At 41.9% G+C, this 509,017-nt stretch overlaps 2 protein-coding genes and 1 pseudogene across 4 annotated transcripts; 1 reads left to right on the forward strand and 2 right to left on the reverse strand.

The window, feature by feature from the left end:
* Positions 1 to 50,460: 50,460 nt before the first annotated feature.
* On the forward strand, positions 50,461 to 481,224 carry LOC311101413 (limbic system-associated membrane protein-like). 2 transcript variants are annotated; one of them, XM_084142545.1, is made up of 8 exons: positions 50,461 to 50,581; positions 341,069 to 341,147; positions 432,527 to 432,759; positions 458,292 to 458,417; positions 471,917 to 472,048; positions 472,220 to 472,340; positions 480,478 to 480,626; positions 480,984 to 481,153. In XM_084142545.1, the coding sequence occupies exons 1-8, from the start codon at positions 50,518 to 50,520 to the stop codon at positions 481,079 to 481,081; spliced, it is 1,002 nt and encodes a 333-aa protein (XP_083998671.1). In that variant the 5' UTR covers positions 50,461 to 50,517; the 3' UTR covers positions 481,082 to 481,153. The 2 variants fall into 2 exon arrangements, with proteins under 2 accessions (XP_083998671.1, XP_083998672.1); XM_084142546.1 differs by lacking the exon at positions 50,461 to 50,581 and having other exon boundaries at positions 340,686 to 341,147; positions 480,984 to 481,224.
* A 4,457-nt stretch (positions 481,225 to 485,681) lies between these two features.
* Positions 485,682 to 497,612, reverse strand: LOC311101272 (uncharacterized protein). The gene is made up of 3 exons (XM_084142403.1): positions 497,408 to 497,612; positions 491,165 to 491,783; positions 485,682 to 486,520 (listed from the first exon to the last, which is right to left on the reverse strand). The coding sequence occupies exons 1-3, from the start codon at positions 497,435 to 497,437 to the stop codon at positions 486,438 to 486,440; spliced, it is 732 nt and encodes a 243-aa protein (XP_083998529.1). The 5' UTR covers positions 497,438 to 497,612; the 3' UTR covers positions 485,682 to 486,437.
* A 1,422-nt stretch (positions 497,613 to 499,034) lies between these two features.
* LOC311101517 (myelin protein zero-like protein 3) lies at positions 499,035 to 503,002 on the reverse strand (annotated as a pseudogene). Its single transcript has 5 exons — positions 502,994 to 503,002; positions 502,639 to 502,858; positions 501,876 to 502,001; positions 500,821 to 500,889; positions 499,035 to 500,679 (listed from the first exon to the last, which is right to left on the reverse strand). The product of its transcript is annotated as a myelin protein zero-like protein 3 (transcript).
* Positions 503,003 to 509,017: the final 6,015 nt, after the last annotated feature.

Raw genomic sequence — 509,017 nt, forward strand, 5'->3', positions numbered from 1 at the left:
CCTGGTTTCCCTTGGCCCTCATGAATACACGCCACTGCACAGGTGCACCTTGTGCTGGGGACAATAAAAGGCCACTCTAAAATGTGCCGTTTTTTCACAAAACACAATGCCACAGGTTTTGTGGGACCGTGCAATTGGCATGCTGACTGTAGGAATGTCCACCAGAGCTGTTGCCAGATAATTGAGTGTTAATTTCATTTCCCTACCATAAGCCGCCTCCAACGTCGTTTTAGAGAATTTGAAAGTACGTCCAACCGACCTCAGAGCCGCGGACCACGTGTAACTGGTGCCGACGAAGATGGTGGCCTCGCAACTAGCTCTTACAAGCATTTCGCTACACCCGCAATAACATCTGCTAAACATGTGTATGTGACAAATCAAATTTGATTTGATTTGATTTGACCACACCAGCTCAGGACCTCCACATCCGGCTTCTTCACCTGCAGGATCATCTGGGACCAGCCACCCGGACAGCTGATGAGACTGTGAGATTGCACAACTGAAGAATTTCTACACAAACTGTAATCTGCGTGCTCATCGTCCTCACCAGGGTCTTGACCTGACTGCAGTTCGGCGTCGTAACTGACAGAGTGCCCCATGGTGGCGGTGGGGTTATGGTATGGGCAGGCATAAGCTACGGAGAACGAACACAATTGCATTTTATTGATGGCAATTTGAATGCACAGAGATACCGTGACGAAATCCTGAGGCCCATTGTCATGCCATTCATCTGTACACAATTCCTGGAAGCTGAAAATGTTCCAGTTCTTCCATGGCCTGCATACTCACCAGACATGTCACCCAGTTTGGGATGCTCTGGATGCTCAACAGCGTGTTCCAGTTCCCACCAATATCCAGCAACTTCGCACAGCCATTGAAGAGGAATTCCACAGGCCACAATCAACAGCCTGATCAACTCTATGCGAAGGAGATGTGTCGCGCTGCATGAGGCAAATGGTGTTCACACCAGATACTGACTGGTTTTCTGATCCACACCCTTATCTTTTTTGTTAAGGTATCTGAGACCAACAGATGCATATCTGTATTCCCAGTCATGTGAAATCCATAGATTAGGGCCTAATTAATTTATATCAGTTGATTGATTTCCTTTGAATTTGTTGCATGTTGTGTTAAGATTTTTGTTCAGTATAAATCCTATGACACTCCAGGTGATTGTGAGTGTGTGGACTCATGTCGTGGAAATTCAACCAAGTGGGAGAGACACAGTAGTTTCTTCAAACAATCAGACTTTAATATCGATTAATTATTGCAATAAAGGAGCTGGTCAACTACCACCCGTAGGTGATCGTTGAGAGCCCAACGAGCAAAGTAGGGTTTACAACCTTTATAGACCAAGAATATCCTCCTGAGTACGTGACAAAAAAACAGATGTGCTGGAATGGGTCAAAAGGTGAGGTTTGGTATGTGAGAGAGGAGTATCCTCCAGCCAGATAGCATTTGCTGTGAAGACTATTCTAATTGTATAGAAACCAGGGTTTGGACCTTAAGACAAGGTTATTTTTATCAGCCATCAGTTCACAAAGTGAGAAAGTATTTATCAAACCTTATTCGATGCATAAACAGTATTAAAACATAATCTCGTAATTTTCTACTATACTCATCACGACAGTGAGCATTAACCGTTTTAACTACATTTCGACACTCCGAAACCTGCAAGAGCAAAGTCCTCGTGCATGTGTATTCCATTGAAAACTAACAAGGTTCTTGCTATTATTTCTTATCACTCAGCTATTGTGGTGATAATAATTGTTTCGTATCTTTAAAAAATGACAGAGATGTTCTTTGATTCACTGCAGTGGTCTGACATGAACAGAACCATGGTGGTGGAAATGGCCTTAGAAGAGCAGAGAGTTATGGAAGGGATTTCTGGTGAATTACCAAATGGCAAAGACAACAGAATGGCACAACACAGTAGGCTGGTCCCGTGACTGGACAGGGGTTTTCTGATTCTGTCCATTAGCTCCAACTTCAACATGTTTATTTGTTTTTGCATGGTAGCACACTTTAATCACCAACTCCTCTGAAGAAATGTCATTACAAACAGTACGGTCAATATATTTCTATGTCTTTATTATAGAACAGTTTTACTTATGCATCCCCTTACCTCTACAGTGTTACAAATGGGAGAGATGTAGCCTCTCCATCACAAACTTGTAAGGGTTCATTAAAGTGATACTTCAGGATTTTGGCAATGAACTCATTAACTCATTAATTATGTCTCTGCGTGCAGTTTGAAGGAAGTAACTGCTAGTATGCTAGTAGATACCATAGACTTCCAGTCATTGTGCTAACGCTAGTTAGCATTGGCTCGCGACACTACCTCTAACTTCCTTCATACAGAGACATAAAAATGGTATTAATTAGTTAATCTGACTCTGGGGAAGTAGATAAGGGCTTCATTGCCAGAATCCTGAAGTATCCCTTTAACATTGATTAGGTTCACTATTGATAACTATGGTCTTACCACAAGATTCCATTATGTTAAAACACCTTTCCCTGAAACTTGAATTTGCAGTTTGAGATGTACTGACAGTGTTTATGGAAGTACGTGATATTGTATACATACTCTTGATTTGTTCTAACAAAATCCAATCTCACATCAGTGACAATGACTGTTTTGTACCTACTGTAAATATTGTAACTAGGCTAGGTTACGAATTAAAGAACAATTATTTCATGTCCAATGGATGCATATTTTACAACTAATTTGTCTTAATTTAAGAGGTCTATTAATTTATGTTACTAGACACTAAACTGGGTTGTAGACTGTCTTGCGTTTGTAAAGAAGGGATGTGTAATTTTTACAACTACGTGTCCTCTGTGGGTGCAGCTGCAAGTTTGGGCTGTGCAATTCATACAAAATGGCAAAGTATCACAGAAACCCATATACTAAAATGATTGTCTGCATCTGTTGATTGTAATAATGATTTGACCCTAGTGTTAACAGATACATACTCTACCAATTGTTTTCCAGGGCACTTAGATTTTTTTCACAGCTCCAAATTCCAGCATTAAAATAAGTTAATTAAGTATCATCAATGATAGTTGAAAATAAAGGGAATACCACCTGTAATGAAATATCTAGGTTTGTTCCAGCAGTGTTGTAAAGTGTTATTATTGAGGTAAGAATCAAAACGTTTTGGGCCATATTTCTTAGAAAATGTTTAGACCTGAAACTAACTGCTGATTTATGTTTTTATATGAATTTTACAATATTATCTATCCTGCTCTTTGCATTGAAAGTCTTATTATATAATATTAAACTTAATCTTTAACTTGAAAGACAAATTGTATTGTAGAGTACGACACTACCTCACACAGGAAGCGATGCAGGTCCTTGTCCAGGCACTTGTCATCTCTCGTCTGGACTACTGCAACTCGCTGTTGGCTGGGCTCCCCGCTTGTGCCAACAAACCCTTGCAACGTATCCAGAATGCTGCAGCCCGCCTGGTGTTCAACATTCCCAAGTTCTCCTATGTCACCCCTCTCCTCCGCACATTCCATTGCGGTGGCGGTCAGTGCCATTTAAGATGAGGGAGGACATTTTTTTTTTCATGAGCATGGCCTTATTTATATTACAGCATATTGGATGACTGTCATTCATATTCCATTCACCCAGTTCAATGTAACAGCGATAGGTATAGGCTACTACATGATACTTGAATTTTCCCTATACCCATCATGACGTTGCTACAACCTAGCCTATGAATGAAAGTTTAAGAAAAGTTTTTCAACAGAATTGGCGTAATGAATACACCACTGATCACGCGTAAACACAGTTAACTTTCAAAACAGCCACGTTGTATTCCTTCTCGCATCAATACGCTCTCCTCTTCTCATCTTTTCCCTTTGTCGGTTGTGGACGTCAATGCACAACACATCAGCTGTATGTGGCCAGGCAAAAAAACCTTTCCAAGCCAAACCATATCATAACTGCTACGCACAGCCTATATCGTTGTCACCATATTAGCTAAAGTAACATCATAGTCAACATAGCTAATATAACTAACGCGTTAGTAAACCTGCTACAATCATGCAATAACATTACAATGTACATTTTCATTTTTAGTCATTTAGCAGACGCTCTTATCCAGAGCGACTTACATAGTCAGTAAGCAGTTTAGCACTTACAACTGCGGGGTCCGGTGGGAATAAGTTAGTAAAACCAAAAGCTTACCTTAACTTGGAAGAGTTCCAGTGTTGTGTTGGATAGTTATAGCCAGCTAGCTAACATAGCATCCCTCTGTTTGAGCAGGGTGTTTGATTAGGCTAAACTAGCTAGCTGCATTTGCTAGCTAAGTAAGTGAAACTGGGGAAAAAATGACACTCTCTCTCTCTCTCTCGCTTCTCCTTCATTTTGGAATAAATTAATTTGTTCAAAACTGCTCAACTATAGTTTTTCTCTCTCTTTGTCAACTACTCACCAATTTTTTTTGCACTGCAGTGCTAGCTAACTGTATATTATGCTTTCAGTACTAGATTAATTCTCTGATCCTTTGATTGGGTGGACAACATGTCAGTTCATGCTGCAAGAGCTTTGATAGTTTGGAGGACGTCCTCCGGAAGTTGTCATAATTACTGTGTAAGTCTATGGAAGAGGGTGAGAACCATGCGCCTCCTAGGTTTTGTATTGAAGTCAATGTACCCAGAGGAGAACGGAAGATAGCTGTCCTCCGGCTACACCATGGTGCTACCCTACAGAGTGCTGTTGAGGCTACTGTAGACCTTCATTGCAAAATAGTATGTTTTAATCAATTATTTGATGACGTGATTATATTTAGTATAGTTTAATCTAAAAAGGATAACTTTTTTAATGTTTTACAATTTAAAAAAAAAATGAAAATCACTGAGGAGGATAGTCCTCCCCTTCCTCCTCTGAGGAGCCTCCACTGCTCCACTCACTTCCAGTCGATGCTCGCATCAACTGCAAGACCATAGTACTTGCTTATGAAGCAGCATGAGGAACTGCCCCTCCTACCTTCAGGCAATGTTCAAACCCTACACCCCAACCCGAGCACTCTGTTCTGCCACGTCTGGTCTCTTGGCCCTCCCACCCCTACGGGAGGGCAGCTCCCGCTCAGCCCAGTCCAAGCTCTTCTCTGTCCTGGTACCCCAATGGTGGAACCAGCTTCTCCCTGAAGCTAGGACAGACCCTCACCACGTTATACTTCAGTATTACCACAAGTACATTACACTTTGAAGTTTGGTGTTAAAATGCAATTCACAAAGGATCTCCCAACTTTCATGGATGTGCATCACTTCTGTGTACAGTCGTGGTCAAAAGTTTTGAGAATGACACAAATATTAATTTTCACAAAGTCTGCTGCCTCAGTTTTTATGATGTCAATTTGAATATATTCCAGAATGTTATGAAGAGTGATCAGACGAATTGCAATTAATTGCAAAGTCCCTATTTGCCATGAAAATGAACTTAATACCAAAAAAAACATTTCCACTGCATTTCAGCCCTGCCACAAAAGGACCAGCTGACATCATGTCAGTGATTCTCTCGTGATTCTCTCGTTAGCTGCGAGATCGGGGCACCACCAGTGCAGAGCTTGCTCAGGAATGGCAGCAGGCAGGTGTGAGTGCATCTGCATGCACAGTGAAGCTGAGACTTTTGGAGGATGGCCTGGTGTCAAGAAGGGCAGCGAGGAAGCCACTTCTCTCCAGGAAAAACATCAGGGACAGACTGATATTCTGCAAAAGGTACAGGGATTGGACTACTGAGGACTGGGGTAAAGTCATTTTCTCTGATGAATCCCCTTTCCGATTGTTTGGGGCATCCGGAAAAAAGCTTGTCCGGAGAAGACAAGGTGAGCGCTACCATCAGTCCTGTGTCATGCCAACAGTAACGCATCCTGGGACCATTCATGTGTGGGGTTGCTTCTCAGCCAAGGGAGTGGGCTCACTCACAATTTTGCCTAAGAACACAGCCATGAATAAAGAATGGTACCAACACATCCTCCGAGAGCAACTTCTCCCAACCATCCAAGACAAATTCTGACAAACTCCAAGCATTGATTATGCAAGAATGGGCTGCCATCAGTCAGGATGTGGCCCAGAAGTTAATTGACAGCATGCCAGGGCGGATTGCAGAGATCTTGAAAAAGAAGGGTCAACACTGCAAATATTGACTCTGCATAAACTTTATGTAATTGTCAATAAAAGTATTTGACGCTTATGGAATGCTTGTAATTATACTTCAGTATACCATAGTAACATCTGACAAAAATATCTAAAAACACTGAAGTAGCAAACTTTGTGAAGACCAATACTTGTGTCATTCTCAAAACTTTTGACCACGACTGTACTTAGGGTATTTGTATTTATTTATTTTATTTAGTTCACCTTTATTTAACCAGGTAAGCCAGTTGAGAACAAGTTCTCATTTACAACTGCGACCTGGCCAAGATAAAGCAAAGCAGTGCGATAAAAACAACAACACAGAGTTACATATGGGGTAAACAAAACATAAAGTCAAAAATACAACAGAAAAGATATATACAGTGTGTGCGAATGTAGTAAATTATGGAGGTAAGGCAATAAATAGGCCATAGTGCAAAATAGTTACAATTTCGTATTAACACTGGAATGATAGATGTGCAAAAGATGATGTGCAAATAGAGATACTGGGATGCAAATGAGCAAAATAAATAACAATATGGGGATGAGGTAGTTGGATGTGCTAATTACAGATAGGCTGTGTACAGGTGCAGTGATCGGTAAGCTGCTCTGACAACTGATGCTTAACGTAGTGAGGGAGATAAGAGTCTCCAGCTTCAGAGATTTTTGCAGTTCGTTCCAGTCATTGGCAGCAGAGAACTGGAAGGAATGGCGGTCAAAGGAGGTGTTGGCTTTGGGGATGACCAGTGAGATATACCTGCTGGAGCGCAGACTACGGGTGGGTGTTGCTATGGTGACCAGTGAGCTAAGATAAGACAGGGATTTGCCTAGCAGTGATTTATAGATGACCTGGAGCCAGTGGCTTTGGCGACGAATATGTAGTGAGGGCCAGTCAACAAGAGTGTACAGGTCACAATGGTGGGTAGTATATGGGGCTTTGGTGACAAAACGGATGGCACTGTGATAGACTACATCCAATTTGCTGAGTAGAGTGTTGGAGGCTATTTTGTAAATGACATCGCCGAAGTCAAGGATCGGTAGGATAGTCCGTTTTACGAGGGCATGTTTGGCAGCATGAGTGAAGGAGGCTTTGTTGCGAAATAGGAAGCCGATTCTAGATCTAACTTTTGATTGAAGATGCTTAATGTGAGTCTGGAAGGAGAGTTTACAGTCTAACCAGACACCTAGGTATTTGTAGTTGTCCACATACTCTAGGTCAGACCCGCCGAGAGTAGTGATTCTAGTCGGGTGGGCAGGTGCAAGCAGCGTTCGGTTGAAGAGCATGCATTTAGTTTTACTAGTGTTTAAGAGCAGTTGGAGGCTACGGAAGGAGTGTTGTATGGCGTTGAAGCTCGTTTGGAGGTTTGTTAACACAGTGTCCAATGAAGGGCCAGATGTATACAAAATGGTGTCGTCCGCATAGAGGTGGATCCGAGCGTCACCAGCAGCAAGAGCAACATCATTGATATACACAGAGAATAGAGTCAGCCCGAGAATTGAACCCTGTGGCACCCCCATAGAGACTGCCAGAGGTCCAGACAACAGGCCCTCCGATTTGACACATTGAACTCTATCTGAGAAGTAGTTGGTGAACCAGGCAAGGCAGTCATTTGAGAAACCAAGGCTATTTAGTCTGCCAATAAGAATGCCGTGGTTGACAGAGTCGAAAGCTTTGGCCAGGTCGATGAAGACGGCTGCGCAGTACTATCTTTTATTGATTGCGGTTATAATATCGTTTAGGACCTTGAGCGTGGCTGAGGTGCACCCATGACCAGCTCGGAAACCGGATTGCATAGCGGAGAAGGTACGGTGTGATTCTAAATGGTCGGTGATCTGTTTGTTAACTTGGCTTTCAAATACTTTCGAAGGGCAGGATGGATATAGGTCTGTAACAGTTTGGATCTAGAGTGTCACCCCCTTTGAAGAGGGGGATGGCCGCGGCAGCTTTCCAATCTATGGGGATCTCAGACGTTACGAAAGAGAGGTTGAACAGGCTAGTAATAGGGTTTGCAACAATTTCGGCGGCTAATTTTAGAAAGAAAGGGTCCAGATTGTCTAGCCCAGCTGATTTGAAGGGGTCCAGATTTTTCAGCTCTTTCAGAACATCAGCTGTCTGAATTTGTGTAAAGGAGAAGCAGGGGGGGGGGCATGGGCAAGTTACAGTGGTGATCCTAACTGACCTAAGACAGGGAATTTTTACTAGGATTAAATGTCAGGAATTGTGAAAAACAGAGTTTAAATGTATTTGGCTAAGGTGTCTGTAAACTTCCGACTTCAACTGTAGCCCTTACACAACCTGGAGGTGTGTTGGGTCATTGTCCTGTTGAAAAACAAATAATAGTCCCACTAAGCCCAAACCAGATGGGATGGTGTATCACTGTAGAATGCTGTGGTAGCCATGCAGGTCAAGTCCAATTTGGACTCCAGACCAAAGGACACATTTCCACCACTCTAATGTCCATTGCTCGTGTTTCTTGGCCCAAGCAGGTCTCTTCTTATTATTGGTGTCCTTTAGTAGTGGTTTCTTTGCAGCAATTCGACCATGAAGGCCTGATTCACACAGTCCCCTCTGAACAATTGATGTTGAGATGTGTCTGTTACTTGAAATCTGTGAAGCATTTATTTGGGCTGCAATTTCTGAGGCTGGTAACTCTAATGAACTTATCCTCTGCAGCAGAGTTAACTCTGTCTTCCATTCCTGTCGCGGTCCTCATGAAAGCCAGTTTCATCATAGAGCTTGATGTTTTTTGCGACTGCACTTGAAGAAACTTTAAAAGTTATTGAAATGTTCCGTATTGACTGACCTTCATGTCTTAAAGTAATGGTGGACTGTCATTTCTCTTTGCTTATTTGAGCTGTTCTTGCCATAATATGGACTTGGTATATTACCAAATAGGACTATCTTCTGTATATCCCCCATGCCTTGTCACAACACAACTGATTGTCTCAAACGCATTAAGAAGGAAAGAAATTCCACAAATTAACTTTTAAGAAGGCACACCTGTTAATTGAAATGCATTCCAGGTGACTACCTCATGAAGCTGGTTGAGAGAATGCCAAGAATGTGCAAAGCCATCATCAAGGCAAAGGGTGGCTATTTGAAGAATCTCAAATATATTTTGATTTGTTTAACACTTTTTTGGTCACTACATGATTCCATATGTGTTATTTCATAGTTTTGATGTCTTCACTATTATTCTACAATGTAAAAATAATAAAAATAAAGTAAAACCCTTGAATGATTAGGTGTGTCCAAACTTTTGACTAGTAATGTATATCATGTTATTTTTACTCCTTATTGTTATTGACTGTGTATTTATTCCTCATCACTATTTATATTTTTTCTTTAATTTTGTATCTTTAATGCTGCATTGTTGTAAGCATTTCATGGTTAGTCTACACCTGTTGTTTACGAAGCATGTGACAATTAATATTTGACTTGATTTGATTCTAAATGCAATACTTCAACAACCCATTGGAAGGCAGAGCATACTTACTGATCCATGCCGCATCCAAACTCCTTGGAGAGGTAAGCTATTTCCTCTTCAAAGCTGCTCTTCAAAAATGAGAAAATATAGTCACTATCCAATATGAGCCGGTTGGACAAAAAAACAACTAAATCATAAACATTGAATAATTACAAATTCATCTTGAATTCTGAATAAGTAAGTTAATGCTCTTAAACAGTGAAATTGGTAATTGTCACGATCGTTAGGCTTGGTGCGGGGAGCAGGGACGGGCCGGACCGGGCTGGCGACGCGCACCACAGGCTTGGTGCGGGGAGCAGGAATGGGCCGGACCGGGCTGACGAAGCGCACCACTGGCTTGGTGCGGGGAGCAGGAACAGGCCGGGCCGGGCTGACGACGCGCACCATAGGCTTGGTACGGGGAGCAGGAACAGGCCGGGCCGGGCTGGCGACGTGCACCATTGGCTTGGTGTGGGGAGCAGGAACAGGCCAGGCCGGGCTGACGACGCGCACCATTGGCTTGGTGTGAGGGGCAGGAACAGGCCGGGCCGGGCTGGCGACGCGCACCCTAGGCTTGGTGCGAGGGGCAGGAACAGGCCGGGCCGGGCTGGCGACGCGCACCATTGGCTTGGTGCGAGGGGCAGGAACAGGCCGGGCTGGGCTGGCGACGCGCACCATTGGCTTGGTGCGAGGGGCAGGAACAGGCCGGGCCGGGCTCACGTAAACTGGTGCAAGGGGTCAGCAGCGATGTCGGCAACCCACCCGACCCGTCTTGAAACACGGACCAAGGAGTCTAACGCACGCGCAAGTCAGAGGGTTTTCTCCGAACACACCCCGTGGCGCAATGAAAGTGAGGGACGGGCAGGACCGGGCTGGCGACGCGCACCACAGGCTTGGTGCGGGGAGCAGGAATGGGCCGGACCGGGCTGACGAAGCGCACCACTGGCTTGGTGCGGGGAGCAGGAACAGGCCGGGCCGGGCTGACGACGCACACCATTGTCTTGGTGCGAGGGGCAGGAACAGGCCGGGCCGGGCTGGCGACGCGCACCCTAGGCTTGGTGCAAGGGGCAGGAACAGGCCGGGCCGGGCTGGCGACGCGCACCATTGGCTTGGTGCGAGGGGCAGGAACAGGCCGGGCCGGGCTGGCGACGCGCACCATTGGCTTAGTGCGAGGGGCAGGAACAGGCCGGGCCGGGCTGGCGACGCGCTTCACAGGCTTGGTGCGAGGAACAGGCCGGACCGTACTGGGAACACACACCACTGGCCTTGTGTGGGGATCAGGAACGGGCCGGACCGGACTGGTAACACACCTCAGTACCTCTCGCCGTGCCTCTACACTCTCCTTCCCTCTACTGACCAATGGCCCCCGTAACCTGGTGGCCTTCTCTCCTCGTCCACAAACTCGCCCTTTATCTGCCTCCAGCAGCCCCGTCGTCCATGCCGTGTGCCCCCCCAAAAAAATGTCTTGGGGGTGCCTCTCGCCTGTCCGACGACGGCCCGGTTGGCGCCGCTTCTCCTCTCCTGCCTGGGTCTCCCCCTTCATCGCCCTCCGGTAACGGACGGCCTCCTCCTCCGTGATCTGCCCCCAACCGAGGAGGACATCCACTAACGTTACCTCCGGCGTTTGCTCCTGGACACGCTGCTTGGTCCTGTATTGGTGGGATCTTCTGTCACGATCGTTAGAAGTAACGGACCAAGGCGCAGCGTGATATGAGTACATACTTTTATTTTAATTCACCACATGAACAAAAACAACAAAACGATACGTGAAGTCCTCGGTAACATACACAAACCTACACGGAACAAGATCCCACAAAAGACAAGTGCACAACAGGCTGCCTAAGTATGGTTCCCAATCAGAGACAACAAGCAACAGCTGATTCTCGTTGCCTCTGATTGAGAACCACCCCGGCCAACATAGAAAACACATGAACTAGAAACTGAAACATAGAACACAAAAAATAGACCCTACACACCCTGGCTCAACATATAAGAGTCCCCAGAGCCAGGGCGTGACAGTAATTCAAATGGACGAATATGCTTATTCGATGTTAATGGATTTCTGGGTTTGAATGGTTGTTGCTGATTGATTTAGATTAGCTAAATACTCTGCAGTTAGTTTGAGTAATCAACAATGTTTATATATTGGTGCAACGTTAATTAGCATATTTTAATCACAATAATCCTCAAGGTGTTGCTCGCCATATACTACGTCCTTAGTGTTTTTCTACCTCCCTCCTCCAAACGAATCCTATGAGGAATGGTTTGTAGCAGAGGCACTAGCTCTGTTGTCTTAAGAGAAATTGAGGTTTGTATTCTTAGAGATATCACTCAATTAGTGAATTTGCACTTGAGACAAGCGGTGAGAGCTTTTGTGGGGGGTGGGGGGGGTATGTGGTAAAAAAAAGTATTGGGGTTTAACGACCTTCTCTCCAGGACTTGGATAGCAAGAATCAAAGAAATGTTTAACACTACATATTGTCAACCTCCACATTGGGCCATGGCTCTAAAAGGGTTGGTTATGGCTGTGTTTTTATCCTTGGGCTCCCTGTTCTCTCCTTCTTAACCCTGATAAATGTCTTTACAGCCAGGAATGACAATCTGTAGTATAAATGTTAAGCACCTGCCACTGTTGATCACTGCAGAAACCTTTTAACTTTATGAAACTGTCAGAGCACGGCCATGCTTTATGCCTGGCCATGGACATACAGCGTTTTACATGAGATGCCATAAATGTGGCCTTATTCCGCTGCTTTAAATTAGATGCTGATGGGACACTGCATATGGGGCTTTTCTACATTGGCTGGATATGACCCATTTTCTGTAGGTCTCATAGTGTATCATATCATCTTTTAAATATATAGCTCAGGATTTACAAGTGAATGACAGACAGACAGACTTTCTTGATATTTTCAAAAGGCACAAAATATGTTTTTCTTATCAATGTTGATCTATAATACCTTTCCTAATGTTGAATGAATGTTTAGATTACATTCTCAAAACTCTAAAGGCCCTGTTGATTAGCATTGCCATGTATTCCTTTCTCATGGAGAAAAGTGAAGTCTTTACGTTTGATTTGGGTTAAATATAAATGTCTTCCACCCTGAGGACATTGGAGAGCGATGTCTGAATTCAAACAAATGGCAAACTCTTAGAATAACTTTTCCTTCAATGGGCATATTTTGTATTATAATACTGTGCATTACCATGTGGGAAGTCAAAATATGCCCAACTCCTAATGCCTTGTTACAGTAATGTAATTGGTGTTGACAGTGGAACATTGCAATATTCCCAAAACACTACCCCAAAGCGACACACCCCATAGTTATCCATCACATGATCTCAAAGACAAATGGGTAACCAGGGACAAGGTGAGCCAATCAGAGGGCCTCGGGTTTCAATTTGAATGCACAGTGGTTCTCTCAGGAAAGCACTTGGACATCCATTACATGCCCAAATCCGAATTGATTTCTGCTAGCAGCAGTGGTGTGTCTACAGAACACCCAGCACATAATAGCCTCCCAGAGCTACGATTCCATTTTTATTCTCCTGGCTGGCTGGGTGTCTACTATGGACCCATTTAGGCCTTTGTTATTCATGACAAGGGAATGCTGATTGTGGAAGCCTGGTGCTTGGTGATGCAAGGGCAAAATAATTGGCCTCTAAATTAAATGGTCACAAAGAATTCACTCTCTGAATTCTGAATATTTTTGTTCATTGTAGTTTTAAAACTGCAAAATATTCTCTCTGCCTCATTGAAACCTTTGTAGAAATGCAGGACATTAACTTTTAGAGCTGCACATTTTTCTCTCCACTGCCAAGAGGGGGGCCACAATTTTTTTTTGCCCAATTGGTGGTGGGGCCCCCCAACCAAATATCGCTTAGGGCCCCCAAAAAGCTAGAAACTGCCCAGAGCCTCCTACTCTTCTTTAACTCACCATTGATCAACTCTTCATTACCTTGTGCCTGCTCTATAAATATGGATTCTAGCTGCATTTATTCAATGAATTGCAACACTATTCTGAATTGAAAAACCAGTGGAGCAGAAAGAGCGCTTTGTAATTACTCTTCTTGAACTAACTCTTGTAATTCTCCCTCTCTTAGTTTCTTCCCCCTTAGCCTGGTTGCTTCTCAGTCCAGGCGGGAGAAGAGAAGACAAACCCCTATAGTCTAAGAGCATGGTGACAGGAAACACGGCTCTGTGACTTCAATTGAAACAGTGAGCCGAAATGAACGCCTAATATCGTTCTCTGTGTATTGGGGCATTGACTGAGCCTCAGCCCTCCGGAGAGCCGTGTGAAACTGGCTAACTTTTGGAGCTGCTGCATGGGACCGTCGCTGAGACCAGAGGCGAAGTGTCCATGTATAATAACAGCAAAATACTCATTAGTCAAATGCTCTCCACAGAGTCTGAAATAATCAACTGTGGGGGCCATGTGGCTGAGCCCACGGGGTAGCGTCACTGAAAATAGACAAAGGAATGCTTTATGGAGGACATATAATGTGTTGCAACTGAAACTGGAGCTCCAACACTCATTTGGCCGTGTTTAGACTTGAAGGTTCATGAGCTTTTGTATTATGATCATGGAGTTCTGATCATGAAATTCCGAACACGTCATGCGTCTACACTTACATTTAAATGTGTCCACCATGTCCACATTGTGCCCAGATTCCCTTTTCCTGCGCTATATTCAAATGCCAGTATGCATTCTGCAATGGTGGAATGAGCAAAATATGTTAACACAACAACAACTTGATGGCAGTAGCAAACTAATGTAGCTAACTAGCGAGCTAACCTCTGTAGCTAGCAAGCAAGCAAGCTGTCACGCCCTGACTCAGGGGACTCTTATATGTTGAGTCAGGGTGTGTATATTCTTTGTAGTGTATGTTCTATGTTGTATATTCTAATATGTGTAGATCTATGTTGGCCGGTGTGGTTCCCAATCAGAGGCAGCTGTAGCTCGTTGTCTCTGATTGGGGATCATACTTAGGCAGCCTATTGGCACTAGTGGGTGCGCTACCTTGTTCCGGTTAAGGTATGTTGTGTGTGCGCTACCTTGGACTTCACGTTTCGTTTCCTTTGTTGTTTTGTCGTGTGTTTAACAGTTAAAATAAACATGTACGCATATCACGCTGCGCCTTGGTCTGACCTGTCATTCAACGAACGTGACAGAAGATCCCACCAAACGAGGACCAGGCAGCGTGCCCAGGCGGAGCGAATAGCCATGTCACAGGTGGGCAAATTGTGGTCATGGGAAGAGATATTTGCGGGGAAAGGACCATGGGCTAAGTTAGATGCCCAGGCAGGAGAGGAGCAACGGCAACACGGAGGAGGCCGGTCGAGGAGGAAGCCCGAGAAGCAGCCCCAATAAAAAATGTTGGGGGGGCACACAGGGTGGTTGGCGGAGCCTAGGGTTAGAGCAGACGTACTGTGTCGCCAGTGCAGTCCTGTACGTCCTGTGCATGCACGTGCCGTGCGAAGATGGGCATCCAGCCAGGACGGGGTGTGCCGGCTCAACGCTCCTGGTCTCCAGTACGCCTCCTCAGTCCCGCATATCCTGCGCCAGTTCCACGAACTGTATCGCCAGTGCGTGTGCACAGCCCAGTGCGTCCTGTGCCAGCACCCCGCACGTGTAGTGCGAAAGTGGGCAGCCAGCCAGGACGGGTTGTGCCAGCTCTCCGCTCTAGACCTCCAGTCCGCCTCCACAGTCCGGCCCGGCCCGGCCTGTTCCTGCTCCTCGCACCAGCCAGTGGTGCGCGTCGCCAGCCCGGCCCAGCCTGTTCCTGCTCCTCGCACCAAGCCAGTGGTGCGCATCGCCAGCCCGGCCCAGCCTGTTCCTGCTCCTCGCACCAAGCCAGTGGTGCGTGTCGCCAGTCCGGCCTGTTCCTGCTCCTCGCACCAAGCCAGTGTTGCGCGTCGCCAGTCCGGCCCGGCCTGTTCCTGCTCCTCGCACCAAGCCAGTGGTGCGCGTCGCCAGCCCGGCCTGTTCCTGCTCCTCGCACCATGCCAGTGGTGCGCGTCGCCAGTCTGGCCCGGCCCGTTCCTGTCCCTCGCACCAAGCCAGTGGTGCGTTTGTCCAGTCCTGCACGGGCCGTGCCCGTTCCACCGGTGACCAGTCCAGCTCCGGTCAGCAGCTCCAGTCCAGACCATGACGTAAGCCCCTCTCCAGGTTCGGGGTCTCCCACACCAGGGTCCAGACAGGGCCTGGCATATCGTGGGAGGAAGGAGAGGGGAAGTAGCGTGCCGAGGTCCAGACCATACCAGGGGCGCAACAGGGAGGCGGAGAGTGAGAGGTCGTCACGCCCCACCCGGCCCCTACCCTGTTATGCTTATGTTGTGCGGTCGGAGTCCGCACCTTTGGGGGGGGGGGGGGGGGGGTACTGTCACGCCCTGACTCAGGGGACTCTTATATGTTGAGTCAGGGTGTGTATATTCTTTGTTGTGTATGTTCTATGTTGTATATTCTAATATGTGTAGATCTATGTTGGCCAGTGTGGTTCCCAATCAGAGGCAGCTGTAGCTCGTTGTCTCTGAATGGGGATCATAGTTAGGCAGCCTATTGGCACTAGTGGGTTGTGGGATCTTGTTCCGGTTAAGGTATGTTGTGTGTGCGCTACCTTGGACTTCACGTTTCGTTTCCTTTGTTGTTTTGTCGTGTGTTTAACAGTTAAAATAAACATGTACGCATATCACGCTGCGCCTTGGTCTGACCCGTCATTCAACGAACGTGACACAAGCAAAGCTAAAGGGATTGCAAACGGGTTACCATAACGTAACGTAAAATATTTTTCTAAATATTAGTTAGCTGGCTAGCATTTATGTGGCCAGCAAACATGTTCCTCACATGCTAGGAACATATCTCCTCCAACGTTATAATGAAAAGGTGCCTCTCACTCCCAAAACACACGTTTTCTGGAGACTTGTGGGCGGAGTGCTGTTGACGTCGCACACTCTATGCGCTTTCGGTAGCCTGATTGCATCCAGACTGAGGAGAAATTCGCGCAATGCGTCCCCACCCTTCTGAAGTGGTCAGCCAGATCTGAACAGAATCTGACCACAATCCGACTTTTATGGGTCTAGACCGGTCTTTTCAATGCGATCTTCATATTCTGATAGCAGAAGTTGCATGTAAGTGTCAATTGTAGACACAGCTTTAGTGTTATGCTCCAACTGCTGTGTGTCTCCGAGAGGAAGATGCAAATAATCCACTTTTGTTGTGAATTACACCTTTTCAGGGTCAGCGCATATGCTGAATGTATATGTATGATTCTAGGTCGTGTTTCTCAGGCTGTAAAAGTTCCTAGTTCAAAGTTATTCTAAAGCACATTTGTTTAACCTTTGTGATACAATTTAACCATGACTTTTGTGTTTATTGATGAGGTTGCTATATTAGCAATGCATTTCACAGACGCGGTATGTAAATCAAAGTCGAGCAGTACAATGACGAAGAGGAGGATCTAGAGATCCATCAGTTAGACAGGAGACTTACAGCCAATGTCAACCCAAAGACAGCTGAATCTTACTTTTAGGGCATCGAAGTAAAGCATTTTATGTTGCCTTTTAAGTCTGACTGACAATGAATAAAGTGATTTAATATTAATTCACAAGCATTGTTTAATTGAGGTCATGCACCTCCAATCTGAATCTTTAATTGGAAAAAGGAAGTGGAAGACTGCCATCTTTAAACGATGAAATATATTTGTTGGATTTTACACAATGATTGAACGCTCCTTTGAAAGTGGGTGAAAGATTACGAAATGAAAGAAAGAGTGGGTTTCAAAAGAAAGCTAGCTCTCGCTTGAGGTGGATGATGTGTTGAGAGAGACAAAAATAATGACATCTGGAGCAACAGAATTCAGTGAGATAAAAGAGAAGCTGTCTCCGGGTTGTTTTTAAAATGGCAGGCACATGAAAGCCTTGTCTCTCGAAAAAGACTGGGTACAAAACATGCACAATGACATGGACTTACTTGACAACAAACAAAACCTTGATTTTTCAGTTATTTGATTGTACGGTAACGAGCAGGAGACGGTTGAGTGTCAGGTACATGTCTATTTCAAGGCAGTGGAAAAGTGAAGGTGATTTATATGTTTTTGATTTGGAAACTTGTGATTGATTGTAATGTCCAGTGGGGTTTCTAGGATTTTACTCAGAGTTAGGCAGCCAAACAACATTCCTATAATGCAGACATACACTGAGTGTACAAAACATTAGGAACATGACAGACTGACCAGGTGAATCCAGGTGAAAGCTATGATCCCTTATTGATGTCTCTTGTTAAATCCACTTCAAATCAGTGTAGATGAAGGGGAGGAGACCGGTTAAATAATGATTTTTAAGCCTAGAGACAATAGAGACATGGAGACAATATACACAATCAGTTAGGAAAGCAAAGGCTAGCTTTTTCAAACAGAAATATGCATGGTAGAGCACGGCGCTTGTAACGCTAAGGTAGTGGGTTCGATCCCCGGGATCACCCATACACCAAAAAAAAATTATGCACGCATGACTGTAAGTCGCTTTGGATAAAAGCGTCTGCTAAATGGCATATTATTATTTATTATTATTATTATCCTGTAGCACTAACTCCAAAACGTTTTGGGACACTGTAAAGTCCATGGAGAATAAGAGCACCTCCTCCCAGCTGCCCACTGCACTGAGGCTAGGAAACACTGTCACCACTGATAAATCTACAAGCATTTTCCTACGGCTGGCCATGCTTTCCACCAGGCTACCCCTACCCCGGCCACCAGCTCTGCAGCCTCCGCTGTAACTTGCCCATGCCCCCCCCCCCCGCTTCTCCTTCACCCAAATTCAGACAGCTGATGTTCTGAAAGAGCTGCATAATCTGGACCCCTACAAATCAGCTGGGCTAGATCAATCTGGACCCTTTCTTTCTAAAATTAGCCGCTGAAATTGTCGCAACCCCTATTACTAGCCTGTTCAACCCCTCTTTCGTATCGTCTGAGATCCCCAGAGATTGGAAAGCTGCCGCGGTCATCCCCCTCTTCAAAGGGGGTGACACTCTAGATCCAAACTGTTACAGACCTATTACCATCCTGCCCTGCCTTTCGAAAGATTTTGAAAGCCAAGTTAACAAATAGATCACCGACCATTTCGAATCCCACCGTACATTCTCCGCTATGCAATCTGGTTTTCGAGCTGGTCATGGGTGCACCTCAGCCACGCTCAAGGTCCTAAACGATATTATAACCGCGATAGATAAAAGACAGTACTGTGCAGCCATCTTCATCGACCTGGCCAAGGCTTTCGACTCTGTCAATCACCGCATTCTTATTGGCAGACTAAATAGCCTTATTTTCTGAAATGACTGTCTCGCCTGGTTCACCAACTACTTCTCAGATAGGAGGGCCTGTTGTCTGGACCTCTGGCAGTCTCTATGGGGGTGCCACAGGGTTCAATTCTCGGGCCGACTCTATTCTCTGTGTATATCAATGATGTCGCTCTTGCTGCTGGTGACTCTCAGACCCATCTCTTCGCAGACGACACCATTTTGTATACATCTGGCCCTTCATTGGACACTGTGTTAACAAACCTCCAAACGAGCTTCAATGCCATACAACACTCCTTCCGTAGCCTCCAATTGCTCTTAAACGCTAGTAAAACTAAATGCATGCTCTTCAATCGAACGCTGCTTGCACCCGCCCGACTAGAATCACTACTCTCGGCGGGTCTGACTTAGAATATGTGGACAACTACAAATACCTAGGTGTCTGGTTAGACCATAAGCTCTCCTTCCAGACTCACATTAAGCATCTCCAATCCAAAGTTAAATCTAGAATCGGCTTCCTATTTCGCAACAAAGCCTCCTTCACTCATGCTGCCAAACATGCCCTCGTAAAACGGACTATCCTACCGATCCTTGACTTCGGCAATGTCATTTACAAAATAGCCTCCAACACTCTACTCAGCACATTGGATGTAGTCTATCACAGTGCCATCCGTTTTGTCACCAAAGCCCCATATACTACCCACCATTGTGACCTGTACGCTCTCGTTGGCTGGCCCTCACTACATATTCATCGCCAAACCCACTGGCTCCAGGTCATCTATAAATCACTGCTAGGCAAATCCCAGCCTTATCTTAGCTCATTGGTCACCATAGCATCACCCACCTGTAGTATGCGCTCAAGCAGGGAATATATCTCACTGGTCATCCCCAAAGCCAACACCTCCTTTGGCCGCCATTCCTTCCAGTTCTCTGATGCCAATGACTGGAACAAACTACAAAAATATCTGAAGCTGGAGACTCTTATCTCCCTCAATAACTTTAAGCATCAGTTGTCAGAGCAGCTTACCGATCACTGCACCTGTACACAGCCCATCTGTAATTAGCCCACCCAACTACCTCATCCCCATATTGTTATTTATTTTGCTCATTTGCACCCCAGTATCTCTATTTGCACATCATCTTCTGCACATCTATCACTCCAGTGTTAATACTAAATTGTAATTATTTTGCACTATGGCCTATTTATTGCCTTACCTCCATAACTTACTACATTTGCACACACTGTATATAGATGTTCTATTTTTCTATTGTGTTATTGACTGCACGTTTTTGTTCATCCCATATGTAACTCTGTGTTGTTGTTGTTTTTATCGCACTGCTTTGCTTTATCTTGGCCAGGTCGCAGTTGTAAATGAGAACTTGTCCTCAACTGGCCTACCTGGTTAAATAAAGGTTAAATAAAAATAAAATAAAAATTGTGTATGTGTACCATTCAGAGGGTGAATGGGCAAGACAAAATATTTAAGTGCCTTTGAACGGGGTATGGTAGTAGGTGCCAGGCGTACCGGTTTGAGTGTGTCAAGAACTGCAACACTGCTGGGTTTTTCACGCGCAACACATTCCCGTGTGTGTGTATCAAGAATGGTCCCCCACCCAAAGGACATCCAGCCAACTTGACACAACTGTGGGAAGCATTGGAGTCAACTCAATAGGAAAGTGTTCCTAATGTTTTGTACACTCAGTGCACAAATGAGTGTTACATCATCCAACTGCACAAGCAGCCCAGCATAAGGCCCGTACCCACTCAAGTTGTACACTGATGTACAACTCATTTGGCACAATGGTTGTGATACAACAGAGTTCTGCAGAAAAATGATTACACAAGCATTCTGGAGACACCGAACAGTAGTTATTAACATTTCTGTGCAGACAAACTCTCCAAACTCTCCATTACAAAATTATATCACAACCATTGTGTCAAATGCATTCTACATCAGTTGAACAACATTTACATTTACATTTACATCATTTAGCAGACGCTCTTATCCAGAACAACCTGTGAGTGTGTACGGCGCCATAGTGTAGAACTCCATTCGGTACTGTTTTATTATGTATAAAGTCCTGTTTGCTTGATGCATGTGCATAAATGGGAAGTAGAGGCATAAATTGACAGCAGTTAATCCCAGTTTTGTATTGAAGGCCTACTTGTATGTCTAAAATCTATTCTAATAGCTATTCAAGATGTCTGTGGGTTTTTATGAGATTCTGCTCATCTGTGACATTTGAATACATCACAACTCACAAGTGGCATGCTCTGGCTTGATCTCAGCTAGCTACTGGAACACGAGTTCCAATGAGAGGTACTTCATTATACACAGTCTGCTCCAGAAGCTTTAAAGCCTAATAATAAATGAATAACTTAATTCAAAGGCAGCGGCTGACTTGTTGATGAGTCAGTATTGTATCATATTGCCATGAGTCAGTGTTCCATAATGAAGACTAATAACAAGCCAATGCAAAGACAAAATAGTTATTAACAAGATATTCTGGCTGTAGAAATTATAATGGTGAAACAAAAGGTGAAATATCTCACACCAGATGAGTTAAATGAATTTTAAGGTCATATCACAATCAACTTTAACCAGTTGAATGTGGACACAAATATAATACTTTTTTTTTTGTATACTTTTTTTCTGAAATATTTTATTAGAATATCCAAATAACATTTTCTGGACACTGGATACCTAGATATCTGGTTTCATTTTGTTAAGACACTCCTGGACCAGACTTGTCCAGAGCAGAGTGTGGAAAAATACTTTTTTCATCTTTCTATCTGTAAAATACTAAAGACATTTATGGAAAATGCATTTTTGACAGATTTCTTCAAAGAAAATGTTATCTTGAATAGAAAATGTACAATCTACAATTCCATTTGGGCAAGTCTGGAGAATACAGTATTTCTAAGGAAAACCACACAACATTTTGTGAATGCAGATGCTTCTGAAGCTGAGAAATATAATTTGGCGTGTGGGAAGAGTCTGACTTTTGGGAAATGGCAGTTAAAGACAAGTACACTGAATATAGACTACTAAACGCCTATTTAAGCCCAATCGCCATCTCTTCAAAGTGAGTTACTAAATATAGTTCATTTTGTAACTCTATGAAATGGGCTTTTAAATTATGCATGATTAAATGTAGTACGCTATGAAATTATGGATTTATGACCATTTGAATGTGGTTCAAATTCATGAAAATGTTATGGTGTTAGTAGACTGATAAACAAAATAAAATACAAATTTACAGTAAGTTTTTTACATTTTTATGTTTACTTTTTGAAATAACTAATATTAAGGGACACAAATCTCAATATTGTTAAGTAGATGCAAAAATGTCATTTCAGCCTGTGGTGCCTCGCCTTAAACAGAGAAGTACTTGCAGTGTAGAGCTGTAGAACATTGTGGAACTTTCAATACATGCGTTAAAGAGATCAATGAAATGCAGACCGTGGGGGAAAGAGCAAGGACACCGTCATTGGTGCACATTCAAAGGTGTACTATCTTAATTTGACCAGTTTCTCACAGCAGGAATATAATCCTGCAGCAACAGGAAATTTGAATTATTATGTGGATGATAATTTGTAAGAGTTGATACATTTTTCATTAGGGCAAATGAAGTCAAATCAAATCAAGTGGAAATTTCTAACTGTAGAAGCCTTTTAAAAAACTTGAATAAGCTACTAGTTTGCATTTCCTGCGGCCCAGGAAAATGATCTGCGACAACAGGGTGATTCTTTTGGAGTTCCATGCAATCATGGCTCTGTATAATACTGTGCGTTGCCATGAATTTGTTTTGGACTTGAGGACTGTGAAGAGACCCCTGGTGGCATGTCTTGTGGGGTATGTATGGGTCTCTGAGCTGAATGTTATTTGATTATGCAGACAATCTGGAATTTTCATTACATTAATGCTTCTCATAAAAACTAGAAGAGAAGCAGTTGAATTAAGGTAGTACACCTGTACGTTAGCTGGTAGTTTAGCTTGCATTGGTCTAATTAATTAGCATACAAATACACATCACATCCTCCAGGATGCAGCATACTGGCAAAAGTGTGTCTACCTGGAGCTTCCTGTGAAAGTCAGGAAGTGAAACAGGAAGTGGAGCACACAGGTGTTTTAGATTGAGGACAATCAGGGGCATGGCTCCTTGCAAGATGGCTGCCTCATGTGTTTGTGAAAGTTGGATTTAGAATCCAGTTAATGGGTGTGTTCGAAAAGTAAGGCTAACGAAGCCGACTAGACGGCAAGTGAAGTCGCGGGAGGTGCATCTGTGACAGCCGAAAGTCGGACACTGTGGTGGTTTTCCAACAGCAAGTCTCAGATCAACATGGCAGTGTCATCATAGCTGCTATTGTTTATAAAGTGTTTCTTTAAATTTCGAAATAAACTTTTCTATAACCCCATATCACTCACAAACTGAAACATAATGTCTATACAATTCATTGGTTAGAGAGAGGCCCAAATATCACTTTAATTTGTATCCCCTTTAGCTTTAGAATCGTGGCAAATTTGATTCCTGTTTCAGTCATGTTGTGGGTCAACCAAACACACTCTAATGATTGGTTGACAAATAGTGCCTCCCACAATGCAGGTGATGGCTGTATGGTTCAGTTGGTGAGAAGCAACTGTAGCGACTTGAAGGCAACTTCATAAAAAACTGCATGACCTTTGATCAGATGGTTTTTGTAAAGTTCATGCAGTCGACATGTAGGCCCAAGTCTGACAATTTTTATTCCCATACTGCAATACACTTTGAAAGGTGGTGACCAACTATGGTCACCGACTAGAACAAATACAGTGAGGGAAAAAAGTATTTGATCCCCTGCTGATTTTGTACGTTTGCCCACTGACAAAGACATGATCAGTCTATAATTTTAATGGTAGGTTTATTTGAACAGTGAAAGACAGAATAACAACAAAAAAATCCAGAAAAACGCATGTCAAAAATGTTATAAATTGATATGTATTTTAATGAGGGAAATAAGTATTTGACCCCCTCTCAATCAGAAAGATTTCTGGCTCCCAGGTGTCTTTTATACAGGTAACGAGCTGAGATTAGGAGCACACTTTTAAAGGGAGTGCTCCTAATCTCAGCTTGTTACCTGTATAAAAGACACCTGTCCACAGAAGCAATCAATCAATCAGATTCCAAACTCTCCACCATGGCCAAGACCAAAGAGCTCTCCAAGGATGTCAGGCCCGTCTGAAGTTTGCCAATGAACATCTGAATGATTCAGAGGAGAACTGGGTGAAAGTGTTGTGGTCAGATGAGACCAAAATCGAGCTCTTTGCCATCAACTCAACTCGCCGTGTTTGGAGGAGGAGGAATGCTGCCTATGACCCCAAGAACACCATCCCCACTGTCAAACATGGAGGTGGAAACATTATGCTTTGGGGGTGTTTTTCTGCTAAGGGGACAGGACAACTTCACTGCATCAAAGGGACGATGGACGGGGCCATGTACCGTCAAATCTTGGGTGAGAACCTCCTTCCCTCAGCCAGGGCATTGAAAATGGGTCGTGGATGGGTATTCCAGCATTACAATGACCCAAAACACATGGCCAAGGCAACAAAGGAGTGGCTCAAGAAGAAGCACATTAAGGTCCTGGAGTGGCCTAGCCAGTCTCCAGACCTTAATCCCATAGAAAATCTGTGGAGGGAGCTGAAGGTTCGAGTTGCCAAACGTCAGCCTCGGAACCTTAATGACTTGGAGAAGATCTGCAAAGAGGAGTGGGACAAAATCCCTCCTGAGAAGTGTGCAAACCTGGTGGCCAACTACAAGAAACGTCTGACCTCTGTGATTGCCAACAAGGGTTTTGCCACAAAGTATGTTTTGCAGAGGGGTCAAATACTTATTTCCCTCATTAAAATGCAAATCAATTTCTAACATTTTTGACATGCGTTTTTCTGGATTTTTTTGTTGTTATTTTGTCTCTCACTGTTCAAATAAACCTACCATTAAAATTAAAGACTGATCATGTCTTTGTCAGTGGGCAAACCTTACAAAATCAGCAGGGGATCAAATACTTTTTTCCCTCACTGTATATCCACTTGAATGTGCCCAATATCCTTTTGCTACCAATAACGTAAACTATTAGCAGGAAAATTACAGGAGTGAGGGACTTATTTCAGTTGAAAGTAGTACCTGTTACCATAACCTGAACAATGCTGAGGCTTGGGTTGATGGACTGCCGAAGTGACGTTTGAGCTTGCCATGGACCATGCCAGTGAGTGCTACCTGTAGGGATATGCATACATACAACAACCCTGACTATATACATTGACTTTTACAATTATTGCACCTACTCCCCATATGGAAAATAATCATACAAATCTAATAAGAATCTTGTATGGCAGAAGAAGAATCCAATAAGTATTCTAAAAAGTATCTGGTAAGATTTAGTATGTCTTGCCTTATATGTCAGTGGTGTATTTGTATTGATGATGTATATGCCTTATATGACATACACAATTGAATACATGATTGTGGTGAATTTCCTACAAAGATATGGTATGACATATTTGAGACAAAATATATGAATTATGAGTCATCTATGAATATTATAAGAAAAGTATATGTTCTGAGAATGTAACCTCTACAAAATAAATGCTTTCCTTATAGGTTTCACATTGTTTTTTATAAATCAACATATAAAAGAAACATGACAAAAACATGACAAATACTATAAGAATAAATGTTAATTTAAAGGCTTGCGTTTCCATGGTTAAGGCAGCACCTCCTACTGGACAGTTGATTTATCTACAGCTATGCCTTTGGTCTCTCATCCAGGGTTTTAACTAATCCCAACTCTGATATTTGTCATTGACTACTACCAATGTGCTATTTTGAGAATGATTGTTGAGAGTTTTCCATTTAATAACTAAATAGATTCACTGCTGCAATCAGTCTTCCTCAAGGCAGACTTTGCTTTTTTTTTAAATAAGTGTCAAATTGCACGCGTCAATGCCGTCAGACATTGGTATGCAAGTTCTTTGAAATGTGTACATCCCATTTATGTGAGACCTTAGAAGGCTAAGCTTACATGTCTCAACATGAATCTCTTTAAAGGGGAAGTTTTAGGATTTTATAACTTGATGTTAGATGGTTCCTCACCCTGAAAGAAGTATATGTGCCAGGACAAAACTGTAATCCATGGTTTGGCTTTCTTTAAACAGCTACTACAAACTTTAGCTAACTTTAGCCACCACTAGATAACAATCACTGGAAGTGATAGGGCATGTGTGTATGATTTTCCAAATAACATCAAACCAAATAGGGAGTCCATTTCAGTTGATTTGCCCATAAAATTGACAATTGCACACATGCCCCTATAACTCCCATTGATGTTTAGCTAACAGTGGCTAAAGTTAGCTGAAGTTTGCAGTGGCTGTTTAGAGAAAATCGAATCAGGGTTAGGATGGACATGAAAAGGGATCTCAGTAAAAACAAGCCACACAGTCAAGTGTGTCTGGACATGCCATCAGCAACCTGAAATGTTTTGATGAATTAACTATTCCTTATCTAATTCCATGTGCTCTTAACCTGTTAGGAGCAGCCAGTAATCGTTATCCCCACCTCCCAGCATCTCAAAATGAAATACTATAGACACATGGTTAGTATTGACTTAGGAGTACTCACATGTTGCAGAATCCGTAAACCTCAAAGTGCCTCTGAGAGGCCACAAACATTGTTACAAACCTGACTGGAAAATATTGGCTTTCCAATTGTGTGGTGAACCAAAGCTAATTAACTTTAGAATAATTGGCATTCTCTTTCTGGATTGACGATTTATGGAGCGCTAAGCCAATTGATTACCGAGAAAAAACAAAAGTATTCCCGTCATCAAGAGAATAACAAATGCCATCTACGGCGACAGAATACACGGTGACAAAATTAATTAAGATGTATGGACTAATACTTGACAACAGGGTCGGTCCCGGTCTGTCATTTACATAAGCTTTCATATTAATAGGCTGCTGTTAGTCAGCATACTGAGTGAAGGAAGGTCCACTCCCGTCCGATATATCAGACAGCCTGAGAATAAACAGCAGGAGAGCGGAGAACAAGTTCAGCCAGGAGATGTTGAAGGTGAACAAATGTGCTGGTGCAGGGGCTGGTAATCATGGCAGTGCAGCTGAAGAACACGACAGGCTCCAGAGTAAACCTGGTGACAAGCGCCATCCCCAATTACAGTCCCCATAGACAGCCTGCTAATTAGCGCTAGCGTGTGTGTGTGGATCCCAGAGAGGCTGATATGTGGGCTAGCCACCTCAGGGACACTGAAAAATTGTGACACCAGAATAGCGCTCCCCCACCTGACAGGGGAACAAATCTGCCACGGCCCCAGGCCCCTCTGACAGTGGTATGCGCTCCATTTTACATACATACACATAAGTATGCGGCTGCGCGTACACACACACTCACACTTTTGTACTCTCAGTATCTCCCATAATCTAACAAACTATACATCCACAAACATCCTTTCAGATCTATACCTTCTCTCATGTACACTGCCATGACCCAAACACCTGTATGCTCACACAATCTCCACTGCACTCACTGGCAAACACACAAACACACAAAAGCCCCACACATCTGTCACTGGGATTTATCATTATCGGTCAGCCTTGACACTTTTGTTTACTGAGAGGAGACCTCAAACAAACATGTCAGGACCCCAGGGATGATTTTAACAATCATCCATCTTAACCAGGAGTCTTCCAGAAGAGAGACACAGGCGATTATCACGTCAGACGGTGCCCAGGCATGACTGTTGACACTGTCAGAAGAGAGATGCTCAGCGGTGGCGGGTGGCCTTCCCTCTGTATGTGGTCCAAGCGGGAACGTTTCAGAAAGTCACATTGAGTGCTTGATGTAGGTAGTGACACAGACGGCCTACATCAATATGGGTGACTTGAGGGAGGGCCTGGTGAAGTGCTTGTCTAATATCATTAGTCACATGACTCTGGTGGCTTCTCTCCCATACAGAGGGAGACTGGCGTCTGGCCTGTCTCTTTTAGCCTCACTGTGTGCCTGTGATAAACACACAGCTAGCATCAACACAAATAATCAACCTTGTCATTGACAGGAGGACCATCCTTGTAAACTCAAACACATACACTACATGACCAAAAGTATGTGGACACCTTCTCGTCGAACATCTCATTCTAAAATCATGGGCATTAATATGGAGTTTGTTCCCCCTTTGCTGCTATAACAGCCTCCACTCTTCTGGGAAGGATTTCCACTAGATGTTGGAACATTGCTGCGGGGACTTGCTTCCATTCAGCGACAAGAGCATTAGTGAGGTCGGGCACTGATGTTGGGCGATTAGGCCTGGCTTGCAGTCGGTGTTCTAATTAATCCTAAAGCTGTTCGATGGGGTTGAGGACAGGGCTCTGTGCAGGCCAGTCAAGATCTTCCACACCGATCTCGACAAACCATTTCTGTATGGACCTCGTTTTGTGCATGGGGGCATTGTCATGCTGAAACAGGAAAGGACCTTCCCAAACTGTTGCCACAAATTTGGAAGCACAGAATCGTCTAGAATGTCATTGTATGCTGTAGCGTTAAGATTTCCCTTCACTCAAACTAAGGGGCCTAGCCCGAACCATGAAAAACAGCCCCAGACCATTATTCCACCTCTACCAAACTTTACAGTTGGCACTATGCATTGGGGCAGGTAGTCTCCTGTCATCCGCCAAACTCAGATTCGTCCACCGGACTGCCAGATGGTGAAGCGTGATTCAACACTCCAGAGAACGCGTTTCCACAGCTCCAGAGTCCAATGGCGGTGAGCTTTACACCACTCCAGCTGACGCTTGGCATTGCGCACAGTGATCTTAGGCTTGTGTGCGGCTGCTCGGCCATGGAAACCCATTTCATGAAACTCCCGAATAACAGTTTTTGTGCTGACATTGCTTCCAGAGGCAGTTTGGAACTCTTTAGTGAGTGTTGCAACCGAGGAGAGACTATTTTTATGCGTTACGCGCTTCCGCACTTGGCGGTCCCGTTCTGTGAGCTTGTGTGGCCTACCAATTTGTGGCTGAGCCGTTGTTGCTCCTAGACTATTCCACTTCACAATAACAGCACTTACAGTTGACCGGGCAGCTCTAGCAGGGCAGAAATTTGACAAACTGACTTGTTGGAAAGGTGGCATCCTATGACGGTGCAACGTTGAAAGTCACTGAGCTCGTCAGTAAGGCCATTCTACTGCCAGTGTTTGTCTATGGAGATTGCATGGCGGTGTGCTCGATTTTATACACCTGTCAGCAACGGATCCACTAATTTGAAGGGGTGTCCAAATACTTCTGGATGCACACACACACACACACACACACACACACACACACACAGTTTAGGTGTCTGCCCTCCAGATGCTCTTTACGTTCACCTCGTTACCCTGCTCGTGATGATTCAGTTTGTCTCCTCAACGAGCTGAAATGAAAAGCATAAATAGTAAAGCATCAGCCTAGCAACAGATGCCCATCGGCAACCTCTGAAAATATATTTTATTTCGAAGTGTAAGCCATGCCTTTAGTCACACAGTGCTTACTGTAGAAGGATTTACAGTATTTTACACCTCGCTAATACTGCCCCATTATCTAATTGCCTGCAGCCAAATAACGACCATAGCTAATGTCACCGCGGCAGTGTGGGGAGACAGGAGAGACAGTCTTGTGTTGGTGGAGAGGTGACAATCTCTTTTCTCTCTCGCTTCTCTTTGAGCGGCCCATGGTTTATGAGCTGTGACAAGAGGCAGACTGGGTCACTATTACGGCCATTGTCAGCTACTAAGATCTGGGGCCGAATGGCATGATGACGTCCCAGGATCTGTCATGGCAGCGGCCTAATGGCCCCTCAACAGCCATGCACAGGGTAACTTTCAATCATGGGCATATGCTGGCTGCCAGAGAAGCCGCCTGCACAAATCAACATGGGCAGGAATGTTGCTCTGGCTATTTCAGCCCACCAAATAGTCGTAAATTCAACCTGGTTGCTGTGGCATGTTGCAGAGTTAAGCTGTATTCTCCAGTCGATATACTGCTTCTCTACCTAATGGCGATGATGGAGCTGGTCCAGGCTAGCTGCGCTGACTGGCTGCATAAGTCCTTCTCATAACATGACAGGGATAAAATGTGAGGAGGACTGTGTTTGGGAGTTTATTCAGGGAGTGTCTGAATAGTGTGGGTTGAAATGTATAATGGACACAATGACTGGGCAGTCTTGATGTGTCAATCATGGTTGAATTATAAATAGCCAATGGAATATCAGACCGCAATAGTTCTGGGTAAAATTGTTATCTACGATTCAGTCAATGTATGAGGCATGAGTAATTTAAATGACAGCTCTATCGTCTTCCAGCAAAAACAAATTAAATTGATTGATGAAAACTTGGAAAGGCCAAACTTTTGTCTTTATCTCTGGCTGTGGAATTTAGTGAAAGTTTTCAGTGTTTTTCGTAATCTACCTTATTTTCCCTGTTTAAGGAGTCCCGTTTGACTTGAGGGATTTCTTTGGCAAAGGGGAAGCTGAAATAAGAAGTAAGGAGCTTGCAGACCAGCTGACTGCACGGATTACACAGATGGCTCGTTGCTCTTGTCATAAAATATCTAATTGAAAATCTTGACTGTTGGGGGGTGCGACACCCTGAGACACAATGGAGCCGTTTGAAATTGGATCGCAGACTTCTAGTGATTGCTTTGTCAGGCAGGATTTGATTCCACTTCAAGCTGCAGTGGAAAATACACTGAAAGGTACACAGAGGACTGTACTTAAATAACTCTCGAGGCGGTTGAACAACAACTTCATCACTGCATTTATAAGCTCTCTCTATTGGAGCAGGCAGCCACACTTTTATCACGATATGACCCGACAAGGGTGCCTATGGTCACACAGTGATTGTAATCATTTTGCATAAATGTAAAAACTAGTAAGGAATAATTATATTAATTACAATATTGTAGTCGAAGAACAGTTTTTGTGCTGATTAATCAGCAACAATTAACTAAAGTTGCTGATTAATCGTCATTCCGAGACCCTCTGGTATCCCACAGCCTTACAATAACAGTGCTAACAGGTATGCATTGAGACTTGAAACATTTTTGAATATTTACGGCCACCAGACAATGTCACTGTTGTTGACACAGGTTTCCCTTGTGTACAAATGAGCTCAGGCGGAGAGGGTTGAGCAGGTTGTTAACCTGAGAGCAGAGGTCGAGAAAGTCCATCTGAAGTCTGACTGAGATGAAATGGAATGGAGTAAAATTAGATGGGATGAGCAAATAAAGCACAGGAATGAGCAAGACAATAGTTTTGGCGAGATTGCCTCAATGAGATGTGACTAGAACTACAGTATTCCAAACTGTGAAACAAGGATCTTTGGAATAATTATATCGTTGCTGTTCACAGAGATTTGAATTTCAGATTACCGTTACGTGGAAGACTAGTTACTCAAAAATTCATCATATATCTACCAGTGCAGAGTGACCTAAGAAACACTGGCTGCATCTGAAATGGCACCCCTCCCTATATAGTCTGAATCAGAATCAGATCAAATTCCTGGAACAGATCAATTGGTTGATTAGTAAGATCAGTAATGAGGAGGTTAAGTTGACTTTTATCTGTCTAAGAGAAACAAAATAATTCAAAGTGACATGCAATCATATTGCATATTTAGATATCACTAAAATAAGTGATAGCCAACATGGTATCATTAATGTCAAAATAGTGATATTTAACCATTGTAGTTATGGCACCTGCGTTGACATTACTTACGGTGAGATACTACTTATGTCACAATAAAATTGCGATAGACCGTTCAAAGGGAGACAGTTCGAAGGGAGACAGTTCGAAGGGTTATATCTTGACAGTTAACATTGTGAAAGGGTTAAATCATTACAGCTATGGAGGAAAACACAGTTCTCCATGTCTGCCCATAGACTTTTAGTCTACTCACCTCTTCGCCTCTGGACGTGACCTATAGCTATAGTCAATCTGCCCTGGGTCCCACCCTATCCATGCCCCTGTAATCCATTCCCCACAGAGCAATCTGAAGTGAAACTCCATTCAGTCCAAAACAAAATCACAGCTTCTGGTTCAAACAGATTCGTCACTTCATCTCCCACATACCGATCCTCAGCTCCATTTTCTTTCATTGTATCATTAAATACAATCCACCCCATACCCATTCCGTTTCTCCCTAACGTGTTTCTCTCATGAATCTTTTTACGAGATATGAGTATGAGGAGAGAATATTCAATCTTCTCAACTCCAGTGATATAGCATACAGTATGTGGGTGTACTCTTTAATGTTGTGGTAACTCTTAGCTAATTTATTTTGCATTCAATCTTCCTTAGCTAATTTCCTTACCAGTATGTTTTATACTTTGAGATTCTTTCTCACATCTATTCATCATAACTATATGTTTCTTTTCATTTCTATTATTCATAGTGTGTGTTGGTGGATAAAATAAAAACACAACCTGAGGCCAGCCAAATCTTAGAGAGGAGAGCTAATTACGGTAGCATGTAATGTAGTGTGTGTGTGTGCAGGCGGGTGTGTGCAGGCGCGCGCGTGTGTGTGTGTGTGTGTGTGTGGAACATTATCTCTCCACCATCTCCAAACAACACTTGTTGCTTATTATAATCATACTGCCAAGCTGCCCCATTAAGCTCTCTTCAGAAAAACAGGGTGGCGACTGGATAGTTTAAGCTCAAAGCCTATGTCATAGAAGTCCACACTCGTATTCTAATCAAGACTTATGCTATGCAAATCCAATTCAAATCAGCCCAATAGTGGGCTATTTTATGTTTGTCTCCCTTTGCTTTTCTATATTTGAATGTTTAATTCATTAGCCTTTCATATTTGTCTAAGTCAAGTCCTCCAAGTAAGTAAATAAAAACTTCCTCAGTGTCCTTGTCCTTCCTAGCTATAGGAAAGGAAGATAGCCATTCGTCAGTCAGAGAGATATTTATATCTTGAAAATAGAGAAAAATCCACTTAAACTGTACGATAAAGTAAAATGTGTCATCCAACATTTGTCAGTGTTGTTCACATGTTTAGCCCAGTATATGCTATGATTCACTGTCTTTCTTTGAATTAAACTTTCCTTCCAAACTTACAAGAGGAGACTGCATTTCTGTTTGGCCGTTTTCCAAGAAAAACACAGGCACTACATAATATCGTCATCTATACATTTTTATGAATATGGAATGTTTCATCATTTAGATAGAACATGCAATCTGTAAAATAAACTTTCCAAATACAAGGCTATATTAGTGAAGCTTTATGGGTTTATATCATATTGTTTGGAAAGTGAAAAAAAATGTGTGCAAAACAAGATTATACTGTACAAAATCTTATCAAGTACAATCTTACAGATCCTGTCTGAGGTTCAATTTTGTTTTTCACTGAGGGGCAGGCACATAAATTCTGCAATGTACAGTAGCTAAAAGCTTTCGCATTCAAATGCACCAGACAGCAAACAGCATGTTTTCAGAACGGTTTGTTTAGAATCCAGACATACCCAGGTCTTTACTTTTCACTGTAAAAACAACACAGACCACATGGAGTCTTTTTTACCACCATCTTTTCATCAGAAATAGTCAACTACTATACTTGTAATACCTATTGAATCAATCATTTGAATTGTCCGTATTGTGCCAGTATAAGACGACACGTTCACATTCAGCCCAGTGGAAATGACAGATATACAGAGCGTACACAATTGATGTTGAGAAGCTTTCCCCCTGAGGAAAATAATTATACCTTACATTAACTTTCTAAAGAAGTCTACTTGATTACCGTCAACCCCTGACTGACCTGGGGGGAAATCATGTCTTTGATAGAGCTAGAATCCAACTCCCAGGGGAAGTTCTCAGTCACATTCACAACCAGTACAGGTACATCTGTCTCTATTTATCTATCTATCTATCTATCTATCTATCTATCTATCTATCTATCTATCTATCTATCAAGTCCACCACATTACAGAAAGCTTAATCTCGGCTTTAGAGAGATGATTTGGGTCAGGCCAATGACCCATGTCTTCATTCATTGGGCTGACTTCTTTACAGCCCCATTGTGCCCGGCACTTCCATTCAGTCAAACAGCGGTGTGGGACAATGCCGTCTCTTGGTTGTATGTGACCCACTCCAGTGCAGTTCATTTCCTGTTTGTGTTCACCTTGTTTCTTTCCTTCAATGGTAAGCCCTATATACACTAGATCCTTGTACCACTTGAAGACAGGATTTTGTAGAGGATATCTTTGTGATATCTTTATATTACATGGATCCTCAGGTAGGTAACATTATATTCCTATCCACATCCAACATACAATATATCTCTATATCAAGAAACAGTAATTGAAAAACATTGGCTTGCTTTCGCAGCCAGTCATGATGAGATGTTACCAGAGCAAAGAAACTGAGCAATCGTGGGAGAAGGGCCTTGGTCAGGGAGGTGACCAAGAACACGATGGTCACTCTGGTAGAGCTCCAGAGTTCCTCTGTGGAGATGGGAGAACCTTCCAGAAGGACAATCATCTCTGCAGCACTCCACCAATCAGGCCTTTATGGTGGAGTGGCCAGACGGAAGCCACTCCTCAGTAAAAGGCACATGACAACCCACTTGTAGTTTGCCAAAAAGCACCTAAAGGACTCTCAGACAATGAGAAACAAGATGCTCTGGTCTGATGAAACCAAGATTGAACTCGTTGGCCTGAATGCCAAGCGTCACGTCTGGAAGAAACCTGGCACCATCCCTATGGTGAAGCATGGTGGTGGCAGCATCATGCTGTGGGGATATTTTTCAGCAGCAGGGACTGGGAGACTAGTCAGGATCGAGGGAAAGATGAACAGAGATCCTTGATGAAAACCTGCTCCAGAGCGCTCAGGACCTCAGACTGGGGCAAAGGTTCACCTTCCAACAGGACAATTACCCAAAGCACACAGCCAAGACAACACAGGAGTGGCTTAAGGACAAGTCTCTGAATGTCCTTGAGTGGCCCAGCCAGAGCCCGGACATGAACCCAATCGAACATCTCTGGAGAGACCTGAAAATAGCTGTGCAGCGCCCCATCTATCCTGACAGTACTTGAAAGGATATGCAGAGAAGAATGGGATAAACTCCCTAAATACAGGTGTGCCAAGCTTGTAGCATCATACCCAAGAAGGCTCGGGGCTGTAATCGCTGCCAAAGGTGTTTCAACAAGGTACTGAGTAAAGGGTCTGAATACTTATGCAAATGTGATATTTCATTGTATCTAAAAACCTGTTTTTGCTTTGTCATTATGGGGTATTGTCTGTAGATTGATGAGGGAAAAAACGATTTAATCAATTTTAGAATAAGGCTGTAACGTAACAAAATGTGGAAAAAGTCGGGTGTCTGAATACTTTCCGAATGCACTGTATGTCTATCTATGATGGTTAAATACTGATTTGAGATACAGAGTAAAGTAAAGTCTTCATCTGATTGACAGTAAATAATGGAAGGTCTCTGAGACGTGGTTTTTATGTTAAGGCTTTAAACAGCTGGAATTATAAGCATTGTTATTGGCTGACACAGACACTGGTCACAAACATACAATGAATCACTGCTCACAAAAAGATACAATGACACTCAAGGATTTTCATAAAGTTTTTGTGGATCAAGATGACCAGTTCCAGGACGTCTGGTTTCTGATTGAAACCCACCATTGAACAATATACTGTGGCACAGTCAGTGTATTTGTGTTTCACTATATTGATGCTGCAATGCATTGTGTACAGACACATAGCAGAAGTAATATATTTTGATGACTCAAGTAGAGTATGAAATATGAACATAAAAAATTTTTATGATTGAAACGAGTCTCCCTCTGTGCATTTTATCTTCAAATGCCAATGCTTTATTTTGTTATGTTGTTCACTGCTACAGCCAACATACATAATTTTCTTCATTTGTTGTAATTTATTTTTGTCTGTTCAAAAAGAAATTGGATCTAAAGATGCATGTCTGCCTTCTCAGTCGCTGTCTCTCTTTTCCCTCTGCCAGGGCTGAGTGTTCCACTTCAGGCTGGGGTCCCTAGTTCCCATATAAATCCATAGCCTGTTGGGCAGTCATGCATTTTCCCTTATATGGTCTCAATCGCAAATCTGCAAATCTGCAAAAATGAAATAAGATCAGGTGTAGCATTTCAGTTCTCAGCTGCCAATTCCTGAGATGGAGTCGTACACAATCCGTCCCAGAATATATTTCAAAACCGTTTAGTATTAGGTTTGTGATGTTCCACTGATAGAGAGTGATTGTATTGAAACATTTTTCAGGTCAGTTATTTATTCAAGCTTTTATTTATTTCATCACATTCCCAGTGGGTCAGAAGTTTACATACACTCAATTAGTATTTGGTAGCATTGCCTTTAAATTGTTTAACTTGGGTCAAACGTTTCGGGTAGCCTTCCACAAGCTTCCTACAATAAGTTGGGTGAATTTTGGCCCATTCCTCCTGACAGAGCTGGTGTAACTGAGTCAGGTTTGTAGGCCTCCTTGCTCGCACACGCTTTTTCAGTACTGCCCAGAAATGTTCTATAGGATTGAGGTCAGGGCTTTGTGATGGCCAATCCAATACCTTGACTTTGTTGTCCTTAAGCAATTTTGCCACAACTTTGGAAGTATGCTTGGGGTCATTGTCCATTTGGAAGACACATTTGCGACCAAGCTTTAACTTCCTGACTGATGTCTTGAGATGTTGCTTCAATATATCCACATATATATATATATATATATATATATATATATATATATATATATATATATATATATATATATATATAATACAAGGATGTAACCCAAACAAAAGAGTGAGGTGTAAACCTCTAGACAATACATGGGACGAGACCCGTAATAACAACAGCACAATATCTAAACAATACACGGGACGAGACCCGTAATACCAAGAGCACAATACACGGTACTCAAGAGATCAACGGAGATGGGACAATAATCGACAAGGACAATGGGGGACAGAGGGCACACACAGTGGGGAGAACAAGTATTTGATACACTGCAGATTTTGCAGGTTTTCCTACTTACAAAGCATGTAGAGGTCTGTAATTTTTATCATAGGTACACTTCAACTGTGAGAGACGGAATCGAAAACAAAAATCCAGAAAATCACATTGTATGATTTTTAAGTAATTAATTTGCATTTTATTGCATGACATAAGTATTTGATACATCAGAAAAGCTGAACTTAATATTTGGTACAGAAACCTTTGTTTGCAATTACAGAGATCATACGTTTCCTGTAGTTCTTGACCAGGTTTGCACACACTGCAGCAGGGATTTTGGCCCACTCCTCCATACAGACCTTCTCGAGATCCTTCAGGTTTCGGGGCTGTCGCTGGGCAATACGGACTTTCAGCTCCCTCCAAAGATTTTCTATTGGGTTCAGGTCTGGAGACTGGCTAGGCCACTCCAGGACCTTGAGATGCTTCTTACGGAGCCACTCGATAGTTGCCCTGGCTGTGTGTTTCGGGTCGTTGTCATGCTGGAAGACCCAGCCACGACCCATCTTCAATGCTCTTACTGAGGGAAGGAGGTTGTTGGCCAAGATCTCGCGATACATGGCCCCATCCATCCTCCCCTCAATACGGTGCAGTCGTCCTGTCCCCTTTGCAGAAAAGCATCCCCAAAGAATGATGTTTCCACCTCCATGCTTCACGGTTGGGATGGTGTTCTTGGGGTTGTACTCATCCTTCTTCTTCCTCCAAACATGGCGAGTGGAGTTTAGACCAAAAAGCTCTATTTTTGTCTCATCAGACCACATGACCTTCTCCCATTCTTCCTCTGGATCATCCAGATGGTCATTGGCAAACTTCAGACGGGCCTGGACATGCGCTGGCTTGAGCAGGGGGACCTTGCGTGCGCTGCAGGATTTTAATCCATGACGGCGTAGTGTGTTACTAATGGTTTTCTTTGAGACTGTGGTCCCAGCTCTCTTCAGGTCATTGACCAGGTCCTGCCGTGTAGTTCTGGGCTGATCCCTCACCTTCCTCATGATCATTGATGCCCCACAAGGTGAGATCTTGCATGGAGCCCCAGAACGAGGGTGATTGACCGTCATCTTGGACTTCTTCCATTTTCTAATAATTGCGCCAACAGTTGTTGCCTTCTCACCAACCTGCTTGCCTATTGTCCTGTAGCCCATCCCAGCCTTGTGTAGGTCTACCATTTTATCCCTGATGTCCTTACACAGCTCTCTGGTCTTGGCCATTGTGGAGAGGTTGGAGTCTGTTTGATTGAGTGTGTGGACAGGTGTCTTTTATACAGGTAACGAGTTCAAACAGGTGCAGTTAATACAGGTAATGAGTGGAGAACAGGAGGGCTTCTTAAAGAAAAACTAACAGGCCTGTGAGAGACGGAATTCTTACTGGTTGGTAGGTGATAAAATACTTATGTCATGCAATAAAATGCAAATTAATTACTTAAAAATCATACGATGTGATTTTCTGGATTTGTGTTTTAGATTCCGTCTCTCACAGTTGAAGTGTACCTATGATAAAAATTACAGACCTCTACATGCTTTGTAAGTAGGAAAAGCTGCAAAATCGGCAGTGTATCAAATACTTGTTCTCCCCACTGTATATACACATACTAATCAGGGGGAATGGGAACCAGGTGTGCGTAATGAGACAAAACAGTCCGGGGTTGTTGGTAATGAACCAAATCAGTGACGCCTAGAAGGCCGGTGACGTAGACCACCGGAGCTGGTGAACGGAATGAGCAGCATTGACAATTAGTAATAACAGTAATCACTTTCAGTCATTGGTCCATTTCTCAGTGGCCAGGATTGTCCTTCAAAAAATGAGTTTTGAAGTGTCGCAGGGCTCCTTGGTGAAGAATCCTGAGTTTGTTTGGGTATTTGAATCCCCTGAAGATGCCTCGGTCAATGAAGTGTTTCTTCACCTCGTCGAACTATCTGCGCTTTCGGCGTATTCCATCTGACAGGTCCTGGTGTGAGGTGAGTTTGGTGTTTCCCACTGTAATGGTGTTGATTTTTGCCACCTGTAGGACTCATTCCTTGTTGGTGAATCTCAGGAAACGTATGGTGATTGGGCGCGGTGGTTGTCTGGCTGCTGGTGGGGGCCTCAGTGCTCAGTGAGCTCTCTCGAGTTCTATGGGCCTGTTGGTGGACAGGTGGAGCTACTCGGGGAGTTTGTCTTGCAGGTAGCGGATCAGTGGCATGTTTCCATCTTCTTTTTCGGCCAGGTTTAATAGAACACAGTTATTCCTTCGCTCCCTATTTTCCAGGTTCTTTTTAGCAGATGCTATTCCTCCATGGCGTCTGCCAGTGAGTTTTCCATGGATAGGATTCGCCCCTCTGCTTCATCCAGGCGCCCCGCGTTGATGGTTATCTTGTTGTTGATGTCAGGCAAGGCATTTTCCAGGGTTGTCACCTTGCCCCTATCGCACTGAGCTGAAAGTTACTTCCATCCAGTTTGATGTTGAGTTCTGTACGCTGGGATCTCAGCTCAGAAAGGATGTCTTCGACAGAGGACGAAGGTTGGCAGTTGCTGGGCCTCGGGAAGGGACGGGTCCTCTTGCTCATGGCTAATGGCGCTAGTTTTTTCTGAAGCTAGCTGTTTCTTGGAGGCTTTTTCCACAGCTATCGCTCGAGTCCGGGTAAAAATGTCACATGTTTAATTTGAAGTGGAGGTAAGATTAAGAATTGGAAATAACTTGTGCGGAGCTCTCAGTTCATGCGGCCACCTCATTCAAGGGTCACGTGATCTCCGGAAGCAATAAGATTTTTAAAAAAATCTGAACTGTCGATGCTATTCTTTGCATGTATTAGCCAACATGCAAAACACCTATGGGCTTTAGGATGGATAGCTGGACGGGACTTATTATTCTGTTCCCTATTTTAACCTGATTCAAGCAGTATGCTACTTCTGATACAATTATTATCTATCATCCTGCAGATCAAGACAGGTTAACTCTCTCGCTCTCTCTCTCTCTCTCTCTCTCTCTCTCTCTCTCTGTCTCTCTGTCTCTCTGTCTCTCTGTCTCTCTGTCTGATGAGGGGCTGAGGCCCAATCTGGAGGAAACTAAAGTGTTCCAGTCCAGTGTCCAACCCCTGAATTACCTGTCCAAATGCATCCCACTCTCACAGTCAAATGCATCTCCAAACTCTACAACCAACCCTGGGATTATGGTTTCACAGAAAAAATGTTTTCTGTTACAAAAGCTTTGTCTAATGGCGAGTTTAAACATAATTAGCTCAAAAGGGTTTCAAAAGCAGGGGAATGAGGGTTTTTTGACAAACTTTGGCTATATGCTACAGACACAATGTTAGCTACTGTGAAATGATTAGAGAAAAACATGATACACATCGCACATCGCTATGGTAAAATATATGGCTGCCTGTTTGCTAGAATGTAGGAATTCAGACTTGAAGAACCTTGGCTAGAGAGAAATGACATGTCACACATAGAATTGCTATGGTAAAATGGATGGCTGCTGGAATGTAGGAATTCAGACTCTAAGAACCTTACACATCTCACATGGCATTGCTACAGCTGCCTTTTTTCTAGTAGCAAACCCATCCACATATATTTTATGATTGATGGATTTTACACTGAGGATATACTGTTGCTTTTGACAAGAGGTTTAGTGTTAAAAGTCACATCCCTGAATCTTATGTTTATGTTCCTCTTTCAGATCTAGATGCCAATATCTTTATGGTAACCCTTCTAATGTTTGTTTAAGGCATTACTTATTTATAAAGGCTGTTATAAGGAGCCATGAGCCATTACAAAAGCTTATATAACACTTATTGTAATGTATTATACATGTAGGTGCATTTTGACCATTTGACGCATCCATATATGCTTTTATAGGGAGCATTGAGATGTTATGGAGGTCTTACAGCAGGTCTTATAATGTGATTAAAGGTACTTTTATTGAACTGTACACAGGTGGCTCAGAGAATGTGATACAGCTCCCATTCCAGCCCTCTGTGGAGTATCCCGCCACTGTGTACATCAAGATAACCTGAACATTATCGTACACTGCATGCACACCCCGTTGAGCAGTCTGCATATGCTCTCTCAATCAGATACCAAGTTGACTCATTAATTGTTAATGAAAGTATATATGCCAGGCCAGGCATAATTTACATTGAATTCACAAGACGTGTTCTTTGAATCTATATTCTGCCTCAAGGAGAAATGTGGCATTTCTTTGGTCATGTATCTTGGATCTTTTTGGCAATATACAGCATTCATAATACATGAGATATTTTTAGATCCTTGTTTGATGTGTTGTGTAAACTGTACTCTCTTATCACCTCATCATGGTAAACTGGAATTCTTATGAACAACAAAACTTGCCTTTACGTTCCTGTACGTTCCTATCAAATGTTCCTGTACCTCTCAGCACTAACATAGATTTTTTCTATTAACGTTCCAACTCCCCCATCCTCCTCCCCCTCTCCCACCATAAGAAGTGAGTTTAGCAGTAATTTGGTTAAATGACTTTCTCTCTAATAACCAGCTTTCCACATCAACCCAGACTGCCGCCGTAGCTCAGTGGAGAAGAGCAGATGATTGATTTAGATAAGTTACAATGTGCTTCTCCATACTGCGTTATTTGCACAGTAAACTCCCTCTGTGTCTTGGAACCACAGCGAATTGGTTACATTTGTGTACGTTCAGTCACAGCAGAATAATTCAACTGTCACACATTTTCCAGGCTCTAACCGAATTTACAAGCAAACTGTAAATATTGTCTGTATTTAGAGTGTACGTCCTTGAGAGTGTATTTCTGAACTTTGAATGATTTACTGTATGTCATAACTGACCTGTTTTTTTACATTGCTCTTCATCTCAAAGCAATCCCTGAGGCATTCGCGAGTTAGAGTAAGATTGACATTTTCGTCATTTAGCAGACGCTTTTATCCAGAACGACTTATAGGAGCAATTAAGGTTAAATGCCTTGCTTAATGGCACATCAACAGATTTTTCACTTAGTCGGCTCTGGGATTCAAACCAGCGACTTTTCGGTTACTGGCCCAACGCTCTTAACCGCTAGGCTACCTGCTGACCTTTAGATCAGCCCCACAAACATTCTCCCTAAAATTAATCCCCCATGGGGACTATTGTTTAAAAAAAGAAATACTCACGTACAAAGCCATGTTTTATCATGGCCTGACACATCTGCTGTAATATTTACCGGTTTTAAGACAGTATGATGGTATTATTACTAATTTCTTTGGTATTTTACCCCCTTTTTCTCCCCAATTTCGATCTTGTCTCATCGCTGCAACTCCCCAACAGGCTCGGGAGGCGAATGTCGAGTCATGCGTCCTCCGAAACATGACCCGCCAAACCACGCTTCTTAACACCCGCCCGCTTAACCCGGAAGCCAGCCGCACCAATGTGTCGGAGGAAACACCATTCAACTTACGACCGAGGTCAGCCTGCAGGCGCCGCCATAAGGAGTCGCTAGAGTGCGATGAGCCAAGTAAAGCCCCCCCGGCCAAACCCTCCCCTTACCCGGACGACGCTGGGCCAATTGTGCGCCAATTGTGGGACTCCCGATCACGGCCGGCTGTGATACAGCCCAGGATCGAACCCGGGTCTGTAGTGAGCTTTTGTGAAATGTGGAAAATGAAGCAGAGGTCCTCTAGGCCTACTGTTCCTCCCTAAGACCTCATGAGAGGAAAACTTTGCAACATTTGAGCATAGGTAATTCAAGTCAAATCAAATCAAATTGTATTTGTCACATGCGCCGAATACAACAGGTGTAGAGCTTACTGTGAAATGCTTACTTACAAACCCTTAACCAACAATGCAGTTCATGAAATAGAGTTAAGAAAATATTTCCTATGGGTACTCTATGTAACAACACACTAATGTATCACACTACTATTGGGTACTATAGAACAATATGGATGCCCTGGCACCTGGGTGCCACTAGCCTGGTCCCGGATCTGTTTGTGCTATTGTCAACTCCTTGTCATGCCAAACATGGGTACCAGTCTGATAGCACAAACAGATATGGGACCGGGCTAATGGCACCCACAGTATCTATATTGTTCAGTAGTACCCAACATTAGAGTGATAAATTGGGGTGTTGTTGTGTACAGCACCCAAACTTGGTATGGCAAGGAGTGGCAAGGAGTGGTGTGATGGCACAAACAGACAGGTACCCAGGCTAGGGTGCCATTTCATGTCAATTCTAACCTAAATCGCTTTCCTGTAGTATGATTTGATAGCAAGCTGTGTAGTTTACGTCAATCAAAGCATCCCAATTCATTATGAATATGATACATTTGTGACAACAATTTTAAATGTGAATTGGAGCTGGCCCACTAGCATCAACCAATATACTACTAGATAAAGTGGGAGTTGAGACACTATATAGAGATTGGCAGAGGACAATCTAAATTCGGACTGAATCAGTCAGTCAGTCAATCACTGTAACAATCCCACTCTACCAGGTCTCATACAGTAATGGCATGAATTAAGCTCCAGCCCAAAGGTTTTTTTTATAAAACATACACATTAGAATTGGAATGTGTATTTATCTGTAGTCACCTTAGCTTCTGAACGCTGTTTTCAATCAAAAGACTATCAGGTGTAAGTACTGTACTGTATGTGTCATGGCTAAATGTTGTTAATATTCTAATTGTGATCCATAACCTGTCAGAAAGGGTGTTCTGACATGATGGTAATTGGGGTTAACATTTAGTAATGTAGATTTTTGGATAGAATAACTGGATAGAATCATTTGTTCCCCAATTTAATTAATTCATTGGGCCTTTCATTCATTTAGAGTTCATACAAATGTAGCTGGAGGCTCAAAACATAAGTTTTGGCCAGAAATACCTTCAACATGCACACACACACAGCAGATCTACAGAGCAAACACATTCAGTAGCAAAAGTAGCAAAACTCCAACAGGCTAGAAACGGCCTGGATGTTACTTCTTTACAGTAACTGACAGTCCTCTTAATTAATTTTCAAATTGTTATTTACTTGGCCCTTTCCAAAGATTAATGATATGAGGATTACAGGCCTGTCAGAGCCACTATCCCAGTCCTCAGAAGAACAAAGTGTCTTTGAAAGAGCCTCAGACGAGTCTCTTCCTCATTGCTCTCTGAAGGGGTGTCTGTGGGAAAGATGTAGCCTGATCACAGTAGCCTTTTATGTTTAGTGCAACTAGTCCTGACAGAAAGAATGTGATTTCAATGTGCAGAAATCCAGTGGCTTGTTTTTCCATATCTTTCAAATAGCACTAAATACTCAACTCAAACATAGTTCATCATGGCTATCGATCTACTGTAGACTAACATGTAGTGCTCGACTGACTCCACATTAATGTATTATTCCTTAATGACCAACTTGATGGAATTGTCTGCATGCAGTTTCAGGCTATCCTTATTTTTCCGATGATTGAAGTAGGCCGTGAAGCAATCCCTGCTGAAGGCAAATATCATACGGAAAAACATACTGTATTTTGTCATTACTCGAAGATTAATATTTGGGGGCGGCCAACCTGAACGTTCTCAGAGAAGCATAGTCAGTGAAAAAGTATTTTGAGTGTTCCTTTGAGTAGACTCACTATGGCCATCATATTCTAATCTGTACCTTCGAAGCCAGTTCCACTGCTTTTTAAAATTCTATACATCTAATCAGGGACTGATTTAGACATGGGACACCAGGTGTGTACAATTAATTATCAGGTAGAACAGAAAACCAGCAGTACTCTGGACCTCCAGGGTAAGGTTTGAGTACCCCTGCACTATGGGCGGTCTCCCACAATTACAAGCACTTTGATAACACCCCCTCAAATAGTTGCCACTCAAATTTCATTCACGTGTTTGTCACACTGAGCCTGTATGTATTGTTGTGAATGGAAGAAATGTGAAGGGACAAAAAAGTAAATAATTGAATTGGGCTCCAGCCATGAAAAATGCAAACCACAATAGGAATAGCCATAGACACTTTGGGATTTTGTGTCCGACAATTTCAGATGGAGCTAATGCTTTTTCAATGGCTGTTCATCCAGTGCCGGGTGAATGACAACAGGGATGATTGTCCAACAAAAAAACACACAAACGGTCTGTCTTTTGACGGATGCAGCTCGTCTGTACTTGTGCATCTGTGTTCATGCAGCTAGGTGTGTCCACGGCCTTAGAGGGTTAATTGTGGGAGGGGATAGCAAATATTGTCCTGTGTTTTTGAGATTGTCCCCATCATGGCAGATTATTTTTTGTTCTCAAGTGTCCTATTTGCATTCAAATAAATGTTTGGGTATTTTGATGACAGTTTTCAAAATCAGCTTTCTTCCAAACAACAGCACACAGATTATATAAAAACAAAACAATTTTACAGGAGCTTTTTAAGGCAGGTTCTATATTAGCCCAAGATGTACTCTTAAGGAGCATACCGTTACTTTTTTATCCTTAAGAGTCTATTGACGCACCTGTGCATGAATCTAAGTAACATAATAAAAAAATCTAGACATATCTGGGTTTTTGCATGGGCTGCGTCTCAATCTATCGCATCCGCCTATGTCGGCGTTCCGCATCTGTGGTGGAAGGTGGTTAGCTACAGCGTTGTTTGTCAGACAATGAGACATCCTGAAAATCGGTCTTCTCACAAAAATGTCTGTAGCGTCCGGTAACGCTGATGTGCCAACTTCTGTCTGTAGCGTCTGAACCGTTTGGGCTACAAACTAATATGACCCCACTGTGGAAAGTGGAGACTCTAACGAACAGGATGGTGTTCTGCTTTTTGCTCTATAACCCTCACAAGTGTCACGGGACTCGTCTGAAGGTAACCCATTAAAATGAATGGAAGTATGGAGGTCATTTTGTGGAGGCCAGGTCATCTGATGCAGCACTCCATCACTCTCCTTCTTGGTAAAATAGCCCTTACACAGCCTGTTGGTGTGTTGGGTCATTGTCCTGTTAAAAAACAAATGATTGTCCCACTAAGCCCAAACCAGATGGGATGGCGTATCGCTGCAGAATGCTGTGGTAGCCATGCTGGTTATGTGTGCCTTGAATTCTAAATAAATCACAGACAGTGTCACCAGCAAAGCACCCCCACACCATAACACCTCCTCCTCCATGCTTTAATGTGGCAAATACACAGGTGGAGATCATCCGTTCACCCACACCGTGTCTCACAAGGCCACGGCGGTTGGAACCAAAAATCTCCAATTTGAACTCCAGACCAAAGGACACATTTCCACCGGTCTAATGTCCATTGCTCATGTTTCTTGGCCCAAGCAGGTCTCTTCTTCTTATTGGTGTCCTTTAGTAGTGGTTTCTTTGCAGCAATTTGACCATGAAGGCCTGATTCACACAGTCTCCTCTGAACAGTTGATGTTGCGATGTGTCTGTGACTTGAACTCTGTGAAGCATTTATTTGGACTGCCATTTCTGAGGAACTCTAATTAACTTATCCTCTGCAGCAGAGTTAACTCTGGGTCTTCCATTCCTGTGGCGGTCCTCATGAGAGCCAGTTTCATCATAGCGCTTGATGGTTTTTGCGACTGCACTTGAAGAAACTTTCAAAGTTTTAACTGACCTTCATGTCTTAAAGTAATGATGGACTGTTGCTTCTCTTTGCTTATTTGAGCTGTTCTTGCCATAATATGGACTTGGTCTTTTACCAAATAGGGCTATCTTCTGTATACCACCCCTACCTTGTCACAACACAACTGATTGGCTCAAACGCATTAAGAAGGAAAGAAATTCCACAAATTAACTTTTAACAAGGCACACCTGTTAATGCATTCCAGGTGACCACCTTATGAAGCTGGTTGAGATAATTCCAAGAGTGTGCAAAGCTGTCATCAAGGCGAAGGGTGGCTACAATGAAGAAACTCAAATATAAAATATATTTTGATTTGTTTAACACTTTTTTGGTTACTACATGATTCCATATGTATTATTTCATAGTTTAGATTTTTACATTTTAGTCATTTAGCAGACGCTCTTATCCAGAGTGACCTACAGTTAGTGAGTGCATACATTTTTATATATATATTTTTTTCATACATTTTTGATGTCTTCACTATTATTCTACAATGTAGAAAATAGTAAAAATAAAGAAAAACCCTTGAATGAGTAGGTGTGTCCAAACTTTTGACTGGTACTGTATATATCATCTATACTGTATTTCCTGAGCTTTCTTATAACTACTAGATATAGACACTTCAAAACCTTATTCCTTCTGAATTATTTTTTAACTGTATTTTTTCCCATTTATAAATAATCTCTTTCAATGCGTTTCTATGGGCTATAGTAGCACCAAACAGCTTAGATTTTTATCTGCACACAGATAACAGGCATTCGCATGAGAAACTAACACACTATTTCACACATTACTCATTTTGCCACATGGCATGTTTGGGTTGAGCAAGCAAGCTGTGGTGGCCTCATGGTTATTCACTGCAACCTGCATGTCTTCAATTAAATATCCCAATGAAATGACAAACCATGTGAGTCATAGAGAGAGCCTACACGTGAGAGGTGTTGTTGAAATAAATGATTTGTACTGACAACTGAGAAAACATTATGACAATTGACTGCAGTCCTTGGCCAGTTGCTCTTACAGTGGGGAAAAAAGGATTTAGTCAGCCACCAATTGTGCAAGTTCTCCCACTTAAAAAGATGAGAGAGGCCTGTAAAATTCATCATAGGTACACGTCAACTATGACAGACAAATTGAGAAAATTCTTTCCAGAAAATTACATTGTAGGATTTTTAATGAAATTTTTTGCAAATTATGGTGGAAAATAAGTATTTGGTCACCTACAAACAAGCAAGATTTCTGGCTCTCACAGACCTGTAACTTCTTCTTTAAGAAGCTCCTCTGTCCTCCACTCGTTACCTGTATTAATGGCACCTGTTTGAACTTGTTATCAGTATAAAAAACACCTGTCCACAACCTCAAACAGTCACACTCCATACTCCACTATGGCCAAGACTGTCAAAGGACACCAGAAACAAAGTTGTAGACCTGCACCAGGCTGGGAAGACTGCATCTGCAATAGGTAAGCAGCTTGGTTTGAAGAAATCAACTGTGGGAGCAATTATTAGAAAATGGAAGACATACAAGACCACTGATAATCTCCCTCGATCTGGGGCTCCACGCAAGATCTCACCCAGTGGGGTCAAAATGATCACAAGAACGGTGAGCAAAAATCCCAGAACCACACGGGGGGACCTAGTGAATGACCTGCAGAGAGCTGGGACCAAAGTAACAAAGCCTACCATCAGTAACACACTACGCCGCCAGGGACTCAAATCCTGCAGTGCCAGACGTGTCCCCCTGCTTAAGCCAGTACATATCCAGGCCCGTCTGAAGTTTGCTAGAGTGCATTTGGATGATCCAGAAGAGGATTGGGAGAATGTCATATGGTCAGATGAAACCAAAATAGAACTTTTTGGTAAAAACTCAACTCGTCGTGTTTGGAGGACAAAGAATGCTGAGTTGCATCCAAAGAACACCATACCCACTGTGAAGCATGGGGGTGGAAACATCATGCTTTGGGGCTGTTTTTCTGCAAAGGGACCAGGATGACTGATCCGTGTAAAGGAAAGAATGAATGGGGCCATGTATCGTGAGATTTTGAGTGAAAACCTCCTTCCATCAGCAAGGGCATTGAAGATGAAACGTGGCTGGGTCTTTCAGCATGACAATGATCCCAAACACACCGCCCGGGCAACGAAGGAGTGGCTTCGTAAGAAGCATTTCAAGGTCCTGGAGTGGCCTAGCCAGTCTCCAGATCTCAACCCCATAGAAAATCTTTGGAGAGAGTTGAAAGTCCGTGTTGCCCAGCGACAGCCCCAAAACATCACTGCTCTAGAGGAGATCTGCATGGAGGAATGGGCCAAAATACCAGCAACAGTGTGTGAAAACCTTGTGAAGACTTACAGAAAACGTTTGACCTGTGTCATTGCCAACAAAAGGTATATAACAAAGTATTGAGAAACTTTTGTTATTGACCAAATACTTATTTTCCACCATAATTTGCAAATAAATTCATTAAAAATCCTACAATGTGATTTTCTGGAGATTTTTTTTTCTAATTTTGTCTGTCATAGTTGACGTGTACCTATGATTAAAATTACAGGCCTCTCTCATCTTTTTAAGTGGGAGAACTTGCACAATTGGTGGCTGACTAAATACTTTTTTCCCCCACTGTACATGCTGCTCGTAAATACATTCTAATGGGATACCGTTTGGCTTTGCATGCAGGGATCTCATTGATTACTAAATCAGAGTAACATTAATACTATTCAGCCTTGAATGTGAATTGTGTACACACAAGGGTTCTCTAGCAGAGCATTGCATAATGAAAAGCTTGTGGTTCACATGGTGGTGTATAGCAGGTCGAGAATCAGGGTAATTCAATATTCAATAAGGTGTGTTATGCATCACATCCAGACATCCTCCTGAGCCACTTTTATTTTTATTTTCAATTATTGAAGCTGTAATGTCTTTGGCATTCAAACTTAACAATTGACAAGGATCTGAGCATAATTCAATTCAGCAACACCAGTCATGTAGCTCACCAGGGTTTACAAGAGGAGACGCAGCATTAGAAGCTGGAATACAACAGCATGTTCAGGCAGCATCTGCTTTCATTGCTATCACAATAACATCTAGTAAGATTCAGTAAGAAAAAACAATGTTTTATCACAAAAAAAGACAGGGTTGCCACACTGAATGAATTTGCAGGATTTGTCTGTTTTAGCCTTGCTGTCAGTTGTGGACATGTAAAACGGTAGATGAGAGGACAGTGTTTAGCAGGCAGTAGAGAGAGAGGAATAGAGCACATTAAATGGGAAAACATTTTCCCTGCCTCTCCCTCTCTCTCTATGCCACTCTCCCTCTCTGTCCTCTCTCTCACAGGCTATTTTCTAGTGAGTAAGGTCCCCTGGACTTTGATTAGTCTCAAGTGTCTTTACAAACAGCCCGCCCCCACCTTGCCTGCAGGCTGAATAAAGCAGTCTCTTACCAAATGTCACTATTAGTATTCCACATATTTCTGTGCTGCTATGCTCCTCTCCTGCCCTCTGTCAAGCCTCACCTCTGGTAGGGACACACCTCATGCCCTACAAAGGACCTTTGTCATTGGTTTACAGAGGGTAGCCAAAGGTCACCCCTCTCTTGAGGACTGCTGTGTGACTGTTGAGGTGTTGTAGGTAGCTAGAGAGATCTCTTTCAACTGGCATGGGTTGTGGGAATTTATTTAGGAAATAATGGTATTGTTATCACAGATTGCATAGAATCGTCATCAAGTAATCAAAATATGATGTCCAACTTGTGTTTTTCTAGGTACTTGCTTATCCACTAGGTGGAAGTGACGACCAGGAGAGGCAAGTGCTGAAGCGCACAACTATTCGTGATTGCAAAAAGGCTGCGTTTAGCGCTCGAGCACTTGAGTTGTATAGTGCTCTGCAGCGTTAGGACATAGCCTTGGAGCTATACGCCCTCTGAGCATCATTTATACCAAAAAACGATACTGCCTGCTCACGAAATTATTGCAAGAGAGGAGAGGTTTTGCAGCTGACGAGGACAACATGAATTCCTTCTGGATATACACAATTTCGATACCGGCGTTCTTTTTCTTCTTTGGATTTCAAGGTAGGGGTTGCATTGTAGTTCATTTTTTATATAATTATGTTGCTTTAGATTACCAGTCACATTACTCTTTTCAGTTTGGAGTTACAGAGGAATTCATTTTGTGTACCTACGCCTGCTGAGCCTCTGCTTTTGCAGCTTTGATCGGCTGGCCACCTCTGATGTCTTCTACGATTTATTATTTATCCCCCATATTTATGACGTTCATCCTTGCCTATTTATTGCTCTCAGATTTACACAAATAGTGGTGGGGCGAGAGTTCATAGCAAATTTCTCAAGCCACCAGTTATTCAATTATTTCTTAAGTGACTTGTCTGCGATGTCCCTGCTGAGTTTGAATCTTGTTGCTATATTTTTCTGTGCCCCCCTTTGTGGTTATAGAACTTATGACACTTCTCATGTCTGGCTTATTTTATTAGCTTTCGAAGATGATGGCTTCATCTGTCACTGTAGCCTACAGAACATTCTACTTTGTGGGGAGATCTCACTGTAGCTCAAGGATCAGACAGGTAACAAGCTTGGCTGAAGTTGCAAGGTGGTGCATTGTCAAATGACTAATTTTACATTTACATCATTTAGCAGACGCTCTTATCCAGATCGATTTACAAATTGATACAGTAACCTAAATAATGATACATAAAAGTGTGTCTATTAATTTATTCAAGCCTTATTTTACAAGGTGAGTTGACTGAGAATACATTTAGGCTATAGCAAGGACCCTGGGGAAGAGTTGCAGGCCAAAGGACATTAGCGGGGTGGAATGAACCAAGTGGGAGCTGGTTCATTCATCTCCAGATAGTGTGATGGTATTGGTTTCTCAGTCCAACTCCTTTTGTATGCTGTTGCCAAGAGGTTCAGTGTTCTTTTGGGTGTTCCTGATGATGACCCTGTACCCAAGGACCTCTGTGTGCAGACTAATTCTAATTTGGTAAATTATTGCCATTGTGACATGACTATTGAAGTAATTTGGTTAATTGTCTGATTCTGAAAGTTGTGTGTGCAGTTATGGTGGGCTGTGAAATCCAGCACAGTAGTCAATAAACAACTCAAACTCAATGAGGCTTAATTAGGAAATGGCTTTGAATGAAACCACAACCTCTGGGTCAACAACATTAGGGGCTTCCAGCTCTAACTTATGAAATGTCTCATATATTCTCTATGAAATGCAATGCATGAGTCAGCCATATCATGACAGCAGAATGTATGTTATAGGCAACCGCCAGGGGCTGTCGTATGAGGTCTTCCTAATATACACTAGCAGGGCTTTTTAATTAGGAGCAACAGTGCACCTAGAAAAATGAAAGATTCTAGCTTTAACATCTCAAATATCTTTGTGTGCGGCTCCATTTTTCAACTTAGGCGCACACATGCTCCTTGTAAAAAAGGTCAGAGTAGAGCCCTGAATAGGTTTGTTTACATGGAATCACAACAGGATAGACACAGCAGCATTTTCACTTTGATCTCCAACAGAACCCTGTATGCTTAACCAGTCTGGCCATGTCTCACGCCTTGGGGCGGTGTCACAGGTCAGTGGCTTCGACCACATCGGGCCCACTTCGCTGGCCCACGTTTCCTCTTCATCTAACTTTAAATTACCCTTCTTATTGTATTAACATAATGGTCATCTGTTTAATGAATTGGGTTAGGCAGGGTGAGATTCTGCTCTAAATGCCAACCGTTAATTTCTCTGTGGAGATGGAGCCTCTTCTGAGTGCAGTGCAGCCAACACGGTTAACTAGTAATGAAACTGCACCATAGATCACTATCGAAAGTCAAGTTTTTAGTATGGCTGCTTCATATTGCACATGTACTGTATTTGCTCTTCATAGAGCACATGTACTGTTTGGGGCTTTCATTGCACATACTATACAGTAGTGGATTGTCCCCTTACATACTGTATGTTGAAAAAGAAACTGACTTTGCAGTTGAACAAAGAGGAAGAAAATAACTGTTTGACCTTGTGCCATGCATTTCCTTTCTTTGTTTTTGGTTCATCCTTTTCTGATGGAAAGTATTAGGAACCTTGAGGTACAGAGTTGTTTAATGGTGTTGATGCTGTTAATATTTTCTGTGGAAAAATTACTTTTGTCAATTATCCTTAGTTGGCATAGCAGAAATGGAGTAGGATAGCTATGGATAGAATTGAATTGATTTCTTCTTTTTCCGGTAATACAAGTAATTGCCTTACATGTGGTGGTCAGTTCACACTACGCCTATGGGAGGAACACGATTGTGAAATATGCTTAGTTGAAGGGAAATAATGCCATCGCCTCGGAAACGAGCACGCTCCTTAAATAAAGTCAGAGTATGCTAGATTCTGTAATCTGTTTGGAATGGCTTCTGGGATTACCCCCAAAACAGCCTTGGATGGAGAACTAAGAGACATTACCCAATACCCATTAAATAAACCTTCAGAATATCAGGCGCACAGGGAATACATACACATTCAGAAATGAATTGGAAAGAGTGAGTTAAACAGTCCGAATAATTAATGCAATCAGAAGATTTGTATTGATGCTCTCTCTCGCCGGTCCTTTCACTGGAGTCCGCGTTTATCTCTCTTTGGGGACTCGTGCTTTTCCTCCTCACGAGAGACCACAGACTCCCCCTATTGAAACAGATCTGACTGAATTGACGTTTTTTGGGGGTCTTCCTATGTTCCAACCATGTCTCTGTGGTTGGTTGTAGGCAGGATGTGGCAGGGGTTCCTCTGAGGTGATCTGGGCTGGGGAATGATGTAAATACTGTGCTGTGGCCACAGGGAGAGAGGGAGGGAGGGAGGGAAGCAGAGACCGGGATGAGTTGGGTCTGGAATAAAACACAATAGAGCGGAATCGTAGCAATACACGGTTATACTTTATACTCCCCCCGCGCCACCTCGCTTTCAGCCTCTTTAATGTCCACAACGCTCCACTTCTCAGAGCCTCAGCCAAGGAAGATTGCAATTAGCTTGGCGTTCCCTGTACAAGGCTTCTGGTGCCTGTGATCCTCTGGTACTTTGGAGTGAAACACGGATCGCTAACCGTAAACGTGGTGTCTATTGGTGGGGCTTCTCTTCTCATCCCTTCAGGTCAATGTGCTCAGTGCGGTTGTTGTTGGTTTTCCAGAGCGCAGGGTTGCCTCCTTTGAGCAGCTTACGCTAAACTCTCTTCAGTACCTCCAGTGGGCACAGGAGAAGGATCTGTGCACTTTGGAAATGAAAACTGCTGTATACTGTCTTAGGCTATATGCCCCCAGACCTTTGTAATATATGACAGGGTTGACTGCATTTAGTTCTATTAATAACACATTTTATTGTTAGCATTTATCTGACATTTCCTTCACAAAGTGAAAGCACGTGCAGCGGATGCAGTGGCGACATTATTTAGCAGATTGCTTTTATATACTCCAAGAGTCCATCTTCTGGCAGTTCTCACGTCTCTTTGTTGTTGATTCAAGTGATGCATTTCTAATCAGCATCCATACAAAATCACTTTCTAAGTGTGAACTCTTTTTTAATTTGATTTCAGTATCATCATAACCAATAAGGTTTCAGGAAGACTAGCTGTATCTCTCGACTCTATGGAGCACTCCTATTCCAATCAGAATCACAATAACTATGATGCAGGTTGGAATCCACATACTTTATTCTCTTACAAGAGAAACTGACAAATGCATCACAGCTGAAGTTGGAGAATGGAGAAGCTGTACAAATGAGTAGAGGGAAGACAAATTATACCCCTATGCAAATATCAAATCAATTTATCTTCATACACAATGTTGGAATTTGGCAGATAGATATTGTACTACACATGTTTATAGAAAGTCTTCTAATAACTAAATGAAGATGAAATGAGGAGACTCTTATTAGTAGTATTATTCCTCTGCCTTACAGTCCCTGACATTACGTTCTCTCTGCTTCTGAATCTGATCTTGAAATCCAACTTCAGAGGTTTTACTTCCTTTCATAGTGATGCGTGTATAGAAGTAGTGTGCCACTGTTGTAATGAAGACCGCAATACTCCTTCTGTGCATGTCTTGAACAAGCCCATCTGATCCTGATTCCTGACCTCTATAACCGGCCTACTCAGCCACTCGTCTGCATTTTTTATCAAGTGCAGTTGTTTGCCAGCTGTTTGCTGGGTGAGGATGTCGTTGGTGTGTCTTACATGCACACAGGCACTTAGGTTTTATCAGGATAAATTACATATTTAGGGACATATGTTTCTGTTTGGTACCTGGGCTAATACGTACCTAGCCTTTGTTTTACCAGTCCTCTCTACAACAACTGGCATACGTAATAGTGTGCTTCAGTGACTCCAGAATAGGCTCGGAAACATCAAGTTCCATCTCACTACCAGAGTGTAGTCTTTACATTTACATTTTTAGTCATTTAGCAGACACTCTTATCCAGAGCGACTTACAGTTAGTGCATACATTCATTTTTTATACTGGCCCCCCGTGGGAATCGAACCCACAACCCTGGCGTTGCAAACGCCATGCTCTACTGAGCTACATCCCTGCCGGCCATTCCCTCCCCTACCCTGGACAACGCTGGGCCAATTGTGCGCCGCCCCATGGGTCTCCCGGTCGCGGCCGGCTACGACAGAGCCTGGATCTTAGACCACTGCGCCACTCGGGAGTGGCATTAAGATATTAAGATATTAAAACACTCTTTCATTGGAGGACTTAATACACAGCTTGTTTCCCAGACCACATACTCCATTTTGTCTCTTATAGTGTTTGACAAACACTTCCTTGAGTTTCAAGCCTTCTGGTTTCATCTTGGCTTGACTGGCAAATCTCCTGCATTCCCGGAAGACATTCAAACTGGAATTGATTCTAGCGATTTTATCCACATGTGGCTGGGAAATGTCAACTAATAATAATTATTAATCTCTCTAGATTATAAATGATACAAAATGTCTCAAGAAATGTTAGGGTGTGGTGAACCTCGCAGGAAAGCAATTTGTCTCATGTTCCCTTTAATATCCACTGCCATCCTTCTCCTCTGGAATCCAGACCCTTACCTGTTTCCCCAAAGCTCTGTAATTAAGATCGACTTCATAATTGTGAATGGATCCGTTTCAGACCGCGGTTTCCCTCGTAATAGACTATAAGAAACAACCACTGACAGACAGATAGTGCTGTCATGGTGAATGTTCTGTTTGCAATATTTAGACTCTGAGCTTTAGAGAGTTGTTATTAACCTGAGGCTTTTAGTTTTAGTTCTGTTTCCAGTCTTTCCACCAGCCAGACAGCATGTTGGTTTGACATGCGTGCAACAGTGTTTTTCTATTTTCTTGTTTATCGGGGTGCCGAACCTATCCTCATGAGATTTAATATGAGGAAATTACACACTGTAATTTTAATTAGTATCTTTTTTACTTTGAGTTCAGTCGTAGGAAAAAATTGTTGTAAGCGCTGTTTTCCTCGAAAACTTGATCTTGTTACCAGTCCGATAATGAATCACCAAATCCCAATGCACTAATGGAGTTACAGTAGATGACTATTGCGTATAGAAAAGTGGGACACACACTGACTGCCATTGTAAAGGTACCTGGGCTGTGGTAAGCTGCTCCACACATTGCAATGCGAGTGAGACATTAAAAATTGATCTCTCAGAAAGAGGTCATGTGACGTCTAAACGTCAGGACCTGTATATAATAATATAATAATAATATGCCATTTAGCAGACGCTTTTATCCAAAGCGACTTATGTATACATCCGATCATAGAATAAAGTCTGAGTTAAGAAGATATTTATGTCTACCTATTGCTTGTTTACCAGGAATTAGTCCTTTTTGTGATGTTTTTCTTGGGTAAGCTCTATCACTGTATTATTGTCATTGTTGTTGAGCACCCCTCCTATTTCCCTTGTTTGTTGAAGCTCAGAGGCCTACATGGACTATTAAAAATGTACAGCAACACACAGAGGAACATCATTATGTTTGCCAAATTACCTATAGGTACTACACAGCACCTGTAATGGCATTTCATTCCGATCATAACTATTTTTTTTGCTCAGGTGATGATTGATACGGTATCAATTAATGTAATGACATTATTTGTCATAGTAATTTATCCTCCCGTGATCCCTTTGTGAGGTCGGCTAATTGCCTGAAGATAAATCATTGACAATGTTAAGGAGTGAAGAGAACAGCTGGTTTAGATGTACAGTACGTTTGTGTTTGTGTGTTTGCCAATGCTACATCACAGGAATATCCAGAAGGTATGACTGTAGATATCTTCAGTCTTCCAAACAGGGTAGTTTATCAAAGTAGCACAATATGAGGTATCCTGACAACAGAGCAGTATGTCTGAGAAGGATCAAGAATCTGTGAGCTTTTTTTACTGTAAAACAACTGCATAAACACATTTTGTAGAGTACTATTGTTGGTGCGCTGAAGGACAGACATTCTTCTGGCAAGAATAATGGGGTGTTCTGCTCTCTTTCTTTCTTAATCCTTATTCTGACACGGTGATCCTTTTAAGAACTGCTCCACCAGTCTGTTGTGTCATTGCGTTCGGCAGTCTGTTCTTTAATTTCTTCATTATGACAGCCACTAATAACACATTTGAGGTTTATTATATTTCCCAGGCATGACTGCTTCGGGCCTGCTCCTGCTCATTCCTACAGGGAGCAGGGAGTGGGAGCTGGCAGCAGCAACACGGGAGGAATCCTTAATTGGTTTGTGAGGAAATTCTGGGTGAGCTTAGATGACATCGTGCCCAGCATTCCTCCTTCAGGAGCCAAAATGAGCCTGAGAAAGAAAAAGAGAGAGACTTGAAAAGGCATTTGGAACCACATGCAAAATAAAGAAGTAGCCCAGATATTTTCTTCCTCCCCCAGTTATCACAGCAATCTAAATTAGGCTTCCACCCCATGTAGGGCCAGCTGTTATGGGACACATTCGCTGGCCCTTTCATCCTGTATTTTTGCCTCTGCTTTGCAGTGACTCAATGAGCGATGTGCATCTACTAAGAGAGAACATCTTCGGCGGCTTGAATACTCCAAGCTCCCATTCTCAAAATATACAAGCATCTTACCCCAGAGTGGTTGGTGGTCAGTACTAGAGGCACAGACTTTGAAAAACAATTGAAGCCTAGCACTTAGGTTGACAGTATGAAACAAACAGTAAGATTTAAAATATGCTTGCTTCACATTATGAAAGTTGTATTTGAACATTTAAACAGACTGGTTGAAGACGTTTTATGAGTCTTGTTTCTTTCCAGACAAGTAGTGTGTGCAACAAAGCAGACGTTACATGTAACAATAGACTACATAGTCTTTGTCTGAAAGCGTTATTAGCCGTCAAGTCCTTGCCTCCTCCTTTTGTTTTCTCAATTTCAAATTATTTATTTATTTATTTATTTATTATTTTTTTTGGGGGGATGGATCAGCTTAATATTGCAGATAGATTGTATCTTCTATCAATGTAATTGTCTGCATCACTTCCAATCCCCCATGTTTATTTTTTATTTTTTATATATATATATTCCCCTTTATTACTTTTCAACCCCACCATCCTTTCCCTACTTGGAGTAAATTAGTGAACAACAACGCCCAGGCCTCTACTTCCGGTCTATAATTACTATCTACACCTTATGGACAGAGTTAATTTTACAATAATTCTATATCCATATATATATATATATATATATATATATATATATATATATATATACATATATATATACACACATATATACACATACACATACATATACACATATATATATATATATATATATATATATATATATATATATATATATATATATATACATATACATACACACATATACATACACATACACACATTTATTTATTTTTTTGCTCCTGAACTTCTTCTACTCTAAACCTCTCCGATCATTTTCATGATGTCCATCCGGTTTGCTTCTAAATGCCATATCTTTCTAACTGTGCTCTTTCCCAAAAGCTCCCAACATACAACCTATATACTTATTATGGACACAGTATGCTTACATTATTAGCTATCTTTGTCATTATTTGTTGTTATTTGTTATTAGTCCCATCCTTCAACTCTATTCAATACCTCCCATCTATCTCTTAACACCATCCATATAGGATTTCTATTTGCCATATATATTTCAACCATACTGTGATGTTTTACAAAAGTTCTGAACCTTTCTATTCTCATTGCTTCTACAGATTGTGAATTAAAAATAAACATTTTTGCTAAAAGTATTATTATATTATTGATTGATTGACTATGACTTTTCAGATCACCCAGTAATGCTATCTGCAAGGTTAGTTCCAGGTAAATATTGCAATCCTTTAGCCATTCCTGGACCTGTGTCCAAAAACAAGCTACAAATGGACAGAACCAAAACAAATGATCTAATGATTCTATCTCTTCACAGCAAAATCTGCAGAGCTGGGAAGATTGTATCCCCCATATAAATAACATTCTATTGGTAGCAAGAATTTTATATAATAATTTAAATTGAAAGATTCTAATTTTTGAATCCGGTGTCGTTTTGCGTGTCAGTTCATAAACACTATGCCATGGGATCGGTACGTCAAAGATCTCTTCCCAACTATTTTGCAATCTATATGGGACGGCTGTCAATCCTTTGGTCCTTAAGTGAAACTGATATACTTTTTTATTTATCACAGTTTTCCTTAACCAATTATGTTCTTTAATGCAAGGCCGACAGACAAGTTCCTTACTTTCTCCCCCTTCAACTTTCCTCTTCCACTTTTGCGGTAAGGCTGCAATTATTTGGTTGTAATTTTGGGTAGAGCAGACATTTCCATATGTTTTTGTTAGCTGCATGTGCGACATAACTCCACCAGTCCTACCGATGATATCATTTACGAAGATTATACCTTTTTTAAACATTCTGTCAAAAAATAAAGGTTTTTTGTCAATTAGTATATTTGAATTTAACCACAATATTTGTTGCATTATTTGTTCTGTCGTTTCTGGAGGATTAAATTGAAATTGCAACCAACTTTCTATGGCTTGTTTTAGAAATAGTGACATTTGGGAGATTATTTACTTTTCAAATAACTGAAAGTGAGAGGTTGTAATCTGAATAAAGGGAAAAAGGCCTTTCTTGAACAGTGGGTGAGACAATCTTACTAATTTGCTTGAGAACCAGTTCGGATTTAAGTATAACTTTTGTATGACTGAAGCTTTTAGTGATAGGTCTAATGCTTTAATATTTAATAATTTCTGTCCTCCGAATTCATATTCATTATATAAATATGCTCTTTTAATTTTGTCTGGCTTGCCATTCCAAATAAAATTGAATATTTTTTTCTCATATAATTTAAAAAACTGTTTACTAGGCGTAGGCAAGACCATAAGCAAATAGGTAAACTGGGATAATACTAAAGAGTTAATCAGGGTGATTTTTCCACAAATTGACAGGTATTTTCCTTTCCATGGTAGTAAGATCTTATCTATTTTTGCTAACTTTCTATTAAAATTTATTGAAGTGAGATCATTTATTTCCTTTGGGATATGTATTCCGAGTATATCCACATCACCATCAGACCATTTTATTGGTAAACTACATGGTAATGTAAAAATTGTATTTTTTAGTGATCCAATACGTAATATAGTACATTTGTCATAATTTGGTTTTAATCCAGAGAGGTTAGAAAATGTATCTAGATCCTCTATGAGGCTGTGGAGGGATTCTAGTTGTGGATCTAAAAGAAAACATGAATCATCTGCGTACAATGACACCTTTGTTTTTAAGCCCTGTATTTCTAATCCCCTGATATTATTATTGGATCTGATTTTAATAGCTAACATCTCGATGGCCACATTAAATAGATATGCCGATAGTGGACAACCTTGTTTCACTCCTCTTGATAGTTTAAAACTTTCTGAGAAATAGCCATTATTTACTATTTTACACCTAGGGTTACTATACATGATTTTGACCCATTTTATAAGAGATTCTCCAAAATTGAAATGCTCCAGGCATTTATATATAAATTCCAGTCGAACTTTATCAAATGCCTTTTCGAAGTCTGCTATGAATAGCAGGCCTGGTTTCCCATATTTTCCATAGTGTTCTATTGTTTCCAATACTTGCCTTATATTATCTCCAATGTATCTTCCATGTAAAAAACCTGTCTGATTAGAATGAATAATATCCGACAATACCTTTTTAATTCTATGCGCTATACATTTTGCTAGGATTTTTGCATCACAACACTGAAGTGTAAGGGGCCTCCAATTTTGTAAATGGACTGGATCTTTATATTTTCCACTTGTATCCTGTTTCAGTAATAATGAGATCAGACCCTCTTCTTGAGTGTCAGATAATCAATTAATAATTTCAAATTAATTTAGAAAGGAATTGAGGAACAAGGACAGAGGACGCAAGGATTTGACAGCTAGTAACGTTTCCAGACAGCCATGGTTTCTCCTATGATGTGCTTGGCTTTTACCATGAGCCCCTATGTTTGGGTAAAAGACAAGCATTGCGCATTAGCGGTCATTCATTTGAGCACCAGCCGTGACATTTTTTATTTTTTTAGGCTGTCAAAGTATTTATCTTCCATTATTAAAAAGGTCAATTCGTACCACATAACACAAAGCATTTTCTAAGCATTCACTTGGGGGTAGCTTGTCTTGTCTTTGTTCTATATACTGAATGTCCAGAGAAATAGAAAAGACGATCTATCACATTTAATCATGCTATCTTTCCCACATCTAACACTGTCCTCTGGCTGGTCTAGCTCGCTTTGGTGATCAAACATGTCTTCCTGATATTATTTTAATGAGTTTTTCGCAGACACCCCTTACATTACCAGAAATAATATATTTTTTTGTCACTGAGCCAGCATGATTTCAGTCTTGAATAATTTACTGACTTGTTTATGGGAAACTCTCAATATCAACCCTGGGTTTTGAATTGTTAATCAACATGAGATCCGGAGACTAATGCGACTCCATCATGATCTTTAATCAGGATTTTGTCATTTTTAGCAGCCAAATTAGCATCATGTTTTCTGGGAAGCATTCATTTGCCTGTAGAGATTTCAAATGGTACATTATCAGATGATGAATATGGCTGCAACCAGCGATGACAGTCACCAGTCGTTCTGCTTTAACATGAGAATGCTGTATCATATTACATTCAATCATGATGATCCATGATTCAAACATACTGCAGTATTGGATCCTGTTGTCAGAGGATTTAGTACCCCCTATTAGTGGCATCATATCCCAACATATATTTATCTACTGGTCTGTGGTTTGTGTGGTCACACAGGTCTGATTGATATACAGTGTTATATTGGGTTGGATGACTTTCATCGCTATAGACCCCTTTCCAGTACATGACACAATGACGTCAAGCACAGATGTGCGCGACTGTTGGCTGCAGTAAGAAAGCCATCTAGATTTACATGTTTTTATAACTTCTAAACAAAATAACTATTTTGGGTTCTCATACGCTTACAATGATGTTTTGATTCTTGCTTGAACAGTCGCTAAGGTTATATTTGGTTGTGATCTTTACAAAATAACTATTGTGGATGCAGCAGTTGTTAGCTAGAATGCTAACGCTCATTGATATAGGCTGTAGCAAAAGCTAGCCAAAGAGACATTTTACTGGTTGAAGTGTTTTTTTATGTATAATGCAGTTGATTTGCGATGATGACACAAATGTTATATTAAGCAGGACATTCATACAAGCCTTAAAATCCAATTCTAATAAGCAACATGTAAATAGCGGCTTTTTTTACTGCCGTTCTATAAGAACTCCCCCGAGTTCTGCCACCAACTTGCGCGCATCATCCTCGTGCGGCAATGTTTGCAAACACAGAAAGGGGCCTATTGCAGTGCTATTTGGTTTAGACCTACTCTCTCTCACACACACACATTTGTGGCTGATTGTTGATTTGGAGAGAGTGTTTAGGAACTCCTTCTCCCAGTGTGGCATCCTGGTGCATCCAGAATCTAATCAAAATCTTGGAGAGGACATCTGTGATCAACGACGAAAGGTGTTCCATAGCGTGTGTCCATCGCATTGACGAGAGCCACACTGGCTTTATGCAAACCGGAGATTACCTTCTTGGCGGGTAAAATGGCCGACCACACTCTGGGAGGGTGGATCGGAGGAAGGAAGTGAGGGGACTTTGCCAGGCATCGATCACACACACACAGCCACGTGAGACCCAAGAAACAGAAGGCATCTCAATCTGTGGGATGGCACGGTTGTTTACTTTTACTGTGCAAATGTCCTTGGCTCGCTCTGGCGCTTGGGTCCCCTGTAGTGCTGGCATTCTATTGAGTGAAAATAAAGCAGTGGAGAGCAGAATCCCTTTCACCAGGAGACACACAACATAACACTGTGGCAAAGCTGCACCGCTCTGTCCTTGAACTCCTGCAGTAACTCTGACATGTTGGCTCGGGTCGGTCTGACTAGGGAGAGGGGGGACCTATGGATGGAGCTTTGTTTACGTTTGGGTCTGTTTATAGCCAGAAGGGAAGAGGATGAGCCCCTGCAGGGACAGTATTGGTTTGCTGTTAGAGAGGAGGTCTACTGTAAAGTGATTTGCATAGGTGAGAATGGATTACACACTCGTAGTAGGGTTGTCATTGATGAAAAAACAACCCCCTTTTTTTTTACACTCACCTTACGACTATGTATAAAAAAGGGGAATTATAAACTCTTTGCAATGCCTTGTACAAGCTAGATAGAATAAAGTCATTCTGATCCCAGCTCACAATCAATGACACATACAGTGCATTCTGAAAGTATTCAGACCCCTTGACTTTTTCCACATTTTGTTACGTTACAGCCTTATTCTAAAATTGATTAAATAATTTTTTCTTCTCAACAATCTACACACAATACCCCATAATGACAAAGCAAAAACTGGTTTTTAGAAATTGTTGCAAATGTATTAACAGGAAAAAACTGAAATATCACATTTACATAACTATTCAGACCCTTTACTCAATACTTTGTTGTAGCACCTTTGGCAACGATTACAGCCTCGTCTCTTCTTGGGTATGACGCTACAAGCTTGGCACACCTGTATTTGGGGAGTTTTTCCCATTCTTCTCTGCAGATCCTCCAGCTCTGTCAGGTTGGATGGGGAGCGTCGCTGCACAGCTATTTTCAGGTTTCTCCAGAGATGTTCGATCGGGTTCAAGTCCGGGCTGGCTGGGCCACTCAAGGTCATTCAGAGACTTGTCCCGAAGCCATTCCTGCATTGTCTCGGCTGTGTGCTTATAGTCGTTGTCCTGTTGGAAGGTGAACCTTTGCCCCAGTCTGAGGTCCTGAGCGCTCTGGAGCAAGTTTTCATCAAGGATCTCTCTGTACTTTGCTCCATTCATCTTTCCCTGACTAGTCTCCCAGTCCCTGCAGCTGAAAAACATCCCCACAGCACGATGCTGCCACCACCATGCTTCACTGTAGGGATGGTGCCAAGTTTCCTCCAGAAGTGACGCTTGGCATTGAGGCCAAAGAGTTTAATCTTGGTTTCATCAGACCAGAGAATCTTGTTTCTCATGGTCTGAGAGTCCTTTAGTTGCCTTTTGGCAAACTCTCTAAGAGGGCTGTCTTGTGCCTTTTACTGAGGAGTGGGTTCCGTCTGGCCACTCTACCATAAAGGCTTGATTGGTGGAGTGCTGCAGAGATGTTTGTCCTTCTGGAAGGTTCTCCGATCTCCACAGAGGAACTCTGGAGCTCTGTCAGAGTGACTGGCCCTTCTCTCCCGATTGCTCAGTTTGTCCAGGCGGCCAGCTCTAGGAAGAGTCTTGGTGGTTCCAAACTTCTTCCATTTAGAAATGATGGAGGCCACTGTGTTCTTGGGGACCTTCAATGCTGCAGACATTTTTTTATACCTTTCCCCAGATCTGTGCTTCGACACAATCCTGTCTCGGAGCTCAACGGACAATTACTTCGACCTCATGGCTTTGTTTTTGCTCTGACATGTACTGTCAACTGTGGGACCTTATATAGACAGATGTGTGCCTTTCCAAATCATGTCCAATCAATTTATTTTACCACAGGTGGACTCCAATTAAGTTGTAGAAACATCTCAAGGATGATCAAGGGAAACAGGATGCAGCTGAGCTCAATTACGAGTCTCATAGCAAAGGGTCTGAATACTTATGTAAATTAGGTATTTCTGTGTTTTCTTTTTTTATAAATTTGCAAACATTTCTAAAAACCTGTTTTCGCTTTGTTATTATGGGGTATTGTGTGTAGAGTGTGCAGAATATATTTTTTTAAAAATCCATTTTAGAATACTTTCGAATGCACTGTAGATTAGTTTGGTAAATGTTCTTCAAAAATACCCTTCAAGAGTTATGGCCGTTGACATGTCATGGCTAATTTCCTCTTTCATTATCACTTAGTGTCTCGCACTGAAGACCTGGGTAATATCCAGTGGTAAGAACATGGTGCCTATGGCTATAACTAACCAGAACAACCACAGTGTTATAATGATTTACATGTTTTTGGCTTCTACAACAGCGACAGACTTAATAGTATTCCAATGCTTTTAGGAGAGCCTCACTGGCCTCACCTGCTTCGCATCTTTGTCCTGTTGGCTTGTATATGATTTGTATTTACAGTCCAAAGCCCATGTTGTGGGGCAAATGGCTTGTTAGCTTCCAAAATGGATGTCTTTTAATTGTTCACTTGGCCTGTTGCCACATTTCTGTCCTGGCGCGATGAAGCTGTAAAAGTTGCGGAGCACAGACTATTTGTGCTGCTAGGCAGCTCTCTAGAATATCTGGACGGGCTGATAGCAGGTTCCCTTCCCTCCCATCCATTGAGGCCGCACGCACACACACCGTTTAGCTGTTAGGCCTTCTGTCAATAGAGAGGATGGTCCGATCCATGAGAGCGAGGCAATGATGTGCTGACAGATAATAGACTGGTGTATTAGCCAGCCTCCTGCAAGACTGTGTGTCACATCATCACATATGCATGCTGTCAAAGTGCTTAATGATGCCTGCTTTTCCCCTGTCGTCGCCTCATGCCACAGTCTTAATATAATGTAAATGCACCTGAAAACAAACTGCCAAGCTCTGTTGATTTGGATCTGGGGGTTAGCTGTCACTAACGCCCCCCTGACACCATGACCACCTTCACAGCAAACTGTGTACATTTAAATAATTATGGATTTACCCTTGTGCATATAATATCAAGCAAAAGTGAAGTATTTAATATAGTATTGAAAATGATTAGAATATAGCCTACCATATAGTAAAACATTTTTTTATCACTTTCCCAAAGCTTTATCAATACACCATAGCATTAACAAAAGCTTGTTTTCAGATCTTTGCTGTTTCCCCATGAGTTCCATTAACAGTAGCTAGAAAACACTTGGACAACGAACAGGCTATGCTGCATTGATATATTGAAACTGATCATTTCTTGCAATGTTAAAAGCTCATGGGAACTGCAGAGAGAAAATCTCAGACATTTCAAGTGGCATTACATTTCATTGAAGATGTTGGCTGGGTGGCTATCTGGCGCTTTCAATGTCACATTCTTCATGTGGCTCCAAATATAGTAAGGATTATATTTCAATGAGACAATTCGGTTCACTGGTCTTTATTGATTATGATTTTAAAAGGGAAAACAAATGATTGTCTCAAGCTTTACAGGCAGTTGGTTATATCATTACTTGGCAACTTTTTTAAATTCACCACTAACATAGTCACCTTAGCTGACATTAATTATGTTTACTCACGGTAAAATGTTCTATATAAATGGTCCTCTGTAGCTCAGTTGGTAGGGCAGCATTTCCCATACTCAGTCCTCGGGACCCCAAGGGGTGCACGTTTCGGTTTTTGCCCTAGCACTACACAGATTATTAAAATAATCAAAGCTTGATGAAGAGTTGGTTATGTGAATCAGCTGTGTAGTGCAAGGACAAAAAACTAAACGTGCAACCCTTGGGGTCCCGAGGACCGAGTTTGGGAAACACTGTGGTAGTGTTTACAAGCCCAGGATAGTGGGTTCGATTCCCAGGACCACCCATATGTAAAATATATGCATGCATGACTGTAAGTCGCTTTGGATGAAAGCGTCTGCTAAATGGCATATACTATTATACAAGACACGTACGGTGACTTTTTACCTACAGTGGCTATTTGAAGAATATAAAATATAAAATATATTTTGATTTGTTTAACACTTTTTTTGGATACTACATGATTCCATATGTGTTATTTCATAGTTTTGATGTCCACTATTATTCTACAATGTAGAAAATAGTAAAAATAAAGAAAAACCCTTGAATGAGTAGGTGTGTCCAAACTTTTGACTGGTACTGTACATTATATGTTACTATAATGACATTATCAGTCTCTGTGTAATTACTGTATCAAGACCAGTGGTGTATTGAAGGGTAAACACATGTAAACTCTGTTTACGGTATTTTATTCACCTCGAACGGAGACCAGCGTTTTCCCACCTATTTTTTACCACTACATCACTGATCTCTACATGTAAAACGTCTAAAGACGGCTTTTTCTGTGCAGATGTCTGTCCACCTTGCCTCTCAAGTCCTGTGAGATTGACTGTCTATGTAGTTTTCTGTTTTGCTATGTTGATGTTCTGTTTTCATTCTCTAAATGAGATGAAAACAGTCTGAGATCAAAAGTGAGCGGCAATGGATGTCTGCAAATAAACATCAAGAAAATCAAGACACTAATTTAATGCGGATGAAAAGTTCCTTTTTAGATGAAAAACGATTTGTGTTTGCGCCTGAAAGTTTCCCAGGATTAGTGGTGGTCTTTAGAGGTAATGAATACACACAAACAGATGATAATGACAACAGATAAACAGACATTAAAGTGATGCTGTTAACTGACTCACATTTGTTATTGAATTTGGGTTTTTCAATGTGGGACTGTGGCAGACGCCACACTTTGGGGTTGATGTGAAGGGGTGATAACAAAAGCATTTAATAACACTTAAATTGCACCTTCATTAGCTTTTCAAAAGCCCTCAGATTTCCACATCTGATATGAGCACTCTAGATGAGAAAGTGACAATGTTGTTTGAATCCTTTTTTGTTGTTAAAAATACAGATTGGAGATGTTTGAAACCATTAAACCATGCTCATAGAGGAGACCAGGTAAGGTTGGTAGGCCTACAAGCATTCCTTGATTAAAAAGTGGCCTTGCTTCATCTTATAGTAAAATGCAAGTGTCTTCTACAGTACAGGTTTTTTTGTATGAGATCTGTTAAGATATCCCCCCTGGTTTATAAAAAAAAAAGTATCGGATACACACAGGCACAGAGAAGCAGACAAAACTGCCTGATATTGCTGCTGTTTGTTCATTATCACAGCCCTGTAACCTTGAGTAAGGCTGTGTAAATTCCAGTAGCAGTCAGTGCCGTTTAAGATGAGGGAGGACTATTATTTTATTTAATGAGCATGGCCTTATTTCTATTACAGCATATTGGATGACTGTCATTCATATTCCATTCACCCAGTTCAATGTAACAGCGATAGTTTTAGGCTACTACATGATACTCTTAATTTTCCCTACACCTATCATGAGGTTGCTACAACCTAGCCTATGAATGAAAGTTTACAACGTAGGTGCACACAGGTCGAGAGAAAAATGTGAGGTGACAGACAGTGACACATTCAATACCGCCTTGCACACACTTGCCTGCATCTAGCTGATATAGGGTGTAATCATTAGTCCAACAGTTGCAAACGAGAGTTTCTATTGGTATGCATATACCCGTTTTGTTCCATTTGCTTCCGTTTAAGAAAAGTTTTTCAACAGAATCAGCAGAATGAATAGACCCCTTATTACGCGTAAACACAGTTAACTTTCATAGCAGCCACATTGTATTCCTTCTCGCATCAATACCCTCTCCTCTCACCTTTTCCCTTCGCTTCTGGACTTCAATGCACACCACGTCATCTGTATGTGACCAGGCGAAAAAACCTTTCCAAGCCAAACCATATCATAACTGCTACACACAGACTACATTGTTGTCACCATATTAGCTAAAGTAACGTCATAGTCAACATAGCTAATATAACTAACGCGTTAGTGAACCCGCTACACTCATGCAGTAACGTTACAGTGTACAGTCAGTAAGCAGTTTAGCACTTACACCGGCAGGCCCCGGTGGCAATAAATTAGCAAAAGCTTACCTTGACTTGGTAGTCATAGCCAGCTAGCTAAGATAGCATCCCTCTATTTGAGCAGGGTGTTTGAGTAGGTTAAACTAGCTAGCTGCATTTGCTAGCTAAGTACAGTGCATTCGGAAAGTATTCAGACCACTTGACTTTTTCCACATTTTGTTACATTACAGCCTTATTCTAAAATTGATTAAATAGTTTTTTCCCCCTCATCAATCTACACACAATACCCCATAATGACAAAGCAAAAACTGTTTTTTTTTTTTTTTTTTACGGAAATATCACATTTACATAAGTATCCAGACCCTTTACTCAGTACTTTGTTGAAGCACCTTTGGCAGCGATTACAGCCTAGAGTATTTTTGGGAATGAAGCTACAAGCTTGGCACACCTGTATTTGGGGAGTGTTTCCCATTCTTCTCTGCAGATCCTCTCAAGCTTTGTCAGGTTGGATGGGGAGTGTCGCTGCACAGCTATTTTCAGGTCTGTCCAGAGATGTTCAACCGGGCTCAAGTCCGGGCTCTGGCTGGGCCACTCAAGCACATTCAGAGACTTGTCCCAAAGCCACTCCTGCATTGTCTCGGCTGTGTGCATAGGGTCTTTGTCCTGTTGGAAGGTGAACCTTCACCCCAGTCTGAGGTCCTGAGCGCTCTGGAGCAGGTTTTCATCAAGGATCTCTCTGTATTTTACTCGGTTCATCTTTCCCTCGATCCTGATTAGTCTCCCAGTCCCTGCCACTGAAAAACATCCCCACATCATGATGCTGCCACCACCATGCTTTACCGTAGGGATTGTGCCAGGTTTCCTCCAGACGTGACGCTTGGCATTCAGGCCAAAGAGTTCAATCTTGGTTTCATCAGACCAGAGAATCTTGTTTCTCATGGTCTGAGAGTCCTTTAGGCAAACTCCAAGTGGGCTGTCTTGTGCCTTTTTACTGAGGAGTGGATTCCATCTGGCCACACTACCATAACGGCTCGATTGTTGGAGTGCTACAGAGATGGATGTCCCATCTCCACAGAGGAACTCTGGAGTTCTTTCAGAATGACCATCGGGTTCTTGGTCACCTCCCTGACCAAGGCCCTTCTCCCCCGATTGCTCAGTTTGGCCGGGCGGCCAGCTCTAGGAAGAGTCTTGGTGGTTCCAACTTGGTGGTTCCATTTAAGAATGATGGAGGCCACTGTGTTCTTGGGGACCTTCAATGCTGCAGAAATTTTTTGGTACCCTTCGCAAGATCTGTGCCTCGACACAATCCTGTCTCGGAGCTCTACGGACAATTCCTTCGACCTAATGGTTTGGTTTATGCTATGACATGCTCTGTCAGCTGTGGGACATTATACAGACAGGTGCGTGCCTTTTCAAATCATGTCCAATCAATTGAATTTACCACAGGTGGACTCCAATCAAGTTGTAGAAACATCTCAAGGATGATCAATGGAAACAGGATGCACCTGAGCTCAATTTCGAGTCACACAGCAAAGGGTCTGAATAGTTATATTTCTGTTTTAGTTTTTTTATAAATTTGCACACATTTCTAAAAACCTGTTTTCACTTTGTCATTACGGGGTATTGTGTGTAGAGTGATGAGGGAAAAAAATATTTAATGAATTTTAGAATAAGACTGTAACGTTACAAAATGTGTAAGAAGTCAAGGGGTCTGAATACTTTCCGAATGCACTGTAAGTGAAACTGAAAGTGAAAAAAAATTAGTCTCTCTCTAGCTATCTCTCTCTTGCTTCTCCTTCATTTTGGAGGAAATGTATTTGTTCAAAGCTGTTCAACTATTGTATTTATCTCTCTTTGAGTCAACTACTCACCACATTGTATGCATTGGTAGCTAGCTGTAGCTTATGCTTTCCGTACTAGATCCATTCTCTGATCCTTTGATTGGGTGGACAACATGTCAGTTCATGCTGCAAGAGCTCTGATAGGTTGGAGGACGTCCTTCGGAAGTTTATCATAATTACTGTGTAAGTCTAGTGACTCTGCATCGTAGTGCTGGAGGCGTAACTACAGACGGGGGTTTGATCCCGTGTAGTATCCCGTGTAGCAGCCGGCCGCGACCAGGAGACCCATGATGCGGGGCACAATTGGCCCAGCGCTGTCTGGGTTAGGGGAGGGTTTGGCCCCGCATGCACGCTGACTTCAGTCGCCAGTTGTACACTGTTTCCTCCGACACATTGGTGCGGCTGGCTTCCGGGTAAAGTGTGCAGTGTGTCAAGAAGGAGTGTGGCCTGGCAGGGTCGTGTTTCGCGTGGCTGTCAACCTTCGCCTCTCCCGAGTCCGTACGGGAGTTGCAGCGATGGGACAAGACAGTAACTACCAATTGAATATCACGAAATTGGGGAGAAAAAAGGGGTAAAAAGTACAACTACAAAAAATAATAAAATAAATAAATACAAATACTGTGTAAGTCTATGGAAGGGGGTGAGAACCATGAGCCTCCTAGGCTTTGTATTGAAGTCAATATACCCAGAGGAGGACAGATGCTAGCTGTCTTCCGGCTACACCATGGTGCTACCCTACAGAGTGCTGTTGAAGCTACTGTAGACCTTCATTGCAAAATAGTGTGTTTTAATTAATTATTTGGTGATGTGATTATATTTAGTTTAGTTTTATCTAAAAAGGATAACTTTTTTAATGTTTTACCATTTTTATTTGTATTAAATTTACTGAGGAGTATGGTCCTCCCCTTCCTCCTCTGAGGAGCTTCTACTGGTAAACTCCCTTGGATATTAAAACACAGGGGGATGATATCGATATACTGTATACAGAGGCATACAAAGAAATACAGCACTGAGCAGATGTGAAGAACTTCAAATGACAAACACATCCTGCTCTGTAAATAATACACAGTGACAGAGCAGTACTGAATACCGCTGAACTGCGGTTATCGCAGAAGGACACTGTTGTCGATATTACTTGAATAATGACTGGTAATTATTACAATATCAATACTTTTGAGCTATTAATATCATATTTATCTAATCCCCTGCTTCTTGGCTGACAGGAAATCATCGGTTCTCAATAGCATTATATAAAAGCACATTGTCAAGTTGAACGAAGGGCCCCTCCTGTTAAATGTGTTTGTCTCAGGGAGAGTGGATCATTTGAATAATATGCCCACGTGAAATGAAGATGTTAGGGAATGGAAGTGTTTTGCTGTTGAAATGGTGGCAGGTGTGGGTGGGTGCGTCTACCTCAGCATACAGATCCTCATTAGCTATCCCCAGCTAGCTAGCTTAGCGCACAACCTGGAACAGCTGGTTTGCATTTCAGGTGGTGCTAAATTGCAGGGAGATCCGATAGCTCCAATCAACTGGCTGAAAGGCCCGCCACACAATGGCATACTATGTCAGGGCTCTCTATTGCTGTCAATTAATTGATAATGTGTGGAGGCCATATCAAGTGGGTGTGTTACATTTACATTTTAGTCATTTAGCAGACACTGTTATCCAGAGCGACTTACAGTTAGTGAGTGCATATTATTATTATTTATTTTTTTCATACTGGCCCTCCGTGGGAATCGAACCCACAACCCTGGCGTTGCAAGCGCCATGCTCTACCAACTGAGCTACATGGGACTGTAGACTTTGTTATATCAAGACTTATGTGAGACATAGAAAACACTCTATAGTACTAATACAGTATACAAATAAACATAGTATAGTCCACAAGAAATAGTATGATTTGCTACAGGTATATCGACTATAATAAAGTGTTTCCTCAGCTGCAAATTCTATCAGTTGTTTGTCTACGTTTCTCTTCGTAAGTGAGAGTGAGCACTCCCTTTCTTCCTTTAAGTGTGTGTCTGTGTGTGTCAATCTCTGGGATCTGCAGCCACTGTCACCATTACCATAAAAAATGCATGACAGTAAATTTGGACATGGACGAGGGCAACTGTTTTAAGCCTGTCTGGATGCTTACTTAGGAGGCCATTTCCTCAATTTCAAATGTAACGTCCTGTACACACAACAGTGTCCACAGAGAGAACCCACAATTAATTTAGACAAATCAAAATAGAGTATGTAAAACATGTCGTTTTATTAAACAGTACTACCTACAAATAGATAGGGCCAGGAGTTTAGTTTGATCCAATAATTGATAGGACTAGGCGCTTACAGAATGTAGGACCTGACTAGGAACATTTATACTTGGGGCCTAGAGTTTTTCCTGGTCTGACCACTTAGTCAGGAAACACTCCTGGCCCAAACTATTTATAATATCAAGATGTTCAATTACAAGTTTGGCGCGGTAGCGTGGTGCCCTTCTCACTCTGTGGCAGTCCTACAAATTGGAATGTGTGCCATTGTTGCCCAGGTATCTATAGTAACGCTGGCATCAACACCATTGATAATGACTCTCCTAATATTGTAGCCAACAAAGGTCTGTTTAGTCATTAGTCATGGTTAGTGCTGGATTTCCATCACTGGTATAACAGGATGCAGAGGGATAAAAGGAGCTTTGTAGGAATCTGTATGTGTGGGAGTGAGATGACCTGATGTGCCCTGTGGATTCAGGCTTGGGTGTAGCTTGCTCTGTCGGGAAGATAGCATGATATCACAAAAGATTTGTTTAATTGTCTGTGCCTCAACCTTTTAAACTTGACTAAGCTCTGTCAGCTCCTCTGTGAAATAACTTTGCACTGTGTGCTTTCCTACCACTATATTATGAAAAGATGAGGTCTTTCAAGTTAATTAGTTGTTTATTCAGAGTAATTTAGCACGGCAATATGAGGGCCTGATTATTTTACTCAGAAAATTGCCTTTTTGTGTTGGATAGATCAAAAAATATGAGCTGCATGTAATGGAAGATCATAAGAGTAGAACATTACAGTTTAGCTTAAACTACTTTTCAAAATGTTTTTTTTTGAGCACCCAGCCTCACCCTGTTCCTATATAGGAAGTGCCATCCCACTTCTGACACCAGTGTAGCGACAGTGCAATGCCCCTTGCAGGTCTTTAGCCTGGGTCTTCCAGCCCGTGGGCAAGAATTAGCCCCAGATTGTGATTGTGCAGTTACAAATTGTAGGTTTAGACCTCCCATCACATTGTTTTTATTGCAAATTGTTATACCTCACCGCTGGGTGCCTGTAGATTATCCCTCTCACATTAGGGTCAGAAAGGACCTTTAATGATACAGGAACAATGACCTACTTTTCTCTCTACTACCACCAGAAATATTGAGTGTGAATGTGGAACTCACACACTTGAATATGGGGGAGGATCACGCAAGGTGACATTATTCTCCTCGGCTTGCAGTGTGTGTGTGTGTGTGTGTGTGTCCGCGTACATGCTTTTGTTTGTGTTAGCTCTGGCCAGACTATATATCTGCTCCACTAACGCCTGTGCTGATCGTCTGAAACCGTACGGTGCTGGAAGGCAGGACGCCTTTCTGCCCCATCGATCCTCTCTCTCTCCTCTCTCTCCATCCCCTACTACACGGTGCTGGGGGAATTAATCGGCCACTATGACATTGTTTGGTTAGAGCCCCAAAGTGTGGCTGTAAGTCCTGCACCGTGACAAATGACTTCCTGAGGAACCTGTTGTTATGTTACGAATCAGCAGACAAAGCTCACAAACACTCTTTCATCCCACCGCCTGTCTGTTTGTCTGTCTGACTCTGTCTGATCACACTGTGTAGTGGTGTAGCACCTGAGTGTGTGAAGCAACAGAGCTGTATGTTCAGAGGATGTAGCCGTGGTGGCACAGTACTACTGTGACCTCACTATGACCTTTCTGCCATGCCCTAATGCCAGGCTTGTAAACTAGTATTGACATGCTGCTGTGACTCATACAGTGATAGTGAATTGAATTTGAAGAAATGAATTAGATTGTAAAGATGATGTTATCTAGATTGCTTGCCAAACCGAGCCAATCCGAGCTGATCTGTACTGGGCTGGCCTAGTGGTTACGCTTCCGCATACTTGCTGGAACCATGCTGGAAAGGATAATATCAGAAGAAAATATCCAAGCCAGCACAGTACGGTTTGGGTCGGCCCTATAGTGTGAATCAGTCATAGCTTTTCTGCTGTGGTGGTGGAACTCAACCTCGGTTTGTCCTCGAGGCTAATGGAAGAAATGTTCTTAGATTGTATTACCAGGCTAGAAAACAGCTTGTCGTCATTCCCAGTGTGCTTCAGCTAGGTTTTCATGTTGGTGGCTGTGGCAGCGTATGGTCTCTTGAGAGAAGAGTCAGTTAACCTGATAGCTGACAACTTAAGGATATTTTTTTAATAACAAAGACAGTGTGTCATGGACCACATTGAAAGGTTCTCAAATTGAAGTGACTCTATATTTTTCCATTTGTCAAAGAGGTTGTGTTTATTTACTTGCTTGGTAATGAAATGTATTGACTTGAATTGGAATTAATTCATGTCCATTTAGAATCTCATTATTTCACTTGAAAGCTCATAAAGGAAATTTACCTTTTTCCCCCCTTATCACCATTCAGTGCATAATTTAAAGACGAGTTTCAGAAGAAAGTTATTTGTTTCTGGCCATTTTGAGCCTGTAATCGAACCCACAATTGCTGATGCTCCAGATACTCAACTAGTCTCAAGAAGGCCAGTTTTATTGCTTTTTTAATCAGCACAACAGTTTTCAGCTGTGCTAACATAATTGCAAAATGGTTTTCTAATGATCAATTAGCCTTTTAAAATGATAAACTTGGATTAGCAAACACAACGTGCCATTGGAACACAGGACTGATGGTTGCTGATAATGGGCCTCTGTACGCCTATGTAGATATTCCATTAAAAATCAGACGTTTCCAGCTACAATAGCCATTTACAACATGAACAATGTCTACACTGTATTTCTGATCAATTTGATGTTATTTTAATGAACAAAAACATTGCTTTTCTTTCGAAACCAAGGACATTTCTAAGTGACCCCAAACTTTTGAACGGTAGTGTATGTTCAGCTCAGCAAGAAGCCTGAGCATCACTTGACTTCACTAATGTTTCCGATCCAGTGGTATCGGTTCTGACGTGTTTTGTTTGGCTGCGTTTCACAGGGTCATTCCTATGTCCTGGTGATTTCTGGAGTATGGCACTGATTAAAAGGGATAGGACTTTTTTACTGAGTCGTGTTTGAGGGTGCAACAAGCCACTTAGTTAAGCTACTGATGTCCTTGATAGTTTGTTGATGTGTTTTTGGGTTAAAGTGATAAAAAAAATAAAAAAAATTGTATCCCTCTGATTTCATATTGGCAGAGCAGATGCCCTTACCTAGGGCGCCTTCATTCTATGGCTTATGTTTGAATAAATTCTGAATTTACTCGGCTGGATATTTACCAAAACAATTAGGGTGAGTACCTTGCTCCTGGGCACAACAACAGGGTCCCACCTGGCCCCCGATCACCAGCCTTCTGATCACACAGCCTCATACCGCCTCTGGCACGACACACACACACACACTCACAAGCAAATCAACTGGAAAATGAAAGTTCTCCAAAACAACTAGGCAACTCCAGTAATGTTTCACATTTTCAGTTCACCTCATACTCACCTTTGAGGGTGAGTGACTCTGTGTTAAGTTGAACAAACAGCATCTTATTCAAAATAGCGATTCAGTGGGGGCCACACCACTAGTTCGTTTTTTGCCTCTGTGAACTTCAGCCAACCACACAACCCACTGTAATTGCGTTTTTATGACAATACAATTGTCTCTATCCTCGTTTTCTGGTGTTGCCAATACTCAACCTGACAAAGGATATCTTGAATCACTGTTAAATGTAACCAATGCTCAAGGCGATATACTGTTGATATGACAACAGTTGTTTCTTTGTTTCCAGAAGGATGCTAATGACTTTCACACAACTCATGCTAATAGTTTAGCAGGGAAATGGTGCTAACAGTTAACACCAGTTGAATCAGTTAACACCCCCCTGAGAAAAGCAGCATATCCATTGGAGCTGATCGTGTTTACATTTCCAGATAATTTGTTTTGGGTAATGTTTGTCACGTTAGTACTTTTCTTATATTTTTTTATTTTAGGATTGAATGCTTTGTAGTCCACTGAGAACATGAGGAAAGTTTTAATTTCCCAATTTCTAAAAATCTAAATTGTGTCTGTGAATTGGAATACTCTCAGATCAGGTTGACTAATATACAGGTAACTGACAAAATAAAGGAAACCCCAACATAAAGTGTCTTAATAGAGCGTTGGGCCAACACGAGCCGGCTTAACAGCATCAATGCGCCTTGCCATAGATTCTACAAGTGTCTGGAACTCCATGAGAATCATTTGGTGTTTTGTTGGTGTTGGAAAACGCTGTATGAGGCGCCGCTCCAGAATGTCCCATAAGTGTTCAATTGGGTTGCGATCTGGTGATGGACACACACACACCCTTTAAAACCCCTATGCTGGGGGCTTCCAAGTGGCGCAGCGGTCTAAGGCACTGCATCGAGTTACATGCATATTAATGCAGTAGGCATTTGCCACCCAAGTTTTGACATTTATCATTAATGTGTTTTGCCACAAAACATTTTGTAAGAACAATCAAACAATAAAAAACACATAAAGCAGGGCAGGGTGTCAACAAGGCTCCTTGACTACAAACAAAAACTATAACCTTGTGAAAAAGTTGCTCCTTTCATTTAGATTGCATGCCGTGCTCTAAAGACAGAAGATGTCTCCTCAGAATAGGAAATGCCTTGTGACAGGCAGCTATGGATTAACCTGTGTGTGTTCCGCAAGTGGCCTGGCTGTATGTTCTACGGCAGGGAGATGAGTCAGCGACTTAGCGACCGCTGTCCACGGTCCATGGTCCTCTGGATAAGAGCGTCTGCTAAATGACGTAAATGTAATGTCCTAAAGCTAGCTAGCCCCTACTGATTCACACCAGCCTCATAGCAGACCATGTTTCTGTGAGTGGACATGTTTTACAATACCCTTTGACAATGTCTGATCATGTCACCTTTCCTTTCATTTACACCATGTGAACACGTTAGTGTTCTATAGTCAAGTCATTTCATAGTCCTGTGTGTGGACATGTTTTACATTGCCTCTTTCACCTTTCCTCTCATTCACACTGTGTTAACATTGTCTATGTTCCACAGTCATGTCAGTCCAGGTTCATAAGGGTGGTCAGGCTTTCTACAGTGTTGTGCTACTGCCTCACTCACTCTACCAATGAACCAAGGTTATCTGGCTGGGTGTCCACACTCCTGACTGTGGTTACATGCACTGTCACATGCAGTGGTGGAAAAAGTACTCAATTGTCATACTTTAGTAAAAGTAAAGATACCTTAATAGAAAATTACTGAAGTAAAAGTGAAAGTCACCCAGTAAAATACTACTTGAGTAAAAGTCTAAAAGTATTTGGTTTTAAATATACTTAAGTATAAAAAGTTAATGGAATTGCTAAAATGTACTTAAGTGTTAAAAGTAAAAGTATAAATCATTTCAAATTCCTTATATTAAGCAAACCAGACGGGACAATTTTTTATTTTATTTTATTTATGGATAGCCAGGGGCACACTCCAAAACTCAGACATCATTTTCAAACGAAGCATTTGTATTTAGTGAATCCACCAGATCAGAGGCAGTAGGGATGACCAGGGATGTTCTCTTGATTAGTGTGTGAATTGCACCATTTTCCTGTCACAATGTAACGAGTACTTTTGGGTGTCAGGGAAAATGTATGGAGTAAAAAGTACATTATTTTCTTTAGGAATGTAGTAAAGTAAAAGTTGCCAAAAATATAAGTAGTAGGGGGAAAGTACAGATACCCAAAAAAACTACTTAAGTAGTACTTTAAAGAATTTTTACTTAAGTGCTTTACACCACTGGTCACGTGCAACCAGAGCCAAAAAACTCTAGACCACCTTTACTCCACACACAGATACGTGTAAAAAGCTTTCCTTCGCCCTCCATTTGGAAAATCTGACCATAATTCTATCCTCCTGATTCCTGCTTACAAGCAAAAACTGAAGCAGGAAGTACCAGTGACTCGCTCAATACGGAAGTGGTCAGATGACACAGATGCTACCCTACAGGACTGTTTTGCTAGCACAGACTGGAATATGTTCTAGGATTCATCCAATGGCATTGAGGAGTATACCACCTCAGTCACCAGCTTCATCAATAAATGCATCGACGACGTCGTCCCCACAGTGACCGTACGTACATATCCCAACCAGAAGCCATGGATTACTAATCCGGACGCTTATAAGAAATCCCGCAATGCCCTCAGATGAACCATCAAACAGGCAAAGCGTCAATACAGGACTAAGATTGAATGCTACTACACCGGCTCTGACGCTCGTCGGATGTGGCAGGGCTTGCAAACTATTACAGACTACAAAGGGAAACCCAGCCGCGAGCTGCCCATTGATGCGAGACTACCAGACGGGCTAAATGCATTTTATGCTCACTTTGAGGCAAGCAACACTGAAGCATGCATGAGAGCACCAGATGTTCCGGACGACTGTGTGATCACGTTCTCCGTAGCCGATGTGAGCAAGACCTTTAAACAGGTCAACATTCACAAGGCCGTGGGGCCAGACGGATTACCAGGACTTGTACTCAGAGCATACGCGGACCAACTGGCAAGTGTCTTCACTGACATTTTCAACCTCTCCCTGACCTAGTCTGTAATACTTACATGTTTCAAGCACACCACCATAGTCCCTGTGCTCAAGAAAGTGAAGGTAACCTGCCTAAATAACTACCGCCTGGTAGCACTCACGTCGGTAGCCATGAAGTGCTTTGAAAGGCTGGTCATGGCTCACATCAACACCATCATCCTGGAAACCCTAGACCTACGCCAATTTGCATACCGCCCCAACAGATCCACAGATGATGCAATCTCAATCGCACTCACCACTGCCCTTTCCCACTTAGACAAAAGTAACACATACAGTGGGGGAAAAAAGTATTTAGTCAGCCACCGATTGTGCTAGTTCTCCCACTTAAAAAGATGAGAGAGGCCTGTAATTTTCATCATAGGTACACGTCAACTATGACAGACCAATTGAGAAAAACAATTCCAGAAAATCACATTGTAGGATTTTTTATGAATTTATTTGCTAATTATGGTGGAAAGTAAGTATTTGGTCACCTACAAACAAGCAAGATTTCTGGCTCTCACAGACCTGTAACTTCTTCTTTAAGAGGCTCCACTGTCCTCCACTCGTTACCTGTATTAATGGCACCTGTTTGAACTTGTTATCACTATAAAAGACACCTGTCCACAACCTCAAACAGTCACACTCCAAACTCCACTATGGCCAAGACCAAAGAGCTGTCAAAGGACACCAGAAACAAAATTGTAGACCTGCACCAGGCTGGGAAGACTGAATCTGCAATAGGTAAGCAGCTTGGTTTGAAGAAATCAACTGTGGGAGCAATTATTAGGAAATGGAAGACATACAAGACCACTGATAATCTCCCTCGATCTGGGGCTCCACGCAAGATCTCACCCCGTGGGGTCAAAATTATCACAAGAACGGTGAGCAAAAATCCCAGAACCACACAGGGGGACCTAGTGAATGACCTGCAGAGAGCTGGGACCAAAGTAACAAAGCCTACCATCAGTAACACACTACGCCGCCAGGGACTCAAATCCTGCAGTGCCAGACGTGTCCCCATGCTTAAGCCAGTACATGTCCAGGCCCGTCTGAAGTTTGCTAGAGTGCATTTGGATGATCCAGAAGAGGATTGGGAGAATGTCATATGGTCAGATGAAACCAAAATATAACTTTTTGGTAAAAACTCAACTCGTCTTGTTTGGAGGACAAAAAATGCTGAGTTGCATCCAAATAACACCATACCTACTGGGGGTGGAAATATCATGCTTTGGGGCTGTTTTTCTGCAAAGGGACCAGGATGACTGATCTGTGTAAATGAAAGAATGAATGGGGCCATGTATCGTGAGATTTTGAGTGAAAACCTCCTTCCATCAGCAAGGGCATTGAAGATGAAACGTGGCTGGGTCTTTCAGCATGACAATGATCCCAAACACACCGCCCGGGCAACGAAGGAGTGGCTTCGTAAGAAGCATTTCAAGGTCCTGGAGTGGCCTAGCCAGTCTCCAGATCTCAACCCCATAGAAAATCTTTGGAGGGAGTTGAAAGTCCGTGTTGCCCAGCAACAGCCCCAAAACATCACTGCTCTAGAGGAGATCTGCATGGAGGAATGGGCCAAAATACCAGCAACAGTGTGTGAAAACCTTGTGAAGACTTACAGAAAACGTTTGACCTGTGTCATTGCCAACAAAGGGTATATAACAAAGTATTGAGAAACTTTTGTTATTGACCAAATACATATTTTCCACCATAATTTGCAAATAAATTCATTAAAAATCCTACAATGTGATTTTCTGGATTTTCTCCATTCCAATCTCATTTTGTCTGTCATAGTTGACGTGTACCTATGATGAAAATTACAGGCCTCCCTCATCTTTTTAAGTGGGAGAACTTGCACAATTGGTGGCTGACTAAATACTTTTTTCCCCCACTGTATGTGAGAATGCTATTCATTGACTACAGCTCAGCGTTCAACACCATAGTGCCCACAAAGCTCATCACTAAGCTAAGGACCCTGGGACTAAACACCTCCCTCTGCAACTCGATCCTAGACTTCCTGACAGGCCGCCCCCAGGTGGTAAGGGTAGCCAACAACACATCTGCCACGCTGATCCTCCACACAGGATCCCTCAGGGGTGCGTGCTTAGTCCCCTCCTGTACTCCCTGTTCACCCACGACTGCGTGGCCAAGCTCGACTCCAACACCATCAATAGGTTTGCTGACGACACAGCGTTGGTAGGCCTGATCACAGACAGCAATGAGACAGCCTTTAGGCAGGAGGTCAGAGACCTGGCAGTGTGGTGCCAGGATAACAACCTCTCCCTCAACGTGAGCAAGACAAAGGAGATGATCGTGGAATACAGGAAAAGGAGGGCCGAAGACACCCCCATTGACAGGGCTGTAGTGGAGCGGGTTGAGAGTTTCAAGTTCTTTGGTGTCCACATCACCAACAAACTATCATGATCCAAATACACCAAGAAAGTTGTGAATAGGGCACGACAATGCCTTTTCCCCTTCAGGAGACTGAAAAGATTTGGCATGAGTCCCCAGATCCTCAGAGTTCTACAGCTGCACCATCGAGAGTATCCTGACCGGTTGCATCACCGCCTGGAATGGCAACTGCTCGGCATCCGACCGTAAGGTGCTACAGAGGGTAGTACGTACAGCCCATTACATCACTGGGGCCAAGCTTCCTGCCATCCAGGACCTATATACTAGGCGTGTCAGAGGAAGGCCCAGAAAATTGTCTAAGACTCCATTCACACAAGTCATAGACTGGCAAGCGGTACCAGAGCGCCAAGTCTAGGTCCAAAATGCTCGTTAACCGCTTCTACCCCCATGCCATAAGACTGCTGAACAATTCATCAAATGGCCACCCCAACTATTTGCATTGACCCCCCCCCCCCCTTTGTTTTTACACTGCTGCTACTCGCTGTGCATAGTCACTTTATCCCTACCAACATGTACAAATTACCTTGACTAACCTGTACCCCCGCACATTGACTCGGTACCGGTACACCCTGTATATAGCCTCATTATTGTTATTTTATTGTGTTACTTTTAAACAAAACAAATATATATATATATATATATATATATATATATATATATATATATATATATATATATATATATTAACTTTAGTTTATTTAGTAAATATTTTCTTAACTCTATTATCTCAACTGCATTGTTGGTTAAGGGCTTGTAAGTAAGCATTTCACGGTAAGGTCTACTACGCCTGTTGTATTCGCCGCATGTGACAAATAAAATGTTATTTGATTTGATTTCTGAGACTTGACGAGACATGTAGCTGATCCATTGCCAAAATGATATTCCAGAGCAACAGAGGCCTAATGCACTACATTAGGTTTGTAGATATTTTATGCAGTGGCTGTGTGAGAGGTGAAATACCCTATAGGTAAATGTTATGGAGCTCTTCTGAACCTCCCCGGCCTATTCTCTACTGTAACCCCCAGTTCAGCTGTGGATGCATTTTGAATGAAGGATTTTCTAAATGGGCTGCTGGATGTGAATATTTCAGGGGTGAGTTGAGTGGCCTGGATCTCTGTGTAGTTTGAACCACAGAAAAGTACAAGGCCCAAGCCTGAGCAACAGACTGACCAGGATTACAGTAATACCTGTGTGCCTGGAGGTAAGTGCATCTACGGTCTAGTTTATCAATCAATGTGAACACCTATTTATAAAGCATTACTCTTACTGTAACTGGTTGAAATCATCTGCAGTACTTGATTCTGTCTCTCATACAACAACATTGTTAATGCCGAACAGGTGGAATAACACAATTATTTTTTCTGTTCATTTCCCATCTCGGTTTTTCGAACATAGCTGCTCCCTCAGACATGAAACTAATGAGTTGAAATCATAGCAACTTGGGAAAGGATTTATTTTCTATATATTTATGACACCATGAGCAAATTACATCAATTTTATAATCCAGACATCAAAATGAGTTCTCCCAGTCAAGGCTGACATTAAACCAGCTGATTGTACCACCGTTATACCCTCTCCTCCATCTATAAAGATAAATCTCACTCATCCATTTGTGGAGATTGAATTGTGGGCTAGGCCTTGTGAACTCTGTATGGTTGGTTGTTGTGTAATAATCAAATCAAATATGAATGCATGCTTAGGTTACTCCAATGTTATCGTCTATAAAATAAAAGCCTCAGGTTAAAAAGTGAAACCACATTTATAGGCCCTAGGTGAAAATACAAATGTGTATGTGTTGCTGTGATAAAACTGCCTGTTAGGGGTAAATGAATCACTCACTCTTTTGTAATGGCTGCCGCTTTGTTTCAACCTATTATAGTTTTGAAAAGCTGTAGTGTAACCCTCCTGGGACTTGTTGGCTGAGTTTAAGAGCAACACATTCCAGAGTGAAGTTTCCACCACACACAGTCTGAGGGGAGACATTCCCACAAGGCCTAGTACAGAGGGCTGTTTGAGAATAGCCAAGAGGCAACATGACTGTGTACTGGTGCCAGGTTCAGAAAGCACAGCTCTGTATCATCACTCCATCTCCCTTATAAGGCCACCTACCCACTACTAGGAACTCCACTGCATCTTACTAACAGACTAAAACAATGCATGATGGGAGATTGATGGTGATTGTCAGCTGCATGGGAAAGCAAAGTATGTCTTTACTTTAGACTTCAATCAGTGTTTTTATGTAATTTGCATTGTCTGCATAATTTAATGTCACCACATGTAATCAGCCCTCTCTTAAACTAATGTCCATAATTTGTCAGTTGGTATCCATGTGCACTTACTTGATTAACACACATTTGCATATTGGCAGAAATTATTGTCCATACTTCACGCCAGGCATATGCTCCAGGTGTTTCTTGAGTCAAAAGTAATTTGCTCGGTTCTTACTTTATGCTCAATGTCCATAACATCTCCAACATTGATTATGTTGATTTAAGTTTAGTCCCCCATATGCCGCGCCCATGCTTCCTCTGCCCGTAATATGTTGAAACATTTGAATCCTAAGGAATTTGACCTTCAACAGATTGCGATGCATAATGCATGGCTGAACAACACAGAAGACATTTAAACAGCTCCAGGTAGACATAAACTCAGAGACACTGAGTCGCACACTCACAAAACGAATGCATTTTTAAGCCAACGATTTAATAGGCCCCAGTAACTTTACTCACTGTCCAATGACATTTACGAGAGCGACTTTACGTGCAATATGTATTATTTTTTTTTTTTTTATGTATCTCTTGATACGTGTGCTATTTTGAGGAAAGCATCATAACCAAATTTTAAGAGCAAACAATTATGTTGTTGACCTTTGGGCCTTCAAAAAACAGCATAAGTCAAACAACAAGTTGTGCTTTAGTCCCCATCCTATGTTTTCATGAGGGTTACTCTCCCAACTTAGAGTGCGGTACTTTGCCTTAAATGGATGAATTACTAGGGTTTTGGTACCATTGTGAACTGTTAAACTAACTTAAACTAACTTTTGAGATCTTTCTTCTGTGTTTCATTCTAATTTTAAATTATTTATATACATCAATTGCATTTTGAGAACAATTTCCTCAATTTGAAATGAGGTTATTCCTGTGTCAATAATTCATTATAATCTGTATTTTTCTTTGCTCAAAGGGACGTTGATTACTTTATTAAAATAAGAGCAAATCATTTAAAGTTTTTAATAAAAGGATTTTAATCTAAAATAAGAAACTGTAAAATAATGAACATTTTAAGTATTTAACTATTGCACAGATATGAGCGTGTCAAACGTAGGCTGCTAAATTGTCTAAATTACACAGAAAATATAAATAAAATGCATTAAAGATATTGGATTGTTTTACTCCCCCTGTATGGAAGCAGATTCATAAAATAATTGAAATAAATTGACTGCATGAAATGCGTATTGAAGGGAAATGTAAATGCATGAGTTGATCATTGTCCACCGGTATTGTAAGCCTAAACCGACAGAGGAACTGTGATGCCTCCTAGGTCTAACCTTGTTATAACGCTCAATTCCATGACCAGAGGAAAATGTTTGTGTGAAAATGAGGTAGATAATATATGGATGTGTTCTCATGTTGTACACCAAGTTGGGTAGATCCCAGAAGCAACAATCAGTGTTTGTATATGAATTCATAAAGCCCTTTCAGCATGCCCATGCTGTTTTAAGATGATTGCACACACCGCAATCCACCAAGGAACAAATATACTATTTTGTTAGTAGATTCATGTTCTTCCACAAACAATTCTGCAAAATTTGACGCCTGTGTTTTCAGCCGTTAGTATCTCTGAGGCAGATGCCGCTTACTGTATTTGTTGGTCTGACGATGTAACCTGCCGATGTGAACTAATGGAGTCCATTTAAGAAGGAAGTCCTAAAATGGACACCTTATGGTAATTCCATTAAGACTTGCCAGGTCAGCATGGCACTGAAACCTATACACATTACTGTAAATGTAAGAAAAAGGTCTTTAGTGACTCATAAGGGTACTCTTTACTACTCCTCCAGACTTCATTGCTGTTTTCAAAACCCATTCACTTATCCATTTGTTTAGTAAGAGGTTTTAGATTGAATTCACTGGTGAAACCCAACCCTAAAAACCCAACAGATCAATACTAGGCATATGTTATTCTCCCAGTGTATGCAACAGCTGATGTTCTGTAAATTATGGAAACATTTAGAAATATATGCAAAACTGATCAATAGACTTGTAGTGTTTTTTCAGGAAGCCCTGACATCTGTAGCACACAGGACTAATGGCATGCGTGGCAGGTACAGCATCATGGGGGGATAAAGAGCCATTAAAGGATGTGGGTAATAATTATCATGGTAGAGGCCGGACTGACTAAAAGAGTCTAATTTGTATCAGTATTTACATGTGCTGCGGTTGGTTGCCTGCGCTTACGAGCCACCCTAAATGCGCATAATGACTCTGTCAGGAGAGATGATGAGGGGGTCTGCAGCGGTGCAGTATGGGGCCTGGTTGGCCCACACAGGCCAGGCTCCTTCTGATGGTCACTGATCCTGAAGAGATGGAGACACTGTGATCTCGTAGTGAGGACAACCATGGCTACTTCCCTTCATTGATGACACAATGCGCACGCACGTGCACACACACACAGTTTGTAGAAGTAGGCTCATTTCCATGTTAGTTCTTTTTTTCTGTCTGTGAAATATATTTCAGAGAATGTCAATGTCGTGATTTACATCAACGGCACCCGGCAGCCTCCTCAGTGATTTACTTTGATCTGTCAGGATCCCATAGTAAAGTGGGGAAGGTTGCTCGCCTGGTAATTTGGGTGACGCTCTGTAAATTGCATCTGAAGATAAAATCTCTCACTTGTTGTTGTCAAAGGCGTTTGGACCAGCGTGTGTTACAGCATTCTCATTTCTAACAATATCTTATGACTACCTGGAGCCATAGATACCCCTTTGAATCCTCGTATACCACCTAAATATAACGACAAATGTTTTCATAGCAAAGACTGTTGCCCCCGCCCATATTTTTATGGGTAGGTTTATTGTTCAGCCCTTTTCTCGTGGCCTGTGCAGCAATCAGCTAATGCAGTGAAATGAGAGGGGTTTGTGTGTTAAACCTGAACCTTATTCCTATCTCATTAGTTTGTGATGGAGGCTGATGTAATTGTGTGGAGTCCCTCTCCTCCTCTTTAACTGCTATTACGTTTGATATACAGTCAGCACCCTGGGGGGACAATAACTGCCACTGGTTAAGGCAGTGATAGATTTCATCTTTGCAGTTTCACACAGTTTTCAGATGTTGTGTTGTTCCCTCTCTCTCTCAGCTTCCTCTGTAGGGAATAGAATAGAGGATGTGAGTAAGCTTCACATTTCAGATCATCCTAATGGCCCATAATGGCTGAGTGAGAGCTGTGGCCTGACGTTTTTCACCTATCCAGGCACAGCATTGCCTTACAGCTAAACAAAGAGACAGGCTTATGCTAGGCTCATTGAATAGTGCTGGTGTGACAATAGGTATGGGTGGCCTCATAGCTACAGTGCTGACACATGCCTGGTATTATTGAAGCAAAGGAGAGTTCTGGAATATTTAGCCTACAGAGTGTCTGGTGCCCACAAGGCATTTAGAGTTATGATTTGGGGAACCGTTTGTTTTTGTAGTCAGAATAACTTGTCTGTACTGTAGTAAACTTGAAGAAGAAGAATACTTTATGGTCCATTGTCATTTTCAGATCACATTTATGCTTTTTAAATTATGTATAACTGTCAAACATCAACATAATCTCAATACTGGGATTTGCCTTGGCTTGAATTGCATAAACATTTAAAAATGAAACTGTAAAAGAGAAAAAAGTTCGTTTTTTCAGAGTTTGTTTAAGTCTGGATAGGATAGGCTATTATCTTAAAATATCCTTGTATTTTCCCCACTGTCATCCTCACTGACATTGGAGCCTGGAGGAGCTGGTCACAATGAGGAAGAAGTAAGCCTGTGGATGTTGATAATCCACTGTTCTGAGAAAGCTCAAACAGTATTAGGCCTACATTTACCTATACTATTTTCACCAGTAGTGAAAATCTGCCACTTAGCTTGGTTTTTTATGTGATCCAACATGTTGGGGAGAAGTGGACTCAAGCTGCTTCAACAGGAACACACACACTCATCCCCATCCATACTCCACACACACACATCCGCCCACTCCCTCCCTTCTCTTGTTTCTGCTATCTAGAATAATTGGGAAGCAGATAAACATGTTGTTCAGTGCTAACTAATTACTAGTGTGGCCTCAAGGCAGAGCCCCGGGCTACATTCCACTCGCATTCCTTCGCAAATTGGCATTGTAGCCTTATTGTCTGAATATTGCTTTACTTTAGCAGTTTTAGGAGAAAATACAGTCAAAATTAGGATATGTGTTAGCCTCCACCGCAGAGAATATTGTTGTTAGCCAGAGGAAATGTTCTGCTCCTTCCTTGATGGAGAATACAGTGACATTTTCAGTTTCTGGGTCTGTACTGTCTTGTTACACTACAGCTATCCATTTGTATTGTAGTTGGCGCTCTCTGTCACTCACTCACCATTCGTAAGCCCTCATGCATGTCTGCTCGCACATAGACACACATCAAGTTTTTGATAGGCTGTCTCTGAAGAAGTTTGAGACTTTCAGGATTGTATGAACTCTGACAGTTTATTGTGGCTGGCTGATCACACTCTCTTACCCCAGCAGGACTGATGTGCCCATGGGGTCCTACTTGTTTCTAGACTGAAGTTACAGTATGTAATGCTATGAACTATGTAAGTTCAATGAGAATTGGCTCGATAGTGTTTAGTACAGGGTTCACATCACAACATGCCATAACTCATTCCAGTATATGAATTCAATCCATTAATTTAAAACATTATGCCTCAAGCTATATTGATCATTTTGGCTATAGGCTTTTCAGAGCTGTTTCCTCAAAGCCAAATCTCTGTGGTAGATATGTAAATGAATAAGTGTTGTGGCTCCTCAAGGGAAAACATGCATTGCTTGAATATGAGGTGGAGATGCACAATAAGCTCCTAGACCTAGGTGACCCAAAACCCCATTGTTTAATGCTACTTACTCAGGACCACCAACAACCTCTATACGTTGAAGTCATTTCATACAAGATGTAAACAGATGTCTCAACGTCTTCATTTTGCTGTGTCATGGCTCCCATTTTTAGCCATGTTTTTTCTTACTTTTTCCATACATGCTGATTCAGCTGTATGCAAATTTCTCATTGCATTTAACAACTGATATTTCGAATGGTTTCTCAACCGCCTCCGGAGGTGGTCATCCGTAGCCAATCACAATCAGATACTCGGCCAGAAACCTCCAACCTCACTGTCTGACCTTCATCCAATCACAGGAAACGATTTGACATATGTAATTTTACTGGTGTAGACGGGGTCAGATGCTTTCCCTTTCTGTTCAGTCCTGTATTGCGGTGATACAGCCCTGTGAGCTTCTGTCCAAAATGCTTTATTAGTAGCTCCTGGCCCAGTGCTCCTCGCATTGGCAGGGGAAGTCAGTAAAGTCAGAGGAGTCAAGCAGACTCTGGAGCTAACATGATTACTGGTGACATGGTTAGTAAGGCTGAAATGTTTTCACCAGCCGCATATTGTTTTGGCCTCTTCTCCTGTAAGTGCATCTCCAGTACTTCTTCCTGGAAGGCCTCATCCAGTTTGTATAGGTTTTGAAATGATATATTTGACTTGGTGTGTTCAGGAATAAACAGAGTTCTCCTCGATTCACAAATTAGGTTTTTATGTCGTTGAAACATGTATTATCAACAGTTGCCACATTATTTTCGCATTGAATTACATATACTGTAGGTGTCTCAAATATAGGTGTTACTATAATAGAGACATTTATTATGAGTGGTGGCTTCATGGGATTCAATTTCACATACATATTAGCATGGTATTTCAATTTACATTAGAATAAGTAGCCATGTAATTACTCCAGATATTGGCCGTGGCAAATGTGACACCAGAGCAGACATTTTCCCCAAAAAGCTGGCAAACAAAGATTTTGTCAGCTTCTACGACACCTTTCAGTGCTAAACTGCAGGCTTCCTAATTTATTTTGGCAGGGAACTGTCGTCTGGTTCTTTCCACTTAGTTAATGGTATATGAATGACAGTCATCCAATATGCTGTAATAGAAATAAGGCCATGCTCATAAAAAAAAGATAATCTTCCCTCACACATAAACTGTCTGTGACCAGGCAAAAAACTTTTCCAAGCCAAACCTTCTTATCATAACCGCTAGCTAACATAGGATCCCTCTCTGTTTTAGCCAGGGTTGGCTAAACTAGCTAGCTAAGTAAGTGAAAGTGAAAAAAATACTACTAAATATAGCTAGCTCTCTCTCTCCCTCTCTTGCTTCTCCTTCATTTTTGAAGAAATGTATTTGTTCAAAACTGTTCAACTATTGTCTTTCTTTCTCTTTGTGTCAACTACTCACCACAATTTATGCACTGCCTTGCTAGCTAGCTGGAGCTTATGGTTTCAGTACTAGATTAATTATCTGATCCTTTGATTGGGTGGACAAAATGTCAGCTCATGCTGAAAGACCTCTGATAGGTTGGAGAACGTCCTCCGGAAGTTGCCATAATTACTGTGTAAGTCTATGGAAGGGGATGAGAACCATGAGCCTCCTAGGTTTTGTATTGAAGTCAATATACCCAGAGGATGATGGAAACTAGCTGTCCTCTGGCTACACCATGGTGCTACCATACAGAGTGCTGTTGAGGCTACTATAGACCTTCATTGCAAAACAGTGTGTTTAATCAATTATTTTGGTGACATTAATATATTTAGTATCGTTTTATGAAAAATCATAGCTGTTTTAATGTTTCACAATTTTTATTTGTATGAAATTCACTGAGGAGGATGGTCCTCCCATTCATCTGAGGAGTCTCCAGTGATGTACAGTGTATATTAGGGATGACCCCAGAAGTTTGAATCTTTCGGATTCGATTAGTTTTACTCTGATTATTTTTTTTTTTGCTGATTCATGTGTTCACATAATGTTTTCGCATTGGAGCACATCTCTATCAACATTCCAGCCAAGGAAGTGCAAAACTTGTCTGTTGCAGAGGGAAAAGACAAAGCCATACTGTAAGAACGAGTTTTGATCTGTCATAAATGTTGATTTTTGTATAAATATAATGCTAAGTTGTTGGCTCACCATTTTAAGAAGTTATCAAATAGAGAACAAGCTATTATCTGACTAGCTCTAGCTAATGTTAGGAATCATGGCTACTTGGCAACAAAAAATATATATTTGTTATTTTTTTGACGAATAGTTTAATATTAGTTTCAAAATAACAAATCTGATTCCAATCTTACAATGTTGATTGGGGGACAGCGTCGGTGTTACTCACTCTGACATATGCCTGTTTACTTTTGGTATTGTATCCAGCATGCATACTGATGTTTTTAAAGGTGCATAATGATGATTACTTTTCTCATTACACTTTAAGCAGTGGGACTACTTTCCCAGCATTATAACCTACCTGCAGCTGTTTGTAGCTGGTTGTTTATATTTCATATGACTAAATTTGATCCACTGTATTTAATTAGCTTCCGATGGCCTTTTGCAGAGGATAGAATGATCTGGTTATTAATAAGTTAGCTATATGTTTATTTCTAATTGATTCGATTAGCTGCTAATGAATGACTGGGCGTACAACAAATAATAATAATATTTAATTTCTCTGAATTATTCTTCATTCATTGTACCAGGGGAAACACAAGAGCCTTTTATGAATGATAACTTGAGGACAAAACTTTTCTTCTCCTTTTTTTGATGGAAACTTTTCTGTTTGCCTTCTTGGCAGCTGTTACAGCAGCTTTTGTTTTCTAGGTCACTGAGACACTACAGCAGGATGTCAATCTCTAGTGACATCTCCCATGCACTCTCAAGGTGACCATATTCCAAAAAAAATCCAAAATCTCCACATGACCAAAAACAAACTATTTAGCTGACTTTGTATTCTCTCAGTGTGAGTTTAAAGCCATTGTACAGTATTTTGAAATGACATGGACAATCAGGAATGCATACTATGAAGAAATCCTGGCAGGAAAAAAAGGGTACTGTTTATAAAGCACAGTATGCATTCATGATTGTCCATGTCATTTCAACACTGAATAAATGTTGGCAGGAAAATACATACTGTTAAAAAAGTAGTGTGGGTTTTAACTGTTTTCATTGTAAAGTTTATCAGCAGCGAATAGCAAATTATCTGCCTTTCTGTTTAATTTAGTACGGGTCACTGAGCTTTGTTATACTGATGCTGTTACATTCATGGAACGGCTGTTGAATTCGTATAGCATGCATAGCTGTAGTATTTCAGGGTCACGTAAAAAAATCCAGTTGTCCGTGTACAAATTCAAATAGCAAACATGATTTTTCAAGATCTACCAATATTTATTTTCATTTATATTTCAATATAGTTGTATTAGTATTTATGGATGGAATACAAGTTTGTTATTAAGGCACAGGGAAGGTCATGTGTTCCAGAAGGCATTTCTGCCCAAAAACACATTTTGATAAAAAAACTAAACAATTATGTTCAAATGCTGCTCCTGTGAAGTAGTGACGTACATTGTTGTGTTCCCCCCACGATAAGCTCCACAACACGTTGTGAGTAACAATGAGTCATGAGCAGCAGTGACTGTGGCCCAGTCCCTGGAAAGCAGAACCAGTCTTCTAACCATCTTGGCCCCACCACTAGCTGTGTTCTAGTGGTGAGCAAGGACATAATTGGATGCTGGGAACTTTGCATTAAGAGAGTTGGCTGATTTAAGCTGAATGTGAGACACTGAACAAGTTGGCTGTCCAAAACTGCCTTTCTTCCTCACAGTATGTCTCTGCTGGGTTGGAGACAGGCACACAAACTGACTGCTTGTCATTCCCTAGCTCTACAGCCAGTACATTTGTGTAGCAGAGGAGACTTGGGGTATTAAAACTAAATGGCTCAGAGAGAATGTGTCTGCTGTCACAGAATGTCTGTTGTCTCCTTGACGAACAGATTAACTTTTAGGTGTAGGCCCGTCTAAGTTCTTTGCTCGTGGAAAGGTTTTGCCTCCCTCAGGGAAAGGCTAATTCTGCTTGTCAACAGTGTCAGTAGAACCCAAGTCTTTGCAATCGATAAATATCTCTCCTCACATCAACCCTAAACTCTTTGACGTCAAGTCCGGGTATTTATATGCTGACCTCATGCCTCAACAACCTTCTGATTGGTCAGAGTCAATACTCCTGGCCAACATTGATTGGCAGATGTGTGAAGCAAATGTGCATGCCCACAAAACAGTTTTTTGAGGTCGAGGGAGAGTGTGAGAGAAACATCCGCACAAGCTCAGCCATCCATAAAAAGAGATGCGCGTGCAAATATGTGACGTCACAATCAGAACACAATCAGAACGATTGGAAATTATTTTACGCTGGGAAGATTTTTACATGACAGCCTACAGTATTCTCTGGACCTATAACCAATCAGGTGTCAGACCTGAGCTTTCTCAACAAGTCAAGGCTGTGAAGCCTTTGACGACCTCCTACACAGTAACCTCAACATTTACATTTGAGATTTTATACAGAAGATATACATCAGCTGTGTCATATGAGTCATGGCACCAACGTAACCAACTTTGTATCAAACCTACAGTGAGGGAAAAAATGTATTTGATCCCCTGCTGATTTTGTACGTTTGCCCACTGACAAAGACATGATCAGTCTATAATTTTAATGGTAGGTTTATTTGAACAGTGAGAGACAGAATAACAAACAAAAAAATCCAGAAAAACGCATGTCAACATTTTTATAAATTGATTTGCATTTTATTGAGGGAAATAAGTATTTGACCCCTCTGCAAAACATGACTTAGTACTTGGTGGCAAAACCCTTGTTGGCAATCACAGAGGTCAGACGTTTCTTGTAGTTGGCCACCATGTTTGCACACATCTCAGGAGGGATTTTGTTCCACTCCTCTTTGCAGATCTTCTCCAAGTCATTAAGGTTTCGAGGCTGACGTTTGGCAACTCGAACCTTCAGCTTCCTCCACAGATTTTCTATGGGATTAAGGTCTGGAGACTGGCTAGGCCACTCCAGGACCTTAATGGGATTCTTCTTGAGCCACTCCTTTGTTGCCTTGGCCGTGTGTTTTGGGTTATTGTCATGCTGGAATACCCATCCACGACCCATTTTTCAATGCCCTGGCTGAGGGAAGGAGGTTCTCACCCAAGATTTGATGGTACATGGCCCCGTCCATCGTCCCTTTGATGCGGTGAAGTTGTCCTGTCCCCTTAGCAGAAAAACACCCCCAAAGCATAATGTTTCCACCTCCATGTTTGACGGTGGGGATGTTGTTCTTGGGGTCATAGGCAGCATTCCTCCTCCTCCAAACACAGCGAGTTGAGTTGATGCCAAAGAGCTCGATTTTGTTCTCATCTGACCACAACACTTTCAATCAGTTCTCCTCTGAATCATTCAGATGTTCATTGGCAAACATCAGACGGGCCTGTATATGTGCTTTCTTGAGCAGGGGGACCTTGCGGGTGGTGCAGGATTTCAGTCCTTCACGGCGTAGTGTGTTATCAATTGTTTTCTTGGTGACTATGGTCCCAGCTGCCTTGAGATCATTGACAAGATCCTCCCGTGTAGTTCTGGGCTGATTCCTCACCGTTCTCATGATCATTGCAACTCCACGAGGTGAGATCTTGCATGGAGCCCCAGGCCGAGGGAGACTGACAGTTCTTTTGTGTTTCTTCCATTTGCGAATAATCGCACCAACTGTTGTCACCTTCTCACCAAGCTGCTTGACGATGGTCTTGTAGCCCATTCCAGCCTTGTGTAGGTCTACAATCTTGTCCCTGACATCCTTGGAGAGCTCTTTGGTCTTGGCCATGGTGGAGAGTTTGTAATCTGATTGATTGATTGCTTCTGTGGACAGGTGTCTTTTATACAGGTAACAAGCTGAGATTAGGAGCACTCCCTTTAAGAGTGTGCTCCTAATCTCAGCTCGTTACCTGTATAAAAGATACCTGGGAGCCAAAAATCTTTCTGATTGAGAGGGGGTCAAATACTTATTTCCCTCATTAAAATGAAAATCAATTTATAACATTTTTTACGTGCGTTTTTCTGGATTTTTTTGTTGTTATTCTGTCTCTCACTGTTCAAATAAACGTACCATTAAAATTATAGACTGATCATTTCTTTGTCAGTGGGCAAACGTACAAAATCAGCAGGGGATCAAATACTTTTTTCCCCCACTGTATAGGTGTTGTGTTATGCATGGCTAGTGTTTAAATTGCTATTGTTGATACTGTTTTGATGTGCAATATGAAAAACACTTTTGACTAGAGAAATCCATTCAAAAGCACCCTATTATTGAGAAGGCACAATAATTAGATAGTGTAGTGAAATCATCCAGTAGAATACATTCGTCAATCCACTAGTTCTCTATTTACTTCCTTCTGTTAATCTATAATAAATTAACATTAAATAATGTTGGAGCATAATGGCTGATGGAGCCATATAGGCTTCTTCATCTATTGCCAGGACGGGGGATAATAAAGTTGTTTCTTTCCACAAGGAAGCTGCAGAAAGACCAGGAAGTCCCTGTGGAGACTGTGATGTCATCACAGAGTGACAGGCAGGCTTCTTTTGAACAGGGATATAAGGGACCACTGGGCCTGTCCCCAAATGTCCGCAATGCCACCACCTGGGCCCAGGTCTATGTGACAGATGGAGTGACAGTTGTCTCTCAGCAGCTCACAGGTGACGGCTAGAAGCCTAATGGTCTCCTATCCTCCATCTTCCTCCACACAGCCTCATCCTGCTGGGGAACACAGTCATAGCAATTCAAGGACATGTTGTGCTGTGCAGCGCGTGTCACTGCCATGGGTAGGGATTAGGGAATGGGAATGTGTCTAAGATGCATCATTATTACTGTGGATTCCATCTGTATTCGCCCAAGGCAGTGCTTTGATTTGATATTGGCCTCAGTGGTTTGGATGAGAGCAGATTTTGTATTTGCCTTTTGACTGATATTTTTCCATTGAATTGTGAGGTAATAAGATTATTTCCCAATTTAGATAACATAATGCACCGACAGCTCTGCATTGATCAGTCTTTTGTACTGCCGTCCACAGGCAAAATATTCAATACAGTACAAATCTGAGCCCATAATGTTCACAAAGTGCATAAAACATAACAGAACCAAGTCCCAATGGAAATGAGATGGCTGATTTGCTACTCAGACTGATCTGAATGGTATCACTGAATGTTATGACTGTTAGATAGCTAATAACTGAACATGTCTGCCCCTCTGTCTTTTCCATTCCCCTCTTCAATGCGTAATGACACATTCTGATTAGGCGCCATGAATGATTAAACAAAAAATGCCTATTATTTTCACCACATAAAATGGTGCAATTAGTTATTTGTGATAAAAGGAAGATCAGCTTGTGTTAATAAAGTCCCGATTATTGTTACTCATTACCATTAGGTATATATAATTGCGAGCTCATTAATGTCCCATTAAATTACACAGCACGGCTAAATCCCCCACATGGAAAAGGAAAGGGATCTCATATGAGCAGTGCTTTAATTTGATTGTAATGGTTTTAATTGAGAGAATCATAATAACCCCCTTCTACCTCTCGCTGCATCAGGAGGCTAAATTAGAAGTTGTGCTCTTGTTGGAGGAAGTCAAATCTACGTGATTAATTGTTGCAGGCAGTGCTGATGAGCAGGGAGAGAATGGCGCCTGCCTGAGAACTACAGCTAATTTACAAGACTTGAGAAACACCACTGCTTCCATAGTCTCTCTCAATCTGCTGGCTGGGGCTGGGAGGCAGAAGACAATCATTTGTGACAAGCTGTCTTTGGCTTGCAACTGTTTTTTCAGGCGAACGTGTGTGGAACCTACACCTGTACATCTCCCTGACGCTCCTGAAGTTAGACGGTTAATTCCCCAACTTGGAGATGTCGGAGCTAGGGCTGCTTAAAGATGCTAACAGTGTTAGCACTGTTTGTCTTTCAAAAGTGTCTAGTATTGACTGCTAATGTATTAGGTGTTGTATTACAACTTTTGAAAGACATAACTCAAACATCATTGATGAGTGTTGTGTAAGGTCAACTCTAGGATGATACTAATGTGTAGCCTATATTTAGTGTGTATATTTTGGGATTGCGAAAATAATCGTAACCTGAGAAAGCTCAATCTACAGTGCATTCGAATAGTATTTTGTAACGTTACAGCCTTATTCTAAAATTGATTAAATACTTTTTCCCCCTCATCAGTCTACACACAATACCCCATAATGACAAAGCAAAAACAGGTTTTTAGAATAACCACAAATACCTTATTTACATAGGTATTCAAACCCTTTGTATTGAGACTCGAAATTGAGCTCAGGTGCATCTTGTTTCCATTTACCATCCTTGAAATGTTTCTACAACTTGATTGGAGTCCACCTGTGGTAAATTCAATTGATTGGGCATGATTTGGAAAGGCACACACCTGTCTATATAGTTGACAGTGCATGTCAGAACAAAAACCAAGCCATGAGGTCGAAGGAATTGTCCGTAGAGCTCAGAGGCAGGATTGTGTCGCTACAAGCTTGGCACACCTGTATTTGGGGAGTTTCTCCCATTCTTCTCTGCAGATCCTCTCAAGCTCTGTCAGGTTGGATGCGGAGCGTCGCTGCACAGCTATTTTCAGGTCTCTCCAGAGATGTTCGATCGGGTTCAAGTCCGAGCTCTGGCTGGGCCACTCAAGGACATTCAGAGACTTGTCCCAAAGCCACTCCTGCGTTGTCTTGGCTGTGTGCTTAGGGTCGTTGTCCTGTTGGAAGGTGAACCTTCGCCCCAGTCTGAAGTCCTGTCTGGAGCAGGTTTTCATCAATGATTTGTCTGTACTTTGATCCGTTCATCTTTCCCTCAATCCTGACTAGTCTCTGCAGCTGAAAAACATCCACAAAGCATGATGTTGCCACCACCATGCTTCAACGTGGGGATGGTGCCAGGTTTCCTCCAGATGTGACGCTTCGCATTCAGGCCAAAGAGTTCAATCTTGGTTTCATCAGACCAGAGAGTCCGTTAGGTGCCTTTTGGCAAACTCCAAGTGGCCTGTCATGTGCCTTTTACTGAGGACTTTCCGTCTGGCCACTCTACCATAAAGGCCTAATTGGTGGAGTTCTACAGAGATGGTTGTCCTTCTGGAAGGTTCTCCCATCTCCACAGAATAACTCTGGAGCTCTGTCAGACTGACCATCGGTTTCTTGGTCACCTCACTGACCAAGGCCCTTCTCCCCCGTTTGCTCAGTTTGGCCAGGCGGCCAGCTCTAGGAAGAGTCTTGGTGGTTCCAAATTTCTTCCATTTAAGAATGATGGAGGCCACTGTGTTCACCCATGACTGCGTGGCCAAGCACGCCTCCAACTCAATCATCAAGTTTGCAGACGACACAACAGTAGTAGGCTTGATTACCAACAATGACGAGACAGCCTACAGGGAGGAGGTGAGGGCTCTGGGAGTGTGGTGCCAGAAAATAACCTCTCACTCAACGTCAACAAAACAAAGGAGATGATCGTGGACTTCAGGAAACAGCAGAGGGTGCACCCCCCTATCCACATCGACGAGACCACAATGGAGAAGGTGGAAAGTTTCAAGTTCCTTGGCGTACACATCACTGACAAACTGAAATGGACCACCCACACAGACAGTGTGGTGAAGAAGGTGCAACAGAGCCTCTTCAACCTCAGGAGGCTAAAGAAATTTGGTTTGGCACCTAAAACGCTCACAAACTTTTACAGATGCACAATTGAGAGCATCCTGTCAGGCTGTATCACCGCCTAGTACTGCACCTGCACCGCCCGCAACCGCAAGGCTCTCCAGAGTGTGGTGCGGTCTGCACAACGCATTACCGGGGGCAAACTACCCGCCCTCTAGGACACCTACAGCACCCGATGTCACAGGAAGGCCAAAAAGATCGTCAAGGACATCAACCACCCATTCTTCACCCCACTATCATCCAGTAGGCGAGGTCAGTACATGTGCATCAAAGCTGGGACCGAGAGACTGAAAAACAGCTTCTATCTCAAGGCCATCAGACTGTTAAACAGCCACCACTAGCACATTAGAGGCTGCTGCCTATAGACATAGACTAGAAATCACTGGCCACTTTAAGAAATGGAACACTAGCCACTTTAATAATGTTTACATATCTTGCATTACTCATCTCATATGTATATACTGTATTCTATACTATTCTACTGTATCTTAGTCCATGCCGCTCTGACATCGCTCGTCCATATATATATATATATATATTTCTTAATTAATTCCTTACTTAGATTTGTGTGTATTGGGTATATGTTGTGAAATTGTTAAATATTACTGCACTGTCGGAGCTAGAAGCACAAGCATTTCGCTACACCCGCAGTAACATCTGCTAAACACGTGTACATTTGATTTGGAAACAATTTGCACCTGAGCTCAATTTTGTATCTCACAGCGAAGGGTCTGAATACTTATGTAAATAAGGTATTTCTGTTTTAGTTTTTTTATACATTTGCAAAACTTTCTAAAAACCTGTTTTAGCTTTGTCATTATGGGGTATTGTGTGTAGATTGATGAAGAAAAAAAGTTATTTAATCCATTTTAGAATAAGGCTGTAACGTAACAAAATGTGGAAAAGGTCAAGGGGTCTGAATACTTTCCGAATGCACTGTAATACAGTAGCCCACTATTCCAATATAATTTTTGCTCACTCAAGGTGTGTTTGTTGTTGTAAATTCAAATTTAATTTTAAAGCATAATAAATCATTAATTTGTTTCTGACATTTTGCTAAAAAACTCAGTTGCTACTATAAGGCAGTCTCTTTTATATCCAAGCAAGTAGTAATTCAATTAAACCTGTTTCTATCTACTAGAGCTGGGCAATATGGACAAAAATCTTCCCAGCTCTACCATGTACCCATTCTGAAGTGCATTTCAGTCCATAGTTTCTGTCTCTGACTTATCTGTTGAGGTCAAGCTTCCTTCAACCCACACGTCTGGTTCTGACAAACACAGTGTCTCTCTCCCCTCACACACACACACCAAACCACCCACACACACAGTGGACAGCCTCTGCCCCTTGTGCCTTGACACTGAATGTTTCTTCCCTTCCCAGGACTTGACCTCCTGACAACATGTCCTGTCTCATAGCTGTCGGATTTGTCATTCCCTGTCAGTCAGTTGAGTAGGCAAAGGGTGATTCATAAAAAACAGATAGCCACTCGAGCCCAAATGGCAGTTGTTGGTTCACTCATGGAAAATAATTGTTGCCAAATTGATCTGGATGAAAGCAGGAATTACACAAGGCGTTTGCTTACATCTGTGCACTCAGGGCCTTCTAAAATAATAGGATCCTTTCGAATACATATGAATTGGAGCCAAAGTACTCAGCCTGGCTTATAAGATTCAAATTGGTCACGCCTGATGTCTTCATTCAGGTCACGCCTGATGTCATTACTTTTTCTATGTGATCAGTACATCAAAGAACAGTTGGTGATTAAGATAGAGAAACAAGTGCTTAAATCAATCACATTGAGGTTTTAAAGAGATACAGCCCTACTGTATTATAACTTAAGTGGTGGATGAGAATACACTCCATGTTTAGAAGAATGCATGTATGAAAGGATGACATTTACCTCATTAAGTTTGCTACACAGAGCAATTAGCAGCAGAGGTGAGAGTACGTAGGCCCTCTCAGGCAGGGAGTCTGTATTACTTTCTCTTTGAAAACCTGTATAAAGCCTACAGAGAGCTCAGAGATCGTCTTAATGGGCTCTGGTCAGAAAACCCACAGGATCAGTCTTGAAAACATATTGCGCATGAAATGTTTGAGATGAGATCGTTTCTAAATAATTGTCGTCTGTGTTCTGCAGTTTATGTTGATGGGGTTAACGCCCCCCTTTTAATGACTATCATATTTTACAGGAAACATTTTTGGAAAAATGAATGTTTTGTTTCTGTATCTTTTTTTTTGCGTTTCTTAGATCAAATGGGACCTCAGTAGCCAGAAGATAAGTTGAAGAGGAGTGATGTATCTTAGACACAGTATTATGAAATGCACTTTGAAAGGGACTTGTCATTCTCTAGCCATGTGCTGTACTGAGACAAAGACCTACCGACTAGAGATGTAAAACAGAACAGCAAAATGAACAGTCGTTTTTAGCTTGGCAGGTGTCTGTAGTAACGACAATATGTCAACAAACAACCCATTGACTTTTCTAATGTACCGTATTCCTCTGTTAAACCCCTTACTGAGAGAACTTGTCAGTATCCATAATCAGTCCTTGGAACCAGCCCATGACATCACTCCTCAATATATTATTTATTCTACTGTGTGTTCTATTTTATTTGTTACAATACTATGTTTAAAATGGAATCTAGGCTTTGAGGACCCACACCAAGTTGATCAGGAATAGAGCTACAGTCGAAACCCCTCCACCCTTACCATACCAAATAGTTGCATATTGAAGTGCACTTTCTTCTTCATAGTGCACCGGTCTCTATGGCAGCAGCCGTGTAGTTTGGAACCGAGCTATGGCCTCTTTTTCAGACGGAGGTCCAACTCTCCTAATTACGAGCAGAAGGAGGATGTGCTGTTCTCGGTGTTCTAACAGCTCTACTCTAGTCCTGGGTATCTAGACGGACTTCAGTATTATTAGGTGTGCAGGGTTGAATAGACCATCTGGATAAGGCATGTTGGACAATCAGTGCTGAGAGAAGGGCTGACTGGTTAGAACAGGATCTTACTGTATAGTGACATAGAAAGGTTTCCTATATTTCTCTGAAGAAATATGTCTTGTTTGATTTGACTAATTTTTTATTTGCCCCAGCAGGATGGAATAGTGTTAAAAAAAGTTTCTTCCTGAACCGTTGAACTGTTTTTTAGAGCATTTTCAATCACCTTTGAGATATTATTGTTCATGTGAAATTACAAATAATGGTGTTGTGATCAATATCTCTGCACCTTGACTGCAATACTGCTCTGTACTAAATAGCACTAAAGTAGACCATTGAGCATTATGGCTTATAGTTGTGTGGAGTGGCGTGTCATAAATGCTTGTTGGCACAGTTGCCTGAAAGAGACCAGTGCAATTAGGGTATAGCCTATAGAGTATTGTCAATGTTATCATTATTAGTGCACCATATTTCAGGAATACAGAAACACAGAGGGGTCAATGTTGTTATTCTAGTTCACTTTCCTTTACTTCAGAAGATACCTTTTGAAAGCTTTTGTTTCTCCTCATTTCCTTGCTCTTGACCGTCTGCTAAGGAGTGAAAATGTCACGATGGCAGGACCAGCAGGGGAGATGCCAGACGGCCTTTGTGTTTCTGTGTTCTCTGACAGGTCTGTACAGCAGGGGAGCCGTAACAGACAACCTCATATTTATTATAGCAACTTACAACTCTCATCTTTGTCAGATACTGCCGGCTTACTGTCTTTCAGATGTAGAAGTAAAGAATATGTGGGGGAAGGGAAAACTGTTGGACAGGGATATGTTGTGAATGGTTGACTGGACTAGTTTTCTTAGTAATGAAAAAACAATGCATTGTCCCTGAAGTAATGTGTGTTTTAATTAAGGAACTCCCATATGACAAATATGACTTGAAATAGTTTTCCTAAAGGCAGTGGTGCTATATTCATAGTTTTGGTGCCAGTATGTTCCTGCTTTGTGGGATGAACCATTCTCTCAATAACTGATGGAACTTTGTCTCATAATAAGGCTAATATTTCCTCAACAGACTGTTGACAGAAGGACTAGTTCCAGACTGTTAGACAAGGCAACGATGTTCACTCTAGAAACAGTAGGGCATCCAGATTTATAATATCTCCTAGTATAGTATGGTAGGGCCTATAGTCTGTGTGTAATGAAAGCATCCAGTATCTGACTCATCTTGCATTTGAAAATAAATTGTGTTCAATTCAATAGGAAATGGGTGGACATGTTACCCCACATCTAGTCCTTCTCTCCTCTACAAGGGCAGTCTTGCTCTAAGTCAGTGTTTCCCAACCAGGGGTACTAGGCCTATCCACAGGGGGTACTTGAAAAGACTCAGGAGTCCACAGGGTTACTGGTAAAATGCACATGAGGGGGTACTTCAGGGGTACTCCGGGCAAAGCAAAATTCAGTTGTTGGTATAGTAACCAAAAAAGGTTGCGAACCACTGCTCTAAGTAAACTTGGGAGGGCCACTGCTTCTTCCTGAAGTTAAGAGTGATATATTAGGGCTGTTATATGCCCAATTAAATGATGGAATGCTCTATTGCACCCAGTTCCATCTGAATATCAATTAGCTGAAATTCAATGAATAACGCAGAGGTTACATAAGGATTGATTTAGGCGGGTTCAATGAACTTTCATGATGGTGCATTGGGTCCATGCTGCTCTCTCTCACACCAAACATGCCGACTAATTTCTTTAATTAGTCGGACGAGAGGGATTTGCTCCAGACACCCGTCAGGGCCCTCATCCCCGTCATTCGCAGTAGAAAGAAAAGGAGATATCGCGGAAGGAGATCGGGGTGCTTGGTAAGGAGCCGGCGACGAGTGGCTAATCTGCCTTTGCCATCGATACTATTGGCCAATTTACAATCGCTTGATAATAATAATAAAGTGGACGAACTACAGGCACGAATAAAATACCAACGGGACATTAAAAACTGTAATTTCTTATGTTCCACCGAGTCGTGGCTGAATGAAGACATGAATAACATACAGCTGGCGGGTTATACACTGTATCGGCAGGATAGAACGGCAGCCTCTGGTAAGACAAGGGGTGGCGGTCTATGTATATTTGTAAACAACAGCTGGTACACAATATCTAAGGAAGTCTTGCGGTTTTGCTCGCCTGAGGTAGAGTATCTCATGATAAGCTGTAGACCACACTATCTACCAAGAGAGTTTTCATCTATATTCTTCGTAGCTGTCTATTTACCACCACAAACGATGCTGGCACTAAGATTGCACTCAATGAGCCGTATAAGGCCATAAGCAAACAGGAAAACGCTCATCTAGAGGCAGCGCTCCTAGTGGCCGGGGTCTTTAATGCAGGGAAACTTACAGTGCCCTCCACAATTATTGGCACCCCTGTTTAAGATGTGGTCGAGGACTTCCAAAAATTCTCCTTTTTTTTTAAACAACATAGAACCCAAATGCAAAAAAACAGAAAAATCCAACCTTTTATTTAAGTACATTACTTTGGTGTAAAAAAAAAAAAATCACACATTTAGAAAAAAAAAAACTTGAAATCATGTGTCCCACAATTATTGGCACCCCTGATGTTAATACTTTGTACAACCCCCTTTTGCCAACAAGACAGCACTTAATCTCCTCCTATAACATTTCACAAGATTGGAGAACACAGAGAGAGGGATCTTTGACCATTCTTCTTTGCACAATCTTTCTAGATCATCCAGTGTCCTGGGTCCTCTCTTATGCACTCTCCTCTTTAGCTCGCCCCACAGGTTTTCGATTGGGTTGAGGTCTGGGGACTGAGATGGCCATGGGAGGACCTTGAGTTTGTGACTGCTGAACCATTTTTGTGTAGATTTTGCCACATGTTTTGGATCATTATCCTGCTGAAAGACCCAATGACGACCCATCTTCAGCTTTCTGGCAGAGGCCATCAGGTTTTTATTTAAAATGTCCTGGTAGTTCAAAGCGTTCATAATGCCATGCACCCTAACAAGGTTCCCAGGGCCTTTGGAAGAGAAACAGGCCCACAGCATCACAGATCCTCCACCATACTTCACGGTGGGCATGAGGTGCTTTTCGGCATACTCATCTTTTGTTTTACGCCAGACCCACTTAGAGTGTTTGTTGCCAAAAAGCTCAGTCTTAGTCTCATCTGACCAAAGCACACGATCCCAGTTGAAGTCCCAGTGCCGCTTAGCAAACTCCAGACGTTTACGTTTGTGAGTGTTAGTGAGAAAAGGCTTTTTCCTTGCATGCCTCCCAAACAGCTTGTTGGCATGTAGAGAGCGTCTGATGGTTGTTTTGGAGACTTTGTAACCCCAAGATGCCACTCTTTGATGCAATTCTGTGACAGTGAGCTTAGGACTTTTTTTTACTTCTCTTACCATCCTCCTCACTGTGCGTTGTGGCAAGATAAACTTGGGACCTCTTCCAGCCTTGTTTGTCACTGTTCCAGTTGTTTTAAACTTCTTAATGATTCCTCTGACTGTAGATACGGGCAAGTTAAGGCGAGTGGCTATTTTCTTGTAGCCATTGCCTGACTTATGAAGGTCGACACAAATCTGCCTTACTTGAATGGTGTGTTCTCTTGTCTTTGCCATGTTGACAAATGGGTAAGAGAATTAGGCCTCTGTGTCACGTCATATTTATACCCCAGGGAAACAGGAAGTCATGAATTACTAATTAAAAGTTCCTAGATACCCTGACCAACTTTAGCAACTACAGAAAAATATATTTGTAAAAAAATCAATTAAAATTTTCAGCGGAATTGTTAGGGGTGCCAATAATTGTGGGACACATGATTTCAAGTTTGTTTTTTTCTAAATGTGTGATTTTTTTTTTACCACCAAAGTAATGTACTTAAATAAAAGGTTGGATTTTTCTCTTTTTTTGCATTTGGGTTCTATGTTGTTTAAAAAAAAAAGGATAATTTTTGGAAGTCCTCGACCACATCTTAAACAGGGGTGCCAATAATAGTGGAGGGCACTGTAAATCTGTTTAACCTCATTTCTACCAGCATGTTAAATGTGCAACCAGAGGGAAAAAAACTCTAGACCACCTTTACTCCACACACAGAGATGCGTACAAAGCTCTCCCTCGCCTTCCATTTGGCAAATCTGACCATAATTCTATCCTCCTGATTCCTGCTTACAAGCAAAAACTAAAGCAGGAAGGACCAGTGACTCGGTCAATAAGAAAGTGGTCAGATGAAGCAGATGCTAAGCTACAGGACTGTGTTGCTAGCACAGACTGGAATATGTTCCTAGATTCTTCCGATGGCATTGAGGAGTACACCACATCAGTCACTGGCTTCATCAATAAGTGCATCGATGACGTCATCCCCACAGTGACTGTACGTACATACATTTACATTTTCGTCATTTAGCAGACGCTCTTATCCAGAGCGACTTACAAATTGGTGCATTCACTGTGCTTCCGCAGAGGTAGGGGGGCCAGCAGGCCAGAGGTGGATGAACGCAATGCCCTCGTTTGGGTGTAGGGACTGATCAGAGCCTGAAGGTACGGAGGTGCCGTTCCCCTCACAGCTCCGTAGGCAAGCACCATGGTCTTGTAGCAGATGCGAGCTTCAACTGGAAGCCAGTGGAGTGTGCGGAGGAGCGGGGTGACGTGAGAGAACTTGGGAATGTTGAACACCAGACGGGCTGCAGCGTTCTGGATGAGTTGTAGGGGTTTAATGGCACAGGCAGGGAGCCCAGCCAACAGCGAGTTGCAGTAATCCAGACGGGAGATGACAAGTGCCTGGATTAGGACCTGTGCCGCTTCCTGTGTAAGGCAGGGTCGTACTCTGCGAATGTTGTAGAGCATGAACCTACAGGATCGGGTCACCGCCTTGATGTTAGCGGAGAACGACAGGGTGTTGTCCAGGGTCACGCCAAGGCTCTTTGCACTCTGGGAGGAGGACACAACTGAGTTGTCAACCGTGATGGCGAGATAATGCAACGGGCAGTCCTTCCCCGGGAGGAAGAGCAGTTCCGTCTTGCCGAGGTTCAGCTTGAGGTGGTGATCCGTCATCCACACTGATATGTCTGCCAGACATGCAGAGATGCGATTCACCACCTGGTTATCAGAAGGGGGAAAGGAGAAGATTAATTGTGTGTCGTCTGCGTACCAATGATAAGAGAGGCCATGTGAAGATATGACAGAGCCAAGTGACTTGGTGTATAGCGAGAATAGGAGAGGGCCTAGAACTGAGCCCTGGGGGACACCAGTGGTGAGAGCACGTGGTGCGGAGACAGATTCTCGCCACGCCACGTGGTAGGAGCGACCTGTCAGGTAGGACGCAATCCAAGAGTGAGCCGCGCCGGAGATGCCCAACTCGGAGAGGGTGGAGAGGAGGATCTGATGGTTCACAGTATCAAAGGCAGCAGATAGGTCTAGAAGGACGAGAGCAGAGGAGAGAGAGTTAGCTTTAGCAGTGCGGAGAGCCTCCGTGACACAGAGAAGAGCAGTCTCAGTTGAATGACCAGTCTTGAAACCTGACTGGTTTGGATCAAGAAGGTAATTCTGAGAGAGATAGCAAGAGAGTTGGCTAAAGAAAAAGGGGTTACTGGTCTGTAGTTGTTGACAGCGGAGGGATCGAGTGTAGGTTTTTTGAGAAGGTGTGCAACTCTCGCTCTCTTGAAGACGGAAGGGACATAGCCAGCGGTCAAGGATGAGTTGATGAGCCAACCAGAAGCCATGGATTACAGTCAACATCCGCACTGAGCTAAAGTGTAGAGCTGCCGCTTTCAAGGAGTGGGACTCTAATCCGGAAGCTTATAAGAAATCCCGCTATGCCCTCCGACGAACCATCAAACAGGCAAAGTGTGAATACAGGACTAAGATCGAATCGTACTACACCGGCTCTGACATTCGTTGGATGTGCAGGGCTTGCAAAGTATTACAGACTACAAAGGGAAGCACAGCCGCAAGCTGCCTAGTGGCACGAGCCTACCAGACGAGCTAAATTACTTCTATGCTCGCTTCGAGGCAAGTAACACTGAAACATGCATGAGAGCATCAGCTGTTCCGGACGACTGTGTGATCACACTCTGCGTAGCCGATGTGAGTAAGACCTTTAAACAGGTCAACATTCACAAGGCTGCAGGGCCAGACGGATTACCAAGACGTGTACTCCGAGAATGCGCTGACCAACTGGCAAGTGACATTTTCAATCTCTACCTGTCTGAGTCTGTAATACCAACATGTTTCAAGCAGACCACCATAGTCCCTGTGCCCAAGAACACTAAGGTAACCTGCCTAAATGACTACCGACCCGTAGCACTCACATCTGTAGCCATGAAGTGCTTTGAAAGGCTGGTCATGGCTCACATCAACACCATTATCCCAGAAACCCTAGACCCACTCCAATTTGCATACCGCCCCAACAGATCCACAGATGATGCAATCTCTATTGCGCTCCATACTGCCCTTTCACACCTGGACAAAAGTAACACCTATGTGAGAATGCTATTCATTGACTACAGCTCAGCGCTCAACACCATAGTGCCCTCAAATCTCATCACTAAGCTAAGGACCCTGGGACTAAACACCTCCCTCTGCAACTGGATCCTGGACTTCCTGACGGGCCTCCCCCAGGTGGTAAGGGTAGGTAACAACATCTGCCACTGTGATCCTCAACACGGGGGCCCCTCAGGGGTGCGTGCTCAGTCCCCTCCTGTACTCCCTGTTCACTCATGACTGCATGGCCAGGCACGACTCCAACACCATCATTAAGTTTGCCGATGACACAACAGTGGTAGGCCTGATCACCGACAACGACGAGACAGCCTATAGGGAGGAGGTCAGAGACCTGGCCGTGTGGTGCCAGGACAACAACCTCTCCCTCAACGTGATCAAGACAAAGGAGATGATTGTTGACTACAGGAAAAAGAAGAGGATCGAGCACGCCCCCATTCTCAATGACGGGCTGTAGTGGAGCAGGTTGAGCTTCAAGTTCCTTGGTGTCCACATTACCAACAAACTAACATGGTCGAAGCACACCTTGACATTCGTGAAGAGGGCTCGACAAAACCTATTCCCCCTAAGGAGAATGAAAAGATTTGGCATGGGTCCTCAGATCCTCAAAAGGTTCTACAGCTGCACCATCGAGAGCATCCTGACTGGTTGCATCACTGCCTGGTATGGCAACTGCTCTGCCTCCAACCGCAAGGCACTGCAGAGGGTAGTGCGTACGGCCCAGTACATCACTGGGGCCAAGCTTCCTGCCATCCAGGACCTCTATCCCAGGCGGTGTCAGAGGAAGGCCCTAAAAATTGTCAAAGGCTCCAGCCACCTTAGTCATAGACTGTTCTTTCTGCTACCTCACAAGTCGGTTAAGACATCTACTTTGTGCATGACACAAGTCATTTTTCCAACAATTATTTACCGACAGATTATTTCACTTATAATTCACTGTATCACAATTCCACTGGGTCAGAAGTTTACATACACTAAGTTGACTGTGCCTTTAAACAGCTTGGAAAATTCCAGAAAATGATGTCATGGCTTTAGAAGCTTCTAATAGGCTAATTAACATCATTTGAGTCAATTGGCGGTGTACCTGTGGATGTATTTCAAGGCCTACCTTCAAGCTCAGTGCCTCTTTGCTTGACATCATGGGAAAATCAAAAGAAATCAGTCAAGACCTCAGAAAAAAATGTGTAGACCTCCATAAGTCTGGTTCATCCTTGGGAGCAATTTCCAAACGCCTGAAGGTACCACGTTCATCTGTACAAACAATAATACGCAAACACCATGGGGCCACGAAGCCGTCATACCGCTCAGGAAGGAGACGCGTTCTGTCTCCTAGAGATTAACGTACTTTGGTGCGAAAAGTGCAAATCAATCCCAGAACAACAGCAAAGGACCTTCTGAAGATGCTGGAGGAAACAGGTACTAAACTATCTATATCCACAGTATAACGAGTCCTATATCGACATAACCTGAAAGGCCGCTCAGCAAGGAAGAAGCCACTGCTCCAAAACCGCCATAAAACAGCCCGACTACGGTTTGCAACTGCACATGGGGACAAACATTTTGGAGAAATGTCCTCTGGTCTGATAAAACAAAAATATAACTGTTTGGCCATAGTGACCATCGTTATGTTTGGAGGAAAAAGGGGGTACTTGCAAGCCGAAGAACACCATCCCAACCGTGAAGCATGGGGGTGGCAGCATCATGCTGTGGGAGTGCTTTGCTGCAGGAGGGACTGGTGCACTTCACAAAATAGATGGCATCATGAGGAAGGAAAATGATATGGATATATTGAAGCAACAACTCAAGACATCAGTCAGGAAGTTAAAGTTTGGTCGCAAATGGGTCTTCCAAATGGACAATGACCCCAAGCATATTTCCAAAGTTGTGGCAAAATGGCTTAAGGACAACAAAGTCAAGGTATTGGAGTGGCCATCACAAAGCCCTGACCTCAATCCTATAGAACATTTGTGGGCAGAATTGAAAAGGCGTGTGTGAGCAAGGAGGCCTACAAACCTGACTCAGTTACACCAGCTCTGTCAGGAGGAATGGGCCAAAATTCACCCAACTTATTGTGGGAAGCTTGTGGAAGGATGTAAACTTCCGACTTCAACTGTAGCCTCGCTATTGTTATTATTACTGCTGCTCTTTAATTATTTGTTACTTTTATTTCGTATTATTTTATATTGTATTTCTTTGTGATTTTCTTTGGTATTCTTTCTTTAAACTGCATTGTTGGTTAAGGGCTTGTAAGTAAGCATTCCAGTGTAAGGTTGTATTCAGCGAATGTGACAAATAATTTGATTTGAATATAAATGTCTATGAATGTTTATAATAACAGGTTGGGAATACTATGTAATGCTAATGGACAGTATTCAATTGCAGGGGAATAACAGTCATACTTTGAGTTAAGAGTTGTTTAATTATCGGTATAATAGTTGCTGTTCGATGAAAAGCCTCTTGGTGACAGCAGGAAGCACTTCAGAGCTTCGGTGATTGATCATTCCGGCCAATTGAATAAAAGCGGGAGTTGGTATTTGGGATTGCCGATGGTAAATGTGTGGGGAGAAGCCCCTGATTCAGCGTGGAGAGAGAAGCTGCGTCTGAAATGGCACCCTATTCCTTATATAGCTCACTACTTTTCACCAGGGGCTATAGGGGTCTGGTAAAAATGTGTGCACTATATAGGGGATAGGCTGCCATTTCTGACGCAGCCATAGAGAGTGAGGCCTGGTACAGGAGAGTGCCTTATCCATCACTGCCAGACGGTGTAGTGTCATCTCTGCACTGCCTGGAACTGACTGTGCTTCCAATCAATAGCCCTCCTCACAATGATGGATACTCCATCACAGCGCTCCCGGACGCTTCATAGATTCACATATTACCCGTCGGTCCACGACCTGCCACTCACCTGTCCGTTTTACAGACTCCTGACTCACAGCTCTCTATCTCTCCATGGAATTGAAGGAGATATTCTAGTAGAGTCTGTGTGTGTGCATGTTTGTGCGAGTGTGGTGGGGGGCTCTCCTAGATGTTTGGAGAGTGAAAATGAAAAGTATTTATGCATGGGCAGGATCTGATTTCACTGTTTCTGCTGTTCCAGTAGTTCTTCTCCCTTAGTTTTTTTTATTTTGTAACCACAGTTCCCTCATGTTGATATCCGTTTGGTGGTCTTGTCTTGTTAAATGTCCCTCCACTTTATCACCCTCTAAATCCACATATTACCACTCATTATCTGAGGTGGAAAAAATGGAAATCCGCCACAGCACACTGAGCCCAATCCTAACGCGAGATCAACGCCTGATTTATGCAAAGTTCTAATTACACATGCAGTTCTCAAGTTAGGACTTGGCCCATTGTTTGGATTCATTCAAAATGATAAATCCCACACAGTGCTTGTTGGCTTGCAGGAGCTTGCTAGATCTCTCTATTTGTTTTGTTTTTTCGAGGCCATGATGTTGTGTGTTTGTGACCTGTCATGGCCTGTTTCCTTACATCACCTATTTGTGCTCTGAGCTCTGCCTTACTGTGCTGAGTTTATAGAAATAGCACACGTAGTATTAGCTAGTTACTATATGTCTGAAACACACTTACATCAACATTATCATGACCATGTAATTACCTTTTTATCTACCTTTGAACAGGAAATGAGTTTGCATGCATACATACGCATCCATGGTGGTGAATGGAGAGGCAGGATCTGCGGAGGTGCCCGTCTCTTCCTCAGTGGTTCACTCCATCAGTCGTATTGATATCTGGGATCAATAAGACTGCTTCAAAACTTGCTTTCCCTGTCCTTCGAAGTACAGGAGAAGGACTATGTCCTTTCCTGAAATTAAAATGTGTCATTGTGTCCTAATTTATTTCTGGAACACACTTCTTGATCACATGACCAAGACCACCCATATGGCAAGGGACTTCCTAATATGGATGCTGTATACCCACCAAGCTGGCTAACAGAAGGTAGTTCTGAGTTTTGAAAGTGTGCATTGTCTCCAGAAAGGAATGCCGCACACTGGCGATCAAAGTCCTGCTTCTCACCAACAGGCCACCTTGTAGTAGGGGTCTGCTCTGCATTGTTGGGCAAGGATAATGGTGTTTGACATAGTGTCTTCCTGTGGCTGCTGTCTTCTTTGGTCAGGTAATGCACTTCATAGGAGATTCTGGTGCTGGAAATAATGTCCCGATTTGAGCTGCAATGACAAAGCCATTAAGCCTGCCTGACACAGAACACCTACACTGGGGCTTTGTCTCTGGGAATAGTGGACAAAAATTAGCATAGTGAATTAATTTAAAGTACAGCTTTAGCCCGTCTCCTCACTCCAAAGCTCCAACTTTCTATCTTTAATATGTCACCTGATTACAAAATTTGCATGGACCACAAATCATTACAGGATGATGATTCATCATGGCATCGTTTTCACCCATGATTAATTCATCGAGGTACAGTTGAAGTCGGAAGTTTAAATACACCTTAGCCAAATACATTTTAACTAGGGCTGCACGATATATCGTTTCAGCATCGACATTGCGATGTATGCATCCGCAATAGTCACATCGCAGAACTTGCGATTTAGTAAGGTAAACATATATCAGTCTACAATATATATATATATATATTTTTTAAATGTTAAAATAGCATTATATCTGTCTGATATAACGTAATTTACTCAGATTTATGGGTTATTGGATACACAGTTTATTATTGTTATTATTTTAAACACGGAGTTGGTTGCTGCACGTGGTTGCCATGCAGGCTCTGCTTGCGCGTGATGAAATGATGAGCGAGGAACAGGCAAAAAAGACCGAAATGGAGAATTTGGTTGCAAAAAGAAATGCATCGTCAATTATATGGAAATATTTCGGCTACAGACAGGATGATGTTGACCAAAAACAAGTACTTTGTCGAGAGTGCCTTGCAATTGTTGCCACAACACGAGGCAACACGACCAATTTGTTAGATCAATTAAGGCGGCACCACAAATCTCTGTATGACGAGTGCAAAGCATCTCAATGCCCTCCAAAGCAAAAATCTATTTCGGATGCCTTTGCCAGTATTACACCATACGAGAAAGGTTCCAAACGGCAGAGAGAAATCACAGATTCAATAACATTTCACGTCGCCGAAGACATGGTACCAATTAACACGGTTACCAAAGAGGGTTTTAAAAACATGATCCGGTCGCTTGACAAGCGGTATGTAATGCCATCACGCAACTATTTTTCTCAAGTTGCCATCCCAGAGTTGTACGAGAAATGCAAGGCACAAGTTGAAACAGAGCTGTCACAAGTGGAATATTATACAGCAACAACGGACTTGTGGTCGAGCCGGACAACGGAGCCCTACATACGTCTGACCGTACACTTTATTAATGAGGACTTCCACCTGAAAAGTCGCTGTTTGCAAACTGCATTTTCCCCAGAGGATCATACAAGTGAGAACATCGCAACAGGGGTGAGAGAAGCTGTAGCTGATTGGGGCCTAGATAAGAGTCATTTGTAATGTAATAAAATGTTAAATGACTTTTTGATTTGATTTTGTCATTCACATTAATTCCCTATTGTGATAATGAAACTTCCTCCGTAGAGAATGTGCTGAGATAAAGTGCTGAGTGCTGAGATAAAGCCTCCTCTAATCTCCTGGATCCCTTATAGACACCACACCTCTTCATTCACAAATGAGCCCCTTTATTTTAGGGTAAGCAACATGCATTATTAATATCATAACATGTTAGATCATTGACTTTAGCCTGAACTGATAGAAGAGTATTACATGAATACAATAGAACCATGGTGAATTAAACAGTGTATTAATTAATATAATAAATTAAACTACCCAAAATAAGTCAAAAGGTAAAACGTCATTTTCAGTTTCATTTTTTAATTTTAATTTTCCATGAAGATGCAGTTCCCTACAAAATCATCCCAATCATTCTAGAATAATTAATTATTCTCAAATAGAGCTTTTCAAGTCATCTGGTGAAGACATCCTGTATTTTTTCATATCGCAATATATATCGCAGAAAAACAAAATATCGCAATGTCAGTTATTTCCAATATCGTGCAACCCTAATTTAAACTCAGTTTTTCACAATTCCTGACATTTAATCCTAGTAAAAATTCCCTGTCTTAGGTCAGTTAGGATCCCCATTTTATTTTAAGAATGTGAAATGTCAGAATAATAGTAGAGAGTTATTTATTTCAGCTTTTATTTATTTCATCACATTCCCAGTGGGTCAGAAGTTTACATACACTCTATTAGTATTTGGTAGCATTGCCTTTAAATTGTTTAACTTGGGTCAAACGTTTTGGGTAGCCTTCCACAAGCTTCCCACAATAAGTTGGGTGAATTTTGGCCCATTCCTCCTGACAGAGCTGGTGTAACTGAGTCAGGTTTGTAGGCCTCCTTGCTCACACACGCTTTTTCAGTATTGCCCACAGATTTTCTATAGGATTGAGTTCAGGGCTTTGTGATGGCCACTCCAATACCTTGACTTTGTTGTCCTTAAGCCATTTTGCCACAACTTTGGATGTATGCTTGGGGTCATTGTCCATTTGGAAGACCCATTTGCAACCAAGCTTTAACTTCCTGACTGATGTCTTGAGATGTTGCTTCAATATATCCACATACTTTTCCTTCCTCATGATGCCATCTATTTTGTGAAGTGCACCAGTCCCTCCTGCGGCAAAGCACCCCATCAGCATGATGCTGCCACCCCCGTGCTTCACGGTTGGGATGGTGTTCTTCGGCTTGCAAGCATCCCCGTTTTTCCTCCAAACATAACAATGGTCATTATGGCCAAACAGTTCTATTTTTGTTTCATCAGACCAGAGTACGTTTCTCCAAAAAGTACGATATTCGTCCCCATGTGCAGTTGCAAACCGTAGTCTGGCTTTTTTATGGTGGTTTTGGAGCAGAGGCTTCTTCCTTGCTGAGCGGCCTTTAAGGTTATGTCGATAAAGGACTCGTTTTACTGTGGATATAGATACTTTTGTACCTGTTTCCTCCAGCATCTTCACAAGGTCCTTTGCTGTTGTTCTGGGATTGATTTTCACTCTTCACACCAAAGTACGTTCATCTCTAGGAGACAGAACACGTCCTTCCTGAGTGGTATGATGGCTGCGTGGTCCCATGGTGTTTATACTTGCGTACTATTGTTTGTACAGATGGATGTGGTACCTTCAGGCATTTGGAAATTGCTCCCAAGGATGAACCAGACTTATGGAGGTCTACAAATTGTTTTCTGAGGTCTTGGCTGATTTTTCTTTTGATTTTCCCATGATGTCAAGCAAAGAGGCACTGAGTTTGAAGGTAGGCCTTGAAATACATCCACAGGTACACCTCCAATTGACTCAAATGATGTCAACTAGCCTATCAGAAGTTTCTAAAGCCATGACATCATTTTCTAGAATTTTCCAAGCTGTTTAAAGGCACAGTCAACTTATTGTATGTAAACATCTGACCCACTGGAATTGTGATACAGTGAATTATAAGTGAAATAATCTTTCTGTAAACAATAGTTGGAAAAATTACTTGTGTCATGCACAAAGTAGATATCCAAACCGACTTGCCAAAACTATAGTTTGTTAACAAGAAATTTGTAAGAGTGGTTGAAAAACGAGTTTTAATGATTCCAACCTAAGTGTATGTAAACTTCCGACTTCAACTGTATATCTTAGGTATATATTCAAGCAGTTTTGTGCATATCCATATGCTTGAATAACCTCAAGGTAAACATAACTTAATTGCAGTGTGTATATGTGTTTGATGCGGATATGTGTATATATGCATTTGATGCACCCTCATGGTAATACAGACTTGTGAGGTACATACTGTATATCGACTATACTATACCAAAGCTTAATCCGTCATGGATACCACAATATGTGTTTGTAATGTTATTACTAGTATTACTGGTAAGAAATGACCATTAATACTAGAAATGTCTGAGATATGGCTTTTTCTTTGCAACTCTGCCTAGAAGGTCAGCATACCGGAGTCGCCTCTTCACTGTTGACGTTGAGACTGGTGTTTTGCGGGTACTATTTAATGAAGCTGCCAGTTGAGGACCAGTGAGGCGTCTGTTTCTCAAACTAGACACTCTATAATGTATTTGTCCTCTTGCTCAGTTGTGCACCGGGGCCTCCCACTCCTCTTTCTATTCTGGTTAGAGCCAGTTTGCGCTGTTCTGTGAAGGGAGTAGTACACAGCGTTTTACGAGATCTTCAGTTTCTTGGCAATTTCTCGCATGGAATAGCCTTCATTTCTCAGAACAAGAATAGACTGATGAGTTTCAGAAGAAAGTTATTTGTTTCTGGCCATTTTGATTCTGGAATCGAACCCACAATTGCTGATGCTCCAGATACTCAACTAGTCTCAAGAAGGCCAGTTTTATTGCTTCTTTAATCAGCACAACAGTTTTCAGCTGTGCTAACATAATTGCAAATGGGTTTTCTAATTATCAATTAGCCTTTTAAAATGATAAACTTGGATTAGCAAACACAACGTGCCATTGGAACACAGGACTGATGGTTGCTGATAATGGGCCTCTGTACGCCTATGTAGATATTCCATAAAAAATCTGCCGTTTCCAGCTACAATAGCCATTTACAACATTAAAAATGTCTACTCTGTATTTCTGATCAATTTGATGTTATTTTAATGGACCAAAAAATTGCTTTTCTTTCAAAAACAAGGACATTTCTAAGTGACCCCAAACTTTTGAACAGTAGTGTATATCCATAGCTTTTGTCAAAATTGCTCAGGCTCAATACATTTGGTTGGGGATCATTAATGGACAGCGATATTTAAACCTTGTCTCAAATTCTTTTAGGCAGATTTAAGTCAGGACTGAGACTAGACCACTCAGGAACAATCACCACCTCTTGGAAAGCCATGCTGGTGTGTCTTTTGCAAACAAATTTGTGTAATTGTCCCGCCAAAAAATAAAACCCTATCCCAGGTGGGATTTGCCTGGGATTTGCTCCTTAAATATTTATTTTGATCCTAACAAACTCCCCAGTCCCTGTCGGTGACAACCATACCCAAAACATGATGCTGCCACCACAATACTTGAAAATACAAAAGGATCAACAACAACATTGCATTCACTCTGTATTACTGGCCTGCATGACAAAGTGAAAAGAAATGAGCCTGTTTTAAAAGATCCACTACAAATCATCCATTCTGTTTGCAACAGGGCTGTTAAGTAATACTGCAAGACAACACCACAAATACATTAACTTTTTGGCCTAAATAAAAAACTACAGGGTTGGGTCAAATCCAATACAGCACTACACAGAGTGAAACCCTCTGTATTTTCAAGTATTGTGGTGGCAGCATCATGTTATGGGTATGCTTGTCATCAGAAGATATTAGCTGTGTGTTTTGTTTACAGGAACTCAAGGCAAATTAGCCAAAGGGTTCATGTTGATCCGATATCTCACGTTCTCTTGAGGTCTGTGACCTCATCCATAGATAGATTTTTTACTAGGACAGTTCACTGTTTGTCACACGTCCGCTTGTCTTGCTTAGCTTTTTTTTTTCCTTAGAGAGAATAGATACAGAACATGAGGTCAAATGCTTCCAGGGTATTAGCTTGTCTGTGCCTTGCTGCCATTGAAGGTAAGATCATGGACAGATTTAATTGATTTGTTGTGCCAGAGTGAACGTCTTGTAAAATGAGAGTGAACATGACACCGCTGTCTATGGAATTTCTCAAGCCAAGTTCTCCTCCCTCTCCTCTGTTGCCAAAATGAACTTCATGTCATCCCACATAAACAATAATTGAGTAAGATATGCAAATAAATTCCACCATTATAATCCAATTATATTTTTGTCACTGATGGATTATAAACAAATGTCTCTGGGTGCACTTTGAGAAATTAATTTGTGTAATCCTAAAACCCTTGTGGACGAAATTATGCTTTTTTCAAACATGATCTCATTACAAAGAGGAAGTGAAAGGAAAAGTAGACAGTCGTTAAAGAGCGCTGGGTTCATTTCTCTGTTTTGTATGGCAACTGGCAATGGGGTTTTGTTCTATGCATGGAGGGGCTTAATGTTTTATTTAACGGTACACATCCAAAGGAGTCCTCCACAAACGCTATCTCTCCCCCATCCGTCTCAACCCATTTCTACGCTGACTAATTACCACAAGGGTTTCTCATCAGAATAAAGGAGAAAAGCCTTGACAAATGAGGGACAACTTGATTGCGAGCCTGAAAGAAGTAATGAAGGTGTGCATTCATCTGTCATTTGAGATAAGCTGCAGAGAGATACAATAACAACTTTAACTCAGAACCTGGTGCTGGAGTTGTATAATTTCGTAGGCTCATACAGCGCCTTGCAAAAGTATTCGTCCCCCTTGGCGTTTTTCCTATTGTTTTGCATTACAACCTGTAATTGAAATGGATTTTTATTTGGATTTCATGTAATGGACATACACAAAATAGTCCAAATTGGTGAAGTGAAATGAAAAAAATTACTTGTTTCAAGAAATTCGAAAAAATATATAACGGAAAAGTGGTGTGTGCATATGTATTCACCCACTTTGCGATGAAGCCCCTAAATAAGGTCTGGTACAACCAATTACCTTCAGAAGTCACATAATTAGTTAGATTGCAGGTGGACTTTATTTAAGTGTCACATGATCTGTCTCATGATCTCAGTATATATACACCTGTTCTGAAAGGCCCCAGAGTCTGCAACACCACTAAGCAAGGGGCACCACCAAGCAAGTGGCACCATGAAGACCAAGAGCTCTCCAAACAGGTCAGGGACAAAGTTGTGGAGAAGTACAGATCAGCGTTGGGTTATAAAAAAAAATATCAGACACTTTGAACATCCTACGGAGCACCATTAAATCCATTATTAAAAAATTGAAAGTATATGGCACCACAACAAACCTGCCAAGAGAGGGCCGCCCACCAAAACTCACGGACCAGGCAAGGAGGGCGTTAATCAGAGAAGCAACAAAGAGACCAAAGATAACCCTGAAGGAGCTGCAAAGCTCCATAGCGGAGATTGGAGTATCTGTCCATAGGACCACTTTAAGCCGTACACTCCACAGAGCTGGGCTTTACGGAAGAGTGGCCAGAAAAAAGCCATTGCTTAAAGAAGAAAATAAGCAAACACGTTTGGTGTTCGCCAAAAGGCATGTGGAAGACTCCCCAAACATATGGAAGAAGGTACTCTGGTCAGATGAGACTAAAATTAAGCTTTTTGGCCATCAAGGAAAACATTTACATTTACATTTACGTAATTTAGCAGACGCTCTTATCCAGAGCGACTTACAAATTGGTGCATTCACCTTAACGCTATGTCTGGCGCAAACCCAACACCGCTCATCACCCCGAGAACACCATCCCCACAGTGAAGCATGGTGGTGGTGGCAGCATCATGCTGTGGTGATGTTTTTCATCGGCAGGGACTGGGAAACTGGTCAGAATTGAAGGAATGATGGATGGCGCTAAATACAAGGCGATTCTTTAGGGAACCTGTTTCAGTCTTCCAGAGATTTGAGACTGGGACGGAGGTTCTCCTTCCAGCAGGACAATGACCCTAAGCATACTGCTAAAGCAACACTTGAGTGGTTTAAGGGGAAACATTTAAATGTCTTGCAATGGCCTAGTCAAAGCCCTCAATCCAATTGAGAATCTGTGGTATGACTTAAAGATTGCTGTACACCAGTGGAACCCATCCAACTTGAAGGAGCTGGAGCAGTTTTGCCTTGAAGAATGGGCAAAAATCTGAGTGGCTATATGTGGCAAGCTTATAGAGACATACCCCAAGAGACTTGCAGCTGTAATTGCTGCAAAAGGTGGCTCTAAAAAGTATTGACTTTGGGGGGGTGAATAGTTATGCATGCTCAAGTTTTCTGTTTTTTTGTCGTTTTTCTAGTTTGCTTCACAATAAAAAATAGTTTGCATCTTCAATGTGGAAGGGGTGTTGTGTAAATCAAATGATACAAACCCCCCAAAAAATCCATTTTAATTCCAGGTTGTAAGGCAACAAAATAGGAAAAATGCAAAGGGGGGTGAATTCTTTCGCAAGCCACTGCAAATTACCAGGCAGGGGACTTTCACTTTGGAAACGAGAGATGAGAGTTATGCTAATATATCACATGGTCTGCTTTGAGTCCAGCGCGGCAGCATATTGATGATCCCAATACACTTTCCACTGGTGTGTTTTTTTTTAAATTAAAGCAGTATGAGCCCTGGATTTATTCTGACTACTGCTAATACTGCTACCTGTAATGCCATAGTGAGATAAGATCAGATAGTATAAGATGAAATAAACATGATTGGCCCTGAGGACAATATTGTCTTGTAGGCCTACATACAAGGCTGCTACAGTATATCAAAAATTATAAATAGTTTCAATTTACATTTTACTCACTACATATGTACCGCATAGACGCTGCAGTACAGTCTGTGAATCAGGAGCTTGTTGGTATATTTTTTCATATTCACATTAATATGTTTAATTGATAAAGGCACAGAATAATGTGTGTATCTGTTCAACAATCTGCTCTTTGGGAGCCATAGTTGCCTAAGGGCAGAAGCTAGTTTTCAGGAATCAAGTGGAGGGGTATGCAATATATATATATTTTTGGAATAGCCTGAAAAGTTGCCCGTAGCAAAAGCTGTCTCACACCCAATTTGAGGTCTTAACTCAACTGAAGTTGCCTAGCCAAGTTTACTGTGTCTGCAAGTACATTGGAAAGGGTCCAGCAAGTTGTTTACATCTGAACAGAGAACACTCAATGCAGGTCATAACTATTGAAGTCAGTGCAACAGGTCTACAAGTTTTTCAGGAACCAGTGTAATGATGACTTTTCCATAGGAATGAGACAGGACAGTATGTAAATATTCAGACATCTGGTAAATAGGGCACCAGGCATCAGGGTCGTGGCCTTATCTATACTAAAACGTGATTTACAAATTTTTATCAGTTTCCAATCAACTTCACAGTCATCAGCATGTCAACTGAATTGCAACATTTTCAGTGGCAGCTGTCGTATCTGCTGGTATGTTAGTGGTTTCATGTTGGTGAATGCTTTCATTGAGTCCCAGAGTCTCTGAGTTCATTGTTGGGAAATAAGTCGACATTCTCTTATGGTGTTTCTTTATCTCCTAATGTTTTCTCCTCTTTGTGTCATGTATAAGATTGACACACAGGCAATGCAAATTCCAGCTTGCAGTGGTTAATTTCACCCAAGATGCAAGTGAGGTAGCCTACTTTTGGTGTGCATTGTAATGGTTGGATACGTCACCCTTGAAGTTTTTTTGGGGGGTGTATTTTACCCCCCTTTTTCTCCCCAATTTTGATCTTGTCTCATATCTGCAACTCCCCAACAGGCTCGGGAGAGGTGAAGGTGGAGTCATGCGTCCTCCGAAACATGACCCGCCTAACCGCGCTCCTTAACACCCGCCAGCTTAACCCGGAAGCCAGCCGCACCAATGTGTCGTAGGAAACACTGTTCAACTGGCGACCGAGGTCAGCCTGCAGGCACCCGGCCCGCCACAAGGAGTCGCTAGAGCGCGATGAGCCAAGTTAAGTCCCTCCGGCCAAACCCACCCCTAACCCGGACGACGCTGGGCCAATTGTGCGCCGTCCTGTGGGACTCCCAGCCACGGCCGTTTGTGGCACAGCCCGGGAATTAACCCAGATCTGTAGTAACGCCTCCAGCACTGCGATGCAGTGCCTTAGACCACTGTGCCACTCGGGAGGCCTCTTTACCGGATATTTTATGAATAACTCAGTCTAGCTACTACTGTTACACCACTGCTGTTACTACAGTATTTACACTTTTAATAATAGTCATAATAATGATGCAGGAAACACTATAATTTATTCCCAACCCAACCTGCTGTCAAGGCTCCCTACTAAGATAATTACAAAGTGCATGTGAGGAGTTGAAATCAGCACTTCACCCCTCCACACTGGCAGTTCTGTGTACAGTATAATGGTGGGTTGATGAATTCACCTGAACCGGCTCAGCTTGCACGGCCTTACAGATGTAGGATCTTAATTTGATCACACTTTTCTTGCTGAGAATTGTCTTTTAAAAGGCTTCTAAAGTTTGTAAATTCCACTTAACATTTTCAGATTTGATTTGCTGTAACCAAAAATGTATGAAACCCTACAAAAATGTCCATTAATTATAATCCACATACTAATTCACATTTCCTGTTGCTGCAGGATTATTTTTTCCTGCTGTTGCAAACTGGCTCAAATTAAGATCCTACATCTGTAGCTGTGTGCAACCTGCACAGGGATTTTTCTCCCTCTTCAATAGTTTTCCCCACGTGAAGCGTAGATTAGAGTGGAGCTGGGCTGGAACAGGTGCTGAGGTCCAGACTACACTACTTTCCTATGGTATGATAAAGAGCCTGTATGGCAAACAGATTACAATAGTCCTAGAATGGGCCCGTGCTAATCTCCAGGAGGTAGATGAGTTATAGTTCCAGCATCAGGCCTGCATATAAAACCATGACAAAATAATGTTTGAGCAGAAGATGACCACTGGCTATAGAAAATGAACCATAAAGTGCAGTAATTATAGAAGGATAGATAGCGGCCTAATGAATGGTTGTAATAAAGACTGTCTGTTGGTAGCATACATTTCATGTAGCATAAGAACACATACTTTGGTAGACATATTTCCAGGCAATGCCAAGAAAATAAGGTTTATTCAAGCTTTCCGTAAAAATGTGTATCATTAGTCCACGGGCAATGCAGAGTAGCATGGAAAATTATTATTTTTAAATCGAAAAAAAAAAAAAAAAATGCTGTTAGTCAACCCAACATCCAGGACTGTTGTCAAATGATCAACCTCTCCTGCCTGCAATCAATGAGACTGCTTTTAATAGTATTGGTGAAGTTGCTAATAATTTATTCACCAACACTTTTAATAGGGTCCCCAAACAGGCATGCATTAATCAGCAATTATTTTGTCTTTAATTGTCCAACTGATAGTGGTGTCAACACATCTGCAAAAGCATTTCTCTGTTGGGACATCCATGACAGAATCACATTAACACACAGTAACATAATTGTTTGGCTCTATGTTTTCTTGACTGCCTCATTTCCTCAGGTTCTGGATGAGGCGGCTTCCTTTTCTGTGAGCCTTTAGGTTATTTACTCTTGTGAAATACAAGTCAACCCTTTTAGCCAGCCCTCCTGGCTATAGGAGTGTGTAATCGATAAGGCTATTACACCAGAAAATTGTACAACGTTATTAAATCTCCTGCTCTCTCTGTGTTCTCTTTTCTGGGCCACAAAGCTTTATGTATGGGCTCTGTCCCCTTGCCTTTTCTCCAAATCATAAACTACACACTTCCCAGGCTCCCGGATGAACACATCCTGGGCGAACGCTGTTTTGCTCAGCAACTCACCGGGAAGTACAAACCTGCCAGCTGCTAAACTCTGGCACGCATGGGTGACTGAGCGGGCACCATTCTAGTTGTGCAGTCATGTAAGCTATGTTGTCTTTGGTCCCATGACTCCAGTCAGTCAGGAAACTTGCAGAAGAACATCTTTACCAATGCAGGTGTTGATTCCTTTTGAAATCCTGTCAAGCTGGCGGTCGTATTTGTCGCAACAATTGCAGAACTTGCCCCAGATTACCCTATGCGTTCATTTGGTGTGTGTCCTTTATTTTTATTGCAGAAATGAATGTCTCAGAAATGTAGGGATTCACAGGGTCTTGTGCACCACTAAATGTCAAAATGAATATAGAGAATAGTGTCAAAATGAATGCCGCTAATGTGATCATTAATCTCCCAATGCTCCGAGGGCGTCAACGTAACGAAGGTAGAAATGTCAGGGCAACCCTGGTCACAAGCAGACAGGTTATATAAATCATATCATACATTTATGATTTCATCTTTCAAATCTACTCTGTACTGGTATGCATTTGGGGAGTTTTTACCATTCTTTATGATATCTGTAGACTCAGACTGAGCAGCATACCTCCCAACCTTATTGACTAGGCCTGCACTTTCAAATATACAACAATCAAATAATGTCAGAAAGATAAAGTGGGATTCTGAAGTGTTTGCTGACCTACAGTACCAGTCAAAAGTTTGGACACACCTACTCATTCAAGGGTTTTTCTTTATTTTCACTATTTTCTACACTACCGTTCAAAAGTTTGGGGTCACTTAGAAATGTCCTTGTTTTCCATGAAAACATACATGAAATGAGTTTGAATAGGAAATTTCGCAAAATACATAGGAAATATAGTCATTGACAAGGTTAGAAATAATTATTTTTAATAGAAATAATAATTGTGTCCTTCAAACTTTGCTTTCGTCAAAGAATCCTCCATTTGCAGCAATTACAGCCTTGCAGACCTTTGGCATTCTAGTTGTCAATTTGTTGAGGTAAACTGAAGAGATTTCACCCCATGCTTCCTGAAGCACCTCCCACAAGTTGGATTGGCTTGATGGGCACTTCTTACGGTCAAGCTGCTCCCTCAACAGCTCAATAGGGTTGAGATCCGGTGACTGTGCTGGCCACTCCATTATAGACAGAATAGCAGCTGACTGCTTCTTCCCTAAATAGTTATTGCATAGTTTGGAGCTGTGCTTTGGGTCATTTTCCTGTTGTAGGAGGAAATTGGCTCCAATCAAGCGCCGTCCACAGGATATGGCATGGTGTTGCAAAATGGAGTGATAGCCTTCCTTCTTCAAGATCCCTTTTACCCTGTACAAATATCCCACTTTACCACCACCAAAGCACCCCCAGACCATCACATTGCCTCCACCATGCTTGACAGATGGCATCAAGCACTCCTCCAGCATCTTTTCATTTGGTCTGCGTCTCACAAATGTTCTTCTTTGTGATCAGAACACCTCAAACTTCGATTTGTCTGTCCATAACACTTTTTTTCCAATCTTCCTCTGTCCAGTGTCTGTATTCTTTTGCCCATCTTAATCTTTTATTTTTATTGGCCAGTCTGAGATATGGCTTTTTCTTTGCAACTCTGCCTAGAAGGTCAGCATCCCGGAGTCGCCTCTTCACTGTTGACGTTGAGACTGGTGTTTTGCGGGTACTATTTAATGAAGCTGCCAGTTGAGGACCAGTGAGACGTTTGTTTTTCAAACTAGACACTCTAATGTATTTGTCCTCTTGCTCAGTTGTTGATATGATGTTTTTATAGTGTAATGATGTCATGTCATAGTATCGTGGGGAACAGGTTAGAGTTACTAGATAAGTGGTTAGGAGACAAAGTCTACATTCCATTATGTCAAAGGAGATTAGTGATGTTTAGGATAGCATGAGTGATGGGCAGGATAGTGACTTGCGGGAAAGAGTGATGAACATCAAAGACAGGGAGTGCCCATGGAGACTTGCCAGATGTATGCCAGGAAGAGGGTAATAGAGGGTATATAAGGTAGAGTGTTTCCTTTGTTCAAGTTAGTTCGTAACACCAAGGGGCAAAGCTCTGGTCATTGTTGTAACGAACCCGGTACCGATCATTAAACATTTGCATTAACTGTCTACAAAGTGTCTAAGTATATCCTTGCATCCTTGATTCTTTGATACCTGAGAAACTCATCATAACAGTTGTGCACCGGGGCCTCCCACTCCTCTTTCTATTCTGGTTAGAGCCAGTTTGCGCTGTTCTGTGAAGGGAGTAGTACACAGCGTTGTACGAGATCTTCAGTTTCTTGGCAATTTCTCGCATGGAATAGCCTTCATTTCTCAGAACAAGAATAGACTGATGAGTTTCAGAAGAAAGTTATTTGTTTCTGGCCATTTTGATTCTGGAATCGAACCCACAATTGCTGATGCTCCAGATACTCAACTAGTCTCAAGAAGGCCAGTTTTATTGCTTCTTTAATCAGCACAACAGTTTTCAGCTGTACTAACATTATTGCAAAAGGGTTTTCTAATGATCAATTAGCCTTTTAAAATGATAAACTTGGATTAGCAAACACAACGTGCCATTGGAATCCAGGACTGATGGTTGCTGAAAATGGGCCTCTGTACGACTGTAGATATTCCATTAAAAATCAGCCGTTTCCAGCTACAATAGCCATTTACAACATTAACAATGTCTACACTGTATTTCTGATCAATTTGAGGTTATTTTAATGGACTTTTTTATTTATTTTCTTTCGAAAACAAGGACATTTCTAAGTGACCCCACATTTTTGAACGGTAGTGTACATTGTAGAATAATAGTGAAGACATCACAACTATGAAATAACAATAATGGATTCATATAGTAAAAAGTGTTAAACAAATGAAAATATATTTTAGATTTTAGATTCTTCAAAGTAGCCACCCTTTGCCTTGATGACAGCTTTGCACACTTTTGGCATTTTCTCAACCAGCTTCATGAGGAATGCTTTTCCAACAGTCTTGAAGGAGTTCCCACATATGCTGAACACTTGTTGGCTGCTTTTCCTTCACTCTGCGGTCCAACTAATTTCAAACCATCTCAATTGGGTTGAGGTCAAGTGATTGTGGAGGCCAAGTCATCTGATGTAGCACTCCATTACTCTCCTTCTTGGTCAAATAGCCCTTACACAAACAAAAATATAAATGCAACATGTGAAGTGTTGGTCCCATGTTTCATGAGCTTAAATAAAAGATCCCAGAAATGTTCCATATACACAAAAAGCTTATTTCTCTCAAATGTTGTGCACAAATGTATGAACATTCCTGTTGGTGATCATTTCTCCTTTGCCCTGTGTAGCTCAGTTGGTAGAGCATGGCGCTTGCAACGCCAGGGTTGTGGGTTCGATTCCCACGGGGGGCCAGTAAAGAAAATAGAACAAAATAAAATAAAATATGTATGCACTCACTAACTGTAAGTCGCTCTGGATAAGAGCGTCTGCTAAATGACTAAAATGTAATATAAATGCCAAGATCATCCATCCACCTGACTGGTGTGGGATATCAAGAATCTGAATAAACAGCATGATCATTACAGAGATGCACCTTGTGCTGGTGACAATAAAAGGCCACTCTAAAATGTGCAGTTTTGTCATATAACACAATGCCACAGATGTCTCAAGTTTTAAGGGAGTGTGCAATTGGCATGCTGACTGCAGGAATGTTCACCAGAGCTGTTGCCAGATAATTGAATGTTAATTTCTCTACCAAAATCCGCCTCCAATGTTGTTTAAGAGAATTTGGCAGTACGTCCAACCGGCCTCACAACCTCATACCACGTGTAACCATGCCAGCCCAGGACCTCCGAATCTGGCTTCTTCACATGCGGGATCATCTGAGACCAACCACATGGACAGCTGATGAAACTGTGGGTTTGCACAACCGAAGCTTACAAGCCCTTAACCAACAATGCAGTTCAAGAAATGGAGTTAAGAAAATATTTACTAACTACACTAAAGTAAAAAGTAAAATAAAAATTAACACAATAAAATAACAATAACGAGGCTATATACAAGGTACCGAGTACCGAGTCAATGTGCGGGTGTACAGGTTAGTCGAGGTAATGTACACTAGCGGTCAAAAGTTGTATATGTGTGTATGTGTGTATGTATGTGTGTGTATGTATATGTGTGTATATATTTATTTATATATATATATATATATAAACACATGGGTGATTGGAAGTGATGCAGACAATTACATTGATGGAAGTTACAATCTATCTGCAATATTAAGCTGATCTACCCTTAAAATAAACACACAAAAAAACACTTAAAACTTCTGAATGTAGCAGAAGAGAAGGGAGAGTATGCATAGCTTGAACTGTTCTAGCATTTAAGAGATGAATACTGTATATCTGAAATACATTTCTCATGAGTTATATTTCTCATTGAATGAATTTGATCAAAGGCATATGCAATGCCATGCAGGTTGTTTCATGTCTTCCATCCCATGGGAGTATTTCTATTTCCTATGGTCAGTCCCCTTGGCCTTTTACAGACCACCACTACATAGTTTAATCGCTGGTAAATAGTGTTCATTAAGATGAAGGAAAATGAATAGCGCTTTGGGCCCGGTAAACACATTTCTCCTATTCTCCCAATGAAAAGGAATCACTAACCTGCTGCACTTTTGTAAATTGCTTCCTACATCTGCAGACCCATTTCCCTATGACAATCAATCAGACCAGTCAGCTCGACCTATTTACAGTAATGGTTAACTAGAAATGAAAAACAAGTTGCAGGGAAGTGAACATCTGAGATCTGTCTGTCAAATAACCTAGCTGCCTGCCTCGTAATTTCACAGTAATTGAATGTCATTGTTTTGAAGAGTTCTACTCTGATTTCCGGTTGTTAAATGGAAGGGACATTTCCTTTTGAAATACTCTCTCCTCAGCAGAGAATTTCCATTTAAATAGCTCTGCATCACCGTCTGTGATAAACTGTATTTTTAGTATTAGATTATGTCCATGAATAGGCTCACTGTATGGATGTATACATTGACTCAGCCACCTTGACTCTACCCGATCAATACATCAATCTCAATATATAAGGTATATTGAGATAAACAATGCAGGCTATACTGTTGGAGTAGAGACCATAATGCTAAATCGATTACATTGAATCAGTCAATTCATGAAGTAATCCCGTCTCCAAAGAGATATTCAGAGGCTAATTCCATATTATGATTGGCTGCTTTTAACCTTGTTGACATAACTAGCATCATAGAATCTGTCATTAATGAACGTTATTATGCACAAGCAGGAATCAATACATTACATCAGGGGGGTCAGGTCAACCATGCAAAGTAAACATTTCATATAGACCCATTAGAATGCAAAGAAGGGGCTTTCCCACTGCTACAGGGTCTGCTATGTTGCACTTATTCATCGTATAGCTGTCATTCATATGTAGGTGAAATACATTAGCATGGTGGCACTAGCCCTAGACTCACATTGTCATGTGAAAGCTTGTTGGGGTGTTGTTTACGTACATAGATAGTGCTACATCAGAAACTGGAATATTTTCAGTGATGATAATTGTTATGATGACTGTCTGCCTGAAGCACACAGCAACACATATGTGTTGTTTTCCTCCAAAATATTGCCTCTATTTTCCTCAACATCAGGTATTGAGCACTGCAGTAATCTGCTCTCATTTTGTAATGTCTTCAATTTATTCTACAAGAGATTGAACTGTGTCTGGGAACACTCAAGCATAATGTGACCAACCGCCTTGATTCGGTCTTATGTAGCAAAATTTGAAATTGTGTTTTTTACATTGGATAAAAGCAGAGACACAGAGCTACAAAATGGTATATCATACACTGCATTTGAGGAAAATGGGAAAGTAATTCTGCTTTGAAAGTTGATATACTTGTAACCTCACTTTTGAGAAAATTGCCTTTTAATGTTTTGGTACCTACTGGAGAGCTCTTCTTTGTCTACACCCATTCAGCATCGTTCACACCCTCTTAAGCTTTAGCCCCACCCATCTCTTTAAGGGTTGATCCGAGCGAGCTGTCCTAACAACAGCAGTCAAGCACTCAAGCTAACTGGCTAGCTTGCTAGCTACTTCCAGACACAAATGAGAGAACAGCTCACTGACCATTTTACTCGCCCTAGCAGAGCTGGTTATGCTGTTTTTATGTTATCCAGAGCATTGGTGACTGCAACTGTGCAGCTGGCAACAATTTACGCTTTTCTGCCAACGTTTACTGACACCGGGTGTTAAACATTCGTAAATTTGTCAGTTATTCTGCGCTCTGGCACACTCAGACGAGAGTGCTCTGAAATCGGAGTGGATAGCCAGAGCGAATTTACCAGCTACATCTGTCGACATTTGTCGCAGTGACATCATGAACATTCTGTTGAAATGGTTACTTGCATAGTGGAGTCTTTTTTGTTTAGAAATGTAGCTAGCTAGGTAAACAATGAACAATAATCCCAACTCATGACGTTACTACCCTGCATTAATCTGCAGGTAGCTAACCAACCAGGTTCAATGTTAGCTAGCTGAGATACGAATAATAAGATAATACACATAACGTTAGCTAGCGAGCCAGCCAGCTAACGTTAGCTAGCTAACAGTGCACTTTAACTTGAAATGAAAATGACTTTCTGTCAAAATTAGAAACGTGCAGTATCTGAAAATGTAGCTAGCTAGACTATCTTACCTGTATACATCATGGATGGACGCTTCCCCCTGTCACGGATGCCATGGTTGCCCTTAGTTTGAAGATGTAATCCAAAGACAGGTGTTTTATCCATCTCCTTAGCTATCATACTCTAATTCCACTGATTTCAAAACTCGGTCCTCCAGAAAGTGGTGAGCAACACTTATGCAACCCTACTACGTGATATATATATATTTTTTAAAGCTGCGTTAGACAGGATTACCTACACATACTGACCAGCTCAAATAGACAGAAGCGTGCTATATGGCATGTCCAGCCCACTCATTATCTCAGCCAATCATGGCTAGCAGGAAGGTTGCTGTCTTTTTCTGTGGCTTAACCAACTAGGCTCATCATTTTAATCATTTTATTCGTATTTACAGATGGCATACAAGTTTGTTATTAAGGCACATGAAATTTCACATGTTCCAGAAGGCATTTCTGCCAAATAAGTAGTACGTTTTCTCTGCTCTGCTGACGAGTATTTCTCTCTGCTCATATAGGAGTAATAAAAGCCTAGTGCTCTAATTTGGTCATTTGTAATTTGTGTTTTTACTAAAAATAAAAAATCTCAGGGGGTGCTGCAGCGCTCTCATCACCCTTACTTCCTGCGGATAGGCTTAACAACTTATTTGAGAGGTCTGTTTGCTCTCTAGGGTGTACTGAATATGACATTGTGCTACATCACTCTCTCACTTCTAAGTTGAAGTATTTTTCAATCCGGCATTAACATTTGTAGCATGGCCCCTGAGATACATAATAAACAACTCTGCTTTTGTTTGGGTACATTTATGCTATTTTCTGTTATCAAACTTTAAATTGCTGTGGAACTCCTTTGCTTTCTTGGTAGGTGGATAATAAGCCACCAAATGCAGCACTTCCAGGTTGTCATTTTTGTGGTCTCATAGAAAATCACAGATCTTAATATAATATTAAAGTGTGAAACACAAATAGAACATTTCAAATAGAAAGGTTTGTCCTGCCACTCGATTTGCATTTGATTTACCAAGGCGTAGTTATGTATTCCTGTCAGGAGAAAGGGCTCTGTAGTCATGTTGTGAAAAGAATGCAGTTGGGATATAGTCACTCCACTCAATTTGTTCCCGGCGACCTCATTTACATTTGGCTCCCCATCCTTTGAGTAGAGAGCGAGTTTTAATGCATTTCACTGACAGGCTTAAAAAACAACAGGAGCTTGAGCATCAAGAGGAAGACAGCACCGCAAAACAAATATATTAATCAGCTCAAACTTTGAGGAGGAGCTGGCGTTTTGGCAGCGGATCAGTCTCTGTGTTGTTGCTCTTCTACATTCGTTTGGGTTTCGGAGGTGTTTCAGACATACCAGGTCACTGTCGCCTGTGTGTGTTCCTATTAGCAGTCATTACGTCAACCCTCTTTCTAACAATGGATAGATGAAAATGGAAGGGAGGGAGAAGAAATGTCCAGGATACCTGCCAGCCAAAGTCATTTGAAATCCAAATGAAGGTCCAAAACAAAGATGCTTTCTGGAAACGATTGATTTCTGCCTAAGATTGACAAAGAATCAATGCTGGGTTTGAATAATGGAATGGCTTGAAATGGATAGGGGACGCTCCAGCTCTCTTACAAATGTAGATGATGTCCCTCACAAATAGAGGCTCGCTCTCATTGAACTCCATAGCCCTCAAAGGACTCCAAATACATTTTGGAGGAGAGCTTGGTCAATAGCTTGGGTTTAGAGCCTTGTGTATATTTGAACATACATTATTTGGGTTTCAAAGAGACAATTATCCTATGCTTCCCTTCCTGTTATATTGTGGTTGTTTGGTTTGCATTTTTCATCTCCCTCTGTCTGGTGCATCTCCCTCCACAATTCTATTAGATTTTGGATTTAATTTTGAACAGCATTTGTTCTTCAAACCTACACACTAGTGTAGTCATGTTATACACGTGTGTATGTATTATTTGCTTGTTGTTAAACACTTTTAGACTCTGTCCTCTGTAAGAGCTGCTTGAGGCCAAGGTCCCCAGAAACGTATTGTTTTTAATGGATTACATTCTGGGCTTTTAGCATTATTCTTGAGACAAAGCTGTTCAATACAGGCACATCTAATCTTAATTAGAATAACAGCGTTTGTGCCTGAATCAATTTGTCAAAAGGTTTACGGCCTCCTCTGGGGCTCTAATTTATTATAAAGCCCCTCCATGCTGCTGCTTACATGCGACTCTAAATTGGGGGCTATAAATTCATATGGGCTCACTACATTGACAAAAGCATTTTGTAAATGACTGATACCTTTGCTCTCCTACTTTATCTGTGTAAAGGTTACACCTTCAATGGTGCTACTGCTGTACTGCGTATTGGGCTGATTTTATATTGGGCTGACTGATTTCAGGTTGTAAGTTTGAGAGATTTTGAGGGGGTTTGGCAATATCGGATGAAATTTGAAGTATTTTGGCTCTCTTTTGTCAACGTGCTTGCCAAACAGCTATTGAGAACCACAGTAACATGTATTCTTTGCCTTTCACTGAAGCAATGAAGGTTAAAGTTGAATTCAGTGCCTCAATGTCACACTGTCGTAAGTCGTTGAACTTGAAATATACAGGTTTTGTAACTCACTGAATTTACATATTTACGAAGTGTGTGCATGCAAGTAAATGTATCTATTTAAATAATGGAGACACCCATTTTTTTATGACCTTTCTAATATCTACTCATTAACAGACCTACTCCAGTTGTTCAATTGCCTTTTAAGTACTAGTTGTATACCATGTTATTTTCTTGTGTATTCTACTGTAATATCAACTTTACATAGCATTCTGTTGTATTTTAACATATACAACCGAAACACAGAATTCAGGTTGATGTTCAGATTACATCCTTGTTTTAAGGTTTTAGTTCTTATTTAGTACAGTGACAACATTTACAGTTCCTAGTGTTTCACATTGTAAATTACTGCATCGCCTCCAGTGTACCAATAGTGACAAGCTGAAATATTTACTTGATTCACTGTTTCAGTGCAGCATCATTTATGTTTTTTACTTTTTTCTTGTTCTAGGTAAGTGGAAGAGCTCTTTAAACCTGTGTGTGTGCCAGAGGGGGAATGGAGGCACATTATCCTCCTGGGTGTTCAGGGACTTCAGCAAAGGCACAGTAAGACAACAACTCCTCACTGTACTCAGCACTCAGCATTACATGATGTTCCTGCTCTTTGATTTCTGCTTCTCTCTCCTGTGTACCTCACACAAAGAGGAACATTTTCTTTAAATGTTGCATTTCAAGCTGTTTTATTGGGACTTTGAGTCACATTGGAATGATTTTGGAAAATAAAATGTGTTATTCATAGTCATGTTTGATGGGGATCTAGGGTGGAGATCTAGTTTGAGATCCTATTATTGGGAGATTGATGAAATGTTACCTGTGATGATAGGCTTAACATTACCTAAAGGACATATAAAGGACTATAATTACTCATGCATATTATATCACTCTTAACTTGTAGTTAACTTGAACCAGAAACTTTTATTTTGAACCAGGAACTTTTATTTTGGACGATGTCCAAGTAGTACTCAAGGCGATTTTGTGTAGAGGGGCACCTGTCCTTATTCCAGGCTCTGTGGTGGTCATAGTATGCACTGGAGCCCAGAGCATTGCTCACTTTTGCTATGTAGACCTTCTCTAGTGGGATTGCCTGGTCCTCAGACATCAGGGGTTTGTGTTAAATAAAATGGCTCTACGCCTCGTCTTTGACACCGGTGTCCGCTTCTATGTCACCGTACAAGGATGTAGGACATGGGGCTCAGGAAGATGAGGCTGGCCTCTTTTCTTCAGGAATATCTGCTAAAAGCAGGTGACACATGGACATGCACTAGCCTCTGAGGCACAGCAGTGACAGGTTGAAGGTAGAGGATGTGACTGAAATGTCAGTTCTGAGATGAAGACATACAGTGGGGGAAAAAAGTATTTAGTCAGCCACCAATTGTGCAATTTCTCCCACTTAAAAAGATGAGAGAGGCCTGTAATTTTCATCATAGGTACACGTCAACTATGACAGACAAAATGAGGGAAAAAAATCCAGAAAATCACATTGTAGGATTTTTAATGAATTTATTTGCAAATTATGGTGGTAAATAAGTATTTGGTCAATAACAAAAGTTTCTCAATACTTTGTTATATACCCTTTGTTGGCAATGACACAGGTCAAACGTTTTCTGTAAGTCTTCACAAGGTTTTCACACACTGTTGCTGGTATTTTGGCCCATTCCTCCATGCAGATCTCCTCTAGAGCAGTGATGTTTTGGGGCTGTCGCTGGGCAACACAGACTTTCAACTCCCTCCAAAAATGTTCTATGGGGTTGAGACCTGGAGACTGGCTAGGCCACTCCAGGACCTTGAAATGCTTCTTACGAAGCCACTCCTTCATTGCCCGGGCGGTGTGTTTGGGATCATTGTCATGCTGAAAGACCCAGCCACGTTTCATCTTCAATGCCCTTGCTGATGGAAGGAGGTTTTCACTCAAAATCTCACGATACATGGCCCCATTCATTCTTTCCTTTACACGGATCAGTCGTCCTGGTCCCTTTGCAGAAAAACAGCCCCAAAGCATGATGTTTCCACCCCCATGCTTCACAGTAGGTATGGTGTTATTTGGATGCAACTCAGCATTCTTTGTCCTCCAAACACGACGAGTTGGGTTTTTACCAAAAAGTTCTATTTTGGTTTCATCTGACCATATGACATTCTCCCGATCCTCTTCTGGATCATCCAAATGCACTCTAGCAAACTTCAGACGGGCCTGGACATGTACTGGCTTAAGCAGGGGGACACGTCTTGCACTGCAGGATTTGAGTCCCTGGCGGCATAGTGTGTTACTGATGGTAGGCTTTGTTACTTTGGTCCCAGCTCTCTGCAGGTCATTCACTAGGTCCCCCCGTGTGGTTCTGGGATTTTTGCTCACCGTTCTTGTGATCATTTTGACCCCACGGGGTGAGATCTTGCGTGGAGCCCCAGATCAAGGGAGATTATCAGTGGTCTTGTATGTCTTCCATTTCCTAATAATTGCTCCCACTGTTGATTTCTTCAAACCAAGCTGCTTACCTATTGCAGATTCAGTCTTCCCAGCCTGGTGCAGGTCTACAATTTTGTTTCTGGTGTCCTTTGACAGCTCTTTGGTCTTGGCCATAGTGGAGTTTGGAGTGTGACTGTTTGAGGTTGTGGACAGGTGTCTTTTATACTGATAACTAGTTCAAACAGGTGCCATTAATACAGGTAACGAGTGGAGGACAGAGGAGCCTCTTAAATAAGAAGTTACAGGTCTGTGAGAGCCAGAAATCTTGCTTGTTTGTTATTGACCAAATACTTATTTTCCACCATAATTTGCAAATAAATTCATGAAAAATCCTACAATGTGATTTTCTGTATTTTTTTTTCTCAATTTGTCTGTCATAGTTGACGTGTACCTATGATGAATATTACAGGCCTCTCTCAGCTTTTTAAGTGGGAGAACTTGCACAATTGGTGGCTGACTAAATACTTTTTTTCCCCACTGTACCTCTAGTGACCAAGTAAGGAAACAGTTGTGAAATGGTGCCTGTATGTTTTCATTTGAACTTAGGCATCACCAATATGTAGCCAACAACAGTAAAGCTGACATAGGCTATAACAAATACAGTATGTCAGTCAAGGTGAAATACAGTGCATTCGGAAAGTATTCAGACCCCTTGACTTTTTCCACATTTTGTTAAGTTACAGCCTTATTCTAAAATGTTTTCAATTGTTTTTTCCCCTCATCAATCTACACACAATACCCCATAATGACAAATCCAAAACTGTTTTTTAGAAAATACTGAAATATGACATTTACATAAGTATTCAGACCCTTTGCTATGAGACTCGAATTTGAGCTCAGGTGCATCCTGTTTCCATTGATCATCCTTGAGGGGTTTCTACAACTTGATTGGAGTCCACCTGTGGTAAATGTAATTAATTGGACATGATTTGGAAAGGCACACACCATTCTTTATAAGGTCCCACAGTTGACAATGCATGTCAGAGCAAAAACAAATCCATGAGGTCGAAGGAATTATCCGTAGAGCTCCGACACAGTATTGTGTCGAGGCACAGATCTGGGGAAGGGTACCAAAAAATGTCTGCAGCATTGAAGGTCCTCAAGAACACAGTGGACTCCATCATTCTGAAATGTAAGTAGTTTGGAACCACCAAGACTCTTCCTAGAGCTGGCCGCACGGCCAAACTGAGCAATCGGGGGAGAAGGGCCTTGGTCAGGGAGGTGACCAAGAACCCAATGGTCACTCTGAAAGAGCTCCAGACGTACTCTATGGAGATGGGAGAACCTTCCAGAAGGACAACCATCTCTGCAGCACTCCACCAATCAGGCCTTTATGGTAGTGGCCTGACGGAAGCCACTCCTCAGTAAAAGCACATGACAGCCCGCTTGGAGTTTGCCAAAAGGCACCTAAATGACTCTCAGATCTGATGAAGATTCTCTGGTCTGATGAAACCAAAATGGAACTCTTTGGCTTGAATTCTTTAAATTTTTAGTCATTTAGCAGACGCTCTTATCCAGAGCGACTTACAGTTAGTGAGTGCATAAATGTTTCACTTGAATGCCAAGTGTCACGTCTGGAGGAGACCTGGCACCATCCCTACGGTGAAGCATGGTGGTGGCAACATCTGCTTTGGGGATATTTTTCAATGGCAGTGACTGGGAGACTAGTCAGGATCGAGGGAAAGATGAATGAAGCAAAGTACAGAGAGATCCTTGATGAAAACCTGCTCCAGAGCGCTCAGGCCCTCAGACTGGGGCGAAGGTTCACCTTCCAACAGGACAACGACCCTAAGCACACAGCCAAGACAATGCAGGAGTGGCTTCGGGACAAGTCTCTGAATGTCCTTGAGTGGCCCAGCCAGAGCCCGGACTTGAACCCGATCGAACATCTCACAATGATCTGTCCCTCAGTCGAGCAGTCAATTTCAAACACAGATACAACCACAAAGACCAGGGAGGTTTTCAAATGCATCTCAAAGAAGGGCACCTATTGGTAGATGGGTAAAAAAAAAGCACACATTGAATATCCCTTTGAGCATGGTGAAGTTATTAATTACACTTTGGATGGTGTATCAATACACCCAGTCACTGCAAAGATACAGGCGTCCTTCCCAACTCAGCGATTTCACCATGAGGCCAATGGTGACTTTAAAACATTTACAGTTTTTAATGGCTGTGATAGGAGAAAACTGAGAATGGATCAACAACATTGTGGTTACTCCACAATACTAACCGAAATGACAGAGTGAAAATAAGGAAGCCTGTACAGAATACAAATATTCCAAAACATTGCATCCTGTTTGCAATATGGCACTAAAGTAAATCTTCCAAAAAATGGCGAAGAAATGTACTTTGTATACCGAATACAAAGTGTTATGTTTGGGGCAAATCCAACACAACACATCACTGAGTATCACTCTTCATATTTTCAAGCATGGTGGTGGCTGCTTCACGTTATGTGTATGCATGTCATTGGCAAGGACTAGGGAGTTTTTGGGGGGGATGAAATTAAATGGAATTGAGCTAAGCACAGGCAAAATCCTAGAGGAAAACCTGGTCCAGTCTGCTTTCCACCAGACACTGGGAGACAAATTCACCTTTCAACAGGTCCTTTTCAGAATGTTCCTGAGTGGCATACTTAGTGTTGACTTAAATCGGCTTGGATATCTATGGCAAGACATGAAAATGGCTGTCTAGCAGTGATCAACAACCAACTTGACAGAGCTTGAATAATTTTTAAAAGAATAATGTGCTAATATTGTACAATCCAGGTGTGCAAAGCTCTTAGACACTTGCCCAGGAAGACTAACAGCTGTAATCGCTGCCAAAGGTGATTCTAACATGTATTGACTTATAGGATTGAATACTTATCTAATCAAAATATATTACTGTTTAAATTTTTCATGATTTTTACAAATGTTAGAATTTTTCTTCCACTTTGACATTATAGAGTGTTTTGTGTAGATCGTTGACAGAAAATGACAATTAAATCCATTTTAATCCCACTTTGTAACACAAAAAAATGAAGGCTCTGTATAAATGCAATAGTTAAATGTCACTTTTGTCATATTCTAATGACACCACTAATGTTGCACCACTTAAAGATTACACTAAAACTGCAATGCAATGATGTCTCTTTATGGCCTGTTGTAATGTGTTGTTGTCTGTTGAAACAATCCATGCATTTTGTTTGACCCGCTCCCATAAATCTGGACCAATTACTATACCTCATTTAAATTCTTTAGAAGTTACTTAATCCTAAAGCTTTAATAAACAAACTGGTACCATGTGACCATCTATCAAAAATAATACATTATTGATTTGTTTCATATTCATAAGGATGATGACTATGTTTATCACTTTGATCAAAGTTAACTTAAAGTGGTTTTGTCAGGTAAATTGGGGTGGGGTGGTCAAGTTATCATTTATTTTATTTTATTTATTTTATTTCACCTTTATTTAACCAGGTAAGCCAGTTGAGAACAAGTTCTCATTTACAACTGCGACCTGGCCAAGATAAAGCAAAGCAGTGCGATAAAAACAACAACACAGAGTTACATATGGGGTAAAAAAAACATAAGGTCATAAAATACAACAGAAAATATATATACAGTGTGTGCAAATGTAGCAAGTTATGGAGGTAAGGCAATAAATAGGCTATAGTGCAAAATAATTACAATTAGTATTAACACTGGAATGCTAGATGTGCAAGAGATTATGTGCAAATAGAGATACTGGGGTGCAAAAAAGCAAAATAAATAACAATATAGGGATGAGGTAGTTGGGTGGGCTAATTTCAGATGGGCTGTGTACATGTGCAGTGATCGGTAAGGTGCTCTGACAACGTTAGCGTTGTTAGATGACGCTTACCCTACACACTTGTCTACATTGATGGTCATGTGAAGGAAATGCTATAACCACTCCTCACCCACATCTAGCTAAGTGGATGGGTTACTATTGTCTAGACATGTACACATGTTCATGAAATACAATCGATGGCCGTAATCACCTCCAGACAGACCTGCTAATTTGATGGGTCTTGTAATAATCCGGCCGAAGTGGAGTCTTTTGTTTAGACATGTAGCTAGCTAGGTAGCTAGCTAGCTAAACAATGAACTGGCATAACCCCAACTCATACTACTAACAATGCAAACATTGTCATAGCTGTAGTATGAATCTGCAGGTAGCTAAAGCTAGCAAACTAGGTTCAATGTAAGCTAGCTAACATTAGGCTACAACTAGCAATACAAATTGATTTCTTATTCGAATAATATTAATACACAAGTAATGTTAGCTAGCGACTTTCTGACAAAATTAGAAACTTATATCTGGAAAATGTAACTAGGCTCTGACCAGTATACATGGATGAAAGCTTCACGGCAGACTGGAACCAAGTAACTCCATTTTGTTTGTAGCTATATCTTGTTTGGCCAGATTTGTGTCAAGTCACTCCGGTTCACACTGACCGTGGCGTCTGCAGAAAGTAGCCCATCACTTTTTCCTACTGATCTGTCGATAGCGCCCGCTAAATACAGGGCATCAATGTTGTTGGGAAAAGTAGCAAAGCTTTTGTAGTTCTCGATGGCTAACGTTATATCTTTAAAAAACGCAGTAGAAAGGACTGTCAACACATACTGAACAGCTCACGTTATAGCCAGAAGCCTATACATTATCTCAGCCAATCATGGGTAATGGGAAGGTTCCTGTCTTTTTCCATGGCTAAACCAACTAGGCTCGTAATTTAACAATTTTATTCATATTTACGGATGGAATACAAGTTTGTTATTATGGCACATGAAAGTTTGCATGTTCCAGAAGGCATTTCTGCCAAAAAACACATTTTGATAAAAAATAAATGTTTACGTTCAAATGCTGCTGCTCCTGTGAAGTAGTGACGTGCGACATATGCCTAATTTCCTGAAACGAGTCACAATTTATATGAAACCATTTTGGAGGAATACAGCAGCTTGCAGTTGTATTACGTGCATTGCATTCATCCAATGATCCAATGCACCAATTTCACATAGTTTTATGCTGATCTAAAGTAAACAATTGCTGCCATCTCATGGACTTTATTGCTAAAAAGACAGGTTTCCTGCTGCAAGTATTATACTATGCCTATTTTGTGCAAGTCAGTGGACGGAAGATGTCACCCCAGCTGTTTAATTCACAGTAACCATGTAGTTAGGATGAAGGATTGGACACTTATTCCTCTGTTTTCCTGTCTGTATTATGGCGCCATGGCTCCCTGTGGTCTTTCTTTCTTTCTTTCTTTCTTTCTTTCTTTCTTTCTTTCTTTCTTTCTTTCTTTCTTTCTTTCTTTCTTTCTTTCTTTCTTTCTTTCTTTCTTTCTTTCTTTCTTTCTTTCTTTCTTTCTTTCTTTCTTTCTTTCTTTCTTTCTTTCTTTCTTTCTTTCTTTCTTTCTTTCTTTCTTTCTTTCTTTCTTTCTTTCTTTCTTTCTTTCTTTCTTTCTTTCTTTCTTTCTTTCTTTCTTTCTTTCTTTCTTTCTTTCTTTCTTTCTTTCTTTCTTTCTTTCTCCAGCACAAGATGCACCTGTGTAATGATCATGCTGTTTAATCAGCTTCTTGATATGCCACACCTGTCAGGTGGATGGATTATCTTGGCAAGGAGAAATGCTCAGTAACAGGGATGTAAACAAATGTGTACACAACATTTGATAGAAATAAGCTTTTTGTGCATATCAAACATTTCTGTGATCTTGTATTTCAGCTCATGAAACATGGGACCAACACTTTACATGTTGCGTTTACTCTGTGTTCTGGTTTCCTATCTGACTAAGTTTGTGTGTTGCCGTCTGCTGTGTGGGAGCTAGCCATCTCAGCACAAAGAGTGACTGCAAGCCTTGCAGGTGCCCATCAATCTCGGCTGACTGCAGAGCTTGTCCTACTAAGCATCCTCCCTCCCTGTGCCTGGTATGACAGTGGGCTATGTGCTGATGGTGCTAGTCTCCCCCACTGTAGACTCCCTCGCTGGGCCTGAGACAGCTGTAGTGTACCACTTGAATCAGAGATGAACCAGCCATACCCATCTGTCACTAGCGGCCTGAGCCCTTCCCTACACCACCTGTGGGATTGAGAAGACAGGGTCCCTGGTTCTCCAGAGGGTTGCCCCACTCAGGCTCCATCTGCAGCGCTCAGCGACCTGGTTCACACAATCATATCATGTGTCTGATAGAAAAAAGTCCTGAATATTTAAGTCTGTGATTGGATACAAATCCACCTTGATACTTTTCCATTTTACAATCTCGCAAGTCTTACAAGCTCACTCTTCTATTTAATCACTATTGCACTTCACTGCTTGTTGAACCCACCACTAAAAGGGGTTGCACTAACCACATTAAAAAAATCTGCAATACACCAAGCATTACAACACACACACATTTTATGCAATCTCATTATATGCTTAGAATTTCAAAAGTGCACCTATATGTTTGTATTTCGATCATTTGATTTCCCTAAGGAGCACGAGCCGATGTGCTTGAACCTGTAGCCAGTAGTACATTATACAGTGAGGGAAAAAAGTATTTGATCCCCTGCTGATTTTGTATGTTTGCCCACTGACAAAGAAATGATCAGTCTATAATTTTAATGGTAGGTTTATTTGAACAGTGAGAGACAGAATAACAACAACAAAATCCAGAAAAACGCATGTCAAAAATGTTATAAATTGATTTGCATTTTAATGAGGGAAATAAGTATTTGACCCCCTCTCAATCAGAAAGATTTCTGGCTCCCAGGTGTCTTTTATACAGGTAACGAGCTGAGATTAGGAGCACACTCTTAAAGGGAGTGCTCCTAATCTCAGCTTGTTACCTGTATAAAAGACAACTGTCCACAGAAGCAATCAATCAATCAGATTCCAAACTCTCCACCATGGCCAAGATCAAAGAGCTCTCCAAGGATGTCAGGGACAAGATTGTAGACCTACACAAGTCTGGAATGGGCTACAAGACCATCGCCAAGCAGCTTGGTGAGAAGATGACAACAGTTGGTGCGATTATTCGCAAATGGAAGAAACACAAAATAATTGTCAATCTCCCTCGGCCTGGGGCTCCATGCAAGATCTCACCTCGTGGAGTTGCAATGATCATGACAACGGTGAGGAATCAGTTCAGAACTACACAGGAGGATCTTGTCAATGATCTCAAGGCAGCTGGGACCATAGTCACCAAGAAAACAATTGGTAACACACTACGCCGTGAAGGACTGAAATCCTGCAGCGCCCGCAATGTCCCCCTGCTCAAGAAAGCACATATACATGCCCGTCTGAAGTTTGCCAATGAACATCTGAATGATTCAGAGGAGAACTGGGTGAAAGTGTTGTGGTCAGATGAGACCAAAATGGAGCTCTTTGGCATCAACTCAACTCGCCGTGTTTGGAGGAGGAGGAATGCTGCCTATGACCCAAAGAACACCATCCCCACCGTCAAACATGGAGGTGGAAACATTATGCTTTGGGGGTGTTTTTCTGCTAAGGGGACAGGACATCTTCACCGCATCAAAGGGACGATCTTGGGTGAGAACCTCCTTCCCTCAGCCAGGGCATTGAAAATGGGTTGTGGATGGGTATTCCAGCATGACAATGACCCAAAACACACGGCCAAGGCAACAAAGGAGTGGCTCAAGAAGAAGCACATTAAGGTCCTGGAGTGGTCTAGCCAGTCTCGAGACCTTAATCCCATAGAAAATCTGTGGAGGGAGCTGAAGGTTCGAGTTGCCAAATGTCAGCCTCGAAACCTTAATGACTTGGAGAAGATCTGCAAAGAGGAGTGGGACAAAATCCCTCCTGAGATGTGTGCAAACCTGATGGCCAACTACAAGAAACGTCTGACCTCTGTGATTGCCAACAAGGGTTTTGCCACCAAGTACTAAGTCATGTTTTGCAGAGGGGTCAAATACTTATTTCCCTCATTAAAATGCAAATCAATTTATAACATTTTTGACATGCGTTTTTCTGGATTTTTGTTGTTGTTATTCTGTCTCTCACTGTTCAATTAAACCTACCATTAAAATTATAGACTGACCATGTCTTTGTCAGTGGGCAAACGTACAAAATCAGCAGGGGATCAAATACTTTTTTCCCTCACTGTATGTGACCGACCACCTTGATACGGTCTTATGTAGCAAAATTTGAAATGGTGTTTTTTACATTAGATAGAAGTAGAGACTCAGAGCTAGAAAATGGTATATTTATTTATTGCTTTTTTAAATTTAACCTTTATTTAACTAGGCAAGTCAGTTAAGAACAAATTCTTATTTACAATGACGGCCTACCCCGGGCCAAACCTGGGCGACGCTGGGCCAATTGTGCGCCGCCCTATGGGACTCACAATCATGGCTGGATTGTGATACAGCCTGGAATCAAACCAGGGTCTGTAGTGACGCCTCTAGCACTGAGATGCAGTGTCATAGACCGCTGCGCCACTCGGGGGCCCAGTGTATATCATACACTGCAGTTGAGGAACAATGGGAATGTACAGTGCCTTGAATAAGTATTCATCCCTGTTGGCGTTTTTCCTATTTTGTAGCATTACAACCTGTGATTTTAAATGGATTTTTATTTGGATTTCATGTAATGGACATACACAAAATAGTCAAAATTGGTGAAGTGAAAAGAAAAAGATTACTTGTTTTAAAAAATGCTAAAAAGATAAATAAGGGAAAAGTGGTGCGTGCATATGTATTCTCCCCCTTTGCTATGAAGCCACTAAATAAGATCTGGTGCAACCAATTACCTCCAGAAGTCACATAATTAGTTAAATAAAGTCCACCTGTGTGCAATTTAAGTGTCACATGATCAGTCACATGATCTCAGTATATATACACCTGTTCTGAAAGGCCCCAGAGTCTGCAACACCACTAAGCAAGGGGCACCACCAAGCAAGCGGCACCATGAAGACCAAGGAGCTCTCCAAACAGGTCAGGGACAAAGTTGTGGAGAAGTACAGATCAGGGTTGGGTCATAAAAAAATATCTGAAACTTTGAACATCCCACGGAGCACCATATTAAATCCATTATAAAAAAAATTGAAAGAATATGGCACCACAACAAACCTGCCAAGAGAGGGCCGCCCACCAAAACTCACGGACCAGGAAAGGAGGGCATTAATCAGAGAGGCAACAAAGAGAACAAAGATAACCCTGAAGGAGCTGCAAAGCTCCACAGCGTAGATTGGAGTATCTGTCCATAGGATTACTTTAAGCCGTACACTCCACAGAGCTGGGCTTTATGGAAGAGTGGCCAGAAAAAAGCCATTGCTTAAAGAAAAAAAGGCATGTGGGAGACTCCCCAAACATATGGAAGAAGGTACTCTGGTCAGATTTGACTAAAATTGAGCTTTTTGGCCATCAAGGAAAACACTATGTCTGACGCAAACCCAACACCTCTCATCACCCGAGAAAAACAATGTTTTTCATCGGCAGGGACTGGGAAACTGGTCAGAATTGAAGGAATGATAGATGGCGCTAAATACAGGGATATTCTTGAGGGAAACCTGTTTGTCTTCCAGAGATTTGAGACTGGGACGGAGGTTCACCTTCCAGCAGGACAATGACCCTAAGCATACTGCTAAAGCAACACTTGAGTGGTTTAAGGGGAAACATTTAAATGTATTGGAATGGCCTAGTCAAAGCCCAGACCTCAATCCAATTGAGAATCTGTGGTATGACTTAAAGATTGCTGTACACCAGCAGAACCCATCAAATTTGAAGTAGCTGGAGCAGATTTGCCTTGAAGAATGGGCAAAAATCCCATTTGCTAAATGTGCCAAGCTTATAGAGACATACCCCAAGGGACTTGCAGCTGTAATTGCTGCAAAAGGTGGCTCTACAAAGTATTGACTTTGGGGGGGTGAATAGTTATGCATGCTCAAGTTTTCAGTTTTTTTGTCTTATATCTTGTTTGTTTCACAATAAAAATATTTTGCATCTTCAAAGTGGTAGGCATGTTGTTTAAATCAAATGATACAAATCCCCCCAAAATCCATTTTAATTCCAGGTTGTAAGGCAACAAAATAGGAAAAATGCCAAGGGGGGTGAATACTATCGCAAGCCACTGTAATTCTGCTTTGAAAGTCGATACATTTGTAATCCCAGTTTTGAGAGAATGTTCTTTGAATGTTTTGGTACACCTACTGGAGAGCTCTTCTTTGTCTACACCCATTCAGCATCGTTCACACCCTCTTAAGCTTTAGCCCCACCCATCTTTTTAAGGGTTGACATGTGAGGCCATGTGCTAGACAGAGTGAGTAGTTTAGTAAACAACCAAAGATTTCAAGACTAAAAGTGGTAAAAGTAGAAACTCCAGGTAATCTAGTCCTTGGCTTATATTCTCATCTGACTTTGGTGCAGGTCATGTTGTTCTTCACATTACTGTCTCTGGTAAACACACACTATATCAAATAAAGTCGATGTTTATTTGTCACATGCACAGGATAAAGAAAGTGTAAACGGTACAGTGAAATGGTTACTTGCATAGTAGCAATATCAAAAAAGTTTCCAGATAAAAATATTGTGTAAATATTTTATAATCATTATATGACGCTTACCCAACACTTGTCTAAATTGATGGGTCATGTGAAGGAAATGCTATAACCACCCCCCAGCCACATCAGTGCATTCAGGAAGTATTCAGACCCCTTGACTTTTTCCACATTTTGTTACAGCCTTATTCTAAAATGGATTAAATTGTTTTTTTCCTTCATCAATCTAAACACAATACCCAATAATGACCAAGCAAAAACAGGGTTTTAGAATGTTTTTGCACATTTAGTAAAAATAAAAAAAAGGAAATATTACATTTACATAAGTATTCAGACTCTTTTCTCTGTACTTTGTTGAAGCATCTTTGGCAGCAATTACAGCCTCAAGTCTTCTTGGGTATGACGCTACAAGCTTGACACAACTGTATTTGGGGAGTTTCTCCCATTCTTCTCTGCAGATCCTCTCAAGCTCTGTCAAGTTGGATGGGGAGCGTCGCTGCACAGCTATTTTCAGGCCTCTCCAGAGATGTTCGATCGGGTTCAAGTCCGGGCTCTGGCTATGCCATTCAAGGACATTCAGAGACTTGCCCCGAAGCCACTCCTGCATTGTCTTGGCTGTGTGCATAGGGTCATTGTCCTGTTGGAAGGTGAACCTTCGCCCCAGTCTGAGGTCCTGAGCACCCTGGAACAGGTTTTCATCAAGGATCTCTCTGTACTTTGCTCCGTTCATCTTTCCCTCGATCCTGACTAGTCTCCCAGTCCCTGCCGCTGAAAAACATCCCCACAGCATGATGCTGCCACCACCATGCTTCACCGTAGGGATGGTGCCAGGTTTCGGCCCTAATCTATGGATTTCACATGATTGGGCAGGGGCGCAGCCATGGGTGGGCCAGGGAGGGCATAGGCCCACCCACTTGGGAGCCAGGTCCACCCACTGGGGAGCTAGACCTAGCCAATCAGAATTAGTTTTTCCCCTCAAAAGGGCTTTATTTCCTAGGCTGACGTGGTAACACTTGGTCTGCGGTTGTCAGGCTGGTTGGATGGCAAAAAAAATTTTAAACGACATTTTGAGGTGACTTATGGTAGAGAAATGAACATTCAATTCTATGGTAACAGCTCTGTTGGACATTCCTGCAGTCAGAATGCCAATTGCACACTCCCTCAACTTGAGACATCTGTGGCATTGTGTTTTGTGACAAAAGTACACATTTTAGAGTGGCATTTTATTGTCACCAGCACAAGGTGCACCTGTGTAATGATCATGCTGTTTAATCAGCTTCTTGATATGTCACACCTGTTAGGTGGATGGATTATCTTGGCAAAGGAGAAATGCTCACTAACAGGGATGTAATCAAATTTGTGCTCAAAATTTGGGAGAAATACGCTTTTTGTGCATATGGAAAATGCATCGGATCTTTTATTACAGTTCATGAAAAATGGGACCAACACTTCACATGTTGCGTTTATATTTTTGTTCAGTATAGCTAAGTGGATGGGTCACTATTGTCTAGACATGTACACATGTTCATGAAATACAATAGATGGCCGTAATCACCCCCAGACACACCTGGCTTAAATTGATGGGTCATGTAATCGTCTGGCAAGGTGGAGTCTTTTGTTTAGACATGTAGCTAGCTAGCTAAACAATGAACCAGCATTATCCCAACTCATACTACTAACAATACAAATATTGTCATAGCTGTAGTATGCATCTGCAAGTAGCTAAAGAGCTAACCAACTAGGTTCAATGTTAGCTAGCTAACATTAGGCTATACCTAGCAATGCAAATGGATTTCTGATTCGAATAATGTTGCTACACAGATCATACACGTAACATTAGCTAGCGAGCCAGCAAGCTAACGTTCGCTAGCTAGCGAACAGTACGCTTTAACTTGCAATGAAAACGACTTTCTTACAAAATTAGAAACGTATAATATCTGAAAATGTAGCTACACTCTATCCGTATACATGGATGATCGCTTCACGACTGGAACCATTTAACTCTGTTTGTTTGTAGCTATGTCTTGAATGGCCAGCGTTGTGTCAAGTCACTCCGGTTCACACTGAAAAGTAGCCCATCACTTTTTCCAACTGATCTGTCGATAGTTCAGGGCTAAATTCAGGGCGTCAATGTTGTTTAGAAAAGTAGCAAAACTTTTGTAGTTGTCGATGGCTAACATTATATCTTTCAAAAACGGTGCAGTAAAAAGGACTATCAACACATACTGAGCAGCTCACATTATTGACAGAAGCATGGTACATGGCAGACCAATCCAAACTCTTCTCCCGGCATTTCCAGCCCATCCATTATCTCAGACAATCATGGCAAGCGGGAAGGTTCCTGTCTTTTTCCGTGGCTAAACCAACTAGGCTCGTAATTTAACCATTTTATTTGTATTTACAGATGGCATACAAGTTCGTTATTAAGGCACATGAAAGTTCACATGTTCCAGAAGGCATTTCTGCAAAGAAACGCATTTTGATTAAAACAAATTCAAATGCCTCTCCTGTGAAGTAGTGACGTGCGACATACACCTGGTTTCCTGAAACAAGTCACATATTTGTCAGCCTCCTAAGCTCTTCGTAGGGATATTCATCTCTAGGGTGACCGTGAACAGTGGTTGGAGCTGGAGCCTTAGCTTGTGTCAACTGTGAGGATTACATCCAAGTCATATTTCACAAAAAGAGTGTGAAATGTTCATCTCACCAAATGCAGTTTTTCCATAAATCATCCTCGCTAGAGGTGGAGTAAGATATGGCACGATAGCGACCTGGCCGTCAGAATGATCCATGTGTGGGGTCAAAGGATGGTACACTGAACTCCAGATTAATAGCGGTGACATCAGCTTTAACTCCCCCTTCATTGTGGAACATTGGATGTCCACTTGAAAGCGTTTGTAGCAGAACAACTGCTTCTGTAGGTAGCCCTGCTCATGAATTTCTCTTTAATGTAGGGTGAGCTGGTTTATCTGGTGGAACGATTTAGCGTCATGTGCATTTTGATTTACAGTTGGAATATTTATGGCTGAGATTAGATAAAAGTAGCCCCCGAGCTACATGCCTGTGGTACTGTGGCTAGTTGTTGATAATGAACAGTGATTTCCAGTTAAGTCTAGTCTAGTAATTATAAGGATTTTCTCAACAAAGTCTTGATAATGATATGATTGCTATTCCCTTAAACTATATTGCTCATTGTATTGTGCCTCATATTTCAAATAGGGAAGTAAATGTTGAGCGAAATCACCAGGACTTTATGTTAGCCTCTTGGTAAATCAATATTTAATACATCCTCAAAGCAGCAGTTTACATCTGTTTCATCCCTGATTGTTTGATTATGCTCTCTCTCTGCCATCTTGGTATAGGCTAGCAGTCAGTAGTGGAGGAGTGAGAGAGAGACTCTCAGAAATAGGCTACATCATTAGCCTACGAGAGTAAGGCCCATCGTTTTCACTTTACTAGTGGTGAGGAGCACCAGTGGGCAGCTGTATTACAAATCCACTTCTGCTCTTTTTAGAGAGATTTGGCGCTTTCATTAATTACTTTCATTGGTTGCCCAGCATCAAGCACTGTAGAGTGGAGTGAGCTTGCATTGAATCTGTTGCAATGGATCAGGTGCTTTACATTTGCTGAAATTGGACATGGTCCATAAAGTTTGTGTATTTTTCTGACCTTCTTCTGCAGACCTAATGGGCCTCAAAAGATTACATACAGTTCCGTGGTCAATTGCGTAGAGTTCTGCATTTTTTTTAACGTACAGTTACTTTCCATGTTCCATGCTGTCAATCAAAAATATGATTACACTTTTATGTTCCTAATAAGTAAAGATATGGTATGCTACATCTGATGCATGGAAATTATAGGTTTAACCGTGTTTGGAAACTACAGTTTGTTTACAATTGTATTGTTTACAAACAATGTAGTTAAACAAGGTTATGGGTTTTCATTGGATACAACAGTTATATTCTTCAATATTCAATTGGTATATTCATTAAAAAAAAAATATATATATATATATATATATCATTAATTTTAAAAGTCAAAAAGTTGATGTGCCAACCCAAGATTGTCCCTTTAAATATTTAGATAAAAAACTAAATCTATTGCTTCCCAAGTGGCGCAGCCGGGAGTCCCATAGGGCGGCGCACAATTGGCCCAGCGTCGTCCGGGTTAGGGGAAGGTTTGGCCGGGGGGGCTTTACTTGGCTCATCGCGCTCTAGCGACTCCTTGTGGCGAGCCGTGCGCCTGTAAGCTGACTTCGGTCGTCAGTTGAACAGTGTTTCCTCCGACACATTGGTGCGGCTGGTTTCCGGATTAAGTGGGCGGGTGTTAAGAAGCGCGGTTTAGCGGGTCATGTTTCGGTGGACGCATGACTCGACCTTCGCCTCTCCCGAGCCCGTTGGGGAGTTACAGCGATGAGACAAGATCGTAATTGGATCGCAATTGGATATTACGAAATTGGGGAGAAAAAGGTAGTAATTATTATTATTTATTTGTTATAAATAAATAAATAAAATAAATATCTATTAGCTTTAGATTATCCACCATTGTCAACAGGGTAACGATAGATATGTAGTGTATCACGTCCGGAGATAAACAATGTCAACAGTATTTTGTTGTTGTGTATGTAGCTGTGTTTCTGTAGAACATTGCTTTTGTGACAAATGACTTGTCTTTGGGCTTGGATGGATCATTATTTACAAAGTAACTGGCCGCTTTCCGCCTGGCAAATATCCTTAAGGAGCGTCCTATAGATCACTTTTAACCACTCCCTCCCCTGTAGCCAATAATCCTTCACTGCATGGAGCCCTCTCTCGTTAATAAGTACCTTCAAGGTGGAAGGGGCTTTGTGTACAGGACTGCATCAGTGCAAGAATCTAGCAGTAGGACAGGGGTACATTCATATGGGCTTGGTTTGGAACATGAAAGAAGGTTACAGTATGATAGGTGCATGCCAATGTAAAGGTCATTCAACATGCTGCTTTGCAAGGTCTTAAAGGGCATTCGATTTAACGAAGAAAAAAAAATCCTTAGCTTGTAATCAGTCAACAACACTGCATCAACATCTCAGAACTCATTATGGGGGTCAATGAGGTTGGTCCGTTTCTCATATGGACACGAGAATACTTCAATATGTTTGGGTTTTGGCTCCTTTGCTGCCGAGTGTGCATTTGGCTACAGGCTCCCATAGCGGGCGGTCAGAGGGTGTGTCCCAGCCTCGCGCGCTACATCCATATTGAACAGTAGATTTGTCAAAATGTTACTTTAGTATTTATTTTTTATTTTTTTAAGCTGCTTTTAAGTCGTTCACATGAAACTTGCCCGGTACACAAGTCAGTGTTTTAACATTTGCGAATGATTAAAGCAATATAGGCGGATATTCAACAATGGTATCCACTGGTGTTTTGATATTGACCCTCAAAATCATATTTATTTACAGACTGTAGTATTCCAATGAAATATTAATGAAATGCGTGCGTTCTGTGGCCTTAGCAGCCCACATCCACTAAAACACTCTATTATTGATAAGAATATTGCAGAATCCCAAGCTATGTCATACCATGTCACATCCAGATACAGGACTTATTGCTTCAGTCAGTGCTTTAAGGTAACCCTAATGGCCATGGAGAATTAATGTCCCCATATTCAAAGGAGATCTAAAAGAAACCAATGCATTTCAACCATTAACACCCGATCCAGCTATTAATCCTACTGTGCACGTTAAAATGTCTCGAATTTATGCAGAAAAGCTGTACCAGATCCAGACGATTGCAGGGGGTAAGGTAGATAAGGTGCGTTAAAAGGCATCAACTGCAGCTCTGTTGTCTGTAAAGAGAGTAATCATTTACCAGGGCTATTCAGTATAGTCACATCTCAGTGACCAGCCAAGAGGGAGAGCCATGAGCTACAAGGGACCTCTGCTGTATGCCTGTATCTGAAAGATGTTCACCCAGAATACAAATGTTGAACAATTCAAAATGGAGGCAAAGTTAGATTATTTCATCGGCATTTGATTACTTTCTTAGCACGCAAGTTATTAACTCTCCATTCATGACTGGTTTATTATTATTTATTTGGCTTTAAAAAATGGATTGTACAATCTAGTCCTGGCCATAAAGCGTTTTAGCCATAAATCCGTACATTGGATTACTTGAAGACATTAGCTCGGCACTTGAAGACCATGCTTGAAATAAGTCAAGAAGCAACACTGCTTTGCACGTCAATATTTATGTAATCATGAAGCCTCTCGAAGATTAAACGGGGTTCAATCTTGTGAGTGCCAATAAGTAGGCGTCAGTTTGAATTGCATCAGCTTTGCATAAGAAAGGGCAGGTCTTTGGCAGATCCGAGGTGAGTGACGGGAGCTAAAAGGAGCGAAAACCTGAAATGAAACAGCCTAGCTATTATAAATCACAGGTGTGGCTTGTGGGGTGTTAAACTGTATATATGGATATTATCCACAGTTTCTAATACTCTGAATAGCCATATTTCTGAACGGTATTAGTCGAAAGCACTAGAAGCCCATCCTTCTATAATTCTTAACTAATGGTCTGTCTTTCTTTATTTTCCAGGAAACATAAGACCTTCAGACATTAGGTAGTGGAGCACCTGTCATCCAGCCCTAGTAAATAGAGCTCTGTAGACTGAGATTGGTATAGGGTGAAGCACCTCTTCACATTTTACATCTTTATCAAGTTTCCCCTAAAACACCTCCTGATCTGATGTTCTTCTCCCTCTCCTCCACTCCAGTCCAGTCATCCCCCTCCCACTGTGTCTCTCCAGAGTGGACCATGTGTTGCACATTGCAATGTGCCACTTTTCACACGATGCAATGTGTTACACCTTGGGAGATGCAGCATGCACTACTCCAAAATCGACCATATGTCCCGGCGTGACTTGTGCCACTTGTGCCACAAAGTGAAAACAAAGATGATATCTGGTGGAGAACCCAAACTATGCCACATCTGGTTCTATACGTTAGATATGACACAAGATACCAAAGGCATGTGACACTGAAGCATAAACCCAGGCCTTTCATACTGAGCAGGAGGTAAGGTAGCCTTGGCTGTTGCCATGCAGGCATTACTATTTAGTGAGGCTGGTGAATCATTGATAGGTTGGATATATTCTCTTATCACAAATAGTAAGGTAGGTGTGCTGGGCAATGCTCATGAGCATCCACCAAGTTTCTGGGCCACTTAACCATGCATGACCCCGAATTAATCCAACTCACTTCTAAAGATGTCCCTTTCCTGAATAGGATGCCATTCTCCTCCTTGGCGCCTTTTTTTTGTTGTTGCACAGATCCAAATGACATTTTGTAATTATAAAAGCACATTATTCAAATGTATTCATAAATATTTGTGAGATGCGAGTGAGGGAGCGGTATTCTACTGCACTCCCGCCCCCCTGGTCATGGAAATTATGCAATACAAGACCTGAATAGCAACTATTTTGAAGAGAACCAGGGAGGAGCTGATAACGGGTCAGAAATGGAGAGGGGCCAGAGAACAGGGGTTGGTTGTGCTTGAAGCACTGCTGGCCTAAGTCACGTGTGGGCTGGTTCACTAGCCTGCTCCACTCATGGCTGCCTGGGTTGGAGTCCAGGCCCTCTCTCTCTCCCACTCTGTTCTGCTTGATGCCTGTGATAAAGCTTCTCGTTTGGCCGTCGTCAGATCCAGCACATCTGCCAGTCTCTGTGCCAGGCTGGCAGTGCCCAGTCAGGAGAGTCTGGGTGGAGTCACAGGGCAGATTCACCACATGGTCTTTTTTGTACTTGACAGATTTGTACTTGTAAAATGTTCCCAGTAAGAAGGTGAATTACCACTACCTCCAGTGGCTAGAAACAGTTTGCATTTGTTTCTATTGTCTTGTACACTAAGGGCCATTTTGTATTATATACAATTATGCATTTTCATCCTATACACTGATGTTTGGAGGTCTGGCTCAAACAATAAAGCTGTGTCTGATTGGAAGTATTTGTACAGTCACATGATAATAAATAGGTTTTTAGATCATAAAGCCCATTTGGTGATTAATTGACCATTATTTCTTAATACGATGATGGCAAATTGAATAATGATAATAATCTCTTTAGAGAAAATGGTTCTATTCCATCAAATCCTTATTAATGTTGCCACAGTGATTTCAGGCACAGCTGAAATCATATAACCAGTATAGAACCAGATGTGGGTGTTTGGATACGGAAGCGGCGTACTGTTTGGGCTCCCATTTCAGTCCCCAAACATCCCTTTAAAAAGTGCTATGACTATTTACCATTAATGTTCACATACAGTAGAAAGTCCTGTTGCATTTGCTGTTCTGAGATGGACCAGTTTTAAAATTAAATGCCATTTCACTTTACGAGGACATAATTTGTGTGCACTCTGAGAAACAGCAGTGATTTAAAAGATAATATTGATTGGTGTCCTTAAGACTCGTTGTCAATCAGTATTTCAGTTTTCTCCCTCTGCCTACGAGTTTGACACGTTTAACATTTAAAAAGTTTGATATTTTTCTGTGCGTGTACCATACGTATTCGTGATTAAGTTTCATAGCGTGGGCGCCTTGCGAAGCACGCTAAAAAAGTATTAAACAAAATCATGAGTGGCTGAACCTAGTGAGGGGCTTTGCTATTTTGTTCACTTTGCTATTTTGTTCCTAACTCAATAGTGACAGGGAAGCAGATGCACAACTGTGTGTTCCACCTCAGAGCTCACAGCTCTATTTCTGGTCAGCTCACAGAGCAGTGCAACACGCGCCAGCCAAGCTATTCACCTATGGGGGCAGAGTCTTTGATGCCAGGTTGGCTTCTACTGCCTAACATCCTCTCTATGCCAGCCTGTTATTCATCTTATGGGACAGATTGTTGTTGCATATGTCATGCCACCCTGGCAACTCCCTTTTAGGGCCTGTGTGGCAGTGCCAGCCTGGTTCTTTTTCATTGACAGCCCAGCTTGCCCTTGTATACCAGTTGTGTGGTTCGTCCCCTCTGACTGCATGCTATTTCACCTCTGGCAGGGAGCAGTGTTCTGTGCGGCTGATGGCTCACCTCTGGCAGGGAGCAGTGTTCTGTGCGGCTGATGGCTCACCTCTGGCACTGGCAATTGTCCTGGTGCTGGAAGTCAGTGTCTCTGCTGTGTGCCAATTAACTATCCACTCTCTTCACCATAGTCTCATATCCATCCTCCAGAACCACCTGTGACCCTGCTGCAGGCACCTACCCAACAACAGAGCCATTGGCACTCTTATGATTACTAGAATAGAACATTTCCTTGTTCTACCACTGTCATTATGCCGGATGTGTTTCAGCCTTGCTCCCAGTCACATGTAGCTCCATATCATAGCAGCTTGCAAGCTGGGGGGAGAGAGTTCACAAAAACCTTCTCATCATAAAACATAGAAATACACAAAAATGCTTAACAGATAATTATTATAATGAACTGGGTGGTTCGTGCCCTGAATGCTGATTGGCTGACAGTTGTGGTATATCAGACCCGTATACAACGGGTATGACAAAACATTTAATTTTACTGCTCTAATTACATTGGTAACCAGTTTATAGTAGCAATAAGGCGCCTCAGGGATTGTGGTATATGGCCAATATACCACGGCTAAGGGCTGTATCCAGGCACTCCGCGTTGCGTCGTGCTTAAGAACAGGCCTTAGCTGTGGTATATTGGCCATATACCACACCCCCTCGGGCCTTATTACTTAATTATAATATGGCATTAAAATAAATCTAATCATCCCTAAATCCAAGAGTGATCACATAGGCCTATTTCTATAAATAGGCAATATATAAATACCCTACTGTCCACAAAATGCTAGCGATGGTGGAAAATGTTTTGTTGGCTGTCCCTGCTCCAAAACTTGTTCTCCATCTTCCAATTTGTTTTCAGCACTTTTATTTCCATGACTGATCATAACTCGTTTTCATGGCTCTCTCGTCCCTCTGCAGCAGACATATGGTGAGCAATATGTTTGGAACATCAAATCGCAAATAAATCACAGTATCGAATCGCAGTACATATAGAATCGTTAGAATTGTGAGAATCGCAATACAAATCGTATCGGCACCTACAGTAAGTATCGTGATATTGGATCGTGAGTTCCCTGCCGATTCCTAGCCCTACAAAATACTGCACACAAATATGTGGCAGTTAATTTTTTTCCACGTACAATACATGTTTAAAACTTTGATTCCTCTCTCTTTTGCTTAGGCATAACATGTAAGCCCTGGGGCTAATATGAGCTATATTTGAACCAAACACAACACATAGGAATGTGTGTTTGGGTTTTATATTAAGAAAATGTCACCTCCCACCTCCCTGGTGTGGCCTCCCCCCCACAATAATTTCCAGCAGCACTCCCCCATTAGGGATTTGACAGCTTTAATCAGGTGATGTTCTACTTGACTCATTTCCTCTGAGAATCAATGACCACTGTTAATCAAATGGCAACCCTGGAAAGTAATGGGTTTAGTAGGACTCTGGCGTAAGGGCGAGAGTGCACTGGCTTTAGGTCCTATCCTGATGCCTCTGATAATCTAATCTCTGGAAACCACTGATTTGAACAGTGGTGTCCTGACATTTTCACTGAAATAAGCCCATCCAGTATGTATTTGGGTTTCATGTGAAAATTATAGAAAATGAAAATGATCTCAAGCAAAATATCAGATCTGACTCTTATGCCCAATAAATATGAATCATTTAGTCTAAAAGCTGATCACACTCACTGCTCTCAGAGATCCAAAATTAACAGCAAAGTAAAGCATTCATCTAGTTTATTATCCAGCTCACTGTCCTTCTAGCATTGCATCAGCTGTGACAGGGCTATAATTGACTATATGAGCAGACTAATCTGGCTAGTGTTGTGGCTCTGAGGGAAAGAGAAAGAAAGGCTAGTGGTAGTAATTAATGGAGGGGTTCCAGGCCTGTCTTGGCAGAATTAAAGCTATTTGTAACACAATGAAAAAGCTAGACAGTGCTGGAAGAGTAATAATGGAATCAATAGTAGCCATTTAGTCTTAATCCTGATTAAGATGGGGGAACTCTCTGAGACGTTACATCATCATTTGCAGGTAACTGTTGTCTAGTGATGAAAAGTGCTGAGTGTTCTGAATCAGTTGCATTGCTCTGGAGTTGCTCTGGAGTTCAGGACTAATGATTTCACAGAGACCCAGACTTCGATAATGGAAAAACGGTGGACTGGGCATCGTCCACTACCGTTAGTCATATGGCCAAGAATCATGTTGTATTTTCATTTATAAAAGAAAATGGAGTCAATATAGCTTTCAGAGGGGCAAAGGAAATCCATTCTTACAATTCAAAAATCTGCTGAAATGAGCTTTTGAGTACATTAAAACAGGAATACTGTACTTCCTGTAGCTTGTTCTCCAGAGCATTCACAGGTGAAGTCCGGAGATAAAATATGTATGTAATAGACTATGTACCTCATACATAGTTCATAGATCTTTAAAAATTAAACCTGTTATTACAGCACCAACCTATAGGGCTGACAAATGGCTTACTGCCTTTGATGAGATCTACTATGTACACAATGACATTTTCCGTGTGTGATGAGCTATTACTAATGCATGACCTATGGTAACTAACTACACCATCCTTTTCCAGGTGCCACACAGCTCTGTTTGACATCTGTATTCAGTAAGCCAGTCAATGACAGTCAGTTAGATGCCTCTCTCTAGATGACTGCTTCCTCAGTCTTTTTTGGTATCAGCAGTTTTGGAGTTTTTTTAAAGTGAGTAGTCATCAACCATTAATTTGATCGCTCTTTGAGGGAGAGTATCACATGTTGTTGTTTATCTAAGGGATTGTGTACTGTGCACAGAGCTTGGCACTCCAGTCTTAGACAAAATCATCCTTCAGGATAGTTCATTGCTTTATCCTTTGATTTGAAAATGGGACTGTTTTTTTCTCTCCATCCAACACGTACAGTACATCAGTGAACCTGTAATGATGATTTAAATAGGTTTAAATTGTTGTGCAAAAATTGAACTAGTTTTCCATCAGACTTTTCTTAAAAGACGCTTAAAGGGGTTTTCTTTATCACTCTGTGACATGTGGTTTAATGCTATTTATTGGTGTTATAGGCTTTTGTTGTGGGTGGGAGGGAGAGAGAGAGAGAGATAGCACAACTGCACAGTAGTTTAACATAGCCTGTTAATGGCATGTTTCTCCAGCACCTTGTATCTAGACTGATCGTAGGGATGTCTCTAAAATAGGTTACTAAACCACACGATGCAACTACGTATGCAGACTTATGGGGAGATCTAGCAGTGTTTACACCCCTAAGTGGATAAATGCTAGAGGAATTAGCTTGGATAATTAATTTACATTTCCCTGCAAACATATTACAGGTAATTCTGTAATTCCACAAGGTCATTCCTCAATAAGAATGATGTTAATGTATCCGCAGACTCCTCCCCCCACAGAAATGGCTGTATCTGCAGATGTTACACTAATTAGATTACTGGAAAAACCTATGATGTATATTAGTTGATATGCTCTGTGCATTCACATCGCCTACAGACCATTATGAATTGCAGTAGAGTTTCACCCAGAGAAAGAATACCTTTCCTGTACATTGTTAGGCCTTGGAAAGGTAAGAACATCTCTCTTTCTTGTCCAGTCATAATTGGCGTAAAATCTGGTTGAGTGCCACTGTCCCTAACCATTTTAATGAATGTCCCTTTTATCCTTTGTTGTACTGGACGTCCAATGACAATGGATAACACTACAGATTCATCAAGCCAACTCATGAATAACAAATCCATCAAGCTATCCAACATTACACTCATTTTGAAAGCAATTGCACGTCTTTGTTTGGGGGACGTTCCCTCTAATGAATAGCTTACACAATGCACACATCCATCATGGTGCGCCGAGAGGTTGAGTTCCTGTTGTTCCTCTTTAGGAGGAAGAAGCGTGTGTGTTTGGGGGTTAGATTTAGGGTGTGTCTGATGTGCCAGCTGTTGATGTACCTTTGATTGTATCTAAGCTCCCTCTAAGGTCTTGGCAACGCTACAGTCCCGCTGCCTGTATTGACAGCAGCCGAGCACCAGAAGATTATAGGGCCCACATCTCACAATGGGGCTCATTAGGGAGGAGGCGTTCTCCCGCTCTGATGTTTCCTGTCACCGCCGAGCCTGTGTGTCTGTCTGTCGGCAGGCAGAGAGGAAAGGAACTAGATAACACTTCCTCCTCCTCAGACTGAGAGAGGGGGAGTTAGAATGTCTCAGAGGAGACCAGGGGAAGCTCTCTCTAGTTCAGTTAGACACTTCAGCACATGCTGTTTCTTCATTTTCTTCTGCCAAAGAATGAGAGGCTGAATGTCCCTCGTTTAAGAGGAAGGTAAGTCTACAGGCTCCCAACGGTGTGGAAGTCACTGTCTTTACAAGGGGGTGACTTCATACACAAAAATGTATGCACGCATGACTGTAAGTCGCTTTGGATAAAAGCGTCTGCTAAATGGCATATTATTATTATTATTATTATTCACATTTATACTTGAGATGGATGCACTTAGTTGAACTGAAATAGTGAATGTGACAAACTCTGTGGAAATTAAACACATCCTGATGTACACTAAATAAATAACTATTCCTCTGCAAAGCTTAAACATTAAGTAGTGACACCTGCAGTCAGAAAGGAAGTAGGTGTTTACCTGCTCCCTCATGGTCTTACATTCTAACAATGAGTGAAAATCCATCCAGTACTTTTTTTTGTCTGTACATTACTGAAATCATTTTTACACAAGAAATTCAAGACACAGCTCAGTTTTATTACACAAATTCCTCTAGGATCAACCCAGTGTGCAGCAAAGACTGCAATAATCAATTTAGATTACATTGGTATTGTTACTAAGCGTAAATGTTGAATGTCTCAAAATGGATTTAACAAAAATCCCAGCACTGGCCAGGTCCTGCATGGGCAGGGTACTGCTTTCTCTGTGCTGGTATTCACATTGTTTTGTTGAACAAAAAGCCATAGAAATTGCTGCCAAAATAATTTTGGTAATCTCATTTCACAATGCTAGATAGGCATAGAATAGGCATATAATTCACAATCCATGTTAATCCACCAGCAGCACTGCTAATACCGCTTGAAGAAGTGGCTGTAGCACAGGGAACGTAATTATAGCAACCTCCTGGAGGTCCAAATAATATCTGTTATATACAATGTGACACTAAAGCAAAGCATAGAGACATTTTCCTAAGTCTCATTTCCATTTTATTGAACAGCAGGTAATGCATGACGTGTTGCCTTAAGGAAAAGGATATAAATAACTGAAGTGCTTATCATGCCAATTTAAAAAGACCACAGCACAGAGAAAATAGTTGGCTTTATTTTAATGTAATGGATTTCTTTCATTCCCTTACCATCTGGGTCCTTGTGGGACCTGTTCTTTAGAGGGATGGGTTAGTGTTGGTGACAGGTGTCGATGGAATCTCTTACCATTGAACTGGGCAGCCAGATCATGCAATTTAATGCACTTAAAGGTATCAAACCCCATCCTCCTAAATGCAACTAGATTAACAGAGCTCTACAAAGGTAAGGTAAGAGGCAGAGTGTAAACCAACGGGTCTTTAACTCCCATTTCCCCGTTACCACAGCCCACCCCCATCAAAGTTACCCGGCACAATGTTATTGACGCTTCCAAAATGGAGAGGGTGAAAAAATGTACCTTGTTTGATAATTATGTGGGACAACAAGCCAGTGGTGGGCATGTTTTGTTGCTTTCAGCATTAACGCCCCCATCCTGCTCGCCTGTGTCGTAGCAGCCACCGAACTGCTCCCGGACTCACCTATTGCTGTTCACTGGACCTTATGATCACTCAGCTACACAGCTGATGCCTGCTGGACTGTTCCTTTATACGGTACCCCATCCTGTTTATCTGTTTAGCCTCAGCCCAAACTTTCGTCGCCATTACCAGCTGTTGTCTTAGCTCTCTCGAATAACACCTGTGATTGCTTTATGCCTCTCTCCCATGTCAATATGCCTTGCCTATTGCTGTTTTGGTTAGTTCTTATTGTACTAGCCCCCAGTCCCGCTCAACCTGCCTCAGATAGCTCCTTTGTCCCACCCCCCATACACGCAGAGACCGGCTCAATCGGTGCCTCCAGTGATGCTATCTCTTTCATCGTTACCCAACGCTTAGGTTTACCTCCACTGTACTCATATCCTTCCATATCCTTGTCTGTACATAATGCCCTGAATCTATTCTACAACGCCCGGAAATCTTCCCCTTTTATTCTATGTACCCAACGCACTAGAAGACCAGTTCTTAAAGCCTTTAGCCGTATCCTTATTCTATTCCTCCTCTGTTCCTCTGGTGATGTAGAGGTTAACCCAGGCCCTGTAGCCCCCAGTATCACTCCTACTCCCCAGGCGCTATCATTTGTTGACTTCTGTAACCGTAAAAGCCTTGGTTTCTTGCATGTTAACATCAGAAGCCTCCTCCCTAAGTTTGAGTTATTCACTGCGTTAGCACACTCCGCCAACCCTGATGTTCTAGCAGTGTCTGAATCCTGGCAAAGGAAGGCCACCAAAAATTCAGAAATGTCCATCCCCAACTACAACATTTTCCGTCTAGATAGAACTGCCAAAGGGGGCGGAGTTGCAATCTACTGTAGAAATAGCCTGCAGAGCTCTATCATACTATCCAGGTCTGTGCCCAAACAGTTTGAGCTTCTACTTCAAAAAATCCACCTTTCCAGAAATAAGTCTCTCACTGTTGCCGCTTCCTACAGACCCTCCTCAGCCCCCAGCTGTGCCCTGGACACCATATGTTAATTGATTGCCCCCCATCTATCCTCTGAGTTCGTACTGCTTGGTGACCTAAACTGGAATATGCTTTAAAAAAAAATATGTAACACCCAGGCCATCCTACAATCTAAACTAGATACCCTCAATCTCACACAAATTATCAAGGACCCTACCAGGTACAACCCTAAATCCGTAAACATGGGCACCCTCATAGATATCATCCTGACTAATTTACCCTCTAAATACACCTCCACTGTATTCAACCAGGATCTCAGCGATCACTGCCTCATTGCCTGCGTCCGTAATGGGTCCGCAGTCAAACGACCACCCCTCATCACTGTCAAACACTCCCTAAAACACTTCAGCGAGCAGGCCTTTCTAATTGACCTGGCCCGGGTATCCTGGATGGATATTGACCTCATTCCGTCAGTAGAAGATGCCTGGATGTTCTTCAAAAGTGCTTTCATCTCCATCTTAAATAAGCATGCCCCATTCAAAAAAGTCAGAACTAAGAACAGATATAGCCCCTGATTCACCCCAGACTTGACTGCCCTTGACCAGCATAAAAACATCCTGTGGCGTACTGCATTAGCATCGAACAGCCCCCGCGATAAGCAACTTTTCAGGGAAGTCAGGAACCAATATACACAATCAGTTAGGAAAGCAAAGGCTAGCTTTTTCAAACAGAAATGTGCATCCTGTAGCATTAACTCCAAAAAGTTTTGGGACACTACAGCTGGCCATGCTTTCCACCTGGCTACCTCGACCACCAGCTCTGCACCCTCCGCTGCAACTTGCCCATGCCCCAATGCCCCAAGTATTCGAAAGCCAAGTTAACAAACAGATCACCGACCATTTCGAATCCCACGTACCTTCTCCGCTATGCAATCTGGTTTCCGAGCTGGTCATGGGTGCACCTCAGCCACGCTCAAGGTCCTAAACGATATTATAACCGCGATCGATAAAAGACAGTACTGTGCAGCCGTCTTCATCGACCTGGCCAAGGCTTTCGACTCTGTCAATCACCGCATTCTTATTGGCAGACTAAATAGCCTTGGTTTCTCAAATGACTGCCTCGCCTGGTTCACCAACTACTTCTCAGATAGAGTTCAATGTGTCAAATCGGAGGGCCTGTTGTCTGGACCTCTGGCAGTCTCTATGGGGGTGCCACAGGGTTCAATTCTCGGGCCAACACTATTCTCTGTGTATATCAATGATGTCGCTCTTGCTGCTGGTGACTCTCAGATCCACCTCTACGCAGACGACACCATTTTGTATACATCTGGCCCTTCATTGGACACTGTGTTAACAAACCTCCAAATGAGCTTCAATGCCATACAACACTCCTTCCGTAGCCTCCAATTGCTCTTAAACGCTAGTAAAACTAAATGCATGCTCTTCAATCGAACGTTGCTTGCACCCGCCCGCCCGACTAGAATCACTACTCTTAGCGTGTCTGACTTAGAATATGTGGACAACTACAAATACCTAGGTGGCTGGTTAGACCGTAAACTCTCCTTCCAGACTCACATTAAGCATCTCCAATCCAAAGTTAAATCTAGAATCGGCTTCTTATTTCACAACAAAGCCTCCTTCTCTCATGCTGCCAAACATGCCCTCGTAAAACTGACTATCCTACCGATCTTTGACTTCGGCGATGTCATTTACAAAACAGCCTCCAACACTCTACTCAGCAAATTGGATGTAGTCTATCACAGTGCCATCCGTTTTGTCACCAAAGCCCCATATATTACCCACCATTGTGACCTGTACGCTCTCGTTGGCTGGCCCTCACCACATATTCGTCGCCAAACCCACTGGCTCCAGGTCATCTATATATCACTGCTAGGCAAATCCCTGCCTTATCTTAGCTCAATAGTCACCATAGCAACACCCACCCGTAGTATGCGCTCCAGCAGGTATATCTCACTGGTCATCCCCAAAGCCAACACCTCCTTTGGCCGCCATTCCTTCCAGTTCTCTGCTGCAAATGACTGGAACGAACTGCAAAAATCTCTGAAGCTGGATACATTTATCTCCCTCACTAACTTTAAGCATCAGTTGTCAGAGCAGCTTACCGATCACTGCACCTGTACACAGCCCATCTGTAATTAGCCCACCCAACTACCTCATCCCCATATTGTTATTTATTTTGCTCATTTGCACCCCAGTATCTCTATTTGCACATCATCTTCTGCACATCTATCACTCCAGTGTTAATACTAAATTGTAATTATTTTGCACTATGGCCTATTTATTGCCTTACCTCCATAACTTACTACATTTGCACACACTGTATATAGATGTTCTGTTTTCCTATTGTGTTATTGACTGCACGTTTTTGTTCATCCCATATGTAACTCTGTGTTGTTGTTGTTTTTATCGCACTGCTTTGCTTTATCTTGGCCAGGTCGCAGTTGTAAATGAGAACTTGTTCTCAACTGGCTTACCTGGTTAAATAAAGGTGAAATAAAATAAATAAATAGTCCAGTGTATAAACGATGTCCCAGTGAATGAATGCTTCCATGGACTCACCGAGGTCCTCAGTGAAACTCACAGGGCTTGCCAGGGCTTTGATATGCATACAACAGCCAAGCATAAAGAGATGACAAAGTAAGATCAAAGGCTTCTCAATGGTTTCCTCATAGACTAACTGATAAAGGGGCTCATGTAGATGGATATAATATGACTTATTATTCAGGAAGCAGTTCATCCCAGCCAAAGTCACCTCTGGCTCTCCTCTTTCCTATGCTTTCATGAGGAGCACATTTAGCCTAATTAAGCACATTACAAATAAAACAGACAGATCTGTAAATGCAGTGTGTCAAGGTAGAGTTACTTAATATGCTATTAGGAAAACTTTTCACTAGGCTAATTGAGTTATGTCACTGTTGTTGTTTTTTTTGTCAAGCACGTTGGTAATTTGAATGCTGGTGGTTCCTTTTATAAAGATACACCTACAGTTCACAACTGCTACTAATTTGTATAACAAAATCATTCAGAGGTGGTTTGTCGCCGGTTAATCATTTCCTAGATGTGTACAGTGAGTCAATAACCTTGATGCTTTCAGCATCTCCTCAGTAGAAGTCAGCCAAGAAAAAGAGGAGGGAAAGAAGCCCTCGTTCTGAATGCTGATCATGATGACCATGCTCTTCATCAAATCATGTTGGAAATCACATCTCAAATCTGCAGGCGTTCTCTCTCATCTGTGAGGACGGTGTGGTGTTCGACAAGGGTGCCCTCTCTCACCGTTTCTGTTTCTGATTTAATGGAAGATAATACAAATAATCCTCCATGGCCCCTCAGCCCTGGCAGCCCTCAGATGATGACTAATCAACAGCTGCAGCACCTTCAGCCCTACCTCTGATTGCAGCCAACCATGATTCAGGGTTATTCTATTTTGCAGCAAAAGCTGTGACCGAATGATCACCTCTGTTCAGTTGGCTGGCCTGCACAAAACAGCTGTTTCCACCATTTCAATTGTTTGTCCCTGCACATATTCCCTGGGTTATTTGTGTTAATGGAAAATATCCTGTTTGTTATGACTGAACAGAACCCCATGAAAACATCAACAATAACTAGATTGTCTTCATGCAATGGTTTCACCTACACATAAAATAGTATTATCTGGCATTGGGCTCACTATAGGAGATTCCATTGTATTTACTAAGTTAGAGAACATGACTTAAGGACACGTCTGTCCCTTCAAAGTTCTCCAATATTCCTGTTTTGCTATATTTTCTTTACAATTTTCAAAAGAGCCATTGTAACTTCTGTTTGAATGATTGCATCCTTCCATTCATTTAATTTCACCTTCACAAGGTTCACATATGAAACACATATTAAACAAACCTTGTAATGTACACGTTTCTAAAGAAAAGAGAAATGATCATTTGTGTATGCAGAAAGCTCCAAAGGTGTGACGTTGGTTCAAAAGAGCGAGTCATCACCTTGGTAGGAATATAATTGATAACTACATCGGAAACGAACTGTGTAATAAATATCATTCAATTACTATTCAATAGCTACCCTACCTCGGACATAATACTGAACTCTCCTTGGGCTGGCCTCATTCCACATGCAAGAATAAAACAGTAATTTATTGTAGAGTGGTGCCAAAGTGGGGCTAGTAAATGAGGAGTATTGATCATATTGACGGACGGTTTGGATGTCTGGCTGATACTGTTTAGCAGTCTGGAAAATGTTGTTTCTGTCCCCTGCCTAACCATTTTGTAACACTCTGTGACAGACTGATCCACTGGGGACATGGGCTCATCAATGGTTCCACAGTAGAATAGAACACAGTGCTTTTGTGGTACTATTGGGCCCCATTTTTATCCAACAAGTTCATTGGGAGTCAAAACAGTAATTGGCCATGCTGGTTTCTAGTTTAAGTCATTCTACTGACGATCATAATCAGTTTAGGCATGGACTTATTCCACCCTGGTGTGGGAGATATCTGTAATTCACAGAGATATAAAACATTTGAATGATTATGACGGAATATTTAACAGCTACATGTTCCCTTGCATTGTGCTACTGACATGTTGCCAATAATCCTTTGAAAGGTATGTCTAAATACAGGCAGCAAAATCCACCTAATAAGAGTTATGGTGGCGACGATGAATCCTGCCTTATGCTGATAAGAATAAAGAAAGAGGCAATTTCTTAAAGTGAAAGCGGCAAAGTCACAGTGCATTTCCTTCCCAATATTACCATAGAAATATAGACTTCTTCAACACTTCTTTGAGGTGTATATAGGCTTCACATGCTATGTGCTATGTGACCTACAGACAAAAGAAAGTGTTGTCGTTTGAGGTGCAAAGTGCTGGACCTAAAATCCATCCAAAGCCCAATTTTCCTTACTACAAGGGTGTGCTCAGCTGTGCTGCTACAAACCTTAGGAAATTGGCAACTTTTTCATTGCATGAAATAGGCCTACATCTTTCGCTCAGAAACATTCCCGTTGTGTGTTCCTTCAACAAAGAAATCTCTGAAATGTCATTGCCCAACTGCATGGGAAGATAAAAACTGTGTTTAAAAAACTACTGGGAGAGTGAATTCGCTGAATTGAATTCACCAGCTGTTCTTTGAAGTGCATGATCCGTCCTGTTTCCAGAGTCTTTGGGAAGCTATTTGACTGCTTCTTCCAAGTGAGTCTAGAGTGGCCAGTGATTTTGATTCCAGGAAGCAAATCTGCTCTCATATTTATTTATATAAATCTTGTTAAAGATGTTAAATTAAGTCACTGGGAGCAACTGTCAGTTCTGTTTCTCCCAGCCAGAGTTGCCAACGTTGAATTATAGTGGAAGGGTAGGGCTGCACTCCAACTGTATTTTCAAGTCTGTTATTCATATTGGAATCAATTATGGCCAATTGAAGCAGTCAGAGGTCTTTATGGGTAACATGACGTTATGGAGCTGCATGGAAAAGACTATTACACAGCATATTGTATGTGTGAGTGTTGGTGGTGGATATGGGGAAGCAAAATATCTGGTTTATTTCCATATCAAACAATGTAGCTAAGCTTTGTATGTGATTAAATGACTTGATACATGTCTTGGGGGAAGTTATCTGGGCTGAATACCACACCATCTGACCCGAGGAGATTGTCCGCTATACTTCCTGAGATGAATATCTCAGAATGATGAGGGTATGTTCTCAAATCAACCATATTGAATAAGGGATAGGTCTAATCATCAGCAAAATGCAAAAGACTGATTGTATACAGTGTATTATTAATTATTTGAATAAAAGCCACGTGAATTCATATTGAGCATTGCTTGTCCTGCTTTATCCAGACGCCCTGTTTATTCTTCATGGACACATCAGTGCTTGCAACTAGTAACATAAGCTGACTAACCTCTTGCATATACTGAGATTCATTTTAGATTGCAAACCCTCCCTATACCCCAAAAGATTGCATCCTCCAACCATTTTTATGTTTTTTACCAACCTGGAAATGCATAACTGTTCAGCCAATCTCTCCCTGAATGCAGCATTGTTAAGAGTGTACAATATGCCCAAGAAATGTATCATGGATAAATGTCTCATTTCAGGAAACTAGGCGTATGTCGCATGTCACTACTTCACAGAAGCAGCATTTGAACGCCGAGTGGCGCAGTGGTCTAAGGCACTGCATCGCAGTGCTAGCTGTGCCACTAGAGATCCTGGTTCGAATCCAGGCTCTGTCGTAGCCGGCCGCGACCGGGAGACCCATGGGGTGGCGCACAATTGGCCCAGCGTCGTCCAGGGTAGGGGAGGGAATGGCCGGCAGGGATGTAGCTCAGTTGGTAGAACATGGCGTTTGCAACGCCAGGGTTGTGGGTTCGATTCCCACGGGGGGCCAGTATGAAAAAAAAAAAAAATGTATCCACTCACTAACTGTAAGTCGCTCTGGATAAGAGCGTCTGCTAAATGACTAAAATGTAAATGTATTAAAATGCATTTTATTTTTAGGCAGAGATGCCTTCTGGAACATGTGAGCTTTCATGTGCCTTAATAACAAACTTGTATTCCATCCATAAATACGAATAAAATTGTTAAATTATGAGCCTAGTTGGTTTAGCCATGGAAAAAGACAGGAACCTTCCTACTAGCCATGACTGGCTGAGATAATGTATGGGCTGGACATGCCGGGAGATTAGTTTGGATTGGTCTGCCATGTAGCACGCTTCTGTCTATAACGTGAGCTGTTCAGTATGTGTTGACAGTCCTTTCTACCGCGCTGTTTTTGAAAGGTATAACGTTAGCCATCAAGAACTACAAAAGTTTTGCTACGTTTCTCAACAACATTGATGCCCTGAATTTAGCAGGAGCTATCGACAGATCAGAAGGAAAAAGTGATGGGTTACTTTCTGCACACGCCACGGTCAGTGTGAACCGGAGTGACTTGACACAATGCTGGCCAAACAAGATTTAGCTACAAACAAAACAGAGTTAAATGGTTCCAGTCTGCTGTGAAGCGTTCATCCATGTATACGGGTAAGAGTCTAGCTACATTTCTAATTTTATCAGAACGTCGTTTTTATTGCAAGTTAAAGTATACTGTTAGTTAGCTAGCGAACGTTAGCTTGCTGGCTCGCTAGCTAACGTTACATGTATGATCTGTGTATTAATATTATTTGAATAAGAAACCATTTGCATTGCTAGTAATAGCCTAATGTTAGCTAGCTAACATTGAGCCTAGTTTATTAGCTTTAGCTAACTGCAGATTCATACTACAGCTATGACAATTTTTGTATTGGTAGTAATATGAGTTGGGGTTATGCCGATTCATTGTTTAGCTAGCTAGCTAGCTACCTAGCTAGCTACATGTCTAAACAAAAGACTCCACTTCGGCCGGATTATTACATGACTCATCAAATTAGCAGGTGTGTCTGGGGGTGATTACGGCCATCGATTTGTATTCATGAATATGTGTACATGTCTAGACAATAGTGACTTAGCTAGATGTGGGTGAGGGGTGGTTATAGCATTTCCTTCACATGACCCATCAATTTAGACAAGTGTGTTGGTTAAGCGTAATCTAATAACGATAAAATATTTATGAAATATTTTTATCTGGACACTTTCTGGCTACTATTTATCTGGCTACTATGCAAGTATGCAAGTACTATCACTGTACTGTTTCCACCTTCTATATCCTGTGCAAGTGACAAATAAACTGAGATTTGATTTGATATAGCGTGTGTTTACCACATGGCCTCACATGTGAATCCTTAAAGAGATGGGTGGGGCTAAGGCTTAAGAGGGTGTGAACAATGCTGAATGGGTGTAGTCAAAGAAGAGCTCTTCAGTAGGCATACCAAAACATTCAAGGGCCATTTTCTCAAAAGTGGGATTACAAGTTTATCAACTTTCAAAGCAGAATTACTTTCCCAATGTTCCTCAACTGCAGTGTATGATATACCATTTTCTAGCTCTGTGTCTCTACTTTTATCCAAAGTAAAAAACACAATTTCAAATTTTGCTACATCAAATCAAATTTTATTTTCCACATGCACCGAATACAGTGAAATGCTTACTTACAAGCCCTTAGCCAAGAACACAGTTTGAAGAAAAAAAATATATATAGACAGTGAGGGGAAAAAAGTATTTGATCCCCTGCTGAATTTGTACGTTTGCCCACTGACAAAGACATGATCAGTCTATAATTTTAATGGTAGGTTTATTTGAACAATGAGAGACAGAATAACAACAACAAAATCCAGAAAAACGCATGTCAAAAATGTTATAAATTGATTTGCATTTTAATGAGGGAAATAAGTATTTGACCCCTCTGCAAAACATGACTTAGTACTTGGTGGCAAAACCTTGTTGCCAATCACAGAGGTCAGACGTTTCTTGTAGTTGGCCACCAGGTTTTCACACATCTCAGGAGGGATTTTGTCCCACTCGTCTTTGCAGATCTTCTCCAAGTCATTAACGTTTCGAGGCTGATGTTTGGCAACTCGAAGCATCAGCTCCCTCCACAGATTTTCTATGGGATTAAGGTCTGGAGACTGGCTAGGCCACTCCAGGACCTTAATGTGCTTTTTCTTGAGCCACTCCTTTGTTGCCTTGGCCGTGTGTTTTGGGTCATTGTCATGCTGGAATACCCATCCACGACCCATTTCCAATGCCCTGGCTGAGGGAAGGAGGTTCTCACCCAAGATTTAACGGTACATGGCCCCGTTCATCGTCCATTTGATGCGGTGAAGTTGTCCTGTTCCCTTAGCAGAAAAATACCCCAAAGCATAATATTTCCACCTCCATGTTTGACGGTGGGGATGGTGTTCTTGGGGTCATAGGCAGCATTCCTCCTCCTCCAAACACGGCAAGTTGAGTTGATGCCAAAGAGCTCTATTTTGGTCTCATCTGACCACAACACTATCACCCAGTTCTCCTCTGAATCATTCAGATGTTCATTGGCAAACTTCAGACGGGCCTGTATATGTGCTTTCTTGAGCAGGGGGACCTTGCGGGCGCTGCAGGATTTCAGTCCTTCACGGCATAGTGTGTTACCAATTGTTTTCTTGGTGACTATGGTCCCAGCTGCCTTGAGATCATTGACAAGATCCACCCGTGTAGTTCTGGGCTGATTCCTCACCGTTCTCATGATCATTGCAACTCCACAAGGTGAGATCTTGCATGGAGCCCCAGGCCGAGGGAGATTGACAGTTATTTTGTGTTTCTTCCATTTGCGAATAATCGCACCAACTGTTGTCACCTTCTCACCAAGCTGCTTGGCGATGGTCTTGTAGCCCATTCCAGCCTTGTGTAGGTCTACAATCTTGTCCCTGACATCCTTGGAGAGCTCTTTGGTCTTGGGCATGGTGGAGAGTTTGGAATCTGATTGATTGATTGCTTTTGTGGACAGGTGTATTTTATACAGGTAACAAGCTGAGATTAGGAGCACTCCCTTTAAGAGTGTGCTCCTAATCTCAGCTTGTTACATGTATAAAAGACACCTGGGAGCCAGAAATCTTTCTGATTGAGAGTGGGTCAAATACTTATTTCTCATTAAAATGCAAATAAATTCATAACATTTTTGACATGCGTTTTTCTGGATTTTTGTTGTTGTTATTCTGTCTCTCACTGTTCAAATAAACCTACCATTAAAATTATAGACTGATAATTTCTTTGTCAGTGGGCAAACGTACAAAATCAGCAGGGGATCAAATACTTTTTCCCTCACTGTATATAATTAAAGAGCAGCAGTAAAATAAAATAACAGTAGGGAGGCTATATACAGGCGGTACCGGTACAGAGTCAATGTGCGGGGGCACTGGTGAGTCGAGGTAATTGAGGTAATATTTACATGTGGGTAGAGTTAAAGTGACTATGCATGAATAATAAACAGAGTAGCAGCAGCGAAAAAAAGTTGCAAATAGTCTGGGTAGCCATGATTAGCTGTTCAGGAGTCTTATGGCTTGGGGGTAGAAGCTGTTAAGAAGCCTTTTGGACCTAGACATGGCGCTCCGGTACCACTTGCCATGCAGTAGCAGAGAGAACGGTATATGACTAGGGTGGCTGGAGTCTTTGACAATTTCTAGGGCCTTCCTCTGACACCACCTGGTATAGAGGTCCTGGATGGCAAGAAGCTTGGCCCCATTGATGTACTGGGCTGTACCCACTACCCTCTGTAGTGCCTTGCGGTCGGAGGCCGAGCAGTTGCCATACCAGGCGATGATGCAACTAGTCAGGATGCTCTCGATGGTCTAGCTGTAGAACTTTTTGAGGATCTGAGGACCCATGCCAAATCTTTTCAGTCTCCTGAGAGGGAATAGGCTTTCTCGTGCCCTCTTCACGACTGTCTTGGTGTGTTTGGACCATGATAGTTTGTTGGTGGACACCAAGGAACTTGAAGCTCTCAACCTGTTCCTCTACAGCCCCCGTCGATGAGAATGGGGGCGTGCTCAGTCCTCTTTTTTTTTTCCTGTAGTCCGCAATCATCTCCTTTGTCTTGATCACATTGAGGGAGAGGTTGTTATCCTGGCGCCACACGGCCAGGTCTCTGACTTCCTCCCTATAGGCTGTCTCATCATTGTCGGTGATCAGGCCTACCACTGTTGTGTCATCCACAAACTTAATGATGGTGTTGGAGTCGTGCCTGGCCATGCAGTCATGGGTGATCAGGGAGTACAGGAGGGGACTGAGCATGCACACCTGAGGGGCCCCCGTGTTGAGGATCAGCGTGGCAGATGGAGGCGGCCCGTCAGGAAGTCCAGGATCCAGTTGCAGAGGGAGGTGTTTAGTCCCAGGGTCCTTAGCTTAGTGATGAGCTTTGAGGGTACTATGGTGTTGAACGCTGAGCTGTAGTCAATGAATAGCATTCTTACATAGGTGTTCCTCTTGTCCAGGTGGGAAAGTGCAGTGTGGAGTGCAATAGAGATTGCATAATCTGTGGATCTGTTGGGGCGGTATGCAAATTGGATTGGGTCTAGGGTTTCTGGGATAATGGTGTTGATGTGAGCCATTACCATTCTTTCAAAGCACTTCATGGCTACAGACGTGAGTGCTACAGGTCTGTAGTCATTTAGGCAGGTTGTCTTAGTGTTCTTGGGCACAGGGACTATGGTGGTCTGCTTGAAACATGTTGGTATTACAGACTCAGTCAGGGACATGTTGAAAATGTCAGTGAAGACGCTTGTCAGTTAGTCAGCGCATGCTCGGAGTACACGTCCTGGTAATCCGTCTGGCCCTGCGGGCTTGTGAATGTTGATCTGCTTAAAAGTCTTACTCACATCGGTTACGGAGAGTGTGATCACATAGTCTTCCGGAACAGCTGATGCTCTCATGCATGCTTCAGTGTTGCTTGCCTTGAAGCAAGCATAGAAGTGATTTAGCTCATCTGGTAGGCTCGTGTCACTGGGCAGCTCGCGGCTGTGCTTCCCTTTGTAGTCTGTAATACTTTGCAAGCCCTGCCACATCCAACGAGTGTCGGAGCCGGTGTAATACGATTCAATCTTAGTCCTGTAATGACTCTTTGCCTGTTTGATGGTTCGTCGGAGGGCATAGTGGGATTTCTTATAAGCGTCCGGGTTAGAGTCCTGCTCCTTGAAAGCGGCAGCTCTACCCTTTAGCTCAGTGCTGTTGTTACCTGTAGTCCATGGCTTCTGGTTGGGGTATGTACGTACGGTCACTGTGGGAATGACGTTATCGATGCACTTATTGATGAAGCCAGTGACTGATGTGGTACTCCTTAATGCCATCGGAAGAATCCCGGAACATATTCCAGTACATAAGCGGTCGGTCACAAATATCATAACCTGCAAACCTGACATGGAGTGAAATGCACTAGGATGCTTCATTGGATGCTGAGCTTTGAAATTCATTCACTACCTCCCACTGTCTTCTACAGAACGCTAGATCCTTTAGGAATCCATGTCTCCTATTCAACTGTGAACAAAGTGCACTAAGTGGAAAACTGTACTGGTTCTTTAAGGACAGCAAGAGGAAAGTATGTATAGCACTACTACACTCAGGTCACCTGAAACATCAAATTTTGGCAAAGTTTTCCAATGTTTTTTTTTTATTTATTATTTATTTATTTATTCAACTAATATAATTTATTAGTCACAAAATAATTGACACTCAAACAATTACAGTGTATATGAAGTACATGATACATTAGAGAATAAAACACAGTAAATGACTATCACCAATAGGCTAAAACTTAACGTGGTAACACGTGTCTTCAGTTCAGAACAATCTCTAAGAGAAAAAACTGTGTGTCTGATACACAGGAGCTTGGTAGCAAGTTCTCAAAGTTTGAACAAATTCACTTCCCTTTTAACCAAATTCAAGTTGGACTGCACCCTCAACCTGAATTAGCATTTCTTAGCAATTTGCTATTAAAAACAAAAGACGGGAAAACACACCCAGATTCTAATCTAATCAACGCAATTGTAATGTTATGACCAGACAACAGGGATGTGCCAGTTTTCCAATGTGTTGCAATGCTTCGGATAATATTTGTGACAAGAATATCCCTATGAACTATAGTGTTTTACCGGTAGTTATGTAACTTCCATTACCTATAGAGTCCAGGTTGCTTTTAGTTACTCTTCTGGACAGTTGTTCTGAAGCTACCTACAGTGCACAATATAGGACTGGGGTACCATATATCACACACATGCACTCATTCACACAGACGTGCACACAGAAATCTGAATCGAAAGAATAATTTATCATGCATTTTGTGTCAGAAAACTCAAATTATCCACAACTATGACCTTCTCTTTACTGAAAGGGAGCCAACATTTAAGTACACCAGATGTGTTCTCAGTGGGAACGTCCTCCTCTTCAATCCATAGAAAGTGCTTCTCACCTATTGCCTAAATGTGAGGATATAGAGCTGTCTGAAAGTATTACATGAGAGAGGGGGATTAGGACCAATTGTGATGGATTAGGCAGCGTATTAAGTGATATGTCACTAATATGGAATATCAGGGGAAGGTGTCTCTTTCAAAGCAAGTGCCGTGTGGCTCAGTTGTTAGAGCATGGTGCTTCCAACGCCAGGGTTGTGGGTTCGATTCCCACGGGTGACCAGTACGGAAAAAAGTAAAAAATGTATCCACTCACTACTGTAAGTTGCTCTGGATAAGAGCGTCTGCAACAAAAAAAATGAAAGAAAAAAGTGCCAGTTGGATTGATTAAGTATTTTATTGCAGCGACTGTTTTAATGGCACTGTTTTCCCTGAAGACCTCAGAAAGTCTGTCACATTAACCCTGCTATGAGCAGTAAGACACAAAAGGGTAGTGATCAATCACATGATGGCGATGCAGGCGTTAACCTCATAGCAGCTGAAAACAAATATTGCCCTGTTAGCCGTCATGTGTAGATTTAAAAGATGCTGATCGGACTAAAATGTCTCCTTCAGTGTCACTGATCATAGAGATGCAGGGGATATAGAAAACCCCTGTTCTTAGAATATTGTGTAACTTGCTTGACACCGGTAAAGGCCTAAACACAGATTATCATTGAATCACACAGAAATATGTCATCTGGGCTAACTCAGTCAAAACAGACAATATTGAAGCATCAACATTGTTTGTTATCCCTGTTGACATATGAGGTGCAACCAACTAGGCAGATGCATTAGCAATGAGCTGATTTCCCCCCAAAAAATTAAAAATCTGAATTACTTGAAATTACTAGAATAACAATGGCTACTGTAGTAGTTCGCTGATGTAATTTTGTTTTTCCAAATAATATATATGAATCAGATTTTGTCTTTAAAATACATTCTTTGTCCTGGAAAATTGCATTCAATTGAATAAGAGGAAGTGAGAGGAAAGAACAGAAAGTGTGGCACCAAAGACAACGGCTAAGAAGCTCCTTCACTGGATAAAGCTTTTTACATATCTTTACAGTTGTTATGAAAAGGCATTGACCATTGAACCTCTTTGCATGTTTTTGAAAGGTATCCAGTCCACATGTACTGCACACAGCACCTTTCTCATTACATGGTATGTATCCATACTGAATCCACACTCTACTCCACCATCGTTTCTCTCACTTCTCTTAGACTCATATCACATTCATGGAATGCTTCTTAGGGAGGAGTCCAGTGGTGTAAAGTACTTAAGTAAAAATACTTTAAAGTACTACTTAAGTCGTTTTTTTTTGGTATTTGTACTTTACTTTACTATTTATATTTTGGACTACTTTTACTTTTACTTGACTACATTCCTAAAGAAAATGATGTACTTTTTACTCCATACATTTTCCCTGACACCCAAAAGTACTTGTTACGTTTTGAATGCTTAGCAGGACAGGACAATTGTCCAATTCACACACATCCCAGGCCAGCTCTACTGGCTCTAATCTGGCGGACTCACTAAACCCAAATTATTTGTTTGTAAATTATGTCTGAGTGTTGGAGTGTGCCCCTGGCTATCCGTTAATTTAAAAAAAAATTAAAAAATATGGTGCCGTCTGGTTTGCTTAATATAAGGAATTTGAAATGATTTATACTTTTACTTTTACAATTGATACGTAAGTATATTTTAGCAATGACATTTACTTTTGATACATAAGTATATTTAAAACCAAATACTTTTAGACTTTTAATCAAGTAGTATTTTACTGGCTGACTTCCACTTTTACTTGAGTCAATTTATATTAAGGTATCTTTACTTTTACTCAAGTATGACAATTGGGTACTTTTTCCACCACTGGAGGAGTCCCATTGCATGAAATGTTTAGATCATTATGTAACTAATTATGTGTAAAAGTCTGGTGCAACCAACTCTGTGTAGTAATATAAACTGATTAGATACGTTGCACATTTCAAACACTGCGTTTGAACAAGACCTTTTGTAGCTTAATAGAGTGTTTCCAATAAAATGCTAATGTCCTTTGCCACGCCTTCCCATCAATTACCAAGAGAGTCGGTTTAACATAGGCCGATCTCATCCAATTTTCCCATATATAAAGCCCTAACAGAGAATCAATTATTCCCTAATGTTGGGAACAGCATGGTGACAAATGGGCTCCAAATTGGACTGTAAGTGTATTGAGAGCAGGTTGAGAGCGCAGGTTGAGAGCTTCAAGTTCCTTGGTGTCCACATCACCAACAAACTAACATTATCCAAGCACACCAAGTGTCACGATCGGCGATAGATGAAGCGGACCAAGGCGCAGCGTGATAAGCGTACATACTTTATTGTGTACACACACGAACCAAAACAATAAACAAACGATACGTGAAGTCCTAGGTTAAATAACACAAACCTTAACGGAACAAGATCCCACAACGTAACATGCCAACAGGCTGCCTAAGTATGGTCCCCAATCAGAGACAACGAGCTACAGCTGTCTCTGATTGGGAACCACCCTGGCCAACATAGAAATACACGATCTAGAACGACAAACCTAGAAAACTAAACAAGGAAAAATCCACACCCTGGCTCAACATTTAAGAGTCCCCAGAGCCAGGGCGTGACAGTACCCCCCCCCCCCCCCCCCAAAGGCGCGGACTGTGACCGCGCCAACCAAACACAAGAGGGTAGGGGCCGGGTGGGCATTCCGCCTCGGCGGCGGATCCGGCTCCGGGCGTGACCACCACACTCTCTCTACCCCCCCGTTGCGCCCCTGGTCTGGTCTGGCCCCTCTGGCCGGAGCTGGACTGAACACCGGTGGAGCGGATTGCTCTGGCTCCGGCGTGGAGCAGCTGACCGGTGCCGGACCAGGCACCGGTGGAACAGGCACGGACCGTGCCGGACTGACAACGCGCACCACTGGCTTGGTGCGGGGAGCAGGAACGGGCCGGACCGGGCTGACGACGCGCACCACTGGCTTGGTGCGTGGAGCAGGAACGGGCCGGACCGGGCTGACGACGCGCACCACTGGCTTGGTGCGGGGAGCAGGAACGGGCCGGAACGGGCTGACGACGCGCACCATTGGCTTGGTGCGGGGAGCAGGAACGGGCCGGACCGGGCTGACGACGCACACCATTGGCTTGGTGCGGGGAGCAGGAACGGGCCAGACCGGGCTGACGACGCGCACCATTGGCTTGGTGCGGGGAGCAGGGACGGGCCTGACCGTACTGGGAACACACACCACTGGCCTTGTGCGGGAATCAGGAACGGGCCGGACCGGACTGGTGACACACACCACTTTCTTGGTGCGAGGAGCGGGACTGGGTTTCCTCATAAACCTCTGCTCCCTCTGCTGCCTAACCAGTTCCTCTCGCCGTGCCTCCACACTCTCCTTCTCCCTCGTGACCAGTGGCCCCCGTAACCTGGCGGCCTCCTCTGCTAACCTGCTGAACCGCTCTATCGCGGCCTCCTGCTGCCTCGTCGTCCACGGCGTGAGCCCCCCCCTAAAAATGTTTTGGGCTTGTCTATCCCCCGTGAACATGGCCTCCATGGCTCTCGCCAGACTCTCACTCTTCTCCTCCCAAGTCCATCCTCTCTCCTCTTCACGCTGCTTGATCCAGTCGTGGTGGGATCTTCTGTCACGATCGTTACAGGAAGACTCGGACTGTCACGCCCTGGCTCTGGGGACTCTTAAATGTTGAGCCAGGGTGTGGATTTTTCCTTGTTTAGTTTTCTAGGTTTGTCGTTCTAGATCGTGTATTTCTATGTTGGCCAGGGTGGTTCCCAATCAGAGACAGCTGTAGCTCGTTGTCTCTGATTGGGGTCCATACTTAGGCAGCCTGTTGGCATGTTACGTTGTGGGATCTTGTTCCGTTAAGGTTTGTGTTATTTAACCTAGGACTTCACGTATCGTTTGTTTATTGTTTTGGTTTGTGTGTGTACACAATAAAGTATGTCCGCTTGTCGTATGCGTACTGGTTCGGAACCTTGGCATCTATTGTTGGTTTTACGCACCCCGCGTATTTTGTTCGCCTCCAGTGTTTCGAGGCCGTTTATTTTGTGTATTATAGAGTTCTTCAGTAAAGTCGTCTTGTCTTATCCTCTGTGTCCTGCGATTGACTTCACCACCGCATCCACATCAGCATACCCTGACACCAAGACAGTCATGAAGAGGTCACAACAAAACCTATTCCCCCTAAGGAGACTGAAAAGATTTGGCATGGGTCCTCAGATCCTCAAAAGGTTCTACAGCTGCACCATCGAGAGCATCCTGACTGGTTGCATCACTGCCTGGTATGGCAACTGCTCGGCCTCCGACCACAAGGCACTACAGAGGGTAGTGCATATGGTCCAGTACATCACTGGGGCCAAGCTTCTTGCCATCCAGGAACTCTATACCAGGCGGTGTCAGAGGAAGGCCCTAAAAATTGTGAAAGACTCCAGCCACCCTAGTCATATACTGTTCTCTCTGTATAGGTCCAATAGGCTTCTAAACAGCTTCTACCCCCAAGCCATAAGACTCCTGAACATCTAATCAAATGGCTACCCAGACCCTTTTACGCTGCTGATACTCTCTGTTTATTATCTATGCATAGTCACTTTAATAACTCTACCTACATGTACATATTACCTCAATCACCTTGACGAACCGGAGCCCCCGCACATTGACTCGGTCGCATACCACCTGTATATAGCCTCGCTATTGTTATTTGTACTGTTGCTCTTTAATTATTTGTTACTTTTATTTCATATTATTTTATATTGTATTGTTTGTCTTTTTTTTTTGTTGGTATTCTTTCTTAAAACTGCATTGTTGGTTAAGGGCTTGTAAGTAAGCATTTCAGTGTAAGGTCTACACCTGTTGTATTCAGCGCATGTGACAAATAAAATTTGATCTGATTTAATAAGCGGCACACATCAAGAACACCTGCAACACCAGGTCTTCGTGGCATACTAATGAATCTGCCGCTTCCACACAGAGAACCGGTTCCCCAGATCTCCAAGTCCAACCGTACCGATGCCAATGGGGGGGAAAAATGTCCTAATCTGCCATCATGTGGTGAAAAGGATTGATCAGTGGAATGAAAAATCTTTTTGTGGACGAATCGGTCTGCATTAAATCAGCTCGGCCTCTTCATCACTCATGCACTAATATAAATATTAATGAGGGTGGTTTTGAATGAGGCAGCATGGCTCTCTCAGGATACACAGGAAACTGGAAAATACTATTTCAATTGTGGAGGGAATCTTTTTAAAAGATGAACGTCCCTTACAATTAAGGATGGTTGCCTTCTTCATTGAGACACAAAAATGGAGGTGAGCCACCACATGCTTGTTCCCAATCAGGGCGGCAGGTAGCTTAGTGGTTAAGAGCGTTGTGCCAGTAACCGAAAGGTCGCTGGTTCTAATCCCCGAGCCGACTAGGTGAAAAATCTGTCTGTGCCCTTGAGCAAGGCACTTAAACCTAATTGCTCCTGTAAGTCGCTCTGGATAAGAGCGTCTGCTAAATGACTAAAATGTAAATGTGTGAGTAGGATCTTAGTGTGATCAGGATAAACTTGTTTGCGAGGCCCAGTCTTAGTAGCAGCAGCCTTTCCAATGCGCCTTTCCAATCTCCCCACAGCCTCCCAGAGCCTTTGACTTACACTAACAATACATAGAGCAACCACAGTCCAATTACTTATTCATCTAGCTTTGTGTGTGTGTGTTGACTCTAGTTTTGTGTGTGTGCGTGTGTGTGTGTGTGTGTGTGTGTGTGTGTGTGTGTGTGTTGACTCTGAGTGTCCTACTAAAGTTTAATATACTAGAGTGCACCACAGTGTATTTCACCCACGTGAGTGCATATGGGTCACTCTGTCATTCTTCAGCTCTGGGAGCCTATCTGACAGAAGAGATAGGGAACAATGGAAATACATTTACAACCATATGCTTGTTACATTTTTGTTTTGTTGAAACTTTCTCTGACAACAAAAATAAACTCATTTTTAAAACTAGGGAAATGTGAATAGAACCAAGATGGAACGTTCCCTGGTTATGTGCAAACACATTTCAATCTGGTCCAGCTGCAGAAATTCAATTAATTTACCAACACAGATTAATCTGGATTTGAAATATCCAATCATTTTACAACAGAGTATAACCTCAACAGAGTATAACCTAATTCGGAAAGTATTCAGACGCCTTGAATTTTTCCACATTTTGTTACGTTACAGCCTTATTCTAAAATGGATTAAATTGTTTTTTTCCCCTCATCAATCTACACACAATACCCCATAATGACAACGCAAAAACAGTTTTTTTTTTTTTTAGCAAAATTATAAAGAAATATATAAAACGGATATAACATTTACATAAGTATTCAGACCCTTACTCATTATTTTGTTGAAGCACCTTTGGCAGCGATTACAGACTCTACTCTTCTTGGGTATGATGATACAAGCTTGGCACGCCTGTATTTGGGGAGTTTCTCTCATTCTTCTCTGCAGATCCTCTCAAGCTCTGTCAGGTAAAATGGGGAGCGTCGCTGCGCAGCTATTTCCAGGTCTCTCCTGAGATATTCTATCGGGTTCAAGTCCGGTCTCTGGCTGGGCCACTCAAGGACATTGAGAGACTTGTCCCGAAGCCACTCCTGCGTTGTCTTGGCTGTGTGCTTAGGGTCGTTGTCCTGTTGGAAGGTGAACCTTCACCCCAGTCTGAGCGCTCTGGAGCAGGTTTTCATCAAGGATCTCTCTGTACTTTGCTCCGTTCATCTTTCCCTCGACCCTGACTAGTCTCCCAGTCTTTGCCGCTGAAAAACATCCCCACAGCATGATGCTGCCACCACCATGCTTCACTGTAGGGATGGTATTGGCCAGGTGATCAGCAGTGCTTGGTTTCCTCCAGACGTGACGCTTGGCATTCAGGCCAAAGAGTTCAATCTTGGTTTCATCAGACCAGAGAATCTTGTTTCTCCTGGTCTGAGAGTCCTTTAGGTACCTTTTGGCAAACTCCAAGCGGGCTGTCATGTGCCTTTTACTGAGGAGTGGCTTCCGTCTGGCCACTCTACCATAAAGGCCCGATTGGTGGAGTGCTGCAGATATGGTTGTCCTTCTAGAAGATTCTCCCATCTCCACAGAGGAACTCTAGAGCTCTGTCAGAGTGACCATCGGGTTCTTGGTCACCTCCCTGACCAAGGCCCTTCTCCCCCGATTGCTCAGTTTGCCCGGGTGGCCAGCTCTAGGAAGAGTCTTGGTGGTTCCAAACTTCTTCCATTTAAGAATGATGGAGGCCACTGTGTTCTTGGGGACCTTCAATGCTGCAAACATTTATTGGTACCCTTCCCCAGATCTGTCCCTCGAAACGATCCTGTCTCGGAGCTCTACGTACAATTCCTTTGACCTCATGGCTTGGTTTTTGCTCTGACATGCACTGTCAACTGTGGGACCTTATATAGACAGGTGTGTCCCTTCCAAATCATGTCCAATCAATTGAATTTACCACAGGTAGACTCCAATCAAGTTGTAGAAACATCTCAAGGATGATCAATGGAAACAGGATGCACCTGAGCTCAATTTCGAGTCTCATAGCAAAGGGTCTGAATTCTTATGTAAATAAGGTATTTCTATTTTTAATTTTTTATAAATTTGCTAAAATGTCTAAAAACCTGTTTTCACTTTGTCATTATGGGGTATTGTGTGTAGATTGATGAAGATTTTTTATTTATTTAAACCATTTTAGAATAAGGCTGTAACGTAACAAAATGTGGAAAAAGTGAAGGGGTCTGAATACTTTCTGAATGCACTGTAAGTCTTGTATAAACCACAAGCACTCCTAGATTTCAGCCCTTGCCACTCTTAATGTCAACGTCTATTGGATGCAAATAGAATGTGCTTTGATTCTGTCAATGCAATCATCAACCCTGCTCTCACACTTCCTCCAGAGCAGTCACATCTTATGTCTAGATAAAAATATGTTATAAATATGTTATAATTATTAGATGATGCTTACCTTGACACACTTGTCTAAATTGATGGGTCATGTGAAAGAAATACAATAACCACCCCTCAGCCACATCTAGCTTAGTGGATGGCTCACTATTGTCTAGAAATGTACACATGTTCATGAAATACAATTGATGGCTGGCTAACTTGATGGGGTCATATAATCATCTGGCGAAGTGGAGTCTTTTGTTTAGACATGTACTTAGCTAGCTAGCTAAACAGAGAACCATTATCCCAACCCATAGCTACAGTGCAAACTGATTGTCATAGCTATCCACCATGCATGAAATGCTGTAGTATGAATATGCAGGTAGCTAAAGCTAACTAACTAGGTTCAATGTTAGCTAGCTAGCTAAAATTTGGCTGTATCTACCGATGCAAATGGGTTTCTGAGATACGAATAATGAAACAATACTCAAAGGAGCATTTTGTAGAAGTACTTAGACTTTTGGATTGGTCTCATGTACTAAACTGTGATGATGTTGATCAAGCTTGGCATCTTTTTAAAGATATATTTCTGTCTGCACCCGACTCTCTGGCTCCGATTAAACAAATTCGAATCAAACAGCGGTCAGGGAAATGGATCTCTTCCGAGATCTTAGACCTCATAAGGAAAAGGGATCACTACCTGGCCAACTTCAAAAGGACAAATCTACAACAAGAGTATGATGGTTATATTAACTGTAGAAACCAGGCAAGATACAAAATGGATAAGGCCAAATCCCAACATTACATAGACGCTGTTAATGACAACTTATATTAGCCTCGTAAACTGTGGAAAATGTTAAGACATTGGCTCAAAAACTGCCCATAAGGTAAAATCCTGTAGCATTGGCCTGGATATTGATGATGTTTTATGCTATGATCATGCAAAGGTTGTAAATTACTTTAACCCATTTTTTTACCACTATAGCCTCATCTCTGGCTATGAAGTTACCGACCTGCTTTGGACACTATGGCCAGTCTTTCATTAACAACGTTTACCATGGCAAAGGTATCACAAATGATTTGTTTGAGCTGTGCATGGTAACAGAGGACAAAGTTTCCAATCTACTATGCTTAATTAGCACAAACAAAGCAACTGGGCTGGATAACCTTCCTGCAAGATTCATTAAGGGTAATGCCTGTGTCACTGCTAAAATGATAATGCATATTGTAAACCTTTCTATTAGTAGTGGTAAATTCCCCAATGATCTCACAACAGCCAGAGTGGTTCCGCTCCACAAGAAGAGCAGTAAAACAGATGTAGGAAAGTACAGGCCTGTGTCGATCCTCAGCATCTTATCAAAGTTGTTGAGAGATTCGTTTTTAATCAACTTGAGGGATACCTTCTCGAGCACAAACTTTTTTATTAACTCCAATCTGGCTTTAGAACAGCTCATTCCACTGATACTTGCCGTATCCACCTTTTTGACCACATCAAGCAGGCAAGTGAGAAGGGGAACTATACAGGTATTGTCATGTTAGACTTGCAGAAAGCTGTTGACACTGTGGACCATGATATTTTCCTGATGAAACTGAAAGGCATGGGTCTAAATTATGTAGCAGTGAATTGGTTTAGCTCTTATCTGACCAACAGAACTCAAGTACAGTGGCTTGCGAAAGTATTCACCCCCTTGGCATTTTTCCTATTTTGTTGCCTTACAACCTGGAATTAAAATAGATTTTTGGGGGTTTGTATCATTTGATTTACACAACATGCCTACCACTTTGAAGATGCAAAATATGTTTTATTGTGAAACAAACAAGAAATAAGACAAAAAAACAGAACTTAAGCGTGCATAACTATTCACCCCCCCCAAAGTCAATACTTTGTAGAGCCACCTTTTGCAGCAATTACAGCTGCAAGTCTCTTGGGGTATGTCTCTATAAGCTTGGCACATCTAGCCACTGGGATTTTTGCCCATTCTTCAAGGCAAAACTGCTCCAGCTCCTTCAAGTTGGATGTGGTCCGCTGGTATACAGCAATCTTAAAGTCATACCACAGATTCTCAATTGGATTGAGGTCTGGCCTTTGACTAGGCCATTCCAAGACATTTAAATGTTTCCCCTTAAACCACTTGAGTGTTGCTTTAGCAGCTATACTTAGGGTCATTGTCCTGCTGGAAGGTGAACCTCCGTCCCAGTCTCAAATCTCTGGAAGACTGAAACAGGTTTCCCTCAAGAATTTCCCTGTATTTAGCGCCATCCATCATTCCTTCAATTCTGACCAGTTTCCCAGTCCCTGCCGATGAAAAACATCCCCACAGCATGATGCTGCCACCACCATGCTTCACTGTGGGGATGGTGTTCTCGGGGTGATGAGAGGTGTTGGGTTTGCGCCAGACATAACATTTTCCTTGATGGCCAAAAAGCTCAATTTTAGTCTAATCTGACCAGAGTACCTTCTTCCATATGTTTGGGGAGTCTCCCACATGCCTTTAGTCGAACACCAAACGTGTTTGCTTATTTTTTTCTTTAAGCAATGGCTTTTTTCTGGCCATTCTTCCATAAAGCCTAGCTCTGTGGAGTGTATGGCTTAAAGTGGTCCTATGGACAGATACTCCAATCTCCGCTGTGGAGCTTTGCAGCTCCTTCAGGGTTATCTTTGGTCTCTTTGTTGCTTCTTTAATTAATGTCCTCCTTGCCTGGTCCGTGAGTTTTGGTGGGCGGCCCTCTCTTGGCAGGTTTGTTGTGGTGCCATATTCTTTCAATTTTTTTATAATGGATTTAATGGTGCTCCGTGGGATGTTCAAAGTTTCTGATATTTTTTTATAACCCTTACTTCTCCACAACTTTTTCCCGGACCTGTTTGGAGAGCTGGACTTTATTTAACTAATTATGTGACTTCTGAAGGTAATTGGTTGCACCAGATCTTATTTAGGGGCTTCATAGCAAAGGGGATGAATACATATGCACACACCACTTTTCCGTGATTTATTTTTTAGAATTTTTTGAAACAAGTTATTTTTTTCATTTCACTTCACCAATTTGGACTATTTTGTGTATGTCGATTACATGAAATAAAAATAAAAATCAATTTACATTACAGGTTGTAATGCAACAAAATAGGAAAAATGCAAAGGGGGATGAATACTTTTGCAAGGCACTGTATGTAATGTTGGTAATGTTCTGTCAGAGGCCAAATAAATATCCTGTGGAGTACCGCAGGGATCAATTTTAGGGCCTCTCTTATTTCTTATATACATCAATGATATGCCAGATACAATAAAGTGCAAACTCCTGCTTTATGCTGATGACTCAGCCAAACTGGTATCAGGGAAAGATACAGCTTACATAGAGGAGACCCTGAGTAAAGAATTGCATTCTGGCCTCCCGAGTGGCACAGCGGTCTAAGGCACTGCATCACAGTGTTGCGGCGTCACTACAGCCTGGGGTGCCTGCAGGCTGATTTTCAGTCGTCAGTTGAACAGCGTTGCAAATCAAATCAAATTGTATTTGCCACATGCGCCGAATACAACAAGTGTAGACATTACAGTGAAATGCTTACTTACAAGCCCTTAACCAACAATGCAGTTTTTAAGAAAGAAAGAAAAAGTGTTAAATAAAAAATAGCAAATAATTAAAGAGCAGCAGTCAAATAAATTAACAGTAGCGAGGCTATATACAGGGGGTACCGGTACAGAGTCAATGTGCGGGGGCACCGGTTAGTCGAGGTAATTGAGGTAATATGTACATGTGGGTAGAGTTAAAGTGACTATGCATAAATAATAAACAGAGTAGAAGCAGCGTAAAAGAGGGGGTTGGGGTGGGATGGGGGGGGGCAATGCAAATATTCCGGGTAGCCATGATTAGCTGTTAAGGAGTCTTATGGCTTGGGGGTAGAAGCTGTTAAGAAGCCTTTTGGACCTAAACTTGGCACTCCGGTACCGCTTGCCGTGCAGTAGCAGAGAGATTACAGTCTATGACTAGGGTGGCTGGAGTCTTTGATCATTTTTAGGGCCTTCCTCTGACACCGCCTGGTATAGAGGTCCTGGATGGCAGGAAGCTTGGCCCCAGTGATGTACTGGACCATACGCACTACCCTCTGTAGTGCCTTGCGGTCGGAGGCCGAGCAGTTGCCATACCAGGCAGTGATGCAACAAGTCAGGATGCTCTCGATGGTGCAGCTGTAGAACCTTTTGAGAATCTGAGGATCCATGCGAAATCTTTTCAGTCTCCTGACTGTCTTGGTGTGTTTGGACCATGATAGTTTGTTAGTGATGTGGACACCAAGGAACTTGAAGCTCTCAACCTGTTCCACTACAGCCCCGTCGATGAGAATAGGGGTGTGCTCAGTCCTCTTTTTTTTCCTGTAGTCCACATCTCCTTTGTCTTGATCACGTTGAGCGAGAGGTTGTTATCCTGGCACCACACGACCAGGTCTCTGACCTCATCCGTATAGGCTGTCTCATCGTTGTCGGTGATCAGGCCTACCGCTGTTGTGTCGTCGGCAAACTTAATGATGGTGTTGGAGTCATGCCTGACCATGCAGTCATGGGTGAACAAGGAGTACAGGAGGGGAATAAGCACGCACCCCTGAGGGGCCACCGTGTTGAGGATCAGCGTGGCAGATGGAGGCGGCCCGTCAGGAAATCCAGGATCCAGTTTTAGAGGGAGGTGTTTAGTCCCAGGGTCCTAAGCTTAGTGATGAGCTTTGGGGGCACTATGGTGTTGAACGCTGAGCTGTAGTCAATGAATAGCATTCTCACGTAGGTGTTCCTCTTGTCCAGGTGGGAAAGGGGAGTCTGGAGTGCAATAGAGATTGCATCATCTGTGGATCTGTTGGGGCAGTATGCAAATTGGATTGGCTTTAGGGTTTCTGGGATAATGGTGTTGATGTGAGCCATGACCAGCCTTTCAAAGCACTTCATGGCTACAGACGTGAGTGGTACGGGTCGGTAGTTGTTTACGCAGGTTATCTTAGTGTTCTTGGGCACAGGGACTATGGTGGTCTGCTTGAAACATGTTGGTATTACAGACTCAGTCAGGGACATGTTGAAAATGTCAGTGAAGACACTTTCCAGTTGGTCAGCGCATGCTCGGAGTACACGTCCTGGTAATCCGTCTGGCCCTGCGGGCTTGTGAATATTGACCTGCTTAAAAGTCTTACTCACATCGGCTACGGAGAGCGTGATCACATAGTCATCTGGATCAGCTGATGCTCTCATGCATGCTTCAGTGTTTGCCTCGAAGCGAGCATAGAAGTGATTTAGCTCGTCTGGTAGGCTTGTGTCACTGGGCAGCCCATGGCTGTGCTTCCCTTTGTAGTCTGTATTAGTTTTCAAGCCCTGCCACATCTGACGAGCGTCAGAGCTGGTGTAGTACGATTCAATCTTAGTCCTGTATTGACTCTTTGCCTGTTTGATGGTTCGTCGGAGGGCATAGCGGATTTTCTTATAAGCGTCCGGGTTAGAGTCCCGCTCCTTGAAAGCGGCAGCTCTACCCTTTAGCTCAGTGCGGATGTTGCCTGTAATCCATGGCTTCTGGTTGGGGTATGTATGTACGGTCACTGTGGGGACGACGTCATCGATGCACTTGTTGATGAAGCCAGTGACTGATGTGGTGTATTCCTCAATGCTATCGGAAGAATCCCAGAATATATTCCAGTCTGTGCTAGCAAAACAGTCCTGTAGCTTAGCATCTGCGTCATCTGACCACTTCCTTATTTACCGAGTCACTGGTGCTTCCTGCTTTAGTTTTTGCTTATAAGCAGCAATCAGGAGGATAGAGTTATGGTCAGATTTGCCAAATGGAGGGCGAGGGAGAGCTTTGTACGCGTCTCTGTGTGTGGAGTAAAGGTGGTCTAGAGTTTTCTTTCCCTCTGGTTGCACATTTAACATGCTGGTAGAAATGAGGTAGAACAGATTTAAGTTTCCCTGCATTAAAGTCCCCGGCCACTAGGAGTGCTGCCTCTGGATGAGCGTTTTCCTGTTTACTTATGGCCTTATACAGCTCATTGAGTGCAATCTTATTGCCAGCATCGGTTTGTGGTGGTACATAGACAGCTACGAAAAATATAGATGAAAACTCTCTTGGTAAAAAGTGTGGTCTACAGCTTAGCATGAGATACTCTACCTCAGGCGAGCAAAGCCTTGAGACTTCCTTAGTATTAGATTTTATGCACCAGCTGTTGTTTACAATAATACACAGACCGCCACCCCTTGTCTTACCGGAGTCAGCCGTTCTATCCTGCCGAGGTAGTGTATATCCCGCCAGCTGTATGTTATCCATGTCGTAGTTCAGCCACGACTCGGTGAAACATAAGATATTACAGTTTTGAATGTACCGTTGGTAGGATAACCTTAATCTTAGGTCGTCCAATTCATTTTGAAATGATTGAACACTGGCTAATAGGATTCATGGAAGAGACAGTTTACTCGCCCGCCGTCGGATCCTTACAAGGCACCCCGACCTACGTCCACGATATCTCCGTCTCTTTCTCATGCAAATGACGGGGATTTGGGCCTTGTTGGGTGTCTGTAGGATATCCTTCGCGTCCGACTCGTTGAAGAAAACAATCGCTGTCCTGATATCCAGAAGCTCTTTTTGGTCATAAGAGATGGTGGCAGAAACATTATGTACAGAATAAATTACAAATAACGTGAAAAAACACACATAATAGTAAAACGGCAGCCATTTCCTCCGACACATTGGTGCAGCTGGCTTCCGGGATAAGCGAGCGGGTGTTAAGAAGCGCGGTTTGGCGGGTCATGTTTCAAAGGATGCATGACTCGACCTTCGCCTCTCCCGAGCCCGTAGTGGAGTTGCAGCGATGAGACAAGATCGTAATCATGAAATTGAGGAGAAAAAGGGGGGTAAAAATTACAACAAAAAAAGATTTGCATTCTGTTAGAGATTGGTTGACAGACAACATATTGTCGCTGTATTTGGGAAAACCTGAATCGATTTTGTTTACATCAAAATGTAGATTGCTTAGGGCTGACAAGATGATAAAGGGAAACTGTGCAGGCAAAGAAATTGAATTTAAGACAAGTGTCACTTATCTCGGCATGTCCCTAGATCAATCCCTTTCTGGAGACCTAATTCCTGCTAAAATCCTTTCTAAAATGGCAAACAAACTAAAATGTGTGTATTGTAACGATAGATATTTTAACATCAAAGTTAGCAAACTGCTTGTCTCAACCTTGAATCAGTGTCATTTTGATTATGCCTGCTCTGCTTGGTATAGTGGGCTATCAAAAAAGCTGAAAAAGAGAATGCAGGTCATGCAAAATAATGTTATCAGGTATATGCACCCAAATGGTGGAACAAGCTCCCCCGCGACGCCAGGACAGCGGAGTCACTGACCACCTTCCGGAGACACTTGAAACCCTACCTCTTTAAGGAATACTTGGAATAGTATAACAGTAATCCTTCTACCCCCCCCCCTAAAAAAAAAAAAAAAAAGGGTGGTTGTCCCACTGGCTATCCTAAGTTGAATGCACCAATTTGTAAGTCGCTCTGGATAAGAGCGTCTGCTAAATGACTTAAATGTAAATGTAAAATATGCTGAATGTCACCCCAGGACCCACATAGGGGTACAGGAGTTCCGGGAGGTGGGCTTGTTGCCTTTGGAATCCAGAGTGGACCAACTTAAACTCAATCATATGTTTGACATCTTAAATTATCGTGCCACAGGTTATATGAAAAACCACATTGATATGGTCTATAACCAGCACAGTTACAATACCAGAGCTAGTGTTATGTCTTGTAAAATCCCAAGAGTAAACAGTACTGCGAGGAGCACGTTTTTCTATACAGGCATTTGTCTATGGAATAGCCTCCGCTTGTTGTAATTTTGTAATATCGCAAACTGAGGTGGTTGTTTCACCATTACGGATTTCAGCTTTAAGGTCTGATATTAAGCCTGAAAAAAAATTAGACGGCTTTTTAACTTTTAACCCTCAGTTTCATGGGAAAAGACTGTCTATAATTTCACCAATTTGACAATGTAAGCAAATAATATTTTCTTTAGTAACCTTAAATTCTGCCTGTATAGACTTTAGTATTTGTATAGCCTGACGCCTGATAATTACTGAAGCATTTTACTCCATAACAGCAACCAACTACATGTCAATATACTATAAACATGTTAGGTCAAAAGTAAAAAAAATAAAAATGCTTCGGGCTATGTCAATAAACTGGTTAGCGGTTACATGCTCTGATTTTGTGGAGAGTTTAGAGGGTCAATGGATGTCCTATGTCATCACTCAATCATGAACTCACTGAAGAGTCAGACTATCATCACTGAACAAGACCTATGGTCGTCAGACCACACTATAAACAGACCCCTGTTGATGTGTTGACTTAACTTTGTTGTGAAATTAACTTTGCTCTCGTTGTCACATAATCACTAGTCTGAAAATACCTATTTGAGCTGCCCAGAGAAAATAGGAAGTAGATCAGGAAAACATTTACATTTTACATTTTTAGTCATTTAGCAGACGCTCTTATCCAGAGCGACTTACAGGAGCAATTAGGGTTAAGTGCCTTGCTCAAGGGCACATCGACAGATTTTTCACCTAGTCGGCTCTGGGATTAGAACCAGCGACCTTTCGGTTACTGGCACAACGCTCTTACCCACTAAGCTACCTGCCGCCCAGGTTCAATGACTGTTTGATTAAGATAGTTTCCCCTGGTGTGAGATCTAAGAATGTCAAGGGTTTGCTTTGCAGTGCTGCTGAGGAGAACCAGAGCAACCGTAGTGTCACAGTTAAAAAGGTTCACAGGAGAACTCATTATTATGGGGTAAGAGGAGATGAGCAGTGCTGGGATTATCAACCATAGACCCCTATGGACAGATGGAGGGAGCAGTGGACAATTGAGGAAAGGTATGGTGAAGACCATATACTGTAGAGACTTGAGGGCTTATACCAAGTAACCAAAGGAGAAGACCTCTAACTATTGTTGTCATGGTGTTCAGCTTGGCCTCGGTACAATCTCAGCAGTGGTCATTAACTATAAACAACAACAAACAGATGATATCCGTTTGGCATGACAACGATAGTCATAGGTTTTGGCAAAAGCACATGCCTACAGATCTGGGACCAGGCTAACAGATGTGGCTTCAACTAAATGTGGCAAACTAAAACATTTTTGTTTATCATTTTGTTTATCATTATGAGCCAGAGTCTATGAGCCAGTCTAATTACACTCAATTCACATTTAATTTGTGTTTCCGACGATTTACCGTATGAGAGGAGGAAGAATTGGGTATATTGCATATTACGTTTAATTTAGGGCTGTCCCCGACAAAAATAATAATATTGGTCGACCCAGAGTCATCCTGTTCTTTCGACCAATCGATTGGTCGAAATGTTTAAACGTATTTTTCCATATATAGACAGACACCCTATGTCTTTGAAGAAAATCAACTGCATATGCACTGAGCTTGTCTGATGCTTTAAGCACACTGTTTGATTAAATAATTAAGACACACAAATGACTCAAGAAAGAGCCCTGTGTTAAAAAAAGACAGCTACTGCCTGTGTGACTGGCTCACGTTGTCTCGATCTCCTCCCTACTGCAGCGAAAAGGCACCACAGCACAGCAAGTGTTTATTGCGCTGTCCGCGCTGAAGCTGCAACATCATTTCAGCCATTTAGTTTCTTATTTGTTTCTGACTGAAAAGTTATGTTACCGAAATCCCTAATTTGTTTTCGAAAAACATTCCCTATTCCCTCAACACTTGCTCTCTTTACATGAAACATGTAAGCATCGTATGCATGTGACCAATAACCTATAGCCTATCATAACAAACTCTGGACACAGTAATGTCGACAGCAAAATGGATGTGGAGGACGTGAAAAAGAAACTAGAAAATTCGAAGCATGAATGTCTCCTATGCTGTGTGATGGCATGAACGAATGAATTATTGATTGATACAGTAGCCTATATATTGAAATATAGGCCTAAGTAAGTTACGGTATTAAGACTAAACAGGACGTGCCCTTAGGCCTACAGCTCGATGGTGGTTATACAAGGCTACTATACAAAGCCTACTAATGATAACGACATTAGTTATTATTATAATGATGATCATAATAATAATTGTAATAATAACAACAGGAAGGAGATCAAGAAAAATGAGGGTATAGGAGCGAGAGCTGCGTGCATGTTATGTGTGACAAACAGGTGCTGTTAGATTACAATATTATTTTTCTGCCTGTTTGGAACAGTGTAAACAACACTGAATAAATTATAAGTAATACCATTCTGTTCTAACAAAAAAAAATGGTAAAGACTTTATTACAGCATAGCAAAAATTACAAACAACCGAATCTGTAAAAATGCTTTATCCGACATTTTGCCGTTGCATGAGGCTTGATGCTCACGTATGCAGTAGGCTATTAAACAAACACATTTTCCGGCTGGCGCCAACATTGCCTTCACTACTAATAATAACTTTGTGCGTTCCTATCAAAGTAAGTGCCTTTTTACGCAATCATTATAGTTTCTGTATATCGTGTTGTCGTTTCTACTGTAGCACACCTTGTGTGTGTGTGTATGTATGTATGTATGTATGTATGTATGTACAGTTGAAGTCGGAAGTTTACATACACTTAGGTTGGAGTCATTAAAACTCATTTTTCAACCACTCCACAACCACTTTTTAACAAACTATAGTTTTGGCAAGCTGGTTAGGACATCTACTTTGTGCATGACACAAGTAATTTTTCCAACAATTGTTTACAGACAGATTATTTCACTTATAATTCACTGTATCAACATTCCAGTGGGTCAGAAGTTTACATACACTAAGTTGACTGTGCCTTTAAACAGGTTGGAAAATTCCAGAAAATAATGTCATGGCTTTGGAAGCTTCTGCTAGGCTAATTGAAATAATTTGAGTCAATTGGAGGTGTACCTGTGGATGTATTTCAAGGCCTACCTTCAAGCTCAGTGCCTCTTTGCTTGACATCATGGGAAAATCAAAAGAAATCAGCCAAGACCTCAGAAAAAAATTTGTAGACCTCCACAAGTCGGGTTCATCCTTGGGAGCAATTTCCAAACACCTGAAGGTACCACGTTCATCTGTACAAACAATAGTACGGAAGTATAAACACCATGGGACCACGCAGCTGTCATACCGCTCAGGAAGGAGACGCGTTCTGTCTCCTAGAGATGAACGTACTTTGGTGCGAAAAGTGCAAATCAATCCCAGAACAACAGCAAAGGACCTTGTGAAGATGCTGGAGGAAACAGGTACAAAAGTATCTGTATACACAGTAAAACGAGTCCTATATCGACATAACCTGAAAGGCCGCTCAGCAAGAAAGAAGCCACTGCTCCAAAACCGCCATAAAAAAAGCCAGACTACGTTTTGCAACTGCACATGGGGACAAAGATCGTACTTTTTGGAGAAATGTCCTCTGGTCTGATGAAACAAAAATATAACTGTTTGGCCATAATGACCATCGTTATGTTTGGAGGAAAAAGGGGTTGCTTGCAGGCCGAAGAACACCATCCCAACCGTGATGCACGGCGGTGGCAGCATCATGCTGTGGGGGTGCTTTGCTGCAGGAGGGACTGGTGCACTTCACAAAATAGATGGCATTATGAGGAAGGAACATTTTGTGGGATATATTGAAGCAACATCTCAGGAAATCAGTCAGGAATTTAAAGCTTGGTTGCAAATGGGTCTTCCAAATGGACAATGACCCCAAGCATACTTCCAAAGTTGTGGCAAAATGGCTTAAGGACAACAAAGTCAAGGTATTGGAGTGGCCATCACAAACCCTGACCTCAATCCTATAGAAGATTTGTGGGCAGAACTGAAAAAGCATGTGCGAGCAAGGAGGCCTACAAACCTGACTCAGTTACACCAGCTCTGTCAGGAGGAATGGGCCAAAATTCACCCAACTTATTGTGGGACGCTTGTGGAAGGCTACCCGAAACGTTTGACCCAAGTTAAACAATTTAAAGGCAATGCTACCAAATACTAATTGAGTGTATGTAAACTTCTGACCCACTGGGAATGTGATGAAATAAATAAAATCTGAAATAAATCATTCTCTCTACTATTATTCTGAAATTTCACATTCTTAAAGTAAAGTGGTGATCCTAACTGACCTAAGACAGGGAATATGTAGTAGGATTAAATGTCAGGAATTGTGAAAAACTGAGTTTAAATGTATTTGGTTAAGGTGTATGTAAACTTCCGACTTCAACTGTGTGTATGTACACTACCGGTCAAGAGTGTGCAAAGTTGTCATCAAGGCAAAGGGTGGCTACTTTGAATAATCTCAAATATAAAATATATTTTGATATGTTTAACACTTTTTTTGGTTACTACATGATTCTATATGTGTTATTTCATAGTTTTGATGTCTTCACTATTATTCTACAATGTAAAAAATTGTAAAAATAAAGAAAAACCCTTGAATGAGTAGGTGTGTCCAAACGTTTGACTGGGACTGCATATGGATGATTTATAAAGCCAGGCACATTTAACAGTTAGGCTATTGATTATAGACTTAATTAAATTGGGATTTTCTCTCTCCTCAATTTTCTTAGACAATTAGGCTAAGGCAAGGGCTGTTTCCTCGTCTCTGCTGCTGCTGCCTCCGCCGCATTGTTCTCAATCCCAATGTGTTGGTTAACTTTGCTATTATGCACATAGCAACATAGAGAAAGGCACAAATCCTGCAGCGCGCTGAAGATTATGTTTCAGAACCGCGGACAGCGACCGTATCCAACGCGGGAGAAAGTGCATTTGTTATAAAGTAATATTTGATTTAATAGTGTTGCACCATTATTTTTACATAATGTAACCATATACAATTTCAATATCTCATGTCTTAGAGTGATTGACTGTGCCATCCCTGTGGCCTCCGCAAAGGATTAGTCCACTGAGACGGGCACGAATCAAACAGGTGTCTAAAGAAATCTCGGTCGACCAACAGCCTATCGACCCAGCAATCGACCAGTCATTTAAATGGGGTCAGCCTTAGGTTAATTTACTAAATTCAACATTAATTACAATGTTCATATTATTGCGCATTTAGGAAATGGTGTGGAAAACAATAATTAATAGTTTGAAGGACTTTGCTATTCACATACAAACATGTGCATCTCTACTTAAATACATGATATATGGGATTCATACTTCACCCAATGGTGAAAATGTGCATTGTGTATAGTTCAGAATACCTAAAACAGAAAATATTTTGGAATGCTGAAATAATAAGTACAAATATATTTATCGAAGAGTAGGAGTGTTCTACACTTTCTGCAAATATTTTGAGTCTGAGAGTAATATTAGTACATGTGAATGAATCTCTTGTGTTTATATGGCTTAAGGGTTAACTCAAATGGATACCACACATTTTTTATCAATCCATGGGTAATCATGAGATAATCAAGCAGGTCATGCAAATCAATATGCAATATTCACACAATGAGCCTCTTATAAGCCACAATGATTAGAGCTACTAGTGCCCGAAATTCAATTTCTTCTGCTTCCAAGAGAAAATGAATCATACATTACATTACAACAGCCAGGATCGTGTAAGTACATCTCACAGTTTGACTCTCTGGCCTAAAAAGTATGTAACAGCATGGGAAGACAGAAACACGTTTTCTTCCAACAAGCAAGTAAGCGTAATTTAAATAGTGACCTGTAAGAAACAATTATTGAAAAATGTGTGGAAAAACTAGTTCTACAGGATTTCTCCAGCCATGAAACAGCTGGATCTAAATGGCTATTGAGTCCATTTAGGAGGCACAAAGTATTAGGTTTCTGTCTCTTACTATAATAATATGCCATTTAGCATATACTTTTATCCAAACCGACTTACAGTCATGTGTGCTTACATTTTTACGTATGGGTGGTCCCGGGGATCGAACCCACTACCCTGGCGTGACAAGCACCATGCTCTACCAGTTGAGCTACAGAGGAACACCTGGTGTTACTAATTATTATATTACCAGAGAGAACAGATAACTTACAAATGGCTTTATGTCAGAAGGAATTATTGGCATTAATTTTCTGCTAAAAGGAGGTCTTTGCATTGTCAGTGTAATAAATTGAGTGTAATTGTTAAGTGGATGCGGTTAGCACCAAGCGCGTTGGTTCCCTTTGCAATGTTTAAACGCAATAAACCACGGCCACACTGTCAGATCTGCTGACACAATTGTGCCCAAGAATTATGGCATCCTCAAGAAATACAGCTTTGTGAAACTGAAATAATTTCCACAGACAGCTACATTTGGGAGAGACTTATCCTACATTTGGGGGAGACTTATGCCTTGTCAGGAGAAGAGAGCCTGTCTTTTATGCAGTGGACTGCAAAATGTGGCAGCCCACCCTCCTCTCTACACAGCCTTATCTAGTGACATGGCTTTTCCTGGGCCGACAAATAGAAAGCGTTCTTTATCCAGTGGATATGTGATAGCTGAGAGGGAATGTAAACATTGTGCATTGTGCTAGCACAAAGAAACGCCTCAAGATGGCATTACCTGACCCTCCTTGCATCAAAACAGTTCCATTTCAAGGACTGAACCCTCGTCACGGTCACCCATTTTATGTTGTCCTGAGGAATTACACTTGTCATACACATATCTCTTCATTAATGTTGTTCAGGCTTTTAGCCCTCTTCATAGGCATGATTTAGTGAATGAGAAAACATTCCTATGGTTGACAACAAAATGTGTTGAATGAATGGTCATAACAGGTAAAATAAAGAAGGATCTGAAGTGGTAGTAGTCAGTAGTAGTTTCCCCAACCATCTATTATATTCAAGGTTTTGTTCCTGGCAATGCATTTCTCCCTACAAAGTGTTAGGTTGTGTATTTGTTTAAAGATAACCTGTAGTTTAGCAAAGTAAATGTATGTTATCTCAGAAAATGTACCTGGTGTTAGCAATATCAAATAGAGAGATCCGGTTGAGAAAATAAAATACATGTTCAGTTAGAAAAATTGTTTCCACGTGAGAATGTTTAATTAAGTAAATTGCATACGATTCCACAGGAGTGCAGAGAATGACATAGAAGTTGAATAAATGCTCTTGCATGGTTGTTTTGTGTACATTAATACTTATGTACTGTATCCCCCCAAATAGTGTTACCAAAGTGCTAAATATTTCTACGAAGCTATCAAGTAGCTTTTACCACAACCTATAATTTCCTTTTCCCAGACATATTTAATTCTACATTCATATCACAGTAAGGACCATGGTTAGCAGGTGTGTCTAAGACCCTCTTTAGAAAAGTCTGATACAAGCACGCCAGTCAAGAACATGGATGCATGTTGACACCCAGCTGAGCTATTACATTTGAAGGAATCTGGAGTACCATTAAATGTTTAATAATTTTAGAGTGAACATTTTCTGCCTTGTGCTTGATGATGACTTGAATCTGCTGTAGCATGGTGGTGTTATGCACACTCTAAGGAAGGAGAAAATCAGAGGGTGCACTCTCCCCTTCAACTGTAAATCGCTCTGGATAAGAGACTAAAATGTTAATGTAAATGAAGAGTTCATCATAGAGGCTGCACCTCGCCCTGCACACTAGTCATACTCTTGTCTTCACTGCTAACACTCATTAAAAAAAAAGCTAATAGGCAAATTTCACTTGTATTACGTTTGAGCTAATTTTCTATTTACCTATTGTGTTGTCGTTTCATCCACACCCTAGCTAAAAAAGTTAACTACGCCTTTAAAAAGTAAAATTAAATCTAATGCTTTTAATTACTCAGCTGCAGTGGTGGAAAAGTACTCAATTGTCATACTTGAGTAAAAGTAAAGATACCTTAATAGAAATTGACTTAAATGAAAGATCTTGTCCTCTCTTACTTGACTTCATTTCCTCCATGTTTCACCTTAATACCACACAACTACAGTACAGAACACTCTGTCACAAAAGCCATTCTTTTGAATTGGATCTTAGGTTGTTTTACAGGTGGGAAAAAAGCACAGCCTCAATTTCTGCTGTGTGCCAAGTCGATTCAGGAAGGTAGAGGTGAAATTGCGGCGTTTATCTGTTTTGTACAGCTCAAGGTTTATCTGCTGCTCTCCGATGGAAGACTACAGGAGATGAATGAGGGCTCTCGATGAGCTGTCTGGTCTAGTCAAAACACATTTCCTCAAAAAGGAAGAACATTGCAATTATCTTGTGAGAAGATGGCGAGGGGAAGAGCAAAGTCCTAACCAAGCTGAACCATACTTAGCTTCACAGGAGACCCGGCAGGATTGTATGGTATTTGTTAAAATGATGCAATTTATGTCATTCATCACATAAAGGGTTAAATGTGTTTACTTCTATCAGAGAACAGAAGAGACATCTGTGTTGCAATAACTGGAGTGGCTTTTCTACACTGAGTATACCAAACATTCGGACAGGGATCATCAACTAGATTCAGCATCAGATGGTCGGCGGCCGGAACATAATTACAAATCATTTGTAGACTGCAATTTCAACGCAAGAATCCCAACCAGATATAATTTTTGACTAAAACATGATCATTTCAAACGTGTCTCTCTATTATGCGTGGGAATACTTGGAACATATTTCCAAAATTAAAATCACTTAAGAGTTGATTTCCTGGTGTTTTTACAGTATTTTATGTCCAATATATATTATTATTATTAATTTATTTTTTTGCTCAGAAAACTTGAGGCCAAATAAAACTACCCACGGGCGAAATTCGGCTCGCGGGCTGCCAGTTGGGGAACCCTGCATTAGGAACCCCCCCCCCCCCCCCCCCTTTGCCCTCTGAACAGCCTCAATTAATTGGGAATGGACTTTACAAGGTTTTGAAAGCATTCCAGAAGGATGCTGGCCCATGTTGGCTCTAATGCTTCCCACAGTTGTGTCAAGTTGACTGGATGTCCTTTGGGTAGCGGACCAATCTTGATACACACGGGAAACTGTTAAGGGTGAAAAACCCTGCAGCGTTGCAGTTCTTGACACAAACTGGTGCGCCTGGCACCTACTACCATACCCCGTTCAAAGGCACTTACATTTTTTGTCTTGCCCATTCACCCTCTGAATGGCACAGATACACAATCCATGTCTCAGTTGTCTCAAGGCTTAAAAATCCTTCTTTAACTTGTCTTCTCCCCTTCATCTACACTGATTTGAGTGACATCAATAAGGGATCATAGCTTTCACCTGGATTCACCAGGTCAGTCTATGTCATGGAAAGATCAGATGTTCTTAATGTTTGGTACACTGAGTGTATAACAACCACGACAGAAAAAAATCCCATTAGACTTTTTCTCTAATTACAGGCTTTCTGCAATTAAATCAATCATGAGTTTCACAATCATACTTATTGGCACTCGTTAGTGGTGGGATCTTGTTCCGTGTCAGAGGCTTGTATTGTGTTTAGCTTTAGGACTTCACGTTTCGTTGGTTTGTTGTTTTGTTCGTGTGTTTATCGGTAAAATAAACATGTATGCCTTTCACGCTGCGCCTTGGTCTGCCCCGTCCTTAAACGAACGTGACACAACCATAATTTATACCAAGCTGTTTGATGGGAGATAATGCATCAAAACAAAAGTATCCTGTTGTAGTACTTTAACTTTATTTGACATACAGATGTAGGATTTTTTTGGGGGGTGGGGGCGATCCACCAGGCATCATCTAGTGATGGCAATCATTGTCAAATACATTTGGGAAGTGGATTATTTATTTTCCGTCTTTCATTGATTCCACTTTACTGATCAGGATATCTTTAAGACCTGTGGTTGTGTCTCATCTGATATACTCTTGAGTGTCAATCTCCTGTCTCTTTATGCATTCTCCACCATGCAGTTATCTTCAACAGACATCTCACCATTTACTTCAAGCAAGTTTCCTTTCTGTTTAATTCTTCTTCTTCCAGAGCTGATATCTGGTTTAGTTGACTGGTGTGAAGCCATTATGAAACAAGTCCCATTTTTATTCCTCTAGTGTTGTAAATGATAACTCATATAGTCCTACGGGGAGTTATTTGAAAATAATCAATACTAACATTGGTGGGGTTCAAAGGCATATCTGTCTCTTGGCTGATTAGCATTAGCTTGTGAAAATGAAACCACTGGGAGTGTTCGGTTGGACCTACATAGGGGGAAGTCAATGGCCCATATAATGGTGCTTGTAAAGAAGTGATAGTAATGGTGTTTTTTCCAAACTAGCTGGCATCCCTATGCATACTGTACTGTGAATGCAACAAACTCAATCATTAATACCTAACTGCAAATTACCACAGAAATCACCCTGTGAACAAGCTACCAGGCATTCGTCAATGAAAAAGATCATGACCATGAGGGGTGAACATTGTGTCCATAAAATACATGATTTCTTACTGCATATTCTTCTATTTCTCAGTAGGTAGGTGTTTCAAACTACGGCTGAAATAGACAAGAAATTGTGTAACATGGAGGAAGTAGCACCCAAATTCTTACTGCTTTGTGAAAGAGGCTACTTTAGCTCTGTATTCTGTTGATGCATCATACACATTTGTTTAGGGGATGGGATGTTGTGATCATCATTTTACTGTCAGTTGGATTCTGTTAAATTGAAGACATGGGCTAGGAGGGTGATTTGAGTTATGATTAAAGGATGATCTATTCAGAGGACACAAACTGCTCTGGTGTTGGTCAGATGAGGGCCAGGTGTGTTGAGAACATGGGTCTAGTTGGATCCCCACCAGGATGAACTCAGTCTAATCTACAGTGTTGGAGAATATTTCTCTCTACCTCCTATATGAAGGGAGCTCAGTCTGTTTCTCTTTATCACACCGGGCTGAAAATAATAATTTGAAAAATAACAGAAGAAAAAAGTGGGAAGGGACTTTGAACAGACATTTTTCTAAGACCTAAGCCTTTCGTCTCAAGTGAGGAATTGTGTTAATTAATAAATGCTAATGCGTGACCTGTAAATGTGGTTTGGTCCTGATTAAGTTAATAAAACAAGAGCTAGGCAAACAGAGGCAGAGATAGTGTGGTGGTTTGCCTGATTCAGGGTACGGGCCTCAACCAGACGGTAGATTTTAATTCAGAAAAATAATATCACCGCTTGGAGCCAAATCAATTTCCAGAGGAACTCTTCAAAAGCATTTGTTTTTGTTTTGTTTTTGAAACGGGGCGGAGGAGCATCCTGCATTGTGGGGGGAAAAATCATAGTGCATACTCTGCTGCTCTATCGCGTGTGCAATGATATGCAATGATGTCAATTTGTAAGTCGTTCTGGATAAGAGCATCTGCTAAATGACTTAAATGTAAATGTAAAATGTCTGAGGGACAAAAACAGTGTTCGTTGTTTGAAGTAACATCTTTGTTGTTGTAATATCACAAACTGAGGTGGCAGTTTCACCGCTACGGATTCCAGCTTTAACCCATGCAACATTTCCTCTCTAAACACAAAAAATAAGGCATTGATTTGAATGAGGATGCATGTTCTAATAATTATATTTTTATAACACTACCCTCTAGATGCAGTGTTTCAGACTACTGATTTATGTGGGCTGCTGGTAGATATGCCAAACATATTTACGCATGAGGAGACTGATTCATAGCAGCTTGAGCACGGTTGGAACACTGTTGTTGTTGTTTGGCCTTTGCTACTGTAGCTCAGCGACCTTCAAGCCACAGTCACAATGGTAGTGGTTGCATTCTCTAATGGAAAGCAATATTGGCTATATCTAAAAGAACATTTGAGATATGAGCAATAATACCCATGTAATTACCTAGCCATTTAACGATATCCACTAACTACAGTAGGCTGGATTATGTACAAGTAAATAAAGTACTAGTGAATAATTTTACGTTGGTATGTAAACATGGGTGGTTGACAAATACTGGCTCACAGCCAGTCCCTATTGGGCCACAGCTGAAGCCTGGGTTGTGGTTAGAAACATGGCTTTATCTGCGTCAACAGAAAATTAAAGAGTTTTTTTGGGTCACAATGCAAAATAGTTTGGGGACCACTGGTGTAAATCATTCAGATTGATCACTCAAATAGGGTGATCATTAGAATCAGGGTTATTAACCATCCATGTCACATGTACTAACCTCCTCTATTCAATTCATACTTGTACAGTAGTAGTTTCTCTTAGATGGTTAGCATCTGGCACAGATTATTGCTATGACGACATGTTTGTCTTTGCTTTTACCATGGGCTCGGGTGAATTACGGCATTGGTTGTAGGTTATTTGGGTAATGTACTTTCTAAGTATTAGTTTTCAGTGTGATAAGTTTAAGAAGTTTTGTTATTCGTTTTTGACTATTATATTCAGTCACGTCTGTGTTGATACTTGCTAGCGGATTGTGAAAACTGTTCAAGATAATTCAAAGTTGTTTGTTATTGTCACGATCGTCGAGGAGTGAAGGAGACCAAGGCGCAGCGTGTGAAACGAACATGGTACTTTATTAAGTTAAAGCACGACAAAACAACAAATCAAAGCGACGAATGTGAAGTCCAATAGTGACAAAGACTAAACAGGAACAAAAACCCACAAAACCAAGGTGAAACCACACAGTTTAAATATGGCTCCCAATCAGAGATAACGAGCCGACAGCTGTCACTCGTTACCTCCGATTGGGAGTCACATGAATACAAACAAGGAAGACACCCACCTAGACACCCCAACCAAACAGCACACAACAAAACGAACACACCCTGGTTCATAAACAACGTCCCGGAACCAGAGCGTGACAGTACCCCCCCCTAAAGGTGCGAACCCCGGGCGCACCAACATAAAGTCTAGGGGAGGGTCTGGGTGGGCGTCTGTCCACGGTGGCGGCTCTGGCCCCGGTCGTGATCCCCACCCCACCACAGTCACAAACTGCTTAAGTAGCCTCCTCCCACTGACCACCCTCCAAACTAACCCACCTGGATAAAGGGGCAGCTCCGGACGAAGAGGCAGCACCGGACTAAGGGACAGCACCGGACTAAGGGGCAGCACCGGACTAAGGGGCAGCACCGGGCTAAGGGGCAGCACCGGGCTAAGGGACAGCACCTGACTAAGGGGCAGCACCGGACTAAGGGGCAGCACCGGGCTAAGGGACAGTACCTGACTAAGGGGCAGCACCGGACTGAGGGGCAGATCCTGGCTGGCTGGCTCTGGCGGATCCTGGCTGGACGGCTCTGGCGGATCCTGGCTGGACGGCTCTGGCGGATCCTGGCTGACGGAAGGCTCTGGCTGATCCTGTCTGGCAGAAGGCTCTGGCTGATCCTGTCTGGCGGAAGGCTCTGGCTGATCCTGTCTGGCGGAAGGCTCTGGCTGATCCTGTCTGGCGGAAGGCTCTGGCTGATCCTGTCTGGCGGAAGGCTCTGGCTGATCCTGTCTGGCGGAAGGCTCTGGCTGATCCTGTCTGGCGGAAGGCTCTGGCTGATCCTGTCTGGCGGAAGGCTCTGGCTGCTCCTGTCTGGCGGAAGGCTCTGGCTGATCCTGTCTGGCGGAAGGCTCTGGCTGCTCCTGTCTGGCGGAGAGCTCTAGCGGCTCCGGTCTGGCGGACGGCTCTGAAGGCTCATGGCAGACGGGCGGCTTTGCAGGCTCAGTACAGACGGGCAGTTCCTGCGGCGCTTGGCAGACGGACAGTTCAGACGGCGTTGGGCAGACGGGCAGTTCAGGCGCCGTTGGGCAGACGGGCAGTTCAGACGGCGTTGGGCAAACGGACAGTTCAGGCCCCGTTGGGCAGACGGCAGACTCTGGCCGTCTGAGGCGCATCGTAGGCCTGGTGCGTGGTGCCGGAACAGGAGGTACCGGGCTGAGGACACGCATCTCAGGGCTAGTGCGGGAAGCAACAACAGGACGCACAGGACTCTGGGGACACACAGGAGGCTTGGTGCGTGGTGTATGCACTGGTGGTAAAGGGCTGGAGACACGCACCATCGAGCCAGTGCGTGGAGGAGACACAGGGCTCTGAAGACGCACAGGAAACCTGGTGCGTGGTGTAGGTACTGGTGGTACTGGGCTGGAGCGAGGAGGTGGCGCCGGAAATACCGGACCGTGCAGGCGTACTGGCTCCCTTGAGCACTGAGCCTGCCCAACCTTACCTGGGTTGATGCTCCCCGTCGCCCGACCAGTACGGGGAGGTGGAATAACCCGCACCGGCCTATGTGGGCGAACCGGGAACACCATGCGTAAGGCTGGTGCCATGTACGCCGGCCCGAGGAGACGCACTGGTGACCTGCTGCGTGGGACCGGCTTCATGACATCCGGCTCAACACTCAATCTGGCCCGGCCGATACGTGGAGCTGGACTGTACCGAACCGGGCTATGCCTGCGTACAGGAGACACCATGCGCTCAACTGCGTAACACGGTGTCTGCCCGTACTCTCGCTCTCCACGGTCAGTCCAGGGAGTAGGCGCAGGTCTCCTACCTGACTTCGCCACACTCCCTCTTAGCCCCCCCCCAAGAAATTCTTGGGTAGTACCCACAGGCTTCCAGTCTTGCCTCCGTGCTGCCTCCTCATATCGCCGCCTCTCGGCTTTAGCTGCCTCCAGCTCTTCACGAGGACGGCGATATTCTCCCGGTTGTGCCCAAGGCCCCTTACCATCCAGAATCTCCTCCCATGTCCATGAATCCTTTATGGCTGGGTCCTGTTGCCGCTTCACACGCTGCTTGGTCCTTTGATGGTGGGTTATTCTGTCACGATCGTCGAGGAGTGAAGGAGACCAAGGCGCAGCGTGTGAAACGAACATGGTACTTTATTAAGTTAAAGCACGACAAAACAACAAATCAAAGCGACGAATGTGAAGTCCAATAGTGACAAAGACTAAACAGGAACAAAAACCCACAAAACCAAGGTGAAACCACACAGTTTAAATATGGCTCCCAATCAGAGATAACGAGCCGACAGCTGTCACTCGTTACCTCCGATTGGGAGTCACATGAATACAAACAAGGAAGACACCCACCTAGACACCCCAACCAAACAGCACACAACAAAACGAACACACCCTGGTTCATAAACAACGTCCCGGAACCAGAGCGTGACAGTTATCCTTCAATACGCACAAAAGGCTTATTCAGACTGTTTCATTAATGACAAGTGGTCTCATCTTGGTGTACGCTCCGGCTTTATTTAATCTCACTCTAATAATATGGCTGCCTCTGGGCTCCGTTGGATTAAATATACAGTGGGGAGAACAAGTATTTGATACACTGCCGATTTTGCAGGTTTTCCTACTTACAAAGCATATAGAGGTCTGTAATTTTTATCATAGGTACACTTCAACTGTGAGAGACGGAATCTAAAACAAAAATCCAGAAAATCACATTGTATGATTTTTAAGTAATTAATTTGCATGTTATTGCATGACATACAGTGGGGAAAAAAAGTATTTAGTCAGCCAACAATTGTGCAAGTTCTCCCACTTAAAAAGATGAGAGAGGCCTGTAATTTTCATCATAGGTACACGTCAACTATGACAGACAAATTGAGAAAAAGAAATCCAGAAAATCATATTGTAGGATTTTTTATGAATTTATTTGCAAATTATGGTGGAAAATAAGTATTTGGTCAACTACAAACAAGCAAGATGTCTGGCTCTCACAGACCTGTAACTTCTTCTTTAAGAGGCTCCTCTGTCCTCCACTCGTTACCTGTATTAATGGCACCTGTTTGAACTTGTTATCAGTATAAAAGACACCTGTCCACAACCTCAAACAGTCACACTCCAAACTCCACTATGGCCAAGACCAAAGAGCTGTCAAAGGACACCAGAAACAAAATTGTAGACCTGCACCAGGCTGGGAAGACTGAATCTGCAATAGGTAAGCAGCTTGGTTTGAAGAAATCAACTGTGGGAGCAATTATTAGGAAATGGAAGACATACAAGACCACTGATAATCTCCCTCGATCTGGGGCTCCACGCAAGATATCATCCCGTGGGGTCAAAATGATCACAAGAACGGTGATCAAAAATCCCAGAACCACACGGGGGGACCTAGTGAATGACCTGCAGAGAGCTGGGACCAAAGTAACAAAGCCTACCATCAGTAACACACTACGCCGCCAGGGACTCAAATCCTGCAGTGCCAGACGTGTCCCCCTGCTTAAGCCAGTACATGTCCAGGCCCGTCTGAAGTTTGCTAGAGTGCATTTGGATGATCCAGGAGAGGATTGGGAGAATGTCATATGGTCAGATGAAACCAAAATAGTAAAAACTCAACTCGTCGTGTTTGGAGGACAAAGAATGCTGAGTTGCATCCAAAGAACACCATACCTACTGTGAAGCATGGGGGTGGAAACATCATGCTTTGGGGCTGTTTTTCTGCAAAGGGACCAGGACGACTGATCCTTGTAAAGGAAAGAATGAATGGGGCCATGTATCGTGAGATTTTGAGTGAAAACCTCCTTCCATCAGCAAGGGCATTGAAGATGAAACGTTGCTGGGTCTTTCAGCATGACAATGATCCCAAACACACCGCCCGGGCAACGAAAGAGTGGCTTCGTAAGAAGCATTTCAAGGTCCTGGAGTGGCCTAGCCAGTCTCCAGATCTCAACCCCATAGAAAATCTTTGGAGGGAGTTGAAAGTCCGTGTTGCCCAGCGACAGCCCCAAAACATCACTGCTCTAGAGGAGATCTGCATGGAGGAATGGGCCAAAATACCAGCAACAGTGTGTGAAAACCTTGTGAAGACTTACAGAAAACGTTTGACCTGTGTCATTGCCAACAAAGGGTATATAACAAAGTATTGAGAAACTTTTGTTATTGACCAAATACTTATTTTCACCATAATTTGCAAATAAATTCATTAAAAATTCTACAATGTGATTTTCTGGATTTTTTTTTCTAATTTTGTCTGTCATAGTTGATGTGTACCTATGATGAAAATTACAGGCCTCTCTCATCTTTTTAAGTGGGAGAACTTGCACAATTGGTGGCTGACTAAATACATTTTTTCCCCACTGTAAGTATTTGATACATCAGAAAAGCAGAACGTAATATTTGGTACAGAAACCTTTGTTTGCAATTACAGAGATCATACGTTTCCTGTAGGTCTTGACCAGGTTTGCACACACTGCAGCAGGGATTTTGGCCCACTCCTCCATACAGACCTTCTCCAGATCCTTCAGGTTTCGGGGCTGTCACTGGGCAATACGGACTTTCAGCTCCCTCCAAAGATTTTCTATTGGGTTCAGGTCTGGAGACTGGCTAGGCCACTCCAGGACCTTGAGATGCTTCTTACGGAGCCACTCCTTAGTTGCCCTGGCTGTGTGTTTCGGGTCGTTGTCATGCTGGAAGACCCAGCCACGACCCATCTTCAATGCTCTTACTGAGGGAAGGAGGTTGTTGGCCAAGATCTCGCGATACATAGCCCCATCCATCCTCCCCTCAATACGGTGCAGTTGTCCTGTCCCCTTTGCAGAAAAGCATCCCCAAACAATGATATTTCCACCTCCATGCTTCACGGTTGGGATGGTGTTCTTTGGGTTGTACTCATCCTTCTTCTTCCTCCAAACACGGAGAGTGGAGTTTAGACCAAAAAGCTCTATTTTTGTCTCATCAGACCACATGACCTTCTCCCATTCCTCCTCTGGATCATCCAGATGGTCATTGGCAAACTTCAGACGGGCCTGGACATGCGCTGGCTTGAGCAGGGGGACCTTGCGTGCGCTGCAGGATTTTAATCCATGACGGCGTAGTGTGTTACTAATGGTTTTCTTTGAGACTGTGGTCCCAGCTCTCTTCAGGTCATTGACCAGGTCCTGCCGTGTAGTTCTGGGCTGATCCCTCACCTTCCTCATGATCATTGATGCCCCACGAGGTGAGATCTTGCATGGAGCCCCAGACCGAGGGTGATTGACCGTCATCTTGAACTTCTTCCATTTTCAAAAAACTGCGTCAACAGTTGTTGCCTTCTCACCAAGCTGCTTGCCTATTGTCCTGTAGCCCATCCCAGCCTTGTGCAGGTCTACAATTTTATCCCTGATGTCCTTACACAGCTCTCTGGTCTTGGCCATTGTGGAGAGGTTGGAGTCTGTTTGATTGAGTGTGTGGACAGGTGTCTGTTATACAGGTAACGAGTTCAAACAGGTGCAGTTAATACAGGTAATGAGTGGAGAACAGGAGGGCTTCTTAAAGAAAAACGAACAGGTCTGTGAGAGCCGGAATTCTTACTGGTTGGTAGGTGATCAAATACTTATGTCATGCAATAAAATGCAAATTAATTACTTAAAAATCATACAATGTGATTTTCTGGATTTTTGTTTTAGATTCCGTCTCTCACAGTTGAAGTCTACCTGTGATAAAAATTACAGACCTCTACATGCTTTGTAAGTAGGAAAACCTGCAAAATCGGCAGTGTATCAAATACTTGTTCTCCCCACTGTATATAGTCCAATTCCACCAGGGGATAACTCTCTGGACTTCATCAGATTAAACTTCAGACACTATACGGCACAGACCACAGCATGTAGTTACACACATATTGCCAATTCATTGTATTCAATTAATTTCACATTTTGATTATGAAACTGGGTGCATGTTGATCATTGTAAGACTGATGTTTTTTTTTCAGTCTGAGTGTTTCTAAGTTGGTGTTCTGAAGGCCTGATCTTTAATATAAATTCTTAGGGTCCTTTCCGCTCCCTCTTTCTCCTTTCACTTTCTCTGAAGGAGGAAGCCATTTCCTCTCATTAAAATCAATTCATCTGGAGAAATCAACTGAAGGTGTTTTCCTGTTGTTGAAATTGATGATTTATTCCACTATTTCCACAATTATGTTAGCAGTTATAAATCACGTATTAATCATACTCACTGTGTGTGTGCGCGTGCGTACTCCGGTGAATACTTTGACCTTCAGGCTTGTTGTTTGTAACATATATTTACTTGTAGAAAGTGATCATTGAATTAACACTGAGCTTATTCTGCCACGAGTACTTTTCATACGTCTCCCTGTTTTCTAGTTGGTGTTGTGATTGTAATAATCAAAATTGCATGACAAAGGCACATTCTGTGAAGAACACATGAGGAGACAGGATATTGCAACCCCTCATTTATATAATAGATACAGTACATTGTGTCCTTGATGCCTTATCTTATGCAGATCCACCCGGTGATGCTTTCATTGGAAATATGCCAATCACCTCTCGTTCAGTCTCTCGTCGCTCGTTTGCACAGAGTGATACATGAAGCAAATAGAACGATGAGTTAAACTGAAATGCTGTGTTTATATCCCTGGTGGAGGGTTATCAGAAAATGACATGTCTAAAGAACAAATACAAAGTGAATTGCCAAATATACCTTGAAGAACCCTTCCATGTAGACATCAAAATATTGTGACCAAAAGTTTGTAGCCAAATTACTGTTGTGAATGCTACAGGAATAGGTGCATTGTTGTTGAGGCAGAAGGCTCTGGACTACTATTTTGTCAGTTGCGTTAGTGTATAAACTCTCCCAGGCTCCAAGGGGTCCCCTGGGGAAAGCCCCTAGCTGCACAGATACTGCATCTGAGCAGTGAATTGGAGATAAACCTCTTACACTGTGGGGGTCACAAATGGTTTTGGAAACTACAGTACCAGTCAAAAGTTTGGACACACCTACTCATTCCAGGGTTTTTCTTTATTTTGACTATTTTCTACATTGTAGAATAATAGTGAAGACATCAAAACCATGAAATAACACATATGGAATCATGTAGTAATCAAAAAAGTGTTAAACAAATCTAAATATATTTTATATACAATGGGGGAAAAAAGTATTTAGTCAGCCACCAATTGTGCAAGTTCTCCCACTTAAAAATATGAGAGAGGCCTGTAATTTTCATCATAGGTACACGTCAACTATGACAGACAAAATGAGAAAAAAAATCCAGAAAATCACATTGTAGGATTTTTAATGAATTTATTTGCAAATTATGGTGGAAAATAAGTATTTGGTCAATAACAAAAGTTTCTCAATACTTTGTTATATACCCTTTGTTGGCAATGACACAGGTCAAACGTTTTCTGTAAGTCTTCACAAGGTTTTCACACACTGTTGCTGGTATTTTGGCCCATTCCTCCATGCAGATCTCCTCTAGAGCAGTGATGTTTTGGGGCTGTCGCTGGGCAACACGGACTTTCAACTCCCTCCAAAGATTTTCTATGGGGTTGAGATCTGGAGACTGGCTAGGCCACTCCAGGACCTTGAAATGCTTCTTACGAAGCCACTCCTTCGTTGCCCGGGCGGTGTGTTTGGGATCATTGTCATGCTGAAAGACCCAGCCACGTTTCATCTTCAATGCCCTTGCTGATGGAAGGAGGTTTTCACTCAAAATCTCACGATACATGTCCCCATTCATTCTTTCCTTTACACCAGGGTTCTTCAATTCCGGTCCTGGAGGGCCGAAACACCTCTGTTTTTCATCCTCTCCTTCTAATCAGGGGCTAATTCAGACATGGGACACCAGGTGAGTGCAATTAACTACCAGGTAGAAATAAAAAACAGAAGTGTTTCGGCCCTCCAGGACCGGAATTGAAGAACCCTGCTTTACACGGATCAGTCGTCCTGGTCCCTTTGCAGAAAAACAGCCCCAAAGCATGATGTTTCCACCCCCATGCTTCACAGTAGGTATGGTGTTCTTTGGATGCAACTCAGCATTCTTTGTCCTCCAAACAGACGAGTTGAGTTTTTACCAAAAAGTTATATTTTGGTTTCATCTGACCATATGACATTCTCCCAATCCTCTTCTGGATCATCCAAAGGCACTCTAGCAAACTTCAGACGGGCCTGGACATGTACTGGCTTAAGCAGGGGGACACGTCTGGCATTGCAGGATTTGAGTCCCTGGCGGCGTAGTGTGTTACTGATGGTAGGCTTTGTTACTTTGGTCCCAGCTCTCTGCAGGTCATTCACTAGGTCCCCCCGTGTGGTTGTGGGATTTTTGCTCACCGTTCTTGTGATCATTTTGACCCCATGGGGTGAGATCTTGCGTGGAGCCCCAGATCGAGGGAGATTATCAGTGGTCTTGTATGTCTTCCATTTCCTAATAATTGCTACCACTGTTGATTTCTTCAAACCAAGCTGCTTACCTATTGCATATTCAGTCTTCCCAGCCTGGTGCAGGTCTACAATTTTGTTTCTGGTGTCCTTTGACAGCTCTTTGGTCTTGGCCATAGTGGAGTTTGGAGTGTGACTGTTTGAGGTTGTGGACAGGTGTCTTTTATACTGATAACAAGTTCAAACAGGTGCCATTAATACAGGTAATGAGTGGAGGACAGAGGAGCCTCTTAAAGAAGAAGTTACAGGTCTGTGAGAGCCAGAAATCTTGCTTGTTTGTAGGTGACCAAATACATATTTTCCACCATAATTTGCAAAAAAAATCATTACAAATCCTACAAAGTGATTTTCTGGAGAAAAAAAATCTCAATTTGTCTGTCATAGTTGACGTGTACCTATGATGAAAATTACAGGCCTCTCTCATCTTTTTAAGTGGGAGAACTTGCACAATTGGTGGCTGACTAAATACTTTTTTTCCCCACTGTATATATATATATATATATATATATATCAACCAGCTTCACCTGGAATGCTTTTCCAACAGTCTTGAAGGAGTTCCCACATATGTTGAGCCCTTGTTGGCAGCTTTTCCTTCACTCTGTGGACCAACTCATCCCAAACCATCTCAGTTGGGTTGAGGTCGGGTGATTGTGGAGGCCAGGTCATCTGATGCAGCACTCCATCACTCTCCTTCTTGGTAAAAATAGCCCTTACACAGCCTGGAGGTGTGTTGGGTGATTGTCCTGTTGAAAAATAAATTATAGTCCCACTAAGCGCAAACCAGATGGGATGGCATATCGCTGCAGAATGCTGTGGTAGCCGTGCTGGTTAAGTGTGCCTTGAATTCTAAAAAATCAAACAGTGTCACCAGCAAAGCACCCCCACACCATCACACCTCCTCATCCATGCTTCACGGTGGAACCACACATGCGGAGATCATCCATTCACCTACTCTGCGTCTCACAAAGACAAAGTGGTTGGAACCAAAAATCTCCAATTTGGACTCATCAGACCAAAGGACAGATTTCCACCGGTCTAATGTCCATTGCTCGTGTTTCTTGGCCCAAACAAGTCTCTTCTTCCTATTGGTGTCCTTTAGTAGTGGTTTCTTTGCAGCAATTCGACAATGAAGGCCTGATTCACGCGGTCTCCTCTGAACAGTTGATGTTGAGATGTGTCAGTTACTGAACTCTGTGAAGCATTTATTTGGGCTGCCATTTCTGAGGCTGGTAACTCTAATGAACTTATCCTCTGCAGCAGAGGTAACTCTGGGTCTTCCTTTCCTGTGGCAGTCCTCATGAGAGCCAGTTTCATCAAAGCGCTTGATGGTTTTTGCGATTGCACTTGAAGAAACTTTCAAAATTCTTAAAATGTTCCATATTGACTGACCTTCATGTCTTAAAGTAATGGACTGTCATTTCTCTTTGCTTATTTGAGCTGTTCTTGCCATAATATGGACTTGGTCTTTTACCAAATAGGGCTATCTTCTGTATACCTCCCCTACCTTGTCACAACACAACTGATTGGCTCAAATGCATTAAGAAGGAAATACATTCCACAAATTAACTTTTAACAAGGCACACCTGTTAATTGAAATGCATTCCATGTGACTACCTCATGAAGCTGTTTGAGAGAATGTGTGCAAAGCTGTCATCAAGGCAAACGGTGGCTACTTTAAAGAATCTCAAATATAAAATATATTTTGATTTGTTTAAAACTTATTTGGTTACTACATGATTCCATATGTGTTATTTCATAGTTTTGATGTCTTCACTATTATTCTGCAATGTAGAAAATAGTCAAAATAAAGAAAAACCCTGGAATGAGTAGGTGTGTCCAAACTTTTGACTGGTACTGTATTTTTCAAGAACACGGGCTGTCAGCAATGTTTACTAATGAGTTTGAACTTACATTGATTTCTTGTGTCTTGCGAGTGACAGAAATTTGACAAGGAAAACATATTTCCTGCGGAAAACCCTCACCAGGCAAAAAAACACATGGTATGTGTACATTTGCAAATGGATTGTCATATTTTTCACCTTGTTTGGTTGTGGAAAAAAACTAAAGCCTATACAGTATATAGGCCTACACTATCGCTCAACTGAATCAAGAGGAATGAATTTTGTCTCTGTTTTGTCTTTCTTTCTTGTAAACAAACTATCTTGGAGGATGTCTGATTAGTCCCTTTCACAGTTAATGATTTGCCTTGCTCTAAGGGATATGCATTTATTACACAATCACGTCATACTTACTTTAACCACTCATTTTATTTGGGTATAGACATTTATTTTCACATTCTTTATCAATTTTCCCCACTCAATTTAAAACACACAGACTGTGTATTTGCCAGTGATAAACCACCAAATAAAAACACAATTAAATTACCTCTGTCTTGCTATCTCCTCTCCTACTGTTATCGGTGACTATTATTATAATTATCCCTTTCCAGTAACACGGAGGAGTTTCTGTTTTTAAGTGCATTTGACAGCGTCTAGTTAGGCCCAAATGTGTGGTACTGAAACATTGAAGGAGATGCACTGCACATTTCTCAAAATCTGGTGGGCCTCAACAATAACAACAATATTGAATCCTGAAAGGATGTGATGATGCTGATGGTCTATATCTTCTGGATATGCAATCCACTTGTTAGTCAGCATACCATAATCCACCAGCTTGTTGCTCGGCACTGCAGCAAAGACAGAAGCCCTTATGCTTAGTGCTGGATGAGGATTCCTTGAATTCATTAGACCTCACTCAAACTTTAAGTCACGGTTTGATGAAAGGCTGGCACAGGCCTAGCTGGCACATTTCAGAACGTGTCAATGAATATGCATATTTTAGCACTAAGAGATTTGTTTAGCTGATATTCCTATCATGGAAAAAGCACATATGATCATTTAAATAATTGTTATTAAAAACCACTCCGTCATACACAGGTGCAGTCATCCATTGCAGAAACTCAAAACAACTGTTACTGTTTTTTTCTAAATCCAAAAACAATTTTCAGTTCATTACGCATGTTTGTGCTTGCAAAATTAGTTGGTGCTCAATTAATTCAAACCTGCTTTTTATTCAGTAGCTTTTTTTAACCATGATCACATAAAAGGACATAATGATTTTGGGTACTGTAAACACCTACTCAAACACCTACTCAATTAATTTTTTATAAGTGTGCAGACAGTCATTTGTGAACAAATATTAGTGGGTTAAATTGAAATCCAGCTGCTGTCTGCTAGTTTGGAATAATTATGACATGGAACATTTCTTTAGGGGTCTGGCATACATTGGGTTAAAGTGAGCCATATTATTGTGGTCTATAGCAGATATCACAATATCTTCATACCAAAGGCATTGCATTAGTCCCACTTTTGGAATCGATGCACCATGAAATGCGGTTATGTCTCACTCCATCCCTTCAGGTTTGATGTTTCACCATAAATAGTGGAACATAAAATCCCTGTGATGTCTGCTAAGGTGTGACAGAGATGAAAACTGGAGGATAGGATGATAACACGGAACAGATAACAGCAAATGTGTTGGGCTGCTTCAAAAGGCTGGGCTAAAGCACATTGATGGCTGGTCAGAGAGACATGGGACACTTAAGCCCAGATTCACAAGTAGTTATGAGAGACTTAGCTTTAAACCTGACTATTTATACAAGTCTTCTGCCAACCAGCCCTTCGAGGGGTTTGCACAGAGAGAATGTGAACATCCTCTTGCCCAAGTGTTCACTGGAAAAGAGGTGAATAAAGAGACGTACTGGCTTTGTCTGATAAGAGTATCATTCTAGTACAGCACCCTCATGGTCATGAACAAAGACTTTACACACAGACTAAAATGCTGTCATAATCAAAATTCACTAACATTATACTGATCTTTGTTCCAACATAAGTTGAAAGTTTGCGTTTTTTCTTTATGGTTTTGTCAAAAGAAGAAAGGAATTTTGGACTTGTCTAAAAGTAAAATAGAGCATTGTTCTGGAACTCCTTTGCAAATGCTAGCACATTTTTTGATTCCAATTGTCTGTCTGTTATTTGTATTCAAAATGGCGAGCCCTTGTTCTTTGGAGTTTGAGCCAAACATAATTTATCAGAAAAGTGTCTCTTAGGTCTTGTCCCTGGGGACTGATCCACTAGTTCCCTTCCCACATGACCAATTAATTAGGCCTCTAGGAGCTGTTAATTGCACACTGATCAGCAAATTGCATCTCTGAACAGTTGACAGCAGGAGTGGGACCACTTTCACTAATGAGTTAACAAAATAGTTTTCTCCAGCATCTCTCTCAGCTTACTTAGATAAGCCAGTGTTTTTTTTTTATCATTGTTTTTATATTTTGTCTTGAATTGTATCAGACCTCAGTTAAACTTGAATGTCATAAGTGTAGGAGGTTGTCCTCACACAGGGAACCATGTAATGTTGGGGATCGTTCGACAAAAGTGATAGGTCTTACAACTGCAATTGAGAGGAGTATTATGATGTTATAGATCTGATGTAAACAACTACAGCAACAGTTGATTTACTATAGCATACAGTTGGTTTGTGTTCATGAATCAATCACTGTCAGAGATTATCATTACATTTACATTTACGTCATTTAGCAGACGCTCTTATCCAGAGCGACTTACAAATTGGTGCATTCACCCTATAGCCAGTGGGATAACCACTTTACAATACATAAGACTGATGTTTTTGACTCACTTCACAGCTGTAATAAGAATGAGGATGTAATTCAAGATCGGGTTGGAACTGAAATTATTTCCCAATCATTTCATTCTGAACAGAACCATTATTTTTTTCGTTCCGTTCCACTGTTCCGACCAGCTGAATAAAGTTATGAACCGGTTCGACCCAAAAATAAGTAACAGTTTATAGTGTTCCTTTCTGTTCCTTTTTAAACCTCTGAAATTTATTTTATTTTTTACATTTAGCTCGACATTAAATTACTTCACCAATCACTCTGGATAAAGCAGCTTGCTATGGAGAGGGGGAAAGCTATAGTTGTTTACATGCAAGTATAGGGTGCGAGATTAAACTGAAATTTTGCGGGTGGGGAGAGAGCGACAGAGGGTGGAGGAGGAGGCTTGCTTTGACACTCTGGGCATCTTGTTGTTATGACATGCATTATCTGAATTAGACCCACATAATTATACCTACGGAGGACCGGCTTCTATGAAGGAACCTTTAATGTATTTGAACTTCAGAGAGTTGGTTTATTGTTGGACCAAAAATAGCTAGCTAGCTATCTTGCTAGCTAGCAAGTTTGTGTGTGCAAAGCAGCACCAGAATTAAAATTAAAACATTTTTGTAGTTAATATATCCAATGAGAAACATGATAACTATAGTATCCTTAACTAGCGTTTAAAAAGTTAATGCATTCTCTAATTAAAAATCTCTCCCTAATTTTGTTGAATCACGCTTGTAACGTCAGTAGTAGGCTACGCTTCGGAAGGGGAGGGGCAGGTAGCCTACACACATACAGTGGCGAAGATTTTCAGCTGGCAGGCAGACACTGGAATAAGATTGAAGGCTTTGCATTGCTTTTTTTGTCCAACTAAATAAAAAGAAAAAACTGAACATAAAATAACGTTATTAACTGGTTCCCATGTTCCAGAACAGTATAGATCACTTTCGTACCTGATTTTGATTAGTTATTTTCCGGTTTCCGGTTCTGTTCCCTGAACCGGTTCCAACCCCTGTTCAATATGATTCATTATAGTTTTTTCATTTTTTCAACCTGATGCATATATTTGTCAGAGATGTGTCCCTCAACCTCTCTTAACCCTGTCTCATTCTCGTTGAAACACTTTCATATTTTCAAGATTTTAAGCACTCTAGCCATTAATTATGTGTAATTACCTTTGAGAGTAGGAGGTGAAAAATGTTTCATCCATGGCACTTCTGTTGAGATGCTTGACAGCAATTTAGTTGTACAATGCTGACCTCATGTCACTCCACCAAAACCCTCTGGACCGATTCATGACCCCTTAGTCAAAGGAGTCAGGAGTTTTTTTGCCAAAGAAATGTGGCCAGAGCTGCACTCTAAATGCAAATTGGACTACTAGGCTCTTTTTATGTGGCAGCACTGACCGTTTATGAGTGGGGGAAGTAATCTTCTGCTGAAACTGTAGTTTCTTTGGCTAATATCTTCATGTACCGCTTCAAACAAATGTGGCACCGAGCTGTCCGTACTTGCTCTTAAGCTCAACATAGCACCCAATGGATCTCTTTGTTAAATGAATATGATGAAAAGAATTACGTTCAGACAGATTTGTACATACATTTACATTACATTTTAGTTATGTCTGGCAGACTGAGCTCTTTCAGAAAGAGTAACTGCCTGAATACACTGTCTCTTAACTGCTTCTGGTCAATTACTCAATAAAATTGTAGATTCTGAACATAAATAGGATTCAGGTTAGGATTACTTTTTAACTCGTAGGATTCATTAGAACAATCATTTATTAAGTAATTTCATGTATTTTGATGTTGTCGGACTAGACGCTTAGCATCATTCTTCAGTTATCAGGTTTGGCAAAATGACAAATACAGTCCTTTCACCTGCATGATACATAGGTATATAAAAGAGAATGTATGGGCCTATTACATTCTGATTAACAGTGCATGTGGCCCCTCAAGGAAGGTAATGTATCTGTCTCGAAGCTGACGAAGTATGCCTCACCCTGTAAAGAAAGGCTATTTGGAATATGAACTGTGAAATGAATGCTCTGTCTGCCATTTCTATGAGCGATAATAGAAAGTGTGTTGAATTATTTCATATCTGACTAGATTCAAATCAGTTTGATGCACCAACGCTTTTTCACCTAGAGTGTCATAGGAAAAACATTAAAGTTACTAAAATATACCCTTATAGTGTCCTAAACAGCAGACTTGTCTTCTTAGCTGTATTTTAACTGTCATACACCAACCGGGATCATTTCCCTCTTCAAATAGGATGTCAACTCAGTTTTGAGATCCTTGTTGCTTTTTGCAAATATATTCAAGTAGATTTTTTTATTGCACACGAGACCAGATGGTGATTTGACAGATCATCGATGTTCTCTGAGGGAATACAGCTTTATAGACGTTCAACAGCGATATTTGAAACTAATTATGCCACAAATGGAGACCTGTTGTCAAGGACATATATATGTCACCTTTCACTACCTTTGTGGGATGTGAAATTGGGAGAAGTGAGAGAGTATGTATAAAAAGTAATTAGACAGTTTATGGACAGGGGCAGAGCTAATGCATCGCTCGTCTTGTTCTCTTGTTTAAAATAAATGGAAAACATGATGTTGAACAATTTGGTTCAAATGACCCAAATATTGTATGACTGTGTGAACTTCACCACCTAATGCCACTTCCTTTTCTTTCTCTTTGCTTTCAGGTAAGTCAGTGCTGCTAACAACCTTTAAGGAGAAGACAGTGAGGAATGGCTTTGCTGTCGTTTAGGGCGGAGGCCTCTGTAAAGCTCTCAATGGCTTCCTATCTATCAAAAGGTGAACGTTGCGAATGAGTGAGTTACCGTCGGTCCTAACACCCTTGCTGAGACACACTTCCTGATTGAACTTCCAGGCTCCTCTCTTTCCTGTGTGTGTTGCTTGTGGGTACAGTTGTACCTGTGTATATGCTATCAACAGGGTTGGAGAGCCGATGTAATCACAGCATTATTCCCCCTCCGTGGTGTCACACACGAACACAAAACACCTCAACTTGATTAGCATTATTCACTCCTCAATGGGTTTCTTCTCATTTATCTGCGTATGCCTACAGAGGTATGCTTATGCCGAAAGCAGAAGCAGGGAGGATGTGAGGGATGTAGGGCCACATCAGGTGTAGTTGCACTGTTTGTGTATATGATGAGCCAGTTGTTCATCGGTTGTATGGAGGTGTGCTGTTTTTTGATGGCATAAAACCCATTCACTGTGCTTTGAGACTTCTGTGTGTGTGTGCGAACCTGTGTGTGCGAGCTTGTGTGTGTGTGTGTGTGTGTGTGTGTGCATGTGTTGTGGCCCTAGAGTAGGATCACTGGCCCCATAGCTCACCCTGTGATCACTGAGCTGTAGTTGCTGTTGGGTTGTTCTCTCCCTGTGATGCGTTGTGGCTGTAGCAGGGAAGCGTTCCGGCTGACTAACGTAGATAAGCAGTTAGAGACGGACTGCCGCTAGTCTTATCTGTACCCTTGAGGATCGTGTTCATCTTGTGTTTTAAATGCTTCGGCTATTCTTCTTCTTTCTTTTGAACGTGTTGAAGTATCTTCCCCCTCAAACTCCTCTCCTATTAAGCAAATGCAGAATAGAGACTTCACCTTTCAGTTAATCACTCTCAATGGTACTCAGAGTGTTAACCAACAGTCAATGAGGGCCTGTAGATTTGTCTGTAATATATAATATAATATATGCCATTTAGAAGATGCTTTTTTCCAAAGCAACTTACAGTCGGGTGTATACATTTTACGTACTGGTGGTCCCGGGAATCTAATCCACTATCCTGGCGTTGCAAGCGCCATGCTCTACCAACTGAGCTACAGAGGACCATAGATGTATAAATAGAACATGGCAAACCCACCATGCATTGGTTATCATTGGTCATGCAGTGGGTTGAATATTTCAATGCTCCTCAGTAAACTTCTGTCTGATTTACTTGGATTTTCAGCACAAAACAATTCCACAAAATAAAATAGCTAATAGAATTGCTAATGCCTGGGAAGGCAGTTGTGCTACTGGTACCCCTCTGGCTAAGGCAGGTCATGAGCTGAGCAAACTGTTCTGAATATTGTTGTTTCCTCTGGGAAGTATAAAGCCTATTACAACCTCCTTGCAAGAACCATCGATTAGAAATGCAGGTTTAGATGCTGAAATCCCATCTGATACAAAATTGTCCAGTCATACCAGAATTTCAGCAAGACTACCCCAAGCTAAATCAAACCGATCAGAGTCTTAAATTTAGACTGATCTATTTGATTTAACTGGAGGTAGGTAGTGTAAGAGCTCAAGGTCCATTTGTACATTTGGAAAGATGTGTTGGGTCTGCAAGCGATGATTGAAACTAGTCATTCTGTATCCAGTGGAAATAGTTCCCCTCAATGGAAGCTCAGAGCAGCCCCTTGCTCAGCGCCACACAATTGATTAAGTTCAGCTGTGAGTGTCTCGAAGTTCCATGCATCACCAAGCATTGAAAATGACTACTTGAGCGACGGAGATCATTCCTGTGAGGGAATGATAAATATATGCTACACGACTCTACTGATGTCCTGTAGCCTCAGTGACCGAGAAAAAGCAAAACTGTTTAACTTTTGAATAGTCTATCCATGTAGAGTTTAATAACATTCTGACATTTAATCATGTTTGTAAAGGTTGATGTGAGGTGTGACCCAGGTGCGGTGCAGGATATACAGTAGGAAGTAGGCAGAGATGGTGAAACAAGGATCTTTACTGGTGGTCCCGAAGCCAGAATACAAAATAACGGACTTATCACGATAAAAGAAAGGAGGAGCAAATAAGTCTCCAAAAACCGTCTGACAGCCAAAATACGAAATACTACCTACGACTGAAACAAATAACGAAACAGGGAGAACACTTCTCAAGTACCTGTACATAGGTCTCCGATCAGACACTGAGTAGTACTGCTGGACATAGAGAAACTAACAGAGAAAACTGAGCAAGGGAACACAGGGAAGTGAGGGCATAAATACACAGGTGAACAGGTAGACACAGGTGACACCAATAGGATACTGATTAGTCCAGACTGTGAGTGAGGAGGTGCCTAAGGTTGTCGGAGGAGGACACCTAGTGGGTCGCTCTGGAACTGCAACCCCCGACGAACGGCCCGAGCTGTTCACCTCGACGGAATGTTGTTATCAGCCTTGGGTCCACAATGTCATTCCTGGGCACCCAGGACCGCTCCTCCTGCCCATAACCCTGCCAGTCCACCAGAAATTGGAGACCCCTCCCCACCCGCCAGCAGTCCAGGATCCGGTCCACAGTAAAAGCCGGCTGTCCTCTGACGAGGCGCAGCGGGGGAACAGGACGAGGAGGGGGAGCCAGGGGACAGGTGGCGACAGGCTTGAGGAGGGACACATGGAATGTGGGATGCACCCGCATGGTGGGGGGAAGTTGCAGGCGGTTGGCCACTGGGTTGACTCTCCGGACCACTCTGAATGGCCCGACGAACCGGGGGGACAGCTTCCTGGACTCCACGCGGAGGGGAAGATCCCCATGGAGAGCTACACCCTCTGTTCCGGGCGAAAAACCAGGGCCGGGCGATGCCTGCGGTTGGCCTGATGTTGAGACCTGACCGAGGCCCGCTTAAGCGCCGCCCGTACCTGCCTCCAGGTGCGGCGACAGCGACTGATGTGGGCCTGGACCGACGGGACCGCCACCTCCTCCTCTTGCTCGGGGAATAGGGGGGGTTGGTACCCGTATTGGCACCTCAGCACCCCCTCCAGATCCTGGTTGACGTGCTCCGTCTGCCTGTTCGACTGGGGATGGAAGCCGGAAGACAAGCTGACGGAGGCGCCGAGGCAGGTGGCGAACGGCTTCCAGAACCTGAAGGCGAACTGAGGGCCCTAATCCGACACCACATCTTGGGGAAGGCCATGGACCCTGAAAACGTGCTGCACCACCAATTTAGCCGTTTCCCGGGCCAACGGGAATTTGGGAAAGGGAATGAAGTGGGCAGCCTTCGAGAACCGGTCCACAACGACCAGGATGACTGTGTATCCATCAGATGACACCTAGTGGATCGCTCCGGAACTGCGACCCCCTCCTGTAACACATGTTTAGTCACTTTTTATATAAAAATGATGTATCTCGAAGAATGATGATTACATTGTGAAATAACGTACATTCTAATTCTTATGAGATCTGTTGAATGGGCTTGAATTGAATTTATCGAAAATGCAACATGTCCAGATATTTTCCAGTGGATCCGTCTCAGACCAAAATGAAAGCAGGTTTATAGCCTAGATAGCTAGATCACCCTTGATAGCAGTTAGCTCTTTGGGAAGTGGTGGCTAACTGGCAGGTCCTGCTGCTTACTGGGGCTGTGTTCTGTATTCTGACTGTGACCAGCTATAGGAGGACCTCCTGTGTTGAAGGACACACTCTTCCTATAGGTCGTTATCAATAAAATGTCACAATAGCGTTCGATTTGGCTGCTGTGGGCAAGGAAACCCCCAGCTCCGCTAAAACCATTGACAACTATGTGCCATTTTCAAGGGATTGTTAAATAAATGTTATAACCATTTGGTTTTAATACCATCACCTCTTGAAGAGCATAGTCAGAACTACACATTTCAGATTATTCCACATTTAACTCTATCATCAGACTTATACAGCAATCAGTAAACATCAATTGATCATGTATTTTCAGATACGTGAGGTTAGCCAGATCCATTTGGCATATATCTAGCTAGGTAAGCAAACAGCATATCTCATTTAGCTTGCTTCATCCGAGATAAGGCTTTTGGAAAGATCTTGACATCGTCCTGGTTAAGTTGTCAGTCGGACTACTGTCATCACAACTTTAAATGGCAAGCAAATCAAACCATATTTGGATATAGCCATCTAGTTTATCCCCTGAAAGTTAGCTTGTTAACTAGCTATATTGACGTGATCTGTTATTAGTTATAGCCTATCATGTCTGTCAGAAGCAATCGCGATTAAACACTATTTAAAAGCAATGTTGAAAAGGGGTTAATGTTAGCTAACTGTACTAGATAGGCCTACGTTGGTCTTCTTACCACTATGTTAAGCCAACTGTACAAAGTTTCTACCGGTAGCTTGCAAAGTAAACATGATCAGCTAACAGTAACGTTACATCGGCAAATGCGTGCTTCTGCTGCTTGACAGGCAAACCCCAAATAGGAGGTTAACCTAAATCACTCATGCTTGTCAGGTATAGTTCACTTTCATTTTATATTACTCAAATATCCAATTAATGGTGGCCAATATGGAGAGATATCGTGAGGTCCCATATCTTAAATTAAAATCAAATCAAATCAAATGTTATTTGCCACATGCACCAAATACAACAGCGAAGTGCTTACTTACAAGCCCTTGACCAACAATGCAGTTTTAAGAAGAAAAAAAAGTGTACAAAAATAGATAAGTAAAAAATGTGGCTATATATAGGGGTACCGGTACAGAGTCAATGTGAGGGGGCACTGGTAGTCGAGGTAATTGAAGTAATATGTACATGTGGGTAGAGTTAAAGTGACTATGCATAGATAGTGCCTTGCGGTCGGAGGCCGAGCAGTTGCCATACCAGGCAGTGATGCAACCAGTTAAGATGCTCTCAATGGTGCAGCTGTATAACTTTTTGAGGATCTGAGGACCCATGCCAAATCTTTTCAGTCTCCTGAGGGGGAATAGGCTTTGTCGTGCCCTCTTCACAACTGTCTTGGTGTGTTTGGACCATGATAGTTTGTTGGTGATGTGGACACTAAGGAACTTGAAGCTCTCAACCTGTTCCACTACAGCCCCGTAGATTAGAATGGGGGCGTGCTCAGTCCTCTTTTTTTTCCTGTAGTCCACAATCATCTCTATTGTCTTGATCACGTTGAGGGAGAGGTTGTTATCCTGGCACTACACGGCCAGGTCTCTGACCTCCTCCCTATAGGCTATATATACAGTGAGGGAAAAAAGTATTTGATCCCCTGCTGATTTTGTACGTTTGCCCACTGACAAAGAAATTATCAGTCTATAATTTTAATGGTAGTTTTATTTGAACAGTGAGAGACAGAATAACAACAAAAAAATCCAGAAAAACGCATGTCAAAAATGTTATAAATTGATTTGCATTTTAATGAGGGAAATAAGTATTTGACCCCCTCTCAATCAGAAAGATTTCTGGCTCCCAGGTGTCTTTTATACAGGTAACGAGCTGAAATTAGGAGCACACTCTTAAAGGGAGTGCTCCTAATCTCAGCTTGTTACCTGTATAAAAGACACCTGTCCACAGAAGCAATCAATCAATCAGATTCCAAACTCTCCACCATGGCCAAGACCAAAGAGCTCTCCAAGGATGTCAGGGACAAGATTGTAGACCTACACAAGGCTGGAATGGGCTACAAGACCATCGCCAAGCAGCTTGGTGAGAAGGTGACAACAGTTGATGCGATTATCCGCAAATGGAAGAAACACAAAATAACTGTCAATCTCCCTCGGCCTGGGGCTCCATGCAAGATCTCACCTCGTGGAGTTGCAATTATCATGGGAACGGTGAGGAATCAGCCCAGAACTACACGGGAGGATCTTGTCAATGATCTCAAGGCAGCTGGGACCATAGTCACCTAGAAAAAAACTGGTAACACACTACGCCGTGAAGGACTGAAATCCTGCAGCGCCCGCAAGGTCCCCCTGCTCAAGAAAGCACATATACAGGGCTGTCTGAAGTTTGCCAATGAACATCTGAATGATTCAGAGGAGAACTGGGTGAAAGTGTTGTGGTCAGATGAGACCAAAATGGAGCTCTTTGGCATCAACTCAACTCGCCGTATTTGGAGGAGGAGGAATGCTGCCTATGACCCCAAGAACACCATCCCCACCGTCAAACATGGAGGTGGAAACATTATGTTTTGGGGTGTTTTTCTGCTAAGGGGACAGGACAACTTCACCGCATCAAAGGGACGATGGACGGGGCCATGTACCATCAAATCTTGGGTGAGAACCTCCTTCCCTCAGCCAGGGCATTGAAAATGGGTCGTGGATGGGTATTCCAGCACGACAATGACCAAAAACACTCGGCCAAGGCAACAAAGGAGTGGCTCAAGAAGAAGCACATTAAGGTCCTGGAGTGGCCTAGCCAGTCTCCAGACCTTAATCCCATAGAAAATCTGTGGAGGGAGCTGAAGGTTTGAGTTGCCAAACGTCAGCCTCAAAAGCTTAATGACTTGCAGAAGATCTGCAAAGAGGAGTGGGACAAAATCCCTCCTGAGATGTGTGCGAACCTGGTGGCCAACTACAAGAAACGTCTGACCTCTGTGATTGCCATCAAGGGTTTTGCCACCAAGTACTAAGTCATGTTTTGCAGAGGGGTCAAATACTTATTTCCCTCATTGAAATGCAAATCAATTGATAAAATATTTGACATGTGTTTTTCTGGATTTTTTTGTTGTTATTCTGTCTCTCACTGTTAAAATAAACCTACCATTAAAATTATAGACTGATCATGTCTTTGGGCAAACGTACAAAATCAGCAGGGGATCAAATAATTTTTACCCTCACTATGTGTGTGTATATATATATATATATATATATATATATATATATATATGTACAGTGCATTCAGAAAGTATTCAGACCCCTTGACTTTTTCCACATTTTGCTACGCCACAGCCCCATTCCAAAATGGACCAAATTAGTTTTTTCCCTCAAATACCCCTCGCTATGAGACTCAAAATTGAGCTCAGGTGCATCCTTGTTTCCATTGATCATCCTTGAGATGTTTCTACAACTTGGCGGCCACCTGTGGTAAATTCAATTGATTGGATATGATTTGGAAAGGCACACACCTGTCCATATAAGGTCCCACAGTTGACAGTGCATGTCAGTGCATGTCAGACCAAAAACCAAGCCATGAAGTCGAATGAATTGTCTGTAGTGCTCCGAGACAATTCTGGGGAAAGGGACCAAAAAATGTCTGCAGCATTGAAGGTCCCCAAGAACACAGTGACCTCCATCATTCTTAAATTGAAGAACCACCAAGACTCTTTCTAGAGCTGTCCTCCCGGCCAAACTCAGCAATCGGGGGAGAAGGGCCTTGGTCAGGGAGGTGACCAAGAACCCAATGGTCACTCTGACAGAGCTCTAGAGTTCCTCTGTGGAGATGGGAGAACCTTCTAGAAGGACAAACGATCTCTGTAGCACTCCACCAATCAGGCCTTTATGGTAGAGTGGCCAGTCGGAAGCCAGTCCTCAGTAAAAGGCACATGACAGCCTGCTTGGAGTTTGCCAAAAGGCACCTAAAGGACTCTCAGACCATGAGAAACAAGATTCTCTGGTCTGATGAAACCAAGATTGAACTCTATGGCCTGAATGCCAAGCGTCACATCTGGAAAAAACCAGGCACTGCTCATCACTTGGCCAATACCATCCCTACGGTGAAGCATGGTGGTGGCAGAATCATGCAGTGGGGATGTTTTTCAGCGGCAGGGACTAGGAGACTAATCAGGATTGAGGGAAAGATGAACGGAGCAAAGTACAGAGAGATCCTTGATGAAAACCTGCTCCAGAGCGCTCAGGACCTCAGACTGGGGCGAAGGTTCACCTTCCAACAGGACAACGACTCTAAGCACACAGCCAAGACAACGCAGGAGTGGCTTCGGGACAAGTCTCTGAATGTATTTGAATGGCATAGCCAGAGCCCGAACTTGAACCCGATCAAACATCTCTGGAGAGACCTGAAAATAGCTGTGCAACAACGCTCCGATCCTCTTCTGCAGAGAAGAGTGGGAGAAACTCCCCAAATACAGATGTGCCATATTTTTTTTTTTGGCTAAATTATGAAAACAACAATTTAATCAATTTTAGAATAAGGCTGTAACGTATTAAAATGTGGAAAAAGTGATGGGGTCTGAATACTTTCCGAATGCACTGTACATTAATAAAGGCATATATCACATTGATTAATCATACAGATTCTGAGCACAAGTGGAAAAACGTCAATGCCCTAGCCCAAGTCCCAACTTTTCAAAACCTGTTCACTCATACGAGGGTACATTGTATTAGATAGAAGAGACAGATTGACAATCCTTTAATAAACCATGGTTTCTCTGTTCAGCTGTCAGAGAAATGGTACCTCTCATCCAGCCATCCCACCAATCACATCCTATTGAGAGAGAAGAGACACACAGGTCATCTTATAGTGAGGCAGGTCAAACACACACACACACACACACACACACAAAGCATCTCATCCATACGTCCCTATCTTGGAGCCCCACAGCAACCCAAAATAGTCTGAGCAAAATCTTTGCACTGGTCTGACATTACTTAGTAGCGTCCATTACAATAAATTATCGATCACCTCCACTTTTTGGACTTGGCTCCATTGTGTCTAGCTGAAATGTATGATTTACTGTGAGGCTATTCTGTATTACAGGTTATAGAGGGCATTGTAGGAGTGTACCAATCAAGTCACAAGAAGAATGTCACCTGTGCTTCAGCAGTCATTATATCACAAGTTATTCTCTTTTGAGTAGCAGCTCACTGTTATAGCCTCATAACCATTAACAGTGGATATTATGAAGGATACAGTGGCTTTGGAACTACCATCAAACTCAAAACAGCGGCGAGATTATGAGTTTTCTGGATCCGCAATATTCCACGTACCCTTGAGCAAAATACATCATGTTGATATCATAAACTCCATCGTGTGCATCTTCCTTTGGAGGGTTTTAATCATTCTCATGGATGAACTCCTCTAACTATGAGATTTTATATCTACTGCTTAGCAGGAGCCGTAAGACCTGTTAATAATTTAAGGGTATTGTTTGGTACTGTGAGTGAGATTAACAGGTTTGCTGGCATCAGCCATGTTTCCAGTTGGAGAAAGGCAATCATGGTGGATTTAGGGGAGTTTTTTGTCCTAACGCTAATGTTCCTCTCTGGGTGGATGGGAGCAGTATAACATGACACTGCATGTTGACTCTGGGAGAACAGAGAGCGCGTCTAGTGTAACCAGCTATATTCTGCCAGATAACAAAGCATGACAGTAACCTTTTCCTGACACACTAGACTTTTTATCTCATAAGTTTTGTTCTTTATACCTTTACCCTCTACCCTTATCTCTCTCTTTTCAACTTCTAGTGTACCTTGGATTTGGAGGTGTCAGACGACATCTGCGTTTCATGCCCCTTAGATCTCCATAGATTAAAAAAAGCTGTGAGTGTCTCTTCTTTAGAAACGCTCTTGATTGACAGATTTTTGACCCACTTTTCCCATGGGAAGCTCAGCATGGAAAGGTATATGTGGCAGACATAACAAGCATAGCCTAATTTTAAAACCTGCTTCACATATCTGAGATTAAGCCTTGACTGTCTTTGGGCAAAGAGATAATGTGTACTTTCACACTTTAACTGATCATCTGATTCAACACTGCTCTAATTTCTACCCAAACATCAAACTTTATTTGCCTTTGTTAGCAGGATTAATGGATTTTTATCTCTTGCCAATATATAGGGCCTTGGACAGCTATTCTCTCCAATGGAGAAATAATAATCATGTTTGTATCATCCCATCTCCAAGGCATTTTGATCTAGTCTTCCTGTCAATTGCAATCAAAATATAATAGTTTTTCTCATAGTAAAACAATGGGACACTCACACAGTAATAATGTTGCTGTCATTCCCTGTCTGTCATCTCAATAATTCCTCCACCCATTGAAGTCACTTACCAGAGGAGTTCAGTGTTCCTCTCACTGAATCTGTCTGGCTAATATTATTGAATATTTTATGACAAAGCCCCTGTAGAGGCGCTTCCTTACATCTGTAGACAACAATGGAAGTACTTTCGGAGGGCTGTCTAAACTGATGTAGTGGCTATTGAGGAAAAGCAGATAAGGTGCGTCCGTCATTGGAGCCAGGCTGACCCGAAGCTGCCGCTTCTCTCTCTGCTCTCTGGGCCCGGCAGTTCTGGCTTTGTGAGAGCTCTCCCTCTCTTTCTCCATCGGTGCCATGCTAAGCCAGAGTGCCATGAAATCCTCCTCAGACCTGTCTGATAAAGAAGTCCACAGAGAGCCCTAGACTGGGCCCAAGTCAGTCTACATTCACTCTAATGTCTAATTTATGTGATGCCTCTATACTGCAACCCATACAGGCTGAGTATGGAGTGCAGCAGGGATGTGTACTGTGGCTAGATAAGATAATATACCCCGACCAGATTCATGAATTATATCATATCAGTTTCAAAAGGCCTACATCATTCCTTGAACAGGGTGTAGGGTTTGATTCGCACAATCACACCCCTTAAAACACATACAAATACTGTAAGGCAGTCATTGGTACACGTGAAAGGAATTAATATTTAACCATCTCATATCAAATACTAACGAGCCTTAAGTGTCTGTACTTCCATGATATCACATTCTATCGTATACGAAAGATAAACTGAAACCCCAAGTGGCACTCAGGGACTTGAGTTGGGTTTTAGCTGTAAATGTTTCAGATAGAACATCTGAAAAGTGCAGCTGAATGTAGCTGGTTGTCATAACAACAACTCTGCCCCTGCAGCGCCTTTAGGTCGTTATCAATAAAACGTCACAGTTAGGTAAGGAGTGTTCGATTTGCCTGCTGGGGGGCAAGGAGACCCACAGCTCCTCAAAACCAGTGACAACTGCGTGCCGTTTTCAAGGGATTGTTTAATAAATGTAAACTATTTGGTTGTAATATCATTACCTCTTAATTTTGGAAGACCAGTCAGTCTGGTGAAAGTCCTCCAATCGTCCACATGGCTGGCTGCGTTTTGCTACCACCGGAAACTTCTGGAAGATTGTCCATTCTTTGATTTTTCTAAGGACCCAGAAAACTGAGGCAGTGGGAGAACCTATTCAAGTAAGTAAATATATTTGGATATTTTTTTTTTTAACTATGTATTATTAGCTAGCTAGCTTGCTACAGAACTTAGTGTGCAGGCTAACTCAAATGAGCTGCTAATGTAATGTTTGCTAGTTAGCTAGCTAACTTTACATACGTATAGTATAGCTTGCTAAGGGAATTAAATATCACCAGCTTGCTAACTTCATATTAGCTAGTTTCTTATCTTGATGTATTTATCGTTGTAACTCCAAATGCATTTGTAGCTAGCTAACAGCAATGGAACAGGGTGAAAGGATTAGCTAGCTGTCAGAGAGCAGGCTACTCTGGATAGGGCAGGTATATTTGTGGGATGACATTATGAAAAGATTATCCAGTTCCAGTCGCTAGCAAGAAAAACTGGGGACAGAGATATAGCAACATAATATTCAGTGCTGTCTAATTTTAGTATAATGCAGCCTGTTTCTTTGTGATGTTTTCTGTCCTCAGATACAGAGAGCTGTGAAACCCTATCTGCAGATGAAGAGGTCCCAATGAATGTCCCAAGAGAATAAGGGTACATCCTTGTATACCAAGCATTTCGCTACACCCGCAATAACATCTGCTAAATATGTGTATGTGACCAATAACATTTGATTTGATTATATGTATACCTATGTTAGCAAATGTTGTAAACAAAAATACAGTTTGAAATTCACACAATGTATAAACCTATTACAACTGGAGCAGGCCAACCCTGCTGGGTGTGCACGCTTTTGTTCCAATAATATGCCATTTAGCAGACACTTTTATCCAAAGCGACTTACAGTCATGTGTACATACATTTTTACGTATGGGTGGTCCCGGGGTTCGAACCCACTACCCTGGCATTACAAGCGCCATGCTCATACTAATTGAGCTACAGAGGACCACAACCCTGCTCTAAAACACCTGATTCAATGTATCAAACCTAATTAATTAATAATCTAGTGCGCTATTGCTGGGCTGGAACAGAAGTCTGATCACCCAGTAGATCAGGGATCAGTGGACCGAGATTGGCCACCTCTGGGATTGACATTTTTCTGTTCACCTGAAATTCTGCTTACTTGTTACTAAAATGTCTAGCTTTTACATGAGTTACCTTACATGTACACTTTGAAATTATATGAAGTGTTGATTCTTTAAAGTTAAGTGTTTAAACTGGTTTTAATTGTTAACTTAACTATTATTCAAGATGAACTAGTGTCGATGTTGATTAATCACAGATCACAATCCTGCAATAAAGAGGGGAAGGGAATCTGTCTCTAATTTGTCTGTGTTCTTTTTTTGTATTCTCAAATGAACATTACATTTTTATTCAGTCATAAGTTCTACAATTAGTTTTATTTGATTGTCACATTTTTTTCAGGATATCAGCCATGTGAACCCATTTTGCAGCTGATAATGGCATGCAACGCCAATTCACCCATAGACCTACAGCAATGGTTCCCAACTCCAGTCCGGACAAACATAGCTGATTAGTTGACAAGTTGAATTAGGTGTGTTTGTCCGGTGTTACAATAAAACTGTACTGTTGGGGGTATCACAACAAACCGATGCTGGCACTAAGATTGCACTCAATGAGCTGTATAAGGCCATAAGCAAACAGGAAAATGCTCATCTAGAGGCAGCGCTTCTAGTGGCCGGGGACTTTAATGCAGGGAAACTTAAATCCGTTCTACCTAATTTCTACCAGCATGTAAAATGTGCAACCAGAGGAAAAAAAAAAGTGACCATGATTCTTTCCTCCTGATTCCTGCTTATAAGCAAAAACTAAAGCAGGAAGCACCAGTGATTCGGTTAATAAGGAAGTGGTCAGATGATGCAGATGCTAAGCTACAGGACTGTTTTGCTAGTACAGACTAGAATATGTTCCGGGATTCTTCCGATGGTATTGAGGAGTACACCACATCAGTCATCAATAAGTGCATCGATGACGTCATCTCCATAGTGACCGTACGTACCCCAACCAGAAGCCATGGATTACAGGCAACATCCGCACTGAGCTAAAGGGTAGAACTGCCACTTTCAAGGAGCGGGACTCTAACCCGGACGCTTATAAGAAATCCCGCTATGCCCTCCGACAAACCATCAAATAGGCAAAGAGTCAATACAGGACTAATATTAAATCATACTACACCGGCGCCGACGCTCGTCGGATGTGGCAGGGCTTGCAAACTATTACAGACTACAAAGGGAAGCACAGCTGTGAGCTGCCCAGTGACAGGAGCCTACCAGACGCGCTAATTCACTTCTATGCTCGCTTCGAGGCAAGCAACACTGAAGCATGCATGAGAGCATCAGCTGTTCCGGATGACTATGTGATCACGCTCTCCGTAGCTGATGTGAGTAAGACTTTTAAGCAGGTCAACATTCACAAGGCCGCAGGGCCAGACGGATTACCAGGACGTGTACTCCGAGCCTGCGCTGACCAACTGGCAAGTGTCTTCACTGACATTTTCAACATGTCCCTGACTGAGTCTGTAATACCAACATGTTTCAAGCAGACCACCATAGTCCCTGTGCCCAAGAACACTAAGATAACCTGCCTAAATGATTACCGACCCGTAGCACTCACGTCTGTAGCCATGAAGTGCTTTGAAAGGCTGGTCATGGCTCACATCAAGACCATTATCCCAGAAACATTTTTCTACTTAAAACATCACCAAGAATCTGGGCACTACCTTTCAATCTAGACGAGTTCTACCTTTTTCTTAAAAAACAACCACAAAAGAGAGTTTCTCTCCTCATGTCTCTGTTCCCCCCCCCCCCCCCCCCCCCAGATATCCCATTAACTCTGGAAGATAATTACTTTTGAACTCATGCGGAACCCTAGTTTTATGAAACTGTGCAATGAAGCATGATGCAACCATTACTATGCAATGTCAAAGAAATAAAAGAAAATCATGATTACCTGTCTTACCAAAAATACACAAGGCCTCAAATTTACTAGACAAAGTAACAGAGATCATTTAGCTTGTCTGGCTTTGAGACTCCAATAAAACCTCACAGAGCACAAATGTGACCCACCGCCTCGATTCGGTCTTATGTAGCAATATTTGAAATTGTGTTTTTTACATCAGGTAAGCGAGTAGAGACTCTGAGCTACAAAATGGTGTATCATACACTGCAGTTGAGGAACAATGGGAAAGTCATTCTTTTTTGAAAGTTGATTGATTTGTAACCCCACTTTTGAGAAAATGGCCTTTGAATGTTTTGATACACCTACTGGAGAGCTCTTTGTCTACACCTATTCAGCATCATTCACACCCTCTTAAGCCTTAGTCCCACCCATCTCTTTACAATAAGGAACAACGCCAGGTAAAAATACACTTTATCTAGTCCTTCGCCTATATCCGAATCTGACTTTGAAAGTGTCCAGATAAAAATATTGTGTTCATATTTTTTTTTTATTAGAAGATGCTTACCCCGACACTTGTATAAATTGATGGGTCATGTGAAATAAATACTATAACCACCCCCCAGCCACATCTAGCTAAGTGGATGGGTCACTATTGTCTAGACATGTACACATGTTCATGAAATACAAAAGATGGCCGTAATCACCCCCAGACACAACTGGCTTACTTGATGGGTCATGTAATCATTCTCTTGAGAAGTGGAGTCTTTTGTTTACACATTTAGCTAGCTAAACAATGAACCATAATCACAATCCATAGCTACAGTACAAACGGATTGTCATAGCTAGCCACTATGCATGAAATGCTGGAGTATGAATCTGCAGGTAGCTAAAACTAACCAACTAGGTTCAATGTTAGCTAGCCAGCTAATATTAGGCTATAACTAACAATGCAAATAGCTTTCCGAGATACAAATAATATTACTACACAGATGATACACGTAACGTTAGCCAGCGAGCCTGCAAGCTAACGTTCGCTAGCGAACAGTACGCTTTAACTTGCAATGAAAACGACTTTCTGACAAAATTTGAAACGTAAAATATTTGGAAATGTAGCTAGCCTCTTACTCATATGCATGGAGGAACGCTTCACGGCAGCGTTTATTTTCCGTTTGGTTTGATAAAAATTAAAAATATACTTTCAAATGCCTCTCCTGTGAAGTAGTGACGTGCGACATACGCCTAGCTTCTTGAAACGGGTCTCAAATGCTATCTAGGGGATGCAGACCTGGCTTTGAGACTCCAATAAAACCTCACAGTGCACAAATGCTAGCTAGGGCCCTGCCAGTGTCAGAGTAATCACCTTGTTCACTTGTGTGAATATTCTGCAGGTTGTCTGGCAGACATTATTAACCTAACTTGTGTTCGATGATGAGCCCCTGTTTCTCTGCATTCTGGAAGCATCTACAGTGTCAGGGTAAAGATAGCCAGTATATTTATTCATGTAATGTAAGTACTTGTGTTAAAAAAGGGGTTTCAAACACAATATAGATTGGATTTGATGTATGCAACATGCTCAGGGTGTTAACGAGACCACATGGCAAAAGGAAATGAGTGCTGTTCATTCTGAATTCCAGTCAGATCTTTGCATGTGTCACGACTCCCTCCGAAGCTGCCACCTCTCCTTGTTCGGGCAGGCTTCGGCGTTCGTCGTCACCGGCCTTCTAGCCACTGCCGCTCCTCATTTCATCATTCCATTGGTTTTGTCTTGTTCATTACACACACCTGGTTCATATCCCGTCATCAGTACCTGTATAAGTGTTCCCTCTGCCCCCTTGTCTTTGTGTGTGATTGTTTATTGTGAGGATAGTGAAGCTCGGTGGAGCTCCTTGTATTTTGTATCACCGGGTTATTTTCCCTGTGTGCCTTGTTGGTTCCAGTGTGCCTGTTTTGCGCACTGGACTGTTTTGACGCATTACTGCGTAACTCTGTTTTCTGGAATAAATCCTGTTATTCTGTGATTTACCCTCCTGCGACTTACTCCTTCAAATCACCCATCACAGCATGTTTTTCTGTATTGATTTAAATTAGTATGGTAAATCCGATGGTGGTAAAGTGAATAACCTCCAACCTCATTCCATCCATGTGTTTAGCATCCCCATCAGAGTGCATGTTGAATGATGTGGTACAGGATTCACTATTGTCCTGTATTTCATCACACAGCATGTTTAGGTTTAACCCATCAAGAGGCCAACTATGTGTGTGAAACTCAGTAGAGTAGCTCTGTCTATGTGTTCTTGGGAAGCGAAGAGATCAATCCTCAAGGATGATTTTCTCCATTGCTTCACAATAGCAGTCTCCTCACTCCCCTCAATAGCGGTCTTCTTGCTCCCAGCTGTTCAGTGTCATATGAAGGCATTGGAGTGTAGAGCTTTGCCATGATGAGTACAATGTGCCCTGGACAACTGCTCTCACAGCATGACACGCTTTACATGACACACACGGTACAGTAAACCTGCGCTGCTGCTATGACCATGTACTGTATGAGAGTCTAGGCTAGTATTTTCACAGGGTTCACATTTGACCGTTCAGAACATGTGAGAACTGTTTAATCCAGGGTGCTTTGATTTGAACCATGCTATTACATCATTCACTTGGATCTCTGCCAGGGGAAGTGTGGTTGGCTTTGGTTTTGGTCCCTCTGTGATCTTTCCCATCCACTTCCTTGGCTGTCTGACCACAGTATTGATGTAAACCACATCTCTACTGTGCATAACTATATCAAGCACAGTGCGCTAGATTAAAATCTGACAAAGCAATGTTTATGTAGTGTCATTGTGTAAAGCATCCTGGTTGTCTAGCCAGGTCTCTTAAAGAAAAAGCCCACACCTCAAAATACCATGTGGTTAAATAAAAATGAAGAAGGAAACATTTAAATGATAAAAACACAATTATTTTTTTACTTAAAAAGGTTGATCTTTTGTACTGTTTGGTGAGCCCAGACTGTTTCAAGTAATTCCATGTCATTTTGGAGTGTGTATTTTATAAGGATGTCAAACGCCATACAAAAATAAATGACATTGTGATGAGCATTACAATGACAATGATTTATAGCCCTGAAGCATATTGAATATTTGAAAATGTACTAGTTGATTTGAAGTGCTTGTTTATGAGACCTAGGTTTTAGCATGTGATGTTTTCCAAACCCACTGAAAGTTGGAGGCTGTGTGTTCCATTATCTGACGAGTAAAACATGAACCGGTTTGTTTTCCTCTCTGATTGACTTGGGTAGTGTCTGTTTTGTTGGAGAGGTTTTTGATGAGTGTTTATCCCCTGATTTGAAGCAGAAATGGCTCTGAAGTGCTTGTGCATATCCTTCAAACCTCAATTGGTATTCTCAACCACGCTAAACCCAAACTGGAATAGTCTATTTGAAGGACATACACTCAAGTAGAAAGCCAGCACTCAGTGGAACCATTCACCTGAGTGTTGTTCAAGAATCAGATCTGTACGCACTCCTGCTTATTTAGACTTTTACACTTTTTCACGTCGCTATTTCACAGTCCAGACTGTTTGCCATGATCTGCATATGCACAACCCTTCAGGTTTAGTAAATAGATCTCTAACCTCTAACACAAATTATTCTGTAGAGTTGACGTGGCACCCATAGTCGCAAGTAACAAGGGGAGAAAAGCCAATCATTTTGAGGGTCACCTCCACTCTTCATAGACACCGAGCCTATTGAAGCATTTGCAGATTGTGTAATTCTCCTTGATGTGAACCAGCTCTGAGGGTTCCGGTGTGACTGGAGAATGTCATGGTAAATGGACTAGCCTCCATTTAGCGCATTCCCAGAGGACAATGATACATCACCATGTTTGATTTGACCCATCCAATGGGGAGAGGGGACAGTCTGAGGTAATATAAGGGATTTGACCAGAACCAAAATGTAATATTGCATGTTTATAGCCACTCATTTTTATTTTCCCTCATCAATCTACACACAAAGCAACAAAAAAAAAAAGGAAATATCACATTTACATAATTATTCAGACCCTTTACTCAGTACTTTGTTGCCTCTGGTCTTCTTGGGTATGACACTACAAGCTTGGCACACCTGTATTTGGGGAGTTTCTCCCATTCTTCTCTGCAGATTCTCTCAACCTCTGTCAGGTTGGATGGGGTTGGATGGGGAATGTTGCTGCACAGCTATTTTCAGGTCTCTCCAGAGATGTTCGATCGGGTTCAAGTCCGTGAGACGGCTGGGCCACTCAAGGATATTCAGACACTTATCCCAAAGCCACTTCTACATTGTCAGCTGTGTGCTTAGGGTTGTTGTCCTGTTGGAAGGTGAACCTTTGCCCCAGTCTGAGGTCCTGAGCACTCTGGAGCAGGTTTTCATCAAGGATCTCTCTGTACCTTGCTCCGTTCATCTTTCCCTCATTCCTGTCTAGTCTCCCAGTTCCTGCCGCTGAAAAACATCCCCACAGCATGATGCTGCCACCACCATCCTTCACCGTAGGGATGGTGCCAGGTTTCCTCCAGACGTGACGCTTGGCATTCAGGCCAAAGAGTTTAATCTTGGTTTCATCAGACCAGAGAATCTTGTTTCTCATGGTCTGAGAGTCTTTAGGTGCCTTTTGGCAAACTCCAAGCGGGCTGTCATGTGCCTTTTATTGAGGAGTGGCTTCCGTCTGGCAACTCTACCATAAAGGCCTGATTGTTGGAGTTCTGCTGAGATGGTTGTCCTTCTGGAAAGTTCTCCCATCTCCACAGAGGAACTCTAGAGCTCTGTCAGAGTGAACATCCGGTTCTTGGTCACCTCCCTGACCAAGGCCCTTATCCCCCGATTGCTCAGTTTGGCCGGGCGGCCAGCTCTAGAAAGAGTCTTGGTGGTTCCAAACTTATTCCATTTAAGAATGATTGAGGCCACTGTGTTCTTGGGGACCTTCAATGCTGCAGACGTTTTTTGGTACCCTTCCCAAGATCTGTGACTCGACACAATCCTGTCTCGGAGCTCTACGGACAATTCCTTCGACCTCATGGCTTTGTTTTTGCTCTGACATGCACTGTCAACTGTGGGACCTTATATAGACAGGTGTGTGCCTTTCCAAATCATGTCCAGTCAGTTCAATTTAGCACAGGTGGACTCCAATCAAGGATTGATCAAGGATGATCAATGGAAACAAGATGCACCTGAGCTCAATTTTGAGTCTCATAGCAAAGGGTCTGAATACTTATGTAAATACATTATTTCAGTTTTTTTGTTTTAATACATTTCTGAACATTTCTAAAAACCTGTTTTCGCTTTGTCATAATGTGGTATTGTGTGTAGATTGCTGAGAAAATTTTATTTAATCAGTTTTAGATTAAGGCTGGAGCGTAATAAAATGTGGAAAAAGTCAAGGGGTCTGAATACTTTCCGAAGGCACTGTATGTACATGCCTATTCTACAAGCAGCTAAATACTCACTTGGGTGGTTGGCTGAAAATATCCATTATTCTTACTGAGAAGTGATAAATGAAAAATTGGAGCACAGTTGCATGGAAGAAAATACCTTGGTTGAAATTGTCTGATGAGGTGACGTTTACTTAAGTTTAATATCAGATGTGTCAGCTTTTTAAAATATATTTTAATTCATTGAGAAGACAGGTAATATAAACCAATATAACCTAGGCTTGACATCTTGATATGCATGTGAAAATCGATAAACAATTAAATATATTGCCTGTCCAAGGACTCATCATTTGATATTTTAAAAGAAGTGTTGATATTTCAAGGAATTGGCAACGTTAAATGAAGATGGCAGAGATTCCTCGAATGCAATTTGCTCCAAATTTGGATATCACTGATTTCTTTCACATTATTAAATTGACAGTGTTTCCTTTTCAATTTTGAGGCATTTATCTGACAAATGATGATCAGTTTCCATCAACAGCACACTATAATGCTCCGTATGCTGGGTTCATTATAACTTTGCAAGTTAATATCCATGTCATACATCGTATTTGTACATAACCATATCATTAGAAACCACAACTACAAATATCCCCAGGTTCTAGTCAATTTCCATTTCCCCTTTCCACCTGATATTTCCACAACAGCAACCACTATGTTTACTACCCAATGTGTCTGAAATCCTTGTTATGGTCACCTTAAAAATCTACAATTGCATAAATCTGGCTAGATCAAATATTTCTACACAAGACCCCTGTCAAGATGTTGATTCCAGACATATTTAGTGATATAACAACATACAGAGTTGGTATTCACTTCAAAGTACAAGGTGCTTCTCCAATGTTTGCCATGTTTGGTGTTGAACGCTGTATGATCTGAGGCAACCACTCTTATGTTTATTTTTAAGGTGGGCACTTCTTATCTTGTACCACCACCAAGGCTTCAAAGCAAAGACCCAATACAACATTGTTGTGACGTGACTTGCATTAATGTGATGACTGTTATTTATTGAATCAACTAACTATGTTTAATTGTCACTCGATTAAATTAATCATGTAACAATTAACTAATTAGGAATTTGGGGCACCACGGAATAAGTTGTTTAACGAGTTACCATCTCCCGAATTAAACTCTTAGAAGATATATATCGAATACAGTCACTTATTAAATCATTACCTCATCAGTCTCATTCTGAACGTCTCATAATCCTTGAACCTGCAAGAACCCTAACCTTATTAATGAACCAACAATACACAAATTGGCTTAATATTAATTGACTAACTAACTAAATAATAACACAGAATACAAACACACACACACGGTATAGGTTATTGATTACTAACATAATACAATGAAAACAGGTCTCTAGTGGACTGGACTAACAATAGCATTTCTGCTTGGTTAGGGGAAGGAGGGGACAATAGAAAGAGAGTGAAAGGGAGAGACAGAGATTCAACTTATTGTTGTTACATTTGGAAACCATCGCTCATTCGGATAAGAAATGCAATGCATATTTACGCGTAGCTGTCCTTGATCGTCATCTCTCTGTTGAACCACTTTCTCAAAAGTGGTTTGAGTGTCCTACCCAACTTCGGTGAGACTCGGCTTGTCTTCGAATGGAGTGTTCGTTAGAATAGATACTTCAGCTGTACCAACGGTTGTCTGAGAGGGATTGTCCTTCCCAACTCGTGTCTTTAGTGAAAGTTCTAGACTACTTTACATGTACAGCTGCAGACTGATATGATAAGGTCTAGTGCGTGGTCTTCTTCTTGTGTAGAGATTGAGCGTTTCAGAGTTTCTCCATTTCAAACATATGGACTACCGTTTCACGTTTCCAGGTCTGTAGAGTGTCAACCATTTGTAACGTGAGCTCACGCTTCACAACGGCTGGTCTTTCTCATTCAAAGTTCTAACCATTCTAAACGTGCAGTCGCCACTCTCACGTTTTCTGGTCTTTCTGGTCTAACCATTTTAATAATAATAATAATAATAATATAATATGCCATTTAGCAGACGCTTTTATCCAAAGCGACTTACAGTCATGCGTGCATACATTTTTTGTGTATGGGTGGTCCCGGGGATCGAACCCACTACCTTGGCGTTCCAAGCGCCGTGCTCTACCAGCTGAGCTACAGAGGACCACATTTAAGCCGTGTAGCCACAGCTCCATGCTTCCTGGTCTAATGTTATTTTTTCTTTCAAGCCTTTATGCCCTCTTGGTAAAAGGGGCGTTCCTACTTGCTGACACGATCTCTGATGGCACTTGGGGCATTGCTAGTCACTGTGCATAGTTTATATGAAAAATGATTATGTCATTAGAAGACTAAAATCACATTACTATCTTCACCAAAATACTCTCATAGTTAATCATATATTTTATACAACATGTAGATGTAAACTTGATAGATATAATATGTACACTTTCCAAGTTAGTTATTTCTAGATACCATCCTTAATGACATCACAAAATAATAAACAATATGACATGATTATTCTTTAGATCCCCACTGATCATTCCAAACATTTGGAGTTCAGGAATAATGTTCCAGTGTCCAATCTTTTGACTTTAGAGTTTTTAGGCGGCAAGAGTCTCTCTGTAACAAAGATATTTATTTCTTCCCATACTAGAGACCAAAAATAGTCATTTTCTGCAAACTATTTATGACCGGCCCAACTCCCCCTTTTCCTCTCCTGTGGGAGAGAGGGGGGGGTCTGGCTATCTGTTAGCCATTTGCCAAGCTGATCTGGCACCTTTTGATCCTCACCAAGGAGAGAGTCATGACAACATTTATGAAGTAGATGAAAATAGGATGGTTTCTGTGTGTCCAAAGAAAATAGGTTCCCCTCACTTTTACAATGTTGGTTTGTTTGAATCTACCAGTCGAAGACACTGCGTGCTTTATCAAGGTAAAATCAAATCAAATTTTATTTGCCACATGCGCCGAACACAACAGGTGTAGACATTACACTGAAATGCTTACTTACAAGCCCTTCACCAACAATGCAGTTTTTTAAAGAAAAAAATTAAAAATAAAAAGTGTTAAGTAAAAAAATAAAAGCAAATAACTAAAGAGCAGCAGTAAAATAAAATAACAGTAGGGAGGCTATATACAGGGGGGTACTGGTACAGAGTCAATGTGCAGGGGCACCGGCTAGTCGAGGTAATTGAGGTAATATGTACATGTGGGTACAGTTAAAGTGACTATGCATAAATAATAAACAGAGTAGCATCAGCGTAAAAGAGGGGGATGGGGTGGGGGGTAATAACTACTAAGTGTGTGCAAATTAATATCATTTGTCCTCTTAGATTTTCCAAAAGGCGTCAAGCTGGGCACATTAGATTTCTTACAAATGTATTTTACCAAATACTTAGGCCTACTTAATTATAATTAATCTTGTCTTTTGATAATGTTCTTCATAAGAAACTGTACTAAAGTAAACCTAACAATCTTAATGATAATGTTCAGGAAAATTTAGCAATAGATGGTTCCCTAATTTCCCATTGCAGTGAGAAAACAGGCGTGGTTATCCTACAACTATACAACAGCAATTGTCTCTTCATTAAAGTGTTCCTCTTGCTCAATTTCCATTTCCTTTCAAAATGACACATTTTTATGCAAAAGTATAAACCCTGAAAATGAAATTTAGCCTGGTGTTTCACGAAAAGGATTCTGACCCCTTGTTGACCCGTGCAATGTTACTCATCTGTGAGTCACTGAACAGGTGTCAGGTCAGTTCCCCATCCAGTGCAACAGGTATACACTGATTGTAGCACTCTATAAGGGACAGTATACTTGTAAACCCTATCAACCTTTCTTGTCAGGAGGGATCCTCGATAAAGAGAATGAATAATATGAATTCTCATCCATGACAGTCTTTGTGCTACTCTTTCAAGGACACACTCTAGGCAAAATGTAATGCAACACATTTGCTGTTTCCAATGATTTTGTTGTGAACCTTTCCCCCAATAGGATTATATGCATATGGAAACAGTTGGATTGAAACTTGGTTACGGAGTGCATCTCAAGTTTCAAGATTTATTGTCACGTGCACAAGTACAGTGAAATGCGTTTCTTGCATGCTCTTTCCCAACAATGCAATAATCAATATCAGTAGTAAAAATATTATACTCTAAAATAAAGTAAAGTAGATCAGAAAAACACAAGAAATAGAAATAAGAACATGAGAAAGCAGTGTTGGGAATAGTGAACTATATATAGTTCAACTATTAATTGAACTACATTTTGCAGTAGCTTGGTGGTAGTTGAACTAAATTAAAATCTACTGTAGGTGGTGTTTTCAGTAGTTAATTACTTTTTTGGCCATATAGCGGTGTAGCTTACAACTGGAACTACACACTACTTATTTTGCAAAAAGAAAATATGGGTGAAGTAGGCAATAATTTCCTTTATTTTTCGTCATCGGACCTGCCTAATTCTCACTTAAAACATTGTTTTTGTGTTTAATAGGCTAAATTACACATTCTGTTAAAGCTAGACTCCTTAGTTGCTACATCCATTTTTGGACTTGTAAATACATGATATACCCATTGATTCTTGAAGAATGACTTATAAATGCCTCATGAGCTTAGTTCAACTGTCGTACCCAATCAGAACCCAAAATATAAGCTTGTTTTACTCCAATGTTTGTAAACAATGTAAATGTAAACAAACACTGTATAGCCTCAAAACATTTAAAACTATCATTTTGATGTCATTGATGGTCCATAGCTCTGCATATGAATTTGAGTGTTTATATTTCTCCAGGCCCATCCCTCAGCTTTTTACCAAAACAGAGTCGGGGTCAAAAGGATTCTAGCATATGACCCAAAGCATATGACCCAAAGTGATCAGTTTTTGCAATTTGTAGTCTATGACATTTCAGATTTACATATGATAATCCTTCACGAAGTAGTTTAGATGAAGTTAACTACTTTTTCAAAGTAACTTTAGTTAAGTAAACTATATTTTTCTTAAGGATAGCTTTCTTAAGGATACACATTAAAATACAAAAACACAGTCATGGTAAGCACAAATAAAACATCACAAATCTCCCAGAAAAACAGTTACATTCCTCCACAAATAAGTCCCCAATCAATACTTTAAATTGCCCGAACGGCACCAGAACATCAAGAGGAAATGTATTTTGAATTTTGTTCCAGCAAAACGGTGCATTAAAACTAAAAGCAGATTTACCTAGCTTGGTGGAGACCCTAGGAACCTCAAGAGTTAACCATTCTTGTGAACGGGTTAGGCAACTCAAGTGTCTATACTTCAACAGCAAAGTTAGATAAGACAGATATTTATGAAGTATGGCCTTGTAAACAAAAAGGGAGTAATGTAGAGATCTACGGGTCTTTAGCAAAGTCCAGCCAACCTTTTGATACAGGATACAGTGTGAGTCTGTGTGAGTGAGTGTGTTGAGTACTGTGAGTGTGCATAGAGTCAGCACAAAAAATAAAATAAAAGGGTCAATGCAGATAGTCCGTGTAGCCATTTTGTTAGTTATTTATACATCTGGTCTTGTATAACTCATAATTAGTAAGGCTTAAAAGCCCAGTGCAGCCGTAAAAAAAATAATATATCAATATCAATCAATTTCTGGATAACAAAAAGTCATTTTCCCATTAAAACAAATAAATTGTAAAAAACGTAATGTTTTTTTTTTGCAAAAAACTAGTTTTCAACCAAACATTTTGCTAGGACTGTCTGGGAGTGGTCTGAGTGACGTGGGGAAGGGACCTCCTAATGGGAGGGATATGTAACCTGAAAACTAGCGGTTATTGGCGAAGAGGTTTGGAACTCTCTTATTATCATTCTGTTAACGTATACCACCTGGTGATGTCACGAGGCAAGCGGAAACTCCCATAAAAAGCCTGCTAAATAGAAGATCCTGCATAGATTGTATTTTCAACCAGCAACTATCTGGAAAAAACAGATCCATTTTCTTCACACTTTTACAGGGAAAATCAGAATTTTGACTGCACTGGCCAATTTATAAAAACAGAACAAATGACCATTCATTTGATGGACAAATGTTTTTTTAATGAATCAGAGTACTGGCTTAGTACTGGTTACCCAGTTTGTAATTTACACTGCACTCCTAGTTCTAATTCTTTAGTAGAGCCAGTGTGTATGCACGGTGTATCCAGAGTATGACTAAGATTTCCACTCCTAAACTGAGTACTGAATGCTTTTGGCCATGACAGCTAAAATGAGATTATGGCCAGACATCAAAGTAGCATAGCTGATCTTTCCTTGCACTTTGCAGGAGAAAACGACTTTTAAGAAAGTCTGCCATCTCACCCATGGGAATCAATCTCTCAGAAAGCTTACATTTAAACACGACTTTGAAGTGTTTTGATGTTCTTCTAACAGCACTGCTTAGAATTCAAAGGGTTAAATGTTAACTTGTTGGTCAAAAAGGTATGTGGAAAACTGTTATGTTAAATTATGTATTCTTGTGTTTTTGTTGGGATTATTCATTACAAGGGAATTCTATTGAGTTCAGTATGATTAAGGTCATGAAGAATTTGTTTTTAGTGTTAATTTTAAGACTGATATCCTTTACCTATCTAAACCTCCTGGTGAGCAGTCTAATGACTACCGATTATATCAAGATTATATCAAGATCTCAGGGATTCACAGGAAATATCAAGGTCTCCTAAAACATGCTAAGTAATTGAATGACTTATTTTGCATTTTCTTTTGGTGTATGTTTGTGTCTATATGGATGGTTGGGTGGGATGTTTACTTCGACATACATAGCTGTGTAGTTAAGCAGATGTCTTGTCAGTAACTTAGTACCTTGGGTGTAGTAATGTACCCTTCTTTGGCTGTCTCTCTCCACGCCTGTCTGATCCCATTATACTGCTCCACGTCTCCACCACTGATAAACACTGGAGTGGAGCAGATGGGGCCAGATGACCGTTTATAATGGAGGAAATTAACATTAAATCACCTGATATCAGGAAATTATATTGCCTTTAGTTTTTAAACAAGCATTCATTTTTGTGTTAATTATTACACTCAGTTATGCTGATTCAGGACATTGGAAATGTTCTCGTCAATAATGGACTGAAACTACTGCCTACAGATATGTATTCAGACAATTTGCAGCAGAAAGAGACATTGTTGATGCGTATTTTACTCAGTGAAATAAATGTTTTTTGGATCATGAACTGGAGTGTGCATGTGGGCATTATTATAAACACCTGTGTTTTAATCTCCAGAATAGAAAAGCTGTTGGTCATCTAACTTTATATTAAGTGACGCTTACACCATGTATTTACATGGTTATTATATAGGCCTCTACATTTTCATTACAGTGAAGGTATTGTTACATAGTCCTTACAACTGCAGTACTCCTCACCCTATAATTATTGCAGAAGATTATAAAGTAATCTTCATTGTGACTTTGTGAGTTTATTTTCAAATATGAGCAGTATGTACAAGATGTAATCAGATATGTTGATGTTTAACCCTTTGACGCGTACCAACACACAGGCGTGATCATTCTACAGTGGTCCCTGCAGCGTACGCTCAAACCGGTGTGATTAGAACACTTGTTTAGAACATCCAGTTTCGATTGACGCAACTGCCAGCGTTTGAGTTGGCAACACTGTTTTTTCACAGAAACATTTTGCACAAACACATTCCTTACAATGTTATGTCCTGAATGTGTCCAGTTTATTTTTGGATGCAATGTTCAGACATTCACAGAAGTGGCGACAGTGTAACACAATCCAAACCGAAAGATGTAGGCTACATTAGTCCTAGCGCTAACTGAGGAAAGATTTACCTAACACAAGCGGTCATATTTAGCTAACTCTAAATATGAATTAGATCATAGAAATTACTATTTACAATCCTCACATCTTGGGTGAGCTCACCATTGATCGAAATAATTGATCTAAAGTAATCCGACGATGGGTAGTTGTGGGCGCCGCCATGTTTGTTTTTAAGGGTCAACCAAAGATAAGAAGAGGAGACAAGATGAGTTTGGTCTGTTTGCAATATGCATGTTGAAGGGGGTGTGTCGTCTACCATCATTCACTTCCCTTCATTCACTTCCGGAAGTTTACTCGAAAGATGAGTGAACCATCCCTCACCTCATTTTGTTATAACATTTTTGGTCTGACAGACGTTTACGTGACACCCAGAATGCATTGTATAATGTCAACAAACACGGCACCACACATAGCTGGCAAATAGCTTAGCATTAGCTCATCATAATCAGTACAACCTTCCAAAAAGTATTTTACACACATCGTATGTGTCCATTACAATATATGCATAATTTGTCACCAGTACACCAATACATATGGTATGCTACAATAGAAACGACAAGACGATATACAGAAAATAAAGCACTTACTTTGATTGGAACACACAGATGTCCAAAGTTAATATTTCTAAGGACATCAATGAAGGCAGTGCGAGCACCAGCCAGAAAATGTGCCAGGGGGAAAAGGTTTGTGCTAGACTGCGCAAATGTCTGCATACTTGATCTGGGGAAACACTGGGGTGGTGCTTGGGCTCTCATCGAAGAGAGAAGTTTGTCCGTTTCAGTAAAGCCTCAAACATAAATTGTCCGCAACAGTGAAATGGGCTACTTCTATGTGAATTAATGAGGAGGTGGAACACACCTCAATTCAAACTGTTGTTAGAAAATAAAACTTTTTATAAAGTAATAAAACATTGACAAATTGAAATAGCCTATAAATAATTAGCAAATAATTGTGTGTCTTGGTTTGAGGGCAGCGCGGGTTAACTGTCCTGTTGCATAACAATCACATTTTGGAACAGTGAGTGCATTCTGACATCACACGCATAAAAAAAACTCATGCTGGGGTGACCGTTAGAGATATTTGGAACTCACACGTGAAAAGGTTAATAATTCACATTTATAACATTTAGTATATGTTGACGTAAGTAACATTTACTATAACAACATGTTGCACCTAACCACCACGGACTTACAACCATGACCAAATCCTGGAAACTTGGGATTGATTTGTTTTCAGTGAACTCTCCTCTTCTCTCTATACACCAAATCACTCGGCTCAGTCATATCCTCACATTGCTATGCGAAAGACACTCAAGTGCTTTTCTCCTTCCCCCTTTCTGACACCCAGGTGGCAACATGCATCTCTGTGTGCCTGGCAGATATCTCAGCTTGGATGTCGGCCCACCACCTCAAGCTCAACCTCGACAAGACAGAGCTGCTCTTCCTCTCGGGGAAAGCCTGCCCGCCTAAAGACCTCTTCATCACGGTTGACAACTCCACGGTGTCCCCCTCCCAGAGTGTAAAGAACCTTGGCGTGACCCTGGACAACACCCTGTCGTTCTCTGCAAACATCAAAGCAGTGACTCGCTCCTGCAGGTTCATGCTCTACAACATCCATAGAGTACGACCCTACCTCACACAGGATGCGGTGCAAGGCCCTAATCGAGGCACCTGTCATCTCCCATCTGGACTACTGCAACTCGCTGTTAGCTGGGCTCCCCACTTGTGCAATCAAACTCCTGCAACTTATCCAGAACGCTGCAGCCCGCCTCGTATTCAACATTCCCAAGTTCTCCCGTGTCACCCCGCTCCTCCGCACACTCCACTGGCTTTCAGTCAAGCTTGCGTCCACTACAAGACCATGGTACTTGCCTATGGAGCAGCAAGAGGAACTGCCCCTCCCTACCTTCAGGCTATGCTCAAACCCTACACCCCAACCCGAGCACCTTGTTCTGCCACCTCTGGTGTCTTGGCCCTCCCACCCCTACGAGAGGGCAGCTCCCCCTCAGCCCAGTCCAAGCTCTTCTCTGTCCTGGCACCCCAATGGTAGAACCAGCTTCACCCTGAAACTAGGACAGCAGAGTCCCTGCCCATTTTCCCAAAACATCTGAAACCCTACCTCTTCAAAGAGTACAGTGAGGGAAAAATGTATTTGATCCCCTGCTGATTTCTACGTTTGCCCACTGACAAAGAAATGATCAGTCTATAATGTTAATGGTAGGTTTATTTGAACAGTGAGAGACAGAATAACAACAACAAAATCCAGAAAAACACACGTCAAAAATGTTATAAATTGATTTGCATTTTAATGAGGGAAATAAGTATTTGACCCCTCTACAAAACATGACTTAGTACTTGGTGGCAAAACCCTTGTTGGCAATCACAGAGGTCAGACGTTTCTTGTAGTTGGCCACCAGGTTTGCACACATCTCAGGAGGGATTTTGTCCCACTCCTCTTTGCAGATCTTCTCCAAGTCATTAAGGTTTTGAGCCTGACGTTTGGCAACTCGAACCTTCAGCTCCCTCCACATATTTTCTATGGGATTAAGATCTGGAGATTGGCTAGGCCACTCCAGGACCTTAATGTGCTTCTTCTTGAGCCACTCCTTTGTTGCCTTGGCCGTGTGTTTTGGGTCATTGTCATGCTGGAATACCCATCCACGACCCATTTTAAATGCCCTGGCTGAGGGAAGGAGGTTCTCATCCAAGATTTGACGGTACATGGCCCGGTCCATCGTCCCTTTGATGCGGTGAAGTTGTCCTGTCCCCTTAGCAGAAAAACACCCCCAAAGCATAATGTTTCCACCTCCATGTTTGACGGTGGGGATGGTGTTCTTGGGGTCATAGGCAGCATTCCTCCTCCTCCAAACACGGCGAGTTGAGTTGATGCCAAAGAGCTCGATTTTGGTCTCATCTGACTACAACACTTTCACCCAGTTCTCCTCTGAATCATTCAGATGTTCATTGGCAAACTTCAGAAGGCCCTGTAAATGTGCTTTCTTGAGCAGGGGGACCTTGCGGGCGCTGCAGGATTTCAGTCCTTCACGGCGTAGTGTGTTACCAATTGTTTTCTTGGTGACTATGGTCCCAGCTGCCTTGAGATCATTGACAAGATCCTCCTGTGTAGTTCTGAACTGATTCCTCACCATTCTCATGATCATTGCAACTCCACGAGGTGAGATCTTGCATGGAGCCCCAGGCCGAGGGAGATTGACAGTTATTTTGTGTTTCTTCCATTTGCGAATAATCGCACCAACTGTTGTCACCTTCTCACCAAGCTGCTTGGCAATGGTCTTGTAGCCCATTCCAGACTTGTGTAGGTCTACAATCTTGTCCCTGACATCCTTGGAGAGCTCTTTGGTCTTGGCCATGGTGGAGAGTTTGGAATCTGATTGATTGATTGCTTCTGTGGACAGGTGTCTTTTATACAGGTAACAAGCTGAGATTAGGAGCACTCCCTTTAAGAGTGTGCTCCTAATCCCAGCTCATTACCTGTATAAAAGACACCTGGGAGCCAGAAATCTTACTGATTGAGAGGGGGTCAAATACTTATTTCCCTCATTAAAATGCAAATCAATTTTATAACATGTTTTACATGCGTTTTTCTGGATTTTTTTGTTGTTATTCTGTCTCTCACTGTTCAAATAAACCTACCATTAAAATTATAGACTGATAATTTCTTTGTCAGTGGGCAAACGTACAAAATCAGCAGGGGATCAAATACTTTTTTCCCTCACTGTAGTATGAGCCGCCTGCTTTAGTTTGAATAATCTGGTCTCTCTTAGTACCGAGTAAAGTCCTAGAATCTTTGGGCAGATGAGGATGATGAACTCTGAGAATGGCAAGGAGAGCGGAGAGGGAAACTAAAGTAACACCAAACAGTACAGCCCAGTCAACCAAAATACTTCCAAGACCTGTGTCAGAAGGACGTCCTTCATCTTCCCGGATATAATTCTCAGAGTCATCACTTTCATCTGACCCTTCTCTCTGACCCTCCACATCACTCTCATCTGACCCTCCTGTCTGACCCTCCTCCACATCCATCCTTGCATCATAAAAATCATCATCATAATCACAATCATTACGGTTTTCCTCAAAAGGAGGAGTCTCGCTTGATTGACCTTGAAACTCAGGATTAGTTCAAACTGTCCCTTGCTCCTGTTGAATGGTCCTCAGAAGCTGTCGCTCTAGCAGCAGACCTTCTACGGAGGTTTGAGGTTTTGATGTACTGACTGTAGTCCTCACTCATTTCAGTTACGCTGTATTATTGAGAGACTTGCTAGAGACGGATTGGCATTGGTGGATGAGGAAGGCAGTTTTGGCAGATGGATAAGCTGTTAAAGAGAGAATACATGTGCCATGTTCAGTAGCCGAATGTTGTAGAACGTTGCAGATAGAAATACCACAAATAGAGCCAACATGATTCCTTATTCTGATTGTTCTAGGTAGCATATTTCTATCTGAACATTTCAAAACGTTTCGAAAGGAAAACCAGAATGTTAGCCTTTATCCTACCATGTTAACCCATTGCCTTTATATTGATGCCTTTTCATATATACTGTATACAGTATGTTCAAATGCTGTACAGACCTTTACTATTTATTGTTAGAACTTATGTATTTCCTTTTTGTTTTATGCCTTAAAATCCTAACATCCATCCAATTGTCATACATTGTAATTTCAATAGTTCATTCAATATTTTATTTTATGGCCCAAGCATCAACAAACTCGCAAGCCTCATTGCCTAATTGCCACAATCATTATTGTAATGTTGTTTTACATTATACTTATAGTCATTATTAGTTAAAATGTATTTTAACAAAATTAAATAAACCATTATCATCATCACCATTGAATCTTGGAGCGCTCTTTGCCATCTCCGCTCAAGACCAGTTGGGGTCGCGCGAGTCCTTTCTGATTCACTGGACATAGCTAGCTAAAGTTAGCTAGCTATGTTAACCGGGTACTTTCTTGCCTAGTCTTAGCTAGATTACCAATGTTGTACAAACAAAAACACTAGCTAGCTAGCTCAATTAGCTACCTAATATTACATAGGCTAGACCCTAAACTTATTGACTTACCTCTGCTCTAACAGTTGGGCAGAAGGCTCGAGCAGCTGAGGCCACCGCTGCTGGATCGTGTGTTGTTGGTACCTTTAGAGGTAAAACTAGCTCCCTACTAAGGATACTTCAACAAGCAATGATGTTGGCAATTGACGATACATGTATGCCGCTATTTTCTATGTTGAAAATTACAATCACAGATTTGTAAAACAGACAAGAAATAGTAGCCTATTTGGCTCAATCTTGAATTAAACATTGTATAGGTTCAGCAGAAATTTGGCATGCAACCTTGGGTTATGACAAAGAAACACTACGACAATGTTACACAGTTGGTGATACAACTCATAATTTACCTGGTTTAGATACGTAGTTTTATTTTCTTCTGACTTCTCAGAATGTGCTGGCAGCCCATAGCTACTGTCAAAAGTTCCATGCAGGAAAATGTTCGATGTCTCACAAATATGAGGTGTGCAAAAATAATACATGTGACATTAAGCAGACATTAAGACAGGGATGTAGCTCAGTTGGTAGAGCATGGCGTTTGCAACGCCAGGGTTGTGGGTTCGATTCCCACGGGGGTCAGTATGAAAAAGAATGTATGCACTCACTAACTGTAAGTCGCTCTGGATAAGAGCGTCTGCTAAATGACTAAAATGTAAATGTAAAGCAGACGATTTTATCCAAAGGGACAGTGTGCATGCTTTCATTTTCTGTTCGTGGCCCCGAGAATCGAACCCAAAATCATGATGTTTCGAGAGGTTGTTATTTGCCTTTTTTAATAGGCTGTAGACTAAATGTAACAGTTTTGTAGGCTATTGCAATAATTCAACATGCATGGTTGTAGGCTGCATCCCTCCTTCAGCCTAGGTAGCAGATGATCAAAAGGAAGATATAGGTCTATGTGTTCCTCCAGGCTGCGTTCTGCAGTCGCCGGGCACACTCCACTATTGATATCATTAAGCCTACTTCTTCTGAAAATAAAATGATTCTACCTCCTAGGCTACAACAACACAGTGCAATGAGGAATTTATTATTGTTAGTTCACAATTATTGTCTGGGCTGTAAACTGCAGTGATGTAGGCTAATTTGAATATCCGCTCAAATGTCCTTTTGTGTTTCATGCCGAAATAAAGCCCTGATTATACAATAATTTGGATCAGTTATGGGTTTATTCTCTACAGTTTACAAGGTCCAGAAAATTACATTAGGCCACTCAATATGATTTATTTTGTCAGGATGTATTGGCGTTTACAGATAGGCCTACCATAGAAAAATAGGCTATAGCCTATGACACTGCGATGTGCTGTCTGTCGTGGATCATGTATCCCAAGTTGTCCTATAAATAACGTGGCCACCGGCGTATGCCCAAAAATAGCTAATGCCATTATATTAAGCCAGGATTGGCTGAAGGACTGAAATTAATAGAATTAGTGTGAGTGGGGCTCCAAAAACAAATCTGTAGTAAAATCACATTCATTTATAGCATAGATTCTCTAGGTTCCTTCTCCATCTAATAGCCTAGTGGGCCGGATTTTAGCTTGCAAATGACCTAGAAAATTTGAGGTGAAATTATTACATGAATTAGTTTAGTTATTCTTCCATCACCTGCCAAATAAAATCCTCATATGGCCCTACTTCTGAAAAAGTGAATCGGGCCAGATAAGTTGAAGTGGCCTCGACCCGAGTACCATTAGCCGGAACCCAGAGTAATATGATTCTGCCGCACTCTGGAAGGGCTCGGCCCATATGAAGCCCCCCGAGTCCAAGTCGATGCCGAGTCCCCCGAGTCTCAAATGGAATAGGCCCGATCCCACCGTGTTGATTGGGCTGCTTCTACCGGGCATTCCACTGAGTTCAAAACTCGGTCGACTCCAGAAAGTAGTCCATCACAACGTTCTTCCACTGAGCTTTGTCGATAGCGCCACTTAAATTCAGGCTAGCAATGTTGCTAGCAATGTGTTTGAGAGCTGTAGAAACACGTTTCCAGTTGTGCATTGCTATTATCTTTTCAAAAACTCTGCGGTAGACTACTGATCAGGGAAGCCCCCATTATGTTATAGACAGTAGCCTGTGGCATGGCAGACCAATCAGGACTCATCTCTTGGCATGACCAGCCCTTCCATTATCTGACCCAATCAAGGCTGGTCATGGAGCCAATCAAGGCTGGTCATGCAAGGGCTGGTCATGTCGAGAGATGAGTCCTGATTGGTCTGCTATGCCACAGGCTACTGTCTATAACATACTGCGGATAACTATTTTCTGGAGGTCGACGGGCTGGCTCTCTCTTAGCAGTGTGGTGCCAGGACAACAACCTCTTCCTTCAATGTCAGTAAGACCAACGAGATGATTGTGGACTATAGGAGAAAGAGTTGAGAGCACGCCCCCATCCACATCGACAGAGATATTGTGGAGCGGGTTGAGAGCTTCAAGTTCCTTGGCGTCCACATCACTAAGGACTTAACATGGTCCACACACACCCGCACAGTCGTGAAGAGGACACGGCAGTGCCTCTTCCCCCACAGGAGGCTGAAAAGATTTGGCATGGGCCCTCATCCTCAAAAAGTTATACAACTGCTCCATCAAGAGCATCTTGACTGGCTGCATCACCGCTTGGTATGGCAAATGCACCACCCTTGACCGCAAAGTGCTACAGAGGGTGGTGCGGACAGCCCAGTACATCACTGGGGCTGAGCTCCCTGCCATCCAGGACCTCTAATATTAGGCGGTGTCAGAGGAAGGCCCGAAAAATTGTCAGACTCCAGCCACCCAAGCCATAGACTGTTCACTCTGCTACTGTCTGGCAAAAGGTACCGGAGCGTCAGCTCCGAGTCAGCTTCTACCCCAAGCCATAACACTGCTAAATAGCCAGACTGCTAAATAGTCAATTAATAGTACCTGAACTACAGTGGGGAGAACAAGTATTTGATACACTGCCGATTTTGCAGGTTTTCCTACTTACAAAGCATGTAGAGGTCTGTAATTTTTATCATAGGTACACTTCAACTGTGAGAGACGGAATCTAAAACAAAAATCCAGAAAATCACATTGTATGATTTTTAAGTAATTAATTTGCATTTTATTGCATGACATAAGTATTTGATACATCAGAAAAGCAGAACTTAATATTTGGTACAGAAACCTTTGTTTGCAATTACAGAGATCATACGTTTCCTGTAGGTCTTGACCAGGTTTGCACACACTGCAGCAGGGATTTTGGCCCACTCCTCCATACAGACCTTCTCCAGATCCTTCAGGTTTCGGGGCTGTCGCTGGGCAATACGGACTTTCAGCTCCCTCCAAATATTTTCTATTGGGTTCAGGTCTGGAGACTGGCTAGGCCACTCCAGGACCTTGAGATGCTTCTTACGGAGCCACTCCTTAGTTGCCCTGGCTGTGTGTTTCGGGTCGTTGTCATGCTGGAAGACCCAGCCACGACCCATCTGCAATGCTCTTACTGAGGGAAGGAGGTTGTTGGCCAAGATCTCGCGATACATGGCCCCATCCATCCTCCCCTGAATACGGTGCAGTCGTCCTGTCCCCTTTGCAGAAAAGCGTCCCCAAAGAATGATGTTTCCACCTCCATGCTTCACGGTTGGGATGGTGTTCTTGGGGTTGTACTCATCCTTCTTCTTCCTCCAAACACGGCGAGTGGAGTTTAGACCAAAAAGCTCTATTTTTGTCTCATCAGACCACATGACCTTCTCCCATTCCTCCTCTGGATCATCCAGATGGTCATTGGCAAACTTCAGACGGGCCTGGACATGCGCTGGCTTGAGCAGGGGGACCTTGCGTGCACTGCAGGATTTTAATCCATGACGGCGTAGTGTGTTACTAATGGTTTTCTTTGAGACTGTGGTCCCAGCTCTCTTCAGGTCATTGACCAGGTCCTGCCGTGTAGTTCTGGGCTGATCCCTCACCTTCCTCATGATCATTGATGCCCCACGAGGTGATATCTTGCATGGAGCCCCAGACCGAGGGTGATTGACCGTCATCTTGAACTTCTTCCATTTTCTAATAATTGCGCCAACAGTTGTTGCCTTCTCACCAAGTTGCTTGCCTATTGTCCTGTAGCCCATCCCATCCTTGTGCAGGTCTACAATTGTATCCCTTATGTCCTTACACAGCTCTCTGGTCTTGGCCATTGTGGAGAGGTTGGAGTCTGTTTGATTGAGTGTGTGGACAGGTGTCTTTTATACAGGTAATGAGTTCAAACAGGTGCAGTTAATACAGGTAATGAGTGGAGAACAGGAAGGCTTCTTAAATAAAAACTAACAGGTCTGTGAGAGCCGGAATTCTTACTGGTTGGTAGGTGATCAAATACTTATGTCATTTAATAAAATGCAAATTAATTACTTAAAAATTATACAATGTGATTTTCTGGATTTTTGTTTTAGATTCCGTCTCTCACAGTTGTAGTGTACCTATGATAAAAATTACAGACCTCTACATGCTTTGTAAGTAGGAAAACCTGCAAAATCGACAGTGTATCAAATACTTGTTCTCCCCACTGTATCTGCACTGACTCTATGTTGCACTGACCCTACGCACACTCACTAGACTATATATACACACTACATACACACTCCCACAGAAAACCCACACACATTCACAGTACATACACGCACACACACAACACACATACATACACATTAAACACGCACACTCACTCACTCACTCACACACACACACACACACACACACACACACACACACACACACACACACTTTTACACATCATTTGCTGCTGCTACTCTTGTTCTTTATTTTACCCTTATTATTATCTATCCTGATGCCTAGTCACTTTACCCTGCCTTCATGTACTTATCTACCTCAAAAATCTCATGCTTTTGCACATTGATCTGGTACTGGCATATAGCTCCATTCTTATGTATTTTATTTTATTCCTCTTGTATTACTATTTATTTTTTATTTTTTTATCTCTGCATCGTTGGGAAGGGCTCGTAAGCAAGTATTTCATGGTAAAGTCTACACAGGTTGTATTTTGTGCATGTTACAAATACAATTTGATTTGATTTGAAGAATCCTTTGTTTCTCCTTGAGAAATAAACTAGGCTCATAATTTAACATTTTTATTTATATTTCCAGATCACCTATGAGTTTGTTATTAAGGCATATGAAGTTCACATGTTCTAGAAGGCATTTCTGGAAAAAAAAGAAAAAAAAAGCATTTTGATGAATTCAAACATCTACTGTGAATTAGGAACGTCCATCTTATGCCTCACTTGAGAGAGCTTCCTGTTGCACTCTGAATCGATCTCGAGGTCCATCCCATTATTGATAACATTTTGACCTGGTCAAGCTGCACCCCCTTATCAGATCTTTCCGAGACTTGTACAAGACCTCTGTGCTCCCCAGAGACCCTGATCTTAGATATTTTTTGTCTCTCTCGGGCTCAGTGGCAATAAATCTTCTCTCACTCCTAAGAAACTATACTCTGCTTGTAGACAAGAAATGGTAAACAACAGAATCTGACAGAATATTTGCAATCTAAACACATTTGAACACAAAGGAAAAGGGGCTATGATTAATATTTTTTATCTTTTAGGGTTTCCATCAAACCAAGGAGGCATTTATGTAGCTATTACGCATAGTATAGTGTGATATGGGGATGTGGACTTAGATATACAGTGGACCATACTATAATCTTTCTGATAGCAGCATTATGCATTCATAAAATGTGTATTGAGTTCAAATGGCGTCTTTCCTGGGAAATGGTTAACATAGAAAACCATACAACCATCATATTTCAAACATAGTGGTTGCAGCATCATTTCGGCCCGCCATAAGTACCATGTAAATGTATTAGTATACGTGTTTCTAGTGACCCTTCTATCCAACCCTGGCCTGAAATCAACATGACTGATAAACACAACTGCCTCTTCATCTCAGTTTCAAACAGCTCATTAAAGCTGTCTGTAGACAGAGGGCAACTCTAGTGAGAGCCTCCATGGAATATAAAATAACTAAAGCAGATATTTACACAGGGATATGGAGATGTTTTCCACCCCCTCAGACACACTATCAGACATGTGTAAGTAGGTTTTAATAGAGCCTATCCTGTATAGATGGCATTTGTGTGTGTGTGAAATGAGGCTATTTCAACGCTATGATGCCAAGAGGAGAGAGAGTGGCATAGTCCTGTGACTTTGAAAAAGTATCATCCGTTTGTTTTGCTACATAGTCAGTAAAAATAGCTTTTTTTCGTTATTGCTATCGTTGTAAACATGAATACAGTTGATGGTCATTTCTCCTCCCGGTAAGTCAGATTTACTAAAATCAGTTTAATTGTGCATACTGTAATATTTAGATTTTAACACACATTCATCAAAAGAAAAGGTGGACTTGAAACAACTCTGCGTGTTTCCAAAGCATCTGTTTATTATTTTCAACATTATAGGACCAGGTTATCAGCAGATAAATATAAACTCTTCACTTATAAATCACAGCAGAACTGGCTTCTGCCCACTTTTCCCTTTAGTTCACCACAATTAAATATAGACACTTTTCGTAATTACTCACAGTATTGACCATTTTGCCACATCGATTTTGGTTCGAGAGGCGTTTGGTCAGTGTATTGTGGTATATTGACTCCTGCTGCATTGGATTGAACTGTGACTTAATTTTGCAGTAAATCACAGTGCCAGGGTTGCATTAAACAGGCTCATATGAGCAGAAAACTGTTAATGAGGTGAAAGACAGATCTAATCAGAGCTGTGGCTGCCAGTGACAGACGACTACAGTGTCCAGTCACAGGGACCAGGCAGACCAAGAGCCATCAACACCAACAATAGAGTACCACAGTATGAGTCATAATTCCCATAAAACCTAGCGGTTAAACAGGGAAATGGTTCCAATCGTTTTTTTCCACCATTGATAGAGCAGAATATATTGATAAAAGTCACCTTGTCCTAGAGTGATTTACACGGCTATCAAAACATCACACCAGGTTAAGACTACACGAAACACAGCCCTAATTTTAAGTGTTTCTAAAAAACCCTATGGGAAAAATGAATGGTGGAAAAACGATTGGAACCATTTCCCTGTTTGACCGCTAGGTTTTATGGGTATTATGACACCTCCACTGTGGGGCTCTATAGCTGGAGAATTTTAATCAGCACTTCCCCCTTTTTATGGCGGCGGTTTATTTGAGGTGACGGGTGCTATTCTGTTCACGTGGACGCCATAATGGCGGCTGTCGCTTTGGTGATTACACTCCAGAGGTCACTTAAAGGGAATTCACAGCTAGAATATAACGGGTGTAGTTCATAAACCTTATCATCTGTGGCATTATTGTGTGTGTGTGTGTGTTTGTGTGCAACAAATGAGATGCCACAGTCTTATTTCATCATTAATAACAGACAATCCTCAGTTTGTCAGTTTCATCACTGAGAATGTCTCTTGACAATTCCCAATTAATCGCTCAGTATTCATTAGACTAGTGTCTTGATACAGTCATTGCATTCTGTTGTGTATCTGTGACCATGTATTATGTGACCATGTCAGCTTGTGCATAGTGCAGTCTGGTGTCTCAGAATGTTCTAATGAAATACATTACCTTGCATTTGAGAGAGACACTTCAACAATGGGCATACAGTAATTTGAGAGACATGGTGTGATAAGTGGTTTACTGCCCCCCTTCCTTTTCACTGGTTGTCTGGTGGAAAGTTCTGGATGGAAGGAGGCGTGTGCAACTGCAACATACTATTTATTTTAGATACCAAATCGTTCCTCCCATGATGTCGGAGAGAGTGTCTTTTTTGAATACCTTTCCTCTCTCTCTCTTTCCTTCCCTCTCTTTTTTTAACAGTCTCAGGACCGTTTTTAGTGAGGGTTTTACTGTCTCTCTGTGGCAGTGATGGGTGGATTTATTTAGTGGGAGTTGTAACTTGCACGCTCTCCTCTCTCTCTACTCTTTATTTAGTGGATGCTACAGAGTGGGTTTTTATGCTGAGTTTCTCCTCCATCCTCCATGCCGCTGAGCTAGGGTTCATTACTCACACAGTGTTGCCCTGAGGACATTTCAGCAATGCTGCTCTCCTCCTTCCAGGAAGCCAGCGCTTCAGCAGGCTTTGCTCTGGAACACTGGCTGGACTGGAGCTGGAGGAGCGCCTCCCAGATATTTCAGGCCAATAATCCACTGCTGCTGTCAGACAGATGCCCAATAATGCCCAGATTACACATGGGCTAACGGTGGGGTGGTCTATTATCTGGACAGTCACAACTGGGGCCATTAATATCAGGGACTGAGGAATATTGATACTCTAGTCGTGCAGTTTTGCAATATTTAGCAATAAATTAGGCTTATTAATTTTCAATTAGTGATACTAATGTGAGACAGATGTGAAATGTGTAATACCTGCAACAATATGCAGAAGTCTCTTTCAACTAAAAGTACAGATTTCATGTTTTTTAGAGCTGTACATTTTACTGTTTTGTGCTGTATTTTTACTTCTCTGAGACTGGGTTTATTTCTTCAAGCCTTTTCATAAATTGTCTGGACCTATTACAGAATATCGTTCTGACCAACGGAGGGCTTTTGTTAAGCACTATTAACCTATTGATTTACTTATATTTGAGCATTGAAATAATATTTCTTTTTTTCGAATGACCTTCCTTGTATCCTAAGCAGAAACTGTGATTATGCCCCCTCAACCATGACTCACTCACTGTCTGATGAATGGAAAAGGAGATATTTGTGAGATGTCTCTGTGAACCGTGATATTTTCTAGTCATGTGTTTAGTGGCACTGGTGATATTGAGACTGGGACCAAATCAGCATTGGTCCTGTGGGGCCTTTCAGGCTTGGCAATTGGACAAGCCTTGCTATGCCAAATGAATCAGGCCTGGCATAGAAGCTACGCTTGGCAAGGGAAAGTTCCTATCAACCTTCATTCCAAGGAGAGGAATCAACTCAATAGTTTGTACAGAGGACTGCTTGGTTTTAGCAGTGAAAAGGAATTAGTTATCCAGAATATTTACATCAACTGTCAATTTGATAAAATTCTGTTATGTAATTGTTAATTTAGTGTTTTCTTCTTTTGGGGGGGAATCCTGTTCGTTGGCCTGCTCCATTCTGGACCAATGAATCTTGATACACAGGTAACAAAATGTTTTGATAATGACGATGATGATGATGATTATGATTATGATGATGATTGTGTGTGTGTGTGTGTGTGTGTGTGGTGGGGGGGTGATATGGTCTGACTTGGTGATATGATTGTGCAATTTATGTCAATGTGTTTGATGGATAATAACGAGTGGATGGGATGGCATTAACTGAGTGACTGCCCTTGCACCGTCGTTGCATTGGGACAGAACAGGTCAAGCTAATTGAAAGGGAAACGTTAAGGGGTGATGAAGCTACCATTACAGCCACATGGTCCTGTAATTACAGCTCGGTCATGCCATCTGTAGCCTCCTGCTTTCACCCATTCATCTTATTGTGTCAATTGCTGCGGTTACTTTTCATTTAAGGTTGGGCGGTTTCCAGAATTTCATATCGTCAAACTGTCCTATCACTCCGTGATTTACGGTATTACCGGTTTAGTACACAAGGGGGCACCAGAAAAACACCATTGTGCGCCTGTTACCAGAATGCTAACAAAATTAGCTAATTAATAGTGATAGCACATTTCCATGGAAGCTGCTAGCTAACGAAAATAAACAAATTGCAAAGACAGGCAATCCAGCTCATGAAGTTATACATATATAGCTAGGAGCTACCGAATGTCATTTTTGGTGAGTTTGGACATTTACAAGCAGTGGCTGTACAGCTAACTCATCCAAAGGGCTTTGACTTCTCAAACACAACAGAAAGCGTACACAGTATAATAACCCATCACCTTATTAATTCAGTAACTTACTTCGATAACTAGCAAGTTAAACTTAGGGGTCGCGTTAACTCAGAATTCTTCATTTTTCACACAGGACATTTTTTGAAAAATGAGTAAAATCTCTTGCTGCTTTTGTAAACGCAGATCTAAAATGCTTCTTATTGTAATTTCTGCTCAGCATCAGAATAGTTTTGGGCTTCAGTTGCACTTCTCCACTCAGAATTCAAGGGCATTCTATCAGCATACAGTGCTCTGACTGATATGTAGTTTTTTCTACTTTTCTCCTGTAAAATTCAAGATTAACTTTAAGCAAAACATTAGGAAATGTAGCTGGCTACATTATTTCTATGAGCAACATTAGAAATGATGGCCATGCATCATTTTGCAAAAAATACCTTGTTTTTTCATTTTAAGCTAATTTACTTTACGAATGTGTTGCACTAATGTATTTTCTGTGAAGGAAAACTATAGTTGCAAATAAAACACTTCACTTTCAGTATAAAACACAACCCCTGTCAATACACAGCTGGACTCACCTGCTCCCACTTTCACCCATTGTGCTATTTACAAACAAACATGTGACTGGCTCAACTGTTCTGGGGAACTATGGTAAGCTTCATAATGTAAAATAATGTGACAGGTGAAATGAAGAACATGATCTGCTTTATCTCCTAAGGTATTGTACAAGTTGACTGCAGGTATTTACTTAAACAGTAGCTACAAATATAAAAATGTATTGAAAATGTAGTTTTGACGGTATTGAAAAACCATCCCATGGCTATTTCAAAATACCCCGGTATACGGTATATACGGTATACCGCCCAAGCCTATTTGTATTGTCTTTGACCTCCTCTCTGAAGGGTAGTGAGGAGAAGAGCCTGGGACCAAACCATGCCTCCATCTTTGTTGGTGTGTGACTCTCCTGGCTGTTCCTGTATTTCAGACAGAGTACATCCGACTCTGTGCTCACATGAGCACTTTCATAATGAAATATTGATCTTTCCTAATAATTTAATATGATTGAATTATTGACATGGAGGGAGTCTGAATAGTAAAACGTTAGTCCTGGGAAAGATAGGATGGATAAAGACATCTTTACAATAAGCCAGATCTCATGGGAGTCCTAGGCATCAAGCTCACCAAAGTCAAGCCAAAGTTAATGACAGTAGTCACGACTTCAGTTTCCAATTAGCTCAAAGTGGCACGAGACAGCATCACATGCCATATTAGTCTAAATGTACTGCACTGGGAATGGATTACCTTTCATTTTGCTTATGTGACTGTATATTTGCAAACAATTTCAGTACATGCAGTGAATACCATATGGTTTGTCTTTTTGATGGATCGCCTTTGTCGTGTTCTGCTTGATATGTAACTACACAAAGTAGATACAATCGTTTGGCAAGCATCCACCATACATAGATCCATAGAGGATATAGGAATATCTTGAACAGAAAGGCTGAACTTGTGATGAGAGACCAGCCATTCATGACAGTTCAGACATGGCTATCACACTCATTGATGGTACAGTAGGCTTGGCAGCACACTCAGTATCATAGAGCCTCTTGACAGCGCAGACAATGCATAGAGGACATGGATAGTGCAATCACACTGAGAGAATAGACATGGATCGAGCAGCCATGGACAACAGACATGACACTCTTAAGAACTAACAAGAATGCAGTGGTAGAAAAACATACAGAACAGATGACACAAACATTACTTGTTCACAGGGAGTTTTCTGGATACAAACAAATCTTTAGCCCTGTATAAAGAAAAACAGAAACAGACAATATATTATTATTTTTAAGATACATTGAATTGAACATTGAGAACTTTATGGGAAGTCCAGGATGCTGTGCTGTTGATCCTCTGGGATGTAAAATCCTTTCATGTTTTAATTCCCAGGGTTGGTTATGCAACAGTCTTATCAAAGATGTCCATCAAGCAGTGGAGAGCAGCTATTGAGTCACCAAATCCCAGGTACAGGCAGGATGCCCTTATATGTGGTTTATTGCTTCACATCTGCTGTGCTGCGCCACAATGATAGGAAATGCCACGTCTCTCTGTGTATTTTTACAAAAGCTGTCAATGTTTTTTCCATATATTTCAACCTGGATGGATCATGACGTGTCAAGAGATACTACTGTCACGATCTCAGTCTTCCAATATATATTTGCCAAGCCAGATATTTGTATCAGTGGGACACTATAGCCTTGTTCACACTGCAGGCCTTAATGCTCAAATCAGTAGATTTTTTCAAATCCGTTTTGGGATACTGACTGTTCAAACAGCAAGTTACAAGTGACCAAAACTAATTTATTGTGTTCATTCAAGGGTTTTTGTTAATTTTTACTATTTTCTACATTGTAGAATAATAGTGAAGACATAAAAACTATGAAACAACACATATGGAATCATGTAGTAACCAAAAAAGTGTTAAACAAATAAAAATATATTTTATATTCTTCAATTAGCCACCCTTTGCCTTGATGACAGCTTTGCACACTCTTGGCATTCTCTCAACCAGCTTCACCTGGAATGCTTTTCGCAACAGTCTTGAAGGAGTTCCCACATATGCTTAGCACTTGTTGGCTGCTTTTCCTTCACTCTGCCGTCCGACTCGTCCCAAACCATCTCAATTGGGTTGAGGTCGGGGGATTGTGGAGGCCAGGTCATCTGATGCAGCACTCCATCGCTCTCCTTCTTGGTAGAATAGCCCTTACACAGCCTGGAAGTGTGTTGGGTCATTATCCTGTTGAAAAACAAATGATAGTCCCACTAAGCCCAAACCAGATGGGATTGCGTATCGCTGCAGAATGCTGTGGTAGCCATGCTGATTAAGTGTGCCTTGAATTCTAAATAAATCACAGACAGTGTCACCAGCAAAGCACCCCCACACCATAACACCACCTGCTCCTTGCTTTATGGTGGGAACTACATATGCGGAGATCATCCGTTCACCCACACCGCATCTCACAAAAACACGGCGGTTGGAACCAAAAATCTCAAATTTGGACACATTTCCACCAGTCTAATGGCCATTTCTCATGTTTCTTGGCCCAAGCAGGTCTCTTCTTCTTATTGGTGTCCTTTAATAGTGGTTTCTTTGCAGCAATTCGACCATGAAGGCCTGATTCACACAGTCCCATCTGAACAGTGGATGTTGAGATGAGCTTATCCTCTGCAGCAGAGGTAACTCTGGGTCTTCCTTTCCTGTGGTGGTCCTCATGAGAGCCAGTTTCATCATAGCGCTTGATGGTTGTTGCGACTGCACTTGAAGAATCTTTCAAAGTTCTTGACATTTTCCGTATTGACTGACCTTCATGTCTTAAAGTAATGATGGACTGTCGTTTCTCTTTGCTTATTTGAGCAGTTTTTGCCATAATATTGGACTTGGTCTTTTACCAAATAGGGCTATCTACTGTATACCCCCCCTACCTTGTCACAACAAAACTGATTGGCTCAAGCGAATTAAGAAGGAAAGAAATTCCACAAATTAACTTTTAAGAAGGTACACCTGTTAATTGAAATGCATTCCAGGTGACTACCTCATGAAACTGGTTGAGAAAATGGCAAGAATGTGCAAAGCTGTCATCAAGGCAAAGGGTGGCTATTTGAAGAATCTCAAATATAAAATATATTTTGATTTGTTTAACACTTTTGTGGTTACTACATGATTCCATATGTGTTAATTCATAGTTTTGATGTCTTCACTATTATTCTACAATGTAAAAAATAGTAAAAATAAAGAAAAATCCTGGAATGAGCAGGTGTGTCCAAACTTTTGACTGGTAGTGTATGTAAGAATGCTGTTCATTGACTACAGCTCAGCCTTCAACAGCATAGTACCTGAAAGAGTGCCACCTACTGGTGGTGGACACTGATAGAGGTGCCAGTTTAGATATAGGTGCAACTGTCCCACTGGTAAGAGGACGGAAATGACCAGTAAGAGACACATTTATTGCCACACTCAAGACAGACACACAGAAAACAGGAAGTGGACTAGGTGGAAGTGAAATTGATAGTGATAGTGGTATTATGGTCAAAGACACACTAAACACCAGTCAGGGAGTCCAGAAGAATGATTGTCCATGTGGAAAGGTTCAAATGTGAGTTGATGTGGAGGACAGGAGTTTACAGAGGTTGTCTCAACCTGCCTTCCTGGAAACAACTGAAGAGTTGAGAGGCAGAGTGGGGTTCTGCTGCTCCCAGGCTAGGCCACTGATTGGCTGACCAGGTTACATGACGCAGTTTAGGAGATAGTTGCCACTAGCAATGGATTCCAAGGGCCATAGGTGTGAAACCGGGAGATGGTAGCCTCTGCTGGGCTGGAGAGTTTCTCTCTAATGTTTGTACCTCTGTGTCCCAGGGCCAGAGAGAGAGTTTGAGAGACAGTTTTTAACAGTACCCTCCAAGCTCATCATTAAGCTTGGGGCCCTGGGTCTGAACCCCGCCCTGTGCAACTAGCTCCTGGACTTCCTGACGGGCCGCCCCCAGGTGGTGAAGGAAGGCAACAACACCTCTACTCCGCTGATCCTCAACACGGGGGCCCCACAGGGCTGCTTGCTCAGCCCCCTCCTGTACTCCCTGTTTACCCATGACTGCGTGGCCACGCATGTCTCCAGCTCAATCATCAAGTTTGCAGACGACACAACAGTTGTATTGTCATCAGGCCTACCACTGTTGGATTTCAACAGTAGTAGGCCTGATTACCAGCATCGACGAGAAAGTCTCCAGGGAGGAGGTGAGGGCCCTGGCGGAGTGGTGCCATGAAAATAATCTCTCCCTCAATGTCACCAAAATGAAGGAGCTGATCGTGGACTTCAGGAGACAGCAGAGGGAGCACTCCCCCATCCACATTGACGGGGCCGCAGTGGAGAAGGTGAAAAGCTTCAAGTTACTCGGCATACACATCAATGATAATCTGAAATGGTCCACCCACACAGACAGTGTGGTGAAGAGGCTGCTGCCTATGTACATAGACATGGAACACTGGTCACTTTAATAATGGAACACTGGTCACTTTAATAATGGAACACTGGTCACTTTAATAATGTTTACATACTATTTTAACCACTTCATATGTATATACTGTATTCTAGTCAAGGCCTATCATATTTAACTATTGCTGTACATATACTATTCTATCCTACATATTCTTCAGATATACTACATATTCTATCCATATACTGTCCATAATGTCTATACATCCCATCATATATGCACTGAACAAAAATATAAATGTTTCATGCAACAATTTCAAAGATTTTACTGAGTTACAATTCATATAAGGAAATCAATCCAAATTCTCTAAAACGTAACATTCAATTCTCTGACAACAGCTCTGGTGGACATTCCTGCAGTCCGCATGCCAATTGCATACTCCCTCAAAACTTGTGGCATTGTGTTGTGTGACAAAATTGCACATCTTTTATTTCAGCTCTTTAAACATAAGACCAACACTTTACATGTGGCGTTTATATTTTTGTTCAGTATATATATATATATATATATATATATATTTATACTCCGGACTCCGACATTGCTTTCTATACTTCTTAATTCCATTATTTTACTTTTTTTTAGATTTGTGTGTATTGTTGTGTATTGTTAGATATTCCTGCTCTGTCGGAGTTAGGAACACAAGCATTTCGCTACACCCGCCATAACATCTGTTAAATATGTGTATGTGACCAATAGAATTGGATTTGATTTGACATGGCTACGCTAGTTGTGTGCGCGGTGGTGTAGGTTGATTGGTGGTGGTGCTCGTGCTTCCTATCACTAACAAGTTATGTAGCAAGCTAAGGTGACAACAATGCCTGCCATTGCTATTTCCAGTTGCTTTGAATGTTCAAAATTATAGTGTAAGAACACTTTTAAAGCCTCAAAGGATAAATTGAAATAACTTTGAAAACGAGTCCTTTCTGGCAAGCCACAGCAGTCAGCTACAGTGAGGGAAAAAAGTATTTGATCCCCTGCTGTTTTTGTACATTTGCCCACTGACAAAGAAATGATCATTCTATAATTTTAATGGTAGGTTTATTTGAACAGTGAGAGACAGAATAACAACAACAAAATCCAGAAAAACGCATGTCAAAAATGTTATAAATTGATTTGCATTTTAATGAGGGAAATAAGTATTTGACCCCTCTGCAAAACATGACTTAGTACATGGTGGCAAAACCCTTGTTGGCAATAACAGAGGTCAGACGTTTCTTGTAGTTGGCCACCAGGTTTGCACACATCTCAGGAGGGATTTTGTCACACTCCTCTTTGCAGATCTTCTCCAAGTCATTAAGGTTTCGAGGCTGACGTTTGGCAACTCAAACCTTCAGCTCCCTCCACAGATTTTCTATGGGATTAAGGTCTGGAGACTGGCTAGGCCACTCCAGGACCTTAATGTGCTTCTTCTTGAGCCACTCCTTTGTTGCCTTGGCCGTGTGTTTTGGGTCATTGTCATGCTGGAATACCCATCCACGACCCATTTTCAATGCCCTGGCTGAGGGAAGGTTCTCACCCAAGATTTGATGGTACATGGCCCCATCCATCGTCCCTTTGATGCGGTGAAGTTGCCCTGTCCCCTTAGCAGAAAAACACCCCCAAAGCATAATGTTTCCACCTCCATGTTTGACGGTGGGGATGGTGTTCTTGGGGTCATAGGCAGCATTCCTCCTCCTCCAAATACGGCGAGTTGAGTTGATGCCAAAGAGCTCAATTTTGGTCTTATCTGACCACAACACTTTCACCCAGTTCTCCTCTGAATCATTCAGATGTTCATTGGCAAACTTCAGACGGCCCTGTATATGTGCTTTCTTGAGCAGGGGGACCTTGCGGGCGCTGCAGGATTTCAGTCCTTCACGGCGTAGTGTGTTACCAATTGTTTTCTTGGTGACTATGGTCCCAGCTGCCTTGAGATCATTGACAAGATCCTCCCGTGTAGTTCTGGGCTGATTCCTCACCGTTCTCATGATCATTGCAACTCCACGAGGTGAGATCTTGCATGGAGCCCCAGGCCGAGGGAGATTGACAGTTATTTTGTGTTTCTTCCATTTGCGAATAATCGCACCAACTGTTGTCACCTTCTCACCAAGCTGCTTGGCGATGGTCTTGTAGCCCATTCCAGCCTTGTGTAGGTCTACAATCTTGTCCCTGACATCCTTGGAGAGCTGTTTGGTCTTGGCCATGGTGGAGAGTTTGGAATCAAATTGATTGATTGCTTCTGTGGACAGGTGTCTTTTATACAGGTAACCAGCTGAGATTAGGAGCACTCCCTTTAAGAGTGTGCTCCTAATCTCAGCTCGTTACCTGTATAAAAGACACCTGGGAGCCAGAAATCTTTCTGATTGAGATGGGGTCAAATACTTATTTCCCTCATTAAAATGCAAATCAATTCATAACATTTTTGACATGCGTTTTTCTTGATTTTTTTGTTGTTATTCTGTCTCTCACTGTTCAAATAAACCTACTATTAAAATTATAGACTTTTAATTTCTTTGTCAGTGGGCAAACATGCAAAATCAGCAGGGGATCAATTACTTTTTTCCCTCACTGTAGCTAGCTGTTTAGCTTTCTAGCACATTCACTTATTTGTTTGTAAACAATTAACAAGCAAGTTAGCTACCAAATGTTATTCTCAAACTGCCAACAGAGTAGCTACCAAGCAACAAGATATACCAAATAACAGTCTAAAAACCACTTGAGCGCAAATAAATCAGATTTGACCAGTCAGACACGAGTTGAATTGCCAGGAATCAGATTTATATCTATTTATATCCACCTTCATAGGTGGTTTGAAATGTGGCTTGAAATATCCGATTTCATGTGCTTTTTGGCTGTTCAGACTGAAGGAAAAAGAACCGATTCAAATCGAATATGCAAATTTTTAGTTTTTTACATTTGAGTTAATTCAAACTCCCAGTGTGAACAAGGCTTTAGAGAGGCTCACTGAGAGTTTTGCCACATTCAGCAATGAGGGTTGGATTCCACGTAAATGTCAAACACACACATACTGTGAGAGGAGGACAAGTGATTGTAATGGGAGGATAGTTTATACTGCAGACACTTTACATTTACGTCATTTAGCAGACGCTCTTATCCAGAGCGACTTACAGTTAGTGAGTGCATACACATGAATACATTTAGACAGACAGAAGAGATGCAAGGCATTTATTTGGGCAGGTGGACTGGAGTCAGGGAGTTGTGTATTCCTCATTCTTGTAGATAACTCATTTTTTTGTTGCAGTTTTGTTGAAGGTTTTGTTGTAGGTAGCATCATGTTGATGGGGGATTGATCTGTTTTTGTGGTTGTTGTTGTTGTTGTTGTTCACAGCTTAATATTTTACTTTAGAGATCTATGGAGACCTATGAAAATCTGGCTACCATATATACACACTCACACTCACACACTGTTCATCCACATACCAATGGACCCAGAGTCTATGATGTCATGAATTGTAATATTTAGTAGAAATTATGTTGTGTGCAATTAAAGGGGGTGTCCATCTGGTGCTTGCAGCTGTCCAGCTTTTACTGAGTGTCCAGACTCTAGTACGGCTCAGGAATGAATTTAACTCTGCTGTTGAGGGACACACACTGAAATCTGTCACCGAAATTGTCATGCCGATTCTGAGTTACTTGTAGATTGTGATTATATCTCATCTCATATCAAGCACATAACGTCACTATTAGAGGCTGAGTGTGGAGAATGCATTAGTTCTTATGAGTATGGAGCCTATCCTACTCTGTCTAAGATATGGATGTCAGCATACTGTATAATAGAATGGAGTCATTGCATGAGAGAATTTGACAAAACAATGATGTATTGTGTGGTGATTTCTTCATATATATATACTGATAGATATGAAGAAATCAATGGTGTTCTTTGTGGATCGCCAGCCAGCATTTCTCTCCCTCTACAGTACTTAACCATAATGTGACAATGTTTGTTACGAGTTGTCTGTTTACCCAACACTCCATCCCGCTGTAGATGTCATATTCCATGCCTGCACGGTCCATGCCACATTTTGACTGCGTCCCAAATGGAATCCCATTCCTTATGTAGTGCACTGGTCAAAAGTAGTGCACAACATAGGAAAACCCCTATTTCCTGTGTAGTGCACTACTTTTGACCAGGGCACTACATAGGGAATGGGATTCCATGTGGGACGAAGCCCTAGATAAACCAGTGAGTTTACCCTAATGGAAATCATTGAGGTCCTGATTACTGAGCTGATAAAGGTGAACTTTAGCACCCTCGCTGAACATTCCACATTCCCAGTGTGTTCCAGTGGGTTAACATGGGAGGCGGACAACTTTCGTCAAGTTCAAACGTCAGCGTTGGTTAATTCACGCTGATCACAACTGCATTATGGAGGGGCCTGTATAGTTTAAATGTCATTAGTTAATGGGATGTGAGCAGGATGGATACAGGAAGTAATTGAAATGACACATACGCTGTGCTTTTTTATCCATCACCGGAGCCAATGGCCTGATCCCACTTCTCAGAGCAATATGTCCACGGTCAGCCACAGACCGTGTAATATCCCTGCTGTAACATTACATAGCAGAGACTGAGTACCACTTTGAATGTTAAAAATGTAAATTATTCTAATGATTGATAAGAGTAATTGCTATTGCCATTACAATATAGGTTTATGAAAGTGCTTATAGAATAGTGAAGGCAACCATAATGTCTGAGCATAGACAGGATAATATTTTCAAATTGTTTTGTAAATGCATGTAAATACATTAGGATGTAGTTGATTTTAATGGTATAGCATGGAGAAGCATGTACGCACACACACAGGCACTCACACATTTCAGGTACCCCCCTGTATATATAGCCTCCCTACTGTTATTTTATTTTACTTCTGCTCTTTTTTTCTCAACACTTTTTTGTTTTATTCTACTTTTTTATTAAAAATAAATGCACTGTTGGTTAAGGGCTGTAAGTAAGCATTTCACTGTAATGTCTGCACCTGTTGTATTCGGCGCATGTGGCCAATACAATTTGATTTGATTTGATTTATTTCAGACTGATTAGGGAAAAACAGTGTATCTTCCCATTTCCTGTTTGAAAAGTAAGAGAGCACTGCCATCCAGTGGAGCTGTGCAGAAATCCCATGATTCATTGTACTAGAATTTACACCGAAAATACCTCAATTATACAGTATGTGAGTTTTAGTATGACATGTGGAGATGTTTAATCTAGATAGATTTATGTATGTACGCTCAAGGGGATGTGTCTAGAGCATGTCGTGAGTCAGTTACCATAATTATAGTGAGTGATACAGCTGATACTAGACCCTGTAAAGGAGCACTGTCAAACACTGTAGTGGAAATGTTAGTGAGACAATAACTCTTTTGATTTTATTCATCATTCATTTCATACAGTGTTTGAATTTAGATCTGCAACATATGTCTTTGTGTTTAAAACTTTAGTGAGGTGAAAAGTAACACTTTGAGCATTTGCCTTACATGATTTTTGAAAAGCGTTTTATCAGTTGACACATACTCAAGATTACTGAGGTTCTTTTATCTCTTGCGGGGTTACTATGAAGTTGCTAAGTGACATGGTAAAGTATGGGTGAAGAGGGGAGAATCAAAACTGTAGAACTCCACTCAACTACGCGCCAAAACATTTAGTATGCATCAACAAACACTAAGCCTCCCCCAGCAGTCTCTGCAATAGTGCAGAGTAGCTAAACATCACAATATGATGTTGAACAAATTGCCATTATGGCTCATACAAGACTCACTCACTCTGTAATAGGACTACTTGGAAAATATAGGGCGGGATTCAATTCAAGGTGCATTATTAAGCAGTGCACTGTAACAGACTTACGCTTCAGCTGACATATGCAGTGCGATCTCTGGTGGTGGGAAATGTACCCAATTGTAATACTTGATTAAAAGTAAAAATAACTTAATAGAAAATGACTCAAGTAAAAGTGAAAGTCACCCAGTAAAATACTACTTGAATAAAAGTCTAAAAGTATATAGTCAAAAAAGTCAAATAGTATCAAAAGTAAATGTAATTGCTAAAATATACAGTGCATTCGGAAAGTATTCAGACCCCTTCACTTTTTCCACATTTTGTTACGTCACAGCCTTATTCTAAATTTGATTTTTTTTAAATAATAATTTCCTCATCGATCTACAAACAATACCCCATAATGACAAAGCCAAAACAGGTTTTTAGACATTTTTGCTCATTTATTACAAATAAAAAACAGAAATACCTTATTTACATAAGTATTCAGACCCTTTGCTCTGAGACTCGAAATTGAGCTCAGGTGCATCCTGTTTCCATTGATCATCCTTGAGATGTTTCTTCAACTTGATTGGAGTCCAACTGTGGTAAATTCAATTGATTGGACATGATTTTGAAAGGCACACACCTGTCTATATAAGGTCCCACAGTTGACAGTGCATGTCAGAGCAAAAACAAAGCCATGAGGTCGAAGGAATTGTCCGTAGAGCTCCGAGACAGGATTGTGTCGAGGCACAGATCTGGGGAAGGGTACCAAAACATGTCTGCAGCATTGAACGTCGCCAAGAACACAGTGGCCGCCATCATTCTTAACTGGAAGTTTGGAACCACCAAGACTCTTCCTAGAGCTGGTCGCCCAGCCAAACTGAGCAATCGGGGGAGAAGGGCCTTGGTCTGGGAGGTGATCGAGAAACAGAAGGATAACTATCTCTGCAGCACTCCACCAATCAGGCCTTTATGGTAGAGTGGCCAGACGGAAGCCACTCCTCAATAAAAGGCACATGACAGCCCGCTTGGAGTTTGCCAAAAGGCACCTAAAGACTCTCAGACCATGAGAAACAAGATTCTCTGGTCTGATGAAACCAAGATTGAACTCTTTGGCCTGAATGCCAAGCATCACGTCTGGAGGAAACTAGGCACCGCTCATCACCTGGCCAATACCATCCCTACGGTGAAGCATAGTGGTGGCAGCATCATGCTGTGGGGATGTTTTTCAGCGGCAGGAACTGGGAGACTAGTCAGGATCGAGGTAAAGATGAACGGAGCAAAGTACAGAGAGATCCTTGCTTCAGAGCGCTCAGGTCCTCAAAATGGGGGCGAAGGTTCACCTTCCAACAGGACAACGACCCTAAGCACACAGCCAAGGCAACGCAGGAGTGGCTTTGGGACAAGTCTCTGAATGTCCTTGAGTGGCCCAGCCAGAGCCCGGACTTGAACCCGATCAAACATTTCAGGAGAGACCTGAAAATAACTGTGCAGTGACGCTCCCCATCCAACCGGTCAGAGCTTGAGAGGATCTGCAGAGAAGAATGGGAGAAACTCCCCAAATACAGGTGTGCCAAGCTTGTAGCGTCATACCCAAGAAGACTCAAGGCTGTAATCGCTGCCAAAGGTGCTTTAACAAAGTACTGAGTAAAGGGTCTGAATACTTATGTAAATGTGACATTTTCGTTTATTTTATTTTATAAATTAGCCAAAATGTCTAAAAACCTGTTTTTGCTTTGTCATTATGGGGTATTGTGTGTAAATTTATGAGAGAAAATAACTATTTAATCAATTTTAGAATAAAGCTGTAACGTAACAAAATGTGGAAAAAGTGAAGGTGTCTGAATACTTTCCGAATGCACTGTACAAAAGTAAAAGTATAAATAATTTCACATTCTTTATATTAAGCAAGCCAGACAGCACAATATTCTTGTTTTTTTTATTTTATTTACGAATAGCCAGTGTTTACTCCAACACTCAGACATAATTTACAAATGAAACAGTTGTATTTAGTGAGTCTGCCAGATCAGAGGCAGTAGGGATGACCAGGGATGTTCTCTTGATAAGTGTTTGAATTGGACAACTTTCCTGTCCTGCTAAGCATTTGAAATGTAACAAATACTTTTGGGTGTCAGGGAAAATGTATGGAGTTAAAAGTACATTATTTTCTTTAGGAATGTAGTGGAGTAAAAGTAAAAGTAGTCAAAAATATAAATGGTAAAGTACAAGATACCCCAAAAACGACTTAAGTAGTACTTTAAAGTACTGCTCTATAACACGCCTTGGGTTGAATCCTGGCCTTCATGTTCTACAGGAACCAAAACATCACAACTCATCATGATTATTAGACAGTTAATTATCTAGCAGTTAGTTACAAATGACTAACAATGTCATGACCACAGTAGTCATTAGCAAGTAAAAATAGCTTGTGTTTATGTAGCATCCGATGGCGTTATACATAGCCTATCACATTGTAATGTGAACCTCTGTGGGATGATTTAAACTCACATATTGCTATGGCAGCAGTGACTTGATGTTGATTGCTTTGTGTCTTTTGAAAAGCGGGAATTTTGTAGAAAGAAAAAGTGTTTGTGTGTGCATGTTTTGTGCGTGTGTGTAGGCAGGCGATAGACAAACGTGGCCTCACTGTGTTGGTTTACCTTGCTGCGGCACATCTGAGTTGTGAGTTCGCATACACGCTGCTCATCGCTGCTCATTAGGCCCCCATTTATCAGTCTGGTGTGAAATCACACACAACCGAGGCAGCCAGTGTCTCGCTCATGCCGTTACCGTGGCAACCACAGCCTCATCCAGTAACAGGAAAGAAACTGCCCTCTCAGGATACACAGGCGGCCTGACGTTGTCGGAAAGAAACAGGCATGCATAGGAAAGAAAGGATTGTTTTCAATTACACATCCCTTTGTGTTGGAAATAAACAGTAGGTAAGAAATAAAGAGTCACATACCTTTATGAAACAGCCTAGTTAGAATATACAGTGTGATTGTTGGAATTACTGACAGGAATGATGTGTGACCGCTTGGATAGCTAATAAGAGGTTTATTTAGCCTTTGATAAAACCATATTTGTTTTGTACGTTTCACTGTATGTGGGTTTCCTACAGTTCTATGGCTCTTGAAAAAACCAATTCAATTTTGGGGTTCATTTTGACATTCCTCACAAGCTGCTTGCCCTGTACTCTGTACCCATTTGAGTATCTCTTTTCGATTAACAGATGTCCCTTCAAGACTACATCTGCACTAACAACTCTCCATTCATTGAAGTGGACTCTCTCGTTCCCAAATTGCCCCAATGTGTGAAACTAAATGCAGGTACCACAGGAGCGCCAAGGCTCGCTCGGCAGATGGGGAGGCATAGTGTTTTTTTTATTAATTCCACTCAGACCGTGCTGGCAGCAATCAGTCATTTCAAATATGGCCATCTCTCAAGAAATAGGTTGGCAACATATATTTCGATATTTGGATGTAGATCATTGGCCAGGTGATTAAAGAATTAAACCAATATAGCATCTGCAGATTAATCTGTGCATTGACGCAACTACTGCACACACTGAGCTAATTTAATTCGATTGAATTTCACACAAACACATGTATGCACGCATGCACACAAAAACACACACACACACACACAGGTGTTAACCGAAGTAGTACCAACACCCCCCCCCCCCCCCCCCCCCAAGCTGTCCTTCTCACGTCACGAAACCACACCTGTCCTTAAAATAAACATGTGAACCCTTAGTGTGGTTTCCCTTTATCTGTAATTGATTAAATTGGGGCCTAAGGGCTGCATTTTGCTAACACAAAACACCACTGTCAAATTCACTATAGGCCTATTCTAGAGTGTGCTTCATGTTGAAACCTTTCCCAATTAATATCTGTGAGAGGGAGCCAATTGTTTTAGTAAGTGAACAGCGTGGGAAAAGGTTGCAGTAGTCAGAACTACCTCTGTAAGAACATATTTGAGTAAACCATGACTGTGTTTCTACTCCATCTGCATAAAGATGGATTCCTTGTTGGCTGCAAACACAAAACATGCTCATGGAAGCTTTTAGTGGCATAATGCACCTTCTCTTTTGCAAAAGTTAGAGCAAGCTCTTCAGTTTGTGTTGTTGGAAGTTGCAGCATTGCAGCACTGTAACTGGATAGTTCTGGAGAGATCTTTGAGAGCAGTGACCAGCACAGGTATCAAGTCTTCATATGAGCCCAGGGGGTTGCCTGGTGAATGTTCTGTGATCAAAACACACTGTTCAGAGTGTGGAAGGAGAGTGAGAGTGCCTGACACTGACGGACACTGACACCGTACATGAGGTGGGGAAAACTGCCAACTCTCTCCTTTGAATTTTATGCCTCCTTTTATGCAGCCTTGGACCTGCATTATGGAGGATAGTCTTTTGCTACCTATTTGATGTTAACACTTGACAGGTACCTACTAATTTGGACTGACTTCAGGTATTGGCCCCTACAATAGTATATATAAGGCTGTCATTCAGAATGAGCTATACTTTTAATTGGACTCAGATCAAGCATCCATCTACAGTGTATCCTTTTCCAAAGTGATTTGTATGTTGATTGAGAAGGGAAACTTTCAGCAGCTTTAGAACTTTGAATTGGATGACTCCTGGCTGCCACCAGATGTCCCTGTTACACTGGACACAGTCACCTTCTGAGCTGCTAGTCTTGTATGAAGTCATGCAATCGAATGATAACAAAACTGATATGATAACCTGCATGTACTGTAGTAGTCCAGTATACATCTGTGTAAAGCTAATTAATCACAAACAACAACTTGACCAAGTAAGGCAGAGAATGTCTGATCATATGTCTATATTGTACTTTTTAGCATGGTGTAGTCCTTCCTCTATTCTGATGTTTTAGCGTGGTGTAGTCCTTCCTCTATTCTGATGTTTTAGCATGGTGTAGTCCTTCCTCTATTCTGATGTTTTAGCATGGTGTAGTCCTTCCTCTATTCTGATGTTCTAGCATGGTGTAGTCCTTCCTCTATTCTGATGTTTTAGCATGGTGTAGTCCTTCCTCTATTCAGATGTTTTAGCATGGTGTAGTCCTTCCTCTATTCTGATGTTTTAGCATGGTGTAGTCCTTCCTCTATCCTGATGTTTTAGCATGGTGTAGTCCTTCCTCTATTCTGATGTTTTAGCATGGTGTAGTCCTTCCTCTATTCTGATGTTTTAGCATGGTGTAGTCCTTCCTCTATTCTGATGTTTTGGCATGGTGTAGTCCTTCCTCTATCCTGATGTTTTAGCATGGTGTAGTCCTTCCTCTATTCTGATGTTCTAGCATGGTGTAGTCCTTCCTCTATTCTGATGTTTTAGCATGGTGTAGTCCTTCCTCTATCCTGATGTTTTAGCATGGTGTAGTCCTTCCTCTATTCTGATGTTGTAAGGATGATTCATAAACATTGCTGTAACTTTATCTCAGAGAGATTGTACATTGCTAGAGAAATATTAAATTATCTTGAAGTGATGTCAACCTTATTTTTTCAACAATATAGAAAGCACCTGGTCAATTCACTGGTGTTATGATTGAAGAACCTTCTTTGTTTCAACAAAAAGTGAATGCATTGCTGTTGGTACGTGTTAGACCTAGATGAATGTCTGAACAACATACTGAGCTTTTCCATTGTAGTTGTTAGCATTATGCTATCATGTTGAATTCATAAGGCTAAATAATCTCTTGTGGTTATCACAAATGCATAGCACGTTGCCTGCTCTGCCAGGCGCTCCATTTCCTGACGACTGCAAACTATCACCACACAACAGCAATCCAAGCCATTCCAAAAATAGAGCTTAAGCTGTATGCTGTTCATTGGGACAAAGCAAATCTGATGAATTGCAGATAGCAGAATTAAACACTGGGTTTATCGCCTCCATATGCTCAGCTTCTCTGTTTAACGTGACATTTTGGGGCTACTTATTACATGACATCCTTGCAAACAACAGAATTCCAGTTGCCTCTGAAAGAATACCGCACAATGGCTGTCTCTTTGGTTTTGGTGCATCTGCTACTGTAGACAGCAGACTTCAAGGAGCGAATGTAAATTAGTTAAAGTTGGATAAGTGGCCTATCACTAGCATATTTCCAAAATTGGGTCAAATAGACCAACTACAGTATCACTCAGATGGGGTGCAATTTGAATTTGTAGAGAATTCTTCAAGCTCCCGCGTATGTCTTGTTGATTTTCTGTGAACTGCTCTGTTGAGACTTACGTCTGGAGCGGGATGACCGGAAATAAATACTGAATGTTTGTGTTCCAGTTTACATTGCCTTGTATCTATTTTGGACCAAGCTTGAGACTCCTTGCAGGGGGTAGAATACACAACATTTCTGGCCAAAATATCAGAGCTGCTATCACTTGAATTCATAATTTTGGTCATTAAAACATAGGCAAAGTAACAGAGAACATACCCACAGAGAGAACTTGGTACTGTTCAACTTGCTGCTCATCTTGTTGGCACCAAGCAAAGTTGAAAGGAAGAGGTTTGTGTTTGAAGGCTCAACACATAAAGAGAAATGTCGATCAAGTTGGTTGACTTCATCTTGATGTCAGTTGACCATATGTTAGGTTCAGAGGATGACTAAGTTGAGCTTGACAGGGATGCTCATTGGCATCAGCTATTACAGTGGGGAGAACAAGTATTTGATACACTGCCGATTTTGCAGGTTTTCCTACTTACAAAGCATGTAGAGGTCTGTAATTTTTATCATAGGTACACTTCAACTGTGAGAGACGGAATCTCAAACAAAAATCCAGAAAATCACATTGTATGATTTTTAAGTAATTAATTTGCATTGTATTGCATGACATAAGTATTTGATACATCAGAAAAGCAGAACTTAATATTTGGTACAGAAACCTTTGTTTGCAATTACAGAGATCATACGTTTCCTGTAGGTCTTGACCAGGTTTGCACACACTGCAGCAGGGATTTTGGCCCACTCCTCCATACAGACCTTCTCCAGATCCTTCAGGTTTCGGGGCTGTCGCTGGTCAATACGGACTTTCAGCTCCCTCCAAAGATTTTCTATTGGGTTCAGGTCTGGAGACTGGCTAGACCACTCCAGGACCTTGAGATGCTTCTTACGGAGCCACTCCTTAGTTGCCCTGGCTGTGTGTTTCGGGTCGTGGTCATGCTGGAAGACCCAGCCACGACCCATCTTCAATGCTCTTACTGAGGGAAGGAGGTTGTTGGCCAAGATCTCGCGATACATGGCCACATCCATCCTCCCCTCAAAATGGTGCAGTCGTCCTGTCCCCTTTGCAGAAAAGCATCCCCAAAGAATGATGTTTCCACCTCCATGCTTCACGGTTGGGATGGTGTTCTTGGGGTTGTACTCATCCTTCTTCTTTCTTCAAATACGGTGAGTGGAGTTTAGACCAAAAAGCTATATTTTTGTCTCATCAGACCACATGACCTTCTCCCATTCCTCCTCTGGATCATCCAGATGGTCATTGTCAAACTTCAGACAGGCCTGGACATGCGCTGGCTTGAGCAGGGGGACCTTACGTGCGCTGCAGGATTTTAATCCATGACGGCGTAGTGTGTTACTAATGGTTTTCTTTGAGACTGTGGTCCCAGCTCTCTTCAAGTCATTGACCAGGTCCTGCCGTGTAGTTCTGGGCTGATCCCTCACCTTCCTCATGATCATTGATGCCCCACGAGTTGAGATCTTACATGGAGCCCCAGACCGAGGGTGATTGACCGTCATCTTGAACTTCTTCCATTTTCTAATAATTGCGCCAACAGTTGTTGCCTTCTCACCAAGCTGCTTGCCTATTGTCCTGTAGCCCATCCCAGCCTTGTGCAGGTCTACAATGTTATCCCTGATGTCCTTACACAGCTCTCTGGTCTTGGCCATTGTGGAGAGGTTGGAGTCTGTTTGATTGAGTGTGTGGACAGGTGTCTTTTATACAGGTAACGAGTTCAAACAGGTGCAGTTAATACAGGTAATGAGTGGAGAACAGGAGGGCTTCTTAAAGAAAAACGAACAGGTCTGTGAGAGCCGGAATTCTTACTGGTTGGTAGGTGATCAAATACTTATGTCATGCAATAAAATGCAAATTAATTTCTTAAAAATCATACAATGTGATTTTCTGGATTTTTGTTTTAGATTCCGTCTCTCACAGTTGAAGTGTACCTATGATAAAAATTACAGACCTCTACATGCTTTGTAAGTAGGAAAACCTGCAAAATTGGCAGTGTTTCAAATACTTGTTCTCCCCACTGTATGTATGGAATGGAGAGGTGCTGAAACATCAGAGAAGATGAGAGGGTTTTTCCTTAAACCAGGGGTGTCAAACTCATTTTAGCTCAGGGGCCACATGAAGGAAAATCTATTCCCAAGTGGGCCGGACCGGTAAAATCATGGTATATATAACTTAAAAACAACAACTTCAGATTGTTTTCTTTGTTTTAATACTATCAACATAAAACATAAAGCTGGAGCCTGAGGACAGTGTGTCCAAAATAGTATAAGCACAACATCACTATTAATCATAAAACACCTGAAGTTTATTTGAAAATTCTAAAGAAAAAGAACACACAAACACACAATGCCTCAGTGATTCACATAACTGTTTCACAGATCACAGAACTATATCAGGGTGTCATTTCTCAGGCAGAAATGTAGATACAAATAATGAAATCCTATTCCCCAAACAAGTGCAAGAACCACAGAGTCAAGAATAGGTTAAATATACAAATAAAATACAATCAATTAAAAACAATAGCACATCAACATAAAAACATATAAACATAAAGCTGGAGCCTGAGGACTGTGTGTCCAAAAGCACAACATCACTATTAATCATAAAACACCTCAAGTTATTTGAAATTCTGAGGACAAACAACACACAAACACACAATGCCTCAGTGATTCACAGAAGTATATCACAGATCACAGAACTATATCAGGGTGTCTCATGCAGCACTTTAAGTGGGGTTGCATAGTTTATTTGACTCCTGATACCTGGCATCTTTTAGCTTTCACCAGCGCATCAATATCAGGCGTCACATCCTGAGTGGCAGCCAACTTCAGGATGTGATTCAAGTGCTTGTGCGTGAGCCTTGAGCGCAGCTTTGTTTTATTTATGCTCATTACAGAGAACTTGCTCACAAAGATATGTGGTTCCAAACATGCACAACAGTTTTGCAGCGAGGGCGGTCAAGTTGGGGTAACCTGGCAAGAGATTCTGATAAAATGTGTCCAAGCCAGCTGCGGCAAATTTGCCCTTCAAATCCGAGTCACACTGCAAGTCTATTATTTCAAGTTGGATGCTGACGGGCAGATCAGAGGGATTCACGGTGAATGGCGAACAAAAAACGTTGAAGTCTTTCTCCAGTTCACCAAAAATCTGAAAGCGTTGCTCACACTCCCTTAACAGTCCCGTTATTTTATCTTTGAACCGCTTCATGTCTGCCACATGTTGGGTCGCGCACACATTTTTTAGACAGGGGAAGTGAGCTGCATCACCACCGGCGAGTTGCGTCTCCCACAATGACAGCTTCAACTTGAAAGAACGTATGCTGTCATAATACTGCGTGGCAACTTTGTTGCGCCCTTGCAGCTGTTTGTTCAAGTTATTCAGGTGCTCTGTAACATCCACCATAAATGCAAGGTCCTGCATCCATTCTGCGGAATTACATTCTAACACTGGTTTGCCCTTTTCTTCCATGAACTGTTCAATTTCTTCTCGTAAATCAAAGAAACGCCTCAGCACAGCACCTCGGCTTAACCATCTTACCTCAGTGTGGTATGGCAGGCCATAGATGTGGTCTTTCTCTCTGAGAAGGCTGTCAAACTGACGGTGATTCAGGCTTCTGGATCGGATGAAATTAACAGTTTGGATGACCACCTTCATGACGTTATCCATCTTTAATGACTTGCAACACAAAGCCTCCTGGTGCAAAATACAGTGAAAAGTCCAAAAATCACGTCCTCCATTTGCAGATTGCACTTTCTCTCTGAACTTTGTCACAACGCCTGCTTTTTTCCCGATAATTGAGGGCGCACCATCTGTAGCCAGGCTGACAGCGCGGGACCAGTCCACTCCGACCCTGTCCAGCGCGCCGACGAGTGCAGTGAAAATATCAGCTGCTGTCGTTGTATCTGTCATCGGCACCAACTCCACTAACTCCTCGGTGACGGTCAATGTGTCATCAACTCCACGGATGAAAATGGCCAGTTGTGCAACATCTGTAATGTCTGTGCTTTCATCAATTGCAACCGAAAACGCAATAAATGACTTTACTTTTTGCTTCAACTGGCTGTCCAAATCCACTGAAAGATCGGAAATCCTGTCTGCAACTGTGTTTCTTGTCAGGCTGATATTTGCAAAAGCCTGGTGCTTTTCAGGGCACACAATCTCTGCTGCCTTCATCATGCATGTTTTTACAAATTCACCCTCACTAAATGGTTTTGAAGCCACTGCGATTTCATTAGCAATGAGGTAGCTAGCTTTCACTGCAGCGTCACTGATGTCTCGGCTGTGAGTTAACACAGACTGCTGTTTCTTCAGACCCACCAACAGTTCATTCACCTTCTGTCTTCTCCGCTGTCCTTGAAAGTTGTCATATTTGTCGGCATGAAGACTCACATAGTGGCGACGAAGGTTATATTCTTTCAGCACTGCAACATGCTGTGAACACACCAAACATACAGCTTTTCCATTCAATTCCGTGAATAAATAGAAGGATGACAATTTTTCTTGGAACACTCTGCACTCTGCGTCCACTTTTCTCTTTTTTGACAGAGACATATTGGGGCAATGAGGGTGCCAAAGCACATAATGTTAAAAGTAGAAGCCGTAATAAATATCGCGGGCAAAACAAAGTAGCTCATCCGGACTGGATGCACTTGCTTGACCTATTTGCTCTGCCCCGGTATAAACAGTTTGCTTGCTTAACACAATTGCTATTGCGCCATCCAGTGGACACAATTGGAACAGCAGTTTATTTTATTGAAAAATTGCAGCTCATTTTTATACTTTACAAAATCATCTCGCGGGCCGGATTAAACCCGTTTGCGGGCCTGATCCGGCCCGCGGGCCGGACGTTTGACACCCCTGCCTTGAACTATGATAACGGGTGTTACAGTCTCTGAAAGTCAAGAATGAAAGACCTGACACTCCATTGAAATCAAAATCTCACTGAGTTAACTGAAAAGTACCCAGCTGTTCGCTGTATGATATGGTAGTTGAGCTTTCCTTTGGAGTCAGTTGTTCTTTTACCATTTTAGCCCCTGTTTCAACCAAATGATAAGGTTTCTGTAGCCTCCGGCATTTGTTTGATTGTGAGAAATTAATGTCAGTGTGAAATCGTGTGTGACCTCAGCCGTCATATACAGGAAATAAGGGAGAAAAATGTATTTTCTGGCACTGGAACAGAACCATATTAATAGTATGGCTGTGGGCATTCTTAGACAAACCAAAGTTTACAACTTATTTTGTTCATTTTCACAAATGCTTGAAGTAGCAACCGTATCCTTAGTTTAAGACCTTAAGGGGTAATTCAAAAAATTATCTGTTATTTAGCCTCTTCAAATTTGTCAATCCATCTCACATAAACGCTGACAAATATGCAAAGTAGCCTAGATGAGTTCTTAGATTGACCTTAACACAAGGACCTTTAATCCATTCTTCCTTTCTTCATCCCACAACCGAAAGAGAGAGAACTGATCCTAGGTCACTGCTATACAATGGCCAAATCAGTCCATGTTTGGATTTGTGAAATATCCTTCAGCAATGTCATGACAAAGAGCTTCATCCAGTTTAAGTCTAATAATTCATGATTTTATGAGTGTCCTGAAGTGATGATGAGAAAAACTGGAGGACATCAGTAGTACAAAATGTATGCACGCATGACTGTAAGTCGCTTTGGATAAAAGCGTCTGCTAAATGGCATATTATTATTATTATTATTATTATTATTATAGTACATGCCTAGATAGCATGAGGGGAAAACAATTTCTTGACATTTGATAAAATGGAGGTGAAGGAAGGGCTAAGGAAGGACTAGACAAGGAAACAACAAGAACCCTTAAGAAACAGAGTATTGTACCATCCTTCCTGTACGAGCACACTCAACAATTGTTTTGCTGCAAATATTATTTTGGGATTCTTATTCCATTTGTCTGAAAAGAGTACAATACTGTCGTACTGTAGCGAATGAAACTCCTCATTTTGCCCTTTAGTGGTAACAATGGCAAATTACCAGAATAAGGCTTTGTTTATGTTGAACTTTTGGGTTATTCATGTATTTTTCACAGTCTAAACTAAAGAATGAGCTGAAAACTTTAACAGAAGTTACAGTGTAATTCACGGCAGTCAGTATAAGTAGGAGTTAAGGGTGTATGGTTCTCAGGGACTCTAACCTTAGACTTCTCCCTCTCCCTCCTCACACAGAGTTTTAATCCGCTGGTGGGTAAATTGACTGAGAGGATAATTTGCTTGCACTATTGGCACATACGTGAGCTGCTTGCTCACACTCTCTCTCCCCTCAGTGGCAGACCAAATGAATTATGCAATTAGTATGTAAAGAAGCCACATAAGAGGAGGTGTGTGTGCCTTTCGAATTATTAGTCAAGATTCACACAGATTCAGTCATCAGGGTATATCGATGTTATCTCTTTTCTCGGTGTTCTCTTTTTCCTTATCTGCAGGTACTGAAGGTGTAACATTGCTATATTTTCACTAAATATTACTTTGATATTTGCTAATTATAACACCACCGCAACTGAATTTTGGTGTGTGAACTATCTTTGCTAAAGTAGCAATTCCTTTTTGGGGGGTATTGCATTTAATTTGCATCACCCTTTTTAAAGGGAAGATTTACATAATAATCTGCATAATTAAAATTACTTGATAAAAATAGACCTAACTTCTTTATTTGGTGGTGGATTAAGACACTATCCACTACCAGAAACTAATGGTATTTTTTTCATAGAAAATGTGCCATGGAGTAAAGCAGTACATTGCAACAATTAACATCCGTATATCTGATAACATATCCCAGGTTTCATGTTACAGTATCTATCATAGAACCCAGAGGTAGTCTTAAAGAAGCTGCTTATTACAAGTAGACCAAACAACAGAAACCAGCCATGCCACTCTCTGTGTCTGGATCTAACACCAGGGGGCAAATTGTCTTCCTCATGGCACTGTGTCAGGTATAGACGCTGTCGATGACTGTCGACTTAACAAGCTGTTCTCTGGACAATCAGTAATAACAGTTCTGGTGTTTCAGGCAGTGCTGCTACATACTGTTTATCTTGTCCTCCCCTGGCATATCCTCACCTTTAAGACTTAAGCATGAACAAGCACAATTTGCAGAGGGGTGGACTTATGTTGAAGTAAGGCAAGGCTAGCCTCTGGGTGCCACCTCAGAGGAGTGTGTACTTGTTGTGTTGTGTGTTCAGGGTTTTTTAAATGGTAGAAGCAAAATGTAAAGGATAAATTGGGTGAGGGATAGTACCATACAACTATACTGTATATGAAGAGGAGTCGAGGAGATGTGTATAGTTGTGGCGAGAATCTAGCCGCTGGATGAAGCCGCTAGTGACCACGGCTGTGGCATTTCAAAGGTTTGGTCACACTTTGAAACCGATTTAATTTAATGTTGTGGAAGATACTTTGTGTGAAGCTGGAGAACTAGGACACCATTATGGTTCCACTTCACTGCTCTGGTCAATCCTCTAGGCCCAGGAGAGGGCAGAAACTGGGTATTTTATGGCTGTTGAGCTCAGGTTTTCCACTGGTTATTCCTTGGCTAAAGGACTGGCTCAGGTGGGATATCCTTAGAGTTGGCCATTTCAGCAGCAGTGTTTGCGATATATATGTTTCAGATATGTCAAGCTGTAATTCGCAAGGTTGACTTATTTTATTTTTTTGTTGAAAGAGGCCAAAGCTAAGGCCCTGATAGGATTGACCCCTTCAGCCGCTGGTCTGTTATGAGGTGGAGGGGCTGTAGCTGTTAGCAAACATTGGCGGCTGATTGAAACCAGAGAGCAGACTCTCACTCCCTTTCAGTCCTGGGCTCTGTGTTCACAGGTACCCAGGAGGGCCAGCACACACACAGATTGGCTACAGAAGAGAAAGACGGGGATGGGATGTTACAGGGGTATAGGAGGGTGTTTGGTGGCTGCCATGGCAACCGAGTCGTCACTGAATGGTTTGAGCATGGTTTGAGATCTCAACCCAATTGAACACTTATGGGAGATTCTGGAGTGGCGCCTGAGACAGCATTTTCCACCACAATCAACGAAACACCAAATTATGGAATTTCTCATGGAAGAAGGGTGTCGCATCCTTCCAATAGAGTTCCAGACACTTGTAGAATCTATGCCAAGGTGTATTGAAGCTGTTCTGGCTCATGGTGGCCCAACGCCCTATTAAGACACTCTATGTTGGCGTTTCCTTTATTTTGTCAGTTACCTGTAGGTACATGGCAAAGCACAAATTAATATTATTGCTTTTCTGGTGTTGCTAACAGCTGCATCTGACGTAACGTCTGTGCAAAAGATGATCCTGAGATAATTAAAACTACAGAATTATGAGTAATTATACATGTGCTGTATTAAAATAACGTCATATACAGTGGGGAAAAAAATTATTTAGTCAGCCACCAATTGTGCAAGTTATCCCACTTAAAAAGATGAGAGAGGCCTGTAATTTTCATCATAGGTACACGCCAAATATGACAGATAAATTGAGGGGAAAAAATCCAGAAAATCACATTGTAGGATTTTTAATGAATTTATTTGCAAATTATGGTGGAAACTAAGTATTTGGTCACCTACAAACAAGCACGACTTCTGGCACTCACAGACCTGTAACTTCTTCTTTAAGAGGCTCCTCTGTCCTCCACTCGTTACCTGTATTAATGGCACCTGTTTGAACTTGTTATCAGTATAAAAGACACCTGTCCACAACCTCAAACAGTCACACTCCAAACTCCACTATGGCAAAGACCAAAGAGCTGTCAAAGGACACCAGAAACAAAATTGTAGACATGCACCAGGCTGGGAAGACTGAATCTGCAATAGGTAAGCAGCTTGGTTTGAAAAAATCAACTGTGGGAGCAATTATTAGGAAATGGAAGACATACAAGACCACTGATAATCTCCCTCGATCTGGGGCTCCGCGCAAGATCTCACACCGTGGGGTCACAATGATCACAAGAACAGTGAGCAAAAATCCCAGAACCACACGGGGGGACCTAGTGAATGACCTGCAGAGAGCTGGGACCAAAGTAACAAAGCCTACCATCAGTAACACACTACGCCGCCAGGGACTCAAATCCTGCAGTGCCAGACGTATCCCCCTGTTTAAGCCAGTACATGTCCAGGCCCATCTGAAGTTTGCTAGAGTGCAATTGGATGATCCAGAAGAGGATTGGGAGAATGTCATATGGTCAGATGAAACCAAAATAGAACTTTTTGGTAAAAACTCAACTCGTCGTGTTTGGAGGACAAAGAATGCTGAGTTGCATCCAAAGAACACCATACCTACTGTGAAGCATGGGGGTGGAAACATCATGCTTTTGGGCTGTTTTTCTGCAAAGGGACCAGGACGACTGATCCGTGTAAAGGAAAGAATGAATGGGGCCATGTAACGTGAGATTTTGAGTGAAAACCTCCTTCCATCAGCAAGGGCATTGAAGATGAAACGTGGCTGGGTATTTCAGCATGACAATGATCACAAACACACCACCCGGGCAACGAAGGAGTGGCTTCGTAAGAAGCATTTCAAGGTCCTGGAGTGGCCTAGCCAGTCTCCAGATCTCAACCCCATAGAAAATCTTTGGAGGGAGTTGAAAGTCTGTGTTGCCCAGCGACAGCCCCAAAACATCACTGCTCTAGAGGAGATCTGCATGGAGGAATGGGCCAAAATACCAGCAACTGTGTATGACAACCTTGTGAAGACTTACAGAAAAGATTTGACCTATGTCATTGCCAACAAAGCGTATATACCAAAGTATTGAGAAACTTTTGTTATTGACCAAATACTTATTATCCACCATAATTTGCAAATAAATTCATTAAAAATCCTACAATGTGATTTTCTGGAATTTTTTTCCTCATTCTGTCTGTCATAGTTGACGTGTACCTATGATGAAAATTACAGGCCTCTCTCATCTTTTTAAGTGGGTGAACTTGCACAATTGGTGGCTGACTAAATACTTTTTCTCCCCACTGTAAGTGAATTAAGACAAGGATACTGTAAGTTAGATCCTAACAAATTAAAGGATTTAGCAACCGTAAGAGATTATTGAACAGATTCTCTGAATAGCAGGTCATCTGATGAGTCAACCGTCATAATAATACAAACGTTTATTTTATATAACCTGGTACACTGACTTATATAATATGGCAGCTGTGTTTAGACGTGAATTAGGGATTTGTGCAGATGTTGCCGATTCCAGGTGCTGGGGAATAAGCCCCTGTTCCATGCGAATTGAGAGCTTTGGACACATGGCCTCATTATATCAGTGAAAATGCCTTTGGGTGTCCATAGACCAAGGATAGGGCCAAGCTTTTAACAAGCTCTGACACCACTTCTCAAATTATGTCCATCATCTAATTGACTCGTCTCTATGGGTTTCTTAACCAAGGGACTTGATATGGTTAAGAACTGAGGAGTTTTCAGTCTTGAAGGAAAAATAGTGCTAAGTATGGTTTGCAGCTCTGTGTCAGAACACTCGGCTGGTGGTATGAAATTAATGTTTTATATTTTGTTTTATTGATCTATTCTAATATCTATCAAATAATAATTACCATTTTAATATCTATAGAAGATACTCACTCAGCTATAGCTAATCAAGCCAGACGTGAGGCTATACAGAAATACATGTTTACTTACTGCATGTATTTCTTGCTAGTGCATACCTGTTATTACCTGTTACCCTTTTCGTCCATTCCCCAGCTATAGAAAGAGATCAGCTCCTTCTAACTTTGAGTTACATCACAGCATTTGAGTGTACAGCCAGACCAGTGGTGGCTGGTGGGCAGACATTACAAGGAGCCCGTCCTCCTATATCTCCGCCCACCAGCCTCTCTGAGCCAGACAGCCAGACACCTCTCCCTCTTTCTGTTCCCCAGGTGAGGAGTGGATTAGCATCAGTTCCACGTCCTTCATCTCCTCACTCATTAGGTGGAATAAGCGCGAGGCACCTGGGGTCATAGGCTAGTAAATGAGGACTGGACATCCATCAATTTTTCCATTTTACTTTTTGTTATTCTAATCACTCTCTTCTGAAAAGATTTGTGGAGAGCTTGTGTCCACACACTGCTATGTGTAGTATTAAAATTCATAACCATTAGTCCATTAGCGATGTTGGATTAGCTATTCCAATCATTTGTTCAAATTAGCAACATATTTATTTTGTCATGGTAGTCAATATAAAGGTTGTCTAATTAGAGTCTATGTGGCATGGATGATTATGGTACTGTATACAGTGCTAATACCACAGACACTGCACTCATGTTTGCGAATGCAAAGTCCCTCCCCATTTATTAGCAAGATCAACATACAACGGATGTAATAATTCAATATAAACTGCCTCTTATTAACCCCATGGACTTTACATGAATTGAATAACCAATACCAGCCATTCCAAAAAGCCATTTTAATGACAAATCACCTCACAGTGTAATTGATGACTGGACAGCTATAGCCCACTCCTGCCATCTTTAATGTTATGCTGAGGCAATTTAATGTTTATCTGCAGATCTTGCTTTTATATTATTGAAGTTAATGGGCCGTAGGATAAGAACAGCTTGCAATAGTTTACCAACTCTGATATAATACAGTTTATAATTCTGCTCAGTCGCCTTCTGTTCTCCTAGCTACCTTAATACCTTATTTGTGCTGTCAAAGTTGTTTTATTTTTAGAAATATACTATCATTTTTTAGTTCTATGTTTGTTATTCAACCAATTATTTTTAAATCGGGCCTGAAAAGTAGTTAAGACCTTGGCGACTGAGCATTGAAACACAAGGTGAACACATTTTATGGAAAAGGTTTGTTTATTTACCAATGAAAATGATAAAATAACATTTTAATAATATAAAAATGCTGTCTAGAAACATACTTCTTTCTCTCAGTAGCTGACAGAGTACTGGTCACCAGAGACGTTGCACAAAAATCAACTGTCAATTCAAATATGATTGAAATTAGCAATACATACTGTAGTGTAATGTTTACTGTAACCATAAAAGTACTATAAGTAAGGTATTATTCTCTCTCTCAATCTCTCTCTCTCTCTCTCTCTCTCTCTCTCTCTCTCTGACAATTACTGATATTCCAATTATGGGTGCTTGATGACTAACAGTCAGCCAGTCTTTTCCAGAGGAAGTGTCAGTACTGTCTGTGAGTCAGAATAACGCATTTCTCCTGCTGTCATCGGCCTCCCTCTCAGTCCCTCCACTCTGGAATTGATGCTTTCCCTATTATCATTTGGGGAGTAGCAGGCCTTAAATCACCAGCCTAGCTTACCAACAGACAGATAAATTCCCAGAGCATCTCCCAAAAGACTGTCTTTAACACCTTGATAATCCCCCAAATTCTCATAAATGGGAGAGTAGTCTGCGAGTGTCCCCTGAATGACCGCCTATTATTGAATGAAATGGCATAAACGTGGCTGGAGGGGGCGATTAATGCTACCTCGTATCAGCTTCTCTCTCTGTCTGCTCTCATCTGTTTTTGGTCACTATTGTCTTTATTGAAAGATTGAAACTCAAGTGATATTCCTTATTTCAGTCTTCCAGCTAGTGACCCAACCGAATGTAGTCAAACGCAATACAGAGCTGTCAGTTTTGATCAACGTGATATGAATCCTTCTCTCTTTTTTCAAATCGCTTTTACGGAAAATCATTTATTTTCATTCTATTTTTGCCTCGTGTTTAAAATGGAAAGTGAGACTTCAGTGGGTTTTCAGAGAAGGGAGAGTCGATACAGATCCACTGTAAATTGTTTTGGTAGATGGGTCTTAAATTAGAATTAATTGTCTCTGATTGTGGGGTACAACATAAGCACAAATGCTTTGATTTGGTCCTTGTTAAAAATACTCTCTGCAGATTGAACAATAAAAAAAGCTGATTTCTCTTGGTGACATTTGTAGCCACATGGCACTCAAAGAGTATAATTGAGGAGCATGTCCTCAGCCAGGAAGGCCCACATTTTCAATGTCTTTTTGAAGGCAGACACGATGGACAACTGGAAATTAAACACCTCTGTCAATTCTAAAGGAGCAAGTTGAACTGAGAACAGAACGATCCTGCCTCAGATTTCGATCTCTATGCTAATTCTAGCAAGTGAAGATTCATGCAGGATTGTTATCCTAAGTTTGCACACGTAAGTTACAAAATGTGTATCCAATCACTAGTAACTATGGAAACTAGCTCCATATTAAAGCACAGCTCTCATTCATTTGGAGAAGAAGCCTCTGGTTTCATTGGTATGGAGATGATCTTCCTCAATCTAAGTGTTATTTATTGTTTTGTTTTTTGAGGACTCTGTTTAGTATGTCGTAATTCACAGGCTCAGCGGGGATATACTGTATATTGCATGTGCAATGCTTGTATAAACCATGTGGCAGTAAGGCAAATCAAGCCTTAATCTTCTTACATCTTTTCATCATCATGCTCAGAAGGTTGAGCAGCCCTGGCAGGTTTACCAATATGGTTGCATGGATGCTGATTGTTCCTGAAGCCTTGAGGATTTTCTTGACATACAGACAGATGGGCAGGCAGGCAGACAGACAGACAACAGTATTATATTGTATCATTATTTATTCATTGGAATATTTGAGAACAGCGCGTATTCGGAGGATACAGGTAACACATGGTGGGGCAGTAACCAGCATGCAGCCATAAGTAGTCTCAGCAACAGCATGCATCAGGTCCTATTTGGTTGTACTATTAATGTGCAATAATACAGTCAGCCTGCATGTGATCAGAGCCATGGAAACGTCACGGACGCATCCCCCCATGTGGGTTAAAATCACATAATGGCCACCCATAAAAAATAACTTACATTATCTTATTGTTTATATGTGCGTTTCACACTATTTTTATCATCAGTAAACCTATGTAGCTGGAGTAATTGCCATCTTGGCCTATATTTGATACACATTTGGCATTAGAGAAAGTCTCTTATCATAGTTTTCTACAATAGTTAGATCCATTAAATCCGCATTGATTTACATGGCTGTATCACTTAGTGAGACAGTGGGGGTTCTGTTTTGAGCTTCATTATGTCAGAGCCAAATCACGCTTATCTACTGGGGATCAATGACTCCTGAGAGAGAGAGAATGTAATACGAAGAGCTGGTTCACTGTCTAATCTCCTAAACCAACAATTATTTAGAGAATAATGAGAAAAAATGCGAACTGCATAAAAATGTTATGTTGCATTTATGACTAATGATTTTGTGAATTTTGTTTGCTAAATGCTTATAAAAATATATTTAGTCAACTCTCATAGCAGTCTACGTTGTGTGCCAACAAAAACAATCTTCATGACTTAGAATAGTCTACTGGTGTCCAATATTTCAACCCCTCACCCTGCTATTTTAGGTGATTATTACAGTCAAACATTTACAATTTATTTCTGTTTAAGAGTTAATGTGAAACCCAATGACATTAAGAAATGGGCAATTATGTTTTTTCCCCCATTTTTGGATTTGGATTAAGGTGTAGGAAATGGGAGGTCTCTCAAAGGGTAATTACTATGGAGTTGTGGATGAGTACAATTGTGTAAACTGCTTTCTCATCGCAGCATTTCTCTGCTGCATTTCCTTTGAGATCTCAGGAGGTGTGAGTCAGATCAGAGGGATAGACAGACAGACAGACAGACAGACAGGTTAGAATATGGGCTCAGCTCTGCTCCTGCTGAGTCCTGCTTTTAACATCCCAAGTTCAGCTGTGCTCATGAAGCTGTTTGTCTCTCTCCACTGGGTTCCGGCACCACCACAGCACAACCCCATGGAAAGGAAACCCTGATTGGCCTACAAATTGACAATGTATCGTGGCCTGTTTTTGAGCTGCCCCGCTCTCTCTCTTTGTGTCAGAGTGTATCACTCCTCCTTCCGTCACCTGAGATAGGGATTGCGTGAAAGACTTTCACATGCTGCAATAGAGCCTATACAACCTTGAGGAGGACAATCATGGGCTTTAGAGATGTGGAGCCTTGACCTGGATGAATCAGTATAGAGTTATACTTTTGTTACATGCTGGGTGTCTGTATTATTATTGAGAACAGTCATACTGAATTGCCTTTCAATGATACACTATGAAGTTACGTCATGTCACTGGGTTACTGTAGGTTTTGAAAAGTTCAATTTTATAGGGTTTTTACAAGGTCACAAACCTATAGTGATATACTGTTTGTCCAGACGTAGTTTGGCGTGGTTTTGTTGTTTCATCTGCTAAGTGTGTGAGCAGTAGGCCATTGTTATTACATTCACTACTACAAGCTTAATGTGGTCAGGTTTTATAGCTGTCTAAAATTGGATTACATTATTGTGTTGATCTTAATGTCAGTCTACCACTGTTACAACAAAAAGTGCACCTTCCCAATTGTATTGGCATAAAAGGTCATTTTCTTAGACGAATCAAGATAAGAGGGAAGTGTTGAATGCATCCTCTATTGATGTTGCAAAATCTATAGATGGAGATAAGGTGTTTTGGTCAGGTAAGCATGAAATAGAATACCAGGACTTATGTTGCTTCACCTGGACATATTTAGAAAGTCTGATATTTTATATAGAAAAAACATGAATAAAATCTACATATGAGAGGAATAGAAGGGAGGAATTGGGATATGCCTTAAATGAACCCAGGACTACTGTATGCATATACTATGCCCAAACGTGTGTAATGCTGGTAGTTTTAAAGCCCCCATGTAGTCTTTGTAATTGTATTTTCAAATCATCACTTTATGTCTAATCAATTACTGAGTAATCATTTATTTCCCTGAGCCTTCTTGGGCCACTGAAATGCTCACTCTGATCATGTGGGTGTTAGGAAACAAAATTGAATATGAAATTAGATATTTACATACACAGCCTGATTGGCTGATAGATTTGTCTAGAGCCCACCCCCTTACCACTTCAATAAAACAACAACGAAGGCACATGGTATTCAACCTGTCAGTTGGACCCTGAACGCAACGAACTTCCACAGGTGTGTAGGCTACTTTGTTTTGTCATCAATTAATTTAATTTGCTATATCATTGTTGGACTGCTCTGAATAGGTCACCAGAAGATGCAGAACCAGAACAGCCTGTTTGCGTGGTGGACCATCCTGGCCTATACCCTGTCTGCCTACTATTCATTGCAGAATGCCATGATTATCTACAGAGCAGACTATAGACCTCTGCGTCTGAGGCAAAACACAGTAAGCAATACTAATACTATTACTTGCTGTGTTAGGCCTCTGAGACGCAATTGCCCATGGTATAATCTTCAGTATCATCAAAGTCTATTTCATAATTTAGCGAAATAGACTTTGTGATGATACTGGAGATTATAACTTATTTAAATTTTTCTAATGAGTAAACACTCTTGAATTCTGTTGTTGAAAGTAAATAAAGAAACCAAATTGCAAAAAAGGTTATTACAACAAAAAGTGCAGTGGAGCGGGTCGAGAGCTTCAAGTTCCTCGGGGTCCAAATCACTAAGATTTACAATGGTCCACACACACACACCATTTGCTCACACACACATAACATGCACACACATTCATACTGACTCCACACACGCACACACACTCACATACAATCTTAATTTACGCTGCTGCTACTCTGTTTATCAAATAGCCTGATGCCTAGTCACCTTACCCTTATACATATCTACCTCTATCACTCCAGTATCCCTGCACATCGGGTTCTTCTTATTTCTATTTCTTGTGTGTTTTTGTTCTACTTTGTTATGTTTTAGTACTACAGTACATTGATTACTGCATTGTTGGATTTAGAGCTTGCAAGAAAGGCATTTCACTGTACTTGTGCAAGTGACATTAAAACTTGAAACTTGTTGTCATTCTTCATAAATTCTCTTTTCAGTTATTTACATAACATAATAAACAGATGCACTGCAATTCAGTTTTCTTTATTGTAAACTGCCAAAGTGCTCCATTGTGGCAAATATATTTGTGTAAATAAAATAGCAATCTCAGATAATAAAAAAAGGTTATAATGAAAGTCAAAATCATGGAAAGTAAGTATCTTTTCAAGCTATTGTTTTACAACTCAATTTCTGGAAGGTATAACTTGTTCACAGTAAAAGGTTTTTCTATTCTGATCTTTACAAATAACACATGTTTTAGTGACTGATGGTACTTTTCTAAAATTCTATTCTTATCCAGATAGTAAATTAAACACATATCTGCACCAAAACAAATGACAGAAAACATTGAGTCTTACATATGATAAGGACAGACATACACAAATAATATAATATTAATAAAACACTAACTATATTGTAAGAATATGTTTAGGGGAATGCATTGTCTCGTTCAAACCTGAAAACAAAGAGCAAGTTACATCACTATCATAACCATAACATCATACACAGTCGCTTGGCCTCGCATTCAGGTGCCACACAAGCAAACCACGTCATATTCCCCTTTCTATCTTTCCTGTAACAATGCCAACAATTTCTAGAGTAGTCCTCAAGTACATTGAAGTTTCACTCTTTCTGTTCTGTCAATTAGCCAAATGTTAGCTTGGTCTTTGATCTGTTTGTGCTATAGACAACTACTATGTATAGCCAAGCCAACTGTAATGGTAACATGGCATGACAACTGTCATACAATAGGAGTTGGCAAGACCGCATAAACGGATCTGGGACCAGGCTATAGCATTTCTACGACCTGCACCACCAGTTTGGTACGTACAGCAGCCACCTCCAGCATAAACCTAGGAGGGTTAAGGGGGAACCAGTTCAGCTGCTTCTCTCCTAGTCGATGTTCACCTGTCTGTCCTGTGTGTGTGTGTGTGTCTCAGTCTCATACTCTTCTTCCTCGTCTTCAAGTAGCTCCTCATCAAAAGAAGTCCATGACCTCATGTTCCTCCTCATTCTGCAGGCCTTCCTTAGTGATGACCCTTTAGCACATAAGAAATGGGATCATGAATGGAAGGGAATTGTGTAACTACAAGTTATCAGCCTGTTGGCAAGGTGACCAAGTTACATTTTATAATCCTAAGGTTTTTATTCTCACATTTGAGAAAACGTAACATCATGTAATATCTGATATAACTGAAATAATATGATCATATCTGCCTGTAGCCAAGTCAAACCAGCTAGAGCTCCAGCCTGAACTTTCATCATTCATATGATCTATCATAAGGGTTATCATCAGGCCCGGCGGCAGGATTAACTCGGCAAGGGTTCATCAGAAATGACTAAGGGGGCACAACTATTTTCGCTTGCTGATAACACAGGATGGATAATAATCGATAGTACAATTACACACAATGTATTTGCAGCCACACATGGCTGTCTTGCCGCAAGAATACAGGCTACTGCACTGCTTTACAAACATGGGCAATTCATAACCGGCTCGAGAAATTGCAAGATATGACAACGCTACACAGCTACATGCACAATAACCCTCAATCCAATGAAAAACAGTTGCTAATTACCGTAATAACACTTCCTCATGCCAATACAATGCATATCAAATTGCGGAAAGCAAACAATAATGTACAATGCACTACCACGACTTATCGGTACAATGCCTCGTTATCCTCTTCTAACTGGCCCATTGTTATTTCGACCACATATTCTTTCAGATTACTAATCACTACTCTTTGCCGTTTGCTTCAAGCGGGGGTGTCCGTGTGCTTGTATTTCTCCCATAACTATTCAAACTGCATCTGCCTTGCAGGAATATTTCAGTCACTCTCTGCCTTTGAACCACGCGCTACAAAATGCCCGTTCTCTCCCCTCATCACCAAGGTCGTCAGGCACTAACGGAGGCGTCGGTGCTTGTAATATACTGGCGGTACTGCTGCCAGGTTCGGTCTTGACGGCTGCAGGCCCCTCCTTGGGTTGGTTACCTCCTATGTCACCAGGCTGCAAGACGGTTGCGCAGGTGCCTTTGCTGCACGGTTCGGCGGCCTTGGCCTCGGTGATTAGCGTCGGCTCAGCGGCCTTGCCTTTGGTCTCTGTGGCAGTCTTCTCCCCCTCCCCACCGCTTTGATCAGATGCTGCCGTTGTGCCCTGGCGAAGCCACTTTCTAATATCCATCATACTATCATCTACCTACCTAACTGTTAACATTAGCTAAATTCCATCCAGATGCGTGTTTTTTTTTTCATAGTACGTAACTTTGAAAGTAAACCTAAACGGTCAAGTTTTTTTCAACCTGTAAAATGTGTATGACGTACGTATGATGCGTGCAAGGGAGTTGCATGAATGAAGCATACACAACAAATCGGTTGGGCATGACGGAGGGGGCAATTTGTGGGACAGAATAGGGATACAAAACTGAGGGGGCACAATATTCCAACGAAGGGGGCATTGCCCTCATTTGCATCTTCGTGGCGCCGGGCCTGGTTATCATTAATTCTTGCATTTCAGCCAGAAGGCTGACTATTTGTTAGGAATCATATCACAGAAAAACATACACCAAAGATATTTATAACTAACCCAAGATAGTTAATCTGTGTCGTTTACGGTGGGAGCAAATGAAGCATAGTGGGCAGAACAAGCAAGGAGGTGGGCAAAGTAAAGCATGAGCTAGCGATATCCTAATGGAGCGTTGTAGCATGTTTCCGTTAAGGAACACCGCCTCTGAAGTGCGCGTTTGAACAAACTCAATTCGATCTTGCACTCTTTCTAAAAAGAAAATGAGTCTATAAAACTTAGTAAACTGTGTTCGTAACAGATTGTAGTTTTGGGAACAGAAACATTTATTGAGATCAGATGTTTCATCGATGAGAAAATTTGCGGCCCAGTTTCACCTAGTTCCATCTTCTCCCACCACCCGCGACTGGACTTCCTCTCACTACCATATTTAGTGGTGAGAAAACGTTCTAAATGGATGCTTCAGCTTTATAACCCCTGTGACGTGTCTGGGTTACCCCTTCTGTCTGTGTATACATCTAATGAGATACAGTGGGGAAAAAAAGTATTTAGTCAGCCACCAATTGTGCAAGTTCTCCCACTTAAAAAGATGAGAGAGGCCTGTAATTTTCATCATAGGTACACGTCAACTATGACAGACAAAATGAGAGAAAAAAAATCCAGAAAATCACATTGTAGGATTTTTAATGAATTTATTTGCAAATTATGGTGGAAAATAAGTATTTGGTCAATAACAAAAGTTTCTCAATACTTTGTTATATACCCTTTGTTGGCAATGACACAGGTCAAATGTTTTCTGTAAGTCTTCACAAGGTTTTCACACACTGTTGCTGGTATTTTGGCCCATTCCTCCATGCAGATCTCCTCTAGAGCAGTGATGTTTTGGGGCTGTCGCTGGGCAACACGGACTTTCAACTCCCTCCAAATATTTTCTATGGGGTTGAGATCTGGAGACTGGCTAGGCCACTCCAGGACCTTGAAATGCTTCTTACGAAGCCACTCCTTCGTTGCCCGGGCAGTGTGTTTGGGATCATTGTCATGCTGAAAGACCCAGCCACGTTTCATCTTCAATGCCCTTGCTGATGGAAGGAGGTTTTCATTCAAAATCTCACGATACATGGCCCCATTCATTCTTTCCTTTACACGGATCAGTCGTCCTGGTCCCTTTGCAGAAAAACAGCCCCAAAGCATGATGTTTCCACCCCCATGCTTCACAGTAGGTATGGTGTTCTTTGGATGCAACTCAGCATTCTTTGTCCTCCAAACACGACGAGTTGAGTTTTTACCAAAAAGTTCTATTTTGGTTTCATCTGACCATTTGACATTCTCCCAATCCTCTTCTGGATCATCCAAATGCACTCTAGCAAACTTCAGACGGGCCTGGACATGTACTGGCTTAAGCAGGGGGACACGTCTGGCACTGCAGGATTTGAGTCCCTGGCGGCATAGTGTGTTACTGATGGTAGACTTTGTTACTTTGGTCCCAGCTCTCTGCAGGTCATTCACTAGGTCCCCCCGTGTGGTTCTGGGATTTTTGCTCACCGTTCTTGTGATCATTTTGACCCCACGGGGTGAGATCTTGCGTGGAGCCCCAGATCGAGGGAGATTATCAGTGGTCTTGTATGTCTTCCATTTCCTAATAATTGCTCCCACAGTTGATTTCTTCAAACCAAGCTGCTTACCTATTGCAGATTCAGTCTTCCCAGCCTGGTGCAGGTCTACAATTTTGTTTCTGGTGTCCTTTGACAGCTCTTTGGTCTTGGCCATAGTGGAGTTTGGAGTGTGACTGTTTGAGGTTGTGGACAGGTGTCTTTTATACTGATAACAAGTTCAAACAGGTGCCATTAATACAGGTAACGAGTGGAGGACAGAGGAGCCTCTTAAAGAAGAAGTTGCAGGTCTGTGAGAGCCAGAAATCTTGCTTGTTTGTAGGTGACCAAATACTTATTTTCCACCATAATTTGCAAATAAATTCATAAAAAATCCTACAATGTGATTTTCTGGATTTTTTTTCTCAATTTGTCTGTCATAGTTGACGTGTACCTATGATGAAAATTACAGGCCTCTCTCATCTTTTTAAGTGGGAGAACTTGCACAATTGGTGGCTGACTAAATACTTTTTTCCCCCACTGTATCTAGTTAGCTAATAAGAAGAAGAAGAAGAAGAAGAAGAAGAAGAAGAAGAAGAAGAAGAAGAATAGCAACCCATTCTCTTCTGGCTGGCAATTTGTAGCTACTAATCCAATCACAAGCCAGGTCGTTTTAACTCTAATAACTAATGACAAATACTCTTCAAATTGTCAATTTGAGCATTTTATTTTGTACAGTTATTAAAGAAAACACTAACATAAAAAAGACAAGACACAAGCTAAATCAAGTAGGCTACCTTGGGTGACTGACTGACCGCAGCTTGAACAGCAGTCAACAGGCTAGCTACCATTAGTTAGCTCACAGACTTTGGTAGCTAGCAATCTAGCTAACATTATCTAAGGAGACACTATAGTGTCTTGGAAATACGATGACATTGCTAAAGGAGGCAAGTTATTAGTAGGAAACAACTTCGCCATCATTATCATGTCGTCAAATGTACTTTAGAGAGATGGCAATTGCCATAGCTAGAAAAGTTAGTCAAAACTAGCTAGCTAGCTAAAAATCCGGTCCTGTCCCTCAATCTTCAAGCTAGATAAAGTTATACTCCATTTAAAGTCAATCTTGCAACATCACAGTGATGACAAAAGGTTTTAGAAATGTCATCGTTTTTCCAAGTCACTATAATGCACTTTTGACTAAATCTTCATCAGCAGATGGCGGCTTATAGAATGCCATTGAGTAGCTAGTAGAACGTTCATTCAGGCATCAGTCCTCAAGAGAACGTTCAAAACAATATTGTGATGAAGCATGCAACCCATGAATAGCATGTCCTTTACTTATAATAGAAAAATAACTATCTAGACAGACACTTCCTTCATGAATGGTTGCTGCTGCTGCCGATTTCAAGTTCCATGCTATGCTTGATGGAGCTGCTGGGAATTCCACGTGTACCTAGCCTTATTTGCAATGAAGTCTGAGGCAAAGTGTGCTCTGCAGGAGGTTCGACTGAACTTCTCTGACAGTTGAGTATGAAAAATATATCGAAGCCAAGTCAGACAGTGATTATTCGGATGGAATACAGTGCAAAGGCAGCCATATTGCACAATCTCTCTTGCTTTTGGGCAGGACCAGCACCAAAAGCTAGGAGGGAATATGTCAATAAATGAACGTTAATTGGTCTATTATAATCAGATCACCAGGTGACGTTATGTGGCTGGCCAAAATTACAGCCCATCGAACAGGCTGAAATTCCCGTAATTTTTTCTTACACAAAAAGGGTATTATCATAATTTTCACAATTTCAGAGTGTTATTTCGACCTGAAATATCTGGAAAAATATATATAGAGAGTTTTTAACTGCACTGCCCCTTTAAGCACTACGTAAGAAGCAGTCAGTATATGAGTAGCATGTACCTGGCTCACCCTGTAGTATGTCCCTGGCTCTCCCACTCCTGGTTAGATCAATAATGCAACAAGAAGGAAACGACTGGGCCAATACCTCACTCACTATACTTTAGGCCTATGAGCCATGCTGGCTAAGCCAAGGCTGTCTACTATTGCCTATTCACTTTGGAGGCCACGTTTAGATTTCATGTAATTGGCCCCATAGCTTGGGTAGGATTAATTTCATTACACAATGGCACTCTATTAAAAGCCCAGTAATGCAAACAGGGCAAATTCACCCTTCAAGGTTTGTCGAGGAATTGCTGAATTAAGCACTGCCCTTTAAATGTGACCACAACAATCAATTAAAGCAGCCTACAAAACAAATCAGTCTAAGCGGAAATACGGCCCAATAACAAGTGACCTTGGATACCCAAGGTAACATAAAACATAGTTTCAATACCCAAGGTTAATCAAATGTGTCAGGGTTTGGTCAAACCTTTGAGCGGGATAATTGGGAGCGTGGATTTGTGATAAAGTAGGCTTTTAATCTTTTCCAACTCTTTAATGTAATCCAGAAATCCTCATGCGTTTGCAAAGTAGTTTGAGGTGTCTTAGAAATTAAATGCAAATGTTCTCAACTTACAGTGGTGGTCAAGGTCAGTGCTAACTAAATCCCTGAATGACGGAGCAGAGGAAAATATTCATGATTTGCGTTTGAAGGCATACGTTCTGCTAATATATATTTAACAGCATATGATGGTGTCTAAATGTTTTGAAACATGTTGGCCATACAACTTACGCTTGTATGCAATTATCAAACAAATAAGTGCGTTAAAGCCGTCCTACCATTTAACCATACAATAACCATGTAACTGAACTGAAAAGAGGGTAATTATGTATCATTACAATGTACCGTAATTACAGGTAAGTAACATGAGGTTCATATACTGTATGTACATTGAGTCACAATTCACCCTTCGCTAACCACCAAAGTGTGAATTGCTCTGCATTTCAGGAATCACAATCACAAGTCCCCCTGGTGCACTGTTAAATTATTTAGCCATTTAAATAAAAATTCGGTTTTTGCCATTGCCCTCATTGGCTTTCATGCGTTTGAAACTAGAGCTTGCCCAAATTTCTGGTGCTTAGCTAAGGGTCAATTGCTCTCAAGCTACTGAACCATTATCACCTGACATGCAAAGCATGCCATTACCACCTGATATTATGGGGACACAATGAAACCGTAATGGAATCCAATGACCACCACGCCGGATAAACAGATTAGTCTTCACATGTATCACCCATCACTCACTGCCACTGTTCCTAACCCAGCATGCTACAGAGCCAATATGCCAACATTTCCTAACTTTCCATAAAGAGTGAAATATTTACAATTATGTCTTCTTGGGGGGAGGCTCATGCCCCCTCCTCGCTTGTTCTCTGGGTACGTGATTAGCTAGTAAGGGAGTGTGCCTGCAACAGTATGATAGCATCCGTCTCTCCTTGCGTTCCCTGCTTTGAACAAAGGGAAGTTTGGAGTCAGAGAGAGCTGGCTGCTCTCTGTTTGAGACTAGCACTCGGCAGGAAGGGGCTCAGACTGGCAGCTGTCTCCTTTGTCTGCTGCTATCTCCTTTGCCAAAAGATTTACACCCACTGACATCAAATGCAGAACACTATCAGCGAGGAGAGACATCAGGCATTAGGCAAAATATATTCGCTGCCATCAGAATTGGATAGGAGTGTTTTGAGTCATAAATCTGGGAATAGGACTTAGCTTGATGGGCTGCAGGGCCGGGGGAGAGTGGCACCATGGTCTGCCAACCTTTTACTTCAGAATGACATCACTTGCTCAAAGGACATAATTTTCCATTATGTGCAGAAAATAAGCTACTATATCAAACTACCTGTTTTGAGAAAATGAGGCACAAGACTAGTTTGGATGGCTTTTTTCTTTAATTATGTGCCTGAAGAACAACTTTATCCAAAGCAATTTGACTGTTTCGAATTTTGAAGTGCCAGGTTCCGCAAAGGATATTCTACGGCATTTAACACCAACAGTGTTTCTTCTCTTTTCTCCACTTTTACTCACTTTCTTCCTCCTTTTTCTTATCGCCCAAGGATAGACCTCTCTCCTCTTCTCTCTTTTCTTATCGCCCAAGGATAGACCTCTCTCCTCTTCTCTCTTTTCTTATCGCCCAAGGATAGACCTCTCTCCTCTTCTCTCTTTTCTTATCGCCCAAGGATAGACCTCTCTCCTCTTCTCTCTTTTCTTATCGCCCAAGGATAGACCTCTCTCCTCTTCTCTCTTTTCTTATCGCCCAAGGATAGACCTCTCTCCTCTTCTCTCTTTTCTTATCGCCCAAGGATAGACCTCTCTCCTCTTCTCTCTTTTCTTATCGCCCAAGGATAGACCTCTCTCCTCTTCTCTTTTCTTATCGCCCAAGGATAGACCTCTCTCCTCTTCTCTTTTCTTATCGCCCAAGGATAGACCTCTCTCCTCTTCTCTCTTTTCTTATCGCCCAGGGATAGACCTCTCTCCTCTTCTCTCTTTTCTTATCGCCCAAGGATAGACCTCTCTCCTCTTCTCTCTTTTATTAGAGCTCTCTTCCAGTGTTTTCTATACAGTCTCTCTTCTCTTTCATCTTCCCTTTACCCACTCTGCCTTTTCTCTCTCACACAACATCCTCACATCATTATTTGGGATCCAGTGCTAGAGAGCTAGAGTTTATGGGTCTTTCTGAATGATGCTTTTGGGGCTTGTGTCTGTACAATGACTGGGGGGATTGGATGCTACAGCCAGGACATTACTACTGAATTTTCTCAGAAAGGCCTGGTTAGTTCAGTTGTGTGGCTCAGTGACTGTGGTATGGGCTCAACAGTGTCATTAAAGGTTATGTTTGCTGTATGTATTGTATAACACACACAACCATTAGGGCTGAGAATTGCCAGGGACCTCACAATACAGTATTATCACGATACTTAGGTGTCAATACGATATGTATTGCGATTCTCACGATTCTATATGGGCGGCAGGTAGCTTAGAGGTTAAGAGCGTTGTGCCAGTAACCGTAAAAGTTGCTGGTTCTAATCCCCGAGCCGACTAGGTGAAAAATCTGACGATGTTCCCTTGAGCAAGGCACTTAACCCTATTTGCTCCTGTAAGTCGCTCTGGATAAGAGCGTCTGCTAAATGACTAAAATGTAAATGTATTGCGATTCGATACTGCGATTTTATTGTGAATTGATGTTCCAAACATATTGCCCACTATATTTCTGCTGCAGAGAGACGAGAGCATTAGAAAACAAGCTTTGATCATTCAGGGAAATAAAAGTACTGAAAACATGTTGGCTCACTATTTAAAAATAATATGGAGAACAAGCTATAGGATAAAAAATACTGCACACAAGCACGTGCATAGACACAGACACACACACATATACACACATTGCAGAATCCACAGGGTTGTTTCAAATTCACACTCATGCTCGTTAATTTACAAAGCTCAAGAGGAGGATGTAAAAATATCAAAAAGACAATCTACAATAACAGTGAGACCTATATCTCAAATACATTTTTAAAAGCCCTGCCATCTCTCCTCCTGGCATCCAAGAAGCCAGATGGGGTTTTAATGCTGATGGTGTGTCGTGCAGCACAATAAACAGGACGAGCAAACACAAGCTGAAAAACATCTGGGGAAGTTGGAAAGCAATACCATGGGGAGATACTGACCAACAAACACACAGACATATGGATAGGGCAAGGGCACTGCTGTCCACTAGAGCAAAATAATGATTGATGTCACTGTATGGGGAAAAACAATCTGTGCATCTCAATTCACAGGAGTGCCATGGCCAAATAGCAAATCTGAGATAATTTAATTATCAATGACATTAGAATTATCCAGCCAGCTTTAATTTGAACTACCTCCTCTCTAAGAGACTATTACTGAACTTCCATTGCCTAATATTAAATTACAGTAGGACGATACCGCTGCAATTTTGAGACTGCACTTGATATGTTATTGAACAGTTCATCTTGAAAACAGGATTGGCAGTAATGTTTCAGAGTAGCTATGTTTTCACAGGTCAAGAAAGTGTGAGCAGTGTAATCCAATCAATTTAGGAAAATTGTTCATGTTATTCAGCAACCTGTGACACTGCAGATGAATGCGTGTTGTTGTAATTTCTACAACACGTAATGCTATTCAATTCAAGCCCCAAGTGTTAGAGATGTATGTCCATTCATTAGCTAGGTTAGAGAACAACAACGCTCATTGAGCGAGGGTTTGTAGAGCAGGGGAATGAGCTTGCTCCATACATTGTACATAAAGTGTTGCTTTATCCCTCTGTTCGCTCTATCTATGGATACATTATAGTCTTAAGACCTAATGAGGATGGGTCCTTTGCAGGCATTTCCTGATGATTCAGCTATTGTCAGTTGTATCTCCGGGGGAGACAGCACTGGTTATAGAAAAATAATTGAATCATTTGTGTTGTGGTGTGGGGCTTAGCACGGGGAGCTCACTGTATTGCAATCCAAAGACTTTTGTGGACTCCAGAATGAAGCTACCGTACAACTCCGATTACAAATAGAGGCTTGGCGGATAGTGATAATGTATAATGTTCTTTACACTGCAGATATTGTGTTGCACTAATTGATGATACATTGTAAAGAAGTATGGGATGAATTAATCAAATTCATCTTAGTATTAATATATACATGGGTGAAAACATATCTGATGACGGTGTTTACAGCAATTGATCCCAACATTATTTCCATGTGGACAAATGAATCATGTTTGTCCTTTGGCCGTAAAAAAAAAAAAGTGATGTTGTGAATGTCTGGTAGGCTACTCACGCATATATTAATTGAGTATGCACACTTTTTTCTGTTCTTGTTATTTATCTAGCCAGGTTATAGCTTTTCCCACACAACATGAACTATGCTGCTCTCAGTAACCACAAATGGGGCCTGACGTGTTGTTGCCTCTAATCAATCAGCCATTCAATCAGTATATTGACTGTTCTTTGATAGAGCACCACCCAAAGTGCTGATGTGGCTGAACAGTGGACGTGCTGTAATGCTGATTTGTTTACAGAAAATGTATGGAAACTAAAAACAGACAGGTGTAGAGAGAGAAAAAAACACAGGTGCATAAGGGCAATTTGGAGTTGACAAATGCATGGCGTTAAAAATGGACAATGATGGGTTTGACATATATTACTAAAACAATGGAACTACAAAGATAGAGAGGTGAAAGGATGGGAGGAACACTCTAAATTAATCATGAAAGACTGAAAACACTGCATTCATGAATTCACAATTTGGGAAAATAAGTTTTCAAATGAATTATGTTTCATTGTCATTAATTGTGCCGACCCCAAATATGTTTAGGCTACTCCTATAAAAGCCGCCATATAATCCCTCTTCCTACAATATGTGAGCATTTGTGCACAAATGACAATACATGCTTCTTCTGACTGTGGCACTTGTCAGTTTAACAGCCCCCATGAAAGCAGCCCACTAATGATCAAGCTGTGAGTACAAACGCTCATGTCTGTTTTTGACATTCTGCAGGCAGGCTTGGCATCAGCTGGAAGGCTGTGATTATGCACTGGAACATGGGCTGGCTGTGTTATCATCAGCACTGTATTGTTCCCAGTAAAAGCACATGCATAGTCAAGGAACAGTAAGTCCAGTGAGCACGCTTTAGGGGATACTCTGCATATGCATGTTGTTTTCTTTTCTCTCCACTTTCACAGTTCCCAACACCTCCCCTCCTCAACTTCCTTCCTTTCCACTAAATGTAAAAAAGAAAGGAAAGTTGAACGAACGCAATGGTAGCATGTTGCATAATTATTTCATCTCATCGGCCTCTTCCTAGAGGTTTTTTCATATAAAAGGCTGACAGAATGTTCAAAGTGTTCAAGATCAAAGGGAGCACTGTTTTTCTTTTGACTGACTGGGGGATTGGATCAGGGTTATACTGTGTCAGACCAGATCACGTTTTTTCTCTCTGATTCATTTCTATGGAGGCTTCTGGCTACAACGCTGATAGAAAATCACTTACTGGTGGCTATTCTAATCAGCTTTGCCTGTGCTCAAAACGTAATTTTCAAATTGATGATAAATGATATATCAAAGGCTTATTAGATGAATGCGTTGAAAAGAGCCCAAGTCCTTGCGGATATACTTATATACTTTACATCATAGTTGGCCTTGTTAGACAGAGCACAATGGAGCAGTTAAGAATTCAATTAGATTTCATTTTGTTTTCATGGCACTTTTCAAAAACCCAATTTTCACAAGTTTAAAGGGATAGTTCACCCAAATTGGAAATACCTCTTATTGTATTGATACTGTGTAAGTAATCTAACAATAGTGTGTCAGCCACCAAATATGCTAGGCTTATCCACACTTAGAATTAGCTTTGTTTAGTGTAAATCAATGGAAGTGGAAGGTCCCCTCTAATGCATCCATAAATAAACTCTATTTCACTTCAAACCAGGTGAAATGGTCCCTTTAGGCAACACTGAGGGACAAAGTCCCTTGAAATGACACTCAAGGAAGTGACTCTGGCATGTGCAGTGTATAGGTTGGTTAGACGGGCAGTGTCTGCTTTTTTGTATTTGTTATTATATAGTCAGTAGAACTTAAAACTTTTGGGATGGCAAAGGCTTACAACATAACTGAATCTTATGGATGGACCCCCTTGGTCAAACGATTGTGATGCGACCCCCTTGGTCAAACGATTGTGATGCGACCCCCTTGGTCAAACGATTGTGATGCGACCCCCTTGGTCAAACGATTGTGATGCTATTGAAGAGATTGTTAATGACTGGCGTACAGTAGGCTCTAAAGCTTCACAGAATCCATCAGAGAAGCGCTTCAAGTCATAAACTCACACACTGTTCTTGCAATATCTGTACATTTGTGATAGTGATAGTCACTTCTCAACTTCCTCGACAGCCAGGAGGAAGACTCCACACAGCCAGGGATGGGAAATAATTAGCACACTATTATTAATCTAGTTCCCCATTGAAGTGTCACTGTCTGATCCATCATATCTAGACCACTGAGAGACTGACATCCCATGGATCCCTAATCAAGGCAGACTCGTTAAAGATGGAGACGGTGAGGAATGGGCTTGTGTAGCCGAGTCTGGCTCTGTCAATCAGTACAATCACAACACTACAAGTTGGAAACCTAGGGATGTCATCATAGGACACCGGTTCATTACGGATGTCAAATATAGAGATACCATGTGTCTCAGGAGTGCAAAAGATCTGTCACTCAGATTCAACCAAGCCACACTTTTGTTTCTGGGAGATCTAAACAAATCTGTCAACATTGAAGCCAGTGCTTTGCCTGTGTCATAAGGTCTTCTCAGACATTGCAAACTAGTTACCGCTCGTTGTCTTGCACTGTGACGTCACCTTCCTGAAACCTAAGGGTCAACTGTCTCTCAGAGCAACCAGCTATTAGTTAACTGTTGGCTCGGAGTATGTTGTGAGTGTCAAACTGTTTCATGCATAGGCAACATTTTCTGTGAATCATCTCTCTATAATGCATTATGAATGTGTTTATAATGCTGCATTTCACCCCACAGTGCAGTGACTGATGTACACTGAATATACAAAACATTAAGAACACCTGCTCTTTCCATGACATAGACTGACCAGGTGAAAGCTATGATCCCTTATTGATGTCACTTATTAAATGCACTTCAATTAGTGTAGATGAAGGGGAGGAGGCAGGTTAAATAATTATTTTTAAGCCTTGAGACAATTGAGACATAGATTTGTGTATGTGTGCCATTCAGAGGGCGAATGTGCAAGACAAAACATTTTAGTGCCTTTGAACGGGGTATGGTAGTAGGGGCCAGGTGTACCAGTTTGTGTCAAGAACTGCAACGCTGCTGGGTTTTTCACACTCAACAGTTTCCTGTGTGTATCAAGAATGGTCCAGCACCCAAAGGACATCCAGAGAACTTGACCCAACTGTGGGAAGCATTGGAGTCATCACGCTTTCAACACCTTGTAGAGTCCATGCCCTGACGAATTGAGGCAGGGGGTGCAACTCAATATTAGTAAGTTGTTCCTAATGTTTGGTATACTCAGTGTATATGCATTCAATAATGCATTAAACACAGGCAGGCACCTGACTCCTTACCATAAATGCATGAATACAAGTCCTTCAAAGAGAGTGCTACTCTGGTAAATAATTTATTGACAGCATGGCATACACAATTTATTTCATTACCTGATCAAATTAATATGACTAAATTACCTGTTGGACAATTGACAAATCTGCAGTTTATGGGGACATTTATTGGACACACTCACACTCTCACACACACACACACACACACACACACACTCTCAAACTAGCATGTCAGGGAAATTACAAGGTCTTCCCCTACCTGTTTGCATTTGACATTTTTAGAACACCAGGTGTTCCGTGAAATACTTTCCCCCCTCTAATACAGTCCTCCAGGGGTTCCGAAGTCGTGTCCTTAAAAACGGGAGCACTCTTCAACGCAAGGTGCAGCTCCCCGGGTCATGCTAATATAGAGCTGGCTAATCCAGCGGAGAGAGAAGTGTGGATGTGAATCTGAGCGCTGCGTGTCCCCAGGCCCTTCCAAAGCACAGTTCATCCACTTTGAAATGCAAAAAGCGTAGTCCTACTGTAGCACTGATGCAGCCTTTCAGATATTAACTTTTTTAAGGGGGGGAAAGAAACACAGAGAGTCTGGCATTTGGCGAACTGGCGATGCCCTGACCAGCTGCCAGCCAAGCCTAGATCTCATGGGCGGACATAAATAAATGAGATCCGACTCTCGAACTCAGAGGTCTGCATGTGAAACCAGAATTGAGAGTATCAAATGGGAGGGTGGCCAATTGGAAGCATGAAGAGAGTATGAAATACATGCGCATCTCAAATCAAAGAGTTATCTTTATGATCAACAATAGCCAGGAATGTTGCTCCATATTCATTTATTGATAGCCTAGTTTCAATGCATCTTAACTTTTGACACAGTTCACATAGCAGGTGCTGCTAGGCTTCATCATATCAAGGCTTCAAGTCATGTATTGGGGGTATGAATGCAGTTTCTACCATAATAAGCTGTAAATGGTTGAAGTGTCACTGGACAATGATATGAGAGATTATAACCAGCCAGGCAAAATCACAAGTAGGCCTACTCTGTCTATCACTACAATCAATTAATAGCCCACTTACACCTAGGCAGTGAGAAAAGTAAATAGAACTATATTGAATATAACCCTACATTTATCAAAATATACCCTTCCAGCTCTCTACTACCATTCTTGAGCATTTGTGGTCTAAAGATTAATGGGGAATTAAACCTTATTTTGCTAATTTAGTTTCTGTGTGTACTATGTGAAATGTAATTGTATCGTTAGCCATTGACTAATATCCACGTTATGCACAATTTCATGGACAGTACACCAATTTAAATCTACTGTTATCCCATAAATTAGTGCCATGACCTCAGACTGAGACTATTACGTTTTTATTTAGCCTACATACAAACATGCCAGGAGAGGGATTTAGTAAAAGAACATTTAAAAGTTAGACACAATGAAACAGGAGGCATATTTATGCCTTATCTGTGTTCTTACCCCACTTTCACCTTACCTGCCCTACATTTACATTTACATCATTTAGCAGACGCTCTTATCCAGAGCGACTTACTTTGGAGGTAGTTGAGGAAATCTGGCCTCGCTGGTTAAGTGCAGTACAATCTCTGCCCCCATTAAGGTAACTGGATGCATGCTAATTACTCCCCAAGTGAATTGCACCTCTATGCAACAGCTGCAGATAAAAGCTGTCATAGGAAGCCCCATGATACAATAGCATTAGCTGAATCATTTGCTGCGAATGCTCTTACTGCTTTATTTCCATTTATTAAAATAAATAAATTTTAAAAAATGGGCCACATCTGCTTCAACCAGATTGTGAGCTAAATGTTGTTTTTTACCATGATTGGATGATTTGGTTACATTGCAAATTACTCCCCTATAATGAGCCTTAAGGTATTATCATGCCACATTCAGTATTGAGTCTTTAAAAGTCAATGCAGTACAAAATGACAAAATAACAATGATTTATTTTTATGTACTGTATTGAATTGTGTAGCCAAGACACTCTGACAAACCAGTAACTATGTAAAGCTGTATTAAAAACGTATGGTATGCAGTTGTATGGAGAAATATGAAATTGTGGCCGCTTGCATGACATTAGACATCAATCTTGTTAAACTGTTATTCCACAGACACAGCAATAGAACAGTGTCTTTTATAAGACAAAGTCCAATGTAATATCTTCCAAAATTGCATGATAGAACCCTTAAGTTGTTTTACCTGCATAACAGATCCCAACACAAACAAATGTATTCTGCTTTGCAAAGTTCAAGTGAGTTGTTTTGTTACTTCACATGCCTTAACATTTCTGCATACATTGTCTCATTAAGAAGCACTGAAAATCCTTTCACCATTTTGTATGATGGAATCTTAATAAACCGGTGTAGGGCATATACTAGGAGAAAACAATTCATAATTCATACAGTCAAGAAGTACAGTATTGGGCCCTGCAACACATTATTCATGAAACAATTAGCATTCTTTGCCTGTATTTGTTGTGCAAGACAGCACTTAAGTTAATGAGATTTCTGCAAAGATTAGTGGGGAGCATGGAATATAATAGCCTGGAGCCTCTTCAGTAAAGTTTGGGCAATGTACTCATTATTTTTCAATCATCCATACTTATAGCGCTGACCCTGCTGTGACAATTAAAACATTATGATGTAGTCCCGCTGTAACCTAATTACCTGCTTTTAAATGGGATCACTTACAGTATGCTTCATGACACTGAATTTTGACTTAGCGCTATTTCAAACCAGAGCATATCATATTGATCCTCTGACCTGGAATAATACCACTAATTTACAGGAATATGCCAAGCAGACATTTAAAGCAATTGTACCCAAATTGTGAAATAAATCCATCCTGAACTCTAGATAGTAACTATTTTACGAGGGATCTCTTTTTGTCCGATTGGCGAGATTATATGATGTTGGAAGGTGTGTGTGGGAACATTCTAATTCCTTGGCTTGTTTATGCTCAGTGTTTTGTTGACAAAGCATCAAATAATCAACATCATAAGCTCAGCTTCCATGTTCGAGGTTCTGTTGAAGGAAATAAGATACTTTGTTAGGATATACAGTACCAGTCAAAAGTTTGGACACACCTACAGTTGAAGTCTGAAGTTTACATACACTTAGTCATTAAAACTCGTTTTTTCAACCACTCCACACATTTCTTGTTAACAAACTATAGCTTTGGCAAGTTGGTTAGGACATCTACTTTGTGCATGACAGAAGTCATTTTTCCAACAATTGTTTACAGACAGATTATTTCACTTATAATTCACTGTATCACAATTCCAGTGGGTCAGAAGTTTACATACACTAAGTTGACTGTGCCTTTAAACAGCTTGGAAAATTCCAGAAAATTATGTCATGGCTTTAGAAGCTTATGATAGGCTAATTGACATCATTTGAGTCAATTGGAGGTTTACCTGTGGATGTATTTCAAGGCCTACCTTCAAACTCAGTGCCTCATCATGGGAAAATCAAAAGAAATCAGCCAAGACCTCAGAAAAAAATTGTAGACCTCCACAAGTCTGGTTCATCCTTTGGAGCAATTTCCAAACGCCTGAAGGTACCACGTTCATCTGTACAAACAATAGTATGCAAGTATAAACACCATGGGACCACGCAGCCGTAATACCGCTCAGGTAGGAGACGCGTTCTGTCTCCTAGAGATGAACGTACTTTGGTGCGAAAAGTGCAAATCAATCCCAGAACAACAGCAAAGGACCTTGTGAAGATGCTGGAGGAAACAGGTACAAAAGTATCTATATCCACAGTAAAACGAGTCCTATATCGACATAACCTGAAAGGCCGCTCAGCAAGGAAGAAGCCACTGCTCCAAAACCGCCATAAAAAAGCCAGACTACAGTTTGCAACTGCACATGCGGACAAAGATCTTACTTTTTGGAGAAATGTCCTCTGGTCTGATGAAACAAAAATAGAACTGTTTGGCCATAATGACCATCGTTATATTTGGAAGAAAAAGGGGGACGCTTGCAAGCCGAAGAACACCATCCCAACCGTGAAACACGGGGGTGGCAGCATCATGCTGTGGGGGTGCTTTGCTGAAGGAGGGACTGGTGCACTTCACAAAATAGATGGCATCATGAGGAAGGGAAATTATGTGGATAGATTGAACCAACATCTCAAGACATCAGTCAGGAAGTTAAAGCTTGGTCGCAAATGGGTCTTCCAAATGGACAATGACCCCAAGCATACTTCCAAAGTTGTGGCAAAATGGCTTAAGGGCAACAAAGTCAAGGTATTGGAGTGGCCATCACAAAGCCCTGGCCTCAATCCTATAGAACATTTGTGGGCAGAACTGAAAAAGTGTGTGCGAGCAAGGAGGCCTACAAACTTGACTCAGTTACACAAGCTCTTGTCAGGAGGAATGGGCCAAAATTCACCCAACTTATTGTGGGAAGCTTGTGGAAGGCTACCCGAAACGTTTGACCCAAGTTAAACAATTTAAAGGCAATGCTACCAAATACTAATTGAGTGTACAGTGAGGGAAAAAAGTATTTGATCCCCTGCTGATTTTGTACGTTTGCCCACTGACAAAGAAATGATCAGTCTATAATTTTAATGGTAGGTTTATTTGAACAGTGAAAGACAGAATAACAACAAATAAATCCAGAAAAATGCATGTAAAAAATGTTATAAATTGATTTGCATTTTAATGAAGGAAATAAGTATTTGACCCCCTCTCAATCAGAAAGATTTCTGGCTCCCAGGTGTCTTTTATTCAGGTAATGAGCTGAGATTAGGAGCACACTCTTAAAGGGAGTGCTCCTAATCTCAGCTTGTTACCTGTATAAAAGACACCTGTCCACAGAAGCAATCAATCAATCAGATTCCAAACTCTCCACCATGGCAAGACCAAAGAGCTCTCCAAGGATGTCAGGGACAAGATTGTAGACCTACACAAGGCTGTAATGGGCTACAAGACCATAGCCAAGCTGCTTGGTGAGAAGGTGACAACAGTTGGTGTGATTATTCGCAAATGGAAGAAACACAAAATAACTGTCAATCTCCCTCGGCCTGGGGCTCCATGCAAGATCTCACCTCGTGGAGTTGCAATGATCATGAGAACAAGCTTTGCTTGATTTACAATCTGATATGTCAGTCCTTACCCGCCCTGCTGGACAGTTTATGTAAATGAGTGTCATAGACAACTGCTTGACAACACCTTGTACAAGAACCTCAGAAGTGACCCCACTTTCCATTTTCAGAACACTATCTTTACTGTCCTAGATGAGTATTTAAGTTCTAGTCAAATCACCAACAAATAACATAACTTTTTGGCTATTCAACACCCTAGAATTGCCACTTTCTATATTTTGCCGAAATTACACAAGAATGTTACAAAACTTCCAGGGCACCCTATTTTAGCGGGCATTGATGCAGTAACAGCCCCTTTATCAACCTTTGTTGACATTTTTATTAGACCACTCGCAGAACAGCTCCCCTCCTTTGAAAAGGACACCAGCAGTATGATCTCTATTATTGAATCTCTTGATCCTCTCGCTGATAATACCTTGTTAGTTACTTTTGATGTTGAGTCGTTATACACAAATATTCCACACAAATATTCTGCAATGTGACCCAAATGAACTACCTTCCAGTGCATGCATTATAACATTGGCTGAAATAGTACTCACGCACAACTACTTAATGTTTCTAAATGATTTCTTTATTCAGACGAAGGGCACTGCTATGGGATCCCCTATGGCTCCTAACTATGCTAATTCGTATGTTGGTTACATTGAGAAACAGTCCATTTTCAATCCTCTCAAAAATGTTTTCTTGCCTAACATTATTATTTGGAAACGGTACATTGATGATATTTTTGTTCTATGGAGGGATGATTCAAAACAGCTCCAGGCATTCCATGCTTTTCTTAACTCTTGTTCTGAGCACCTGAGATTTACTATACAATCTGACACACGTCAAATCAGTTTCCTTGATCTTCTGATTTTGTGTGAGGATAATGTTCTATACACTGATCATTACAGGAAACCTACTGATCGTAACAGTTTGTTGAGGGCTGATAGTTGTCACCCGCATCCCTTGAAAAACAGTTTGCCCTACAGCCAATTCTGTCGAATCAAAAGAATTTGCAAAAAACTATCAGATTTCAACAGAAATATGGCTGAGACGCAAAGAAAATTCAAGGAGAGGGTGGACAAAAATGGTCAGATGAATACTGCCATTGAGAAGAATAAGGCACATTCGAAGATCCGATGACACTATCGGTAATGTGTTTTCGGACCCTCCCTTGGTCGTTTTCTCGCGGGGCAGAAATCTCAGAGATCAATTGGTCAACTCTGATTTATCACCCCTAAATATCCCTGCACAATGTCTATTTGCGCCTCTACCGGATGGAAACTGGAATGGCTGCGCTCAATGCAATGGCACTTACAAATTTACAAATGTGGTTCCTTCAAAAAAACAACAACAGGGAAACAGATTCCAATCAAAGGTGTTATTACGTGCTCCACTAAGGCAGTTATTTATCTTATAACTTGTCCTTGTGGTAAAAATTATGTGGGTAAAACAAAGTGCAAATTAAAAGTCTCGGCGCATCGTAGCACCATTAGGTGCAAAAACTCGACATACCCAGTCGCAGCCCACTTTTTGGAAGTGAACCACTCAATTTCGTCCCTACGTTATATCGGCATCGAACATGTCACCCTCCCTAGGAGAGGGGGTGACCTCAACAACTTATTGTTAAAACGAGAGGCTGCCTGGATCTTTAATTTAAAGACCCTTGCTCCCTTCAGTCTCAACGTAGACTTTGATTTGAAGCCATTCTTGTGATTTTGTAAATGTTTGTGGGCCTATGTAGCCAAGTTGTATCTATGATTGTATGCTATCTATTCATGTTTTTTGTATGTTCTGTTTATGTGTGAATTAACCAATGATATCAGGCCACACCCGGCCATGATTACAGACACCTGCGTGTGTCCTTTGACACTATATAAACTAGTGACCCGCAGTGTTTGTCATTATACCCTGATGAAGACAGCTTGTCTGTCGAAACATTGATTATTAGGTTATTAAATTTAAATTGGTCCTGTAAGTCGCTCTGGATAAGAGTGTCTGCTAAATGACTAATTATTATAATATTATTATTAAATGATTGCATCTGAGCTCCTAGAGTGTGTAGCTCTCCTTTTCTTTTTCAAGTGTTCTACACCGATAGCCAGCACCTCGCCTAAATAGGTGTGCGTTTCTTTCGCCTCCATATTAACAAGGCCGTATACCATAGTGAAGTATGTTAGAAAAATATCAGACCTAAACACAAGATTGTGGTTGGTCAGCGTGAGGTAGAGTTTATGTTAAAGTTGTCAAACTACAGAGGGAAACTCACATTGGTCAAAATGTGGAGGAAATCAAGTGACCACATCTCAGTGTAGTTGAGTCTTCCTATAGTCTAATCACAGGCGATATAGAAAAACTCCCTCGCCTCTTAACTAACATTGGGAAGTGGAGGAATGGTCAGCAGGACATTTTGAGCAGCTGTGAAGAGTCTAGCTGGGACACAGGCCTGTGCCCTCCAACATGCCCGCTCCACTGCCTCTTGATTTGTCTCCTGAATAACCAGAGCCGAACCAGAGCCTCAGGTTACTGCCAAGGATGGATTACCATATCAGAGTCTGACAGACAGGTGAGGTGGGGAGGAGAAAACAACCACCCTGGTCCTCGTTAGGGTAATCTATGTTCTCATGCTTCACCAGGCCCCCTGTGACTCCTGCTTCCTTCCCTGGGTATCCCCACCCTGGCTGGGTGTAGTAGCCAGATGTGTCTGGGTGGTTTGTCTCCATCTGGTCCATTCCAGAGGGTAAATGTCCTGAGTTACTGTGAGAGCTGGATGGGTAGCCATGCTTGCAGCATACTGCTGGGTGATATCACATACAGTGGGGAAAAAAAGTATTTAGTCAGCCACCATTTGTGCAAGTTCTCCCACTTAAAAAGATGAGAGAGGCCTGTAATTTTCATCATAGGTACACGTCAACTATGACAGACAAAATGAGGGAAAAAAATCCAGAAAATCCCATTGTAGGATTTTTAATGAATTTATTTGCAAATTATGGTGGAAAATAAGTATTTGGTCACCCACAAACAAGCAAGATTTCTGGCTCTCACAGACCTGTAACTTCTTCTTTAAGAGGCTCCTCTGTCCTCCACTCATTACCTGTATTAATGTCACCTGTTTGAACTTGTTATCAGTATAAAAGACACCTGTCCACAACCTCAAACAGTCACACTCCAAACTTCACAATGGCCAAGACCAAAGAGCTGTCAAAGGACACCAAAAACAAAATTGTAGACCTGCACCAGGCTGGGAAGACTGAATCTGCAATAGGTAAGCAGCTTGGTTTGAAGAAATCAACTGTGGGAGCAATTATTAGGAAATGGAAGACATACAAGACCACTGATAATCTCCCTCGATCTGGGGCTCCACGCAAGATCTCACCCCGTTGGGTCAAAATGATCACAAGAACGGTGAGCAAAAATCCCAGAACCACACGGGGGGACCTAGTGAATGACCTGCAGAGAGCTGGGACCAAAGTAACAAAGCCAACCATCAGTAACACACTACGCCGCCAGGGACTCAAATCCTGCAGTGAGAGACGTGTCCCCCTGCTTAAGCCAGTACATGTCCAGGCCCGTCTGAAGTGCATTTGGATGATCCAGAAGAGGATTGGGAGAATGTCATATGGTCAGATGAAACCAAAATATAACTTTTTGGTAAAAACTCAACTCGTCATGTTTGGAGGACAAAGAATGCTGAGTTGCATTCAAAGAACACCATACCTACTGTGAAGCATGGGGTTGGAAACATCATGCTTTGGGGCTGTTTTTCTGCAAAGGGACCAGGACGACTGATCCGTGTAAAGGAAAGAATGAATGGGGCCATGTATCGTGAGATTTTGAGTGAAACCCTCCTTCCATCAGCAAGGGCATTGAAGATGAAACGTGGCTGGGTCTTTCAGCATGACAATGATCCCAAACACACCGCCCGGGCAACGAAGGAGTGGCTTCGTAAGAATAATTTCAAGGTCCTGGAGTGGCCTAGCCAGTCTCCAGATCTCAACCCCATAGAAAATCTTTGGAGGGAGTTGAAAGTCTGTGTTGCCCAGCGACAGCCCCAAAACATCACTGCTCTAGAGGAGATCTGCATGGAGGAATGGGCCAAAATACCAGCAACAGTGTGTGAAAACCTTGTGAAGACTTACAGAAAACGTGTCATTGCCAACAAAGGGTATATAACAAAGTATTGAGAAACTTTTGTTATTGGCCAAATACTTATTTTCCACCATCATGTGCCAATAAATTCATTAAAAATCCTACAATGTGATTTTCTGGATATTTTTTCCTCATTTTGTCTGTCATAGTTGACGTGTACCTATGATGAAAATTACAGGCCTCTCTCATCTTTTTAAGTGGGAGAACTTGCACAATTGGTGGCTGACTAAATACTTTTTTTCCCCACTGTAGATATTCAGAAATGGGAGTGACAGGCAATGAATGAGAACATTTGAATGATGGTAATCTACAGATGAGAGGCAAATGAGACAGTGAGAGTGGCCATACTATAATTAGGTGGAATTTTTACTTCAGATGCACATGAAACTCACATGCTTGGGTCAGTTATGGGATATTTATTTGAAGAATTCCAGTAATAATGATTTTGCAACTTTCTGATTTTCAGCCTATAACTCTACTCTTAGAACACTATAATATTGCGAAATTCAAGCTATATTCTGAATATATCTTTGAACATTTCAGTTTGATATGACTAGAAAAATACAACTTTTGCTGATATGGTTAAGACCGCTACGAAATTGCTTGTTGCATGGCATTTATGATTATTTTAGCTTGAAAACAACTTCAATGAATTTTATAACTTTTCGGAATAAATTGATGATTAATAAAATATGAGATGTACCAGCGAAACCTTAGAAGAAGAAAAAGTACTTTACAAACACTTAAACTATATAGAACCTCTTGATTCTCACCATATGCAAATGCGAGATATCTTATCAATTCAAAACTTCCCTTTTTCAACTTCAATGTACTTATAAGGTAATGTTCAAAGAGAAGAAAAAAAATGTTTAAGAGAAAAAAAATGCTTTAAACACTTTTGAGCATCCTGAAATATGTGTTGCCTTTGGGTGTTCCTCAAAGCTTTCTGCAGACAAGGAAGGACTATAATTGCTCGGTAAAGAGATTAAGAATATGTAGTGACTCAGGTGATTGACAGAATTCCCTGCTCAGAGGAATATTTCTGTGAAGCAGACATGAGTGGATATGTCGATCCCTAGGAGTATTTCCTGACCCATGTGACCTGACCAGGAAACCTCTACAATAAAAAGGGCCCAAGGGTGAATCTCAATGATATTTGAATGATTCCTTGTGTCCTCTCTCCTCGCTTCCTCGAAACGCATTGGAGGAGAAGATCCTCTCTGACCTTCTCCGATGTGTTTTCAGAAGGAGGCGAGGAGAGAGGATGTGGGGAATCAAGGCAATACAATTGAGATTCACCCCAAGAGTTTTTCCTTGATGTGGTCAAGAAAAACGCTTGGCCTTAGCTATTATTTCACATATAATTCACTGTATCACAATTCCAGTGGGTCAGAAGTTGACTGTGCTTCTAAACAGCTTGGAAAATTCCAGAAAATCATGGGAAAATGAAAAGAAATCAGCCAAGACCTCAGATTGTAGACCTCCACAAGTCTGGTTCATCCTTGGGAGCAATTTTCAAACGCCTGAAGGTACCACGTTCATCTGTACAAACAATAGTACGGAAGTATAAACACCACACAGCCGTCATACCACTCAGGAAGGAGACGCGTTCTGTCTCCTCGAGATGAACGTACTTTGGTGCGAAAAGTGCAAATCAATACCAGAACAACAGCAAAGGACCTTGTGAAGATGCTGGAGGAAGCAGGTACAAAAGTATCTATATCCACAGTAAAACGAGTCCTATATCGACATAACCTGAAAGGCCGCTCAGCAAGGAAGAAGCCACTGCTCCAAAACCGCCATAAAAAAGCCAGACTACGGTTTGCAACTGCACGTGGGGACAAATATTGTACTTTTTGGAGAAATGTCCTCTGGTCTGATGAAACAAAAATAGAACTGTTTGGCCATAATGACCATCGTTATGTTTGGAGGAAAAAGGGGGACGCTTGCAAGCCGAAGAACACCATACCAACCGTGAAACACGGGGGTGGCAGCGTCATGCTGTGGGGGTGCTTTGCTGCAGAAGGGACTGGTGCACTTCACAAAATAGATGGCATCATGAGGAAGGAAAATGATGTGGATATATTGAAGCAACACCTCAAGACATCAGTCAGGAAGTTAAAGCTTGTGCGCATATGGGTCTTCCAAATGGAAAATGACCCCAAGCATTCTTCTAAAGTTGCAAAGGACAACAAAGTCAAGGTATTGCAGGCGGCAGGTAGCTTAGTGGGTAAGAGCGTTGTGCCAGTAACCGAAAGGTCGCTGGTTCTAATCCCAGAGCCGACTAGGTGAAAAATCTGTCGATGTGCCCTTAAGCAAGGCACTTAACCCTAATTGCTCATGTAAGTCGCTCTGGATAAGAGTGTCTGCTAAATGACTAAAATGTAAATGTAAATGTATTGGAGTGGCCATCACAAAGCCCTGACCTCATTCCTATAGAAAACATGTGGGCAGAACTGAAAAGGTGTGTGCGAGCAAGGAGGCCTACAAATCTGACTCAGTTACACCAACTCTGTCAGGAGGGATGGGCCAAAATTCAGCCAACTTATTGTGGGAAGCTTGTGGAAGGCTACCTGAAACGTTTGACCCAAGTTAAACAATTTAAAGGCAATGCTACCAAATACTAATTGAGTGTATGTAAACTTCTGAACCACTGGGAATGTGATTAAAGAAATAAAAGCTGAAATAAATAATTCTCTCTACTATTATTCTGACATTTCACATTCTTAAAATAAAGTGGTGATCCTAACTGACCTAAGACAGGGAATTTTTACTAGGATTAAATGTCAGGAATTGTGAAGAAATGAGTTTAAATGTATTTGGCTAAGGTGTATGTAAACCTCCGACTTCAACTGTATAAGGGGAATTAAATAATGCGTGTTCGTGACGAGAGCTACTGAGTCAGTTTCATCACAGTCCCTATAAAGCCTGACTTTAGCTAATATCTGGACTCTTCATCTGTTTTTGTCTCATCTTTCTCTCCTCCTCTTCACACATCTCTCATGTTTTCATTTTCCTCCCTCTCTCATTTGCTCACCTCCCTCTTATGTTTCTCTCTCACTGCCCTCTGCTCTCTCTCTCTCACTCTGTTTTCTCTCTTCATCCTCACTGATTGCCGTCTCAATCCCAGGTTTCCTTCTGTTCTGTCAGTTCATTCCCCTCTTTCACCTGGACTGCACTCTTATCGTTCTCATTTTACCCCCTTCCCCTCTCTCTCTCCTCTTGTGTTGTGGTTAGTGTTGCAAAGCTACCGGTAATTTACCAAAGTTACCGGAATCTTCAGTAATTTGGGTAATTAACAGAAAATCAATGGTAATCTAACGTAACTTTGGTAATTTATACTTGAACAACTTTTTTTTTAAATGTTTATATATATATATAGTATTCATTTATTATATGTGTCCATATTGTCCATGAGTTTCTAGTATATAGACCATATGGTTCAAGAGAAAATATCCTAATTAATGAAAAATGTATCTAATCAACAATGCCATTATTTTCAATTAACTCTGCAACTCTTCCAACTATTGACTTTTTTCACAACTGCCACCAGTTTGATTGTCACACTCTGGTTCTAGGACTTTTTGTGTTTAGTCAGGGTGTGTAGATTTCCGTGTGTTGTGTACTGTGGGTAGTGTCTAGGTGTTCGCGTTCTATGTTTGGTCAGTGACTCCCAATCGGAGGTAACGAGTGTCAGCTGTCGGCTCGTTATCTCTGATTGGGAGCCATATTTAAATGTCTGTGTTCACCTTGTGGTTGTGGGTTTTTGTTCTTTATTCAGTCGGTGTAACTGAGGACGTCACGGATCGTGTTTTGTTTTGTCGTGTGTTTCAAAATTAAAATCATCATGTTCACTCCCAACGCTGCGCTTTGGTCATACTTCATTGGCGAACGTGACAAAAAAACCCACCACAACGAGACCAAGCAGCAGTTGGATAACGGGTGGTGGAGCCAGAAGAGCGAAGGTTGGGAGAGGACTATGGAGGCCTGGTCCACCGAGAGGAGAGACCCCCAGAAAATTTTTAGGGGGGGGCTCACGACGTCGGGGCAGAAGGTGTACGGCCCGGAGGAGTGCAAGAGGTTGGCAGATATGGCCGCCAGTTTAAGGGGGCCACTGGTTACGAAGGGGATGGAAAGTGTGGAGGCACGGCGAGAGGTACTGGGGGGTGTTTCCAGTCCGGTCCGGCCCGTTCCTGATCCCCGTGTAGGGCCAGGGGTGTGTGTCCCCAGTGCGGTTCTGCCTGTCCCTGCTCAACGCCCCGAGCCTACGGGGTGCGTCGTCAGCCCTGTCCAGCCAGAGCCGTCCGCCAGACAGGATCAGCCAGAGCCTTCCGCCAGACAGGATCAGCCAGAGCCTTCCGCCAGCCATGAGCAGCCAGATCCTTCCGCCAGCCATGAGCAGCCAGATCCGTCAGCCAGCCATGAGCAGCCAGATCCGTCAGCCATCCATGAGCAGCCAGATCCGTCAGCCAGCCATGAGCAGCCAGATCCGTCAGCCAGCCATGAGCCGTCCAGCCAGGATCCGCCAGAGCCGTCCAGCCAGGATCCGCCAGAGCCGTCCAGCCAGGATCCGCCAGAGCCGTCCAGCCGGGATCCGCCAGAGCCTTCCAGCCGGGATCCGCCAGAGCCTTCCAGCCAGGATCCGCCAGAGCCTTCCAGCCAGGATCCGCCAGAGCCGTCCAGCCAGGATCCGCCAGAGCCGTCCAGCCGGGATCCGCCAGAGCCGTCCAGCCGGGATCCGCCAGAGCCGTCCAGCCGGGATCCGCCAGAGCCGTCCAGCCGGGATCCGCCAGAGCCGTCCAGCCAGGATCCACGCACCAAGCCAGGGGCGCGTGTCGTCAGTCCGGTTCCGGCCAGCGGGGCTAGGCAGGACCAGGGGTACTTTGGGGGGTTGGAGAGGAAGTGGGGAGGAAGCCCGGAGCCGGAGCCGCCGCCGAGGAGGAATGCCCACCCAGCCCTCCCCTGTTTGCTTGTAGTTAGGCGCGGTCGCAGTCCGCGCCTTTGGGGGGGGGTACTGTCACACTCTGGTTCTAGGACTTTTTGTGTTTAGTCAGGGTGTGTAGATTTCCGTGTGTTGTGTACTGTGGGTAGTGTCTAGGTGTTCGCGTTCTATGTTTGGTCAGTGACTCCCAATCGGAGGTAACGAGTGTCAGCTGTCGGCTCGTTATCTCTGATTGGGAGCCATATTTAAATGTCTGTGTTCACCTTGTGGTTGTGGGTTTTTGTTCTTTATTCAGTCGGTGTAACTGAGGACGTCACGGATCGTGTTTTGTTTTGTCGTGTGTTTCAAAATTAAAATCATCATGTTCACTCCCAACGCTGCGCTTTGGTCATACTTCATTGGCGAACGTGACATTGATGCCAAAACATTGACAATAAATACATATTGACATATTAAAATAAATAGAAGTTTGTAAAGGATATTTCATGCTGAAACCCTCATATTAAACACCAATGGTATTCACTATGGTTTATATTTAGGTTACCTTTTTACAGCTTTGTCGTTATTTTACATGTGATAAAGCCACACAGATGGCCAGAGATTATTTCAGACACCTGTGATAATCTGAATTACCCAAAAGGGCCACTAGATGTCTTGTGATAAATTACATAAAATCCTTGAACGATACCAGCATTCTGGTAGTTTACTGGTAAACTTTGAATGTTTCCAGTAATATACCCTCCCTTTGCAACCCTAGTAGCCTAGCGCATACGAGCGTTGGGCCAGTATCTGAAAGGTTGCTGGTTCGAATCCGTGATCCGGCAAATTGGAAAAATCTGCTGTTTTGCCCTTGAGCAAGGCAGTTAACCCCTAACAACAACTGCTCCCCGGGCGCCGTGGACGTTGATACAGGCAGCCCCCGCACCTCTCTGATTTCAGTTAAATCATTCAGTTGCGCAACTGACTAGGTATCCCCTTCCCTACATAGGAAGGTGCCTCAGTTATTTTGGAAAATGTATTCAGTATGATAGTACACAAACCCCTTTCCTTGGCCATGGGTGGAGCTGAGAATATAATGTAGGATTCACTTGAGATAGCTCAGTACGTAGCATCATGCTATTTTTATTCAGTCTATATAATGGCAAGGAAAGCACAGGGTGGATGTGATTGTAAATAACATGCTGTGAGGTAGGCAGACTCTTGGGTAAATGGTGATGGTGGACTGATAAGTGTTCCTAGTCATGTATGACGCAGGCCCCGTGTAGCTCAGTTGGTAGAGCATGGCGCTTGCAACGCGAGGGTTGTGGGTTCGATTCCCACGGGGGCCAGTATGAAAAATGTATGCACTCACTAACTGTAAGTCGCTCTGGATAAGAGCGTCTGCTAAATGACTAAAATGTCAATGTAATGGAGAAGTGTAACCTTTTCATTTTTATGTAAATGACTTGTTTTAAGCATTCAGACAGTGTATTATTACTCTGAAATTGTCCAGTAATTTGTGGTAGATGTAAGGCTAACTTTGTAATGAATTTCTACCCCATATCAGTCGTATGCATCGGTATAGCCAGAGGACTCACAGCTCTGACAACTAGTGTCACGCATCACCCCTACATCTGATGATGCACCTCCACCAAGACAGGCAACAAGGAAGTTATTTTGGACATTTCTGACAACGGTGGGAGAACTGTGTATACAAATCAAATAATCATGAATATCCCACATATTTAGAGGTTGGTAGTAGCTCAAAAAGAAGAATTTCCATCTCCAATGGGATAACAAAATGATATTCTAGTTGTTGATGTCTCCCCTTCACCAAATAAAGGCAGATATGCTTCAGTCAAAAAGGGGCATAGAGTGACAAGACTTGTTTGTCATAAGAAAACAAAAAGCGCTGTGTCTAACCTTAACAGTTCAGTGTCATGTTATTTTTCAGTACTTTTTAGACATACAGTATTTGCATACACAATATCACTCCCCAAGAAGTATGAGAACACCTCTGGGAGTTGTAAAAAATGTCCCTAATATAAAAATAGACATAAAGATGTCATTTATATTTGATAATACGTTGATCCTTATCCCTTCAAAAATATGAAAGCCGTTATTTTCATGTCATGTTAATATATTTTCTTTAACAAAGTGTAAGAGATCTTCATAAAAGCCAAAGCAGTGTTTCACACAATAGAAAAATTGATGATTATTAAAGTGCTTGTTGTAATCTTTTGGAAACGAGAAAGCAAGACCCATCTGAGAGATGCATGACAACATGCTGGGAGGAAATAGAACCCAACCAAAACCTGTAACTTTTTAAATAGGCCTCGTTTTTGGGTATCATCAATCACTGTTGTGATTAGTCTACTTGCAGTTGAACGCTTTTGAGTGTCATTACCTCAAGACATTGAGTGGGCTCATGAAAAGTGTTTGGTTACGTTGCATGATGATCATGTTTTACCAGTCTGTCATCGTCACATGGCATTGTCTTTAGAGTAATATGATCCTTTCATCACCTAAAATAAAATGTACCATCCTCTAGGATAGAACTACCGTTTCTGATGCATGCAATCACCATAAACATAGACATGTTGCATTTTGTGTCATTGTATCATTATTCTCCCTGAAAAAGACCATACCAAAACCTAATCTATTGAACATGCCACCATAAAAAAGACATTTTAACTATATGAAGAATGCGAATAGGTCCTCCTTTGGTTTTTTCTTAACCAAAGAGCACCTTTAATCTACAAAGATCTACTAGCTAGTGTATCCTGTTGCTGTTATTTTTCAAGATATTTCATTAAATGGCCATCATAAAAGTTCAAGCTCATCTTTATTAGAAAAGGCCTATACTATGCGATGTGTGGAGTCAATATCAACTTACTTTTGCGGTAGATTTGTAGTATTACACTTCAATATTATAGCGACCCTGTGTTTATAAGCGCAGATATTGACTCCGCCAATTGAGTATGCTTTCTTGATGCAGCCAATGGCACGCAGGACTACGGTCCAGAAGGTTGAGGGTTCGCCAACCACTTCCGGACAAGCTCACTCTCCCTGCCTGTGTCATTACAATATGGTTTGGTATCACATTTGATTTGAGATGGTGCTCTTCTAATGACCTGTGTGCTGTGACTGACTGTCTTTGAGGCTTTGTTTTTGTTCATTCATTTTTTCGACTTCAAATGAGAGGTTCAGAAATTGGATAGGCACGGCTGTCTCTCTGAAATAATGGAACAAAGAACACCTAACAATCCTCCCCTGCTTTCAGCCCGTTAACTTTATAATTAGTCTTCTCTGAAAACCCTGAAACATAAAAAATGTCTCAGAGGATATTTTCATATTTGAAGACTGATTTAATTGAGGCCTGACTATGGTGCTATATGATTTAAGATGGACATCAGAAACGCAGAATTTACACAAAAAAGCAAGTCGAGATTGCTTTGATGTTTTAGACTTGACAGAATCAATAACAAGGGAATCCTCCGATAAACATTTGCTATGTTGTTTTAAACAACATTTTGACTGTGTTTTTGTGCTTTATCTGGTCCCATTTGAACACATTCCAAATTACATTACATTATGCTTTATTAAAAAGAAGGTCATGAAAATAGCTCAGCCAAATGGAAATAATGGAATGCTCTTTGGTATCTAACTGGGGCTGATATGGTTAATATTTTACAAGTGTATTCATAGACCCATAACACAGCTAATAGCCACGAATGCAAGGACTACAGAATGTTGTTTGTTTAAAGGCCGTCCCATGGCTTAACATGTATTATTCATTTCAAACAGCTACTGTAAGGATCTTTAGAGCATTGATGCACCAACACATCTACGCCAGACGACAAGGACAAAGGGAATACACACCAAACCCACTTTTACCGGCCAGAGAGCACAGAGAGAGAGGGCCAGAAGAGTCCAAGCAGAAACCTTTCCGCCTTTGCCTTCTCTCACACCCACACCTCCCATCTACTTCAGAGCTTCTCCTATCAGCAACAAGGGTGGTAGGTTTGAACCAAGTGGCACTCAGACTTGAGACAGACTCAGCTGGGTCCCGATAAAGACTGAGTACGAATGTGGCTCAATCAAGGAGCTTCTCCATTGGAAAGCAACTAACTGCACACAAAGTGCCTCAAAAACTCTTATTTTCTCAAGGAAAATGTAAACGGACTGAAAATGACATGGTTAAAAGTATTGAGATTTGTGTATAATAAGTCCTTGTATTTAGGTATGATATATTTTCTTGACAATTAACAGGTACTACCCTCATTTGTCCAAGGAAATGTATGTTGTTGTCCAAGGAAATGTATGTTGTTTGGTATCTGTGTGACCATACAGTCTTCACACGGACGTTGGAATACGTTATGAACCCTGGAACTTTTCCCTCACCTGAGCCAATCACAGCTCTCCTGACGAGAGGCCTCAACTCTTCCTGGTTCCAGGACTATAAACTGAACATGTGAACACCACTTCTAGTGTTCAGATTGGCGACCAGCCCTGGTTGCTGTCATTTATGAACTACAAAACAATCCAAGGATGCCCCACGCAGGGACCTTGCGGAACTCTACTTGGACTTCTAAAATCTTTTGTTTTGCGTGCATGGAGAGTTCTCTGAAGATTGTTGGTTCCAGACAGATACCCGTAAGAGAGTAATGATGTATATAAACCCTGGATTGCTAATGCTATGTACTGGCCATTGAAAGGCTTTGAATCCACTGGTCGGCCATATTGGCACTCTCCAGTAGGAGCAGTCCTCCATAGGAATGAATGGAATTCTACAGTATTTCAATTAAATGTTTCAAGGACAAAATTACATGTATTTAAGTATGTTTTTGTTGTAGTGGGGACAGTAACATTAGTAATCTAAAAAAAGTACACTTTAAGGAAAATATTTATATATATATATATATATATATCTTTTTTATATATATATTTTTTATGTTTAGCTCACCTAATATAATTAAAAGTATGCATTAAGGTGTCTGTAATAGAATAAACATGGCAAAAATGAATGTAGACATTAATAAATGCATTTCTACAGCTTCCAAAATATTCTTTACAATGGTGGGGGAGTCCCAAGATGGAGGCACGGTGGCTTCAGCACAGTGCCCCTACAGTCATCTGGTGTAGGCTATACAGTGGGGGAAAAAAGTATTTAGTCAGCCACCAATTGTGCAAGTTCTCCCACTTAAAAAGATGAGAGAGGCCTGTAATTTTCATCATAGGTACACGTCAACTATGACAGACAAAATGAGAAAAAAAATCCAGAAAATCACATTGTAGGATTTGTAATGAATTTATTTGCAAATAATGCTGGAAAATAAGTATTTGGTCAATAACAAACGTTTCTCAATACTTTGTTATATACCCTTTGTTGGCAATGACACAGGTCAAACGTTTTCTGTAAGTCTTCACAAGGTTTTCACACACTGTTGGTGGTATTTTGGCCCATTCCTCCATGCAGATCTCCTCTAGAGCAGTGATGTTTTTGGGCTGTCGCTGGGCAACACGGACTTTCAACTCCCTCCAAAGATTTTCTATGGGGTTGAGATCTGGAGACTGGCTAGGCCACTCCAGGACCTTGAAATGCTTCTTACGAAGCCACTCCTTCGTTGCCCGGGCGGTGTGTTTGGGATCATTGTCATGCTGAAAGACCCAGCCATGTTTCTTCTTCAATGCCCTTGCTGATGGAAGGAGGTTTTCACTCAAAATCTCACGATACATGGCCCCATTCATTCTTTCCTTTACACAGATCAGTCGTCCTGGTCCCTTTGCAGAAAAACAGCCCCAAAGCATGATGTTTCCACCCCCATGCTTCACAGTAGGTATGGTGTTCTTTGGATGCAACTCAGCATTCTTTGTCCTCCAAACACGACGAGTTGAGTTTTTACCAAAAAGTTATATTTTGGTTTCATCTGACCATATGACATTCTCCCAATCCTCTTCTGGATCATCCAAGTGCACTCTAGCAAACTTCAGACGGGCCTGGACATGTACTGGCTTAAGCAGGGGGACACGTCTGGCACTGCAGGATTTGAGTCCCTGGCGGCGTAGTGTGTTACTGATGGTAGGCTTTGTTACTTTGGTCCCAGCTCTCTGCAGGTCATTCACTAGGTCCCCCCGTGTGGTTCTGGGATTTTTGCTCACCGTTCTTGTGATCATTTTGACCCCACGGGGTGAGATCTTGCGTTGAGCCCCAGATCGAGGGAGATTATCAGTGGTCTTGTATGTCTTCCATTTCCTAATAATTGCTCCCACAGTTGATTTCTTCAAACCAAGCTGCTTACCTATTGTAGATTCAGTCTTCCCAGCCTGGTGCAGGTCTACAATTTTGTTTCTGGTGTCCTTTGACAGCTCTTTGGTCTTGGCCATTGTGGAGTTTGGAGTGTGACTGTTTGAGGTTGTGGACAGGTGTCTTTTATACTGATAACAAGTTCAAACAGGTGCCATTAATACAGGTAACGAGTGGAGGACAGAGGAGCCTCTTAAAGAAGTTGTTACAGGTCTGTGAGAGCCAGAAATCTTGCTTGTTTGTAGGTGACCAAATACTTATTTTCCACCATAATTTGAAAATAAATTCATAAAAAATCCTACAATGTGATTTTCTGGAATTTCTTTTCTCATTTTGTCTGTCATAGTTGACGTGTGCCTATGATGAAAATTACAGGCCTCTCTCATCTTTTTAAGTTGGAGAACTTGCACAATTGGTGGCTGACTAAATACTTTTTTTCCCCACTGTATATAAATCATTTTAAGAGAGATGTCCAGCTCATTCATCATCTTTTCCCTGATTTGAATGTGGGCGTGTACCTATTACTTTTATTAGGTTATTTGTTTCTGGTCGTTTTAGGACTTTCAAATAATTGTATCGCTTTTGTCCTTTGAATCACATGCTAGCTGTATGTTAGAAACTCCCCTTATCCTTTTCTTTTCCTCTTGTCCTGATTCTATACATTTTGCCATCACAATCTCCATTATTCATTCATGCTGTACATTCACCCATTTACCCTGGTTATTTCTAAATAAATCTTCTTTGTTTTATAAAATGTCTACTGTTGCCAAGAATGCATTGCTTTGTAATTTAAATAACTTAATTGCCTTCATGTGACAGGTTCTTTATTTATAATATTTTTGCCAGTGGAAACAAATCACAAGCTCCTTGCTCCCATGCCCAAAGCACATAACATTTAACATTGAGCATGATGGTGTCATACAATATTAATGGAAATCAATTTTAAAACCGGAAATAATGTAGCAAGCCAGTGACATGTGACAGAGGGATTTTGTGGAAGTATGATGCTTTCAGACAGCAGTTGTTTGAACCGACAGTGTTGCAGTGACTCCAATAAGATTGTGATAAAGTGAGAGCGGGTTTAGTCCCGGCTGTTACAGACCACCATTCTAGGAGATTGTGATCATGTAAGACAGACCACAGAGCCCCTCTTCCCTAAGACTGACAGTGATTTTAGGATAGGGGGAGTGATTCTGCAAGTTGATTTGAGACTGTGCTCTTAGACTGTTGATTGTAACCTAAATCCAAGCTGCCAAAATAGGGTGTATAAGATATGCTATGAGGTAGATAGTGAAAGGTACAGTGGATGCTCAGATTCTATAGCTTGATTTGGTGGCGATGTTTGTCTTAAAAGACTGTACTGCAACAAAGTGAGTCTAGTGTTAGCACATAGTGTCTGCAATGGCTGTTTGTGGCATTGAGTCTCTAACAAGTAATAGCAATTTGCAGTATATAAAACATAAACAACTAGCGAAACCTTTATGGTAGTATGTGTACTGTACAGTATGTCAACACCTTTGTCAACACCTCAGCGTTCAGTTGCTTTTCTTCTTGTGCTCTCACCTTCAATACAATATTTTTCTATTGCTCTATCTATGTGCTTCGCCTCTATGTGGACAGCCTGTTTGTGAAATGAATAGCAAAATAATGACCTGAGGGTTGGTGGAGATGAAATCTTTAGAGAAGATGATGTTGCTGCTACAGTACGTGATGCGATCATCACCGGAGGGATACATAGACTGTGATTGTGTGAGGCAAATCTCATAATGGACATAGTCCATGTGAGACTGACTCTGTAAGACAGATGCTCATGTGGGATAGTGGTTCTTCAAGACGGAGTTGATGTCTGACAGCCAGCCATTGTAGATGTAGAAGGTCTGAAACATTCAACGTTACATAACCGTGAGGAAAATATTCTGTGGGACATACGTAGTTGTTCCATGAGACGGCTACTACCCAGTGATTCTACAAGGCGGAGCAGTGGCAACTCTATGAGAGTGCTGAGTGGTAGTTGTAGGACCTGTGAAATAGTAATGATACCACAGTGCAAACTGAGGTGTCCGTGCCCTTGGCTGAGCTTGCATGGTGCAGCTACAGCAGATGGAGGAGCTGCTCTGACTGCGCTGTGCACCCCAGGACTCACCGCTGGTTGGTGTCAGCGCGTCCTGCTCTGGGTCATTATGCATGAGGCCTGAGTAATAACACGGTGATGGATTATAGGGCACCTCCGCTCCCTTCTGACCTTCCCTCCTTCCATCACACACTGGTCCATTTCCAACAGGCAGCAGAACAGAAGCACTCAGCTCTGGTTGAGGACAGACAGATCAATTAGCGCTGCAGGAGGGGCTGCAGGTTCTCCTTAGGTCAAGAGTCAGGTAATCCATCCAGCTACTCCAGCGGTAAACAAGCTATGCACAAACTATGGGATTAGCATACAGTACTGTAGTTACTATGGGTGACTGTTCATAGAGATCAAAATGGATCAGTCTAGAATCTAACATATAGCAAGTGGGTGGAAGATACTTCTGTCTCCTCCTAGCATTAACTGTACCATAAGCTTAGATGTCCTGATCTATCGTAGGGAACAATAGTAGATTCCACTCTTAGCTTCATGGCTGTATGATAATTTAATGCTATGATAATTCAAATTAATTCAATTTCCTCTTATTAGCTGACACAGTAAAAGGGGATGTACATTTCTTAAGACTGTGTGTGAAGTACTCATTGGCTATTAGGGAGTTCTCCTCCTTAGTCCCCTCAAATGATTCTGCTGATCTCTCCTTCGCACTGCAACAATGTTATCTTTTGTTTGATGGGTTTGATTCGAACGTGAATTTTTTTTAACGTTAAAGTGAACGTTCCATGTTTAAAGAAATGGGTGGTGATGGCAGTGGCTGTTGCAATTAGTGCTCTGTACTTTTATATGGTATACTAATTAGAACAATTTAAATAATGCAGATTTTGGCTGAGGGAGATAGGTCTTTAGGGCTTCTGTCTCCAGAGATCCCAGGAAGTTCTGTCTTTATCAAGGGACTTTTATATGAAGAAGTACTGCATAATTCATCTGGAGCTGGAAGAGTCTGCTTTCTACTGGCCAGCCATGAAGGGATGAAGGCTGTAGACTGCATGGAAGTGGAAAAATTGAGGTGTGTGTTTGCGTGAGAATGAGTTTGTGTGTGATTGTGCGTGCATGTGCTCACATCTGTGTTGTTTGATTTGCTATGTGTTCTGTGTATATGCAATGTGCAGTTGTTTGTTGTTATTTGTTGGTGGCCCACATTTTGGTGGTTTGCACGTTACAGAGTGTGGCTTTAAAGGGCTCCATATTTGTGGTCACAGAGCTGTAAAGCACATTGAGAGAGAACCGATTCTCATGTGTGGTTTAGCCATCTTTACTATTCACTCATGGATTAAATCCACCTTGGCTCTTACTAACAGCCACTCTAACCACAATGCTAGCTGCTTGACTTTGAGCGCTTAACTCAGCCAGTGTTTCATTTTCACCATGCATATGTAATAATGAATGCATTAGCCCATCAAACTAATGTTTACATCCATTAAAAGTGACTTAGTAGCTGACCACAAAAATGAATAATCTGCATTTTAATGCACCTCTGTCTGGTCACGCATGATGAACATGTCCATCTATAATTATAATCAGATCACCCCTAGGACTAGATCCTCAACCAGCCTGTAAACTGGAATGTTGACCAGGAGTTAAGCATCAGAGCATCATTCAAAATATTTGCCTGGGGCTACATAAAGATTGATACAGGATACTACCTAGCAGGATGTTAATCAGCAGATCCCTACAAGAAGGTATCCTTTTGGAGGAAATCTGCTAGGCCTAAATTCAAATGTACATCCCAAGGGATTTGTTTTCCTCCAGTGTGATCTTTTGCAGATCAACAATCAAAACAAAAACAAAATAATCAAATTTTCCTGTGAAATCTTCAAGTCTCATGCGGTGGTACGTTTTTGTTGTGGTTTCATAGATTTGCCTTCAAGTCATGCACTATTCCCATGTCCCTATGGTTGAAGAGGCCACATAGAAAAGTTAGAACTCAAAGCAACAACAACTCACTAAGCTGAACATTAAATAGAGGCAAAAAACTAAACAAATAAATAAATAAATAGGTCGAAACAGTAAAATTAACAATTGTTGTTGATTGTAACCAAATCCAAGCTGCCAAAATAGGGTGTATAAGATATGCTATGAGGTAGATAATGAAAGGTACAGTGGATGCTCAGATTTTATAGCTTGATTTGGTGGCGATGTTTGTCTTAAAAGACTGTACTGCAACAAAGTGAGTCTAGTGTTAGCACATAGTGTCTGCAATGGCTGTTTGTGGCATTGAGTCTTTAACAAGTAATAGCAATTTGCAGTATATAAAACATAAACAACTAGCGAAACCTTTATGGTAGTATGTGTACTGTACAGTATGTCAACACCTTTGTCAACACCTCAGCGTTCAGTTGCTTTTCTTCTTGTGCTTTCGCCTTCAATACAATATTTTTCTATTGCTCTATCTATGTGCTTCGCCTCTATGTGGACAGCCTGTTTGTGAAATGAATAGCAAAATAATGACCTGAGGGTTGGTGGAGATGAAATCTTTAGAGAAGATGATGTTGCTGCTACAGTACGTGATGCGATCATCTCCGGAGGGATACATAGAGCTCAGACTGAGAAAGGTCAAACTCCCATCGTCACGCCTTCAGAATGAGTCGCTGCATGATTAGCTTCTCCAACCATGGAGCGTAATGTCATGATCTCCATTTGCATGGAGATTGAACCGTACCAGATGCGTTTGATTCTCTTTGATCACAGAATACATTGTTGGAACAGTGTCTTTTGGTCTTGGAGAAGGTTGTGCACTGTGGATTTGACTCTCGGTTGCATGTGAGTTATCATTTCAGCAATCGTACAATATGCAGGGCTTCTTATAATTTTTTACATTTACATTTTAGTCATTTAGCAGACGCTCTTATCCAGAGCGACTTACAGGAGCAATTAGGGTTAAGTGCCTTGCTCAAGGGCACATCGACAGATTTTTCACCTAGTCGGCTCGGGGATTAGAACCAGCGACCTTTCGGTTACTGGCACAACGCTCTTAACCACTAAGCTAACATATTCATCTGAATGTTCATACATCAGAGAATGCAGTGTTTTCACACCTTAGTCCCTGTTCACCTCACAAACTGTACATAATGTCTGTGAGGATGTTAACCTTGTGTAGGATTCTAGCATGGATTTTCTGCACAGAATAAAATGAACTCTATTACATACAGGGCTTGGAGAAAAACATATTGTGTGAAAACAAAAATGGAAGCATATGCTTATTACTGTAGCATTCACTTCTGAGTTGTGTTTTCGCATTGTGACCATCTTTATGAAGGTAAATATCTCTGGCAACCTAGCTACAGTGGGGGAAAAAAGTATTTAGTCAGCCACCAATTGTGCAAGTTATCCCACTTAAAAAGATGAGAGAGGCCTGTAATTTTCATCATAGGTACACGTCAACTATGACAGACAAATTGAGAAAAAAAATCCAGAAAATCACATTGTAGGATTTTTAATGAATTTATTTGCAAATTATGGTGGAAAATAAGTATTTGGTCACCTACAAACAAGCAAGATTTCTGGCTCTCACAGACCTGTAACTTCTTCTTTAAGAGGCTCCTCTGTCCTCCACTCGTTACCTGTATTAATGGCACCTGTTTGAACTTGTTATCAGTATAAAAGACACCTGTCCACAACCTCAAACAGTCACACTCCAAACTCCACTATGGCCAAGACCAAAGAACTGTCAAAGGACACCAGAAACAAAATTGTAGACCTGCACCAGGCTGGGAAGACTGAATCTGCAATAGGTAAGCAGCTTGGTTTGAAGAAATCAACTGTGGGAGCAATTATTAGGAAATGGAAGACATACAAGACCACTGATAATCTCCCTCGATCTGGGGCTCCACGCAAGATCTCACCCCGTGGGGTCAAAATGATCACAAGAACGGTGAGCAAAAATCCCAGAACCACACGGGGGGACCTAGTGAATGACCTGCAGAGAGCTGGGACCAAAGTAACAAAGCCTACCAACAGTAACACACTATGCCGCCAGGGACTCAAATCCTGCAGTGCCAGACGTGTCCCCCTGCTTAAGCCAGTACATGTCCAGGCCCGTCTGAAGTTTGCTAGAGTGCATTTGGATGATCCAGAAGAGGATTGGGAGAATGTCATATGGTCAGATGAATCCAAAATATAACTTTTTGGTACAAACTCAACTCGTCGTGTTTGGAGGACAAAGAATGCTGAGTTGCATCCAAAGAACACCATATCTACTGTGAAGCATGGGGGTGGAAACATCATGCTTTGGGGCTGTTTTTCTGCAAAGGGACCAGGACGACTGATCCGTGTAAAGGAAAGAATAAATGGGGCCATGTATCGTGAGATTTTGAGTGAAAACCTCCTTCCATCAGCAAGGGCATTGAAGATGAAACGTGGCTGGGTCTTTCAGCATGACAATGATCCCAAACACACCGCCCGGGCAACGAAGGAGTGGCTTCGTAAGAAGCATTTCAAGGTCCTGGAGTGGCCTAGCCAGTCTCCAGATCTCAACCCCATAGAAAATCTTTGGAGGGAGTTGAAAGTCTGTGTTGCCCAGCGACAGCCCCAAAACATCACTGCTCTAGAGGAGATCTGCATGGAGGAATGGGCCAAAATACCAGCAACAGTGTGTGAAAACCTTGTGAAGACTTACAGAAAACGTTTGACCTGTGTCATTGCCAACAAAGGGTATATAACAAAGTATTGAGAAACTTTTGTTATTGACCAAATACTTATTTTCCACCATAAATTGCAAATAAATTCATTACAAATCCTACAATGTGATTTTCTGGGGTTTTTTTCTCATTTTGTCTGTCATAGTTGACGTGTACCTATGATGAAAATTACAGGCCTCTCTCATCTTTTTAAGTGGGAGAACTTGCACAATTGGTGGCTGACTAAATACTTTTTTTCCCCACTGTATGTCGACCAAATTGTTTTTTGGGTGTTTATTCCATGTGTGAAGCAAAATATTTGTGGAGGAACCATGATAGCTTTTGCCAAGCCAAATATTTAAGGAAAGTCTGTTAACAGTGAACATATTGGTGTGACTGATGTTTTGGATCCAAACACTGCACACTCAATATGCTTATTTTGTTTATCTGGCTTGGCATGTAATCAATCTATACTGCTGGGAATGAAAACAAACTTGCTCGCCATGTGTTCGAATATCAGTTTGGACATTATCAGCACTGAAGTCAGCATAAAGACCTCATGACTCACTGGACAACATTTGATGACAGAGGAAACTTCACCAAATAGGCAGAGATTTGTATACCTAGTCCATACTTCCTATGCATTCCTGTAGATCTGAAACAATTGGATAGGAGTAAATAATATGGCTAAAAATCCACCCAGCCTTTTACACCTGATCCTGAACCAGATCAATCTGATACGTTCAGCAATAACCTCCGGTAATTCTAAAGCAGTTGATTTGGAATTCAGTTCTAGTGAAGGCTTTAACAAGGTTTCTCCCTCATCAGAAACCCTAAAATGAGGTCAATCACCACTTTGAGCACAACATTTGCCAAGCTTGTGCACATTCTCTTTTATTGCCTTTGCTGCCAGCTTGAGTTTTGCTGACACACGGCTCATCAGGCCAAGGTGTAATTCAATGTGTTCCTCCTGTGATATATTGCTGAGTGCGGGTGGCGTATCCTTTTTCCTGCATATCATGCATTTCGCTGCCAGGAGCTCGGGTCTGACGGGAGTGTCAAGGTAAATTACGCATCCACTATTTTTTCCCCACAAAGAGAATGGAATTAATCAGAACACACTGTAGGTGGGCGTGTTCGTTAATGTTCCCTTTTCCCTTTTGACACGGGCCATAGTAAGTTAGATAATAGTGTGATCTCAGGGGTGAGAATGCCTCATTGATCACCCAAAGTTTTGTAATGGTCATAGAACCATTTGTTTTCCTAATCAGGTTACCCTACACAGTTCATGAAGAATCATGCCTTGCAGAGTTCAATAATGATGAACCCTTTTTACCTGGAATTGTTTCTCCAATATTTTTGAGTTTGTCATTTTGAAGAGGGGGATTGTTTAATGAGGGGATAACAGAAACTCTTTGGTCAGCTTGGCAGGCTGTAAATGGGCCTCAATCAGGCATATTGTAGCACCTCATTTCAGGTTCTACATTTGAATCTCATTCACTGTTCTCTCAATACAGTTCACTCACTCAGTGTTCTCTCACTACATTCTGCTTTTACGCAATAACAGTTTGTTCAAAGACAGAGGAACAATACTTTCTCCAGACATGTGGAGTGACAACATGGAGCAAATAGCAATAGTCATGACAAATCTCCACAATGCTGCATGTTATGAGTAAGCATAAATATGCTAAGTAGGAGAGTAGGATTACGGTTGTTTTTCTAATCTCTAAAATGCCTCTAAAATGCTGTCCTTCATGCATGTGGACTTATAACTATGCATACTGTACCTTTAACATCTAAATTCACCAGCTAGTACAATTAATACTGTATTACCACGTGATTTACATAATATAGCATGTAGTTCCCAACATACAACAGGGCCTTCCAGTGTTTCAATACCCCTCTGGTATCCCCTGAGCTTGGAGCAGCCCAGTGGCATGGTACTAGGTCTGTCAGTCTAATTTCTTTCAGCAGTGTATGTGGGGAAGAGTGGGGTGGTCTGTGTGAGGAAGGGCTGAGTGGGTTTATGTAGTCTAGTGTGTGGACGTGGGCAGGGTGAGTGGACAGGAGCAGTGGAGTATCACTGACCTTTTGTTCAGGCTTGGCTATAGATGAATAGTAACCATATCATATGTTGATGGTGTGGTGGGTAAAGAAGGAGGAAAGGAAGGGAGGAGGGGAGTTCTCTCTCCCTGTCTTCTCTGTGGTCTTGGTGCTCAGTCACGTCACTGTACTGCAGTAGGATAATGCTAATGTACTGTACAGACTATGAGGGAGGAAGAGAGAGGGGGTGTTGCGCTAAATGATCTTGCCCATGTTCTATCAGTGGAATGACTATGAGCATAATGTATGTATCAATCATTTTCAGAGGAGAATAAGAACAAAGCTATAACATGAAAGTCAACAGTGAGTGAATAACATAAATAATTGTCACTTTAATTACATTTACATTTACATTTTAGTCATTTAGTAGACGCTCTTGTACAGAGCGACTTACAGTTAGTTACATTTTTCATTTTTCATACTTTTTCATAAATATTAATGTTTAATTAGTTATCTTAATATGAATGTGTTATTGATCTACTTTAATGTTGTAGCCTATTCACTCTTGCAAATAAAAAAGTACAACATGTGTAGTGCACATGCTTAATTAATCTGGACCTGCATACGAATAGAAGAATTTATCCATACTTAAAATCAATGGACCTTAGTATGCATAGAGCTTGGCCATGTGCAAACTATTCTATCTCTAAAATGGCTAAAACTTCTCAGTTGCTTTTTGAAATGGAAGATGGAATTTGACATTGTGTTCTAAGAAGCATGAGGATGATCAACAGTGGAAAGCATTTTAATGCTCCCTCTAATGCACTAATATTAGCACTTCCATGACTGTCCCATATTAATTATGCTCATAATTCCCTCCAATCTCTCACAGATGCAGTTCCATTCTTGACTAATCTCACACTAAAGCCTCATTGCAGCATGCTGCTGATGATAAAACTGAGAAATCAAGTGTGTTTTAGTGCTATTCTTCACATTTTATTTTAACCACAGGTTTCTATAGGCCAAGGTTCCCCAACTGGCGGCCTGTGGGCCGAACTTGGCCCGCGGGTGATTTTATTTGGCCCCCCAAATTTCCAGATACATTTTCTATTGCATTTTTTTTTATTGTTGGACATAAATGACTATAAAAACACCAGCAAATCAGCTCAAAGTGATTTTAATTTCGGAAATCTGTTCCAAAGTATTCCCACGCATAATATAGATACTGTATATGTGATTGTATATACAAATGTATGCAAGGTTTGAAATAATTATGTTTTAATCAAATATTTTATCTGTTTGGGCTTCTTGCGGTCAATTTGCAGTCTACAAATTATTTATAATTACATTCCGGCTCCCTGACCATGCTCTCAAGAAAAAATCGGCCCACGGCTGAATCTAGTTGATGATCCCTGCTGTAGTTTACTTTGGCGGTCAACAAAGGATTACATTCGATCATTAATCTTAATAACAAATAGTGGTGTTTATTTAGGATATAAACCCAGGTTCAATGTCGGAGATGAAGACTGCATGCAGTGAATGCTGATGCTTTTGACTATTTTTCCCATTATGATCAAATGTGCAATACTGTCTGATTTCACTTTACAATTAATTAAGCTGTGAGGTGATTGAAACAGCCTATTAAATCTGTTTCCTGATTAGCAAGAAATAAATAAAAAACTGCTTGGTTGCCACATTTACATTTCTGATGAAGTTGAAGGCATGCCCTTGCAACTCTTGCCCTTGCTCCAGTGACAGCCAAAGTGATTATAATTACCATCCTTGTCAAAATCAAAGCCTAGACACAGTTTTATGATGACATATTGGGCATGACCCTATAAACAATAAACAACTTTACACATCAGCTCTTTCATCTTAAGTGACTTTATCCAAGCTAAATGTGGTGAGCAAATTAAAGATAGAGAAAATTAATGTCTGAACAGTAATCTTCCCCAAAATAAATATTCACTGTTGAATATGTTTCTGTAGCCTTTTAAGAAATATATTAGCTTACAAAATAGAACACGTAAATAATATTTTGTGACAAAATAGTTTTCTAATAGGCTATATGGCAGAGTTCAGTTCAGGTTGTCCTGCCAATCTTCTGTTGGTGTCAGCAGTAGGATGGTGACCTCCAGAGGTGAATTGAGGTGACATTAGAGGTGCAAGGATGTTGTGCACCTTGTCACCTTACCTTACCTGGCTATACTGCATACCGCTCGACAAGGTCTTCAGTGTTGAGCAATTTCACTCCATAGCTGGGCTATACTGGTAGCCCTACAGTCATCTTGAAATACCTGAGGTAGGCAATATTTGATCATAGAAATAGAATGACAGAATTATAATATAATTATCATTATATTTCCATGTATGAGGAAAAGCATTTACAATGCTTTAATGCAAACATCAACCAATTAAAATGTGAACCTGTAAGTCCATGAATAACATTTATTTCGTTCATGTCATGACCATGTTGGCATGTAGTCTTAACCGTGGACCTTGAACAACAAGCGAGGCATTTACTTAGACACATAGGCAATGACTTTCCCTCTCCTCTCAGCTGCCGACCGCAGTCTAGTAGAAAGGGACCTCAGCTGGTGCTGTTGTCGTGACAACCAATAAGGGCGCATCAGACTCTCGTGAAGGGGGCAGCAGTACGATGTATAAGCGGGGGTGGGGTAATCGGGTAGAGAGAGCGCTAGAGTGAGAGGCGCTGGTGACTGGAGAGGACTGAATTTCCTCCCCACCTCTAAAGAACTCTGCTGCCTGCCCGCCCATCACTGCCTTTACGCGGGAGCTGAAAGCACAGTGGAATACAGCGCTTGCAGAGAGGGTTTACGGAATATATGTTTTCCTCCAAGCCATTTTGTTTTCGTTGTTTCAACGCATAATTATCTTCCTCAACATCATATAAGCCCTTGGTCACACTTTGTCGTGGAGTAGGCTATTGCCAAGGGTCGGAGCGCCACTTCAATTCCCTTTTAGAAGTCCAAACACTTTCTCTCGGATCTCTGCGCGTCCAGTTCGAAATGCTGGTCGGAAGGAGACCGTGTTGGAGGCAATTGCAGGCTTCTTTTTTCAGACTCCTGTGTCTTATTCCTACAGGGTTCCCCGTCCGAAGTGTGGATATGCAGCGAGCGACAGACAACATTACTATTCGTCAGGGTGATACAGCGGTTATCAGGTAGGTCTCTGTCCAACTTTCCATTCGTTTGCAGCCTCCAAGTGATGCTGAGTTTTGTATGCAAAGCATAGAACCAGAATGGAATGAAATGATCACTGATTCAATTGACACGTTCACTAATGTGTAGGCTACTGATGCCTAATGTTATCTAATTAAAAATATTGAAATGTCACATGATGTGTTTTAAATTGAATAGGACATCAACTAAGTTAAATACTCATCAGTAGGGTATGAGAAATGTAGTGATAAAAATATGCATATTTTTTGAAGGGAGGATTTCAAGCGACTTATTTTCATTTTGATCTGATATGCGATTTGAAATAGCTCCGTAGCCTAGTCTATTATGTAGTCTATGCCACAGTCACATTATCATACCCAAACTAACCTAAACGACAGTGCCCTGGTATTAATTGGAAATCACTGAAAACGTTAAGTGCGTCATAGAATTGCCCAGAGATGATGTCCGGGAAGCGGCGGATTATAGGAGGCTACTCTTTTCAACGCCGGATTATAGGCAAGGGCTACGTGGTGTAGCCTACAATACATAACGACGCGGTTTGATTTCCGAATTGCACAACAGCCCCATATCACCCGGTTATGAAAAATAAGTCCAAAGCGCCATAAAAGCTTCACTGTGGATGAAATCCATATTTTCTTTGTGCCAATTTTTTCGGGAGTACTTTTAGCCTATTGTTAATCACCTCCCAGACAATGCAAGCTGTCAATTTAAGGCTATTATGTTATTGTTGGACACAGATGTCACGTGGTCACAGCCATGTGATTTTGGACTGGCAGGTCAGTGAGGGGCTATGACCCCCCCCCCCCCCCCCCCCAAAAAAAAAAAACACACCAAAAAAAAAAAATGATTTGGAGGGGTCTATGCAAGACACAACAACTATATTTCTCTCTTTAACTCACTCTCCCTCTCACACACACCTGCTGATTTTTTTACCACTGAAATGAAAAGTATGCCAATGTAGAGTTTATTTGTGGCATAGCCTACATGGTTAAGAATTAACCATTATGACTGAAATGTCAGAAAAATTGCTAGGAGGAAATTGTGCGTAATTGATGTTGTGTATGATATTTTCCTTTTTGTGCAATGTTAAATGAGAGCAATCAGATCTTTAAAGAGCAATGTTAGGTTTTATACCCATTGTGAGGTGCATACATTGCACCAGACAGAGACAAAGAGAGTATTGTTTTATATTCGCTGACTGCAGTAGACAGGTTTTCTATAGAGTTTGGGAATCATCGACCCAGACATGCCCCTACTGTGCTGTATTGCCCTACAGTGCCTCTGCATGCCAAACTGTTATATTTTCTCTATACATTCACTACATGACCAAAAGTATGCGGACACCTGCTCGTCGAACATCTCATTCCAAAATCATGGTCATTAATATGGAGTTGGTCCCCCCCTTTGCTGCTATAACAGCCTCCAATCTTCTGGGAAGGCTTTCCACTAGATGTTGGAATGTTGCTGTGTGGACTTGCTTCCATTCAGCCACAAGAGCATTAGTGAAGTCGGGCACTGATGTTGGGCGATTAGGCCTGGCTCGCAGTCAGCGTTCCAATTCATCCCAAAGGTGTTCGATTGGGTTGAGGTCAGGAATCTGTGCAGGCCAGTCAAGTTCTTCCACACTGATCTCAACAAACTATTTCTGTATGGACCTCGCTTTGTGCACAAGGGCATTGTCATGCTGAAACAGGAAAGGGCCTTCCCCAAACTGTTGCTACAAAGTTGGAAGCACAGAATTGTCTAGAATGTCATTGTATGCTGTAGCGTTAAGATTTCCCTTCACTGGAACTAAGGGGCCTAGCTCGAACCATGAAAAACAGCCCCAGACCATTATTCCTCCTCCACCAAACTTTACAGTTGGCGCAATGCATTGGGACAGGAAGCGTTCTCCTGGCATCCGCAAAACCCAGATACGTCCGTTGGACTGCCAGATGGTGAAGCGTGATTCATCACTCCAGAGAACGCGTTTCCACTGCTTCAGAGTCCAATGGCAGCGAGCTTTACAACACTCCAGCCGATGCTTGGCATTGTGCATGGTGATCTTAGGCTTGTGTGCGGCTGCTCGGCCATGGAAACCCATTTCATGAAGCTCCCGACGAACAATTCACGTTGCTCAGTTTGGAACTTGTTAGTGAGTGTTGAAACCGAGGACAGACGATTTTTACGTGCTATGTGCTTCAGCACTCGGTGGTCCCGTTCTGTGAGCTTGTGTGGCCTACCACCTTGCGGCTGAGCCGTTGTTGCTCCTAGATGTTTCCACTTCACAATAACAGCATTTACAGTTGACCGGGGCAGCTCTAGCAGGGCAGAAATTTGACAAACTGACTTGTTGGAAAGATGGCATCCTATGACAGTGCCACATTGAAAGTCACTGAGCTCTTCAGTAAGGCATTTCTACTGCCAGTGTTTGTCTATGGAGATTGCATGGCTGTGTGCTCAATTTTATACACCTGTCAGCAATGGCTGTGCTGAAAGCCACATCCACTAATTTGAAGGCATGTCCACATACTTTGTTAATATAGTGTATCAATGCACTTGAACTAATACACAGTACAATAGGCTTGCATTTTCTCCTACATAAGGCTGTATCGGAGCACATAATCATGTTCTAATGGCAAATCACATTCAGATATTATATTGAAGACATTAATTCAAGAATTATCCAGTGTCTCTAGACCTGAAAATTGATATCACACTACCATTTCATTAATTGTTGCACTTGTCATCTGTAAGGTGTGAGGGATTGTACAGATCAACGTCATCATCTGATGCAGCATAAGACCTATTGAAAGTTACAATAAAGTGACAAACATTTACCTTTCAGTCTAGAGAACTACAGTACCAGTCAAAAGGTTGGACACACCTACTCATTCTATGTTTTTTCTTTATTCTTACTATTTTCTACATTGTAGAATAATAGTGAAGACATCAAAACTATGAAATAACACATATGGAATCATGTAGTAACCAAAAAAGTGTTAAACAAATCAAAATATATTTTATATTTGAGATTCTTCAAAGTAGCCACCCTTTGCCTTGACATTTTCCGGATTGACTTACCTTCATGTCTTAAAGTAATGATGGACTGTCGTTTCTCTTTGCTTATTTGAACTGTTCTTGCCATAATATGGACTTGGTCTTTTACCAAAGTATACCCCCCCCTACCTTGTCACAACACAACTGATTGGCTCAAATGCATTAAAAAGGAAAGAAATTACACAAATTACACAAATTAACTTTTAACAAGGCACACCTGTTAATTGAAATGCATTCCAGGTGACTACCTCATGAAGCTGGTTGAGAGAATGCCAAGTGTGCAAAGCTGTCATCAAGGCAAAGGGTGACTATTTGAATCTCAAATATAAAATATATTTAGATTTGTTGAACACTTTTTTGGTTACTACATGATTCCATATGTGTTATTTCATAGTTTTGATGTCTTCACTATTATTCTACAATGTAGAAAATAGTAAAAAAAACAAAAAAAACATTGAATGAGTAGGTGTGTCCAACCTTTTGACTGGTACTGTATACATTTGATCCTCTCATGGTGATGCAGTTGTGGAACAATGGGAATATCTCAAAGCCTGTAGTAGCCGATAGCCTATATTGTTAACCTGTAGGTCAAAGGTGTGCTGACCACTCTGGTGTTGGCACAGCCAGGCCCAGCAGGTTTAGGACCTATAATCCACTTACTGGATTTCCTCTCACTAATCGCTTCCATCAATTCAATTACTTGATCATCAAGTCAATCAATTCAAACGTAGTTACTGTTGAATCTTACTAAGGCTCACCAATTGATATCCATTTAAAAATCCAGTCAATCAGTTTACTCAGTGCATTAATATCCTTCAATTAAGTGTGAGTTTAGCCTTCACCTGGTCTGTACAGTAATACAGTGCCTTGCAAAAGTATTCATCCCCCTTGGCGTTTTTCCTATTTTGTTGCATTACAACCTGTAATTTAAATGGAGTTTCATTTGGATTTCATGTAATGGACATACACAACATAGTCAAAATTGGTGAAGTGGAATGAAAAAATAAATTACGGAAAAGTGGTGCGTGCATATGTATTCACCCCCTTTGCTATGAAGCCCCTAAGTAAGATCTGGTGCAACCAATTACCTTCAGAAGTCACATAATTAGTTAAATAAAGTCCACCTGTGTGCAATCTAAGTGTCACATGATCTGTCACATGATCTCAGTATATATACACCTGTTCTGAAAGGCCCCAGAGTCTGCAACACCACTAAGCAAGGGGCACCACCAAGCAAGCGGCACCATGAAGACCAAGGAGCTCTCCAAACAGGTCAGGGACAAAGTTGTGGAGAAGTACAGATCAGGGTTGGGTTAGTCTCCCGAGTGGCGCAGTGGTCTAAGACACTGCATCACAGTGCTAGCTGTGCCACTAGAGATCCTGGTTCGAATCCAGGCTCTGTCGTAGCCGGCCGCGACCGGGAGACCCATGGGGCGGCGCACAATTGGCCCAGCGTCGTCCAGGGTAGGGGAGGGAATGGCCGGCAGGGATGTAGCTCAATTGGTAGAGCATGGCGTTTGCAACGCCAGGGTTGTGTGTTTGATTCCCACGGGGGCCAGTAAAAATAAATCAAAATAAAATAATGTATGCACTCACTAACTGTAAGTCGCTCTGGATAAGAGCGTCTGCTAAATGACTAAAATGTAAAATGTTATAAAAAAATATCAGAAACTTTGAACATCCCATGGAGCACCATTAAATCCATTATTAAAAAATTGAAAGAATATGGCTCCACAGCAAACCTGCCAAGAGAGGGCCGCCCACCAAAACTCACAGACCAGGCAAGGAGAGCATTAATCAGAGAGGCAACAAAGAGACCAAAGATAACCCTGAAGGAGCTGCAAAGCTCCACAGCGGAGATTGGAGTATCTGTCCATAGGACCACTTTAAGCCTTACACTCCACAGAGCTAGGCTTTACCTAAGAGTGGCCAGAAAAAAGCCATTGCTTAAAGAAAAAAATAAGCAAACACATATAGAAGAAGGTACTCTGGTCAGATGAGACTAAAAGGAAAGGAAAAGAAAACGCTATGTCTGGCACAAACCCAACACCTCTCATCACCCCGAGAACACCACAGTGAAGCATGGTGGTGGCAGCATCATGCTGTGGGGATGTCTTTCATCAGCAGGGACTGGGAAACTGGTCAGAATTGAAGGAATGATGGATGGCGCTAAATACAGGGAAATTCTTGAGGGAAACCTGTTTGTCTTTCAGAGATTTGAGACTGGTTTCGGAGGTTCACCTTCCAGCAGGACAATGACCCTAAGCATACTGCTAAAACAACACTTGAGTGGTTTAAGGGGAAATATTTAAATGTCTTGGAATGGCCTAGTCAAAGCCCATACCTCAATCCAATTGAGAATCTGTGGTATGACTTAAAGATTGCTGTACACCAGCGGAACCCATCCAACTTGAAGGAGCTGGAGCAGTTTTGCCTTGAAGAATGGGCTAGATGTGCCAAGTGGCTAGAGACATACCCCAAGAGACTTGCAGCTGTAATTGCTGCAAAAGGTGGCTCTACAAAGTATTGACTTTGGGGGGGTGAATAGTTATGCACGCTCAAGTTTTCTGTTTTTTTGTCTTATTTCTTGTATGTTTCACACACAAAAAATTAGCATCTTCAAAGTGGTAGGCATGTTGTGTAAATCAAATGATACAAACCCCCCAAAAATCCATTTTAATTCCATGTTGTAAGGCAACAAAATAGGAAAAATGCCAAGGGGGTGAATACTTTCGCAAGCCACTGTATATATTTTACTCAGTGCCTAGTTGTTTTCCTTCCATACAGTGTCACTCAGTGAGCCTAATATTAAAACATGATTCCCGATGTTACATTCGTGAACATAAGGTGGCTTCAAGTTTACTTTTTAGTAGTTAACTCAACTATCAATGACTGCACAACAAACTGCAGTTGTGCGCCCAGTAGCCCAACCGAACAACATGCATTTTTCACTCCCCAGTTTCAACAGACAAATTTGATAGAAGAATAAGGGCCACTATGAGAGAACTTTCACGGGGGGCCTCAGGGTAGTCGTTTGTTGCATGAGAAAGTGTAGCCTATTTGATTCTGTAAGCTGGTTTTGTTGTGCTGTTGGGATATCCGTGGCCTAGAGAAATAATATAGGCTTGACTCCATTACTGATGCCTGCGGCTTAGTCATGACATTACAGGCATATAGGTGGAACTGAACCCTTAAAGAAACTATTTTGTGACACTGTAGCTGTGGTGTACTAGTAACAATGTCCCTACAATGAGAAAGAAAAAGGGCTTATAACACATGCAAGTAAAGTTACCAAAATTATGTTATGTTATGTAAAGGTTATTTTAACCTCATTTGCTTGGCTAGCAGCTCAGAGTTAATCTGTTAAACCCTAAGATTGTTTAAGTCAGTCTCGTAACATGAGATGAGATTCACATAACATGAATGCATTAGTACAGCAATCTATGTTGACGCATTCTTTAGATGAAGTACTGTAGAGGTCCACTGTGGCTTAGAATCATGCTGAGTACGATTTATTGACGTCTTTGGCTGACATTTGACTTAATACCAGTTGAAATTTTTCTTCTCTGCGTGCTTCAACTAAATTAATATCCCAAACGTCTTGTTACATCCCCAAACATTTAGATCGCAGTGAAAGGTTCCTACATTCTGAACTACTGTGAGATTGATACCACCCCAACAACCCAAATTGAACCTTCTCAGTCACAGTGAATCACGGCTGGATCTCAAAGTTATTTTGTATCCCTTTGCAGCATTTCTGTGTCACAATGTTTTACTTTTTAATTGCTTTTTCACTGGTTGGCAGTCCATTGCCTGCAGGGTGCGTTCTGATGTGGGAGACGCGCAGAAAATGGACAATTGCTTATTAAAGTATTAATGACACAGACACTGTGATTGCTCTCCTCCGGGTCAATTATCATTGATTTGACAATATCCGCTCCCTCGTGGTATTTGGGTGGAGATCATTGTGGGCTTGTGTTTTGCCCTTAGGCCCGGTGTCACAGACACCCAAATATCCCTTTTCAATTCAAGTATGAAAGGCTCTGTGCGTTTGAAACCTGCTGGGTTCAGATATCAGACGTGTGAGGCAGGTTCTCATTTAGATGTACTGACATAGCAGACCCTGTGTAGCATTTTAAAGCTACAATTTGGGATCTGGGAATCCTTTCAATGGTCGTTTCAATTATTGATTTATACATAGAAAAAGGTTACATTTCCCCAGCCTCATCCCTCAGCTGTATACCAAAACGTGGCGGGCTGGCTGTTTTGTTGTTTTTCGAATCCCAAACTGTAGCTTTAACATGGCCCCCTATGCATCGGATCAGGATCAGGCTGGAAGACATTATGGTTTGATGGCGAATGTGGCCTTGAAATGATGGTGCAATGTTATCTAGGGAATTACTATCTCCTTAGAGTATACTTCAGCTCACGTTTGAAGGAAATCAGATTCTATTTGACATCTTCCTGGAACATGTGTTGTCAAAACAAGATTTTTCTTCTCTGCTGTACAGTTGTAAGTATATCAGTGCCAGGAATATGGGCTATCTACAGTATGTCAGACATTCCATCTTTTGAAGATGAAACCAGATAAATGATGCCTACTCAATACTGTTTCCATGTAATTCAGGGACATAGTTTCAAGTGTATGGAAGGATGGTACACTTTCCAGCTCATTTAATATTATTTGTTTTAATGACTACTAAAACACACCCTAACCTCTCTCCAGTATAAGTGTTGGAGTGTTGTCAATTGTCATTATAATGAACAGGCCATTTTATTTGAAGTTTATCTACTTTATTGTTTGTGGTGGGATTTACAAAGAGATTGCCTCTGAGTGTTGTAGGATTTACAACAGAGAATTGTTCAAGTGTTGCTTACAATACTAGCTGCTATTGATCCCAGCAGAAAATGAATGGCTTAACTAACTGTTGACTCACAGATACCAATCCAAATACAAACCTCACAGTTAAGAGATTATGATCATTTGCATAATTCCAGTACAGAAAATAATTTTTCATTGTTCTCTTTAAGAACTGCACATTGATCATTTACTGTAAATACCAGACTGATTATCCTGTCTGTTCTCTGTGTGGACACTTTTGTTAGACACATTTTTTAAAGTCCAAAAGTTCCACTAAATCCATTAGAGTAATGTGGTGGTGTTATTATGACCATATAAATCATCCCTTATTACCTCTAACAATTGCCAAGTCATTGACTCCAAACATGGATTTTAAATTTGGAAGAGCAGGTAAGTAAGTAAGTAGTTTGTTAGCATACTCAGAAGGAGGGCACTTACTGTAAGTGTTCATCTCCGGTACTGTAATGTTCATAGGGGCTTAAAACTCTACCAGAAATGCTTGGCAAGTGACCAACAGAGGACTTCACTGGGCGTCATAGATGGCATAGATTATAGAAACAAAACCAAATCTGTTCTGGAAATATGAATACATTTGCATAATTCAGTTATGAGACATGAATGGCTCTCGTGTCCTGATTTGAATAGGTCAAATGGTTTATGTGTTCCTGTTATTTTAAGATCTTATTGTAGAAATATTTAGCTTAAATAACAAATAGGGTCAAGTTAGACTTTTCTTAGCACTATTAGTAATGTTTTGCAACTATTACTATGCTTATACATACCGCAACCGTATCACAAGCATTGTCACATTTTAAATAGGAAAAAAACATTGGCTGGAATTCCATAAGGAGAGAAACTGTTCCCCTCCGGAGGGCCGCTATCTCTCAACAGGTCATCCGACTGAGTGCAGGTTTTTTACAGTTTAGAGCCTCCCCAGGCCTTTTAGCATCTCTCAGAGTGCTGTCCAGCGCTGCTCTGATGGGGTAGTGACCTGATTCAAAGCCGGGGAGACCAGAGACACACAGCATTAGTACAATCACCACATAATCCTCTCTGCTTCTGCCCTGGCAGAGCCAGGATTTTCAAACCAATTTCAATATTCACCCATGATGCGGTTACAGTTTGAAAAGCTGTGTGGCTGCCAGCTTCGTCATTATCTCCCTGTCCCGTTTTGTTTTGGAGAATGGGGTTGGAGGGAGGGGGGTGTTTGGGTGGACATCTCCCCAATTTGAAGTTACGTTGACGGTTGAGACATTTCTGCGTCATTGAGATTCAACAATCTGAGAGCCTTCTGTTTGTGTCGCATGCTGAACTGGAGTTGAAGCGGTCAAAGGCAGGGCACGTTGTGTAGTTGTTATTGTTTTTGACGAGGCTGGCCGATATGATGCTCTCACCTGGATGGATGTTTACTCTAAAGGCAGTTTAGAGGTTACTGGGGCAGTTTGTTGCTTTACAGTTAGGCATTTATCTGGCTTAGGCCTAGTTTGTTTTCTCTGTCCTCTTAAGTTTCTCTCAGCTTCCCAGAATTCCCTTAGCTCCCTTCAGCTTGGTGACGTGTCAAAATCACTGAAGGCCAGTTTTATTGCTTCTTTAATCAGCACAACCGTTTTCAGCTGTGCTAACATAATTGCAAAAGGGTTTTCTAATGATCAATTCGCCTTTTAAAATGATAAACTTGGATTAGCAAACACAACGTGACATTGGAACACAGGACTGATGGTTGCTGATAATAGGCCTATGTAGATATTCCATTAAAATTCAGCCGTTTCCAGATACAATAGCCATTTACAACATTAACAGTGTCTACACTGTATTTCTGATCAATTTGATGTTATTTTAATGGACAAAAAATTTGATTTTATTTCGAAAACAAGGACATTTCTAAGTGACCCCAAACCTTTGAACGGTAGTGTATGCTTTTGGCCCCCCCACCATTTACCATCATTAAGTTTGCCGATGACACAACAGTGGTAGGTCTGATCAGCGACAACGACGAGACAGCCTATAGGGAGGAGGTACGAGACAGCCTATAGGGAGGAGGTCAGATACCTGGCCGTGTGGTGCCAGGACAACAACCTCTTCCTCAATGTGATCAAGACAAAGGAGATTATTGTGTACTACAGGAAAAAGAAGAGGACCGAGCACGCCCCCATTCTCATTGACGGGGCTGTAGAGGAGCAGGTTGAGAGCTTCAAGTTCCTTGGTGTCCACATCACCAACAAACTAATACGGTCCAAGCACACAAGACAGTCGTAAAGAGGGCACGACAAAACCTATTCCCCCTAAGGAGATTGAAAAGATTTGACATGGGTCCTCAGATCCTCAAAAGGTTCTACAGCTGCACCATCGAGAGCATCCTGACTGGTTGCATCACAGCCTGGTATGGCAACTGCTTGGCCTCTGACCGCAAGGCACTACAGAGGGTAGTGTGTACAGCCATCTCTGGGGCCAAGCTTCCTGACATCTAGGATCTCTATACCAGGTTGTGTCAGAGGAAGGCCCTAAAAATTGTCAATGATTCCAGCCACCCTAGTCAGACTGTTCTCCCTACTACCGCACAGCAAGCGGTACCGGAGCGCCAAGTCTAGGTCCAAGAGGCTTCTAAACAGCTTCTACCCCCAATACATAAGACTCCTGAACATCTAATCAAATGGCTACCCAGACTATTTGCATTGCAATAGTCTGGGTAAGAACTATTCCCCCCCCCCCCCCCCCTCTTTTACGCTGCTGCTACTCTCTGTTTATTATCTATGCATAGTCACTTTAATTGACCCAGTAAATTACATTGGTTGTCTCTCAACTACACTGAACAAAAATATAAACACAACATGTAAAGTGTTTCATGAGCTGAAATAAAAGTCAGTCATGTGCAATCCATAGATTAGGGCCTAATTTATTTATTTTAATTGACCTATTTCTTCATATGACCTGTAACTCAGTAAAATCTTTAAAATGGTTGCATGTTACGTTTATATTTTTGATTAGTGTAAAGCCTATGATTTGGCATTGCGAAAACCATTTTACAAGCATCTGAATGCTGAAGGTGCCAGATGTACAATAGCGTATTAGAACAGGGATAGGCATACCTCTCATTGGTGCTAGCAGCTGTGTCTCGTGCACTCTGCATGCTCTGTTTACATCGTGACATATTTCATTATGCCGTACATCAATTTAATGCAATCTCGTTCCGTTACTGGATGGAGAGCATAGAATAGGGTTTCACAACACAAGACAAGATGGAGGAGAGGCTAGTCACTCGTCACATTTATTTTAGGAGATTACAAAATGACCTTTTCCTTCATTGTCTCAGTTGATAATAAAACATGTTTCGTTTAGTTATTTTTTACTCAACTTGTTTCTATAACTTTCTAGCAAGTCAAGCGATCTTACAGAGCAGCTAGCTAGCTAAAAGCTATGCTATGGCTATACTGTAGCTAGCGACCTCCACCTAATATTATCAAAAACAAACGTCATTACCATCACAATAAACTTAAACGGGAGGCAACAGTCAAAGTATAATTGGCTTAAAATCCAATGTGTATTATTTTCTAACATACTTGTACTATTAAAATAGTACTCACTTAATGGGTAATTGTTTGCAAGTTGCTAGCTATCCTATTAACCCATCTTCGAAAACCACATTTTCATCTTCTTCTGTGGTTTTTGTAACTTCCTGTTCTTCGATTGACTCTGGCCGGAGTTTGGAAGAAATTCAAAGTATCCGGCATCCATTTCGCAACAGAGCCTTCTTACTGTAAGGGGGTGTTGGGATTCCACTCTGTTGTGGACTGTCCACATTCAAATGAATGACATCCGACACAACATAACAGAGTGCTTATGGTGAGGCAGTCATACACAGTTACATGCATAAAAGTTTGATAGGCTACTGAACTGAAGGAGAGGACACGTCAATTCAGTCACAACAGAGAAGAGGATTTTTCAGAATAAAACAATATGAGTAAAAAACATTAGTGAACCAGCGATTTCTATCGTTTAAATTGGTTTTCTGACCGATGCATGCATGCATGCATGCTTAATTTGGATTGTTTGTTCTCCCATAGACCGATGCACTCATATCTAAAACATTTGAACCAGGGACTGATGTGTATCGATGAATCATTACATCCCTACAATTAATTTATCGTCTTAATTATGTTACCCATGTTGGTACAGGGGACTTGTCATAAAATTATTTTCTTAAGGTTCCAGTTCACATTAGATGAATTCAACCCTTTGTACAGTACATGTAATTAGTGTCACGATCGTCGTAAGGAATAGACCAAGGCGCAGCGTGATGAACGAACATGTTTATACTTTATTATCTTTAGTGATAATAGACACCAAAACAAGAAACGACTCGTGAAGTCCACGGTAACAATGACCAACACGGAACAAGAACCCACAAACACAAAGGGAAAACAGACAGTTTAAATATGGCTCCCAATCAGAGACAACCAACGACAGCTGACACTCGTTGCCTCTGATTGGGAGTCACTCTGGCCAACATAGAAATAAACACAACAGAAAGAACACACCCTGGCTCAACATATAGAGTCCCAGAGCCAGGGTGTGACAATTAGTCAGTCAGTGTCACATTAAAGTCCTCTAGTCAAGAGCTGTTTAGCTTCCCCACATGCAGCAGGCTTTCGCTCTTAGTCACTCAATTATAGAGACATTTACTTTACTAAGGATTTGGGTCAAGAAGTGGGTTGTCCCAATTTCACAATCATTCGGAGTCTATGTTTACTAACGGAGGCTATAGGCTGATCAGGATTCCACTCACTTGTGGGAGAAGACAAAAACATTTTTTTTTTAAAGGCAACTAAAATGATTGAAGAGGAGTTTCTTTCTGTAGAGAATTTGTAGTTTAAAGATCCTATACACTGAGCAGGTTTTGTTTTGTTCTTTACAGAGGATCCAATAGTATCAAAGTAAAGAATCCGATTCATATCTGATAACAACATTGGTACTATTTTTGGTTACCATTGGTTACCACAACAGGGTATCTAGTATACATCCATGTAGATTCAAATCAGATTGAAGAGTTACATAGAGGGTCTCTTAAATGACTTATTGTTTACTTCATATCTCTACTGAGTTGAAATAGTGGCTGCTCATTGTTTGAATGGCATGCAGACAGCCTCAGACAATGTTTCCTAGTTCAATTAGCCAAAGAAATGTAACTGTAGTCTTACAGTTAAAATGGGTGAATTGTTACATAGGAATTATAAACACAGGAGACAGATTAATGAGGACAAAAACGTCACTAGCCTCAAAATGCAAACTGAATCATGCTACATTAGTACAATGTAGCGGGATTCAGGTTGGATTTCGATACTACCATTACACATCAAAGTCAACATATGAAAAAGTACATTTATTCACAGATCACAAGTATAAACATCAAGGGCTAAGCTCATACACATTTATGACAAGTTAAACATCTAACCGAAAGCATGAGTCCAGCTACACTATTATCACTCTGTGCGTGTAATTGATGGACCTCATATGGCTGTTGGCACTAACCTGGTCTTAGCCCCAGGTTTATATTATGAAAATATATAACCATTGTTAGAAGTAGGACTGCTGTAAACTGACAGTCATAGAAAGTAGCCTAATTAAGACTGAAGGATTGCTGGATACAGTCAAGGTGGAGAAGTTAGTGTCGCAGAGCATGTTGCTGGTCATTCCCAAGAGAGATTTTTGAACCTATAAATAAAAATGACTGCCTGTGTCTGTCTAACCTTTGATTCACGTCAAAATTTGATACTCAATTTGCTAGTGACCTGCTTGAGAAGCTCTTTTTTGTACCCTGAAAGAAGTCTTCAGAGCAATGCTGTCTTGCCTAGATCCCCTGTGTCCTCCTTGCCATGCCTCAGCCCTCTAAAAGACGCTGCTGGTGGCAGTACCCCACACCACAGGTGACATTACGGAATGTTGACTTGCACAAGAGGTATGACTATTTTATTTATTTATATATCTTTTTTACTTTTTACCCCTTTTTTCTCCCCAATTTCGTGATATCCAATTGGTAGTTACAGTCTTGTCCCATCGCTGCAACTCCCGTACGGACTCGGGAGAGGCGAAGGTCGAGAGCCATGCGTCCTCCGAAACACGACCCTGCCAAGCCGCACTGCTTCTTGACACACTGCTCGCTTAACCGGGTCTCCCGGTCGCGGCCAGCTGCGACACACCCGGGATCAAACCTGGATCTGTAGTGACGCCTCAGGCACTGCAGTGCCTTAGACCGCTGCGCCACTCAGGAGGCAGTTATGACTAATTTAACATCACCCTGTGTTCAAAGCCACTTAAGCCTCATTGAATAAAGAACGCTGGTGTTCTCTTGGTTCACAGGCTGCTTGTATTTGATGGATTCTCGCCCCAAAGGACTTTGGGTAGCATTTGTCTCTGTCAATTCGCCCGTAAAACACAGGAGCTAAGAAATATTGCAGGTTTGATAACCATGGACCTTTAATTCATACAAGGTATCTATCAGAAAATACATTAAGTAAAGTGTTCTTGACGCTGTGAAGCTCCCTGAGATCTGATTAAAAGATGATAAGTTGGTTCCATTAATATATGGATGTTCATGTGCTCCAAGGTGCTTCGTCTTGTGCTATTGGGGGGACAAACAAACTGTGGCTGCACTGGCAAGGGATTGTGTCCCTTAGCCCAGAACAGGTGAATAAATAAAAAGCCAAAGCCCTGGAAGAAAATGGCAATAACAGTTTTTCTTTGTGTTTTCAAACACAAATGTATGTTTCACTGGAATAATGTTTGTTTTGTTGCGAGGGATAGATGGGTTTTGTCTCAGGCACATTCCTCTCAAACGAGGAATGCCATTGTCATGTGTTTTCATGGCTTTGCAGCATGCACTCTAACAGGGTTAACAGGATTAGAGAGCCCTATGGTTATCCTATCAGCTGTGACGGAATACTCCATAGAGGATTGTATGATGCACTTTATTGACTGGGCCGCAAATCATATTTTTAATTTCTCATAAATAGATAACAAAACACAACTGATCCTTCGCCGCAATTAGAAAAGTCACTTCTGGCAGTCACTATTAGTCAGGCCCTAGTAGAATTTTACCAAATCCACAAAACTTTCCAGAAATGCTTGTAAATATGAAATCTGTGCTTTGACAGTGTTGTTTTAGTACGGTTTTTCTTTGCAACATAGGGTTTTTCTTTGCAACAAATTCTATGGAAGTATTGAACCTAATCAGTGGTTTTAGGGGGATAGGCAGCGTCTCTACTCTGACTTAAGCACAGTTCAGTGTTTGTTTTCCTATTACTTCTGTCATTACTTAGATGACATGGACTGCAAATGGAAATGACTGAAGCTTGTGCCAAATATGGTGCATTATAACAAATATCTGCATTATATCATGTCAGCAGTGAGTGGATGTTGGTGTCACTAGGCCCCAGGGAGTCCACAGTCCTCTCTGTCTTTAGCTCAGTGGTCTAATTTAATCCCTTGCCTGCACTTTCTGTGTGTACTGTTCTTCAGCGCCATTTTAGGGGATTCATCACTTCAGTTCAGCTCACTTCAGTGTATTTGATTGGCCAGCTCCCATACTCCTTTACACTAGGGTATATCAAAGGCCAAGAGGACAGACCAAGTCCCCTACTTCAATCAAATAGTGAGAGGACTATATAGAACAGTTCCTTTGATAGTTCCTTTGTTAGCTTTTTTTGTTATGGCGTAAGCATTTACGGCCATATGTGCTATTTTATGTAATGGGGTTTGCGGAGATTGTGTGAGGCTGAGAAAATGTTAGCACGGTGTGACAAATCGTGTCCCAATTCGAGAAGATTGAGAAATAAAAATGATGAAAGTACAAGATGCTCTTTGCCACGCATTTCTTATGTACATAAAGTCTAGGAAGTATCCTTTCAAGTTGTTTTCCTATTTTAACACTCCCTTTTTAAAATGCAGAGAAATAATGATTTCACCTCACCATCTCATAGTCAGCCGTAAGCGCTATCAAATAAAATGTGACAATATGTTCCTATACAGTGACAGTCATATACTGCAACCATGTGTGAACAGTCTCACAGGTCAATCAAACCTATTTCAGTGATGTTGGTATCATATGCACAGACAGCCTCAACACAGTCTCACTGTCTGATCTGAACTGATGAGGATGAGGATGATGAAAATGATCAGCAGTTTAATTTCCAACAAACCATTTTGGAGGGATTAGCCTTGCAGGGACATCAGTGCGGGGAGGTGAAAGGGGGAGGATGTTGGGGAGCTGTCAAGCCAAGCTATTTCCTTTTATGGCTGCAGTCCTAGACCCAGATTATCACTAATCTCATCTTCTTTCATTTTACCTCAGTCCAGGGTCAAATGTAGCTAGCGGTTAGCCTGTGAACATCCTCACAATCGGTTGGAACTAAGAAGAGTCAGGAAAAGGAGCTGTTTTGTGGTTGTATGAAAAACAGAGGCTTAGAGGGGTTTTGTTACCAGAGTGCTTCCACCATGCATGTATTACCTCATGATTAGAAGGTCGATAGGAAATATTCTCTTGGACCTGTATAGCTTCACTGATTTCCAGCTGGTAATGATGTCTTAGTATCCGAGGATGTGATGAAGGGTAGGATTTCCTCTAAGGCCCCAGGAGACGGATGCTATTTCACAGAACGTTTTGGGTGGAATTCTCTGGTTGGTTCCACAATACAGGATATAACACATTCTAGTGGGGACTCATAACAGCCTTGGAAAATATAACATTTTGTTTAATGGGAATAACATAATAAAGCACGTTAGCTAGTCCGTATGCATCATACTATAGCCTGAGTAGGTAGCCAACTTTAATGTTTCATGTCTAGCCTTACATTTATTCATAATTCATCCTTAATAGGATCTTCATAACTAATGGATTTAGCTCCTAATTCAGAGAGAGAGCTCATCCAACTGAATTTAACTTATTTTATTTAAGTAAAGCCTATGGGTTGTTTATCTGGATCAAGCCCTACTTTTTAAATAAAAATAACTAGTCTTAGAGGTGTTTGTTTTTTACTTGCGCAAGACATTGCAAGTCTGCCAAACATAATACATTTCCTGTCGCATCTCTTATCTCTAATTTCAGTCTTCTAATCCACCATATGGAACTTGCTTTATGAGTGATAACGTTCTGTTTGTATGCTTTGGAAGGAAACGGGGGGAGAGATAAAAGGATATGCAAAACAAAACCAAATCAACAGCGGGAACAAAAGGGGGAAAACATGAGGGACATGTTGAGATGTGGCTTCTGCTTCTAAAGTAACGCTCAAGGTATGACTAAGAGGCCTGTACAAAACTATCTCACAGAATCCACGTCGAGTGTGTAGCTGTGTGTGTGTTTGTGGTGGTAGTAGTAGTAGCTGTGTGTGTGTACATGTATGTGTTATGGGGGACCATTAAACACCAGGTTCTCAGTTTTTGAGTCACTGTCTCAACAACAGTTGACTACAATTGAAAATCCCATTAGGGATGGTGAAGAACAAATTAGGAGGAAAACATTTGCTGCAAAGAAACTGAAAATAGCTTAAGCTCTGAATGAATGCAAAGTTTCCATTGCCAAATGTGAAGAGTGCCTCTTCCAGGTGCAATGCGGACATATTTACCATGAACATATGTGGAATTATTAATAAAAAGTATTATTTCATGACATTGTATTTATATACAGTGATTTTATATCATATAATAAATAAAACAATTAAATAGAAAGAAATATAGCCGATTCACCCTTCTAGACTACAAACAAAACAACACTTTGCGAAAAGTCCCAGCCTCACATAACATCTAGATCATATTGAATCCCCAAAAATTGCTGGGATGGTGTTGACGAGAGGAAATATTGATCGCCTCGCTGAAAATGTCACTCTGTGCTCCAGGACGTGCATTCTGCAGATGTGCCGTTGGTGTTCTTTTTCACACTCTCTCTCCTCTCATTCCCCACTGTCAGCTTCTCTTCTTCTCCTCTTTTCTCCAGAGAGCCCCCTGCTTCTCCCTAATTGACTGTTATTGCCAGCCTCCCAAACCAACTCTTCAAGGGCAGACCAGGGAAAGGAAGGCCCTCCTTAAGCTCTCAAATGGCTCCAATTGTACATGCATGAATGGAATCTGTACAAGAGTCCATAATTGTAATCAGTCTCACAAGCAGCCATATCTAAGGCAGGATATGTGCCTCAGCAACCCTACTGCTGAACAGCATGGGAGCTGTCCAATTAAGCCACTTCAGCCTTGCAAAACAAAATGGCAGGCTGGCAAACACACAACCAGTCATTTATGGGGAAGGACTTGTGCACCAACACACATGGAAAGCCAGTTCTTTGGGTCTGTTATTATATGCTAGTGTTACTAGTAATTTTCTAGCATTATCATACTGCAATTTCCTCCATTTCTGGGATGATAATGTTTGCAAAGAGACTTTGGGTTGTAACAGCTTGTGATGTTTTGGAACTCGCAGTCACTCCCTCCATCCATAGTTATGAAGATGTGATGTGGAAGAAAATTGATAAAATCCTGATAACAGGTGGATGGCCAACTTCTGGCAGCAATTTTAAGAGGGTTACTCAGTACTGTACATCCTATGTTAGGAAAAAGCTATTATTTTAAGAAGTAGTACAAAAACAAGCAACTATAGCCAGATTCCTTCTTAAGTTAAACAAAGCTTTTAGGTAGTATCTATTTTTATACTGTACTCTCCTTAGTTAATGCTTTTAAACAGATGCATTAAGTGCTGCTCTAAGTCACTTGGTTCTCCAAATGCACTCTCAGGAAGTAACTGCCAGGTTTCAGAAACCTATTTAAATCCGCGTTTCCACTGTGTATTCATGGCTTGCTCAGAGGCAGCTTATATGAGGAGCTGTGGCCTCTATGTCAATCTCCCTAATCTAGTTAAGCGCTATACACATAATATTGTATGCATTTATTTATCAATGTGACCACCTATGGGTTTGAAGTACGTGTCTCTTCAGATTTCCACCAGGATTTGCCTAAACCGAGGGATTTGTTCAGCAAAACCAATGTGTCCAAGATGGAATTGAACCAGGGCGTCGTGACTGGAAATCTATCTGTGGTTTTAAAAACATCTAGGTCACGTAGACGAGCGTCCAGTCATCTGGGCTATCATGCATAATGGGTATAGATAACCCGCTGATTAGGCCCAAAGTAACCGGAGATTGAAGCAAATCAATCCAAATCAGCTGGAAAATTGGCATACTCCAATGATGAAGTGACAAAAAAAACATGATGGGACTGACCTTAGATTTGATTAGCTAAATGCCTCCTGCTGCAATAATAACACCACAACCCAGAGATGAAACTGTAGAAGATGCCGGAACATAAATCTGTTTCAAACATAATGGCTTTTTTCTGGGATGATGATGCCTTCCCTGAGTTGTATCAGTGTGTGTTTGAAGTACACTATCTCTTTATTGGATAGTTTTTCCCTTACAGGCTCTAGAATGGGGGAAATGTGAAGGGTATTGTTCTTTCAAATAATCCCCATTATTCCTTGCTGGTTTCAACCTTAATAAGTTTGGCGGTGTGTTTAGTGGTGATATACAGTTGTCATTTAGCCAAAGTTTCAACAGCATTGAAGAAGAGAACAACAGGCCCCTGCTCTATGGGAACAACCGCGTCACAGCACAGGGAGGTGCATAAGTCAGTCGCACGTTATCCGACTGACTTCATACACCCACCCACGTGTGTGCATAATCGAGTGTGAAAAGGTCCACTAAATCCAGTCCACAAAGACACCAGTGGCGATGTGGAAATAGATCATAGAGAGCTTGGTGTTGCTGCTGCTGTGAAAACTCATTACAACTGGCCTAAATATTCAAATTTTCACCCCTCTCCTTCCCATTCACCAAGTACCACACACAGCACCCGATTTACATACTGTACCATCTTTTCATCTGTTAATGCCATGACAAATGAGCACTTCCTTTGCATTTTATATTGTATGTAATGAAACCAAAACGGGACAGGTGGTGTAAAAATGATCTGTGGTACAGTAGTTCCTCGGGATGTGAAATCTGTTGTTTATCTACATAATTGCCTTGACACGCTGTGGAGATATCGGCTGAAACACACACTACTAGTGAGAAAGTGCTGAAGCAGGAGATGCTTCAGATGCAGTAACTGCCTCCAAGTTCCAGGGCTATGATGAGGGAAGAGGCAGGCAAGCTGTGTCATCTCATGATGAGGAGTGAGCTAGGGAAGCTGGCATCCTGTAAAACCTCCACTAGTGACTATTATCAGGATGAGAGCTGAAACTCACTGACTCCCTCTCCTCTGCTCCGCCAGGTATCCCTTCCCCAAAGGAGAGAGAGAACATTCAGCCATCTTCACTTAAGTTCCAAACCCGACAATAACTAAGCCTAGGGTAAAGTTTGAATTATAAACGGATTAGCATCTGCGGAGACAAATTAAAAGCGAGTGCGAGGCGGGATAGCTACATAGATGTAGAACTGTGCTCAAGGTACGGTATGATTAAAAAACATTATCTTTGTCTTCCCAACATAGACTTCAGTGAGAATGATCCAGTCTGTTCTCATCAGGACGTCGTCATAATAATAATTAGTCATAGACTAATGAGGATTCTGGGGGTTTCAGCCGAGTTTAGGCTGCAGGAGAAGAGCTGTCAGCACCCACCAGCTAAGAAACGTCTAAAATATGCAGCGTTGAAAGATTACTCTGAGATCATATTTATTTGATATTCTGTTAAAGAGAAACTAAGAAGGCTACAGATAACAGAACTGCATTTAATGTGTGAAGTATGCATGTCAAGTCTTCTGTCACGATCGTTGACACATGATGAAGCGGACCAAGGCGCAGCGTGATAGGCGTACATACTTTTATTAGTGTACACACAACGAACCAAAACAATAAACGATACGTGAAGTCCTAGGTTAAATACACAAACCTTCCGGAACAAGATCCCACAATAAACTAGTGCCAAAAGGCTGCCTAAGTATGGTCCCCAATCATAGACAACGAGAATCAGCTGCCTCTGATTGGGAACCACCCTGGCCAAAATAGAAAACACGAACTAGAACACAACATAGAAAATAACACATATAAACTCCACACCCTGGCTCAACATATAAGAGTCCCCAGAGCCAGGGCGTGACATCTTCTGATTCCACTGATCAATTATATAAGGCCCTGAGAGAAAGGACTAATTAACACAGAGATATTTAGATGTGTTTTGTCCCATATTTGTTTGACAAAAATGCAGATGTCTTGGGAAAAACATTTCCAACATGTTTGTCAGTTATATCATTTCCACTTCAATTTGCATGTAATTACGATGAGTGAAAACCTCATAAGATCTCGGCACTTTCCTGAGTTGGAGAATGTATGGCCATTATGTTCATATTGAACCAGCTTGTTATAATAACACCCACCTACGGTAATTGCAGCACCATACTGCCAACATCTCTAGAACCACAGTGGGCTTGCTAGAATTTACTTGAAATCATATTGCATCCTTTGGTACCTAAACAATTGAAATGAAGGAAAAATTTCGAAAATACTAAATGTGTCCTTAGCTGAACTGAGACCAAACGGTCATAATTTTGTCAGTTTTTTCTGCTTTATAACAACTGTAATTCCCCATGGAGTGTCAGCCCAATTAGCATCCACCATCCGTTGTAAATACACAGCTTTTCTCTTTCATTCTCTGCCTGTCTTACATTGTCCCTTTGACTTTGGTTGCCCGCTGGCTCGTCTCCAACAGAAACCCAATCTTAAATGTATAGTTCAATGGCACAAAGGGGTATTTGTTTTAAAGCAATGTTTACAGGAGAGAAAAAACACTACAACGAATGGCCCCACAATGCAGTTAGCATTGAGAAAGCATGGAAGAGTTAGTTGTTGCTGTGTATTACAGAAGAAAAATAAGAATACAGAGACTCATTTTTAAAACTGTAGCCTTATCACAGTCTGAAAACTGACATTTTCTTTTATATGCAGTGCTTCATGAACATGAATGACTTATACAGTGAGGGAAAAAAGTATTTGATCCCCTGCTGATTTTGTACGTTTGCCCACTGACAAAGAAATGATCAGTCTATAATTTTAATGGTAGGTTTATTTGAACAGTGAGAGACAGAATAACAACAACAAAATCCAGAAAAACGCATGTCAAAAATGTTATAAATTGATTTGCATTTTAATGAGGGAAATAAGTATTTGACCCCTCTGCAAAACATAACTTAGTACTTGGTGGCAAAACCCTTGTTGGCAATCACAGAGGTCAGACGTTTCTTGTAGTTGGCCACAAGGTTTGCACACATCTCAGGAGGGATTTTGTCCCACTCCTCTTTGCAGATCTTCTCCAAGTCATTAAGGTTTCGAGGCTGACGTTTGGCAACTCGAACCTTCAGCTCCCTCCACAGATTTTCTATGGGATTAAGGTCTGGAGACTGGCTAGGCCACTCCAGGTTCTTAATGTGCCTCTTCTTGAGCCACTCCTTTGTTGCCTTGACCGTGTGTTTTGGGCCATTGTCATGCTGGAATACCCATCCACGAGCCATTTTCAATGCCCTGGCTGAGGGAAGGAGGTTCTCACCCAAGATTTGATGGTACATGGCCCCGTCCATCGTCCCTTTGATGCGGTGAAGTTGTCCTGTCCCCTTAGCAGGAAAAACACCCCCAAAGCATAATGTTTCCACCTCCATGTTTGACGGTGGGGATGGTGTTCTTGGGGTCATAGGCAGCATTCCTCCTCCTCCAAACACGGCGAGTTGAGTTGATGCCAAAGAGCTCCATTTTGGTCTCATCTGAACACAACACTTTCACCCAGTTCTCCTCTGAATCATTCAGATGTTCATTGGCAAACTTCAGACGGGCATGTATATGTGCTTTCTTGAGCAGGGGGACCTTGCGGGCGCTGCAGGATTTCAGTCCTTCACGGCGTAGTGTGTTACCAATTGTTTTCTTGGTGACTATGGTCCCAACTGCCTTGAGATCATTGACAAGATCCTCCCGTGTAGTTCTGGGCTGATTCCTCACCATTCTCATGATCATTGCAACTCCACGAGGTGACATCTTGCATGGAGCCCCAGGCTGAGGGAGATTGACAGTTCTTTTGTGTTTCTTCCATTTGCGAATAATCGCACAAACTGTTGTCACCTTCTCACCAAGCTGCTTGGTCTTGTAGCCCATTCCAGCCTTGTGTAGGTCTACAATCTTGTCCCTGACATCCTTGGAGTGCTCTTTGGTCTTGGCCATGGTGGAGAGTTTGGAATCTGATTGATTGATTGCTTCTGTGGACAGGTGTCTTTTATACAGGTAACAAGCTGAGATTAGGATAACTCCCTTTAAGAGTGTGCTCCTAATCTCAGCTCGTTTCCTGTATAAAAGACACCTGGGAGCCAGAAATCTTTCTGATTGAGAGGGGGTCAAATACTTATTTCCCTCATTAAAATGCAAATCAATTTATAACATTTTTGACATGCGTTTTTCTGGGGTTTTTTGTTGTTATTCTGTCTCTCACTGTTCAAATAAACCTACCATTAAAATTATAGACTGATCATTTATTTGTCAGTGGGCAAACGTACAAAATCAGTAGGGGATCAAATACTTTTTTCCCTCACTGTATAACTCTAGCGCTCACTACTATCTTTTAGTTAAGAATGAGAATTGTATGCTTGTACTGATGCATTCCGTGTCGTCAGCAGCATTTGGATGAGTGTGTGTTAAAATTATACAGGCATCCATTAGGCTTCATTTTCAGACTGAATCAAGCAGCTTTGGGGCAATTAACATGCCCAACATCAATTGACTGGACTGGGTGCTATCCATTACTTCTACTAGCCTGAAAAAGGCCCAAACTGTTCAGCATGAGTGATCAGTTTAAAACACAACAACAACAAACACAAAACAGTGGATTTGCCCAGATTCACCCATTTTGACCTCACCTACTATAGCCCCTTGCCATTGGGCTTATAGTTCTCATGCAGAGGATAAGGATACATACTGTAAATGTGTTTGGAGGTTAAGGGCTTCATTCGTCCTTTCAGGAGACGGTTCTGCCGTCTCCGAAAGAGTCTCTGTCTTTTGTAAGAACCACTTTACCCATTAATATTTTCAGTGGCAGGACATATTTTGCATTAAAAAAGGAATTCAGGGATTTCAGAAGTTAACCGTTAAATACATCTGCTGTATCTCAGTTTAGTCTCTTCATAAGTAGGCTGCTTTAGCATATGGCAGCACTGAATTCTGATCAGGGATGAGTGGAATTACTTTGATGGACAAGGTCTATTAGAGGATTCTAATAAGCACGTTCAATCCTTTGAATGGATGTATTTAGTTGAGAGATTATTAAGTATTACCTGCTCTGACTCAAAGCATTATTATGGTAGTCATGCACTAGAATGATTCTAGCATTGTAATTAAACTTCTCATTATGACGATGACGACCTCTCCTTAATATTATCTGTATTCCTAGATAAATTGATATTCTCTCCATTCTCTGATTTGTCATTCTCTCCATTCTCTGATTACCTCCTGGTCTTAGAAGAGTAGGACTTCTCAGACAATAACAATGATGGTTATCACTGTCGCAGTTATAGACTGTCTCTACATAAGCCACGTACAGTGTATTAGTTTGAATCTTATGACCTCTCCCCAGTTTTCCTGTCTTCGGTCTAGTATTGCTTTTATGTACAGAAGGGAAATGCAAAGGTATTGATTTCACTTGTATTGCCTAATAACAGGGGCTCCTATAATGTGGTGTATTTGTTTTTCACTAATGCTCAGTCAAGCTATGGCCGTGTTATGGATACTATTAACCTTATAGGTGCTGATACACTAAGCCGCCTATAGTTGGGAGACAGGTCATAATTCCAATTCCAGCCATCTCAGTGATGTTCGACAGAGAAAATACCTTGATAGTGATGCTGTGTTTGTTTACCTCTCTCTCTCTCTCTCTCTCTCTCTCTCTCTCTCTCTCTCTCTCTCTCTCTCTCTCTCTCTCTCTCTCTCTCTCTCTCTCTCTCTCTCTCTCTCTCTCTCTCTCTCTCTCTCTCTCTCTCTCTCTCTCTCTCTCTCTCTCTCTCTCTCTCTCTCTCTCTCTCTCTCTCTCTCAATCCTTCTCTGATTAATTAAAAGCCCAGTATATCCAGCTTTTTGAATTAAATAGCTAATGAACAAATTTACCATGCCAAGTGAGAGCATCTGCTGTAAAGATGTAGATGCAATTTTCATAAATTCTAAACGAACTCTAGAGAATCATATAGAGGTACACAGAAGGGAGAGGTGGGATAAACAAGGTTAATCTGTCTCTTTGCACATGCCATACTGATCTTCTGAGCCCTCTCCATACATCTCTGTAGTGCAGACAAGAAGTTATTAAATTCAATTTTTGAATGTGCACAACCCCTTTAGTTTAATGTGCATTCATGATGTTTTAAATAGTTGTCTGATCTGAAGTACAGTGCACATTTTAGGGCACCCTCCCCCTTTTATGGGGAAATGGCCGTGTTTATAATAATGATATGCCATTTAGCAGACGCTTTTATCCAAAGCGACTTACAGTCATGTGCGCATACATTTTTATGTATGGGTGGTCCCGGGGATCGTACCCACTACCCTGGCGTTACAAGCGCCATGCTCTACCAATTGAGCTACAGAGGACCACGATGCAGATATCATTACTCTTTTATATACACTGCAGATCATTTTTAATGGGGTGTTGGGGAAATAAAAGACTACTAGAATAAAGTACAGAATGCACAACCGAAAGCTCCAACACTTACCCTTCATTGATTAGTGTTTGCTACCCAAGTCCACCACATCCTTATAAACTAACTACACATATACTTGTATAATGATGATGTAAATCCAGAGTTCTTCAGAGACTGGGAAACAGGTTTCCCAATTAGCTGTGCTTAGAAATCACACTCACTACGCTCTATGCGTTACATTGTATGTCACGCAGTAGCGAGCCATGAGTCAGAGAAGGGAGAGATTTGCTGTGGCAGCTCTTCCGAGTCGAGAGGCCAATGAACATGTGTGTCGTGCACCACTTGAAGTGCAAAAGGCAAGAGAACCAGTACACCTTCATGAGAGGGGGAATGGTAATCATTATTAAGCACACCTTATACTAGATGACCCCCTCCAAGACTCATCCCTCCCCTCCCTGTGTCTGTTCTAGTAATTGGGCCACTCCTTCTCATCTTGTCCCGGAGAGAATATCCACAATCTGTGCTTACGAGCTATTTCAGCTCAATTTGCTTGAACAGGACGCCACCCTGCATTATGCACACACACTTAACACATCATTTGTAACAATTTGTTACCTGTTTATATGTAAATCACTATTCTAATTAAAGGAAAGTAGCATGCTTGTGCAAGCTGTCAATACCAGGTGGAGTCCTGAGGGGACGGACTCAAGTTATGTCTTCCTCCTGCCAATAGACACCGTAATGTTATGCTGCACAGTATATTCTGCTGGTGTTGAGCTGGTGGAAGAGTATAGAGAGACACAGCATCCAGCTAGTTGATACTTGGTATTGGAGACAGCATAGAAGGTGAAAGTAGCAGTCATTGAAGACAAACCTTTTGTCTCTTTCATTTTTCTGTCACCAGTGGATAAATAGACGCGATTACAGTTTCCTTTTACAAATCCTTAATACCATACAGTCAGATATCATGGAAGGCGGCAATTATGCATTTCTGCAGATTATCCCTGACAGACAGTAATCCTTTTGGGTCATTATGAGGACTGTAGTGAGTTTTCAGTGATCAATCTTAACCACCCTCTTTAATTTGCCACGGTCAGCGCCTCCATCCGGTCTGCCCTTGTCGCTTGACTGCACCAGCCAATTACAAAACGTAACTATGTCAGCTTATTACACGACAGGCTGTGGCCTGTATTGACACTCTCGGATTCGCTGGAGCCTCCAACCTCAGGCACAATTAATTACAGCCATGCCCTTGTTAAGTGTGTGAAAGAGTAGAAATATACCTGTTGTTGTTTTTTTCTACATTTCTCGTGTGGATTATGTTATTTTTTTTATCTGCTGTTGAACACACGAGCGGCTGGCACTCAGGGTAGAACAGAACAAGCAAACTGCTGGATTTAAGAAGACAAATCCCTTTTGATGAGAGATCTACAGATTGTTAACCCGCAGGCAAACCATTCTAGCAAAATAGGACACCCCTCTGAGAGCGAGAGAATCCTGGAAACACAATCATGAGGATATTATTGATCAAATGGTGTCTGTAATATGCACTACAGCTCAGCTGGTGGGGTCATCTGCCTAGCTGGTGCACTAGGCCAACACATTGACTGACCTTATTACAGATGTAGGATCTTAATTTGATTTACATTTTGTCATTTAGCAGACACTCTTATCCAGAGCAAAGCAGGAAATGCAAATGTATAGTGTATTTGAATTTTAAAAAGGCTTCTAATGTTAGCAATTTCCACTCTGAAATTTCAGACATGATTTTCCCTAACGAAAAATGTATCAACCTCTACAAAAATGTCCATTAATTACAGTGCATTCGGAAAGTATTTAGAGCCCTTTACTTTTTCCACATTGTTATGTTACAGCCTTATTCTAAAATGGATTAAATAAAACATTTTCCTCATCAATACCCCATAATGACAAAGCAAAAACTGGTTTTAATTTTTATTGTAAATGTATACAAAAATAAAAACAGAAATTCCTGATTTACATAAGTATTCAGACCCTTTACTATGAGACTCGAAATTGAGCTCAGGTGCATCCTGTTTCTATTGATTATCCTTGAGATGTTTCTACAACTTGATTGGAGTCCACCTGTGGTAAATTCAATTGATTGGACATGATTTGGAGAGGCACACACCTGGCTATATAAGGTCCCACAGTTGATAGTGCATGTCAGAGAAAAATCAAGCTATGAGGTCGAAGGAATTGTCCATGTTGAGCTCCGAGACAGGATTGTGTCGAGGCACAGATCTAGGGAAGGGTACCAAAAAAATTCTGCAGCATTGAAGGTCCCCAAGAACACTGGCCTCCATCATTCTTAAATGGAAGAAGTTTGGAACCACCAAGACCCTTCCTAGAGCTGGCTGCCCGGCCAAACTGAGCAGTTGGGGTAGAAGGGCCTTAGTCAGGTAGGTGACCAAGAAACCGATGGTCACTCTGAAACAGCTCCAGCGTTACTCTGTGGAGATGGGAGAACCTTCCAGAAGGACAACCATCTCTGCAGCACTCCACCAATCAGGCCTTTATGGTAGAGTGGCCAGACAGAAGCCACTCCTCTGTAAAAGGCACATGACAGCCCACTTGGAGTTTGCCAAAGGGTACCTAAAGGACTCTCAGACCATGAGAAACCAGATTCTTTGGTCTATTGAAACCAACATTGAACTCTTTGGCCTGAATGCCAAGCGTTAAGTCTGGAGGAAACCTGGCACCATCCCTACGCTGAAGCATGGTGGTGGCAGCATCATGCTGTGGGAATGTTTTTCAGTGGCAGGGACTGGGAGACTAATCAGGATCGAGGGAAAGATGAACGGAGCAAAGTACAGAGAGATCCTTGATGAAAACATGCTCCAGAGCACTCAGGAGCTCAGACTGGGGAGAAAATTCAGCTTCAAAAAGGACAACGACCCTAAGCACACAGCCAATAAAACACAGGAGTGGCTTCGGGACAAGTCTCTGAATGTCCTTGAGTGGCCCAGCCAGAGCCCGGACTTGAACCCGATCGAACATCTCTGGAGAGACCTGAAAATAGCTGTGCAGCGATGCTCCCCATCCAACCAGGAGAGCTTGAGAGGATCTGCAGAGAAGAATGGGAGAAACTCCCCAAATACAGGTGTGCCAAGCTTGTAGCGTCATACCCAAGAAGACTCGTGGCTGTAATCGCTGCCAAAGCTGCTTCAACAAAGTACTGAGTAAAGTGTCTGAATACTTATGTAAATGTGATATTTCAGTTTTTTAATGTGTGTAGATTGATGAGGGAAAATAATGATTTAATCCAGTTTAGAATATGGCTGTAACGTAACAAAATGTGGAAAAAGTCAAAGGGTCTGAATACTTTCTGAATGCCCTGTGTAATCCACATAATAATTCACATTTCCTGTTGCTGCAGGATTATTTTCCTGCTGTAGCAAACTGGCTCAAATTAAGATCCTACATCTGTAGGTTGCGCAATGGTTCAACTGTTACTCCATGCAGTTAAACAGGTGCATTTAGTTGTTTAACAGGTATCTCCGATTGACTTTTAGATGTCATGATACATTCAAGCCCAAGTGTATTGTTCATTGGGTTAATGGTATGCACTTACTGTTACTGTAACATAAGGCAGATACATGTATAGATCAGGGTAGCACATGTAAAAACGACACGTTTATTCACTTTTGTCATTCTACCACATGGTTATAGTTTAATTTAGATTAGTTTCCTCTTTGGCTCCTACACACTTGTGGTAAAACAATACCCTCATTTTGTGTGTCTCAACATGGGAGGGGAGAGGACAATCATTTTGCACACGTTGTTCTGCCTACCTTTCATAATGTTGTGTTACTATCTTTGTCACATAGTGCTATTTTATATATTTCCTTCTCTGGTCCCATTATTCCATCCTGAATGGGGACCAGTTTGTCTAGATCATTTTGCTGACCAAAAGCGGAGTGGAGTCCTCCTGTCATCCTCTTTTCTGCAAACTATTCCTTCCCTGGAAAATAAGTTGAATCGGAAGACGGCCTGTCTTTAACAGCTAGGGAAGCAGCCCTGAATAAAAGAAAGTGAACGCAGTATGGCTGGCTCTGAGAGGAAGTCTTGAGATATGGACAGATACCGCAGCTCGTCCCCCACAGTGGAATGTTTATCCAGTGACCTAGAATAAGTTCTCACAGACAAGCGGCACAATGGATACTGCCAGATGAAAATTATTGTAGCTACACAATGTGTCAAAAAATACTCTTAGATTATTCTTCCTTAAAAAGAACACCCCTGGTTTGTACGGTTTTCGAAATGCAGTGGTGGACAATGAGGAACATCATGAGAAAAGACTCCAGAAGGACAAACTTGACATAGTCTCCTGCTTTGGCTACACAACTACACATGTATCGCAAATAATGACGTCCCCAGTGCATTGATTATGCAGGATCGGGTGTTATGTAGCCTACAGTGCATTTCCAACTTTCCCACAGGTCTGAAATGGCCTGGTCTTGTCGCTGAAATAGACAGCTATCTCAATTCATGTGGATAAACAATGTTCCCTCTCTCTGTGTCCTCTGTGGCCCCTCCTGAGAGCTTAGCCTCCCTCGCCCACCTGGCCCTGTGTGACAGACCATGAGGGATGGCGCTGCACGGCCACTATGACAGAGGGAAAGAAATGGCCATATTAGGCCCATTACGGACGAGGCTAAGTGGAGCCACGCAGTCTGACTGGCCATGAACCAAGTCATTAAACCCAGTTGTCAGAACAATTAAATAAGAGGCCATATCGATGAGGGAACATTTGGATTGGCTGTCTCTGTCTGACATAAGAAATAGCCTCTGCTTTTTTACCTCGTCGTCAGCCTGAGGAGAACTGATAGCTTTCTATGTTGTACATTTCAATCAAATTATGATACTGAGAAACTGTCGATGACTTTGGACACTTACCACATTGCATATGCATCACATTTACCCACACTTTAAACTTCAGTAAGTGTTCACAACCTTCCCATGGATGCTGCAAAAAGAGAGGTTTTGAAATACTTTACCAGTTAAAGTATTGTGAGTAATAGTCTTTTTCAATAACATATATGCATCTAAACACGGATTTAGTCACATGTTTAGCTTTCACTCAAAGGGAATAACTACTACTATTTAGCTATATGGACATTGTGTCATTCTAAGTTGACCTCTTTCAAATCTGTCCATACCAAGCTGCATATGTCAATCGCAGATCCCATAAAATTACTGGTTTCCTTTTGCCTCTTTAGTGTGTTGTCAGTAGATCTCTATTCCCAGCAGTCAGATTGTAATCACCACTCAAAGCACTGGGTAAAATAAAGCAAAATATATCAATCTCACCTCTAAAAATAGCTAAATGTCTGTTGGTGTGTGTGTATAACTGGAGTACTTTAAGAGGAATACAATTATAGCCTTTTAAGATACATTTCACAGAGTTTGATCTTCTGTCGTGTAATCAGTGCCGACATGATTATAGGATGGATGGCCCAACGTTAGATTCTCAGAGAAGAGGCGGAGCACTGCGATGTAGCTGTTAGGAAGGCTTGACTGCAGATGAGGCAGTGAATTAACTTATTAATATGCAAGGAAGGAAAGGAATGTGTCTGCACAAATAGGAATAGCTCCAGCTCATTGGTAGGAACGTGAATGGCTCTAGAGGCACAAAGCCCACACTGTCATGGAATTCACTGTTGACAAATTTGTCGATTGGGTCACAGCAGTGAGATCGGAGAAAATCATTGACCACTACTATAATGGCCGTTGGGTTAACCCTTTCAGACTTGCATAGTGCTCCATAATGAATGGGGAGTGAAAGGGTAAACCAACTCCACTCCACATTTATAGACATACAGTGGGGGAAAAAAGTATTTAGTCAGCCACCAATTGTGCAAGTTCTCCCACTTAAAAAGATGAGAGGCCTGTAATTTTCATCATAGGTACACGTCAACTATGACAGACAAATTGAGGAAAAGAAATCCAGAAAATCACATTGTAGGATTTTTTATGAATTTATTTGCAAATTATGGTGGAAAATAAGTATTTGGTCACCTACAAACAAGCAAGATTTCTGTCTCTCACAGACCTGTAACTTCTTCTTTAAGAAACTCCTCTGTCCTCCACTCGGTACCTGTATTAATGGCACCTGTTTGAACTTGTTATCAGTATAAAAGACACCTGTCCACAACCTCAAACAGTCACACTCCTAACTCCACTATGGCCAAGACCAAAGAGCTGTCAAAGGACACCAGAAACAAAATTGTAGACCTGCACCAGGCTGGGAAGACTGAATCTGCAATAGGTAAGCAGCTTGGTTTGAAGAAATCAACTGTGGGAGCAATTATTAGGAAATGGAAGACATACAAGACCACTGATAATCTCCCTCGATCTGGGGCTCCACGCAAGATCTCACCCCGTGGGGTCAAAATGATCACAAGAACGGTGAGCAAAAAGCCCAGAACCACACGGGGGGACCTAGTGAATGACCTGCAGAGAGCTGGGACCAAAGTAACAAAGCCTACCATCAGTAACACACTACGCCGCCAGGGACTCAAATCCTGCAGTGCCAGACGTGTCCCCCTGCTTAAGCCAGTACATGTCCAGGCCCGTCTGAAGTTTGCTAGAGTGCATTTGGATGATCCAGAAGAGGATTGGGAGAATGTCATATGGTCAGATGAAACCAAAATTGAACTTTTTGGTAAAAACTCAACTCGTCGTGTTTGGAGGACAAAGAATGCTGAGTTGCATCCAAAGAACACCATACCTACTGTGAAGCATGGGGGTGGAAACATCATGCTTTGGGGCAGTTTTTCTGCAAAGGGACCAGGACGACTGATTAGTGTAAAGGAAAGAATGAATGGGGCCATGTATCGTGAGATTTTGAGTGAAAACCTCCTTCCATCAGCAAGGGCATTGAAGATGAAACGTGGCTGGGTCTTTCAGCATGACAATGATCCCAAACACACCGCCCGGGCAACGAAGGAGTGGCTTCGTAAGAAGCATTTCAAGGTCCTGGAGTGGCCTAACCAGTCTCCAGATCTCAACCCCGTAGAAAATCTTTGGAGGGAGTTGAAAGTCCGTGTTGCCCAGCGACAGCCCCGAAACATCACTGCTCTAGAGGAGATCTGCATGGAGGAATGGGCCAAAATACCAGCAACAGTGTGTGAAAACCTTGTGAACTTACAGAAAACGTTTGACCTGTGTCATTGCCAACAAAGGGTATATAACAAAGTATTGAGAAACTTTTGTTATTGACCAAATACGTATTTTCCACCATAATTTGCAAATCAATTCATTAAAAATCCTACAATGTGATTTTCTGGAGAAAAAAAATCTCATTTTGTCTGTCATAGTTGACGTGTACCTATGATGAAAATTACAGGCCTCTCTCATCTTTTTAAGTGGGAGAACTTGCACAATTGGTGGCTGACTAAATACTTTTTTTCCCCACTGTAGATGTGAGAGAGCTTCGTGCTCATGCTCAGCTTAGGTGTGCACAGCAAGTTTAAGTAGCCTTGAGGCACTTTCAGTATCTGACTGATTACCTGAGATTCGCTGAAGATGTTTCATAAGAGTGCATGGAGTGTAGCTCTACTATTACCTGCTCTCAGAGCAGTTCTTAAAAAATATGCTAATGATTTAATGGATGTTCCAGGGAAAGGAATTGTTGACGATCCTTCAGTTGCTTCTCTGACATTAATATGGCACCCAAGAAGATTGCACCACTCTCCATTGAGGGATTTACTCAATACGAATGTATAGTTAAATTCAAGATTATACAGAGGATATTTTATTTTACTCAACTTCATGGCTGCACTACATCACAATTCTTTATATTCAGCAAAAATAGCTTGTTTTGAAACAAATTGGAACTCGTAACATACAGTGGGGAGAACAAGTATTTGATACACTGCCGATTTTGCAGGTTTTCCTACTTACAAAGCATGTAGAGGTCTGTAATTTTAATCATAGGTACACTTCAACTGTGAGAGACGGAATCTAAAACAAAAATCCAGAAAATCACATTTGTATGATTTTTAAGTATTTAATTTGCATTTTATTGCATGACATAAGTATTTCATACATCAGAAAAGCAGAACTTAATATTTGGTACAGAAACCTTTGTTTGCAATTACAGAGATCATACGTTTCCTGTAGGTCTTGACCAGGTTTGCACACACTGCAGCAGGGATTTTGGCCCACTCCTCCATACAGACCTTCTCCAGATCCTTCAGGTTTCGGGGCTGTCGCTGGGCAATACGGACTTTCAGCTCCCTCCAAAGATTTTCTATTGGGTTCAGGTCTGGAGACTGGCTAGGCCACTCCAGGACATTGAGATGCTTCTTACGGAGCCACTCCTTAGTTGCCCTGGCTGTGTGTTTCGGGTCGTTGTCATGCTGGAAGACCCAGCCACGACCCATCTTCAATGCTCTTACTGAGGGAAGGAGGTTGTTGGCCAAGATCTCGCGATACATGGCCCCATCCATCCTCCCCTCAAAATGGTGCAGTCGTCCTGTCCCCTTTGCAGAAAAGCATCCCCAAAGAATGATGTTTCTACCTCCATTCTTCACGGTTGGGATGGTGTTCTTGGGGTTGTACTCATCCTTCTTCTTCCTCCAAACACGGCGAGTGGAGTTTAGACCAAAAAGCTCTATTTTTGTCTCATCAGACCACATGACCTTCTCCCATTCCTCCTCTGGATCATCCAGACGGTCATTGGCAAACTTCAGACGGGCCTGGACATGCGCTGGCTTGAGCAGGGGGACCTTGCGTGCGCTGCAGGATTTTAATCCATGATGGCGTAGTGTGTTACTAATGGTTTTCTTTGAGACTGTGGTCCCAGCTCTCTTCAGGTCATTGACCAGGTCCTGCCGTGTAGTTCTGGGCTGATCCCTCACCTTCCTCATGATCATTGATGCCCCACGAGGTGAGGTCTTGCATGGAGCCCCAGACCGAGGGTGATTGACCGTCATCTTCAACTTCTTCCATTTTCTAATAATTGCGCCAACAGTTGTTGCCTTCTCACCAAGCTGCTTGCCTATTGTCCTGTAGCCCATCCCAGCCTTGTGCAGGTCTACAATTTTATCCCTGATGTCCTTACACAGCTCTCTGGTCTTGGCCATTGTGGAGAGGTTGGAGTCTGTTTGATTGAGTGTGTGGACAGGTGTCTTTTATGCAGGTAACGAGTTCAAACAGGTGCAGTTAATACAGGTAATGAGTGGAGAACAGTAGGGCTTCTTAAAGAAAAACTAACAGGTCTGTGAGAGCCGGAATTCTTACTGGTTGGTAGGTGATCAAATACTTATGTCATGCAATAAAATGAAAATTAATTACTTAAATATCATACAAATGTGATTTTCTGGATTTTTGTTTTAGATTCCGTCTCTCACAGTTGAAGTGTACCTATGATAACAATTACAGACCTCTACATGCTTTGTAAGTAGGAAAACCTGCAAAATCGGCAGTGTATCAAATACTTGTTCTCCCCACTGTATCATACATTTAGCAAATTCATAGCGTATTATATGTTTTGCGAATTCCTAAGATATTGTACGAATTGTAATTCGTAATATATTGCACAAATTGCATTTCGTAACATATAATACGAATTGTAATTCGTAACATATCATATGAAATGGATGATGGACATCCTTTTTCTGTCACTGGCCTACACACAATACCCCATAATGTCAAAGTGGAATTCTGTTTGTCGAAATGTTTACACATGAATTAAAAATGAAAAGCTGAAATGTCTTGAGTCAATAAGTACTCAATCCCTTTGTTATGGCAAGCCTAAAGTTCAGGAGTAAAAATGTGCTTAACAAGTCACATAATAAGTTGCATGGACTCATTCTGTGTGCAATAAGTGTTTAACATTATTTTTGAATGACTACATAATCTCTGTACCCCACACATACAATTATATTCAAGGTCCCTTTAGTCGGGCAGTGAATTTCAAAAACAGATTCAACCAAAGGCCAGGGATGTTTTCCAATGCCTCGCAAAGAAGGGCACCTATTGTAAGATGGGTAAAAAATCATACATTGAATAACCCTTTGAGCATGGTGAAGTTATTAATTACACTTTGGATGGTGTATCAATACACCCAGTCACTTCAAGGATACAGGTGTCCTTCCTAACTCAGTTGCCGGAGAGGAAGGAAACCGCTCAGGGATTTCACCATGAGGCCAATGGTGACTTTAAAACAGTTTTAATGCCTGTGATAGGAGAAAACTGAGGATGGATCAACAACATTGTAGTTACTCCACAATACTAACATAATTGACAGAGAAAAAAGAATGAAGCCTGTACAGAATACAAATATTCCAAAACATGCATCCAGTTTGCAACAAGGCACTAAAGTAATACTGCTTAAAATGTGGCAAAGCAATTACGTTTTTGTCTTGAATACAAAGTGTTATGTTTGGGGCAAATCCAATACAACACATTACTGAGTACCATTCGCCATATTTTCAAGCATAGTCGTGGCTGCATCATCTTATGGGTATGCTTGTAATCGTTAAGGACTAGGGAGTTTTTCAGGATAAAAAATAAACAGGCAGGACAATAACCTGAAACAAAAGGCCAAATCTACACTTGAGTTGCTTACCAAAAAGACAGTGAATGTTCCTGAGTGGCTGAGTTACAGTTTTTACTTAAATCTTGAAAATCTATGGCAAGACCTGAAAATGGTTGTCTAGCATTGATCAACAACCAATTTGACAGAGCTTGAAGAATTTTGAAAATAATAATGTGCAAATGTTGCACAATCCAGGTGTGAAAAGCTCTTAGAGACTTACCCAGAAAGACTCACAGCTGTAATCGCTGCCAATGTGCTTCTACAAAGTATTAACTTAGAGGTGTGAATACTTGTGTAAATGAAATATTTCGGTATTTAATTGCAATTAATTTGCTAAAATGTCTAAAAACATGTTTTCACTTTGCCTTTATGGGGTATTGTGTGTAGATGGGTGAGAAAAAAATACATTTAATCCATTTTGAATTCAGGCTGTAACACAACAAAATGTGGGTTAAGTCAAGGGGTAGGAATACTTTCTGAAGGCACTGTATAGTAAATTGTATCAATTGGCAATGTGAAAAACAATTATCCTCAGAGATATTCCAGTCTCCCTTTTACACTTTCATATTCGACTGTTCATATTTCATTCTATGCAGCAGGTTCTAATAAGGGCTTGTTTTTCCAGCTCTTCCCTGGATTCTTCAGGTGGAAAAGATTCAAACCATTTCAAGGATAAATCACTGTTTCAGTCTTTCATCACACAAGTCATTGAAGCCAAGCGCTAGAAAAACAATGCTAAGGCCTAAGAAGACGGAAGCACTGTAGTTGCTCATCACACTCCATTGTTCAAAGTGTGTATAATTCCCTTTTCAAACAGTAGGCAATAAGAAAAAAAACAGCTTTGCTTATCTCGATTCTCACCACATAGGCAGATCAATTATACCGGGGAAACGGATCCCCTCCCCTCATTATTTTGCTATTGTTTGCGTTACAATGTTTTTTGTCTCAAATTTGTCCTTGTTTATCTTAAGTGCTAAATTGATGTGCGATAATAGCTCTTTTGAGACTGCGGAGGGAGAGTGAAATACAGCCTGATGCTAATTGTTCTCATCTTAAGCAGCTGTAGCTTAACAATCCTCAAAAGTGCTTTGAAATGAGATGCATGGCAAAGGAGAATTATGTAATTCCGTCGAGTCTCGTTTATTATTTGAGCATTTTATCAGAGGATTATCACGTGTTATTATGAATATACTCCTAACTCACTGCTGTGATTGTCAATCCATATAATCTTCAGTGGTCTCCATAAACATTTCTTGTATCAGATTACATGGACAACAGAAAATGGTGGGGTATTGATGGTTATGATAGCCATTATAAAGGATAAGGCAAACAGAGATTCCAGTATAGAACTTTAACATATCTAATAATATAATAGTAATGTGAGTTCACAATGGAAAGATACAGTAGCATGACTTTATAATGGTACATCTACAGTAGGCCTACGCAACACCTGGACAATCACAGACACCAGAAAGCAAACTGTGTGATTTCTTAAAGTTACTATAGGTCATATCTAGCCTGTTCCCCAGTCAAGGAAGCAGCTAATTGTTTGAGATGACACTAGGGTTAGAGAAGGACACACTGATATTTTTGCACTTTTAGCCTGTCGTTGAAATCGATTGTTCTGCTTTGCTAATTCCCTAAGGAGCCATTTGCGCTGCCTCTATGCTCTCGGCTCCCTGAGTTTGATCATTGTCAAACAGCCAGAAATGTACAGCGGCTAATAGCCACTGAGGTCCTAAGGTGAATATAGTATATTCACTGTGTGCTGGTGAGACAGAGTGGATAGGCCTATACATTTACATTACATTTTAGTCATTTAGCAGACGCTCTTATCCAGAGCGACTTACAGTTAGTGAATACATATATATATATATATATATATTTATACTGGCCCCCCCCTGGGAAACGAACCCACAACCCTGGCGTTGCAAACGCCATGCTCTATCAACTGAGCTACATCCCTGCCGGCCATTCCCTCCCCTACCCTGGACGACGCTGGGCCAATTGTGCGCCGCCCATGAGTCTCCCGGTCGCGGCCGGCTGCGACAGAGCCTGGATTCGAACCAGGATCTCTAGTGGCACAGTTAGCACTGCGATGCAGTGCCTTAGACCACTGCGCCACTCAGGCCTATGATTGTCAATATATATGTATTGCTTGTGCACATTGCACATGCCATCAAGCGTGTGTGCGTATTCAATAACATTACGTAAAGTGCCTCGTGGGTAATTCTAAATTAAAACATTAAAACTGTCAGCCGGGCTCAGCGGCCTTTGCTTTTTTGCTCCTGGAGGGCTTTTTGAGGCATTTGATCTCCTGATGGTTGCGCTCAGCCCTCTCTCTCACTAATGACCATGAACGGTCCTCACACACAGGGATTAAGGCGTTTAGCCTGGTCAAGACAGGCAAACACCCTCCTACTCAGCATGGAGGAGATCACCCTGAGTGGGAGAAATAAAGGGAAAGAGGGAGAGGTGGGATAGAGAGATAGGAAGGAAGATATAGAAAAGGGAGGAAGACTAGCTTCCTTGTATGTAACCCATGTCAGAGAGTCGGTCAGGCGAGGGTGTGCATTGTGCATGCGATATTCTTTTCTGTAGTCATTGATTATGTCAGTGGAGCATTTCCTGTTTGAGTGATGCAGAGGTAATGTGTGGTGTGTATCTGTGTGTCTGTGTGTCTGTGTGAGTGGCGAGCACAGCTCCTGTGGGGGGGTTTGTGTTCCTCTGTGAAATTTCAATTAGAAATAACTTTATTGCTCATAGCTCCCTTGAGACTGTAATCAGTCTCTGTCATCAATAAAGACAGCCCTGTTTGTCAAGGAGAGAGCTTTACACCCTCTGGGTTTGGTGGATGCCCAGGTGATGGGTTTTCACCATTACCGTACCAAAGATGGTGGGCTGATACATCAAAACCATAATCCTTTTATTTAATCATTTATTTTTGTCCTTGTAGGTCCAACATCGAGATAGAGAGAGAGAAATACAGAGTGTTCACTTGATTCAAACCCTGAAGTACTCACTATTTTGGATTCATTCAGTCTGCTTTTTGTAACAGTGAAAATGATTATGTGAGCATGGCATTTGACTGGATTTTACATTTCAGGTTATGGTTCAATGTAGTTCGCTACAGTTGATCTAATCTACAGCTAAAAGGTCGACACACCTCACCATTTAAATTGTTTCTGTATGAAGGAACATTTGTACCCGCAAACTCTTAACCTTTCGAGAACATGTTACTGTAGGTAACAATTATCATAACGGCCTCCATAATACATAAATTATGGGGCGTTTCCATTTAACCCAACATATATTTTGTACATATAAATCGAAAGGCATTCTCTTTATGCAATTTAATAATCCAGTTCTACTTTTTTAAAGAGGCTTATTGTAGAACAGAACGGACTGTACTGGGGCTCAGAGTTGACCTGTCTTTAAAATGGAGGACACACACACCATCCTCTTCTGATCTTGTCTAGACAGGCCACATGTTTACTTAAATCCCCTGTGCGCCGTCCTCCACTGACACTTCTCTGTTTTGTTTGTTGGTGCGTGTGTGTGTGAGTGAGAGAGAGAGTGAGTGAGCGAGAGAGAGAGGCGTTTTTTTTACAGGTTTATCCAGGCGTTGTGGATATTGGAGGGTATCAGAGGCTCAGTTCAGCCCTCTATGTCCCACGTAAAGACACACAGTGACACCTTGGTCTTCTCTGCACTGCCCTTTGACAAAAGTAGACAGTGCAGAGGCCCCGTGCATTGATCTCCTTGTCTCTCATTGACAGTACGGCATCACACAACTGCAGGCTATTTGTGGAGCTGTGTGCGCCCCAGATTGTGCGAGGAGCATAAGTAATTGACGTTATCTTTACAGGAGATTTTAAATGACTTGGGTTGAAAATCTGCTCAAGCATAGAGTTCTCTGAAATGACTAAGAATAGCATTCACTAGGATCAGTGTTAATGGATGAGCTCTCAGGCGCGGTGACAGCGATACCAATTTTCTTCCGACTTAAACAGTCGCCAAATCCAAACGATGAGCAATTGTAAACAGGGGAGGCTGGATAATGACGATCCACTCCGGTAAGAAAATAAAGAGAAAGTAAAGGCTATTAAGCATGTCAGAATGTCTTTGCTCACATTTCCTCTCCTCTTAACCCAGGTATAGGGTAGAATGTAAAACAGGCCCCAACACCTTCTCTGTGTGTGTGTGTGTGGCATCTCAGGGACTCTGGGTGCTCTATTGATTGCTGGAAGGGGGTTATGTTTTATTAAACAGAGGGGAGGATTAGTAATGTCAGAGGGGTTGGGTGATGTGCTCCTGCTGTCAGTGTAGTGCCTCTCCTCTCCTCTCCTCTCCTCTCCTCTCCTCTCCTCTCCTCTCCTCTCCTCTCCTCTCCTACCCCCTTTTACTCCACTCTCCCTCCTACACTCCCCCTCTCTTCATCTCCCCTGTCTTCTCTTTCCTCCTCCCCACCTCCATTTTTCTCTTCTACTTTTCACGGCCCCTCTTTCCCACTCCCACACTCCACTTCCTTCTCTTGTTTCTCTATGGGGTAAGCCTGTAGATAAGCCCAGGGTAGCTGATAGGACCAGTGCATGGGACCGTTGATTATAGAGTCCACAGAGGGATGGGTAGGAAGTATCAGCAGGAAGGACCCGAGCACTGAGGTTAGCGGTCTACTGCAATGCCTTAACCACTACTTCCTCTGCTGCCCAAAGAGAGAAAAATACTTTGAGACTAACATCCGGCCTGCAGGCGATTATTGGCGAACACCCCGTACTATTCCGTTCTCCCCATCAGAGCACTTCCAAACATGGTGTTTCCTGGTATTTGTCCTCCTGCGTGAGGTTTGATTTCATTGGAAAGGTTTAACAATGATGGTAAAACGCAGGGTAGCTATTTTAGGGGTCATCGTCAATGTATTAATTTCTTCATATTTTTCTCTCCAACGACGTGGAGTCGAGTTGTCAGACTGATTGATTGGAGGGAGTTGGGGTGTGTGTGGGGGGCGCAGCGGTGGGGGGGTTGACGCTTGAGTACAGCGCATCATTATTCCATGTAGCATTAAAAGTGGAACATGTGGCAGTTCAGATCCCTGATTGCTAAAAGCTTACAGTATATCACATAGCAAGTCTGATTTAGAGTGGCATCTAGAAAGTGAAATGTTGTCAATGTTCTCACCTCATCTTCCACTACACCTGTATTCACTGAGAGAGAGGAGAATGATGTCTCCAAGATGAACACTGTCAGATTGCCTGCAGATTTAAACAGCTTTCCAATTCTGAGGTAGAATTGAAACAATACGATGGTCAAATGGAAGGTTAGTGGAGTGTCTTGTGAAGACATAACCAATCGAGCAAGATCGTATAAAATCATATGGAATAGAATCACGTCCTCTCCAGCCAGTAAAAACCCACATATGATGTGTATTAATGCCTGAACTACAATTCAAAGCTTGTGCCAAGTAGATGTTCAACTCAATGAAAGACAAGGAAGATAGAAATTGACAATGCAGATACTGAAGCCAAACTATTAGAAGCTAATTTAACACACAAATAACGAGCATTATTCAAACAATCTCTCCATCTTATTGGCTAATGTAACAGTAGGCATGGATCCATTCTGGAACTGTGCTGTGCTACATAGCAGGACTGTTTTCGAAGTGTGCCAGTAGTTTGTGTAATTATTTTTGGAATTGTGTTCCGAGCTGTAACTCACAAACAAAGGATATGGCTGGGGACCGTTCAATCTGGCTGCAATATGAGGCGTTCTAAATGGAATTAACCCTGCAGGAATATCAGACTCATAATTAAATGTCAGGTGCACTTATTCCTTCTCACCACCATGCTCATTAACCTTAGGCATTCAATATGTCAGCCAAACTAACCTTTTCATACGTCCGTCTTTTGGAAATGTTTACCCACACTGAATGAGCTCAACCAACCCTGTTGTAATAATTTATGCACCAACAGACCTGTTTTTTGGTGGATGGTGTTTTAACATGTTCTGGTGAGAGTCATTTATTGTAAATGCAGAGCCCTCTCACACGGATGACCTTATGAAAACAACATGGTCTATTACCTCCCTTTGGGCCATGAACTTTAATTATGCCTGCATGCATGTTGACACCCCTGTGTTATGGTTGTATGTTGCATTGTGCAGTTCTTATGTGGTTTGAACTGACAATCCATTTTTAAGGTAACTTTTCTTGATATGAAGTGAAAAGAATATTAGTGTCATGAATGACACTTGAAATGTTACCACTGTGTAAGCATACACAGTAACTATTCTTAGAGTATTCAATTACTTATTTTTTCATTACCAACACGTTATATTCATTCTTCACTAATGTAATGAAACTACTGCTAATAAAAAGACAAACTAACAATAAAAAAGACTGCCAATAAAAAAGCCACTCTACCTGTGTTTAGATATATTCCAACTCACTATTCTTCATAAAAAAACATAATCAATCATCACCACAATACCCCCTCTCTCTTGTTAAGTGTAATTCACTAATGCTTTTAATGTAAACAGGTCATAGACCTGTCAAACCTACCTGTTGGGCTGTGCCTCTGGCATTTTCTTCTAGGTAACTAACCACAAATAGAGGTATATGATGTGGTTATTCGATTGGGTGGTGCCTGGAGTAAGCATTTTAGTCATTAATTTAGGAACTCAGGGTTGTTTATGATGGTGTTATAACTCAGAAATAGTGACTAATGGTCGTTGAGGCAGAGTGCACCCTGGATCTGCCTATCGTCTCTGACCTTGCCCAAGGATACCTACCGCTCTTGAAGCATTTAGCCTCCCAATCAATACTCTGCCATTTACCTTGAGACAGGCTCCATGTAGCACAGTAGCATGACTAGTATGTCCAATGAAACAGATTTCACCTCACAGATACCAGGAAATCAGTGACAGTGAATCACTGCCATTTATAATCGCTACTGGGCCCTGAAGATGAGATGTGAAGGAGTGAAAGGTTAAAGCTATCGACGAAAGCATTCAGGAAATGTGAGCTATACCACAGTCATCTGCCGGCTGGGGCTGTTCATCATATTGTGGTGTCGTGGCCCCAGGAAATAAGTATCTTATCGTGGTTAATGTTCCTTATCTTTGTCTCAGGGGTGCACACATTCAAACCATTTAATTCACCAGAGTCCTCCTGATGATGTCACTAGGGTAATTAATATAGCAGCTGATGAACGGAAGGTGTGTGTGTCTGTCTTTTTGTCTGTGTGTGTGTGTGTGCGTGTTTTCACCCACCTCTGTGTAAACTAATATTGTGTAGCACTCCAAACATTGCATACTGTATTCAAGGGGTACTCAAGTACTATTTGAGAAGGTCCAGTGACACATATTTCCTAAGTGGCAAAGGTCCGGATGGATATCGTCCTTTATCGGCGCTGTGGTACAGAGTAGTAACAAACCTAGTCGTCTACGACTTAGGAAACATGTTGTTATATAAAATGTACATAAATACAATGAGACAATTGTATGAGACAATAAGAATTTGAATTAATTACAACTTAATTATTTTTAATGTAAACGTGTATCATTGCATCAACATTGCTGAAGAACAAAAGTGGTTGCATAATTGTCTGTACAATAAGTGCACTGTGAACCATTGTACATGGGCCTTTAATTATAATTTTTTAAATAAAATAAAGTTCATGTTTTCTGGAGAACAAAGGAGAATTGAACAAAAATAATAATCTGAATGTACAGAAAGTCACTGTGGGCCATGCAATATTCATGTATAAGTCACTCTGGACCTTGCCCTTGCAATAATGAAAGAAATTACACTTTCTGTCACCTGCCAATGATTTGAACTTTGGCACAAATGGTGTGAGAGCAACTCTGAGACACTGGTGCAGGTGTTCATTGGTGATCGTGACGCGGTATTTGTTTTTAATAAAGTTAATTGTGGAGAAGGCTGATTCACAGCTGTATGTGGAGCCAAACATGGTCAGGATGTCTAGTGACAGATTCTTGAGAACAGGGACATCAGCTGCAGGCACCATCTTTCCCCAGGATGTGACAGGGTCACAATCACCAGCCTGCTCCTTCAAAGCCACATTTTCTTGCAGCTCAATCAACTCCATTTGCAGTAATTCAACATCTACCCATCTGAAGATCTGTTTTGCTTCTTCTGACAACTTTGTCACATTTGGGACCAAGAAGGGGTTCTGGATGAGCAGCAGCAGTTCTCGTCCAACAGTAAAGTCATCAAAGCGAGCCTTGAAGTTATCAGCTTCTGGATGATATCAGTATGGTTGGAAACATCTTTGTCTCCCAGCGTTTGAACCAGAAGATTGGGGAAGTGGAAAACTTCTCCCTGGAGATCATTCTTGAAAAGCTCAAATTTCTTCTGGAAAGCCCGGACTGCTGTTATCATATCACACACTGTGTTTTACGTTTACATTTTAGTCATTTAGCAGACGCTCTTATCCAGAGCGACTTACAGTTAGTGAGTTTTTTTTTTTTCATACTGTGTTGTCCCGTCCCTGCAGTTTCATATTCAGTTGATTACGGTGTGATGGAATGTCTGTCAAAAATGCAACTGTTTCCATCTTCTCCTCATCTTCCAAAAACTCAGAAAACTGAGTTGCCTTGTCACTCTTTTGCTCTGATAAGAAAGCTTTGATTTCCTCCTGAATGGCCCAAAAGCGTTCCAAAACCCTGCCTTTGCTGAGCCATCTGACATTGTTGTGCAGTAGTAAGTCATCAAAACCGGCATTGGCCTCTGTCAGAAAGCCTTGTAGCAGGCGGTGTTGTAGGGATGATGTTGTTCTCAAAAAGTTGATCAGTTTCATCATCGTTGAAAGTGATCAAACTGATCATGACCTCAAAATACTATTTTTCCAGACTAGCACACAGGACAGTGTCATGACTTGCTCTCATGGGCTGAGGATCAAAGATTCAGGCTAGGCAAAGGTTTGAACACCCCCTTTCCTGGGGGCCAGTTTTATGACCGGTCGTAAATTCCTTGCAGAAACTTTCTTTTCCGTGCCATGCAGTATTGGGAGAAGGAATTTACCCTGTGAGACAAAGGAAGTCTTCCCGCCAAGACTCCAACATCCAAAAGTGGATAATGAAACAATATTCCTACTTAAAAGAATGTGGGAAATGGTTGGTGGGGACTTAAAGAACAATCATGTCAAATTCGTTACTATGTTGTGATGTCATTAAAGACGGTGGAACAACATAACTGAATCTCTGGGGGTGTACACCTCCCAGTTATGGGGTTTGCATCTAATAGTTGTATAAAACGAATGATTAAGTATAATAATACTTTTGTGAAGATAACAATGTGATTTTCGCATTCTAGATGAGATGATTGTTTTCCATATTGATTTGTTCTCAGTCAGTGGCCACGCCCAGATAAGCACAAACATGATGGAACGCCCCTTTTACCCCGAGTGCATAAAAAGCCATGTGACGAAATTCACCTCAGACCAGCAGACGTGAAGCGTGAGCCAAACATTGCAAATGGTTGAATTTCTACCAGACCAGTAAGCCCCACGGCTTAAAATGGTTGACACTCTACAAGACCAAGAAGTGTGAAGCTGAAGCTACACGTTACAAAATGGTTAGACTAGAAAGACCAGAAAACGTGAGACGTTAGTCCACACCCAACCTCTACACGAGGTGAAGAAGAAGACAATGCACTAGACCTTATCATTTCAGTCTGCAGCTGGCATGTATAGTCGTCTAGAACTAGATCTAGAACTTTCACTAAAGACATGAGTTGGAAAGGACAATCCCTCTCCGACAACCACTGGTACATCTGAAGTATCCATTCTAACCACCACTACGACCATAAACTCTACCAAGGACATTGAGATCTCTGGTGGGCAAACCAGAGTCCTACATCATCAACTCAACTATCGGGGACAGCAACACGTAAATACATGTTGCATTTCTAATCCGAATGAGCGTTATTAGGGTGCATAAGTATTATGATTACTGTGAGCATAGTCTCCAAAGTAACCACGATAGTATGAATCTCTCTCTCCCTTCCATTCTAACCCCACCACTACCCAAGCATTCATGCTATTGTTAGTCCAGTCCACTAGGGACCTGTTTTCATTGTATTACATTAGTAATCAATAGCCTGTGTGTGTGTGTGTGTGTGTGCTTGTATTGTGTTATTATTTAGTTAGTTAGTAAATAAATAATTAAGACAATTTGTGTATTGCTGATTCATCAATAAGGTTGGGGTTCTTGCATGTTCAAGGATTATGCAATGTTCAGAATGAGACTGATAAGAGGTAATTATTTAATAAGTGACTGTTATCGATATATAACATATATATATCTTCTAAGAGTTTAATTCAGGAGATGGTAACCCGTTAAACAACTTCTTCCGTGGTGCCCCAAATTCCTAATGAGTTAATTGTTATATTATTAATTTAATCAAGTGACAATTAAACATAGATAGGTGATTCGATAAAAAACAGTCATACATTAAAGTCACGTCACGACAACAGATTGATGGATGATGGCAGTGATATGATGTCAGGTCAGGGTGGTCCTCTTTCAAACGTGCAGCCAGTCCCCTCCCTCTTACTATCATGGCTGGAGCTCCATCTTCAGATATATCCCCCTTATAGTCAGCATCCCTTTGATGGTCTCATGGATATCCTCTCCCTGTGTGTGTGCTTCTAGATTTGTTAAGCCCAACAACTCCTCACAAATTCCTTCTTTGTTTCATTATACAATCTGACAAACACCAGAAGCGGGGTATTATCAGTGTTATCTTTTGATTCATCCACAGCTAATGAAATGCATGTTGCATTCTGAATGACCTCATCAAGTTGTGAAGTTAAATCTTCAGCTAATATTTCAGTTCTCCTCATTGCTGTGGAATCTGACAGTGGGATCTGTTTGATCTGTTCCCTGAGCTCATGTTTTTATTTACCTTCAAGCAAGGTGTCAGCAACCTCACACATGCATTCTTTTACAATCTCAGCGTCAGTAAAAGTTTATTTGTGTTTTCCCGAAACCCAAGCTATCCTCAGTGCATTGCATGTTGTTGGACTGTCAGGGAATTGACAAGGACTTTGGTGGACCTCTCATATTGGGATTTTAGTTGGTTAATCTTGTTTGTTCTCACCCCTGTGTTCAGATGATATGTCTGATCCAAATTACTATCCTTGGTGTCAAAATGGCGCTTAACATTGGCACTTTTCACGAGGGCTACGGACTCGCTGCATATCAGCCACGTTAGTTTTGTGGTAGTTGCGGGGAGAATGAATACATACTTATCCGTCCACTCATCTTTGAATATACGGTTTTCAGCTGATTTAAAAAATATATAATTACAAGCCGTATTAACAAATATACTGGGAACTAAGCTCCTATATGTGATATTAACAGTTGAACCGCGGTCAAATCTGTCTGTTTCTTTCTGCCTGCTTGTCCCAAAGTATTTGCATATATTTGCACTGATGTGATTGGGTAAGACACGGCCTCTTGTATTTGCATATAACCACGCGATTGGATTAGATGGGGCACTAGTAGAGGTGGGCGTTGCATCGAGAGAGAAAGAGAGGCCGCTGCGCCCGGTTGATTTTTGAAGCTGTCTAAAAATAATTGATTTACTTTTATATAACAAAATGCGATGTTGTCCGGTCCGTATTGACACTTCTATTGGTCCGGATCCGGACCGCGGTCCGCCTGTTAAGTTTGGCTGCTGTAGTCCAAACCATTGGAAGGAATTACACTTATCCAGCCACATCTGACCCTGAAATGAACTCTGGGAAATCATCAAGGACTCCAATCATGCTGGCTTCAAGCTTCTGTGTTTCATGCACCTTTTGTGAAAAAGTGTCAAATACTGGGATAAACTGCTGCTCTATCCACACGGCACAGGCCACCGCTGTGGCACTCTCAATGCATTTCAAATTGTAGCCCGACAGCACTCTTGTCCTTGGTTTTTGATTGTGGAGAGGCTCTTCTTCGTATTGTTTCAATAATATGACAACACAATACAAAAAATACAGAACAATGGCCATTCGAATATGATTACACAAATAGGAGGGACCTGATCTTAGATCAGCACTCCTACTCTGAGACACTTGATATAGCCCCTGGCTCTTAGCCATCCTTTCCAAGGATTGCATTAACACTAGTCTGCACAGTGACAATATACCATGATTATCATCATGATTTCCACATTACTTACAGACATTTTTTCCCCTCTTGTGGTCAACCATATGGGTATTTGCATCAGATAACTGATGAGAATAGGACCTCTCATTCCCATGGCTGTGAAACAATGGCCAATAGATTGTGTCTCCTCACTTTTCTACCAAATCAATGCACTTTAATTTGCAGCAGGATAACAGCCAGACATACTGTATCTATTTTAATAGGAAGCCATTATTTTTGTGAATTACCATAGGACTACTGTAGCATCTCCCCCTTCAATTAATGATTAAGATACATATCTTATCAAAGAGATATGCCTAGGTTTTGAAAATTGCCAAAAAGGACATAGCCAATCATGAGATGGCCATAAACAGTAACTGGTAATGCTGCATAGTTTTAGAAACGGTCTGGAATTCACCTTTCTGGTAAAAAATAATTATCAATTGCTGAGGTGTACTCACTTTTGAGGACATGAGTACATAATACAAATATTATGAAAAATCATATGATTTTCTTCCTATTTAACAAAAGTGGGCAATAGGGCTTGAAATGACTGAAATGCTTTCTAAATATAGTAACAATAAAATAATAAATGACATACTATAAGATTTCACCTTTGTTATAACTGTAAAATATATATGATCATACTTAGTGACAGTACAATATTGGCACCCTTTCATGTAACTGACGACAGAGACTTTTCTGCCAAACGTACACTGAGCAACGCAGAGACACCATTGAAATGTGTGCAGACTCATTACAACTTTAGCTTTAAGCATAAAGTGACTTTGTCTGTCTGTGACCAAGAGAAAGTGGTCTTGTTTCAATGATACACAATTATGATGTATTTGTTTCCAATTGAGAGCTATACATCCATCTGAGAACATCACAGCGAGATGAATATTGCCTCCACTAGACTCTCCCGTTTCGTATGATCAATTGCAAGCTCAGCTACGAGGTCCACAGGCACAGGAAATTGTTCCTTTGTCTGGATAGGCCAGAAAATGTGATGTCACTCCGCACCATATAAGACATATGTGCACCACAGTTATTTTTTCCTGCCCCCTCCTCTCTCTCCCCTGCCTGGTGCGTATTCATTACGCCGATTCTGTTGCAAACATTTGTTAAACGGAAGCAAACGGAACAAAGCGGGGAGGGACATACTTACATTTGTCCAATAGAAACTCTTGTTTTAGTTGCAAAACGTTTCGTTTTGAAACTGTTTGGCTAATGATTACACCCCTGCTCTTTCTCTTTGCTAATGATGCAAGTGTGTGTTCAGTCTTCGGTTGGTTGGGTATAGAATATCCTAGCCTATTAATTGATGATAGGCCCTGCTTTACTGAAGTTGCGAGACATTGCATGCCAAGAAATGGCAAGATACAGCATTCCATTGCGAGAGACAGATTTTGATTGCAGATAGGCCTAGTGCATGGTTCTGACTCTGTCTGCCTGGTGGACGACCTGCCTATACTGTGCCCCTCCCCTCTCTCTCCGTCCCTGGCTAGCCCGCTATGAAAGATGCTAGTGTTTGTGTTCTCGGAGGTACGGCAACTAATCAGTCTCCTCTGTTCCAAAAATACTGAATCTTAGGAATCTTGACACTTAGAAATGGGAGTCGACACTAGGAGTCAACATGCAAGGAGTCGAGGAATCAATTATGTCGACTCTCCACCACTACGTCATCATCGTTAACAGTTGGAAAAATGGCAGAGAAATGCAGCAAAGTCCAGTATTTCAATATTTTGAGAAGTTAAATGAGAAGGAAATGCAAACTGCGAGTTGGAATTGAGGTAAATTAATGGTAGTACAGATGCAGTGCTTAACCATCTGAAAGGGATGCACCGTGAGACCCAAACCATTGCTGCATTGTGGAATGTTATGAATTTTTCTTATGTTTTAACATAAAACAAAAAAATTGGCCATTTAAACGTTAAGATATTTTTTCCATTTGTCACATCCCTACTCTAAACGCTTTGCATGTATCTCTGTTCAGTTATTCAAATGCATCTGGTTATGTGGAATATTCGCTCGTAAATTCTAAATGTGACACTTCACCTTGCTTAGGTTTACTGCATGTTTTGCCTTAATATATTTTTTTGCCATAAATCATCATTGCTTCTTCCAGTGGTCTACCACTGTGTTTCAGCATTTTTTGCTGTTATTATTAATGGCCAAATACTACGGTATATTTACAGTGCATTTCCTTTCTCTGCCCCCCGCCTCTGTTGCGCCCTTGCATGCTCCCTGTGTGCTCCGGTCCCAATGAATGAGTGTGTTCTGGGGAAAATGGAAATGCCATGTTGGATGAGGAGGCTGTTCTGCTCATTTAGATAAGGGAGCGTCTTAAGCGGGACATGAAAAAGGTTATTTGGCGGGACCAGTGTATCAAACTCCCCGGCTGCTTTAGGACACTCGCCCATGGATTTAGTGGTATTTCTGGGAGACTTTTGTGGGGAAACTGGGAGTAATCCTATTTGTAAACATCACAGGTATATAGCTTGAACCGCAGTCAGCCAGAACGAAAAAGTATTGGGAATGTGTGAAGAACACACAGCCCTCAGGGTCTCTGTGATATCGCCTCACCTGGACAGAGTAAAACCATATTGCTTTACATTGCCTTCATTCAAACTGCACCCGGGAAAGATCAGGAAGATTTCAACACAAAATATAAGTGACTCTCTATCCCTAAACTGAAGTCAACTGCAAACATTCCATCTACCTTCTAAAGTGCACTGTTCTAACTTTCTAATAGGGTAGATACATTTTTCCACCCATCATACTACATACATGTAACAAAACAACAATCATATCTGCTATATAAACGCCAGATGAAACAGCAAAGAGTCACTAGGATTCACTATGAAGTGGTATCATACTGAATACCATAGAATTAACTGTCATGAAACTAACAAAGATGAGATCTGTATGCATCTCCTGTAGTGACAGAGGAAGCTACGGTGGGGTCGGAAATTACACCCTTGATAAAGATTAGCAAAAATGACTGTATGAAATAAATAATTAAAATACTGAGCTATATTGCTCACAGAAAGAGAGATTCTTTAACAAGTAATACTTTTTTTATCTGAAAAGGGTAGGGGTCAAAATGATTGACACCCCTGTTTTCAATAGCTTTCAATACCTCACCTTGGGAGGATAATGGCACTGAGCCTTTTTCTAAAATGTTTTATGAGATTGGAGAACATATTGGGAGTGATCTTAGGCTATTCCTCCATATAGAATCTTTCCAGACAATGTTCCCTCTAAACTGTGTACAGGCGCGCAGCTCCCCGGGACTGCCACGCAGAATAAATATCAGCGTGCGCTCTCTCTCTCACATCTGGACTTTCTCTTTCTTTCCCTCAGTGGATCAGGTGTCCTGGCTGACTATGGGAACCCTATTTGTGCTCCCCTCTGTTTGGTTACAATGGTGCATCTCACGTTGCTTCAAAACAGCATGGGGCATAGAAAGTCCCAGGTACTGTTTTCCCCTGAATCTTCCGTAATCAAATAAAGTCGTGAAGGTTGAATATTGAATCCAATTTAGAGGTTAGACATTTATATTCCACTATATTTTGCTCAGGTTGATCCCAACTCTTGCTCCTCATCACATTCCCCCCGCCAATGCAAATTGTTTTCATGACACATGCTCTTATTATGACCAAGTCATACTCATTACTCCCATTAATGATCAAATCAGGATTATAAAGAAATACAATAAAAATAAAAATACATATCAAGGGATTTTCATTGCAATTGTGTTCCTGAAAAACAGATCTAAGAATTAAGAAACGTATCGGAGGCACTTACAGACTTAACCAAAGAAGCTTTTGACAGAGCAGCTATATTTGTATTTATTAATTTGACTTTATGAACGAAAATGTATTGTGCTGTAAATATGACTGGAGATTAGAACTGATTAAAGAGGGAAATCAGTTAACATAAGCTTCATCCAGTTCAACATTCCTCCTAATTAAAACCAGTCATCTGGAGCGCAGCCTAATTTCTCCTAAGCGCTCGTGGGTTTCTTTCAGCATTTCCTTATGCCTTAAACTTGCATATCAATATGATATGTAAACTACTTTCATGGAGGACAGATGGAATTAATTATTTTCGGAAGTCTTCTGATGAGGCTACATAAAAGTTGCTTCATGCCAATTATTTACGACGGGAGACATGGTAATGGCATGTTTATCTGCAGGAGAAAAGAGAGGGAGGAACGGAAGTCTCTGTGGGTCACATAGAAACCTGTTGTCATCTTCATAGCGTTTCCATTTTCATTTAATGTTCAATGACAAAAAAAAGTTGTTTAAAAGTTTTAAATAGCCTTCCTGATTGAATCTCTGTGTTTGAGTTAAGTTAGTAAAGAACAGGACAGAGTACAGATGTGCACAGTACAATCAGGATTATTTTATTGTTTTGCTGCTCAGGATCTAAGTGTAAAAAGCAATAACTCCTTTTATTCTGAGCATCCCCTAGAGGACACATTTATAGTGTACAAACTTGACTGATGTATTGTAGTTGTTATTCCTGGATCTTCAGACCATTAATTATAAATTGAATATTATCATATAGACCTGCTATATCTTGGGGAAGAAGAATAATTATGTATATCAAGGGATAAGACAACCACATTCCACATGAGTCACAAAGTAAGGCCTGAATTTGACATCTCCCTTTCCTGGTTGAAGTACTGAGGAAGCCTACATGAATAATGCATAAGTGAAAGTACGGTGGAGAGGTGAGAAGGGTCTGAACTTGCGTACAGATATGCTGGTGAACGGAATGCATCTCTGTTTTTCACCTTAAGATACCCTCAGTAATTTCACTACATTCAGGAACACACTAAGGTAAAACCCTTGAGGCAGACACAAGGTGCTGGATGCTCTTATTGCCAGCAGCTCCTAAGAGAAATGTACAGTGAAGGACTTAGGCTATGAGTGTGAAGTATCTATGCAGTAAAAGCGACTAAGTACTTCAGTCACCATTCAGGTGTCAAGGCTCCGTGCCGGGCATATCTGATCCCTGTTGACGGATGTGTTTCTGTTCCAAGGAGAGGTGACAATTACCTTGACAAAGGATGGTCAAGCGCAAAGTAATGATCCACATTTTTCACAGTATGTAATAGAAGGGGAAAATGTAGGCAAAAAGCCATTATGGTGGAGGAGTGGCTATATGTGGGGTGGTGGGGTAATTTAGATGCAACCAATAAATACACTAAGTCCATGAATACATTTCACATTCCTAAAATACATTTTAGAAAATAGATACTTAAATTCTGCTCCTCCGTGACTGGCAGAGTGACTATTATTTCACAGGTTGGAAATTCGAAAAGATTGTCCGGCCCTGCAGGGGACTAGCTGGCCCAGCATGTTTTTAGTAAATAGATGTCAACAATGCCTCACTATTGGTTCTCCAAGGGGCCTACAGTACAGCTACTGCCTCAGGCTCTGCTGTGCTGTTCCCACACATAGCCACAACATTAAATTGGGTCTGCAATAGGTCTAGAGCTAGGTTTTAATGGCATGTCTTTTTTTGGGGGGGGGCGACCAGTTGGTAATAGACCAAGGTTTTGGGTTCCTGACAAGGTAATACTTCATACTCATAGCTTATAAGGTTCTTGGAGGTAAATATTTTGTTCACAGAATGGCAAGGCAGCAGTTTCCTACCTATGCCCCATGTTGTTAGCTATGCTCACAGTAAGATATTACAATGTTGTGTTCATCGGACATGATCCATTTACATTTACATTTTAGTCATTTAGCAGGCGCTCTTATCCAGAGCGACTTACAGTTAGTGAATGCATACCTTTTTTTTGGTTTGTTTGTTTTATCATACTGGCCCCCCGTGGGAAACGAACCCACATCCCTGCCGGCCAAACCCTCCCCTACCTTGGACGACGCTGGACCAATTGTGCGCCGCCCATGGGTCTCCCGGTTGCGGCCGGCTGCGACAGAGCCTGGACTCGAACCAGGATCTCTAGTGGCACAGCTAGCACTGCGATGCAGTGCCTTAGACCACTGTGCCATGTATTTGAACCATGTTATCTAGCAAAGTAATTCCATTGTTACGTTTCAGCTTCCCAAAAATATTCTTCACTGTGTTTGTCATAGTAGACTGGTTGAAGTGTTTAATTGAGAGTGAGTAAATAGCTATACTTGCCATTAGCCCCTGCTGTAACTAGCAGCCTGTGAAATGGACTGTATTTCATGGTATTTCCACTATGTGACGTGAAGGAAATAACATTGGGCCTTTTTCACTGAATCATAAACATTGAAATTTCATAATTTCTCCCTGCCACTTAAATTTCTTCATGGCTCAACAATTTTGATCATGAAGAAGCCAGATCAGGTGCAGTGTTGCCACAAGCCAACGGGAAAGCTTTTTTGTCATTGGCTTGGTGTTTCAAGCGTTCCAGTGATGGGACTAAATGCAACAGAAATCTAACTCTTGGGGATAGGTGCCTCCAAAGAATAACACTAGGCTCTGCTCAGTGCTGTGAATAACTAAAAGCTCATTAAGGAAGTAGACTGGGGACAGATGGAACTCCAGTTTTTCTGCTTTGGCTTATAATGAGGTTGCACTATTGCAGATTTCTCCGGAACTTCAGGGTTTTGGGGGCGTCACTCTGCTTAGCTGACTGAAGCAAGGGTTTTTGTTCCTGCTGGTGTTAAATGATTCTGGGTTTTTAAATTCTGGGGAAAAATAAAGGCTTATCCCTACGTTGTCTGTTTACCTGCATTTAGCAATGAACAGCAAGCTAATTAAACAGGATTCGCCTTGCTTTGAGAGCGGAGAGTGTGCACTTACAAATCCATTGTTGGTAGGAAAAATACCTTATTGTCAGAGAGCAATATAAATTGCCATAGTATGCAGTGTTTCCATAGCAACAAACAAATTTCACTATTCATAGCGAAGAATAATGTTGTGAATGTGTTGTTAGTGTCAGGTCTTATCATATTTTCCTGAATGGCTTTTCATACAAGTTTCATAAATCCCCATAGAGAGCAGAATTCTAATGAATAGTCGAACAAAAATAATTCACCATAATAACAAGTAAAACAGAAATGCTGAACAGTTTTACCCCTCTTAATAAAGCCTCCTGGCTGTACTAGTTTGCATGTTTTACCAATCTGTTTCTCGTCAGTGTCCTTTGCCACACACGTAATTATACTTATGTTAATGTGAGGGGTTAATTTATGAAGACACAATATATATATTCATCACTCAGAAATAATAATAATAATAATAATAAATATTTCATCTTGATCAAAATTGGTGGCCTATTGTCTGCAAAGTTTTCGACATCAATCAGTAAAATAATGCTGGTAAAGTGACTTGGAAGGCTGAGAATGAGGATGAATCCATCTGTACTCCATTAAGACAAGAAATGAATCAATGAAATGGATCCGGTCTGCTAGTCTCTCTACAAACAGTCATCTTACCATATGTAAGAATCCCTAACTAAAGGATGAGGGTTGAAATGTTTTGAAGATATTGAACTTGATTGACAGTAAACCTTACACTTAGCTTCACGTACTCTTCTAGCAGGCATATCACAGATGTTCATATGGCCTAGCCTGGTCGCCTGCTGTGTGTGCTTTAGCAAACTTCATGTCATACATGTTTGGCATGACAACAAACCCGACAGGACTTGGCTAAAGCACAAACAGATGTGTGTGAACAGGCTACATACAGTACATTCAGGAAGTATTCAGACCCCTTTACTTTTTCCACATTTTGTTACGTTACAGCCTTATTCTAAAATTGATTAAGTATACACTACCGTTCAAAAGTTAGGGGTCACTTAGAAATGTCCTTGTTTTCAAAAGAAAAGTCCATTAAAATAACAACAAATTGATCAGAAATACAGTGTAGACATTGTTCATGTTGTAAATGGCTATTGTTGCTGGAAACGGCTGATTTTTTATGGAATATCTACATAGGCGTACATTATCAGCAACCATCAGTCCTGTGTTCCAATGGCACGTTGTGTTTGCTAATCCAAGTTTATCATTTTAAAAGGCTAATTGATCATTCGAAAACCCTTTTGCAATTATGTTAGCACAGCTGAAAACTGTTGTGCTGATTAAAGAAGCAATAAAACTGCCCAACTTGAGACTAGTTTAGTATCTGGAGCATCAGCAATTGTGGGTTCGATTACAGGCTCAAAATGGCCAGAAACAAAAACTTTCTTCTGAAACTCATCAGTCTATTCTGAGAAATTAAGGCTATTCCATGCGAGAAATTGCCAAGAAACTGAAGATCTCGTACAACGCTGTGTACTACTCCCTTAACAGAACAGCGTAAACTGTCTGTAACCAGAATAGAAAGAGGAGTGGGAGGCCCCGGTGCACAACTGAGCAAGAGGACAAATACATTACAGTGTCTAGTTTAAGAAACAGTCGCCTCACAGGTCCTCAACTGGTTCATTAAATAGTACCCGCAAAACACCAGTCTCAACGTAAACAGTGAAGAGGCGACTCCGGGATGCTGACCTTCTAGGCAGAGTTGCAAAGAAAAAGCCATATCTCAGACTGGCCAATAAAAAGAAAAGATTAAGATGGGCAAAAGAACACCGTCACTGGACAGAGGAAGATTGGAAAAAAGTGTTATGGACAGACGAATCGAAGTTTGAGGTGTTCAGATCACAAAGAAGAACATTTGTGAGACGCAGACCAAATGAAACGATGCTGGAGGAGTGCTTGATGCCATCTGTCAAGCATGGTGGAGGCAATGTGATGGTCTGGGGGTGCTTTGGGGGTGGTAAAGTGGCAGATTTGTACAGGGTAAAAGGGATCTTGAAGAAGGAAGGCTATCACTCCATTTTGCAACGCCATGCCATACCCTGTGGACGGCGCTTGATTGGAGCCAATTTCCTCCTACAACAGGACAATGACCCAAAGCACAGCTCCAAACTATGCAAGAACTATTTAGGGAAGAAGCATTCAGCTGGTATTCTGTCTATAATGGAGTGGCCATCACAGTCAGACGATCTCAACCCTATTGAGCTGTTGTGGGAGCAGCTTGACCGTATGGTACGTAAGAAGTGCCCATCAAGCCAATCCAACTTGTGGGAGGTGCTTCAGGAAGCATGGGGTGAAATCTCTTCAGATTACCTCAACAAATTGACAACTAGAATGCAAAAGGTCTGCAAGGCTGTAATTGCTGCAAATGGAGGATTCTTTGACGAAAGCAAAGTTTGAAGGACACAATTATTATTTCAATTAAATATCATTATTTCTAACCTTGTCAATGACTACATTTCCTATTCATTTTGCTATATTTCAAACTCATTTAATGTATATTTTCATGGAAAACAAGGACATTTCTAAGTGACCCCAAACTTTTGAACGGTAGTGTGTATATATGTATATATATATATATATATATTTTATCAATCTACACACAATATCCCTTAATGACAAAGCAAAATCAGGTTTTTAGAAATTTTAGCAAATGTATGAAAATAAAATGTCACATTTATATAAGTATTCAGACCCTTTACTCACTACTTTGTTAAAGCACCTTTGGCAGAGATTACAGCCTTGCGTCTTCTTGGGTATGACGCTACAAGCTTGGCACACCTGTATTTTTTCTCCCATTCTCCTCTGCAGATCCTCTCAAGCTCTGTCAGGTTGGATAGGGAGCGTCGCTGCACAGCTATTTTCAGGTCTCTCCAGAGATGTTAGATCGGGTTCAAGTCCGAGCTCTGGCTGAGCCACTAAAGGACATTCAGAGACTTGTCCCAAAGCCACTCCTGCGTTGTCTTGGCTGTGTGCTTAGGGTTGTTGTCCTGTTGGAAGGTGAACCTTCGCCCCAGTCTGAGGTCCTGAGCACTCTGGAGCCGGTTTTTATCAAGGATCTCTCTGTGCTTTGCTCCGTTCATCTTTCCCTCGATCCTGGCTAGTCTCCCAGTTCCTGCCGCTGAAAAACATCCCCATAGCATGATGCTGCCACCACCATGTTTCACCGTAGAGATGGTGCCAGGTTTCCTCCAGATGTGACGCTTGGCATTCAGGCAAAGAGTTCAATCTTGGTTTCATCAGACAAGAGAATCTTGTTTCTTATGGTCTGAGAGTCCTTTAGGTGCCTTTTGGCAAACTCCAAGCGGGCTGTCATGTGCCTTTTACTGAGGAGTGGCTTCCGTCTGCCCACTCTACCAGAAAGGCCTGATTGGTGGAGTGCGTTAGAGATGGTTGTCCTTCTGGAAGGTTCTCCCATCTCCACAGAGGAACTCTGGAGCTCTGTCAGAGTGACCATCGGGTTCTTGGTCACCTCCCTGACCAAGGCCCTTCTCCCCCGATTGCTCAGTTTGGCCGGGCGGCCAGCTCTAGGAAGAGTCTTGGTGGTTCCAAACTTCTTCCATTTAAGAATGATGGAGGCCACTGTGTTCTTGGGGACCTTCAATGCTGCAGACATGTTTTGGTACCCTTCCCCAGATCTGTGCCTCGACACAATCCTGTCTCGGACCTCTATGGACAATTCCTTCGACCTCATGGCTTGGTTTTTGCTCTGACATGCACTGTCAAATGTGGGACCTTATATAGACAGGTGTGTGTTTCTTTCCAAATCATGTCCAATCAATTGAATTTACCACAGGTGGACTCCAATCAAGTTTTAGAAACATCTCAAGGATGATAAATGGAATGCACCTGAGCTCAAATTAGAGGCAAAGGGTCTGAATACTTGTATAAGGTATGTCTGTTTTTTATTTGTATTAAATTTGCAAACATTTCTAAAAACCTTTTTTCACTTTGTCATTATGGGGTATTATGTGTAGATTGACGAGGGAAAAAATTAGAATAAGGCTGTAACGTAACAACATTTGGGAAATTTGGAAGGGGTCTGAATACTTTCCGAATGCACTGTATGTCCTGATCTCACATATGTATTTTCCTAGAGACTTTCTACTTCCTTTCCAATAGATGGCACCTTCAATACATATGAACTGCATAGAACTGATCCAGTTCCACTAAACCCAGTGACTTAACACTTCGGTCACTTCATTTGTGTGTTTTAAATGGTCAGGAGGTTGACTGTTAAGAGTGCTGCGTGTCCTCGTAAATGCAGCAGGGCAATTGGTGCCTGCTGGCATTTTCCTGTCTGTCAGGGAGCCACCAGACAACCAGCCAGCCCTGGGTAATTATCTGCAGTCTTTCTGCCCGGAGTAGCAGAGAATCACACTCTGGGAACTGCTGGTACTCTGTGGTAATGTTTCCACACAAACATGCACACACAGACATGCGCGCACACACAGGCACACACACATAGGTACACACACCACTGATACTCTCCCCACGTCCACACTTCCACTCAGGCCCTCAGTGTTGACTGTTACTGTCAGATTAATGTGCGGCGCCCGTGAACAGGGCCGGTCAGTCCGTGACTGTACAGAGTAGCAAAGAAACACAGAACCGAGAACTCCAATAGAGAGGGGCAGTTTGGATCAGGGGCGCAACTTTGGTTTTAGAAGTGGGGGGGACATAACTTTTTTTAAATATAGTTTTTTTATCCAGTCTAATAAACACTCCAAACAGCCTACCCGACCGCTCGGAGGCGTCCGCATGGTCCTAAAGCACACCGTTGCCTTGTTTTGTATCACATTCCAATGATAAAACTAGGGGGGACAAAAATGCATTTTCAGAATGTGGGGGGGACATGTGAAAGTTGCACCCCCTGGCTTGGACTATAACTCAACATGGGCTGGGATTTCTGCACAAATTGATTTCAGTTGCAACTTTGTATATAATCTACTTTACTATAGCCATGTGATGTTGAAGCATTTCAACGCAGCTAAGATCTTACAATACTGTATCTAATCGCATTGTATGCATTACATTTACCATCTCAAACCATGAAATGAGTTTGAATAGAAATGTGCTGTTTGTTAGTGAAGGGAGGAGTGGCATGATGTTGTTTCTGTAGATTGGAAGGATATGGATGGGGCATTTGCTGCTGATTAACATTCTCACTGCATTTTGCCTCCTGAGAGGTCCATTTCAATAGAATGGGTAATTTTACACCCTGATGCAGTGAGTAGGCTAGTCTGTAGTCCGCTGAAATGAGCCCATGTCATCTTTTCCTCTCACATTAAATTCATGAAAGCAAGAATGACTTAGCTAGCCGTGACTGAAAGCAGAGCATTTGCATTTGTACCATCAGAAAAAAAGTGAAAATAGCTGATGTTAGCAGGAGGGAGGTTTTAATATCAATGCTTGCCAATTTGACTGTAGAACTCAATCAATCAGTCCAGCTTTATTGTGTATATCACCTTCTGTCACAGAGCACTTTGCAAGTTGTATTAGATTGTTGGGAGAGGCAGCAAAACATTAGTGCTGGACCATGGTGCCTGAAGCTATTCAATTGGAGTTAAATACATTTTAGTAACTTGCAGTTGTAGGTGGATAAGTGCAAACCTAAAAGTAGTTCATACTCCACACAAACCTACAAACACACACACACACACACACACACAAACAATACACTTATTTCACAGCTGGATTCCGACCTGAGAACTTTGCGACAATTACAGTCCACGACTCAAATAATAATTATATCCCTGCTGAATGTCATATTTTGTGATACATTTGTCATTCAATCATATAACCGGCACAATACAATGGTACACAATTGCTGAGCCGGGTCCACCCAGGACAACCAAGCAGCTGTTTGTGCCCACACAGAAATCAATTTTCCAGCTATTAGGCTCCCACCCAGTCAGCTTCATTGTGTTGTTGATCATGTGGACCTGATGCACCTCCACTAATTAAAACTAACCCACAATGCGAGATTCTACCCTCTGCACACCCCTAAATGGCTGCTAATGACTTAGGGTGTTTTCACACTTGGTCCCTTTCAGCCAATTTTTGTGAACTCAGTGCGGTTCGCAACATTTTTTGTGCAATGTGAACACTCCAAAGGAACTTAGACCCCTGAAAAGAGCCCCTGAAGCAAACCGAACTGAGACCATCTCGAGAAGTGGTCTGAGTTCGGTTCGCTTGAATTCCGCAGTCCGGTTCCCTTTTTTAGGACAATGTGAACGCAAAGCTCCCCAGGCTCGCTTGTCATTATTCCTGCACCACACACTACACTACTGCAACACCCTTTCCCCTGCCATAACCCCTCACATTGGTTCCAGAAAAGAGAGAAGATGATAATGCGCAGGTTTGCGAGATTTTTGTGTTCAGATTATTTGTTTACAATATGTGATTTGTAGGCTAAGAGAGGCTTCATAAGCTGTTTATTGATTGTGGGGTTTGAATAGTGTGAGAAAATACACTATATATACAAAAGTATGTGGACACCCCTTCAAATTAGTGGATTTGGCTATTTCAGCCATTGCTGACAGGTGTATAATATCGAGCACACAGCCATGCAATCTCTATAGACAAACATTGGCAGTAGAATGGCCTTACTGAAGAGCTCAGTGACTTTCAACGTGGCACTGTCATAGAATGCCGCCTTTCCAGCAAGTCAGTTCGTCAAATTTCTGCCCTGGTCAACTGTAAGTGCCGTTATTGTGATGTGGAAACGTCTAGGAGCAACAACGGCTCAGCTGCGAAGTGGTAAACCATACAAGCTCACAGAACAGGACCACCGAGTGCTGAAGAGCGGTTGCAACACTCACTACTGAGTTCCAAACTGCCTCTGGAAGCAATGTCGGTACAAAAACTGTTCGTCGGGAGCTTCATGAAATGGGTTTCCATGGCAGAGCAGCCATACACAAGCCTAAGATTGCCATGCGCAATGCCAAGTGTCGGCTGGAGTGGTATAAAGCTTGCCGCCATTGGACTCTGGAGCAGTGGAAACACGTACTCTGGAGTGATGAATCACGCATCACCATCTGGCAGTCCGACGGACGAATCTGGGTTTGGCGGATGCCAGGGGAATGCTACCTGCCCCAATGCATAATGCCAACTGTAAAGTTTGGTGGAGGAGGAATAATGGTCTGGGGCTGTTTTTCATGGTTCAGGCTACAGTAGGCCCCTTAGTTCCAGTGAAGGGAAATCTTAACGTTACAGCATACAATGACATTCTAGACGATTCTGTGCTTCCAACTTTGTGGCAACAGTTTGGGGAAGGCCCTTTCCTGCTTCAGCATGACAATGCCCCCATGTAAAAGCAAGGTCCGTACAGAAATGATTTGTTGAGATCGGTGTGGAAGAACTTGACTGGCCTGCACAGAGCCCTCTACACCCGCAATAACATCTGCTAAACATGTGTATGTGACAAATACAATTTGATTTGATCAAACACCTTTGGGATGAATTGGAATGCTGACTGAGAGCCAGGCCTAATCGCCCAACATCAGTGCCCAACCTCACTAATGCTCTTGTGGCTGAATGGAAGGACGTCCCCGCAGCAATGTTCCAACATCTAGTGGAAAGCCTTCCCAGAAGAGTGGAGGCTGTTATAGCAGCAAAGGGGGGACCAACTCCATATTAATGCCCATGATTTTGGAATGGGATGTTCGACGAGCAGGTGTCCACATACTTTTGATTATGTAGTCTGTATTTGGTGAGAATCACATAGGGTACAAAATCTATTCTAGCTCTTAACGGGGAAGTAGCCTACCTTGGGTGTACAATTGTCAATTACAGCATTATTTATTCTGCATTTATTCTATTGCAATTTCTCTGTTACCAATCAAATGTACATATTAATAGTATCTTCTGATTGCAATTATTATGGCTCATATTTTAACTAAATGCAATCTATTAGCTTCCAAAATGTAAGTAGGTATATCTAGCTGTCCGATAACACATTCTGATTGAATGGCTTGTCCTACACTTTGTAAAAACCCAGAGTGAATGTTGGAAAAAATATATTGGTTCCTTTCTAAACATAGCAATGTGAATGCAAAGAGGACTCGGTCCACAAACTGGCAAAAAAGTTGAGTCCTCATTCAAAGGCAAGGGCAATGTAAATACAAAGAGGACTGAGGTCGGTTATTTTAAAGAGGACTACAGTGAGGGAAAAAAGTATTTGATCCCCTGTTGATTTTGTACGTTTGCCCACTGACAAAGAAATGATCAGTCTATAATTTTAATGGTAGGTTTATTTGAACAGTGACAGACAGAATAACAACAAAAAATCCAGAAAAACGCATGTCAAATATGTTATAAATTGATTTGCATTTTAATGAGGGAAATAAGTATTTGACCCCCTCTCAATCAGAAAGAGTTCTGGCTCCCAGGTGTCTTTTATACAGGTAACGAGCTGAGATTAGGAGCACACTCTTAAAGGGAGTGCTCCTAATCTCAGCTTGTTACCTGTATAAAAGACACCTGTCCACAGAAGCAATCAATCAATCAGATTCCAGACTCTCCACCATGGCCATAACCAAAGAGCTCTCCAAGGATGTCAGGGACAAGATTGTAGACCTACACAAGGTTGGAATGGGCTACAAGACCATCGCCAAGCAGCTTGGTGAGAAGGTGACAACAGTTGGTGCGATTATTCGCAAATGGAAGAAACACAAAATAACTGTCAATCTCCCTCGGCCTGGGGCTCCATGCAAGATCTCACCTCGTGGAGTTGCAATGATCATGAGAACGGTGAGGAATCAGCCCAGAACTACACGGGAGGATCTTGTCAATGATCTCAAGGCAGCTGGGACCATAGTCACCAAGAAAACAATTGGTAACACACTACGCCGTGAAGGACTGAAATCCTGCAGCGCCTGCAAGGTCCCCCTGCTCAAAAAAGCACATATACAGGCCCGTCTGAAGTTTGCCAATGAACATCTGAATGATTCAGAGGAGAACTGGGTGAAAGTGTTGTGGTCAGATGAGACCAAAATGGAGCTCTTTGGCATCAACTCAACTTGCCGTGTTTGGAGGAGGAGGAATGCTGCCTATGACCCCAAGAACACCATCCCCACCGTCAAACATGGAGGTGGAAACATTATGCTTTGGGGGTGTTTTTCTGCTAAGGGGACAGGACAACTTCACCGCATCAAAGGGACGATGGACGAGGGCCATGTACCGTCAAATCTTGGGTGAGAACCTCCTTCCCTCAGCCAGGGCATTGAAAATGGGTCGTGGATGGGTATTCCAGCATGACAATGACCCAAAACACACGGCCAAGGCAACAAAGGAGTGGCTCAAGAAGAAGCACATAAAGGTCCTGGAGTGGCCTAGCCAGTCTCCAGACCTTAATCCCATAGAAAATCTGTGGAGGGAGCTGAAGGTTCGAGTTGCCAAACGTCAGCCTCGAAACCTTAATGACTTGGAGAAGATCTGAAAAGAGGAGTGGAACAAAATCCCTCCTGAGATGTGTGCAAACCTGGTGGCCAACTACAAGAAACGTCTGACCTCTGTGATTGCCAACAAGGGTTTTGCCACCAAGTACTAAGTCATGTTTTGCAGAGGGTCAAATACTTCAAATACTTATTTCCCTCATTAAAATGTAAATCAATTTATAAAAATGTTGACATGCGTTTTTCTGGCTTTGGTTGTTGTTATTCTGTTTCTCACTGTTCAAATAAACCTACCATTACAATTATAGACTGATCATGTCTTTGTCAGTGGGCAAACGTACAAAATCAGCACGGGATCAAATACTTTTTTCCCTCACTGTATATGTGAAAACACCCTTAAACTCATGGAATCACTTGGCGGGCCACGGCCTGGCTTTGCATTGCTACATCGCTTTATTGGATAGAGCTGCTTCCCATTGTGTAGCAGCAGCTCCTCTTCCTTGAAAACATAATTTAGCCGCCTGCAATCTCATTAGCTTGAGTGTATCAATGGGTGTCCGTGACCGTGTCCTCAGGTGGCTGTTGTTTGGAGGCTGAGCATCTTATTAAAGGGATAATATTGAAAACCATAGTTTCATATGCTGTTTCCCCCAGTGCTTGAATTGGGACGGTGCACACTGGTACAAAGTACCGGCAACTCAAATGTTCCATTTTTTGAGTACCAGAACCTTTTTTGGCACTAAAATATGGAAGCTATGATTCCTCCATTTGGTACAGGCCACAGTGGAGAGTTGTTGTTCTTGTAGTTGGCGTGACGTCTGGAAACATTTCACTGGGGAGACCCACAACAGTGTCAACATATAGGGATTAGAGCCACAACAGTTGACTCTGTGATCTAAAGTGATCTGTCTTATCTGAAGGGGATGGGCAGCGACAGCCATAGACTTTTATCAGTCTCGCCCTCCACCGGTCTACTTTGTGAAGACAGCAAACCACATCAACTGGCCTATTGCCAAAGGCAACATATCATTTTGTAACCAAAGGCACAGTGAGGAAGAGATTGCTACCATGCTGGGTAAGATACGTTCACAACAAGCTGACAAATATCCCGTAGTGGCTTTGTTCATTTTTGTATTCCCTGTCTTGTGAATGCGGGGCCTGCTATTGGTGGGAGGGGCGGCGGGTGCCAAAGCCTGTCAGGACCCTGGCAGAGTGCTATTATAAATTCTTCACACTTCGGGAATTTAGCAACTTTATCCGACGTGTAATGGCCATTTGGTCACTTGACAGGCGTATTAGAGGGTAGAAGTTCACTCCAGCGCTTGATTTCCATATGCCCCCTATGAAAGTTCATGACAATTTCTTTGTGGCTAAAGGAATGATGTGGAAGCTGTTCAACGGCGAAAAATGAATTGTTTTGTCGTTTTGAGAGTGGGTGGCACGCGCCTGACAGAAGCCGCAATGCCAGCAGGCCCAGATAATTGAAACACTTGTCTGCGTTGGAGGAGTGCGAGGGCCCTTGCAGTTTGTCTGTGTGGCATATGTTTATACAGTTTTGATGTGCATTCTTGATCTTTGCTGGGTACTGAATACAGCGTGTGGTAATGAATGCCAGCTAACAACGAGAGCATTTCACATCTTGTCAGGCATTTTCCCTGCTGTGGTATAATGTAGCTCATTGATTGCAGGAGGTTACTTCAGATCAGACTCGGTACCCAAAGGCAGAAATGGACCATTCCATTTTTTGGAGAACACTTTATGACATTTTCCATAAACATTTATCTGTTGTCAAATAAGTCCAAATAAGTCAAGTTTGTCCTACTTTCACAGATATTTGTACTAGAGCAAGCAATGTCAAGTTGAATACTCATTTTTCATGAACACGTACTTTTACCACAGCTGCTATTACTTTAAGCTTTACCTCAGGGGTTGTCCCATGTTTTGCTGAGTGTCTAGCTAACATAATTATTAGGCAACACTGCAGGGTCTGCATTAGCTCATTTGATTGCTCTTTTACTACTTTGGTGGCACAAGTCATCACTTCAAAGCTATCTGTAACAGGAGGAAAAAGCAGTAGCCGAGCAGCTTATGAAGCAGTAATTATGTCCAATGTGCAAGTGGTATTAAACACATACAGTATAAATGACTAACATGTTCTGAGCCATTTCATCCTTTGCCCCGAGCAGCCAAACAGGAAGAGAAAATGATCTAGCTGAATAGGTAGCATGTTAACGGTAAGGTGACCTGTGGAAATTTTGCGGTAGATATCTTTCATCTACACTTACAATGAAACAAGCTTCAGTTCATTCATATGGTAGCTATATATTTTGTAGAGAGGGAGGGGCAAGACAAGATCTGTAGCTTCTCAAAACTTCTGGTTTTCCCAGTAAATTATCAAATTGAGATTAAACATGCCACGAGAGCTTCCTGCCTTGGAAATGTGCTTCACTCAGCGTTGAGTGGATTGCATGATATTGGTGATTCATTTTAAGTGTCTGCAACCCCCCATCTCTCTCTTTCTCTCTCTTTCTCTCTCACACACTATCTTTCTCTTTCTGTCTCTCCCTTTCTCTCTCTCTGTCTCCCTCTCCCTCACTGGCCTGGGAACTCCAGATGATCTTTAAGTTGCTGTATGTGCTCAAAGAGAAATAGCAAGCTAATCTGTCAAGTGATTTGCCTTGGATGGCACGCTGCGCTCTGTGGGCTACCGATATTTCCTCCAGGTCGTCTCCTGGGGACACCCTGCCTCTGCATGCACCTCTGCCAAATGCTACGTGTGTGTGTGACTCTGCTAATCTTTGCTCAAGCACTGCTTTTTATTTGTGTGCCTTGCTGAGTTATTGAAAGATGTGTAGTTTGTGTGCGTGCGCGAGCATATGCACGTGCATGCATCAGTCCGTGTGCATGCGTATTTTCTTGTTCGCTTGCATGTGTGTGTGCGTGCGGATCTGCCCATTGCTATATGGCTACCTGCCCAAACTCTATTGCTGTTATATTTCTGCTAGAGTGGGGATGACAGAGTTAAGTTATAGCGTCTGTCAGTGAGTGTTTCGATGAATAATATAAGTGTCTTAGTGCTGTGGTGGATGAGAAATGTGTTTGGCTCAGTGTTGCTGTGCTGGGGGTGAGGTGTGTGTTTCCTGTCAGTAGCTGTACTGACGGCAATGTTTGTGCCAGTGCTATTCCGGCGCTAGTCTGAAGTTCTGGAGAGGTTGCTTTCAGCACAGACTCTCTTGCCACATATTCAGACATGCGTGTGTGTGGTGAGGGGTTATGTGTGTGTTGGGGGAAGAGGTGTGAAATTGAACAGATGTTCCCCTCCACCAGCTGACATCCACTCCCATCCTCCCATCACATCATAATGCTTAGCTACTGCTGTGGTTTCATGGACCAGCAACTGCAGGCAGGAAGTTATGGGAGTCTGTTGGAGTCTTGTGGGGCTCACTCCTGGTGTTCTGGACTTCATTTATTTGTGTAATTAAACCAGCAAAGCATTGAGCGTTCCACAGAATCAAAGTTTATCTGCAGTATGAGGTAGGATTTCATTTAGATGAAAGAAAGAAACACATTTTGATCTTGAGTGCCACTTTTTATGGAGAGTGCTACTGCATTGCAGTCCTACTGCATTTTTCTTTTAATTAATGTCAGCTTGGAAAATAATCAAAGGTAAAAAAAATAACTCACCAACTCTTTTCCATCCCACCCAAAGGCTTTTCTCACCAGCATGTCACCTGTGTGCTTTTGTTTATTATTCAGGAGATCCAGGGAAAATCTGCATTCAAAGGCGAGGATTAGACACCTTTGTTTTGTCACTCACTGTCAAGCTGCTAAGTATGGTACCCCCATTTGAATCCTCATGAATAGACACCAAAGTCATATTCTTCTAGCTCTTATTGCTTCTGTAACTCATATGAAAGGGTGCCTGTGACCACCTGCCAACCTCTCAAGTGTCAATAGAGGAAGAGGAACACTCAAATCCCTAATGAGATTAGAGTGGGCAGATGCCAGCCCTAGAAAGCTGGGCTGGATTGATATGGAAGAGCTACAGAGGCAAGCGCTTTGTTGCTCGTCCTCTGTGGTTGTCGATTTGATCATGACTAGAGCCCAGTCATTTGAGAAAACAGGAAAGCCGTCCAGTGTACGTTCCGTAGCCGCATCAGTCTGCGGGAGGGGAATTGATGTGCAAACATGTTTTGAATGTGCCTGTCTCTCTCATTGTGAGGCTGAGCAGCTCTCCGCACAGGGGTGCCTTGTCTGGCCTTACAATGCCCAGTGCACTGGAGCTAATTCAACATTTAACCGACTGCTGTTTTCCCCATATCACTGGGAGGAGATTATCAAGACGTGTTCTTTCTCCATGCATTTGGCGAGTGGCAGGCTGCTATACCCAAAGCAGAGAATGCTAATGCTAATTGTGAATCATCTGCAGTTCTCCTTTGCACGAGCCCCGAGGACATGTGAGAGATAGGCCCTGAAAAAGCGTCTCCCCTTGTCATCCCTGCGTAGAGTGATAACACTTGAGCCCCATTTCTCACCAGCCCCTTTTCACTGGCACACATTAAGTTGTTTTACCTGCAGCGTCATTTCTTCATGGCAGTGGAAGAGAAATGATACACAGGCCGCGACAAAATGAAAGACATCTCTCACACCCCGTGACTGACAGCAACAAACCCATTTAAATGCATTGGAAGTATGCAGGGTGAATGTGGTCACTCGAATCCATTGGTTTCTTTCTCCACGTAGGAGTTACCACTTTGGATACACAAAGAGAGCCAGTGTTTTGAACAAACAGGATTTCATGCTTGGAGCTGGTCGCCTTCTCTGTTAATGCTTTAATCTGTTCAAAAGAACAAAAAGAAAATACAGTTTTCTTCCTGCATTGTTTACTTTCTAAGAGACAGCAAACAACAACCGCTGATGCGGTTCAAGTACAGTCTGGCTAGAAGGAGGATGGGGGAAAATATTCTGAGTTATTCAAGTTGTTGTCTGAGTGGGTGGAATTCTTCCATTTTAACAGTGGCTTCCCCTTAAGTTAAATCGAATGGGGATTTTGGATGGCCTGTGGTGAGGGAAGACATAGATAGCGCCTCTGTGTTTTCAGAGTCCAGAGGGTACATCTATAAGATAATAACAATCTTGAGGAGGGAGAGGAAGGGATTCACTTGAGAAGTACGAAAATGTATGCACTCACTACTGTAAGTCGCTCTGGATAAAAGCGTCTGCTAAATGACTAAAATGTAAATGTAAGGATGAGTCAAGAAGACAAGATGGCTTTATCAAGCCAGCAGAGAACATTCAGCTTTATTGTGAGGCAGCTGGGGCTGTTAAAGAATGTAATATACATACATTAAGTAAATTAACTTCGAGGCCAGTCTGGGCTATGAAAAATGTGTTAACAATCCTAATGATAGCAAGTGTTTGGATGGTAGCTTCTCAGTGATAATGAATATTAGATGTGCCCATCTTTGCCAGTCATGTATTCAGTCAGTCATCCAGCCTGTACTGTAGGTGATTGTACTTCTACTGTGTGATTGGCTCAGAGCATTTCACTTGATTAATCAACACTTTAGCCTAAACTCAGTGGTGATGAAAATAACCTTTAGAAGGTTCCGACGCACCCAGACTCAGAAGCACCTAGCTATCCATATAGTAGTGGCAATACAGTATATTGAGACACGCAAACCAGAATAGACCAGAATAATTTGCTATATTGGTTTGTAATTACATTTGGAGTGTAATAATTTCATTTTAGTCATAGCTCATACATGTAGTATGAGAAGTAGGGGAATGAGTGGCGCAGTGGTCTAAGGCACTGCATCTCGGTGCTTGAGGCGTCACTACAGACCCCCTGGTTCGATTCCAGGCTGTATCATAACCAGCCGTGATTGGGAGTCCCATAGGGCGGCGCACAATTTGCCCAGCGTCGTCCGGGTTTGGCCGGTGTAGGCCGTCATTGTAAATAAGAATTTGTTCTTAACTGACTTGCCTAGTTAAATAAAGGTAAAATAAAAAAATACAAATACAAATATCTGCTCTATAAACTGTGGTTGCCAGGTGTGAATGAGGGAGTCTTGTAAGAGGTTTTAGGGAAGGGGGTGGGGATGTGAAGTCCATCAAAAGCCTTACCCAGAATGCAAAGAGAAGTACACTGAAGTCTTTCTCAGACTGTAACATAAGCGGCTAAATCTAACACAATCACAGTTAGACATTTTGGTTCCACTTGTTGGAAAAACACAAAATATGCAAGTATACCATCACATGTTTATGTAAATAATTATCCCTCTGTCTGCGTCACGAGATGTGACAATACTATAGACCACACAGCTCTGGGAAGCTTCTAGGAAGTGTCCTTGGGCAAGCCCGGGGCCCTTTCATTCATTCTGGAGACCTACACCACTTAATTCCCCTCCTACGTGCTGAATGACATCGATGTAAACATGCTTGCTTCTCCTCCCACATCTTGCAAGGCAAAGCGTTGCCTGTGGAACTCAGAGATGATGAGATGAGCCTCAACATGAAAAAAGCTGATGAGTTTTGTGGTTTTTTGCCATTTGATTTGTGGCCAAGGAATATGGCCAAGGAATATGGCATGCAAATCCTTGTGAATAAAATCATGACACTGAAGAACATTCATATTATAACCTCAATTGGGAGTTTTCACAGAATCATCTAAAATGCAATGTGTATTGATAAAGCCACACCTATTTCCAGTATTTCCTTTTCTCACTAAAATATATTGTTTTGTAAACGTACACCCACTCATCGCTTGCTGAATTACCATTTTCCAAAACATTCCCCATCCAACTCCTGCATGAGGGCCATATAAAGGGCGGCAGGTAGCCATGTGGTTAGAGTGTTGGGCCAATAACCGAAAGGTCACTGGTTCGAATACCTGAGCCGACAAGGTGAAAAATCTGTCGATGTGCCCTTGAGCAAGGCACTTAATCCTAAATTGCTCTGGAGGCGCTGTAATACTATGGCTGACCCTGTAAAACAACACATTTCACTGCACCTATCTGGTGTATGTGACAATACAACATCTTTTTTGGGGGTGTATCTCTCTCAGGCTCTCCGCCTGGCAAACGCTCTCCAGGATGGCTTTATCAAACATGGCTACGCCGCTGGATGCTTCATTAGCCTGTGGCCTGAATGCTGAAGCCGTCCAGCTGCCACCACAATGCAGGCTACTAGGCTGGGTAATCCGCTCTGGACTCTCTGCCTCGCCTCAGAGGATGCAGCCACTCACTGCCTGGCGCCTCATACACAACAGTCTCCTATTAATAATGCAGCACGGGAGAAGGACTGACAGCAGCCTTTGCAGCCTCTCAAACTAGTTCAAACGCAAGCGCCGGCAACACAGGGAATAGGTGCCGGTGTCAGTCACCTCGGAGAAGGCTCACCGGGATAATTGCTAGCCTCTCCTCCTCTCTCCTGGTAGAAAACATTGCTCTTTGTAATTACTTTGGAAACAAGTAAAGTTAAAGGGGGGGGGATTAGGTGTCGCGTTGATGATAAGTCCAATTCCCAGCGTTCTCAGGGAGAAGATTAGGCTGATCAGCCCAGTGCCTGAGATCCCTGCTCCTGACTTCAATCCACCCTGCCAGGGGTCTCCATTCAAAGCCCCGGCACTGAAATGTAAACTGACATCAAAAGGAACCCTTCATCGATCCAGGCCCCTCGAAAATAATGGATTCTTATATCTCTTAGATACTGATCGGCGAGAGGCAACTTTGGGCTGTCTTGATGTTGGAAATAGGGCTATATTTATTCATAGTTTTCCTTATCATCTATAGTGAATGGGGGAACAAGGCAGAGGTACAGAGGTACTAACCAGTGGCAGTTTAAGGATGAGAATCTAGGCTCATAGACATGCTGCTTTGAGATGTAGTCAGCAGCAATGAAGAGATCCAATATTCCAGCCAGAACTGATCCCAGGACTGCTGACCGTAGCTGCCAGAGGAGGCAACAGGGGCCTGGTTCCAAATGAGAGGTGATTTGTCATATTTAGATCATTGTTATTCACCCCCCCCCGCCCACACACACACAGCCTCCAGGTTCTCAGCTGCACCTGGAATATAAATTATTATGGCACACTGGTTGTTACCTTTTTTAGATATCCGTTCAACGTGATATTTAAAATGACTGTACGTATATTTCACTGAAGTTGGGCATTTTCAATAGGAGATCCAGACAATTTTGACTAAGCGGGTTAACAGAATATCCGAATTCTTAGACCCGGTATCTCCCATTAATTTTGGTAGGGAGTCCGTTTTACTGTGTGGACAGTGTGCCAACTAATATTGAATACACTTACTATTATATTTTGGTCAAACGCTGCTTATTGCCTTCTCACTCTGAAATAGTAGAGAGAACAAAAGAGTTAGAAGTTACCAGTTCTAGGAGTTTCTAAAATAACAATATTTTCTCTCTCTGCCACAGTTTCCCCTCCTGCTGACACATAAAGCACAGTACTGTCATGGTGATTAACGGCTCTCTTTGCACTGGACTGGAAGTGCTTTAAATTGCGCTCCCAAATCCATCATAGAGCTGTTTGAGAGTTCTCTGAACCCAAAGTTCACCTTCAAACTACTGTCCCTCAGAGGATCAACATACACCCCCACAGCTGCTCCTGTAAACACTGAAACCACCAACGCACACATTGAAATCGCACATTCACATTGCACACAAACACGTGCTCACACACACACACGCACACACACGAACGAAGGAACGCACGCACACACACACCATCAGAACAGTCACAGCGCCTACACACACAGTCCCTCTCATCACCAACCCATGTCATGACTATTACACAGTCATTTCTCGATTCCACTCTCATGTCTCCCACACACACACACACACACACACACACACACACACACACACTAAATCTTTCATCGCTGATTCATTTTTTGCTTCTGAAATGCAAATTCACCTTCCCAACATACAATGTCTCTCAAATTACACAGGCTATACCAAGAACTGCCACTTACATGATTCACCAGACACCTGTGTTTCAGTAATTTTATATTGTATCTGTGCTGAGGTATATTTTTCTGTCTACCACTCAGAATCTTTGTGGTAAAACTTGTAGTCAAACCTAGCTAAAATGAAATATCACATTGTCTACGGGGAGGGAAATGATGGATTGGTGCCATTGGTTACAGTACAATTCTAATAATTCTAATCAATGAATAGAAGCATCCTGTTGCAGCGTCACATGCTTGAGATATCGGGAGTGCGAGACCTTGGGACTATAAGGTTATATCTGACATTTTTGTCAAAAATGTGTTAGTCACATATAATTGATCTTTAGATTGTTCTTAATATGTCTGTAAAGCTAGATATAGAAAAAGTACATTTTAATTTTTTTTTTTGTTTTGTTTTGTTCTATTGCCATAAACCCATTTGAACTTGTCGCTATAAGGTTATATCAGCAATCCAATCACAAGCCTGAACAAATACAGAAGGACCAATCAGAACACGTCTTTGCCATCTCCCTCTAAGTATGGTCTAGGCTAGTCTAGCCAGCAATAATGGCATACAAGCAAAAAACAACACTGTCAGAAATCTTAAGGTAAGTAATGTTGTCACATCATTGTTCAGTGATGACAGTAAAACGTCTCATGATCATAATACATTTCTTAATCTTGGTAAAATAGTGTTATTATATCATGTATGTATTCAAATAGCTACAGTTTTCTTAACTGAACATGTCTAGTTCAGAAGTGTCAGACAGAACCTTATGGCTGAACCCAGACTGACATTTCAGAGCCATAAGGTTCTATCTGCGATTGCACCCCCCTAAAAAAGCTGATTTACAAATGTCTCAAGGTTTTCACACTCTGCACTATAGGTTATGAAAGAAGAATTCACTACAAAACAGTTCTGAGATCTAGGATGTGAAAACATTGATTGCTTTGCGGAGATAGAACCTTATAGTCCCAAGGTCACGAGTTAAACGAGGCCTACTTTTAACATAATAACAGACAATATTTCAACTCTTCAACCCAACATCTATAAACACTGTAATGTCTTGCAGATGTTGTCAATTCTTCATATTCCCAAACTGCATTTTCTGCTAACATGATTATTCCCCAATCTCAAATTCAGAGAAATTCCACTCTTGCGGGAGGTCATGTGTATGCTATCTATTATTAAGATACATTGGTTTTAAAAGTTGCACTTCTGTAAATAACCTTTCAGATATGGTTTAGAATCATGTCTGATGCAATTTGTTACCATAGAAACAATCTCAACCTGCTCTGGATGTAACAACAGTTACCCAAAGCAATCCAAACACCAGTGGCCTGTCTCAATTGATTACTATGTTAGTTCCGGTCCTGGTTCACCTTGTTGTTAATGCATATGGTGTAATGGTGTCTGCCAGAAACCTCCTGGGTTGTGTCTGTAATGTATGGTCCATGGCTACACCACTTCACTCCAGAGCCAGAGCTAGCGAGACAATGGTGGGCGAATCCTCAGTGTCTTCACCCTCCAAGTGCATTTAGGTTTAAGGATTTTTCCTGAGTGAACAAGGTTCTTATAAGAGGCGACAGGAGCATGTGGCCAGCATAAAGCGATTACCAGTTTCCCCGTCACTTTAAAGTGATATGCTGCATGTTCCACAGTCAATTCCCAGATACCTGTGACAGCAAGAAATTGGCAACGCTGAGGCCCACAAAATGGGTTTTTCACTTGAAGTGAGCGAGTGCTTCAAAGCCAGCTGTCAACTGGAATAAAAATCAGCAACTTCAGAGTAATTTAACTGGTTGCTCTCTCAGTAATCATCTGGGTGACTGGTAGGTTTGTCTTGAGGCAATCTGTTGTAGTGTGTTGGGTGGCAACTTGGGGCAAATCTGTCCTGAAAAACTCACTTCCTCTTTGTCTAACTTGGAATATTTGCAGGAAGACAGATTTCCAACCAGGGAAATTTTACTGCGAGCGTCGACACCTTTGTGATTAATTATTGGCCTGATAAAATTACATTTATTCCATTGTGTGTATTATTTTGTGGCAGCCATGCATTTCACGGCATTATTAATATTCCTTGTGCTTTCCACTCTTTCATAGTGAGAGAAAGCATGAATCCGAGCACGGAAAACCACTTTTTCTTGCAGTCACACATCAGAACCGTCTTGGCGTTATCTCATGGAACAGTTCCGCACCACCCCTTCGGTTGCCCTCCTCAGACAGAAAGCAATTAATGGAATATCTGTAAGCTTGTATATACCGTGGCTGAAATGGTGGGGGTATATAATGTACAGCTGGATGGATCATTCATTACCAACAACGCTCATTATTCCTCCCAATCTATCCACCTTTCAGATATAGAGATGAGGCATTTTGAGGGATGCCAGATATGTCCTTTAAACGTAGACTGTACAACACACAGTCTACACAGCCAGGCTTTAGTTTAGTACAAATCTTAGCTTTCGGTTTCTCCACTTTTTCATACAAGCCATTTTTCTTTGTTCATGTCACATGTCAAGGCTGCGATGAGTGACTTTAATCATATATGCTCAAAGGAATGTCGTACTTTACAAATCATCACTTTAACTGACAGTGTTTAGTTTTTTACGTACCTGAGATATTGTTTCATGTTTTTCAGTTAAAGATATAGCCTGTAACAAAACTTAAATGCTTTGATAGCACTTATAACTTAATCATAAAGTAATCTCAATAACGCAGGATGAAGAGCTCTGCATAAACCATGTAACCATTAGGCTAATGTATGCATGTTAAATTAATTCATGCACGCGCACACAATTATGGAGATATTGGGAGCGCTATAACATTTAATGTATTAATAATCCTTAACTTATTAATCAAGGCTCTCTGACTTGGACCTAAAGACCACTGCATTAACACAAATAAATAACACAACACTGTTGTCGGGCAGGGCAGACTACTGTGTCTTCTTGCCATTGTCTACGTAGGTAACAAACAATCCAACCTTGTACTGCATGTTTTACTGCTGGTGTCATGACTGTGTACAGTCGTGGTCAACATTTTTGAGAATGACACAAATTCTAATTTTCACAAAGTCTGCTGCCTCAGTTTTGATGATGGCAATTTGCATATACTCCAGAATGTCATGAAGAGTGATCAGATGAATTGCAATTAATTGCAAAGTCCCTCTTTGCCATGAAAATGAACTTAATCCCCAAAAAACGTTTCCACTGCATTTCAGCCCTGCCACAAAAAGACCAGCTGCCATCATGTCAGTGATTCTCTCGTTAACACAGGTGAGAGTGTTGACGAGGACAAGGCTGGAGATCACTCTGTCATGCTGATTGAGTTAGAATAACAGACTGGATGCTTTAATAGGAGGGTGGTGCTTGAAATCATTGTTCTTCCTCTGTTAACCATGGTTACCTGCAAGGAAACAATGTCAAGAAGGGCAGCAAAAAAGCCACTTCTCTCTAGGAAAAACATCAGGGACAGACTGATATTCTGCAAAAGGTACAGGGATTGGACTGCTGAGGACTGGGGTAAAGTCATTTTCTCTGATGAATCCCCTTTCCGATTGTTTGGGGCATCCGGAAAACACCTTGTCCGGAAAAGACAAGGTGATCGCTACCATCAGTCCTGTGTCATGCCAACAGTAAAGCATCCTGAGACCATTCATGTGTGGGGTTGCTTCTCAGCCAAGGGAGTGGGCTCACTCACAATTTTGCCTAAGAACACAGCCATGAATAAAGAATGGTACCAACACATCCTCTGAGAACAACTTCTCCCAACCATCCAAGAACAGTTTGGTGACGACCAATGCCTTTTCCAGCATGATGGAGCACCTTGCCATAAGGCAAAAGTGATAACTAAGTGGCTCGGGGAACAAAACATCGACATTTTGGGTCCATGGCCAGGAAACTCCCCAGACCTTAATCCCATTGAGAACTTGTAGTCGATCCTCAAGAGGCGGGTGGACAAACAAAAACCCACAATTTCTGACAAACTCCAAGCATTGATTATGCAAGAATGGGCTGCCATCAGTCAGGATGTGGCCCAGAAGTTAATTGACAGCATGCCAGGGCGGATTGCAGAGGTCTTGAAAAAGAAGGGTCTTTGCATAAATATTGACTCTTTGCATAAACTTAATGTAATTGTCAATAAAAGCCTTTGACACTTATGGAATGTTTGTAATTATACTTCAGTATACCATAGTAACATCTGACAAAAATATCTCATAACACTGAAGCAGAAGAAGACCAATACTTTGTGAAGACCAATACTTGTGTCATTCTCAAAACTTTTGACCACGACTGTACAGTAAGGACATTTATCACGACTGAAACTTAGCGGACCTTCAAACTTGAGAACTGCTGTACACTTGTCTTGGGCTTTGACTGGCAGAGCCAGGACTGGCTGGCTGAGAGTAGAGAGAAACCTTGGCTATTGTTCCAAGTCCAGACTGGGAGGAAAATAGCCTTTTATTTGGATTACACTCGATGTGGGGTATTTCCACTTGTGGACCAAGATGATGGACAGAATGAAACACCCACTTTTGTTTTTTTACAGCTGACACAGACTGACCAAACAGCAACCCCAAGGTAATAGTTTCAGTTTATGTGACAAAACAACCAAGTATAGTGTAGAGAATCATTGTACCATCTAAACCGCTGTGAAATATATTTTGCATAAGCAAATATATTGTACTTTCAGCTGTTTGAAGCTGGTGTACAAAACCAAAAGTAAAAGAAGCAAGAACTAAACTTAAGAACGGGAAGCATAGAAATAGTGCACATAGAACATATCCACCCCTTCTTAGACTTGCTTTCAATGAGAATGACAGATCTATAACTGACACCAGGAAGCACACAATGTCATGACTTGTGTTTTGTCCTTAATTTGATTTTAAATCATATGACCACAGGTCATAAACCTGAATTACAACAAACAAATAATAACAATATATTATTCAAATATATAATGTAAATATTATTCAAATAATATAATATAATAATAATGTAAATAATGAAAATCAAATAAGCCTACAACACCATAAAAAATGTGGCAAATCTGGCTTAAAACAGCATTGACTACATCACCCAGAATGCCTAGCGCCAGAGGAGCATGCACACAGCGACTCCGCCGTTGCCACGGATGCTGCCACAGGACACAGAACCCATGCCACCACATGCCTCGTCCAAAGGACCCACACACGCACAAACGCAACACAACGCGGCGCTCCACCATGGATCACCGAACCAAACCACCGCTATCACCACCGCCACCAGAAACCAGCAGAGTGCTCCGAACAATCAGCACAACGCAAATGGCTGATAATGATAGCCTAATGCTATACAGCATCTGGGTCGCTGAGCTACCGCACCCAGCGAGCTACAAGTTACTCCTGGCCAACTAACACTGACACAGTGAGGTAAACGTTCAGTGCTCAAACATATAAGTGACTTAAACATTAATGCTAGACTCTGAGTAGTTCGCAGTTACATACCAACGGGCTGTGTGCTCCTGATGATTGTCTGCCGTGAAATGATTACCAGGTGCCATAATTTAAGTCTCTAGTGAAGCTGCGCATGCGCACATAACGTAACATATCCGAGCATCTAAGAAACTTAAAGAAATCACTCGTTCCCCATTTAATTGAACACATCAGACCCATTTGCTTCTCTTTTATCTATTTATATATCAAATTTTTTTTTCTCTTTTTTCTTTTCCTGAGTGAGCTAGAAGTCTCAACAATGTCTATGCAAATTTTGTCGGGTCACCCAAATAGTTACATATTGCAGCTTTAAGATCAATTTTTATCTTGTATAAGACTATCAATTAATCTTGGAGTGTATTCATAAAAACGTCAGGTGCAACTCACAACCTCTTCAGAGCTGCTCAGAATGTGGAGCACATAGTCATTGTAGTTGCCAACCTCTCAACTTTCCAGACAAGTAATACTGTAAATAAGCAATTTGAACAGTACCACTCATACCAAGACTTGAGTGCTGTTCTTATACAAGATGACAGGTGCCTTGTCTTGGAATTTAGAGGCCTCTATGCCAGGGCAATCTCACTTTTAGCCCTCCCTCAAGGCCACAAGCAGCAGAGAGAGCGCTATTGCAAAGGCCTCATAGGGTCCACTGAGAGACCTGTGCAAATAGAGCCACAGCATTACAGCTGGTGATATGTAGAGTGAAAACAAATCATTCAAGTAGCATACATTTACATCATTTAGCAGACGCTCTTATCCAGAGCGACTTACAAATTGGTGCATTCAACTTAGGATAGCCAGTGGGACAACCACCTTTTTATTTTATTTTTTTATGGGGGGTTGGGGAAGAAGGATTACTTTATACTATTCCAGGTATTCCTTAAAGAGGTATGGTTTCAAGTGTCTCCGGAAGGTGGTCAGTGACTCCGCTGTCCTGGCGTCGTGGGGGAGCTTGTTCCACCATTGGGGTGCCAGAGCAGCGAATAGCTTTGACTGGGCTGAGCGGGAGCTGTGCTTCCGTAGAGGTAGGGGAGCTAGCAGGCCAGAGGTGGATGAACGTAGTGCCCTCGTTTGGGTGTAGGGTCTGATCAGAGCCTGAAGGTAAGGAGGTGTCGTTCCCCTCACAGCTCCGTAGGCAAGCACCATGGTCTTGTAGTAGATGCGAGCCTCAACTGGAAGCCAGTGGAGTGTGCGGAGGAGCGGGGTGATATGAGAGAACTTGGGAAGGTTGAACACCAGACGGGCTGCAGCGTTCTGGATAAGTTGAAGGGGTTTAATGGCACAGGCAGGGAGCCCAGCCAACAGCGAGTTGCAGTAATCCAGACGGGAGATGACAAGTGCCTGGGTTAGGACCTGTGACGCTTTCTGTGTAAGGTAGGGTCGTACTCTGCAAATGTTGTAGGGCATGAACCTGCAGGATCGGGTCACCGCTTTGATGTTAGCGGAGAACGACAGGGTATTGTCCAGGGTCACGCCAAGGTTCTTTGCACTCTGGGAGGAGGACACAATGGAGTTGTCAACCGTGATGGCGAGATCATGGAGCGGGCAGTCCTTCCCCGGGAGGAAGAGCAGCTCCGTCTTGCCGAGGTTCAGCTTGAGGTGGTGATCCGACATCCACACTGATATGTCTGCCAGACATGCAGAGATGCGATTCGCCACCTGGTTATCAGAAGGGGGAAAGGAGAAAATTAATTGTGTGTCGTCTGCGTAGCAATGATAGGAGAGACCATGTGAGGATATGACAGAGCCAAGTGACTTGGTGTATAGAGAGAATAGGAGAGGGCCTAGAACTGAGCCCTGGGGGACACCAGTGGTGAGAGCACGTGGTGCGGAGACAGATTTTCGCCATGCGATCTGTCAGGTAGGACGCAATCCAAGAGTGAGCAGCGCCAGAGATGCCCAACTCGGAGAGGGTGGAGAGGAGGATCTGATGGTTCACAGTATCAAAGGCAGCGGATAGGTCTAGAAGGATAAGAGCAGAGGAGAAAGAGTTAGCTTTAGCAGTGTGGAGAGCCTCCGTGACACAGAGAAGAGCAGTCTCAGTTGAATGACCAGTCTTGAAACCTGACTGGTTTGTATCAAGAAGTTCATTCTGAGAGAGATAGCAGGAAAGTTGGCTAGAGACGGCACGCTCAAGAGTTTTGGAGAGAAAATAAAGAAGGGATACTGGTCTGTAGTTGTTGACATCGGAGGGATCGAGTGTAGGTTTTTTTGAGGAGGGGTGCAACTCTCGCTCTCTTGAAGACGGAAGGGACATGGCCAGTGGTCAAGGATGAGTTGATGAGCGAGGTGAGGTAAGGGAGAAGGTCTCCGGAAATGGTTTGGAGAAGAGAGGAGGGGATAGGGTCAAGCGGGCAGGTTGTTGGGCGGCCGGCCGTCACAAGTCGCAAGATTTCATCTGGAGAGAGAGGGGAGAAAGAAGTCAAAGCATAGGGTAGGGCAGTGTGAGCAGGACCAGCTGTGTCATTTGACTTAATAAATGGGGATCGGATGTCGTCAACCTGGTTGACGAAGTCATCCACAGAGAGGGATGAGGGAGGGGGAGGAGGAGGGGGATACAGCAGGGAGGAGAAGTTGGCTTGAAATTTAGAGTGGTAGAAAGTGGCTTTAGCAGCGGAAACAGAGGAAGAGAATGTAGAGAGGAGGGAGTGAAAAGATGACAGGTCCGCAGGGAGTCTAGTTTTCCTCCATTTACGCTCGGCTGCCCGGAGGCCTCTTCTGTGAGCTCGCAATGAGTCGTCAAGCCACGGAGCACGAGGGGAGGACCGAGCCGGCCGGGAGGATAGGGGACATAGAGAGTCAAAATATGCAGAAAGGGAGGAGAGGAGGTTTGAGGAGGCAGAATCAGGAGATCGGGGGGAGAAGGATTTAGCAGAGGGAAGAGATGATAGGATGGAAGAGGAGAGAGTAGCGGGAGAGAGAGAGCGAAGGTTGCGACGGCACATTACCATCAGAGTAGGGGCAGAGTGAGTAGTGTTGGAGGAGAGCGAGAGAGAAAAGGATTCAAAGTAGTGGTCGGAGACTTGGAGGGGAGTTGCAGTGAGATTAGTAGAAGAACAGCATCGAGTAAAGATGAGGTCAAGCGTATTGCCTGCCTTGTGAGTAGGGGGGACGGTGAGAGGGTGAGGTCAAAAGAAGAAAGGAGTGGAAAGAAGGAGGTAGAGAGAAATGAGTCAAAGGCAGACGTAGGGAGGTTAAAGTCACCCAGAACTGTGAGGGGTGAGCCATCCTCAAGAAAGAAACTTATCACGGTGTCAAGCTCATTGATGAACTCTTCAAGGGAACCTGGAGGGCGATAAATGACAAGGATGTTAAGCTTGAATGGGCTAGTGACTGTGACAGCATGGAATTCAAATGAGGACATAGACAGATGGGTCAGGGGAAAAAGAGAGAATGTCCACTTGGGAGAGATGAGGATTCCTGTGCCACCGCCGCGCTGACCAGATGCTCTCGGGGTATGCGAGAACACATGGTCAGACGAGGAAAGAGCAGTAGGAGTAGCAGTGTTTTCTGTGGTAATCCATGTTTCCGTCAGCGCCAAGAAGTCGAGGGACTGGAGGGTAGCATAGGCTGAGATGAACTCTGCCTTGTTGGCCGCAGAACGGCGGTTCCAGAGGCTGCCGGAGACCTGGAACTCCACGTGGGTCGTGCGCGCAGGGACCACCAGGTTAGAGTGGCAGCAGCCACACGGTGTGAAGTGTTTGTATGGCCTGTGCAGAGAGGAGAGAACAGGGATAGACAGACACATACAGTGGGGAGAACAAGTATTTGATACACTGCCGATTTTGCAGGTTTTCCTAATTACAAAGCATGTAGAGGTCTGTAATTTTTATCATAGGTACACTTCAACTGTGAGAGACGGTATCTAAAACAAAAATCACATTGTATGATTTTTAAGTAATTAATTTGCATTTTATTGCATGACATAAGTATCAACCACCAACCAGTAAGAATTCCGGCTCTCACAGACCTGTTAGTTTTTCTTTAAGAAGCCCTCCTGTTCTCCACTCATTACCTGTATTAACTGCACCTGTTTGAACTCGTTACCTGTATAAAAGACACCTGTCCACACACTCAATCAAACAGACTCCAACCTCTCCACAATGGCCGAGACCAGAGAGCTGTGTAAGGACATCAGGGATAACATTGTAGACCTGCACAAGGCTGGGATGGGCTACAGGACAATAGGCAAGCAGCTTGGTGAGAAGGCAACAACTGTTGGCGCAATTATTAGAAAATGGAAGAAGTTCAAGATGACGGTCAATCACCCTCGGTCTGGGGCTCCATGCAAGATCTCACCTCGTGGGGCATCAATGATCATGAGGAAGGTGAGGGATCAGCCCAGAACTACATGGCAGGACCTGGTCAATGACCTGAAGAGAGCTGGGACCACAGTCTCAAAGAAAACCATTAGTAACACACTACGCCGTCATGGATTAAAATCCTGCAGCGCACGCAAGGTCCCCCTGCTCAAGCCAGTGCATGTCCAGGCCCGTCTGAAGTTTGCCAATGACCATCTGGATGATCCAGGGGAGGAATGGGAGAAGGTCATGTGGTCTGATGAGACAAAAATATAGCTTTTTGGTCTAAACTCCACTTGCCGTGTTTGGAGGAAGAAGAAGGATGAGTACAACCCCAAGAACACCATCCCAACCGTGAAGCATGGAGGTGGAAGCATCATTCTTTGGGGATGCTTTTCTGCAAAGCGGACAGGACGACTGCACCGTATTGAGGGGAGGATGGATGGGGCCATGTATCGCGAGATCTTGACCAACAACCTCCTTCCCTCAGTAAGAGCATTGAAGATGGGTCGTGGCTGGGTCTTCCAGCATGACAACGACCCGAAACACACAGCCAGGGCAACTAAGGAGTGGCTCCGTAAGAAGCATCTCAAGGTCCTGGAGTGGCCTAGCCAGTCTCCAGACCTGAACCCAATAGAACATCTTTGGAGGGAGCTGAAAGTCCATATTGCCCAGCGACAGCCCCGAAACCTGAAGGATCTGGAGAAGGTCTGTATGGAGGAGTGGGCCAAAATCCCTGCTGCAGTGTGTGCAAACCTGGTCAAGACCTACAGGAAACATATGATCTCTGTAATTGCAAAGAAATGTTTCTGTACCAAATATTAAGTTCTGCTTTTCTGATGTATCAAATACTTAAGACATGTAATAAAATGCAAATTAATTACTTAAAAATCATACAATGTGATTTTCTGGATACAGACCTCTACATGCTTTGTAAGTAGGAAAACCTGCAAAATTCGCAGTGTATCAAATACTTGTTCTCCCCACTGTAGTTGACAGGCTACAGAAAAAGGCTACAATAATGCAAAGGAGATCGGAATGAAATGAACTAAACCTGGGAAAGCAAGAGAGCGGGACCTCCCTCACTTACCTTTCACTGAAACACTCAAATATAACTCCCAACTTCCACTTTAGAAATTATAATTGTTGTAAACTACAGCGGTTCAATGTTTTCTAGGAATCTAACTTAGTTTATTCAGCTAGCTAACTTGGTACATTATTCTTCCATGAAAACCGTCCAGGGCACCGAATCCTATGACGCCATAGCCAACTAGCATGCCAGCCTCCAATAACACGGTTTAGCATCAATACTCGGTTACAACAAACCAGTGTGTTAACACGCCAAACAGATCATTCGTGTCCGTGTCTAACGTTGTGTAAAGTTTTGGGTTAGTATGAGTGAGTACGTCGTCAACTTATTCAGCCAGTTGGTTAGCTAGAATAGTTAGCATACTAGCTAGCCATTGCTAACAAACCACCCCTCCTCCGACGGCACGAAACACACAGAGAGAGCCAAGGTAACGTTAACTAGTCACCCATGTCCCGAATTCCCTTGAACGACTCTTGTTACCAGTATGTAAAAACAAAACAAAAATAAATGTAGGTTATAACTTACCCTTAGTAGCTACTGTTAGCCAGTTAAGTGCAAAGCTAGCCACTGAATCGATTCAGCCAGTTCGCGTCTGTCCCAACGGAGAGAAAGCGTCTCCAAATATACAGCTAGGTCGTTCCAGCTATTGTTTAGTTAGCTATCCAGGTAGCAACAAGCTAGCTACATTTCGAGTACAGTAGCTACTAACTACCTAACGTTAACGCTTCAGATAATGAGGTTAGAAAAACAGCTGAATGGTAGGTAGCTAGCTGGCATAATTACAGGTACTCTTAAGCGTGAAATAACATTGGAAACAACTATCCACAGTTTGCTAGTAGTTACCAGTAGCTACCCACTAGCTAGCTAGCTAGCTTTATTGGTCCAAGTGGGTTAGCTAGTCTCGTGCTTCACCAGGCTCAGCCGAATACAATACTTACCTACAATAATTACCTACAATAACCTACAATAACTACCTAGATAAACTACCTACAGTACCTAACTACAATACCTACCTACAATCTAAATACATGGTTTAAGCTTTACTCGACACCGTATAAGAAGCCAAGATTAACTCCCATTTTCCTCCATGCCTGGTCCCAACAACCATGTCTCCTACCCTTAATCTACTTGTACCTCCTTTACTGTTACATTCTCTTCCTCAGAGTACAGTATTAACATGTCCTCAATAGTTTCCCCCTATGGATCATTGTTAGATTAATTTGTATTTTAAGAATAATGACTAAAGGATTTCACCCCAAATACAGTATAAATGTGTAAACTGTGTTAGAATTATAATGTAGTGTCAACCCACTAACAGAAGGGGGCGGGACTAAACATTCCAGGGTGAAGGAGAAAGGTGGAAACTGTTTAAGAAAGCCTCCTAAAGGTGGGCGGAGCAAAGTGCCTTTGTGTGTCAATGGGTATAATACAGGAGTGTATGGGTTTTGGCGCCAGAGCTCTCCATGAATAAAAATACAGATCATTCTTGCTGGTTGTGGACCTTGAATCATTTATGATTAAAACCAGAGCCTTACAACCTCTGGTAATGATTCAAGCTTAGGTTGAATTAGAGATAGAAATTCTCGTAACAATCATACAGAGGGCATTTTACAGCAAATTATTTTTGAATGTACAGTGAGGGAAAAAAGTATTTGATCCCCTGCTGATTTTGTACGTTTGCCCACTGACAAAGAAATGATCAGTCTATAATTGTAATGGTAGGTTTATTTGAACAGTGAGAGACAGAATAACAACAAAAAAATCCAGAAAAACGCATGTCAAAAATGTTATAAATTGATTCGCATTTTAATGAGGGAAATAAGTATTTGACCCCCTCTCAATCAGAAAGATTTCTGGCTCTCAGGTGTCTTTTATACAGGTAACGAGCTGAGATTAGGAGCACACTCTTAAAGGGAGTGCTCCTAATCTCAGTTTGTTACCTGTATAAAAGACACCTGTCCACAGAAGCAATCAATCAATCAGATTCCAAACTCTCCACCATGGCCAAGACCAAAGAGCTCTCCAAGGATGTCAGGGACAAGATTGTAGACCTACACAAGGCTGGAATGGGCTACAAGACCATTGCCAAGCAGCTTGGTGAGAAGGTGACAACAGTTGGTGCGATTATTCGCAAATTAAAGAAACACAAAAGACCTGTCAATCTCCCTGTGCCTGGGGCTCCATGCAAGATCTCACCTCGTGGAGTTGCAATGATCATGAGAACGGTGAGGAATCAGCTCAGAACTACACGGGAGGATCTTGTCAATGATCTCAAGGCAGCTGGGACCATAGTCACCAAGAAAACAATTGGTAACACACTACGCCGTAAAGGACTGAAATCCTGCATCGCCCGCAAGGTCCCCCTGCTCAAGAAAGCACATATACATGCCCGTCTGAAGTTTGCCAACTCGCCGTGTTTGGAGGAGGAGGAATGCTGCCTATGACCCCAAGAACACCATCCCCACCATCAAACATGGAGGTGGAAACATTATGCTTTGGGGGTGTTTTTCTGCTAAGGGGTCAGGACAACTTCACCGCATCAAAGGGACGATGGACGGGGCCATGTACCGTCAAATCTTGGGTGAGAACCTCCTTCTCTCAGCCAGGGCATTGAAAATGGGTCGTGGATGGGTATTCCAGCATGACAATGACCCAAATCACACGGTCAAGGCAACAAAGGAGTGGCTCAAGAAGGAGCACATTAAGGTCCTGGAGTGTCCAAGCCAGTCTCCAGACCTTAATCCCATAGATAATCTGTGAAGGGAGCTGAAGGTTCGAGTTGCCAAACGTCAGGCTCGAAACCTTAATGACTTGGAGAAGATCTGCAAAGAGGAGTGGGACAAAATCCCTCCTGAAATGTGTGCAAACCTGGTGGCCAACTACAAGAAACGTCTGACCTCTGTGATTGCCAACAAGGGTTTTGCCACCAAGTACTAAGTCATGTTTTGCAGAGGGGTCAAATACTTATTTCCCTCATTAAAATGCAAATCAACTTATAACATTTTTGACATGCATTTTTCTGGATTTTGTTGTTGTTATTCTGTCTCTCACTGTTCAAATAAACCTACCATTAAAATTATAGACTGATCATGTCTTTGAAGTGGGCAAACGTACAAAATCAGCAGGGGATCAAATACTTTTTTCCCTCACTATATATAATTTATTATTTACTGTGAGGGAAGAGGTTGCTCATCTCAGGTTTATCCTCTGTTATGGAGGCACAATGTGCAGAGAGAGCATATCAGGAGGTTTAATCGAAGCAGGATGCCCTTGCCATACATCCCCTTGACTAGGATTCTCAGAGGTTTCATCTATCTCACAGTTGTTATATTCAAGCAATCTTTTCTCACCTCCACAACTGGTTTTGCAAGACAGATAAACCAACAGTCACTGTACTGTAAGAATAAATCTCAAAATAATAATCTCTACGTTGACTGATTATTCAGACAGTGATGTATATGAACCAGGAGAGCAAGAAAATTTGAATGATGGAGGAATTTGTCCAATGTTTTGTAGCTATTTTAAAGGTTTTGTAGTGGGAAAACTGCCCAAAGACAAAGGAGAGGGTCTCAATCTTTCCAGATGCATTTATGTCACACGCACACAGCTTCTTCCTCTGGGGGCTGTTCTGAGTGAATCATGTTGAGCAGAAAGTGCTATGTGCTCTGAGAAAAAAGTATTCAAAGGAGGCACCAAAAGGTGAAAGGAGCATCCTCAGGTAACCAGCAGCTCTCAACCCTTTTCCCTTTCTTCTCTACCCATTTCTCCCTTTTCCTCATTGTACGACATGTGTGTTCTGTCGCCACTGTGGGTTTATTTACTTGTACAGTTAGTTATATTTGTTGTATTTGTAGCATCTAGGATATATTGATTTCCCACAGGTTTCACACTATGGGCTAGATTCGGATCCAGAGGGCATTGGTGTTTTTTCCCCCTAATGATATAAATTCCTTTTAAGTCTATAAATAAAAAGAGACTTTTTCTCACCCTCATCATTTTTCTTTTAAATGCTTCATTACACTCGGTGGATTTCATAAACAACCTTCAAAAACATCACGCTTTCCTTTTGAATCAAAGCAATTAATGTGACCCTCACTATAAACTCTGTCAACACAATTTTGCGAGAATAATAATGGTTTGTGTTTGGTATTGAACTCATAACCCACTTTGCTCGATTTTGTATTTTGCATAGATTCAACAGAATGTCAGTAGTTCCTTGGGACTGTAAAATTACCAGAATTTTCTTAATGGCAGAAGTGTGAAATTAATTAGTAGGTTGATTATTATGTACACTATACACAAACATGGCTAATTAATCACCTGGTTGTTTATGAACATGTGAAATCATTAGTCCTCTAAATACATTTTTATCTTGCCTCCGTTGAGGGCCGTCTGCTCTGTACTTTACCTACCAAGGGCTTTTCTATTCCTCCTAGTTTTTAAGCGAATGCACTGTTCCTTCTAAGCCATGTCCTTGGAGAATACAGCCACCTTCCCGGAAATACACTTAACCTGCTACCGAGAACGTATCTGGGGCGAGGAAATGCTGTAAGGGGAAAATATATGACCTGGCTTTGATTTGCCTGCTGCTTTTTTTCCTCTGTGTGCCACATGCAAACAGAAAGACTTGTTAAAGGAATAGCCCCCCTCACAAACCGAAGGAGAAAGGGAGTTAGCCCATGATCAGCCGACATAATTCTCCATCCTTTTAATCAAAACAGTGTTACGGGGGATTTGGTCAGGTTTATCGATCGCTTGAGAGAGAGCAGATGTGATTATGTAAGTGAACTGGTTGTTTTCTGTGTTTTTTTCATCCTGCCTACCTCCCAGCACCCCCCCTCCCCCCACACACCACCTCAGCATGGTTCAGTCCAGTCCGTTCTGCTGGGGGGAAGTATGAAGGGAGTACAGGGGGAGTAGCTGTCTGCCAGAGCCTGGCACGTCTCCCCTCTCATTAGAGTCTCCCACTCTGCCTCTGCTGCCTGTACTGGGAGCTGTGGGCTTCCCCCACGGCGTACCCTGCAGCATGGCCGCGGCCCAGCTCAGCTCAGCAGCACAGGCATCCGTCAAACCCACCAGACCCCTGTCATCCTGCCTGCCTCACCACCTGCCTGCTGCTCGCCAAAGCAGGGGTTGCTTAGAGACAGGGAGGGAGGAAGGCAGGAGCAGCTTGCCTTCTAGGCCAGCAGCTTGTTAGTTTGAACATAGTCCCGTGTAGCGCAGTTGGTAGAGCATGGCGTTTGCAACACCAGGGTTGTGGGTTCGATTCCCACAGGGGGCCAGTATGATTCTTTTTTTTGTATATATATATATATATATGTATGCACTCACTTAACTGTAAGTCGCTCTGGATAAGAGTGTCTGCTAAAATAACTAAAAATAAAATAAATTTAAAAAAGGAAAAAGATTTGGCTTGCGCCCTGCATGCGGTGGCCAGTGAGCTTTGCGGCCTGCGGAGGGTTTGTGAAGCGCGATGAGGAAAATGCTGTGCTCCCGCTGTAGTTCTGCTTACCTGACGGGGAGTCCAGGGTGTTTCTCATTGGAGGGCGGAGGGTTAGAACAGGTTCCTATTGGCTGATAAAGCTTTAATTAAGAGACATGTACAGTATCTCGAATGTCATGAAGTGATGTCATGGCTATTGGTTTGGCTGTGAAGGGTGGAGTTTGTTTTGGAATGGGTTATAAACATCTATGATTTAAGTAAGAGAAAACCTGGGCCCGTATTCATAAAATGTCTCAGAGTAGCCCCTCTGTCCATATAATCATATTCATGATTAGACAAAACTGATCCTAGATCAGCATTCTTACTCTGAGACGCTGTACAAATACGGGCCAGGTTATTAAGATGGTGACCCTCCCAGATTGCTGATAAGCCACCTGTCCTTCAATAGGAAAGGCTAGAGTAGTGACTCTACTGCATGTGAGAACCCCTCAGGGTCATCGTGAAACAGCTTCTGCTCCCCAACTAATTCACTTTCTGTTTTGAATATACTGGATATACTGTGTCGAGCGGCTGAGTTTTCAATTTGTATTTTCGGCGTATGTCTGCCAGGTTATATTATGCGTGATATCCATTCTCATTGATTCAGACGTCCCCTTACATTTATTCATTAAGCAGGCGCTCTAACACACAGTCGTAGACGTCATACTTCTACAAGGCATAATGCTCTGACAGCATGCAACAAGCCAAGTTAAACAAGAGAATACTGATGTCCTTTTTAATCAGGAAGAAAACCATCACTGTTCACCTACATATATTTGTGGTCCTCTGTAGCTCAGTTGGTAGAGCATGGTGCTAGCAACGCCAGGATGGTGGGTTTAATTCATGGGACCACCCATACGTAAAATGTATGCACGCATGACTGTAAGTCGCTTTGGATAAAAACATTTGCTAAATGGCATATATTATACATTTATCAGAAGAGAGAGCAAAGCGAGGACAACTGGAGAGATAGAAAAGAGCTTAAAGGGGTACTTCGGGATTTTGGCAAATCTACTTCTCCAGAGTCAGATGAACTTGTGGATACCATTTTTATGTCTCTGCGTGCAGTTTGAAGGAAGTTGCTAACTAGCGCTAACGCAAATGCTAGTTAGAGGTATCAGATACCCATAGACTTCCAGGCATTGCGCTAACGCTAGTTAGCATTGCCTTGCGAAACTACCTCTAACTTCCTTCATACTGGACACAGAAACATACAAATGGTATCCAAGAGTTCATCTGACTCTCTGGGGAAGTAGATAAAGGGCCTCATTGCCAAAATCCTGAAGTATCCCTTTAAATTCTCAGCTATCCCTCAGAAATGCCTCAGATTAGGAGGAGTAATTTTCATTCCAATAATTAATATTTCGCTTATCTTTGGTCACTACATATAGTGGTCTCTCCCTATATCCAATAGACCTACATAGATTTGAATATTAATTTCACGCGGTTCTGGCGCATAATTATTTTCAAATCGACCTGATTCGTAACTTGGTAAATTTCCTCTCTCTTTTGTCCTTCCAGGTGTTACGTGGATGATAAGGTGTCCAAAGTTGCCTGGCTCAACCGATCCAACATTATCTTCGCTGGGGAGGACAAGTGGTCTCTGGACCCGCGTGTGGACCTGGTGAACAAGGGCCAGCTGGAGTACAGCCTTCGCATCCAGAAAGTGGATGTGTACGACGAGGGCTCCTACACATGCTCCATCCAGACCAAACAGCAGTCCAAGACCTCGAATGTCCATCTCATTGTCCAAGGTAGGCACTAGCACAATTAATCAATCAATCAACCAATAAAGTGTATTTATAAGATGGACACCTTTTTACAGTAAAAGTTTACAGTAACCTGGCCATTGTTAGGTTCTGAACAAACAGGGTAAAAACTCAAACGGACGACTAGAAAAAGCTTTAACCAAGTTTATTCACCCACTGGGTCATACAGCTGCAAAGACAACATACAAGTCACACAAACACATCTTTATACCTTCCAACTAGGCGGAGTCATCTCCTTGCATGTCTAAGATAGACACTCCTTCTCTGTTGTTAGGCAGAAACACAGTAGGTTCCTTTTACTGGTATTGTCATGGCCCTGCCTAAGTCTAGGACTCTCATGGGTGTTAAAATGTGTGTGTGTGTGAGATAGGACTATAATCAGAGGGTTTTCGGGGTGGGCCCCTGTGGCCCCCCTCCCAGCAGTGACTTCTCTCTTCATCTGTTGACCTTATCTCGAGTTGAGTTCCACATACTTCATGGTCCTGGTTCTTCAGTAACTGGTCTGCCTTATCAAGAACTGATACTAGACTGTTACCCTTTGCCTCCCTCCTTAGGAACATTCATATTCAACAATAACATATTTGAACAGAATATGAACTTTCTGCACTTCCCCTTTTCTCACTCAGTAACTTTCCATATCACTCAGTAACTTTCCACCCACCTAGTTCCTCTTTACCCTTCCTGTCTCAAGACTGACAGCCCCCAATTGTCCTCCATCAACCAGCAGCCCACCTATAGGTCTCTGTAATCTCCTTGTCTTCCATATTATCTGGACAGCTGACAGGGAGTTCTATTTAGCTGTCAATAACTCCTTATCAACTGTCCACACAGTATGGAAGACAAGGAGATGTCTGTCTGCTCGGCAGAATGTAGATTTGAGGCCCTCGCTGTGAGGTCTTGTTTCTTGCCGTTTCACCTGAAGCAATTTCCAGTAGTTCTTTATCTTTATCTTGGTGCACTTGTGCTGCACATCAAACCTGAAGCTGAAATTCAAGTTAACCCATTAACGTTGATTAGTTTGTGCAATAATGTGTTTGTTTGAGCAATAACAGTTTGTGCAATATTGTGTCTATATTTTGTCCAACAGCTCCATTGATGGCAGCACCACCCCCCTATTGGAAATTAATCTCAGACAAATAGTGATATGATTAGGGGTGGAAGATAGCAATAGCATTTTACCACACAAAAGCTACAGGAGAACACCGTCTGTTCACATAGCGATGAACTTAAGAGCTGATCTATTAATAGCACTGAAAGGTCAATACATGAATTGATGCTTGTGGATCTGTTCCAGCAAATTGTTCCCTGTTACCAGAATCCCATTGGTTTCAATTAGACACTGCTTGATCATTGGTATTTCTCATATAGTCTTCCTGTGTTTCCATTTACCTGCACATATTTCATGACTTTGACATTTAGAGCTAAATATTGATTCTACATTGTTTTTCGCCCTTCTTTACTTTTTTTCTCCAATAGTCCTAGACTTCAACTGTTATGTGGATATGGGCTGACATTAGCCTGGTCCCAGATCTGTTTGTGCTGTCTTGCCAACTCCTATGGTCATTTTTATAACAAAGTGACAAAATGACCATATGAGTTGGCAAGACAGCCCAAACAGATCTGGGACCAGGCTAGCTTACTTCTTCCTATGTGAAGCATTTAATTCATTTCCTCTCCCCCCATGCTGAAACTATGGCGTCATATTGAAAGCATATCACATCCCACTGTAATAGTAGAATTCTTATTGGCTATAGGAGAAGGTCACACCGTCATCACATCATTCAATTATCCAACAGCCATTTACTGCTGAATCCAGAATATTTGCACATACCTTAGGGGGGAATGTCTGCTGGATGAAGTGTGTGTGGTTTCCCTTTCAACGACACAAACAAGAAACTCCAAAAGCTGAGTAAAAAAAGTAGTATGAAATGGTATGAACATTTTTCCAACCACAGAAGCCACACTGCCTCTACCCGCTAGTTAGCTATCGGAGACCATGTTCATGTAACCGAAGCTGACACAATTTCTGCTAGCAGGGACAGCAGTGTAATTGGAAAACAAATGATCAGACAAAGTAAATTTGCTGTGAATAATAAAGCCATGGCCTTGCAGCACGCTTAAAGGCATCGGCGCTCAAAGACAGGGTCATTGCACATGATACGAATCATAATATGGTGATTTTCCCAACCCATTCGCTTTTGATTTTGATGAAACCCGAGCTAGCCGTTGACGTCGAGCCATTGAAAATCTGTGTGACTAGGATACTCCGACACCATTGGTTGACTTTGGTGTTTGCTAAGTATATGAGATGGTGATAGTGTGTCGAGCAATTTGTGCATTTGTGTATGCTGGTCATGTGCCAAATGTTTGAGACCATTGAAATCTGTCAATAAAATGGATCCCATGATGGTCTCCTATTGCAGCAGGCAGCAGTAAGCTGTTTTTTGTGCAGCAAACGGCACCGCTTTGTCAGCTGGTTTTTATCAGAATTGATTTGGTCGCTTTTAAATTAATGTCAGCATTTTTCATTCTTTGTTAAGAAATCAAAATCATTTAAATTAGAGCGCTAAGCAGCAATGCTGGGTTCTTAGCAGACAAGCACACAGATCAACCATGCAGTGAATAGATACTACTATAAACTCCTACTTGTTTACCAAATAAGTCAGATCCAAGATTTTAATTACTTTGTTTGCTTTAGCATCACCGTATGTATATCCATTAGCAACCTCCATCTGGGTTTTCATTGCATAAGTTTAGCTATTTAGCTAAGGATTAGGATGAAGTCCACATACATTTTACATTTACATTTACGTCATTTAGCAGACGCTCTTATCCAGAGCGACTTACAAATTGGTGCATTCACCTTATAGCCAGTGGGATAACCACTTTATTTTTATTTTTTGGGGGGGTGGGGTGGGGTAAGGGGGGGGTTAGAAGGATTACTTTATCCTATCCCAGGTGTTCCTTAAAGAGGTGGGGTTTCAAATGTCTCCGGAAGGTGGTGAGGGACTCCGCTGTCCTGGCATCGTGAGGGAGCTTGTTCCACCATTGGGGTGCCAGAGCAGCGAACAGTTTTGACTGGGCTGAGCGGGAACTGTGCTTCAGCAGAGGTAGGGGAGCCAGCAGGCCAGAGGTGGATGAACGCAATGCCCTCGTTTGGGTGTAGGGACTGATCAGAGCCTTAAGGTACGGAAGTGCCGTTCCCCTCACAGCTCCGTAGGCAAGCACCATGGTCTTGTAGCAGATGCGAGCTTCAACTGGAAGCCAGTGTAGTGTGCGGAGGAGCGGGGTGACGTGAGAGAACTTGGGAAGGTTGAACACCAGACGGGCTGCGGCATTCTGGATGAGTTGTAGGGGTTTAATGGCACAGGCAGGGAGCCCAGCCAACAGCGAGTTGCAGTAATCCAGATGGGAGATGACAAGTGCCTGGATTAGGACCTGTGCCGCTTCCTGTGTAAGGCAGGGTCGTACTCTCCGAATGTTGTAGAGCATGAACCTACAGGATCGGGTCACCGCCTTGATGTTAGCGGAGAACGACAGGGTGTTGTCCAGGGTCACGCCAAGGCTCTTCGCACTCTGGGAGGAGGACACAACGGAGTTGTAACCGTGATGGCGAGATCATGGAACGGGCAGTCCTTCCCCGGGAGGAAGAGCAGCTCCGTCTTGCCAAGGTTCAGCTTGAGGTGGTGATCCGTCATCCATACTGATATGTCTGCCAGAGATGCGATTCGCCACCTGGTTATCAGAAGGGGGAAAGGAGAAGATTAGTTGTGTGTCGTCTGCGTAGCAATGATAGGAGAGGCCATGTGAGGATATGACAGAGCCAAGTGACTTGGTGTATAGCGAGATATATACCACATTTTGAGTCAATCAAAGTGGCAGTTAATGAAAGGAATTGATTGACATTGCTCTCGAGCTAATGCCAATTTCATGTTCATAATGATAGATAAGTGTAGTTTCATCTCAATCATCGTCATAAAGGATCTCCATAGTTATTCCTTTATCTCCGATCAATACAGAGGTGATCCACAATGGCTTTGTCCACATTTAGCCCTGTATCACAATGGTGTGGTATTTAATGCGGTGAACTGAGGCACTTACTAAGGAGAATGTGAAGGCAGTGTGTCACTCTAAAGAGCAGAGGAGAGGGGGGGAGGGTATAAGCAGTTCTACTTTGAAGTCTGTACAAGGAGGAGGAACTGACCTTTACCAATTATCATGGGACAATCGGAACCTTTCAGTGGTCCTTCAGCAAGCCATCTCCCCCGCCCACCTTTCCGTGCTGAAAAGCTCCTTATTGCCAGGGCCATTGTCAGGCATATTGTGTTACTAGTCTGTCTTTCTGGGGGCGACTTTAACACTTCAGCTGCCAAGTGGATCGGTGGCTGTTCCCGGCCGCCAAACCACCCCCCTGGAGAAGAATGGCTGTCTTCTCCTTGCCCATTATTTTAGCGACTGTATGGGAGGAAGAGAATGCGAAACACTACACAACTGCAGATATTTTCTGTCGCCTTTGAACCCCATAACGAAATGGACTCCTTGATGTTTTAATGAAAGAAACAATTTAGTATTCCGTTTTCTCTTTGGCTGACTTGGCTGAAACCATGGGAAAAAAGGCATCTCCTTTAATCTTTTTTTATGCTCGGCAGAAGAGGCGCCTCATGCATTTAAATGGGGCCATCCCGCGGGCACACGTGACTTCAGACACATCAATAGGGCTTCAGGTGTATGGCTGCCATATTTCAGAGGATAACTAGAGGCCCGTCACATCATTCCTGGAGAGCCTCTCCTTTTTCCACTTTTCAAGACTCTGTAATATACAATTGAAGTTGGAAGTTTACATACACTTAGGTTTGCGTCATTAAAACTCGTTTTTCAACCACTCCACAAATTTCTTGTTAACAAACTATAGTTTTGGTAAGTCGGTTAGGACATCTACTTTGTGCATGACAGAAGTCATTTTTCCAACAATTGTTTACAGACAGATTATTTCACTTATAATTCACTGTATCACAATTCCAGTGGGTCAGAAGTTTACATACACTAAGTTGACTGTGCCTTTAAACAGCTTGGAAAATTCCAGAAAATGATGTCATGGCTTTAGAAGCTTCTGATAGGCTAATTGTCATCATTTGAGTCAATTGGAGGTGTACCTGTGGATGTATTTCAAGGCCTACCTTCAAACCTCCACAAGTCTGGTTCATCCTTGGGAGCAATTTCCAAACGCCTCAAGGTACCACGTTCATCTGTACAAACAATAGTACGCAAGTATAAACACCATGGGACCACGCAGCCGTCATACCGCTCAGGAAGGAGACGCGTTCTGTCTCCTAGAGATGAACATACTTTGGTGCGAAAAGTGCAAATCAATCCCAGAACAACAGCAAAGGACCTTGTGAAGATGCTGGAGGAAACAGGTACAAAAGTATCTATATCCACAGTAAAGCGAGTCCTATATCGACATAACCTGAAAGGCCGCTCAGCAAGGAAGAAGCCACTGCTCCAAAACCGCCATAGAAAAGCCAGACTACGGTTTGCAACTGCACATTGGGACAAAGATCTTACTTTTTGGAGAAATGTCCTCTGGTCTGATGAAACAAAAATATAACTGTTTGGCCATAATGACCATCGTTATGTTTGGAGGAAAAAGGGGAAAGCTTGCAAGCCGAAGAACACCATCCCAACTGTGAAGCACGGGGGTGGCAGCATCATGCTGTGGGGGTGCTTTGCTGCAGGAGGGACTGGTGCACTTCACAAAATAGATGGCATCATGAGGAAGGAAAGTTATGTGGATATATTGAAGCAACATCTCAAGACATCAGTCAGGAAGTTAAAGCTTGGTCGCAAATGGGTCTTCCAAATGGACAATGACCCCAAGCATACTTCCAAAGTTGTGGCAAAATGGCTTAAGGACAACAAAGTCAAGGTATTGGAGTGGCCATCACAAAGCCCTGACCTCAATCCTATAGAAAATGTGTGGGCAGAACTGAAAAAGCGTGTGCGAGCAAGGAGGCCTACAAACCTGACTCAGTTACACCAGCTCTGTCAGGAGGAATGGGCCAAAATTCACCCAACTTATTGTGGGAAGCTTGTGGAAGGCTACCCGAAACGTTTGACCCAAGTTAAACAATTTAAAGGCAATGCTACCAAATACTAATTGAGTGTATGTAAACTTCTGACCCACTGGGAATGTGATGAAAGAAATAAAAGCTGAAATAAATCATTCTCTCTACTATTATTCTGACATTTCACATTCTTAAAATAAAGGGTTGATCCTAACTGACCTAAGACAGGGAATTTTTACTAGGATTAAATGTCAGGACTGAGTTTAAATGTATTTGGCTAAGGTATGTACATTTCCGACTTCAACTGTAGAATGCCAACATCTTTAGATGTTATGTATGGAAAATGGAGTGCTGACCTGGCCACATGTTCTCTGTCTCATCTGGCAACTGGTCTGAAAATATCCTCTTCCCAGCTATGCTTTAATAAGCTCCTGTCACCTATGTCAGGCTGTTTCAGCCCTACTACAGTCCTCAGGTCAGCAGTACGCTCGTTTTGGGCACTCTGGCACTCAACAAAGGTCGTTCACACTGTTAGGGCCTTGCTCTCACTCTTATCGCCAACTGTGAAAGAACTGGCCAATGGTCCAATCTCAGGACTGAAAAGACTTAAGCCCCAGAACTGTGAATAGCTTTTCCTGTCAATCATTCACTCCTACAACCCAATAGTAGCTTTTTGTTGAAGGGATCTGTGCTATTGTTGGATTAGTTGACTGATCCTGACCATTGATTCTGCTCATTCAGATACACATCTACCTTCAGCCCATCATATGCACTTTGAGATTTATTTTTGTATAATGAAAAGCCCTATACAAATGTAATACATTATTATTATAATTCATATTATTATTATTATCACTACAGACAAGTAACTTTATTTGAAATGAACAAAATAATGATTATTCTCTGAGGGCTTAAATGCTCAGTGCAGTCAAAAACACACACACACACACACACACACACACATATACACTGCTCAAAAAAATAAAGGGAACACTAAAATAACACATCCTAGATCTGAATGAATAAAATAATCTTATTAAATACTTTTTTCTTTACATAGTTGAATGTGCTGACAACAAAATCACACAAAAATTATCAATGGAAATCAAATTTATCAACCCATGGAGGTCTGGATTTGGAGTCACCCTCAAAATTAAAGTGGAAAACCACACAACAGGCTGATCCAACTTTGATGTAATGTCCTTAAAACAAGTCAAAATGAGGCTCAGTAGTGTGTGTGGCCTCCACGTGCCTGTATGACCTCCCTACAACGCCTGGGCATGCTCCTGACGAGGTGGCGGATGGTCTCCTGTGGAATCTCCTCCCAGACCTGGACTAAAGCATCCGCCAACTCCTGGACAGTCTGTGGTGCAACGTGGCGTTGGTGGATGGAGCGAGACATGATGTCCCAGATGTGCTCAATTGGATTCAGGTCTGGGGAACGGGCGGGCCAGTCCATAGCATCAATGCCTTCCTCTTGCAGGAACTGCTGACACACTCCAGCCACATGAGGTCTAGCATTTTCTTGCATTAGGAGGAACCCAGGGCCAACCGCACCAGCATATGGTCTCACAAGGGGTCTGAGGATCTCATCTCGGTACCTAATGGCAGTCAGGCTACCTCTGGCGAGCACATGGAGGGCTGTGCGGCCCCCCAAAGAAATGCCACCCCACACCATGACTGACCCACCGCCAAACCAGTCATGCTGGAGGATGTTGCAGGCAGCAGAACGTTCTCCACGGCGTCTCCAGACTCTGTCACGTCTGTCACATGCTCAGTGTGAACCTGCTTTCATCTGTGAAGAGCACAGGGCGCCAGTGGCGAATTTGCCAATCTTGGTGTTCTCTGGCAAATGCCAAACGTCCTGCACGGTGTTGGGCTCTAAGCACAACCCCCACCTGTGGACGTCGGGCCCTCATACCACCCTCATGGAGTCTGTTTCTGACCGTTTGAGCAGACACATGCACATTTGTGGCCTGCAGGGCTCTGGCAGTGCTCCTCCTGCTCCTCCTTGCACAAAGGCAGAGGTAGCAGTCCTGCTGCTGGGTTGTTGCCCTCCTACGGCCTCCTCCACGTCTCCTGATGTACTGGCCTGTCTCCTGGTAGCGCCTCCATGCTCTGGACACTACGCTGACAGACACAGCAAACCTTCTTGCCACAGCTCGCATTTATGTGCCATCCTGGATGAGCTGCACTACCTGAGCCACTTGTGTGGGTTGTAGACTCCGTCTCATGCTACTACTAGAGTGAAAGCACCGCCAGCATTCAAAAGTGACCAAAACATCAGCCAGGAAGCATAGGAACTGAGAAGTGGTCTGTGGTCACCACCTGCAAAACCAGTCCTTTATTGGTGGTGTCTTGCTAATTGCCTATAATTTCCACCTGTTGTCTATTCCATTTGCACAACAGCATGTGAAATGTATTGTCAATCAGTGTTGCTTCCTAAGTGGACAGTTTGATTTCACAGAAGTGTGATTGACTTGGAGTTACATTGTGTTGTTTAAGTGTTCCCTTAATTTTTTTTAGCAGTGTATGTATAGTCCCCTGTAGCTCAGTTGGTAGAGCATGGCGCTTGCAATGCCAGGGTTGTGGGTTCGTTTCCCACGGGGGGCCAGTATGAAAAATATATGCACTCACTTAACTGTAAGTTACTCTGGATAAGAGCGTCTGCTAAATGACTAAAATTTAAATATATATATATATATATATATATATACAGTGAGGGAAAAAAGTATTTGATCCCCTGCTGATTTTGTACGTTTGCCCACTGACAAAGAAATTATCAGTCTATAATTTTAATGGTAGGTTTATTTGAACAGTGAGAGACAGAATAACAACAACAAAATCCAGAAAAACGCATGTCAAAAATGTTATCAATTGATTTGCATTTTAATGAGGGAAATAAGTATTTGACCCCTCTGCAAAACATGACTTAGTACTTGGTGGCAAAACCCTTGTTGGCAATCACAGAGGTCAGACATTTCTTGTAGTTGGCCACCAGGTTTGCACACATCTCAGGAGGGATTTTGTTCCACTCCTCTTTGCAGATCTTCTCCAAGTCATTAAGGTTTCAAGGCTGACGTTTGGCAACTCGAACCTTCAGCTACCTCCACAGATTTTCTATGTGATTAAGGTCTGGAGACAGGCTAGGCCACTCCAAGACCTTAATGTGCTTCTTCTTGAGCCACTCCTTTGTTGCCTTGGCCGTGTGTTTTGGGTCATTGTCATGCTGGAATACCCATCCACGACCCATTTTCAATGCCCTGGCTGAGGGAAGGAGGTTCTCACCCAAGATTTGACAGTACATGGCCCTGTCCATCGTCCCTTTGATGCGGTGAAGTTGTCCTGTCCCCTTAGCAGAAAAACACCCCCAAAGCATAATGTTTCAACCTCCACGTTTGACGGTGGGGATGGTGTTCTTGGGGTCATAGGCAGCATTCCTCCTCCTCCAAACACGGCGAGTTGAGTTGATGCCAAAGAGCTCGTAGTGTGGTACCAATTGTTTTCTTGGTGACTATGGTCCCAGCTGCCTTGAGATCATTGACAAGATCCTCCTGTGTAGTTCTGGGCTGATTCTTCACCGTTCTCATGATCATTGCAACTCCACGAGGTGAGATCTTGCATGGAGCCCCTGGCCGAGGGAGATTGACAGGTCTTTTGTGTTTCTTCTATTTGCGAATAATCGCACCAACTGTTGTCACCTTCTCACCAAGCTGCTTGGTGATGGTCTTGTAGCCCATTCCAGCCTTGTGTAGGTCTACAATCTTGTCCCTGACATCCTTGGAGAGGTCTTTGGTCTTGGCCATGGTGGAAAGTTTGGAATCTGATTGATTGATTGCTTCTGTGGACAGGTGTCTTTTATACAGGTAACAAGCTGAGATTAGGAGCACTCACTTTAAGAGTGTGCTCCTAATCTCAGCTCGTTACCTGTATAAAAGACACCTGGGAGCCAGAAATCTTTCTGATTGAGAGGGGATCAAATACTTATTTCCCTCATTAAAATGCAAATCAATTTATAACATTTTTGACATGCGTTTTTCTGGATTTTTTTGTTGTTATTCTGTCTCTCACTGTTCAAATACACCTACCATTAAAATTATAGACTGATCATTTCTTTGTCAGTGGGCAAACGTACAAAATCAGCAGGGGATCAAATACTTTTTTCCCTCACTGTATATATCCACACTATGAGGTTGCAATAATACTGTGAAGTTGTGAAAATGATAATAATGCCCTTTTAGTTGAAGAGCTGTTTGAAAAGACTGCCTGACATTTCAGTTTCTGTTTTGGTGGGATGGAGGTTTGGCCTGCCTGGTGACATCACCAGGCGGTTAATTGGTTAATAGACCAATAAGAGCGTTCCAAACCTCTCTGCCAATAACAGCTTGTTTTCAGTTTTCTCCTCCCTACTCAGACCCCTCCCAGTCCTAGCAAAATTCTTGCTTGAGAAATTGCTCTTTGCTACGAAGCTATTTTAGTTTATTTTTGACCATTTTAATAGAAAATAATCACAGTAAGGTACTTAATTGGTATGATTTGATATTGAGATAAAAACAGCTGTATTGGATCTTTAACATCCATTGCCGCCTACGTGCCAAGCATAATTGTCACTCCGAAATAGGGTAACACCTGTCATTTGGGATGTTGTTTTGTTGATAGCACAAAATGTCGAATAGATCACTTTATTTTGAACTTCACTTTGTTTTGACATTCACTTTTGCACTCATAATCACATGCACAAAATGGGGTTAAGTGACGAATACTAATGATCAGTTATGAAAGCTTATAGTTTGAACATTTTTATTGCATTAATGCTGAAGGTCAGAAATATTACCTACATATATAGGATCTTAATTTGATCACTCTTTTGTTGCAGAGAATATTCCTGCACATCAAGAAATGCAAACTTGTACTGTATTTGAGTTTTTAAAAGGCTTCTAAAGTTTGACATTTCCACTTCAAAACAATACCTTAATTATAATTCACATAATAATTCAAATGTCCTGTTGCTGCAGGGTTATTTTCCTGCTGTAGCAAACTGGCTCAAATTAAGATCCTACATCTGTAGAATATTACCAGAAAATAGCCTTGTGACTAGCATCCAACGCATATCCAAATATAGTAGACTAGAGAGCTTAGACTCAGCATTGGCACATGGCATCTGTTATAAGTTTGTGTTTCATTGGCATGTTAGGCACATCCGCATATTCTAATAACTGTGTTAGTTGACTGCACAGACTAAAATACTTCTCTGTTCTCCAGCTGTCTGTTTGTTTGGCCATAAAGATGATATAGCATTTCCACGTTAAGTCCTCAAGACATGTGTTCACTGTATATTCCCCTATTATAACCTGTAGGCTACAGTACACTTCTTTGGCTGCTCTGAACACTGAGTCTGACACATTGACACAATATGTCGAGTGCATATCTACAAACTCCTTCTTGAGTGTACAAAACATTAGGAACATGCTCTTTCCATGACATAGACTGGCCAGGTGAATCCAGGTGAAAGCTATGATCCCTTATTGATGCCACCTGTTAAATCCACTTCAAGTGTAGATGAAGGGCAGGAGACAGGTTAAAGAAGGATTGTTAAGCCTTGAGACAATTGAGACATGGATTGTGTATGTATGCCATTCAGAGAGTGAATGGGCAGACAAAATATTGAAGTGCCTTTGAACGGGGTGTGGTAGTAGGGGGGAGGCAACTCAATATTAGAGAGAGAAAATGCATGTTAAAGGTTTTCCAGGAGTTGTTGTTCTGCCAATATTGTAGACACTCGAGATAATATGTTATTCCTTTAGGTCTTCTGAGAAATGTTACTGAGAATTCAGTAATGATTATGGGTCAACTCTCTTTCTCCCTCTCTCCCCCTCTCTCTCTGTAAATATAGACCATCACCATTGTGCTTGGTAATTCTGCCGTTCGGTGCAGTATGTTATGATATTACAGTCGTTTATGGTTTATACATAGAGGTGAGTGCTGTTGTAAACAACGCACAACTAGCTATTACTACAGGACTATACCTCAACAGATGATGTACAATTATTTAATGGAGAGGCTTTCAATGTGTTGGTTAGTTATTAAGCGTGCTGGTACATATTGTGTCTGTGCTTGTTATTTCTCCTTTGAGCTGCAAAGCTTTTCAAGTGCACCACTTGGCAGATGTTAAGTACTTAAGTAAAAATACTTGAAAGTACATTATTATCTGTATCTGTACATTATTTTACTATTTATATTTTTGCCAACTTTTACTTTTACTTCACTACATTCCTAAAGAAAATAATGTTTTTACTCCCTACATTTTCCCTGACACTCAAAGTACTTGTTACATGTTGACAGGAAAATGGTCCAATTCACACACTTATCAAGAGAACATCCCTGGTCATCCCTACTGCCTCTGATCTGGCGGACTCACTAAACACAAATGCTTTGTTTGTAAATTATGTCTGAGTGTTGGACGGTGCCCCTGGCTATCCGTCAATAAAAAAAACATTGTGCCGTCTGGTTTGCTTAATTTAAGGAATTTGAAATGGTTTATACTGTTACTTTTACTTTTGATACTTAAGTACATTTTAGCAATTCAATTTACTTTTGATACTTAAGTATATTTAAAACCAAATACTTGTAGACTTTTACTCAAGTAGTAGTTTACTGGGTGACTTTCACTTTTACTTGAGTCATTTTCTATTAAGGTATCTTTACTTTTACTCAAGTATGACAATTTAGTACTTTTTCCACCACTGCCACTTGGGAATTATGTATACCTAAGGCATTACAGAGAGGAGTAGGCTGGTCCATCCTTACTGAAGGCAGTCAACCAAAACAGGTTGGATGTGACTTAGTTAGTTCAGATAGATTTGACACTGGGAGGTTTTCAGATATAGTCAGATGTCTCCCTGGTCTCCCCACTACCACAGCTGTTCAGTACTAGTAGGCAGAGTATATGAAGCTCAAGGCAGGCTAATAGTCTGGATAGAAACATCAGTCACTCAGTCAATACCATTGGGTCTGGTTGATTCTAGTTCAAATCACTTCTTGTTACATCAAGTTGAAATGGAAATAGAAGAGAACCACAATGTTTGATAATCAAGTGCAACTTGGAGTCTGGTGGTCCAATCAATCCTGCTTTAGCAGTGTTTATGCAGTCTTTCTTTACAGATCGCTGCCCTGGCATTCTCATTTCTTATTCGGAGAATTGGAAAACAACTGTTTTGCTATTTTATTTGACCACACGGTAAAAAAATAAGTTTTTGCTGTTGCATAAATATTACAATGTACGTTTGTTGGCATGAAATAAATAAAAAATACTTACATTGTAACTTACCAGATGTAAGCACAAACCAAACACAACAAGAAAAACAGTTTGATAGGCATGTGATATTCAATTGAACCTAAAGCAAAGGAAAGGAATGCTTAATAATGCTTACATCAGGAACATTGTAACATGGGTTCCTTACTGTAAGCCAAAACCGTTTGATAGACGTAATATTCAATTGAACGAAACCTACAGCAAAGGAAGGGATGGTGAAAGATTACTTTAAAAGTGGTACCAATAGAAAGGGTGTTTAAACTGAGGTCTCCCCTCATTGCATTGATCCCAAGCCTTCTAAGTCATTACCCTTATAGTGTCAAGACCGTCAATCAGACTAAATTGAATAAAGTACCTTGATCCCATTGCTTGTTTAATCCAAATGGCTGTAAAATAAAGGGGTTCAAGGGGCTCGTCTATGGAGAGGCAAGTTAATAGGCTTCCCCTCCCATCACAGCCTGTACTTTACCTAATCCAACATTATTGCACAGAACGGAGAGCAATCAAGGAAAATTGATTACCTGCTCTGATTGCTGGTTTGAGTTCCAGAATCCGCATTCTTAGTGCTTTCAGCTTTAGAAAATGTAGCCAAAGGGGCAAGTGAGCATGGCTTCAATCACAAAATTGGGCTAGAAACAATCAGATTCGTGCTAGCCGACACCCTGCATAGCTGTTTTTATCACGGTTTTATAGGTGGAACTGTGTTAGAGCTGTGAAATCCACAAGCGAGTCCAGGCATTATAGCCTACCTATCGTGGACATTTCATTGGCTGGACAGACTTGCATTAGTAAGAAATCCCATGCAGCTGTGTTTACAAGTTCGAACACTGGAATGTGTAATGTAATCTACACCTCAATTAGGCTGATAGAATTCCTCATTATTTAGTTTCATGATTTTCAATTTGAGTGTCATTATTACTGTATAGCCTACACTTTCTCGTTCTTAACGCGAGTGGGACGGGTGTGGCTTTGTGACAATGACCACACGACTATCCGCTCACAGATTTGAGCGCTCCAACGAAGCGTTATCGCTGGTTAACGCTGAACTGATTGAATCTAGACCATGGTTTGTTATAGGAATCTACAGTGTATCTTCTGAACACAGTTTTTCTATAGTTTCCACTTGAGGGGGGTTGGATGGAGGATTTTTTGTGAGCGTGGCCATTTACGATAATTTGGCAGTTCACATTGATCAATAAGATTACATGACGATTAGCTTATATTTATAGCCTCAATTGAACTTGGATTGTACTTGGGTTTGTAAGGTGCCCTCCTGATCTTATAGGCATATTTTCCATAGGTTATTAATTAAAACAATTGATCCGAATGGCCAATGCTAACGGTAGCTGTTTGCTAGTCCTTCTCCAGAAATACACTATATGTACAAAAGTATGTGGACACCCCTTCAAATTAGTGGATTTGTTTATTTCAGCCACACCCGTTGCTGACAGGTGTATAAAATCGAGCACGCAGCCATGCAATCTCCATAGACAAACATTGGCAGTAGAATGGCCTTACTGAAGACCTCAGTGACTTTCAACGTGGCACTGTCATAGGATGCCACCTTTCCAACAAATTTCTGCCCTGCTAGAGCTGCCCCGGGCAACTATAAGTGATGTTATTGTGAAGTGGAAACGTCTAGGAGCAACAACGGCTCAGCCGCGAAGTGGTAACGTCAGAACAAGAACTGTTCGTTGTGAGCTTCATGAAATGGGTTTCCATGGCTGAGCAGCCGCACACAAGCCTAAATTCACCATGCGTAATGCCAAGAGTTGGCTGGGGTGGTGTAAAGCTCGCCGCCATTGGACTCTGGAGCAGTGGAAACAGGTTCTCTGGAGTGATGAATCACGCTTCACCATCTGGCAGTCCGACGGACAAATCTGGGTTTGGCAGATGCCAGTAGAACGCTACCTGCCCCAATGCATAGTGCCAACTGTGAAGTTTTGTGGAGGAGGAATAATTGTCTGGGGCTGTTTTTCATGGTTCGGGCTAGGCCCCTAAGTTCCAGTGAAGGGAAATATTAACGCTACAGCATACAATGACATTCTAGACGATTCTGTGCTTCCAACTTTGTGGCAACAGTTTGGGGAAGGCCCCCGTGCACAAAGCAAGGTCCGTACAGAAATGGTTTGTCGAGATCGGTGTGGAAGAACTTGACTGGCCTGCACAGAGCTCTGACCTCAACCCCATCGAACACCTTTGGGATGAATTGGAACACCATCTGCGAGCCAGGCCTAATCGCCCAACATCAGTGTCCGAGCTCACTAATGCTCTTGTGGCTGAATGGAAGCAAGTCCCCGCAGCAATGTTCCAACATCTAGTGGAAAGCCTTCCCAGAAGAGTGGAGCCTTTATAACAGCAAAGGGGGGACCAACTCCATATTAATGCCCATGGTTTTGGATTGAGATGTTCGACGAGCAGGTGTCCACATACTTTTGGTCATGTGGTGTAACTTTAAGTCATACATAGAAGGGGTGAAATAAAGCACTGCTTTACAGGAAGTTCCATGAAGAATTGGCTGGAGAACTGAGAGCACAAGAGAGCAGGAAGGAGTGTTAAACCCAAGTTCATCTAAAAAGGAAAGGTCACCGCCAAGAGTTTATCCTCCAGCCAGCTGTTGTGTCCTCCTCTCTTTGTTTTCTTATCATCACATTCTGTTTTATAAGGCACTAAATCATGATATATCTTGAATACAAATTGAATCTGGGGGTTTTGGCACGCCGTCCTGAACGATGCGGATGATCGCCAAGGATAAAAGTACACATTGCCTTGAACTGGCAGTACATTTATTCTACAGTTTACTTGAGATAAGAATTATAGCTTGAAGAATTTTTAAAGAGCAACAATTTTTCACGAGTTAAAGTCCTGCTCATTGGGCACAACAAAAACACAGCCAATGCATTTCTCTCTACTGGGGTTTTGGTTGGCTTGTTAGAAATACTGCCGCTACCTTTTCCCTTCCCAATGTTTTCTCCTTTCAACACAAACACCAATTATTTGTTTGTATGATTTATGAGTCTCTGCCCTTGTGGAAACCTCTCTGCCCTCCACTGGAACATCTCTAAAGAAAAAAAGCTACATTTGAATTAATCAGGGATTCGTCCTCAAGAAGACCTTAATCTGGCCAGCAGGAACTGCCTCCGAATGTCTCTCCACATCCACACAAAGGCTTGCTCAAAAGGGCCTCCAATGGGCATTAGTCTATTTGAAATCCTCTCTTCCCTTTGAAAGTTCAGAGAGAACTTTAGTTTAGATCATGGAGTGCTGCTGGCGATGATTATGTTGGTGGAGCAGCTATGAGCAGCAGCTCCAGCAGTCCTGCCAGAAGTGCACAATGAAAGGGGCAGATCCACTGCTCGGTGGATCTGTGCACTGCTGTATCCTGTTAAAAGTGTGCCATCTCTTTCAAATCAAATCCAAATCAAATTTTATTGGTCACATACACGTGTTTTACAGTATATACATATGAGATGTGTAATGCAAGATATGCAAACATTATTAAAGTGACTAGTGTTAGATTTATTAAAGTGGCCAGTGATTTCTAATTTATGTATATAGGCAGCAGCCTCTAATGTGCTAGTGAAGGCTATTTAACAGTCTGATGGCCTTGAGATAGAAGCTGTTTTTCAGTCTCTTGGTCCCAGCTTTGATGCACCTGTATTGACCTCGCCTTCTGGATGATAGCGGGGTGAACAGGCAGTGGCTCGGGTGGTTGTTGTCCTTGATGATCTTTTTGGTAGTTTGCCCCCGGTGATACGTTGGGCAGACCTCACCACCCTCTGGAGAGCCCTGTGGTTGCTGGCGGTACAGTTGCCGTATCAGGCGGGGATACAGTCCGACAGGATGCTCTCAATTGTGCATCTGTAAAGGCTTGTGAGGGTTTTAGGTGCCAAGCAAAATTTCTTCAGACTTCTGAGGTTAAAGAGACTTCTGACTTCTGAGGTTCTTCACCACACTGTCTGTGTGGGTGGACCATTTCAGTTTGTCAGTGATGTGTACGCCGAGGAACTTGAAGCTTTCCACCTTCTCCACTGCGGTCCCGTCGATGTGGATAGGGGGTGTTCCCTCTGCTGTTTCCTGAAGTCCACGATAATCTCCTTTGTTTTGTTGACGTTGAGTGAGAGGTTATTTGGTGGTAATCAAGCCTACTACTGTTGTGTCGTCTGCAAACTTGATGATTGAGTTGGAGGTGTGCTTGGCCACGCAGTCATGGGTGAACAGGGAGTACAGGAGGGGGCTGAGCACGCACCCTTGTGGGGCCCTTAGTGTTGAGGATCAGCGAAGTGGAGGTGTTGTTTCCTACCTTCACCACCTGGGGGCGGCCGCTGCAGAAAAAACGCACCCCGAGGTCTCTGATCAAACATGTTGGCATCGCTTTCTTGTTTGTTATTATGAGGAAACTGGCAAACTCCAGAGTTTGTTCGTATTTAGTGAAATACTGATTTGTCATAGTGGTAACTCACATTAACACCATTGAGTCATAGGTTTATGAGCATTGAAAATGTAAGCATATGTTTACAAAAAACAGACAAACTAACGATGAATCAGATCACAAGGCTCTACTTCCCTGTAAAAATATTTTTCTAATGACAGAATCTGTTAGGAGGATTTTTTTATTAACATTTTGGTTAATTGCGTCTGTTCTTTTTACTTTTCAATGCTGCCTTACTCAAGCAGACTCACAATGACAGTGTTTAAGAGAGTACTCATGTTTGTATGCGTCATGTCCTCTGGGCTTGTGAAAGAGGAGTGTAGGCTTATGCATAAACACTTTTCTTCCCTATGACCGCAGCAGTCCCAATCCTGAAGAGGCCCACTATATTGATGGTTGCCTCTCCTTTAAAGTCCTTGAATGGACAAGATTGCCTGGCTGTCATTCTCACTGTTTCCACGGTAACAGATTGCCTCTTTGGGTCAAGGTTTGGGGAGGCACCCAGCAGCCAGTTATGAGTTTGTTTGAGGTGATTTTATTACATTGCAGAGGTGTCACAACATTCAGGAGGTTGTTCTGTGTCATCTGAATGGTTTCTGGTATAACGACCTTGTTGCATACCGAGGAAAGTAATTAGCAGCTAGTGCTAAAAGCAGAACTCAATGCTGCGAGCGCTTTCCGCTGATTATGCTTTAATGATTCAAATTACGGAAACATAATTGCCTCGACAACACTTAGGCCTGTGACATCAGCGGTCCAAATGTCATGTCTGAACGTGGCAGGATGGCGTGGGTGGAGAGACAGAAGGAGCGATCCGCAGAGGTCAGTTGGTATGGTAGTATAGTCATTCAAAGAGCTCTGGTGTTACTGGTGTATCAATGCATTAGGCACTAATCTATGAATTTCACATGACTGGGAATACAGATGTGCATCTGTTAAAAGAAATACCTTAAAATAAATGGGCTTCACAATGGGCCTCAGGATCTCGTCACGGTATTTCTGTGCATTCAAATTGCCATCGATAAAATGCAATTGTGTTCGTTATCCGTAGCTTATGCCTGCCCATAACATAACCCCACTGCCACCATGGGGCACTCTGTTCACAACGTTGACATCAGCAAACCGCTCACCCACACGTGGCCTGTGGTTGTGAGGCCGGTTGTACCTACTGCCAAATTCTCTAAAACGACATTGGAGGCAGCTTTTGGTAGAGAAATTAACATTACATTTTCTGGCAACAGCTCTGGTGGACATCCTTGCAGTCAGCATGCCAATTGCATGCTCCCTCAAAACTTGAGACATTTGTGGTTGTGTGACAAAACTGCACATTTTAGAGTGGCCTTTTATTGTCCCCAGCACAAGGTGCACCTGTGTAATGATCATGCTGTTTAATCAGCTTCTTGATATGCCACACCTTTCAGGTGGATGGATTATCTTGGCAAAGGAGAAATGCTCACTAACAGGAATGTAAACAAATGTGTGCACAACATTTGAGAGAAATAAGCTTTTTGTGCATATGGAACATTTCTGGGATCTTTTATTTCAGCTCATGAAACATGGGACCAACACTTTACACTTTACATGTTGCGTTTATAGTTTTGTTCAATGTAGTTTGAGACATTACACAATGCAGGTGTGAGACATTTTGGCTGGGAATACCTGTTGTTGTCATCCTCTCTCTTTCAACAGGAAGGCTCATTTCATGCATGGTACCTTGAAATGGTTGTACATGCGTGCGTGCGTGCATGTGCCAGGCAGAGTGCGATAGTGAGAATCTTAATCGGCTACCAAGCGAATTCTGTTCCATTTTCTGTGTGTGTCTCTCTCTCTGCAACCATATTCAGCTAAAGATGAGTCATAGCTAGATTAAAAGGCTGTGGTTTGACAGTAAACACATTGATCAGGACATCTATGACACTGGAGGTGCGGCTGGGTTTCTTTATGCCTCTCTGAGGTGAACCATTCTGGGACTTTGATCATCGCTACCTCCCTGGGTGGTTTGGCTCGTCAGGAATCTAGGAAAAGCCTGAAGCTGACTGTCAGGTTATATTATCACATGGATTTATGATACAATAAGCTTCTTCTAATTATGTTGTAGTTTCTCATGCTTCCAGGGCTTTGAAGTTTTATTATCAAAGTTGAAACGAAGGTCAATGTATTTAAGCAATATATTTTGTATCCGTTTTTCACTTATTTTCTAGGATCACTAGGTCTTTTGGGTATAATAAACTGACTCAAAATAGGATTATATTGACGAGGTTGGAAAGAAAAAATATTGAAAATAATTTGAAGAAATGTGAAAATGCTCAAATAAAAAATGAAGGAAATAAATGTTAAAAGGTGATAAATAGGCTACTTCTCTAAGTCCATAGATGAAATCATTGATGTGTTTCTTGAAAGGCAAAATAAATGTTTTGGCAGAAACTAAAGCTACATTTGATCCCACCATCTAACCACGGAACGGCAAAGTAGTTCTCTAGGCTACGTGTGTAAAATCAACCTCACACAATCCCTTGTAAGTCGCTGTAGAATCCTGGGCAGCCAGCGAAATAGTTTTTCAAAGAACTGCCCTTTCAAATATTGTTCCTTGAAGGTTGACCCATGACTAAGATTACAATCCTTGCTGGGAGCTATAGCCACTATGTTGAAATGGTTTAGAGTCTTTATTAATTTGACTCATGAACCGCCGCGACTATATCTGTTTAGAACGTGACAGGGTTGTCTGTCTGGGAGCTGTTGTTTTCTCTCAAACTAATTTTTATCTGTGCGACTTGCCTGGTGTAGATTAATGCGCGGGTCCTCATTCAGCCAATCAGAGCGTTGATATTTCCAGCCCGCTTCTTTGAGAAAAAGCTATTGGATTCCCTGTCACTTCAATCCTTCCCGTATCGAAAAACACATCTTCACTTTCTGTGGTCATTTGACTCACGCAATAACTCTGTATGGCTTCATTTAATGTTGTTTGGCAATAAAATAGCTTTGTTGTCCAATGTCATTAAAGGGACAGGCTGTACTGGCCAAATAAAGGGAATCTAGAGGAGTGTATACAGCATCAGTTAAGGGACGTTGCATGGTCAGTATCTGTATAAAAACATACATTTTGGGGGGAGGAAAAATCCAGAGGTGCACTGATGTATTGATTATTCCTCTGTCATATTTGACAACATATAGAATATGTTTTCCATGTTGTCAAATATGAAACAGCATGGCAACTACAAGTTTGATTCACCTTGACATGAGAATGTTATAAAACATATTTATTATACAGTGAGGGAAAAAAGTATTTGATCCCCTGCTGATGTTGTATGTTTGCCCACTGACAAAAACATGATCAGTCTATAATTTTAATGGTAGGTTTATTTGAACAGTGAGAGACAGAATAACAACAAAAAAATCCAGAAAAACGCATGTCAAAAATGTTATGAATTGATTTGCATTTTAATGGGGGAAATAAGTATTTGACCCCTCTGCAAAACATGACTTAGTACTTGGTGGCAAAACCCTTGTTGGCAATCACAGAGGTCAAACGTTTCTTGTAGTTGGCCACCAGGTTTGCACACATCTCAGGAGGGAGTTTGTTCCACTCCTCTTTGCAGATCTTCTCCAAGTCATTAAGGTTTCGAGGCTGACGTTTGGCAACTCGAACCTTCAGCTCCCTCCACAGATTTTCTATGGGATTAAGGTCTGGAGACTGGCTAGGCCACTCCAGGTCCTTAATGTGCTTCTTCTTGAGCCACTCCTTTGTTGCCTTGGCCGTGTGTTTTGGGTCATTGTCATGCTGGAATACCCATCCACGACCCATTTTCAATGCCCTGGCTGAGGGAAGGAGGTTCTCACCCAAGATTTGATGGTACATGGCCCCGTCCATCGTCCCTTTGATGTGGTGATGTTGTCCTGTCCCCTTAGCAGAAAAACACCCCCAAAGCATAATGTTTCCACCTCCATGTTTGACGGTGGGGATGGTGTTCTTGTGGTCATAGGCAGCATTCCTCCTCCTCCAAACACGGCAAGTTGAGTTTATGCCAAAGAGCTCCATTTTGGTCTCATCTGACCACAATACTTTCACCCAGTTCTCCTCTGAATCATTCAGATGTTCATTGGCAAACTTCAGAAGGGCCTGTATATGTGCTTTCTTGAGCAGGGGGACCTTGCGGGCGCTGCAGGATTTCAGTTCTTCACGGCGTAGTGTGTTACCAATTGTTTTCTTGGTGACTATGGTCCCAGCTACATTGAGATCATTGACAAGATCCTCCCGTGTAGTTCTGGGCTGATTCCTCACCGTTCTCATGATCATTGCAACTCCACGAGGTGAGATCTTGCATGGAGCCCCAGGCAGAGGGAGATTGACAATTCTTTTGGGTTTCTTCCATTTGCGAATAATCGCACCAACTGTTGTCACCTTCTCACCAAGCTGCTTGGCGATGGTCTTGTAGCCCATTCCAGCCTTGTGTAGGTCTACAATCTTGTCCCTGACATCCTTGGAGAGCTCTTTGGTCTTGGCCATGGTGGAGAGTTTTGAATCTGATTGATTGATTGCTTCTGTGGACAGGTGTCTTTTATACAGGTAACAAACTGAGATTAGGAGCACTCCCTTTAAGAGTGTGCTCCTAATCTCAGCTCGTTACCTGTATAAAAGACACCTGGGAGCCAGAAATCTTTCTGATTGAGATGGGGTCAAATACTTATTTCCCTCATTAAAATGCAAATCAATTTATAACATTTTTGACATGAGTTTTTCTGTATTTTTTTGTTGTTATTCTGTCTCTCACTGTTCAAATAAACCTACCATTAAAATTATAGACTGATCATTTCTTTGTCAGTGGGCAAACGTACAAAATCAGCAGGGGATCAAATACTTTTTTCCCTCACTGTACCTGAGAGTGGTATTTGGACATATGCAGTATATGTGCATTTGTAAGCATTGAGCTACTTGTTCAACTTCTACATGTCACGATCGTTTACGGACGAGAAGGACCAAGGCGCAGCGTGATATGCATTCATATTTATTAACGACTAAACACACGACAAAACAACAAACGAAACGTGAAGTCCAAGGTAGCATACAAAGAACATACCTTTACGGAACAAGATCCCACCCCCACTAGTGCCAACAGGCTACCTAAGTATGGACCCCAATCAGAGACAACGAGCTACAGCTGCCTCTGATTGGGAACCACCCTGGCCAACATAGATCTAAACGATCTAGAAACTAACATAGACAAACCCAACACAGAAAATACACACCCTGACTCAACCAATACAAGTCCCTAGAGTCGGATCCGGCTCCGGAGTAGAGCCGCTGGCCGGAGCTGGACTGGACCCCGGTGGAGCGGATTGCTCTGGCTCCGGAGTGGAGCCGCTGACCGGAGCTGGACCAGGCACCGGTGGAACAGGCACGGGCCGTGCCGGACTAGACACACGCAACACTGGCTTGGTGCGGGGAGCAGGAACGGGCCGGACTGGGCTGACGATGCGCACCCCTGGCTTGGTGCGGGGTGCAGGAACAGGCCGGACTGGGCTGACGACGCGCACCACTGGCTTGGTGCGGGGAGTAGGAACGGGCCGGACTGGGCTGACGACGCACACCACTGGCTTGGTGCGGAGAGCAGGAACAGGCCGTACCGGACTGGCGACGCGCACCACTGGCTTGGTGCGGAGAGCAGGAACAGGCCGTACCGGACTGGCGACGCGCACCACTGGCCTGGTGCGGGGAGCAGGAACAGGCCGGGCCGGGCTGGCGACGCGCACCACTGGCTTGGTGCGAGGGACAGGAACAGGTCGGACCGGGCTGGCGACGCGCACCACTGGCTTGGTGCACGGGGCAGGAACAGGCCGGGCCGGGCTGGCGACGCGCACCACTGACTTGGTGCGAGGGACAGGAACAGGTCGGACCGGGCTGGCAACGCGCACCGCTGGCTTGGTGCACGGGGCAGGAACAGGCCGGGCCGGGCTGGCGACGCGCACCACTGACTTGGTGCGAGGGACAGGAACAGGCCGGACCGGGCTGGCGATGCGCACCACTGGCTTGATGCGAGGAGCAGGAACGGGCCGAACCATACTGGGAACACCCACCACTGGCTTAGTGCGGGAATCAGGAACGGGCCGGACCGGACTGGCGACACGCACCACTTGATTTGTGCGAGGAGCGGGACTGGGTTCCTTCATTAACCCCCACTATTAATCCTTCTGCTGCCTAACCAGCTCCTCTCGCCGTGCCTCTACACTTTCCTTCTGTTCCCTCTGAACCAATGACCCCCTTAATCTGGCGGCCTCCTCTGCTAAACGGCTGAACCGCTCTATCGCGGCCTCCTGCTGCCTCGTCGTCCACGGCGTGAGCCCCCCCCAAAACATTTTTTTGGGCTTGTCTCTCCACCGTCATCATGGCCCCCTTGCCAGACTCTCTCTCATCTCCTCCCAAGTCCATCCTCTCTCCTCGTCACGCTGCTTTATCGAGGATTGGTGGGATCTTCTGTCACGATCGTTTACGGACGAGAAGGACCAAGGCGCAGCGTGATATGCATTCATATTTATTAACGACTAAACACACAACAAAACAACAAACGAAACGTGAAGTCCAAGGTAGCATACAAACAACATACATTTACGGAACAAGATCCCACCCCCACTAGTGCCAACAGGCTACCTAAGTATGGACCCCAATCAGAGACAACGAGCTACAGCTGCCTCTGATTGGGAACCACCCTGGCCAACATAGATCTAAACGATCTAGAAACTAACATAGACAAACCCAACACAGAAAATACACATCCTGACTCAACCAATACAAGTCCCTAGAGTCAGGGCGTGACACTACAATAATATGGAATATGTTTCTGTATTACTCTATGTATTTTGCCCCATTCATCATTGACAAGTCATTGGTCATTAGCTTCTAGCAAAGATATGCGTGTACAACACCTCGCCTCCATCCACCCACAGTTTTGAAATTCACAATGATGTCTGTATGCCCTCTCTGTGCACTCAGATTGATTACAGTTGAATTGCTGACCAATGTGAAAATGGAGTGCACCTCGCTTTCTTAATTTGTCAGAGCAATTTTATCTGAGTAATACGTTCCCTGTTTTATTTGTTTCGGGGCAGAGTAAATCAGAATTGAGAGGTAGAAGGCCGATTAAACATTACATTCAGATGACAAACGTTCGGCTTTCTTTGAACATCAGTCAAAGTCATGCACCTAGCATTTCAGTTCATTTAATCTTTTGGTGGGTAATGGATTGGGTTGAGGTACAGAAACTTTTCCATTTGAAGTTGCTTCTCAACTTTCCTTTTCACTTGTTGAATTAACATTGCAATACTTTTGAATTCAAACCTTTGCATTCAACTATACTGAAAAAGTGACAGGTAGCCTATGCCACAGCGACAAATGTATTATAAAGACTTATGTTCATGCCGCAGTCGTTTGCATAATGTTGTTGACATTTGACATCATTTTGTAGTATTTGAATATTTCATAAACCATACACTTCATTCACTGTAATACTACATTGTGGTTCCAATTCTTGCCTTTGAAAATCCATTACACAGTTCTTAGGAAGACTCAAACCCTACCATAGAAAATGCTTGTACTTATATTAGAATCATTCATATCTGTTTTTACAACCACTATATCTGCTTCAGATTAAATATTACTCTCCATGTTTTTACTACTACATTAATAAACAATGACCAATGCCACTTTCTCTTACAGTTCCGGCAAACATTTACAAAGTTTCGGAAGACATCACTGTGAACGAAGGCAGCAATGTGACATTGAGTTGTCTAGCCAATGGGAGGCCAGATCCATCAATCACCTGGCGACTGCTCAATCCATCAGGTAAGAGCCAATAAGCACCCAGCAGCATTTCACTCTTATCAAAGGGCAGCATTTCATCATTGTTGCTTATCACTGTATATCTGTGGTCTCAGACATGCAGGGGAGGGTTGTGAGTTGGGCGAGGGTTCCTGTGTTTAAAATGAAACGTGGTATTCGTCCTTGTTGCTTCATGGTTTAGGATTATTTTATGTGTAACCCTCCAGTCAATTCTTTAGGTTTATTTCAGTTATAGAGGATGCTTATTATTTCTGAGAGAGAGAAAGAGAGAGCGAAAGAGAGAGATAGAGAGACCGAAAGGAAGAAAGAGAAAGATGGTAGACTTAATGTAATGATGTCCTGTTGCTTAATGTTGTTGTCTCCCTGTGGATGTGGTCAACACGGTTGGTTTGCCTTGTTCCCCAAAGGTAGTGATCATCTCATTGTGATGTGCATGCCTGAAGAACACATGTGCGTTACTGAGACACACCTGAAGCTTCTCACACTCCCCCTTCATTCATACACAGAACTCGATGATTTGCCAATGCAATTTCTTTCAAGTGAAAGCCCTCTAACGAATTGCAATAATGAAACCAATATGTTGTTGTGTTTGCTCTAAAACGAACCATTACAACCAATTATCCCAGGAATTTCATTTTCCAATACTCCATTTTCAAATGTTAATGTTTTGCTATCAAACTGCCACTCAAACCTTTGTGGGAGTCCCTCTTAAAAGGGCAATCCGGAATTGGTGCATCAATTTTTGGACTTTTAGTGTAGTGATGTATAGCAATTGATTCTTTAAGAATATAACTTATAAATGCCTAATGAGCTTAGTTTAACTGTTGGACCCTTTTCGAACCCAAAATATAAGCTTGTTTTACTCCATTGTTTGTAAACAATGTATTTGTAAGAAAACACTGTACAGCTTCAAAACATGGTTAAAACTATAATTTTGATCTCATCGATGGCTCTGTCTATGATTTTGATAGTGGTTACATTTTTCCAGCCCAATCCCTCAGCTGTTTACCACAACAAGTGGCGGGGTGGCGCTTTGTTGTTTTTTGAATCCCGGATTTCCACTTTAACGTGAGTCTTAGAAAGGCAAAAGGAATGTTAACATCTAACGACTTGGATAATATATTACAAAAAGCAGTGCATTTTCGTCCGACTGCATTTGTATTACACCAAAAAGGTATTTATTTGATAGGTAATAAAATACTGCCTGGAGGTGTCTGCTTTGATTAGCCTTCTACTTTGTTCAACAGGGTCGGCTGAGGTGAGATATTCAGAGATTCCTCACCAGTGGCGATTTTAGCATGTAAATCTTGATGGGGCAAATAAAAAACAAAATGTTTAGATGCAAGCCAGCAAATCCACTACACAACACAACACTAAACAATACATGAATTGCTCTATAACTGTGACAAACGGTGCCCACACACTGTTAGGGCCTACATAAAGCTGTCCCAACAGCCGAGTCCCAACATCAGTCCCAACACCTTACCACTGCTACACCTGGCTATCAGAGGATCCTTGTCTGGCAGAGAAACAGTTCATTCAGCCTCATTTACTGCCTTTAAAAAAAACAGCTGATATGGCTGACTTGTTTAAACAAATGTGGTTTCTACTGACAATTGAGATGTACAAACTATGGCATAAGGGGACGACGAGCAGATTAGAGGCAATCCGTAATTTTGATTAAGACATTAATGAGCGAGCTAGGACTGACGTAGTCAATATAACAATTTGTTCAGCACTTTTGAAATGTACAGTGACAGAATTCAGAACATGGGCCGTTCTTACAGTATTCTCCCTGTACACCAAGTCAGAACCGTAGGATAAATAAAGGGGGCATATAAGCAGACAATGAAAGCTCTTACAATATTCAATGATTACATTTCTCTAAAACAGGCTATAGGCTACATGTGCACCACCAAGTCAGAACAGTAGGCGAAATTAGGAGGGGAAACAGGACCAAATTATTAGGGTGAGGCACATGGGCTACTAACAGCTTAGTACACAACATACACTTAGTATTACTTTCTTAGCTACAGTATACTAATCTCCCTGGCATATTACATCATTTATGCAGCAGTATACAATACATTTTTTGACTCACCTTGTTGTGCTGTGCTCACTTGAACAGGAAGGTGGCGTGGCGGTCCTTCGTGGGCAGATTTTGTCATCAAACTTTGTCATCAAAGTCTGGCATTCTCTGGATTTATGGTGCTTTCAAAACAACTGGGAACTTGGAAAACCAGGTCGAATCATGATGACGTCAGTGATCTTCAGGTCGGAGCTCTAGAAAGAGGCCTGAGTTCCCGACTTGGATGACTGTTCATTTTCCCAGTCGGAGCTCGTTTTCCCAGTCGGAGCTCGTTTTCTTCCGAGTTCCCAGTTGTCTTGAACTCACTGAAATTAGATTTCCCAGTTCTGAGTTTTCAGTTGTTTTGAGCGCGACAGAAGTCATGCTGGCTTGACAGCATGGCCAAATGTTGAATGTTTATCCTTTTAAGCTTGGAAAAGAGACCCTTAAACCCAGACTTGGGACCACACACCCACTCCACTGAATAGCAGGCTAGTGATTGCTTTGCAATGCTTGCAGTTAGCCACTGATTCCTTCCAAACCACTCATTGTTGAATTTGCGATTTCCAACTTGTGTAATGTTTATGTCCAATGGCCGATGAGCACCGATATGTTTTATCTATAATTTCTCTTCATTATTTCTCTTAATTTGACAAGGATTAAAAAGGATTTGCCAGTAGATTGTTGATTTGATTCATAATGATGACTGCTAGCTTGCTAGCTACGATTTTGAAAGTATGATGTTGAAATGATCAGTCCAATCAAAGCTGCTGTAGATATAACGTGATTTGACGTCATTTTATCTGTGGCCAATGACCTTGAGCCTTCTTGGATGGGCACTTCTAATGTAACTCTATGGCAGCACCCAAGGGGCTTGAATTCTTTAGCTCTACCCTTAGATTTGGCGGTGAGGTAGTGTCCCCATGAGTGACAGAACACTGAGCCAATCACGGCGCAACTAGAGAACATTACCAGCCCCTACGCTCCGTATTTTCCACTGGCTGCCCCACCACTACAGAAAGCACTGAGCTAGGCTGAAACACCTGCATTTTGGAGCTGCCTTACTCAAGAAAGCAAAAAAGAGACCAAGTTTGTATGTGGCTTTATTAACTCAATTATTTTTTTAATTATGTTTTTTACATTGTTTGCAAACTGACACGTATAAATGCCAAAATAACATGCAAAACAGGCACTGTTCCTCACTCATTTTTAGCTCTCGTTTTGTTGCCTGATCGTTTGTTACCAAGCAGATAATTAGTTTATAATTGGAATGTTTGCTTCTAATGAAAAGCAGATGCAATGGAAAGGTAGAAAAACACACGAGGCCCCACTTTTCAAGTCAAGATTGATATTATTCTTTCAGACTTGTCAGATTGACAGAGAAGTGCCTCTTCATTATTCTAGCGGAGTATAACAGAGAGCACAATTGAAACGTAACATGACTTAAAATGATGGATTGGATGAAAGAACCGTCACTTTCTATTTCAGCTCTCCCTGCATGGTCTGGGATCGCCACTATTCGGTTTCCAGAGTTCCAGACAGAAACCATGACATTAGTCTGTTGTCTCCCTCCCAAATTCTATCCCTTCACCTATTTTCCTTCCTGAAAAGATGCAGATACAGGGAAAATGCAGGCTTAGCAATAGTATGTGCTATTTATTCAGATATTTTAGAGATTTCCACGCTTTACACACATTGGGATTATAAGTAAGACAGTGTCAGCAATTGCATTTTATGCCAATAGTTGTATTCATTGAGGACGTGGGATGTTGTTGTCCCAGATTGACTGGGAAGCAGAACATTGCTGGGCTGTCTGTTTGTGGGGATGCGATCAATAGAGCAAGGCGCACAGCGTCCGTTTGTTCTGGGCCTGTGCTCTGCCTCAGTCTTCCCCACCATTGTTTATTTCTGAAGTATCTGTAAAGGTCACAGGCATGGGGCGGAAGGCACCACACTGAGAATGCTGCAAAGAAAGTGGAACTCTTGGTCAAGCAAGGAATCTTTGAGTGCGTGCTTCCCGGACCACCAAAATAGAAGTCAGACAAGTATGAAATATACATGCCCTTTGGTGCTCCTCATTACACGCTTTGTGCTATGGGAAGCCACTCACAGACATCGGTGGTACATGGCTTTTTGAGGGGGGGAGCTATGTTTAAGTATGCAAATAAGAGATCTCATTAAATGTGTGATCACTCACATCATTAGATAATTCAAGAGCTGAGCGCAGTTAATTAATGTTAAATTATGCATTTGAAGTTCCCACCCCTGATATAATGCCTTTTGGCACTCATTTAATGCTGCAGGGGTATAGCCTGGATCAACCTCTGTTGTACTGATGAGAATAACTCACACATCTGGACAAGCAGGGATGATGGCTTGCCCCTCCAAACATCCAGACTTATTCTTGCACATGAATTATTCTTGCAAATCGGCTTACATCTTGTGGTGTACTTTGTTGAGGGAAAATGTACTTGATACGATTGTGATGTGTTGTTGTCTCACCTAGCTATCTTAAGATGAATGCACTAATTGTAAGTCGCTCTTGATAAACGTGTCTGCTAAATTACAAAAATGTAAAATGTACTGCACATTAGTAAACATCTAGTCAAACTAATTAACCAAATGCTCAGACAGGGGTGTTAAACTCAGATTAGATGGACATTTCTTCTAAAACAACATCCTGCTGTTAAATACTTAAGAGTGTTCTCCCCATACTACTCTGAAACCAGCCATGCTCCAGGATGGACTGGCCATAGGGCAATTCTGGCAAATACCAGATGGGCTGGTCCATCTTTAACCCAGTGGGCCTGTCTAAATTGTTGTTGTTTTTTAACAAAATTATAATTATTTGGATAGTCATGGGGGACTCAATGAAAAAAAATGGGCCGGTGTGGGGGCCTCGAGGGGAAAAAATGGGCCGGTGTGTTAGAGATGCCCAGGCCTATTTCTGGTCCCAGACTGTCCCTGCCATTCTCTATACTATGAGTGACTTGGACTAGGTCTCAACAATACACCACTCATCCTGTCCACCACAGCTCAGAATGCTACACACGCCAGAGTCCCCACCTCTGTCAGCCCTGAGATTGAAGTAGAGCACTTCCCAGAACTAGTCACACAATCCCAAGGTCCCTGACTTGCATGTTCATGGAGGGCTCACTACTCCTCCGTGTTCAGTGCAGGAAACAGGCAGTGCCTTGCTGACATTCTCCAGGCTGTCCCTGAGAAGGCTGTGACCTGTGAGATGTGACAGGCCCTTGTCAGGGTGGCTCAGGTTCAGCCCTGGCAGCGGTTTTGACACATGTAGAGGGCTGCTTGTGCGAGGGGATTAAGTGCTCCCCCCAGGGATCACAGAGACAGAGAGAGAGTTCCACATCTGGCACTGCAGCTGATCCCAGACCTGTCCACTGTCACTGGAGGTTTATCCCCTCCACACACACACACACACACACACACACACACACACACACACACACACACACACACACACACACACACCATTAGCACCATCCAGCCACACTGAGTAAGAAGAGGCACACTTGTTGCTGTGTGACTCTCTCCCATCATCACTCACAGCTCCCCTCCAGGCCTTTGTGACCACAACGTGGTGCATCATGGGATGTGCTAAGGATGATGTGACCTGAGTGTCCTTGGTCAACACAAAGAGCGTGTCCCAAGGGAACGCTATTTGACCAATCCATAAAGACTCAGGAAATTAGAAGCCATGCTGGAATAATGTGGAGTCTATTATTGACACTCTAGATCCAAACTGTTACAGACCTATATCCATCCTGCCCTGCCTTTCGAAAGTATTTGAAAGCCAAGTTAACAAACAGATCACCGTCCATTTCAAATCCCACCGTACTTTCTCCGCTATGCAATCTGGTTTCCGAGCTGGTCATGGGTGCACCTCAGCCGCGCTCAAGGTCCTAAACTATATAATAACTGTGATTGATAAAAGACAGTACTGTGCAGCCATCTTCATCGACCTGGCCAAGGCTTTTGACTCTGTCAATCACCGCATTCTTATTGGCAGACTAAATAGCCTTGGTTTCTCAAATGACTGCCTCGCCTGGTTCACCAACTACTTCTCAGATAGAGTTCAATGTATCAAATCGGAGGGCCTGTTGTCTGGACCTCTGGCAGTCTCTATGGGGGTGCCACAGGTTTCAATTCTCGGGCCGACTCTATTCTCTGTGTATATCAATGATGTCGCTCTTGCTGCTGGTGACTCTCAGATCCACCTCTACGCAGTGTTGTATATATCTGGCCCTTCATTGGACACTGTGTTAACAAACCTCCAAACGAGCTTCAATGCCATACAACACTCCTTCCGTGGCCTCCAACTGCTCTTAAACGCTAGTAAAACTAAATGCATGCTCTTCAATCGAACGCTGCTTGCACCTGCCCGCCCGACTAGAATCACTACTCTCGGCGGGTCAGACTTAGAATATGTGGACAACTACAAATACCTAGGTGTCTGGTTAGACCGTAAACTCTCCTTCCAGACTCACATTAAGTATCTCCAATCCAAAGTTAAATCTAGAATCGGCTTCCTATTTCGCAACAAAGCCTCCTTCACTCATGCTGCTAAACATGCCCTCTTAAAAAACGGACTATCCTACCGATCCTTGACTTCGGCGATGTCATTTACAAAATAGCTTCCAACACTCTACTCAGCAAATTGGATGTAGTCTATCACAGTGCCATCCGTTTTGTCACCAAAGCCCCATATACTACCCACCATTGTGACCTGTACGCTCTCGTTGGCTGGCCCTCACTACATATTCGTCGCCAAACCCACTGGCTCCAGGTCATCTATAAATCACTTCTAGGCAAATCCCCGCCTTATCTTTGATCATTGGTCACCATAACAACACCCACCCGTAGTATGCATTCCAGCAGATATATCTCACTGGTCATCCCCAAAGCCAACACCTCCTTTGGCCGCCATTCCTTCCAGTTCTCTGCTGCAAATGACTGGAACGAACTGCAAAAATCTCTGAAGCTGGAGACTCTTATCTCCCTCACTAACTTTAAGCATCAGTTGTCAGAACACCTTACCGATCACTGCCCCTGTACACAGCCCATCTGTAAATAGCCCACCCAACTACCTAATCCCCATATTGTTATTTACATTGTTATTTATTTTGCTCATTTGCACCCCAGTATCTCTATTTGCACATCATCTTCTGCACATGTTAATACTACAGTGTTAATACTAAATTGTAATGATTTTGCACTATGGCCTATTTATTGCCTTACATCCATAACTTACTACATTTGCACACACTGTATATAGATTTTCTATTGTGTTATTGACTGTACGTTTTGTTTATTCCATATGTAACTCTGTGTTGTTGTTGTTTTTATCGCACTGCTTTGCTTTATCTTGGCCAGGTCGCAGTTGTAAATGAGAACTTGTTTTCAACTGGCTTACCTGGTTAAATAAAGGTGAAATAAAAATAAATAAAAATGATTCAATAAAATAGATTTGTTTATCTGATGCGCTGATAAGCGTGATACGGCAAGCCTGCACTAATGGGAATGATATCTGTAAAATGGTTTTAGGCTTTATCTAAGAGTGGTCTTTCATTGAGGTTAAAATGTTTCCCTAAAGCATGTGGTTGTTGTCATTTTGGTTGGCGCTATATCTGCTGACTTGACCAAAAGAATGCTAAAGATGGGTGGTGCTTTAGCTCAGTCATTTATTCATTATCTTCCCACTAAGAGTCTTAAAGAACAGACTGGGGTAATTATGTATTGACCCCTCATCATCTAAATCAGACACTGGCCTGACAAAAAGATTGATTCCATGTGTTAGGGAAAGAGAAAGCCGAGCCTTTTCCATTTGAAAACACTTAGAAAGTAGTGTTGACAAAAGAAAAGAAATGTTCCAGAGCCATTTGTGCCATTCTCCCCAAGTTCTCCCGAAATCAACTGCTTAACATAAATTAGTATTCACAAAATAAATGTAACATTTCGCACAGTGGTAAATGATGCTCATGAATAATGCATGATCATGCAAATTAGCATTTAGTTGCCAACTGCAGTTGCGCCGCTATGTGATGCTGAGTCTCTCCTCACTGATGGTTTGTGCTTTGCTCACTATAGTGTCTCAAATCTGCCTTCTAGTTCCCTTATGAAAGGTCTGTCAAAAACACTGGCTCGCCAACAGACACACACACAATCACACACTTGAACTACCCTGTTCAAGGAAACATAATCAGAAATATAAGGGCTCTTTTGGCTAGGCGGGCATTCCGTGCTGCAGTACGAGGCTCAAACGTGAGTGGAATTTCTGTGATTCCATGCTAATGTGACCAGGATTAGAGCTGACCTACCCAATCCCATCTGATTCATTCTGAGATGAGTTGTATAATGCTGCTGGCACTCAGCTCCCTCCTAGCACAGAGGACTCTGTGTGTGTGTGTGTGTGTGTGTGTGTGTGTGTGTGTCTGGGGGAGTGGTGGGGAGGTGGTAGTGGGCTGGGAGCACAGGAGGTTGGTGGCACCTTAATCGGGGAGGATGGCTCATAGTAATGGCTGGAACGGAATACATGGATGTGTTTGATACCATTCCATTTATGCCGTTCCAGCAATTATTATGAACTGTCCTCCCCTCAGCAGCCCCCTGTGGTTGGAAGCCCTCTCCTTCTCTGTTGTGGTCAGCTGTTGAGACAAACCCAAAGTAATGCGGCTCAATGCAAATAACCTTTCACCACACATTTATGAGTGTGAGGCTCCCAAATCCTGGTGCTCGATAGCCCTAGGGACGTACGCCTTTCATTCAGAACTAGAATTTGTTGGAAAATAATTATATGCATTGTCTTTCAGTGTTGCAACACAATAAATTAAAGGATGGCACGAGCAAAATTTAGCTTTTCATCAAAGTTGAATTTTAAGTGCTATTTTCATAGGGAGGTTTTAAGTTCCGTTTTCATAATAAACACTGTTCATTATAAATGGGTGAGAGTCATGAAGTGGAAATAGTTGATTTAATTGTCATAGCTTATCATGCGTTTGCAGCTTAGCAAGATAGATAGATGTAGGGCCTATCTAAAGTACATCCGGGCTCAAAGCAAGTTTGAGAAGTGTGGTGCTGAATGCCTTGTCTTGGACCTTAAACCTTCTCCTGTATTCACAATAAGCTAAAGTGAAGAGGGATGTTTAGCAATGCTAGGCAGAGCTAGCCGCTCAACAGGATGGTCTTGGACAGTTCTCCTAGGGGTCTGTCTGCGTCAAGTGAAGATCATTGGCTTTGTTTTTAACTGAGTAAGCCCAGGACTTTAGGGGGAGAATGGTATAGAGCACCTATTTATGTCTTACACTTGTATACACAGTCAGAACAGGATACAGGCATAGACACACTCTCTCACACACACACACACACACACACACACACACACAAACACACACCTCAGTCTTCAATTTTCTACAGTTCACACACAGCCACGTACAAAAACATGCACACCCACACAAACTCTCAATGTCTGTGATTTGGAATTCCTCTCTTTCTTTCCCACTCTCTCTCTCTCTCTCTCTCTCTGTCTCTCATTCCTCTTTCTTTTTTCACGCAACTCAAACTGATTTATTGCTCTGACAATCTAAGATGATTTTGTGAAATAAGAAATGTGCACTCCATTCTCTCCCACCTCATTGGGTTTCTCACTCACTGGATTAGCATAGAGTTGTAAGGCTGTGCCATCATGTGATTTTTAATGTGCACGCTCCAAATCAATCACTTTTCCATTCCCCGTGGGGCCCATGGAAAGCAGTGACTTATACCTGCTGAATCCACACAGGGATACAGTGGGGGAAAAAAGTATTTAGTCAGCCACCAATTGTGCAAGTTCTCCCACTTAAAAAGATGAGAGAGGCCTGTAATTTTCATCATAGGTACACGTCAACTATGACAGACAAATTGAGGAAAAAAATCCAGAAAATCACATTGTAGGATTTTTTATGAATTTATTTGCAAATTATGGTGGAAAATAAGTATTTGGTCACCTACAAACAAGCAAGATTTCTGGCTCTCACAGACCTGGAACTTCTTCTTTAAGAGGCTCCTCTGTCCTCCACTTGTTACCTGTATTAATGGCACCTGTTTGAACTTGTTATCAGTATAAAATACACCTGTCCACAACCTCAAGCAGTCACACTCCAAACTCCACTATGGCCAAGACCAAAGAGCTGTCAAAGGACACCAGAAACTAAATTGTAGACCTGCACCAGGCTGGGAAGACTGAATCTGCAATAGGTAAGCAGCTTGGTTTGAAGAAATCAACTGTGGGAGCAATTATTAGGAAATGGAAGACATACAAGACCACTGATAATCTCCCTCGATCTGGGGCTCCATGCAAGATCTCACCCCAAGGGGTCAAAATTATCACAAGGTGAGCAAAAATCCCAGAACCACAAGGTGGGACCTAGTGAATGACCTGCAGAGAGCTGGGACAAAAGTAACAAAGCCTACCATCAGTAACAAACTACGCCGCCAGGGACTCAAATCCTGCAGTGCCAGACGTGTCCCCCTGCTTAAGCCAGTACATGTCCAGGCCCGTCTGAAGTTTGCTAGAGTGCATTTGGATGATCCAGAAGAGGATTGGGAGAATGTCATATGGTCAGATGAAACCAAAATAGAACTTTTTGGGAAAAACTCAACTCGTCGTGTTTGGAGGACCAAGAATGCTGAGTTGCATCCAAAGAACACCATACCTACTGTGAAGCATGGGGGTGGAAACATCATGCTTTGGGGCTGTTTTTCTGCAAAGGGACCAGGACGACTGATCCGTGTAAAGGAAAGAATGAATGGGGCCATGTATCGTGAGATTTTGAGTGAAAACCTCCTTCCATCAGCAAGAACATTGAAGATTAAACGTGGCTGGGTCTTTCAGCATGACAATGATCCCAAACACACCGCCCGGGCAACGAAGGAGTGGCTTCGTAAGAAGCATTTCAAGGTCCTGGAGTGGCCTAGCCAGTCTCCAGATCTCAACCCCATAGAAAATCTTTGGAGGGAGTTGAAAGTCCGTGTTGCCCAGCGACAGCCCCAAAACATTACTGCTCTAGAGGAGATCTGCATGGAGGAATGGGCCAAAATACCAGCAACAGTGTGTGAAAACCTTACAGAAAACGTTTATATAATATAATATAATATGCCATTTAGCAGACGCTTTTATCCAAAGCGACTTACAGTCATGCGTGCATACATTTTTTTGTGTATGGGTGGTCCCGGGGATCGAACCCACTACCTTGGCGTTACAAGCGCCGTGCTCTACCAGCTGAGCTACAGAGGACCACCTTTGACCTGTGTCATTGCCAACAAAGGGTATATAACAAAGTATTGAGAAACTTTTGTTATTGACCAAATACTTATTTTCCACCATAATTTGCAAATAAATGCATTACAAATCCTACAATGTGATTTTCTGGATTTTTTTTTCTCATTTTGTCTGTCATAGTTGACGTGTACCTATGATGAACATTACAGGCCTCTCTCATCTTTTTAAGTGGGAGAATTTGCACAATTGGTGGCTGACTAAATACTTTTTTTCCCCACTGTAGAATAGCTATAGAAACAGGTTCTTTCCTGGTGAAGGTAAGCCTATTTTTCATCATTACTTTGGTTCTGAGAGTTAATACTTAATGTGCATGTAAAGAGATAACAGTGTTTATCATGAGGCTGCTCAAGCCTCCTGGGGGACATTTTTTATTTAATAGAGTTATTAATTAAACAATAAATCTGGTCATATTCATGACACAGTTGTCTCTGGACCCTGCTGAGTTATTGACTTAATGTTTCCAGTTCACTATTAGTTGCATTATTATAATAATTTTGGTCACACTTTATTAGGATAGTCCGGATTTTCCCTCTGTAGATGGAAACCTGCTTGCTAAGGTTACGGATAGGGTTAGGTTTAGAATAAGGGTTAGGGTAAGGGTGAAGGTTAGGGTTAGGTTAAGGTTAGAGTTAGAGCTTGGGTAAGGGTTAGTAGATAGTATATATTTTACTGATAGTCTGTAGATAGTCCATCTGTAGTTGCTCTACACACTATCCAAATAAAGTGTTACCTAGATTGCTACTGTAAGGAAGCTACAGGACTGTAGATTGTAGCCAAGTCCTCTTCTCTCTCTAGCCACTCAATAAAAATATATTCAGGTGAAGTCCAAATGTCTTAACGATAAAACGATCAAGCAGCCACAATACATTTCCATGGCAACCGATTTCAATCCTACTTTCCATTCCATCCTACTTTGTCAATGCTGAGTGTGTTTGATATGGCTGCAGTGGCCATGCTAGGAGGACCCTTTGATCTGAGTGCTCTTTTCATGAGCATTGAACTACACCAGACAATAATACCAAACAGAGAAACAGAGGCGTAGCCATAGAGATCCTGTTAAATTACTAGTAAATGACTAGCATTCTAGTTCTATGGGTGTAGCACAGAAAGAGCTTGATACATTGGGCATGCAGCTGTGAATGCTGTTGCTATGCAGTTCGAGACTTGAAATTGAGGTTGTTAGGTATGTTTACTGAGACCACATTTCAGATTTAGCCACAAACAAATCTATGAGAATAACTTGAGAGTCTCTAATAGGAAAAATGTGATATGTCAAAAGTTTTATTTTTGTTTTGTTATTGAAGACAAGGTAGGTGTGTGTTCACATAGCAAATAAATTGTTTTGGAACAGCCTTCCATATCCAAGTTCCAGGGTTGTTACTTAATTTCACAGGGTAGAAGATCTCGCTCCCTGAGTGTCAGCTCAGTTAAGGCGTGCCCATTGTTTTATTTAGTCGGGTTCGGTGGCATTTGGAGGTTTAGCTGTTTGTTTTTTTGACACTGTCTCTGTCTTACACACATTTGCGGGGGGGTTGGAAAAAACATGTTAGTTATAAGGTTAAACATGTCTCAGGAGTCTTCATGCATTCACTGCAGGCTATTGTTCCTATCAATCAATATCCATTTAGAAATGCCAAGAGAAATGTTGATACAGTACACTATTGTTTCGTTTGTGAACAGCTTTAGTCAATGTTACCCCATGGTACCTTCGTCAATGCTATCCAATGGCAATGTATGTAGTAATTGTACCGGGTATCTAATCAACCCAAGACAGCACTGCAGAGTCAGCGTCTTATCCGCATGCTTGGTATTCTCCTCATCCTGATCACTCCTAGATCTGACTGGGAAATATGTCCATATTCAGAGTAGATAGGCTAAATGAGAGAAGCTCAGGAGACATACGTGACTAGTTAAGGAACTGATGTTTCAGGTCCGTCCATTTGATGCTGCATTCGAACATTTGGTCCGACATTAATTTGCTAATCAGGCTTATTGGAAGTAATGACGGCATCAGTGTTCTGCTTTTCCTGGAAGCTATTCTGTTTTCCCTCTGTCCTCCATTCACCCTCTCTCTCTCTGTGTGTCTCCCCACAGCTGATTCTCTAGATGGGGAGGAGTACCTGGATATATCAGGGATCATGAGGAACCAGGCGGGCCGCTACGAATGCAAAGCCAGCAATGACGTGGCAACACCGGACGTCAAATACGTCAATGTTGTCGTCAACTGTAAGTCACTTTTTGGGGGGTGACTCCTGTTTCTCCTGGCCTTATGTTTTTTTTATAATGCCCAGTTTACTACATTGAGATCCATGATGTGTCTTTCATGAATTGATGATTGGTTTTATGCAGAGAGGAAAAAAATATAACCAAGATGAACTGTTGTGATTGAATCCTCAGATCCTCCCGCTATCAAGAATGCCAAGAGCTCTGAAACCCAGGTGGGCCGAATGGGGGTTCTTCAGTGTGACGCGGCCGCAGTGCCCAAACCAGAGTTTGAGTGGTACAGAGATGACAAGAGGTAAGCATTTTGTGGTTGTTTGAGTCCCAGATTTCCCCTTTAATACATATCCTTTGGTCACAATGGGGGAAGAGCCTACCCTATCATCAGGCAGAGGAGTCTGGTGGGAGGAGCTATAGGAGGATGGGCACATTGTGATGGCTGGAATGGAATGAATAGAATGGGATCAAACATATGGAAACCCCGTTTGACTCCATACCATTAATTCCATTCCAGCCATTACAATGAGCCCGTCCTCCTATAGCTCCTCCCACCAGACTCCTCTGCCTGTCAAATGAAAATGTAAAATTGTCTAGGCAACCAATTTCACACCTGTGACAGAGAGGACACTTATAGAGGAGAACTGTAGGTGGACATTTGTATGTGATCATATTCCAGCTAAGCAATGACAACCATGTTCCTTTCCTCTTAGCACTAGCACACCTTAGCACTTAGCACACCTCTTAGCACACCTCTGAGATTGCTTCACTGTAACATATTCAGTGGCTATGCAAAGCAGAAAAGTGAAAGTGTTTATGGTAATATTCATGAAAATAAAATTACAGAAACTAAACAGTCTTTATAAGCTCTAAGTCAAGTTGATGTTTGTGATAAAACATTATAAATTGAGGAGCAAAAGTAGTCTATGTACTCAGTATAGAATTTATGATTGTTCAGATATTTCAATTGTTCACTACCATTATCTTATAACAATGGGTCAGTCAGCACTTTGCCCTTCTGACTCCAATCATTTCACGTCCCTTTTGATTAGCTGAGGTGATTTGGTCAAGTGTGAAAAGCTCTATATAGAAACAATTGATCCTTGATTGCGATACGGTTTTGGAAACCTTTAACACTCAACTTAATTATCATCCCAATTTTGTTTTTCACAAATGCAAAAGATACACTTACTACACTGGTTTAATTTTATGTAAAAAATAATTTTGACATTAACCCTCCAAAATGTAATTCATTCATAAACCTTTTTAATTTCCATATGTACTAGGAAGCTAAGTCTTTGTTTCTTGGCTTTCAGGAATGTCACTGAAAAAGTGCCCAGGTCTTGAAAAAGAACAAATTAAACTGATTGAAAGTATAATGAGGATATCAGCAAACAAATGGCGTGGTCAAGGCTACGACAGCGCCAGTGCAATGAGTGGAGCTTACTCAGGTGTTCAAAAGCGGATATCAGACCGAGAGCCTAATGCTTCTTAGGTAGTTCATTATGAGTTTTAGTTTAGGAAACGATCTCTCCGCAGAAGCGACAGTTAAAGGGATGGTTAAAAATAGCTTGATTGCCGTAGCAACATCAGGGAAACTGGGCAGAAGGGAGTGGTGCTTCAAATACAGCAGTTCTGCAACATCCTTAATTGAGCCTCTCATTCGCCTTAATTCCCGGCCTCAACACCTTACGGAAAGAGATTAACTACAGTGGGGGAAAAAAGTATTTAGTCAGCCACCAATTCTGCAAGTTCTCCCACTTAAAAAGATGAGAGAGGCCTGTAATTTTCATCATAGGTACACATCAACTATGACAGACAAAATGAGATTTTTTTTCTCCAGAAAATCACATTGTAGGATTTTTTATGAATTTATTTGCAAATTATGGTGGAAAATAAGTATTTGGTCAATAACAAAAGTTTCTCAATATTTTGTTATATACCATTTGTTGGCAATGACACAGGTCAAACGTTTTCTGTAAGTCTTCACAAGGTTTTCACACACTGTTGCTGGTATTTTGGCCCATTCCTCCATGCAGATCTCCTCTAGAGCAGTGATGTTTTGGGGCTGTTGCTGGGCAACACGGACTTTCAACTCCCTCCAAAGATTTTCTATGGGGTTGAGATCTGGAGACTGGCTAGGCCACTCCAGGACCTTGAAATGCTTCTTACGAAGCCACTCCTTCGTTGCCCGGGCGGTGTGTTTGGGATCATTGTCATGCTGAAAGACCCAGCCACGTTTCATCTTCTTGCTGATGGAAGGAGGTTTTCACTCAAAATCTCACGATACATGACCCCATTCATTCTTTCCTTTACACGGATCAGTCGTCCTGGTCCCTTTGCAGAAAAACAGCCCCAAAGCATGATGTTTCCACCCCCATGCTTCACAGTTGGTATGGTGTTCTTTGGATGCAACTCAGCATTCTTGGTCCACGACGAGTTGAGTTTTTACCAAAAAGTTCTATTTTGGTTTCATCTGACCATATGACATTCTCCCAATCCTCTTCTGGATCATCCAAATGCACTCTAGCAAACTTCAGATGGGCCTGGACATGTACTGGCTTAAGCAGGGGGACACGTCTGGCACTGCAGGATTTGAGTCCCTGGCGGCGTAGTGTGTTACTGATGGTAGGCTTTGTTACTTTGGTCCCAGCTCTCTGCAGGTCATTCACTAGGTCCCCCCATGTGGTTCTGGGATTTTTACTCACCTTGTGATAATTTTGACCCCACGGGGTGAGATCTTGCGTGGAGCCCCAGATCGAGGGAGATTATCAGTGGTCTTGTATGTCTTCCATTTCCTAATAATTGCTCCCACAGTTGACTTCTTCAAACCAAGCTGCTTACCTATTGCAGATTCAGTCTTCCCAGCCTGGTGCAGGTCTACAATTTTGTTTCTGGTGTCCTTTGACAGCTCTTTGGTCTTGGCCATAGTGGAGTTTGGAGTGTGACTGTTTGAGGTTGTGGACAGGTGTCTTTTATACTGATAACAAGTTCAAACAGGTGCCATTAATACAGGTAACAAGTGGAGGACAGAGGAGCCTCTTAAAGAAGAAGTTACAGGTCTGTGAGAGCCAGAAATCTTGCTTGTTTGTAGGTGACCAAATACTTATTTTCCACCATAATTTGCAAATAAATTCATAAAAAATCCTACAAGGTGATTTTCTGGATTTTTTTTCTTCTCTATTTGTCTGTGATAGTTGACGTGTACCTATGATGAAAATTACAGGCCTCTCTCATCTTTTTAAGTGGGAGAACTTGCACAATTGGTGGCTGACTAAATACTTTTTTCCCCCACTGTATATAGGAAGCTCTGGGGACAGGTTGTCTGGATACAAATTGGCAGATGCAAACAGGTTATCATATTTAGCAGACAACCGTTCTTGAGGGCTTTGAACAAAAATAAACGATTTTCGTTCATACTGGTGAACCGTCGTTTGAGTTGTGTGGTTGCAATATCAATAGTCCCTTATCTCTGGTATATCTTGGCATGCATCATTCAAGACTTAGTTTAAATTGTGTGCAGTGCAATGGACATACACTGAGTGTACAAAACATTATGAACACCTGCTCAATATTAGGAAGGTGTTCTTTATGTTTTGTACACTCAGTGTATAATGTACAATGTCTCAGGAAAAACTATCTGGGGTGGCAATACTCATGATAGAACAGTCGGGCCCGCAACCTAGACCTACAGGCCGTGGTGAAAACATTTGCACACAAAAAAGGAGGACTTCAGGAGACCAGGGGATTCTCTCAAGTTGGATTTAATTTGATTTAGGCATCATTTGTGTAGGCTATTAGCCAGACAAAACCCGCTGAATTCAACAATAGATAGTGGCTGAATTTATCCTCAAACCAACAACATTTTTCCTCATTGTTATTTTATGTGTAATTTTTTATAAATAGCACCTAAATTGCAGCTATAGATAGTACACTGCATAATGAAACAATCCCTAGTAACCTAGTGTTTTGAGGGTGGACCTAATGTATTATTTGGCATTAATAGACTGATTTTACACACAACAACTTTTCTATCCAAGCTGGGAGAGAGAGTGAGGACGGCTCAGTTCATGCAGGTTCAGGTAGCCTATATACAGCTGTATATTCAAAAAAGTCAATTGGTAGGTGATTGGTATTCTGTTGTATTAAACATTTATTTGACAATCTGCAATGTTTGAATTTCCAACTTTAATTACTGAAAATGCAATTACATAATTGCCACCAACCAGCCAGCAGTCAAAAAATGGCAGCATTGCGACAACGTGTATAGCATCGTGAAATATTAGGCTTAATCTGAGAAAATGATGACCAAATAGGCCTACCAATAAACATTTATCCATTAGCTAAAGCAAAGCTATGCCCTGGCACCATAGAAAGCCTATCATCGATTCGATAGGCATGCAGCCGCATAGACATGTTGCAATTTCAGCACCATGGACAGCGATCGGTTGTCTACTTTGTTAGTGGCTGTCTGGCTGACACATTCAATTATTATAATGGCTACATTGCAGGGGGCCCAGAGAAACTGTGTTACACCAGTGACTTACTGTTAGCTGTTTTATCACAGATTTCGACAAAGGTTTTTTGTGTAACAGCTTCGAGACAAAAAAATTTTTGTGTTCCCTCCTGGGTTTCCATAAGCTCCGGAAGTGTCGTAGTTCAGGTAAATATGCAACGCAAAACACCTCCGCGTAAGTGTATCTTTTGTATTTGTAAAATTGTTTTTCGATGATAATTAAGTTGTGTTCAAGGTTTCCAAAACTGCATCACAAGGATTATTAACCTTTAGACAGAGCATCGGGGCTCTTAACATATAGGTTTGTGAATTAACTGTAAGGCGCTAACATTACTGTACATGAATGGGAAACATTTCGATTAGAAGGGAGAGTATACCTTCTTGTCAAATTGTTTTGGCTAGTAAAGAATTATGTATATTCACTAATGAATCAGCTGGCATACAGAATCAAACCACAATCCAAAAATCTAAATAACCAAGCCTTCCAAATGTTCCAGAAGCAATACTCCACAGAGGATATTTTTTTTGAAAATCAATACAATATCCCTTAAACAAGTCTTTGTGAATGTTCTCACTTGTATGGAGTTGAAAAAACTAGTCTTTTAAACTACGAAGAGTTTCTTGGTTACAAACATTTCTGACCACAACATCACAGTCAAGATGGCTTCCTGACACACCCACTCAAACCAGGAAGTGACTATGGGTGTGGCCTGGGAGTGAACGGGCGGAGCCCACAACCTTTACACATCTCAAGGAACCATGGAACATTCTGGATTACAATCTTACTGTAGTTGTTTTGTTCCCCTGAACTCCTGGCTTGGTTATTTCTTGAGAAAAATCCACATCTCAGGCCATCTGTTTTTGTGGATCCAGCGATATGCCACAATCCAAAATGAATGGAAAGGATAAGCACCATATCATTTCCAGATTTGCTGTGCTTATCTTTTCATTTGGGGTTGACTAATATAGCTAGATCTACACAGCCAATGGCATGGGATGTGGACTTGTGTTGACATTAGACTGCCTTTGAGGTCAGAAAACATCTGCCAAACTTTCAATTCAAACTCTAATATTCCTTTAAGTTCCCTTCCTTACCTCTGCATGATGTAGCATGTTATTACTTTATCTCCTTCAAATACTTGCTTAATGTAATACAATACCATAATATCAAATCATGCTTGGCCAGTTGATTTTATGTCTTGCCTTTAACAATGAACTTAATGTACCTTATCAAGCATATTTACTTCCACATTGCAAGAGGCTTGTTCCCCAACTTGTTTCCTGTAATTTCCTTTAACCTTACCAACACTGACCTTGTCATGACTGCCCACGACTGCTGTTACATTTGAACTACTTTACCACTGAGATCTCCACACAATCTCCCAGTGGCATCTGATGTATAGGAATCCTGTAGTGCTTATTGATAGTTTAGCAATTAGCATTTCCCAAGCCTGACCCACTCCTCCTAATCCTCTACTGGGGATTCTGAGGCTCATTACAGTTGCTGCTGCTTGGTCCTTTGATCTGGAACCTCCTGCGCCTCTATTAGTCTCTCTAGTTTATGATTACATTCCTCGTCTTGGCACCTGCCCTGAACTATGCCGCATGAAAGTCTTCGGGGAAGAGGAGGGTGGTACAGTATAGCCTGGTTAACCCTGACTGGACACTGCGCTCACTCATTGTGAACTGAAACAATGGTGAGTGTAGAGATCAGTCGGGTTTAACCAGGCTAGTTACAATACGTTGGTTCTTGTTCAGGCTCCTGTGCTGTTCAGAGCCTGATATTCCAACAATGTTGAATATGGGGAAGCGTTTTTGTTTCTCCCCATCAACATGAGTTGCTGTCACAACCTCTTGAGAACATTTTTCATTTTCCCTGCCACCTACAAAACTCGACATGTCTTGTTGATTTCCTTTATCAACAGCCTGTAGACATCCTACTTCTGTCACTCACCGTTTCCTATAATAGCCTACTTTAGATGCACCCACATGCAAACTGGAGAGACGAAGAATGAGATGTGTCTGCCTGATTGTTTGACACATTCCCGTTCAAACCAGTCACCCTCTCTGTACCCTTTTCCCCCTTTCAATGCTGGAATCAAATATGTCCTTCTGTTAAAGAATGGCTGTGGCTTCTTAAAGATAATATGTAATTTAAAAGACATGTGCTGCCATCTGCCAGTGGAAGATGATGGTGCAATGAACTAGGTATTATTTGGATCCATTCACTGGATGCTTCAGACTTCACACAGTTGCTTATGACCTGACCATAGCAGGATATGTTGTATTCCCTACTGCTCAACCTGGACTTGGGGGTAGATGTAACATTGTAAATGTAAATCTGTCTTCCTCCATTTAGTATGATATGTTACGAATTCCAATTTGTTGTGGCTAACGTTAGCTAGGTGGCTAACGTTAGCTAGGTGGCTAATGTTAGCTAGGCTAGGTGTTAGGCTTAGAGTTTAAAGTTAGGGTTAAGGTTAGGAGTTAGGTTAAAGGGTTAGAGGAAGGGTTAGTTAACATGCTAAGTAGTTGCAAAGTAGCTAAAAAGTAGTAAGTAATTGCAAAGTTGCTAAAGTTGTCCGTGATGAGAATCGAACATGTAACCTTTGGGTTGCTAGACGTTTGCATTATATGCCCACCCGTCCACCCCGAACAACTATCTACCCTCCCTCCTTTCGTTTTTGCCTCAACTAACTTTCTGTCTTATGTAACCATACCAAGCTGTGCTGTTAGAACCAAACCCAATCATCTAACAGCATGCATGTGCTCTGAAATCCCATAGTGCCTTTAGTATCTAGGGAGTCACCTGGCCCAGGTTTGATATTTCAGTCTAATGCCATTTTCCATGACATGAGCCACATGTCTTCATTGGCCTTATCATCACTGGTGGTGTGAACGATCCCACTAAAGTTTTGAAGTCCCTCCATGCTCAACCCAAGGTGTCCCACTAGGAGGATCTCAGCACTTTCTCAACTTTCTGCTTCCCCGCCACCAGATTATGCTGTCTCATGATGTGCACTGGCTTTCCTTTTTATGCAAATGTTTTATACTACCGTGTGTCAGCACAAAACCAAACCCACTGCCCCCTTAAGTCAGTCTCAGCTATCCTAGCACATTAGAATGTTAAAGGTTGGATCAGTTTGAAGCCCTTCATACATTACCTTAAGTGTGTCTCTACAATCTATTATATACTGACTATACCAAACATTATGAACACCTTCCCAATATTGAGTTGCCCCTCCCCCTTTTGCCCTTAGCCTCAGTTCGTCGGGGCATGGACTCTACAAGGTGTCGAAAGCGTTCCACAGGGATGCTGGCCCATGTTGACTCCAATGCTTCCCACAGTTGCTTCTTGTTGGCTGGATGTCCTTGATACACACAGGAAACTGTTCAGTGTGATGAACCCAGCAGTGTTGCAGTTCTTGACACAAACCGGTACACCTGACCCCTACCACCACACCCCGTTCAAAGGCACTTAAATATTTTGTTTTGCCCATTCACCCTCTGAATGGCATACATACACAATCCATGTCTCAATTGTCTCAAGGCTTAAAAGTCCTTCTTTAACCTGTCTCCTCCCCTTCATCTACACTGATTGAAATGGATTTAACAAGTGACATCAATAAGGGATCAAAGCTTTCACCTGGATTCACCTGGTCAGTCTATGTCATGTTGTGTGTACTCAGTGTCAATAGACTCTATGATAAGGCAAACCGATGTTATCATAATTCATTATTTGTATGTAAATGTATGCGAGGAACTGTGTGAATATTGATTTTCGCATTAATTTGTCTTTGAATCGATCTGACTAGTACTGTACTCTATGTATTCTAAAGACAAAAGTCGCAGACAAATCAGATGTCCTGAGTCTTATGCATATTGTATTATAATGCCTAACGTGATGTACCGTCTTGTCCAGGCTATCCAACGCCCAGGGAATCAGCATCCAGATTGTAGGGACCACAACTGTCCTGATGATCTCCAACGTTACAGAGGAGGACTATGGCAACTACACATGTGTTGCAACCAACAGACTCGGGATCCAAAATGCTAGTCTCTTCCTCTATAGTAAGTGACTTTGGAATAATATACAATCCCCCAAAATCTCTTAATTAAATGTCTCTGAAATTAGACACATTAGACAATGTTACGAATTCTAGGCCCATTCTATTAGATGTGGGACTAGAAAAAGCTGTATTACATGGTCTGACCACCAGATGTCACTCACTGCACACAAATGAATTCCTGTAGAGTCATAGCAACAGTACCGATACTCAGACAGGGACTCAGACAGGCATAACAATTATACATTTACACATTATTACATCACATAGAAGTGACATATATTGAATGAAACATCAACAAAACGAATATGTTAGTCTTTAACCTCTCTTCCTCTGTCCCCCTCCCTCCCTCTCTCTCCAGGACCTGGGACGGGTCGAAACATCAACGGCTCCGCCTGCCTATCCCAGTCACTGTGGCTCCTCCTGGCCTCCATCACCTGCCTTTTCTTCAAGTGTTAATAACACCACCAACCTACCATTGTTATTACCTACCCAGTTATTACATTGAGACTGTTTGGTTAATGTAACAAAAATCCTGATGTGCTTCGATGCACCAAACTAGATAATAAGAAGATAGAATGGGCTTATTAATAAGTTTTAGTAACAAAAAAAAATGAAATGGAAAAAATGGAACAAACACTGCTTTTTCTATGAAACAGTTATTGCCATTTTAACATGCTGAAGTCTTGCTTTTCTGCTGTCATTGCTCTTGTTTCGGTTGGGAGGATTGGGTGTGGTTCATTGTATTTTGTCCCCATGAAAACATAAGTCTAAACTCCCAAATGGCAGGGATTTCAGGTCAAGTACAACAATCATGGATATCTGTGAGAAGCACTGAGACATTCAAGTTACTGTTCCTTTCCTAATGGCATTTGACTGTATTGTTAGACTAAAAGGTCATTGTAACCAGTGCATTATCAAACAATAATACGCCAATATCTGTCCAAAAACTGAAATTTTAAAAATATAAAACAAAACAATAGATTTGAAAGTATTTATAATACACATTATGTCAAAGCCAACATACTCCAGTCAACATTACAGAAAAACAGTAGAACATGCAATGTTATATTTGGTATACTTAATTTCAATAGTAAAGTGATAATAACCGGGCGCAAATAGCCTCAGCTACATTAGATACATGGCTAGTTGTCTCTATATTAACTGCCACATTTTTGGACACATCAAAGGATGAGGATGCACAATAACTGTGGACTAGCATGAGGTATGCTTTGGCGAACTACTCAGTGCAAACCCTCATAGAAACGCTTGAAATGTGTATTCATCTTTATGTCAAAAAATAAGACCTACTTTCAGGACCTACATCAAACAAAACGTAATATTGATGCGTTACTGTATATACTTTTTAAAAAGTATTTCTCTATATGATAGAAATAGTCATTATTGTTGCAGTATATGTTGCTTGTATGATTACAAACCAACTATATACTGTTCAGTTTCTCTATGGCAAACTGTATTTAGCTTCAGAAATGGCCTGCCATATTAGCTTTTATGTTGTCAACTTTCTCCAATAAATGTTGAGCTACCACAGTTATACTGCTGGAATTTGGATAGAAATGTATGACACCAATGAATGATGTGCTTTTCTTTTATGTTTTACAAGTATGTGTGTTTTCATAATGAGATATGGAAATTCATAATTTATGGATTTATTTAAATCATTTCCCTTAATGGTGTATATACTTGAATCCAATGTCCTTATATATAAAGACACATTTAATATGTCCATGTTTCTAAATAAGTCTGTAATTTGTTGATAATTAACTTGTAGTATTCCATGGCAGCAGCACTTTGCACCATGCAAGTAAAGACCACTAGAAAACAATGTTTTTAAAAGGGTTTAATAAGGTCAAGTTTGTGCATTTATTGTACCTTTCCAATTATAAGATTGTTTTAGTTTGTCTTTGAGTTGGGTACATAGATGTATTTGGTTTCTAGAATGAAAGCTCATGGAGAGTGACCATGAGCTGAATGCCAAAATGAACTGAGGCAAACAAAACAGATAGGTCTCATGATGACATTGTCTACCGCTATCTGTCAAGTCAGTGTTCACAAAACAAACCTGTAATGTAAGTAATGCTCTCTGAAATCTCATCATCATTAAAAACCTCCACTGTATTCATACTGCTTTGGAACCATGACTGTAAGGTAGTTGTCCATCTAAGCAGTCACACTTCTTTGTAAAAAACAGACTTGCTGTATGTTAGCCTTAGTGCTATACTGAGAATATATCTGTGTCATCTCTGTATTTTCAATTACCCATAAAACAATGAACGCTAGGCCTACTGTACATCCTGCCTCTGGACGATAGTTTATTAACAAAACAATCTGATTAAGAAATGAATAATCTGTCTGTTCACTCCAATAAAGGGGTAAGCATTATAATTTGATGGGAAGTGTTTTTACGTGTCAGAATGGGAAGGCATGTGGACTATAGTACAGTACTGTATCTGTCTGCCTGTCAAAGCTAACGCACTGGGGAAAGCAGTGGGCCGGTCTTGCAGTGATTGACAGTCTCCTCAGCCAGTGAGCCATCAGACGTTTAGCTGAAGTCTTTCCCAAGAGGAGGGGTCTCACCTGACTGCACTGTACCCAGCCTATGCCTATGCATACAGCCCCTGATCCCTTATGACTGATACCTGGGGAACTGAAGGGGACTGATATGTCTACCTAGATTCTTACTAATAATAAACATTGCATCCCATTCGCTGTATAAAATTGGCTTGTGTGTGTGCTCACCCTGTTGAGTTACTTTGGCTTGTTTGAAGCCATTGAAAGAGATACATGCGGCATGAATTACCAGTCATTTACGTTGGCCACTAGTTTATCCATCCCACCAAGCTATGGTTACATGTGTAACCCACCATCTTATGATTTATCTCACCTGTATATACAATGTTTTTAGAATATATTTAAGTTGAGTCTATCCCTAAGTTCACTTTGTTGATTATACCACTGTAGGACACAGAGGAATGTCACATTTGTACTTCCCTTTGTCACAATAATGAATTCCTAGACCATTATACAATCATTACACAGCAATGTCCCGTTTTCTATTTCCTTTGATTTATGGTAAAGTTATTGCAAATTATTTCTAAAAATGGTATGTAAAGGTATACAAGAAAGATTTTCGACACAAAATAAAGTTCAGTGTTCTGTATTTGAATGTGGATTGAGATGTCAATGAGTGATCTTTTTGGCGAACGCTTAAAACACAGTATCTTCTGGTACAATTGTGTTTATCACCATGTAACATGCAAATAAAATAATATACGTATTGTTAATTCTCATTGGGAGATTTGTGTCCTATACTATATATTTCTGGAGTGTTTGACAAACTATAAATCTGTTTTGGACAATTTCTAGCCAGTTAACTCTGGACATTGGAAATGACACTGACAAAGCTATCTGAACAGTGTGATCCCTGGAAGGAGAACTCTTGCCAGTAGGTAAAGTCATTTGCATTGTCTGACTGAAATGATAGCCTTTATAGAAAGAAAGGGCCATTGCTATGGACGCTGATGAACTCCTGAAATGGATGGAGTCAATTCATTTGCTATGAGCCTTGTAGCGTTTTTATCTAACCTTTAAACCAGGAGGCCCCATTGAGATAAAGAATCAAGGGAAAGACATTCTCTGGCATCAGATGACTCAGTAGGGGGGAGGGGGTAAGTACGGTGGCCCTAAGGGGCAAAGGAGCTTTAAAATGTAGTGCTAGGTTGGGGTCAATTCCAACTGAATTTGAAATTCCAATTTAATTATTGAATTAACTCATGAAGTGGAGAATTTACGTTGGATTAAATTCTAATTTGAAAAATCTTCAAATTTTGGAATTGAATTGGAATTACATTGTTTGGACTTTTTTAATATGAATTGTAAAAACATTTGATCTTTGGAATTGTATTGAATTAGAATTCAATAGTTGTATATGTAAACGTTAATGGTGTTTTTTACATTGTACATACTATTTAAAAAAAAAATTATCATTTCAACCTGTATTCCAGTATAGCTAGGCTGTCTGAACATTGATATAATCAGCCTGAAAGCCAGAGGGAACTGGAATCTTTGGAATTTTGGGGGATAATATTTTTGGGGAATTTACCTAACATTCTAATTCAGAGGAATTTAATTATCTCTGAATTCAAAGACTGACCTAGAATTTGAATGAAATTAAATTGGAATTTACAGGGCAAGATAATTTAATTATAATTGAATTTGTGGAATTGACCATAACAATGGACAGCACATGCACCAGTCCAGCCTTAGCAGTTCATGAGAAATATATCTGGTGATTATGAAACACTAGCTGATCCTCCAACACAGACCTGACCAACTGGAAGTGTTTGTGCCAAATACTGGGAGTATGGAAGAATGGGTGTATCTATAACGTATCTAGCTTTTTAAAAACTGTGAGCGAACCACCAGTATGTTTTTACTATCAAGTCATTTGGGCTCGATTCAATCCGTAGTGCTGAAGATCTGCGTTGTAGTTCGATTGACATTTAAAGGCAATGTTCCTGCATTAACGGAGACTGCATTCACTGTAACCGCGCCATATGTCGGCTCAATCGGAAATAACCTTTACATTTCAAGTGCGCTATAGCACTGAATCTCGGCAATACGGATTGAATCAAGACCCAAAAGTATAGCATTTGTTACTAATAAGCTAATAGCTGGGTATTGTTTCATGCCAGGGATTCGATTCAATATGTAGCGCTGAAGAGCTGCCATACAGCGCAATAGAAATGTAAAGCCAATGTTCCCAAGTTAGCAAACTGCATTCACGGTAAACGCTGCATTGGTCGGCTCAATCGGAAATTACCTTTAAATTTCAATCGTGCTATAGTGCTGAACTTCAGCGATACGGATTGAATCGAGCCCCAAGCCCTAAGCTGCATGTGCTACTACGCTCCACTAGATGTCTCTAGATTTCATTAATAATAATACTACTATACTCTAATTCAGGCTTAATGTGAAAGTGGCTTATCATTAGCCTTCATTAGCAAATATTTTGTTTGAAATATATTCCACAACTTAGGATGGTAATTGGCACATTGCTTTATTTTGAAAACAGACATTGAAACCATTATTTAATTTTTTTTTCACAATTTAACTCCTTAGATTCAAACTGGACATTGCACTCACTGGAACATAGGAAACGTTTTTTTGTTTTGTTTGTTTGATTTTCTTTTTAACATCAGTGCAAGAGTAATTCCAATTCATATCAAACTGTCATAACAACACCAAGGACATCAAAAAGAAGCCACGTTTTTTTTGTATTGTGACTGCGAAGGTCCTCTTAGTGGAAGAGTTCCCATGCAAGTTAGATGGTTCATGCTAATCATGTAATTTGGAAGGGGGATTTTAGTTGTGGGGCCAACAACATTTATGTCATAGTATTCATCGTTTTCCGTAAAGTTGTGAAAATCACCTCAGACTTCTTCATTTAATAAGTGAGGAAGGAGAAGGACCAATTATTCAAAGAACGTAAATCAAGCTTGATCAACTCAAGCAGAATATGAAAATGTCCTGTCCTGCTTTGTAGGGTTTTAAAACTCAGTTCAAAACGTGGATACATCCAACCATCGATTCAATCATGTAATATACAAAACATACCCAAATCATACCACTTATAGCTTGAACCAAAAAACGCATCTTGGAAACTCCCCCAACATAAGAAAATCATTGCCACACAAAAAATGACAAACAAATAAAAATGGACTGTCTTCACATTCAGAAGTAGAAGAGTCACCCTTTAAATTGACTTGTAATCATAGTAATTTGTTTCTCTATGTTAAACTTTCTCTTGTTCCTCCTTGGACTCCTCCTGGTCTGCCTCTGCTGGGGCCTCAGCTGGTTGGGATTCATCTGCAGCATCTGAAAGAAGAAATTGGGAGGAGAGAGCGAGAGCGAGAGAGAGAGAGAGAGAGAGAGAGAGAGAGAGAGAGAGAGAGAGAGAGAGAGAGAGAGAGAGAGAGAGAGAGAGAGAGAGAGAGAGAGAGAGAGAGAGAGAGAGAGGCAGAGAGAGGCAGAGAGAGAGAGAGAGAGAGAGAGAGACCGAGAGAGAGAGAGAGAGAGAGAGAGAGAGAGAGAGAGAGAGAGAGAGAGAGAGAGAGAGAGAGAGAGCGAGAGAGAGAGAGAGCATTTTGCGTGTGAAAATATTCAGTTTTTCAGTAACAAAATGTGTATTTGTAAGATCAGGCCTACATATGTAAGTAATGTAAGCGGTGAGGTGGAGACCGGTTTATTCTCAGTGGACTGTGTGACATACAGTAATAAAAAGGCTACTTAGACCCCTCTCTACAGAGACCCATTATAAAGAGCTGTCTGTATATGCCTGTGGCTGTCACATTGTTATACTTCACTTATTACTTAACATGCTTACAAAAAGGCCTATGACTTTTTTTGGGCAGAGACATACAGTGGGGGAAAAAAGTATTTAGTCAGCCACCAATTGTGCAAGTTCTCCCACTTAAAAAGATGAGAGAGGCCTGTAATTTTCATCATAGGTACACGTCAACTATGACAGACAAATTGAGGAGAAAAAATCCAGAAAGTCACATTGTACGATTTTTAATGAATTTATTTGCAAATTATGGTGGAAAATAAGTATTTGGTCACCTACAAACAAGCAAGATTTCTGGCTCTCACAGACCTGTAACTTCTTCTTTAAGAGGCTCCTCTGTCCTCCACTCGTTACCTGTATTAATGGCACCTGTTTGAACTTGTTATCAGTATAAAAGACACCTGTCCACAACCTCAAACAGTCACACTCCAAACTCCACTATGGCCAAGACCAAGGAGCTGTCAAAGGACACCAGAAACAAAATAGTAGACCTGCACCAGGCTGGGAAGACTTAATCTGCAATAGGTAAGCAGCTTGGTTTGAAGAAATCAACTGTGGGAGCGAGAAATGGAGGATGGAAGACATACAAGACCACTGATAATCTCCCTCGATCTGGGGCTCCACGCAAGATCTCACCCCGTGGGGTCAAAATGATCACAAGAACGGTGAGCAAAAATCCCAGAACCACACGGGGGGACCTAGTGAATGACCTGCAGAGAGCTGGGACCAAAGTAACAAAGCCTACCATCAGTAACACACTACGCCGCCAGGGACTCAAATACTGCAGTGCCAGACGTGTCCCCCTGCTTAAGCCAGTACATGTCCAGGCCCGTCTGAAGTTTGCTAGAGTGCATTTGGATGATCCAGAAGAGGATTGGGAGAATATCATATGGTCAGATGAAACCAAAATATAACTTTTTGGTAAAAACTCAACTCGTCGTGTTTGGAGGACAAAGAATGCTGAGTTGCATCCAAAGAACACCATACCTACTGTGAAGCATGGGGGTGGAAACATCATGCTTTGGGGCTGTTTTTCTGCAAAGGGACCAGGACGACTGATCCGTGTAAAGGAAAGAATGAATGGGGCCATGTATCGTGAGATTTTGAGTGAAAACCTCCTTCCATCAGCAAGGGCATTGAAGATGAAACGTGGCTGGGTCTTTCAGCATGACAATGATCCCAAACACACCGCCCGGGCAACGAAGGAGTGGCTTCGTAAGAAGCATTTCAAGGTCCTGGAGTGGCCTAGCCAGTCTCCAGATCTCAACCCCATAGAAAATCTTTGGAGGGAGTTGAAAGTCTGTGTTGCCCAGCGACAGCCCCAAAACATCACTGCTCTAGAGGAGATCTGCATGGAGGAATGGGCCAAAATACCAGCAACAGTGTGTGAAAACCTTGTGAAGACTTACAGAAAACGTTTGACCTGTGTCATTGCCAACAAAGGGTATATAACAAAGTATTGAGAAACTTTCCACCATAATTTGCAAATAAATTCATAAAAAATCCTACAATGTGATTTTCTGGATTTTTTCTCATTTTGTCTGTCATAGTTGACGTGTACCTATGATGAAAATTACAGGCCTCTCTCATCTTTTTAAGTGGGAGAACTTGCACAATTGTTGGCTGACTAAATACTTTTTTTCCCCACTGTATATAGCAACAGTTCATTCCTCTCAGAACCTGCTAGGTGGGATTCTCGAGTCCAAGACTAAATCTTAAGAAATCTACTTTTTGGTACAGCTGGCCTACATTTATACCTACGATTTATTTGAGCAATTGTACTATTTTATTGCAATTGTACTATAAAGTCAAATTTTAACCCTGTGAGACCTAAGCATAGATCCAAATCAGATTTGTTTTTACCCTTCAGAAATACTTGGAATAGGCCTCTGATTATGAAAATAATCTGTTTTTGGAATTTCAAGTTTGAATAAAGACATTCTGAAAACATTGCAAAAATGCAACACTGGGCTTCAATGGTAGCAAAAATGTGTGGTAAGAAAACTGAAATTATATTAAAATCACATCAAAATGGATCAAACATTTACATGTGATTTAAAATATTGTCTAATGGTATATACATTTGAAATGAAGTCATATTTTGTCTGAAATAGGCAAATTGATCGACTTGACCAATTCAAACAGAATAAAAAAAAATATATATATTTTTTTATATGTATGGATAACATATTTGGTTGTCCTTTCTGGGTTATTTTGGAGAGATAATCTATCTTACTTCTTTATCATAAAATGGCAGTATTCTTTTAATATATATATATATATATATATATATATATATATATATATATATATTGATTTTTGTTCTTTTGATGTGTAGAAGGGATCAAAGTTACTCTCGAAGTATTTGGTTATCCATATTATTTGCAGAATTTGGAAGGGAAACAATGTTTTACTTGTCTATCAGTATATGAATGTCTCAGTTTGGCAACCCTTCAAGCCTAATGTTGCATTTTTGCATCACTTACAAAACTACCTCTAGCTCGAAATATTTTTTTCTTGATATGTTTTTTTCTACATAATCACTACATCTTAGAGAAGACAGGAAAAATATTTCAAGTCATGTACTTGCATGGATGGCCTACAACATATGCTTGTGTAGGGGACCAGTGTGGTCTCAGACGAGTGGACAGTTTTCTAATGTTTCGGAGGCTACTGATGCCACAATAGTCATACCAACACACAACAAATACTACTAAGAGATGCAGTACATCTGGGTCTAAGGATATGCACTTTGTAGTGTTTGGTATAATTGCTTTGTTTAGGACCTGTACAGGACGCAATTTAGAAAACTCATTTTTGCAACAATGGGTCTCACAGGGTTGTTTCCCATCAAAGCTATTGTCCACATTTCTTGGAGGTAATGATGTCATCATGACTGCATTGACTTTAATCATCAGCATGACATCATCTTTGCTGGTCATCCTCTGGGAATCAGAGATGGAGCTAGACTTGCGTGTATGTGACTCATGATAGATGACTCACACAGCACTTAGTATTCTACGGGCAATCAATGGGCAGGTTTCAGGTAAGGGAGTGGTAACCATGCAATCACTGTGAAAATATTGACATTTCAACCCATCCTAGAAGATGAGCTAATTTATTATTTATCCCGATTTCTCTCTCTGGGGATCAATAAAGTTGATTCAGTCATTCATTAACTCATCATGAAAGTCTCCATCAATAATATTTATGCGAAAGGTCTTCCAACAACACCGTCTTGTGTTTCATTGTGTATAGACCCTGGATATACCAGACAGATAATATAAACACCTCCACTGCTTCATATTGAATACAAAAATATGTAGTTTTTGTCATTATTGTTGAGCACCCCTCCTTTTCTTTGTTTGCTGAAGCTCGAAGGCCCACCTGAACTCCACTCAAATATTGAATTCCATTTGGACTATATCCTGTACATTGGTCTTTATGACCTACATTTTTGCAGTGCTTCATATGATGGTTAGCCATTCCAGGTCATGCATGTCTTCACGGTCTGCTGGTTTCCAACTTAATTGACCAGTTTAAGTAATTTATCATTCACCAGTTTAAGTAATTTATCATTCGGTAAGTCTGAAAACCATGGCCAGGTATCCCGGGTCTACACCAGTAGCCAAGTATGTGTAACTATGACAACCTGCAGACAGTGCAGCCCCTATGACCTAGTTTCTCCCAGTCCTGTCTAAGCTTCTGTCCCAAATGGCATCTTGTACCCTATAAAGTGCACTACCTTTGACCAGGGCCCATAGGTCTCTGGTCAAAAGCAGTGCACTACGTAGGGAATAGGGTGCCATTTAGGACCTCGCCATTGATCCTCCTGTAGAGGATTCTGCACATATTCCATTAGGTAGGCTACATCATAGAGCTGTCTCATGGGAGTTCCTGGACTGGAACAAGATAACCTACTGAGCATTTGCCCTTTTCTCTCATACTTTTTAGTCTAAGCTAATAGAACCAATCAAAGATGTAAAGAGATTATGAGTAACAGCTTGACGTTATGCCATTTTGTAAATTTGGCTCACAGACAATTTTATTATTAATAATGAATGTATTATTCAAGCTATTGTGTAGCCTTTTTGGCTTGTGTTGTTTGTGTAGCCTTTTTCTAAGCTCATCTACATGGATGGGCATCTCAGAGGCTGAGTTACAATAAGGCCTACCTTTTTTGTCTTGTGTTTGGTGAGGCTCCTCCTTATCAGCCGTCTCACTGACAGTAGCAGCAGGCACGTCGGCTTGTTTGGACTCCTCCTGGGCAGCACCACCCTCCACACTCTTTTCAGCACAATCAGTGGAGGGGTTTTGAGCAGAAACCGGAGCCTCATTGCTGTCCACCTCTTTGGGCTTCTCCTTGGTGTCGCTGGGCTCTGCCTTGGCCTCCTCTTTGGGAGGCTCTGAAGGCGCCGCAGTGGGAGAGGCTGCTGCTGCCACAGGCGAGGTGGCGACAGGGGCAGGAGAGTTTGCTGGCTTTTCTGAGGTGGGGCTTTTGGCTTGGCTCGTCTCCTCCTCTTTAATCTCAGTGGGGGCTTTTTCCTCGGCACCCTGCTCAGTCGCAGGGGGGACGTCCTCCTTCTTCTCCTCCTCTCCGTCTGCCGCCTCCTTCGCCTCCTCCTCTGGGACAGCTGGACTGGCCTCCTCATCCTCCTCTCCATCTTTCATTTTTTTCCGGAGTATGTGTCCACGGAAGCTGGCCTGGATTTTGGTGGCCGCCTTGTGGGCTTTGTCCTCTGGTTTCTTCTCATCCTGCTTGATTTCCTGGTCAGCCTCTTCATTCTTCTCAACCTTGGGAAAGAGACAGGATGTCAAGAAGTGATGAGCATATTAGAGGACAACAAACCACCAAGGGCTTACTATTTACATTTTGTGTCTGCCCTAAAATGAAGCAATATTATTGTTATCTAACTAACAAGACTTTCAATTGCCTCTTCAAAGAACCAAACAGGTACCCTTCTGTTGCCTCCCATCCTTATGGCTGAATGGGAAAGGTCTCCAATGAAGTGGTATCAGAGGACCATACTCAATGGGCCTGCCAAATAATGAGTGACAGTAACTATTTTGTGAAGCCCTTTTCTATCAACATCCAACCAATAGCTTCTCTTATTGTGGCAGATGAACAGATAGCATTCCACTGTGGTGAATGGCATTGGATGTTATTCACATACAATCCCAATGGTTCTGAATAAGAACGCTTCCAAAAGGCATCTCCAATAACACATCCCACCAACATACCCACCACCCACAATAGAAACTAGGTTATAAGTAGAATGAAGGGAAATTAAGGTAGAATAAAGGTGGATAGCTCAAGGCAGAAGAAGGTACAGTCCGAGCAGGCGGTGAGAGTGGGATGTGGATCTGAGCAGGGTTGTTCAGGTTTGGGGTGTAAGAAGTTAGTGGCCATGGCTGGAGCAGAGTTTAGGAAAATATTAGGAATATGAGTGGGATAGGTTTTGGAGCCTGTACAGAGCGCCAAGCTGTTACCTTTGATATCGGGATCCATAGTTGGAGTGGTCCATCAAATAGAGGGCAGTGTTATGGTTCTTATAAATCTAATGAAAAAGAAATGAAGTGAAATAAGGAAAAATAAACAATGATGTTGAAATTGACAAAGCAAAAAATGATCAATATATTCAAAATGAATAAATAAATAAACAGATTGTATTGATTTGAATTATGCATTTATCTCACACAGACAAATTATGTTAATCTGAAAATAATAGTGAACCAATGTAAAGCAAACATAACAGGCAGTGTGGCCTAAACCAAATCAAAGAGACTGTGATTCTAAATCCATTATGTAGCTAAGAGTGTTACATGCTCTGTCTTTCACTATATTACCCAATGTGATGTTTTCATGAGGGGTTCTTGCTTCTTGTTACAAATATGTTACAATTTTGGTCTCGTTGCATAATAAACCAAAGAGTGCTGCATGTGGACCAGTTACGTTTTGATGATTAATCTAATGTTCCACTTAGTATTTGTTTTGATATGTTTTTAGATACTGTAATCGGTTACTATCATTATGTTGAACGCCACCTTCAATAACATAGTCATAATAACATCAATTATGCTATTATTACTATGTTATTCAAAATGGCGTGCATCGTTGTTTAATTACTAGATTACTGAAAGCTGCTTTGTGGATCCATCTTTGGTTGCTACCTCGTCAAGATGCAGAGCCATCCTCCCGTCGAACGATCAAATGTTACCTTGACAACCAGAGTGCTACATGTAACTCATCACTCAGTGCCCTGTCTGCTCTTTTAGGCCAGTGATTCCCAACCAGGGGTACTAGGACCCGTGGGGGTACTTGGACTATCCACAGAGGGTACTTGAGAAGACTCATGAGACCATAGGCTTACTGTTAAAATGCACATGAGTGGGTACTTCAGGTGTACTCAGGGTAGAGCAAAATTCTGTTGGTGGTACAGTAACCAAAAAAGGTTGAAAACTACTGGTTTAGGCTATGAAAGACTATATGTCACTATGATTGACATTACACCTGACCCCTTGGGGAAGCAGCCAATAGGAAACCATAAATCAGGTTACTAATCAGGGTAGCAGGGAGGGGCTGGCTCTTACATCGGTCAGGGCGTTTGTTCAGGGTCAGTGTGTCAGTGTGTGTGTGTGTGTGTGTGTGTGTGTATGTGTGTGTGTGTGTGGCACATTTAGGAGGAGAAAGATGTCTTAATCACCTGCTACCAATAAATATATAATGTTTTTAAAGCCATGACAATGTATTATTTTGGAATAATTTAGTGAACTGATGTGCTAATGGAGTAGTGAGATTTGATAGACTGTTAGAGTAGGAGGTGAATATAGTGTGTCTGGCACACCCTCACAGCCGTAATGGTATATTTAATATGCATGATCTCATAGGTGCTCACAGTTGCCAAATTTTGGTCTAAGCACTTACTCAAAAAGAATTACTTACTGGAGTTGTGAGTCACCGTAAGAATGACTTATGGCAATTGAGAAGGGCGACAGGTAGCATAGAGGTTAAGAGCGTTTCTTTTTTGTTTCTTTTTTTTAACCTTTATTTAACTAGGCAAGTCAGTTAAGAACAAATTCTTATTTACAATGACGGCCTACAGCGTTGGGCCAGTAACCGAAAGGTTGCTGGTTTGAATCCCTGAGCTGACTAGGTGAACAATCTGTCAATGTGCCCTTGAGCAAGACGCTTGACCCTAGTTGCTCTGGATAAGAGCAGCTCCTAAAAATGACAACCATTTTGAATTCCCAGAACAATCTAAGATACCCAAAATATTTTTGGGGTCCCATGTGGCTCAGTTGGTAGAGCATGGTGCTTGCAACACCAGGGTTGTGGGTTCAATTTTCACAGTGGACCAGTATGGAAAATTCATGCACTCACTACTGTAAGTCGCTCTGCTAAACTTAAATTGTAAACTGTTTTGGGAATATGAGAGATGACATCATTTTGGTATTAAGGGAAGATATTTCATTGTCCATTTGGGGATTTTAGGTGGGTTTTTTGTTTGTTCGGTCGGGTAAATGTATTGAGAATAGGAGAATAGAACTCATTACATTGACTTTACAACAATTTTACCACAATCAATGTTAACCAATTGATATTGTCCGTTCAACCCACAAAACAGTGAATTTGTAAAGTCTACCTGCCATGTTAGACGGCGGCTTCCCAGACTCATGATTCAGACCTAATATGAATGGTAGAATGTCCAAGGCAATATATTTGCATGTTAATGTCCGTCGTTAACCAATGTACAGAACATCATTTTGAGAGCCATATCAAACTGATGTAATCTGACATTAGGAAATGTCTTACAACCAGATGTCTGGGGAGAGTTATATATAGACAGTTACAATGTTATTTTCCTACAAGCCTATATCCCTTTTAAACCTTAATCATTGAAGATCTAAAAATAATTGAATAATCAATTGATGTTAAAAATAATTGGCATGTCAATTGACATCCAGACTCCTGAGACAGCTTCAGACAACTGTATTTAAACAACAGTCTGATTCCTTTATGTCACTCAGTGCATGATCTTTCCATTCATAAAATGAACATATCTCAAAACTGTCTCCCAAGAACACTAGTTGCATTTGCCCTTTTAGATAGCTGATTGCCTGTAGATGATACATCACCAATAAAAGCCAGGCTACAGTATCTGAAAGACAACTGTATATCTCGGGCCCCAGCCACTGTCCTTGGGTGGGCAACCCCGTGTGAACCACACCCCACAGTGAGTTTATGGATGGATCTTTCAACGGTAGCCAGCCACCATCCCCCACATCAGACCGCTGTCTCAGTTTGGAAACCATTAGGGACTTTGCCACAGGAGGGAAAGGAGACCGCTGCTTGCACAAATGCACACAGCCGGTATGTATCCTCTTTCTATTCTTATTCACTCAAGCAGACGCTCCCTAGCTTCTCTACATAGGTGAACGCAGCATGCTGATGCAAGGACAGAAATACCTAGGTATGCAAATGAGGTAGGCTAATATTGCTATATTGCCCTTATTAAAAAGATAGCTTGGCTCTCACAGTGTAACATACACATGACCACTGAAACCAGACAGGGAGAAGGTAAAAAATAAGTCTGCCAAGAAATATATTGCGTCTGTCGCAGTGTGTCAAGTAAATGTATATCCTTGAATGAATCCCATATTGATTTAAATATGTCTGGTTTTCTAGTGGATGGGAATGAGAAAGACTAGAGAGCAAGCAGGCAGTGTTGCAGTCTGCAGCTGAATCTCCCCCATTCCCCCTGAGCTGCTACTACCCACTCGCACAGCACCACACCCTTTCATCCAGCTGTCTCCTCTCCTATCCCTCCTCCTGCAGGAGAGAGAGGGGGGGGGGGGGTTCAGGTGGAGGAGAATAGATTCACCTATCCGCACAGCCCCATGCCTCTCAGACACACGCCTTATTCCCAGGACGGTGAATTGATTAGCAGCGTTGTACATGTTTTCGATGGCCCCAAGAATGATGTTTGCAACCAGATAATATCCAGCCATAATAGCCACCCTCATTTAATTACATTAGTCTGCTCTCTCTCGTTTGAACAAAGGCTCCACATTCACAGCTGGTCTGACAGCGAGGGCTGGTGGCTCCGTTGAAAAAGCCGGTTGCTGCTACTGAGGCTGCTACATGGGTGTGTAGCTCTCTGTGCTTTTAACAGCATGCTGAGAGCAATCTCTCTTGTTGCACCATTTACATGCTTTCTGTTCATCCTTCTAAATACCGAGACTTCATTCATTCATTCATTATCCATTCCTCAAAAGCAGAAAGCAGAGTCTAAGGGCTGGATGCTGCATGGGAGGCGGTTTTCCCTGTGGTGAGCGTAGTGTACGATTCAGATCGCAGCATTGTGTGGAGATAGGGTTTAATGCAGTATTAAAGTGAGAGAGAGAGTAAGAGGGATGCTTCACCCACTTCAGTGCAATGTGCAGTCTGGCTGAGCTAAAATGACTCATACATGCTGACATTTAAGCAGCAATCAGATGTTGATGGAATCCAGTGCTTTATGAAGCCGATAAAATCCCGATCACTCTAGATTGCTTCTGTAGATAGATAGCTCTGTGCTAATAAAAAAGCCCTTCTGATAGCTACTTACAGCAAGGTATTATCTCATACTGTACATCTCCAAGACCCACCCGTAGATTCACAACACCTTCCTTTTCTGAGAAAGGATCTCTCTGTCATGTATTCATCTGTTTTTTCACAACTATGCACCCATAAACATGTGTAGACACTTTTAACCCCAGAACCGTGCTAATCCCTTTAAGGTCCTAATTTATTCCTATTGTAGTCCCTGGAGACACCGTGGCCAGAGGACTTGAGTCTTAGTCAGTGGTTCCTTACCCCACCCTTTTTCCTCAGCAAACATGCCTCTCTATCCTCCTGTTTCTTAGAGATAACACCGAAATATACTTTTTTAGCAGCAATTAGTACATCAATTAAGAGCAGCCTTAAGGTAATAAGAAAGTATTGTGCTCAATGGAGACGGTATCCCCAGTCTTCATGTATCCCCTGATCACAGTACAAAGCAGTCAAGGCAATCACAGAAGGCATCAAACAGGTGCATCAAGTGTCTATCAATACATCTTTCAGTGTTTAAAGTAGTGGATCGATAATAGTATAAAAGACCTCAGCATCATGTTACAGGCTTATCTTACTGCTATTACAATGTGAGGTCTGGCAGCATTGTGGCTACTACACTCATTCAAACATAATTATATTAACAAGGCGTGTCCGTTTTTCATCCGAGACATCACTGAAGTCCCAGTGAGCCAAGAAGACAAGACAATGAGACAAGCATATCCTCAGATCAGTTACTGAAGTAATTAGTCCAAATGTTGACCAATTTAGACACATTTTGAAAATGACAGATGTGAATGAGAGAATCTGTAAAGAAAGCAGTTACCGGTTTTGTTCTTCTTATGCAGCACAGCATACTTGTAGTATCCTTTCTCTTTTCCCTTCGTTCCTTCCTTTTTGCCTTACACTTCTCTCTCACTCCCTCGCTCTCGCACACGCTCACTGGCTGTATCAACAGCTGAGTCGCCTAATGCTTTTACTCATCACAATTTGCACACACACTCACTGTCTGTCTGGTCGCGCCTCTCTCTGACTTGCTGGCTAACAATGACTACAAGCCCACCCTTTAAAACCCCTCCTTCCCTTCCCCTCCCTCTCTTCACGCTGACACCCCCTCCTTCTCTCTCTGTGATGAACCTATCCCTCTCTTCTCCCTCCCCCTCTCTCCTCCACAGGCAACCGGCATGCAGCCTTGCACCGGCGAGAGCTACAACCCCACCCTACACATGGCTCCTTCCCTGTATGAATGATTGAATACATCCAATCTGTCAACAGACAATTCCCATTCTTTTGCTTTTTCAATTCCCGTGTTACACTGGGGCGGTGGTCCTGTTGAATAGCGTTTCTATTAAAGAGGGTGTTGGTAAAGATCAATATATAAACCAAGCTCCAGTCTAAATTACCTACGCCAATTCCCTGTTCTGGCAGAGACACCTGCATGTTGCTGCCAATGAGGATGTGTGAAACTGAATGATAATGCTTACACACGTCAATTTATCTTCAGTGCTCTGTTCACATGGAAACACTACCAGCTCTCACAGTGCCGTGGCCATGGAGGAGAGGAGGAAGGCTGGGTGTGGCAGCAGCCAGGCTCCATTCCCTCCTCTCTGCCCAAATTTGCACAGAATCTTCTGTGATGACCAGGCACAGTGTACACTGTGGTGAGAGCCCCCACCCCCTCTTTGACCAGAGAGAGAGGGGGAGAGAGAGGAGGTGGAGAGAGGGGGGGAGCAGATTCCAGACACATGAAGACAGGATCCAGGGGTCTCTGCTCTGTCCTCACATGTGCTGCAGGGAAATCATTACAATATTCTACTGAGATGTCCATCCACCACTGTGGCCTGCATGCCAGCCAGCCAGCCACTCAAATCTATTATTGTTATTTGGACTGTATCAATCAATCAAATGTATTCATAAAGCCCTTTTTACATCAGCAGATGTCACAAAGTGCTTATACAGAAACTCAGCCTAAAATCCAAATAGCAATCAATGCAGAGGTAGAAGCATGGTGGCTAGGAAAAACTCCCTAGAAAGTCAGGAACCTAGGAAGAAACCTAGAGAGGAACCAGGCTCTGAGAGGTGGCCAGTCCTCTTCTGGCTCTGCCGGGTGGAGATCATAAGAGTACATGGTCATTAAGGCCAGATCGTTCTTCAAGATGTTCAAACTGTAATATTACGGTTACACTCAACAGCATAAACCAGTGGTCCTTCTAGATTTCTATGAATCACTGAATCCAACACAAATGTGTTGCCATGGTAGTTCAAACGGGGTAGAAATAACAATAATTTCACCGTTATTGTAAATAATTTAGGATGAAATGCCAAAATCAATTGGACTGAGAAAATGAATCTGACAAGCTATTTATTTTATAACAAAAATAAAATACTCTCATTACTAATTTATTGGACTGCTATTGGTTATTATACTGAACAAAAATATGAATGCAACATGCAACAATTTCAAATATTTTACTGAGTTACAGTTCATATAAGGAAATCAGTCAATTGAAATATATTCATTAGGCCCTAATCTATGGATTTTACATGACTAGGCAGGGGTGCAGCCATGGGTGGGCCTTGGAGGGAATAGGCCCACCCACTTGGCAGCCAGGCCCAGCCAATCAGAATGAGTTTTTTCCCACAAAAAGGCTTTATTACAGACAAAAATACTCCTCAGCACACCCCCACCGACGATCCCACAGGTGAATAAGCTGGATGTGGAGGTCCTGGGCTGGTGTGGTTACACGTGGTCTGCGGTTGTGAGGCCAGTTGGACATACAGCCAATTCTCAAAAAACGATGATGGAGGCAGCTTATGGTAGAGAAATGAACATTCAATTCTCTGGCAACAGCTGTGGTGGACATTCCTGCAGTCAGCATGCCAATTGCGCACTCCCTCAAAACATGAGACATCTGTGGCATTGTGTTGTGTGACAAAACTGCACATTTTAAAGTGGCCTTTTATGGTCCCCAGCACAAGGTGCACCTGTGTAATGATCATGCTGTTTAATCAGCTTCTTGATATGCCATACCTGTCAGGTGGCTGGATTATCTTGGCAAAGGAGAAATGCTCACTAACAGGGATGTAAACAAATTTGTGCACAACATTTTAGAAAAATACGCTTTTTGTGCGTATGGAACACTTCTGGGATCGTTTATTTCAGCTCATTAAACATGGGACCAACACTTTACATGTTGCGTTTATATTTTTGTTCAGTGTAGTTCACACCAGCAACATGGATAGGGATTTCAAACAACATGGGTGCCAGTTTTTAAGTTAGATTAGGTTTAAAGACCAACATTATTGAAAATGTACTGTAGTTCAACTTACATGGTAAATTGACTAACCATTTAACCAATGGACATATTTTACTAAGCAGAATTATAATATAATTTGCAAATACATATATTCCACAACAATCACTACACTGTACATCCAAATTCCAACATGTTAATCAAATCCAGTAAATTCATTCAACCTCAGAACGTGAGGTCATAATATATCCACTCCTGAATGTAGTTATATCAACTAGTTCAAAAGTAACACTAACTCTGAATGATATGTTTAAAATAATACTAAATGGACTCAATCAAGCAGATGTAGCCACAGGTAAAGACTGTCTATAATTCTAGACCGATAGTTCAACAAAAACTCTCATAATAACTGTACAAAAACAATTCTTCTAAATTTCAAAAGTTATAAAGCAGACAATAACTTAGTAATATATGCTTCTCCTTCATAATAAGAAAATCTATCCACAAATGTTTAGAGTATAGTGATAAACGTACGTGTGTGTCCGGCACTGGATCCACATTTATCCCAACAGCGGAATCAGCTGTGGACAAGCCATGAGAGAAGGGAGGAGTGTGTGTGAGAGACTGCCCCTTCCACAGAACCAAGTCCAGGAATCTTGGCATTTTTAACAAACAGTGTAAGTGAGAATTCTATTTAACCCCTCCCATTGGCAAGGCATGGAGGTGGACGCTGTTCTTACAGACCACCACCACCAGGGGTCTCTAGCACTGAGACTCGTGCCATGGTCTCTCCCTGAGCTGGAGACCTCTCTTTGTGGATGTAGTTATCCTCATAGTCGGAATCCTAGAAACAGGAAGTGGGGTAACAGATAAATATTTCATAGACATCTCATATTGTCAGACATAAACTACATTTAGAATATGAAATTGATCGGGCGAGACATGTGCCCCTAAGTAATTCATAAGCAAAGAAAATATGCCATACCAGCAAATATAGGTCGCAGCATGTCATGTTTTCTCCTTGCTGTGGATCTGCTTGAAGCCAGGCTCCTCTCTGTCAAAAAGATGGTAGAGTTCAAATTGGTCAAATCACAAAACAGTCAGCATAAGCAATTTGCTATATTGGCTCAAGGCCGTTTCTCAATTAATCTTTCCTCGATTTCTCGCTTCCTCTCTGCTCAGCTTCTTTTCAATCGTATTGGAGGAGAAGGTCCACTTTCCCGCCCCTCGGACCCTCTTTTCCAATTAATTTTGAGAAGGAGGCGAGGAGAGAGGACCCAAGGAATCAAGGAAAGATTCATTGAGAAAAAGCCATAGTGTCCATTCAGCAAGTCAGCGATGGGGGCTCCCTTTACCAGAAACCATATCACTTCTTTAAAGTCATATGTCCATACACTACCAGTCAAATGTTTGGACACACCTACTCATTCAAGGGTTTGTCTTTATTTTTACAATTTTCTACATTGTAGAATAATAGTGAACACATTAAAACTATGAAATACCACATATGGAATCATGTAGTAACCAAAAAAGTGTTAAACAAATACATTATTTGGATTTTTGGTTCCAACCGCCGTGTCTTTGTGAGACGCGGTGTGGGTGAACGGATGATCTCCGCATGTGTATTTCCCACCGTAAAGCATGGAGGTGGAGGTGTTATGGTGTGGTGGTGCTTTGCTGGTGACACTGTCTGTGATTTATTTAGAATTCAAGGCACACTTAACCAGCATGGCTACCACAGCATTCTGCAGCGATATGCCATCCCATCTGGTTTGGGCTTAGTGGGACTAACATTTGTTTTTCAACAGGAGAATGACCCAACACACCTCCAGGCTGTGTAAGGGCTATTTTACCAAGAAGGAGAATGATGGAGTGCTGCATCAGATGACCTGGCCTCCACAATAGAAAATAGTAAAAATAAAGAAAAACCCTTGAATGAGTAGGTGTGTCCAAACTTTTGACTGGTTCTGTATGTCTAGGAGGCCCTGAAGAACTGGTGCACTGAATGAGGAGTAAATCCACTCAATGGGGAGTGGTAACCTTGGGCCTGGCTCTTGTCCTTCGGAGGGCAGCACATGCGACCCAGCAGAGCCAGCGCAATGATTGCGGAAGGAAGCAGGATGAAGGCTAAAAGCACCGCCACGTCCAAGAAGCTAACCGCAAGCACTGTGGAGAGGCAAGGGTTCATCATAACCACATACATACTCAGTGTCAGCACAAAGTGGAGACGGTAAAGATTCCATGATCTCTTTTGGTACGAGATCCGCCTTGTACCTATGACCGCAGCACAGCCGTGCTAAAAAGGTTGTTTAGCACGACCCTCTCGTGTACAATTGCTTTAATAAACCCGTAAAATGAATCTGCATCCTGTCCTCAAAAACATCTAAAAGAGAGATTATTTTAGCTTTGTGAAAAATATGACTCAATCTGTAGTGCACACGTACCTAAATCTATAAGTATTTGAAAAGGCATCAATAAATATGTGACCGACCATTCCAGCATTGAACACGAGGTAGGTTTTACTGCCCAATGAGAAGTAAATCTCCCCAGTGCCACAATTCCCACACAGTCATGTTCTACACGTCATCATTCCTAAGGTCAATAGGGTGAACCCACAATCCACCTTTACTAACAAATCCTAAACTCCTGCCTCTCAATTAAGGGCCAAATCCTGACTTGAGACGCACACAAATGTTCTTACTGGTAAATGTGGTCAAAAGTCCCATTAACATCAATGCATGATTGACATGCACCCATCCAGAATTTGGCCCTAAATATCAATTTCTCTGAGGAATTGTCTCACCTTTGGGCGTCACGGTGAGGACAGTCTGTGAGGTGGGGAATCCGCGGACATCGGGGGGGGGGGGGGGGGGGTTCTGACGGAGCAGGTGTAGGTGTCGTTGTCGTTGAGGGAGGCGTTGAGGAGCTGGATGGAGGCCTCGCCCCGGGCTGCCCAGCCACTTCACGTGGCCGTTAAACGGTCCGTCCCGCGGAGGGAACGCCAGAGAGGAGAAGTGGAAGAACTGGGGAACAAAGAGAAGAGGAGAGATTGTGATGACTCTGGGCATAGGGTTAGGACAATGTTACTCAGACCTTGGCAACTACAGAGCCACTTTACAAGACACAGACAACAGAAATACTGCATCAGTCACACTAACCATTACCATGTTTCGAAAAGTATGGGGGTAGAAGGCTGGGACTGGTTTCGAATAGGGGTTTGAATAAAGTTGAAGCTAAAATAGGGTTTTACTCATCAGACAGTAATACCAATAGACAATAACGCCTTGATCACACCAACAGCGTCATTGCGCAAAATGCTACGCAGCATCATCTGTGCAACAAAAGTTCAACTTTCACCTTCTGCTACCATTTCTGTCAACCTGTTTATGCATACAGTTTGACGCATACATTCGATAAATCCAACGTATGCACCACACAGAACGCATTGCAACTGCCTCTGCAACGCAATGCTGCAAGGCAAACGCAGCGTTCCATTGGAAATGAATGTACTTCTGGTGTACCATAATGCAATGACGCTGTCGGTGTGATCGAAGCGTAAGAAGTGTTTAAGAGCCACGTTGAAGAAAACAAACTACACATAGGGAATGAACGCCACAGGAAAATATACACAAAGACGAACACACAGCAGGCCTGTTAACAATCAATGGTGCTTAACAGTTATATTGTTTTATAGCTCTGTATGGGCTGGGTTCTCCTGGAGGCACTTCAGTTCAGACAGCCATAGAGCTGAGAGAGCTGATACTGACAGCACATTAAATCTAATCACTGCACCCAGTCAACTCAGTCAGATACTTAGGCCTACCTCAGACAGGTTACACCTAGCCAAGTGCCTCTGAAACATTCAGAGCCAGACCCAGATTAAAGCTAGTCCTGGACTAAAACTCACTTTCAATGGAGATTCACCATTGAGAATAATTTTCAATCCAGGACTAATTTGGGTCCAGGAAACCATCTCTCAGGGTGCAAATGTTAGGGCCTGTGGTTAAAAGAATTGTGGTTACAGTAACTGTAGTGACTCAACGAATAAAAACCTGGTGGATCATAGGCATTAAAATGGATTTGAATTGATTTGCTCATGTCTTATACAGGACATTGATTGACTGGAGTTGTTCATTCAGTGTCATTCAGAGGAATTTAATCACAAGCCATCCAAGTCCTCCCTCGCTATCCGTTGCTACGGATATGTGATTTAATCATTGGACATTTTGAGCTGCCTTTTCAATCCTGGAAATTAATTATCATCAAGATATTGATAATTATGCAGGGAGACTGAAGCACACCACCAATTCATAGTTCTCAAGCCTTGGCTGATAAATTATATTTCTGATTGAGTTTTCAAATGCATATTCACAGTTCCTTTTGATATACGATTGTGGCAATAAAAGTGGCCAAATCCGCTAATGAAATTGGATGGAAATAAATGTGCCATGAGAGACAAATTCACTCTCTAGCTCTGTTGTGTTGGTTAGCTCTGTTGGGCTATGCGGCGAAAAGTTATACATGTTTCCCTATCCGTCTATAGTTGCACAGAACAAACTTGTTCAAGTAAATAAAGGAATGAAACCAAGGATGTTGTTGGATTCCGGTATACTCTGGTATTGACCAACCCCAGATATGCTTATACAGCCAAGCCGACACACCCCTAGGAAAAAGAGTTTGTGTTAGTGACGTTACAGCCCACTCTATCTGCTAACACTGACACAGCAGTAGGCCTGACTACTACATCTTAATGACTAAACCAACAGCTCCTATCACCCCATCAAGGGAGCCTCAGCACATTAGCGCTGAGTGCTCCTATAGGATATGATTTGCCAACACTACATAGCGTATACGTTATCGGCCCTCCAAATGGAATAAAAAACTTACGTGGTCAGCTGCTAAGAGTATCGACAAGGAAATTTGATCTAGGGGAGCTTTGGGGTCGGAGACCTGACTCGCAACTTAACATAAATTGACCACATCACCAAGATGTTGACATAATGTGTGTTATATTTCAAAACAGGCCCACCCCCATAGATTCAATACTGTAATTTTCCATGTGAACTCCAACCCACACAGAGTAATGCAAATGTATAACTTAACATACGGCATACTGTAGGTCTGCATGTGATTCAGATTTCAACAGTACATTACAATTCTTCTGCAAGTAGATGTTTTCAAGCCTTCGTACACCGTTTCCACAGAGACAAGTGAAGGACACATATTCAAAGGAACGTTTTTCTTCTCCAAAAAACTCTCTCTCTCTAAGGACACAGAGACAGTCCGAGTACCTCGATCTACAAATATTTCAGTGATCTAAAATAAATGTTCTTACAGAGCAGCATCAGAGGGTTAAGAGGGTATGCAGATATCCTGTGCTATTTCAAAAGACCTAGGAGTAAAGTGGACCGAGAATGAAGAAGCTAATCTCATAACCAAGGTAGCAATCATGTTGAAAAAAGTATTTCAAGCTGAAGAGCCTTTGGAGCAGCAGATGCTTGATAGCTATTGGTATTCAAATTGTTGATGGGAAAGTTGGCAGCCCATTGGCATGTATCCCCATAGGACTCAAACATACAGGAAATGACTCCTCCTACTGTCCAACCAGTAAATATCAGAATATGAATTGTTACATAAATCTGATCAATGTCAGTAGACCTCAACCAAGAGTCATATCCTTAGTTATAGATAATGGCTGCTTTGCATTGGACGCAGGCTACTTTATGCTCAATAACAAAACGTGAGTGAAATTGAAAACAAGGAAAGCAATTCAAAGCCATGGGTCTCATGAATTTCACATGACAGGCTATTGCGTTCCTGTTGCAAGGAACATAGGCCTCAGGCGCAATTTGGTTTGTTGTGAACATGCAGTATAATTATTTGGTAGTGGCCATTCACAAATTGATACATAGTAGCCTAATCAAAATGTTGTAGGTTGTATAAATACATAGTAACATATTATGTTAATTGTGAAGGTAAACATGTGGCATATTATAATAATTCATAATAATTCAAACGATAATTCATAAGGAATGAGACCGTAGGGTAAAAAAGTAGGCCTAGACAATTATACAGGGTACAAATGCAGGATCTATTAAACACCAACAATCCGAATGTTTGTTTCATTTGTAAAGGTAGTCAGCCTAGTGTCGCAAATCCGTCGAGCTGTGACATTGAAAACAAGCTCGACAAATGAGAGTTGTACTCAGCAAAACAAACCATTAAATACAGCAACAAGACAATGTTCAAACGTATACTCCTATGTTGTTGCCGAACCATTTTAGAAGAAGTTAGAATAAATTGTAAAGTCAAATTTTGCGTTTCAGGTACTCGTTGTCCATGTTTTTGTGTAACTCAGTTGCTCCGCTGTGCCTGTCCAGTGCCCACTACCTGACAAACAGGTGTTTCAGCAGTGTTGCCAACTCCTCAGTAAGGAAAGTAGCTATTGGCTGTCCTAAAACTCGCTAAATGAAGTCATCACCTAATTTGCATAATTGGCCATGTGCATGTAATTGTGATGGACGCTGTAAGAGAGAGGAATAACGTCGTGGGAAAGACAAAAAGTGAGTAAAAAGCTGCGCGAGGACTGGGCCGCCTGTGCGTGCTTTGGGAGGGGGGTGGGGCCCATGGACACGGCAGCACCCGCTGCTCGTTGAGAAGAGTAAGAACGATACGTGCTTTCACGTCAGAGTCTCCAATAACACCAGAAAATGTCGCTAGATTTGTTGCTAGTTGCTTTTTTGAAAATGTGTCACTAGAGGGGTCTGAATACTCGCTAAATATAGCGACAAAGTCGCTAAATTGGCAACACTGTTTCAGGAGATATGGCAGACGCTGCGCAGCAGACCAGACCCAGCTGCTATTGCATTGCTGTTTATGGGAGACACACCCAGTTAAGTAGACCGGAACATACCTTTTTTCAATGGTAAGCGCCCTGAGTGAACTATCTTCATTTATTAACCATCTTTGGCCATGGATCACAGATTCTTAGTGCGTTTTTGACATTCAATAAAAGAGCACGGAACTTCTGTAGCACTGCCAAGAATGAGGAGGAGGAGCTTAAGAATAGTCTCATCATCTTTTGCACTTACCTGAGTAGGCCTGAATTTTTACATTGGCAATGTGCTTGTCGTTATGTCTTTGTAGTAGTAACATCACCCAATTGGAAAGCATTGGAGGTTGAATATGACAGTGAAAGTTAAAAAAAATCACTCCCAAATGTAAATTAAACCTCTTTCAATGCCACTCATCACCTTATGTGACCTTGTGTGTCTAATCCTCCTCTCTCATCAGCCAAATCCCTAACTGTAAACTTCTGGCTACCCTGTGGGTGCGGCCAGCTATTCCTAGAGTACAATACCCCTGTCCCAGAGCCCCCGTCTTTAACTTTGTAATGATCCTTAATGGGTGAGGTATTTATTTGTCTAGCTCTACCACAGTTTACCCCTGTGTACACGTCTACGTTAGAGAGCCCTTTGAAGTAATTTATGTCTTCATTTAATTCTGATACCATTACGTCCGTAGTGAACCCCTATCCATCCCGGGTCATGCACTTCCTACACCGACAAGAGATATACATCACAATCAGATTTCTACATGGACAGAGTTTCAGGGATGCCCTTTTCGTTGCAAACGTGAAGGATTCTGGGTATTACCTGAGTGTGTTTCCAACAGTGCTGCTTTGTGTTTTTGTGATGTGTATGCATAGAGAGGCCTCTGTTTAGGACAGTAGTGTGCATTTCAGCTCTACCTTCCCAGTGAAAATGAATGGACCCTCACTTCTCACTGCCACCGTAGGGGCACGGTCAACAGAGGACTGAGTCTTCAGATGTCAACATGTGGGAAACTAATAAAAGGGGTTTAGCTACAACGTCCAACGGCCAGACTGTGCATCTGATTATCCAGGTGTATGTGAATGTGCAGTGCTTTGATGAAAAGTACATGGCCCTCCTCTCACCTTCTGGTAAAGGACATTATCTCTTCATGTGTACAGAAACCTGAGAGGTATACATACAAACATGACTGTAGCTGTCAAAATTGTCAAAGCAACGGATGGCAGACTCAATCAACATCTGTCGGAAATCATACTGTGGACAATACACCCAGGAACATAGTGTTTATTCCCTTCTTATCAATTGATGGAATCCTATTTTACTCATGTCTCTTCCCAGCATAATGTTGTCAGAGTGCACGGTCTCGCCAGGGGACGCTGTAAGTCGTTAGTCAAGTCTTCAGTTCAGCTGTTACATTCCCATGGTGAAGCCTGTATTATTGTTGCTGTTGCTACCTGCCCAGCCCAGCCCATTTGTGAGGACGGGGGCTGGGATAAAGGGCACCAATAGGGTGATGTTTTTACGAAATACTGTCTGTGCCTGGTACAATCAATCATTGGTGTGGAATGATCTGTGGAAGAGAATATTACTGTCTGTTTGTTTGTCTGTCTAGCTTTCCCCTCATTCATTTTAACCAAGTCGTGTTATACTAGTCATGTCTTGTGTAGTGGGAGGATTAAAGGACTCACAACATAGTGAGGTCTTAATCCCAAATCTAGGTTTACATTCTTATATACTTCAACACAAATATTGACCAAAATCCCATTAAGTTTAACAGATACCATAAAGCAGATAACACATTTTGTGCACACATTTATTTACATCATGTTAGTGAGCATTTCTCCTTTTCCAAGATAATCCATCCACCTGACAGGTGTGGCATATCAAGAAGCTGATTAAACAGCATGATCATTACACAGGTGCACCTTGTGCTGAGGACAATAAAAGGCCACTCTATAATGTGCAGTTTTGTCACACAATACAATGCCACAGATGTCTCAAGTTTTGAGGGAGCCTGCAATTGGCATGCTGACTGCAGGAATGTCCACCAGAGCTGTTGCCAGAAAATGTAATGTTAATTTCTCGACCATAAGCAACATCGTTTTAGAGAATTTGGCAGCACTTCCAACCGGCCTCACAACCACAGACCATGTTTATGACGTCATGTGGACGAGGGGTTTGCTGATGTCAACGTTGTGAACAGAGTGCCCCATGGTGGCGGTGGGGTTATGGTATAGGCAGGCATAAGCTATTGACAACGAACACAATTGAATTGTATCGATGGCAATTTGAATGCACAGAAATACCATGACGAGATCCTGAGGCCCATTGTGAGGCCCATTTCTTTTA

The sequence above is a fragment of the Coregonus lavaretus genome, assembly GCF_964263955.1.
Source record: "Coregonus lavaretus genome assembly, chromosome: 26".
In the NCBI taxonomy this organism is placed as follows: domain Eukaryota; kingdom Metazoa; phylum Chordata; class Actinopteri; order Salmoniformes; family Salmonidae; genus Coregonus; species Coregonus lavaretus.

What these genes read in the sequence shown, in the direction of transcription:
- LOC311101413 (XM_084142546.1), top strand. Translation starts at nt 340,993, where the DNA reads ATGCTGGTCGGAAGGAGACCGTGTTGGAGGCAATTGCAGGCTTCTTTT. An exon ending in GGTGATACAGCGGTTATCAG is followed by an intron (nt 341,148 to 432,526) that starts GTAGGTCTCTGT and finishes TTGTCCTTCCAG; the next exon opens with GTGTTACGTGGATGATAAGG. An exon ending in CGTCAATGTTGTCGTCAACT is followed by an intron (nt 472,049 to 472,219) that starts GTAAGTCACTTT and finishes TTGAATCCTCAG; the next exon opens with ATCCTCCCGCTATCAAGAAT.
- LOC311101272 (XM_084142403.1), bottom strand. Translation starts at nt 497,437, where the DNA reads ATGCTGTGCTGCATAAGAAGAACAAAACCG. An exon ending in GCATAAGAAGAACAAAACCG is followed by an intron (nt 491,784 to 497,407) that starts GTAACTGCTTTC and finishes CTCTTTCCCAAG; the next exon opens with GTTGAGAAGAATGAAGAGGC. An exon ending in CCAAACACAAGACAAAAAAG is followed by an intron (nt 486,521 to 491,164) that starts GTAGGCCTTATT and finishes TTCTTCTTTCAG; the next exon opens with ATGCTGCAGATGAATCCCAA.